The sequence below is a fragment of the Moschus berezovskii genome, chromosome 28, assembly GCF_049115385.1.
Source record: "Moschus berezovskii isolate FMDL1 chromosome 28, NW_MosBer_1.0, whole genome shotgun sequence".
NCBI lineage: Eukaryota > Metazoa > Chordata > Mammalia > Artiodactyla > Moschidae > Moschus > Moschus berezovskii.
The window spans coordinates 11512127-12056637 of record NC_142487.1 but is presented as its reverse complement, the minus strand read 5'-3'; the positions used below and the strand labels follow the sequence as shown (position 1 = coordinate 12056637).

The following is a 544511-nucleotide window of genomic DNA, read 5'->3' as shown; positions in this document are numbered from 1 at the left end:
GCCCGGTTCGTCGAGGGCAGACCCCCAAATCCATGAGTTGCCGGTATGATAACTAAGAACTACTGTAACTGCTCTAAGGTCAAAGACACTCATTGCCAGAGAAAGTACTCAGAAAAGTCATAAAAGCAGAGTGACAGCCTTACAATCAACATCACATTTGACCCAGTTTACAGACCCAAAAACCCTTGAATAAAGAGGAGGCCAGATCACCTTGAGGAAAGACCCTACTGTGCTGCCAAAAATACACACTGAATCTTCCAGCCTTCCCTTGGGGGACCTGGGACCTTTTACCACGGTCGGTGATTATGCTTTGGGGAAAAGGAAATAATTAGACTTTTCAAGAATACTGAGCACACAGCTCCAAACTGACCCTGATTTCAGGAGACCCAAAACATCACTGTGATCCACCAGTCAGAGCAGGCCTTGAGGAGGTCAGCTGACCAGAGGTTTTCTGGCTCAGGTGTGTCTCACAGTGGGTCCTCAAAGCTATCCTGTGGTTATTTCCCTGGCTCTGGAATGTGGTTGGGGTAGGCATACTCAGCAACAGACAGAATCCTCGAGTTGGTTCCCTGACCTGTGGAAGGAGGGCTATATGCCAGGAAAGGTCAAGTGCACGCCACTAGAGCTGCCCCTGCTGAAGAGAGTAGGGAGCCAGAAACAATACTTTTAGAGCTTAGTGCCACCAAAAACAGCTTGAAGGATTCAGGGCTGGTGGCACCCACCACATCCCAGTGCTGCTTACCTCTGGCCTGTGCAGAAGGCAGGAGGGTCTTGGAGAATAATGGTGGGTTATTGTATACTTATGCAGGCATTCACTGCAACTGCCCTTGCTATTACAGATGTCATTTCATTGCTCAAGCTGATTAACTCATCCCATGGGAGCTGGTTCACAGCCGTTGGGTCTGACAGATGCATTTCCCTCAATACTTGCTAATTAAGATTTCCACCAGAAATAGTTTGCTTTTAGCAGGCTTGGCTAGCAATGCACTTTCACAGTTGCCTTGGTCTGCTTGGGTACCACAGTAAGATACCGCAGACTGGGTGGCTTAAACAACAGAAATGTGTTCCCTCGCAGGCCTGGAGTCTGGAAGTCCCGGATAGAGGTGCCAGCAGACTTCATTTCAAGGTGAGAGTGCTCTTCCTGACTGGCAGACATCCACCTTCCTGCTGTGTCCTCACATGGCCTTTCTCTGTGTGCAGGGAGAGCTCTCGGATGTTTCACTGATGTCTGATGTAGCTTCAATGTTTGAGAACTTACACAAACCCTGGCACTTGGTTTGCAGATGCTGATCTGACAGATGCTGTTCTCTCTCTCCCCTGTCAGTAAAGACCCCCAGGAGCAGTTGGCTTTCATCTGGCAAGGCCAGCACCACACCGTCACTGACCTATCTCAGGAGTGTGTCACTCTTCAGTCCTGTGCCATAATTTAGTCCACAGGGGTCTCAATTGCTGTTCTCTTCTATGAGCTACCACACTCACCCATTCATGACACTGTACTGATTGGATCTAAGGGAGAAGTATGCACAGGACACTTGTATCGTGCTAGGCAGATGCAGAGCATTGGATTGGTCTCATCCATTCCATTTAAAGCTTCAAGAGCAAAGACGGGGGTTTCCCACAAAAGAAGGAAGTCTGCCTCAAGACTGTAGCACAGAAATCCTACCCGAGTCATCAGCCCGACAGCTGGTCCTACAGACCTCAGCTTGCCAGCACCCATAGTCACATGAGCTGATTCCTCAAAATAAATCTCTTTAAATATAAACCATATATAAATATATATTGGCATTCTCTGTGCATTTACATAGAGACTTATTCTATATAAATTATTCTATATTATTATTTTATATGAAAGGGATTTATTTTAAGGGATTTAAAGAATATACTACGGGTTATGTTTCTCTGCAACACTCTGAAACAATTAGTTTTACCTATTTTTGTACTTTCATAAATTGTACAATATGTACTTTTTCCTTTTAGCTTGTTTAGCTCTGCATTCTATTTGCTGAGCTTCACCCGTGCATGGTCCCCCACCCCACTGGGTGGGCTGTGGGGTACACCACCTGTCCACAGCACCTCCAGAGACAGCGACCTGTTCAGTTCAGTTCAGTTCAGTTCAGTCGCTCAGTCGTGTCCGACTCTCTGTGACCCCATGAATCACAGCACGCCAGGCCTCCCTGTCCATCAACAACTCCCGGAGTTTACTCAAACTCATGTCCATAGAGTCGGTGATGCCATCCAGCCATCTTATTCTCTGTCGTCCCCTTCTCCTCCTGCCCCCAACCCCTCCCAGCATCAGAGTCTTTTCCAGTGAGTCAACTCGTCACATGAGGTGGCCAAAATATTGGAGTTTCAGCTTTAGCATCAATCCTTCCAATGAACACCCAGGATTGATCTCCTTTAGAATGGACTGGTTGGATCTCCTTGCAGTCCAAGGGACTCTCAAGAGTCTTCTCCAGCACCACAGTTCAAAGCATCAATTCTTCGGCGATCAGCTTTCTTCACAGTCCAACTCTCACATCCATACATGACCACGGGAAAAACCATAGCCTTGACTAGACGGACCTTGGTTGGCAAAGTAATGTCTCTGCTTTTTAATATACTATCTAGGTTGGTCATAACTTTCCTTCCAAGGAGTAAGCGTCTTTTAATTTCATGGCTGCAATCAGCATCTGCAGTGATTTTGGAGCCCAAAAAAACCTGACCTGCCTCTTGAGAAACCTGTATGCAGGTCAGGAAGCAACAGTCAGAACTGTACATGGAACAACAGACTGTTTCCAAATAGGAAAAGGAGTACGTCAAGGCTGTATATTGTCACCTTGCTTATTTAACTTATATGCAGAGTACATCATGAGAAACGCTGGGCTGGAAGAAGCACAAGCTGGAATCAAGATTGCTGGGAGAAATATCACTAACCTCAGATATGCAGATGACACCACCCTTATGGCAGAAAGTGAAGAGGAACTCAAAAGCCTCTTGATGAAAGAGGAGAGTGAAAAGGTTGGCTTGAAGCTCAATATTCAGAAAACGGCGACCTGTAGGTGGCACTAAAACATCTCATGCAGAACTTGGAAATGCACAGCTGTGCAGATTCCGAGCTGTGGGCAAGGCAATGTCTGAAAATTTCCATGATTTATAACAGAGAAAACAGCATATCATCAAATTGGAATTGAAATCTTCACATTTCTAAATTCAGTGCTTTTTGGCTCAGTACACTTGAGCTCAGAACTCCTAGACTGAGCCTGCAGCTGCCCTGAATCCAGATCCTGGGAGGGGAACCTGACTGGGAAGGGTCATGCAGGCTCTTGGGTTCAGCGGGGCTTGGGCTGGCAGGAACCTCTTATTAGCCACAACAATCACAGCAGTCAGAGCACCTGCAACTTCCTGCATCACTCCCAGAGCCCAGACACCGCTGGGGACAACACTGCACAGGGAGTCCTAGTTCAGAAGGATCTCTGAGCGGGGGCACCTGGAATATCTGATGATGAGCAGGAGTTCATATTTTCTCTACCTTCTAAAGGTGTGGGCACGCTGCCTTTTCTCTGAAGAAAGGTTGCTCATTGGACAGATGTTCTTGAAACGATTAAGCAGAACAAAGGGAAGCCAGTGCCTTGTGTGCAAGACACACAGAAGAGTGCGATCCATGGAAGATCCACTCCAAGAGGAGGAATGTGAGGGCGAGAGAGGGCCCCTCTCGAGGGATAAAGAGGGGTACCTCCAGACTGACAGGTGACCATCTGGGAGGAGAGGGGCTGGCTGGGAAAGGTGTCTGTGACCCCTTTCTGAGCATCCAAGAGGCAGCCTTCTCCCTCCCTCTCCCCTCAGCACCTTAGGGAGAAAGCAGTCCTGTAGACAGGTGCCCTCTGCTCCACTGCCCATCTAATCCAGGTGCAGAGAGCCCAGGGCAACTCTTCTTTGGGTTTGGGCAGAAGAAGAAGCCATGCTGGGAAGGGCAGAGGAAGTTGGCAAGGAGGGCACCACCCACATGGGCCCACATGAGGCCCGGTGAGAGGGGAGGCTGCTTCTGGATCACCAGCCAGGATTCACCTTGCCATTGGAGCCTCCCTCCTGGTATAGAAGCAACAGCTGGCACTAGGATGAAGGACTCGGCCTCTCTCCTGCACAGGTTCAGAGGACAGCTGTGAACTGAACTGCCAGGAAGGCTCTGTTTCAGGGCTAGGGTGGCTGTGGCTACTGGGCCTAAGGAAAGCACAGCCTTGGATCTGCTCTTCCCACTCTCACTTGAATTACATGTTAAAAGCGCATGGTAAGGCTTCCCTGGTGGCTCAGTGCCAAAGACTCTGCCTGCCGATGCAGGAGACACAGGTTCGACTCCTGATCCGGGGAGATCTCAAATGCCTGTCCGCCACAACTATTGAGCCTGTACTCTAGAACCCATGTGCCACAGCTACTGAGGCCTACATGCCCCAGAGCCCATGCTCTGTAACGAGAGAAGTCATTGCACTGAGAAGCCGGCACACCAGAACTAGAGAGTAGCCCCTGCTTGCTGCAACCAGAGTAAAGCCTGTGCAGCAATGAAGACCCAGCACAGTCATAAATAAATAAAAATTTTTTCTTATAAAAAGCACATGGTAGGAGTAAAATTACAAGATAATGGACTTTTACTGGTGTTAAGGACTGCAGAGAGGCCCAGTCTGGGAGTTTCCTAACCAATGTGCTTGGCTGGGCTCCAGAGGCCCAGCTCCCTCCCAGCAGACCCACTTGACCTTCAGGATGTTTGTCATTTGTTGAGGATCAAACTGAACACCTGGGTGTGGGAGATCTGGGTGGGAGAAGGTTGGTGAGGCCTGGCCAGGCAGGAGGTGGAGGCGTGGAGCCAGAGGATGGAGTCGGTATGGTTGGAACTCTGCAGCTTTGGAGTCCTCAACGGGAACATGAGGGCAGGACATTCCTGATGCTCCTAGTCAGGAATTCAGGCAACTAAACAGAGAGGGAGGGAGAGGTTGGGTGAGAGGTGGGAAGAGAGGGGTGGGGCGGCGGGGATCTCCACTCAGTCCTGGGGCTGAGGGAGAGGCAGGGCCTGATTGTCCTCTAGGTCTCCTGTTGTCATGGGGCTTGTTGTCCTGCGATCTGAGGGAAAAAATGGAGTTTTCTGTTACTGTGATCACTGCCCAGGGCAGTTATCTGGGGCGATGCTGTGGCATCTAGGGAGAAGGGGAATCTTTTGCAGGTCACTTTGCCGAGTAGCTGAAGACAGTCATGGAAACTTCCTGAGCCCTTTGTGTTCCAAAGTTCCAGAAGAGGAGTCAGTTCTCCCTCTGTCATCTGAAACACTACACTTGAGCAGTGTATTCAAGGCCCCTCAGGTCTGTCCACGTCCTAATCCCCAGGACCTGTGAAGAGGTTACCTTCCACGGTGAAGAAACTGCTCAGGTGTGATTAAGTTAAGAGTCCTAGGATGGGCAAGCACCCTAGACTATTCAGACAGTCCTGTGGGAGACGCAGGAGGGTCAGCATCATGGGCAAAGGTGACCTGATGAGAGGCAGAAGTTGGCACGAAGTGGCTGTGAGCCCAAGAACATGGGCATCTCCAGAAGTCAGAGGAGGTGAGGAGCAGAGGCTCTTCTGGAACCTCCAGGATAAACAAGACATCTTGACACCTTGATTTTAGCCCCTTAAGACTTGTTTTGAACTACTGGCCTCCAGAACTGTAAGGGAATAAGTTTGGGTTGTTTTAAATTACGACATTAGTGGTCATTTACTCAGCAGCCGTAGGAAACACACACAGTGAGTACTGGGTTCTACAAAGGAAATTACACATCCCTCCCTGCCCCTCCTACAACTGGCTACTGGCCTGGCACAGATGTCCCCACCTTCACTTTTACACTGAATCACATGGGGAACTTTTGAAGCTCCTCTTGCCCAGATCACATCCCAGGTTAACTGAGCCACACTTTCTGGCAATATCAGCAACCAGGCCATGGCAGCGGCACTTTTTTTTTTTGTAAATAGAGAAATAGTCCACATGACAACAAAGTGTCTGTGTCCTTTTGTTGTTCATTTGTGAGGCACCCTTAAATATTCCAGAGCCAAGGCTTTTGTCAGATAAATGAACTGTGGATATTTTTTCCCGGTGATGTAAGACATTCTTTCTCTCAAAGCTCCCTAGGCAGTGCCCTGGTGATGCCAAGGTTGAGACCATTCACCTGGTGCTTGTTCCCTTCATTTCCTAGAGGATGAGATCTGGGTCTACCAGGCAGGTTTATAGTCAGACAGCTTGATGCTGATATAGCTTCGACCCTGGCCTGCCTCGTGAACTTCAGCGAATCCTGTTAAATGATACAATGAGGCACAGTACATATCTCAGGAGTTGACCTGAGTGCATGTCACTTGGAACGTGGTTAGGAAGTGTGCCACAGTGGGACAAGGGGAAGTTTTTGTAGACAAGATGCAGAAGCAACCCGAGGGCAGTATTTGCTTGGCTGCAGCTTCACGGGGGCTCCATTTGGGGTCAAGCTGTGGTTGTCCCGTCGCTCCTTTCTCTGGCATGCAGGTGCCCTGGCTCTGACTTCAGTGTGGGTTTGCTCATGAAGGCTGCCTGGGCATTACAGCCACCAGGTCTGCTGGCCTCCTCATTGATTAATAATCACTCTACCAGTCAATTAATAGCTCTGTGCCTCTTCTCACCCCTCTGATGGAGTTAATAATAGTACTAGTAAGAGTGTCCAATAATTAAAGGAACCAAATGCAGAGCCCTTGGTGCTGACTGGCACTCTATGCATGGATTATGATCTCTCTGGATAGTGTCAGGACTTCAAATCAGGTTTTCTCATATTTACACAGAATCTTCTGTCTTAGGCAAAATTTCCAAAATTTCCACCGATATTTGCCCTGCAGGAAAGCCTGGTGAGGGGAGCAGATGGTTGTAACACTTTAGATACAGAAGAAAATCCTTGAAAACAATGTGCTCCACAACAAGGGAAGCCACCAAAATGAGAAGCCTGCGTGTGGCAATGAATAGCCAGCACAACTGAAAATAGAAAAATAAATAATTAAGAAACAAAAAATCTTCCCCGAAAAAATCAGGGAGTTCAGGCCTGTTGGGCATGAGCTGCCCATTCTTCATGTTGGCCCCATAATGAACCTTTTCTGCTCCAAACCCCGATATTGGGTTCGTTAGGCCTCACTGTGAGTCAGGAGCTCAGACTTGGGCTCGACCACTCTCCTGCCTTGGTTTGGTTCAGATCAGAACACAGCTCCCACGTCTCTTTCCTGAGATCTCGTCGCATGGAGTGTCCTGGCTACACGTCCCTGGAGACATCCTGGGGCCGTGTGACTGGAGGGCTGAAAGGAGGGCAGGGCTCAAGCAGGGAAGACCTTAGCAGACAAGCTACCCCCACCCCCACCCCCAACCGCCATTCAGCCTGCTGATGGGTGTCTCTCCAGGCCTTTCCACATTTCTGATGCCTCCTCCTCTGGGCCTGGCGATGCCAAAGCACGAGCAGCTCCCAAGAGGGACGAGGGAGGGTAGAGCTGAGCACAGGCTTTGCGGACAGAGCTGAACCTGTGTCGTAGCCACGTGTTCCGGGAAACAAACTGACTCAGAAGGATAATGCAGATAGTGGAGTGCAGTTTATTACACTGGTGGGCCAAAGGCAGAGTCTCCTCTTAGCCAAGGACCCTGACCAGTTTTTGTGAAAACCTTATATACCCTAAGTGTATAAGCTTCCCTGAAACTAGTCTGAACAAAGGAAAAATAAAGATACAATCAAAGTTAACCCGTGATTCATATGCCTTAAGCCTAGGTAGTTAACAGTGGACAATTATCAATAGGCCTGTGGTCATACCCCAACAAGCATAATAGAATGTATGATTCTATTTGGTTACACAGATAATTAGGGTGTTCTTTTAGGCTGTGGAGAGCCCTGGGCTCTTCCTTCCAGGGAACTGGTTTTCCAGTTGGTATGTCATTTCCATAGATACTGGGCATATAGCTCAAAGTCCACAGTCTGGCCCAAGATGGAGTCCTGCTTTCAAGATGGAGCCTGTTCTGTTTCCTCCTTCACCTGTACCTGGGCCCTCCTGCTGCCACCTGCCTCTCGTGTCGTGTCTGTGCCACAGGTATGTTCAGAGCAGAGGGACCGACAGAGTGCCAGGAACCGAGCTCGCTGAATCTCTCAGCTTGGGAAAGAGTAAGGTGTCTGGGGCTCTTCCCTTCCGCCCAACTTTAGAGCAATGAGGACATTGCTTCTTCCGTCCCCTGAGGCTTTCCTGCGTCAAACACTCCTGGTGTGACAAGAATAGCACTGGGCCATCAGAGAATAATTTTTGCCAGGCAATTATTATTTTCAGAAAGTGATGCCGCTTTGCAAAATGTCTTAAATTGAATGTGAACTTCCACTTACAGAGAAAAAGCTTATCATTTGGCTTCATTTAATAATTATTTAGATGATGGTAAGAAGAGCAAGTAAATTCAAATTCAATTATTGATTTTTATGATACTTCAACAAGGATAAACAACAGCTTTCTATCTGAGTAAATTCTGATTCTTAGAAAGTAGCATGAAAAATACGTATTAGCCACTATATGTGATGAATGGATATGCTGACATTGTTATTTATAAAGTCCTTGTAGAGCACAGGCCTTTGCCGTGTGTTAGCAGATGGTCATTTTTCCCTGGAGACGCTGAGGATGGCGTCCTGGTTCTTCTGCATCTATTCCCGCTGGTCAGTGGCTGCACCGCCTGGTAATAGCTGACAAAATTTGCTAATAATAACTCAGTAAAAATTGAATAATCTGCAATGGCAATAAAATTCAATTCAAAAACAAACCTCAGTCTACATAAATGTTTGCGATTGATCCATCACCATATTGATTCTGTTTCTCCCATTACAGCCACACTATTTTTTATTATGGGAGCCCTATTTATACTGCGGGTGGAAGACAGCAGTGAGACGGGAGATGTTACACCCACTGAAGTTCACTTCTAGGTGAGATGTGAAATCAGGAACTCTCACCTAGAAACAATGTTTCCACCTCTGGGAGACACAGAGCACTGATTGCCAAGGTATTCCATTCCTCGCTGTAGCTAGATCATAGCTTTGTCCACCTGGAAGAAATGATTAATACATTGGCAGTTGCAAAGTATTTGTTTAAATCAAAGTGAATGAGACTCAGTTTCCTATATTCTTTCATGCTAACATTTTACACTGTACTCTACTTCCTTCCAGTTTTGTTCCTGGCCTTGACCACTGCTCTCCACAGCTGCACTTCTGACAGACAGAGCCCTTGACCTTGTCCCAGACTTTGCCTTCTGAGTCTTCCAGGCAAAAACAGATACATTTCTTTGATTGAGGCTTGGTTTCTCCATCTTGAAAATGGGGTAATATTCCCCCCTCAGCGGGTTCTTCAAAGATTCAGTGTGGGATTACTTAGATGACAGTGTTTTGTAGGAAGTTGTGTTCCTGCTATACCTGTTCTCCACTAAGAACATTCCGGGGTCTCCCTCCTCCCTGAGACACCCTGAGCCTCAAAGTAAAGACCTCCAGCTGCTTGCCTCCACCCCTGTGTTTGTGCAGTTTCTCTGTGGTCCAACTCAGCTGACCCACGTGCTGCACCCAGCCTTGCACACCTCATCTGTTGCCACCATTCACATTTGTTCACATGGGAAACTCATGATCTCCCAGAAGGCTTTGTTACAAATTCCCATGCTGCATGTGACATTGACCTAAAGTGACAGCATCTCATTGTATTTCCAAAGCACTTATGGACTGAAGTGGGATTTGGTGTATCAGCAAACGACCAAACTAATTGGAAAGTTCTACCTTTTATAGTTGTGCTGGAATTGAAATACTGTACTGTTTGCTATATAAGGAAAAAAAATTTTTTTTTTTTTACCAAATTTAGTGTCTATCCATCAGGTTTCTTGGGTGCTATCTCAAACACAGGCAACACTTATTGGAGACATATTGGCACCCACAGAAACTACAGGATCTAGAGGATCCAATCTGGAGAAGAGGAAGGACCAGTGGAGCCTTGGAAGCAACAGAAACTGAAGCAAAGCTGAGGCCATAGGAACGCTTTGGTGCACACAAGGCACCCCAAGCATAAAAATTTCCATTTTTTCTTAGGTTGATTACTGATGAATGTTTCCTCAACAGGCAGAACCAGTCACCAGCTAACTGCCAGGCTGCCAGGAGGACAGTCAGTGAAAGTCAGTGAGCGCTGTCAGTGTCCCCCCATGCTGTTTGTCCTGTTCCCCGGGTGCTCCTCTGCCACCCCTCCTCTTCCCAGCAAACTTTCCTGCTTGCTTCACTGTCCAGCCTGAGCATCCTGTCCTTTGTGAAGCTCCCAGCTAGGAGGACAGAATGACAGCCACTCATTTCTCCATGTTTCCAGAAATCTAGTTCACAGCCTGTGATCTTTAATTTGCAACCTAAGTCTCAGTGGGTCACCCTTTCTTTCAAAGGTTAATAAAATAGGAACTTACCTGGGGGTCCATTTATTGGGACTCTGCTCTTCCAGTGCAGGGGGTATGGGTACGATCCCTGGTTAGTGAATTAAGATCCCACATGCTGTGTGGTGTGGGAAAATAAATGAATTAAAAACCTTAAAAAAAAAGGTAGATAAAATAAGCCTCAAACCAAGATCCCTCTAGGACTGCTGACAAGGCTACCCTGAGGGACCCCCCAAAGTCTCGGTGTTAATTGGGGCCTGACATCCCTCCCAGTCACTTGGCTTTCAAGCTTGGCTACCATGAATCCTCAGCCCCCTTCCCATCTAGCTTCATTTGGTGTGTCGATCAAGTTCCCTAAAATACATGCATGCAAAGCATTTAAGTGAGAGGCAGAGTTCAGTGAAGGGTTGGGGTTCCTGAGAACATTTGTATCACACAGATACTGCTTAAAATTGAATACCAGACATGTTTGTCCTTTAGTTTTGTTTAAGTGATTCATGGGGTCACAGAGAGTCGGACACGACTGAGCAACTGAACTGAACTGAACTGAACCTTTATATAAACAGTTTAAATAGCGCCACAGACAAAAAACTATATAAACACAAAAAAAGTGATGTGAAAATGAGATTGTTTACTCTTTTTATTATACAAAAGTAATAAACACTTATGATTTTAAAATTCAAAAAGCAAACGAAAAGCTAAATATTTCTTTAGCACTTTCGCCTCTGTCATCTGTTTCTGCTCCCCAGAAATAGCCAGAATTACAGGTTTTTTAAAAAAAAATGTACCCTTCCAGAAATTTATTACACATATACATTTTTTTCAAGAATCAGATTCTATTATAAATAAAATAATTCTGTAATTTGTTTTTTTCACTCAAAATTATATACTGACCCTCTCTATAGGTATGTGTATATGTATGTGCATATGTATGTATATGTAAACTGCTATAGATGCTTCATTTTATACAAGTGCATACACATTCATTCATTCAATAGGCATTAGTGAGCATTTGTACATGCCAGGCATTGGGACCAGTTTCCCACTGATGGACAGTTGGGTCCATTGTGCTCCTTTGAACACACTGCACTAATAAACATCCCTATGAAGCAGCAGATGTGCTGTGTTAGAGCAGTGCACTGTGAGCTCTGGTGGAATCTGGGGACCTTTTGCAACATGCTTGAGTCAGTCTCACCAGCAGTATTCCTACACCCTGCAGAAGTGTCGGGGGATCGTCGAGCGTTTCCATTTTTCGCACGTAGTAGAAACAGTGGCCTTACCGTTTGACTCTGTATTTCTCTCTTAATAAGTGAAGACATGGATCCAGCAATCGCACTTCTGGGCATACATACCGAGGAAACCAGAATTGAAAGAGACACGTGTACTCCAATGTTCATCGCAGCACTGTTTATAATAGCCAGGACATGGAAGCAACCTAGATGTCCATCTGCAGACGAATGGATAAGAAAGCTTTGGTACATATACACAATGGAGTATTACTCAGCCATTAAAAAGAATGCATTTGAATCAGTTCTAATGAGGTGGATGAAACTGGAGCCTATTATACAGAGTGAAGTAAGACAGAAAGAAACGCACCAATACAGTATACTAACACATATATATGGAATTTAAAAAGATGGAAATATAACCCTGTATACGAGACAGCAAAAGAGACACAGTTGTATCGAACAGTCTTTGAGACTTTGTGGGAGAGGGTGAGGGTGGGATGATTTGAGAGAATGACATTGAAACATGTATGTTGTCATATGTGAAACGAATCAGCAGTTCAGGGTCAATGCATGTTACAGGATACTCGGGGCTGGTATGCGGGGATGACCCAGAGGGAGGATAAAGGGAGGAGGGAGGTGAGAGGGGGGTTCAGGAGGGGGAACTCATGTACACCTGGGGCAAATTCATGTCAATGTAGGGCAAAACCAACCAATATAATATTGTAAAATAAAAAAAAATAAATTAAGAAAAAAAAAATAAGTGAAGACATGCATCTGTCCACAGGTGCTGGAGACCCTTTGTTCTTATAAGGCTGGAACTCTGTCACCAGAAACCTTCCCCTGGGCCCCTTATGCCCCAGTCCCACTGGGCTGTGGGCCCTTCTGACTCCTCCTCAACCTTCTCTTTGTTCTCTAGTTGTTCTGCTGCTGCTGCTAAGTCGCTTCAGTCGTGTCCGACTCCGTGCAACCCCATAGACGGCAGCCCACCAGGCTACCCCGTCCCTGGGATTCTCCAGGCAAGAACACTGGAGTGGGTTGCCATTTCCTTCTACCCCACCTCAAAGCTGGTCTTAAGGGATGTGGGTCAACAGTTGTGAAACTACTACCATGGAATTGAACAGTTTAGTAAATGGAAGATATTTGGTGGGAACCAGGGTTCTCAATGTTGAAGTTAGAGGTCACAGATAAGCAAATGGGAAAGACTAAGATAATTTTCATGGTGATCAAGTGGAGTTGGAAAGCTCCACTTTGGTTTAATGTATGTAGATACAGATTGTTATATTTTGAAATGTTTCTGGATATTAGTAAACACACTTCCCTTGTTTATTCTGGCTTCACAAAGTTGTAAGCTTGTTTGTTTCTGTTTAACTTTTCACTTCTTTGCTGTTTTGGGTTTTCAGAGCACAGTTGGTGGTTTGGCAGCAGAACTTTTCTTTATGATTCTTGTTAATATTTAGTTTGGCACACAGATCACAAACGGGCCCAAGAGACACATCACCTCTTTCATTATGGAGGAGTCTAAGTGATTTCAGAAGCTTTTACTAAAAGCCATTAAATTTATAAAATAATGATTCTTTACTGTAACATTTTATATTATCATAGATCACTCCCCCTTTCTCTACAGTAGCAGTGTGTGTGGTGTGTATTTCCTAAACCAAAGGGTTAAATTTCTTTATCTAAATTTACAAACTTTAGCAGCATATACTGAGCTGAAGGCTACCAAGTTATTCTCAACAGAGGTGGATCGGAAATACCATTGGTGGCACTCAGGCTTTCTTATATATATAATTCTATTTATTTATTTATGAATATTCTGTGTTTTTGTTGCTGTGTGGGCTTTTCTCTAGTTGTGGCTAGCAGGGACTACTCTCTAGTTGGGGTGCTCAACCTTCTCATTACAGTGGCTTCTCTTGTTGCAGAGCACAGGTTCTAGGTTGCTCAGGCTTCAGCAGTTGTGGCTCCTGGATTCTAGAGCACAGACTCAGTAGTTGTGGCATGCAAGTTTAGTTGCTCCTCGGCATGTGGGATCTTCCTGGATCAGGGATCGAACCCTGCATTGGCAGGCAGATTCTTTACTACTGAGTCACAAGGAAAGCCTCTACGCTCAGGCTTTATATCCACACAGAACAACCTGCCTGAATTCAGTAAGATCAACCTTTCCTGTGTGTCTGTATAAAGTGAAATAACTTATGTGACTGGTAGACTCTAATTCTTTTTTTAAAAATTTAATTCTAATTTTGGTATTGTGTTAAAGTACACATAACAAAGTTCACCATCTTAACCATGTTTAAGCATGCAGTTCAGTGATATTCACAGGCTATGCAGCTATCACTGCCTCCCAGTCCCATAAGACTTTTACCTTGTAAATCTGAAACTCTATACCCATTAAGCGTTAATTCTTCATCTCCTCTCCCTTCAGCCTCTGGCAACCACTGTTATAGTGAAAGTCGTTCAGTCGTGTCTGACTCCTTTCGACCCCATGGACTTATACAGTCCATGGAATTCTTCAGGTCAGGACTGGAGTGGGTAGCCTTTCCCTTCTCCGGGAGATCTTCCCAACCCAGGGATCTAATCCAGGTCTCCTGCAGTGCAGCTGTATTCTTTACCAGCTGAGCCACAAGGAAAGCCCCACCACTGTTATACTTTCTGTTTTTATGATTTTGACTATATGTTTCATAGTGAAGTCATATAGTATTTTCTTTTTTTGTGGCTGGTTTAATCCACTTAAAATTGTGGATTCTAGAATTGATGCAATGAAATCCAGAGGTAAGTCAAAAACACCTAAAACTGTAGTCCAACTCCCTTACATATCAGATTCTGACAAGACCACAAAGAGTTGGACAGGACTGAAGAAACTTAGCACTTAGCAAGCACAAACAGAAAAATATAAATAAAACCACACCCTGGCATATCATAGTTCAATTGCTGAAAGTGAAAGATAAAGAGAAAATCTTAAGTAGAGGCAGAGAAAAAAAGATTACATGAAAAAAATAGTAAGAATTACAGCTGATTTGTTATTAGAAATAATTTAAACCAAAAGGCAATGAAATGACCTTTTTGAGGTGGGTGGGCAGAGAGAGTCAATTTAGAATTTGCTATCACTATGAGAACATCCTTCAAAAAACAAAGATGGTAAAATAATGATCTTTTCAGTGAAACAAAAGCTGAGGGAAATTATACCAGATGGAAACCTGGATCTAAACGAAGATCCAAAGTGTCAGAAAAAGGTGACAAAATGGATAAATGTAAAATACAAATAGTTTTCTTTTCTTAATTTCTTTAAAGTCAATTTACTGCTTAAGGACATAAATAATACATCAAGAGGGGTGGGTGACTGGAATATTCAAGTTTGACTTCTGGGTTTCATGATTATGTTTATGGGCATGCCATAAGAAGAAATGGTTGGATGGCATCACTGACTCAATGGACATGAGTTTGAACAAACTCCGGGAGATGGTGTAGGACAGGGAAACCTGTCATCCTGCAGTCCATGGGGTCGCAGAGAGTTGGACACAGCTTAGTGACTGAACAACAGCAACAATGGCCCTGCTGTTTGCTAAGGCTGGGAGAACTAAGGGAAGACACAGCGGGGGGAGGAAGGTAAAACACTTCTCCTTGCTCGCTGATGACTTCCTAGTCCACATCTGTTTCACCTGGCCTAAATTCTTCCTTGTATCTATATTTACCAGACTTTCCTCTACTCCAGGTGATTCAGGAAAAGCTGGCTTCACCATCTCCTCCAGAGCTGGCCGAATGGCGCTAAGGGTCAGTTCATCTCTCTTGGTTAACGGCTAATTTGGGAAACCTGGCCTGAGGCAATAAGTACAGGGTGTTCCATGCCAGAGGGCAGGTTTAGGAATGAGTTGGTAGTGGTTTAGTCGCTAAATCCTGTCCGACTCTTGTGATCCCATGGACAGAGGAGACTGGCAGGCTACATACAGTCCATGGGATTCTCCAGGCAAGAATACTGGAATGGGTTGCCATTTCCTTCTCCAGGGGATCTTCCCAACCCAGGAATTGAACCCAGGTCTCCTGCATTATAGGAGGACTCTACCAACTGAGCTACAAGGGAAGCCCAGGAATGGGTTAGGGGAGAAGTATTGTGGGGACTTATGAGAACAAAGTATATTCTTCCCTGAGAGAAATGCATCAGAAAACAATGTCACTTCTTCCTCTGGACACTGTGGTACAAAGGGATGAGGCTGGTAGCCTGACAACTGTCTCGATCCAGCATGAAGGGGAGCAGGCTTCACCCCAGCACAGAGCTCAGAGCAGACACATGACTCCTGGAGCTACTGCTGATGAGCTGTCTGCATCAGGACTTTCCCAGTGAACTGTGAAGTTCAAGTTACGTCACAGGTAGCCCAGACCATTCTACCTGACACAGACACAGCAGGTTTAAGATGCCTTCAGGTTATCTGAGTGGAGGTGTCAACCAGGCCGTTGGATATCAGAGGTGAGTTCAGAGGGCAGTTCCAGGAGACAGAAGTTTGCGTGTTAGCAGTGTAAACAGTATCTGAATCATTATGGGGTTAACTGTCGACAGAGATAAAACGGGGACCCCAAAATAAACCCACCCCTCAGATTAGGATTGGGATATGATGGGGTAAATGGTGGCGGGGGGGAGGATTTTCACATTCTTACTTTACATATTTTTTGTTGTTTTTATAAATGATCAGTTATTATTTTCCTAATTTCAACTAGAATAAGGGAAAACACTGCAAAACTCTGTGTCAAAAAATATAAACAAAATTTTAAAATTAAACAATAAGAAAAATATTTAAGCTATGTGACAGATAATGGGTTAACTTGAAAATCTCTTACAGATCAATAAGAAAATGTTGACCACAGCAATGGAAAATAAGCAAAGGTCATGAACTTAAGACATGTATGTACACATGCACGCCTGCATACAAACACACAATATAATAAGTGTCCATCAATATCTCATAAAAAGTTAAATCAATAAAATGAAGAATTAAAATGAAGGTCTTATTTTCAACCGAACATACTGTCATGGACAAAAAAAATAAGAAGACTGACAACAAATAGTAAGTTTTTGGAGGAGAGATTTAAACAGGGGTTGTCAAATACTGCTCCAGTATAAGTTAATTTAAGGCAATAAGCAATACACATTAAAATATCCACACAGCCTAGCAATTCCATTTCTCGGAAGTCAGCTCTAGAAAAAAACTGTGGCTGCATTCAGAGATATGACTACAAAGATGCTTATAATGCCAAATATTGGAAACAATGGGAGATTTATAAATAAGCCACGCTTGTTTTTGTAGTTCAGTCACTAAGTCCTGTTTGACTCTGCGACCCCATGGACTCCAGTACACCAGGCTTCCCTGTCCTTCACTATCTCCCTGAGTTTACTCAGATTCATGTCCATTGAATTTCTGATGCCATCCAACCATCTCATCCTCTGTCGTCCCCTTCTCCTCCTGCAATCTTTCCTAGCATCAGGGTATTTTCCAATGAGTCAGTTCTTCGATCAGGTGGCCAAAGTATTGGAGCTTCAGCATCAGTCCTTCTAATGAATATTCAGAGTTGATTTCCTTTTGGATTGACTGGTTTGATCTCCTTGCTGTCCAAGGGACTCTCAAGAGTATTCTTCAGCACCACAGCTCGAAAGCATCAATTCTTTGGCCCTCAGCCTTCCTTATGGTCCAACTCTCACATCTGTACATGACTACTGGAAAAACCATAGCTTTGACTATTGTTGTTGTTCAGTCGCTAAGCTATGCTTGGTTTAGTTCATAAAATGAAACAAGTTGCAGCCTTTACCAACTAGCTGAATATTTAGTGGCATATCAGGAAGCTTTTGGTCACTCTAAAAGGGTGTAACCAGGTGATGCAAGTGCCCTAAGTCCCTGATGACTAAGGACTGGCAAGAACTCAGCTGGGCCACAGTGGGGGTTCCAAGCCATCAGAGAGGCAACCTGTCTCTCTTTCTGGGGCCAGGAGGTCTTCAGTTTCCACGGCCTTTGTGTGGAGCTGCTTCTCTCTCCAGACCGCATTTCTCCTTGATTCGCTGAGCTTCTGTCTTCGTCTGGCTGCATCTCCCCAGGGTCTTAGAGCTGCAGGTTACCCTCTGTTGACTGGCTTGGTCTCCAACCACAAAGTCTCATTTTTTGAGAAGGAATATCTGGCTGGCTTTACTGAGCTGGTGGCCTGGTTCCCCTGGTGGGCAGTGTGGTAAAGTCTGCAGTCTGTGACTCTGAAAATGGTCCCCAGGGATGCCAGCCTGGGTGCCTCTGCTTTATGATTCATAGGGACATGCCTGTGACACTTGCTGGGGTTGGTTAACTGATCCGGGGACGGTCCTCTTCAACCTGGTGACCATATAGCCCTCACAGCCCCACCATCTCTGGGAGCAGAGAGCAGACAGGAGTCAGACTTCTAGGGTACGAGGCCTTCCCTGGCTGCTCAGCTCGCTCCTTCGCAGGAGAGAAATCCTCTGCTTTGGTGGGGTGATGAGTTCTCAGAATAATAGAGCTCAAGGGGTGGGTGGGTCATCATCACACAACCAATGTTTCAACATCCTGCAGATGTCCAGACTCTGGCCGGGAACCTAAGAGGATTACATATCTTTCATAGACATCTTTCTGTGAACAGAGAACACATATGTCTGTATAATGCCAACTCTGAATATTCATTGGAAGTTCTAATGCTGAAGCTGAAGCTCCAATACTTTGGCCATCTGATGCAAAGAACTGACTCATTGGGAAAGACCCTGATGCTGGGAAAGATTGAAGGTAGGAGGAGAAGGGGATGACTGAGGATGAGATGGTTGAATGGCATCATCGACTCAATGAACATGAGTTTGAACAAACTCAGGGAGATGGTGAAGGACAGGGAAGCCTGGAGTGCTGCAGTCCCCAGGGTCACAGAATAGGACACAACTGAACAATGAACAACAAATGATGCCAATATTCTCGATTCTTCCCAACATACTGCCTGGGACAAAGATGTAGCAAGCATGCAGAAACCACAGCTTCTCATCTTTTCATATCCCTGACTCTGATGCTGGTACAGTTTGAGGATCAGGCTCAATCACTTGAAATTTTTAAACTTTGGTTCAAGATTTCAAATCTCCACAACAACTTAAGTGTGTTTAAATCCATATACTTAAAAGAAAGTATTGACTAGAAAAAGAATTACTTGCTATTTGGAATTAATATTAGTCCACAGCAGCCTTCCCAGGGGCGTGAGAAGGCTTTTTGAGTGCACACGACGTTAGCAGCCCTCCTGCCGGGATGAGGGTGACATCAGAGCAGTGTTTAACTGGGGAATTAAGCAGCTCAGCAGTGCGGGAATTACTTCTGTGATGTCATCTATGTTGTGCTGCCAGTAAGTGTTCTGAAAATACTCTGCTCCGGAAAAGCTATGTCTGAATGAGAGAAGTCAGTTTTCCAAAATGATTCTCATCAGCCCCTGCCCCCAAACAACCTAGTCCAGTAGACCAGAGAGGAATACAACCGGCAGGCTTTGCAAGGGGCACTGCTGAGAACCCTGGGGCAGGGACCATCCTCCGGTAATGACCTTCAAACACAGACACAAATGGACGTCATTAGATGGACGACCCATTAACTGTGAACCCAGAAGTTTCTATCTTCCCTCTCTTTCTCTCTCCCTTCCTCCCTTCCTTTCTCTCTTTCTTTCCCCCCACTTCCTTGTTCCTCCTTCCTATCTCCCTCCCTTTCTTCTTTTCTTTCTTCCCTGGAAGAGAATCAGACAGGCAGAACTGCTTATGTAAAATTTTAATTTCAAAGCTAATGCTACATGCGGAAGGATGCAGGATGATTCAAGACAAAAACTTTCACCCAGTTTAAAATCTATGCAACAAAGAAACAATTATCATTCTCTCTCACACTATAAGGAAAAGTTCTTACCACCCACAAAAGATTAAAAATCAGTTAAAAAATTTAAAAGCCCTCAGTCTTTTAAACCACATATTTTTATTAATTAAACCATTATTTTTGCTTTAAAGCAATCCCAAGAATATTATAGAAAGCATTGAGACAGCATTTTTCACAAATTCGGATTCTGAATCTTTGTTTGAAAAAGGTCATTATTTGTTTCTGGGAACCCTGGTTTTTTGGTTTTTTTTAAAGTCATTCTTATCTGTTTTGGCAGGCTCTGTGAAAACATTACCCTTCCTTGCATCAACACTTTAACGAAAGTTAGTCTGAAAGCCTAGCTAAAGAGAATAAGTCATCCATAGCCTATGAAACAGATTCCTAGCTAAAAGAGGATTACTAAAAAAAAAAAATCAACATGAAAAGTTATCTTTAGTTGGTGAGACTTATGTGTCCCTCACACTTGCCTCCCTTCTATCATAAACCATTTCTGTGCATTTTCCAACAATCTGGTCAGTCTAGTGCTTCTGACTGAAGAGTGTGAGACTTCCCACGTTTGCTCAGCTGGTATTAAACTCACCACTGACAGTAGCAGTAAGTATAATGGCTCACTATCGATGAGTACACTGCCGAAGCCATCACCAGCTTTTGCTGTGGGTAGTTGTCTGGACTCAGCCTTTGGATCCGGGATCTGGGGCCAAAAGTTCCCTGCATCCTGCTCTTCCCAACATCTTCTGCCTACCCCTGAGGCTGGGCCACCTGGGCCTGTCCTTCAGGGCACACTCTGACTTATTGGTCCAGGGGTGGGGAGTGGTAGGGAGGAGCAAGGGACCCAGGATAGGACTCTTTCTGAGGGGTGATGATGGGGGGCGGGGTGGTTGGGGGTTGGGGTCACAGCCCGTCTCTGCTAGCACAGCACTTGTCCGAGGAGGCTGGAGGGCTGGGGTCCACAGCAATGCCAACATGGGTCCGCATGACTCCGCATCACCTCGGTCCATGTGTGTGGCCCCATGTGGCCCATCTGGGATGAATGCTACTTTGGTCACAGCCCTGAGGGCAGAGGGCTGACCCCCAAAGGGGTGGCCTCCGCCCCACTGCAGGCTCCGTGCTCCTCTGAGGGCCTCTGCTCCCTGACCCTGGTGTGACCTCTGCTGACTACCAGCCGCTCTTCTCCACTCACTGTGAGGATTCTCACTTTACCTGATCAGTTTCAAGTCCTTCAGCAGGAACTTCACGTTGCGCACCACCCCCCAACACACACACACCAGCTGGTGGGGAGGCCAGGGTGGGGTCCACCGTGAAGCGGATCCCATTCTGAGAGGGCTGCGATTATAGCTTAGAGAATAAGAAAAGACAGGGCTGGGGGTTGTCCTGCTTTGTGGCATAAGATTCCAAAGAGTATCTTCACCCCTAGAAGATGAAGCTTCACCTGAATCCTCCTGTGCACCCTGGGGAACCTGCTCGGAGTGTCTGTGGGGGGAGGTGGTGAACATCAGCAGATCGCAGGGGCTCCATGGAAACCAGGGTGCAGACCCCTCTGAGCGGACTCTATCTGGCAGCATGGACAGGCCCCTGGCACTGCGCATGTTCAACACGAGGGTTAGTGAAAGTTGCTTAGTTGTGTCCAACTCTTTGTGACTCCATGGACTTTATATAGTCCATGGAATTCTCCAGGCTGGAATACTGGAGAGGGTAACCTTTCCTTTCTCCAGGGGATCTTCCCAACCCAGGGATCAAACCCAGGACTCCCACATGCAGGCGGATTCTTTACCAGCTGAGCCACAAGGGAAGCCCATGAATACTGGAGTCGGTAGACTATCCTCCTCCAGTAGATCTTCCTGATCCAGGAATCAAACCAAGGTCTCCTGCATTGCAGGCAGATTCTTTACCAACCAAGCTATCAGGGAAGCCCCCACCACGAGGGTACTCTCTCTCAAATTGGAGTCGGGTGGCCACAGAGAACCTTCCTGTGCATTAATGGATGCTGAACAGGTGTGCACTGCATCTCTTCTCTGGCCACTATTCCAAATCTTTATCAATATATCCATTTACATCACACAGGCCTGTGAATTTTGTGATATACTCTTAAAGCAAGCTGTCCATACATTTGTTTTCAGACAAGTTGTGTCCGTTTGTCTAGGATGCCACAGGTCCTGGATTTTCATGGCCAGTTTGTATTTCTAGGTTTCTGGACCTCAGTCACAGAGGGAAGGGAATTAGGACCACATCTCTGTGGTAACACGCATTGTTTTACTGCTAGTTTGCAGTAGTGAAAAACTGCAAACAACCTGAATGCCTAATAGTAGAGGACTGCTTCAATAAATTGTAGTGGGACATTCCAATGGAACTGTCAACCACAAATTGGCACTTGCCATCTACCTCAATGAGGATTAAATCATGTGCTGCTGCAGCTGCTGACCTTCAACACCCACTGAAAGGAGTTCAGGGTAGGGAGCAGAAATAAGGCACTCTATGCTCAGAGGGGAAGAAACTGGCAGGACTGGTCCTCAGATAGATTTTTGAAGAGCCAACTTTATGAGTCCAATTCTTGTACCTCCTCATATCTGCTGCTGCTGCTGCTAAGTCACTTCAGTCGTGTCCGACTCCGTGTGACCTCGTATCTAGAAAAGCACTAACGTCCTTCAAGGTGACAACTGTTCCTTGTGACTAGCAGTCTTCACGAGACTAAAAGAAACCTTCTGGGAAAATATGTGCTTGATTGCATGTCAAGAATCACATCAGAATCACAATCTTCATCAGAACCACATCTATACTGACCTTCCCTCCTGCTTCTTTGGAGCAGTTTCTCAGAGCTACTGTGAGGCGCTATCTCCTGGGCTACAATCTTCATTTTGCCCCAAATAAAACTTAATTCACAGCTTTCACGTTATACACTCTTTTTTTTTAAGTTGACAGAACTATGAAAATGAAACTGAAGGTCAACCGTTCTATTTTTAAGTTTAACTTAAGGGGGTTTACTTTATTTTCACGAGACTCAGCATAAGGCAATTTGATGTTCCTTCTGGGGTCAGCAGAAGGACAGGTGTCCTCCCTGCCCTCTACTACAGAAATGCCCGCTCAGCGGAATGAAGGGAGGAGGGGTGGTGTTGGGTCTATTTTACCACAGTAAAAAAGATAACAACAACAAAAAAAACCCTCCAGACCAATAAGACAAATACCCCTGTATCCATCACCTGGAACCACAAATATAAATATATTGTGTCATATTTTACTCAACCTGAGTTTTAAAAGTAAAATATCACCAATTTAAAAAGTGACATAAGGCTTCCCTCATGGCTCAGTGGCAAAGGATCTGCCTTGCGATGCAAGGGACACCAGTTCCATCTCTGGTCTGGGGAGATCCCTCGTGCCGAGGAGCAACTAACTCTGGGTGCCACAACTGGAATTTGTGCTCTGGAGCCTGGGAGCCAAAACTCCTGAAGCCTGAGAGCCCTAGAGCCCATGCTCCACAACAAGAGAAACCATAGCAATGAGAAGCCCGAGCACCACAACTAGAGAGTAGCCTCTGCTAGCCACAATTAGAGAAAAGCCTGAGCAGCAGCAAAGACCCAGCACACCCAAAATAAATGAATAAATAAGTAAATAAAAATTTAAAAAGTGATACAGAAGTCTTAATTTCAGTTAAGGCCCAAGAAAAAATATATATGCAAGTAATTCCTATAACCTTAAGTCAGAGAAGGAGGACCCACAGAAAGGATCAGAAGTACTCTGATTCATTTGGATGAGCAGCTCAGACAGCAAGCGAGTACGGGGGCCGCAAGATCGAGATCCCAGAGGGGGCTACTGTGAAGGGAAGGCAAGAGCCTGGGAAGCACAGTGAGAGCTCACTTCCAACCCCTTTCTTGGCCAATCTGCAGGCGAACAGCCAGGTAACAAGCCCTGGAAACCATCCATCGCTCAGTCCTCACTGTGTTGGGTGAGGTGCCTATGGCTGGGTTCCTAACTAAGTTCAGGTTACACTTGTCCACCATTCCCTGCCAATATCCTGCTGGTTTTTGATGAAGACCACCACCCTCTATCCTTGATGTCCCTTCTGATGGTGCTACTTTCCACCACTCCTACTAGGATTGCTCCTAACTTTTTTCTTGATGGGTTGGGGCAGTTTCAGAGACTTCTCCCCATGGCTCTTATTCTACAAATCAGGAAATCCTTGTAAGGGTTCTGCCAACTACTATGTAAAATCCCAATTATGCACATGGGAGCTGGGAAATAACCACAGGCAGACCAAGGATCTGGCAGCACTGTAAGGTGTTCTTGGATCAGAATTCCACTTGTCACCTGTCTTCATAAGCCCAGCTCTTACTGCAGGAACATAACACTATTTCAGATCAACCCAGATTCTCTACCCATTTCCCTGGGTCATAGTTATCTACCATGTAGTGGGGTTGCAGCATCCTTCATCAAAGGGAACTGGCACCTTCCCTTCAGTCAGTGAGTTTTCAGTTCTGTGAACTGATTTGGACAGTGAATGAGAGACTGTGATTTTCCATTGCCATGACTCATTTCAAACTTCAGTCTTCCAACACTTGGACCCTACTTAGTCAGCTGCCATCTCTCTCACCCTAGAGTGGAGCCCCTGGATCTGTTGGTCATTAGCATGTGACTTCGAAGGTGGAGGAACTTCCTCTAGTGCTGCTGCCCCTGTGCCCCCCCAACCCACGCTCTGCCAGGACCCCACCATCCCCATCTCCAGCACCTTCTTCTGGTCAGCTCTGGCCCACATAGGATGTGTCCCTCCCATCTCTCAGAGATGCCATGCCCCACCTCCCCGGCGCAGTCCTTGAGCTTTATGAAAGGAATGTCCACTGAGTTCTCTGAAGGAACAGGGCCAGGCAGTGGGGTCTCCGCTTCTTCAGAGGGTTCCGTTCTGAAGTCCGAGCTCCCTGAGCCTTTCCAGTGCTTTGCAAGGAAGTTCAAACCTCATCCCATTCACTGTGGATCATAGTCCTGTCTGCACTTCAGGAAGTTCTGCTGGCAGTGAACAAAGAGGGATGCAGGTACCCCTGCCAGGACTCCCACGTCAGCAGAGTGCATTTCTGTATTGATACATTCTCCTCTCCTCATCCTCAAAGGTCCGTCCTTCTTTATTCAACACCTTAAGATTTACAACTGCCCATTTCCTTCTCCTTCCTATCAGTGCCTGTGAGCCAAGCCCTATGATTCTTTTGATTGTATAAGCTTTCTTCCTGGAGCATGACCTGTTTTCCCAACTAAAATGGCACTGAGAGAGGTCAGGAGGTAACACGTGGTGGTGGTGGGGAATCTGGAGAAATAGAAGCATCATCGTGGGCCAGCTCTTCAACTGAGTCTAGCAAGAAGTTTAGCACTCCAGGAGGCATGCATAGAGAGGTCCCAAAGAACCTGGACTCTCAGATGCTATTTGGGAACTATCCATTTGGGCTGCCAGAACCAAGATACCATAGACAGGGTAACCCAAATGTTTATTTCTCATAGTTCTAGAGGCTGAGAAGTTCAAGATCAAATGCCAACAGATGTAGTGTCTGATGAGAACCAGCATCCTAGGGCATAGTCATGCATCTTTTGTCTTCTTGCCCCCCACCATGTGAAGAAGGAGAGCAGCAGAACCTGCTGGGGTTTCTTCTAATGAGGCTTCACCATCTTGATGAATCATCTCCCAAAGGCCCCACCTCAATCTCAACATATAGATGTGGGAGGAAGCAGATGCCTATGCAGTCCACAGCAGGGCCACGTGCACTCTAATGAGAACCCCTAGAAGCTTCTTCAGCTCACAACACATGGGGAGTTGGCAGTTAACACCCCAACCTCCTCACCCTTCAGTCTGGATAACTCAGTAGTAGTTCTGGACTTACTCTCGGAGTTCTCCAGTGGGACCAGGCCCGGGTGCCTACAGTGGTGACGGGTTGTCAACAAATCTTTCACCGCTTCCTTCCTTGCTTCCTGTTCCTGCCTCCCTTCCAGTGTCCTTCACCAGGGTTCCTGGTATCGCCCACTGTGGAACATACTTGCATTCAAATCTCCGTCCCAGGGCTTGCTTCTGGGAAAATCTAACGGAGTAAGAGTCTTTCCTTTTTGCCCAATAATTCCAATTCTGAGTATTTATCCAAAGGAAATACTCCTTAAAAAGGAGCAGGGAGTTGTATCCAAAAAGGATATTGCAGCATTTTCATATGATGGGAAAATCTGAAACAATCTAAATGTCCAACAAAGATCCATTTGGTCACATTTATTTTTCATCTACCATGTACCAGGTACCACGTTGCACTTGGGATTCCCAAATAGAATGTCCCACAATTGGATGGGACAAGAGACAAGGCAGGAAGATGATGAAATCTGAACTAAGGCAGTGGCAGTGGGGACAGACTGGAGCGCAGAGATGTTTCTTAAGGAAGAATCAAGAGAAGCAGGTGACCTCTTAAGACACAGAAGAGAAAGGATGCGGAGACAGTGAGGGTGATGGGAAGCATGGTGGTGGGACAATTACTGCTTAGGAGACAATTAGGAAGTATTTTTATGACCGCTGAAACTTGAGAAGAAGGAGAAATGTCTACAAAGTCCATGTCTACCTGAGTCCAGGTTTCCGACTTCAGTGAATGGGAGACAGGAGACAGAATGTAGGTAAAAAACCAGGTCTCAACAATAAGGTCTTTTCATTTATTTACTTATTTTTAGCTGTGCTGGGTCTTTGTTGCTGTGCAGGCTTTTCTCTAGTTGTGGTGCAAGCGCTTCTCCTTGTGCTGGTTTCTCTTGTGGAGCATGGGCTCTAGGCACACGGGCTCAGTAGTTGTAGCTCCTGGGCTAATAAGGAACTCTAGAGCACAGGATCCTGAGAAGGCAATGGCAACCCACTCCAGTGTTCTCGCTTGGAAAATCCCATGGGTGGAGGAGCCTGGTAGGTTGCCGTCTATGGGGTCGCTAAGAGTAGGACATGACTGGGCGACTTGACTTTCACTTTTCACTTTCATGCATTGGAGAAGAAAATGGCAACCCACTCCAGTGATCTTGCCTGGAGAATCCCAGGGACGGGGAGCCTGGTGGGCTGCTGTCTATGGGGTCACACAGAGTTGGACATGACTGAAGCGACTTAGCAGCAGCAGCAGCAGAGCACAAGATCAAGGCTTCTGTTGCACAGGTTTAGTTGTTCTGCAGCATGTGGGATCTTCCTGGATTAGGGTTCAAACCCATGTCTTCTGCATTGGCAGGTGGATTCTTTACCACTGAGCCACCAGGGAAGCCCAAAAATAAGGTCTTGAATCTAGATTTGGTTGAGTTTGAAAAGTTTTACTAGATTGTTTTTGTTTAATTGATAAGTTGTGTCTCTTTTGTGACCCCATGGACTGTAGCCTGCCAGGCTTCTCTGTTCATGCAATTTTCCAGGCAAGAGTATTGGAGTGGGTTGCTTTTTCCTTCTCCAGAGGATCTTCCGACCCAGGGATTGAACCCGCATCTTCTGCACTGCAGGTGGGTTCTTTACCATTGAACCACCAGGTTGCTTAAAAATTATTTAATATCTGCAGACCCTCAAGCCACTTCACTATACAAGTCAGGCTCCTGGACTCCTGTCTACAAGACATTTCATTCAAAAGAAATGAAAATGCAACTACGTAAGCTTTGAAAAATGCTTTAGATCTTTCTTATCAGTTTTCTTCAAGTCTTATTCCAGGAGTTTTCACAGGATAGACCCCAGAAACATTCCCTGAAATTCCTCTCTGCTCATTTCCTCCTCTGCTCTCTGCACCCCCGACGTGTCTCACCATTGAGGACGCCATTAAGACCAGCAGCCAGTGGAGGCCACACTGAGCCTCTCTAGGGAGGCTGATGGAACCACGTAGGGAATGTAGCTCATCTCTGCTCATTTTGTCACTCACCATCGATGCAGATGCTGCTGGTGGGAGAACTGCTTGCTGCCTTAGAGTCCTAGCTGCACACAGCAAATGAGGGCAAACCCACAAAGGGCAAGCACTGCACCCCCAGCCAGCATTTACCAGAGTTCTTGAGGCACCGTGTGCATCTGGTGACAAGAACTGCTGCTGTGAGATCAAGATTTGATGAGCTGTTTGACCCCAACAGCCATGGGGAATCCCAGGAGATATTATGCCTTTAATTTAGTCAGTCTGAAGGATGGAACTTCAGAAACCAGGACACTTACATTGTGGGGCATTTCTGGAGGGAGAGTGTATGTACTCCTCAGTTATATTCTGTAAGGGTTTATTGGCTGCTTAATGTTCTGTGTCGCAAAGTCGGACACGACTGAGCGACTGAACTGAACTGAAATGAACTGAATGTTCTGTGTTAGTTTCTTCTTGTTCCAACAGCTTGCTGGTTTTCTCTGACCAGTGTTTGCATTATCTTACTTGTGTAAGGACAATTAAAAATACCCAAGTATTTCAAACCTCTCAGGTAGTTCTTTACCACTGAGCCACCAGGTTGCTTCAGCATTGTTTAACATCTGTGGACCCTCAAGTCACTTAACCATACAAGTCAGGCTCCTGGACTCCTGAAAATCCCCTGGAGGAGAGCATGGCAACCCAGTCCAGCATTCTAGCCTGGAGATCTCTGTGAACAGAGGAACCTGGAGGGCTACAGTCCACTAGGTCACAGAGTCAGACACGACTGAGCGACTAAATGTCAATGTCAAGGACGCTTTAAAATAATGAAATATTTCAAACCCCTCAGGTAGCTCTGTTCCACAGAATTTCGATGGTTTGTGTGCTCTGCAATCCTTTGGCCACTAGCCTGTGTGGCTACTGAGATTTGAAATGGGGCTAGTTCAACTGAGGAACTGAATTCTTAATTTCTGTTAAAGAAAAAATGTATGCCTGACACTTGTAGAAGATGATGAGGTAAAAGGAAGACTTTATTCCAGTAGTCACCAGTGGGGTGACTACTGTGACAGGTATAGGGGCCACCACAATGGGTCTTGTAGTGGGGCAGGGACAGGGTTCAACTCCAAATTCTGAATAGGAAGTAGGAATTTACAGTCAAGTGGGGTGTCAGCAGATGGAAAATTACTAAGAGGTGTTAAAAGACAAAATTCAACTGAGTAAAATTTAAAGATTTTATTGGTTTTATTAAATGATTCATGTATTGGGCAGATGGACAGAAGCCACAAGGAGCTACCCAAAACAAACGACTTACAGGCAGAAGGGAACTGGAACAAGGCAGTTATTCCAGGCAGAGAAGCAACTGGTTACTACAAGGTCGAGGGAAGTCTACCTAGCAGATCACCTACCTAGTGGGGATTAGTCAATCTTGATTTATTCCTTTAAATCCCATTTCTGGGAGAGCTGAAACTATCATCAAATCTAGATTGGTGACATGGGGCTTTCCATCAACTTCCTTTTGGGCCTGTAGTCATGTTTTTAACAGAGGCATCACAAGAGGGTCTGTGTGAGTCGACCTAATAGGATTCTAGGTAAAGGCAGGGCAGGGAGATCAGATGTCATGCGAGGGATGCAAAGATGAGGAACCTGACTAAATATCAAGAGTGATCAGATACTGAGAATGGGGGCTTCTGGCTAACTGACTCAGCAGGATTCTTGCAAAAATTTGACAATGCAGAGTGAAACAGGGCAGTCCAAAATTCAAGACCTAGCTGAAAAAGAGCTCAGAGAATCTTGAGTAGAGTTTGGTCAAGAAAAGAATCTTTGTTATTTCATTTAAGTTTAAATTTCAGTGTTGGACAACACAGCTAAATTTTTCTAACACGTGACATTTATACAGAAGATGATAAGCTATTCTAAGAACACAAGTTTCCCTATAATGAATTATCTTACTGTAAAGGGAGATGATTTCCATAATCAGCATGTTTGTTATCAGATGATTTGTTCTTTTCACAGGTGACAAAAATCTGTATAGTCAAAGCTATGGTTTTTCCAGTAGTCATGTATGGATGTGAGAGCTGAACAATAAAAAAGGCTGAGCGCTGAAGAACTGATACCTTCGAACTGTGGTGCTTGAGAAGACTCTTGAGAGTCCCCTGGACTGCAAGGAGATCAAACAAGTTAATCCTAAAGGAAATCAACCCTGAATATTCATTGGAAGGACTGATGCTGAAGCTCCAGTACTTTGGCCACCTGATGAGAAGAGCCGACTCATTGAAAAAGACCCTGACGCTCGGAGAGATTGAAGCAAGCCAGGAGAAGAGGACAGAGGATGAGATGGTTGCATGGCATCACTGACTCGATGGACTGAGTTTTAGCAAACTCTGGGATATGGGGAAGAACAGGGAAGCCTGGCGTTTTGCAGTCCACGGGTCGCAAGGAGCCTGAGCGACTGAACAACAAAGGTAACACTAACTTTTAAGCTGCATAACGTTTACTTAACAAGCTGTCAGTCTCCAACCTCCAGGAGACGTTGCCTCTTCTAGTGTAACAGCGGTTTATTTGGCACAAAACCCGCGGGCGGCCAGGCGCAGGCATCAGTCCCGGTTTACATTATCCTAGAGAAGAAAGTGGGGCACATGCCGCTAAACTGACCTAGATGATGTTCAAAATAAAATTCAAACCCCAGGGTGCTCAACCTGCAACTCTCCCTGAAGCCCAGCCTTCCCGCTCCGCCCCTGGGGCCGTCTGCCACCTCCCCTTCCACCTGGGCACCGCCTGGACCACGCCTCCCGCGGCGCCCCGCCCCGCACAACGAAGACGGCGCGCTGACGTCACGCACCAGGTACTTTCCCCGCTGCCGGATCGGCGTGGGGGCGGGGCGGTGCAGGCGTGGAGCGCGCATGCGCGGCAGCGGCTGCGCGCTGCCCGGATCGTGCGGGGCCTGAGCCTCTCCGCCGGCGCAGGCTCCCTCGCGACAGCTCGCTCCCGCCGCCATGTCGGCTGCCATCGAACGGGAGTTTGAAGAGTTAGACGCTCAGAATCGCTGGCAGCAGCTGTACTTGGTGAGTGGCGGGCTCTCAGCCGCCGCCGTCCCCCTCAGAGGACCGGGCTCGCGCCCGCAGGCACCCGCCGCCTCCCCCGCCTCCCGTTGGGGCGGAAGTGGCGGCGCGCTTGCGCCGCCCAGGGCCTCTGCGCTTCGGCGGTCGGAGTTGGGGAGGCTGCGTGCGCGCAGGCGCAGTGGGCTCCGAGGGGCGGTGCCGATGGCGGGTGTGGGCGTGGCCGGGACAGGGCTGGGGGCGGCTGAGGGTCGGGGGTCCTGGGAGGGTCGCGGTACTGTGGCTGGGCGGTCGTCTCGCGGCTGCCTGAGCGCCCTCGGTGCGCGGTCGCCCCTCAGAGCTTTCCGGAAGGAGCTCGGTGAGTTAGGGGAGGCTCAGAGGGGCTGCCGCGACCCGGGCCGGGCCGGCAGGGTCGGGTCTTCTCACGTCGTGAGGCGGCTATGCGGACGCGGGGGCCTGGCGTGATTTCTGGTCTCCTCGGGGAGACGTGCCCTGGGACCATTTCCTGACTCAACCACGGACCTTTTCTGTGCGAGTACAACTTCATTTTATGTCTTAAAATTATCTAGTTGTCCGCTCCCTCCTGCTAATGGTTGCATGTTATTCCCAGGATTACAGTGAGTGGTGTGAGGTAAATGCTGTTCTGGCTCTTCAGGTCGCTCTCTGTACAGTGAGACGACAAAACGGGCTTTCCTGTAAATCTAGTTGCTCCCGGGTTTTTCCCCTTCCGGTTTAGTTAGGTGACAGTTCCTCTTTTCATTATGTTCGTAATGTAACGTTTTCTTCTTGAGCACGTTAGCAGGACCTGTAATTAATATCCTGATCCACGTGGGTCAGCATGCGTTAGAATGGGGTACTCACTGCAAAGAATACTGGTAAGGATTTCCCAATAATAGGAAGCTTTAAATGCAGATTCTCGTAGGAAGCTTTATGTGAGAGGCTGCCAGCTGTGTCTTCTCTAGTTACATTTGTTTTAGGAGAGACGACTGTCCCCAGGTTGCAGGCAGTTTATCAGAAAGAACCCAGGTTTGAGAAGAGGTGGTGCTTGCTACAGCTTCATTCACCTGGACATTTTGATGAAGCACTTTTGACTTTTTTTGTTTTCATTATTAAGTACCCTTGAATATTCCATGAGAACTATAATTCATCTCATCAGAAATATACATTTATATCCACTAAAAATTGTATTCAATGGCATGAAGTTCAGGAAACTCTTCATAGGCTTCTGCTTAGGAGTCCTTTAGTGGGTTGGTCAAAGCTCTTCATTTTTATTTTTTTCCAAAGGGAAGGACAAGAGCTTTAGTTAGGTCAGTACAAATCCTGCAGATGGTTTGGAAATGCTGAAGGCCAAGGACAGAATTTTGACAGACAACAGTGTTTAAGGTAGAGAAAGGGAAGTTTGCAAAAAGAAAGGCTAAAGAGGAATAGCTGTAGGAGTGGGGGTAAATCGGTGGTGGGTGTGGAGGGAGCTGATGGTCAGTAGGCATGTGCTGTAGGGGGCACCAACAAGGTCACAATCCAAGAGGGCCATTGAGTTAATGGCTCAAAGATCAACAGGCTCCTTAAAGAGAGCAATTTGAGTGGAAAACAGAAGTCAGATGGGGGACAGAGCTGGAATGGTGCCTTGAAACCCCTGCCGCAGCTCCTGAGACCACGGGTCTTGCCTCCCCATGTGTCTGTCTTCCCACTTTTCCGCTGGTTTCTTCTGCCCCTTGAAATGTGCTGTCTGTCCTCTTAAGGCCTTTGTAGAGACAATTCTCTTTGCCTGCGCATAACTTTTCTTTCCCTGTTTCTTCCCACCTTTGCTTAACCAACACCTCCTCATCCCTTTATTCTCACTTCCTTGAGGAGAGGGGTGGTTTCCTGGCCCTCCCTGGCAGGGTGGGATCCCCTGGATTGTACCTATGGCCTCGCCTTTCAAGGCCGGGCATTGGCTGTGATGCAGAAGCCCAGGACTTCAGGACAGCGGTTTCCATTAAGCAAACCACTGTTGTTTGAGTAGGAAAAAGTGTTTCAGTGGACTTTCTGCTTTGTAGATCACAGCAGTGGGTATGTTGATGATAACGTTTGAGAAGAGTTGTGCTTTTTTTGGCAATACTAATTTGGCTAGGAAAAGAAAGGCTTTGCTCTTGAGCAAAAAAAAAAAAACAATAGAACTAAGAGCTAGACTTGCTTTTAGTGTGTGAGGACTTTTACTTTATCATTCAAAGTCCTGTAAGAAAAGGGAATGTATTTTTAGTCTGAAACTCTGGCCCCTTACTCCTTTTTACCCTCTCTGAACAGTTGCTTTTACAATGTAACTTGTGACATGGGAGGTTTCTGGGAGTGAATGTCTGGATTGGAGCTCACTCTTAGTTGCTTGTGTTCACTGCCTCATCAGGCTTCCTGCAGGCCATGCATCTATCTAGTGGGTACTTAATATGTGTTTGCTGAACACTGACTTCCTACCACAGAAGGGTGACTTGATGGTTTACATGATCCGGAAGGAGTGGGGGAGGCTAAAGAAATAGGTTGGAGATTGAAGAAAGAGAAGGGATGAATATTGGAGCCAGAAACCTCAGGAAGCAGGGGCTGATGGGACCAGGAGCACAGGGTGGAAACCCTTGCTGTGAACGGGCGCGGTTGGCAGAAGTGAGATTGCTGGAAAGGTCTAATTTGGTCTGAGCGACAAGCTAGTAGCATTAATATAGTCTGAGATTAATTCTGGCTTTTTGAGAAATGTTCACGGTCCCTTTCTGCCTTTCCCTTTTTGCTGCCGTTTGCCATGTGAATCAGCAGGGGCATTAGAAGGGCAGAGGAAAGGAATGGAATTGTGAGAACCTTTCGGGAAAGAGAGTAAAACTGTAGGGAAATGGCAAAAGCTAAGTTATGGAGTAATGTTTCTTGTAAGTGGTAGTTCAGGAAGAATTCGGGTAATTAATCAGAGTTTGTGGAAGTCTTAACTGAGTGGTCATTTTTCTTCAATAGAAATTCATGGTTCAAATATTGTCAGTAAGAGCAGTTTTTATCATTTGTGAGTCAGCTGTTTTTTAGAAGTAAAATATCAAATGAACTTTATTCTTCTAGTACTTTCTTACCTTGCCAGCCAGTGTGGAGGAAAAATCAAAGCTGTCTTATTCTAAAACTGTTCCCTTGCAGTATCTGTTCCATATTCTGCCAGCCTTAATGTAAGTACTCAGGGCTTGCTGCCGTATTAAACTTCTTGATTTCCTTGAGAATCACTTGCGTTTACACACCTTGGAGTCTTTGTCTGGACATACTGGACAAGTTGGACATACTGGACAAGTTGGACATACTCTCTGCCTACCTTACTTGTCTGGAAGATGTCTTCAAGACTAGATATCAGTCATTTTGTTGTTCAGTTGCTCAGTCATGTCTCTTTGTGATCCTGTTGGCTGTAGCCCACCAGGCCGCTCTGTCCATGGGATTTTCTAGGCAGGAAAAGTGGGTTGCCATTTCCTTCTCCAGGGGATCTTCCATCCTAGGGATTGAACCCACGTCTTGTTCATTGACAGGCAGATTCTTTACTACTTCGCCACTGTGGCAAATCTATTTGCTCCTTCTTTGATTCTGAACGCTATGTTAGCATATGAATCCCATTGTTGTACAACTGTCTGCCAGTCCATGTAGTTCCTTGGGCACTGCCTCATTTTCCTTTGTTTCCCCACCATCTGCCTGTAGCCTAAGGTGTGCCTGATGCTCTGTTAGCATTCACTAAAGAAAAGTACTGCTCTGAGATGTCAGCACCTTGGTTCTTCCAGCCCCTCACTTGCAGCTGAGGTGACCCTGTCCAGCACGAGGTTGTGACTGCTGTGGGGTTTCCACATCCACTGGGAACTCACAGCCTGTGCTCCTGAGTCTCACTGCAGCCTGCCCTGCTCTGCCAGCATGACAGCCTCTGTTTCTTCCTTTATGATTTGCTTGAAACAGTGGCACTGAAAGAATCATGACATTTTTGATGGCAGGAGAGAGTGGGATGTGCTATAATAGGTTGGTCCTTGTGAAACTGGAGGCCTTGAAAACCATGTCTGGGACCCATGGATCAGACTGGAAAGGGATTTCCAAGTGCCCTGAAACTGCAAACTTATCTGAATGCCCCCAGGAATGTGGTTTCTAGGGGATTCCAGGGCTTTGGTCAGATTCTTAAGTGGAACTCTATGATTCCTCAGAAGGTCAGAACCACCATTTTAAGGAAAAGCAACCCAGAGAATGATGCCCTGGTGAAGGATATAGAACTGGAAACAGTACTGTTTCGCCTTTGACAGGTTCTGTAGGTTGTGTTCATGGTGCTGTGTTGTGTCTGACTTTTTGACCCCATGGACTGTAGCCAGCCAGGCTCCTCTGTCCGTGGCATTTCCCAGGCAAGAATACTTGAAGTGGGTTGCCATTTCCTCCTCCGGGGATCTTCCCAGCCCCAGTATCTAACCCATATCTTCTAGGTCTCCTGCACTGGCAGGTGGATTCTTTACACTGAGCCACCTGGGAAGAAGCCCAGTTCTCTAGGTTATGGATACCTAGAATCATGGAATTCCAGATGGCTGCATTGGCCCTGTCCTTTCTAGCTTGGTCTTGTTCAGGGTATTGACTTTAAAAAGAATCTCCAGTAGCCCTTTTTGGTTTCTTCTAGATCATTAGTATCCACAAGAATTTGCTATTCCCTGCTGGAAAACTGTCACAGTTTTTTTTTTTTTTTAATGTATCTATTGATTTATTTGGCTGCACTGAGTTTTAGTTGTGGCAGTTAGTTGCTGCCTGTGGGATCTAGTTCCCTGACCAGGGATTGAACCCGGGCCCCCAGCATTGGGAGCACAGAGCCTTAGCCACTAACCCTAGGAAGTGGCTAACCACTAAGGAGCACAGAGCCTTAGCGACCAAGTCTGAGGAAGTCCATAGCTCAGCTCTTGGTGTCTCTTCCTGCAGTTCTGATCCCCTGCTTGATTGCTTTGTTTTCTTATTCTGTTCTTTCTCCAGAGAGTAAACCAGAGATAAAATCTAGGAAAGCAGAATTAAAATTTACATAGGTGCTAAATTAAGTTAAATGCTCTTCACTTTCTCAGCATTCCTATGATTTGTTTCCCCTGGAAATTTCTTACCTAGATTCTCTACACTCTGTTCCCTGTTGGTCGCGCCAGTAAATTTAATAAAAATAAATAATCTTACTGGTAAACTGTTCAGTTCAGTTCAGTCACTCAGTCGTGTCCGACTCTCCGTGACCCCACGAATCACAGCACGCCAGGCCTCCCTGTCCATCACCAACTCCCGGAGTACACTCAAACTCATGTCCACAGAGTCGGTGATGCCATCCAGCCATCTCATTCTCTGTCGTCCCCTTCTCCTCCCGCCCCCAACCTTTCCTAGCGTCAGAGTCTTTTCCAGTGAGTCAACTCGTCGCATGAGGTGGCCAAAGTATTGCAGTTTCAGCCTTAGCATCAGTCCTTCCAATGAACACCCAGGATTGATCTCCTTTAGAATGGACTGGTTGGATCTCCTTGAAGTACGAGGGACTCTCAAGAGTCTTCTCCACCCAACTAGTTTATTAGAACCTTTGATAATATCATTACTTTGGATAATAGTAACTAGCCATATACTAACTCAGTTTAGCGTATAAATTTACAACATAGCAGCTGATAGCCAAGGAGTTCAGCTGGCTAGTCTTATAGCATGTGAGTTCTGACTCTGCTGTTTTGAGTGGAATAGTAAGTTTTTCTGTTATGTTCTTAGTTGGGATGATGTTCTGCCTTGCTGGGCTGCTGTCTGAAATGAGTACAGTGCTATTTAAAATGTATTAAATATAGTGCTAATTTAATGTTCTATTTAGATGGCTGGATGGCATCACCGACTCGATGGACATGAGTTTGAGTGCACTCCGTGAGTTGGTGATGGACAGGGAGGCCTGGCGTGCTGTGATTTGTGGGGTCGCAAAGAGTCGGACATGACTGAGCAACTGAACTGAATTGAAACAGTGAAATCCTTGCTTTTAATGATCGTGGATGCATTTAGACACCTTTAAGATGAAACCTGTGAATAAGAGACATGACCACATACGTACAATTCCCCCAGATTTTGTGTATGATTTCAAGGGCATCATAGGTCCTGAGGACCATTGGGATTGCTGACTTCCAGGAAACTTGTGTCTGTGGATTTCTGGCATCTTTTTGTCTGTTTGTTTTAATATGCTCCTACTCTTTCACACCCAGTACTCTAACTTAATAAGCTCATTGTTCTGTCACTTTGTTTGGCTCTTGTCTCGATAATTGATAACTTTGTGTCACACTGCCTGCTTTCCTCTAAAGAAAGTCTCATGCTGAATTACTTTGTTTCTTCTTTCACTGTATTCAAACAGTTTTGTATTCTGAAAACTATCATTTCCTCTTGACAGTTTGCTTAGTCCTGCTTCCAGGAGTTCTTGAAGTGGGCTGGAGTAAGGTTCCTGGATGGTGGTCTGCTCCTCCTAGTTAAGGTTGGGACCTCAGACAGTCCAGGTTCTCCGTGACAGCGGCAACTGTCTCAACCAAGGAAATTACAAAACGTAGGTGATGTGATGTGAGGTTAGTTGCTCAGTCGTGTCCGACTCTTTGTGACTCCATGGACTGTACCCTGCCAGGGTTGGAGTTGCCATTTCCTTCTTCAGGGAATCTTCCCCACCCAGGGATTGAAACAGGATCTCCTGCATTGCATTCAAATCATAAGTCTTTATTTTTTTAAATCCCTATCACTATAATATCGGGGTAAGAAAATTACACAGTATTAATATTTTAGTACTTGGTACATAGCTTTTTTTTACATAGTATATGGAAAATGTATCCTTGTACTGTAGAATATTCTATCTTGAGCTGTTGTGATGGAACAGCAAGTAAGAATTTAGGAAATGGGAAAAGAGATGTTAATTTTATAAGAAAAAAAACAACACTTTAAGATAATCCCAAATTGGTTGTTTGTAATTATGGGAGAAATACCAAAATTTCTTCCTTTATACTTAAGGTCCCTAAGGGAATCCAGAATTATATGATGGCTCAGTATTCTCTTTATTAGTCAAATGTTTTTGCCTGTACTCTGTATGAATGGACAGAGTGGATGGACACAGTGAAGTGTGAAGCTAAGTATCTCACATCCTTCAAACCCCATTACTTTAGAGTGTTCAGGCTTGGTTATGACTCTGAGAGTGCCCTTCACTGTCTGGGGAGATCAGATTCTTCATGGTGTATGTCCTGCTGTGTATCATGCTTTGTGAGAGGCCCTCTTTGAGTAAAATAGTTTAATAAGAATAAAATAGCTTATCTTGCCTGAACCTCCTCCTTTGTATCAGACAGATATTAGGTAAATTTATGTGGATTATCTCATAGGTGGTCACCCATGAGAAAAGCTGAGATTCAGCTTCTCCAGATGTATGCTTGGAGAAGGAAATGGCAACCCACTCCAGTGTTCTTGCCTGGAGAATCCCAGGGACGGGGAATCTGGTGGGCTGCCGTCTATGGGGTCACACAGAGTTGGACACGACTGAAGTGACTTAGCAGCAGCAGCAGCAGCAGCAGCAGATGTATGCTGCAATTAACCAGCAGGTCCAGATAGGAATCCAGTACTGAATTCTAGAGCTCGTGTTTTAATACCTGAATAAGTAAATGTCTTGGTTGGGGTTTTAGGAATATAGCAAGAATGAGAAAAGTACAAAAGGGCATGCAATGCAAGAGCAAGTCACTGCTCCTACCATTCCTGGTTCCTTCCTGTGGGTGATCACTGTGCTTCTCCATTCACACCCATCTTTACCTGCCTGCCTGTCTCCCCTCTCCCTCCCTCTCTCTGTCCAGCCCCGTTAAAACAAATGTTAGCATACTGTTTTGCACATTGTTTTTTCTCTTACATTAGAAAATCCTTCCATATAGATCTCATGGGTTCATTTTAACAGTTGAACAGTGTTCATTATTAAGCACTCATCTGTGCACATGTAGGTTATTTCTAGCCATTAGCTGTTATGAGCAGTGCTGCAAAGAGTATGTACACGTCCGTCAGTAGTGTAGGAAAGTGCCTGGTTTCCTATACCTTTACATGCCTAGTTTTTAATCTTTGTTCATGAGGTGGAAAATGGTCTTACTGTTGTTGTATTTTGCAATTCTTTTCTAATGAATGAAGTTTAACAGAGTTTATTTTTAAAAGTCACTTGTATTTCTTTTCCCTTTCTGGTATGTTCGAGCTCTTTACATATTAAGGAAGTTAAACCTTTTTTATATATTACAAATATTTTTTCAAATTTTATTCATAATTGTAATATTGTAATATTTTTCAAAATATATTTTGCCTTCATTTATGATAGTTTTTCATGTAGAAAATTTAAATATTAATGAAATGAGATTTATCAGCCTTTTCTAAGTTATTGTGCCATAGCTCATAGAGGCTTTTTCTGTTCTGTGATTACCAAGTAACTTTTTCCAATGTTTTTCAACAATTTTATGGTTTTATTTCTTTTACGTTTGAATCGTTGTTCAACCAGGGGTTGATTTTGGTATAAGGAATGAGGTAGACACCCTATCAAATTGTTTCTGTGGTTAAATGTAAGTAACAATTTGCCATTTTCACCATTTTGATGTATACAATTCAGTATCATTTATTCCATTTACAGTGTTGTGCAGCCATCACCCCCATTTGCCAAACCCTTTCAGCACCCTGAACAGAAACCCTGTCCCCAGTAAGCAGTAACTCCGTATTTCCTCCTCCCCCAGTCCCTGGTGACCTCTGCTTTACTTGAGCTCTATGAATCTGCCTCTCTACATCCCTCATACACATGGGCCTATGTAGTACTTTTTCTTGGTATCTGAATTATTTCACTGAACATGATGTTGTTAAGGTTGAACAATGTCATCTGTAGCAGCCTCATTCCTTTTTATGGCCGAATAATTTTTTTGTATGGATATACCATATTTGGTTTCTCTGCTAATGGACGTTTGGATTGTTTCTGCCTTTTGGCTCTTGTGAATAATGCTGCAGTGAAGGATGGTGTGCAAATGTTCATTGGCATCCCTGTTTTGTTTTTTACTCTTCACGCTCTGGGTCTTTGTTGTGCGCACAGGCTGTCTCTGGTTGCGTTAAACAGGGACTGCTCACTGCAGTGGCGTCTCTCGTTGCGGCTCCTGAGCTCCAGAGCACAGGCTCAGTAGTTGTGGTGCACTCGGTGTGTGGGACCTTCCCAGATCAGCGATCAAACGCGAGTTGTCTGCATTGGCAGGCCGATTCTCATGCACTGAGCCACCAGAGAAGTCCTGGAGTCCTTGTTTTTAATTCTTTTTGTTTGGACCTTGAGGTTGAATTGCTGGATAGTACAGTGAAGTCACTCAGTCGTGTCTGACTCTTTGCGACTCCGTGGACTGTAGCCCACAACGCTCCTCTGTCCATGGGATTTTCCAGGCAAGAGTACTGGAGTGGGTTGCCATTTCCTTCTCCAGAGGATCTTCCTGACCCAGGGATCAAACTCAGGTCTCCCGCACTGTAAGCAAGACGCTTTACCATCTGAGCCACCAGGGATAATACAGTAGTTCTATGTTTAACATGGAAGAGCTGCTAAACTGTTTTCCACAGTGGCAGCAACATTTTACATTCCCACCAGCAATGTTTGAGGATTCTGCATTCTTCACATCCTAACACTTGTTATTTTCCATTTTAAAAATTATAGTCCTGCCTAATAGGTATGTCATTGAGGTTTAGATTTGCATTTCCCTCATGACTAAAGATGTTGAACATCTTTTTCATGTGCTTATTGACTGTTTCTGTATCTTTGGAGAAATGACTATTCAAGTCTTTTGCCCTTTTTTGGTTTGTTTTTAATTAAGACTTTACTGGAGTGGTTTCAGGTTCAAGGCAGAATTGAGAGTAAGACAGAGATTTCTTGTATACATACCCCCTGGCCCCACACCATTATCAGCATTCCCCGCCAGAGTGTTACATTTGTTACAATGTTACATTTGTTACAATCCATGAATCTACACTGACAATAATCATCCAGATCCATAGTTTAACATTAAGTTTCACTCTTGGTGTTGTATATTTGGTGTGCTTGGACTAATATATTATATGACCTCTGTTCATCACTGTGCCATCATGCAGAGTATTTTCAGAAATCCTCTGTGCTCTACCTTGTCATCCGTCCAACCCCTGACAACACTGATCTTTTACTGTCTCCATAGTTTTGCCTTTTCCAGAATGTCATATAGTTGGAATTATACAGTATGTAGCTTTTTCAGGTTGGCTTCTTTCAATTAGAAATATGAATTTAAAGTTCGTCCATGTCTTTCATGGTTTGATAGCTCACTTCTTTTTCACACGGATTAATATTTTGTCATCTGGGTGTATCACAGTTTATTTATCCATTCAGTCTTCGAAGGACATATTGGTTGCTTCCAAGTTTTGGCAATTATGAATAAAACTGATATAAACATCCATGTGCAGGTTTTTATGTGGACATAAACATTCAGCTCCTTTGCGTAAATACCGAGGAGCCTGATTGCTCGATCATATGTAAGAGTTTGTGTTTTTGTGGTTTTGTAAGAAAGCACCACACTGTCTTTCAGAATGGCTGAACCATTTTGTATTCCCACAAATGAGAATGAGAGTTCCTGTTGCTCCACACTCTTGTTATCATTTGATATTGTTGGTATTTCAGATTTTGTCCATGCTAGTATTTGTCTTTGCCTATTTTTTAATTCTCATTTTATTGAATTGTAGGAGTTCTTTATATATTCTGGTTATTAATATCTCATCAGATATATATAAATATTTTTTCCCAATCTGTGGGTTTTTACTTTTTAGATAGTGTTATTTTATGCAAGTATGTCTTCAGTTTTGATGACACCTAGTTCATCTATTTTTGCTTTGTTGCCTGTGCTTTTGGTGTCATAATTTAGGATACCATTGCCAAATTCAAGATCATGAAGATTTTCAAACCTTATGTTTTCTCCTAAGATTTTCGTATGTGTGGTTCTTATAAATAGGTCTTTGATCCATTTTTAGTTAATTTTTATGTGAGGTTTATTGTAAAAGTCCAACTTCTTTGTTTTGCATGTGGTTGTCCAGTTTTCCCAACACTGTTTTTTGAAAAGACTGTCCCTTCTGTATTGGATGATCATGGCCCATTTGTTGAAAATCAGTTGACCACAGATCTGAGGGTTATTTCTGAACTCTCTTCTATTCCACTCATCTGTGTCTGTCTTTTTGGCATACCACATAGAGTTGATGACTGTAGCTGTATAAATCTTGTAATCAGGCAAGTGTGATTGCTTCAGCTTTATTGCCCTTTTTCAGTATTGTTTGGCTTTTCTGTGTCCCTTGACTTTTCATACATATTTTGGGATGAGTTTTTCTATTTCTGTAAAATTGTCATTGGAATTTTGATTGGGATTACATTGAACAAATAGGGATTTTGATAGGGATTACATTGAAAAATCACTTCTTATAGTTTTGTCTACTTAATATTGTCTTCCAGTTGATGAGCATGAGGTAGCTTTCTGTTTTGTTTAGGTTGTATTTAATTTCTTTCAGCCATCTTTTATAGTTTTTAGAGTACAAATCTTTCACCGTTTTGGTTAAGTTTATTCTTAAGTGTTTTATTCCTTTTGACTATTGTAAACAGGTATGTTTTCTTAATTTCATTTTTTTGGATTGTTCATTGCTAGTGTGTAGAAACAGATGATTTTTGTGTGTTGATGTTGTGTTTTGCAATTTTTCTGAATGTGTGTTAGCTCTAACAGTTGTTTTGTGGATTCTTTAGATTTTTCTACACACAAGATCACATCTTTTGTGAGTAGAGATAATTCAACAACTTTCTTTCCAACTTGGATTGCTTAATATTTTTTTGCCTAGTTCTCAGGTTGAACATCCAGTGCTGTGTTGAATAGAAGTGATGAAGGTGGAAATCCTTGTCTTGTTCCTGATCAATTAATTTTTTTCTGAATAACTGCTTTTATTATACTATGTGTAGAGTAATCCATCTTTTCTTGTCCCTGCCCCTCCACTTGAAATACCATTTGCATAATTTGCAGGGTCCCTGTGTGTGTGTTGGGTGAGTGAAGCATGAACAAAGGCCTGCATGATCTGATCTCTTGCCACCTTAAGTCTTGCATGTTGCTCTCTCGTGCACCACAAGTGTTGTGTTGCTTATGCTTCTTGCAGGACACCAGTCAGTCATTCTTCATTCATTCCTTATGTATGTTCACATGTCTGTGACTTTGCACAGCTGTTTTGTCTACTTGGACCCGTCTTCCCCTGCTCGTTGACTTGGCTTCAGCCTGCTCATCCTCAGACCCTGTTTTGCTTTCAGGAAAATGTAAATCCTCTTTCTGTGTTTACTTTAAATATGAACATGCTTTTCTTATGCACTTAATAGACTTGCTCCTTGATAATTTCAAGTCTGAGGTCTGATTTTAAAGAAAAAGTTGTCAGACACAGTTGTGCAAATAGCAGTAAAAATTGACAGCAAGAAAAGTCAGAAAGTGAGAAATGGATATGATTTTCTAGGTCTTTAATCCCATGTAATAGAAGCTTTTTTGGGGTTGTTTTTTCTTATTGAAGACCAAAACACAGTGATAAGGGGAAAAAAAGATTATTATTTGACACTAGAGAAGGGTCCCACCCACATATTTGAGACAGGGATTTTGATAGTAAAGTGTGAGCATCCACAAAAGTTTGGGTAAAGGCACCTTCCTGTAGAGATGAACAAACACAATGCTAGAGATACGAAAAACTCAGCACTTGAAGAAAATGAAACTGTGTCCTTTATTTAGGGCATGTGAAATAGTATAAAAAAGAGATAAAAGTGGAATTCACATCCCCAATATGACAAGAGAAGATTGTAAAAATAAGCTGAGAACAGGAACGAGTTCTTGAAGTTACAAAGTGTGACTGTGAAAAAACTTTAGGACTCCCTAGCAGAATAGATTGTGCAGAATGCCAAGTTAACTTGAAAAACAAAAACCTCACATTTAGGAATTTAGGAAAAAGATTAATAGTAAGAGAGCATTTAAAGCACAGGAATTTCTCAAATGTCTGGTTAAAGTTCTGAAAGAGAGAACAGAGGAGACAGATGAAGCAGGAACTGAGGAGATAGTGAAGAACATCTCTGAGCCAAAGAAAGCCTTGAAACTCAAGGTCAGAGTTTTTACAGGAATATATTTAAAAAGCATAAAAACTTGGCTCTATCCTGCTGAGTATTCAGGGTAAAGAAAAAGCAAGACAGGTTATCTTTAGGGAAGAACAGGTCAGATTTGCATCAGATCCCTGGGAAAAGGAGATGTTGGGCAATCTTAACATAGTCAACTCACACGTGCAAGTAACTTTGAAATACAGCTTAGGAGCTAAATGAAAGGTTCTCCCAAATAGTTCAGTTCTATTTATTGATTTGTTAATGCCATTGTGTTGTGTATTACCATTCCAAGAGAGTATGAGTTTATGTGACTGCTGGCAGGAATGCCTGTATGGGATGTGCCATGATTTGTTCGTGGTTCATATTGTTTCCCAAGTGTTATGTAACATTCAGTTTATCTCTAGCCTTTCAGCATCATAAATAACTCCATGAAAGACATTTTGTGCATGAGTTAGATATGTTTTGGATCATTTCCACTGAGAAATAACAAGTGAGTCAATTAATTATTCCTAGCTTTTTTGAGCAAAAATCATCTAGAAATCAATAGATGTAAATTTTGGGGGGGTTAAATTCTTTAAAACAAAGATCTTCCCCACTTAAATTTACCTCTGATTAAAGGTGGCCTTGGGTGTTAGATGAGCTCAGTGGTTCTCAGCTGGGTATTGGTGGGTGTGTTGGTGGTCACAGATGGGGGAGGGTCTGCTGCTGCTAGATGGCCTGCTGGGCACAGGGGACCCCGCAGCAGAGCCAGTCAGCCCATTGTCAGCACTCTGAGGTTGGGAATCCTCAGGTTAACAGGTTTACCACTGACATAAATATCCTTGGTCCTCAGATTAACAGGTTTACCACTGACAGAAGTATCCAGTATACTTAGGGCCACAGTGCATGGTTCTCTGTGGTGGGAGGGGGATGTTTCAGCAGGAGGACATCAGTGGATATTGTGCTGAGTATTGCAGACCTGGGGGGTGGTTTAGCGCTTGCCCTCCCCTCCCCAGCTTGAGAAACACCAAGTATTTTATTGTGTACACAGAGTGCTTAAAAATTATTTTTATGTCTTAGTCAGTCAGTCAGTTCAGTTGCTCAGCCGTGTCCAACTTTTTGCGACCCCATGAACCTCAGCACGCCAGGCCTCCCTATCCATTACCAACTCCTGGAGTTTACCCAAACTCGTCTGTTGAGTTGGTGATGCCATCTAATCATCTCATCCTCTGTGATCCCCTTCTCCTCCTGCCTTCAATCTTTTCCAACATCAGGGTCTTTTCAAATGAGTCAGCTCTTCGTATCAGGCGGCCAAAATATTGGAGTTTCAGCTTCAACATCAGTCTTTCCAATGAACACCTAGGACTGATCTCCTTTAGGATGGACTGGTTGGATCTCCTTGTAGTCCATGGGACTCTCAAGAGTCTTCTCCCACACCACAGTTCAGAAGCATCATTTCTTTGGTGCTCAGCTTTCTTTATAATCCAACTCTCACATCCATACATGACCACTGGAAAAATCATAGCCTTGACTAGACGGACCTTTATTGACAAAGTAATGTCTCTGCTTTTTAGTATGCTGTCTAGGTTGGTCATAACTTTCCTTCCAATTAAGGAAGGAAACTTAAGAAAAAGTTCCTTTTCCAACTTTCCTTCCTTTTAATTTCATGGCTGCAATCACCATCTGCAGTGATTTTGGAGCCTCCAAAAATAAAGTCTGCCGCTGTTTCCGCATCTATTTGCCATGAAGTGATGGGACTGGATGCCATGATCTTAGTTTTCTGAATGTTGAGCTTTAAGCCAACTTTTTCACTTTCAATTTCATTAAGAGGCTCTTTAGTTCTTCACTTTCTCCCATAACGGTGGTGTCATCTGCATATCTGAGCTTATTGATATCTCTCCCTGATATCTGAGGATATTGATATTTATGTCTTAGGTGGTCCTCAAAATCTGTTCTCAGTGTCAGATCTTATTACTGTTGAGATTTGGCACTGTTGCTTTAGCTGTTCAGAAAGAAAAGAAAACCAGGCCACAGCTGACCTAACAAATAAGGACATCCTTTTGGGATAGGAGTCCAGGCCTGTTCCTGTGGCTCCGTCATGCCGTCCATGATCCTCTCCTCATTCTGCCTAGCCTTCCTCAGAATGTGCTGTCACCGTAGGGTCACAGGACAGCTCCTGCCCTTTGCCACCCCCATGTCGAAACCTGTGCTCAAATGAGCCAGCCCTTTTGCTCACAACTCTCCTGCAAGCCTATCAAGTGATTTCTGCTTATTCCCACTGATTGGCCAGAGCACTGCCCCATGACTGTTCTTAGCTGTACTGGAGTTTGGGAAATACAAACTTCTAATTGGGGTTGTTGTAAGTCAAAAAACTACATTTAGAAACCTTTAGTAAGAAAGAGTCTATTGGAGCAAGCAGCTAGTATATACCTCTGCAGCTATTTTTTAAAGTGCTGGAAAGTGAAAGTGAAGGTCGCTCAGTAGTGTCTGACTCTTTGCGACCCCATAGACTGTATAGTCCATGGAATTCTCCAGACCAGATTACTGGAGTGGGTAGCCTTTCCCTTCTCCAGGGGATCTTCCCAACCCAGGGATCGAACCCAGGTCTCCCACATTCCAGGCAGATTCTTTACCAGCTGAGCCACAAGGGGGAAGGGATTCTTCCTAAATGCCCTGAAATTAAAGGTAAAGGAGAACAAATAATAATGATAGCTTTGGAAGTTTGAGAGATTGGACTCTGTAGAATTCTTTTTAAAAAAGTTAATCGAGAAAATAAAATGTGTTTGTTATGAATGTATTTCTTAACCCCAAGCATTTGACTGTTTTATGGTGTTTTGTACATTATGGTATTCTGTAACATGTACATTTACAGTCCATGGGGTTGCAAAGAGTCGGACACGACTGAGTGACTGAATTGGTGTTTTGTACATTAAGATCACTTCCGTACCCCATTACTTGGGACCTCGCCTTTTTCTTCTTTTGTCATATCAGCAGTTTCAATACAGTATACACAAAAAAATGTTTTTTCAAGAAAAAAACGAAACAACAACGGGATTTAACTGTGAAAAATAGTTGTATAAGCATAACAGAAGTATTGAAGAAGGGCTGGTAGAATGCCCTTTTAAAATTTGTTGTAGTTTTTAGTTGTATGAGATTTTTTTTTTAACATATGCTGAATTTTAATCCCATATCAGATGTATGATTTGCAGCTATTTTCTCCCAGTCTGTGGGTTGCAACAACTTTTTGATGTGATTTTTAAAACTACATGTTAGCATTAAAACTGATATTATACTAGTATTTAGTAGTATTTTAGCTAGTTTATTTTAAAGTATCAGTAATATGTAAACCGAAGAATATTTGAACATATGGTTAAAAATTTAAATGGCTCAAAAAGTCGCCAGTAAATAAACAGTTAAAAGGATAGAGGGTTATCATAGAAGAGAGAGAAGCAGAATAGAGAAAAGCTGTATGTGATGAGCTTTATTCCTTTCCTAAAAAAAGGCTAGAAACAAATATGGCAAAAAGTGCTAACAAATGTTTAATCTCACTGGTGGGAACATGGAGTGTCCTGTTACCTGTATTTTTCTGAAGCTGACTTGGACGATAAAGAATCTGCCTGCAATGTGGGAAATCTGGGTTCAATCCCTGGGTTGGGAAGATCCCCTGGAGAAGGGAATGGCTACCCACTCCAGTATTCTTGCCTGGTGAAGCCCATGGACAGAGGCGCCTGGAGGGCTACATGTTTGCAAAGAGTCAGACACGACTGAGTGACTAAGCACAGCACAACATAGTGATATAAATCTTGACCCTCATCTTCCTCCCCACAAGTTTCTAATACTTTGACTCCTTCCAGAAGTGTTCCTTGTGTTCTCAGGCACAGTTATGTCTGAGTGGATGGAGGTGGGAGCTACTCGACATCTGTGTGTCCCTGGGACCATCCCACGCACATGTTTGTAGTACTTGTGTCCCTTACCTGGTTCCCACCTGTCCCCCTTCATCCCCTCACCTCCATGTCACTCCTGATGGGCCCTGAGGTTGCTGCCAATGTTAACGACAGTGAACATCCTGTTACACTGGTGTGTGACTGTGATATAAATTCCCGGAGGTAAAGTTGGTGGGTCAAATTTATAACCACATCAGATTGTTCTCACACAAACATTATAACAGTTTACACCCCTGCAGCAGCATGTCTGAGCACCTCTTCACTCTCCTTACCTGCCTGTTAGAATTTCATATTTTTGTCAACTGTTTCTCTGCATTTGATGCAGAAGAGCTCTCAACAGAAACATGCGTGTTATTTGACATTTAAAATCTTTTTAATTGGTGGAAATGAAGCTTTTTTCTCTTTTCATTCAGTCACAGGAATTTGTTATAATATGCTTTCAGGGAAAAGTGTTTGAAACTGAAAGGTAATAGTCTGTATGGGACTGGTAGAGCTTTGATACTAAAACTGAATAAACTGTATGCGACAAGATAATTAGAGGTCAGTTCAACTTAAATATGTAGATGCATACATCTTAAAATAATGGTGGTATGTCCAGAGAGGAGAATATCATTCTGCAGTAAAAAGAAATGAGCTATGAAGCCATGAAAAGACATGGAGAAACCTTAAGTGCATGTCCATGCATATCTAAATGAAAATCTATTATTGTAAGTCAGCACATTACCAGATTAAAAGAGAAAACTTATGATTACCTCCGTGAATGCAGGGAAAACATTGAGTAAAATTCAGCACCCAATCATGATGAAAGAAACATTCAGTAAACTAGAGACTGAGGGGAACCTTCTTAACCTGAAAAAGGATATTGTCCAGAAACCTAAACCAGATATTACACTTCGTGGTTAAACCTTAGAAATAGTTCTTCCAAAATCAGGGGAAAAAATAATTTCTATTTGACATTGAATAAAAGGTCCTAACCAATGCAGTTAGATAAGAAGAACATGTAAGAAACCTAGATGTCCATTGACGAATGGATAAAGAAGTTGTGGTACATATATACAATGTATTACTCAGTCCCTCACCGACTCTGTGGACATGAGTTTGAGTGAACTCCGGGAGTTGGTGATGGACAGGGAGGCCTGGCGTGCTGTGATTCATGGGGTCGCGGAGAGTCGGACACAACTGAGCGACTGAACTGAACTGAACTGAACTGAAAAAGGAACTCATTTGAGTCAGTTCTAATGAGGTGGATGAACCTAGAACCTATTATACAGAGTGAAGTTAGAAAGAGAGATAAATATCGAATTCTAATGCATATTACAGAATCTAGAAAAATGGTACTGAAGAATTTGTTTTCAGGGCAGCAATGGAGAAACAGACATAGAGAATAGACTTATGGACATGGGGAGAGGGGAGGAGAGGGTGAGATGTATGGAGAAAGTAACATGGAAACTTACATTACCATATGTAAAATAGATAGCCAAGGGGGCATTTGCTGTGTGGCTCAGGAAACTCAAACTGGGACTCTGTATCAACCTAGAGGGGTCGGGTGGGGAGGGAGATGGGAGGGAGGTTCAAAAGAGAGGGGATATATCTATACCTATGGCTGATTCATGTTGAGGTTTGACAGACAACAACAAAATTCTGTGAAACAATTATCCTTCAATTTAAAAATTAAAAGGAAATGTGGTATGAATTAGAAATGTGAAGTGTTAAGGAGGAGATAGAGTTATTACTGTTTCCTGGTATTGAGAAATTCAGAACCACCTACCAAATGTTAGAGAACTCAGCAAGATTGCTGGGTGTGAGGGTAGCGTTACAGTCAGTGGCAATGATTATAGTGTGTGTGTTTCTTTTTGTATGGCAGATTGCATTTTCCAAAAGGGCTGCACCAGCATATGATGCACCCCCTTTCCTGTTACACAAAGAGGCTGTGATTCCTTTCACTGAGAGCTGGTCTCTGTTCCCAATTCTTGTTGGAACGCCCAGTGGGTAAAAAGATGAGCTAGAAAGTTACTTGTCCTGGGGCTTTTGGTGGGGGCAGGCAGGCATGGGAAAATCTTGAATAAACTTATTTATGCTTAATTTAGAAAACTGCTTAGTGCCTAATTTTTAAAATACTGTTTATCTACACGTGGTAATGTGAGCAAAAGCCCACAAATTGTTCTTTGCTGTTAATGTGTACTCCTTTTCTGGAAGGGGATATGTTTCTGTTTTTACGTGACTTCTTAGGGTAATGTTACACTTGGGGAAAAAACGCTGGTCATGATGGACACACCACGTAGCTGAGTGCATCCTGGCACGGAATCTTCCGTTGTGGAATGCCGAGAACCAGAAGGGTCCTGAAATGAGCATTTGTGGCTCTAAAATAAGATTTGAGAATATTTCTGGTGCTCAAAATAAAGTAACAGTTATATGGCTTGAAGATAACAAAATAGATTGCAGTTCTAAGATCGACACTCTGGAGTATAGGCAGATATTATTCGGAGAGTTTAGTTTGGAATTGGAGTGTGTTGTGGTGACCTGAGATTCCTGCTTTGCAGTGTAGTTACCTGAACTGTTTAATGTGGCTGTGGGTGTGAGCACAGCAGAGCAGTGCAGTGCACGCGTGTGAGAACGGAACCTTTTGCTTGAAGGGCCGTGTGCAGCCCTGGGGTCCCAGGCTGTCAGCTCTGTGGACCTGGTAGATCATTCAGCCCCTCGCCTGTCACCCTCACACACACAGTGGGGGAGACAGTGTTTCAATTGGTTTGGTGAGACTAGAAAGAGGTGCTTGACATGTCAGTGCTCAGTGAAAGTTATACAGGCTGGGAAACTTATCTGTTTTGCTATATAAAGTTTAAGAGAAATGTTAAAATATATTTTTGTTATTTTAAGGAAATTCGCAGTGAGTCCCATGACTATCCTCATAGAGTGGCCAAGTTCCCTGAAAACAGAAATCGAAACAGATACAGAGATGTGAGCCCATGTAAGTACTCATGGTGGGGGTGGCGTGTGTGTGTATATGTGTGTGTATGTTTGTGTGTATGCTGGTTTGTTGTAGGACACAGGGCATGGCAGAAAGTGTTGGGGTCAGGGTTGATGAGCATGGTGGGTTTGTTTTTTTGTATCGACATATATACGTGTTCTTTAAAGAAAACTTTTGAGTATGAAATTGTGGAAGGAGGGGAAATTGCCTGTAATTACCTCCTCCTTCAACACAGCCACCATTTACTCTATGTATTTGCTGCCAACCTTTTTTCTTCCACTTGATTTTTGTTTTTTCCAAAATAATCATAATTATATATATATGTGTACTCATACATATCTATATACTTTTCATATTATTCCATAGCTTTTATAAGTATTACTTTAAATATTTGTTCGTATAGCTTGCTTTTTCTCCCTAAAATGAAAAAGTAGTATGTGTATACTATAGAAAAGTTTTAAAACATAAAAATGTGTAGAGGAAAAACTCATGACTTAAACACTTCAGGGTTTATATTCTTTTGGTGTTTGTCTGTGTAAATGTGTCCTTTTAAATTCAGTTGGATCCTGCATGTACAGATCAAGCTCTCCGCCCGCGAGGCCGCACGCTGTGGTGGTTTCCTGTCCTGAGCATGATCTGTTAGTGGTTGGATTTCGATTCTGCTGTGCTCATGCGGGTACACACATACACGGTTTTGTGAACAGTTGTAATACCAGGGGTTTAAAAATGTGTTCAGGTGATTTTATTTTTGTCCTGGTTGAGGCCTCCTTCACATACTGCCTGAGGCGGCTGCACTGCCCACGGGACTCCCCAAGTTTGGTTTCAGTGAGCGGTGTCCTCTGGGCCACCTGGGTGCCCAGGACCTTCTCCCGGCCTCCGTGTCTGCCGTCACAGCACCACTCTTCCTCCCATCTTCAGCCTCTTTCTGAGAACTCTCTTCCTTTATTATTCACATGTGCTCCAGTGTCTTCTGACGTCATCCCCCATATCCACTGCAGCTGTGACCTTGTCATCTACGTGGACACAGGCACGTGTGTGCCCACACATGTACATGCAGTCCTGGAAGAATGCATCACACAGTCTCTCTCTCCAACCTCATCACCCACGTACTCTTCAGCCCCCGGTTCTACCCCAGCCTCCCTACGGAAACTTCTAATCTGAAGTGCTGTTCACTCTTTGGTTTTCTCTTGCAGTGAGGGACTTTCCGCCATTGTCTTTTCTTATCCCTATGTGATTTTTGACGTTGGCAGCCATGCCTTCCTTCCTCAAATCAGTCTTGATTTTGCTGTCACTCCTCTGTCTGATCACCCATTTTCAGAGCTTCTTTCCTCAGTTGTCTTTGACTCGAGGGCTCTGTCTGCCCCTCCTGCTCCCTCTTCCATCTTGTGTGAGTTCAGTTGCCATGTCTCTGCTTGTGGCCCCGGATCTTGTCTGCAGCCTGTGTCTCCTCGGATACAGACCCATTCACCCACTTGTGACCTATCTCTGTCTTGCTGTCCCGTGGCCACCTCAGGCTCAGGATTCCTCCCACATCCCTCAGTCCTGGCCCTACTCCTGCTTTTTCCACCTTATACCCCATATTCGTACTGGACCACTAGTCACAAACTTGCTGCAGCTGGAAACTCATACTTCTCTCCCATTCAGCTCCCATGTCTGGTTGCTGACTTGCTGTTTAGTCTGTAAGTTGTGTCCAACCCTTTGCAACCCCGGGGACTGTAGCCCTCCAGGCTCCTCTGTCCATGGGATTCTCCAGGCAAGAATACTGGAGTGGGTAGCTGTTCCCTTCTCCAGGAGATCTTCCTAACCCAGGGATTAAACCCAGGTCTCCTGCATTGCAGGCAGATTCTTTACCTGCTGAGCCACCAGGGAAGACTGGGGACTCCTGCTAAATCCAGATGACAGAAAGAGGTGTTTTTTAAAAGCCCTTAAGGTGGTGCTGGCAAACCTGTTCTGATTGAAAGTCATCCTATCATTTTCATATGTAGACTTGTATGGTTGTTGGCTTGTTCAGAAAACCTGTACTGAAAACCAGCTCTATGCCTGCTCTGTGTACAAGGACTCTGAGTCCACACGCCCTGCCTTCTAACCGTATATGTGCAGTGTGGGGGTTCATACCTGCTGTGCTATGTGTGTTCGGAGGTGCTCAGTTCTGCTTGAGGAGTTAGGGGCAGCTTTTAAGATAGTAATTTTTGTTTTTTAATAAACTGGTCTATTTTAAACCAGCATTTATTTTTCCCATCCATACAGGAAATAAAAATAGATAATACCTCTTGTTGGAAAAAAGATAATACTCAGTGCAAAGCAGACAATGACGTTTTCAAATAATGAAAAAGAATTGGTTGTTTTTTTAATTCAGAGCTTCAGATCTTTCTAAATTTTGATTCAGCAAGTCTGGAAATGTATTTTTAAACAAATTCCTTACACAATTGTTATGTATCCAGCTTGAAACTACATTTGGAGGTATGAATATGAGATGCATGTTCAAAGAGGGGTGTTTTGAAATAGAATTTTAAGAAGTCCACAGTCTTTGTGTAATTGCCATGACTGAAAGATGCCTCATTTGTCTCAGTTAACCATGAAGTGATTGTAGAAAAGATGGGCAGGAAGGTGGTTGACTGAGAAAATAGAGGTTGTAGTAATCGCATTGAGGATTGTATTTGTTCTGTCAGAGACAGCTGCCAGGTTCTGAAATCTTCCTCACTATTTGCTTTGCACATAGAAATCCCAGTTTACTGTTTGATATAAGAGGATGTCCCAGCCTTTTGTTTTCTCTGGCCATGAAAGAATAGTTTTTTGTTTGTTGTTTTTGTGATAAAAACACATATCATAAGTTTACCCTTTTAGCAGTTTTTAGGTGTTCATCACCCATGTGGTTGGCTGTATGGATGTTGCTGTACCACAGGTCTTGTCATCTTGTGTGGCTGAAACGCCACCCCTCCTCCAGCCCCTGGCTATCACCATCCTGCTTCTGATGACTTTAGATGCTTCACAGAAAAGGAATCATACAGTGGTTCTTCTTGTGATGGGCTTATTCTTCGAAGCATAATGTCCTCAAGGTTCATCCTTCATTGTTTAAAGTGACACATGGACTTCAGATTCCAGTTGCGTGGCAGGTTAGACAGTCCATGGTTTCTTACTGCTGCAAAACAATATTCTCAATAAGCACACGTTTTAAATAAGTTACTCGTTGGGGAGGAAGTAAGGAAAAGATTCAGGCTTTCTGTGCTCCCCACCTCCTACAAAAAGATCTCATCAAATGGCATAGCTTCTCTGAATGCACAGGCCAGTGTCAGCTGTGACATTTGTATTCACCTAATAAAATAGTCTCCAGGTAAATATATAAGGCAGAAATGACTAGGATTACAGAAAGAGATTGATAATTCTGTGTTCACAGATTTCTTAAGGCAAAATGGTGGTAAAGAAGTAGAAGATTTAGACTGCACAGTTAAGCTTAATTTAATAAGAAAAATATATAGAACAGTATGTCTAGCAATTAGAGAATTCACATTCTTCTAAGACTGCATGGAATACTTGTAATAAATGAACCATTGACTAGGCTGTAAAAGTAAATCTTGACACAGTTTAAGAATTGCTGCCTTACAGACCATGTTCTTTGACTGTAATGCAATTAAGTTGTAGATTATTAATAAAAAGATAACAATTCCTATAAATTTGGAAATTTATTTAAAGATTTCTAAATGATTCATGGGTCAAGATGAAATTATAATGGAAACTTAAAAATGAACAATAGGTAAAATCTACTTAGCAAAACTTACATAAAGCAGCAAAAACAGTACTGTAAAAAAATACTGTTTTAAATGTTTATATTAAAATAGAAGGTTGAAAATTAAAGTGCAAAGTGTCTAACCTAATTTAGAGTAAAAGTAACAGGATAAACACCAAAAAAAAAAAAGCAGAAAGGAAATAATATAAAAATAAAAGCAGAATGGAAATCAATGGGACCATACACAGGACCAAATAAAATCAAATGTTGGTTCCTTAATAAGACTAATCAACTAGTAAGATTGAATAAGAAAAATAACACAGATATACAAAAACCAGAGAGACAGAGGCAGATGCTTATAAATAGTATCAGGAGAAAAGGGGAACAAAATACAGATGTAAAAGGACTTAAAAAGTTAGACTACTATAAACAGTTATGGCAATAAATGTGATCACTTAGAAGAAGTGGAACAGACTCCCGGAAAAACAGCATTTGCCATTGTAGATTAAAGGAGAAATAGAGTCTAAGGAGGCCTGTGACAGCTAAATAAGTTAAATTAATTAATAAACAGTTTTCCATTGAGAATTCACTGAGACTAGCTGTTTTAACAGGTATGTCTTATAATAATGAAAGCTCTCCCAGAGAACAGAAAAAGAGAATATTCCCCAGTTCCTTTTTGTGAGACTGTTAGATAGGTAATTTGGATATCCAAAGCAGAAAAGTTTAGTAAGAGGAATAAAAGTTACAGGCATATCTATGTCATGGGTAGATGTAAAAATCCTAAAGAAAGGTTAGCAAACTGAATATGGCAATATTAGTGTTAGGAATATAAGAGTGGTTTAGCATTAGACAGTCTTTAAATGTAATTAATCTTAGTAACAAGGTAAAGGAGAAAAAGCCATATGAATATCTTAATAGATGGAGAAAGATTATTTAAAGTCAATTCTTGCTCCTGATTAAGAACAAAACATGTATCAAACGGAAGGAAAGTTCTGTAACTTGAGATGACACCAATAGTCACATCACTGTGTTTTGTTAAAAAAAATGTTTAATATATTTGGCTCTGCTGAGTCTTAGCTGTGGCATGTGGGATCTAGTTCCCTGATTAGGGATCGAACCTGGGCACCCTTCATTGGGAGCTCAGAGCCTTAGCCTCTAGACCACAGGGGAGGCCCCATGTCACTGTTAAATGATAACATGTTACAAACATTTTCTAAAACTTGACAAGACAAGGGTGCCCACGAATACCACTTCTGCTTCATATTGTTCTTTGGTGGGGGGCGGGGAACAGAGCAGACCCCAGAGGCCAGGTACCACTCCCCCACACACCTCCCTGACCACTCTGTTTCATCTGACCACACTGTTCCAGTCACCTCTACTAAAAAGGTCCTGGAGCTTTCTGAGCTCTTGTTTTGCTGAGTTACTTCACTTCTCAAGTCAGTTATAGTTTCACCTGCTGATGTTTAGTGAGGTTTAATAGTGATCTGGACTGGAAAAGGTCAGTTTTCATTCCAGTCCCAAAGAAAGGCAATGCCAAAGAATGTTCAAGCTACTGCACAGTTGCACTCAGCTCGCACGCTAGCAGAGAAATGCTCAAAATTCTCCAAGCCAAGCTTCAACAGTACATGAGCCGTGAACTTGCAGATGTTCCAACTGGATTTAGAAAAGGCAGAGGAACCAGAGATCAAATTGCCAACATCCGTTGGATCATTGAAAAAGCAAGAGAGTTCCAGAAAAACATCTACTCTGCTTTATTGACTACACCAAAGCCTTTGACTGTGTGGATCACAACAAACTCTGGAAAATTCTTAGAGATGTGAATACCTGACCACCTTACCTGCCTCCTCAGAAATCTGTATGCAGGTCAAAAAGCAGCAGTTAGAACTGGACATGGAACAACCGATTGGTTCCAAATTGGGAAAGGGTTACGTCAAGGCTGTATATTGTCACCCTGCTATTTAACTTCTGTGCAAAGTACATCATGCGAAATGCCGGGCTAGATGAAGCACAAATTGGAATCGTGATTGCAGAGAGAAATATCAATAACCTCAGATGTGCAGATGATTCCACCCTTACAGCAGAAAGCAAAGAAGAACTAAAGAGCCTCTTGATGAAAGTGAAAGAGGACAATGAAAAAGCTGGCTTAAAACTCAGCATTCAGAAAACTAAAATCATGGCATCCGGTCCCTTCATGGCAAATAGATGGGGGGACAGTGGAAACAGTGACAGACTTTATTTTCTTGGGCTTCAAAATCACTGCAGATGGTGACTGCAGCCATGAAATTAAAAGACGCTTACTCCTTGGAAGAAAAGCTCTGACCAACCTAGACAGCATACTAAAAAGCAGAGACATTACTTTGCCAACAAAGATCCGTCTAGTCAAAGCTGTGGTTTTCCTAGTAGTCATGTATGGATGTGAGAGTTGGACCATAAAGAAAGCTGAGTGCCAAAGAATTGATGCTTTTGAACTGTGGTGTAGGAGAAGACTCTTGAGAGTCCCTTGGACTGCAAGGAGTTCCAACCAGTCCATCCTAAAGGAAATCAATCCTGAATATTCCTTGGAAGGACTGATGCTAAAGCTGAAACTCCAATACTTTGGCCACCTGATGTGAAGAACTAACTCACTGGAAAAGACCCTGATGTTGGAAAGATTGAAGGCAGGAGGAGAAGGGGATAACAGAAGATGTGATGATTGGATGGGATCACCAACTCAATGGACATGAGTTTGAGCAAGCTCCAGGAGTTGGTGATGGACAGGCAAGTGCTGCAGTCCATGGGGTCATGAAGAATCAGATACGTCTGAGTAACTGAATAGTGATATGTCATTCTAAAAAGATTCCACCACAACTTAGCAATTTGAATATGAACATTTTATGGAGTTTATTGTATAAACAATGCTTGAGCACTTGCCAGCCTAGATTGTTCAGTTACCGTGCCTGGTAGTCGCTACAAGAAGAGGGAAGTAGATTTCCCTTTCTGTGATAGTTGGATTCAGGAGTTGAGGCTAATGAATCAGTTCAGGATTTCTCAACTCTGAACCTGAGTTGCAGGGGCTCCTCTTCCCTTTGTTCTTGGGGCTGGTGACACAGTCTCTTGTTTCCCTGGACGAGGGGCCCGTACCTGTTGTAAAGTCTTTGGACCCTGTGCTTGGCATACTCTCAACCCAGATATTCATGTGACAGACCCCCTTCAAGTCTCTGCTGAAGTGTCAGTGCATGGTGAGGCCCCCTTTGACCACCCTGTTCAGACTCCCAGTGCCCCCACCCCCCACCCCCAACGCAGCTCCCTTTTATGGGGCTCTTTTCCCAGAGGATTTATTGCTGTGTGACATGTAACTTACTTGTTTTGTTCATTGCTGTCCCCTTTCTGAGCAGGTGAACTCTGGGGAATATGGATGGGCTCCAGGGGCTGGGGCATGCATACCTGTCCTGAGAGGTTTGCAGGGTGCTTTTGGGTTTGTGGGTGGAAAGGGAAGATGTTCGTTCCCTGGCTTCCTTTCCCTTCCAACCTTGAGGCTCTTTCTCTGAGAAGTTCGAGTTTCAGGGGTAGTGGTGAGCTGCTCATGACTGTGCCAGACCCCTGTGTGGTGTTGGAGGGGGATGGTGTCCATGATCGAGCTGCAGTGGGAACCTCACCCATTTTGTGAGGACACCTCCCAAGTCCTGTTTCCATCCCAGAGACTCTGGGGTGGATTCAAGAGCCCTTTTCAATTTGGGGGTGTGTGGAGGCAGAATGTTCAGTTAACACTGTTCTGTCAAGTTTAGGAACTTGAAGTCACGGCAGATGGAGAGATGGACACGTGTGGGCAGCTGGCCTCTGGTTGGAGGCTGTGGAACACGTAGTGTCTCTGTTCCAGTTGTCTGGCTCCCAGCGTATGTTTTGAGGGGTGTGCAAGGTGGTCAGTATAGAGAGCAGATTGTCTGGTGAGGGGATGCAGGCGGGGGCCTTCCACGAGAGGAGAAGTCCTGAGCCAGGTGTTCAGGAGGGTGTGTGTGTGTGTGTGTGTGTGTGTGCGCGCGCGCAGGAAGTGGAGGCAGGGAGCAGGGTGGGAGGCAGTGCAAGGGTAGGGGGCTCAAGGGCACCTCTGGGCCTCTGCTGCTGTTTCTCTAGGGTGTGATGGAGACTGAAATGCTCACAGCTCAGCTTGGAAGCTGGGGGTGGAGGAAGTGAGCTGCTCAGGTGTATCCTGTGGGTCCTACCCAGACTGTGGTTGGTTATATCGTCAGAGAAGGAACCATTCAGCCAGCAGGGTTGTTTTGTTTTTTTTTTTGGCAGAGGAAACAACTGAACTGCTTTGGTTCACTGCTTGATTCATGAGGGAAAGTTCATATTATTTGTCTTCCAGAATTCTCCTTGTGGGCTTCCCTGGTAGCTCAGCTAGTAAAGAATCCACCTACAGTACAGGAGACCTCAGTTTGATTTCTGGGTCGGGAAGTTCTCCTGGCGAAGGAGAACCACTCCAGTATTCTTGGGCTTCCCTGGTGGCTTAGACAGTAAAGAATCCACCTGCAATGTGGGGGACCTGGGTTTGATCCCTGGGTTGGGAAGATCCCTGGAAGAGGGCATGGCAACCCACTCCAGCATTCTTGCCTGGAATGGGGTCTTGAAGAATGGGACACGACTGAGCGACTAAGCACAGCACACAGCATTCTCCTTGTAGGGTTGAAGGGGGCTGACATTGTCAGATGCTTGCCTCATTTGCAGGGAATTGCCATGCAGTATGGAAATCAGTATTGGAAACGTAGGCCGCCACCCTACCCCCCGGTTGAGAATGGAGCCTGACTTGTGGGGAGATCGGTCTTCTGCCTTGTTAATTATTCCTGATCTCTGCCTTGGCATAAATGTGAGCCCTTCCTGCTTGACCTGGAAGACTTTCCAGAAGGAGATGTCTTTACAGTAATGAAAAAGGGTGAAACTGTGGGTGGGGAGGTGGGTAGGGTGGGAGAAAGAACTCATTGTGGCAGTATTGAAAGAGGAAGCTGATTTGTGTTGTCAGCTCAGGCAGCTTGAGCCAGTCATTTCTTGACAGATGGAACCATTTCTCAGAAAACAGACTGTGAGGTGGGAAGCCTGGGGACTCTTCATCGGAAGTTTGCCTAATCTAACTGCAGGGCCGTGGTTCTGTGGGGCGTGCGTTTCTTTGTCCCCCACGATGATGCCACTGTGCAGGAAAGTGTGTGTTCTTGGTCGTCCTGCTGCTGGTGGTGTTAGATGTTGAGAAATCAGATTTCCTGTGCAGTGTGGTTTGGTTGCTTTTGTGGCCTCTCATGCAGCACAGTTTGAATCATGTTCATTTTCTCCCTTTGCTGGATCCTGTACGTGACTGGGTAGAGGGAGTAACCCTCCAAGTACACTTAGAATGAGGAGGAGGTGCTGTGGGCTTGCCCCTTGCTGATGCTCCGAAGCTATGGGTCTCTATTGTTTTGGATGTTTAGTTTTGTTTTGCTTGTTTTTAATGTATATTTATTTGGCTGCACTGGGTCTTAGTTTCGGCATGTGGGATCTGATCACGCAACCAGGATTGAAACTGGTTCAAACCCTGCTTAGGGAGTGTGGAGTCTTAGCTGCTTTACCCCCAGGAAGTCCGTGGACTCTGGCTTCTGATAGTCTCATCTCAGAGGTCCCTAGGCAGGGAGAGGAGACATTGACCCCGGGCTTTAAGGGGACCTGTGTCACCCTCACATATTTCAGACCACATGGTGAGTGAGTCTTCAGGTGAGAAGAGGCTTTGTCTTTGTTACCATTGCTAGAGAATATATAAATCATAGTTACAATTCCTTATAAAAAGGCTTTGATAGTTTCACTTCCTGAAATGTGTATACTTTGTAGACAGTGTTAATTTAACACAAGAAACTTATGTTTTTTTCTCTGCACAGATTCTCTTCTGAATCAAAAAGTTACATGAGTTTCATTTTTTATTTAAAAATCCTTTTTAGTGGAACAGAAGAATTAAAATGATGTAAGTATAGTGTTTTGTTTTTTTTAATTAGTCCTGAGGCAAAAACATAGGTTCAACCAACACTTGCAGCCAGTTCTAAATGGCTAGAGTTTGCCAAGGATTTCCTTCCTTTCTGGGGTGCCGTTTCTGTAGTGTCCTGCTGCTCCCCACCAATCAGAACCGGGGCTCTGGGGAACCCATCTGTGCTTCTCGGGGTATGTGACTCTTGTATTTAATGACCTGGAGTGACACCAGGTGTAGAGTAATGCAGGAGGGAAAATAACAGTGAATCCAGTGCAGAGTCCAGAAGCCAGGGGTCAGATGTCCTGAAAACCCCCCCTGAAGTCTTTCTCTTGGCTTATGGAAGGGTCTGGATGACCTGCTGGAACTTCCTTTGAGGGGACACTTGGCGTTTATGGATTCTTGCTTTTGCAGATTGTTTCTTCACTTGTGCAATAGATAAGATTAGTCTCCGTTTGTGTTCTTGCTGTGATTACAACATGAGGAAACACATTCCTTTGGGATTATATTTTAGCGGAATTTGAATTTTAGGGATGCATTGTTCTGTTCTTCTGATTGGTGTTATCTGGAAGGCATATGGACTTTATTTTGTTAATTATATAGCTGAACTTTGTACTCTCTCTCAACAAAGAAGTTGAGTTTTTCTGTTGTAAAAAAGAAGTGACTGTTTAAAAAAAAATGTGACTGTTGACATCATCTTTCCGAGAACACTAGTATAAGTGATTTACTATAACAAGATCTTCGCTTTTCCTGTTGGCCAATGACATGTAATATTTACAGAGGTCTTGGGTTCAGTCCAGCAGAAACATTTCGTATAAATTATGCGTGAAACTAAAACTGTTTAACATTTTCTTTCATATGGAGATAATGTGAACAACTCTTTTAGTTTAAGAGTGGGGAAGAGAATGGTTATTTAGTATTTCCTTGAGGGGCACAGTTTATACCACAAGGTATTCTCCAGCTAGACATCAAAGATGCGTGTAGGTTGTAATTCAGTCCTGTGACTCTGCCAGGCGTGTATTTAATATTCCAGGTGAATGCTAATCCTGTTGTTACATGCATTCTTCCTCTCTTAGCATCTTCCCTCCTACCATAGTGATAGAAGGTAAAGTTCTGTGCTCCATCTGTTTCAGTTCAGTTCAGTTCAGTCACTCAGTCGTGTCCGACTCTTTGTGACCCCATGAATCACAGCACGCCAGGCCTCCCTGTCCATCACCAACTCCTGGAGTTTACATTAGCACAAATTCTAAATCTGTGAGATCTTCACATTTAAAAACTAGAAGTATATGACACAGCCTAAGTAATGAAGCACTTTTACTTGTCTGTTACAGAATTGGAATATTCCAAGTGTGTTAAATATAGCTTAGCACTTAATCTAATCAGTTCAGTTCAGTCACTCAGTCATGTCCAACTCTGTGACCCCATGGACTGCAGCACTTCCCAGTGCATCACCAACTCCCTGAGCTTGCTCAAACTCATGTCCATCGAGTCAGTGATGCCATCCAATATCTCATCCTCTGTCATCCCCTTCTCCTGCCTTCAATCTTTCCCAGCATCAGGGTCTTTTCCAGTGAGTCAGTTCTTCACATCAGGTGGCCAAAGTATTGGAGTTTCAGCTTCAGCATTAGTTCTTCCACTGAATATTCAGGACTGATTTCCTTTAGGATTGACTGGTTTTACCTCCTTGCAGTCCAAGGGACTCTCAAGAGTCTTCTCCAACACCACAGTTCAAAAGCATAAAAATTATTGAAATATAGCTGAATGCAGATCTGTTAAGGCAGGAAGAAAATGTTATGGTGGGATCTGTCCGGTCTTATTTTTTGGAGGCCATTGATTTTTGTAGGAAAACTTGTTAGTTCTTAAGCACCAGGACTCTTAACTATCCTTTTTCTTTTGGGAAGATTGGTACTTTATTCCTTTAACTATGTTTTACTCTTTGATCAGTTTTTCTGCTTAAACAGCAGCTAATCTACCACCAACAGCAGCACTTCCTTCTAACACATAGTAACAAAGGAAAGGATTTCATCTTTGCACTAACTTTAAAAAAAAAAGGAATAATTTGGGATTTGACTCAGTTGTGATGCTAATTTATTTTTCTTTGTTTTTTTGTCATTTTAGAAATACCCAGAAAATTAATATTCAAATAAAAAAGAAATGCAAGTTTGAAATGACAGTATCATTTTCTGTTTCAGATGATCACAGTCGTGTTAAACTGCAGAATGCTGAAAATGATTATATCAATGCCAGCTTAGTTGACATAGAGGAGGCACAGAGGAGCTACATCTTAACCCAGGCAAGTGGAGTGGCATGGAGTGGAGGCCTGACTGCCATTCCTGGGGTCTGTTTTAGGATGGAGCAGAAAGTGTGTCCTGACTTCTTTTGGCGATGAAATGGCTGTTTCAGGTTTTTCTGTTGTTTTGTAATGAATGGTAATATAATGTTTTATAGCTGTGTATATTTAAGATAAAAGCAATTGTTATTGTTACACGTTCTCTGCAGGAAAGTTGTTCATGAGGTCTGGCCAGCTGGTTCTTTTCTGGCCAGCTGTCCTCCTTACTGTAAGTTTGGTACAAAGTCTTGGTTGGTGGCTACTTTGTTCCTTCTGCTTCTCTTCACTTGAATCAGAACCAGTTCAGTTCAGTTCAGTCACTCAGTCGCAGAGGCCCCGTGAAAACTCTTCTCTGCCCTGGCCTGGTGTGTATTTTCAGTATGGACAAGTCTTGAGTGTTAGGTGAGGGTGTGAGCCGGGTGCCTGGACCACTGATGGGGTGGCCTGAGAGCCCACTGGCCCCTTGAGCCTCCTTTCTCAACACACTGGCTGCACCCGTGCTCCATTGGCAATGTTCTTTCACTCTGAGATAGCAGAAATGACTTGGGTTTATCCACACCAGCTACCCTTTGTTTATCAGATAACAGATTTAATTAACAGTGCTGCCATTTCCCAGTTAGTGAATTTTAATTATTCCAAAGATAAACTGTATTGTTAAGTATCTTGTTATAACCTATAGTGGAAAGTAGTCTGAAAAATATATATATATGTAACTGAATCACTTTGTTGTATACCTGTAACACAGTATTGTAAATCAACTATAATTAAATTGAAAAAAAGATAAACTGTATACTTGTAATGTTTGAGATTTTTAAAGAACCCATTTCAGATCAGAATAACCTGTTACTGAAAGTGAAAACTGTTGAAAATGGTAAGATATTCAGATGAATGTAAATATCAACTGTTAGGCTGTCTATAATTCACAGGAAACAAAAATTAATTACTCTTTTTTACTTGGCATAAAGCAGCTCCTGTAAGTCAAAAACAAAAAGAAAATCTATGAAAAAAACTGGCAAGGAACATAAATTCACAGTTCACAGCAGGGAAGTAGAGGTAGACAATATATATAGAAAAGATGCTCAAGTTTTCTAAATTTAAACCAGCAATCAGATACAACTTCTCACCTTTCAGAACAACAGATTTAAAAGTTTATAGTACTCAGAGGTCTAATATAAAGACATGAAGGTAAATGTGAGAGTATTTGTTATAACTTAATAGCACAGGACCAAAAATAGTAGGACGGAAACAGTCTGTAAGGAGTTGGCTAAATAAATTATACACATGCTATTAGTACCGATTGCTTCTGGGAATTACGAAAAAAATACAGAATTCACTTTGCCATTTTCTGTTATATTTTAAGTTTTTCTTATGTGCATTCATGATGTTTTTAATAGTTTTAGAGTTAAAATTTCTGTTTTTAAAAACCATAATGTTAAAAATAGAAAAAAAAAATTACCCTAGATTCCTTATCACACCCTTTCTTATTTTTATCTTTTTTTCAGTCTTGTTTATCCTTTCCTCTTTCTCATCTTAGTCTCTAAAAATATAATCTCAAGATTCTGATTCAGGTTTCGCCCCCACCCAGTCTGTACTCACCACTTCAACTCTCTGGAACCATATTTTGAACCTTTGTTTCTTAAGAAAGAGGCTAGACTCTGGACTCATGGTTTCTGTGCTTGAATCCTGTTGGTTCATCCAGGAAAGCTTTGAATGCCTGCTTTGTGGTGGCATTCTGTGAATGAAACAGCCATTCATAAAACTGCTGGTATGAACTTCACATCCTAGAGGGAAGTAAAATTACAGAGAATGAGACGGCTGGATAGCATCACTGACTTGATGGACATGAATTTGAGTGAACTCCAGGAGTTGGTGATAGACAGGGAGGCCTGGCGTGCTGTGATTCATGGGGTTGCAGAGTCGGACACAACTGAGCGACTGAACCGAACTGAGCAATCTTTTATTTATTTTTTACTGAACTACAGTTGACTTACCATACTGTGTTAGATACTAGTATGCAGCAAAGTGATTCAGTTATACATGTATACATGCATACATCTGTGTATATTCTTTTTCAGATTCTTTTCCATTGTAGTTTATTATAAGATGTTGAATATATTTCCCTGAGCTACACAGTAAATTCTTGTTGTTTACTTTATATATGGTAGTGTGTATCTGTTAATCCCAAACTCCTAATTTACCCCTCCTCCCATTTCCCCTTTGGTAACCGAAAGTATGCTTACCTTCTATGTCTGCGAATCTGTTTCTGTTTTGTAAGTAAATTCTTTTGTATCATAGTCTAGAATCCACATATAAATGATATCATATATTTGTCTTTGAATTACTTAGACTGATAATCTCTAGGTCCATTCACGTTGCTGCAGATGGCATTATTTCATTATTTATTTATGGCTGACCAATATTCTATTGTATATATGTACCACAGATCTTCTTTATATATGTGTATCACACATCTTCTTTAATCATTCCTCTGTGGATGGACACTTAGATGGCTTCCATGTCTTGACTGTTGTAAATAGTAACAGCTTGCAATTTTTAACATTTTTCTATATTTTACATATTTTACATAACTTAAGCCTTAGGGTAACCCTTTGTGGTAAATACTCTTATTATCTTTATGTTAACATGAGGAGTCATCTAAAGAGACAAAGGAACATCAAATAACTTTACTAAGTTCATACAACAAGTAGGGTGAGGCCACACAGTCTCCATAGGCTGCATGGTTCTGCTTTTAATTATTCAGATCTGCTGCCCTGAAATTGTGATATGCCCTTGGATTCATTCCTCAGTTCCCCAAGGTGCAGCATCATCCCGCACCACTGTGGGGTTTGCTTCCAGGACCCTCTGCAATGCCAAAGCCCCCGGGTGCTCATGTCCCATCATTGTCCCTTCTGTCCTGGCCCCACATACACAGATTCATTGAGTCACTATCATGTATTAAGTTTGCCATCTGAGTTTGTTGATCCTGAGGATGCATTCAGTTCAGTTCAGTTCAGTCGCTCAGTTGTGTCTGACTCTTTGCGACCCCATGAATCATAGCACGCCAGGCCTCCCTGTCCATCACCAGCTCAAAGGGCTGACTGTGTATTTATTGAAAAATCTGTCTGTGTCTGGACCCCTGTAGTTCAAACCCCTGTTGTTCAGGAGTCAAGAGTGTATGTTATCAATATGTATCTCTGTGATCTATAGAATAGTGCTAATAAAAACTCATGTAGTGCCAGGTACTTTGGTGAGTACTCCATGGAGTGTTCATTGTGGCATTGTTACTGCTTTTTATTATAGTAGTAATGATAGTAATAATCCTTCTATAAAGCATTGTAAATCTCTTCGTGAAAAAGAAAACACCCAACTAATACCCTAGTTTAAATCTCCTGTCCATTTGGGCTTTCCTTTGTGTCCTGACCCAGGCCCTCTTCCCTCATTCTAGTGGACTCACTAGCTTGTCTTCAGCTTTAGATTATTTTGAGTGCCCCCTACCCCCTGCCCCAGAGCTTTCAGCATTTACCCACAGGACCACTTGATGGTCACAAATTCTTCCTTTTCTGTGTCAAACTCTTCTTTTCTTTTCCTTCTTTCTTTTACAGTAAGCTAGCCCCCGTCCTGTTTTTGTCATCTGGGTTAAAGCTGTCCTTTTCATCTGTCAAATTCTCTCCTGTTTCCTGCTGCCCTGCCCGTCTCTGGAGCTCTCTTTCATCTACACCAATGTAGTGGCTTCTCAACTTATTTCTTTGCCACCAGTCCCTCATTTCTAGTTCATCTTTAACAATTCCTCTAGAGAAATTTTTGCATTGTACCAATCTGGTCATATTCCTTCATTCTGTAAAGAAGAGATCGTTGACTATTTCCTGGAGTCGAGCACCTCTCACTTGGCAGGTGTGGTTTCCTGTGGGTTCTCTGTGTCACCTTCTTTCCCAGAAGTGCCCTGACACTGGGAATGGACCTGATCCCTCCCTTCTCCCCTCGCTGTGTCAGCACCTCCTCGTTTTTAAGGCTCTGCCCTGGTACCCTTCCTGCTCCTGCATTCCAAGGCTCAGCCCTCACTCTGCTGGGGCTGGGTGTGTTTCTGTTTTTCACCTCTGACGTAAGCTCTATGACAGCTGGGACTGCTTTTGCCTTTGTCCCTAGTACCTTGGGACAGAGAACATGCACACAAAATATTTCAAAGAACAGCAAAAACCAGAGACACTGAATGTTTATTGAAACTGCAGTTGTTCTGCTTGTCCTTTGTTGCTTATAATTTTTGTCATCCTTTTCCTCTGAGTTTTTGAAAATTAAAAATGTATACCTGGAAATGGCAACCCACTCCAGTGTTCTTGCCTGGAGAATCCCAGGGACGGGGGAGCCTGGTGGGCTTCCGTCTAGGGGGTCACACAGAGTCGGACACGACTGAAGTGACTCAGCAGCAGCAGCAGCTGATCCCTTGGTATAGATGTCCATTTTGTAGAAGTTATATTAGGTTGTATTGCTGGTAAGTGGAAGAGCTGAGAACCCCTCTTCCCTTTTAGAACCACTCTAGAATGTGTGTGTGTGTGTGTACACACACTAAGCAGTGACTTCATTGGAGACCTGATCCATCCATTTTTTTAGATGAAAGAGAAGGCATTCGTTTTTCTGGGGCTCTTCTCATGGCTGTTTTTATCTTTGCACTGTGTGGTTTTGGAAGTAGCTCAAACTTTGAACAATATGCACTCAGTAAGGGGAACAGCTCCTCAAACCTGAGGGTGCAGCTCTTCAGGGTTCTTTGTCCCTTCTAGCATTGGTATAACTGATAGCATGGAGTTTATTAACTCACATGATATTTCCAGAACATCCACTACAGAGCTGGGATACAATGGCCCTGAAGCTGCTTTTAGCGCAGCACCACTTGAATGGCCTTGTCTTCTGTTGGAGCTGAAGCTCCAGGCAGACCCAGCCCCGGCATCTCTCAGGTGACTGCTTGTTGAGTTACTCAAGGTACAGTCAAACCTGTTAACCTGCACACACTGCAGCCACCTTAGGATGGCAGTGCCCTCAAAGGGTGACAGTGGGGACTGGTCGGGAGTGCTGCCTCAAGTCCGCACCCCTTGGGACCAAATCTTGTCTTGACCTTTTTTCCTGCCCAAGCCTGGTTCTCCGTCCCTCAACTCAGAGAGCCACCTGACAACCTGTAAATTTTTCTTTTCTGCCTGAGTAAATAAAAGTCAGTTTTGATCGTTGATAATTAGTAATCCAACTAACAGAGACCTGTTTTTAGTTCAGGTGGGTTTAGAGTCTGGATTGACATTCTGTGATCCGATCCCCTGTTCTCAGATGAGAAGCTTCCTAGAAGGCATATCCTTGGAGTGTCAGTCCTCCCTCCTCTCAACTGCTGTTTCTTCTCTGTCTTACAGGGTCCACTTCCTAATACAGGTTGTCATTTCTGGCTCATGGTTTGGCAGCAAAAGACCAAAGCAGTTGTCATGCTAAACCGAATTGTGGAGAAAGAATCGGTGAGTAATACTTGGTATTTACAACTTACTGTACAGTCTGTGATTGTTAACTTACAAATATTTTCTTATTTCTTTTGGGATAATCATGCATTACTTTTAGCCTTTAATTACTAAAAGCTAGAGTCAGGGTGATTCTGACCAGAACTAACTTATCATTTTCCTTTATTACCTTAAATATTTAAATAACAACTGTGGACCACTGCCCTCCAAACATAAGTATAATGGAGTTAGTACTGGCCAGTTGTGGTACTTAGATCTTTGGAATTTGTAGGCTTTATCAGAATCTTTATAATTTATTATTAACAGAATCTTGGAAATTTTATGAAGAATTGAAGTGACAGGTTTCTAAAACCTTTATAAACTACCATTGGCTCTTATGTCAGGAGGTAGTGAGTATTGATATGTATAGATTTATTGATATTTGAGGTGCAGTTTAAAATCCAGTGCTAATTAGTGGTGTGACAGTGGTTAAGTCTTCAGCTTCTGTGGCTTGAGGGTCCTCTTCTGTCAAACATGCAAATTAGAAAGTGTTATCTGTCATATCTCTTCCAACCCTGAGATCTCAGGCTTTTCTGCTCCTTTGGATCCCGAATTCTTCCTTTTTTCTAAATTAGTAGCTGCCGGTTTTCAGCGGTAGTGAAGGTGCTTCTAGTCTGCTTCAATCTGCAGTGCTGTTGTCACATCATGGTGTCCTGCAGTGTCAGCATAGTCTCTGCGGTGGTTTTCATGCTTCCACGGTGACCCACAGACCCAAGTGATGCGGGTGCTGTTGTTGGGACATTTGAGCATCATTGTCAGCTGGAGGATTATGGGTTTCATCTCTCATTCTGCAGAATAAGTAATAAAAAGAGAAGATTGCCACCAGCAATAAGAAATCACCTTCATCCAGATGTTCAGTAAGAGTCAGGTTTGATTGTTGAGGTCACCTCGTGTGTGGTGATACCCTGTTTGTCAGCATAATGATGTCAGTAGCTGCTGCTGGTTAGTGTTTAGTTCCTTAGTTAATTAGTGTTATAGTGATATTCCAGCTTTATTGTTTCTTCTTGAGTTTTGGTTGAAATTCTTCTATTAAAAAAAAAAAGCCTCCCGCTCTAGTTACCTACCACCTTGATGTAGGAAAAGCAGTTTTCAAAAGAAGTTGATTCCCGTGTATCCTCAGTATGTCACCACTTAGGTTTTCTTGGTGTGGGGGCGGGAGGGGGTCAGTGCTGAGAAGTCATGAGTTTATTAAACACCTTGATTCAGTTCACTCCATGGCAGTTATTATCCTTGTTGTTCAGTCACTAAAGTCGTGTCCAACTCTTTTGCAGCCCCATGTGCTGTAGCCTGCCAGGCTACTCTGTCCATGGGATTTCCCAGGCAAGAATACTAGACTGGGTTACCATGCCTTCCTCAGGGGATCTCGAGGAATCGATGCAGGGATAGAATCGGCGCCTCCTGCTTGGCAGACGGATTCTTTACCACTGAGCCACCTGGGAAGCCCGTTGTTACTCTTAGTTGTAGTCAAATTGTCCCTTTGTTGGCCAGAGGAAGCTTTTCGGGTTGGGCCCTGAGTTCTTTTAACAAAAACCAAAGAGTCTTACTAGCTCCTTTGATGTCTGGAAGGACTCCCTGTTGCAGGCTTATCTTGTGCTTTCCTGTGCAAGTCGAAGCCTTGGTTTCTTTTGGTGAGCATTGGTATTTCAAGATCACAGCAAAAATAGTAATCTTTGTTCTTACTGGGTTGGTCTTTTCAGTGAACAGTTAAGGAAAATTATGTTTGTATGTTAAGATAACACTAATGTTTGTACTGATACTGATGCTTCTTCCTCTTTTTTTTTTTTTTGTGGTACTGATATTCTGATATATGATACTTAGGACTGTAGGGTTGATTCACCATGAATTCTGGTTCTCAGAGACACTAGTGATGTTGAATGTCTTACACTCATTTACTCTGTCCCATATTGCACACAGAAAGTACTTGTAATAACAATATCAAGTCCATCACTAAAATAACTACTGAAAACAGTTTAAAATGTTTTCTGTTATCCTCTTTTTGTCAAGTTGTGCTTTACCTCCATCATCAGAGTTTACCGCATGTTTTAGTCTCTCTTAAGTCCCTTTTTTGTAAATATGCTTCTGTCATTGAGTCTCTCAGATTGCTCTGTGTGTAGCTCACACTCAGGATCCTGAGGATGGGTGCCCTGGTCCCAGTTTCTTGTGTGTTGATGACAGTACCTCTGCTGGCTTGATGCTGAAGAGTCTGTTTGGCAGAATATAAAATCTCTGGCTCACATTTGCTTTTTGAGCAACTTGACGGTATTACCCATTTCCTTCTGGCATGTTCCTGTCACACAGGCACATCTTACTCTTATTTCCTTTATTAGTTACTTATTCTTTTACCCAAAGGATTTTTTTTTCTTCAGATCCCATTGATTGTACTAAAATGTGTCTGTCCTGGTCATTCTGGGTCAGTTTATCCAGGGACATAGTGTGCTATTTCCTTATGTGATTTCAGGCATTTTTTCTTTCTTTTAAAGAAAAATTTTTATTGAATTATACTTGTTGACATTTATTCTGTTCCCTGCTTGCCTTATTGTTCTTCTCCCGGGGCCTTCTGTTACACATATGTGTTAGATTTTCATTGCCTACTGGTCTCTCTTTATTTCTTTTTTATTTTAAAAATGTCCTTTTTCTCTTAAGGCATCATCTGTTGTGTTTATTCACAGCCCTGTTCCCTTTAATCAATTAGTCTTTGTTTATGAAATGATGTGTTCTGTTACTTTTGATTCTTTTCTCTCTTCTGGCACGTCATTTGTGAGTTGTTATAATTTATGCTCTTTCACTTCTTGTGTCATTTTGTTTTTTTTAATGTCTTTTAGCAGCTTTTGAAGTTTTCGCTCATAGCATTCATTTGTTTTGGAAGTATTTCTATTGATTGTTATTTGTAGCTGTTTGTGGTATCTGAAAAGGAGAAACGACTATATTTTACAGGGATGTTTTCCTCGTGTTTTTCCCAATGAAGTGGTTCTAGCTCACCTCACCACAGCCTGCTGGCCTCACAGTTTGGCTTTTGGGGAGATGCTTTTATTGTCACAAAATGTTAATTCCACATCATTAGTTCTGCCAAAACGTTCTAGGTAAAGGGGGCTTATCTTCTGATTGTTTCCCTTGACTTTTAGTATGTAAGTATGCAATGTTATCTCTAGATATATAGTATTTAGTAGAAGATTAACAGGTATTTATGGAAAATGTTGTTGTTCAGTTGTTAAGTCATGTCCAATTCTTTGCTACCTCATAGACTGCAGCACACTAGGCTTTTCTGTCCTTCGCTGTCTCCCAGAGTTTGCTCAAATTTATGCCTTTTGAGTCAGTGATGACATCCAACCATCTCATCCTCTATCACCCCCTTCTCCTCCTGCCCTCAGTCTTTCCCAGCATCAGGGTCTTTTCCAGTAAGTCGATCCGTTGCATCAGGTAGCCAAAGTATTGGAGTTTCAGCTTTAGCGACAGTTCTTCCAATGAATATTCAGGGTTTATTTCCTTTAGAATTGACTTGGTTTGATCTCCTTGCTGTCCAAGGGACTCTCAAAAGTCTTCTCCAGCACCACAGTTCGAAAGCATCAATTCTGTGGTGCTCAGTCTTCTTTATAGTCCAACTCTCACATCCAAACATGACTACTGGAAAAGCCATAGCTTTGACTTTATGGTCCTTTGTTGGCAAAATGATATCTCTGCTTTTTAATATGCTGTCTAGGTTTGTTATAGCTTATGAAAAGTACTTATAAAATAAAGCCTTTCGGTACTGTTTGAAGATACGATTCTTGCAAGAGTTTTATGTTTATAGAAACATAGAGTAAATACCAGTATGATGTTGAAATACACGTTATCCTGCTTTAGAAATGACAACTTGGTTTTCATTTTATGAACACGATATCTGTTTTTTTAAGTATGTAAGTTATAAGAACATTTTATAAACTGCATTTATAAGATGTCAATCTTATTAAAATACATTAAACATCAAACATAGTGTGACTGTTCCTAGATTTGGGTACTTGAAAAATATATAAGCATGTGTGTGGTTTGTTTTCCTTTCCAGCTTTTTGTGGTTTCATTATGTCTATGTTCTTAACTTTAGGTTAAATGTGCACAGTACTGGCCTACAAAAGATGACCGGGAGATGCTGTTTAAGGAAACGGGCTTCAGCGTGAAGTTCTTGTCAGAGGACGTGAAGTCCTATTACACGGTCCATCTGTTGCAGTTAGGAAACACCAGGGTAAGGCTGCTTGTGCCCAGACTATGCGGCTTCATGTGGTGACTTTAAGGATTATTCTTTGTTCTTAGATTTGAAGTTTGGGGCAGCCCATTCATTGCAGCAATGCCTGTAATGGTTCACAGCCATAACCATGTCCTCATAGATTTTGTTCCCATATGTGGTGGCTGTCTGAGAATTCTTAAGAAATGCTGGAAACTAAGAATTGTGAAGTTCAGGTTGATATCTGAGGATTCTGAGCAACTGATCAGTATTATAGTTGGTTGAAGATTGAGGGAGAGGGCTTTAGAATTCGGCAGCCTGGGTTTACATCCAGTGCTGCTGCTCAGTGATCCCTGCCCAAGCCCCCCTTGTCTTTAGGGGGAGGCTGTGGTGCCTCCCTGTTGGCATTTGTGACGTTGAGTGAGAACGTGGGTATCACGTGAGGAGGTATGTGCAAAGGCACTGGTACAGAGTGCATGCCCGGGAAATGCTAGCTGTTGTTCTTGATGCTTGGAGAGAGTTGCTAATTCGAGGGGTTTGTCACATGGAAATGTGTCTTTATTGAGCTGGTGAAAATGGTGAAATAAATTTACTGTATGACCTCATTAGTATTTATTTGGATTTTTTCCAAAAATGTAAGACTCGTTCCTTGGTGCCTGGGTGAGAAACAGGCTCACGGTTGTGAGCCTCCTGTTGTTGTCTAAGCATCGAGATAGTTCCCCCTCTTCCCACTCACCTCTTTGCTTCCTTTGGTTTGTATTTAGAATAACGAAAAAATATGAACTAAGAGTGATTCTGAGATGCATTCAGAAACTAGAAAAACTAGAAAATATGAAAATGTTTGCCCAGAAATGGCTTCAGGGATGTAGATCTATAAAGCGAGAAACTGTTTTAGTTAAGTATTAAGTGAATTGAGTATTAATGTGGGATCATTAATCCAAAAGAAAAAAAAATTTGTGGAGAAGGGAGGTGTATACACTTTTTAGATATGCTGAATTATCTTTTGTGGTTATCTCCTAAAACACCTGTCCTTTGTGGCATAAGCATAGGTGTGTACTGTGTGCGTCTGACTGGGTCCAGCTTCCATGAGAACATAACTCAGCTCTGAGGTCATTCAGGGAGGGGCCTTCTTAATCTCCTCACTGTGTGTGTTTTGCACCAGTGATTTCATTTGCGTGTATCTTAAGCTGTACTGAAATACATCAACTGCTACTTGGTACTCGTTGTCCAGCCCTTGTTCCCAGAAACAGAACTTCATTTCCATAAACTTCTCATGGTTCTGGGAATCACCTTCTCTTAGTATTTATGTATCCTAGGTACTGCATCTGCTTGTGGCATTAAAATTGATTTAGCAGGAGATTGGCATAGGTGTTTTTCTCTGTCCTGACTGAGAATTGATTACACTTGAAATAATAAAATACTTTTGTATTTTGTTTATCAGCTTGTGAAGTATTTTGGCATGTTTATAGTTTGACCCATGGTCTTCCTACAATGTAGATAAACTCCTAATCCTGTTTTTCTTACTTAAAGAAAATAACCTAAAAATCTATTAGGTTAATGGGTTTTTCCCATAAATAGATTACTTAGCTGAATTCCAGATCTCCTAACTTCTAATGACATGGGACCAAGTCTAATTGTTGTGGAAAGAGCCTTGGTTCTAAAGTTTCTGAAGCTGAGGCCACCCTGTGAGTGGGCCAGCCCCCGCGATTCATTTGCTGGCAACGTGTGGTTTCTTACTGGCCTGTGTTCAGAGTCCACTGTAATTGAACAGCAACAGTTGATGTTCTGCTTCACAGCCTGTAGTGAGAGTGAGCAGTGTTGGAAGGATAAGGTAGCATTTTAGTGCATGAGACAGGATTGCGTTAGTCACATTTAGACCCAGAAGCCATGTGGCCTGAATCCTGGCTGCTGCTCCTGGCCATGTGACCAGCCCCATACTTGATCTCTGTGCCTACGTTCTCTCATCTACAAAACGAGGGTGATGGCGTGCTTGCCTCATGGGGTTGTCACCGTGACTGCATGAGTTAGTGCTCTAATGGTGCCTGAGGTTCTGGGCTCCCCTGGGTCAGGGCTCTCGTGGGAACGGAGTGATTCGGGAGGGCCTGCAGGATCTAGGGTGGTGGAGACAGGTGAGCTGAGGGAGAAGGTGCTGATAAAATAGAGCTCCCTCTCTTGTTCCTGAGGTCGGAGCACCAGGTCGCTTTTCTAGAGGAGTCTCCTGACCGACCTGGGCAGAGCTGCCCTGTCAGGCCTGCTCTGAGGGGACCTCACATCTGATGGAGCAGTGGAGCACCAACAGTCTTTACAGCATCGTGATGAGAGCTCAGTCTGAACTTTTGCCCCCAAGTCCATTCTGCTTTTGAATGGCTTAGGCTGTGGAGGTAGTTTTGAGGGGCTTTTAAAATCCAAGGTCACATGGCGAACTTGCCTTTTGGGCTTTTCTGTTTACTTGCCCTTTGGTGTTTTCCGTCTGTCTTCGGTCAACTTTAGGTGATTGAGTTCCTGGAAGACAGTGTTGTGCTGAGTTCTGTTTCTTCTGCCCCAGCTTTGCCCCCCCAGGCTCCTGTCTGTCCTGTGCACCTTCCGTCCAGCTTGTGCCCATTTCTTGCTTCGGTCACTTAATGTGTTGGGGTCCTTATGGTGGGTACACTGAGTCCCCTGTTCACCAACCTGAGTGCTTGTTCTGAAATGTGGAGTCCTTCCCCAAGGCTCTGGAAGCCTTTCCACGACCCCTGTGGGAGCCCCAGCCCACCTGCCCTTGCCACTCATCCACCCACCAGTTCTCCTGCCCGTGCCTGTCACAGGCACGCCCTTCCCTCTGCTTAGAACTGGACCCTATGCCCCTGGCGTATCACTCTCTTCTCTTCACCACCTGGGCTTCTGGTCAACTCCCAGAGTGACTTTCGGTGACCACGTGTTTAACATGGCCATTGTAGCGGCCCTGCAGGAACTGGTTAAGGACTGGACTAGGACAGTGATCTCAAGGGGAACAGGGTCAACACATTTGCTGCTCTCCAGGTGGAGCAGAAACACAGATGAGGAGACTGGAATTGTGGAGAGGTCATAGTTGATTGGAAGTGTTAGGGCTGTGGTTAAGGCCGCCAGCGAGTGTCCCTGTGTCTCTTCAGGCTTCACTGGTGTGGGGGTTGTGTTTATTCCTCACTGGAGCCTGTGAAGTAAGTGCTTTTTCAAACCCCATTAACAGATGGTGAAACTGGGCTTATGAAAGTCTTAGAAACACAGTCTTGCTACATTCTGCCTGTGCCTAAAGTTGGACCTGGGCCACAGAGCTTTGTAGATTTTTTAGTAGTATTTAGAATATTTACAGTCCTCTTCAAACTGATAATAGTAATAGTTAACCTGAATTTGAATGGCTCTGTATGGCACACACAATTCGCCCCCACTCTCACAGCTCCTATTGTCTGTCCCTATTCAGGTCATAGACCAGCTTCCTGGCCTCCATGGACTCCGAGCTTGTCATCTTATTCAAAGACTAGAGTTAGAATTCTTAAAAAAAAATGTAAATGAGATTTTACCCTAAAAACAGTGCGTGCTAACGTCTTTGTGCAGGGGTGGTTTGCACGGTGCAGTGTTTTCTGAAGAAAACGGTTCAGGGATGTGCAGACTGGCAGGTGTGTGCAGACCAGCTGGAGTCTGGTGTGAGGGGCGGTAGTGAGAAGGGGTGGAGGCCTGGACTGGGCATCACAGAAGGAGGACCAAGGGCATGGTGACCACGGAGGAGGAAGGGACAAGTCCACTGGTATGAGATGAGGACTTTGTCAGAAGTTGTGGGATCCGAGTGTAGAAAACTAGCACTCTGTTGGAAACTTGGGGTCCATGTGTAGAGAACTGGGATTCTGTCAGAAATTGCGGGGTCCACGTGTAGAGAACTGGGGGCTCTGTTGGAAGTCGTGGGTTCACAGTGTAGAGAACAGGACCCTATCGGAAGTTGTGGGTCCACGTTGTAGAGATGAATTTTATTTGAGCTCTCCCCGCTCTGGAACCCTTCCCCCTTCTCATCACTTTTCCAACATGAAATGAGGGAAGGGGCCTCCAGTTGTGCACATGAGCTTTTTTATACCACAACAGTAAACATGTGGCTCCTGTTACTTCACATGGCCCTTTGGGAATTAATGTGATTTTTGTGAGCTGTGTTTTGCGAGTCTTGTTTCAGGAGGGGTTAATTAATTAAAAAAAAACAAAAACCTATAAGAAGTTCTTTAGTCTGTTCCTGTCGGGGAAGAAAAAGATGGATTTTCAGAAATCTATTAGTGTAGAAGACTGTATTATACAAACAGTGGCGAGCATTTCTGGGAACTGGCTTTGAGTGTCCCAGACACTGTGACCTGAATTTGGAAGAAAGAAAGAGGCCATTGATCTTGAGCCAGCATCATTCAAGTGAAAAGCAAGTGGTCGCCCAGGATTGTGGGGTGACCTTAGGTTGGGGCCAAGGTATGACACAGAGTTGAACTGCACCATATAGGCCCCACCCGTGGGAGCAGGGTCCTGGCATCACCCCTGCCCAGCCTGGAGCTCCAGCAGGTCCACCTCAACCTGGCTCAGGCCCTAGGGGACCAAGTCTGGCCAGCTGTGTGTGGTCAGCACAGCGTGCTGGCTGAGGACTGCAGCAGGGTGGTTGTCTGGGGAAGGGTTAAAACACCTCCTGGAACCTCAGGCCTGTTTATAGGAAGATGTATGTGAACCATGTGCCTTGGTTGAAAATTGTGCAGAGACGTGTTCGTGGGTCCCTGCTCCCTCTGAATGAGGAGTAGGAGGCAGAGCAGTGCTGCTGGGGATGGGGGCTGCTGGCAGAGCTGAGGGATGTTTTCATAATGAGTTAGGCAGAAATAAAGGTTGTTGGGAATATCCAGGAAGCGGTGCTGAGTAGCCAGGCAGGCTGTATGAGACAGGAAGCATTTAGCATGTTGGTAAACCATGTTATCAGCACAGCAGCCAAGGCATGTCAATAGTTCTAGGATTGGGAATTGTTACCATGTGGAAAACAACAATTAGGAGAGCAGTTTCAGTTAAAGATGTAAAGATTGTGTCTTTAATTCTTGAGTTGTTCCTCTGTGCCTTTGTAGCTGAATCAGAAAGATAACTTATAATGAGGATCTTTAAAAACTTTGAAATTGTTTTTTTAAAATAACTTTGAGTTTTAAAAAATAATTTTATTTATTTATTTACTTTTGGGTATGCTGGATCTTTGTTGCTATGTGGGCTTTTCTCTAGTTCCTGCAAGCAGGGGCTACTCTCTAGTTGTGGTGTGTGGGCTTCTCATTTCAGTGGCTTTGCTTGTGGAGCACAGGCTCTAGGGCACCTGGGCTTAGTTGCTCAATGGCATATGGGATCTTCCCAGACCAGGGATCAGTATCATATCTCCTGCATTGGTAGACAGATTCTTCACCACTGAGCCACTGGGGAAGGCCCAAAACTTTGAAATTCTTAAACAGGAAACCAATAAAGATGTGAAATTATACTGGTAGAAATTTATAAAAATAGAGAATTCACTCACCGTGATGTGTGATTTAAGAGGACCTGGCAGCATGTGTGGTACAGGTCAGTGGTGGAGACCAAGGTGCTGCTCCAGTCCTGCTCTGCTGTTTTCTTACATATGACCTTGGGTGCATTACTTAACCCTTGCCTCAGTTTTCTCATCTGGAAAATGGGTTTTAATGGGATTGTTATATGGGTTAATACATAAAAAGCTTAGAATGTGCCTACAAAATAGTAATTGCTACAAAAGTGTTAGCTATTAATATATTCCAAATTCTCCTAAAGAAAATCTTCCCAAACTTGTATGTGTGATTATCAACAACCAAATGAAAAGTCATGGTGCATTACACAAAACACATCTTACTGCAGTAGATTTTTAAAAGAAAAAACTTAGAACTAACCTTCCCCCCTTAATTTTCACTTTTTAGACTGGTGAAACCAGAACAATATCTCACTTTCATTATACTACCTGGCCAGATTTTGGAGTCCCTGAATCACCAGCTTCGTTTCTCAATTTCTTATTCAAAGTGCGGGAATCTGGCTCCTTGAACCCTGAGCACGGGCCTGCGGTGATCCACTGCAGTGCTGGCATCGGGCGGTCGGGCACCTTTTCTCTGGTGGACAGCTGCCTTGTTCTGGTAAGTGACCTCGTTTCAGGCTTTTATACCTTTTTGTTGTTTCCACTGGCAGAAGTTAATTTCAAATGCCAGGATCCCAGAACTGTGCTTTTCAAACTTAAACGTCTGCCTTTTTTTAGAAAAACCAAAAATTCTCTTTCACATCCCTTCAGCTGCCTCTTGCTTGCGATGAGTGGATGGGGCTGTGACCACGACAATCCTCGAGCTCTGGGAGGAGACTTGTGCTGGTAGCTTCGTGTTAGCTAAATGATAGGTTGTCTCCCTCGCCCACTGTATTTTTCAGACATCAGTTGGTAGATAAATATTGAATTGGTTCTTGCCTTGGTTTCCTTATTTACAAACTGTGGGTAGTGGTGGTACCAGGACTGTTGTGAGAATTAAGTTAATCAGTGTATTAGGAACACATACTGTCTAAGCCCCTTGGTCAGTGTGGTGTTGACATCACCCCCTGAGGTTTCTGTGGTGCCTGAGGGTCGTGTGCCGCCCCAGCCGCCCTCCCAGCCCCCGCCGGGGCACCGGCATGTGCCTGTCCTCCTTTTAGGGTATGTTAAACGTCACTGTGTTAATACTGTGTTTAATACCCTGTGCTTCCATCTAAAGCTGATTGTTACGTGTAAGTGAGCTTTGATGTGTTTAAGACGTGTAAGTGAGCTTTGATGTGTTTAAGAACTCTTACGCATCTGGTCTGTTGATGGTAAGTATTAAAACTGGATCATGTGTGTGCCAGTACCCTCCCAAAGTGACTGCAACAGCTGTTCTCTTTTCCACTTGGGGTGGGGTGGGATGGGGAAGGGGCACAGTGGATTCAGCCTGACTGCTGCAGCAGCGGCCTGCCGTATCATCTGCAGTGTTGTCACCATGGATCTCTCCCCTCCACACCCTTGGGTGCTGCCTTCCACAGACTGCTGTGTACAGACATGAGGCTGCTGTGTACAGATATGAAGGCAGGGGGCGCCCAATGAAAAGATTTACTCCTTAATAAAGAAGGGCACTAATCTCTGTGTATTTATCCTTACCTTAAGCCAGCACTCAGCATAAATCCTTCCTTTGACCAATCACCAATCGCTAGGCCACCACAAGTGAGATGACTGTTGGTTGGAGTCAGCCGTGGGTCTGTGTCAGCTGTGCTGCCTGGACAGGGAAAGCAGCCTGGGCCGGCTTGTCCTTAGTGGTTATCTTGGACTGCTTCTCTTTTCTGGACTCTTAACAACAAAAGGCTTGAATAATGTTTACCTCTCTTGCAGATAGAAAAAGGAGACAATATTAACATTAAACAACTGTTACTGAATATGAGAAAATACCGAATGGGGCTGATTCAGACGCCGGATCAGCTCAGATTTTCCTACATGACTATAATAGAAGGAGCGAAGTTTATAAAGGGAGACTCAAGTATACAGGTAAACCGTGTGTCACGTGTATTGTCGGGTAACTGCCCTCTGTGTAAGCCACGGGGCTTTTCCCCTCCTCCCGAGAAGTGTGTTAACATTAATGTGGCGGGTCCAGCTGGCTTCTGAGATGGAAAAGCCTGTGCCCACCTCTTGGTGTACTCCTCAGCCTCTTGTTAAATCTTGCTTATCTCTCAGAAGCCCAGCTGGGAACATGGTTTCATTAAAAAAAGTAGAAGTTTCATGTAGAAGAAAGTCTGAGCATTTAATCATTGAAATAACTGGAAAAATTAGGTACTTTTGGCCCATTAAAACCTGGCCTGGAGTTACACAAGAATACTTAGTTTGTAAATAGATTATCCCATCTGCCACAACAGTGAGCAAGCAGCTTGAGTACTTGTAGCAGATATAATGAACCAGGACAGTGTTGTTTTTCTCTGGTTGGTAGCTTTATTCTCATGAGGGTGTTTTTGTTCTGATTTTCAGAAACATGTTAGTTTATGTACTAACATAAAATGTAAAATAGAAACAGAAGTAACAGTAGACTCCCGTTTCTTGTCTGAGCCAATCATATAGAATTTTACATAAGAAGGTAGATTTTGTTTCTCCTACATAAAACCGCTTACGTGCTCTCTAGCTTCTGTGATTGTGGCCAAAAGAGCAAGATTCTGAATAAGCCCTGTTTTGTAACAGATCACACCATCTGTGGAATGATGTATAAGTAGTTGTGTCGTATAGATTACACAGATATTTAAATACTCCTGAACAATTTTATTTATCAGCTAACGTTTTTGTTGTGATCATTGGTATTATTTTAACTATTCAAGACAGTATATTTATCAATTAAAATTTTAAGTTTTAATTAAAAGATCCCCCCTCTTTAGCATCAAAGGAAAATTTTTAATGAAGAGAAAGGTGAGGTTCCTCAGTGCCCTCAATCAGTAAAGTGCTTGGTGTGTGAAGATTAAACGCACGAGACATTAGTGCCTCCCCCAGACGCCACCTCAGCATTCAAGATGGGGAGTGTCTCTAACATGCATGTCCACCAGCTTCAGTGCCAGTGTGTGTGCTGACCCCGTATGCTGCGCTCATTCCCTGGCTCCTTGTCCAGATGGGTTCTTCCTCAGGGCACTGCCCCTCGCTGCACTTAGAACATGGATGTGCCTCCTCTGAGGGTTGCTTTCCCCATGGAGATGGGTTTTATGGACGTGACTCCTGTGGTGTGTGGCTCGGGGGAATTTCCTCTGTCCCAGTTTATCTGTGCTGTGTGGCCATCACGTCCCTGACCTTCATCCTTGCTCAGACCCACAGGTCCTTTGCCTCCTTCCACAGGGCCTATTGGAAATGCCCCTGTTTTTCAGGTGCTCAGGGTCAGGGAGGCTGTTACCTTCCAGGGGGCTCAGTTTCCACAGAACTGGTCTCAGCAATCAGTTAGTACCTACTGAATATATGAAAATTCGGAGACTGTGAAAGTACATCATTTACAAAGTAGAAGTCCTCGCTAACTCACCCTCACCCCCCAGCGTGTAACCACTAATGCGTGTGTGTGTACTTCCAGGGCTGCGTGTCCATGCATCAGTAGTATTTATGTATCAGTGTATGGACCTGTTTATTTTATGTAGTTATTTTCAGACTGTTTTCTCCTTCTGCAACCCCTGATGTCTCATGCTGTAGCCATGTGTCTGTTTAGTGTTGAGATGTAGCCAGTCTGAATCGAGTTCTGCTTAAAATTTAAGATGTACAAATACAGGGAGAAAGAGTGTAAAAGATCTCAGTAATTTAAAAAATATTATGTGTTCAGCTGACAATATTTTTAATATATTGAGTTAAATAAAACATGTTAAAATTCATCTTTTTTTAAAACATGGCTATTAGATATTTTTAAAGTTATATATATATATGTGGCTTACATTACATTTCACTAGACAGTGCTATCCTAGAACCTTAGCTTAGAACAGAACAGAAATCTCAAAGAAATAGATTTCCCTGAAATCTTAAATCATAAAACTGTCCTGTTACAAAGATCAAGAGTTGCTTTCTTGTGTGGAAACCCGAGAACGCATGGCTCTAAGTATTCTGTGCCCCACAAGCATCTCCTGAGACACATAAGGGGGTGATAGGCAACTTATGGGCTCTTTTTTCTCTCCATGCATCTGTCTCCTCCTCCTTGCCTCTGATTTTGGGGGAAATGAGTCTTTGTAAGAAGAACGAGGGAAGCTTCTCTAGTGTGAGTTGATGGCAGTGGGTGCGGGATACTATCTTTCTGTCCAGTAGCACCCACACTGTGCCGGCTTCGTCTCTGGTTCTTTTTCCTGAAGGGGGCATCTGTTTCCACCTTCTGTCTTAATCTGGGCTTATGTGATGCAAGTGATGTTTTCATTGTTGACTATAGTTTTGTGTATGTTTTCCTGTGAAGATTTCTGACATGTGGCTATAAAGTGATTTAGAATCTGCCAGGACCAAGGAAAGCTGTTAGTATTTACACCTAAAATGATTGTACCTGAAACTAGTAACTGTGTGTGATGACCACATAGTGTGTGTTCATGCACTGCCATCTCCAGTGGCCTGGGCCCACCGGGAAAGAGGAGATGAGCTCTAGCTGTCTTCAAAAGGGCTCTGTTTACCTTCCATCTTTCTGGCCTGAGGTTGTCATAAACGTAGTACCATTGCTGGTGTTTCACATCTTTATTAGCGAATCCTCAATTCTGCCCAGAGATGTGGCAGAAAGACATTGCTCTTTGTTTTTCTCCTTTGAAGTTCACTAGCATTGACAGCCCCCACCCACTACCACCCCTGCACCCTGCTGAGTCTTGGTGGATTCTGGGAAGTGGGCCAATGAGTCTCGCTTTTGGGCATCATCTTGTTTATTGACATTGTTGAGTTTTGTCCAAGTATGAGGCCAAGTTGCAGTAACTAGATCTCGGTGAAGAATTGCTCAGCATAATTCTGGAGACAGTTAACATTTTTGTTGGATACTTAAACTCTCTGGTGTCTGACGCTGATGGTTATTTCTGAGATGCAGAGCATCCTGAGGGTTTCTGGCACCGTCAGCCCAGGCTCTCTGGGTTCACATCCCAGCTCTGCAGCTGTGGAGCCTGGGGAAGGTTGTTCACTCACAGCCCACCTCCCTGTATGACAGGAAGGAGCAGCAGGAGGAGCCATACCTCCTCCGGGGGTCTTGTGAGGATAGGGGACCTGTGTAGGTGGAGGCTTAGGTCATCAGGGGTGTGGTAGTGCTCAGGAAGTAGCTGTCTCTCCGCTGCATTTCCTCCAGTATAAAAAAATGCTATTTGGACAGAGAAAAAAATTTTTAATGGGAAAGAACAAAATTGACACAGTCACCTCAGGGGAAAGCATCTTACTCATGAGTGTTGTTATGTGGGTTCTCAGCTCTTGGTGAGATAGTCTTTCTAGATGTGATGGAGACACAGCAGGTCCCTTTCGGGAAAGTGCAGACCCACCCCGGGCGCCTCATGTCAAGGTTGTCTTTCCCTGAGGTCTACCTCCTTCCTGGCCTCGCCTATCTGGCCATGCTTTCCAGGCTCCCCTTCCCCCAGCCACGCTGTTGTGCTCACTGCCCTCCAAACACAACAATTTACAGAGTTGTACTTTATGAGTCTTTTGTGCGTCAACTTCATAGAACAAAAGGAGATCCATTCACACACTATACAGCTTCATAGAAGAGCCATGTCAGGGAAGGTAGAGTGTGACAGAATACCTTTTTAATTGCTTTGTTGTGTAATGAGACAAGCTGGAAATTAGTTTATCGGTGTGTCAGTGAATTTCCTGAAATTTTTAAATCTAAACATGCAGGCATTGTTTAAGTAGTGCCATTTTGTACTGCAGTAACTGCAGAGAATGAGTGTTCTTCTGTCAGTCCCAGAAGAATGTGAGTTGTGCAGTATTCCTTCTCTGTCAGAATCCTTGAAATTCTCAGACAGTAGTTGCAGGGAACCTTACTCATTATTAGATCTGAGACTCCACACTTGCAGGATAGATCTCCAAAGAAGCCCTCTCAGGTCTGTGCTGGAGTTAGAGTAAGAGGTCATGGAAGTCACTGGCTGTCCCAGCTGTGCCTCTGCTCCTCCACAGATGGCCAGGAGCTGGGTGAACGTGTTCCTAGCCCTTGGAGGACTTGGAGAGCCTGGGTCTTCCTGCCTCAGAGGAGGAAGGTGGACGGCTCTTCATTGTGGTCTGAGTCCTGCCACCCCCGCAGCCCTGGCTGCTAAGGACCTTCCCGCCCTGGGTCGGGCCAGCCGCTGGTACCCATGGTGGGCACAGTCTTTGGAGTCCTCTGGCACCAGAGGGACTTGCTGGTTCTCTCTCTAGACAGTGGCAATGAGCTGGAGGACATGGGTCACATTCATGGGCCATCTTGGTCACTCTTCCTGCAACAGGTGCCTCTGCATTAGGGACAGTATAGTCAGACTTTGAAGATCGTACTGTGAGGTCCTAGTGTAGTTTGTCTCAAATGGGCTAAAATCACTGTGTCTTATTAAGGTGGTTGTGTTCAATTACATACTGATGTGCATCAGTATTAAATGCTTTATTATTATTCAACTTCAAGTAGACATGGCTAGAAGTGGTTTGACAAAACACGTTTTCCTCTTTCATTCGTATATTAGCATCACAGGGTTCTCTTAACTATATAATTGCATTTCATAAATTTTATTTAAGGAAAATCAAAACTCTAGTGTTTTCATTTGTTTCTCATTTCTCTTCCCTATGTAGAAACGTTGGAAAGAACTTTCTAAGGAAGACGTATGTCCTGTTTTTGATCATTCGCCAACCAAAATAATGACTGAAAAATACAATGGGAACAGGATAGGCCTAGAAGAGGAAAAACTAACAGGAGACAGATACTCAAGTCTGTCCTCTAAAACACAGGAAACTCTGGAGGAGAACAGCGAGAGGTAAGGTTACTGCAGTAATGTGCTTGTAAAGATGAGACTCTTATTTTAATAAGTTCATGGATATGAACTAATATAGATCCTTTGTTTATTGAATTAATGTAACAATTTATTATTGCAGGGCATTTAAGTAGTATATGGTGACATCATTGATCTCAAAGAAGACAGTTTATAGACAGAAGCCTGTTGGAAAATGGCTTGACACAAAATGGGTTTAGCACGGTATTAGAGTGTAAAAGTTAATATAAGTGGATGCTAAGGTGTGTAGTTGGAGAAGGCAATGGCCAGCCACTCCAGTACTCTTGCCTAGAAAATTGCATGGACAGGGGAGCCTGGTGGGCTGCAGTCCATGGGGTCGCTTCTAGTTGGACACGACTGAGCGACTTCACTTTCACTTTTCACTTTCATGCATTGGAGAAGGAAATGGCAACCCACTCCAGTGTTCTTGCCTGGAGAATCCCAGGGACGGTGGAGCCTGGTGGGCTGCCGTCTGTGGGGTCGCACAGAGTCGGACATGACTGAAGTGACTTAGCAGCAGCAGCAGCAAGGTGTGTAGTATGGCACAGAAAACAAATGGTAATTCTTGCTACTTGTGTAGTTATGCAGTGTTCATGCTCCTATTATACAGTGTAAGTGATAATATTTCTTTAGTACCATTGAGGGCATGAGTGCTCAGTTGCTAAGTCTTGTCCAACTCTTAGTGACCCCATAGACTATAGCCCACTAGGCTTCTCTGTCCATGCCTGGTGGGACCTCTGTCCTAGGCAGGAATGTTGGACTGGATTACCATTTCCTCCTCCAGGGAATCTTCCCAACCCAGGGATTGAACCAGTGTCTCCTGTGCCTCCTGCATTGGCAGGTGGATTCTTTACCACTGAGCCACCTGGGAATCCCATTAATACCATTATGAAATAGTTAAATGAATATTTCAATTTAAATTTCTTATTGAAGGAAAGACGTCTTTCTAAAAAATCACATAAAATGCCCTATACTTTTAGAGTTTTGAGTCCATATGAATGTGTAAACTATTCAAGTTTTTAAATTTGAAAAATTATACTTCTAGGGCTCCAGATATCTCACATTGTATGGAGTTGGTATCCTGAGGTGTGAGTTTCTTAGAAAAGTGAAGGAACACTTTTTCCTCCTCTCTTCAGTATCTGAGTGACTTCTTTTTTCTTTTTGTCAAACATGCTTTTTCTTGTGGAAAATTTTACATTGTAGTCATATTTGTTACTTTGGGATCTTGGGATATGCTGTGAAAACCATTAAGGTCTCCTTACATTGTAACTTCATTTTTGTGTTTCCCCAAGACATAAGGAATTGCAATGCATGGCAGTTACATGTTGTACTGCAGAGTTTGTTCTGACTTAGCTGTGTTGCTCCTTATATATGATGTCAGTAGTTTAGTCACAAGTTAAAGCATAGAGGTGTTTGTCTTTTCTTCTACTTCAGACTTAATGCTTTTAAATCAGGAAATAATACTGTGAGCTCTGTATCCTTTTATATATTTTGTATGTGCTTTGCCTGCTCTTGATTACAAGGTAATTTTTTTTTTTTAAACCGGCAGGTACATACATACTTGTTATATGAATTTTCAGTTCAGAGAGTGAATTTTGAGTAATAGTTTTTGCACATCGTTGTAGGAAATACTCAGGTGGAGATCATTCAGGCAGAGCTACCTGTGTCTGTGATAAGGAAAAGTGGAAGGAAGACTGCAAGGCATACGGAGATGGGCAAAACATAGTCCCAATTTGCTAATACACTTAGAGGACAAAACAAGAACCCAGACGAACATCATAAATGATTTACTGTAAATGAAGTGCTGTAAGATAAGAATAGAAGGACTCCAGGGGCTGAGAGAAGCAAAGAGAAGTGTGTTCTTAGTTTAGATGGAAACAGACTTGGAGAAGAGCAGAAAAGCTACTTGGGCAGGACCAAGGCCATACATGGTAGGCGAACACTGGAGAGTCTTTGTGAGCACGTGTGCTCTCATCTCCTTTGTGTGTTAACTAGGAGTGGGGTTGCTGGGTCACACGTGGTCACTACATGGGTATCATTTTTAAGCCATTTTTCCAAATGGCTCCATCACTTTGTCTTCCGACCAGCAGTGGCTGAAGGTGCCCATATCCCCAAGAATAATTTAACATTTATAAAATAATCTAATATGTAGACTATATTTAAAATTCTCTATCAAAAACCCACCTTATAGCTCTATAGAAAATAACTGTACTGAGATACATATAAAGTTAACAGATTTAGAGCATACAGTTCGTTGTGTTGAGCATATTTACAGAGTTATGTAGCGGTTACGATAATGTAATTTTGGAACATTTTTATGATCCTGGTCTGTTTAGCTGTTTATAAAGTAATTCATGATCTTGTCTAGGATCATGCAATGTATGAGTGGTTCTTCAGGCTCCTCACTTGGGACCACCCACCACCTTCTGTTCACTCCCTGCTGGACATTGCAGCTTTTAGATGAGTTGCCTTCTAGGACACCCCATGATCTGTATCCCTCTGACTGTTCCTCATTATTAGATTTAGGTTAAACACTTAAGGCAAGAAGAAAGCTGGCTGCTGATACAGTAGACACTGAAGAGGCATTCAGGACTTTTAACCAAGCAGCACATCAGGGCTATGCCTCACAGTGATTGCTGTGGCATAGGCAACATGACTCTGAAGGCAGGGAGGCTGGTTAGGTTTCCGCTGTAACACAGCAGTACCTGAAGGGAGATGGGGTTTGTGAGATTTAGTTTTTTGTAACTGATTTTAATAGCCCTTACACTTGATGAGTGAAAAGGTTGATTTGAAGCTCAACATTCAGAAAACAAAGATCATGGCATCTGGTCCCATCACTTCATGGGAAATAGATGGAAAAACAGTGGAAACAGTGTCAGACTTTGTTTTTTTGGGCTCCAAAATCACTGCAGATGCTGACTGCAGCCATGAAATTAAAAGACGCTTGCTCCTTGGAAGGAAAGTTATGACCAACCTTGATAGTATATTAAAAAGCAGAGACATTACTTTGCCGACCAAGGTCCGTCTAGTCAAGGCAATGGTTTTTCCCGTGGTCATGTATGGATGTGAGAGTTGGACTGTGAAGAAGGCTGATCGCCGAAGAATCGATGCTTTTGAACTGTGGTGTTGGAGAAGACTCTTGAGAGTCCCTTATACTGCAAGGAGATCCAACCAGTCCATTCTAAAGGAGATCAATCCTGGATGTTCATTGGAGGGACTGATGCTAAAGCTGAAACTGCAATACTTTGGCCACCTCATGCGACGAGTTGACTCACTGGAAAAGACTCTGATGCTGGGAAAGGTTGGGGGCGGGAGGAGAAGGGGACGACGGAGAATGAGATGGCTGGATGGCATCACCGACTCTGTGGACATGAGTTTGAGTGTACTCCGGGAGTTGGTGATGGACAGGGAGGCCTGGCGTGCTGTGATTCATGGGGTCACGGAGAGTCGGACACGACTGAGCGACTGAACTGAACTGAACTGAACTGAACACTTGATGTAATTGTTATGCAAAATATATAGATGAGTACTCTCTTCTTTTAAAAATATATGTTAAATAGGCAAGTTTCCGTCCAGTTCACTTCAGTCGTTCAGTCTTGTCCAGCTCTTGGTGACCCCATGGACTGCAGCACTCTGGGCTTCCCTGTCCATCACTACCTCCCAAAGCTTGCTCAAACTCACGTCCATCAAGTTGGTGATGCCATCCAACCATCTCATCCTCTTAAATTTCCATGAGTTTCCATTAAGTAAGTGAAAAAAAAATTTAAGTTTTGCTTTGCATATCATTTGAAGAAGGGAAATTATTTTAAACACTACTCAAGCTTATTAAAAACACATTTTTAAAGTATTATAAAATGGTTAGCTTTCATCAGCTTCAGGGCTTGTGTTGCTCCCAGACTTTGCATATAACTGAACTCTCAGATCTGCTCACACCTGCTGAATTGATTCCATTTTGCATTCTAAGGTGTCAGTTTCTTCATGCAGTTTTTTTTGCTTCTTCCAGCATTTCCCATGTTTTTTCTCGAGTGCCTGATGGGAAGATTGCCAATCTGATATCTTTAAGCAGTCCTCATCTACAAGCATGATGTCCTCACAAGCATTTCTAAGTTTTAGAACTCTTTCCTTTTTCTGTTTCTTCCTTCAGCTCTCTGATTCTACTTGTATACTATGAAAATGTACCTTTTATTGATTTTCAGAAGTAACAGCATCTGCTACTACTGCCTTCTTCATGGTGGCTATCATCTTAGGCTTTTGAGATTTTCTTCTTAAGGGGGAAAAATAGTAAGGTACATGTTGCCATCAACTTTTCTTTGCCTTGTTCCAGGACTGTGATGTTGGGAGTCGGTTGGCTTCCATTGAAACAAAAATTCTGTATTGAACAGGAAAACGGGAGCTAGAAAAGGGTGTAGGCAGAGGACAATAGGCACCACACAGCGGAACATTCAAGAAAATGTTAAGTTTAGGGGTTTTTGTGAAAAATCAGATGTAAACTCTAGAGGGGACTGGATGCTGAAGGCACCTTCTGTCTTCCCACTACTGCTGACTGGTTAGCAAAGAAGGATAGAACACTGACACCGTGGTTCTTTTCAGGTCCCACGAAAAGTATTTATTAGCGCAAAGTTGAACTGGCAGTTGTTGTTCAACAATCCGAGTGTATCTCTGGACCATTCAGAGCACTGAGGCCTTTCCCCTTCTTGCAGCGTCTTAAGGAGTTGGGGGGAGTGGCAGGGATGTGGGCTGAGTCCCTGCCTGCAGCTGAGCCCGCCTGCTGATGCCCTTGTCTGTTCACAGTGCTCTGCGCAAGCGCCTCCGGGAGGACAGGAAGGCCAGCACCGCCCAGAAGGTGCAGCAGATGAAGCAGAGGCTGAGTGAGACCGAGCGCAAGAGGAAAAGGTGGTTATATTGGCAACCTATTCTCACTAAGATGGGGTTTGTGTCAGTCATTCTGGTTGGCGCTTTTGTTGGCTGGACACTGTTTCTTCAGCAGAATGCCCTATAAGTAACTAATTCTGCTCCGCAAGCTTCGGCCCTAGCAGCTGACAGTGTTGCGTGAGTCACAGAGTTGGTCTGTCACAGACTCCTCACCCAGACGGTGTGCGTGACTTAACACCCAGAGAAGTGTGGTGTCTGGTCCCCCCAGCACCCCAGGGCACTGCCCACACTGCCCACCCCCTAAGTAAAGACTTGAATGCTTCTTAAGAACTGGTACATTTTCCACTGTGTTCATACATGCTAAGTGTAATATTTCACCTGACCAGACTGAGAAATCCTTTACCATAAGGGTTCATTTTTGGAGGCTGTCTGGATTTTAACCTGCACTTGATATAAGCAATAAATATTGTGGTTTTATCGACATTATTATTGGAGAGAAAATGACCTTAAAGTAATGCGTGTAATGTATAATGTACTGTTGACATGGCATCAACATTTTATATTCTTAACCATTTCAGGGTAAATATATTTTATAAGTACCTATTTAATCTTACTTTTGTAGTTAAATGTACTTTTTAAAAGCTCAATTTGAAAAAATCTGTTACCATAAAAATAATAATAAATTGTATGTTGATTCAATTGTACTGGATACGTTTTCCTAAAGAGAAGTTTGATATGAGCAGGTAAAGCTCTGAATAAGTAATTTTTACTATATATTTGCATTTCTTTTATGTTTTACAGTCTTCCCAATTTTAAAAAGAAAAACAAACAAAGAAACAAAAATTTTCTCTAAAAATATCTTTGAAGGAAGGTTCTCCTTACTGGCGTAGTCAGGTAACAGTTGGTCAAGACTTTGTAAAGAAACTGGTTTCTGTAAAGCCCATTATTAATACTGTTTATCTTTCAGGAAAATTTCAATGTAATTACCCTAAGTTATAATTGGGGTAAATAATGATTTAGGAAATCAGAATAAGGAGCAGCATTTTATTATCCATGATTTCCATTTATTTGACTGAAGTTTTGCAGTAAAAAAAATTTTCAAGTTCTTTCTACTTCAATAAATAGTATAATGATGTTCAAACTTTACACTGTCCCTTTAACTTCTTAATGAGTATTTTTAAAGCATATTGTTTAATGAATTTAATGGCTCATTTTAGTTCTAGTGTTTTAACTTGTTTTATTTAAACTTTAGGTGTTATAAATTTAGTTGCTGAAATAATGAAATCACATTATTTCAGTGGTTTCAAACTATGCTGGTGGGATGTCTAAGGGGTCACCAGGAAGGGCTAGGGGGGACGCTGAACTTCCAACCAGGCGTCTCTGCTTTATCCACTTTACAGGGTAAGATTGTTGCACCAGGCTGAATTATTTTCAGAGAGCAGTTACCATTTAAACAGCAGTTTGAAAAATGTCAGTATAGATAGACTTTTGAGTGAGTTTGAATAGTCTTCTAAGAGTATGAGAGCGGGACACATGTGGTGCTCTGTGTGGAGGACAGTTGTGTCTGGAGCACACCCCCCTCAGCACCACTGCGTCCTGTTAGCTTTACACTGAAGGAGGTAAGAGGGACATTTCTGTGTCTGTCTGCTTGACACCTGTGTTCAGGCACCAAGGTCCTTATGTTTTAGGTCATTATTGGTTTAAAATCTTTCTTTCCAATTTGCCTTGGTTTATCTTTGCTAAAATACAGTAATTACTACGCAAGTCAAATACAGGTAGACCTGTTCAATTCCAACTGCAGGTAGCCTTGCTTTCAGTAAAAGTAAAGTAAAAAGACTTTATGGGAAACACAAACTGGTAATGATGCCCTTGTTCCCAGGCAGAGCAGGGCGACTGCTCTGTGGGGTTTAGCGCTTCAGCTTTGCTCTCTGTCTGCTTTCTGTCCTTCTGGAGCTGTGTGTCCTAATGTATTCTTCAAGTCACATCCAGGGCAGCAGACCCTTGTTAATCAACTTTTGCATGGGTTAGTTGTCTTCCTCCTCTCAGCAGATCCTTGAGGCATCAGTTTTTACCAGGGGTCGTGTTTTTTTAATATTTGCTACAAGTGGGTGGCGAAGTGCCTGACCTTTATTAAAGGAGATGTCTGGTTGAGGGAGGGCGGGCAGGTGGGGTCCTGGCTTCAGGTAACAGCCGCAGGGGTCAGCGGCCATAGCGGTCTGCGTCTTCCCAGGATGTCTACATGGTGTTTCCTAATCGGAACAGATGCTGAACATCAGTTCTATGTTTGACTTTGCTGAGGTGATATTTTCTTAATTAAAAAAGCCAGAATTTTTATTGTTTTTAAGAAAGAATATTTGCATTAATACCTGGTTCATTTTGTGTTTGTGTCTGTTTCTGCTTGTAAGCAGGCAGCCCTGATTCAGAGCTATTTTCTCCGGTTGCACCATGGGCTCCGACCTTGTGTCCACGTTCATCCGAGCGCTTTATGTCATCCTTCTGCTGGTTTTTATCTATGATTGCACGTGTGGAATATCCACAAACCCAATTCTCCATATTTAGTGGGTCCATATGTATCTTAATGTGAAGGTGCAGAGAGGACTATGGTGACACAGACCGTTTCTTGTGTTTAGAGAACGATTTTGTATTTGTCCTTTTTTCTCTTTGGTCCATTTCATTATATATTGGTATTTCTATCAAGGAATGAACAAAAAAAGAGAAAGGAAGTGAAGTTGATTTTTTTTTTAAATATAGCTGTGCCTAACAGGTGTGTCAGAGGAAGGAATTGTGACTCAAATTATTAATTCTATGTTCACTTGTGCATGTCCCCTTTGTTTCAGATAAACTAGAATTGATGGTTTGAACCAAAAACCACCTATTAGTTTAAGAAGCAGTTTCTGACACAGCCCTCATTCTGCTTTCATTGGTTCCAGCTTTGCCTTCAGGGTTCTTGGTAGTGACGGTTGTTCCCACTTAGTGGTGGTTTCTGCTGCTCTGGGCTCCGTGTTTCCGAGTGTTCTCTGTTCACCTCCAGCTGACGCAGGTGTTGGGGTCACTGAGCCAGAGTCACCTGAGACTTGACTTTTCCACTGTCTCTCCTGATCCCGGTGCTGAAGAGTCCTGTGTGTTTAGAATTAAATTCTCAGAGAAAGGTGTAACTTCTGCAAGTCGCTTCTCTCTTAGAAGAATGTCTCAGACTGGATTCTGTGTGAGCCAACACAGGCCAGACCTGATGACTGGATATCTTGTATTGATCATTGTGTACTCTAGGGAATGCACTTCTGAAGTGCCTGCCTGGTTATTATACAGGATTTTTAATTTATTTTTAAAAATTTTATTTATTAATTTTTGGTATGTGGGATCTTAGTTCCCCAACCAGGGATCAAACCTGTGCCCCCAGCGTTGGAAGCTCACTCACAGTCTTAACCACTGGACCACTAGGAAAGTCCCCTGTACAGGTTTTAGGATCTTGCTGCCTTGATTTTTACTTCCAGACACAGTCTTACAGACACTTTATAAATGTAGCTCACTGTAAGTTGAATGCTGCTGTGCGTGTCATCCACTTTTCCTGAGTCCAGGCAAGAGTGTAGGAGTCACGCTATCTGTCAGTACTGACTGGTTTCTGATTCTGGCAGGTCCGAGTGGGGCTGTCGGTGCGTAGGAAGCATGGGCGTGGGCAGGAGCAGTGAGTCTGGTCCCCCGTCCCCACGTCTCTCACATCAGGAAGCTCTTGTTTGACTTTGACTTGTTTAGATGATGGGATGCAGCATCTTCTAAACACAATTTTGAAAAGACAGAAATGTAGTATTTTTTCACATAATACAGTCCTCTTGGTTCACTGAAAATACAGGTCCTGTTTTCCCTGGATGATGTATTCTGGACCTTTCCCCGAGTTCGCTGGTTTGAATTTGAGGCTGCTCTCCCTCACATCTGTCTTCAGAGCCCTGTTTCTGAGCCAGCGGCGTCACAGCCCCTGCAGCAGCGGACGAGTCAGAAAGGCTGGGCGTCCTCTGTGCTCCTGGGTGTGTACATGCCGTCCCATCACGGAGGGTGCCTGGGCGAGCGGTGACTCAGCCAGAGGCTTTATCAGGAACAGCCTGACCATAGACATTCTCCAATGCCCTCACAAGCTCTTTGCGGTCCAGTGGGAGAATGAACAGTTCAGTCACTGGAACTCTTTCTGTTTTGGTTTTGTAATTTAGAGTGGAATATAGGACTTACAGGACTCAGGGAGGATATCGCTTGCAGAATCTAATACTTTCTGGTTTTCTACCACATACTGTGTTTGGGGAACTGTAAGAAGAGTGACTGGGAGTTTTTATGGAGACCGTTTTTTTTCCCCCAAAGAAAAACATCAATTCTTTACTGTTGCTTTCATTTAGTATAGATTTTTTAGACATATGATGACAAATTACTGCTATAAAAAACCTGAAGTTATTTCGAGTTTGGTGAATTCAGGAGAGGGAAACTGGGCAAACTAATCTTGTCTGTAAGGCAGTGAGTGCCTTGCTCACCCAGAAAAGTGTGTGTGACTCTTTTTAGTGAAACATGAGTGTGAGCATCTGGTAGCTGGAACTTCTTTGGGTGCATTTGACTTTGTTCCTTTCGGTGTGGAGCTGGCCCCTGTTGAGACCTTAAGTTATTCTACAGAGTCGTTTATCCAGTGGAGTGTGTCTTTAATGCACTGCCAGTTGTGTCAGTTGGTTTAAATACACCTCCCCTACATACACACACACTCCACCTCTCCTAAACACACACATACACTCCACCTCTCCTAAATGTACACACATACACCCTGAGTCAGAGAACAAGCAACTTGCCTGTGGCTGTACATCTAGTTCATGTCAGAGCTGAGACATGGACTCTCATCTGTAGAATCCCAGTGACTCCGGATCTCATACTTTCTCGTTATGTTTCACTGGGCCTGTTTTTATGAAATATTTACATAGAACATTGGACAGCTACTTTTGCCCGTTGAAACCTGAAATAACCCTCTTTTTATGGTTCAAGTGAAACAAATGTTTTTCCCTCCAAAAAACTTTGTGGAGCAGATTGAACTACTGCTGATCCAGAGGAATCCTGGAAATCAGACTACCCTGTGACTCAAACCATGGTTCCATTCACTCTGACTGATGGTCTTTGTTCTTTTGCTTTCATGAGGGGGCTTCTGAAGGTGTGGGGAACACTTCGTATTTGCAACAGTCAGGGTTGATCAGGAGCTTCATTTCTTACCTCAGCCACTTTGGTTCAGGGATTGGTTTTGTTTCGCTTCCCCGCAGGAAGCACCCGTTGTGTTTCTGTGCCCACAGGCATCTAACGAGAATGTTCCCTTGGTGTCTGGACATTTCTGTGTCGGTGCTGGAAACCTGACACCAAGGAGCCAGCACTCAGGAAGAAGCCAACTCGCAGTGTTGGGGGTTTTGATGGAACGTTTTGGATAAAAGTGTGGGTGCAGTTTATGTCTTCTGTTTATATACGTGGGGACACAATAATAACAGGTATTGAGATCTGGGCTGTTTTTCTTTTTTTTGTCATAGCAGAGGAAGTTGGGAAAAACCAGTTACCACCTCAGAAATTCAGCTGTTTGCAAATATTGTGAAATAACATTAAAATCTCACCTGCCCTTAAACTAGTTATTTCATCTCTATCGCTTGTTGAAACTCTCATTTATCTTTACTTTTTGGCATTAAAATACAATAAATCTATCAATTATTTCATGTCTGTGTTTTCTTTTAATACTTAAATCATGTCACTTCAGTTCTGTATTGCTGTGATCATTAGTGTTATCCTTCAGGACAAAATGCATGCTGCTCACAGTCCGTGAGTTAAAGATATAAGCCAACTTTATGTTCAGACGTTACATTCGTTAATATTTTTAGCAGTATGATACATTGGAGGTCCAAATTGGATTAGACTTTTGCATTGAATTCCAAAGTATTGGTAAGTCTAGCACATACCATATAATCTTGCTGAACTGTTGTGGATACATTTTTTTTTAACCTGTCTGTCTGTCAGTATCGCTCACATGGAGGTCATTTCTTGAGTAATATCGGATGACCTACAGAATTCATAGTTAGTGATTCTTATAAAAGACTTGAGTTATGGTGCTTTAACATAAGTCTGCCTCACACCACCAGTTCTATTTGAAGAGCAAGCACATAAGCAGCTTTACCAAGATAACAGTGAAGCATTCAGTGTGGTTGAGTGTGATGTGTTGGAATTTTTTTTTTTTGCCTTTTTAGTTCATTGTTAGTCCTTTTATGTCTGTGTGTGTCTGTGTACGTCTGTGTGTTTGGTAAATACGAATTGAATAGATGACTTCTTATTTTATGTTTTAGGCCAAGATTGACAGACACCTAAATATTCATGCCTTGAGAATATTCTGCAGCTATAAATTTTGAACCATTGATGTGCAAAACAAGACCTGAAGCCCACTCCGGAATCTCAGTGAGGCTTGATAAGCCTGTAGATTGCCTCACATGTGTCTGTTTACAAAGTAAACCTTACATCCAGGGAGCGAAGAGCGCCACCAGCGGAAGACTGTGTAGAAGCCTCTAATTCACTGCATTGTTAAGTTTTCTAACGCGCGTGTGAAATGTAGAAAGATGTAAAAGAAATAAATTAGGAGAGACTACTTTGTATTGTACTGCCATTCCTACTGTATTTTTATACCTTTTGGCAGCATTAAATATTTTTATTAAATAGATGATGTTGGTTTGTGTGCATTATCTTAGGACAGTTCTGTTTCACATAATGGATGTTCTCCTAAGGGTCTGCTCTCAGGTTTTTATATCCGGCATTCAACGTTTACAGTGAAATTGGTTCAAAACATTGGTCCCTTGCTTCTTTGAGATTTTTATTTAGTTAGCCATCAGTAGCCTATCAGTGGGATTCCCTGGTGGCTCAGTGGTAAAAAGAGTCTGCCTGCCAGTGCACAGACCCTGGTTTGATTCTTGGGTTAGGAAGATCCCCTGGAGAAGGGAATGGCAACCCACTCTAGTATTTTTGTTTGGAAAATTCCATGGACAGAGGAGCCTGGCGGGCTATAGTCCATGGGGTTGCTGAAGAGTAGGGCACGACTGAGCGATTAACACACACAGCCTATCAATATAGGTTAGGTGATGCAACAATAACCCTTTTGTTAATTAGAAAAGCATTAATATAGATGATGGTATTAAATCAGTGTTCACTAAGTGTAGCACTTAAGTGCAGTTTCTGAATCACAGTGTTAGTCTCATGTTGAAGGCTGTGCTTTCCCCAACACGTTCTGTGGTAAAGAGCCCAAAGGCTCCTTCCCCAGGGGTTTCTGGCCTTCTGACCGTCTGATCTCCCACCTGTGTGGTGGGTTTGGGCTCAGAATCTGTTCATCGTCAGGATCCTGGTGAGGTTCCCGCCTCTGCTTCAGGTGAGCATCACCTTAACATGTGACAACTCATTCTTATCTCTGGCCACTGTGAAAATTTTGTAACACCGTTCATTGAATAATTGGTATCATCTTTCACAAATTTAATGACTTTCCCTTTTCGCCTTGTTGTCCAGCAAGTTTTGGTCTATTTTAGGAGTAAGCAGACATTACCAATCCCTACTAAATCTTCTGTGAAGAATACATGGAAAGTTTGTTAGGCCATAAAGTGCATCAAGATGTTCTTCAGTGTGTCAACAGATTTTGAACACATTCTCTGCACTTGGTGCCTCTGTTTTCTGACTTCCCCATACGTGGCTTTCTTTGTTATCTCTCCAAAAATGTCTCAGAGAGGTCACCTTTGCTCATGCTCTACCAAACACAGTGGTGTCTATTTGGTTCTTGTTTGACTTCTTGAGGGCAGAATCACCTCCTTTGAAGCTTCTCCTTAGAGTCAGTAGGACTTCTCTCTGGGTTTTCTCAGTCCTCCTGCCTGACGACTCCTCCTCCTGGAACTTCAGACCTGTTGATACTAATCTCCCCATCCCTCCTGACCACCAGTCCCTGGCAACCACCACTCCACTGTTTGACTCTGTGATTAGACTATTTTAGATACTTTTATGTAGGAGGAAAACCTACTATTTGGCTTTCTGTGACTAGATTGTTTCACTTGGCATAATTCTCTCAAGGCTCATTTATGTTTTTTAAGGCTGAGCAGTATTTACTTCACTGTATGTATGGACCACACTTCTTTAATCCATTCATCTGTCAGTGGTTGTTTCTATATATCGTCTGTTACAAATAGTGCTTCAGTGAATGTGGGAATGCTCATATGTCTAAAAGATCCTGATTTCAGTTCTGTTGGATTGACACCCAGAAGTTGAATTGCTGCATTGTGTGGTGGTCATATTTTTAATTTCTTGAGGAAACTGCACTATTTGCTGCTGCAGCTGTACCATTTTACATTTCCACCAGCAGTACCTGAGGGCTCCAATATCACCTCTTCTTCACCATCACTTGTCTTCTGGATTTTTTGGATAATAACATCCTGACAGGTATTGGTGATATCGCATTATGGCTTCAGTTTGCATTTCCCTGATTAGTGATGTTGAACATTATTTCATATACCTGTTGGTCATCTGCATGTCGTCTTGAGAGAAATGTCTGTTTACGTTAAGTCTTTTACCCTTTCACTGGGTTAGTTCTTTTGCTGCTGCGTTGTAGGAGTTCATTGTATATTTTGGAGACCAGCCCTTTATCAGGTACATGACTTATAAATATATTCTCCCATTCAGTAGGTCATCTTCTTACTTTGTTGATGATTTTTTTTTTGGGGGCTATGCAGAAGTTTTTTAGTTTGATGTCCCACTTGTTTGTTTTTTATCTTGTTGCTCATGCTTTAGGTATGACTCCCTGTCTTCCTTCATGGGCCCCCAAGCTGCAGCTGTGTCAGAACGTTTGGAATTAGTGGAATCTCCCTTACTCATTCATCTGTTAGGTGAATGTCTATTGAACACTTACATGCCAGGTGTTGTACTATCCAGGTTCAGTGACAAGGGGACCATGGTTTGGTCTACTGCAGTCTTGTGAGAAGGTCAACAATACACATGTAAATAAGGAAATAAGCATGCAGTTAAGACTAGTGGTGAGCACTATGGTGGAAATGAGCAGGGACCTTCTTAGATGTGAAGAAATGGCTTTGGGAAAGCAGAGACATCATACAGCAACTTGGGGTTCTTACTCTGCTGCGCACCTTGGATAAGGATCTGGCCTTACCAGAAGTTTGGCTCTGAGACACAGAGTCCAACATTTGAAGGTGTTGGGTTAAAGTACAGGGTGTTGATGGCCAGCATATATTCTCACAGACTGTCCATGTAAGCCCCAGTTTGGAAAGGGCAGAGTCAAGGCAAGGGTCAAATTTCCCAGGTCTGGTGAGACTCCACCCCATGGTTTCCATCCCTCTAAGATATCTGGAGGCCCAGGGAAGCCGCTGTGAAATAAGCTTTATCAACCACTGTCTTGTGTGGTTACCTGCTTGTGATAAATGTTCATCTTCATTAAGTCAAGAATGTAATGTACCTGGTGGCTCTTTGGATGGGGCTTTTCCCAATATTCTCAGACTATCTGACATGCTGTAGCAGCCCACAAATGGCATGGACGTGAAAACCCCTCCACCGGATGGAATGTGGGCAGAGAGTCAGGAAACCAAGGAGACATGATAGCACGTGGCCCAGGACTTCTGCCGTCTGGTGCACAGGAAGGAAACTGAGACAACAGAGCTTGGTGCATGTTTCTCTTTTGTAGCCTCTAAACCAGAACTCCCCAGGGAAGAAGGTCCTGGGAAATGTGTTCTCTGCCTCAGAGGGGAGTGGTGGCACCATGTCACAGTGGGCAGCCGAGCCCAGCCTTGGGGCTGGCATCCAGCATGCACTCACTTCCGAGCAACAGGAAGTAAAGACCTCAGCACACATACATACAGATAATCACAGTGTACACTTTGTGCTCAGTCCCTCAGTCGTGTTCAACTCTTTTTCAACCCCATGGACTGTAGCCCATCAGGCTCCCCTGTCCATGAAGTTGTCTAGGCAAGAATACTGGAGGGGGTTGCCATTTCCTTCTCCAGGGGATCTTCCCAACCCAGGGATTGAACCCACATCTCTTCTGTCTCCTGCATTGGCAAGCAGATACTTTGCCTTTAGTACTACCGGGGAGCCAATAGGTAATCAGATAATCACAGTGTACACTTTAATATCTTATAATTTTGTCAAGTATATCTCAGTAAAGTACAAAAAAAAGTAAAGATGAAGACAAGTTGGAAGCACCAATATTAATTACTCCGCACCCAGAGGAAAAAGCTGGTCACATTTGGCTGCATAAATGTGGGCCTGACAAAGTGGAACTATTTGAATCTTTGAAAGACTGGTGATGTTCATTGAGGGTAAAGCATGTGCAATGTTGGGAAGTTCTGGAGATGGTGGTGGTTGTGTGACAGCATGAATGATACTTCATGTCACAGAACCAAGCAGATGAAAATGGTCAGTTTTCTATATTTTTAGCACAATTACGTGTGTATGTGTTGTGGAAAAGTTCTTCCTATTTATTCATCTGTGAAATAGGAGTAATAGTACCTATGCTTCAGAGAGCCATTAAGAGGGGTGATTAAGAGGATGCAGCTAAGATGCTCAGCTCCTAAACAGTCACTGATTTCAGCGTTCCTCTTACTTACATGCATGCATGTGTGCTGATTTGCCTCAGTTGTGTCCAACTCCTTGCAACCCCATGCATGATAGCCCACCAGGCTGCTCTGTCCATGGGATTCTCCAGGCAAGAATATTAGAGTGGGTTGCCATGCCTGTCTACAGGGATCTTTCCAACCCAGAGATTGGACCTGCATCTCTTATGTCTCCTGCATTGGCAGGCGGGTTCTTTACCACAACCACCATCTGGGAAGCCAGTTACCTAAACAGTGTGTTACTTACATTGTAATAAAAAATGCACTAGGCATCAGTCAGATGATCAAGGTCAGTGTCAGCAGTGATAAGCTGTGTTGGAGGTATGCACTCTTGGCACCGTATGGTGAGAAGCCGTCTTTACTTCTGTGGTCTTCGTCCCAGAACATATAAGCCCAGCCTGCTCAAGAAAAAAATGTCAAGACAAATCAAAGCTGAGTGTATACCAAACCCGCCCTCCTCAAATCTGTGAAGTCATCAAAAACAAGGGATGTGTGAGAAATTGTCACAGGCCTGAAGAGCCCAAGGACACCTGGTGACTAAAAATAGTGTGTCCTGGATGAGATCCTGGAACAGATAAAGGACATTGGGTGAAAATAAAGGAAAATGAACAGTGTGGTCTTTAGGTAATAACAATGTTTTAATATTGGTTCATTAATTGTCACAAATGTATCTACTATTCTAATGTAATATTTCATTAGAGAAACAGTGTGGGGTGTATGGGGACTCTGTTGTTCAGTTGCTAAGTTGTGTCCAACACTTTGCAACTCCATGGACTGCAGCACACCAGACTTCCCTGTCCTTCACCATCTCCCTGACTTTGCTCAAACTCATGTTTGTTGAGTTAGTGATGCAATCCAACCATCTCTGACATCCACTTCTCTTGCCCCTCAGTCTTTCCCAGCATCAGTGTCTTTTCCAGTGAGTTGGTTCTTCGCATCAGGAGGCCAAAGTGTTGGAACTTCAGCTTCAGCATCAGTCCTTACAATGAATATTCATGGTTGATTTCCTTTAGGATTGACTAGTTTGATCTCCTTGCTATCCAAGGGATTCTCAAGAGTCTTCTCCAGCACCATAATTTGAAAGCATCAATTCTTTGGTGCTCAACCTTCTTTATGGTCCAACTCTCACACCCATAACCTGACTACTGGAAAAACCATAGCTGTGACTAGATTTACCTTTGTTGGCAAAGTGGTGTCTCTGCTTTTTAATACTTTGTGTAGGTTTGTCGTAGCTTTCCTTCCAAGGAGCAAGCATCTTTTAATTTCATGGCTGCAGTCACCATCCACAGTGATCTTGGAGCTTGAGAAATTAAAATCTGCTGCTATGTCCACTTTTTCCTGGTCTACTTGCTATGAAGTGATGGGACCAGATGTCATAATCTTAGCTTTTTGAATGTTGAGTTTTAAGCCAGCTTTTTCACTCTCCTCTTTCACCGTTATCACCCTGTTACCCTTACTGACTGCAAGTTTTCTTTTATTTCTGAAGTCATTCTGAGCTCTTCTCTTCAGTCACGCACTCACAGTCCAGAGCCGAGATGCAGTCCACCACACGGGGTCGCTGTCTAGTCCGGGGGTCGGTCCCTCTCCTAGAATTCCCCTCCCGGCGGAAGAGCCCCTCTCCTGTGCATGCACACCGGCTTTCCCGCCCCCTGGAGCGCGACGAGGCAAGTGGGTGTAGCCTGGCAATAGTCCTCTGCAAACTCTCCTCCCCCAGCTTGTTCGTGGATGACACCAGGCGTCCTTCACGTGGACCAAACATGAGAGATGGGATGGGGGCTCCGCGCAGTGTTGGTCGTCACTGGTGATTGAAGGCTCTTGGCCCCCAGGCCCACCGGCCTGAGGCCAGGCTGCCCTTCCCGCCTCCGCAGATCCATCTCTCTGCGGGAGGAGGGGGCACCCCAGCGGAGCTCAGGGAGGGAGCCATGGCTTGAGGCCGGCCCAGGGTACCTGGAGTGGAGGCCGGACCAGGAGGCGCTCGTGGGCGCAGCCAGACACTCGGCTCGACCTGCAGCTGGCGGTGTGAAGAGCAAGGCCTCCGGATCCCCCAGAGCTTCACGTTTGCCCCGAAATCTGCCCACAGCACCCTTGGAGAAGGCGATAGCAGGAAACAGAGGTCCGGGGAGGAGGAAGACATAAGCCGACGTGGAGACAGAGCCTCTGAGGCCGCGATGGTCTTCGCCCAAAAGTCCTGCCGAGCGTCTCACATACCCCTTTTACCTGGTTCCTGGTTTGCTCTCTCTGGACTGCGGCAGTTGACAAGATTATTCGTCCTCTTGGCTCCTCCGAGCTTTCAAATGGTCGGTTTTAACCTTTTTTAGAACTTCATCAATTGGCTCTTTAATTATGTTCACTCAGGTTCAAGTCCAGCACAGTTTCCAGCAGGTGACGTCATCGCCAGGTCGTCCTCGGGTGGGTCCGGGCCCAGAACAGGTGTGGAATCTGCCACACACATTTTACAATGTCTGTCCTCTGTGTCCTTCAAGGACGCGGTCAGCAAAAAGCAGTTCCAGGAGGAAGTGTCCTTAAAGGCCTGCTGATGTTTCCAGCCTCTTGAAAAGGCGCTTCTCAGTTGTGATTTGTTGTGACCACAGTCTGAGATACTGTGTGACCTTGGCTGTGGCCGGGCACAGTACCCAGAGTCAGCTGGAAGTGACAGCCCCGGCAAAGAGTTGACTGAATGGGATTCTAATTACTTACCTCCCAGACAGGCTGTGATTTAGTTTTATAAGCAAGCAACCAAAAATCCTTCACAGTGTAGTTCCAGGGAGAAATAATAGAAAGTATGAGTGGCTGGAAATTAGTGTCAAACCAGTTTTACGAACAATTGAAAGCCAGTGTTTGGCTGAGAGGATGACAGGACTGTCTCCACCCTTCTGTCTCCACTCCTCTAAGAGCAGGATAAAGGTCTGGTACGGTTCAGCTGTGTGCATGTCTCTCCCTGGTGTTTTATGCTTCATTCATTCAATAGCAGGTGCTATTCTGGGGCCTGTCACACACCCAGAAAGCAGCAGAGTTAAGTCCTGAGGTGATGCCCACCCTGTGGGTGGTTCATCAGTATCACTGTGAGGCCCTCAGTTCAGTGCCTGAATGTGGACAGTGGTCAGCAAACACCAGGGACCTCAACACAGTGCTCAGAGCCTGTGCAAAGCTCTGAGTGGTGGGTGTACCCTTGAGTCAGACAGTGTGGGCCTGGCTCTGTGTCTGGGTGTGGTAGGAAGTCCGTGAGGGCCAGGTCTGTGTGGACTTGGACCATCCAGCAGAGGTGGGAGGTGGGCTGGGAGCAGACAGAGGCCTGGTGATGCACTTAGGGAGGCACCTGAGATGTTTAGCCTGAAAGCAGGGCGCGGACATGAACACTGAGCTGACTGGTGATTGGACCCTGACCAACCTCCTTTTCCCGTCGTGCCCCCCTGCCTTGCCAGACGTACTGAATACGTTTTTACTGTGCTTCCTGTTCATCCAGAATGTTAGCTCCCAACAGGACAGGGATCTGCAGTGCTGAAACTGTGCCTGGCTTGTAGTAGGTGTTCATTTTCCCAAAGGTAGTAAGAAAATTCGTGGTTATGTTACAACTTGTTCCTGAGCAACTACATCAAGTCCAAAACTGTCCCCTAAATTGTAATTGTGCTGTGCTTGGTCACTCAGTTGTGTCCGACTCTTTGCAACCCCGTGGACTGTAGCCTGCCAGGCTCCTCTGTCCATGGGATTTTCCAGACAAGAATACTGCAGCGAGTTGCCATTTCCTCCTCCAGGAGATCTTCCTGACCCAGGGATCAAACTCGTCTCTCTCTCTCTTTTTTTTAAATTTATTTTAATTGGAGGATAATTACTTTATAATATTGTGGTGGTTTTTGCCATGCATCGACATGAATCAGTCATGGGTGCACATGTGTCCCCCCCATCCTTGAGTCTCCTGCATGACAGGTGGATTCTTTACCATTGCAGTTGTCACCTGGGAAGCCCATTTCAAAATGAGTATATGTTAACTGTAGAAAACTTGGACTGTTTATAGTTGAAAGAACAGCATAAAGTAAAAAATCACCCATGTATAGCTGCTGCTAACATTTTGGCTGCCCCACATTTTCCCAGCCCCCAAACTGAGACTCTGTGGTAGTATTTTGTAGCCCTGTTTTTTTTCTCTTAACCTCTTAGTTATTGTGCAAATCGACCGCAGTCATGAGCATAGAAACTCACATCAGCATAGTGGACTGACCAAGTTGGCAAGTCCATTCAGCCCTTTGTTGAGAACTGCTGTGAAATTAAAATGTATATGCAACTCACAAAATATGGTTGAAATACTCATTATAGAATTTGCCACCTTGGGGAAAAAAAAGTATTTTCAGAGTATCCAAAAGTAAATAGTCTCTATTCAATGATACTAATCTAGAAGTTTACTGCCAGATGAAATATATGTTTTATCTTCACTTCCTGTATTGTTTTATATGATTTATCTTCCTCTCAAAAAAAATAATTATATTTCTACCAACAGTAACGGTTTTTTTCCCCAAAAGTGTACTCAATAGCAGTAGCCTTTAAAAACCATATAATTTCAAGGTCAAAGAAAATGAAACAAGCAAACCAACAAGAAAATTGAAGGGAGAAAATAAGATTTAAAATTTTGTTTCAGTTAGAAACTAGTCAGTAGAAGTAAATATGTTTATAAATTCTTATACCTTCTGCATTGTGTAAATCACATCCTAGACACAGATTTTTTCTTAAAGACATTGATTTTGCAAAGAAAAAGTAATATAACTTACATATTAAAAGAGAAACAGTTCCCTCTACTGGATGTTTTAATAGAAAGCTAGACACGCTGAATTCTTGCGTCACGGGATTGCACAGGGAGGTCTGAGGGCATGCGACAAGGTGGAAACAATGGTCTCTGCAGATCAGTGTGGGGTGGGCATGGCAGGAAGAAGCTGACAGAGTACTTCACATTTGTGTTTGAATTTTTTGGTTGCGTTGGGTTTTCGTTGCTGCACATGGGCTTTCCCTAGTTTCTGCCAGCAGGGCCTTCTCTTTGTTGCCGTGCGCAGGCTTCTCTGGCAGAGCACAGGTTATAGCCAAAGGGGCATCAGTAGTTGCTGTGTGTGGACTCTTGGGTGTGCAGGCTCAATAGTTGTGGCACAGGGGCCTAGTTGCTCCATTCTATGTGGAATCTTCCCGAAGTAGGGATTGAACCCTTGTCCTCTGCTTTGGCAGGTGGGTTCTTATTCACTGTTCCTCCAGGGAAATCCTATTCAAATATTTTTACAGTGAAAGTGTATTCATCACTTTCACAAGTAAATAATTTTTAAAAACAATGCAACATTCTACATCAATATAATGTCACTCAAAATATTTATACATTTATATATATAATGAAAAAATATTTGGGTTGAATCACACTAGAAGGTTGTGTTTTATTTTGGCTGCAAAGATTTTTGATAATATTTATTTTTCCTCATGCTCTTTTGTATTACCTAATATTTTATAATATGCATGCATTGAATTTACAATTAGGAAAAATATTTTACTTAGCAATAAAAAGTTTTAAAAGTCTAGTAAAAGTTAGGTAGAAAAAGTGTTTTTGTTCGGTGAAAAGGATCTTGCTTCTATTATTATTGTTAATCTACTCAGTTTTTGTTTCTATTGCTTAGGTAAGAGCTCATTCTGTAAGAAATGTATATTGGAAAATATGAAAATTGGATTCTGATAATCTGCCAAGCTGTATAACTGAAATAACTCAAGAAATCATATGTAGGAAGTTATTTGTGGATTGTGTGCTTCCACCCTGTGGTTGCTTAGAACTCAAACCTTTTTACCATAGACATGATCTAAACATCCTTCTCACACTGGGCAAAAGTATGTTTTGTGCAAAGTGTAGCTAAACCAGTATGTTAATTGCAATAAAAAATAGTAAACAATAGTTGTAGTGAAGAATAGTCAATAGTCTTCCCTTATTAGTAGTATAACCCATATAAGAACTGGGCCCCTTGGCCTGTGAGCTGAAATAAAGATTCTCAAATGTCAGCACTTGGTGTGGGGAAACCCAAACCTCTGGAGGATTTCTGTGCATCCACAGCCACTTATTCTCTCCTGTTCTCAGTGTCAGGAATATGTGTTCACGTTAACGCGTGGATGAACATTGTTGGTCTGACTCAAGACCCTGGAAGCAAGTGGGAGGGGGCTTTTATCAATCACTCAGTACCCCCTGAACAACAACTCCCTATTACCCTTTCCCTCACCCCGACAACCTTTGTCTTCTTTCTGTTTCTATGAGTCTGATTACTTTAGATACTTCATATAAGTGGAATCATGCAGTATTTTTCTTTTTATGACAGGCTTATTTCACTTAGCATCATGTCCTCAAGGTTTGTCCATGTTGTAGTGTATGACAAGATTCCTTTTTTATGGCTGAATAATATCCCATTGTATGGAGAGACATTTGCTTTATGCATTTATCTATTTATGGACATCTAGGTTGAGGTTAAAGTATCTGCCTCCAATACAGGAGACCCGGGTTCGATCCCTGGGTCGGGAAGATCCCCTGGAGAAGGAAATGGTAACCCACTCCAGTATTCTTGCCTGGAAAATCCCATGGACGGAGAAGCCTGGTAGGCTACAGTCCACGGGGTCACAAAGAGTCGGACACGACTGAGCGACGGAACGGAACGGAGGTTGCTTCCACATCTTGGCTATTGTGAGTAATGCTGCAATGAACATGGATATACAAACATCTCTTTGAGATACTGTTTTTAATTCTTTTAGATATGTGCCAGGAAGTAGGACTGCTGGATCAAATGGTAGTTCTACTTTTAATATACATAGAAATCTTCATACTATTTTCCATAGTGACTGAACCATTTTACTTTCCCACAAACAGTGTAAATGGATTCCATTTTCTTCACCAAAACTTGTTGTTTTACAGGTTTAAAAACAATTTTTAACAACTCATTTTATTTTTTATTCATTATTTGTGACGGCACTAAGTCTTCGTTGCTGCACACAGGCTTTCTCTAGTGTGGTGAACAGGGGCTACTTGCTAGGTGTGTGGGCTTCTCATTGTAGAGGCTTCTTTTTGGGGAGCATGGGTGTGCAGGCTCAGTAACTGTGGCTTGAGGACTCTGGAGCATTTGGGCTTTAGTACTTGTGGTTACACGGACTTGCTCCATGGCATATGGAATCTTCCCAGACCAGGTATCAAACCCATGTCCCCTGCCTTGGCAGATTCTTAACCACTGCACCACTAAGGAAGTCCATCAGTTGTAATCTTTCATTTGATTTTTCTTTTTTCTTAATCTAGCTAAGGATTTATCAAATTTGTTGGTCTTTTCAAAAAAACCAACTCTTACTTTCATTGACTTTTTTCTCTTCTTCTTCTCTAATGTTTGTTGTTTCCTTCTTTCTACTAACTTTGGGTTAAAGTTCTTCTTCCCTGAAGTATAAAGTGAGATTGTTGATTTGAGAAATTTCTTCTATTTTAATGTTTATTGTTGTAAACTTCTTACTACTGCATCCCACAAATGTGTGTATATTCTGCTTTCATTTTCACTTGTATGGAGATATTTACTAGTTTCACTTGTGAGTATTCTTTGACTCACTGGTTGTTCAAAAATGTGTTGATTTGCTCTTATTTGTGAATCTTTTTTTAAAAATTTTATAGCTATTAATAGTTTCATTACATATTAGTCAGAAAAGATACTTGATATGATTTCAGTGTGGTTTAATTTGTTAACTTTCTTTTTTTGTGGCCTAACATGTGATCTATCATGGAGAACATTCCATGTACACTTGAGAAGAATGTGTGTTCTGTGCTGTTGTGTGGAGTGTTCTGCATGTGTTAGGTCCAATCGGTCTAGTCTGTTAAAGTCCTGTTTCCTTACTGGTCTTGTATTGCCAAAGTTTGCTTTGTATATTTGGGTGCTCTGATGTTAGGAGCCTATATATTAATAATTGTTATATCTTGTGAATTGACCCTTTTATCTTATAAAAGATCCTTTAGTTGAATTTTTGACTTTAAAGTCTGTTTTGTCTGATATTAGTGTAGCCACCCCTACTCTCTTTCAGTTATCATTTGTGTGGATGTCCTTTCCCTACCCTAACCTATAGTAGTTTCCAAAAAGGGAACATATCAGACTATAGAACCCAGAGTAATTTATCAGATATATATCATTTACTGAATGCTGTGGAGTAGGGTAGGGCTTTCCTCGTGGCTCAGCAGTTAAGAATCCACCTGCAATGCAGTAACCTTGGAAACTTGGGTTTGATCCCTGGGTTGGGAAGATCCCCTGGATGGCAGGAAATGGCAACCCACTCCAGTATTCTTGCCTGGGAAACCCCATGGACAGAGGAGCCTGGCAGGCTGTACAGTCCATGGGGTCGCAAGAGTCAGACACGACTGAGTGACTAAACAACATGGAGTAGGGTGTGCCCCTTAGAATCATAAGCCCTTGTTTTCAGATTAGAAAGCCAAGGCACAGAGGTGATGTGACAAAATAGCAGGTAAAAAGGGACTGGTATGTATTAGGCATGCAAAAATGAAAACCTTTTCTTTCATACTAAAATTCTTTGAGATGGGGCAATTATTCTGGGTGGAGGAAGAAGCCATGAGCCAAAGAACACGGCAACTTCTAGGAGCTGGAAAGGGGTAGGAAACGATTCTCTCCAAGACCCTCCAGGGGAAACGCAGTCCTGCCAGCACTGTGACTGGCCCAGGGAGACCTTATTCTGGACTTCTGATGTCCACAATTTTAAGATAATAGACTTATTTTGTCTTAAGTTACCCAGTTTATGGTAAGTTGTTACAGCAGACATAGGAAACTAATATAGAAGTCTGAGTCAAAAAAAAAAACACATAAAAGAACACATTTCAGACAAAATTACTTAGAAAACAATTTATTGCACAAAATTTACATTTGTTGTAGATGATGGAAAACATGGTAAAAGCAACCTTGTGTTAATCCATTTTTCCTGGAGATTTTTCTGTGGAAAGTAAAGATTTCCTAAGACATTCTTTTTATATCCAGTTGTGTCGGTAGTAAGCGTGTTGGGAAGTAAGGTATAAAACTGAAACAGATCAGAAGAGAGCAGGGGGAAGACCACTGCCGAAGAGTAACCTCCAGGAACTTGGCATTTTCCAGGGCAGGGACGATGCTGTGGGGTCCTCACACTGTAAGTGAAGAACAGAGTATCTGAGTCCTTCAGCTTTACAGCTCCCTCTCCCTTTAACACATACCACAAAACTTTCTCATTTGTTCCTTTTTGGTTTTGACACTTCTAGCTTTTATTGTAAGAAAAAAACAAAGTAATAAATTTCTGTCTTTATATCAGCTGAAGATAAATTCCCTCAAATTCCAAATCACAAAGATATGCCAGAATGGCTGTGAATGGAGTCCACGGAGCAAAATCAAATTCAAAAGAAACAGGGGTTAAAAAAAAAAAATCAGTGTTGCATGATTTGCATCAGTTTGTTCAGTGAAAAGGCATGAATTAAAAAGACAGTCACCTGCCATATAAAGCAGGCTTCGTTTACTTCTGTTATGCCTAAAGGCTAACTGATTTCCCTGGTGAAATGCTCTTATTTTGTAATAGAGAATGTATTTTAATTATAATGCATGTCCAATAGCTACAGTATTGCTCCCATAGCTGTACGTTTTACTTAAAAAAGAAAAAACAATCCTGAATTCCAAAGAGGACTTGTTTATCCTTATAAACAAGTTGCTGTAATTGATGCAACAGTAAGAATGAAAACAATGAAGTACTTAAGATCTTCCTTTATTTTTTAAAAAAATCAGTCTTAATGGTTAGCTGTTTTCTTTTCAAAAGTTCAATGTAAATTTTATATAAAGATGTCTATATTTAACATAAACTTTCACTTATTTGGTCTACTTATATAGTATGTAAAAATGCAAGTTTATGAATACCTAACCAGAACAATCAGGCTTAAGCTTTAGTAAAACTTACATGTGGTTTGATTATCTGAAGCCATTCATTAAGATATTCAACCAGACCCAGAGCATCTGGGATGTTGTCTCCTTCTGAAACAAACTTCAGCAGAATCGCGATTGGGATTTCTTTAGAACAGCTGCAACAAGTGAAAAGAACAATCAGGTATTCTTTTTGCTTCCCGACGGCAGTTCCACTGTGCCCGTGTTCCTACAGAGATGATCAGCCAGATCGTATGCGAGGAGATGCCCCACCTTTTATGTGTGGAGAAGAACTGGGAGCCATGTAACACTCGCCCTGGGCACATGCACCTTTCTGCCTCACAGCAAGATTTGTGTGAGAAAACCAAAAGAACATCAGTTTTGTGAGAAATATCTTTAAACAGCATAAACTCTACAGATGCAGTATCCTGCAGATGCAAGTATTTACTTCAACTATATTTTTAAGATGATGGGAAGAAAGCAGACCAAAAAACTAGTCATGGTAGTCACTTTTGGGTAACACAGCTGAGTATTTTAAATATTGTTTGTACGGATGGTTCTATATTCAAGTGTGCCATGAGGAGTGTGTTTCTCTCAGCACTTTCTCTAGTGGCACTAACTTTGTGAGCAAAGTAAAAAATCTTCCCAGGGACTGCTCTCTGGCCTCGTGGTTTCACCCTGCACTTGTGTGCTCAGAGCTGAGAGGCTCAGGCAGCCCACTGGTCCTCTTCCACGGCTGCCGCCCCTCTGGTTCTGTGCCGCTTCCTCTCCACCAGTGTCAGCGCCTGAACTCGGTTCAGCCCCCTGAACTGTGAGCAAACACATTCCTGTTATTCCAGCTCCGCAGTCTATGACCTGCCAGCAGTGTAGGCATAGCTGACGTGGCCGGAACAGAGGAGGAGAACAGTTCAAAGCTGGTGGTCTGCAGAGCAGGTGGGAGTGACTAGGTAGCTGGGGCTTCAGGGCTGTGGTGTGAGAGGAGGTGAAATAATATACTACTGGTGTAAGCTGACAGGAAAGACGGGAGACAGACCAGGCAAAAAGAAATGTTGGAGGAAATGATGGTTCTAATAAATACACTTTCAGGTATAAGAAAGGAGTTATTACTTAATGAGTGCAGATCTATTTAGAATCAAAATCCTAAAGGTGAATGGTCCTGATGGGTACACAACACTGTGAATGTACCGAATGCCACTTAATTGTACACTTAAAAATGGCTTATTTAATGTTATGTACATCTCACCACCACCACCACATAAAGAACTGACTATAGAGGCTGCAGAGAATAAGTGTTAGGACCCCTAACATGCTACACACAATAAGGCATTAAATATGGCTTCTCAGGAACCAATTCTATAACCACATTTCAGTCTTTCCCTTGAAAGCAACACAGCACCTATTTAATGAGGGCATTTTCAGAGTTCCAGCAAGTAATCCAAACACTCCCAGGTATCCTGCTTTCATTTTCAAATCATGTGGGGAGCAAAGACACAGGCAGACACACTCACCCTTCGTCATAGAGCAGCTTTGTGATCCCGCCTCCAGGGACACGAACACAAAACTCAGAATCGTCTATTTCAGGAATGCATGGGGTTTTTTCCATTTCTTCCCAGTTGAGGCTCTGTATTTTATTTTGAACACTTTTTTGCATGGAAGGTGTAAGAAGGTACCTGAAGGGGGTACTGGAAAGAAACAATCATATCATTAACTGCTGCTGCTGCTGCGTCACTTCAGTCGTGTCCGACTCTGTGTGACCCCATAGACAGAAGCCCACTAGGCTCCCTCATCCCTGGGATTCTCCAGGCAAGAACACTGGAGTGGGTTGCCATTTCCTTCTCCAATGTGTGAAAGTGAAAAGTGAAAGTGAAGTCGCTCAGTCGTGTCTGACCCTTAGCGACCCTACGGACTGCAGCCTACCAGGCTCCTCCATCCATGGGATTTTCTAGGCAATAGTAAATAGTAAATAGGAGTGGCTTGCCATTGCCTTCTCCGATATCATTAACTAAACACTCACAAATATGAACATTAAGACAAGAATTCTTTCAGCAAAAATTATCTTGTTTTCCATATATTTTGTTGCACAAGGCAAAATGCAAGTTCTGACAGTTTATGGAAGAGTAATGTAAAGTGGTTGCTCTGACTTGCTACTCACATACTTAGGAGACTGTGTTGGGGACAAGTAAACAACCGAAGGCAAGGCCAGCATGAAGACCCCACGGCTATGCCCTGACAAGGCCTCTTACAAGGGCCTCAGAAATGTGGTCTATCGTGACAGTCTCAGAAATTAACTAGTTTTGAGAGGTTACTCTTTGCTGATATTTCTTCTTCATGATTTTACAGGTGTGCAAATGACAATGCAATAAATAGTATGGATTTCTAACTCTTGAATACTTTATTTTCTATTTGAGAATTCAATCTGACATGCCTGAAAACTGTATTTAAAGGCAGCTGGAGTTCTGCAAATACAAATGGTTGAATACATGGAAATAAATAGAAACACTGATCCAGTCTTTGAAAGACAATCAACTTCAGGTACCCTTTCTCCTTTCTATTAGCTGAGTCCTGAAGTGCTGTGGGCTCATGACACACACAGCAGAGCATAGTCCCAGAGACACACACAGCAGAGTGCAGCCCCAGAAGCACCCCACTGCTACCCTAGACCCCAGTGCTGCAACTCCAGGAACACCAAGGGCCCCCAACGCCACTCCCCCTATCTCCCCACAATCTTCACCTCCTTCTTTCTAAATTCCAGGGAGAAAAGGAAAGGATGGCATTAAAATTTTGTTTTAACCTTTTAGTAAAGAAATCATCCTAGTAACTGTATACATCTTAACAAAAATACTTGTCTAGAGAGACAGACCTACCTGCGCAGCTGGAGGTCATTACGGTGATACGAGTGGCTGCTAGAAAGAACCACCACTTTGGCACAGCCGCTGCATTTCACCCAGGAAAGCAGTTTTTCACAGAATGACTTTGATTTATACTTTGCATACCATGGAAAGAGAACAATGAAAATACAAAGTTAGATCTCAGATTGTAACAAGAGTAGTCTACATAGTATGTCATCCGTCTTTGTGATGATACTATTAACAGTTTACGTATGCTAAACTTAATAGTTTGAAATCCACTTATTGTCCTTGCACTGAAGGTGAAAGATGAGGAACAACTGACTATAAATTTCTGCCACAAATCTGATCAGGGGCAACAGTTAGGTAAGCCAGAAGACAGAATTGCCTGTCTGGGTCCCTCAGCATAGTCAGTGTTGTCAATCACAAGAGGAAGTCTGCTCCATGCTGAACACCAGCTAAAAAGGTGTGACAGCCGAGGCAATACTCGAACCTTGCCTGGATCCAGAACTGATGGGTGTGTGGGGAGCAGCTGGGGAAATCTAAGTATTCTCTAATGCTGATCTCCTAGGTGTGTGGTGCGCTGTAGTTGTGAAGGAGACTCTCCTTCCTGTAAGACGTGTGCTATGTGAGGCTGGCACCCACCTGCTTTGGACTGTTTGGCAGAAGGAAACTGTGTGCACGTGCACACAGAGGATCAACCAGGTGTGGCAAGAGGTGATTGACCTGAGATGTGGACCTTTCACTCTACTTTTAATGGATGAAACACAATTTAAATAGCTCCAGGTGTCTAGCGGCTGCCAGGTCAGTGTGGACACATTCCTGCCAGACAGTGGCGAGGGCTATGAACTTGCTTGGAGACAGGAAGCTATTAGAGGATCTGACTGAGGTTTCCGGGACTTGGGGTGGAACAGCCTGTGGGGCGGATGGTGCAGAAGCAGAAACAGGGGCATGAGAGAAGACAGGGGCTGGACCAGACTGGTGAGAGCAGAAGGGGAGAGAAGCTGGATTCAAGAGTGTATTTTCAGATATATGTAATTTTTATGCAGGTGCCATGGGTTTGAAATGTAATACAAATAGAATAAACCTGTAATATTCATATGATTAAATTTTTTCACCCATGGTACCTGAATATAGCACCCAAGCTATATGTCCCAATTCCTTTCAATATATTCAGGAAATAATAGTGACGACTCTGAAATTTTATGAGTATTTCTCTATAAACTCAGACTGCTTAACTGTATAAATATAAAGAAAGAAAATGATTTTTAAATCTTAATGATGACTCAGTATTTTCTCATTATACTGTATTTTAATAAACTTAAGACAAAAGCAATATACTGACCTTAATAAAAATGGATCTTAACTGAAGAGCCACTAGTTTCTTTGAAGGCAATGCATACACTGCAAGTATAAGAGAATGAAACCACATGATAGTTAAAATTAAGGAGTCATACATGAGAAATTAATAACAAAACTGAACTAGGAAAAATTCTGTATCTAAATGTTTTTAAAATATATTTATTTGGCTGCATCCGGCCTTAGTTGCAACACACAGGCCTAATTGCCCTGATGCTTGTGGGATCTTAAGCTCCCCAAACAGGGATTGAAATCTGTGTTCCCTGAATTGGAAGGTGGATTCTTAACCACTGGACCACCAGGGAAGTCCCTAAAGATTTTTGCCAATTAAAACACAGAACACGTGCACTACATCATTTAGCTACAACACTTTAAAAGTACCTCAGAATTCACCCATGGGCTTTATTCTATGGAATAGATTCATTGCTGAAATTTAACTGTAAGAAAATTATCAAAAATTATTTCTCTTCTTTGATTGTAAACCTAAAGGAGTCCCCTGGAAATTTCTATCCTTATAACAAATGACCCCATTTTCAAGACCAGGTTTGGCTTCTGATATTGTTCCCTCTTTTCTCTAGAGAACAGTCACACTCATTGGGGTTAGAGGAAGAGTCAAGTGCAGGCGAATGTTAGCTGTGTGATAAAACACAGTAGCTACATTTATTTCTTCAGGAGATTCACAAAGACCTGAAATAACACGAATGAACTCTGTGAGTCAGTATGTGTGAATTTTTCCTGTGAGGAGGATCTACAGCATTCACCAGAGTCTACAAGGGGCCCACTTTACTGATGCTTAGCAGGCTCTGCCCAAGTTTACCTCCAAGAATTAGAAGCCCTGAAATGACTCGAGGACAAAATACAGAGTCTCCGAGAACAGGTGATTAGGCCACTGTGCCAGGGCTAAGCTTTAAGTCACTGTAAACATCACAGACAATCTGAGACTCGGGCACTGCGTCTGGCAGGTCACGTCTCTCCCGTTCTACAGGTCTCTGGGATCATCTCACTGGACTGGTGTGTGTGGGGTGACTGAAACCGTGCAGCATCCATCAGCAAGGGTGCTGACCACCAGGCGTGTTTGGGACAAAGCGGGAGGGAGCTGGAAGCTCAGGAACCAGGGAAGTGGGCAGGCTGAGTTGACGTCCGTGAGGCCTCCTTCTGCAGCATCAGCAGTGCTCCTGCTCTCCACCAGAGCTTCATGTACATCTTGTTTTGTTGGTAAGATCCTGTTTCCCAGCGCCTTTCTCATGTGATGTAACATCACCTTTCATGTATTCTGGTCAAAAATATTTAGCTTCTAAATAATCAAGGCTTTAATACTAAGTCCAGTTTCAGAAAATACAGAGGCCAGAGGAACACAGTGGTTGGTCTGTATGCTGTGAGACCTGACTAACCCCAACTGACAGCCCAGCAGGGAACTGTGGAGATGGGTGGCGTGGGAAGGGCCTAGGCCTCCTGCAGTCAAGTGACTCGCCTCTCTGAGCCGGGTCAGTGTGCGTTACGATGAATGCTACCACTGTGTGACAGATGACTTCAGCCTGCGTGGGCGCTGCACATTAAACACATAGGCCTGAACCCAGTGTTAGCGATGCTTACACGTGCTAGGACAGAAAGGAAGGATAAGAGAAGGAAACCCTGTGTTAAAATCATTCTATCCAAGGGTACGAATACAAGCACATCTCTCGAGGGGGCTGTAATCCAGGGTGTGTGTAGGAAAGGAGGGCACCGCTGTGGATTCTAAAGAGCCACTCCAGGTGCCAACGGACACCCAGGGAGGGTCTGGCTGTGACTTGACACAACTCTGCCTCGTGGAAGGATATAACACACCTTCAGCATTTATACTGAGCTCCGCTGAATTCTCTTCTGCAGTTGCATATGGATTGTTTCCAACCATTGGCACAAGACAGTCAGTATAGAAGTAACCAATCTTATGCATATTCAGTGTGGAAATAATCAGATCTATTGCAAGCTGCCCAACATTTCCAACAGATACTGCTGGCTGAAACAGTAAAAAAAAAAAAAAAAAGTTTATTAAGTTTTCCAAATCAGCAGCACTTTAAGAAGTTTAGACAGAAGACAACAGTCACAGCACAGGTACTGGACACCAATGCTCAGGTGCATCACACCTGGGTTCTGAGCCTTTCATTCGCTCCACCTGGAGACTACAGACTGCATACTTACTGAATACCTGCTATGTGTCAACCCCTGTTCTGGGCACTGAGGATGCAGTAAACAAATGGATCAGAGTTCCTGCCCTTGTGGAGTTTCCATCTAGTGAGGGGGCGGTTTGCTGTGGCAAACAAATTAGTAAAATACATAGTGGGAAGTACTATAGAAAACATTTAAGTCAGTAAGGGTGTGTGTTTGTGGGTGACTCCAAGTTCAAAAGGGGTGGTCAAGGAAACAGTCACTTCAGGTGACCAGTAACTACAGCCCTGAAAGAGGTAAAGGAGACAGTCACACCAAGACTTGGGAAATGATGAGGTCAGGCAGTGGGCAAGCAGGTGTGGAGGCTGTGAGGTGTGAACAACAGAGTTTCTGGGTCTTCTTTTGGTTTGCTTCGCTAGTGCCTAAAGGTTGGAGGAAGCTTCTTTTCATGCTGCGCACGCGCGCACACACACACATACACTCACTCGCTCTCTCTCTCACACACACTCTCTCTCTCCATGACTTCAAATAGCCAACTACCACATCTCTACCTACACCCCAGTCACCTGAACTCCACAGCCTAGTGACTATCTCCACACAGTTATGTCAAAAACAGCGGGTACAAAACAAAGCATCTGTCCAACCCACTCCCTACTTTGCACTTCAGAAAACAGCAACAATTACTCACCCAGTTACCTAAACCAGGGACCTACTTCCCTTCCTCGCAGCCACAGCAGGAGAGGACTAATTTTCATTGATCCTGTCTCCAAAGTTTCTCTTCATTATATCTCCTCCTTTGCACTCTTCCAGCAACTGCTTGTTTTTGGCCTCTATGGGTCCCTCAGAGCAGCCTCCCACTTTATGCCCTCACGTACCAATTCCCTGGTTACCTCCTTTAATTCCCTTTCCCTTTTTTGAAGTTTCTGCTACTTTGGTTAGACCCTCACTCTCAGGTATCTTTCGTTTCTTCCTTGCTACTGGAATCTTCCCATCAGCAGATTCACACCCTCTAAATGTTTCCTTCTAAAAAACTCCCTTTTCACACGCTGTCACTTCTCAGTGTCCCTCCAGAGCCCAAATTCCTTACAGTCCGTCCACTAAGACACAAGCAGGAACTCTCTGAATTCAGGAACAAAAGCACAAACATACACATCTCCACGTCTTCTCCCATTTCTTCAATCCAATATGGCTTCCCTCTTCACCGTCAAGGGTACTGCTAGTAACCCGTGGACATTATTTTCTCTATGATGTTTTCTTTCTGCCAGGTTCAGTTCAGTTCAGTTGCTCAGTCGTGTCCGACTCTCCGCGACCCCATGAATTACAGCACGCCAGGCCTCCCTGTCCATCACCAACTCCCGGAGTTCACTCAAACTCATGTCCACAGAGTCGGTGATGCCATCCAGCCATCTCATTCTCAGTCGTCCCCTTCTCCTCCTGCCCCCAATCCCTCCCAGCATCAGAGTCTTTTCCAGTGAGTCAACTCTTCACATGAGGTGGCCAAAATATTGGAGTTTCAGCTTCAGCATCAGGCCTTCCAATGAACACCCAGGACTGATCTCCTTTAGAATGGAGTGGCTGGATCTCCTTGCAGTCCAAGGGACTCTCAAGAGTCTTCTCCAGCACCACAGTTCAAAAGCATCAATTCTTCGGCGCTCAGCTTTCTTCACAGTCCAACTCTCACATCCATACATGACCACTGGAAAAACCATAGCCTTGACTAGATGGACTTTTGTTGGCAAAATAATGTCTTTGCTTTTTAATATGCTATCTAGGTTGGCCATAACTTTCCTTCCAAGGAGTAAGCATCTTTTAATTTCATGGCTGCAATCAGCATCCGCAGTGATTTTGGAACCCAGAAAAAATAAAGTCTGAGACTGTTTCCACTGTTTCTCCATCTATTGCCAGGTATCTCCTGCAAAAATATTTTTTCCCTTTGATGGCTGGATGGCATCACCGACTCTGTGGACATGAGTTTGAGTGTACTCCGGGAGTTGGTGATGGACAGGGAGGCCTGGCGTGCTGTGATTCATGGGGTCGCGGAGAGTCGGACACGACTGAGCGACTGAACTGAACTGAACTGAACTGTGATTAACGAATATTTTTCAGGGAGACGCATTTTCTTACTCAGTACACTATCAAAGGTGCTTATATCATTCACTGATACTTCTTTTTAGATTTGAGCTGCGCCACAAGTAGGACCTTAGTTCCTCAACAAGGGATCAAACCAATGCCCCTTGTAGTGGAAGCGCAGAGTACTAGCTACTGGACCAGGAGGGAAGTCCCCACTGACATTTCTTGTGTTCATTATGATGAAAATTGTCAAAAAGTGACTTTTCTATTACCATCGTCCTTTTAAATATTGAAACATAGTTGACATATATGTTAGTTTCAGGTGCACAACATTGTGATTCGACATTTGTACACATTGCAATATGACTACCTCAACAGGTCTACTTAACATTCATCACCACTCGGTCAAAAAATAATTTTTTCTTGTGATGAGAACTTTTTAAGATCTACTCTGTTACTTTCAAACATACAACACAGTGTTAACTATAGTCATTACGTTGCAAATTACATTCCAGGACTTACTTTTGACCAAAAGTTTGTACTTTTGACCCCTTTCACCTATTTCATCCAATCTGTTTTTTTTTTTTTAATTCCACATACGAAGCTTTTCTTAACAGGTCTTTGTATCCCTCTCCTTCCCAATAAATTCCAGAGTCTTTCTGTACCCTTTTCAACGTTCTAACTTCATTTATTTACGTGTGTTCCCAACTAGACTGCGAACTCCTTGAGGACAAGAACCTGGTCTTACTGTTCCACTCTGACACAACACAACGCTCACTGAGTCAATGAATGAACCGCGATAGAACCGCGTGCTGTCGGCAAGTCTTTACCAGCCCATCTGCAGTTTCCTGACTAATGATAATCACTCCCCAGCTTAAGCGCGGTACAGAGGTAGCTGAGAAAAGATTTTCCAGGAAGAAAGGTACAGCGAGTGGCCCGCACGGCACCGGCGGAGCGCAAGGTCACGTCCCCGCACATTCCGCTCTCAGCCACCAGACCCGGGCCCGCAGACTCGCGCCCGTCCGGGGGCCGCTCTGACGCTCGCCCCCTGCCTAGACTCACCATTAGGAGGGTGCACCCCGCGAGCTCGGGGACCGAGTCCCCGCAGGGAACGAACATGGTTTAGCCGGCGGCACGAAGAGCCGGCGGCCGGAAGTGCGGGTGGACGGCTCCTGGGGTCCTTCGAGGCCCGGGTCGCGGGGTCCTTAGGTGCCCGTCCCACTGCCTGCCGGGGCGGCGCGCGGGAGGGGCTGCGGGCGGCGGTGGCGGCCGGGGCGGTGCGCGGGAACCGGCTGGCGCGCACGGCGCCGAGTCTGCGGGCGGGACCGAGCCGGGGCGCCGGCCGCGGTGACTGACAGGCGGCGCGGGGGCAGCCCGGCCGCCGTTTGGAAACAGCAGTTGGAGCCGCCCGGTTCCCGCGGCGGCCCCGGGAGCGCGCGAGGCGAGCGGTCGCGGGCTCTGGCTCCGCCGCGGAGACGCTGCGGCCGCCGGCGCGCCCGAGGGGGAGCCCAGCATGTCGCTGCCGCCGGAAAAGGCGTCCGAGCTGAAGCAGCTCATCCACCAGCAGCTGAGCAAGGTGAGGCGGCGGGCGGCGGGCGGCGGGGGCTGGGCCGGAGGGCACCGCGGAGCCGCGGGGAGAGGGCTGTGGGGCCGGAGGCCGTCACTTCACGGGAGGCGGCACGGAGGGGCTGCCGGTCCTCGGGGTCAGCCGGGACTCCAGCCGCCGCCCCGTGCCGAGTGTCAGCGTCTCTCTGCCCCGCGGCAGTCCTGACCCCCACCGTCTTCACCAGACTCGTAAAGGGTCACTCCGTTAACCCTCGGCCGCTTCTGAAAGGTTGAGAGTTGACTTTTGGCCTTTGGTCGCTCTTCCACTGCTCTGCTCTATTCTCAAAAGACTGGTTTCAGTTGAGTGTTATTTGTGGGGAAGTGCTAGCAAATGTAATAGATAAGCTTAGAGCTTATTTTTAGAGTTAAAAATATTTATCCTTAAAGTTTTTTTTTTCCTTTAAAAAATCTTATCTTTATTCTCAGTGAATTTCGGTAACAGTCTCACACTGTTACTTGAGAAACCTTCCTGAGTTTAATCTAACTACTCTCTCATTATTATTTTGGGGTCAGTATTTTTGAAGGATGTTACCTAGTTTGGCTATCTTTGACTGCTCTATGACGTTTTAAATCTTAATGCGAGTTTTCTACCTAGATGGATGTCCATGGCAGGATAAGAGAAATCCTTGCAGAGACGATTCGGGAAGAATTGGCACCTGATCAACAACAGCTGTCAACCGAAGATTTGATCAAAGCCCTTAAACGCCGGGGAATCATTGATGATGTGATGAAAGAACTTAATTTTGTTACTGTGAGTAATCTTTTAGAGGAAGACATTTGAGAGTCTTAAGTACATTCTCATGTTTAACGCCACTCTTAGGGTCCAATTTGGGGCCTCTCTTTAGTGAAACTACTTTTTAAATAAGACCATTTTGTCTAGTAATATCCGTGTCTCAAGAATGAGCTACTTTACCCTTGAGTGGAGCGGGTAGGATTTTGTATCAGTGAAACTGAAATTATGGACCTAATTATTCCCTCTACAGTGAGAGTTTTCTTACTCTCTAGGTCTGAAACTTTAAGCGTGTTTATTAGTCAAATTAGTTCACGCCAGCTGTATTTTTTCTAAATTAATAATCTGGAATCTTTCTATACAAATCTTATTGAAATAAACACATTGTTTGGTGCTGTGTTCTCTAAGATGAACAGATTGTTAGTTCCTTTAAGGAATTAATTGTCTGCAAAAGAACTTTCAAATCTTTTCACATAAATAGGTCAGTAGTGAGGTGATGCCTCTCAGTGCACAAATTAGTAAGTAGGTCTTTTGAAAGTGAGGCAATAATGAGAGACTGTGACCTCAATACCTGGGTAACATAATGTGGTAATTGGATGGACTTCGTAATACACCAGAGAATAAGTATTTTAGTCCAGCATCCTTTTTTGGTTTTTGAGGTTTATAAACTCATTTGTTATAAAAACTGACCTAGTAATAGCGGGAAAAGACTCTGATGCTGGGAAGGATTGGGGGCAGGAGGAGAAGGGGATGACAGAGAATGAGATGGCTGGATGGCATCACCGACTCGATGGACATGAGTTTGAGTGAACTCCGGGAGTTGGTGATGGACAGGGAGGCCTGGCGTGCTGTGATTCATGGGGTCGCAAAGGGTCGGTCATGACTGAGTAACTGACCTGAATAGCTTCTGCTGTGTGAATGTCACTTCCTTATTAAAATCAGTTCTGTTCCTGGTGGAACCACAAGCCAGATGTCATATGAGGTTTGGAGAAAGTTTAACCTTCTGTAAAGTGTTAAAAATTTGTTTTAGCATTCTGTGGACATGGCTTGAAGATCATGAATTCCTTCATGTTAGACTTTAGGAGTGACCAATTAGTTGCATTACTGTTTCAGCAGACTTTTCATTATTCTAACTGTGCTAGGAGAGTAAGGGCATTTCGAGGGGGCTTTATCCTGTCTACTTTTAGTTCAGTTCTTAGTCCCATTATTGGCATTTTCTTACTTAACTGTAATTTTTGTTTTCTAATTTGTTTTGATTTTTTTTTTTTTGCCATTCTAGGATAATGTTGATCAAGAACTCCCTTCCTCTCCAAAACAACCTGTTTGTTTTACCGACAGACAATCAACGTTGCTAAAAAAAAGTATGTTTATTTCTTTTTAACATTAATTTAGTTGTGGATAGTATTGAATATAGATTTGCTGTAGTGTTTTGTATTTGAGAGAAAGCATTTAGATTTTTTTTCTAGAATGAGGTACTTATGTTTTTCTGATAACTCATCCAAAAGACTTAGATTCTATTTTGCATGAAGTGTATCAAAGATTTAATGTATAGCTGAGTGGAAGCAAAAGCAGGACTATCTGTTTTTCATGTTTTATTAATGTATTTTATAAATTGTACAGCCTTTTTTAATGGCAATATAATTATCTAATAAGTATACTTGCTGAGTTGGTAATTACCTGAGATGATTTGTTGTATAAGAAACTAAAGAAAAAAAATAAAGATATCCTAAACCTTGGCTCCAACTACTGTCTAGCTGGAAGAAAGTAGCCAAAATATAAATCAAAAAAAGATATCCTATTACGTATTTTTTCTTCCCTGGGTACAAATGAGCCTGGTATATAGTAGATTTGTTACTCTTCCTTTTTTAAGTCTTTAGTTTTATTTCTGTCAAGTTATTTCCTGTTGTCTTGATCAGGTTGCTTAAGTTGATTGGCAGTTTCCTCATATGTATTGCTACACTTTACAGCTAATATTGATCCAACACGGAGGTATCTTTACCTTCAGGTTTTGGGTGGAAAAGCTTTCTTGGAACATCTGCAAGAACCTGAGCCTTTACCCGGACAAGCTTGTTCAACCTTTACTTTATGTTTACATTTCCGAAACCAACGTTTTCGTTCTAAACCTGTTCCGTGTGCCTGTGAACCAGATTTTCATGATGGTTTTTTACTTGAAGTACACAGAGAAAATTTAGGTAAGGAGCAATGATCAACTGTCATTTAATTTGTAAATCTTTGTTAGATCTTATCGCAGAACAACTTTAACAACTTAGCTTAAGAGATTTATAATGGATGAATCTCCTCAGTCTTTTGTTTTTTCCCTTACTGCTTTTTTCCTATGTAAATTACTACACTACCTACCTTCTTGCTTTATTTTTGGCTAGTTTTCCCTGGAGGTTACTTTTGACTTTTAATGGTTGATTCTATAGTAGTAAAAATTTAAATGCTTGTTAGGTGGAGAATGAGAGGGGATCCTTTTCATTTCTGAAAGATGACTTGATTTACAACATTAGTAACTTTTACAAGTGAGAGTTTAGATGTGAATCTATAACTCATTTTTAAGACTTTAAAATTATGATACTTGATTACTATAATTATTTTACATTGTTTCTTCCTGTAAAGATGTCGTATCTTAGTTGTGGATGTCAAAATGTTTATATTTGTAAACTTAACAAAGTTGTAGTGTTATACATTCAGAATTTTAGATTGCTGAAATGGCTAGTGCACTACTAAAATTTTATTATTTTTTACCTGGTGAAAAGTATTACCTTAATAAGGCAGTTACTGGCTTAAATTGGTAGCTCCAAGGTGCTGGATCTTTCACTTTTGTGTAGATAATACAGTATGTTTTTTTCTAGAGGTTTCAGTTCAGTTCAGTCGCTCAGTCGTGTCTGACTCTTTGAGACCCCATGGACTGCAGCATGCCAGGCTTCCCTGTCCAGCACCAACTCCTGAAAAGCTTTAGGGATAAAGATATTTTGGGAAATAATGTTGACATATTTCAAGGATTTTTATAGTGGTAGCATGTACTTTATTTATGTACTTTTGAAGAATAGACTTAACCTCTTAGAGGTCAGAAAACACCAATATGCATTGAGTAACTAGATAACTTGTAACAGTTCCACGAGTCTTCTGAAAAGTTAGCAACAGAAATGGGACTATACTTTTATTCCCACTCTGCTGTATGCTTTTTGAGGCATTGCTGACTTACTCTGTTTGGTTTTATGTTTATTATTAGTATCCTTTTCAGTGAAAATATTTTTTTATATTGGCCTAACTGGATATGTCATGTGGTGTAATGTTTTTGGTTTATGTTACTAGGTGATGGAACTAGAATGGCTGACTCAACCACAATGTTATCAATAAGTGACCCAGTTCATATGGTGCTTATCAAGACAGACATATTTGCTGAGACCACTTTAGTTGCATCCTATTTTCTTGAATGGCGATCAGTCTTGGGTTCAGAAAATGGAGTGACCAGTCTTACTGTGGAACTTATGGGTGTAGGTATGACAATTAATATCACTGTTACCTTTTTATAGCCATAGTTTGTAAATACATTTTACATTTTAAAAATGCCTTTGTAAACCAAGAGGGAAACATGTAGAAACAATTTATTGGAATTACAGTTGGACTGTAGTATCGTAGTCTGAGGAAGTGTCTTGAGTAGTGTGAATACTGAACTTCTCTGTCACTCTGGCCTTGTTTTAAATGAAAAAAAAAAATTCTGGGAGATACATAAAGAAATCTCGAGGGCTTTTCCTCTCCAAATTTATTTGCTAAAAACAAAGTTAAGATTTCTTTATACAAACACGCAGGCATGCACCCATACATGATAGCTTGTACCCTGGTCCTGCCAGGGTAGGTTCTTATAGAATGTGGAGTAGATGTTCCTCTCACCTTATCCAGGTGGGACAGGGGCTCACGGAAGTGTTCATTTCTTCAGTGCTGGTGTCGTCCGTGTACCCTTGGAGATCAGACATGGTACCTGTATTGTCACCATTGTGTCCCTGGGTTCTTGCAGGTTCCCTGATCTATAATACAAATTTGCTAGTGGAATGAAAGGCAAAATAAAAGCTGCACTGTTGCAAGCACTACATATGATGGAATTATTTTGGTATTGAAATTTGATTACAGAGTTAAGCTTGACCGGTGGACGATAGAGCTTTAGTAAGTTAGATTTCGATAGGTTAGACCCAGAATACATTTTTCCTTAAGTAAATAGTAGGGAAAAAGCTTTATGTAGGAGATCTGTTTTCAAAAGAGATACCCATAGTTTGTTTTTAAATATAAGCCTAACAAAGTAACTATAGTAATGACCTGGAAATTTCTGATTTATCAGAGAAATATTAGTTATGGTGTGAAGTATATTTGTTTTCCAATTCTTTAAGTCCAGACATGGTTTAAAAATTTGTACTCATATATAATGTGAAAAATGTGAAGGGATAAATGGAAATTACTGTATGTGGCAAAATGTATAAATGTTTTCTGAGAATGAGGCATTAACAGTTGCTTTGACTTTGTTTTTAATGACGATAGAAATCAAGAATCGTAAATCTTTTAGGTCTGAAAAAGTCCCTTAAAATGTAATTGAGAAGCTAGGAACACAGTTAATCTTATAATTAGACAAAAGTCTTTGAACAAAATAAAAACTAATTTGAGCTGGGTTGTTTTTAATATGAATATAAAAGGTGAGTTTGAATATTGTCTTTATCCCATGTAAGTGATAAAGCACAGAATTCTTAAATTATTTTGGTTAAGCTTTGATTGACTAAATATACCGTGTATTGAAACTTCTGAAGTTACATTTATTTTACATTTACAGGCACAGAATCAAAAGTTTCTGTGGGAATTTTAAATATAAAACTTGAGATGTACCCACCACTCAATCAAACATTATCTCAAGAAGTAGTGAACACACAGGTAAATAATCGTGAGTTTCTCTTCTTTGTGTGTTTTCATACTTGTAAATCCTAGGAAGTGTTCTCTTTTTAGAAAATTATCATTTATTAGTTGTAAACAAGAGAATGATAGTATGACATTATTTAGAAATTTTTGTCTGGGATCAAAAAAGGTAGCTCTGACTGGTATGGGGGATTCCCAGGTGTCTCACTGGTAGAGAACCTGCCTGTAATGCTTAATACACAGGGGGCTTGGGTTCGATCCCTGTGTTGGGAACATACCCTGGAGGAGGCAGTGGCAGCCCACTCTAGTATTCATGCCTGGAGAATCCCATGGACAGAGGAGCCTGCCAGGCCAGAGACCATGGGGTCACAGAGAGTCAGACATGATTGAGCACAATTGGCATGGAGACTGGATTGTCCTGGGAAGTGTGAGAACAGGGGGGCCAGTTAGGGACCCTTGGGGATGAGAGATGATGGTGTCCTGATTGAGTAGTGCTAAAGATGGAGGAGGTGCATAGACTTGTCTCATATTTTGTGATCATTATTGAAGAGAATGAATATAAATTGATAAGTATATGTTTAAATTTCAAGCTTGCTTTGGAACGTCAGAAAACTGCAGAGAAAGAGCGGTTATTTCTTGTGTATGCTAAGCAGTGGTGGAGAGAATATTTGCAAATTCGACCCTCACACAATTCACGACTGGTGAAGATTTTTGCACAGGTTTGTAAATTGTATGAGAGAAGTTTCACAGCTATGTTTGAGATTTACTAAAGACTCTGATGCTGGGAGGGATTGGGGGCGGGAGGAGAAGGGGACGACAGAGAATGAGATGGTTGGATGGACATGAGTTTGAGTTGGTGATAGACAGGGAGGCCTGGGGTGCTGTGATTCATGGGTTGTCAAAGAGTCGGACACGACTGAGCGACTGAACTGAACTGAAACATCAATTTCAATTAACTTTTAATTTGTAAAATATATTTATATTCCAGACAAGTGAAAATTTATTTGTAAAACAAAATGCTGATTTTGTAATAATCTGAAAGTAGTAAGTAGGTGAGTGACATATCACAATCTTTGTTTTATTTTGCTTTTTATTTTCAGTTATTGTTTTTCTAAACCATTTTTGAATATGCTTAATTTAAACTAGATGAAAACTCATTTTGTTTAGCTTGAAGTGTGTCTTCCATTGATACTTTGTATTAGATAAGTAGTAGGACACTTTGCAATTTACATGTAAATTCAGCTTTCAGGTGCAGAATTGGTAGTATAGGCATGTATTTTTTTGTTAGGGTATTTTTTTAAGACAAAGAGTATTACATGTAATAAGTTCATTCAATCAAGATCTCTAAGCTGATGACCAGTCATATTTAACTATAGCATTTCAGTTATGTATCTCTGCCTCTCTTTTTTCTGTATCCTAAGCCCGTTTTCTCTCATTATTAAACCAACATAAATGATCAGATCCAGATCCTTTTTTTTTCTTTATAACTTCTGAGGAACCATTCAGATATTTTTCTATGTATTCAGTCTTGTGTAGGTGCTCTGAAAGCATTTGAGTGTAGTGTTGTGAGTACTGTGTCTCAGATCCTGTACATTTGTGTAGCTTTTCCCTACACTCCCTAGCTTTTCAGTCAGTTCAGTTCAGTTCAGTCACTCAGTTGTGTCCGACTCTCTGCGACCCCATGAATCACAGCACACCAGGCCTCCCTGTCCATCACCAATTCCCAGAGTTCACTCAAACTCATGTCCACAGAGTCAGTGATGCCATCCAGCCATCTCATTCTCTGTCGTCCCCTTCTCCTCCCGCCCCCAACTTTTCCCTAGCTTTTAGGACAGGCTAAAGGTGGTTCACTTTCTAGATGAGGAGCTTGGGAATGGAGGGCATAGTTTGTTGGTGATGGAAATGCAGGAATGTCTTCTGACTTCCTGATAGCCTTGTCTGTATGTTGACTGACGGGGCAGGAAGGGAGCAGCGACACTGGGACAAGGGCGAAGAGAAACCAGCCCAGGTATAACTGGCTTCTTCTTGTTTGTGTAGTCTGGAGTGTAGTCATTCATTGTGCTGTTGGACCAGAGAGGACAGGGAGGTAGGGGGAAGTGGACCAGAGAAGTGGCGCATGGAAGAGGTGAATAATACCCCATGCCTTCTTTATCCACTCATCCTTGACATCCACTTAGGTGTTTCCGGGCCTTGGTGGTTGTGAGTGACGCTTCAATGATGGGATTGGTGTGTAGCTGTGTCTTTGAGACACTGACTTCAGTTGGTTTGGACGCATATCCAGGGGTGGGGTTGCCAGGTCATATGATGATTTAAGTTCTTAATGTCATAGGCTTTGAAGAGAAGTTATGAGAATTAAGAGAAAAATTGTATGTACAACACTCAGTAACCTAGTGCTGGATGCAAGGTAAGCAAGTGCTCAAGTGGTGTGCAGGATTATTTTCTCTCTGATGTGTTCTGAGACAAAGTGTTAAGATTGGGAATGACTGTCACTACAGATAATGTTTTCCCTTCCCTTCCAGGATGAAAATGGGATTAACCGACCAGTCTGTTCTTATGTCAAACCACTTCGAGCCGGAAGGCTTTTGGACACTCCAAGGCAAGCAGCAAGATTTGTCAATGTCCTTGGTTATGAACGAGCCCCTGTTATTGGAGGAGGAGGTAAACAGGAGCAGTGGTGCACTCTGCTGGCCTTTCTCTGTAGAAACAAGGTATCCTACACACATACTAGAACTAAAAACCAGTACTCTTGTAGTTACTGTGAGTTGATGGTGTATTTGTAAAATAATCAACTTAGGAAAAAAATATATGTTGCGGTATTTTCTAATTTCCTGTGTTCTAAAATTGTTGATAGTATTATAAAAATTAGACTCTTTAGCATTCCAACTCTTTTGAAACAGAATGAAAAAAAATTTCTTTATTGTTTTGAAATAATTTTTAGTCTGAAGTTGTATAAGTAGTACATATAGGTATTCACCAGGCAGAGCTTACAGAATGGGAAAAACCACTTAGATTAGAGATTGTCGATTGGAAGGATTTTATCTTAAGACAATTGAAAACAGTTAAACATTATTTATTGAAAAAATTACTTCATTTATTTCTGAGTTGTAATTCTCAAAAGTTATATGTATAGATTTAAACTTAAAGATTTCAAATATAGTGGGAATATATTGTACATATTTAAAATGATTACCTAAATAATTCTTTTGTAGAACAATCACCCCTTTTGATTCACTATTTTCTTTTCTTGAGTTCATTTGAGGAGAAAGCACATCTTGAACTGTGAAAATTATTAAAAATATTTTTCTTAAAAAACATTAGTTTTATAAGTGAAGGTGAAATTTCACCCATAATTCTATTTTTCATCCATTTTTATGTTTTTCTCCTCTGTATATATTTTTCCCATAACTGCAATTGATATAAATAGAATTCTGTGCCCTGCTTTATATATTAGCTTTATGCTGTGAACATTTTCCCATGTGTTGCTCAGATACTATGATCTCCAGCTTTGAATGTCTGAATGAAGTTTTTATTAGCTGATATGTGAAATCTACCTAATGGTTTTGCCATCATAGGAACTGTTTCTTTTGGCGAAGTTAGGCTTGCTTCCAAATTTTTGATATCACTGTGAATGAATTTTTGCATTGAATATCTTTGGTTGTATTATTATTTTTTTCTTTTGAGATTTTTTTCCTAATACAGAATCTCAGTGTACAGAAATGACTGGCTAGGTCTAAAAGGTTGGGCATTAATGGTTTTCAAAAGTTAGTTTAACATTTATAAGATGCTGTTTGTTTTATTATTGTTAACTAAAAGACAGCAGTGTAGAGCTACCAGTGCAGAATTTGGGGGCCAAGAGCTCGTCCCTCAATCTAACTCTGAAATCAGTAGTTATTTTGCTTTTGTATGTTACCTGTAGTCCTACACTTGAGTACATATCTTCATATGATTATAGCCTTAATATTTGAATAAGGTTTTTCACAGAAAATGGATATTTTCTATTATTTTTGTAGTTTTTGTAATTTTTTTAAATTGTGAAAGTAATGTCACATTATCAAAGAGAGCTTACCCAAGAAAAAGGGAAGCTCTATATAACCTTCCCTAATGACAGCCATTGTTTTTTTATCTAGTCATTTTTTTTATGTATTTCCTTAAAATGATCAAGTATAGATACTTAAATCATTGTTTTAAGTTTGAGTGTTTTTCTATTTATTGGAATTTCCTCCTATATGATCTGTCATCTTGTGTGTTCTTGCCCTTTAGCTATTTATCTTTAAATTCTTAATGCTTTGCGGGGACTTCCCTGGTGGTTAAGGAGATGAAGGTTTGATCTCTGAAACTAAAATTCCACATGCCTTGAGGCCAAAAAACCAAAACATTAAACAGAAACAATATTGTAACAGACTTAATAAAGACTTTAAGAACAGTCAACATCAAAAAAAAAAATCTTCAAAAAAATTCTTACTGCTTCTATGTTGTGTGAATTCTTTGTAAATTATGGAATCTTGAAGTGTATGTTAAGACTCAGTTTTATAGGCACTGATTTTGTAAAACAGGTGCTTCTAAAATACACATTCTTTCCCCTCACCTCATTGTTTTAGCTTAACACTGGACCAAATGATTAAAAGTAAAACATAAGTTAATACTTTTTAATTGCAATTTTGTATTTAAATATTTAATGTGGAAACCACGTGAGGGAGTAAGTACTTCATGTTACTTCCTTTCATTTGCAGGGAGACTGTGAAGACCATGCCAACCTTCTCTGCAGCCTCCTGCTTGGGTACGGGCTGGAAGCTTTTGTCTGTGTCGGAACCAAGGCCAAGGGCGTGCCCCATGCATGGGTCATGACGTGTGGAACTGATGGGACCGTCACTTTTTGGGAGAGTTTAACAGGACACAGGTTTGTCAGCCACATTTATAGGGATATTAGCATGAAGGTGTAAATGTTGTCAACTGTAGGTTCTGTTTTATTGATGGAATCAGAAGGTACATACTGATAATTTGGAGTATGTTAAAAAATTACCTCAATTAAGATAGCTATAAACTAAGCTAAGAAAATTTGTACACCTAAAATATTGTTTACCAACATGATATTAATAAAAGATAAATTATGCTTACTTTTAATTTTGTATAATTGGCATATAGTTTTGGGCTTTTTTTTGGGTGGGGACAGTACCATGCGGCATATGGGATCTTAGTACCCAGACAGGGATTGAACCCACGCCTCCTGCAGTGGAAGCATGGAGTCTTAACCACTGGACTGCCAAGGAAGTCCAGGCATATGTGTTTTCTGATGATTGTTCCTAAGCCTAAAAATAAATCTAAGTTGTAAATCATTTCTTTTGAAAATTTGACGTGGTTACCAACTCCTTGTGGGTAAATCCAGTTTACATTTTCTCGGTGTCATCAGATTTTGATAGATTGAAATGTTCCCTTCTTCCTGGAACATTCTCTTCCTTAGCTTCTCTCATAGCGCTGTGTTTCAGCTTTCGTAATTCCTCTCTGGCTATTCTCTGTTTTCCTTCATTTTGCCTCAAATGTTAGAGTTCTGAAGGCATGGCCCTGAACCCGCTTCTCATTTTCCTGGATTTTCTCTTTCCCTGGTTGATAATCATTTTAGTTAGTTGTGCTAAAAATGTGTGGCTAAATTATTTTGTTACCTGGATAATGTTTGTGATCTTATGCTATGCATGGAATATATTCTTATGTTGAAGGAATAAAATTGGTTTCTGTATCATAAGATGTGCCATCCAGTCTATGTGGTGTAATCAAATTGTGGAAATACAAGAAGGAGAAACAAATATTAAACTCTAGCCTTGGGGAGTAGTTATGACCTTAAGTGTTAGAGTAATTTTTTTCCTCAGTAAGTTGCCGTCATCTTACTTTCTGAATTCTTACTATATAAAACTATAATTAACCTTTTTTAGGTACCTCCACAAACCTATCAACCCTGATGAGCCTCCGGCTGCTGAACAGCCCAAACCATTGTACCCGTATCGAACAATTGGTTGTGTTTTCAATCATCAGACATTCCTGGGAAACTGTCAGCCCTCTGACTCAGTGGAAAGCTGTGTGTTTGATCTGAATGATGAGTCCAAGTGGAAACCCATGAGTGAGGAAGCAGTTAAATCCGTGTGTGCTCCAGGGGCCACCACGTCCCTCCCTCCCTTCCCTCCGCTGTGTGCATCCACGATCGACGCTTCTGTGACAAGCAATGAGATAGAAATGCAGCTCAGGCTGCTCGTGTCGGAACACAGGAAGGTAATTAACACTGAGATTTGTGCTTTCCTGCATTTTTCTCATGTTTATGTATTTAAGAGATTTTTTTTTGGCATGTAAAATAATTTCAATCACTATTCTAGCCCTAAATAAAACAAATTCAGTCCCTTCCTTTATGAAGGTTGTGGTTTTGAAAGTGATAAGAGTAAAACTCTGAGAGTCAAAACTTTCTGAATTCACCAGTACTTACAGAAATTATTACATCCTTGTCCTTGCAGGAATGAAGATCGGTGGACTTGTTCAGACTTTTGTGAATACTACTGTTTGGATTTTCTCTTTGTACTTATTTAAATCATTCCCCATTGACAATATTGGGTTACATTTTTTCATTTTCATTTTTTTTCCAGGTTTGTTGTTTTGTTTTTCTGTTACATTAAACTAGGTAGATGTAAGATTGTAGCCTCATGGTGGCTTTGATTTACATTTCCCTGGTTACTAACAAGATCAAGCTCCTTAGTAGCCATTTAGATTTCATGAAGGGCCTTAAAGGAAACCTAAAAAAGCACTGATCATAATGGAAAAAATTAGTGTATGTTAATAACTTACTTTCATCAAAAGAAATCATTAAGAGAGTGAAAAAGCAGCCTTGGAGTGGTAAAAGTTACTTGCCATGCATATAATCAACCGAAGACTAGAGTCCAGAACTTCCACAGAAGGTTGATTTGTAATTCACCTTTTGGGATTCCCTATTACTCCCCTCCTTGGGTGAGCCCTGATTCTCATGTTCCTTGAGACCATCAGCGACACTCTTGAGTTATCGGCTGTGTTCTCTGGGCTCCCAGTTACTCTTACCTTTAGCCTCTGAAGTCTTCTTACCTACTTGCCAACTTCTCAGGGTGTTCAGGAGTGTGTTTTGGGAAGTATTGAATGTGGCACTTGTAGTGTGTTTCCAGCAGTAGGTGGGCCAGGGCTCCATCTTCTGCCTCCATCGCTTGTATTGCCTTTATTTCTTAGCTCCTGTTTGAAAATGAAACTGACATTTTAATACATTATAAGAACTACTTGTTTAGAAAAAGGAGAACAAAGCTGAGCTGGATGCCATTGATGGTTGCTTGCTAAGTTAATGGTGTGTATAAGCCCGCAGGTAAGAGTCACAGGAAGAAGATAGGTGATCCCTTGGGATCACTTGAAACCAGTTATAACAGAATGTGAGATTAGATCTATTATAATAATCAAAATATTTAGAATTTTTAGTTTGTAGCATTTTAAAAAATTACATGTCTAGGTATCAGTGGTTCATTTGATGTCATAAGTGAAATTATAATTGCCTTCAGCATGTCTTCAGCTCCCAGAGGGCCTGTAGCTTCTGCTTTTTGGTGCCTTTTACAGAATAAATGCTCAGTAAATATTTGAGTTTAATTATATGTGCAATTTATTGACATTTCTCCCCTGCGACAGTTGAATTTATGGTAGGAGCAATCAGGTTAAGCAGATTCAATCTCGTGAAAGTCTTTATATAAAATTTGACCTCAGAATTCCTTGACATGTTGTCTTCCTCAGTAGGACAGTTTCTTATGGTCTTTCCTTGTGGATATTAAGGGAGTACAGGATTTGCAGCCTTCACTAACATCATTGCATTGGCTGCCTTTTGTTATTTCTCTAAGAAGTAAAAGCTGATACCTGTTTTTCCTTTTATAATTTTTACTTCTTTGTATCCTTATAATAATTAATAGGAAGTTAAGAAAATTATGACAGATTTTAAAAATCTTTTCTTGGTATACATTAAAATAATCAACATTGTAATTAGTTTTTTTAAATATTGTATTTTGCTTTTTCCATTTCAATTGCTGTAGGACCTTGGCCTCACTACTGTCTGGGAAGACCAGCTTTCTTATCTCTTGTCACCAGCTCTGGCATCTTATGAATTTGAGCGTACGACAAGCATATCTGCGGGCAATGAAGAGTTTCAGGATGCTATCAGAAGGGCTGTGCCTGATGGCCACACATTTAAAGGGTTCCCAATACACTTTGTGTATAGGAATGCGAGGCGCGCGTTTGCCACGTGTCTTCGGTAAAGTGGAATTAATGATGTCTTGGTGTTTTTGATGTAATGTCAGTGAACACTTCACGCTAGTTTAGGAATAACTTCAGAGTCACACAGGGAGCTTCTGTAGTGACCTGTCCTCTTGCCTCAGACTGTGATTCATTAGGTCCAGAGTGTAGCTCTGGAGAGCTTAGGGTCATTTCCCCAGTGATTCTATTGAGGATCACTGATCTTGTCTAGTGTAATTTTAAAAACTTAATAGGCTGTGAGGAAATAGTTTATAATTTGAATAGTTTTACCAAAATTGCAAGTCCTTGATAACACAGACAGGATTTTATTTTTTTTTTTTTTGTTTAGACATTTTTTAACATTTTTATTTATTTGACTGCACTGGGTCTTAGTTGTGCCATGTGGGTTCTTTAGCTGCAGCATGCAAACTCTTGCAGCATGTGGGATCTAGTTTCCTCTTTTTTTTTTATTGGAGGCTAATTATTTTACAATATTATATTGGTTGGTTTTGCCATCCATTGACATGAATCCGCCCCGGGTGTACATGAGTTCCCCTTCCTGAACCCCCCTCCCACCTCCCTCCTCTCCTTATTCTCCCTCTGGGTCATCCCCGTGCACCAGCCCCGATCATCCTGTATCATGCATCAAACCTGGACAGGTGATTCGTTTCACATATGATCATATACATGTTTCAATGCCAGCCTCCCAAATCATCCCACCCTCATCCTCTCCCACAGAGTCTTTTTAAAAAACTGTTCTATATACCTGTGCAGAGACAGGATTTTAAAAAATCATTTTGAATACCGACTTTCTTGGAAATAAAGTAAAACCTAAATTCATTTCTTATTTGAATCCATTTTCTCTCTTCTAAGGTCTCCTTTCTGTGAAGAAATCATCTGTTGCCGTGGAGACCAGGTGCGCCTGGCAGTTCGTGTCCGCGTGTTTACTTACCCTGAATCTGCTTGTGCTGTTTGGATCATGTTTGCTTGTAAATATCGCTCAGTACTATAGGACTAAGTTTCTATACGACTATACCTGTGTTTTATTAGAATTTTACACATTGTATTGATAATAATACTAGGTGTTTCAAGGTTCATTACTTTAAAAATCACAATCTGGCTTCGATGTCATATTTAACTTTTGTATAAGCCTCACTAATAATGTTTGAAAAGTATTGTGATGTGTGTTTAAAATTAAGGATGAAAAAGTTGTATAAATCTGAGAGTATGTTAGTATAAATTAAGTGTTTATCTTATTTTAATAAATACTACTTTGCTTATAAGTAGTTAGTAGTTTAAATATGAAGATAAAATTTACTTAGTTTTCTTTGCATTAACAGGTAATCAGAAAGTTATTTGCCTAAGGATTTGAGCCATAGTGAAGTTAATACAATCATTATTTTTCATAGAGTAATGGGATTATTTTATATAAATTAGGAGAAATTAACTTCACAACATTTATTTATTACATAGGTGAAATACATTTTGATGAATTTACCACTTTTGTGGTTTACCCATAACCACAGGGATATTTGTGACTGTCTAGAGAGTTATGGGAAGACATGGATGCAGGAGCAGAGAAAAAACTCGTACCAGAAAAGCATAAATATTAATAACAAACCATACATGAAAGTATACAAATAATTTATAAGTATTTGCTAGTTTGAATCATTGTAAAAGTGAATTGTGTATTTTATTATTTTTATTTTTGCTTATTTATTTTTGAGTTGAGTATTTTAGAAAAAATTTATCATACCCTTTTGTTGTATGTTGAAAATTGTTTTCTGTAATTGATACTGGCAGTCTGTCGCTGATTTTCTGTGGTCAGAGTATTCTTTACTAGCCTCTCATGGATTCTGTCTTCTGAAATCACAGTTTTTGTTTCTTTTCATGACAAAAGCATCCATGTGTATGTGGCGAATGTAAATCAGAATTATGTGAGGCCACTGAAAAATGAGTATCTGTGACTGCCTCCATGCTGATGTTTGTTTTTAAGTTGAGAACAGTGCGCTTTGAAGAGGCTATAGTGGTTTAAACTTTGTGAGAAGCTGTCTGATGGGATTGCCTTGCCATCCACACGCCTCTGTACAGCTCTCATTCGTTCCTGCACCCACTGGGCTTCTTACGAAAGTGACTATACCAAATGGCTATGCAAGTTAAGCTTTTCATCGCTATTTCAACATGGCAAATAAAATATTTTAGAAATTAAAATCTAAAGATACTCTAAAATTTACTTTTTAATTTTTACATATGTAATTATTTATGATATAACTTGTTTTAAAAGTCTGAAAATATCTCTCGTATCAATTTTTATTGAAAATGACCAGAAGTCAGAAGTTTCTTGAGACTGACATGACTTTAGAGAATCAGCAAGATAAGAATTAAGACTTTTTGGTCTGTTACCAGAGTTACTTGCAAAGCAATCAATAGGGAAAATTACTTGTAATTTTCAACTTTTGGAATAAACTATTTATGAGGCATGTACTAGGAGGCAGAGCGATACATGAGATCACGTCTGTGTTTTCTTTGAGGCTGAGCTTCCTGCATTACTGTGCCAGAGTAACACATGTAGTTGTAATGCGCCTTTGGTGTAAATTCTAAAATAAATTTCCTTTTTATGCACTTTAATAGAGCCTGGCATGAATTAATATTTTGCTTTAAAGATGGTTTATTTCCAAATATTATTTCAGTCTTTTTGTCACTAGAATTCTGCTGCTCTTCTTACTAATAATTTTTCTTTTTAAAAATTAAATTTACATTGTATATTTAGCTCTGTCATAGAATTGTTTTTCTATTAAAATTGTAAACTTTTTAAAATATAATGCTTCTAATGTGTTCATTTTGACAGTATGTGCACTAACATAGTTCTCTAAACATATGTAATATATAATAGGTATTTATATAATAGAATGTCAGAAATTAGAAACTTCATTACTCAAGCATAAACATGTTGAATAAAACTTATACAATTCAGTTTCAACTAACTGAACACTCCAGGTGCCCTTAAGATTGTTTCTAACAATGAGGTGGAGATTTATAGCTATGATCAAAAACATCTTTAACCTGTCAGTTCTGGGAGGTACACACATTTCAAACCCATTTTTCTACTTCTTAACAAATACAGGAGTTGAGTCAAAATGCAGGCTTTATATTTGAAAAATAGTGTTGCTCATAAAATAGTATCCTGTGCTTGATATCTGACCGTTAGAAGGCATTAGTTAATGAACGTGAGTTGCTTAAACTAATTAACACTTTTGGTTTCTAAACAAAATAGGTTAGACTACAGTTTGCCGTTTCATAACTTTTTTCTTTACCTTAGATAACAATTTTGTGCTTTCTACTTTAGGTAAGTACAGGAGTTATATCTGTTTTTAACATGCACGTACCTTTTATACCAATAAGAGTAGCATTGCTTTCCAGCCGTTGGAAGCTAAGAAATTATTTGAGACTAGCCAAAACCTATGTAAAATCTTAACAAAACAACCAAACACATAAACTGGAAAGCATGCAATTTTGAAGAACCTTATCCTGTTGCTCATAGCACACACTGTCTGAAGTGCAAGTTCAGTTATAATCACCAACTTGTATTCCTGCTGTACCAGGCTCTTCTGCTGTGCTGGTACCTGACATTTCGAGTATCACTACTTTGTTATAAGTTTTGAAATTGGGAAGTTTGAGAATCTTCCAACTTTGTCCTTCAAGATTGTTTTTGCTGTTCTGGGTGCTTTGCAATTCCATATGAATTTTATAATCAGCTTGTTGATTTCCACAGAAAGGCAGGCATAGTAGTAGGGTGGTCTCAAGTTTGTGCCTTGTTTTGTGGAGTGTCACCACCTTAATGCTAAGCCTTAGGATCACGAGCATGAGTTGTCTTCATATTTGTTTTAAATCTTTAATTTCCTTCAACAATGTTTTGTGTTTTCCGAGTGTGAGTTTTATACTTCTTTTGTTACACTTACTCCTATTATTCTTTTTGATGCTATTGTAAATGGATTATTTTTTGGATTGTTAATTGCAGGTGTATAGAAATACAACTAATTTATGTGTATTGATGTATCCTGCAACCTTGCTGGACTAATTTATTCTAACAGTTTTTTTGTCTTTTGTTGGATTCCTTAGAATTCTCTTTATACACAATCACGTCTGCAAGGAAAGATAGTTTTTCTTTTCCGATCAGGATGTCTTTTACTTATTTTTTCATTTATTTGCCTAATTTCTCTGGCTGCTACCCCCCAGCACAGTGTTGAATAGAAGTGGTGAAGGTGGACATCCTTGTCTTGTTCATGATCTCAGGGAAAATCATCTATTCTTTTGCTATTAAGTGTGATGTTAACTGTTTTTTTTTCATTGATGCTCTTTATTAGGTTGAAGGATTTCCATTTTACTTCCAGATTAAAAAAAATGTTACCACAAACATTTACTGGGTTTTGTCAAATACTCTTTCTGTGTCATGTGATTTTTGTTTCTTATTCTGTTGATATGATGTATTACATAAATTGATTTTCAAATGTTAAACCAACCTTGAAATTCTGGAATGAATTGTACTTGGTCAAGGTGTATAATTCTTTTTATGTGTTGCTGTGTTCATTTTGCTAATACTTATTTTGTGGAGGATTTTTGTGTCTATATTCATAAGTGATACTCATTTGTAGTTTATTTTTCTGGTATCTTTGGTTTAGTTAAAAGATGTTAGATTGGAATCTTCAGCTTTTAATAAACCTGATCATAAGAATTGGTTAAATAGTTTGTATATTACAAGTAGCTGCTGCTGCTGCTATGTCGCTTCAGTTGTGTCCGACTCTGTGCGACCCTACAGACGGCAGCCCACCAGGCTCTGCCATCCCTGGGATTCTCCAGGCAAGAACACTGGAGTGGGCCGCCATTTCCTTCTCCAATGCATGAAAGTGAAAAGTGAAAGTGAAGTCGCTCAGTCGTCTCCGACTCTTCGCGACCCCATGGACTGCAGCCCACCAGGCTCCTCCGTCCATGGGATTTTCCTGGCAAGAGTACTGGAGTGGGTTGCCATTGCCTTCTCCATATTACAAGTAGAGGTTGCTTTAAATATGGTAAATGAAATTAATAGTTCCTTCTTTGTAATTTTCCATGGAAATACTAGGTTCTTTTTCAAAGACATGTTCAGAATTAATTGCAGTCTTTTTGAATATGTCTTTACATGGCATATTTTTATTCTAAAACATGTATAATAAGATTCTAATCAGTTGGTACTCAGTCACCAACTAGTGATTGTTAGAAAATGCTAGTTTTTGTGCTGTAATCTGTACAGGTAAGACCTGATGGAGGTCTCATGTCTGACTTGATAACTGTAACTGCAGCAGGCTTCTCTCTCTGGGCTGCGACTCATCTGCCTGTTTGTAAAATGGGATTATGGGAAGGGCCCTGCCTGGAGTTGTGGGTAATCCCTTGTCATCTTTTACAACATTTCTTTCATGTTATAAACTCTTCTTAGTTATTTTACACATTTTTAGGTGCTTTGAAACAGTTTTCAGTTTTAATGTTGTATTTAAAATAAGGCAGACTTAACTGAGCGACTTCACTTTCACTTTCCACTTTCACACATTGGAGAAGGAAATGGCAACCCACTCCAGTGTTCTTGCCTGGAGAATCCCAGGGACGGGGGAGCCTGGTGGGCTGCCGTCTATGGAGTCACACACAGTTGGACACGACTAAAGTGACTTAGCAGCAGCAGCAGCAAGATGCTAAGTATGTGCTATTAGGTGTTTAATTTTGTCATGTTCATTGTCTTGCATGATGGCATTTTTTACTGAGTGGAGAAAAATCAGTGTAGGTATAAACAGGTAGGTAGCTGAGAATTTCAAATACCCCTAGATGTGCTGGTAGGAATGTTTTATAAATAAATGTCTTCTTATGTGTTAAATCAGAATAAAGGTTGTGAATAGTTGGCATAAAGTATCTGGGTGCTGACTTCACTGCTCTGCTTTAGATGAGGAAAGTTGACCCAATATTTATAATCCTGTAACATAAGTTTGCTTCTGCTGAAAAGAAGATAATCTAGTTAAAACTGAAAACTTCAATGGCATTTTGAAAGTGTTACAGGTGAAGAATGATCATTACTTACCAAATCTTGCAAGGGAATAATAATAATGTTAATACCATTAAAAGAATAGTTAGGAAGTTTGTTTAAAATATTGTAGAGCTTCAGGTTGAAATCTGGGAGTCATGTCTATGAATTTCAATGTCAGTGATTTTCTTCTAAAGACTCTTTAAAAAGGATTTGATGACTAGGCAGAAAGTAGGAGCAAGGCACTTTCAGCTCCTGAGACGAATGAGCATGCATAGCAAATAGCAGAAAGGAAGACATTGTGCTCCATGAATGATCCTTGAGAAAGGATTAAGTGACCACAGGAATTCAGGTTCTCAGGACAGTGAGTGAATAGACATGAAAATACCCATAACCTTGCACAAAAATCACCAAGGCAAGGCTTAAAAGATAACTAGAAGGTGGTTCATTCATTGCTCAATTTAATTAAAAGGCAAACCATATGTGTGTTGGTTACGTGTTGACTTTGGAAAAGAAATGAGCCTTTCACAGGGTCAGAGAAAAATTCTAGACCTGAGGGCAGCTCCACCTTTTATCTGTGTACATTAGGGGAAAAGACAAGTTTTTGGAGTAAAAAGAAAGGGCCAGTTTTCTTTCTTTCTTTTTGTATAAAGATATTAACAGAGGTTTGAAAAAAATAGCTTCACCTTATCAGTAAGGTATGACTAGTCTGAAAATGGATTATGTCTCTTTACCTTAAACAACGTGAAATTCTGGTCTCTTAAAAGTTTCGTGAGAATTCTATATTTTCAAGTAATTACTGTTAAACATCAACATCTTTCTATCAAATACAGATATTTTTGTACTGTGCGTTATTTTCTATTTCCCTTTGTGATTAAGAAGTAAGTTACTGCTTATTTTAACTTTTGAAATCCAGTGAGAACTTTAAGGTAATGTGGCTAAAACAGGATCTGGAAAGCTTATGTTACAGGAAGTATATTTGGATTACTTTGGCAACTGGCAGTAATTTAAATCATATAACCCCTGCAGATTCAAATTTCCCTAAGAGTGAAATAGTGACTTGGCTAAAAATTTAGGTCTCTTGAGGTCTTTTCCAAATCAAATCTTAACTAATTGAAGCTGATAATTTCACTAACATTCAGGATAAGAATACCATCTTTCTTGGTTTAGAACTGTTTAAAAGAAGAATCACATTAAGAAGTTGAAATATAACTATTGTTTGACCTTGGGTTTTCCAGAGTCCCCTATGGACATACCAATATGCTACTATTCATATATTTTACCTCACTGCTCTACTTTTCCTCATTTTTTATAGGTGGGTATGTAGCTTCATCTCATCAAGGTGGGTTAGGTAAACTTATAATGTGTGATACAGAAAATGTGGGAAAACACTGGTTTAGGTTATAATTTAGTAAAAGGACAGTAATGAATGTTTTTTTACATGTTTTCCAATGATCATATTTCTTTACCATAAAAAAGAAAAGAGCAATTCTTTTCAAGTTTATAGACTTGAGGAAACCAATTTTGTTGTGTTCTTACCTGGCCAATGTACTTCTAGTTCTGCATATAAGTTTTGCATGACTAATTTTAAGGATTTTGGGTTAACATTCATTCAGTCTGATAACGCAGTGACAATAGATGAGTTTCAAATTGCATTTAGAATTGTTGATGGAATTTGCCTCCTTAGAGGAGTGATCATGTATAGCCTTTGATGGGGATAGAGTCATGTAGATGGTGGTGAAGATGAGTGCTCTGGGGATAAAGTGCTGATGAATTCATCAGGGAGATGGGGCATCACATCATTTATTTAAAGTGTTTAAACTATCAAAAGTTTAATTGCTGCTGCTGCTTATTCGCTCAGTTGTGTCTGACTCTCTGTGACCCCATGGACTGTAGCCCACCAGGCTCCTCTGTCCACGGGGATTCTCCAGGCCAGAATGCTGGTGTGGGTTGCCATTTCCTTCTCCAGGGGATCTTCCTAACTCAATTGATAATATTGGTAGATATGAATTTTATAGCATCTGCTTTTTGTTGTATTCTTGATTGATGCAGGAGGGATGAAGTGTCAGGACTTTTTTAGTGCTCTGGGCTAATTGGGAGAGATGTTTTAGTGCAGCAGAAAGAGCTGGGCTGGTCAGGATGTCTGGATCCCAGTCCTGCATTTTTAGTCACCAGCCCTGTGTTTTGTTGTGTCTGTGATGTCATCTGTAGGATAAATAATATCTGACCTTCAAGCTGTATAAGTGAGGAAAGAAATTTGAAAGTATAAAAAAAAATCACTGTAAAGTTATAAGGTATTATAATTGTGGGCAGAGAAAATTTAGGTGACAACATTGAAAAAAATATGCTGTTCTATTTTTTTCCTTTTTGGTGCACTTTTCTAGGTGAATGTGCCTCTTAGGAGCAGTTGTCTGAGAGTGTCTGGGATAAGCGTGGGCTGCACAGGCAGCGTGTCCCCCGAAAGGCCGTGCTCCCTGAAAGACTTGGAGCAGCTCAGCCAGCATGTCCAGAGTGTGAAACACGAAGTACATTTATTCTGCAAAAATGATAAGTAAATATGATAAAACATCTCAAGGATTCCATTGTTTAATAAATATAACAGCAAAATCAATTAAAACTATATTCAGAGTAAATAACACAGGCCACCACTTTTCACAGACCTCACAGCATCTGAGGATGGCATTCAAATGTTGATCTGAGTTGTGCAGACATTTTAACTACATAGAGTGATTTTTTTAAAGGTGGTGAAGCCACAAAATAAAATCAATGACAGAAATTGGAACAAAGTATACTGTACATAAAGATGTTTGAATCTTTGAATTTGAGTTGAGAATGAGAGACTGAGAAGGTTTCGAGCTACACCACAGTGTTGGTTGAACCTGCAGAGGTGGTATCAGCCTCTGAGAGCCTCTGAGTTGTCAGTGGTCACTTTTTAAGAGTCCTGGGGGTGATGGACAATTGGGGCTTATCCAAATTGCAAAGGGTTCTTAAAAGTCATATAAAAATTAGACCAATTACACTCTGTATAAGAAAGCATCAAGTGTTCGGGGTATACAGTGAATGGATTTATAACAAGATAGCTAGGATTTTTAAGGATTTACCTTTTACTTTTTCTGCATACAGAAGGAACATCAAACATTTAACTAGTCTTCTTGCCACAACTTAATTCCACATATGCTCACAAAGGCAAGAAATTTAAACACAATATATCAGTAATGAATTTATTTGGCAAAAATAAAAGCCCTTCTGTTGTATGTAATATTGTATATTTCTGTGATTTAGTGCCAAAATATTTTTCTTGCTAAAATCTATTCACATTTAGAAAAATTATCACTTAGGAAGGGAAAATAATCCTGTTGTGAATCTGTTTTAAAGACTACATCTTTTAAAGTCAACACTGAAAATTAAATTTGGATTTCTTCTCCTCAGTTCTGCTCTCTCTTATCTTTCTGTCATTGTTCTCCTGAGATTGATGTACTGCCCTATGCCAGGATTAGCAGGTGTCTGGCTCATGGGTTGCTCAGTTGGTTAAATAATTTTGTGGTTTTCTTCAGTTCAGTCGCTCAGTCGTGTCCAACCCTTTGCAACCCCATGGACTGCAGCATGTCAGGCCTCCCTGTCCATCACCAACTCCCAGAGTTTACCCAGACTCATGTCCATTGAGTTGGTGATGCCATCCAACCATCTCATCCTCTGTCATCCCCTTCTCCTCCCGCCTTCAATCTTCCCCAGCATCAGGGTCTTTTCAAATGAGTCCGTTGACCATCATCAAGTAACCAAAGTATTGGAGTGTCAGCTTCAACATCAGTCCTTCCAATGAACATTCAGGTTTGATTTCCTTTAGGATGGACTGGTTGGGTCTCCTTGCAGTCCAAGGGACTCTTAAAAGTCTTCTCCAACACCACAGTTGAAAAGCATAAATTCTTCAGCACTCAGCTTTCTTTACAGTCCAACTCTCACATCCATACATGACTACTGGAAAAACCATAGCCTTGACTAGACGGACCTTGGTTGGCAAAGTAATGTCTCTGCTTTTTAATATGCTGTCTAGATTGGTCATAACTTTTCTTCCAAGGCAAGCGTCTTTTAATTTCATTGCTACAATCACCATCTGCAGTGATTTTGGAGCCCAAGAAAATAAAGTCTGACACTGTTTCCACTGTTTCCCCATCTATTTGCCATGAAGTGATGGGACTGGATGATCTTAGTTTTCTGAATGTTGAGTTTTAAGCCATCTTTTTCACTCTCACTTTCATCAAGAGGCTCTTTAGTTCTTCTTTGCTTTCTGCCATAAGGGTGGTGTCATCTGCATATCTGAGGTTATTGATATTTCTCCCTGCAATCTTTATTCCATCTTGTGCTTCATCCAGCCCAGCGTTTCTCATGATGTACTCTGCTTTTAAATTAAATAAGCAAGGTGACAATATGCAGCCTTGATGTACTCCTTTTCCTATTTGGAACTAGTCTGTTGTTCCATGTCCAGTTCTAACTGTTGCTTCCTGACCTGCTACAGATTTCTCAAGAGGCAGGTCAGGTGGTCTGGTATTCCCGTCTCTTTCAGAATTTTCCACAGTTTGTTGTGGTTTTTTGAGGAAGGACAAAAATGTTTGTGACTTTTGGCTATAGTTGCCCAAGTGCAACACTGCAGCAATATCCCATAAGGACAGAAGATGGTGCTATTGTCTATCAAAGTAGACCATTCCTCTGCTTCTTTGCATTATTCAAAACCAGTACTTTAGGGCCCTCCCTACAATGGCAACCCACTCCAGTACTCTTGCCTGGAAAATCCCATGGACAGAGGAACCTGGTAGGCTGCAGTCCATGGGATCGCGAAGAGTCAGACATGACTGAGCAACTTCACTTTCACTTTTCACTTTCGTGCATTGGAGAAGGAACTGGCAACCCACTCCAGTGTTCTTGCCTGGAGAATCCCAGGGACGGGGGAGCCTGGTGGGCTTCCCTCTATGGGGTCGCACAGAGTCGGACACGACTGAAGTGACTTAGCAGCAGCAGCAGCAGCAGAGGCCAGTTGTTAAGACTCCAGGCTTCCATGGCAGAGAGTAGGGGTTTCATCCCTGATAGGGAAACTAAGATGCCACGAGGCAGAGTCAAACAAAAACAAAACAGTAATATTTTAAAGCCATCTGTATTTTCAAAATTCACACGGGGTCTAAACTTTTAAAACAGCAAAAATTTACCATTCGTTTCTATGTTTTTAATCAAGAGGTTTTGTATATCTACATCTATCCTATCTATGTCATCACGTAAGGAATTAGACCTTTGTCTTTTTGGGGATGTGGCACACATAGTGTATTTTTTACAAATTGGATTATGAACCGGTAATTAAGTGACATTATTTTAAAGGTTTGTATCTCTTGTAATGAAATTGTAATAGAGTGCCCAGGGAGAAGCTTTTCCTTCCTCTTTCAAAGTCTTACCTGTTCTTGCTTTTTGTCTTCTCCCTATTCCTGCTTTAAGTACTGTGGTGTCTTTAGGCATTAAGAATCGACTTGTATTAATAATTTCTACTATAAGATGCAGTTGTTGAGGGTGCATTATCTAACACTGCACATAAAACTGCCTTAAAATGTTTATTGGTGCTTACTATTAGATACATCTCTTACTGATGGATGCTTTCAACTCTGTAAGGTTCTCATACAGGACTAGTCTGAGAGTGAAGTGTTACCAATTAAACTCATTTGCCAACAAGCGATTGTTTTATCCAAGAACTTTCTTTTATCACACACTTAATGGTACGTAGCGGCCCAGGAGGATTTTTTCCTTTTCTTCTATGGCTAAATGCCCGTGTGATAGCGGTTCATGAGGTATGAACACACTGGGTTAGCTGGGCTATGAGGCGTGTGGTCACTGGGAACATTGTCTTGGTGAAGAGTTGTTCAAACGTCACAAACGAATCCGAAGGACGTCTGCGATTGTTTGCTACAAGCTTGTACCCCAGGCCGTGATCCATGCGCTTGGGAGAAGCCAGTGAGCAAAACCCATAAAGACCCTGTCCTGGGGCTTCACTCCCTCGTGAAGTTGGGAGCGGAGAAGGAGGTTATCCGAGCGAACGGTCCGGTGCGTTGATGGCGACAGTACCCAACCGAGCAAAGCAGGACGCGAGGGGCGAGGCCAGGCGACTACGAAGTCTGTCCCGGCGCGGAGGCTGGCGTGGGTGTGATGCAGGTGCGGCTGCAGGCGAGGGGGCGGGGCCAACCTGGGGGCGGGGCTCGGAGGGCGCGGAGAACCCGGGACAGAGGCAGGGCGGAGCCAGGCAGGCCACGGAGACGGGGTTCTGGGCGGGGCGCGCCCCTGGGGCGGGGCTTGGAGGGCCGGGCGAACCCCGGGGCTGTGCGCCGCGGGGCGGGGCCGCGGAACGCCATTGCGCCGCTACCGGCTGGCGGTGGTCTCGTCAGGCGCTCGAGCCCACGCCTAGTCCCTCGGCCCTCCCCCGGCGCAGTTCTGCAGCCCGGCCCGGGCCTGGTCTCCGCCCCGTCCCCGCGGCGGCGCGCGCGGCACGCGGGGCGGGGTTCCGGGGATGAGGCGGCGGCGGCGCGCAGAGACGATGCTCTGCAGCTGAGGAGACGCGGCTCCCCGAGTGCGGCGCGACCCGCGGGATGGCTCAGGCGGTCGGCCCGGAGGGCGGCGAGGGGCCTCCGGACGCCGGGGCGGCCGCGGGCTCGCAGGACGCGCTGAGCCTGGAGGAGATCCTGCGGCTCTACAATCAGCCCATCAACGAGGAGCAGGCGTGGGCCGTGTGCTACCAGTGCTGCGGCTCCCTGCGCGCCGCGGACGCCGGCCGCCGCCAGCCCCGCCGCCGGGTGCGCTCGGCCGCGCAGATCCGCCTGTGGAGGGACGGCGCCGTCACCTTGGCGCCCGCCACCGGCGACGCTGGTGAGCCGTCCCCTGCGACCCCCTTCGCCCGCAGGAGGCCCCGCCGCGGGCCCTTTCCCCACCGCCCGCGATCCTCAGTCGCCAGCTCCGGACCCCGGACCCTTCCGCCTCGCGGCCCCCATTTCCCACTGTCCACGGAGGACCCTCACCCGGGCGCCGGCCCCACCGGGACCCTCCCCTACCCCAGCCTTCGGCCCTCCGCCCTGCTTACTTCTCAGTCTCCCACTGGAGGACCTTGGCCGAGGCCCCGGGCCCTTCCCCCACCACGGCCCCCATCTCCCACGGAGGAGCCCCGCCGCGCCCCGGGCCCTTGCCCCCAGCGTCCCGTTCCCCGCCCCGGGAGGCCGGGGACGCGGGCCGGGTCTGTGGCCGAGCGCCGCCGGAGTGGGTGGGAGCGTGGGCGAGGGTCTGGCGGCGGCCCCGGGAGGGGGGCGTGGGACTGAGGGTCAGTTTGCGGCCTGTCGGGGCGGTCAGCCCGCGGCCGGGGGGAGGAGCGGTGTCGGTCCCGGGACGCGCGCTTGTGCGGCTCGCGGCCCAACCCAGGTGGGATGCGCTCGGCGCTGCCCAGGTTCGCCCGCAACTGGTCCCCTGCTGCTGCGCCTTCGCGGGGAGCTGTCAGCGGATCATGCTTTTCAGAGATGGACAGCGATATTCCCTCGGTTGGAAATGTAAAGAAATCTGAGCCCTGAGGAGAATTCTGCTATTTGGGGAGAAATGAAGAGACTGGTTAAAAACAGACAGACAATATAATACGATATCCCTGTACGTTAAAATTTGTTGTAATGAAAAACAGGCTTGTAAAGTAAAAAGTTGACGGGATGTCAGATAGAATGGGTTTTACTTAGGTTATTATCTAATGTAAATTCTTTGGGATTATTACCTGCACATCAGCATATAGCTGCAGTTTACCCAAATATCTGTCGATGTTAAAGAGATTGGTAATAGGTTTCTTCTGTCAGTTTTTGTCTAATTTAGTCTTCTGAGAGACAAATAGGTTAAAAACATTTTAAAAATCTACTTAGTTTTAGAAAGTTGATGGAAGTGTCAGAATGCTTAAGGTGAAAGATGTACTTCAGAATAGAGTTTTAATGAAAATCCTTATTTAATTGATGAAAATAGAGAACAGTCAAAAGAGTGTGTTATCAGTTCTGTCAATTCCAACAGAACGTTTATTATTTATATTTGGTGTTGGGTAAACAGATTTTTAGAACTTTATTTAAAGCCAGTCTTTTAATGATTGTTTTGAAATTATTTCAAACAAATTTTTAGTTTATTTGATCTATTGCTTTTGAACTTGGACAATATTAGTGGGAAATAGTTGCAGTTATAATTTATTTATAGTGTATTAATATGATATGAAAATATACTTTTATAAAATACAGCAAAACCATGCCTGGAGATCCAAGATTTCAAAGGGAAAAGTATTTGTGTGCAGCCTGCTTTTAGAAGTCGCATTAGTTGTGATGACTTCTACAAAGAACAAACTTCTTTTTGTTTACATTATCCTTGAATTTAATCCCAGATTTGTGTTTGTGAACCTACCAGTAGTTTAGTTGTCAAAGATTGATGGATTCTGGTGGTAGGTTTTTAAAAAGTCATAACCTTATGTTGAAATGATTTCCATTTTGCATCGTTGGTATGAATGAGAGTGTATTGATCTCTTGGAATACATTCTGGCTCTCTGGAGAGAATGGCAGAGTTGTTTCCCACAGCAACAGTATTGGACTTGTAATCCATCCTCTTCCTCCTCTGTTGTGGAGAGAGCCCCATCAAAGTTGCTGAAATGGTCTTGCGCTTTTTGGGTCAATTGATTGAAAACCTGGGAAGTTCATACAAAAATATTGTTTATATTAGATAATTTCTTTCTTTCTAGTATTAAGTGTAGTTGTGTGGTGGTGGAAGGCACCATATCTTCTGAACATTTACTCTTGATTCTTAAAAACGCTGTACAACTTGGTACTCTGCACCCTTGTATAAATTCTGTTTTTAAGAAGAAATGGTAATCATGAACTTCCATTCTAAGAAGCACTTTGTTTTTTGTTATAAGATGTTTAACATAATTGTTGGCATTTGACAGCATTTGTATTTTCAGATGTTATCCATTGACTTACTGTCTAAATGCAGGTTGAGAAAGTTAAGTGATGTGCTCAAATTCATATTGGTAACTCTCTGAATCAAATCCTGGTCTTTTAACCTCTAGCCTTTGTGGAAAGGAACAGATTTGGTTTGATTTGGAATCATAATTCCTTCTATTTCTGGATGGGTGACCTTGAATAAGTTCCTAATTTCCCTGAGTTCCACCTTCTCATCTATAAAATGAGAATAGATCACTTTTCTCCCATGGGATGGAGGTTTAAGTGAGATGGTATGTGTAAAGTGCCTAATGCAAGGCTTGATAGGTAGCAAGTACTCAGTAAAATTTAGTTCCCTCCCTCCCCTGATCTTGTGGCCCTTTCACAGCACCATGGTGCTTCTGTATTTTTTAACCCAGAATTGGGACACATGTTGAGTTTATGGATTCTCAGCCTATGCACTGACATTTTTGACTGAATAGCTCTTTGTTGTGGGCGCTCTCCTGTGCTTGTGTAGGGTGTTGAGCATCATCCCTGGTATCTACCCACCAGATGTTGGTCATCATCCGCCCCCTCCCCCAGCTGAAGTTTCCAGGCCTGTCCAGCTGTCCTTGGTTGAGAACCTCTGGTCTGGCAGGTGACAGGATGTATTTATGGGGAATCTTTCTGTTGGTCACTGTTCCCTCTGCCGTTGTTGAATAGTTGGTTCTTAACACTATCAGCGGTGTCGCTCCATTTAGTCCCATAGAAAGAAATAGCACTTCCCATTCATTCTTGACTGGTTTTGGAATTGAATGTAGTAGCAGTAATTGATTTTAGTCTTTGTTTTCTTTTAATAGTATCAGCACATACAGAATATCCCCATTTGGGTTGAATTAAAAAGTTAGAAATGCATTGTAAGAGAAATAGAAAAATGTGGGAGGCATGGAAATGAAACCAATATTAGAAGAAAACAAGAATGGGTAATTTTATTTAGCATTCAGATGTAACTTTCAGTCATTTACTAATGCATCCATGATAGTAGTGTGATAGAGGGCTGAAGGAGATTGAAGAAGAAGGAAAAATTAGTTCTTTAGAGAATATTTTAAGAGGCAGAAAATTATATTATGAATCAGGATCTTAAAATGGGTAGTATGTTTATGAAGTATTTCTGTGATGACAGGAGGGTGATTTGTTGGTTAGAATCAAGAGGGTATATGATTTATCTTAGGTGGCTTACTTAAAATTTTAATTTTCCCCAGTGTCCATGTGTTTGTAGTCATAAAAAGACCTTATTGTCTGGTAAAAGTGTATTATATACATGTTGATGAAGTTTTCATTCACATCATTAATTCAGAAGTTAGACACTCACTCAGGTTCCTTATACACATTCTGCTATTTATTAGCGGTGCACTTGACTGACCGTCAGACAAGTTTTAATATGCCCATTCTTTAGAGAGTAGTCATTGATAGGATTTAGGTTGTATTCCCGCTCTGCTAGAGTAGAATGTGTGTTTCCTGGGATCCACAGGAGTTATTAACAGTAGTTCTAAAGCTGAGAACTGTTGTATGGTCTTAGCAGCCCTGTGGACCTTAAATATCCATCTGATGAAAGTACTCGTTTCAGATTTGGTTTCAAAATTTTTGATGTACATTTAGCTTTAGATGTATAAAGAACACTTTCAAAATTATGAGCACATCTTGGTTTAAAATAATGGTAAGATTGGTAATAGATTTTCCCGGGAGGAACAGTGGAATGCATATTATTAAAGACATCCCTTAATGTAGGGGCCATTGGGGCTTTGTTTTGAATTTGAGAAGAGATGTGATGTGATCAGTGAGTCTTCTCAGCAGGGTTCATGCCATTTGGTGGGTATTGAAATAATACCCTTTTTGAATTTAAAGAGAGACAGTAGTGAAAACATGTTTAAAAACATTAATTTTTGTTCACTCTTGATATTTTTTCTTGAGTGTATGCATCCTTGTTGTTAAATGAAAGGAATACTTGAGATGTATGTGTCCAGGGTAGAGGTCAGGGGTGAATGGCTGTGTTATGGGTTGGTGAAATACCTTGTCATTTATATCAACAGATAAGAATTATTACATTTGAACAGTATATCCAGATACGTGAGCTTAATTAAAAAATATTTTAAATTGCATTGAGTCCTTTCTATGTGCACAAAGTGTTCAAGTTTCCATGGGTGATGTAAACATAAATAGGTTTAGTCATTGTGCTGCTGCTGCTGCTAAGTCACTTCAGTTGTGTCCGACTCTGTGTGACCCCATAGACGGCAGCCCACCAGGCTCCTCCGTCCCTGGGATTCTCCAGGCAAGAACACTGGAGTGGGTTGCCATTTCCTTCTCCTTAGTCATTATAGAGGAGAAAATAGAACATAAACAGAGTGACCAGTTTACTATGAAGCTAACACAGCTGAACTTGAAACCTGCTTCTTACACAGTCCCTTTCCAGGCTTCTGAGAGGGGTTTTAACCATGTGTTGAGATGATTGTTTGCAAGATTAAGATATTTTAGCTGTGATCAGTTAAGATTGCTGTCATGTTGGCTCCAGTTTACTTTCCAACAACCAAAATCCCATGGACAGAGGAGCCTGGCAGGCTACATTCCATGGAGTCACAAAGAGTTTTTCATGATTGAGCCCACACACACACTCACAACCTTCCACTTGGGTCTTGTGAGTGGACACAGACACTTTTGGAAGAGATTTTGGAATAATGAGAGCCTGCTGTGGCTCAGATTTAGGTAAAGAATCTCCCTGCAATGCAGGAGACCCAGGTTTGATCCTTAAGTCAGGAAAATCCCCTGGAAAAGGAAATGGCAACCCACTCCAGTATTCTTGCCTGGACAGTTACATGGACAGAGAAGCCTGCCGGGCTACAGTCCATGGGGTCGCAGAGAGTCGAACACCACTGAGAGACTAACATTAAGGTCTTGAAATAATTGGTTTGTGGTTTTGTATCTGTATTTCTGCCTCATGGAGAGGGTGGGCAAGTATTAGTCATATATAGATATTGGTTCGTAAGTAAGTTGGAACTCTGGGGAAGCTATTTGCTTTACTAAGAGTTTTTGACTAAGTTTAGAAGGAGAAAAATCATTGATCTGCCAAGGACTGTGGGTTGATAAGAGACAGTGAGTTGCACTCTGCCAGTCTTGTTTGTAAACTGGAAATCACTTTCCTACTCAGTTTCTGCACAATGGCAACAGTTGCCATCCCACCTTCACAGTAGTGTCACTGAGTCCTAGGTATTTCCCATTTGCTTCCTATTGGCTAAGTAGAAAAAAGGAAACTTCCCTCTCCCAGATACAGTACTTGTTTAAAACTATGAGGAAGATGTCTCTGTTGCCAAACTGCCAAATGTAAATTTTTTTAAAGTAATTTTTAAAATGAGATAATTTTAGAAGAAAAGTTGCACAGATAGTTCAGAGGGTTCCTGTGTGCCTCTTACCCTGTTCCCTCCTTATTAACATCTTATATTTCTGGCTACATTTGTCAGAACTAACCATCAGCACATTCAGTTCAGTTCAGTCGCTCAGTGGTGTCTGACTCTCCCCGACCCCATGAATCACAGCACGCCAGGCCTCCCTGTCCATCACCAACTCCCGGAGTTCACTCAAACTCATGTCCACAGAGTCGGTGATGCCATCCAACCATCTCATTCTCTGTCGTCCCTTTTTCCTCCTGCCCTCAACCTTTCCCAGCATCAGAGTCTTTTCCAGTGAGTCAACTCGTCCCATGAGGTGGCCAAAGTATTGGAGTTTCAGCTTAAGCATCAGTCCTTCCAATGAACACCCAGGATTGATCTCCTTTAGAATGGACTGGTTGGATCTCCTTGCAGTCCAAGGGACTCTCAAGAGTCTTCTCCAGCACCACAGTTCAAAAGCATCAATTCTTCGGCGATCAGCTTTCTTCACAGTCCAACTCTCACATCCATACATGACCATGGGAAAAACCATAGCCTTGACTAAACGGACCTTTGTTAGCAAAGTAATGTCTCTGCTTTTTAATATACTATCTAGGTTGGTCATAACTTTCCTTCCAAGGAGTAAGCGTCTTTTAATTTCATGGCTGCAATCAGCATCTGCAGTGATTTTGAAGCCCCCCAAAATAAAGACTGACACTGTTTCCACTGTTTTTCCATCTATTTCCCATGAAGTGATGGGACCAGATGCCATGATCTTTGTTTTCTGAATGTTGAGCTTCAAGCCAACCTTTTCACTCTCCTCTTTCACTCCTCAGATCAGCACATTACTGTTAACTAAACTCTAGACTTCATTTGGATTTCCCTAGTTTTCCATGAGTGTCGTTTTTCTGTTCTACAGTCCCGCCCAGGACAGCTGAGTGCATTTAGTCATTATGGCTCACTAGTCTCTTCTGCTCTGTGGCAGTTTCTCAGATTTCCTTGTTTTTCATGACCTTCACAGTCTTGAGGAGGGTTGGCTGGGGGTTTTGCAGAATGTCCTTCCGTTTAGGTTTGCGTGATGTTTTCTTGACTGGACTGACGTTTTGCATTTGCGCAGAGAGTACTAGGAAGGGGCAGGGCCCCCCTTGTCACATCGAACTTGGGCATGTAGTGTCCAGACAACACCTCTAGCAATGTGAGCCTTGTTTGCCAGGCTTCTCCACTAAAATTTTTACTGTTTTTGCCTCTTCTATACTCTATCCTGGACCTAACAGAAGCAGAAGATATTAAGAAGAGGTGGCAGGAATACACAGAAGAACTGTACAAAAAAGATCTTCACGACCAAGATAGTCACGATAACGTGATCACTGACCTAGAGCCAGACATCTTGGAATGTGAAGTCAACTGGGCCTTAGAAAGCATCACTACTAACAAAGCTAGTGGAGGTGATGGAATTCCAGTTAAGCTATTTCAAATCTTGAAAGATGATGCTGTGAAAGTGCTGCACTGAATATGCCAGCATATTTGGAAAACTCAGCAGTGGCCACAGGACTGGAAGAGGTCAGTCTTCATTCCAATCCCAAAGAAAGGCAATGCCGAAGAATGCTCCAACTACTGCACAATTGCACTCATCTCACACGCTAGTAAAGTCATGCTCAAAATTCTCCAAGCCAGGCTTCAGCAGTATGTAAACCGTGAACTCCCAGATGTTCAAGCAGGTTTTAGAAAAGGCAGAGGCACCAGAGATCAAATCGCCAACATCCGCTGGATCATGGAGAAAGCAAGAGAGTTTCAGAAAAACATCTATTTCTGCTTCATTGACTATGCCAAAGCCTTTGACTGTGTGGATCACAATAAACTGTGGAACATTCTGAAAGAGATGGGAATCCCAGACCACCTGACCTGCCTCTTGAGAAACCTGTATGCAGGTCAGGAAGCAACAGTTAGAACTGGACATGGAACAACAGACTGGTTCCAAATAGGAAAAGGTGTACGTCAAGGTTGTATATTGTCACCTTGCTTATTTAACTTATATGTAGAGTACATCATGAGGAACGCTGGGCTGGAAGAAGCACAAGCTGGAATCAAGATTGCTGGGAGAAATATCAATAACCTCAGATATGCAGATGACACTACCCTTATGGCAGAAAGTGAAGAGGAACTCAAAAGCCTCTTGATGAAAGTGAAAGAGGAGAGTGAAAAGGTTGGCTTGAAGCTCAACATTCAGAAAACAAAGATCATGGCATCTGGTCCCATCACTTCATGGGAAATAGATGGAAAAACAGTGGAAACAGTGTCAGACTTTATTTTTTTGGGCTCCAAAATCACTGCAGATGCTGATTGCAGCCATGAAATTAAAAGACGCTTACTCCTTGGAAGGAAAGTTATGACCAACCTAGATAGTATATTAAAAAGCAGAGACATTACTTTGCCAACCAAGGTCCATCTAGTCAAGGCTATGGCTTTTCCAGTGGTCATGTATGGATGTGAGAGTTGGACTGTGAAGAAAGCTGATCACCGAAGAATCGATGCTTTTGAACTGTGGTGTTGGAGAAGACTCTTGAGAGTCCCTTATACTGCAAGGAGATCCAACCAGTCCATTCTAAAGGAGATCAATCCTGGATGTTCATTGGAGGGACTGATGCTAAAGCTGAAACTGCAATACTTTGGCCACCTCATGGGACGAGTTGACTCACTGGAAAAGACTCTGATGCTGGGAAAGGTTGGAGGCGGGAGGAGAAGAGGACGACGGAGAATGAGATGGCTGGATGGCATCACCGACTCTGTGGACGTGAGTTTGAGTGAACTCCGGGAGTTGGTGATGGACAGGGAGGCCTGGCGTGCTGTGATTCATGGGGTCGCGGAGAGTCGGACACGACTGAGCGACTGAACTGAACTGAACTGATACTCTATCCTTTGAGTTGCATTCACTGGGGCCTCCTTCTGGAGTGGTGAATATTTACTTAGTATTTTTTGAAATTCTTTTGTAAGGAAGATTTGACTCTTCTCCTTGTTTGCTTATTTTTTCTATCATTTATTAAGTCTGGAATCTTGTATGTTTTATACTTTGTTACCTGTTACCAGGTTATTTCTTTTGTTGCTCAAATTGTTCCCACTGTGGCCATTGGAGGTTCCTTCAGGTTGGCTCCTGTGTTCCTCTGTGCCCCTCCCTCTTGTGTTGAGCACTTACTTTCTGCACTACACAGAGTTTCAGGTCTTATCCTGTATATTTCCTGCCCCAGCTCTGGAATCAGATGTATCTCCAAGGAGCTCAGGGGTGGGTGTCCCTGTTGCTACTGAGGTTGTTTTAGTTTTAATACAGAAGAAGAATGAAGTGGTAAAAGGTTTGATTACTTTTGTCGTTCAGATTTCTTTAGATTTGAAAAGTATCTCTGTCTGGTACCTCGTCTGCCTGTATATTCATTCCTTTGTTCAGCGGTTGTTTACTAAATACCATAGAGCCAAGTTGAGTAGGAAAGTTCAGAGAGCAGTCTGCTCAAGCTATTTATCGTAAGCGAGCAATACCTGGAAGCTGAAGCCAGAGGAGCCTGTATTGGGGGGTACAAGCTTGGATGGACTGGAGCTGATGGGAGGTCAGTGAAATGTGGCCTGGGGTCAAGTCTGGATTAACTGAGATACTTGGATGCTCAAGAACTGGTTTGGGATAAATCTTGGGGACATTGGCCTCCCTCTTGCAAGTCCTTCCTGCATCTCTGGGCTAAAGGTGTCCCCGAAGCAGCAGCAGAACCATGCAGAATGGTGACTGGTAGCACAACTACCAGATGTGAGGTAGTTCCCTGTTTTGTGAACATATGTCTTCATTACAGCTCTGAAGTGTACTCATCCTGATGTCTTAAACTTAGTTCCCCAATCAGAAATTGAACCTGCGCTTACTGCTTCTTTGGAAGGCAGAGTCTTAACCACTAGACTGCCAGGGAAGTCCCACTTTTTTTTCATGAATATATAAAAGTTAATATATATACTAACTTAATGGGATTAATTACATTCACAGTGTTTTACAATCATCACCACCATCTGTTTCCAAAATTTTTCATCACCCAAACTGTAATCGTTAAACAATAATTGCCCATTCTTCCCTTTTTTAGCCCCTGGTAACTGCTAATCTCGGAGAAGGCAATGGCAAGCCACTCCAGTACTCTTGCCTAGAAAATCCCACGGATGGAGGAGCCTGGTGGGCTGCAGTCTGTGGGGTCGCTAAGGGTCGGACACGACTGAGCGACTTCACTTTCACTTTTCACTTTCACACATTGGAGAAGGAAATGGCAACCCACTCCAGTGTTCTTGCCTGGAGAATCCCAGGGAAGGGGGAGCCTGGTAGGCTTCCGTCTATGGGGTCACACAGAGTCGGACACGACTGAAGTGACTTAGCAGCAGCAGCAGCAACTGCTAATCTACTTATGTTACATTTTTGTCTCTTCTTATTTTCACATGTTCAGATTTTTGTGTACTCTGGATTCGAGCCATTTGCCAGCTATGGGTATTGCAGATACCTTCTCCAGCTCTGTGACTTTCCATTTCACCTTGTTAGTGTTGTGTTTTGATGAATAGAAGTTTTTCACTGTTTCTGACATCACTCTCCTAGAAGTTTTGGTATATCATCACATTTTTATTATTAAGTTCAAGTATTTTTCTGATTTTCATTGTAATTTCTACTTTGATCCATGGATTATTCTGTCACTTTTTATTTATATTGAGACTGTATTTTTAGGTGCATAAAATTTAGAGTTGTGATAACTTCTTGGTAGATTGATCTGTTTCTCTGTGTGTTTATAGTTAATGTGTGTACAGTTACATTGGCTTTCTTTGACTAAAATTTACTCAGTATGTTCCTTTTCCACAATTTCACTATCAGTTTTTAATGTTCTTACATTTAAGGTGTGTCTTTTACAAGGAGGATATAGTTTGGATTTGTTTTTTATTGGAAGGACTTATGCTAAAGCTGAAACTCCAATACTTTGGCCACCTCATGCGACAAGTTGACTCGCTGGAAAAGAGTCTGATGCTGGGAGGGATTGGGGGTAGGAGGAGACGGGGATGGCAGAGAATGAGATGGCTGGATGGCATCACCGACTCGATGGACATGGGTTTGAGTGAACTCCGGGAGTTAACGATGGACAGGGAGGCCTGGCGTGCTGTGGTTCATGGGGTCGCAAAGAGTCTGACACGACTAAGCGACTGAACTGAACTGAATCATATGTAATTTAAGTTGGATTGTGTATTTTATTAACATTTAATATAAATAGTATAATTTATATAAAATAAAGTAAATATATTAATATAAATACAGTCCATTCTAAAGGAGATCAGTCCTGGGTGTTCATTGGAAGGACTGATGCTAAAGCTGAAACTCCAGTACTTTGGCCACCTCATGTGAAAAGTTGACTCACTGGAAAAGACTCTGATGCTGGGAGGGATTGGAGGCGGGAGGAGAAGGGGACGGCAGAGAATGAGATGACTGGATGGCATTACCGACTCGATAGACATGAGTTTGAGTGAACTCCAGGAGTTGGTGATGAACAGGGAGGCCTGGTGTGCTGTGATTCATGGGGTCGCAAAGAGTCGGACACGACTGAGCGACTGAACTGAATATAAATACTGATTTTTAAAATCAGTAATTTTCTTTATTTGGCCTCACCATTCAGCCTGCGGGATTGTAGTTCTCTGAAAAGCAATCTATAGATTCAGTGCAATCCCTATCAAGCTATCATTGGTATTTTTCAGAGAACTAGAACAAATAATTTCACAATTTGTATGGAAATACAAAAAAACTCGAATAGCCAAAGCAATCTTGAGAAAGAAGAATGGAACTGGAGGAATCAACCTGCCTGACTTCAGGCTATACTACAAACCAACAGTCATCAAGACAGTATGGTACTGGCACAAAGACAGAAACATAGATCAATGGAACAAAATAGAAAGCCCAGAGATAAGTCCATGCACCTGTGGACACTTTTTCTTTGACAAAGGAGGCAAGAATATTCAATGGAGAAAAGACAATCTCTTTAACAAGTGGTGCTGGGAAAACTGGTCAACCACTTGTAAAAGAAAGAAACTAGAACACTCCGTAATACCATACACAAAAATAAACTCAAAATGGATTAAAGATCTAAATGTAAGGCCAGAAACTATAAAACTCCTAGAGGAAAACATAGGCAAAACACTCTCTGGCGTAAATTATAGGGGGATCCTCTATGACCCACCTCCTAGAGTAATGGAAATAAAAGCAAAAATAAACAAATGGAGCCTAATTAAACTTAAAAGCTTTTGCACAATGAAGGAAACTATAAAAAGACAGCCTTCAGAATGGGAGAAAATAAGAGCAGATGAAACAACTGATAAAAAATTAATCTCAAAAATATGCAAGCAACTCCTGCAGCTCAATTCCAGAAAAATAAGTGACCCAATCAAAAAATGGGCCAAAGAACTAAACAGACATTTCTCCAGAGAAGACATACAGATGGCTAACAAACACATGAAAAGATGCTCAACATCAGTCATTATCAGAGAAATGCAAATCAAAACCACAATGAAGTACCATTTCATGCCAGTCAGAATGGCTGCTATCAAAAAGTCTACAAACAATAAATCCTGGAGAGGGTGCAGAGAAAAAGGAACCCTCTTACATTATTGGTGCAAATGCAAACTAGTACAGCTACTATGGAGAACAGTGTGTGGAGATTCCTTAAAAAACTGGAAGTAGAACTGCCATACGACCCAGCAGTCGCACTCCTGGGCATACACACTGAGGAAGCCAGAATTGAAAGAGACATGTGTACCCCAGTGTTCATCGCAGCACTGTTTACAATAGCCAGGACGTGGAAGCAACCTAGATGTCCATCGACAGACAAATCGATAAGAAAGCTGTGGTTCATATACACAATGGAATATTACTTCGCTATTAAAAAAATGCATTTGAATCAGTTTTAATGAGGTGGATGAAACTGGAGCCTGTTATACAGAGTGAAGTAAGTCAGAAAGAAAAACACCAATACAGTATACTTATGCATATATGTGGAATTTAGAAAGATGGTAGCAATCACCCTATATGCGAGACAGCAACAGAGACACAGACTTTTGGACTCTGTGGGAGAAGGTGAGGGTGGGATGATTTGTGAGAATAGCAATGAAACATGTATATTATCATATATGAAATAGATTGCCGGTCCAGGTTTGATGCATGAGACAGGGTGCTCAGGGCTGGTGCATTGGGATGACCCTGAGGGATGGGATGGGGAGGGAGGGTCAGGATGGGGAACACATGTACACCCATGGCTGATTCATGTCAATGTATGGCAAAAACCACCACAATATTGTAAAGTAATTAGCCTCCAATTAAATTAAAATAAAGTGAGTGAAAATTGTTCAGTTGTGTCCGACACTTTGCGACCCTATGGGCTATATAGTCCATGAAATTCTCCAGGCCAGAATACTGGAGTGGGTAGCCTTTCCCTTCTCCAGGGGATCTTCCCCACCCAGGTCTCCCGCACTGCAGGCGGATTCTTTACCAGCTGAACCACAAGTGAAGCCTAAGAATACTGGAGTGGGTAGCCTATCCCTTTGCCAGCGGATCTTCCTGACCCTAGAATTGAACCTGGGACTCCTACATTGCAGGCGGATTCTTTACCAATTGAGCTATCAGGGAAACCCTATAGTTCTCTGATTAGGGATCAAACCCAGGCCCCTTTCTGTGGCATTGGTGTAAATAAGGATTTGATTAGTGTCAAGTATATGGAAAGGCTGTATCCCTAATAATAATAAGATTTAGTGGTCCATATTTAGCTTCTGAAAACTGACTCTTAGATCTTTTTATATTACTTGTGCTAGAACACTTTTTAAAGAAATTGAGTCAGTTTTTTCCCCTTGTATTTCCCATTTTCTCCGCTGACTAATCTAATTGGAAGCCAAATTCCTATCTAGTATACTCCCTTAGTAGTTTATATTTCTGAGAAATATAGATATATATGGAAATATATGATGAATAGTGGTAAAATGCCAGTGACAGTCCCCATAGGTTGTCTGGTTCTGGCTTTGCCATATCTTCCTGGGTTTTAGTGAAATAGCATGTTAGAGGAATCCCCATTAATGTCTTCATGTATTTGTTTCACCAGTACTTGGGTGTCTTCTAAGTGTACTGGACTAAATGTAGAAGATACAGAGGGAAAGGAAGTGCACTCATACCTTCAAGAAGGTCACAGGAGCATAAATTAACACTTACAGTCCAATGATTCCAAATAATAGAGGCATACAAAAAGCTGTGTGAGTCCAGGGAGAGAGGGACTGACTCTATTGGTGTGACATTGGGCAAGTTTCACAGGGGAGCTCTGTTGATGGGGTCTGGAAGGATGAGCAGTGGGATCACAGGAGAAGAGCATGCCCAGCAGAAGCAGCAGTCGGCACAGAGGCTTAGAAACGTGGAAGAACTGTCAGAGAGCAATAGTACATGAATTGTGGTATGGCATGTGTGTGACACCCACGTCCCCATACCAAGAGCAGGCACTGTGTAATCATTCATCACATTTTTGCTGCTAAATTTATAAGTATCTTCAGTTCTCAGCAGGTTGCTTCAGGCAGTCACTGCCAATTGTTTGGAGTTGGCACATGAGAGTGAACCTGTCTGTCCTCTCTGCAGTGGGCGTCCACTGTGCCTGGAGCGTCGGATGTGTGTGGGAAGGGTGGACGAGGAGATCAGCTGGAAAGGTATGTGGGAGGGCTCAGGTGATGAAGGCCTTTTTGTGCCTCATGATTGAGTTTGTATTTATAGTCTGTATAGGTGGTGGATAGCTATAGAAGCATTTTAAGCAGGAAAATGATGTAAGCAGACTCCTCTGTTTGGGAAGATAAGCTTTGTAGAAGATGGATTGAACTGAGTAAGCTGAGGGCAGAGACACCACTGGGCATTTCATACTATCATTAGGTCTTAGCAGCCTCTAAGTTACCAAACCAGTTAGCAGTATTATGGCTGTTCAGACCAGAGGTAATGGAGGTCTGAATGAGGGAGTAGGAATAGGGAGAAACAGTCTGAGGGTGATTTAAGAAATAGAATGGCACATGGCTGTTTAGTTGTTGACATGGCAGTGCGAAGAAGGAAGGAATCTTGGGAGGCTCTTAGGCTTACTGCCTGGGTACTTACCGGGTGGGGAGGGTGGGATGAACAGGAAGGGGTGGTAAGATGATGACTTAACTCTTGCTGGAAACTAAGTTGGCCCAGAAAAAATATTTTTCTTATGGAGTCATGTTGATTCTTATCAAGTTCTTTGCTCTTCCAAAAGGTTGCAAATCAACTGTTTAATGTCACATGGTATCATGGTAAGAATGTAAAGAGTTGCCTGTAGAAGTTGTGGTTTGATTCTTGGTCTAGAGACTATCACTTAGTTCTAACCTCAGGCAATCCATATTACCCCTCTGACTCTCTCTCTTTTTCTGTAAAGGAGAAATAATATATGTTCAGCCCTTCTTACAAAATTGTTAGGAGAATCAAATGAGGAAATTTATGTAAGGGTATTTTGTCAACACATATATTGCACATATATTTTAACTGAGTCATTTCTTCCCTTTATAAAAAGATGAATGTTTCAAGATACTTTAATTCCAGATTGAAAGAACTACTAAAGCAGTCTTAAGTAAATATATATATTTGGAGTCCATAAAGTGATTCTTGAGTTTGAAAAAAATCTGGTGTTGTTTTTCATATTGTCATTAGATCTTAGTTGTCTTGGGTCTTGCACTAGGGTTTTAGTATCGATTATAAGGGTCTGAGAAGAGTTTAGCAGAATGTCAGAGAAAGTTAATTAGTGTTTGACTATCATGCATACTAGCTTTAAATTGAAAAATCATATAATATTCTTGAACTTAGCTTTCACTTTATCACTTTCTAACTTGATAGTCATGTATTCATACTTAAATTTAGCCTTTAAATCCTTGGGAGAGTATTGGGGAGCTTATTTACATTAATAGTAAAAAAGAATGTAAATATAACTTTTTGCCCTGAACTGTTGGAACAAATTTCATTTGAGAACTGTAAGACAAGACATAGTTTCGATGAAACAGTTGGTTCATTCTGTTGTCTAATGCGTATAAAATTAAGTTTTATTGGTGGGAAATGATGAAAATCTGTTTAAAAATTGTCTAATGATAGTTGCTCCCTAACTCTGACCTCCTTTCATGATTAAGAACCATTTTGATTCTGTTTGCATTTGAAGAACTCAGTGTGTTACTCATAAAATACTCATAAAAATGTATGTATATAGTAAGATTTAAATAGTGAGATGTTTACCTAGGTAGTTTTCATAGTGTAAATTGGATATACTCAATCCTGATAGAGGATAGGTAACGCACTGGGGCAGATAGTCTGGATGGAAGTTTAGGGTGCTGTATCTAAAGGAGGGGCCTCTTGGCTGGAAGGGTCTCGTCCTTGAGCAGAGGCCACCGTTGGGAGGAGACTCTTAGGAGAATATGTTGATAGGAAGCACGAGAACATTTGGGATTGACACTTACCAGTTGACTTCGTTTTATGATTTGCTGTCAATTTTGATTCCTCTCCAAGTTCTTGTTCTTGAAGAAAGTGGTATAGTGCTGTGAGGTCTCATGAAATTTAGACAGTTAATGTCTGGATTAATGTCACAAGGGGAATTTTTGTAACCCAAATCCACACTGTACATAAAAAGAACCACAACTCTGGTCATCTCATCCCAGCACAGGAGTGTCAGAAGTGTGGCCTCCACAGGGCCCATCCCTTCTGTGCCAGTGGAAACATCGTTGAGTGGTCCCAGGCTCCTACCTGCAGTCCCCCTCAGAACTCTTCCGGAGGCAGCATGCTGAATATTCTCTACCCTTCAGCTAGAGTCTGCACAGAAGGGAAACCTCTGTGCTATGCAGACTTTGTTGCCAAATTACGTGAAGTAGACAAGGATAATTTTTGACTTTTGTTGAAAATATGCTGAAACTGAAGTATTTTCAGTGGAAAATACTTGTTTAATGATACTTGTTCTATAAGATAATATAAAGTTTAGTTAATTAAGGTTGCTAAATAGAAAAAAAAATAACACTCTTGATAGTTAGCAAAGCGTATTATTAGACCTTTCATTTCAGACCAGGCTGTTATATTTGGTTCCTCTGGTGCCACAGAATAGGTTGGGAGGGTTTGGTGGTGGAGGGGGGACAGACATTGGAGTGTTAGCTCTGTGAGGCTGTCAGCTGGTCTTACTCACTGGTAAGCCCACAGAGCCAGCAGTATCATTGTAGACTCTAAGGTATATAAAGCAGACTGATGAACTTTCCCTGTAGGGTAGGTGTAGGCATCTTGGGCTGGAGAGGAGGAGGAGTGAGTGCGGAGGGGAGGGAAAGAGGGTGAGATAAATGTGTTTGAACTTAGGACGATGAGATTTAAGACGTGTAGACTGGGAAAATTAAGAATTTTACTATCCAATGTAAATATATGCTATTTACTCTTTCTGTTAAAACGTTTTCATAAATGGTTCTCCTTTAAAATAACTTTGTTTTAACCACCCAAGTTAACAGAAATATATAACTATATGTGCTCTCTGGTATTCTGTCTCAGTGATAAGAAAATATTAATGTTTGTATGGCCAAATATTATTCAATCTGGTTATTCTTTAGTTGATCTTGAGAGAATTGCTAAATTAATTATAGTGTTGTGTCTATTTATATATTATAGAAAAATTAGTGTTATATGTTAAATAGGAATTTAAAATATTTCTGCCTAATTGAAATGATCACTGTACCTTTAAATTGGAAATGTATTTAGGGAAGGCACCAAGAGTTTTTTAAAGACTTTTCTTAAAAGTGTTTTAAATGGTAGCTTTTAAATGCCTTTAAAGTAAAGAAAGCAAGAAAAAGTATTTTGTTTTGCTTTCTTTATATATGTGTAATATGTTTTATATTTTATTACAATTAAGCATGTTCTTTCCATCTTTTTCTTGATTATTCTCTTATGAAACTTTTTTAAACTTAAATCTTTGAGCAGGAACTTCTAGAATATTTGGTCACACTAGAACCTTTTTGTGGCACAGATTTTCATAGACATAATGAAGCTATAGTCAGAAAAACTCAGATATTTTTTTGTCAGTGATTGAAAAAAACACCCCAAATCCTCTGAAAAGTAACTTTTTGTGTTTTTGTTACAGGTAAAGTGGAATCTTCACATTGTACAGAAACTGAGGTAAGAGAAATGTTAAAGTATTTCTTAGTAATAACCCAGCTTTACAGTTCTGTTTAGACTACCTTGAGTACTGAAATATCTCACTGTGGGTTTTTGGTCTTCTGATAAAGATGTGTTGAGAACAGGTATATATTTATTATATTTAGGAAGAGTAAAATGTAAAGGAAAAGCAGTTAATCATGTCCATATATTTAAAATATCAAGGTATGTTATAAAGATAAGCTTTATCATAATTTAAAAATTTTCCTGTATTGTTTGTGAAATGGAGTTAAGATTCAGAGCTCTTAACAAGAAATAGGTTGTTTTTAAAATAATCTGATTTAATGTGTCATATAAATCATTAAAATGTGTCGGACTCCTGTGGAGTCGCTTTGGAGTGGGAAAAAATAGGGACTTAGGAAGTCATTCAGTAACATTACTGATGAATTAAATGATTTGTCTTTGTATAAAAGTATGTTTATTATTTTTTTAATAATTTAAAATTCAGTTTGTGAAATTTAAGGGATTTCCATGTGACTTCATGTGTCCCTTGCAGAAATTTAAGTGGTAACGCTGAAGTATGAGGGCAGCATCAATGAGTTATGTGTATGTGGAGGTTTTTTCTGTCTGGAGCTGTTACGTCATTACATGTGGAGTTTTAGGTCTTATGTTAATACCTAATTAAGAATTTAAGATGTTATTTTTATAATTTTATAATGCATCTACAGGTTGATGTAAATTTTATTAAATTTTGATTGTTATTTTAAGATGCACGCTTCCCAAGGGATTATATTGTAGAACAAGCAAAAATAATTTATTCTTTTTTGCATTAAGAAGTTATTCAACTTGTTTTATATTTTCTGTTAAACTTTAGAAGTAGACATAATTTCTTCCAGGTTAGCAGAAAAAATATGCAAGAACTTAGTATTTTTGTTTTATGACAGCTTTTTAAAAAAAATTATTTTATTTTAGTTTTCAATGCTGTGTGCTATGGCTTTCTCCGGCGAGCAGGGGCTACTCTCTGGTTGTAGTTGCGGGCATTTCTTTGTGGTGCTTCTATGATTGTGGAGCATGGGCTCTCGGGCTCAGTAGCTGTGGTGCTTAGGCTTAGTTGCCCTGCCGCATGTGGAATCTTCCTGGACAAGGAATCTAATCTGTGTCCTCTGCATTGGCAGGTGGATTCTTAACCACTGGACCACCAGGGAAGCCTTATTGTGACAATTTTTGATGTATTGTTCAATGTGATATAAAGGAGTGGGATATGATTTGAGTCAAAAAATAAAAGTTCTTTCTGTGGTTTCTGGTTTGCATCTTTCTAGCTATGTAATTTTGAGCAACTGTTTTTCTGTCATAATTTTGGCTTTCTTATTTATTAAATGTTAAAGATAATTTCTATTTATCTCATGGGTTGTGAAATTTCAAAGATATGATATGCGTGAAAGTGTTTTATAAACTCTGAAGACACTTTTATTGGTATCAAATTGATACAAATGTAATCAGCATTGATCTGCATTTAGGTAATGAAATGTGAGGACTTTACATACAAGGCATAGTCATAAGTCTCATTATGTTTTGTTGCCATAAAATTAACATGGTTGTAACATTTTGTTTCGCACTTGTTTGTGTAGGAATGTCACTCTGTCATCTCCTACATGATAGCTCTATCCTTTGATCCATAACTTATCATCGAAAGAATTGAAATCTAAACAGAACTCTTTTACAGAACTTTTTTTTTTTTTTCGATCTAACTATTTGAAGAGGGAAAATCATGAGAAAATGAGAAGTTTCGTCAGATAGTTTACAAAGTAAGTTTGGATTATCTTTTACAGTAACAGTGGTTTTTACCTCTAGGGAAGATATTGGGGTTGTGGATGGTGATTTATCTTTATTACTTAGATTTTTTTGAAGTGACAATGTCTCTTTGTATTACTTTGGTAATTAAAATGATAAAAAGGAGGGGCATTAGGAGGAGTGGGAACTTGAAAAAAAAACTTACTCTAGTGAAGAAGGAGATAGTTTAAGTAGGAAGTTTTGTTTTTTAGGTTGGGGAAGATTGTCCATTTGGTGCTGGTAATGGTAGTGTTCCCTGGTGGCTCAGATGGTAAAGAGTCAACGTGCAATGTGGGAGATCTGAGTTCAATCCCCTGGGTCGGGAAGATCCCCTGGAGCAAAAGAATGACAACCCACTGCAATATTCTAGCCTGGAAAATCCCATGGACCGAGGAGCCTGGTGGGCCCCAATCCTTGGGGTTGCAAAGAGTTGGACACGACTGAGCAACTAACACACACAGTGATAGTAAGGGCTTCCCTTGTGCCTCAGTGGTAAAGATCCCCTGAAGGAGGAAATGGCACCTCATTCCAGTATTCTTGCTGGGATAATCCTATGGACAGAGGAGCCTGGTGGGTTGCAGTCCATGGCGGTCGCAAAGAGTCAGACATGACTGAGTGACTGAGCATGTGTGCACACATGCAGTGGTAGTAAGGGGGAAGAGAGAGTGAGAAAGAAGTTGGGGGAGAGAGAAGGGGAAGGAGAGAGGGGGTGGGAGGAGAGGTGGAGAGGGAGAGATCCTAGGGAGAGTGGGTGCCTGCCACATCAGAAGTGGCTGCAGCTAGAGGTGGCCGGGCTAGAGTGGCAGTTCTGCAAGGACAGTGCGAAGGCTCTGGGGGGTTCTGACACACTTTTGTGGTCAAACTGTCTTCAAAGTATTACTGAGACATTATTTGTCCTTTTATTCTGTCACGAGTGTACAGTGGTGCTTTCAGAGACTTAAGGGCTGCATGACCCTGACAGTCCTATCAGAGTGGCTGCAGAAGAGCAGATGTAGCTGGATTTTATTAAGCATAACCTTCAGGAGTTTTGCAAAAATATGAAACAGTACCACCCCTTTAACTATTTGATTGACTTTTTTTTTTGCCACCCTGAGTGGCATGTGGGATCTTAGTTCCCCTACCAGGGACCAGATTCAAGTCTCCTGCATTGAAAGCTCAGAGTCTTAACCACTGAACCACCCGGGAAGTCTATTATTTTTGGAAAATTTTGAGCATTTCTTTCTATAAAAATGTTACATGTATTAACATATTTAATAGTATTATTTTTCTTTAATCATTTTATTTAAAATTTTATTGGATTGTATATAAACTCAGGTTTTCTTGGAGTTTTACAATGTTGTGTTAATTTCTGCTCTACAACAGTATTATTTTTGAACAATTTAATTTGAGCAATTCAATAAAAAACTTTCAGTTTTAATTTCTGATACAATAAATATTTGATTATAGCTCATACACACAAAAGCTCCTTGGACTCCCTGGTAGTTTTTGAAAGTAAAAGGACCCCAAAACTAACCAGTTAGAGTTGGACTGGATCTGGAGAGCAGAGGGACTTCTTCCTGAGAAATGGAGTTGAGGGTCAGGAGAGGTCAAACCAGAGCCCTGAGCTGGGTTGGTGGAAAGCAGGGAAAGCCTTTGCATGTGGATGAAACCAAAATTTTTTACTTTAATAAGCAATTTAACTTTTTCTTCTATACTGTCTCTATTTTTTTGAAGATATAATTTATATACAGTAGAATTTAAACTTTTTAGTTAAAATTCTTTAAGTTTTGACAAATACCATCACTACAGTCAAGTCTCATCACCCCCCAGGGTCCCCCCACTCCTCTTTGTTGTCTTCCCCCCATCCCCAGCCCGCCAATAATCACTAATCTGTATTCTGTCCCTTTGTTTTTGGGGATGACCTGTAATGTACACAGTGTGTTACCTGCCTTGGCCTCCTCTCTGGGAGTGGTCATTTATAAACTGTCACATGACTGACCTGTAGTTGGGATTTTCTTGTCAAGGGAAGTGGTTCCAATTCACAGTTTAGGAAAACTTTCACTCCTAGTTTACAAGTTTTTCCTTCTGCCATTACTTAAATAGTCTTGTGGGTGATACTCTTACATTTGAAGAAAAGGCTAAGCACTTAAAAATACTAAAACATAAAAATTGGAATTTCCAAGTATCTTAATTGAGACTTTTTCCTTGTTTTTAGCTGTCTAAATTTCATTCCATTCTGTCTTCTATTAACTACAGTTAATTATGTAGCACTCAGAGGCCCTTTCCCTTTAGCAGGCAAGAAGGTTGAATGAGTAACCAGAACAACCCTGTTCTGTTCTCCTTGATGGATTTGCTGTATTTTATGTGAAATTGGTTAAAGCACTATATAAAGTTAGATAACTTTTGTCAATCCTTTAATCTTGATAGAGCTAGTTTATAAAAATCATAGCATAGCAGAAAGTGTAAGCTTTACTGAGGGGAGGTATGGAAAAGATTTATGTTCCTATCTTAGAAATAAAGTTCATATTTATGAAGTTCAAATAAAGTACCATATATAAATACTTACTGTCTTTCATTCCCACATCTTTAAAAAACACTTTAGCTCTTCCTCTGTGCTGAGTACTGTTAGATACCTTAATTTAATCCTCACAACCAGTTTATGAAGTGGGTTCTATTACTAAGGAAAGCTGAGGTATGGTGAGGTATACTTGCCCAGGGCTGTAGAGCCAGTGTGTTCCGCAACCACCTCTCTTAGCTCTTTCAGGTTGTCTGAATCCAATCCTTGGTTGTCTGCATCTGCAGGATGCTGACAGTTTTGTGCCCGTGAAATTGTCCTTGTCCTTTACATGCTTCTCACCTGTGACTCTCTTGGTCCTGGCATTATGCAGTGAGGGAATACGTTCCTGTTGGATGGAAACCAGGCAAAGAAGGAACAGACTCTGTCTGTGAACCCCCAGCCCCACTGTTAGGTGAACACAGTCTGTACTGGAGCAATTTGTGAATTAGTCTGATTCTGAATTACTCATAACAACTCAAGAATTTTGCTGTATATTTGAACCTCCTGGGAAATCACACCTGGAGTTAGTCTGCTTTGTGGGGAAACCCAGAGCTTTTGGAAGTGAACCAAGGAACACATCAGAGGTAGTATTTGGACTTCCTCCATTCTCGTTATATTCAGATTTTGACAGAAACTGGACTATGTGAAAATTTTTCATGTTCCCTGAGCAGCCTGAGATAAACTGCCAGAGGTAGTATGTGGGTGCTGACTGCTTTAACAGAGTACAATACAAAATAAAAAAAACCCATTTTTGTTTTTAAAAAATTTTTTTTGGCTGCGAGACTTGTGGGATCTTAGTTCTCTGACCAGGGATTGAACCCAGGTCCTCAAGCAGTGCAAGTGCAGAGCCCTAACCACTGGACTGCCAGGGAATTTCCCCATTTTGTCTTTAGCTGAATTAGCCCTTGTACTTTAATTTTACATCTGGCTCATGTAGACACACAGTGATAATTTCTCACAGTGATAATTTGATGAGTAGTCCTTCTTTTAATTGACATTTGATAGCCCTGAATAGTGACTTCACTTCAGCCCTGAATTAATTTCAAAAGTAACTGAAAAATTAGTGTGAAGGAAGTATGTAATATTTTTACAGAAATATTTGTGTAAACTGTAGTTGCATAGTGAGCCTGTTTTATATGGTTGTGAAATTAGTATTTGATACCAAACTAAGTAGATCTAAGAATATCTAGCGGAAATACAAAGGAATTACTATCAACCTATCCTTTTGTTGGAAGGCTTTGTTTGATCTAAAACCTTGATTTAAGCGTTTATAAATAGGATTGTGTGGCAAGAAGTTAAAATGATATGTGTTCTTTAAAAGGGTTGGGAGGGTAAATGTTATTTAACTGTTGGTGACAACAGCATTTTCTCCTTGAGCAGGTGAAAGGAACAAGAAGTACACACATTCTGCTTCCTCTTTTTGGATTAAAGACCTCAAACATGCCTGATTTTATATGGCTATTTGATTGACATTAACTTATGTGGCCTGGAAATTGGTTTGTGTGTCCTTAGGGTAAATTGTGTCTACCCATGAGTTGTTACTTCTGAGTGTCAATACTAACAGAGGTTGGTAGTGAGATATTGATGATGTGATATAGTTGAATCTCCATTTAGATTTCGTGTATCTTCATATGCAGACTGGAGGCGTTGTGGCAGCTCCTCTGACTCTCCCCTGTCTCCTCTGTCCTTTCTCTCTCTCCTCTTCTCTGTCTGTCTCAGATAATCTTTATTACCAAAATGGCCTTTCTGTGATTTAAGTCATAGATGTCTTAAATACAGGCAATGTTGTTTGACCATATGACACAAAATTTATAACAAGTAGTGTGCCTTTGTACAGTTTTTACTGTATTTGAAGACCAGTGACAGTTGTACTCTGTCTCACAAAGGATTTCAGAGTAACCAAATTATCTGAGATTAAACATTTTATTCCTGAAGGAACAGAAAATTTGCCTTTCAAGTAATTTAAGCACTTCTAAGTACTTGGATAATAGAGTAGAAAGTTTTCTTAATAATTTGCCTTATCCAGGGGCCAGATCAATCTGCTTTAGTGAATAGCTTGAATTTTAAATGTTTTTAATATGAAACAACTTTTTTTATTTTGATAGGATCACAGTGGGAATGGGCTCGACTTTTATTTCCTTTTCAAAGTACCTTTATTCATTTGTAGAAATTGCTTGTTGTATTTTATATCACAGACAGATACAGAGAAGAATGTAAAAATAACTTCATACTCTACTATCTAGTTATAATGACTGTTTAGAATATTCTTCTACACATCTCTTCCTATATGTACATGATAGAGGTGATTTACCATTGAGCATTGACTTCCCTGGTGGCTCAGATGGTAAAGCGTCTGTCTACAATGCGGGAGACCCGGGTTCGATCCCTGGGTGGGGAAGATCTCCTGGAGAAGGAAATGGCAACCCACTCCAGTATTCTTGCCTGGAAAATCCCATGGATGGAGGAGCCTGATAGGCTACAGTCCATGGGGTCGCAAAGAGTCGGACACGACTGAGCGACTTCACTCATCCTTTATGTGCTGCTCTTTTTTTTTTTTTATTTCTAAAAAAGAATTTTATTAAAAAAGCACAAATGCAAAGAAATGAACAGAGGAAAATTTATGTGCTGCTCTTAGGAGCATGTGCATCTTTGCGTAAATGACAAACTTGGCTTTAAGGAGTCAGCCACGCTGATGGAAAGGGTTTAGACATGAAGTGGAACTTTCCAGGCAAAAGGACATCATTGTGAAGTGTCAGAGAGCAAGCTGTTTTTGAAACTAACAGAACAGCAGGATGCCAGCATGGTATGTGTGAGGGGAAGGTGTAGGAATTGGAGGGGGACAGGTGATGCCAGTTTTCTTTTTTAGTGTTAGATCAATGATTTTTTTTTTTAATTTGACTCTGCTGGCTCTTAGTTGCTAAGTTTGGGGTCTTCATTGCAACATGTGGAATCTTTAGTTGCAGCATTTGGGCTCTTAGTTTCGGGATGTGGGATCTACTTCCCTGACCAGGGATCAAACCCTGGTCCCCTGCATTGGGAGCATGGAGTCTTAACCACTGAACCACCAGGGAAGTCTGGTGCAAGGGCTTATGTGCTGTATTAAAGATTGGATGTAGGTCCAGTTTCTCCTCAAGGGAAGAAACATTTCTTTCTGAAATTTTCTTCTGTTTCACAGGGTCATTCTTCATTTGCTGTTTGCATGTAGTTTGGCAGGGAAATGTGAATGCATATATACATTTCATCAGTTAATACATCATTTAATTGAACTTATTTTTGTAATCATATCAGTAGAGTTGCACAAATAGGTTTGGGAACAGACCCAACTGATGTGTGGTAAACGTTCAGATCCCCTACCAGGTGACCTGAATGCACTGGTGACTCATGGCTAGTAGTTGTCATGGAGATCAGTCAGTCTGGTTGCTAGAGGACTGGGGACTGTAAGATGGGTCAGTCAGCTAGATAAAGGCTGATTAAGAGAACTTCTGCTGTTTTAAGTGGTGTCTTTTAACGTCTTCCCTCAATTTGGTAGAGGTTTTACTATATTTGGCAAATATTTAAAAGATACTTAAAAGAAAAATTTGGTATCAGTAAATATGGGTATTTACTTGCTGTTGTGATAATTACCTAATGTCTTGATGATTAGTGTTTGTTAATTTTTTTGTTAGAAGTTTGCTGAAATGTAATTCACAAACTTTGCAAGGCAACAGACCATTTTAAAGTGTGTGACTCATTGGTCTTTGGTATTTTCACAGAATTATGCAACCATCACCACAATCATTTTTAGAACATTTTTGTCACCTCTGAAGGAAATCGGGTGCCATTAGGTATCATCCCCGTCTTCCACCTTATCAGCCCCCAACAATTCAGTTCAGTTCAGTCATGTCTGACTCTTTGCGACCCCATGGACTGCAGCACACCAGGCCTCCCTGTCCATCACCAACTCCCAGAGTTTACTCAAACTCATGTCCATTGAATCGGTTATGCCATCCAACCATCTCACCCTCTGTCATCCCCTTCTCCTCCCAGCTTCAGTCTTTCCCAGCATCAGGGTCTTTTCCAGTGAGTCAGTTCTTTGCATCAGGTGGCCAAAGTATTGAAGTTTCAGTTTCAACACCAGTCCTTCCAATGAATATTCAGGACTGATTTCCTTTAGGATGGACTGGTTGGATCTCCTTTCAGTCCAAGGGACTCTCAAGAGTCTTCTCCAACACCACAGTTCAAAAGCATCAATTCTTCAGTGCTCAGCTTTCTTTATAGTCCAACTCTCACATCTGTAAATGACTACTGGAAAAACCATAGCCTTGACTAGATGGACCTTTGTTGACAAAGTAATGTCGCTGCATTTTAATATGGTGTCTAGGTTGGTCATAACTTTTCTTTCAAGGAGTAAGCGTCTTTTAATTTCATGGCTGCAGTCACCATCTGTAGTGGTTTTGGAGCCCAAGAAAATAAAGTCTCTCACTGTTTCCACTGTTTCCCCATCTATTTGCCATGAAGTGATGGGACCGGATGCCATGATCTTAGTTTTCTGAATGTTGAGCTTTAAGCCAACTTTTTCACTCTTCTCTTTCACTTTCATCAAGAGGCTCTTTAGTTCTTCTTTGCCCTCTGCCATAAGGGTGGTGTCGTCTGCATATCTGAGGTTACTGATATTTCTCCTGGCAATCGTGATTCTAGCTTGTGCTTCATCCAGCCCAGCATTTCACATGATGTACTCTGCATATAAGTTAAATAAGCAGGGTGACAATATACAGCCTTGACGTACTCCTTTTCCTATTTGGAACCAGTCTGTTGTTCCATGTCCAGTTCTAACTGTTGCTTCCTGACCTGCATATAGGTTTCTCAAGAGGCAGGTCAGGTGGTCTGGTCTTCCCATCTCTCAGAATTTTCCACAGTTTGTGGTGATCCACCCAGTCAAAGGCTTTGGCATAGTCAATAAAGCAGAAATAGATGTTTTTCTGGAACTCTCTTGCTTTTTCCATGATCCAGAGGATGTTGGCAATTTGATCTGCCTTTCTAAAACCAGCTTGAACATCTGGAAGTTCATGGTTCACGTATTGTTGAAGCCTGGCTTGGAGAATTTTGAGCATTACTTTGCTAGCATGTGAGATGAGTTCCATTGTGTGGTAGTGTGAACATTCTTTGGCATTGCCTTTCTTTGGGATTGGAATGAAAACTGACCTTTTCTAGTCCTGTGGCCACTGCCGAGTTTTCCAAATTTGCTGGCATATTGAGTGCAGCACTTTGACAGCATCATCTTTTAGGACTTGAAATAGCTCATCTGGAATTCCATCACCTCCACTTGCTTTGCTCGTAGTGATGCTTCCTAAGGCCCACTTGACTTCGTATTCCAGGATGTCCGGCTCTAGGTGACTGATCATACCATCGTGATTATCTGGGTTGTGAAGATCTATTTTGTATAGTTTTGTGTTCTTGCCACCTCTTTTTAATATCTTCTGCTTCTGTTAAGTCCATACTGTTTCTGTCCTTTGTTGTGCTCATCTTTGCATGAAATGTTCCCTTGGTATCTCTAATTTTCTTGAAGAGATCTCTAGTCTTTCCCATTTTGTTGTTTTCTTCTATTTCTTCGGTTTGATCACTGAGGAAGGCTTTCTTATCTCTCCTTGCTCTTCTTTGGAACTCTGCATTCAAATGGGTATATCTTTCCTTTTCTCCTTTGGTTTTCACTTCCCTTCTTTTCACAGCTATTTGTAAGGCCTCCTCAGACAACCATTTTGCTTTTTTGCATTTCTTTTTCTTGGAGATGGTCTTGATCCCTGTTTCCTATACCGTGTCACAAACCTCCGTCCATAGTTCAACAGGTACTCTATTAGATCTAATCACTTGAATCAATTTCTCACTTCCACTGTATAGTTGTAAGGGATTTGATTTAGGTCATACCTGAATAGTGGTTTTCCCTCCTTTCTTCAATTTAAGTCTGAATTTGGCAATTATTTTCTTTATCTGTAGATTTGCCTATTCTGGGCATTCCATGTAAGTGAATCATATATGTGGTCTTGTGTTACTGATTTTGATTATCATTTAACATAATGTTTTCAGGTTTCATCTGTGTTATGGTATGTATCAGTACTTCATTCCTTTTTATTTCTGCACATTCAAGTGAATGGATATACCGTATATTTTTTAATCTAATCATTAGTGGATGTTTGCATTATTTCCATTGTTTGAATAATGGTCCTATAAACATTCCTGTACAAGATTTTGTGTGGGCATAAGTTTTCATTTCTCTTGGGTATATATGCAAGAGCAGAATTGTTGGGTCAACTGTTAACTCTGTTTTAACTTTTGAAAAACTGCCAAACCATTTATGAGAGTAGCTCCAGTATGTGACAGTCCCACTAGTAGTCCTTGCTTAACACCTGTTGTCATCTTACTTTTTTATTCTGGCCATCTTGGTGGGCATAAAATGGCATCTCGTGGTATGAATTTGCATTTCCCTGATGACTAATCAAGTTGAGCATGTTTTCATGTGCTTATTAAATGTTTGTATATCTTTGTAGAAATGTCCATTTGGATCCTTTGCCCATTTGTAATTGGGTTATTTGTCTTTTTACTATTGAGTTGTAAATAACAGTTCTTTATGTATCCTAGGTACAGGTCCCTTGTCAGATACATGATTTGAAGATATTTTCCCCCATTCTGTGGGTTTTCTTTAAATTTTTTGATGGCATGTTTTCAAACACATATGTTTTAAATTTTGATGAAGTCCTGTGCTGTGCTGAGTCACTCAGTCATGTCCTACTGTTTGCGAACCTGTGAACTGTAGCTCTCCAGGCTCCTCTGTCCATGGGGATAGTCTAGGCAAGAATACTGGAGTCGGTTGCCGTGCCCTCCTCCAGGGGATCTTCCCAACCGAAGGATTGAACCCAGTCTACTGTGATTTAGGTGGATACTTTACCATCTGAGCCACCTTCTGTTTTTTCTTTCTTGTTTTGGTGGCATATCAAAATCCATTGGCAGGGACTTCCCTGGTGGTCCAGTGGTGAAGACTGTGTACTTTCACTTTTGGGGGTGTGGGTTGGATCCTTGGTTGGGGAACTAAGAGCATGCCACATGGTGCAGCCAAAAAATAAATAAAAATTAATTTTGGGATATGGTATAAAGTAAGGGTCCAACATCATTCTTTTGCATGTGGGTATATAGTTGTTTCAGCACTGCATCTTTTTAAACAAAACTTTTTGTTTTATATGGGAGTATAGGGAGGAGAAGGGGATGACGGAGAATGAGATGGCTGGATGGCATCACCGACTCTGTGGACATGAGTTTGAGTGAACTCCGGGAGTTGGTGATGGACAGGGAGGCCTGGCGTGCTGTGATTCATGGGGTTACGGAGAGTCGGACACGACTGAGCGACTGAACTGAACTGATAGCCAGTTAGCAATGTTGTGGTAGTTTACGGTGGACAGTGAAGGGACTCAGGCACACATATAAACATGTATCCATTCTCCCCCAAACTCCCCTCCCATCCAGGCTGTATAGTTCCCTGTGCTATACAGTAGGTCCGTCCTTGTTGGTCATCCATTTTAAATATAGCAGTGTGTACATGCTTATCCCAAACTCTTTAACTGTCCCTTGCCCACATCCTTCTCCCCCAGCCCCCACAAGTAAGTTCATTCTCTTAAGTTTCAGTGCTGTATCTTGGAAGATACTTGAAGAGACAATTTTTCTTTATCCCTTGTCAAAAATCAGTTGATCTGATCCTATTATAAATGGAATTGTTTTCTTAATTTTATTTTTGAATTGTTCACTGCAAGTATTTAGAAGTACAGTTGATTTTGTGTAATGATCATGTACCCTGCAATCTTGCCGAACTCATTTATTAGTTTTATAGTATCTCAGTAGATCCCCTACTATTTCCTATGTACAGGATTGTGCCATCTATGAAAAGAGATAGCTTTATCTTCTTTATTTCCAGTTAGGATGTCTTTGATTTCCTTGTCTTGCTGTTTCTTTTTAAAAATTGTTTTTATGGAATTCACAGTCCAAGGGTAGAGTGAATCCCCAAACTCTTTAGATAATTTCCTCCAGGTCTGTTCTGTGAAAGAATATTTAGATATTTGAATACAGAATCAGGGACTTTGTAGATAATATTTATATAATTTATATTTCAAGTAGAAATATACATTTTTTTTATGTGTTGGGACAAACTTTAGTTTGGTCTTCTTGTTCTGTTGCTATGTCATGTCCAACTCTTTTCGACTCCGTGGACTGCAGCATGCCAGGCTTCCCTGTCCTTCACTATCTCCCAGAGTTTGCTTAAACTCATGTCCATTGAGTCGGTAATGCCATCCAACCATCTTGTCCTCTGTCATCCCCTTCGCCTCCTGCCTTCAGTTTTTTCCAGCATCAGGATCTTTTCTCATTAGTTTGGTCTAGTATAATTGAAATTTGAGCTGTTGTTTTGTTTCCCCTTAGGATCATTTTCTGGAGAAGGCAATGGCAAGCCACTCCAGTACTCTTGCCTAGAAAATCCCATGGACAGAGGAGCCTGGTGGGCTACAGTCCATGGGGTCGCTACTAGTCGGACAAGACTGAGCAACTTCACTTTCACCTTCACATGTTGGAGAAGGAAATGGCAACCCACTCCAGTGTTTTTGCCTGGAGAATCCCAGGGATGGTGGAGCCTGGTCGGCTGCCGTCCAAGGGGTCACACAGAGTCGGACACGACTGAAGTGACTTAGCAGCAGCAGCAGGATCATTTTCTATTTAGAGTATCAAATTTATTGCAAGAGTATTTTCTAGAATATAAGATTAGTGCCTGACTTTGCTTGTTGGACTCCCACGGTTTTATTCATAGAGGTTTTATATGACATAACTGCTTATTTTCTTGAGAAACAAAGTTCATGAGGCAGTTTTATTGATGTGAAGATTATGGCCTTCACATCTGTGTATAACTAATAAGCACCTTGCCTTGTGGTTTGGATTATTATCTGGGGGAAGCTTTCATGAGTAAATAGAAATGGATCTTAGGAAAATGAAGAGTTGTGAAAGGGAGGAGGAATTAAAGGTAAACACGTCAGAACTTTCCTTAATTCAGCCATCGTTGGCTGAGCTCTTGCTATGTATGGACTCTGTGCTGGGCATCAGGACACAGTGCTGTCCTTGAGAAATCTTGTTGCAAGAGAATTACCTTTATAAAAAGAGTAAAAAGAATTGTTGCTTTGTTAGGAATCTTAACAAAAGGCTGCATGTGAAGATGTTATGTAGCTGAATAGGAGGACAGAGCCTGAACTTGTTCAATCAACCACTGTCTTTCCTAGTTTTACTTTTTCCTTCACATAGATTTTGAATTCAGACACTTGGTCAGTCCTGAGGCTCTCCCTTGCTTGCTACTTGCGCAGTGTAGCAGATAAGCACAGTGCAGCAGTGAAAGGTATTTAAGAAGTGTCTCTGGAAGGATCGTATAGTGAATACAGTTTATAGGTTATAACAACATTTAATAAAATTATCAAAATTTCCTTTTTAAAATTCTTTAACTCCTTCATCCCTGTAGCTACTCTGGAACCTTCCACTTACCCCACCCCACCCCCACTCCTTCCCTGAAGGCACACTTGTCCTTCACCTTCTCTTTCCTCTGCATTTGTTTTTTCATTTCAACTGATATCTAGATTCTCCGTTCCAAAGGCGTGTCCAAAATCAGGGTGCTGACATCTTGTTTCCTTTCCCTTTCCTTTTCTTCCTCCTTCACATTGGTCCTGGGTCTTTCTTTTTGTTTTCTCGATTCTACTCAAAAAAGTTAGAAACTGTGTTACCTAACAAGGGCTCCTGTGCCTACAGTGCAGAAAGCCAAACTCTTGACAGTGGGTGTTCACAGCAAAGGATTTATTTGCCAGCACCAAACAAGGAGAGCAGGCAGCTCATACTCCAGAGACCCATACTCCCCGATGACTTTCAGGGTTTTTAAAGATGATGTGAGGGGAGAGGGTTGAAGGCTGCACGAGCATCTGGTGGACCTTCCGATGGGTTGGTTGTGAGGTAATGGGGTGATGTTCCAACCAGTCTGGGTTTTGCATGCTGCAGTCAGCGTGTGGTCACCATCCTCCACCTGGCTGGGGGTCTTAGTTTCTACAGAACATCTTACAGATATGCATCAGGGTCTAACAATCTGTATTCCTTCAAGAGGAGCTTGGACAGTAAGGTGACTTGCTTATCTTAATCATGAACTGCTAGAGCCTGCTCTTTGGAATTTGCAGAAGGCCTGGAAGACTAAAGCCTTTTTTTTTTTTCCTCTATAAATAAGAATTGGGACACAGGGGCTTTTGTCCCCAGGAAGGCCCCACAAGGTTTTGGTTGGATTCAGTCCTATTTTTTCTTTGATGCCTCTCAATCCTGAGGGGAACAGTGGGCAGGACAAGAAGGGGGAAAAAGTTTTATAGAGAGAAACAGGAGAACTCAGTTTTAGAGGGAGTTGACTTCAGCCGGACTGGCAAAAGGATAACTCTCCTTAGATAGTGGGGAGGAGTGATGCTGTGTGTGTGTATATATATAGGTGGCTGGGGATAAGGTAATGCATCCTATTCTGTTAGATTTTATAAATAAATCATTGAAATCATATTAATGAGGCCATGCACACCAGCCTGTCCATTTTGCATTGGTGGCATGGTGACTGTGTGAATGTGTCTCACTTATTTTAGTATGAGGTGACCTTCTACCCTTTACTCCTGTGGCTGCCCCCCTACTTCACATTCAAGCCCAGAGAGGTAAGATAGGAGAAAATGATGCTTTTAGGGGTGTGGCACAAAACTGGAGCCTGGGCGCTGGCCCTAATTTAGTACATGCTTGGGACAGAAATACTCCCTCTTTACTCTAGAGGCAATAGTACCTGTTTTCTTAAACTTATTTATATGAATTTTGGTTTATTAAACTTGGAATTTAATTTTTCCTTCAGCATGGCTAATTAGTTAATACCAATGTAATAAAAATGAGCAAGACAATTATTATTTGTATTATTTGATACTTATTAAGCTGTTTGCAGGTATATTCTATTACTGTTATACAGCTTACACATGAACTAAATTGAATAAATTAAAAAATGGATCAGCAACCTATAATTGTGAAACGGGCTCAGAATCTCATGGTATGGACCAACAGGTGTGACCTTTAATTATAATTGCAGGTGTTGTTAGAAGTGTCCACTCTTGTTTTTGCAGAGGCCGTAGCTACCAGATCTGATTTTACCTTGGAAAGGGAGGTCGGCAGCATGCTTAGTGCAAAGGAGCTGGCAAAGAACTGAAGGAGACTGTGAAACCTCTTTAAAATTTTCATTTAAAGAGCTTGTTTTCTGTTTTAAGTTCCTTTCTTCTGGACAGGACATGGTCCCTTTCAAGAACGGGAGATTGGGAAAATTCTGCAACCCTTGACAAGCCGTAAAAGGTTGCTAAGGAGACTCCTGTGAGCAGGGGCAGTATTTAAATGATCTGTTACTGAACTCTGACTTTAAAGGGAGGAAATGAAAGGAGGAGGGTGCTTTTATTTCATTCCTTTTAAATTTTAGGAAGCATGCAAAAGCAAGAGTCTTCTTTTTCCTTAAACATAGAATCCCTTAGTTTGGATTAAATTAGTGTGGTGTTATATAGTATAACATTAAAATATTTAAGTATAGGACATTGAGAAAAATGCATAAATCATTAGGTTATAGCTTCATGAATTTTTACAGATAGTGATAATATTGAATTATAATGTCAATTAAATGTACTCTATTTTATGTGTCTGAAAAATATTATCTTAAAATATTCAATTTCAATTGACGATCAAAGTGATAATTTCAAAGCATTGCAGATTTTGTTTAGTTTTTATTTTTAAATTGCATGTTGCATTTCCTCACATTCTTTCGCAATCTCCTTCTTGTTAAAAGCTAGGGGAAGAATTTTGTCCATGAAGGAGGGAATCATTTTGTTTGAAAATGGTTTATAGCAGTGCTGTCTATTAGAAATACAATGGGAGCCACATGAAAAAATAAAACGAAACACGTGAAATCAATTGTCATAATATATTTTATTTAACCCAGTATTCCTTTTTTTTTTTCTTGTTCTTTGTATTTATTGAGGGGTAGATTTTGGTACAGATAGTTCTTCAGTGAGAAGAATTCTTAAGTTGTCTTAAGAATTAAGAAATGGGACAAAAGTAAAAATTATCTAGGACTTCCTTCTTTTATGGACAAATGCCAGAACTGTTTTTCAGAAGTTCATTTTTATTTATTTATTTTTAATTATTTATTTTAATTGGAGGCTAATTTTACAATATTGTGGTTGTTTTTACCATACATTGATGTGAATCAACCACATTAACCCAGTATTTCTAAATTATCATATCAACATGTAATCAGTATGAGAATTATTGATGAACTATTTTGTGTTTTATTTTCATATCAAGTCTTTCAAATCTGGTGTATATTTTACTCCTACGCTTCTCACTTTGGGCAGCAACACTTCAAGTGCTCAGTAGTCACGTTTGGTTAATGGAATAGGAAGAAGGAAGGAAATGTTGAGGAGTTTGAAGGGACCAGAAAAGTTTTAGTTCTGAATTATCTTTGAAAGAGTCGTGAGGCTTAGTGGGGAGGCTGTTAACAGAATGTTGAGGGGCTTGGTTAAAGCCTGGTGAAGCAGGAGATGGCTAGTCTCGAAGACACTGACTGGTTCCAGGCAGGTGGGGGAGGGGATCACGGGTGTGAACAGCTGTGCTAGTGGAGGAAGTGATTTCAGGGCCCAGGCCCTGGAAGAAGCTGTGGAGGGCTAGAGTCCTTTCACAACATACATTTCTTGAGCACCTGCTGTGTCTAGGCTGTCTTCAGAATTTGGGATACACTGGTGAACAGAACAGACAAAAATCTCAGCCCACAAATACTTGCATTATACTTGGAGTAGATAGAGAATAAATATGATAGATAAGTAAAGGTTAGTATGTGGAAGGTTATGTGTGTGTTGAAGAAAAGTCGTATGGAGAACTGTGATGGGGAGCATGGTGGTAGTAGTGATGGTTAGGTTAACTGTACAGATAACTGTAGGTTAGTTATCTACTATATGACAAATAACTCTGAAACTTAGTGGCTTAAAACTATAAATTTGCTCTGCCGCCATTTCTGTGGATCGAGAATTCAAGAATGGCTCTTGTGAGTGCTTCTGGCCCAGTTTCTCAGGAGGTTTTAGTTAGGATATCGGCCAGGGCTGCAGTCATCTGAGGACTCGACAGGGCTGGAGGCTCTCTTCCATGGCAGCTCCTCCCATGGCTGCTGATGGGGCCTTGGTTCCTCACTGCACAGGCTTCCCAGTTGGCAGCATGGCAGCCGGCTTCCTCCCAGACATGTGATCTGAGATCCAGAGGCTAGACCATCTCTGATGACCTGGCCGTAGAAGTAACGGGCTGTCACTTGAGCTTTTTTCTGTAGATCCCGGGGACACTGGGAGGGTCTGTGTAAGAGTATGGGAGCCAGATGTGGGGGATCATTGGTTCACCTTGGAGGCTGGCTGATCCTAGGCAGCAGGGGAGTTGGGATAAAAGCTGGAGACGAAAGTGGGAGTCCAAATAGTTGCTGCTGCTGCTGCTGCGTCGCTTCAGTCGTGTCCGACTCTGTGCGACCCCATGGACGGCAGCCGACCAGGCTCCGCTGTCCCTGGGATTCTCCAGGCAAGAAGCTTTGGTTTATTTTTTATTAATAATAAAATTAATAAAAGAAGTAACTGTATTTGTACCTTGATCCAGGAACGATTCAGCATAGAAGGGATTACTGCTGGTGCAGAATAGAGGGGAGAATTGCCTTGGGGGGTGGGGGTTGAGCACAAATGAAGGCCCTGGGAATTGGAGTCACACAGGGTGAGGACGGTCCATGCAGAGTTAGGAAGACAGAGAGATGTGTATGGAAGGTGTTCAGGGAGGTCAGATGTGATGGCGGCATTTTTGGATGTGCTGTTCTCAGGACTGCAGCCCTCACAGTGTCTTTAGCAGCAGGGTCCTTGTTGGTGCTTGGGGGATGGGAGAGGAGGCAGGAAGATGGTGAGGTGGGACAGCAGGGCAGTCAATGGGCTGAGGAAGTGTTGGTGGCTTCTGGGCTGCATTAACCAGCCATGTAAGATGCAAGATTGTAAACTTAAGTGAGTTTAAAGCAAGATCAGTTGGTATAGTTTTCTGTTTTGCTTCAACCACATTCACTTGTCAAAGGCAGGTGGTGAGTTGGTGAAGAGTGGGGTTTAAGCAGAGTGTGGTGTAGCCAAAGAAGGTGAGGGAGTGAAAAGAACACAGGGTTGGTGATCATAGCTCCTGGTGGGGTCAAGAAATGATTATTCAGAGCCTAGGGGGAATAATGGAGAAGGAAATGGCAACACACTCCAGTGTTCTTGCCTGGAGAATCCCAGGGACGGCGGAGCCTGGTGGGCTGCTGTCTATGGGGTCGCATAGAGTCAGACATGACTGAAGCGACTTAGCAGCAGCAGCAGAGGGAATAAACTGGAAAGCTGGAGGGGCACCCTTGAGATGGGGGTGATGGGTAGCCGCACTTCTGGGGAGAGAGGAAGTCACCATATTGCCATGGCGCTGGCTGGCTGAGGTTGGGTAGAAGAGACCTCACTAGAGCAGAGGAGGGGCCGGGGTGTGAAGGGTTCCTTTGACACCACGGAGAGTGGAGGGGGAACAGGACAATGAGGAATGAAGCAGCAGGTCATGTCCTGGAGCTGAGAGGAGTGTGAATGTGGTCTGGGATGGGAGAGGCAGAGCTGGAGGGCTTCAAGGAGGAGGCACAGAGGAGGCAGGGAGAAAGTGAAGAAGCACCTGGGAAGCAAGGAGCTGCTGCTGCTAAGTCACTTCAGTCGTGTCCGACTCTGTGTGACCCCATAGACGGCAGCCCACCAGGCTCCTCCATCCCTGGGATTCTCCAGGCAAGAACACTGGAGTGGGTTGCCATTGCCTTCTCCAATGCATGAAAGTGAAAAGTGAAAGTGAAGTCACCCAGTTGTGTCTGACTCTTAGCGACCCCATGGACTTCAGCCTACCAGGCTCCTCCGCCCATGGGATTTTCCAGGCAAGAGTACTGGAGTGGGTTGCCATTGCCTTCTCCGGGGAAGCATGGAGCATGTCTTCCCAATTCCAGGCCAGTGATTGAGAATTGTTACAGAAAGGCCAACCACGGGCAGCACTGCCCTCTGGGGAGGTCAGACTCAGGTTAGAGCAAGCAGGGAAGGGGGAGGCTCAGAGAAATGAAGGTCCGGGGAACCACTAGTGTGCATGACAGGAGGGTTCCAAGAGTAGGGAGGAGTGGGCGCTGACCTCGAGGGGGGCCTGTGGAGCCCTGTGGGACGCGAGGTGGAGAGATACGTCATGGGCCTGTGACTTCTGTCCCCGTTGCTGTCAGTGAAACATGGGCAGGGGGGTCTTCGTGCTGGTGCTCTCATGGCAGGGGAGGTGCCGGGGCAGTGGGTGCTGGAGAAGAGTGGTTGGGGCTCCCTGTGATGCTTGCATGTGGGGACCCTGCTCCTCCCTGGCTGTGGAGCCAGCAGCTGCCTAGGGAAAAGATGAGCAGCCCTTCTCTCCTGGGTAACATCCAGGTTGGTGAAGTCAGACTTCATTACTTGAATTTGTTGTGTTGGTGAACAGGCTTTCAGAACAAAGCAGCACTGATTTCTGTGGTCTGAATACTGCCACTTGGCCAGTTTTAAGTTATCAGAAGTTTAACCAGCTAGCTCCAAAGATCTGAGATTTTGCACCCAGGCTTCTGACCAGCAAGGTGGGCTCTGCTGTACTCCCTGTGCTGTGGGGCTGACTCCTGTCTTCTCTTTGAAGTCTTTTCACCCCATTGGGAGCTCTGGAGTTAGGTAGACCTGGGACTAGAGCTAATCCTCAACTCTACTTTTTAAAATAATTTTACTTATTTTTGTCTGAGCTGGGTCTTCATTGCTGCTCAGGCTTTTCTCTAGTTGTAGCAGGCAGGGGCTATTCTTCATTGCAGTGGGCGGCTTCTCACTGTGACCACTTCTCTTGTTGGGGAGCACTAACTCATGGGCTTCAGTAGTTGTGTCTTCCAGGCTCTAGAGCACAGGCTCAATAGTTGTGGCGCATGGGCTCAGTTGCTCTGCTGCATGTGAGATCTTCTTGGACCAGGGATCAAACCCCTGTTTACTTCGTTGGTGGGTGGGTTCTTTACCACTGAGCCACCAGGGGAGCCCTCAACTTGGCTTCTTTATAACCCTTACCTTAGAGAGCCCCAGTTTCCTGTCTGTCAACCAAGGGTTTTACTGTTTGTCCCGGCTGGCCTGGGTGGCTGTAAGGATTAGAGATAAGGTAGGGAAAAGTGCTTCCACAGCTCCTGGGATGGCTGATGCTACTGCTAGGATTATTATCGTCATCACCTTAATGTAAAGCTTTTTTGCAGAGAATTCACAAGCCCAAGTATATACCTGTATTTTCACATGCAGATGCAGGAGAGACTGCAATTAATGTTTTGAAGGGCAGTTTATCACACATCGAAAATGATGGATTTAATCCATTAATTTTACTGATAAGAACTTTTCCAAAGAAAATAACTCAATGTGTGTAAAAATGTAGCAAGAAGATATTTATTTAAAGCACTTAATTTTTTTTTTTTTTACATTTCATATTTAAGTTTATTTTTGATAATTGAAACTTCACAGAATTCAGCAGCAAATAAAGTATAAAAACGTTCTGTACATCAGTTCCAACTATTTTACAACTTATAAGGCTTATGTCATAGTTCAGCACCAAAAAGTTCTACAGAACTTTCTAATCCATTCTTAGTCATTCCATGTGATAGTTATTGTTATTTTTAAGGTGAAAGTCAGAAAATGCTTTATATATCCTACTTCTAGACCTTGAGAAGTGAAATACTTTTGGCTGGTCATGTGATGTAAAAACTTGAGTTGTACCTTTATTTTTTTTTTTAGCAATTAGTGATATTTCTATTTTTGGCCACATCACGTGGCACATGGAATCTTAGTTCCCCATCCAAGGATTGAACTCATACACCCTGCATTTGAACTGCAGAGTCTTTAACTATTGGACCACCAGAAGTCCCTGATCTTTTATTTTTTTATTTTTTTTTTAATTTTTATTTATTTATTTATTTTTTTGCATTACAATAGTTTAATATGAACAATCAGAACTAATTAACAGTATAACAATATTTTACAACTGAAATAATTAAAATAAACTATAAAATTACTACATAAAACAGGTCTGATCTAGCTTATTTACTTTCTATAATTTCTTCAGTGCTGCAAAACCATTTATTTCTTTTTTTTTTTTCATGTTTTAATAAACACTTCGTCTTTTTGTATTGCTTTTTTTTTCATCACAATAATAGAAATATAACATCATATATCACTGTAAAACACATTTCCACATAAATGCTGATAAGCACAAAATATTTTTCATCATTTACATTTTAACTGTAATAATATATGGCAGAATTAAAGCTGCATCCATCATGTGTCTAACTCACCTTGCTGTAATGAATTTTTAAATGTAATGGTTTCTGTCGCAAAGTAAAATCGTACATAATGTCTAGTGACACAGTACGCTGGTGGATGGGTGGATTTGGAAAATGGAAATGCAACTTCATTTTTAATTAGATTTATAAACTTCACCACCTCCACCTCCAGCCAGCTTCCCAACCCTCCCTCCCACCACCATTATTTATTTATTTATTTAAAATGAGGCTTTTAATTAATGTTTGACAGAGCTGATTCAGGTTGAATAGACTAAATTTCTTTAAACAAACTTACTTATACTCCAGAGTCCTTTAAAAACTTAATAGCATTTATACATTGAAGGTATTTGATTTTCTTGTAACTAGCACTTCAAATGCAACAAGCATTTGAAGCAACAAGCATTTGACCCAACAAGTAAAACTTTCTACAGTTCATAACTTTTATAAATAAAATAAATTAAATGTACAGTGAATAAGTTCTCTGAAATATTTCAATATTTCTGCAGGTTTAGTAACATCGTAAAATACATTTCAACTAAAATTCACAAATCTAAAAATGTTAGGCATTTTTAGGCGTTTTAAGTTGGAAATGAAGACCAATGTTACATCGTAATATGCCAATTACAAATAGTACTTCAAATAGCAAATACTACAGTTTGTCCCAAACTTTAAAAACTATTCATGAACTCAACACTGAACTATTGATGGCTATGAGAATTGTTTCCTAGCCTTTTTGAAAATTTCAACCCATTTACGTTTAAGGTAATTATTGATAAGTACGATCCCGTAGCCATTTTCTTTATTACTTTGGGTTCAACTTTATACACTCTTTCTGTGTATCCTGTCTAGAGAAGATCCTTTAGCATTTGTTGGAGAGCTGGTTTGGTGATGCTGAATTCCCTCAGCTTTTGCTTGTCTGTAAAGCTTTTGATTTCTCCTTCATATTTGAATGAGATCCTTGCTGGGTATAGTAATCTGGGCTGTAGGGTATTTTCTTTCATCACTTTAAGTATGTCTTGCCACTCCCTTCTGGCCTGAAGAGTTTCTGTTGAAAGATCAGCTGTTATCCTTATGGGAATCCCCTTATGTGTTATTTGCTGCTTTTCCCTTGCTGCTTTTAATATTTGTTCTTTGTGTTTGATCTTTGTTAATTTGATTAATATGTGTCTTGGAGTATTTCGCCTTGGGTTTATCCTGTTGGGGACTCTCTGGGTTTCTTGGACTTGGGTGATTATTTCTTTCCCTATTTTAGGGAAGTTTTCAACTATTATCTCCTCAAGTATTCTCTCATGGTCTTTCTTTTTGTCTTCTTCTTCTGGGACTCCTATGATTCGAATGTTGGAGTGTTTAACATTGTCCCAGAGGTCTCTAATATTGTCCTCATTTCTTTTAATTTGTTTTTCTTTTTTCCTCTCTGTTTCATTTATTTCTACAATTTTATCTTCTAGTTCGCTAATCCTGTCTTCTGCCTCTGTTATTCTATTGTTTGTTCCCTCCAGAGTGTTTCTGATCTCAACTATTGCATTATTCATTGTATATTGACTCTTTTTTATTTCTTCTAAGTCCTTATTAAATCTTTCTTCCATCTTCTCAATCCTTTTCTCCAGGTTATTTATCTGTAACTCCATTTTGCTTTCAAGATTTTGAATCATTTTTACCATCAAAATTTGAAATTCTTTATCAGGTAGAGTCCCTATATCTTCTTCTTTTGTTTGTGTTGGTGGGCAATTATCTTGTTCCTTTACTTGCTGGGTATTTCTCTGCCTCTTCATCTTGCTTATATTGCTTTGCTTGGGGTGGCCTTTCCCTCTTCTTGCAGTTTGTGGAGTTCTCTTTATTATGTAGTTTCTTCGCTGTGTGTGGGGTTGGACGGGTAGACTTGTCCGGGTTCCCTGGTTAGGGAGGCATGTGTCAGTGTTCTGGTGGGTGGAGCTTGATTTCTTCTCTTTCCTTTAGAAGACAATGGCTGCTTTTCTGGGAGCCTGATGTCCTCTGCCAGTATTCAGAAGTTGTTTTGTGGACTTTACTCCGCATTCAAATGTTCTTTTGATGAATTTGTGGGGGAGAAAGTGGTCTTGCTGACTTATCCCTCCGCCATCTTGTTCCTTCCTCCCCAGAACACTGGATTCTTATATTCCACTTGGTCGTGGAGTACCTCTTCCCAGCTGCTCCAGCAAGGCGCAGCCGCTGTACCTTACCTCGGACGAGGGGTATCTCCTCAAGGCTGCCCCTCCTGCTTTGAATGTGGATCAGCTCCTCCCGGCCCTCCGGTGCCCAAGCAGCCACCGCCTCCTGGACGTGGTACAGCTCCTCTCGGCCACCACCCTAACCCTGGGTGCGGGGCAGCTCCTCTCAGCCACGATTCTGCACGTGGTCGGTTGCGCCGGGAGCCGGGCGTCTCTCGCGTCTGCGCCGCCGGGAGCCGGGCGTCTCTCGCGTCTGCGCCGCCGGGAGCCGGGCGTCTCTCGCGTCTGCGCCGCCGGGAGCCGGGCGTCTCTCGCGTCTGCGCCGCCGGGAGCCGGGCGTCTCTCGCGTCTGCGCCGCCGGGAGCCGGGCGTCTCTCGCGTCTGCGCCGCCGGGAGCCGGGCGTCTCTCGCGTCTGCGCCGCCGGGAGCCGGGCGTCTCTCGCGTCTGCGCCGCCGGGAGCCGGGCGTCTCTCGCGTCTGCGCCGCCGGGAGCCGGGCGTCTCTCGCGTCTGCGCCGCCGGGAGCCGGGCGTCTCTCGCGTCTGCGCCGCCGGGAGCCGGGCGTCTCTCGCGTCTGCGCCGCCGGGAGCCGGGCGTCTCTCGCGTCTGCGCCGCCGGGAGCCGGGCGTCTCTCGCGTCTGCGCCGCCGGGAGCCGGGCGTCTCTCGCGTCTGCGCCGCCGGGAGCCGGGCGTCTCTCGCGTCTGCGCCGCCGGGAGCCGGGCGTCTCTCGCGTCTGCGCCGCCGGGAGCCGGGCGTCTCTCGCGTCTGCGCCGCCGGGAGCCGGGCGTCTCTCGCGTCTGCGCCGCCGGGAGCCGGGCGTCTCTCCTAATCTTCTTATGGTAGAAGCCCTTTTCAAAGATCCTCACTGTAGGAACGTGGGTTATCAGTTCTAGGTACATGAGTAGACCTTTACTTTGAAAATCTAAAGCACTTAATTTTTAAAAAATTTTATATTAGAACATAGTCGATTAACAGTGTTAGGTTAGTTTCAGGTGTACAGGTAAGTGATTCAGTTATAATGCAGCACTTTTTATAAGAGGAAAGTTAGCATCTGTTTAGATGCCTCACTGTAGTGTAACACGGGACTCTACAGTATTAAAAATAAATGGATGGAATAGAATTGTTAATGTTTAAAGATGGTCTGTATGGTATATCAGTTCAGTTCAGTTCAGTCGCTCAGTTGTGTCCGACTCTCCGCGACCCCATGAATCACAGCACGCCAGGCCTCCCTGTCCATCACCAACTCCTGGAGTTCACTCAAACTCATGTCCACAGAGTCAGTGATGCCATCCAGCCATCTCATTCTCTGTCCTCCCCTTCTCCTCCCACCCCCAACCTTTCCTAGCATCAGAGTCTTTTCCAGTGAGTCAACTCATCGCATGAGGTGGCCAAAGTATTGCAGTTTCAGCTTTAACATCAGTCCTTCCAATGTATGGTATATAACAGGTTATAAAATAGTACGTACTTAATGATCCAATTTTTATTAATAAATATGCACAGGACAAATATAATGCACCTGTTAACAGTGAGATATATATGATATGTATATAAAGTTCTTTTGTTTTTACTTTATTTTTTAATGTTGAAAATATATTTTTAAAAAATTAGGGATTATGCTTCCATTTATTGGGTCATGTTTTTCATTTAAAGTTTTTTTTTTCCATTTGACTATGTGAGTGAAGTGAATTCGCTCAGTCGTGTTTGACTCTTTGCAACCCCATGGACTGTAGCCCATCAGACTCCTCCATACATGGAATTTTCCAGGCAAGAGTATTGGAGTGGGTTGCCATTTCCTCCTCCCCATTTGACTATATTTTTTGACTATATTATTTTTTATAGTGGCTTCCCTCATAGCTCAGTTGGTAAAGAATCTGCCTGCAATGCAGGAGGCCCAGGTTCGATTCCTGGGTGGGGAAGATCCTCTGGAGAAGGAAATGTCAACCCACCCCAGTATTCTCACCTGGAGAATCCCATAGACAGAGGAGTCTGGCAGGCTGCAGTCCATGGGATTGCAAGAGTTGGACATGACTTAGCAACTAAACCACCACTACATTGTTGATTTATAGTGTTGTCTGAATTTCTGGTGCAGAGCAAAGTGATTCAGTCATGCATGCATACCTGTATTCTTTCTCATTATGAGTTATTAGGGAATCATGGGAGTATAGTTCCTTGTCCTATACAGTAGGACCTTGTTGTTTATTTTATATATAGAAGTTTGTGTCTACTTAATTGCAAACTCCCAGTCCTTCCCTTACCCCTCTCCTCCTTGGCAACCACGCAGTTCTGTTCTCTATGTCTGTGAGTCTGTTTCTGTTTAATAGTTAAATTCATTTGAATCATATTTTAGATTCCACACATAAGCAATATCATATGGTATATGGTTTTCTCTGACTTCACTTACTATGATAATCTCTAGGTTAATCTTATAATGTTCTTTTTGATTTCTTGTATGTTCTGAGATTTACATTGGATATGTTTTGCTTTTGTAATAAGAGATATCATAGGTGTGTGTTTGTGTGCTGGGTGGGGAAGGAGGTATGTGAGGTGAGCATACACCTTGTTTTCTTGTTAGTCCCGAATGACTCGAGCAGTCTGCACTGTTTGTCCAAACTCAGGCCCAGTCCTGTGACTGAGCCCGATGGTGAGCAGGGGGGTGCAGCGAGCCATGCTCAGTGCCTTAGAGCCTGACCACAGGTCAGTAACAATTTAGCTGATTCCCATAAAGTTCAGCATCCTTAGGAATTTAGATGATTTTCACTAGTAGAGAAAATCAAAATAGGGTTGTGGAAAGCACCCGTCAAAGTAACTCAAAAGAAAAGCACGTGAGACATGAGGGAAAGTGAGCAGTTCCAGGCCTTTCTAAAAAGAGATGTTGTTTCCTTTAAAGTCTGTCCAGGAATATTGTTGAATTAGTACAGTCTGTGTTCAAGAAACAGGACCTTGTGATTGTCACAAGTTACTCAAGCAGTTAGAAACAGGAAATTTGATCTTATGTAAACCAGTGCATGAGTCACAGTTCAACAAGTACAGTAACAAAGCTGTGAGATCCAGTGTGGTTCTTATATCAGATGACTTCTCAGATAATTAAAATATTTTCTGAAATTTGTTTACCTTGAGCTAAGTAAAAAATAAGTTGCATGTCATAACAAAGTTATATTTTATTCCATTGTTCAGCAGATGTGAGAGGAAGTCATGTTTTTAATTATGTGTATAGTACTAATAGAAGTGAACATTAGCGTAGTTAATTGTGAAAGTCAGTAATTAAAGGGAGAAAATAATTGACTGGTTTTAGTAAAATAAGCAGCCCTGGAAACAGGCTAGACCAGGGGAGAAGTCCTGCGCTAGGGGGGCACAGAGACACCCCCTTTCCCTGCCCTCTCTCCCTCCTCCGCCCTCCCTCCCTGTATCTCTCTTCCCTTTTCCTTCATTCTACAGGAAAGCTCCTACCCTGTCGGACACCATTCTCGGCATGCAGAGCATAATACCAGACAAGACAGACGAAACTTCTGCTCGAGTGGATTTACGTTCTGTTATCTATAGATGATAATATGCAAATAAATGCATATAAAATAATATGTGGCATTAAATGCTATGAAGGAAAATAAAGGAGGCCAAGGGGATAGAGTGTATGTGGACGGGGTGGAGTGGACAGAGAAGAGAGGGTGTATTTTGGAAGTGAAGTCTCTTTTTTGGTGACATGGAGCAGAGATCGAATGAGGTGAGGGAATAAGCCAGGCAGGAGAGAAAGCGAGTGTGAAGACCCTGCAGGGAAAGGTTCCAGGTGGTCACAGAAGGTCAGGGAGGCCAGTGTGGCTTGGTGAGCTGGCGGTGAGGTCAGCCAGGTAGCTGCTTGCCTGATGCTGCAGGGCCCAGCATCCACAGGACACGCTAACCCAGCGAGCCTTGTCTGTTACAGCAGCGACTGCTGCTCTCACTGGTAGAAACTCAGATGCGCCTGTGCAGCAGAGATGTATTGCAGGCCTACTGCATATTCCCTCTTACCTAGGAATAATCCAGCTGACAGATAATATAATTGTATTATTACATACAGGTCACTTATCTCGATAATTGGTAATGCATGAGATTTTTAATCGCATTTCTGAGTTTTTCTCTTATTGCTGATTTGTTGTTCGACATTTGTTTTGTCCTCTAGGATCGTTAGCAAACAATGTGATTTAAGAAACACATAAAATGTACCACCTTAACCCCTTTTAAGCTTACAGTTGAGTAGTGTTAACTATGTTCACATTGTTGTGCAGCAGGCCTCCAGAATATTTTCACCCTGTAAGAGTGAAACTCTGAACCACTACCAGGAAGCCCACTTCCCACAGTCCCTGGCAACCACATTCTACTTTGTGTCAGTATGAACTTGACTGTTTAGGTACTTCATGTAAGTGGGATCACAGAGTTGGCTTATTTCATTTAGTATAATGTCTCAGGGTTCATTCGCGTTGTAGCATGTGTCAGAATTTTCTTCCTTGCTGAAGTTGAATAATACTCCTCTATGAATAGACCACATTTTGTTCATTTGTTTATTGGTGATCACTCGGGTTGATTACCCACCTTGGCCATTGTATCAATAAATAGTACTGCTGTGGATGTGGGTGTGCAACCATTGGAGAGTTTTGAGCAATATGATCTGGTCTGTCTTTTGTTCATAAAAACAGACTGCACTCTGGTTCTTCTCTTTCTCCACTAATAAATAAGCAGAGATCTTGTGTTTATTTCTACAAATTGTCTGACACTCAGACATATGAGGAAATAAATGATGGAACTAAACACTGAGCTGCAAACCCTGGAGGCCATTAAGTTGTGTCAACTCACACATGTTTTACCATTTGGGCATCACAGACCTCATTGTGAAAATCTGAAAAACATGGAACTGTGCAGAGTTATAACAGAATGAAATTAAAGCTCTAATCTTTTTTTTTTTTGTTTTTTAACTGCCTTTTCCTTCTTAACTGAAGAAAGGAAGGGGTTTTTATCTCATCTCTGATGTTGCTGTCTGTGTGAGCTAGGATGCTTTCAAATGCAAGAAACAAAAAGTAGGTCAGCCTTTTATGTCTGTATGTATGTGTATATGTGTGTGTGTGTTCATAGAAGCACATTTACATGTACACATACATGTATTACCAAAAGGCCTGGAAGCAGTAGGGGCACCCTGGTAACACTGAGCACTTCTGTCCACCTAGATCCTGCTTTCCAGACAGCCTTCCCCACTAAAAGTAGCCAAGGTTCCTTGGAGAAATGTCAGATCCCAGGGCTGGGGCAGGAAGAGTACAAAATGAGCGCAGGACATTTTGGACTGAGAACTAGTGGAGCACACAGACATTAGGCAGCATGTCCGCACAGTGAAATAGTAATTGCCGATAAAAAGGAACAAGTGCTGCGACACATGCTGTGAAAAATATCCAGACCCAAAAGACCACACTTCCATGTGATTTCATTTACCTGAACTGTCCAGAAAAAGAAATCTGTAGAAACAGGAACTAGATGAGTGGTTTCCCAGAGCTGGGACTTGGAAGGGGAGTGACTGCACATGGGTGGGAGGTTTGTTTTTTGAGTGATAACAAATTAAAATTTGAGAATTAGATTGTGGTGGTGGTTGCACAATTTTGTAAATATACTAAAAATCACCAAATTGTATACTTTAAATAAGTGAATTTTATGGTAATTAAATGACACCTCATTCAGGCAGTTTAAAAAATGTTATAGGACTTGTCAGAAGGACTCAGGAGTTAGCTTGAATTAGTTCCCACTGGAATCTGGTTATGTCAGTATCCCAGTAAATCCTGAGAGTGAATTAAATCTGCTAGGGAATGAAATAAGTATGAGTGTGTTTGACGTGTAATAAGTACATGAGTAAACAAATGGGGGAAGGGGAAGTTCTTCTTTCCCCATTTTGCCAACTAATAAATGCAGAAGGAAGAATGGACAGGACATCATCATTTCTAGACACGGTGGTAGTAGCTGGCCGAGGCAAGAATCACCAGTGATCACTGAGGCTGTGAAAGTTTGATGAGGCCTATGATGTTGGCATAGGATTTTCCTATGATTTTACAGAGGATTTTCCCATAAATTATATATTGATTTCAAATGGAAAAATAGTGCACTGGGGTATTCTGGCAGAGCTCCCTTAAGTGTGACTGTGTTTATTTTCTATTGCTGTGTAACAATGCCCAGGAAGATATTACCACAAATATAGCAACTTAAAATTACCTCATAGTTTCTCTGAGTCAGAGGCCTGGGTGTGGCTTTGCTGGGTCCTCTCTCTGCTCAGGGTCTGGTGCAACTGGAATCCAGGTGTCAGCCAGGGCTGGCCTTTCTGGAGGCTCGACTGTGGCAGGCCCACTTCCTGCTTGGGAGCTTGTTGGCTGCATTCCATTCCTTGTGGTTAAAGATTGACAGCTGCTCTATTTTGCTGGCCATTGGTGGAGGATACCCTCTTGCACATAGAAGCCGTCTCTTCTTGTTTGCAGGCAGCCCCCTCAGCATGGGCACTGGCTTCCTCACAGGCAGCAAGGTGGAACATAATCGCTTACTATAGTCATGAGCATCCTGCTGTCTTTGTTCTCTTTGTTAGAAGCAGGTCACAGGTCCTGTCCACACTCAAGGGAGGGCACACAGAGTATGAACACCAGAGGTTGGGGCCACCGGGGCCACCTCAAAGTCCGTCAGCCACAGTATCAAAGTTCACATCACCAGTATTGAGACAGACCAGCACCTGTGCCTCCTTCCCACGGAAAGGGACACAGCACCACTTTTCAGGCATCCTGCTGGGTGTGCAGAACCCAAAGAGAGAGTTTGGGCTGTGCTCCTCCCTGGTGTCACTGTCAGGCAAGACAGAGGAACTGCCCCAGGGTAAAGGAGATTGATGAGATATGACAGCAGATGGAATGTGTGACACTGGGTTAGGAGAAATAGAGGCAAAGGACAAATTTGGGGACAGCTGGTGAAATTTGAGTATAGATTTTATCAGTGTTAAGTTTCCTGATTTTGATAATTGTACTGTGGTCCTCTAAGGCAGGTCCTTATTTTTAGGAAATAAAACACTACAATATTTGGAGAAGACTGGGCAGTGATGTATGTAATTTACTCTCACATGGTTTCTAAAGATTGTGTGTGTATTTGAGAGAGAGAACATAAAGCAAATGGGGCAAAATGTTAACTGTTGAGAAATTTGGGTGAAGGGTATACAGGAAAGGTTAGGACCATTGTTGAGATTTTCTGTAAGTTTAAATTTATATAGAAATGAAAAGTTCAAAAAAACTCAAACTGATTTAAATGGTAAGGGTGTTATTGGCTCAATAGCTGGAAGTCGAGAGGTGTGGGCTTTAGGGTTGGCTTGGTTTAGCGACTCAGCAGTCTTAGAAAATAGCCAGGTTCCTTCTGTCCTTTCACTTTGTAGCCCACAGGGTCTGCCTTGTCCTGAAGCTGGTGCTCTTGAGGTTGTAGAAGTTTCCAGGAGCCGCTAGGACTGCCTGCTTTCTCATTGAGCCAATAAATACCCTTGCCATTTATGTCAGTTCAGGTTTTTTGGAAGTTTTCATTTTGACATAATTTTAAACTTAAAAGTCTCAAGAAAAGTCTAGAGAATTTATGTATTTCCTTATCTGGAGTTACCCAACTGGGCAGTTACTCCCAGCAAACCTTTGTCTCCAGCTGACGTGGATATTGTGACCTGCCTGTTCCCGAAACAGGCCTGATAATAGATTGAGGATTCCGGTGTGTACCCTTCCAGGGGTGTGTGTGTGTGTGTGTAAGATGTGTTATACATGTAGGGAGTTACACATATTGCTTTGGAAATACCTTTTTCACTTGATTCATTGTAAACATTTTACATATCATTAAATATCTGATAATATAGCAGTTATGCAGCATTAACTTGTAAGGCTGTAAGTTTTTTAGGGTAAACAATGGGATTCCAGTTTTTTTATATTTTAAGTAATTCTTTGGTAGATCACAACACACTGTGGAAAATTCTTAAAGAGATGGGAATACCTGACCACCTTATCTGCCTCCTGTGAAACCTGTAGGCAGGTCAAGAAGCAACAGTTAGAAATGGACACAGAACAACGGACTGGCTCCAAATTGGGAAAGGAGTAGGTCAAGGCTGTATATTGTCACCCTGCTTATTTAACTTGTATGCAGCGTGCATCATGTGAAATGCTGGGCTGGATGAAGCACAGGCTGGAATCAAGATTGCAGAGAGATATATCAATAATCTCAGATATGCAGATGACACCACCCTTCTGGCAGAAAGTGAAGAGGAACTCAAGAACCTCTTGATGAAGGTGAAAGAGGAGGGTGAAAAAGCTGGCTTAAAACCCAACATTCAAAGAACGAAGATCATGGCATCGGTCCCATCACTTCATGGCAAATAGATGGGGAAACAATGGAAACAATGACAGGCTTTATTTTTTTGGGCTCCAAAATCACTGCAGATAGTGACTGCAGCCATGAAATTAAAAGACGCTTGCTCCTTGGAAGAAAAGCTATGACCAACCCAGACAGTTTATTAAAAAGCAGAGACATTACTTTGCCTCAGTTCAGTTAGTCATGTCCAACTCTATGACCTCATGGACTGCAGCACTCAAGGCTTCCCTGTCCATCACCAATTCCCAGAGCTTGCTCAAACTCATGTCCATTGAATCGGTGATGTCATCCAGTCATCGCATTCTCTGTCATCTCCTTCTCCTCCTGCCTTCAGTCGTCCTAGCATCAGGGTCTTTTCTGGTGAGTCAATTCTTCGCATCAGGTGGCGAAAGTATTGGAACTTAAGCTTCAGCATCAGTCCTTTCAATGAATATTCAGGACTGATTTCCTTTAGGATGGACTGGTTGAATCTCTTCCCAGTGCAAGGGTCTCTCAAGAGTCTTCTCCAGCACCACAGTTCAAAAGCATCAATTCTTCGGCGCTTAGCTTTCTTCACGGTCCAACTCTCACATCATACATGACTTCTGGAAAAACCATAGCTTTGACTAGACAGACCATTACTTTGTCAGCAAAGTCATGTCTCTGTTTCTGCTTTTTAATATGCTGTCTAGATTAGTCATAGTTTTCTGTGATCCAATGGATGTTTGCAATTTGATCTCTGGTTCCTCTGCCTTTTCTAAATCCAGCTTGAACATCTGAAAGTTCTCAGTTCATGTACTTTTTGAAGTCTTGCTTGGAGAATTTTGAGCATTACTTTGATAGTGTGTGAGATGAGTGCCATTGTGCGGTAGTTTGAACATTCTTTGTCATTGCCTTTCTTTGGGATTGGAATGAAAACTGACCTTTTCCAGTCCTGTTTTTGGCCACTGCTGAGTTTTCCAAATTTGCTGGCATATTGAGTGCAGCACTTTCACAGCATCATCTTTTAGGACTTGAAATAGCTCATCTGGAATTTCATCACCGCCACTAGCTTTGTTCGTAGTGATGCTTCCTAAGGCCCACTTGACTTCGCATTCCAGGATGTCTGGCTCTAAGTGAGTGATCATACCATCATGGTTATCTGGGTCATGAAGATCTTTTTTGTATAGTTCTTCTGTGTGTTCTTGCCATCTCTTCTTAATATCTTCTGCTTCTGTTAGGTTCATACTGTTTCTGTCTCTTATTGTGTCCATCTTTGCATGAAATGTGCCCTTGGTATCTCTAATTATGTTGAAGAGATCTCTAGTCTTATCCATTCTGTTGTTCTCTATTTCTTGGGATTGATCACCGAGGATGGCTTTCTTATCTCTCCTTGCTGTTCTTTGGAACTCTACATTCAGGTGGGTGTATCTTTCCTTTTCTCCTTTGCCTTTAGCTTCTCTTCTTTTCTCAGCTATTTGTAAGGCCTCCCCAGACAGCCATTTTGCTTTTTGCATTTCTTTTTCTTGGGGATGGTCTTGATCCCTGCCTCCTGTACAATGTCACAAACCTCTGTCTATAGGTCTTCAGGCACTCTATCAGATCTAATCCCTTGAATCTGTTACTTCCACTGTATAATCGTAAGGAATAAGATTTAGGTCATACCTGAACGGTCTAGTGGTTTTCCCTACTTTCTTCAATTTAAATCTGAATTTTGCAATAAGGAGTTCATGATCTTTGTAGACTTTGCCTACATAGGTCCATATAGTCAAAGCTATGGTTTTTCCAGTAGTCATGTATGGATGTGAGAGCTGGACAATAAGAAAGGCTGAGTGCCAAACAATTGATGCCTTTGAACCTGTGATGCTGGAGTAGACTCTTGAGAGTCCACTGGACATCAGGAAGATCAAATCAGTCAATCCTAAAGGATATCAACCTTGAATATTCACTGGAAGGACTGATGCCTAAGCTCTAATACTTTGGCCACCTGATAGGAAGAGTTGACTCATTGGAAAAGACCATGATGCTGGGGAAGATTGAGGGCAGGAGGAGAAGGGGATGACAGAGGATGAACTGGTTGGATGGCATCATCAACTCAATGAAGATGAATTTGAGCAGACTCTGGGAGATGGTGAAGGACAGGGAAGCCTGGTGTTATGCAGTCCATGGAGTCACAAAGAGTCAGACATGACTGAGTGACTGAACCATTTTCGGTAAACAGACTAAATCTTCTATCTGAATTTATCATAAGGAAATATTCAGAGAAGTGGATTAACTAGACCAAAGGGTATACACATTTTTTAAGAGGACATATTTCTAAATTGTTCACCGAAAAGATTGTGACAATTTATAATCTTACAAATGATGTGAGAGAGAGAATGTTCTTTTTCCTGAACAGTGATAATTTTGAGTTAGAATTTAAGAATTTAATCAGCATTTAAGAATATTTTTCTAAATGACTACTCATAAATGACATCTCATTAAAAAAATACACACTGTCAGTGTGATTGAACTTTTAATAACAACAAAAACCTTATTTTTGATTATTTAAATACTTAAGTGATTTATTCCTTCATGTATTTTGCTTGTTGTTTCTGTTGTGATATTCATCTTTATGTTGGGTAAGAGCCCATTATTTTTTACATCTTATTTCTTTGTTCTATCAATTTCTTGGCATTTTTACATTAATAGGGTATTTTTTGTCCTATAGGATTTTGAAAATGGATTATTTCTTTCTCCTTAAATAGGTGAGAACCCTTGTCCATAGCACTGGCAGATAAAAATTTTCATGTTTTTCTAGTACTTTAAAAGTAAATTTTAGTCTTACATGAAAATTTGGGGCTAGTTCATTGTGAAGGATATTATTTTGTTTTCTAAGATGTTAACTGATGATTCTTTTACTTTCCTTAAGTGACTTGAATGTTTTGTTATCTACTACATTTATGTTTACTAAGCTTAATTTATGGGCTTGTTTTTGTTTTTGCCTTGTTGATCTTAAGGTAGTAACCTTAATTTGGGGCATCTATTTATAGATGAATTACAATAACTTAAAACTGTGTATTTTCCATCAAAATAGATTTTATTGGTAGTAATATGTAATAATTGCATTTAAAAAGCTTATTCTGTCATTTAAGTCTTCATTAAATTGGTAGTTATTTTTGTTGGGGAAGTTTCATTGTTTTTTTTTTTAAACCAATAAAACACATAGCTAGTGATTTATTAAAGATACGTTGGGACAGATACTGCCTGAAATCTAGCGGTGATTAAGTACACTTCTTCTGTGTGATCATTCAGATGTACTTTGAATTTTATGTGCTCCGCAAAGGAGACTTAGGTAGAATTCAAAATACTGCTTTTAATAAAGAATCAGGAATTTAGGGAGTATTCTTAAAAGAATTATTGCTTCCAGCATAATATGAAAGGAATTTTAGGTTTGCAGTATCTTAGAGTCACTGTAAAATTTTAGTTTGAAAAATAAATGTATATATTTAGGGACATAATTATACCAAAGACACAAGAAAAATATGTTACGAGTAAATGGTATAGGTATTAGTTTGTTTTCTTATTTTATACCACATAAAATTTAGTTAATGTTTAGTTAAAATGTTTTAATGTCTTAGATAACATACCCTCTAGTGTGGTGACTCAAGTTAGTGTCTTGTGCAGAATCCGAAGTATGTGGCGGTTCTGCCGCCTCTGCACATGCGCTGCGCGCTGGCCCACGGCCCTGGCACTCCTCCCGCCGCCTCCCCGCCGGGCTGTCCAGTCCAGGCTGGATGGAAGCGGAGGTGGGACAGGCAGGGCCCACACACCGAGCTATGCCATCATGTGGTCATCTGGGCCATCTGAGTCCACTCTTCTCCCCTTCCTCCAGCCTGCATGTTTAGTTAGGCCCTCTAGACTTCAGAACAAAGAAATTAAGCAGCAGTTTTAGGCAGCTGAGCAGATGTTTAAAAAAAACAAACAGTGGGGACCATACCTACTGAGCTTTTTTTGAGTACTATGAGTGCAAGAGAAGCCAGCTGTGGAGGTTGTTAGTATTTAATTCTCAGCAGATTGTCACTGTGCAGCATTGTTTCCTGTTTTCCCCAAACATTCCTTTAAGCAGTTTAAGTATTTTTGGAGACCCTGAGATGAAACCATTGTTTGAGAAATGCTGAAAAGTGGCAGGTACAGCGATAATAGTACAGTTTCTCCTTAGTTTTTGGCATCAGTTTGGCAGAGGAAAGCCATTCTGGATCATACCTGTTTGGGTGAGTGTTCAAGCCATCACAGGAATTCCTATACAACCCCAGATGGACATCTGGAGTCCTTACATTCCACCCCTGATGTTCTGTGGGTGGTGCAGGATTTGCTGGGGTTTCTCACCTGTCCCCTTTAATTCTCTTTCCTACTGGTTCCAAAACAGGCCCAGGAGAGCAGGAGTGGCCCAGTGGGTGGGCTCTATTCCTGCAGGGGACTGCAGAGAAGCTGGTTAATTGAGAGAACTGTGTGTGTCTGAGAGACACAGATTATACCAGCGTTGCAGAAATGAAGAGGAAGAGTTTTGAGATAAGAGATGATGAAAATGGGGTGCTTTGGTTATGTGAAGGAGCCAAGGAAGACAGGAAGGCTTGGGTTAGGAGCTGTTACTGGTGACAAGAAAGTAAGAAAGTGGTGAGGACTGGGGCAGGTTTCTCGTGGGCACTCCTTTCGGGTGGAGGAGGAAATGGAAGTGTAGTAGCAGAGAGTTGCTGCACCTGTAATGTTAGGTCTCACCTCCACGTGGGTCTTCAGGAACAGGCAGTAGACAGTCACAAAGTCAGTGACAGAAGTCATGTCTCTCAGTTGTGTGTTTTGTGAATTGACACATCATTTTAAGTATTAATATTAACCACATCAGAACAAAACTAGGTGTGATTTTTAATTAGGTTCAGTGCCACAGTTGTTACAATATTTGAATTTTATATGAGTCATGGATTTCTCCAATATTTCAAGTGATTGACATGAGTAATAAATTACAACTGCCTATGTGATTTGCATTGTTGGCTATTTCCTATTTTTCTTTGCACTTTGTAAGAAAAAAAGATTTCTTCCAAAATTTGCGTATAACAAAGGTTTAAGTATTCAAAGTGGCCACATTTGATTGTTCCTACCTTATTTAAAAGAAAATTGGACATCATATGGTAAAGGAGAAAAATGAAGTGTCTGTGAAGTGAAAAGGCAAAACAAGTGTAGGAAATTAAAATTATTTCAAGCGTTAGTGATGATTTAGGGTGAAAGCAAAGGAAAATTATTGTTTTGGTTTATTTAGCAGATGAAATAAGAGCAGACTAGCCTTCTTTCCTGGCTTTTGTTTTACCCCTGTATTCTTTCACTGAAAGATGGGTAATACTGGGCTTCCTCTTTTCTGGCTGGTTGGCTTTACTAGAACAGTCCCTGTCCCCATACATTCGGGCCCAGCTGCATGTCTGCCCTTGACCTCCAGAGTACTGGGGACTGGAGGAGGTTCTGATCCACTCCCCTGGGCGGGCTGTTGTGCCACTCCCACAAAGGCTCCTTGTGAAGCAGGCTCACTGGGTCGGGAGCCCCGTTAGTTTGTGTCATTTGCTTTCTCCTCCAGTCCCTCCCACCTTTGTTTTCTGATGTGGGATAAATGTGCCTTACTGGGTTCGTGTGGCACATTTTAAAAAATTGAGATGCCATTAATGTATAGTATTACATAAGTTTCAGGTATCAGTTCAGTTCAGTTTAGTCGCTCAAGTCGTGTCCGACTCTCCGCGACCCCATGAATCACAGCACGCCAGGCCTCCCTGTCCATCACCAACTCCCGGAGTTCACTCAAACTCATGTCCACAGAGTCCGTGATGCCATCCAGCCATCTCATTCTCTGTCGTCCCCTTCTCCTCCCGCCCCCAACCTTTCCCAGCATCAGAGTCTTTTCCAGTGAGTCAACTCGTCGCATGAGGTGGCCAAAGTATTGCAGTTTCAGCTTTAGCATCAGTCCCTCCAATGAACATCCAGGATTGATCTCCTCCAGAATGGACTGGTTGGATCTCCTTGCAGTATAAGGGACTCTCAAGAGTCTTCTCCAACACCACAGTTCAAAAGCATCGATTCTTCGGCGGTCAGCCTTCTTCACAGTCCAACTCTCACATCCATACATGACCACGGGAAAAACCATTGCCTTGACTAGACGGACCTTGGTTGGCAAAGTAATGTCTCTGCTTTTTAATATACTATCAAGGTTGGTCATAACTTTCCTTCCAAGGAGCAAGCGTCTTTTAATTTCATGGCTGCAATCAGCATCTGTAGTGATTTTGGAGCCCAAAAAAATAAAGTCTGACACTGTTTCCACTGTTTTTCCATCTATTTCCCATGAAGTGATGGGACCAGATGCCATGATCTTTGTTTTCTGAATGTTGAGCTTCAAGCCAACCTTTTCACTCTCCTCTTTCACTTTCATCAAGAGGCTTTTGAGTTCCTCTTCACTTTCTGCCATAAGGGTAGTGTCATCTGCATATCTGAGGTTATTGATATTTCTCCCGGCAATCTTGATTCCAGCTTGTGCTTCTTCCAGCCCAGCGTTCCTCATGATGTACTCTGCATATAAGTTAAATAAGCAAGGTGACAATATACAACCTTGACGTACACCTTTTCCTATTTGGAACCAGTCTGTTGTTCCATGTCCAGTTCTAACAGTTGCTTCCTGACCTGCATACAGGTTTCTCAAGAGGCAGGTCAGGTGGTCTGGGATTCCCATCTCTTTCAGAATGTTCCACAGTTTATTGTGATCGACACAGTCAAAGGCTTTGGCATAGTCAATAAAGCAGAAATAGATGTTTTTCTGAAACTCTCTTGCTTTCTCCATGATCCAGCGGATGTTGGCAATTTGATCTCTGGTGCCTCTGCCTTTTCTAAAACCTGCTTGAACATCTGGGAGTTCACGGTTTATATACTGCTGAAGCCTGGCTTGGAGAATTTTGAGCATGACTTTACTAGCGTGTGAGATGAGTGCAATTGTGCGGTAGTTTGAGCATTCTTTGGCATTCCCTTTCTTTGGGATTGGAATGAAGACTGACCTCTTCCAGTCCTGTGGCCACTGCTGAGTTTTCCAAATCTGCTGGCATATTGAGTGCAGCACTTTCACAGCATCATCTTTCAAGACTTGAAATAGCTCAACTGGAATTCCATCACCTCCACTAGCTTTGTTCGTAGTGATGCTTTCTAAGGCCCACTTGACTTCACATTCCAAGATGTCTGGCTCTAGGTCAGTGATCACGTTATCGTGACTATCTTGGTCGTGAAGATCTTTTTTGTACAGTTCTTCTGTGTATTCCTGCCACCTCTTCTTAATATCTTCTGCTTCTGTTAGGTCCATACCATTTCTGTCCTTTATCGAGCCCATCTTTGCATGAAATGTTCCCTTGGTATCTCTAATTTTCTTGAAGAGCTCTCTTGTTTTTCCTATTCTGTTGTTTTCCTCTATTTCTTTGCATTGATCACTGAGGAAGGCTTTCTTATCTCTCCTTGCTATTCTTTGGAACTCTGCATTCAGATGCTTATATCTTTCCTTTTCTCCTTTGCTTTTCGCCTCTCTTCTTTTCACAGCTATTTGTAAGGCCTCCTCAGACAGCCATTTCGCTCTTTTGCATTTCTTTTCCATGGGGATGGTCTTGGTCCCTGTCTCCTGTACAATGTCACGAACCTCCATCCAGAGTTCATCAGGCACTCTATCAATCAGATCTAGTCCCTTAAATCTATTTCTCACTTCCACTGTATAATCATAAGGAATTTGATTGAGGTCATATCTGAATGGTCTAGTGGTTTTCCCTACTTTCTTCAATTTAAGTCTGAACTTCGCAATAAGGAGTTCATGATCTGAGCCACAGTCAGCTCCTGGTCTTGTTTTCGCTAACTGTATACAGCTTCTCCATCTTTGGTTGCAAAGAATATAATCAATCTGATTTCGGTGTTGACCATCTGGTGATGTCCATGTGTAGAGTCTTCTCTTGTGTTGTTGGAAGAGGGTGTTTGCTATGACCAGTGCATTCTCTTGACAAAACTCTATTAGCCTTTGCCCTGCTTCATTCCATGCTCCAAGGCCAAATTTGCCAGTTACTCCAGGTGTTTCTTGACTTCCTACTTTTGCATTCCAGTCCCCTATAATGAAAAGGACATCTTTTTTGGGTGTTAGTTCTAAAAGGTCTTGTAGGTCTTCATAGAACCAATTAACTTCGGCTTCTTCAGCATTACTCGTTGGGGCATAGGCCTGGATTACTGTAATATTGAATGGTTTGCCTTGGAAACGAACAGAAATCATCCTGTCATTTTTAAGATTGCATCCAAGTACTGCATTTCGGATTCTTTTGTTGACCATGATGGCTACTCCATTTCTTCTAAGGGATTCCTGCCCACAGTAGTAGATATAATGGTCGTCTGAGTTAAATTCACCCATTCCAGTCCATTTTAATTCACTGATTCCTAGAATGTCAACGTTCACTCTTGCCATCTCCTGTTTGACCACTTCCAATTTGCCTTGATTCATGGACCTAACATTCCAGGTTCCTATGCAATACTGCTCTTTACAGCACCGGACCTTGCTTCTATCACTGGTCACATCCACAACTGGGTTCTGGTTTTGCTTTTGCTCCATCCCTTTATTCCTTCTATAGTTATTTCTCCACTGAGCTCCAGTAGCATACTGGGCACCTACTGACCTGGGGAATTCCTCATTCAGTATCCTATCATTTTGCCCTTTGTTACTGTTCATGGGGTTCTCAAGGCAAGTATACTGAAGTGGTTTGCCATTCCCTTCTCCAGAGGACCACATTCGGCTGTGGTCCATGTGATCAGATTGGCTAGTTTCCTGTGATTATGATATCAGTCTGTCCGCCCTCTGGTGCCCCCTAGCAATACCTACCGTCTTATTTGGGTTTCTCTTACCTCGGTAGTGGAAAATCTCTTCACAGCCGCTCCAGCAAAGTGCAGCCGCTGTACCTTACCTTGGGTGAGGGGTATCTCCTCGAGGCCGCCCCTCCTGACCTTGAACGCGGAGTAGCTCCTCTCGGCCCTCCTGCGCCCGCGCAGCCACCGCCTGTTGGACGTGGGGTAGCTCCTCTCGGCCGCCGGCCCTGGCCTCAGGCGTGGGGTAGCCCCTCACGGCCGCACCTCTTTGCGTCGCGTCTGCGCCGCCGGGGCCGGCGTCTCTCGCGTCGCGTCTGCGCCGCCGGGGTTTCAGGTATACAGTGTAGTTATTCACAGCATTTAAAGGTTATATTTCATTTACAGTTATTATAAATATTGGCTATATTCACTGTATTGTAATATATTTCTTTGTAGCTAGTTTATTTTATGCATAGTGGAAAAGAAATGCAAAAGAGCGAAATGGCTGTCTGAGGAGGCCTTACAAATAGCTGTAAAAAGAAGAGAGGCGAAAAGCAAAGGAGAAAAGGAAAGATATAAGCATCTGAATGCAGAGTTCCAAAGAATAGCAAGGGGAGATAAGAAAGCCTTCCTCAGTGATCAATGCAAAGAAATAGAGGAAAACAACAGAATAGGAAAAACAAGAGACCTCTTCAAGAAAATTAGAGATTCCAAGGGAACTTTTCATGCAAAGATGGGCGCGATAAAGGACAGAAATGGTATGGACCTAACAGAAGCAGAAGATATTAAGAAGAGGTGGCAGGAATACACAGAAGAACTGTACAAAAAAGATCTTCACGACCACGATAGTCACGATAACGTGATCACTGACCTAGAGCCAGACATCTTGGAATGTGAAGTCAAGTGGGCCTTAGAAAGCATCACTACGAACAAAGCTAGTGGAGGTGATGGAATTCCAGTTGAGCTATTTCAAGTCTTGAAAGATGATGCTGTGAAAGTGCTGCACTCAATATGCCAGCAGATTTGGAAAACTCAGCAGTGGCCACAGGACTGGAAGAGGTCAGTCTTCATTCCAATCCCAAAGAAAGGGAATGCCAAAGAATGCTCAAACTACCGCACAATTGCACTCATCTCACACGCTAGTAAAGTCATGCTCAAAATTCTCCAAGCCAGGCTTCAGCAATATGTAAACCATGAACTCCCAGATGTTCAAGCAGGTTTTAGAAAAGGCAGAGGCACCAGAGATCAAATTGCCAACATCCGCTGGATCATGGAGAAAGCAAGAGAGTTTCAGAAAAACATCTATTTCTGCTTCATTGACTATGCCAAAGCCTTTGACTGTGTGGATCACAATAAACTGTGGAACATTCTGAAAGAGATGGGAATCCCAGACCACCTGACCTGCCTCTTGAGAAACCTGTATGCAGGTCAGGAAGCAACAGTTAGAACCAGTCATGGAACAACAGACTGGTTCCAAATAGGAAAAGGTGTACGTCAAGGTTGTATATTGTCACCTTGCTTATTTAACTTATATGCAGAGTACATCATGAGGAACGCTGGGCTGGAAGAAGCACAAGCTGGAATCAAGATTGCTGGGAGAAATATCAATAACCTCAGATATGCAGATGACACTACCCTTATGGCAGAAAGTGAAGAGGAACTCAAAAGCCTCTTGATGAAAGTGAAAGAGGAGAGTGAAAAGGTTGGCTTGAAGCTCAACATTCAGAAAACAAAGATCATGGCATCTGGTCCCATCACTTCATGGGAAATAGATGGAAAAACAGTGGAAACAGTGTCAGACTTTGTTTTTTTGGGCTCCAAAATCACTGCAGATGCTGATTGCAGCCATGAAATTAAAAGACGCTTGCTCCTTGGAAGGAAAGTTATGACCAACCTTGATAGTATATTGAAAAGCAGAGACATTACTTTGCCGACCAAGGTCCGTCTAGTCAAGGCAATGGTTTTTCCCGTGGTCATGTATGGATGTGAGAGTTGGACTGTGAAGAAAGCTGATCGCCGAAGAATCGATGCTTTTGAACTGTGGTGTTGGAGAAGACTCTTGAGAGTCCCTTATACTGCAAGGAGATCCAACCAGTCCATTCTAAAGGAGATCAATCCTGGATGTTCATTGAGGGACTGATGCTAAAGCTGAAACTCCAATACTTTGGCCACCTCATGAGACGAGTTGACTCACTGGAAAAGACTCTGATGCTGGGAAAGGTTGGGGGCGGGAGGAGAAGGGGACGACGGAGAATGAGATGGCTGGATGGCATCACCGATTCTGTGGACATGGGTTTGAGTGTACTCCGGGAGTTGGTGATGGACAGGGAGGCCTGGCGTGCTGTGATTCATGGGGTCGCGGAGAGTCGGACACGACTGAGCGACTGAACTGAACTGAACTGAACTGAGGTTGCCCCCCTTCCCTGTCCTCACTGGTAACCGCTAGTTTGTTCTCTGTATCTGTGAGTCTGTTTCTTTTTTGTTATGTTCTCTAGTTTGTCATGTTTTTTAGATTCCACATATGAATGATATTACACAGTACTTACCTTTCTCTGACTGATTTCACCTAGAATAATGCCCTTCAGGTTCTTCTCTGTTGTTGCAAATGGCAAGGCTTCATTTTTTTTATGACCAGGTGGTATTCTATGTGTTTGTGTGTACACACTGCATTTTCTCTACTCACTCATCTGTTGATGGACACTCAGGTTGCTTTCATATCTTGGCAACTGTAAATAGTGCTGCTGTGAACATTGGGTGCTTGAATCTTTCCGAATTATAGTTGTTCTTTTTTGGATACAAACCCAGGAGTGGAATTGGTTGTCATATGGTAGTCCTGTTTTCAGTGTTTGAGGGACCTTAAGGCACACACTAAGAGCAGCTCCTGCATTGCTGGAAGCAGTGTGAGTGTCACACAGCTCCGACCTTCCCGCACAGTCTTTGTCCTCAGTGCTTCCATAGCACTGTCATCTCTGCCGCATCCCCCACCCTGTCATGCTTCCGGTTTGCATGTCTGTCTTCTCCATTTGACTGTGAGCTCTTTCAGGGCAAGGACTGTACCTCATTTATCTTTGTGTCTGTATTTTGGTGCCTGGGCAAGACAGGCATTCAATAAAGTTAAGTTGGATAATTGTCAAAACAGAGATACAACTCTAGGTATCTGCCCTGTGAGAGCCTGTGACAGAAAACCTGTGTAGTTTTCTTTAAATTACACTTGACCCTATGGAAAGGCTTCTAATCTACTTTGGATTATTTATACTGTGATAATAAGTGGGAAAGATTAGAAAATAAAGATAAAGAAAAAAAAATCAACTGTAACTCCATTTCCCAACAGTAATGCTATTAGCATTTTGTAATTTTATCTTTGTTCTCAAGGACATTTGTATGTTTTCCATAGAGTTACATCATATGTGAACATACTGGTTTGCAACTTGATTTTTTTTTTTTTGGTCTAACTAGCTCAGTGAATAATAGATGCTCAATAGATACTTGTTTAAAGAATACTTTCCATGTTATCAAATATGTTTCAGCATCATACTTTATTGTTGCATATTTTGGTATTCTGTTATATGGATATAATTAATTCAGCTAATCTTGCATTACTCACTGTTTAGTTGTTTATTCATTTAATCGTGCTTGCCTCCCCAGCTTCACCTCTTTCCCCTCCTATTCTTTACTTTAGTAATATCGATCAATCTGAAGGCTTTGAAAGCTTCATCTTTCTTTCACTTCCAGATATTTGCATTGCTGTTCCTTCTGCTCATAACACACTTCCTGCTTTCCCTAGGTAATGCACATTTTCTAAGCCTAAGCTTATTATTCCTTCCTGAAAGTTTCCCCAGGCTGGATTAGTTGTCCCTTCAGTGTGCTTGATAGGTGGCATTTTGTACTTACTCCTAGAAGTGTTCAGTCTGCTATGTTTTGATTGCATGCTTTCTTAAGTATGTCTCCCACTGGACTGTGAACTCCTTTAGGAAAAGAACTATGGCTTATTTCCACTTGTATTACCTAGTCCTAAGTGTGGTGCGAGTGTGTTGGAGGATCTCACTAGGAAATACATTTTTGAATGAATGAATGCACTAATGACCCCTCAGTTTCTAGTGTTTATCACTCAGCAATGATCTTTGTCTTGTATTTTTATTTATCAGATAAGCATGATAATTGATAGTATCTTTGATTTGTAAAGTGGTTTATAGTATAGAAAATATTTTCAGAGCTGTTATTATTATTATTTTTTGATGTGTTGAACTTTATTTCTGATGCTTTGGGAAAGTAGGAGAAAAAAATACATGGAGGTAGTTCTTCCCTTTCTTGAAAATGGAGGCATTAATGGCGAGGAGGAGGAAGCAGCTGAAGGAACTTTTCTCAAGGTCAAGGGATTGAGCAGTCAGGTGCATGTGTGTGCACGCGTGCACGCATTTCTGACTCTGCAACCCTATGGACAGACTTGCCAGGCTTCTCTGTCCATGGGTTTCCCAGGCAAGAATACTGGAGTGGGCTGCCATTTCCTTCTCCACAAAGCTATTATTTTAGATTGTTAAAGTTATTGGTATTGCATTATCAAATGAACTGATCTGTTTTGTAAATAATATATTAGTTAAGTAGTCATATTAGTAATTCTTATATCTGTGCAGTTTTAACTTTTCTAAGTAGAGAATTTGCTTTCTAAGAACATTTCAATTAATAGGTTGTATCATTTATATTTTAAGCCTGTCTTAAGTAGTAATTAGATATTAACTCTAATGAAACTTTATTTGATTTAAAACTACAGCACGAAGCTGAAGGCTCTTATTTTTTGTACCTAATGGCTCATAATAATTGGGCTTTGCTCAGATAACAAGAAGAATAATAATAAAGCAAATATTTGGATAGGGATCAGGGAACCTAACAGTAGCAGAAAATAAGAGTGCTTGATTCGGCTTATGAGATAATAGAAATGAATTCTCCACGGTTCTCTGTATTGTCATTAAATGACAATTATCCTTTCTTTTCCTTGCTTTTTTTTCATCTAAATAACTTCTTACAGTAGTGATTCCCACTGGGAAGTGGCATACCCTGGGGGTGAGGGTAGTTCTGAGAAGAGGGGTCCCCAGAGGAGTCTGTCAACTGCTCTGCCCTCTACCAGTATGGGCAGTAACGTGGCCATCTGTGGTGAGTGTGGACCAAGCTTGGGTGAATGCACACAGGCTGGGAGCCATTGCTCTGCAGGAAGACATGCGCGTTGGGAAGAGCTTTGTGGTAGGGAGGGTAGAAGGGACGCTGGGCGTGGGTCTGCCCCTGGATGGTTGTGTGAATTTAGGCAGGTTGTCCAGCCTGTCTTCACCTTCACTGTCCTTTCTGTAAAAGAAAGGAATTGGAATAGTTGATCTGTAAACTCACTTTCAGAAATACCTGATTTTTCTGATGTTCAAATATACAAGAAGAATCTTGCTCTTGAGAGAAAACATATGAATGAAAAATGAGATTATTCCTTTCATAAAATGTGATAATATTACAGTTGTTTAACAGATGATTAGTGTTTCTACACATTTTTGAAGCCCTTCAAATGAATCTTATGTAATATCACTGACAATTCTTTATTACCTCAGAAGAAGGAAAATCCTGGTGAATTTTTTCTCTGTGCTCAAGCACTTGAATCTAGGACAGTGATCTCATCTGGCCTCATTGTTTTAAATATCATCTCCGTGCTGACGACTTACAACTTGTTATCTGTAGTCTGCGTTGCTCCCCTGAAACTACCTGCCAGTTTACTGGTCCTCTGAGAAATCTAGTGGGTGTCTCAGACTTAATCTGCCTAAATCTGAATTCCTGTTTTGCTTCCCGAAAAGTCTGCTGATCCTGGAGTTATCCGTATTTGATCAGAACAGAGCTCTGGCGCCCTCCTTAGTCCCTGGTACAGCCAGCACTGCCCATCTCTCTCTGGTACCCCTACCCCTGCCCTTATTCCGCTGTAGTCCAGAGCCAGCGCTCTCATTTTTTGTTGTAAGTTGTGTCATTGTCACTCCTCTGCCCACAACCTTCAGTGGGTCCCGTCTCCCCCAGCAGACAGGCAGGGCCCTCACAGCAGCAGCACTGCCCCCCGTGCCTGGTGCTCCTGACTCCTCAGTCACACTCGCCCTTACTTGCTTTTCTTCACACATCCTGGCCACCTCACTGTTCCCAGGACATTCCAGGCACACTTCCTCCTCAGGGCCTTTGCACTGGCTGTTTCCTCTGCCTTACACTCTCCACAGGCCACCCTCTCATCTCTTTCCAGCTGTCCCGTGCAGCCCTCTACTGGAAGGTGTACACTGACAGTCCTGTTGAACCTGCTCCCCACCGCCGCCCCCCGTCCCCCACCATGCCCTGGCTGCACGCAGCCTTTTCCTCCACAATGCATGGCACCTTCTAGAAACCCTGTAGTTTATTAGGCTTCTTTGTTGTCTGTCTTCTAGAGTATCAGCTTTGGAGGGCAGGGATTTTTGTTTGTGTCACTGCTGTATCACTAGCTTTGTGATATTTAGCAAATAACTTAATCTGTAACGTCTCTTTCCCGTCTGTAAAAATAAAGATAATACAGGATTGTGTGTTGTTTATAGACACCGTACTATAAACCTCATACTCCCCAGTGAGTGTATAATGAGGCTGAAGAGACCATGGGTGTTGCTTTGCCCATTTCACAAACCGTATATATATATATACAGTGGCCCCTGTAGAGAGAGGTCCTTGACTGAGAGAGGCTGTTGCCCCCCGCCTGCCTGGCCAGTGTGACTGGGAAGCTAAGGGGCTCCTGGTGCTGGGAGGCTGGCTCCCTTCCCTTACTCCCTCCTCCCCAACTGCTGTGCCTACGGGGCCTTCTGTGCTCGGGCTTCAAAGTGGACATGGGTCCAGACAACTTTTGCACTTTATTTTCAATTTAAAAATTTGATTGTGGCCTAATACTGGAATCCTTTATAGCATTTTTTTCTATTGGAAAACTAATTTCTAGTTTTCGGACTGCATTGAAAGGGAACTTTGGAACATAGCTCATTTAGAAGCCAGGAGTTACATTTTAGAATGATGTTTCTGTGGTTATATAGGAAAAACATCAGTAAAAGAGGCATGATTAAAATATCATCATATACCAACCAGTCCCGAAAGTGTATTTATCATGCATCTAAGCTTTTAAAAACGCAATCTCTGTTCTTTATCAATACAAATTTGCTTTATGAAGTTGAATGTAAACAGACAATGAAAAGTACTTATTTTGATAACCTAATGTCATTGTTCGGAGAAGGCAATGGCACCCCACTCCAGTACTCTTGCCTGGAAAATCCCATAGATGGAGGAGCCTGGTAGGCTGCAGTCCATGGGGTCGCTAAGAGTCGGATACAACTGAGCGACTTCACTTTGACTTTTCACTTTCATGCATTGGAGAAGGAAATGGCAACCCACTCCAGTATTCTTGCCTGGAGAATCCCAGGGACGGGGGGCCTGGTGGACTGCCGTCTATAGGGTCACACAGAGTCAGACACGACTGAAGTGACTTAGCAGCAGCAGCAGCAATGTCATTGTTGCATTAAACCCCTCTGTGTAGCAAAGGTAATTTAATCCTTAAAAACACGTGTTCCCTACTTCTGTGTCTTGACACAGATGAGTGCGAGTGTTGAGGTGCTGGATGTGTCTTAATTAGAACCAGAAGGAGCTGGAAGTTGGTTCCTAGCAGTTGTCCTTGCCCTGACTCTTCTCAGATTGTCCCTTTTTGTTTGTTTTTTCAGTTTAGCACAGAAGCTTTTTGCTTCTGAGCCATTCACAGAAGTTATGAGGTGTGAGCCACTAAGAATGTGTTCCTTTTACGTAAGAGCAACTTCAGTAGCCCCTGGGGCTGAGAAGAGACATTTCATGTATTGTGGAAATTTTTGTGCCTCTTCTGTCCTGTCTGTGTTTGAAGAAAGGTCATAGGAGTATGCCTGCCTCCTCTACTGAAACCCCAGAGGGCCAGGCGGCCTTCGGACCTCCTCCTCAGTCCCCAAGCGCTGTGATCTGTGGTCACAGGTGTTCCCGCCTTTTGTGCTTGCCTGTCTGGCTTTAGCTCTGTTGCCTTTGACTTTGTGATAGAGCTGCATAGGTGGTTAAGCTCACTGGCTTTGAGGCCGACCTGGCTTTGAGTTCTGACTCTGGCTTACTGAATCTCAGTTTCTTCATCTTTTGAGTTGCGGGGCTATTGGTAATATGTATATACTGCTGAAGGGTACTGTGATGAGAATTCAGTAAGAAGTGCATGCAAATGTGTAGGGGCAGGCCTCTGCCTGTGTAGATAAGCTCCCTAGATATTAGCTGTACAGTGGAAATCTGCCATAAGCTATGTTTCTGTTACTCCTTCAACAAGGCTGTGACCAGAGCAGGTGTGTCGCAACCACAATGAGTCCAGTGAAAGGGTTGGTTGTGCCATGGAACTTGTCAGTTAATTAGAAGCAAGCTTTTGATCTAATCTCAAGTGGGAAAAAAATGTAAATTGAAGCAGGGATATGGTTTTAACTTCAAAGTCTAATAAAGAATTCTGAAATTAAAAAAAGACTTAGGCATATCTATAGTTTTCCACAGTTTTGAATAAAAGTGCTTCCACAAACTGACAGAGTTGCCTGTCAGGACAATTAGTAGGTCAGCACTAGACAAATAAGAAAGGGAATAGAGAGAACAAGGTCTGTGAAGTAGACTGGAGCAGGTCCATGGAGCTTAAAAAAAAGCAAAGTGGGACAAGGACAGCGATTGTTCTCTGGAAAGTGAAGGTAGTAGTTTTCCAGCACAGAAGCCATAACCTCCGGTGGCAGAGTCACAATTTAACAACTGGTTTTGAAAGAAAGTGTTCAGTTTAGGAATAAAAACCTCTTCTATTAAACATACGATAATCATATTCATATTAAATACTTTTGTAGCCTATTTTAGTAGTGTGTGAAAGTGTGCTATTAACTTAGGTAGTACATTTATTTACATTTTAGTAAGATTCTGTAGTGAACATATTGAGTACGTTGATATATTTACCTGGAAAAATATTAACGCAAAAATTTTTTAATCTCCTTTTTTCTGTATTAAAATTAGGCAATCTTAGAAACAATTAAATAGTCATCAGCTGATAAATGGATGATTAAAATGAGGTCCCTTCACAAAGTGTAGTGTTGTTTGCCAATAAAAAGAAATGAAGTAATGATGCATGGATGGAGTTTGCAGTGAAACGTGCTGAGTAACAGAAAAGTGAAGTTTCTCTGTCACGTCCGGCTCTTTGCGACCCCATGGACTGTAGCCCATCAGGCTCCTCCATCCATGGGCTTTTCCAGGCAAGAATATTGGAGTGGGTTGCCATTTCCTTCTCCAGGAGATCTTCCAGCCCAGGAATTGAACCTGGGTCTCCAAGATTGTAGGCAGACGGTTTACTGTCTGAGCCACCAGGGAAGTTGAGTAACAGACTTGTTATATGACTTCATCTGTATGAATTGTTCAGAACAAGTACCTCAGTAGAGACAGAAAGTAGTCTGATAATTGTCTACCAGCAGGAAGAGGATGGGGTTGGGGAAAAATGGTGAGTGACTGCTGTTGGGTGTGGGATTTCTCTGGGGTGAAGAAAACATTCTAGAATTGATTGTGGTCATGATTGCATAACTCTTGAAGTGAAATCACTCAGTCGTGTCCTACTCTTTGTGACCCCGTGGACTGTAGCCCACCAGGATCCTCCATCCATGAGATTCTCCAGGCAAGAATACTGGAGTGGGTTGCCATTTCCTTCTCCAGGGGATCTTCCCGACCCAGGGATCGAACCCAGGTCTCCCACATTGCAGGCAGACGCTTTAACCTTTGAGCCACCAGGGAAGCATAACTCTTAGGATATGGAAAAACACTGAGTTGTGTACTTTAAATGGGTGAATTGTATGGTATGTGATTATATCTTAAGAAAGCTGTTAATTTTAAACAAAGCAAAGGCATTGAATAGATCATTCACACTGAACTGGATCCTCCCTAATACCTAACCCAGGGTGCATCAACTCCAGTGCATGCAGGTCACTGAAGGAGTGGTTCCAGTGTGGAGCCCAGACCCACCCTGAAGGTTCTAATCCATTGGTCTGCAGGCCTGGGAAGGGCTGAGACACTCACTTTCAACAGACACCTGAGGAGTCCTCTGTTCTGTGTGTTAAAAATTGAGAGCCACTCAGGGAGAGTTCTCTTAGAATATTTTCCTGTGTCCCTTGATCCAGTCTTTATTTTTATTCAGTTGCTTTGGTTGCCTTATCAGTACTAAAATACATATATTTAGCAATTTATTTAGAGTTTGAAATTACATCAGAACCACTCTAGCATTGCCTTATTATAGACCAGGTAGCTGAAGCCAGGTAAGTTGAGTTTTTTTCTTGATAGTCTCAAAGCTGCTAAGTGGGAGAATTGGAATCCAGGTTTTGGTCTGCTTAAGTCCAACCCAGTACTCTTTTTTTTTTTTTTTCTTCCTCAGTTGTTTTGGGTCTTCACTGCTGCATGGAGGCTTTCTCTAGTTGTGGCAAGTGGGGGCTACTTACTAGTTGTGATGTGTGGTCTCTTCATTGGGGTGACTTCTTTCATGGAATACAGGCTCTAGAGCATGGGCTCAATAGTTGTGGCACACAGGCTTAGTTATCCCACAGTGTGTGGAATTTTCCTGGACCAGGAATCGAACCCATGTCCCCTGCATTGGCAGCCAGATTCTTCACCACTGAATGGTCAGGAAACTCCCAATCCAGTACTCTTTTCATTTGTGTTTCAGAATCTTGTTTTGTATCTAATAATAATCCCTTAACTGTACTGAGACCACCACAGGTTTAGGTTCTTTCTACCTGCTGTTTAGCGGCTCTTCCTCTTTATTGGCTCTGAGAGTTTGAAAAGATTGCTTAACTTCTCTGTGCTTCAGTTTCTTAATCAGAAGGAAGCAGGGTAAGAATAATGCCTGCTTGATAGAATTGCTGTGATGATTTAGTGATTCAGTATATGTGGAGTGCTTGGCAGAGTCACTGACATGATTCTTGCTAAGTTAATGTTAGCTATCATTTCTGATAATAGACTCAAACTCTTTCAGGGTCTAGATTCAGGAATATCTTTAAAAGGACAGTTAAATGAAATATGCATTTTCCTCAACATATCTGTGTTATAATTTTTCTATTGGGCCTTAGTAGGTAAAACCCAGAGCAGTGATTGTCAAATTTATTCAGAGGATGAAGCTACCATGCCTGTTACAGAACACATGATAAACTGTCTTAAAAATTGAAAATAATTTTACTAGCAGAGAATGACTTTATTCTATCTATACAACATAAATTCACTTTAAGTATACATAGTCATGAGAAGGCTGTGGAATAAGCCTAATCAGTTCCTTGTAAATAGATGTTAAATTTGCATATTGTTAATTTGTTTGATCATCCGCCAGTAAGTGTATTAGATGGATTTGAGAGAATTGTCCTCATTAATTCACGTACTTCTGTGATTTGGAAAAAGCTATTAATCTTGGATCTTGGGGGTGCTTCGTGCCAGCCTGTGGGGTGGCATGGTAACCCAGGGTCTTGGGGACCATTGTTTTATGGGCATAGGAGTGAGGGTAGACATGGGTCAAGCCAAATTATTTCTGGGAATAACAGCTTGCTCTGTAGGGCTTAATGTTTTAAGACTATGATGGCAAAAAACTTGAGTTGTGAAAAATGATTTTTATGTTTTTTGTAATTTAAAATTTATAAGAGTTTTATTACAAAAATGTTCACATAATACAGAAAGAGACTGTTTGTCAAGCTCTCCTGGCCTCACTTATAGAGGTAACTTAACAGTTTGTCTATTCTTCTAGATAAATGTGTAGTACTTGTATACACAGGCATATATTTATTCAGCACATATTTATTGTGTACATCAGTGTTCTTATGCAACTGCCTTTTGAACCATGATACACACTGGGCATCTATTTACATGTTGGTACACATAGAGCTGCCCCGTTGCTTACTTCATTGGTGGCACACTAACAGTTTCAAAAGCTACAGTATTCTAGCCACTTTTCTAAGCTCTTTGCATGTATTAATCTTCACAAGAACCTTATGAAGTAGGTACAGCTACTCTCCCCATTTTGTACATGAGCAGACAGGCACAGAGATATATGAGGAAGTTTTTCCAATAACACATGAGTAATGGAGCCAGGATGTGAACCAAGGCAAGTAACTTCAGAGACTGCCTTTTTAACTAAAGCATGACATTTCCCCCGTGGATAGACATCACGTTATTTTCTGTTTTTCATTGTAACTTATTTTTTTGTAAATAGTTTATTAAATTTTCTAAACTTACTCTTATTTTTATATGTGTAGAAGGAATAACTAGCTTTTAGCAAAGGAGAGAATTATCTGATTGTTTCTATTTCACTGTAACATCTCAGTTATTGCTGTCTGTGAAAGCCTTCTGTCTGGTGGGATCCTAATTGGCCCTTTCTCTTCCTCTCAAAGTTTTACTTTATTAGTTTCTCTAACTTTTGCTTATCTAATGAAAAATCAGACTTATTCTTTGAAAGGTGAAATGTTCTAGTACTCCTATGTCACATACAAGCTTGCACATAGATATATGTGCATGTTTTTCATTTGGCTTGTTGATCATATTACAAGTCTCATATTATAAGATCACAGTCTTCACTGTAATTTTTGTTGTTGTTTTATTAAGTTTCTGAGGGAAATGCTTTAAAATTTCCTACTGTGATAAGGGCTTATCATTTTTACTTAGTAATTATGACAGTTTTAGGTAAAATATTTGTGTTTATATTTTAAAGCTGTGTTGTTTGGTACGTGAAAGTTCACAATATTTTTGAGATGCCCCTTTTTGCCCTTTTAAATACTGCTTTTGCTGAATTCTCGTTTTTGGATATTAACATCATTACTGTGTTTTCTTCTCATTTGTATTTTTCTGGAATGTACCTTTCCATCCTTTTAATCTTTCACCTGTTTTGCCTGTCACATGTTTCACATGTTTCCATTTATTGTGATTTCTGATGTATTTGAACTCATTTCCTTCATCTTATTTTGTGGTATCTGTTTCTCACATCAGTTGCACTGTCCTGCAGAGAAACACTCACCTGAAATAGTGAAGCTGCTGCCTCTTATTAGGAGCTGCACTCTCCAGTGTGCCCAGTCCTCACCTGGCCATTCACTTTATCTCCGTGATCCCAGTACTAAGTTCCATGAGTGTGGGATCTGGACTGTACCTGTTTTCTTTACCACTGCACTCTGCACCAGATATGAGACCTGGTACAGAGGTGCTCAGTGAACATTTACTGAATGAATCGATAAATGTTCAGTCGCTCAGTCCTGTTCGACTCTTTTGACCCCATGGACTGCAGCACGCAGTCCAAGGGACTCTCAGGGTTCTTCAACACCACAGTTCAAAAGCATGAATTCTTCAGCGCTCAGCTTTCTTTATAGTCCAACTCTCACATCCATACATGACTACTGGAAAAACCATAGCTTTGACTAGATGGACCATTATTTTGTCAGCAAAATAATGTCTCTGCTTTTTAATATGCTGTCTAGGTTGGTCAGAGCTTTTCTTCCAAGAGACAAGCATCTTTTAATTTCATGGCTGCAGTCACCACCTGCAGAGATTTTGGAGCCCCCCAAAATAAAGTCTCTCACTGTTTCCATTGTTTCCCCAACTTTTTGCCAGGAAGTGATGGGACTGAATGCCATGATCTTAGTTTTTTGAATGTTGAGTTTTAAGCCAACTTTTTCACTCTCCTCTTTCACCTTCATGAAGAGGCTCTTCAGTTCTTCATTGCTTTCGGCCAGAAGGGTGGTGTCATCTGCATATCTGAGGTTCTTGATATTTCTCCCAGCAATCTTGATTCCAGCTTGTGCTTCATCCAGCCCGGCATTTCGCATGATGTACTCTGCATAGAAGTTAAATATGCAGGGTGACAATACACAGCCTTGACGTACTCCTTTCTTAATTTGGAACCAGTCTGTTGTTCCATGTCCAGTTCTAACTTGCTTCTTGACCTGCATACAGATTTCTCATGAGGCCGGTCAGGTGGTCTGGTATTCCCATGTCTTTAAAGAATTTTCCACAGTTTGTTGTGGTCCACACAGTCAAAGGCTTTGGTGTAGTCAATAAAGCAGAAGTAGATGTTTTTCTGGAACTCTCTTGCTTTTCTATGATCCAGTGGATGTTGGCAATATGATCTCTGGTTCCTCTGCCTTTTCTAAATCCAGCTTGAATATCTGGAAGTTCATAGTTCACATACTGTTGAAGCCTAGCAGGAGAATTTTGAGCATTACTTTGCTAGCGTGTGAGATGAGTGCAACTGTGGGGTACTTTGAACATTCTTTGGCATTGCCTTTCTTTGCGACTGGAATGAAAACTGACCTTTTCCAGTCCTGTTTCCGGCCACTGCTGAGTTTTCCAAATTTGCTGACAGATTGAGTGCAGCACTTTCACAGCATCATCTTTTAGGATTTGAAATAGTTCAACTGGAATTCCATCACCTTCTCTAGGTTTGTTTGGAGTGATGCTTCCCAAGGCCCTCTTGACTTCGCATTCCAGGATGTCTGGCTCTAGGTTAGTGATCACACCATCGTGCTTATCATGAAGATCTTTTTTGTATAGTTCTGTGTATCTTGCCACTTCTTAATAGCTTATGCTTCTGTTAGGTCCATATTGTTTCTGTCCTTTATTGTGCCCATCTTTGCATGAAATGTTCCCCTTGGTAACTCTTGATTTTCTTGAAGAGATCTCTAGTCTTTCCCATTCTATTGTTCTCCTCTATTTCTTTGCATTGATCACTGAGGAAGGCTTTCTTGTCTCTCCTTGCTATTCTTTGGAACTCTGCATTCAGGTGGGTATATCTTTCCTTTTCTCCTTTGCCTTTAGCTTCTCTTCTTTTCTCATCTATTCATAAGGCCTCGTCAGACAACCACTTTGCCTTTTTGCATTTATTTTTCTTGGGGATGGTCTTGATCACTGCTTCCTGTACAATGTCAAATAATCACCTATCCATTTATCAGCTCTGCCCATCAACAGAAATTGGATTACAGATTTACTGAGCATGGCCCCACACATAAGAACAAGATTTCCCCATCAGGAAGCTTCCACAAGCCTCTTGTCCTTAACCATCAGAGGGCAGACAGAATGAAAACTAAAATCACAGAAAACTAACCAAATTGATCACATGGCTCACAGCCTTGTCTAACTCAATGAAACTATAAGCCATGCCGTGTAGGGCCACTCAAGACAGATGGGTCATGGCAGAGAGTTCTGACAAAACGTGGTCCACTGGAGAAGGGAATGTAAAACCATTTCAGTATTCTTGCCCTGAGAACCCCATGAACAGTAAGGAAAGGGAAATAGATACGACACTGAAAGATGAACTCCCAAACTCAGTAGGTGCCCAGTATGCTACTGGAGAAGAGTGGAGAAGTAACTCCAGAAAGAATGGGGAGATGGAGCCAAAGCAAAAGCAATGCCCAGTTGTGGATATGACTGGTGATGGAAGTAAAGTCCGATGCTGAAAAGAACAGTATTGCCTAGGAACCTGGAATGTTAGGTCCATGAATCAAGGCAAATTGGAAGTGGTCAAACAGGAGATGGCAAGAATGAACATCGACATTTTAGGAATCAGTGAACTAAAATGGACTGGAATGGATGAATTTAACACAGATGACCATTATATATACTACTGTGGCTAAGTATCCCTTAGAAGAAATGGAGTAGCCCTCATAGTCAACAGAAGAGTCCAAAATGCAGTCCTGGGGTACAATCTCAAAAATGACAGAATGATCTTTGTTCATTTCCAGGGCAAACTGTTCAATATCAAAGTAATCCATGTCTATGTCCCAAACACTAATGCCAAAGGAGCTGAAGTTGAATGGGTCTATGATGACCTACAAGACCTTCTAAAACTAATACCAAAAAAAGATGTACTTTTTATCATAGGGGACCAGAATGCAAAAGTAGGACTGGAATGCAAAAGTAGGAAGTCAAGAGATACCTGGAGTAACAGGCAAGTTTGGCCTTGGAGTACAAAATGAGGCAGGGCAAAGGCTAACAGAGTTTTGCCGAGAAAATGTACTAGTCATAGCAAACACCCTCTTCCAAGAACATAAGAGACGACTCTACACATGGACAACACCAGATGGTCAATACTGAAATCTGATTATTTTCTTTGCATCCGAAGATGAAGAAATTCTATACAGCCAGCAAAAACAAGACTCGGAGCTGACTGTGGCTCAGACATGAATTCCTTATTGCAAAATTCAGACTTAAATTGAAGAAAGTAGGGAAAACCACTAGACCATTCAGGTATGACCTAAATCAAATCCCTTACAATTATACAGTGGAAATGAGAAATAGATTCAAGGGATTAGATCTGATACAGACCGCCTGAAGAACTATGGACAGAGGTTCATGACATTGTACAGGAGGCCATTGTACATCCTAGTGTTAGGGTCCAGAGTCGCCCTTCCCTCAAAGGAACAGAGGACACTCACGATAATGCAAGATACACAGCGAGGTTTATTTCCAGCTAGCTGGGGTCCAAGTGTCTGCCCGACGCAACGGGTTTCAACAAGGACCCTGAGCACTCTAAGCCAAGGGTTTATATAGCATTTTCAAACCATATTAGTTTTAAAACATCCACACATAGTAATCTTTTTACACACAGTAATTTTCCACACTCTACACATGCTGTATATGTCACCTCCTGGTGGTTTAACGAAATAAGCCCACCCTGGCCCTTTGACCTATTTGCCTGATCTCTGTGTCACAACTGCCCACATTCTGTTGTTTAACTTGTTTTTCAGGTTGCTGTCTTCCTAGGAATCCTCACTCATCCTTACTCAACAAACAATTCTAGGGATCTTTACTTAAAACAACCTTAACTTTGGTTCTACAAGCAGCTAGCGGCAAGCAAAGTACAGAAGCAAAAATGCATTGCAGGAGCATTAAGTTCTATATTAGGCTGTACACTAGTAGAGTTTTGGTTGTGATTTCATTGACTTTTTGATCAACTTGAAAGAACTGACATTGTAACAATGTTTAGTCTTTCTGTCATGAATTTGGTGTATGTCTCTGCTTGCTTTGATTTTTAATTTCTTTCAGCAATGTTTTATAGTTTTCAGTGTTGGGATCTTGCAAATTTTGGTAAGCTGTGCCTTTTAGGGAGTTTGTCTATTCATCTGAACCTATAAATTTCTTTCTAAGTAGTGCATTAGTTGCTTTCCACAAATTTGTTTATATGTTTTTATTATCATTAAATATTTTAAAATCGCCCTTGAGATTTCTTCTTTGACCCAAGAGTTTAGAAGTGTGCTATTTAATTTTTTCGTACTTAGTACTTTAGTATAAAATAACTTAGTACAGATTACTTTGTTAGCTGATTTCTGGTTTCATTTCATTGCCAGAAAACAATTTTTGATATTTCAGTCTTGAAATTTATTGAGATTTATTTTGTTTTTTTCAAACAGCATAGGCTTTGTCTTGGTGAACATTCCACCTGCACTTGAAAAGAATGATTATTTTGTAGTTTTGGATGCAGTTAACAAACAGTCACATGTAAAAGTTGGATAAACAGAGCAGGCAAAGATGGTAAGGTTGAAAATAATCAACTCTGGTCATAGGGCTCTGGGTCTGAAGAATAAGAGTACTGGTAGGATTTGTCAGACACAGGTGGGGAGTGACATGAGTAAAGAAAGGTAAGCAGAAGGAAAGTGAGCGAAGTGATCAGCTCATTATGGGGTTGTGAACAGAAAAGTTCACTGGGCTTAGAATGTAAAAGGCTTAGAATGGCATGTTAATGAATTTATCACCTAGAAAATGCTTAGGAAGTAATATTGAATAAAAAGATAACTCTCAGGCATAGATAAATGGACGTTTTTGCTATTTTAAGAAAGGTAAAAAGCATATCTAAATTTCATGGAAAGATTTTTTTTTTTGAGAAGTGAGTGATCTCTTTTAGAGGTCTGACACTTCAAACAAAGGTCACTGTTGGTAATTCTGATCCCTTATCTTTGCATTATCTTCACTGTTCTTTCTATATTCTTTCCATCACCCTTGAAAATGCTTAAGACTTGAAGTCTTCAAAGAAAAAGTAATAATAATAATTTTAAAAAACCCCTACCTTTGCCCTGTCTTCCTCTCTAGTTGCTGCCATGTATTTCGCTCCTCTTCCTAAACATTTCTGCGTGTGCTGGTACACATGGCATTGTTTGTTCACACAGTCTGGCCCTTGCTGAGGTCACCATGGCCGCCTCCTGGAGTAATCCAGCAGTGTGCCCTAGGTCTCTTCTTCCCTCTTCTCCCACATTCAGCGCCAGGACTGTGACCTACTCCTGAGAGTTTTTTCTCACTCTGGTTTTTGTGACTTTCTCCTTTCCTTCATACTGTTGTTCCTTTACAGTCTAGTCTCTTGATTTCTCATCCTCTGGCCAGTCATTAAATGTTTGGGTCTGCATTTCTTGTGTAGTTTTTCTCCTTAAACTGTCCTATATGCTTTCATGGCAACAACTGATCTTTTTATTTTCTGTATAGTTTTGCCTTTTCCAAAATATCATATAGTCAGAATTTAGCCTTTTCAGACTGTCTTCTTTCACTTAGCCATCTACCTTAAAGTGTCCTCTATGTCTTTGTAGTTTGACAGCTCATTTCTTTATCTTTGAATAATAGTCGGTTGTATGGATTTATCATAGTTTATCCCTTCACATGTTGGAAAACGTCTTGGTTGCCTCCAAGTTTTGACAGTTCTGAATAAAGTTACTTTAAACATTTGTGTAGGACTTCCTTGGTGGCTCAGCAGTAAAGAATCCACCTGCCAATGCAAGGGACATTGGAGATGCAGGTTCCCTGGGTCAAGAAGATCCCCTGAAGAAGGAAATGGAAACTCACTGTAGTATTATTGCCTGGGAAATCCCATGGACAGAGGAGCCTGGCAGGCTACACTTGATGGGATTGCAAAGAGTCAGACATGACTTAATGACTAAACAACAACAACAAACATTTGTGTACAGATTTTTGTGTGGATGTTAGTTTTCAGCTTGAGTAAATATCAAGGAGTGGAATTGCATGATTATATGGTAGGAGTATGTTCGGCTGTGTGAGCAACTGCCAGAATGTCTTCTATGGTGGCTGAACCATCGGCATTCCTAACAACCATTGATGAGAGTTCCTGCTGCCCCACATTCTCATCAGCATTTGATGATATCATTGTTTGTAATTTTAGCCATTCTAGTAGGTATATAGTGGGATCTTACTGTTTTAATTTGTAACTCCCTGATGACATATGATTTCTTTTACATTCTTTTATATATTCTTTTCCATTATGGTTTTTCACAGAATATTGAATATATTTCCCTGTGCTATCATAAGACTTATTGTTTATCCATTCTATATATAATAGTTTGCATCTGCTAACCCCAAACTCCCAATCCATTCTTCCCACTCTCTCCCTTGGCAACCACAAGTCTGTTCTCTATGTCTGTGAGTCTGTTTTGTAGCTAGGTTCATTTGTATTGTATTTCAGATTTCACATAGAAGTGATATCACACGGTATTTGTCTTTCTGATTTAACTGACTTAATATGACAGTCTCCAAGTTCATCCATGTTGCTGCAAATGGCGTTATTTTGTTCTGTTTCATGGTTGAGTAGTATTGCATTGTATATCTGTACCACATCTTCTTTATCCACTCATCTTTTGATGGACACTTAGGTTATTTCCATGTCTTGGCTGTTGTGAATAGTGTTGCATTGAAGATTGGGGTACATGTGTCTTTTTGAATTTCAGTTTTGTCCAGATATATGCCCAGGAGTGGGGTTGCTGGGTCACTTGACAACTCTATTTTTAACTTTTTGAGGAATTTCCTGATTATTTTCATAGTGGCTACATCAACTTTCATTCCCACCAGCAGTGTAGGAGGATTCCCTTTTCTGCACACCCTCTTTAGCATTTGTTATTTGTAGACTTTTTAATGATAGCCGTCTGAGAGGTGTGAAGTGGTGCCTCATAGTTTTGATTTGCTTTTTTCTAGTAATTAGTGATGTTGAGCATCTTTTCATGTGCCTGTTAGCTGTCTGTGTGTTTTCCTAGGAGAACTATCTATGTAGGTTTTCTGCCTATTTTTCTATTGCACTGTAAGTTATTTTATTGTTGAATTGTATGAGCTGTTTGTATATTTTGGATATTAAGCCCTTGTTGGTCACATCACTTGCAAATATTTTCTCCCAGTCTGTAGGCTGTGTTTTCATTCTGTGGATGATTTCTTTAGCTATACAAAAGCTTGTAAATTTGATTAGGTCCCAGTTGTTAATTTTTGCTTTTATTTCTTTTGCCTTGGGAGAGTGACCTAAGAAAACGTTGGTACAATTTATGATGATGTATGATTTTGAGCATCATTTCACATTTTTGTTGCCATTTGTATACTGTGGTGAGGTGTCTATTCTGATCACTTGCCCATTTTGTAATTGGGTAATTTTTTTTTTCGGGGGGTGGGGGGTCAGGTTAGATAGCTGTGGGACTTGAGTTCCCTGACCAGGGAGTGAACCTGACTCATGGCAGTGAAAGTCCAGAATCCTAGACTAGACCACTAGGAAACTCCAGGAGTTATTTTCTGTTTGAGTTTTAAGGTTCTTTGTGTATTTTGGATACCAGTCCATTATCACACATGTGTTTGGCAAATATTTTCTTCCAGCTGTGGCTTGTTGTTTCATTCTTTGAACAGTGCCTTTCATGCAGCAGAATTTGTTAATTATAATGAAGTCTAACATACCAATTTTTTCTTTCATGGATCACTCCTTGTATCTGTAAAAAAATCATCAAATCCAAAGTCAACTAGATTTTCTCCTATGTTATCTTCTCATTCAGTAGTTTTGTATTTTACTTGTAACGTTGTGAAAGGTGTAAGATCTGAAGCTAGACTCATATTTTTGCATGTGGATGTTGTTGCTCCAGTACCGTTTGAAGAAAAGCCTATTCTTTTAAATTGCCTTTACTCCTTTGTCAGTGCTCAGTTGACTCTATCTTTGTGAGTCTGTTTTGGGCTCTGTATACTGTTCCATGAATCTCGTTGTCTGTTCTTTTGCTAGTACCACCCTGTCTTGATAACTGTGGCATGATATATTTTAAAAATACTGAAAAGACCCTGATGCTGGGAAAGATTGAAGGCAGGAGGAGAAGGGGATGACAGAGGATGAGATGGTTGGATGGCATCACCGACTCAATGGACATGCATTTGAGTAGGCTCTGGGAGTTAGTGATGGACAGTGAAGCCTGGCATGCTGCAGTCCATGGGGTCGCAAAGAGTCGGAAATGATTGAGCGACTGAACTGACTGACTGATACTTTAAAAATAAAAATATCTTACTGCCCCACTTCCCAAAACCTTTCAGTGGCTTGCTATTACTTGATGAACATTCAGACTTCCCTGGTATCTCACATGGTAGAGTCTGTCTGCGGTGCAGGTGACGCAGGTTCAATCCCTAGGTGGGGAAGATCCCCTGGAGAAGGAAACGGCAATCCACTCTAGTATTCTTGCCTGGAAAATCCCAGGGATGGAGGAACCTGGCAGGCTACAGTCCAGGGGATCGCAAAGAGTTGGACCCAACTGAGGGACTTCCCTTTCACTTTCCTTTCAAACCTGTCAGGGAGCCTTTGAGGCTTCATGTGATGTGTGAATGTATTCCCACCTCACAAGCCTCATCCTAACCATCCTCTTGTCATCATTTGTTGTTTTTTCTTCATTCATTCCACGCTCTTCCTTATCTCTAGGCCTTCATACTCACTGTTTCCTATCTTTGGAATTCTTTTCTAACCCCCTTCTTCTTGTGGTTAACTCTACTTAAAATTCATTTTCTTAACGAAGGCTTGGAGAAGGCAATGGCAAGCCACTCCAGTACTCTTGCCTAGAAAATCCCATGGACAGAGGAGCCTGGTGGGCTACAGTCCATGGGGTCGCTACTAGTCGGACAAGACTGAGCAACTTCACTTTCACTTTTCACTTTCACACGTTGGAGAAGGAAATGGCAACCCACTCCAGTGTTCTTGCCTGGAGAATCCCAGGGATGGCGGAGCCTAGTGGGCTGCCGTCCATGGGGTCGCACAGAGTCGGACACGACTGAAGTGACTTAGCAGCAGCAGCAGCAGCAACAAAGGCTTCCCTGATCTTTGGACTAGTTAGGGCTTCCTATTTTGCTCTCATAACACCCTTCCCTTATTTATTATAACGTGTAGCACAGTCATTTAGCTTATTAATTATCTGTTTTCCCTAGGACAAAACCTTTGTGAAGGCCACAGGTCTCTTCTCCTCATCTATTTCTTCATTGGCACATACACTTGATTCTTAGCACATATCTGTGGACTGAATTCATAAATGAAAGGAAGGGTGCTTAGTATAGTGGACATTAACTGGATTAACTAATAGAAAATTAGGCTTTGGGGGGATAAATTTTACTAGATATGAGAGTACCACAGTTAGTATTTAGATATTGCAGCAAGAAAGTGTAGTAAGTCTTTTATAGTATTTTTGTGAACAAGATAGAGAAATGTCAGGTTGATATTTATACAGGTAGATTATAATCAATGTCAACGTGGAAAAAACGTCTCTAATTTTCTGAAAGCCTTCTTAGTTGGAACTCTCCTACTTAATACTTAAATCACTTTTGGACATGACTTAGCGACTGAACAACCACAAGTTTTGGAAATGAATTTCTAAAATTAGTATAAGTAAGTATATATGTGGCTTCCGTGGTGGCTCAGAGGTTAAAGCGTCTGCCTGCAATGCTGGAGACCTGGGTTCGATCCCTGGGTCAGGAAGATCCCCTGGAGAAGGAAATGGCAACCCACTCCAGGATTCTTGCCTGGAGAATCCCATGGATGGAGGAGCCTGGTGGGCTATAGTCCACGGAGTCTCAAAAGAGTCGGACATGACTGAGTGACTTGCAGTCACTTGCAGTGGCTTGCAGTCACTAAGTATATATGTAGGCAAGTTGATGTGTCAAGGTACTGTTATGTTTCAGTTGTCTTTTGGGTGCTTATCTGTTATCACCAGCTCCAGACTGTGTAGAACTAGGTAGATGCTTCTCTAGCACAAGGCTGGAAGTTTCTGGAGTCTGTGAAAGAGAAGAGTCAGCTACTTTATGTGTCAGTCTAATAATGCCCAGCCTTGTTACGTTGTGTTTCTGAGAGGTTGGATTGCATATAGGACTGCTTCATGGTTCAGGTTTAAATCAGGAAAGGTAATAGATTTGGGACATGGAAACCAGCTGCGCGTAGTTTATCCTGGAGCTGGGAGACCTTCCAGAATGTTTTAGGACATCTTTTCCAAGGCCCTGACTGCAAACAGAAAAGAAGCGCAAAGCCTGGTGGACTCTGGATTTTGAAGGCACATATTCCTCGAAGTGTGTTGTATTACTCTAGCCTATTTGCTGAAGGACCCAGAAAGCTGCTAGTTCTGAGCAGGAACCAGGACTGGAAGAGCTCCCCCACAAATGCAGCTGCCAGACTGGCTCCTCTGCTGCACGGGCCACCTGACCCTGCAGATGTGGTGGTGCTTGCAGTGTCAGTGTCAGAGAGGGCTACAGTCTGAGCCTTGGGTAGCCCTGCAGGTGAGTCACAGTGCAGGCCCCTAGAGTTCTGGAGCAGAGCCCTGCAGCTCTTTGTGGAGAGCTGGTTTCCTTTTGAGAAATAGCTCTTGGTCTGATGCTGGGCCACAGTCAAGACTGAACACTCAACAGTGGGCCACCAATTTACCTGAGTCCTGAGCTGCCCATCATAAACTGGGGGTTATTGACCCTTCTAGCCATGAGTTTGGGTTTGTACAGAGGCATGCCGTCATCCAGTGGAAGCATTTTGCACATGCTTGGCCTGGGTTGGCCCTGGAGGCATCACCCAAGTGCATGCTGCTGAGCCACTCTGTCTTTCCAGCCTGTACCTGTTGCCTTGGGGGAGTTCTGCAATCAGTTGACAGAAGACTCCAGCCTGGTTTACAGATGGTTCTGCCTGATACGCAGGCAGTACCTTAAGGTGGAAGTTGAAGCACTGCCAGCCCCTGTCAGAAGGACATGGCTGTAAATAGATTGTTTGTTTAAGCTTAAGTTAGCTGCTACCAGTCACTGAGTTTTCAGTCTCAGATCCTTGATATGTCTATGAAATCCCTAATTAGATAAGTGTTGTCATAACAGTTCTGAATGGATATGTTCTTTGGTAATTCTGTCTATTCTGAAAAAATATGGTTTGAAAATGTGGGAAATCAACCTGGTTGGTATTGCTGGTATTTTATATAAACAGAGAATATAGATTCTAGTGTTTAACATAAATCTAAGAAAACATGAAAAGGCTTTGTGTATGTGTTACATACTGGTTTGAAGAAATTACAGAAATATTTCCATCTGAGGTTTTTTTAAAAAACACAGGTGAGACTTTTTAAGCTCCTTAAATTTAATGTGTCATGTTTCTGAAATGGAATAGATTAGACCTAGCTTAAATATACTAAATATTTTATGCCTTACAGTTAGTTCTATAAAGCTGTTCAGTTGTCTCTATTAACTGCCTTCCTTAATGTTCCTAGGTTATAGAATCTTTGGGAATTATTATTTATAAGGCACTGGACTATGGCTTGAAGGAGAATGAAGAAAGGGAGTTAAGCCCCCCACTGGAGCAGCTCATTGATCGCATGGCCAACACGGTAGAGGCTGATGGCAGCAATGATGAGGGCTACGAGGCTGCGGATGAGGGTCTGGAGGAGGATGACGATGAAAAGAGGAAAGCCTCAGCCATCCGGTCCTATAGAGATGTCATGAAGGTAAAGTTTATAGCAGTATCTCTTTCTTTCAAGAGTTGTTATTTCACTTTAAAAAATTGAATGGTGATTTAGCATTTGATAATAGTTCCTAGACTTTCAGCTTTCAATGAAATACATTGTTGTTGTTATTTACTGGCTAAGTTGTCTTCAGCTCTTTGCTACCCCGTGGACTGCAGCATGCCAGGCTTCCTTGTCCTTCACCATCTCCCAGAGTTTGTGCAGTTTCATGTCCATAATGAAATGCATAAGAGTGTTCTGATTTCATTCTTTTACATGTAACTGTCTAGTTTACCTACTACCACTTATTGAAGAGGCTGTTTTTTCTCCATTGTGTATTCTTGCCTCCTTTGTCATAGAATAGTTGACCATAGGTGTGTGAGTTTGCCTCTGGGCTTTCTTTCCTGTTCCATTGATGTGTGTCTGTTTTTGTGCCAGTATCCTACTGTTTGGATTACTGTAGCTTTGTAGTACAGTCAAAACTCCTGAAGTCAAGGAGCCTAATTCCTCTAGCTCTGTCTTTGTTGCTTTTCTTTTTTTCTCCCCACAAAATTGCTGTGGCTATTTGGGGCCTTTTGTGTTTCCATACAGATCTTAAAATTTTTTGTTCTAGTTCTGAATAAGTGAAGTGAAAGTCTCTCAGTGGTGTCCAACTCTTTGCGACCCCATGGACTATACAGCCCATGGAATTCTTCAGGCCAGAATACTGGAGTGGGTAGCCTTGTGCTTCTTCAGGGGATCTTCCCAACCCAAGGATCGAACCTAGGTCTCCCACATTGCAGGCAGATTCTTTACCAACTGAACTACCAGGAAAGTTCTGAAAAGGCTATTAGTAATTTCATGGGGATTAGATTGAATCTATAGATTAGAACAGTCTCTAATACCATACATAGAAACAAACTCAAACTGGATTAAAGACCTAAATGTAAGTCTGGGTAATATAAAACTTTTAAAGGAGAACATAGGCAGGACACTCTCTGCCTAAGATACTACATAAATCATAGTAATATCTTTTTTGCTCCACCTCCTAATGAAAATAAAAACAAAATTGAACTGTGGGTATATTTGAGATGATCAGGAAAATTTGACCTTTTACTCTATTGTTGATGATATTAGGAATTATTCATATTTTTAGATATTATAATAGAATTGTGAGTATATTTTTTAAAAACTCATTTAATGAGTATATGCTAAAATATGTACATGAGAAATTCAGATATCTGAAATTTGTTATAAAATTATCCTGGAGGGTGAGGCTTAAGTGGATGAGGATGTAGATAAAGCAAGATTGGCCATGAATTGATCATTGCTAAGTTGGGTGATGGATGGTAATTCATTATACTGTCCACCTCATTTTGTGTATGTTCAAAAATTTTCCACACAGTAATACTATTAGAAATTTTTCAGAGAGGTCAGTTTTTTAAGCTCAGATATAATTGACATATAACATTATATTAGTTTCAACTGTACAAGGTATTGATTCCTTGTTTGTGTAAATTGCAAAATGATCACCTCAATAAGTTAACATCCATCACTACACATGGTTACAGATTTTTTTCTTGTGATGAGAACTTTTAAGCTCTATCTTTCAGCAACTTTCAGATATTCAGTACAGTATTGTTAACCTTAGTCGCCATGCTATACATTACATTCCTAGGACTGACTGACTTTGTAACTGGAAGTTTGTACCTTTTGACCACCTTCACCCATTCCACTCTGTACCCCATAAGCCCCAGCCACTGGCATCACCAGTCTGTTCTCTGTACAAGGAGATTATTTTTTAAATGAAATGTTACATAGATACAAGGAGATGTGTATCACAGCATTAATTACACTGTTTTGAAACTGGAAATAAATGACTTCCAGAAAAATGGTATATCAGCTATATGGATTATCATATTGCCTTTAAAATTATAATCATGTAGGTTAAGTAGCAGTGTGGGAAATTTTTAATAAATGGAGAAAAGACCACAAAATTCTGCATGTACTGACTGGTGTGTGTATAAAGGAAAGACTGTTCGCAGACATAGAGAATAAACTTGTGGACACAAGTCTGTAGAATTTCCACTCTTCCACAAGCGTCACTTGTTTGGTAACTGTAGAGGTCATTTGGGCATGCTACTTGTATGCTATGTTCTAAGTGTTTCAACACTTGAAGAATATTGCTTCTTTTAGTATAAGAACATTATTTCCTTTAGTGTAACTCATTCTGCAGTTAGACTGCCTGGGTTCACTTCCAATTTTACTGGCTAGGTGTGTGGCTTGGAGAAATTCTTAGCTATTGCAAATCTCTATTAATCTCTAAATTGGGTTGACATAAGAATTAGATGTGATGATACATATAAACACAAAGAATAAAATAATTATCAGGTAATTCATTGAAACTGAAATAATCACCGGGGTTGTTTTTCCTCTAAGGGATTATTTCTCATCTGTCTCAGTGGAACTTCATGAAATTTCATTGGCTTAAAAAAATTTTTTTTTTACATTAAAAAATTGTGGTAAAATACACATAACAAAGTTTACAATTCACAATTTAGTGCCATTAAGTAATTCATGATACTATCCAGCTATCAGCGCTAACTCGGTCCAAAGCCTATTCTTTATCCCAGATGGAAACCTATCCCTTCTCCGTCAGCCCATGGCAGCCACTGATCAGCTTCTCTCTGTGGATTTATGTATTCTGGTATTTCATATAAATGGAATCATATGGTAGATGACTTTTGGTGTCTAGCTTTTTAGACTGAGTGTAATGTTTTTAAGGTTCATCCATGTTGTAGCATGTGTCAGTACCTTTTTCCTTTTTATGGCTTAATAAGATTCCATTTTGTGAATATGCCACAGTTTGTTTATCCACTCCTCAGGTAAGAATATTTGAATTGTTTTCACCTTTTTTTTGGCTGGTGTAAATGGTGCTGGTATGAACATTTGTGTTTCAGTTTTTGTTTGAATACCTTCTTTAAATTCTTTTGGAAATACACCTCAGGAACGGAACTGTTGGATCACATGGTAATTCTATCTTTAACTTTTTGAGAAACCATCAAGCTATTTTTAGAGTGGCTTCACCATTTTCATTTCTACTAGCAATACACAAGGGTTCCAATTTCTCCACATTCTTGCTAACACTTTCCATTTTCTCTTTGCTTTTATAGCCATCCTAGTGGATGTGAGTGGTATCTAATTGTGGTTTTGATTTGCATTTTCTTAATGACTCGTGATGGTGAGCATCTTTTTATTTGCTTTTTGGCCATTTGTCTACCTTCTCTTGAAGAATGTCTGTTCGGGTCCGTTTTTAAATTAGGTTTATCTTTTGTTGAGTTTAAGAGTTCTTCATGCATTCTGAATAGTAGATCCTTATTAGATATATGATTTGCAAATATTGTCTCTGATTCTGTGGATTGTCTTTTCATGCTCTTGATAGAATCCTTTGATGTACAGTTTTTTTTTAATTAGAGGATAATTGTTTTCACAAAGTAGTATTGGTTTCTGCTCTACAACAACGTGAATCAGCCAGAAGTATACATATTATCCAGGTTAAGCGTTACTCTGCAGACAAAGGTCCGTATAGTCAAGGCCATGGTCTTCCCAGTGGTCACATATGGTTGTGAGAGCTGGACTGTAAAGAAGGCAGAACACCAAAGAATTGATGCCTTTGAACTGTGGTGCTGGAGAAGACTTTTGAAAGTCTCTTGGACAGCAGGGAGATCAAACCAGTGAATATTAAGGGAGATCAACACTGAATATTCACTGGAGGGACTGATGCTGAAGCTGAAGTTCCGGTATTTTGGTCCCTGATGTGAACAGACGACTCATTGGAAAAGTCCCTGATGCTGGGAAAGAGCGAGGGCAGAAGGAGAAGAGGGCATCAGAGGATGAGATGGCTGGACGGCATCACTGATGCCGTGAACATGAACTTGGGCAAATTCTGGGAGATGGTGAGGGACAGGGAAGCCTCACGTGCTGCAGTCCATGGGGTCGCAAAAAGCTGGACCTGACTGGGCAACTGAACAACATGCATATATCCCCTCCTTCTTGAACCTCCTTACCCCTTCCCACCCCTCTAGGTTGTCACAGAGCATTGAGTTAAGTCCCTGTGATACATAACAACTTCCCAATAGCTGTTTTACATAGGATAATATAAATGTTTCAGTGCTGTTCTCTCAATCTGACCCACCTTCTCCTTCTCCCACTGTGTCTATAAGTCTGTTCTCTATGTCTGTGTCTCTATTCCTGCCCTGCAAATAGGTTCATCTGTACCGTTTTTCTAGATTACACATACACACACGTCAATATACAATACTTGTTTTTCTGACTTACTCCACTCTGTGTACAGTCTCTAGGTTAATACACCTCAGTTAAACTGCCTCACATTCATTCCTTTTTTATGGCCAGGTAATATTCCATTGTATGTGTGCACCACAACTTCTTTATCCATTCATCTGCTGATTGACATTTAGATCGCTTCCATGTCCTGGCTATTGTATATAGAGCTGCAGGGAACATTGGGATACATGTGTCTTTTTGAATTTTGATTTTCTCAGGGTATGTGCTCAGTAGTGGGATTGCTGGGTCATATGGTAGTTTTATTCCTAGCTTTTTAAGGAATCTCCACATTGTTCTCTCTAGTGGCTGTACCAATTTATATTTCCACCAACAGTGCAAGAGTGTTCCCTTTTCTCTCCAGCATTTATTGTTTGTAAATTTTTTGATGATGGCCTTTTTGACTAGTGTACATTTTTAACTTCGAAGGCTAATTTATCCATTTACAGGCATACCTTGGAGGTAGATATTGCAGGTTTAGCTCCAGACCGCTGCAACAAAGCAAAGGTTGCAGTAAAGTGAGTTACATGAATATTTTGGTTTCCCATTGCATATAAAAGTTATGTTTATACTATACTGTAGTCTATTATAAAGTATAGCATTATATCTAAAAAACAATACGTACTTTAAAATGTAAAACAAAAAACCAATTACAATAGTAACAGCAAAGATCACTGATCACATTACCACAACAAATAATAATAAAATAATAACAATAAAAATAATAATAAGTAAATAAAAAAACAATGAAAAAGTTTGAAATATTGCAAGAATTATCAAAATGTGCCACAGAGACAAGAAGTGAACAAAGCTGCTGGAATAATAGCACTGATAAACTTGCCTAATGCACAGGGTCACTACAAACCTTCAATTTGTAAAAAACACTATCTGCAATGCATAATATAGTGCTATAATAAAGTAAAATATGCTGTATCTAGTGTTTTTGGTATCACGTCTTAAAAACTGCTACTAAGTTCATGACCTTGAAGGTTCACCCCTATGAAGGTTCACTTCACCTTTGAAGAGTTTTGTAGTTTTGACTCTTAAATGCAGGTCACTGATCCATTTTGAGTTAATATTTATGTATGGTGTGACGTAGGGGTACAATATTTCGCCCCCCCCATGTAGATATCCACTTTTCCCAGCATCATTTGTTGAAGAGACTATTCTTTCCCTCCTTAATGTTCTGAGCACTTGTATCAAAAATCAATCAACCATAGATATATGGATTTATTTCTGGACTTTCAGCTCCGTGTCATCAATCTATATGTTTTTTGCTATGCAAGTACCACTTTGTTTTGATTACTATAACTTTGAGGTAAGTTTTAAAATTTGGAAGCTGGAGTCTCTAGCTCTCTTCTTTTCAAGATTGTGTCAGCTATTTGGGGCCCTTGCAATTCCACATGAATTTTAGGATCAGCTTTTCCATTTCTTGAAAAAGGCCTTTGGGATTTAGTTAGGAATTGCATTCAATCTGTAGATCATTTTGTGTAGTAGTATTACCTTAACTCAAGAGAAGACTCTTGAGAGTTTCTTGGACTGCAAGGAGAGCAAGCCAGTCAATCCTAGAGGAAATCAACCCTGAATATTTATTGGAAGGACTGATGCTGAAGCTGAAGCTCTAGTATTTTAGCCACCTGATGCAAAGAGCTGACTCATTGGAAAAGACCCTGATGCTTGAAAAGACTGAAGGCAGGAGGAGAAGGGGATGACAGAGGATGAGATGGTTGGATGGCATCACCAACTCAATGGACATGAGTTTGAGCATGCTCCGGAAGTTGGTGATGGACAGGGAAGCCTGGCGTGCTGCAGTCCATGAGATCGCAAAGAGTTGGACATGACTGAGTGACTGAACAACAACAACCATCTTAACAATATTAAGCCTTCCAACCCATGAATACAGGATGTCTGTCCATTTTTTGGTCTTCTTTAATTTCTGTCAGCAATACTTTATAGTTTTCAGTGTGTAAGTCTCACACCTCCTTGGTTAAGTTTATTCCTTAGTATTTTTTTTTTACTATTAAAAAATGGAAATAGAATGTTTTTGTGTTGATCATGTATCCCCCAACTTTGCTAAAATTTCTTCTTAGTGCTAATAATTTTTGTGGATTATTTACATATATGAATATATCATATACATTAAAAGATTTTAGACTTTTACACCAGGTTTTCCAAGTTGCAGGGCACAACCTGATAGTGGGTTGTGAAATCAGTTGATTGTGTAAGTTTCATTTTGTAAAATGTTTGTGTATAAAACATATACTTATGCATGTGTTTGAATCCCTATGTAAAATGCATTTCTTACTATGAATTACAGTCAAAAATGTTATGCCTTATTTCACAGCATGTAATTGGAGTATAAAATTGTGGGACTAGTGAAAGGTGGAAGTCCTAGCAGTTGCCTTTCATCACCTTGGAAATGATTTTATGTGAGAAGCTCTTTTCTGCGTATAAAAATAATTGAGCAAAAAATACACTCTGTTCAATGGTTGCCCTGTGAATAATTAAACTTGTGCGATTTTGCTCTCATGCTCCCAGTGTATCAGTTCTTAGCCTGTTTATGAAGAAAGTTTGTTGCTGACACACTTGCTGAAATATTTTCCTGAGAATGGATTTTATTAAAGATCAGTTCAGTTCAGTTCAGTCGCTCAGTCGTGTCCGACTCTCCGCGACCCCATGAATCACAGCACGCCAGGCCTCCCTGTCCATCACCAACTCCCGGAGTACACTCAAACTCATGTCCACAGAGTCGGTGATGCCATCCAGCCATCTCATTCTCCGTCGTCCCCTTCTCCTCCCGCCCCCAACCTTTCCCAGCATCAGAGTCTTTTCCATTATTAAAGATAGTAATCTATTAAATTGCATACAGTACTTACTACAAATGAAAAATAACAGAAAGCCACATTATGAAGGATATTACAAGCTACAAAGATATCTTTTACTCTCCAAAAGATACAAGTTAAATATAATAAATGTATATTAATGTCAGTCAGTCGGTCAGTTCAGTTGCTCAGTCGTGTCCGACTTTTTGCGACCCCATGAATCACAGCACGCCAGGCCTCCCTGTTCATCACCAACTCCCGGAGTTCACTCACACTCATGTCCATCGAGTCGGTGATGCCATCCAGCCATCTCATCCTCTGTCGTCCCCTTCTCCTCCCGCCCCCAATCCCTCCCAGCATCAGAGTCTTTTCCAGTGAGTCAACTCGTTGCATGAGGTAGCCAAAGTATTGGAGTTTGAGCTTCAGCATCAGTCCTTCTAATGAACACCCAGGACTGATCTCCTTTAGAATGGACTGGTTGGATCTCCTTGCAGTCCAAGGGACTCTCAAGAGTCTTCTCCAGCACCACAGTTCTAAAGCATCAATTCTTCTGCGATCAGCTGTCAGACATATGGTAAAGAATAAGGGAGAACTTACAACTTTTTAATGCAAATACATTAAAACATAAGTACTGTATACAGATGCAAAATTATTATAGAAAGATAAAATTATCCTAATGCATTATAGTCTTGACAGGACGTCTTTTCCAATCTAGTAAATTGTTTGATTTTTCTAAATTGCTGTGCATGGGATTAAATTGCATCTTTGACCCACAAGTAGTTATGGGCTGTGTACTGTTGATGACGTTAGGACTGGAGGTGTCACAGTTGCCCTCTGCCCTCTTTCCACCACTGCCCATCTAATGGTGAAGCATCTTCCCAGTGGTCCACGTCTTCTTGGCATTCTTGTTACCAAATTATACAACTCCGCATGTTTTGGAATGAGCTTGGGCTTCAGAATCAAATATGACTGTCGAATCCTCCTCCCTTACATTAACTTTATGACCATGGACAAGTCACTAGCTTCCTCTGAAGCCTCAGTTTCGATGCTGTAAAATGGTGCTAATTCAGGCTATATGGAAGAGTAAATGATGTTATGCTGTGTATATAATATGTCAAATATAGGACCTGGTGTGGTAAATAATGAATGGTAGCTATTAAAATACCTGAGTTATGATCAGTACTCTGTAAGTGGTCGTCCCTCTTAATTGTGTGGACTTCCCTGGTGGTCTTGTTGTGCATTCAGCTTTGGGTCCTGGGAATCGTGGGGTTGCCTTGCTGTGTGATATGAAAATGGGCACTACTGTGTTTGTATTTCAGGTACCTTAAAACCACAGATAATAAGCAGGCACCATTGTTTTCCTCTTCTGTAGTTGTGTGCTGCTCATCTCCCGACTGAAGCAGAGGCACCAAATCATTACCAGGCAGTATGTCGTGCACTGTTTGCAGAGACGATGGAGCTGCATACGTTTCTGACCAAAATCAAGAGTGCAAAGGAGGTGAGTGCTGCTGCTCCCTGTTTCAGGCATTGTGAAAGACAGACCTGATTTCCAACATTGCCCATCATGTTATTTAAAGTATTTATCTCTATCCTTCTGATGAGTGCTGAAAATTATTCAGAAAAGAAGCAACTTAGGCAAAATGAAATCTGTTCCTTAAAATGTTACCATGTGAATCCATGTGATAAAACAGATTTTCATAAAGCTTCCTTACAAATGGAAAATAAATATTGCTGAACTGGTTGAATCAGTTTCCCATATAACTTGATTTTTTTTTTAAACTCTTTCTGCCTCTCTTTTGTCCATTTTAAAGCATGTTAGTGTGTCTTTGAGGAAGGGATATGGACTCAGAAAGGAAGCTGCACTTCTGGTAATTTAACTTATATAGTAGATGTGATTAGATATTTAATGCAGGAGATTTGAATTAACATTAAGATAATTCAGAGTCTCATGTTAGCTATTTTATTATTTATCATTGTCTATAAGTTAAAAATACTATGTGTGGAGTCCAGAGAGAATCACTCTAGTTTATTTACAAGGTGAATTGCCATATTTTACATCCCACAGACACAGTTGTGAAGATTTTTGAGGTCTCGGTAAAGCACCTGGCACATAGTAAGAGCTTAGTATATGATCAGTGGTGGTTATCATTTCTTTTGTGACTAAAGTATGGAGTTTATCTGAGACACTAGTTTAAAACACACAGCTTGGGGAGAGACACATATGAGATGTGTAAGGGAAGAAGGACAATACTAACTTGTATTAAAGTGAGACTCCTTAGCTGTGCTAATACAGAAGATTCGGGTGTCTGAGCCAGATCACCCTTCGTAAATCACCCTGAATGGATCTGTTTTGTTAATATATTGTGAATGAGAGCTCCAAGCATTGTTCTTTGTGTCTAACCAGGATTCTGCTTGTAATTTGTCTTTTTTTGATAAGCTAATGAAAAGTTATGTCTGTTTTTCTAGGAATTTATAGAATTGGACCCAAGGGGAAAGTCTTTAACAGGGTGGAAAGGGTGAACTGAATGTTGTTTGAAGAATAAATATAAACACGTCTCATGGGCTAGCTTTTCCTCCTGGAGAGGACTAGAGGACAGAGGGTCTGAGGACACACCCAAAAGACAGCCTCAATTAAGGTTTGGTGAATAATAGATTTACTAGAAAGATCACTTTTGGTAATTCTCTTCCCCAGCTTGTTGGAATTGAGATAGTCTTCTTCAGAGAGTCTCCTGTTATTTTCAGAGTGCAAGTAGAGTCCTGTGAAGTTAGGGTCAAGTAAATGAGTTTGTAGAGTCCTCCCAACACAGATGTTTTTAGGAGTCATTTCTGAATTAAAGAACAGTATTATTAAATATTTTTTCTATTCCATTGAGCATAAACAGTTGTGTTTCCTTTTTACTCTTGATGAAAACTTTGTTTGGCCAAACAAGTTGTCAGAGATTTTTTAAGTAAAAGTCTGTTTAAAGAGACATCTCAGAAATGGAGTAAAAGAACACGAGTGTTTGGGACCATTAGTGGCTTTGATGCCTGCAGAGACTGGCCAGGCCCTGGTAAAGGTTGGGGACCTTGGGTCAGGGTTTTGCCTTTATGTCCCACTGTCACCTCTAGCAGCACCTGATGTCTGGGTCTTTATAGATACTGGTTCTGTCCAGTTTGATCATCTCCTGCTCTGGTTCCTTACTTTGCTGATCTCTTCTCAGCTTTTTCTATCCTTCTTTCTAGAAACTGTGTTCCATGTTTAGAAAGATCTCCTCTGAACCTCAGTCTCCTCTGAGGACTCCTGCTCCCCGAGGCAGTGCTTTCTCTGCCTCCTCTGTGCGAGGCTGCTCTGCCCTCATGGCTGCAGGTCTCCAGACTGGGTGGATGGGTGATGTTCTAGGTCTGCTGCATCTTAATCAGGACTCCTCACACTTGTAACAAAACCCCACACCATCCACTTCTGCTACTCTTGAGCTCATTGACACTGTCATCTGCCATCATCTCGACTGATTTGTTTGATGAAAAGCAGCTCCGGCTGTGTATCATTGACCCTCCTCTACCTCAGCACTCTGCATACCTGAACATACCTTTGAAAGTGAAAGTCACTCGGGTTGTTTCCAACTTTTTGCAACCCCATGGACTATACAGTCTGTGGAATTCTCCAGGCCAGAATACTGGAGTGGGTAGCCTTTCCTTTCTCTAGGATATCTTCCCAACCTAGGGATTGAACCCAGGTCTCCTGCATTGCAGGCAGATTCTTTACCAGCTGAGCCACAAGGGAAGTCTGAACATACCTTTGTCCTCATGATAACCTGCTATCTTTCCATCTTGGAAATCACCCCGATGCAGCTCTGTCCTTCGAACTCATTCCTCATTGCCAGCTGAACTGGTCTTGTCTCTTGACCCCCCTACCCCTTTTCTCCCAGTTTATCAGCCCTTCCTGGATTCACTCCGTGTCCTCTGTGGATGAAAGTGTTTATCAAGAGTTCAGTCCACATGTGCAACCTGGAGTATTCCAGTAGCTGCCTGCTGGCCTCATCACTGTGAATCCATCCAGTTCAGCTTCCACTGTGTCTGGGAGTGATTTCTGCAGATCACAGATCTGACTTGAGGGGTCTGACTCCAGGCCCAGGCCTGAGCCGAGGCTGCTTTCCCTGGCAGGCCGCCCTACCTGCACAGGACTTGGGTGCTGCACTCTGGTTTTCTGAAGGGGACAGTGAGGACTCAGGTGCTCTGCCCATGGCTATTCATGTGCACCTGCCCTCATCATCCAGCGCCTCAACTCCAAGAGTCTCGGCTGAGGCACTTGCCTCCCCTCTTGCCCTCCCAGCAGCCCGGGCCATGACGTGTTTGCAGTGAGGAAGCCCCCCGCCTGCACTGCCTGTCATCTGACTATACTGGTGCTGTCTTGGGAGGACATGGAGCAGGGGAGCAAAATACCCTTGTCGGCCTCTTGGCTGCACGGACGCAGAGGGGAGTAAGGGCGAGTTGCCACTTTCAGCTCGGCTGGCCCTTCTGACCCCTGGACACCTGGCATCTTGACACAGGCAATTTGCTTCCTGTTTAATGTGACTCTGATTGCCTGGAGGGTGAAATGAAACTCCATTGTGTTGCCTGTGAGGCCTTCACGGCATTACACCTACTCTTTTCAACTCTCCCTTTGTTGCATTTTTATGCTATCCAGTCAGAATTACTTAGTTTCTGAATATGCTGTGCTTGCTGTATGTCTGGGACCCCAGTATAATACTTCATGCTTTCTGTCTGGAGTTCTCTCCCTGCCTTGTCTTCTTGGTGATCTCCTGTTGACCCGTCTAAACCCTGCTCATGTGTCATCGCCCTCCACCCTTCACTTCCTCTGTGTCCTGTACTCCCTTGCACTTCTCATGCTCCCTGGGAGTTCTTATGTCTTTGAGCTCTTTCTCCACAGCCGGGCTGGACACTTCTTGAGATAAATGACTGTGCTTTAAGTCATCTTCCTGTTAATGACTCACTGTAGTGTGTGCACACAGGAAACACTCTGGAAATGTTTGTTGAACTGAAATAATTTATGCATTGTGTCTGTGTTTTTTTAGAGTATCAGAAATTTTCTGGTGGAAGGCATTGTTGACTTTTGGAAACATTATGACCTAGATATTTCTAGTAAATATGAGAAGTTTTATGTCTGTCATTGAGGTCTTGGAATGCTCTCCATTCATTATACACAGAAGAGCTTATTTAACAGGGAGTCTTGAGAAGGCAGGCTGTGAAACCTGTGGAAATCCTGATGTGAACGTTCTGTACTGTTTCATTACAGATTTTATACTCATGCATGGCCTGTCAACACAGGTTTTAGGAATAAAGTTTTACAGGGTCCAGGTAGATTTCCCCTTCCTCTTTGATGTATGCAGTTTTCTTGAAATTAGAGAAAATTTTTATGCATATTAGTTCATGCTTGTATGTTAGTCATTTTAACCTTTAACCTAGTCTCAGGAGTGCTAAGTCCACACTAATAAAATACTCTGCGCTAATTTGGTATTTTTCCTGAAGATCTCAAAATACACAATTTAAGAATCAGACAGTCTTTCTTCTATATCTATGAGTTAGTGCATATCAACTGGAATTTTCAAAGTAATAACCTGATTCAACAGGTTGATTACGGATTATCAGTGATGTTTCGATCAACCATATATCTGTGTGTATGTGCATGTGTATATATAAAATTAGGGTAAAATATTAGTGTCAGAATATTTGAGCTCAGTGTTGATGATGATTTGATAGACCAAAAGTACTTTAATTATGTTAAACTTATACACTCAGTTGGCAGTTGATTAAAATGTTAAACCTATAATCAATTTCCAAGTGTTGTAATTGTATTAGGACCTGGCTGCTCTGCAGAGCACAAGGCCTTAATTCATCTATATATTTAGGAGGCAAACTCATTTTCATTCTAATCCCTTTTCATAATGCAATGATTTCCTTCTAAAACAATGAATGAGACCCTTGAAGTTTGTTCTCCAAATGATCGGATTTGGATTGGCTGCTGTTACTCTGTCTCAGAGGCAATTTGATACCCTAGAAAATGAGCACATAGTCCAGTGTCTCCTAAGCAGTTGATACTCTGGGATGCAAGTGTAGATGGAGGGACTGTCCTTTCAGTGCCATACATTCAGTGCAGCAGGTCATATGAAGGATGAGACAGCCATGCCCTCGTGCCAGTGAACCCCCTACCCCACCACAGCCTGGTCTCAATTGGCTGGTGTGGCTGGTGAGCAAGTGCAGTGGGGAGGGGAGAATTGAACTTGGCAATTTCAAGTGTAAATTATTTTGGTTGAGAAAGGAAATTATATTAATGGCAGTGTGCTTTAGTTCAGTGCTGTCTAAGTAGTTTTTGAGCATCCGTCCCTGATTTTGTTATCGTTAAATGAAATTATCAATTCCTCAGACTTTAAGCCCTGCTGCTTCCTCAATTATTTACTCCCACAGCTGCAAAGTGGCCACTCTTGCTTGCTTCACTTAGTCTCCATGAACAGCCCTGTGATGCCCACTTTGCAGATCAGTAAACTGAGGCTTAGCTTAGTGGTTCCCACAGAACAGTGCTGTCAGCATTTCTGATGGCTGCGTTTCTGTCCCACGTGCTCTCCAGCCTGGCACCAGCACCCTTGGCAGTTATTGCTGTCTCCCTGCAAGGACAGTCACCTTTAGCGCACTGTCCTGGAAGGTGACTGTCTAGAGTCCTTGGAGGAGATTCCTCGTGTGCACTCAGATTCAGGCTCCTGAGCAGCAGGGGAAAAGGGCGTGTGAGTCAGAATAGAATTTGGTGTTGAGGAACAAGGAGGCTTATGAAGGAACGTGTGTGCGAGTATGTGTGTCTGCCTCACACATGCACACAGATGGGGACAGGATGGGAGGAGGAGTGGTGTCATTTAAGTTTAGGTGTGAAGTAATATGGAAATGAGAAAAGAGAGGAGTGGCATAGGAATGTCAGAGATGAGATAAAATTGTGTTCAGACTAGAAAGTCAGTTGACTGGTGTGGTGTGTTCCTAGCTGCTCTGACACTACTGTCTCCATGTAGAGTGTGTGGTGAGCCCCAGCCTCATTCTCCAGGAGGCACTTTGTTTCACAGAAGAGGTTTAGCTCTTTACTGTAGTAGGAAAAACTTGATGTGTCAGAGAAGTATGCTGTTTAAAGATAATCTTTCTTTTGAAAAAAATCTTTTTCTTAAGCAAATAACTCATTTTTAATTTATAGTATATCTAAAATATTTATATCAACATTGACCTTTTTAATTAATTAATTTTAATTGGAGGATAATTACTTTACAATATTGCGTTGGTTTTTGCCATATAGCGACATGAATCAGCCACAGGTGCATGTTTGTCCCCGCCTCCCCGAACCTCCCTCCCCACCCCATCCCTCTGGGTTGTCCCAGAGCACTGACTTTGAGTGCCCGCTTCCTGCATTGAACTTGCACTGGTCATCTATTTTACATAAGGTAATACACATGTTTCAATGCTATTCACTCAAATCATCCCACTCTCACCTTCTTCACATAGTCCAAAAGTCTGTTCTTTACATCTGTGTCTCTTTTGCTGCCTTGCATATAGGATTGTTGTTACCATCTTTCTAAATTCCATGTATATGTGTTAATATACTGTATTGGTGTTTCTCTTTCTGATTTACTTCATTCTGTATAATAGACTCCAGTTTCATCTACCTCATTTCATCCACCTCATTCACTGACTCAAATGTGTTCCTTTTTATAGCTGAGTAATATTCAGTATGCCACTGTGTATATGTACCACAACTTCCTTGTCCATTTGTCTGCCAGTGGACATCTAGGTTGCTCCCATGTCCTGGCTATTATAAACAGTGCTGCAATGAACATTGGGGTACATGTGTCTCTTTCAGTTCTGGTTTCCTTAGTGTGTCTGCCCAGCAGTGGGTTTGCTGAGTCGTATGGCAGTTCTGTTTCCAGTTTTTTAGGGAACCTCCACACTGTTCTCCATAGTGGCTGTACCAGTTTGCATTCCCACCAACAGTGTAAGAGGGTTCCGGTTCCCTTTTTTCCATACCCTCTCCAGCATTTATTGTTTGTAGACTTTTTGTTGGTGGCCATTCTGACCAGTGTGAGGTGATACCTCATTGTGGTCTTAATTTGCATTTCTCTAATAATGAGTGATTCATGGGGAGCGACTGAACTGAATAATGAGTGATGTTGAGCATCTTTTCATGTGTTTATTAGCCATCAGAATGTCTTTGGAGAAATATCTGTTTAGTTCTTTGGCTCACTTTTTGACTGGGTTGTTCATTTTTCTGATATTGAGCTGCATGAGCTGCATATATATTTTGGAGGTTAATTCTTTGTCAGTTGTTTCATTTGCTATTATTTTCTCCCATTCTGAAGTATGCCTTTTCACCTTGCTTATAGTTTCCTTCATTGTGCAAAAGCTTATAAGTTTATTTAAGTCCCATTTGTTTGTTTTTATTTCCATTGCTCCAGGAGGTGAATCATAGAGGATCTTGCTGTGATTTGTGTCAGGGAGTAGTCTGCCTATGTTTTCCTCTAAGAGTTTTATACTTTCTGGTTTCATTTACCTCTTTAATCCATTTTGAGTTTATTTTTGTGTATGGTGTTAGAAAGTGCTGTTCAGTTCAGTTCAATTCAGTCACTCAGTCGTGTCCGACTCTTTGCAACCCCATGAATCACAGCACGCCAGGCCTCCCTGTCCATCACCAACTCCCGGAGTTCACCCAAACTCATGTCCATCGAGTCGGTGATGCCATCCAGCCATCTCATTCTCTGTCATCCCCTTCTCCTCCCGCCCCCAATCCTTCCCAGCATCAGAGTCTTTTCCAGTGAGTCAACTCTTCGCATGAGGTAGACAAAGTATTGGAGTTTCAGAAAGTGCTGTAGTTTCATTCTTTTACATGTGGTTAACCAGTTTTCCCAGCACCACTTGTTAAAGAGATTGTTTTTTGTACATTGTATATTTTGCCTCCTTTGTCAAAAATAAGGTGTTGATAGGTGCGTAGATTTATCTCTGGGCTTTCTATTTTGTTCCATTGATCTATATTTCTGTCCTTGTGCCAGTACCATACTGTCTTGATCACTGTAGCTTTGTAGTATAGTCTGAAGTCAGGCAGGTTGATTCCTCCAGTTCCATTCTTCTTTCTCAAGATTGCTTTGGCTATTCAAGGTTTTTTGTGTTTCCATAAAAATTGTGAAATTATTTGTTCTAGTTCTGTGAAAAATACCGTTGGCAGCTTGATAGGGATTGCATTGAATTTATAGATTACTTTGGGTAATATACTCATTTTCACTATATTGATTCTTTCAATTCACGAACATGATATGTTTCTCCCATCAATATGTGTTACCTTTGGTTTCTTTCATCAGTGTTTTATAGTTTTCTATATATAGGTCTTTTGTTTCTTTGAAGTGAAGTGAAAGTCTCTCAGTCATGTCCGACTCTTTGCAACCCCATGGACTATACAATCTATGGAATTCTCCAGGCCAGAATACTGGAGTAGGTAGCCTTTCCCTTCTCCAGGAGATCTTCCCAACCCAGGGAAGGGATTAAACCCAGGTCTCCCGCATTGCAGGCAAATTCTTTACCAGCTGAGCCGCAAGGGAAGCCCTTTGTTTCTTTCAGTTCAGTTCAGTTCAGTCCAGTCATTCAGTCGTGTCTGACTCTTTGTGACCCCATGAATCACAGCACACCAGGCCTCCCTGTCCATCACCAACTCCCGGAGTTCACTCAAACTCATGTCCATCGAGTCGGTGATGCCATTCAGCCATCTCATTCTCTGTCGTCCCCGTCTCCTCCCACCCCCAATCCCTCCTAGCATCAGCCTCTTTTCCAGTGAGTTGTTTCTTTAGGTAAATTTATTCTTAAGTATTTTATTCTTTCTGTTTGCAATGGTGAATGGGATTGTTTCCTAATTTCTCTTTGTTTTTTCATTGTTAGTATATAAGAATGCAAGGGATTTCTATGTATTAATTTTATATCCTGCAACTTTACTATATTCACTGATTAGCTCTAGTAGAAGAGTTAGTGTCTATCCTACTCAGACTCTTCTGGAAAATTGCAGAGGAAGGCAAACTCCCAACTCATTCTATGAGGCCACCATCACCAGAACTAAACTAAGATGCCACAAAAAAAGATAGCTACAGGCCAATATCACTGATGAACATAGATGCAAAAATCCTCAACAAAATTTTAGCAAACAGAATCCAACAACATATTAAAAAGATCATACATCGTGACCAAGTGGCCTTTATTCCAGGGATGCAAGGAATCTTCCAACATTTGCAAATCAGTCAATGTTATGCACCATATTAACAAGTTAAAAGATAAAAACTGTATGATTATCTCAATAGATGCAGAGAAAGCCTTTGACAGAATTCAACACCCATTTATGATAAAAACTCTCCAGAAAGCAAGCATAGAAGGAACTTACCTCAGCATAATAAAAGCTATATATGACACACCCACTGCAAATATTATCCTCAATGGCAAAAAATTGAAAGCATTTTCTGTAAAATCAGGAGCAAGACCCATACTCACTACTCATCACTACTGTTCAACAGTTTTGGAAGTCCTAGCCACAAGCAATCAGAGAAGAAAAAGAAGTAAAAGGAATCCAGATTGGAAAAGAAGTAAAACTCTCACTGTTTGCAGATGATATGATCCTCTACATAGAAAATCATAAACATTAATCATTTTTCAAAGCCCCTTTATTTTTGGTGGTTCATATTCTTTCACTTAGCGCTTCCCAGGTGGTGCTGGTGGGAAAGAACCCACCTGCCAATGCAGGAAACATAAGAGATGAAAGTTCAGTCCCTGGGTTGGGAAGATCCCCTTGAGGAGAGCATGGCAACGCACTCCAATATTATTCCCTGGGGAATCCCATGGACAGAGGAAACTGATGGGCTACAGTCCATAGGGTCACAAAGAGTCAGACATGACGGAAGCGACTTAGCATGCGTGCATTCTTTCACTCATTTTTCATATGACTGCATAAGTCAAATAGACATTGCTAGATTTCTTTATTCTTCATTTTATAAAGAGAAAAGGGGCCAATTAGACATGGTAAGATTCCTTCTAGTCTTAAAATGCTCTGCAGAAAGTACAATTCATGTGACTAAGTATTCATTTAATAGGATTTTCCTTATTTTTGTACAAGTCGTGTTTTGTGTAGGTAAAATGTATACAGGTACACGTTTTAAGTGCATTTCCACTAAAATTTGCTCTAAATTTAATGTACACTATTTTATATATTTTATGCTGTTTAATATTTTAAATTTGAGATGGATTTTATAAGAAAGCTCAGTGTTGTCAATGTTGAGCTCTAAAGTCAGTACTGTACTGAAACTTGTATACTAAACTACTGTACTAAAAACTTGTGTATTTTAAAATCCAGTGGTAAACCAATCCCTGGAAAGAAGAAGTTCCTAAAACAATTGTCAGTCACAACTGAGTGAGGAGTAAAAGTAACCTAGCATTCTGAAATACTGCATGTTCATATTGTTGAAGTAAGAACGCTAAATAGGAGGCATGTGAAAGATTTTTAAAGTCTTAATTTCTGTTAGACGATTATATACTCCAAACTATGAAAATCTCTCCTTGAAGTGTCTTGTGCCATACATACAATCCACCCTAGAATGCAGGTAGAATACCCCCCAACATTTTGATCCCTGAGGGATGAGACGTTTGATAAGAGTAGAGCCATCTTGGATTTCTTCAGAGGCAGGATCTCACGGTGTAGATTGTCATTCCTGATTATCGCATCAGAGTGATCTTGAATCTCTTCTCAAGTGTGGCTGCACCTCTGGTGCGTCATTATTAAGTTTCTTGCTGACATCGTAAACCCTGCTTACGAATGCTGTGTTCACTCACCCTCTCAGTTATGGTTCTTCTCTTGTGTCCTCAGTCCTCAGCTGAAGGGCGTCCGAGGCCTCCTCAGACGCCCTCACAGGCTGAGTGCACTCTCTGCCTCCTTGAAAGTCACACTGATCTGTGTGTTTCCTCTCTAGCAGCCGTCACAGTCCAGAGCTGTCTTGCTGGTCTCTCTTCCTGCTCACTGATGCCTGCCACCGCATTGTCCTCACATTTGCAGAGAGGACAGAGACCGTCTCTCTCCAGTTCACTCCTTCACATCCCTAGTGAATGATAATAGAGCCTCTGTAAATATTTGATCAATGGTGAATGACCTGCAGAACCTGTGGTTTGCATGTTGGACCTCTAGTTTCTCACCAGGTCTCTAGAACCCTAGTGCCCTGACCCCTGACTTATCTGCAGGTACAGAGCTTCCTTAGTGTTTCCTTGTGCTTCCTTGGGCAGCAGTCTGACCTCTTGCATCTGAGCTGTGGCACAGCCTCCTCATGTGGTTTCCCTCTTCACATATGGAGCCTGTCCTCCAGTGCTCCGTGTTCATGTGAGGATGGTGCTGGCTTCTCAGTGCGTGTAGATGGGATGTTTAGACCTGTGAGCACGGCACCAGAACCGTGCACAGTGAGGCCCCATCTGAGCTGTGTGGCTCTTCATTCCCCATGCTCACCATCGTGCAGGCTTTGCTGCCATCCCTCCAGCCCCTGATGCTAAGGGCCTCTGCACCTGCCCAGATTGTCCTTTTCCTCTCTCACTTATAAAGTGCCTCCTTACTCTTACGACCTAGCTCAGATGTCCACTGTCCTGAAATGGTGTTACTGATGGAAGTTAATTTCTTTATTCTCTGTGTTCATTCATAGAGCACTCTGCTCTGGCTTCTGTCACTTATCACACTGTATTGGGATGACTGTTGACATATGTCTCCTCGCTAGACTGAACTTCTTAGGACAAGGACCATGTTTATATTGCCAACCCTGTCATAGACCTAAGGACCAAGGACACATCTCGTATGGTCTTTTTAGGTGTGCTCCCCTTGCTGCTTCCTTGGCCTCAGGCAACATTAGGGTCCTTCAGTAATGAGATTTTTTTTCAACCTGGTTGATGGCATGTTTTGTTCTCTAGTTCAGTTTTTCTAAGTGTTTAATTAACTTTCAAGAAGAAATGGAGCAAAACAGAATTAGCCTTAAGTCTTTTATAGTCACCACATGTATTTGAACTGCTGTCCAGGGAACCTGAGAAGTATGGGTAAGATGGAGTGCTCCTGGATTTTTATTAATTTTTCAGAGATATCCATTCTAAGGAAATTTATGTAGTTTGAAGGGAAAAAGACCCAAAGTCCTCAGCTGCAGCTCTGGGCTCAAACAATTTATGTCACTTTCACATGAGCACTTACAGTCCCTGAGTATCTCTTGCTCATTGCTCTGATAAGGACATTAACCCTCACGAAGTCCTGAGAAGTAGCTAGTACTACCTTTTGCCTCCTGCTCACTTCACAGAGAGGAGTCTGAAGCCCAGTTCAGCAGAATACGCTGTTATCTGCACACTTCTGTTAGCTGACAGAAGTGGGATTAGTGCCCTTCTTGTGTTGTAGGAATAGTGACAAATGGCAGAAGTGGTTCTGGTGATAGGAGATGAGGATGTATGGGAGGAGTCTGTAAGCCAGAGTGTTGGAGTATGCGGACCTGTAAGGATGTAGCAGCTGTATTCAGCCATGCAGTTCCTGGTGACTGAGGAAGACCTAGGTCCCAAAGGAATTAGGATCAAAGGGTAGAATTTCATCATTCATGCGATACGTCTCTCCTATTCGGCAGTTGCAGTGAATGACAGCCAGCATTTCTTGCACACTCACCATGCATAGACAAGGCCTCCAAGACGGCAGTGCACATTAGCTCCGCAGCTCTCCCAGCAGCTGTGCATCTGCTGGGGACACAGGCTGAACATGGTGTTCCAGTAGGAGCTGGGATCCAGGAACAGCTGCCCGGCAGTGGGTGTGGGCTGTGGCATGGGAATGGAGGCGCAGTGAGACCCCTCTCCTGTGCTCAGAACTGCAGAAGAAGCAACGTTACTCCAGGGCCTCAGTTTTCTAAGCGTTTGAGTGATTCTCACTCACATATGACTGTTTTACTCCTTTTTAGTCAGATTCTTCTGATTGGGTAAATCTTACCCTACGTATAAGAAAACCCTGTAATGGGAGGATGATTTCTCTGTGTCCAGATTAGAGCCAGTCTGTTTTTAGCTGCTAGTATTTGACCATATATTGAAACTGTGGGCTGAGAAGGTGAGTGGGAAATCAGCATGGTTTGTTACAAATTTTCAAAAGATTATTTGAGTAATTTTACACTATATCATCAAAGCTATTGCTGTAATACATTATTGAGTGATTTACATGTATTAGTTCAGTTACTGCTATACAAGAATCATCATTTTGTGATGAAATCCTTGAGCTCAGTTAATCTTAAATAAGATATTCCTAAAGTATTTTACTTAAAACAGAATATTATATATGCATATATAAAGGATCTTTTCGTTGCTGAGGGGAAAAACACTTTTTAGAAATGATCAGGCTGTTATGAAACTGTCTTTTGTCTGTTTTTTAAGTTAAATAACCACATTTTATAATCTGTAATTGTTTGAAAATAATCGAGTATTCCCCCTCCCAGTATCTCACAGCCAGTAATCACATCCACCTGTATCCTGGTGCCTTCAACAGTTAGCATATTGACACCTCAGGCAGCTACCGTGATGCGGCTTCAGGATGTCTTCTGCTTGAGCGCACTCACAGAGATAAGCCACAAGACCTCTGTCTCATTCACATGTTGAAGTATATTTTAATTAGCTTTCTCATATTCCTGGCCTACCCTCTCATGTCTGCTCCCAACACCTCTAATAATAAAACTGCGACATTTAGTTCAGTTCAGTTGCTCAGTTGTGTCCAACTCTTTGCGACCCCCATGGACTGCAGCATGCCAGGCCTCCCTGTCCATATCCACTCCTGGAGTTTACTCAAACTCATGTCCATTGAGTCAGTGATGCCATCCAACCATCTCATCCTCTGTCATCCCCTTCTCCCTCCTTCAATCTTGCCCAGCATCAGGGTCTTTTCAAATGAGTCAGTTCTTCGCATCAGGTGGCCAAAGTATTGGAGTTTCAGCTTCAGTGTCAGTCCTCCCAACGAATATTCAGGACTGTGACCACATTTAAGTTAACTGGAAATTTCTCCCTACAGCCAAAACGGATTTCTAGTCCTTTGAGTGGTGAACATATTTTTTGAAAGAAAGAATCTGCCACCATATGTCTGTCTGTAAGGTTGCCATTTGTTCGTTTTAATTAAATCATCTATCACTGTAACTTTTTAGAGTCCTTGTCAAAGTCACTCTCTTTTTTGTTTGCTTTGTTGTTTTGTGAATGTGAGTAAATCCCAGAACATGCACCTCAGCAGCAACGGTGAAATTACCCTCTCTTTGCCTTTAGGTTTCTTTGCCTTCGTTACTACCCTCCCTATTGAAATATTTAATAGAAGAATCCTTTCTGTAAAAGATCATGTCAGAGCTCTTCTACCTGTCAGGTCCTGTAACTTCTTGAACTTATTAACTTTAACAAATAAACAAATTCACATACTTCCAGGAGTCCAGGAGTAGTTCAGGAAGCCTCACCCTCTGTCTCAGCCACTCATAGTCTCTCCCGCAGAAGAGACCGTTAATTTCTTCTGTGTCCTTGCACAGACAATTTATGTATAAAGCTGAGCGCCGAAGATTTGATGCTTTTGAACTGTGGTGTTGGAGGAGACTCTTGAGAGTCCCTTGGACTGCAAGGAGATCCAACCAGTCCATTCTAAAGGAGATCAATCCTGGGTGTTCATTGGAAGGACTGATGCTAAAGCTGAAACTCCAATACTTTGGCCACCTCATGCGACGAGTTGACTCACTGGAAAAGAGTCTGATGCTAGGAAGGATTGGGGGTGGGAGGAGACGGGGACGACAGAGAATGAGATGGCTGGATGGCATCACCGACTCTGTGGACATGAGTTTGAGTGAACTCCGGGAGTTGGTGATGGACAGGGAGGCCTGGCGTGCTGTGATTCATGGGGTTGCAAAGAGTCGGACACGACTGAGTGACTGAACTGACTGAAGAGAAAAATAGCAATATTTTTTCTTCCTTTTTATGCTATTCTGAACCTTCCTTTTTTTCATTTAATATTGTATCTTGTAAATCATTTCATGTCAGTGTGTAGTTTTCACATTTAGTGTGTCTTCATGATGTTCTGTTGTGTGGTTAAGCTGTAATTGATGTAATCTGTCATCTATTGACAACAAATAAGTTGCTTCCAGTCTTTTGCTTTTACAAACAATGCTGCAATAGATAGTTTTTAACATATTTCTCATGGGTGCAGGTTTCATGTGTGTCTTACATGTGTAAGACAAATTCCAAAAAGTAGAATAGCTGGGTCAGAGAAATTGTGCATTTATAATTTTCATAAAATATTAAATTATCCTCCATAGATGTTTATTAACTGATACTCTCTGAAAATGTGTAAGAGTGTCTATTTTTCTACATCTTCACAATGTGTTTCCTAAGTGATAAGTAAAAATTTATCTTGCATAGTTTTAGTTTTTGTTGTTCAGTTACTAACTCTCTTTGCGACCCTGTGGACTGCAGCATGCCAGGCTTCCCTGTCCTTCACTGTTTCCCACAATTTGCTCAAATTCATGTCCATTGAGTCAGTGATGCTATCCAACCATGTCATCCTCTGTTGTGCTCTTCTCTTCCTGCCCTCAATCTTTCTCAGCATCAGGATCTTTTCCAGTGAGTCAGCTCTTCACATCAGGTGGCCAAAGATACTGGAGCTTCAGCTTCAGCCTTCATCCTTCCCATGAATATTCAGGATTGATTTCCTTTAGGATTGACTGGTTTGATCTTGCTGTCCAAGGGACGCTCAAGAGATTTAGTTTACATTTTACTTTTAGTTTACATTTTCCTTATTATGAATGATATTGGGTACCTTTTCACATGCTTAAGAGCTGTTTGTATTTTTAAATTACCTATTCATATTCTTTGCCCATTTTTCTAATGGAGTATTGGTTTTTCTTATTGGATTGGATTTGCATTTACTAAGAAAATAGCTTTTTGTGATGTAATTTGTAAATATTGTCTCTGATATTTCAATGATTATTTTACAGTGATCATACTTCTGTAGGTATGAATAGTTGATGAGTATAAAAACTGAAAAGACAGAGATATATGTTTAGGGAGATACTGAGAGCCAAGCCATCTGTGGCAGAGACAGGCATTACACTCTCGACCAGTGTGTATGTGTGTGTGTCTGTCTGTCTATCTACAGCAGTACTGGGAGAAATGAGGAACAGTATTCCTTTCCTTTGTTGACTGTGATGGCTACTCCATTTCTTCTAAGGGATTCCTGCCCACAGTAGTAGATATAATGGTCATCTGAGTTAAATTCACCCATTCCAGTCCATTTTAGTTCAGTGATTCCTAGAATGTCTATGTTCACTCTTGCCATCTCCTGTTTGACCACTTCCAATTTGCCTTGATTCATGGACCTAACATTCCAGGTTCCTATGCAATATTGTTCTTTACAGCATTGGCCCTTGCTTCTGTCACCAGTCACATCCACAACTGGGTATTGGTTTTGCTTTTGCTCCATCCCTTCATTCCTTCTAGTTATTTCTCCACTGATCTCCAGTAGCATACTGGGCACCTGCCGACCTGGGGAATTCCTCATTCAGTATCCTATCATTTTGCCCTTTGATACTGTTCATGGGGTTCTCAAGGCAAGCATACTGAAGTGGTTTGCCATTCCCTTCTCCAGTGGACCACATTCGGCTGTGGTCCATGTGATCAGATCGACTAGTTTCCTGTGATTATGCCCTCTGATGCCCCTTCACAATACCTACCGTCTTATTTGGGTTTCTCTTACCTTGGGCGTGGGATATCTCTTCACAGCTGCTCTAAGAAAGCGCACCCGCTGCACCTTACCTTGAACGAGGGGTATCTCCTCAAGGCCGCCCCTCCTGACCTTGAATGTGGAGTAGTTCCTCTCGGCCCTCCTGCTCCCGCGCAGCCACCGCCTATTGGACGTGGGGTACGACCGCCGGCCCTGGCCTCAGGCGTGGGGTAGCTCCTCTCTGCCGAGCCTCTTTGCGTGGTCTGTTGCGCCGGGGCCGGAGTCTCTCACGTCTGCGCTGCCGGGGCCGGCGTCTCTCGCGTCTGCGCCGCCAGAATGATTTCTGTTCGTTTCCAAGGCAAACCATTCAATATTACAATAATCCAGGCGTATGCCCCAACCAGTAACTCTGAAGAAGTCAAAGTTGAACGGTTCTATGAAGACCTACAAGACCTTTTAGAACTAACATCCAAAAAAGATGTCCTTTTCATTATAGGGGACTGGAATGCAAAAGTAGGAAGTCAGGAAATACCTGGAGTAACAGGCAAATTTGGCCTTGGAGCACGGAATGAAGCAGGGCAAAGGCTAATAGAGTTTTGTCAAGAGAACGCACTGGTCATAGCAAACACCCTCTTCCAACAACACAAGAGAAGACTCTACACATGGACATCACCAGCTGGTCAACACCGAAATCAGATTGATTATATTCTTTGCAGCCAAAGATGGAGACGCTGTATACAGTTAGCAAAAACAAGACCAGGAGCTGACTGTGGCTCAGATCATGAACTCCTTATTGCCAAATTCAGACTTAAATTGAAGAAAGTAGGGAAAACCACTAGACCATTCAGATATGACCTAAATCAAATCCCTTATGATTATACAGTGGAAGTGAGAAATAGATTTAAGGGACTAGATCTGATAGAGTGCCTGATGAACTCTGGACAGAGGTTCGTGACATTGTACAGGAGACAGGGACCAAGACCATCCCCATGGAAAAGAAATGCAAAAAAGCAAAATGGCTGTCTGAGGAGGCCTTACAAATAGCTGTGAAAGAAGAGAAGCGAAAAGCAAAGGAGAAAAGGAAAGATATAAACATCTGAATGCAGAGTTCCAAAGAATAGCAAGGAGAGATAAGAAAGCCTTCCTCAGTGATCAATGCAAAGAAATAGAGGAAAACAACAGAATAGGAAAAATGAGATCTCTTCAAGAAAATTAGAGATTCCAAGGGAACATTTCATGCAAAGATGGGCTCGATAAAGGACAGAAATGGTATGGACCTAACAGAAGCAGAAGATATTAAGAAGAGGTGGCAAGAATACACAGAAGAACTGTACAGAAAAGATCTTCATGACCAAGATAGTCACGATAACATGATCACTGACCTAGAGCCAGACATCTTGGAATGTGAAGTCAAGTGGGCCTTAGAAAGCATCACTTCGAACAAAGCTAGTAGAGGTGATGGAATTCTAGTTGAGCTATTTCAAATCTTGAAAGATGATGCTGTGAAAGTGCTGCACTCAATATGCCAGCATATTTGGAAAACTCAGCAGTGGCTACAGGACTGGAAGAGGTCAGTCTTCATTTCAATCCCAAAGAAAGGCAATTCCGAAGAATGCTCCAACTACCGCACAATTGCACTCATCTCACACGCTAGTAAATTCATGCTCAAAATTCTCCAAGCCAGGCTTCGGCAATATGTGAACCGTAAACTCCCAGATGTTCAAACAGGTTTTAGAAAAGGCAGAGAAACCAGAGATCAAATTGCCAACATCCGCTGGATCATGGAGAAAAGGAGAGAGTTCCCGAAGAGCATCTATTTCTGCTTCATTGACTATGCCAAAGCTTTTGACTGTGTGGATCACAATAAACTGTGGAAAATTCGGAAAGAGATGGGAATACCAGACCACCTGACCTGCCTCTTGAGAAATCTGTATGCAGGTCAGGAAGCAATAGTCAGAACTGTACATGGAACAACAGGCTGGTTCCAGATAGAAAAAGGAGTACGTCAAGGCTGTATATTGTCACCCTGCTTATTTAACTTATATGCAGAGTACATCATGAGGAACGCTGGGCTGGAAGAAGCACAAGCTGGAATCAAGATTGCTGGGAGAAATATCAATAACCTCAGATATGCAGATGACACCACCCTTATGGCAGAAAGTGAAGAGGAACTCAAAAGGCTCTTGATGAAAGTGAAAGAGGAGAGTGAAAAGGTTGGCTTGAAGCTCAACATTCAGAAAACAAAGATCATGGCATCTGGTCCCATCACTTCATGGGAAATAGATGGAAAAACAGTGGAGACAGTGTCAGACTTTATTTTTTTGAGCTCCAAAATCACTGCGGATGCTGACTGCAGCCATGAAATTAGAAGACGCTTACTCCTTGGAAGGAAAGTTATGACCAACCTAGATAGCATATTAAAAAGCAAAGACATTACTTTGCCAACCAAGGTCCGTCTAGTCAAGGCTGTGGTTTTTCCCGTGGTCATGTATGGATGTGAGAGTTGGACTGTGAAGAAAGCTGATCGCCGAAGAATTGATGCTTTTGAACTGTGGTGCTGGAGAAGACTCTTGAGAGTCCCTTGGACTGCAAGGAGATCCAACCAGTCCATCCTAAAGGAGATCAATTCTGGGTGTTCATTGGAGGGACTGATGCTAGAGCTGAAACTCCAATACTTTGGCCACCTCATGTGACGAGTTGACTCACTGGAAAAGACTCTAATGCTGGGAAAGGTTGGGGGCGGGAGGAGAAGGGGACGACCGAGAATGAGATGGCTGGATGGCATCACCGACTCTGTGGACATGAGTTTGAGTGAACTCCGGGAGTAGGTGATGGACAGGGAGGCCTGGCGTGCTGTGATTCATGGAGTCGCGGAGAGTCGGACACGACTGAGCAACTGAACTGATTCCTTTTCTAGAACCTAGAAATGAATTTCTTTTATTTTGACGCCTTCATCTGTACTTCTTCTAATTTCTCTAGTGTACTGTAGAAATCCAAATTAAGCTTTGTTTGGTCAGTTGCTCAGTCGTGTCGAATTCTATGTGACTCTATGGGCTATAGTCAGCGAGGCTCCTCTGTCCGTGGAATTTTCCAGCAAGAATATTGGAATGGGTTGCCATTTCCTTCTTCAGGGATCTTCCTCAGGAATTAAACCTGCATCTCCTGCATTGGCAGATGGATTCCTTTACTGCTGTGCTATGAGAATATAAATTTAGCTGAGCGCCGAAGAATTGATGCTTTTGAACTGTGGTGCTGGAGAAGACTCTTGAGAGTCCCTTGGACTGCAAGGAGATCCAACCAGTCCATTCTAAAGGAGATCAGTCCTGGGTGTTCATTGGAAGGACTGATGCTGAAGCTGAAACTCCAATACTTTGGCCACCTCATGCGACGAGTTGACTCACTGGAAAAGACTCTGATGCTGGGCAGGATTGGGGGCGGGAGGAGAAGGGGACGACAGAGAATGAGATGGCTGGATGGCATCACCGACTCGATGGACATGAGTTTGAGTGACCTCCGGGAGTCGGTGACAGGGAGGCCTGGGGTGCTGTGATTCATGGGGTCACAAAGAGTCGGACACGACTGAGCAACTGAACTGATCTTTAACATTTTACATATTTCATTAAGTACAATGCTATAATTCTCCTATCTTCTCACTCTTCTATCCCTCTGGGAGAAGGAACATGTTACATCTTTAAGAAATTGTCATAAAGGTTGAAGAAAATATAAATCATATTCTTTAGTAATTACCCATTAGCTCTTTAATATGCATAAAAGACTTCCATTTATCACAAGAATTGCTGTAACTGAGGGCTTTTTATGCTGTAATTTAAAAAATACTAATTTGGGCTGATAAATATGATAAAGTCCTTTTTCCTGCTTTTCTGTGGCAAAAGTATGTGAATTAGGAAGGACATCATGGCTTTTATTCTGAGGAGCTAATATACATGTTGTATTTATTATAGGCAGTATTTATATTAGCAGTTTTATCACTTGAGATATGCATTTAATAATTTCTATTTAAGTAATTTGTTTAAAAGTATATTCAGTTCAGTTCAGTCACTCAGTCGTGGACTGGTTAGATCTTCTTGCAGTCCAAGGGACTCTCAAGAGTCTTCTCCAACACCACAGTTCAAAAGCATCAATTCTTCGGTGATCAGCTTTCTTCACCGTCCAACTCTCACATCCAAACATGACCACTGGAAAAACCATAGCCTTGACTAGACAGACCTTTGTTGGCAAAGTAATGTCTCTGCTTTTTAATATGCTATCTAGGTTGGTCATAACTTTCCTTCCAAGGAGTAAGCGTCTTTTAATTTCATGGCTGCAATCAGCATCTGCAGTGATTTTGGAGCCCCCAAAAATAAAGTCTACCACTGTTTCCACTGTTTTCCCATCTATTTCCCATGAAGTGATAGAACCAGATGCCATGATCTTAGTTTTCTGAATGTTGAGCTTCAAGCCAACTTTTTCACTGTCCTCTTTCAGTTTCATCAAGAAGGTTTTTAGTTCCTCTTCACTTTCTGCCATAAGGGTAGTGTCATCTGCCTGTCTGAGGTTATTGATATTTCTCCCAGCAATCTTGATTCCAGCTTGTGCTTCTTCCAGCCCAGCGTTCCTCATGATGTACCCTGCATATAAGTTAAATAAGCAGGGTGACAATATACAACCTTGACATACTCCTTTTCCTATTTGAAACCAGTCTGTTGTTTCATGTCCAGTTCTGACTGTTGCTTCCTGACCTGCATACAGATTTCTCAAGAGGCAGGTCAGGTGGTCTGGTATTCCCATCTCTTTCAGAATTTTCCACAGTTTATTGTGATCCACAGAATCAAAGGCTTTGGCATGGTCAATGAAGCAGAAATAGATGTTTTTCTGGAACTCTCTTGCTTTTTCGATGATCCAGCGCATGTTGGCAATTTGATCTCTGGTTCCTCTGCCTTTTCTAAAACCAGCTTGAACATGTGGAAGTTCACGGTTCCCGTATTGCTGAAGCCTGGCTTGGAGAATTTTGAGCATGACTTTACTAGCGTGTGAGATGAGTGCAATTGTGTGGTAGTTTGAGCATTCAAATATATTAGTATCTTTTAACTGTGTAAATTTTTCCAAGGAATTCTTGAGACAGTCATTTTTACACATGTAAAAGTTTCTAACTGAAAACATACCTATTTCACAGAGAAATACCATTAAGTAACAGTTCTAAATGGTTAACAATATGGAGGAAAAGAGTGATCATTAAAATGCTATTGTTAAAATATTATTTTAATACATGAATTGTATATTCACATATATATTGTATTATAATAATATACTTAATATATTAATATAATTGTATTATTATTTTATATTTGTACTTTGTATAATTGCATGTTAATATAATTGTATTATATTATATTCTTGTATATATACATGAATGTGTATATTGTAAGTGTGGTTTAATCTAAAAAGAGGTATTTATGTGTGAGCTGATGTTGAATATATGCAAATAAATTAAAACTACTCTGAGCATTTGACGTACTTGTGATTCACAGGGTAGATTTTATTTATTTTTTAAGATGCTGGGAATGAAAAATGTTGGCAGAGAGCAGTTCTAATTGCAAGCTTGAGAATGGTTATGTCAGAAATGGGGAGAGTTAATTGCTATGTGGGTGATCTCTGTTAGGACTTTCTCACCATATTCCAAACATAGGTTGGCATCTGTTATTACATTTGTGCAAGCAAAAAAAGAAAACTCTTCAGAACCTAGACTATAACTGACAGAAGCTTGTCTCTAAAACTATAAAAATCTGTAATTTATTTTCTAATAACTCATTTGTTTTTGCTGCTAATGACAAGACCTGAGATTCTTCATTGCACATTTGTTCAGGTTTGTTCAATTATAGTATTTACAGGTTCTCAGCTATTTTATGTTGATTTATTGCTGAGTTAAGATTTTTACTTCACAAGAGGCTAAAGAGTCCTATTTGGTAAAGAAACAAATTTTTTATTTTTAAAGACATGTTTTTGTGATAGAGTGAAAGTGTTCACAATCAAATCTTCATAGATATTCATTGGCTTATAGTAACTTACCTCTCCTTGGTCTTCTCTGGAACTCATTTGGGTATATCTTTCCCTTTCTCCTTTGCCTTTCATTTCAGTTCTTTTCTCAGCTCTTTTTAAGGTTTCTTCAGATAAACACCTTGCCTTCTGGCATTTCTTCATTTCAGTTCTTTTCTCAGCTATTTTTAAGGTTTCTTCAGATAAACACGTTGCCTTCTTATGGTTTTACACCACCTGTATGATGTTACGAACCTCTGTCCATCGTTCTTCAGGCACTCTGTCTACCAAATCTAGTCCCTTAAATCAGTTAGTCTCCTCCACTGTATAATCATAAGGGATTTGAATTTAGGTCATACCTGAGTGGTCTAGTGGTTTTCCCTACTTTCTTCAATTTGAGTATGAATTTTTCAGTTCAGACAAAAGATAAAGGGAAATATATACCCAACTGTGTGAAGGGTTCTAGAGAATAGCAAGGAGATAAGAAAGCCTTCTTATCTTTGCAAAGAGACAAAGGAAAACGATCGAATGGGAAAGACAGGAGATCTCTTCAGGAAAATTGGAGCTACCAGGAGACCATTTCATGCAAAGATGGGTACAATAAAGGACATAAATGGCAAGGACTTAACAGAAGGAAAAGAGATTAAGAAGAAGTGGCAAGAATACACAGAAGAACTGTACAAAATAAGTGTTAATGACTCAGATAACCACAATGGTGTTGTCACTCACCTAGAACCAGACATGCTGGAACGTGAAGTCAAGTGGGCCTTAGAAAGCATTACTACGAACAAAGCTAGTGAAGGTAATGGAATTCCAGCTGAGCTATCTATCAAATTCTAAAAGATGGTACTGTTAAAATGCTGCACTCAGTATGCCAGCAAATTTGGAAAACTTAGCAGTGGCCATAGGACTAGAAAAGGTCAGTTTTCATTCCAGTCCCAAAGAATGTTCAAACTACTGCATAGTTGCACTCATTTCACATGCTAGCAAGATTATGCTCAAAACCCTTCAAGCTTGGCTTCAACAGTAGTTGAACTGAGAAATTCCAGTTGTACAAACTGGATTTTGAGAAGGCAGAGGAACCAGAAATGAAATTGCCAACATCTGTTGGGTCATAGAAAAAGCAAGGGAATTCCAAGAGAACATTTACTTCATTGACAATGCTAAAGCCTTTGACTGTGTGGATCATAACAAACTATGGAAAATTCTTTAAAGAAATGGAAATACCAGACCACCTTACCTGCTTTCTGAGAAACATGTATGCAGGACAAGAAACAATATTTAGAACTGGAACTGGACATGGACCAGCAGACTGGTTCAAAAATGGGAAAGAAATATGTCAAGGCTGTATATTGTCATCCTGCTTATTTAACTTATATGCAGAGTACATCATGTGAAATGCCGGGCTGGAAGAAGCACAACCTGGAATTAAGATTGCCAGGAGAAATGTCACCGACATCAGATATACAGATGATACCACTTTAATGGCAGAAATTGAAGAGGAACTAAAGAGCTTCTTGATGAAGGTCAAAGAGGAGAGTGAAAAAGCTGGGTTAAAATACAACATTCAAAAAATGAAGAGCATGGCATCTGGTTCCATCACTTCATGGCAAATATATGGGGAAACAATGGAAACAGTGACAGACTCTATTTTCTTGGGCTCCAAGATCACTGAGGATGGTTACTGCAACCACAAAATTAAAAGGTGCTTGCTCCTTGGAAGAAAAGCTGTGACAAAACTAGACAGCATATTAAAAAGCAGAGACATCACTTTGCTGACGAAGGTCCGTAGAGTCAAAGCTATGGTTTTTCCAGTAGTCATGTGTGGATGTGAGAGTTGGACCATAAAGAAAGCTGAACACCGAAGAACTGATGCTTTCGAATCATGGTGTTGGAGAAGACTCTGAGAGTCTCTTGGACTGCAAGGAGATCAAATCAGTCAATCTTAAAGGAAATCGACTGTGAATATTCATTGGAAGGACTGATGCTAAAGCTCCAATACTTTGGCCACCTGATGTGAAGAACTAACTCATTAGAAAAGACCCTGATGCTGGGAAAGGTTGAAGGCAGGAGGAGAAGGGGATGACAGAGGATGAGATGGTTGTATGGCATCACCGACTCAATGGACATGTGTTTGAGCAAACTCCAGGAGATAGTGAAGGACAGGGAAGCTTGGAGTGCTGTAATCCATGGGGTCTCAAAGAGTTAGACATGACTGAGCGACTGAAGAACCACAGCAGTAGTAACTTACGTCTACCAAATATCTGCTAAATAAGTTATATCTAATGTGCTTAACATGAGCCAATTCACATGCTGCATTTCTTGGGTATTATTTTATGTAATATTAAAATAATATAAAAGGTATTTATGAGCATCTGCATTTTGCAATGAGAAGATCAAACTGAGGACTGGAGCAGTTGTGACTGTCCAAAGTGATACGGCGAGGAAGTATCTGTTCAGAAAAATGAAGAAGCATGAAATTCTCAAGCCATTCATTTAAGTTTCATCACTATTACAGAGAGCAGATGGTGGTTCTTAGCAGCAGGGAGCTGTGGGTTTTGTCACAGCACAGGTGAAGACAGCAATGTGTGGAGTCCTGACAGTGAGGCTGTCCTGGCTACATCCCCTCGGGGACATGTCAGAGCAGTAACGACTACGGTTGGATGGAAGGAGGGCCTGTGCTATTTGTACTGTTCCACCAGACCACTCCTAAGACATGGAAGCATGAATTCATGTTTCTGGATTAAAGGGACAGGTTAGATCATAATTCTTTCTGTTGAAAGTGACAGAAATTCACTCAGATTAGCTTGAGGGGAGCTGGAGGAGTCTAAAGGCAGGGCTGGATCCAGTCCCTCACACCCAGTAATCAGGATTGCGTCCTCTCTCCAGACGCCCCCAGCACCGGCTCTTCCTAAAAAGGCCGGCCAGCTGACAGTCTGCACACATCTCACTCTATCAGCTCAGTAACTCCAGCAGGAAGTCTTTTCTGTGAACTGAGGTGAGAAAGTCTGGGAGGAAGACAGGTCAGCCACTGCAGGGGGAGATGGCCTGGGCTGCCTGTCAGGGTGCTGTCCCCACCTGTGATGGCGATGAGGTTGTGGACCTGGGCCTGAGCCCAGTCATGTGTTCCTGACGAAAGGGACTGTTGTCAGGGGGCAGAACGGGGATTCTGAAACAACAGCAGTGCCCACTCAGGATCTCCAACACTCAATGTGAGTCAGAATATCTTTCAGTCAGTCAGTCATTTCAGTCACTCAGTCGTGTCCGACTCTGCGACACCATGAATCGCAGCACGACAGGCCTCCCTGTCCATCACCAACCCCCGGAGTTCACTCAAACTCATGTCCATCGAGTCGGTGATGCCATCCAGCCATCTCATCTTCTGTCGTCCCCTTCTCCTCTTGCCCCCAATCCCTCCCAGCATCAGGGTCTTTTCCAATGAGTCAACTCTTCACATGAGGTGGCCAAAGTATTGGAGTTTCAGCCTCAGCATCAGTCCTTCCAGTGAACACCCAGGACTTGTCTCCTTTAAGATGGACTGGTTAGATCTCCTTGCAGTCCAAGCACCACAGTTCAAAAGCATCAATTCTTCGGCACTCAGCTTTCTTCACTGTCCAACTCTCACATCCATATATGATCACTGGAAAAACCATAGCCTTGACTAGAAGGACCTTTGTTGGCAAAGTAGTATCTCTGCTTTTTAATATGCTATCTAGGTTGGTCATAACTTTCCTTCCAAGGAGTAAGCATCTTTTAATTTCATGGCTGCAGTCACCATCTGCAGTGATTTTTGGAGCCCAAAAAAATAAAGTCTGACATTGTTTCCACTGTTTCCCCATCTATTTCCCATGAAGTGATGGGACCGGATGCCGTGATCTTAGTTTTCTGAATGTTGAGCTTTAAGCCAACTTTTTCACTCTCTTCTTTCACTTTCATCAAGAGGCTTTTTAGTTCCTCTTCATTTTCTGCCATAAGGGTGGTGTCATCTGCATATCTGAGGTTATTGATATTTCTCCTGGCAATCTTGATTCCAGCTTGTGCTTCCTCCAGCCCAGCGTTTTTCATGATGTACTCTTAAATAAGCACGCTGACAATATACAGCCTTGATGTACTCCTTTTCCTATTTGGAACCAGTCTGTTGTTCCATGTCTGGTTCTAACTGTTGCTTCTTGACCTGCATATAGGTTTCTCAAGAGGCAGGTCAGGTGGTCTGGTATTCCCATCTCTTTCAGAATTTTCCATAGTTTATTGTGATCTACAGAGTCAAAGGCTTTGGCATGGTCAATGAAGCAGAAATAAGAGAGTTTCTGGAACTCTCTTGCTTTTTCGATGATCCAGCGGATGTTGGCAATTTGATCTCTGGCAATTTGACCAAGCAGCTTGAACATATGGAAGTTCACGGTTCACATATTGCTGAAGCCTGGCTTGGAGAATTTTGAACATTATTTTACTAACGTGTGAGATTTAAATAGTGACTTTTACCTATAAAATTCATGTCAGTTGTGTTTCTGATATGTGCACGTTACAGTATTTGTAAAATGTTCCATTTGTGGACAGAGTCCCTCCAGGAAGTATACTCTGAGTTGAAATTTGAATTCAGAAGGTTTATTGGGGTTACTTGGGGAACAACTGTGAGGGGTGAGGGAAAAGTTAACCGTGATGCAGGTCAGCAGGTCTCAGATGATCCCACCGGGAGCTTGGGAGCTGGGGGTAGGGGCCTGACCCGTGTACTTCTGCAGGGACCAGTGACTGGAGGGGCTGCCCAGAGGGTAGGACTCCTTGAAGGGCAGCTCCCTTGGCTAAGCCCAGCTCCCAGGGGTGTTATATATTCTCTGTGCAGGTGGTCAGCCCCAGATGCTGAGAAACTAAAAATAAATGTTTAGAAATGTTTCATAGTATTCATTCAATATTTTCATACAGAGTAAACCAGATTTCATACAATGCCTTTAAATCCAGTCCAAAGAGAGTCAGACAAATAGGCTTAGCAAGTGTATTAGGGTTGAGTTACTGTGAGTTGAAGTGGTGCAGCACATATTTGTGACTAACATGTGAATGTAGCTGAGCCTTGAGCAATGCAGGTTTGAGCTGTCAGGATCCGCTTATACACAGTCCTTACACGATGCATCCATGGATGCAAAACTGCAGATGCAGGGTGCCAACGAGGTACTTGAACACCTGCAGATTTCAGAGTCCACCAGCAGTCCTGGAACCAAGCCCCAAGAGTACTGAGGGATGGTTGTGTATGTTCTGCCTACCAGTGTTTTCTTAAAATTACAAACATTGAATTGATGCAACTGAAAGTGTACAAACTTTCATTTTTAAGTTCTGGGCATGTAATGTACAGCATGATGATTGCAGTTCATGATGCTATACTTGAAAACTGCTAAGAAAGTAAGAGTGTTGTAATGTTCTTAAAATAGCAACAACAAAAGGTAATTGTATGAGGTGGCAGAAGTGGTCACTAATCTTATTGTGCTAGCCATTTCACAATATATACAGATTCCATCAGAAATAAATAAAGGGCATTTTATATATTGAAATTCCTCCATTAAATTAATAGATATTGAGCTTCAAAAATGCCAATATTTGTATTAGCTTCTGAGAGTAGAATTCTGCCTCATGAAGTCTAGAGGGAAGGTACAAACAAATGTAAAATTATAGAGTTGGTGACGACTACCGAGGAGAGGTTTATGGTGCTGCAACTTGTATGATAGGAAGACATGGCTTAACCAGGAAGAAGGGGAGGGCTTCCCTGGAACGGTAATGATTCTTTTGAGCCTGCTTCTGGAGGAGGAGCCGGAGCAGACAGTGAGGGAGACAAGGCTGGGGGCAGGGCAGCGGCCAGATATCCAGGCAGAGTCAGATGGTGTTTGGATTAAGGGATTTGCAGTGGAGATAAAAAGAGGACTTTAGTTAAGAAAAAAAACAAGAGAGAGGAAGTTAAATCTATGTGATTAATGATGGATACAATGTTGAATTGATGGAGACGCAGATCAGTACAGCTGAGATGTGAATTAGTGTTGTGACTGAGGTTTAACCACAGGGCTGAAAAGGAAACCAGAACAAACTCCTAGTCTGTCCCTCTGTGGTCCACCATCTTGTTTTTTTTATAATTTTATTTATTTATTTATGACTGTGCTGGGTCTTCAACACTGCGCAGGCTTTTCTCTGGTTGTGGTGAGTAGGGGCCACTCTCTAGTAGTAGTGTGCAGGTTTCTCATTGCTGTGGCTTTTCTTGCGGTGCACAGGCTCTAGGCACACAGGCTAAGTATTTGCAGCACATGGGCTCAGTAGTTGTGGCTCCCAGGCTCTCAGGCTCAGTAATCACCATCTGTCATTGAAATTGGCTGAAATTCACACGGGGTAGATTCTGTACTATCTGCTTCAGTATGTTTTATCTGAAGGTGGTGGCTCACTCATGTCCAAGTCTTTGTGACCCCATGGACTACAGTACGCCAGACTTCCCTGTTCTTCACCATCTCCTGGAGCTTGCTCAAACTCATACCCACTGCATTGGTGATGCCATCCAACCATCTCATTCTCTGTCGTCCCCTTCTCCTCCTGCCGTCAATCTTTCCCAGCATCACGGTCTTTTCCAATGAGGTGGCTCTTCCCATCAGGTGGCCAAAGTATTGGAACTTCAGCTTCAGCATCAATCCTTCCAATGAATATTCAGGGTTGATTTCCTTTAGGATTGACTGGTTTGATCTTCTTGCAGTCCAAGGGACTCCCAAGAGTCGTCTCCAACACCACAGTTTAAAAGCATCAATTCTTTGGCACTCAGCCTTCTTTATGGTCCAACTCTCACATCTATACATGACTACTGAAAAAACCATAGCTTTGATTATCCGGACCTTTGTCGGCAAAGTGATGTCTCTGCTTTTTAATATGCTATCTAGGTTGGTCATAGCTTTTCTTCCAAGGAACAAACATCTTTTAATTTCATGGCTGCAGTCACCATCTGCAGTGATTTTGGAGCCCAAGAAAATAAAGTCTGTCACTGTTTCTATTGCTTCCCCATCTATTTGCCATGACTTGATGGGATTGGATACCAGGATCTTTGTTTTTTGAATGTTGTGTTTTAAGCCAGCCTTTTCACTCTTTCACTTTCATCAAGAGGCTTTTCAGTTCCTCTTCACTTTTTGCCATAAGGGTGGTGTCATCTGCATACCTGAGGTTATTGATATATCTCCCTGCAATCTTGATTCCAGCTTGTGCTTCATCCGGCCCAGCAATTTCGCCTGATGTCCTCTGCATAGAAGTTAAATAAGCAGGGTGACAATACACAGCCTTGACCTACTTCTTTCCCAATTTGGAGCCAGTCCATCCTTCCATGTCTGGTTCTAACTGTTGCTTCTTGACCTGCCTACAGGTTTCTCATGAGGCAGGTAAGGTGGTCTTGTATTCCCATCTCTTGAAGAATTTTCCACAGTCTGTTGTGGTCCACAGAGTCAAAGGCTTTAGGGTAGTCAGTGCAACAGAAGTAGGTGTTTTTCTGGAATTCTCTTGCATTTTCTATGATCCAATGGATGTTGGCAATTTGATCTCTGGTTCTTTTGCCTTTTCTAAATCCAGCTTGTACACGTGGAATTTCTCAGTTCACATACTGTTGAAGCTTAGCTTGGAGGATTTTGAGCATTACCTTGCTAGTATGTGAAATGAGTGCAGTTGTGTGGTAGCTTGAATATTCCCTGGCATTGTCTTTCTTTGGGATTGGAATGAAAACTGACCTTTTCCAGTCCTGTGGCCACCACTGAGTTTTCCAAATTTGCTGGCATATTAGGTGTAGCACTTCAACAGCATCACCTTTAGGATTTGAAATAGTTCAGTTGAAATTCCATCACCACCACTAGCTTTGTCCGTAGTGATGCTTCCTAAGGCTCCACTTGACTTTGAACTCCAGGATGTCTGGCTCTAGGTGAGTGATCCCACCATTGCGGTTATCTGGGTCATGAAGATCTTTTTTGTATAGTTCTTCTGTGTATTCTTGCCACCTCTTGTTAATATCTTCTGCTTCTGTTAGGTCCATACTGTTTCTCTTCTTTATTTTGCCCATCTTTGCATGAACTGTTCCCTTGGTATCTCTAATTTTCTTGAAGAGATCTCTGATCTTTGCATTCTATTGTTTTCCTCTATTTCTTTGCACTGATCACTTAGGAAGGCATTCTAGTCTCTCCTTGCTGTTCTTTGGAACTCTGCATTTAGATGGGTATATCTTTCCTTTTCTCCTTTGCCTTTTGCTTCTCTTGTTTTCTCAGCTATTTGTAAGGGTTCCTCAGACAACCACTTTGCCTTTTTGCATTTCTTTTTCTTGGGGATGGTTTTGGTCACCGCCTCCTGTATAGTGTTACAAACCTCCATCCATAGCTCTTCAGGCACTCTGTCTTCTGAAGATACCTAGAACTTCCCTGGTGGCTCAGCTGGTAAAGAATCTGCCTGCAGTGTGGGAGACCTGGGTTTGATCCTGGGTTGGCAAGATCCCCTGGAGAGGGGAACGACTTCCCACTTCAGTATTTTGGCCTGGAGAATTCCATGGACAGTCCATGGGGTTGCAAAGAATCGGACATGACTTTCACTTTCATTCAGAATTTTAATTTGAGAAGGTAGTTCAATGAAATTTTATACATAAATGTTTTATTTGAATTTTAATTGGTAGAATCTGAAGAAGATTCAAGAAATGGAGAAGAGTGATGAATCTAACACAGACCTGGAAGAGCTGAAAAATGCTGACTGGGTAAGATGGCTGGGTATTCTCTCTATTCTGTTTAGTGTTGGAGAAATCATATCATGTTATTAAAATGCTAGTTTATCTTAAGGACTACCATATGAATTGATATTATACCAATTTGAAAACTATCGATTTTATTAGAACCACCCCCCCAGGGTCTCTGAGAATTTCAATGTTTTACACTATTGACCTTTCTAAGTATATTGTTACCTTAGTACCTTATGTGTAAGTCAGAGTTGAAGCTCTGTTTAAGGATTTAATGAGGCTGTAGTGAGGCCTGTTCATTATCCAGTGAATAGTCAAACTGGATTGGGGCTTGGGAATGCAGATGGGTCATGCAGCATTTCTTCCCCCATGAGAGAGAAGACAGATTTCCAGGACAGATGACTGTGGTGTATTCATGTGACCCCGCTGAATGTCTGCTGTTTCTCTAGCATGGTGCTAGATCCTAGGCCTGCTGACCTCAAGGGTCACTACCTTCCTGTAGACTCAGAGTCGGGACAAGACAGTGAATATGTGAAGCTGGACTGAGCTGTGTTCAGGTGTTTGTGGGAAGGCACATGGTAGGGTTCTAACTTTTCATGTTAAGGGTACTGGATAAATACTGACACATAAAGTAAGGAAATCAGAAAACACAGTTTAGGAGGTTATGAACAAGTTGCTTTTGCCCTTGTTAGATTTAATTTGTCATTTTCTAACAGCTTTATTAAGGTGTAGTATACATAACAGTAAGCTGCATGTATTTAAAAAGTATAGTTTGATAAGTTTGACATACATTTATGTAGCTATTTGAGCCACTTGTTAATTTTTAACAGGGTATAATATTTCAGTTAAATATATTAATTTTCTCTTTACTAAAGTTGAGACTATGACAGCTTATAGGCAGGATAACAAAAGGGTAAAGTATAATAATAACATATTTAATATGTTTTATTATAAATACTTCACATATATCTCATTTTCTTGAAGAGCAGTAAAGCAACTTGGGGTTACTTATAGATAAGGAATTTGATATTAAATAATTTGTAAAAAGACAGTAACAACACAAAAATTGTCATTTTTGAGCATTTTCTCTGTGTAGAACACTATACCTCAGCTCTCAACAAGTTATAAAGTATCACTTTTTTTTTATTGATGAGGAAGCCAGTGCTCAGAAATGGGGAACAACTTGCTTGGATGTCCACTGCAGTTGGTGGTTGTACCAGTTAGCTGTGGTCACAGTACCACTGTGTAACTGAACATAACACTGTACCTCGGCCTAAGCAATAGCGTTTACTCAGCTCATGCATCTGTAGACCAGAGATGGCTCCACTCTGCTTCGTCTCTCTCCCAGATAATCCTGCCAGAGGGCCTTGTGCCAACCCATGCTCGGTGTTTGCATGGAGTGACAGGAGCATAGTGACATGCCCTTGTACATTTGCTGTTGAAGCCTTTGGTCATGTCGTGTCCACTAATATTCCAGTGGCCAAGCCAGTCGTAGAGCCAAACCCAGAGTCCAGTGTGAGAAGCCGGCACCTTTGCAGTGCATAGAGCCACATGACGGGTGGGATGCGAGGGGCACTGAGGCTGGATGCAGGTGGCACAGGGGTGAGTTAGGGTTTATCCAAGTGTCTCCACAGTTAGAACTTGTGGATTCTCAACTGGCTTTCTACCTGCTTTTTAGTCCCTAAAATCTAATTTTTAAAATAGTTTTTGTTTGGTTTACTTGGTGTTTTGTAATCCAAGCTCTTAAGTTCTTCTGTATGACTGTAAATATTTAGAGTAAATTAGTAAAGTTACTCACGAATGTTTTTCCACCCTTGGCTCCTTCAGGCTCGGTTCTGGGTGCAGGTGATGAGGGATTTGCGGAATGGAGTAAAGCTCAAGAAGGTCCAGGAGCGGCAGTACAACCCACTGCCCATTGAGTATCAGCTCACCCCATATGAGATGCTAATGGATGACATTCGATCCAGAAGATACACTTTGCGAAAAGTGATGGTAAGTAACAGGAAACTATTCATGGATTCAAATGGTTGGTTTTTGGTAGTTTTGCTTGTTAAAAAATCTTCTCACTATTCCGTTTTAAAAATTATTGCTTCTCATAAAATTAATGCATGGTCTTTATAGAAAAGTTGGTAAATATAATAAGCTCAAGAAGAAAAGTTACAAGTGTGTAATTTCACAGGTGAGACAGAAAGTTTGCTAACAGACTGGTGCATAACCTTCAGTCTTTTTTCTGTCCACTTTATTTGGGCAAAATGGATTAACATTGACTACTTTGTCCTGTGACCAGTTGTTTTCATGTAACGTGAGCATTTTCCCATGTCATTGTATATTCAATATCATCATTTCTAAGTGACTGCATCTTTCCCAGCTGCAGCTGCACCAGAGTTTATTAAGCTAATCAAGTTGTCTCATTATAAGCAGGCTGTTTTGTGTAACCTTGAATATAAGTCTTTTTCAAAAGCTCCAGTGAAATCCTGAGTTAAGGTCTTAGAATTGGAACCCTGCTAGCTTTACCTCTGCACTATGTCCTGAATCTCACCACCTCCATTTCAGAGCCCATCATCACCTCTCATTTAGACTATTACTGTGACCTCCAGGTGATCTTCTTCTCTTACTCTCGCCCCCAAAACAGCTTGAGTAAACCTGTTAAATTGAAAATGTGACCATGTCATTGCCCTGAGTAAAACCTTCCACTTCTTTTCATCACACTCAGAATAAGCAGCCATTTTGACCTTGGCTCAGAGTCTGGTGCGGGTTGCCTCTCAGCCCTCACCTTCTGCCACCTTCCTGGCTGGTCCCCTCTTTACCCCCCTGGTCTCTGCCGCTACCTCAAAGGTGCCTCTTGTGATCTGCAGCTGAGCCCTTTCTGGAGGCCTCCTCTCACATGTCTGCATAACTAGCTTATCTTCACTTCTCAGGTCTCTGCTGAAACCACCCACTCATTGGAAGAGTCCTTACCTACGTGTGTCCATGGCTCATGTTGCCATGTATTTTCAAATTTACTCTCTCTTATAAATACAGGGACATGGTGTCAACAATTTTTTTGCTCTTTTTGCTGAGTTTATTAGCTAAAATAGTTTTCTTGATTAGTTATTTAGGGAATTTTATTTGATATATTTGTTCATGTCATCTGTGAAAAGGGATCCATTTATTTCTTCATTTCTAATCTGGATGTCTGGTGGTTACCCTGGTTAGAACCTTCAGTTCTTTGTTGAATGGATGTGGCAAAAGCATGCATCCATATTGTTGGATTCCTGATTTTAGGGGGAATGCATTCAGTTTTTTCACAAGTGACTTTTGTCATGCTGAGGAAGTTTCTTTTCAGTCCAAGTTTGTTGTGTGTTTTTATCATGAAAGTGTGTTGGATTTTGACAAATCCTTTTTCTGCATCAATAAAGACAATCATGTGGGTTCGTTTCATTCTGTTAATATGACATATTACATTGAGTGATTTTTCATGTGTTAAACCACCCTTGTGTTTATGGGATAAATCCTACTTGGTCATGATGTATAATCCTTTTAACATGCTGCTAGAATACTTCCTAATACTTTCTTGAGGATTTTTGTGTCCATGTTCAGAAGGAATTTCATCTACTATTTTCTTGTGGTATCTTTGTCTGCCTTCATATTGGGGTAAGACTGGCCTCACAAAGTAAAATGGGGAGTGATGCCTCTTTTTCTAATTTTTGAAACAGTTTATGAAGGGTTGGGACTAATTCTTTAGATATTTGAGTAGAATCTACAAGTGAAGTCTTCAGGTCCTGGGCTTTTCATTGTTGGGAGATTTTTGACTGTGGAGATTTTGATTTTTACTCTTTCCCTATTACAGGTCTTGTCAGGTTCTTGTCCTTCCTTTCTTTCCTCCTCCCTCTTTATTTCTCTTTGTTCCTTCTTAGTTTTGGTAGTTTGTATCTTTATAAGAATTTGTCTGTCTCGTCTATATGTTATGTACAATTATCACAGTATTCTCTTATGGCTTCAAGTTACGGTCTACTGTTCTTTTCTTTAAGCCTAAGTGACTTCCTTTAGCATTTCTTGTAGGGCAGGGTTACTAGTGATGAACTCTCTTAGTGCTTGTTTGCCTGAAGATGTCTTAATTTATTCTTCTTCATTTTGAAGTAGAGTTTTGCTGGGTATAGGATTCTTGGCTGGAATTGTTTTTGTTTATCTTTAAACATTATCCCACTGCCTTTGGCATCTATGTTTTCTGATGAGAAATCACCTGTGAATCTTTTGAGGATTCCTTCTATGTGATAGTCATTTTTTGCTGCTTTCAATATTTTTGTCGTCAACAATTTGACTATGTGTTCTGTTATGGCTCTCTTTGAGTCTTTTGCTTGGAATTTATAGAAGTGACTCAGATGGTAAAGAATCTGCCTACAATGCAGAAGACTGGGGTTTGATCCCTGGGTCAGGAAGATCCCCTGGAGAAAGGAATGGCAACCCACTCCAGTATTCTTGCCTGCCAAACCCCGTGGACAGCAGAGCCTGGTGGGCTGCAGTCCATGGGGTTGCAAAGAATCAGACATGACTGAGCAGCTCACACTTTCACTTCATTTTTCTTGGATGAGTAGATTTGTATTATTATCAAATTCTGCAAGTTTTCAGCCATTAGTTCTTCACATTTTCTTTATCTTTTCTTGTCTTTTTAGTCCCTGTGGGACTCCTCTTACATGAATGTACAGTTTGGAGGTTGTGAGTAGTAAGTAAGGAAAAATGTTACTGCTTTGTGGTACCCTTTGTTTTTTTTCCTTTTTCTATCATTCTCTCTATGGCTAATTCCATGCAGTTCACTTGACTTAAGTTTATACTGAGCCTGCTGCAGGGAACTGGGCAGATGGCAGTTCTATTGGTGATCGGTTTTGTGTGGGGTAAATTTTCATGTTTAGTCTAACAGGATAAGATTCTAATTAATTCCTTACTATATATATTTGTACCTCCGAAATGAGAGTGGAAATTGAACTACTCATATTTAATCAGTCAAAAACTGGATGTATTTTTTTTAATTTTATCGTTATCAATGTAATGCCACTTTCTAATTTCTTTAAAAACAAATATTGTTGTAAAGAGTAAACACACACACACACAAATACAAAGGATTTTCACATACAGTCTGCATCTGAGGCAGTATGTTAAGATGGTCTTATTTTAATCTTCAGGTTTAAAATGCATAGCTACACCATAGTAATCCACCTTTTTCTGTATATTTGTGAAGCTGATGGTGGGAATTGAATGACTTAGCCATATTCAATGGATCCATATTCTGGATCGTGTTCAGAATATTAAGTTATAGAAGTGTAAAACATTTCAATTGACTTCTTTCAAAGTGTTTTAGTAAAATAATTGTAACAAATAACTTCAAATAAGTCACCTTTAAAAATAAAGATGTATAGAAACTTAACATCTTTTATTTAGAAGTTACTTGTTTTGTTTAAGGCATTGTGACTCAAAAGTAAGATCAAGTTATGTAACTGTCTAATTTACTTATAGGTCTACAGTTTGTGTTCATTCTAGAAATTATTTATCCTTGCAGCTCAGATAACTTGTTTCAGAATGTGTTCTGTGTTTATATTAAAAAGTAATCTCACTGACCCAGTAGTGGAGTGCAATTTGCACACTTTCCCTCCTGCCCATACAGAATAGATTGACTCACGTCTGCACTGGGCCTGCCATTTCTCTCGTGAGCACTGACACAGCACTGGATAACTGGGATCCAAGATCCAGCTTCTGACTAGTGAAGACACTGACATTGCTGTGCTTGTTTGGGGAATGGAACTTACAACTTTGGCCTTATTTCATGCATTTTCTTCCTCAACCCTGCTGTTGTGATGGAAAGGACATTAAAATAAAAGCAAGTGAAAAATAGCTGGAGAGATATGTATGTATTATCCTGTTCAGGTGTAGAATAGAAAATTCTGATTAAGTTGTTCATACAAGGTTTAAAAAAAAAATCATGTAACATGAGGTCCATGGGTAAAGAGTGGTGCTGTGGCGGGCCTCCAGGGACTAGCAGTCCCAACTTGGCTCGGTTCAGGTGGCTTTCACTTCTGACTTTAACATGGTGCATCCAGTCCTTATTGGGGCTTGTGGGATGGGCACAAGGAAGAGGGCCCTGGATGTCAGGAGGCTTGTCATACACCTGAGTGGTCACATTTGCAAGGGGGGTGCTGGGTCTGGAGCAGCAGTTCAGGTCCCTTTTTTTTTTTTTTCTTTAGTCAGTTTTATTTCTCACTTCAGTTCAGTCACTCAGTCATGTCTGACTCTTTGCAACCCCATGGACTGCAGCACGCCAGGCCTCCCTGTCCATCACCAACTCCCAGAGTTTACTCAAACTCATATCCATTGAGTCAGTGATGCCATCCAACCATCTCATCCTCTGTCATCCCCTTCTCCACCTGCCTTCAGTCTTTCCCAGCATCATGGTATTTCTCAGCTGACACAAAGATAGTGACATTAACAGAAAATAACGCAAGAGTATACAGCTACAATACAAAATTAATCAGCAATTGAGTAATGACCATGATCAATTAAAATGTATTTAAGATCGGGAGACACATCAGAAAATTGTTCATGCCCAGAAATCTTACAGTTCAGATAAGAAAATACTTTTTAAAAGTTTGACCAAATTTTATGATAATTCTAAAATTTTACATGACATTTCCAATAACAAATTGTGAAGCTTAAAGAAATCTTTCTAACCTGTCCCCCCCCAAAAAAAATATCAGCCATAGGTGATAGAGGAATCACTGAATTATCTTTTCCCTCCAATGAAACTGATGTATTATACAGTTATTAGAATGTGATAGAAGAGTGGGTCAGCGCAGGAGAGGAGGAGGTGCAGAGGCTTTCCAGGCAGTCCATTAATCAGAGCGGCAGCGCATTTTCTACTCTATGAGAAGTGTAACGTGCTCACCAGTTTTCAAAACATATAATTCTTTAACATTTGTTTTTCATCAGTTATGAGAAGCACAACAGAAAATGCCTGTCAGGTCTGTCTGTGTTTTCATGTGAGACTGGTAAATAAGTATGACTGATTGTCACAACTGTGCCTCATGGGGGGTCAGGGTGTGAGTTTACTAAGGTGGGATTTTGTGGATTTCTGGAGTTTTCTTAAATTTCTTAAAAAATCTTTGTGACATGTTGCATTAAAAAGAGATTACATTAAAGCCGGAGTCAGACCAGGGCTTTGCCAAACTCCGCTTCTTACCAGTTCTGTTGCTATAGCAGATACCCTCCTTAACCTGAACCTGAATTCTGTCTATAGAACATGAGCTGTCCCCAGCCCTTCCCCTTAATTTGTATTCCCAAACTTTGTACAAGGATGAAAACAAGAGGTGAAAGACTTTCTAAATTATATAATAATTAAGCATAGTATTACTTATTCCATTCATATTCATAATTTTAGAAAGTTTTTGTTGAAAGCATGTATCTTACATATAATTTCCCAGAATAGTAGAACTGCAGTGTGCTTGGCATTTCTTCAGTCCTACAGTTGTTTTTGCTGTGAATCACTGAGCCATTTACTCTCCATTTTATTGATTTGAAATTTGTCCTTGGTGGAGCCAGATTCCACTGCAGTGGCTTTGAAGTGATGTGTGTGGATGTGTGTACCCAGAAACTTGTACAGATAATCCTGTCATCACATGACATATGTGGACGTGTGTACCCAGAAGCTTGTACAGACAATCCTGCTGTCACATGAGGTATATGGATGTGTTGCCCAGGAGCTTGTACAGGCAGTCCTGTTGTCACATGGATCTTCTGCTTTCTGTCTCTTTTCAGGTGAATGGTGATATTCCCCCTCGGTTAAAAAAAAGTGCTCATGAAATCATCCTGGACTTCATCCGATCAAGGCCTCCTTTAAATCCGGTACGTGATCTGACACCTCCCCGTGGCTGGCAAACACGTGACAACATGTTCCCCCCACAGCCTGTGGCCATAGAACACATCTCCTGGAGGAGTGTTGACGCTGAGCTTTTCTCTTCTGATTGTGAAGCCCAACTGTGAACACAACGCCACGTAGCTTCCGTGTGCACTGCAGCCCTGTACCTAAGGGTACAGACACCTCACCTTGGTTACAGGAAATCCACACTGCTGCCTCCTCTTTCGCAGTAGCCATGGTCCTCTGTTCGTGGGGTTCTTTCTGGAGACCATGGATCAGGGTGTTCTGATTAGGTCTGAGTGTTGGTTTGTGTTTCCTCTGCTCTACACTTAACCTCCCCTGGCTCCACAGCCAGCACTCACCAGGGCCTCTCAGACCCCTTGTACGTTCAGTAACTTCAGTAACTAGAAAGAAAGGGTATTTCCTTCTTAGTTTGTATACATCTGCTGCTGCTGCTAAGTCACTTCAGTCGTGTCCGACTCTGTGTGACCCCATAGACGGAAGCCCACCAGGCTCCCCCATCCCTGGGATTCTCCAGGCAAGAACACTGGAGTGGGTTGCCATTTCCTTCTCCAATGTGTGAAAGTGAAAAGTGAAAGTGAAGTCGCTCAGTCGTGTCTGACCCTTAGCGACCCCATGGACTGCAGCCTACCAGGCTCCTCCATCCATGGGATTTTCTAGGCAAGAGTACTGGAGTGGCTTGCCATTGCCTTAAAACATAGTTAATCATTCCTCTTATAAATCTTTCTATAATAAGGGAAAGAGGCCATGTAGGGAATGGTTTTAGGAGGGCAGATTGTGTACAGCAGAGAGCATGGAGTCACAGCCCGGCTCTGCACACCCATGCACGGTGTGGTGATCGCACGTTTTTTAGCAAATTCATCTTTTTGAGCAAGTTTGTCGGCCTTCCCAAGCCTTTATTTCCTCAGCTACAGACTGAAGTGAATGATTTAAGAAGGTTGTTAGGACTTAACTCAAAAATGTTACTTTCAAAAACAATAATAGAGATGACATACTGCTTGCATTTCAGCAGCTTGCCTATCATGGTAGCGTGTAGGGAGCATGACAGCAGTTCAGTTCAGTCGCTTAGTCATGTCCGACTCTTTGCGACCCCATGGACTGCAGCACACCATGACAATAGCTGGAGCACAACCAACTCATTAGTGTGGCTTGAGTTCATGTGCCTGAACCACTGTGCCATCCAATCATCTTCCTATGGCTTGAAAACTCTTTTATCAAGCAGTGTGGCAGTCAGTAAAATATAATTTCATAATACTGTGTTATATGAATGGACTTCAGTAAGAATTATTTAAGGATAACTACTCCAGCTCTAGCTATTACTTTTTTCCCAAGGCCTCAGCCAGAAAACTGAAACCTACTCCACCACGGCCCCGGAGCCTCCACGAAAGAATCCTGGAAGAGATCAAGGCTGAGAGGAAGCTGCGGCCTGTGTCCCCCGAGGAGACCAGACGCAGCAGGCTCGGTGAGTCCCAGGCGGGAGAGTCGCCCACCCTGGAAACACACTTACCTCACTCCTCTCCCTCCCTGTCCTCCTCCCCCCCACACACACACTTACAAGTGACATTCCTTCTCGAAATACATGGAGTAGGAAGTTCCTCCCTGAGATGCCAAGTGTAAGGGCACCACACCACAGTGTGGGCGGAGCTCTGAAAATCACCGGGTGTGGCTTTAGGATAGCCCTTGCCTCTTTGAGCTTCCGTTCCTTGGTTGGGAGGAGGAGGATACAGATTCCTCTACATGTTCATGCGACTTCCATGTAAGAGTGAATCAAATAGGATACTTTATAAATGGTAGTACACACATGGATAAGTTACTACATTTTAGAAATAGAAATAATAGATGCATCAGGTATCTATTGTCTTAATTATGCTTTAAAGTTATGTGGTATGTGATGAGGGACTCTACTGATAGCACTTATTACTAAACTTCCTTTATAGTTATTTTATGTTTCTTATAAGCACATACTGATTTCCATTTAGAGCAAGACCATATTATGACATGTAAACAGCTCTCCTCCAGTTTGTAAAATGAAAGATTCCCAGGATATTCAGGGAGATAGCGTCTGGCAGCACCTGCCTGGGAAAGGAGCTGGTGCCAGGACCCTGTCTCCTGGTTTCTCTTCCCATCTCTTCCCTCTCCCACGCCCACCTGGGCCTCAGGTTGCTACCATGGCTCCTCCTTCTTGAGCAGCCACACACTCCCCTAGGTGTGTTTCTGATTTCCTCAGCTCCCACCCTGTGCACAGGCTTCTCTGAAAGTTCAGACCCACATGTGCAGCCAGCCATCACTGGGCAGGACCTCCTCCCCCCACTTGTAGGACAAGCCCCACCACAGATGACCTTACCTGCTTTCCCCAAAAACTGTTTGCCACTGCTCCCATCTCAAAGCCCAGGGCCGAGAGTGCAGTGTCCCCTGCAGCTGGGTCCAGCAGCTAAGCCCTTGATCTGACTGCTTCTGATGGTCAGCGTCCTCCTCTCCTCTGAGCCAGGTCTCCCCTCCTCTGTCTGCTCAGCTGCATCAGCCTTGATGGCGCCCCTGCCTCCTGTGACTCTCAGTCACTATGTGGTGATGCTCTCTGTCTGCCGCTGGGCTGTGGCCACAGGGCCCACTTCCATCTTGCTAGCTGCTGTGTCTCCGTCTGCACTGCAGGTTACAGCAGTGGAAGGTGCTTCCCGAGGTGCTAAAGCAGTAGAATAGCTTCCCTGGCCAGAGCTGGAGAGTGAGGAGAGGCCAGGTGCATATGTCCCTGTTGATTTTATGCCAGCAAGTGTTTCCCTTTAAAATGATTAAGACAAATCCATACGAGCATTTATATAGTAATGAGCCAAATCTGCACAGGATGTAAGTGGAAAGTTCTTATCCTTTGAGCCCTTAATGAGTCTGAGGAGGGTCTGTGCATCCTTGCAGTGTAACACATTTGTGTATATTTCCCAGAGGGCATGTATGGGGGGATCCATAGTTTTCCCCAGATTTCTAAAGGGTGCACAGTCTCAAGGAGCAAGAACCACTGTGGAAAAATAAGGAGATGGTATTATAGAATGTCAATTTAAGACAAGATTTTAAAAGAATTGCTGTGTTTTGACATGGAATAATAGGGTAATAGGAAATATTTAACAGAACTATAAGGTAAAACCCACATATTACCATGAGAAAAAGTAAGCTTCATGCTTTACAAAAGTAAATTCCAGTGGAAGCACCCATGGGACAAAGAGAGGAACAGGGCATAAAGGGCCAAGTGATGGGATGGTGCTTCCCACACAGATGCTCTGAGGGGGTGAGGGGCAAGCAAGTGGGAGTCCTGACTGGAGAACATCCACGGCAGGGGTGCCTGTGAGCCCTGACAGCAGCTAGTCAGGTGTGCGGTGCAGCCAGGGGCCAAGTGTGCGGGAGACTTGCGGTCCTGGTGGGCAGCAAAGGGACACTGCATGTGGTGTCACATGCCCTCATTGTATACATATTCCTCTGTTTCTTTTAAACAACTTAGATGCTAGCTAACAGGAAACCTGCTTTAGAATAATTAAATACCAATTTTGTGTTTAATATGTCTTACTCTTTTGTTTTATCCTTATGAGTTAGTGTTTCACAACAACCAGAATTGAGCTGTTATCGAAAGTGATTGTTCTATGAGAGTCTTACTTTTAAAATTGATCTTGAGATCAATTAAGAGATTGGGCTCCTCTCATTCTGCTGATCTACATTGGTTCTTACTACACAATTTCACTTTGAGAAGTTTGGATAAAGTTGACAGGATTATCTTGAAAATAAGTGAAAGTGTTAATCACTCAGTCACGTGCAACTCTTTGTAACCCCATGGACTGTAGCCCACCAGGCTCCTGTGTCCATGGGATTCTCCAAGCAGGAATACTGGAGTGAGTTGCCGTTTTCTTCTCCAGGGGATCTTCCTGAGCCAGGGATTGAACCTGAGGCTCCTGCGTCGCAGGTAGATTCTTTACCATCTGAGCCCATCCTGAAGAAAAGTTTCCCTAAATAGTTTTATAACCTTTCCTCTCCTTGTAATTGCAAGTAGAAACCCACTCTCTAGAAATTGGGCAAATGTTTAAAGAAGAGACGTTCCCCATGATTTCAGCAGCAGCAGTGTGTGCTGTGACAGGGCTCATGCGTCATGTGGTGCACACAGGAGCTGCATCCTCATGCGGATTGTGGCAGCAGGAGTGTCTTCCCGCGTGGGTGAACGTGACCCATAGCGTGGTCTATGAGGATGTGATGACCAGCGTGTGTCCAAGTTGTCTTATATGTGTCCCTATTATTTTACAGGCTAGTTCCATACTTTTTTCCTATTAAGTCTGAAATTACTGTTCTTGTGCATCAGTCTTTGTTCACAACTGATCATTTTCTTCTTCCTAACACTTTTCTGACATCTCATACTATATTGAGATTTGAGATTGTAAATGGTTCGTTTAACAGCATCTGCCAAAATCATATGAAGAAACTTCATTCTGTTAAGTATGGGTATTAGAACTCTACAGTTCTACATCTGCCTCAGAAACGTGAAGACCTTTGGGTCTGCCCGCTTCTGACCACACAGGCACCTGTCCTCCCTGATGGTGGTGGGGTGGGGTAGGATGGATGGAGCTGGTAAGAGCTTGGGACTGCAGTGAAAATGGTTAGTTCTCACTCTTACAGATACCCAGATTCTTTTATTAGCTTTATTGAGATATAATTTACCTACCATAAAATTCACCCATTCAATGTTTTTTAATGTATATAATAAAATTTTTAAAACAAATGACTTTCAACAGGAAATAAGTAAGTTTATTCTTAAGAAATTCCATTTGTTTAACTGTTACAAGGTGCACTGCTCTGAGCACCTTTTTGTTTGGTATGGAATCGTTTGATTTTTCTAACAATCCCTTGAAATAGTACCATTATTCCCATTTTACACTTGAAGTAATGGAAGCACAGAGAGGTTAAATAACTTGCCCAGAATCACACTGCATGTAAGTGGCAGAGCTGAGGTTCAGGCTCAGGCTCTCTGGCTCCTGAGGCCTTGCTTTAAGTGCCAGGTCTAATGGCCTACAGTGGAGAATTAGTGATGCTTTGTGATGCTGGTAGTGCCGAATGAGATTTTTTACAAGATGTTTGACCTGTATGCAGAGAGCCAACTTCTTATCCTGAAATAAATTAAGAATATGTTTGTTCTTAAATTTTAAAGATTTTGTATATTCCCTAAAAGCATGGCTCATTTTAAAACATGGCTCATTTTTTCTTTTGAACTCTTTTATATTTAAGTAAAAAGTCCTATGCTGTGATTCTAAACTGTTTTTATCTTTATCATGCTTTCATTCTTAACATGTTCTTTAAAAGCTGTTTTTTTCTTTTATTGTTACTCCATTTCAAGTCTTAGTGGTATAGTTAAAACTAAGATGCCATATTGCAGATAGATTCTCGCTGCCTTCTGCCTTAAAGTATGGAGTGTACCACCGCAGGTGTTGAACCCTCCTCCCTTTTTTGTCTTCCCTGTGAAGCCTAACATCTGAATTACTTTCCTTTTATTTTCTTTTTTCAGCAATGCGGCCACTTAGCATGTCTTACAGTTTTGACTTGTCAGGTAAAGCACTTTCACACCTGACGCGGGTTTTGTGGTCTCTGTGAAATACATTTCATTCATCTGCTTGTTCAAACATGTCAGAAAAGAAAATTGAAAGGCTTCTTCTAAGCTGTGGTCAGTCATATAAAACAGCCTTTCTTTGAAAATGGTTTAAAAAATAAAACTGTAATAAATCTCTTGCTTCCCAAGGGCCTGTGGAAAGAACCCTGATGCATGTGGTTGTGAAATGTGCTGCCCATTACACCCAGTCTCATAAAGCAGTGGAGAGTCTAAGAGAACTCTGCCTTCAAAGCCCAGAAACAAGGAAGAGTTTTGACACTTGTTACTCTTTGAAGCATTCAGTTATGCAAGCAGCTAAACTCGGAAGTGTCAGCTGCTTCCGAAGATGAGTGCTCCACAGTTGGGGAACGAGAGCCAACTGTACACCCGGGGCTTCTGTGCATGGGGCCTCATCATGCTGGTGGTGTGCTGGTTAAGAGACTTTGGTTGTAAAACACAATCATGTGTCTTGGGTTTGTAGTACAAGTTTAGAGCCCTTCAGTTAAATAGACAGGGATTAATGGTGAAACAAGTAACTATTCATGACAAAATTTGATCTGTAAAATCAGCCCCCTTTTTAAATTGAGTTTTTAAACTGTATATGAGTGAATTTTCAAAGCCAACTTAGTCCCAAATTAAAATGTTTTGCACATTAGAATTTTGGAGTTTGGAAGCTGCTGCTTTCAATGTGAAATGAGATAAGACATTGGCACTAGTATTTCCTTCCAGAATTTTTTTGTGTGTGCCATGAAATTGTTGGCATATCTTACACACAAATTCATATTTAAAGAACCTGAAAGTTCTAGTATCATGTTCTGTCTGAATATTTGCTGAACATCTTCCAACTGCAAAACTAGTTCCCATCTGCTTTTTAAATTTCTGTATATTTGTGGTTCTCTTAGGCATGACTAATCTTTCCCTTTCAAGAAACTAAAATACATCAGTCTTCACTTACTACTTCTGACTGACCACTGAAGAGCTTGTTCTGTTTTCTTTATCCATTTGACAATTTTTATTTTATCAACCATTTGCAGAGTAACTTTGTAAAAAAAAAAAATTGATCTGGAAAATAAACTTAGCAGTGTTTGAGAACATATGTGTTACTGCTAATCTCCAGAAATTGGCAGTCCATATTAAGATCTGTCTCTTCTAAATACCTACTAAAGGTGGTCCTCCCCAGTGGACTCTGGGAGTAGCTGGCTCCCAAAACACCCTGACTGTAGGCACAGGTGGCTGCCCTGGACTGTCTGCATGCCCACACACGTGTAATTGTATGTAGGTGTGTTTGTGTCTTACCAGTTACATGATATTTTCCTGTGCTGGGAAGAAAATTCTTGGTGCTGAGCCTCCTTGATGTGAAGGAGCAACAGGAATTTTGATTTGCTATCACTGCTTGCCACTTGATTTGCCGTCAGTGCTTATCATTTGCTATAATCTATTTTGTACCTTAATGTACTTTGTAGTTTCCACATGCTTCATTTTCTGTTTCTTGTGTTTTCATGTTTTCATTGTGACCTTTTGACTAATCAATTAAAATGTTCCAAATTATAAATGGAAAAGATTGATCCATTCTTATGACCTAAATACAAGAGCTGGAATGTGTTTCTTTAAGTTGTGGCATTAGCAGACTAAGGAGTAAATATTTAAACATGTAGTGTAGATAATGCACGCTAGAATAAGACAGAATTGATATATGTCCTGCTGCTTAGGTATGTTTTAGAAATACTAATCCTTAGTGGAAATCTTAATCCATCAACATTAAGGTAAGTATAATTTATTTTTCTGATGCAAATAAATATACAATCTGTATTTCAGTCATATTTCCTCCAACTAAATAAGGCAGCAGCTGGGTGTATCTAATAGACATAATTATTACACTATGTAAAATAGAAGTTATTATGTATTTAATACTGTGGTTATGCATTTTAGATTCTGAACCTAAGGCATGTGACTTCTAAAGCTATATCTAGCATCTTGAATAGTTTGCTTACTTATAAATATGATTAGAAATTGTCTTATATAGAAGAAGTATAAAGTCTTATCCAAGGGTTTGGTTTTCTCATCAGATACATTAAAGTAATGAGGATTTATTCATTTGAATGGAAAAGTATAAGTAATCAAACTGCTTAAAAATATCTCTTAAAAGCATGTTTAGCCAGAGCTTTTACAAATACGCAGTGTTAGAGAAGTTCACACATACTTAGTCTTACATATGGAGATCACCCTGAAGCCTGACTGTGACATAATGTGTTTTTCTATTAATTCCATGTGTCTCAAAGCTTTGACCTTAGTATGAGGTTTATTTCAGTAGTTTGAATCACCGAGCTCAAATACAGTTATGAACCTCAGCAAGGTCTCCAGGCAGAGAGAGAGCTGTCAGGTAATTTCTCAGATCCCTGTGTTCAGAATGAAAGTAGCTCATGGTAGCCACTGTCACATGTGTTCCCAAACCTTCAGGGTAGTCATTACCCTCACGACTTTACCAGACTTACGTGACACCAGTACTGTTCAAACTTTTAAAATCTACCATGTGTGTGTGGTAGTCACTCAGTTGTGTCTGACTGTGTGACCCCATGGGCTGTAGCTTGCCAGGCTCCTCTGTCTATGGAATTCTCCAGGCAAGAATACTGGAGTATGTTGCCATTCCCTTCTCCGGGGATCTTCCCAACCCAGGGATCGAACTCTGATCTCCCATATTATAGGCAGATCCTTTACCATCTCAGCCACCAGGAAGCCCAAATCTACCATCAGTTCAGTCGCTCAGTCATGTCCAATTCTTTGCAACCCCATGAATCACAGCACGCCAGGCCTCCCTGTCCATCACCAACTCCCGGAGTTCACTCAAACTCATGTCCATAGAGTCGGTGATGCCATCCAGCCATCTCACTCTCTGTCATCCCCTTCTCATCCCGCCCCGAATCTTTCCCAGCAGCAGAGTCTTCTCCAGTGAGTCAACTCTTCGCATGAGGTGGCCAAAGTATTGGAGTTTCAGCTTTAGCATCAGTGCCTCCAATGAACACCCAGGATTGATCTCCTTTAGAATGGACTGGTTGGATCTCCTTGCAGTCCAAGGGACTCTCAAGAGTCTTCTCCAACACCACAGTTCAAAAGCATCAATTCTTCGGCGATCAGCTTTCTTCACAGTCCAACTCTCACATCCATAAATGACTTTAAAAATTTTCTTAAGCAAAAGCATCCATAAAATCATGTATCTTATGTAGTAATTACATTTTTTTCTGAAACATTAACTATGTAACCATTAGAACTGTTGTGATGTCCCTCCTCGCTCCACTGGGGATTTCGCCCTGGGAGCCTAGACTGTGAGCACCACCCCGGGGACACTCACCTGCTTCTAGCAGAGCTCGGCTGGGGCATGGAGAAGCCTGTGCCTTCTGCCAAAGTGCAGGCCCTGGAGGAAGTGTATGGAGAGTGCATGCTGTGGAATACAAGTTTTCAGAATATACTTCAAGATCATTTTTAAACATTGTCTTTTTTTTCCTTCAGTATGAATTAAGCAGTTAGCCCAGTCATTTTCTCCCTTCTCTCTTGAGAGTTTTCCAGTTACTCCTGTGAGTGTGGCAGCCTGTAGCTCTCCTCTGATGAAAGGTCTATTGAAAGATTTTAAGCTTTACAGTTTGTGTGAAAACCTGCTGCTTCTGCCTCTTTGTCCCCTTCAGCACACCCCTCCCCAATTAAACATTTTTTCTAGCTGCTTAATACCTGGAGAGGTGATAACAAAGTTAACTTGTGTGTTGTCAGATTTTCTACTCAACACTTTATGTGAAATGATAAATGATTGACAGGTCTGTCTCTTTCCTTCCCTTCCTGATTCCTTTCCTCTGCTCACTCAAACCCTTCCTTCTAGTTCAAAAGGACAGTTCTAGTTCTGGCCTTCTTGAACTCTAAAATCAGGCAGAAATTGTGAATATTAAGTTAGATATACATCATTTATAATAGTTTACATCATTCTTTTAAATCATGTCAAGGCTGTACTAGAGTATACTTTCTGAATGTTACCTGGAAGCCCATGTCTTCCACTTGAAGCCTGTGAATGCTATACAGTGGGGGAGCCACTGTAAACAGAACCTTATGTTTTATGTTAACTTCAGGTACAACACTTCCTACCAGAAATGAGCAATAGTCATGTCTTTTCAGTGCTCAGTACACTCTTCACCTCTGACTCATCAGGGGAGTTTCACAGACTGCTCCACAGCTGTGGGCATACTGGAACTGCTTTTTCTCATTTTTAAATACTCTATTTTAGTAGTTAGTTATTAAAAATATTAGTTATTGAAACACTGAAGAAATTTATCTCCACTTGCACTGGAAGGTTACAAGCTTTTGGAACTGGTGCTGCCAAGGCTCCTGTGTCAAGCTCTGCTGCGCTGACCATGAGTGGCTGAGTCACGCTGAGCCTTAGTCCACTCGCTCACAAGTGGAGATAAAAGTCAGTGTTAATAATTGCTAATGTTTATTGTGCACCGCCTTTATTACACACACTATTAAGTGTTTTATATGCAGTTGTTAACTTATGTAATCCTCACAGCAAGCCCACTTCTGCTGTTAGCCCTATTTAACAGATGAGGACTGAGTTTGCTGTTATTGCTCAAGGTCAGACAAGTAGCAACAGAGGTAGACTCTGAATCCGAACCATCCGAACCATGCTGTTCTGTGTGTCTGTGCTCCCCACTCTGTTCTCCGCACTCCGTGCAGTGTCCTGGACATGCTCTGTGCTCCCACCCTGTGCTCTGTATAAAATCTGCAGTCTGTGCTCCACACTCCGTGCTCTGTCCTGTGGGCTTACCTGCTCTGTGCTGTGTGCTGTCTGCTCTGTCCTCTCACCCCATCTATAATCTATAGTCTGTACTCTGCACCTCGTGCTCTGCATGCTGCTCCCACACTTCTTTCACTGCCTTTCCATCCAGATTTGAGCTCGGGTAATTTATATCAGCTTTATCAGAAGGAATGTTGCCAAGATTCTGTGTGTGCATGTTTATATGTGTACAGATTATTGGCTATTTTTAGTTTAGACTCAAACCACCCTCAGTCTTGCAGCCCCATGCTGGAGGCTTGTGTATACCGTCACTTCCATCAGTCCATCACTCACTCTTCAGAGTCTCAAGGGAACTCGAGCCTCCCTGGGCCTCTGAGAAGTAAAGCAACTGGAATTGGTTTTCTGTAGGATTTCTCCCAGTTCTAAATTTTAATCTACACATATAGTGAATAAATAGTTATTCATGGAAAGGTTTCCTTTATTTGAGTGTGACAGTTAATGTCAAATATACATGTGTTATATGCCCAGGTGTTACAGAGTGTGGCCTCTGTGCTGTCTGCATGACATAGGAATGCCTTTCAGCTCAGTGCAGGTACTTGAAGACTCCTTTTGGTCCACTGACCACCTTTCTGTGTTTAGGGAAAGGTCAGCTTTTGCCTTTTTTTCCCCAGAGGTGACAACCCCTGAATCTCCCAAGAATGTTGCAGAATCATCCATGGTGAATGGAGGTGTGGCGTCACAGCCCAGAGAAGATGGGTCAGGAGCCGCCCAGCAGGTGCCCGTGCCGCGGAAGAAGCTCCTCAAAGCCCCGACGCTGGCTGAGCTGGACAGCTCCGACTCGGAGGTGAGGCCCACGCCTGTTCAGGGTCAGCCTCCATGGGCCCTTGTGTCACACCAGCCACTGCTTGCCCTCCTCCCAGTTTTCAGCCAGTACCATTCAGTCACTCAGTCATGTCCAACTCTTTGTGACCCCATGGACTGCAGCACACTAGGCTTCCTTGTCCATTACCAACTCCTGGAGCCTGCTCAAACTTGGGTCCATTGAGTTGGTGATGCTATCCAACCATCTCATCCTCTGTCTTCCGTTTCTCCTGCCTTCAATCTTTCCCAGCATCAGGGTCTTTCCAATGAATCAGTTCTTCACATCAGGTGGCCAGAGTATTGGAGCTTCAGCATCAGGTCTTCTAATGAATATTCAGGACTGATTCCCTTTAGGATTGACTGTTTGATCTCCTTGCAGTCCACAGGACTCTCAAAAGTTGTCTCCAACTCTCACATCAATACATGACTACTGGGAAAATCATAGCTTTGAGTATCTGGAACTTGGTCGGCAATGTACTCTCTCTGCTTTTTAATATGCTGTCTAGGTTGGTCATAACTTTTCTTCCAAGGAACAAGCGTCTTTTAATTTCATGGCTGCAGTCGCCACCTGCAGTGATTTTGGAGCCTAAGAAAATAAAATCTGTCACTGTTTCCCCATTTATTTGCCATGAAGTGATGGGACTGGATGCCATGATCTTAGTTTTTTGAATGTTGAATTTTAAGCCAGCTTTTTTACTCTCCTCTTTCACCTTCATCAAGAGGCTCTTTAGTTCCTCTTCAATTTCTGCCATTAAAGTTGGTGTCATTTGCATATCTGAGGTTGATATTTCTCCCCGAAATCTTGATTCCAGCTTGTGCTTCATCCAGCCTCTAATTTTGCTTGCTGTACTCTGCATATAAGTTTAATAAGCAGGGTGACAATATATAGCCTTGATGTACTCCTTTCCCAATTTTGAACCAGTCTGTTGTTCCATGTCCGGTTCGAACTGTTGCTTCTTGACCTGCATACAGGTTTCTCAGGAGGCAGGTAAGGTGGTCTGGTATTCTCATGTCTTTAAAGAATTGTCCACAGTTTGTTGTGATCCACACAGTCAAAGGGTTTAGCATAGTCAATAAAACAGATGTTTTTCTGGAATTCTCTTGCTTTTTCTATGACTCAGTGGATGTCGGCAGTTTGATCTCTGGTTCCTCTGCCTTTTCTAAATCCACCTGGAAGTTCTCAGTTCACGTACTGTTGAAGCCTAGCTTGGAGGATTTTGAGCATTACCTTGCCAGTCTGTGAAATGAGTGCAATTGTGTGGTAGTTTGAACATTCTTTGGTATTGCACTTCTTTGAGATTGGAATGAAAAGTGACCTGTGGCCACTACTGAGTTTTCCAAATTTGCTGGCGTATTGAATATACACAGAAAGGTTTTGTTTTTGAACTAGGATTGTTAAAAAGTAAATTATAGACAGATCTGAAACCCAGATCTAAGCCCCAAATTTTCATATCATAAACTTTCTAGTATTCCAACTAGCAGTATATGAGAATGCCTAAATGAAAACAATTTAAACTGGAAAGGGGCTTAGAAATTGTGTTCAACATCATTACTTTGCAGTAAGAACACAGCCTAGTGGAGGTAGAGGCTCAGTTTACAAAGTCAGACAAGAGAAAAGTAACAGAATCCCCATCAAACTATGAATAGACCTCCCAGCACTAGGTCTTCTTCCACTGCTTTTTTTTTCTTTTCTTAAAATTCTTAATCTCAGTGGTTTTTTTGGTCTATCTTTAATAACCTCTACTAGCCTGACCCAGGTAACATTGTAAAAGTCCAGATAAACTTTGATTGGCACTATATCAAAGCTTTCAGTAGGAAAGCGAAGCTCAGGAGCTGTATCTGTGCCTTAACTGGGCGTCTTGTCAAGAAAAGGGAGATTTTCCTTACTGCCCAGTGAGTTTGGTGCCCAGGCTGGTATCTGAGATGACTCTTGTGGCCTCAGGGACAGCCCCACCCTGGGAGCACAGCTGTGGGCCTTCTGACAGTGACAGGGACTTCTGACATTGGTGAGTGTCAAAGACTAGTATAATGCTGCTGTGAATAATGGAGCGCATGTATCTTTTTGAATTAGTGTTTTTGTTTTTTTCAGATACATACCCAGGAGTGGAATTGCTTGGCCATATTGTAGTTCTGCTTTTAGTTTTTTGAGAAACCTCCATACTGTTCTCTACAGTGGCTGCAGTGATTTGCATTCCTGCAAACAGTATACAAGTGTTCCCACTTCTCCACATCCTCTCCAACATTTATTATTTGTGTTGTTTTGTTTTTGATGATAGCTGTTCTGACAGGTGTGAGGTGATAGCTCCTGTGGTTTTGATTAGAATTTCCCTAGTAGTTAGCAGTGTTGAGCATCTTTTCATGTACCATGTTGGCCATCTGCATTTCCTGTTTGGAAGAATGTCTGCTCAGTTCTTCTGCCTGTTTTTAAATTGTTTGTTCTTGATGTTGAATAAGATGAACTGTTTAAGTCCTATTTGTTTATTTTTGCTTTTATTTCCTATTTTAGGAGATGGATCCAATAAAATATTGCTACAACTTATGTCAATGAGTATCCTGTTTATGTTTTCCTCTGGGAGTTTTATGGTATTCGGTTTTACAGTTAGGTCTTTAATCCACTTTGAGTTTATTTTTTAATGGTAGGATTAGTTTTCAAGTAGTCTGAGAGTGGGTCACTTCCCTAAGGTGGGCAGGCAGAAGGGGGCCATCCACGGCTTCTGGGAGAAAATCCCAAGAAGTGCTGAGCCACACCCGATCCCTACAGTGATCCCATGTCCACCCTGCCTACCCAGGGCGGGCTCCTCACTGCTCTCAGGGGAAGCATTTCACACCCTTGGGAAAGAGGGAGGCTGCGCAGCATGGACGTGCCTCAGACTTTAGGAAAATCAGCTGTAACAGTGGTTCTGGGAAGGTTAGTTGAAGGATGTACAGCGGGATGGTTTCTGCTGTTTGAATCAGGAGCTCCCACCTCATAACTGCTGAGAAGTCCTGTGTGTGACTTCTTTTTTCTTTTTGAGATACTGATAGCTTTTACTTCCTTTTGACCTGCCAGAAGCAGGAGATAAGCTAGTTCTCACTGAATTTTCTGGAGACGTGTATGACATCCCTTGTATGACCTCTGGGTGAGGCTTGGCTGATGTCGCCTGGTTTGTTCTTGGCAGTGAGCACCAGGAAGAGATGGCTGCTCAGACCGTCCTTGTGTGGACTCTGTGGTCTCCATGGCTTTCTTCTGTTCCTTAACTAGGTCCTTTGTATTGGGGCTTGTTCGAAACTAATGCTTTCCACACTGAGTAGGTCAGAAAGGATTTTCACTATTTGTCTCACATGATCATAGACTAATACATCAACCTAACTTTCTTCTATGTTTAAAAATATTTAGCAGTTTTCTCTATGTATTATGGAATTGAGTTGTCTTCCAGTTAATATATATCTCCTGTCATATAGTAAGTAGTAAATTTTTCATGAATAAATATTGTACTTCACTTTGGTGTAGTCTAAAATTAAGAAGGTCTCTTCTCACAAGTAATAAGAATTAAACTTTATTTGGCACAATGCAGACATATTTCTCATGAAATATGTTTTCATTCATTCAGCAAATATTTATGCATTAGTTAGTAAGGGATGGACTTGGTAGTAGGTAACAATGAACAAAACACATCTACCTCTGTAGGGGTTATAAGCCTGTTAGTTTTTTAAATGTGTTAAATACTTGACTGATGGTGTTAATTACCACTTGTTGTGTGGAGGGTGATGTGTTAAGCATTTTAAATGTGTTCTCAGGTTTGTCCTTGTAGTAACCCTATTGAAATTATGAAACAGATAAGAAACTTGCTCTATGTCACATCACTCTAATGAGGAACAAAACTGGGGCACACACCCAGATATGTCTAATTTTAGATCCCTTCTAGTTTTGTCTCCAACTTGTTTTGAACCTTGGACGTTAAAATGTGGTTCCTCCCATTACCTCTTATGAGTGAACACTGCTAATGAGCATGAGAGCACTAGTCTAAGAAATCTGTCTCTCCCCCGTGCCCTGTGTCTTTTTCAGGAGGAGACCCTGCCCAGGTCTGCCAGCAGCAGCAGTGTGTCTCCCTCCTTCCTGGAAGACCCTTTCCTGGAGACTGTGTCCACAAGGAAGAGTGAGTATTTGTGGTACAAAGAACCAGTGTCAGATGCCTTAAAAACATGTGTATCCTAGGAAAGGGAATCCCAAAGTGCCTTGTTGTCATTTGGGGTAACTAGTTAAAGACCCAACCCTGGAATTGGACTGGTCAGGAGCAGAAATAATTGTTTTTTTCCTAGAATAACATAAGATAGGGCTAAACTGGTAATTGGGTCTCAGGTTCTCAACTTACAACAAACCAGTCACCTTTGGGCTACAGATAATAGCTGTAGGGAGTAGGTCAGCCTGTGTGTACTTTTTAGAATTACATTATCTAAATTTAAGCCAGAAGTCCTGAATAATCACACTTGTTATCATTCCTGTTACACACACACAAATACACCCCCACACACCCTTCCCCCTTACCCATGTACAAGTATAGATAATAAAAACACCTTTGTAACTCTTCAGGTAATAGGTTCTAATACAGAATCTAAAATGAAATGATTTTGAAAAGTATTGTTGGCCATCTTTTTGAAAATACTTATTTGGCTGAGTTGGGTCTTCACTGGGGCGTCTGGGATCTCCATGGTGTCATGTGGGATCTTTCCCTGAGGTGCCCAAACTATCTAGTTGTGGTGTGTGGGCTTAGTTGCTCCAACGGATAGGATCTTAACTTCCCAAACCAGGTATTGAACCTGTGTCCATGGCATTGCAAGGCAAATTCTTAACCAGTGGACCACCAGGGAAGCCCCAGTGTTGGTAGTCTTTTCATTTGTAAGATTAATATAAAGGATTAAAAATTATATATTAGACGGGAGGATTCTGGGAAGATGGCAGAGTAGCCTGTACCATGTAGTTGTCTTTCTACCTCGACAATAACTGCAGTGGCAGAATCTGTCTGATATATTTGGAATGCTAGAATCTGTCGAATGCTTACAACTTCCAGGGGAAGATGGTGAATTGTGGTTAACTTCAGTAGATTTCGGGCTTCCCTTGTAGCTCAGCTGGTAAAGAATCCGCCTGTAATGCGGGAGACCTGGATTTGATCCCTGGGTTGGGAAGATCCCCTGGAAAAGGGAAAGGCTACCCACTCCAGTATTCTGGCCTGGAGAACTCCATGGATCATATAGTCCATAGGGTCGCAAAGAGTCGGACGTGCCTTTCACTTTACTTCAGTAGATTTCAGCTCTTAGTGAGGGGCAGCCATTCATTCCCCTGTCCCCGTCCATGTGACAGGCAGCTGTGTGCCGTTCCTAAAGCAGGTTGCACACAGCTGGAGGGGCCAAGACGGACAAAATGACCTGGTCCCCCAGATCTTGGGGCCCTGTGTTCTGGTCACCGCTTCTGATTTCAGAGGGGCAGAGCTGAGTTTGTTGTCAGCTTCCCCCTCACCCCTCCATATCTCCAGGGGATATGCAAGAATTGGAAAGTAACCATGAATGCCCAGGGAATGGCTCATCAAGGACCTGAGGAAATGTTAAGTTTACATCAGGCTGATCTTTGACTATCAGCCTTCAAGAATAAGATAAACAATGAATAGAGACAGTAACAAAACTCAGCAAACTCTGGGGAAGGGTAGAATCTAATTTCCAGAGTTACCACATTGATGAATTCAAATGTCCAGTGTTCAACAAAAAATCACAAGGCACATAAAAAAACAGGAAAGTATGGCTCATTCAGAAGAAAAAATAAGTCAACAGAAACTGTACCAGAGCAAAAGGGAGGTTTATTTCTATAAGAATTTATGTTAAAAACAAGACTTGTGTTGAAAACAAAATTTCAACAGGTAGTCGCACAATAAATGTTCTGGTTTTAAAAACAAGAATGATGTCAAATCAAATATATATAATTTGCAAATATCTTTTGTTTTCTGGGTTAATCTTTTCACTTTCTTTTTTAACTTTTTATTTTGTATTGGGGTATAGCTGATAAACAGTGTTGTGACAGTTTCAGGTGAACAGTACAGGGGCTCAGCCATACATATGCATGTATCCATTCTCCCCCAAACTCCCCTCCCATTCAGGCTGCCACATGACATTGAGGAGAGTTCCATAGCACTCTGAGGCTTTTGATTGGAACATTTTAGTCCATTTCCATTTAAAGCAATGATTAATATTTGTGCATGCGTGCTTAATTGCTCAGTCATATCTGACTCTGCAGTCCCATAGACTGTAGCCCACTGGGCTCCCCTGTCCATGGAATTCTCTAAGCAAGAATACTGGGGTGGGTTGCCATTCCCTTCTCCAGGGTATCTTCCCAACCCAGAGATCAAACCCAGGTCTCCTGCATTGCAGGCGGATTCTTTACAGGCTGAGCCACCAGGAAAGCCATTATTGGTATTTATTGATATTAATAGGTATGTATGTACTGCCATTTTGTTCATTGTTTTGCGGTTGTTTTTATTTAATCTTTTTCCTTGATCACTATCTTTAGTGTTATGTGGAGTCCTTTCCCTTTTCTGTGTGTGTATCTGTTATATAGGCTTTTGGTTTGTGGTTACCATATAGATTAATATATTGACAGGTGAATATTTTAAGTTGATGAACTCTTACATTTAAACACATTCTAACAGTACTACATTTTTACCTTGACACACACATTTTGTTTTTAATAATCACATTTTACATTTTTATTTATATTTTTAGCCCTTTAGACCAATTTATTTTATATCCATTTAATATATCATCTGGGACTTCCCATGGTCCAGTGGCTAAGACTCTGTACTCCCAAATGCAGGGGGCCCAGGTCTGATCTCTGGTCAAGGAACTAAATCCCACATGCCGCAACTAAGACCTAGCTCAACCAAATAAATAATAAATATTAAATATATATATATATATCATCCAACAGAGTACAGTAAAGTTTACAGTTGGGTGCATATAACAGGGTATTTAATACCACTGAATTTGTATGTTTTAAAATGTTATAATTGGTAAATTTTTACAGTGTACAGTTGGGTAAGATGGTAAATATTATGTGTATCTTACTGCAATTATTTAAAATTTTACTAAGAAAAAACATATTAGAGTATCTTTAGTATACTGACTTCATTTTTTGTACATGTACATGTGGAGGTTTCAGTGGAAAATTCTTCAAATAGTATTTTAATTTACTTAGATTACATCAAAAACAGCAGGAGCTGACCGTGGTTATTATCTGTAATTGGTATTTGACCAGACCCATTAAATATTATAGAGACTGTATTAAATCACATGATGGATTTCTGTACCTTTTCTTGATTGAGGGAATTATATTCTGTTTTTTTTAGTGATTTATTGCTAGGACAGTCCAAGTAGATGGTCATCTCTTCCTCACTGTGCTGACTTTCACTTTTCCTCATCTTCTTACTGTGCAGAGGGTGGGAGGAAGGATGGACAGACAGACAGCAGAGTTCTGTGATGTCCTCCTGTGTTTCCACAATGTGAATCAGAGCCTGAAACATTGCCTCTTTAAGCTCTGTCCCCAGATATTCCTAGACAGAGGAGCAGTGGCATATATAATATTAACATTGAAGCTGAAACTTATTTTTTTTTAATTTAAATAAAGCTTGATTTAAACTAAGGATAAAATGTCTTGATACACATCAAGAAGAAAGAGTTTTCATATTTTATCTTTTAAAAGGAAGGTATACTTGACAATTTTGGTATGATTTCACACAAACAATACATAATTTTCACATGCTTTTAAAATAAAGCCCAAGATCTATTCCTTGAATTCTTTGCCCTTGAAATTGTTTATTGAATACAAGTCTTTTGCCCAATTAAAAAAAATTTTAAATCAAGCCTAAGACTCTTAATTTCAAAATTCTGTGGAAAATAACAGAATGGCATATTATGAATCTGAGACTCCACTTATGTTGCATTTTATGCATGAATTTGAATATTGAACGCATTTTCCTTTTCCTTGCTATTTCAGTAGTAAGTTTATCTTGCAAAGATTATTCTATAACAGTCTTCCAGGGTCCCCTAGGGGCCTCCAGTCCTAGTGTATCACTGCAGCAAAATCAACACTTCATCTTTGAATGCAGTTTGTCACACATGGCAGAGGGTTTTCTGTTAGAAATTTGAAACCTAAGTTGCTTTTTTTTTCATTTATAAGAGAACTGATTTCAGTTTGGTTCATCCTGTTTCTTCAGACCCTCCCAAGTTCTTGCCCATATCCTCCACACCTCAGCCTGAGCGACGGCAGCCACCCCAGAGGCGACATTCCATTGAGAAGGAAACACCCACTAACGTGAGACAGTTCCTGCCAGCATCCAGGCAGAGCTCCCGGTCTCTCGTAAGTAGCGCATAGACTCTGCAGAGCAACTTGTAAGCAGTTAGAGACCTGGAATCATTAGTTTCCTTGAGAAGCTTATAGAAGCTAGAATGAACTTTATAAATAACCTTATTTGTTGTTATTAGCTGAAGAAAACCAATCCTAAGAGTAACCAAGTGAAATCTGACATTCTTTGTTCATTTAAAGTACTTTTTTCCCCCGGAACACTTATTTATGGTTGAAAGTATGGATATTTATTAAAGAAACACTTTTTTCCTTTCAAATGCCACTTAAAAATTGTTGAAACTAAACAGAAAACTTAGTGAAATCTGACTACAGTAGACTCTTATTGAGGCAGATATCCAAAGGGAGAATTTTGATTCATAAAAATCCATTGTTCCTTGTTTTCAAGCATGTTTTGTGATACTGGAGTCACTGCAGCTGTTTGGATGGGTTGACAGTTTGCACTGTTTTCCAGAGATGTACAGGCTTACGTCCTGGCTATTCACTTATCAGACATGGGATGTAGCCCACGAGGTCCTTCCAGGAAGAGGCAGCAGATCTGCCAGAGGAAACCTGCAAAGGTTCTTTCTGTCCCACTTGACTTCCCAAATACCTGCACTGTTGAGGTTAAAGTTAGCAGTGTAAAGGCACTGTCAGATTAACTACAAGGAGTATTTGGCTGGTGCATGTGTGCTAAATTGCTTCAGTCATTTCAGACTCTTAGCGACCCCCATGGACTGTAGCCCACCTCTGTCCATGGGATTCTCCAGGAAAGAATACTGGAATGGGTTGCCATGCCCTCCCCCAGAGGACCTTCCCGATCCAGGGATCGAACCCATGTCTCTTACGTCTCTGGCGTTGGCAGGCGGGTTCTTTCCCACTAGCACCACCTGGGAAGCCCTATTGGCTGGTGATAGAAACTTTACCAAGGAAGGCCATGAGGTGTCTTCCTGGCACAGGGGAGCTCAGTGTGTATGGTCAGGCTGTGAGCTGTTTTTGTGGAGGAGGAGAGCAAGGTACAACCAACATGGCTTTGTGAAGAAGGGGCTTAGTGAGCAGGCAAGGGAGCCCTGTGGTCTGTGCCGACTGGTATTTGTTCACAGAACTCCGCCCCCTCAGTGCCTCTAGGTCCCAGCTGAGATGCAAGACCCTCCAGATCAAAGTCCTGACTTTTCTTGCCAGTAACTTATCATGGGAAATCCATAAAATCCCACTCCTTTAGTGGCAGTGACATCTAGTTTTGTAAGTATTATTTTTAAAAGCATGATTTAGCTATTTTTTTTTAAGAAAACATTGAATCATTTTGCATTTATAAGGTCTCAACTAAAGACAGCAGAAAAGTCTTTTGTTGTTACTGATACTCATTTATATTGGACCTTCCTCCCTTTTCTCCTGGGGTTTCCCAGGTGGCGCTAGTGGTAAAGAACTCACCTACCAATAGTGTAGACACAGGAGATGCTGGTTCAATCCCTAGGTCAGGAAGATCCCCTGGAGGAGGGCATGGCAATCCACTCCAGTGTTCTTGCCTGGAGAATCCAATCCCATGGATAGAGGAGACTGGTGGCTACAGTCCGTGGGGTTGCAAAGAATCGTACACAACTGAAGAGACTTAGCACCCTTTCCTCTGGATGTTGAAAGTGTACTTTATTCATCGTTTGGTCAGATGATTGGGGGCCGCACCCTCCGAGTAGAGGGGAGGGGTAGCTGCTCAGTGTGTGTTTCTGCCGTCACCTTGGGCCTGCATCCCGCAAACCTGTGTGGGAGGTAAGAGTTCACAGGACAGCCGAAGTGTTGCTGTGTGAACTCAGATTTTCCAGCCGTGACTTCGTGGTTGATTTCCTTTTGACACACATGGATGCAGATGATGGCCTGGAGACTCTTGTGGAATCTAACATTAATGCCCTCCGTCGTGTTTTTGTCTGTTTTTCTGTCATGCTCTGTAATGGTTCTATATCAGTCACTCATGTTCAGCAGTGTTTTCTCCATTTCTTCTCCCCTGCTGTTCTCTTCCCCATACGTATTGTTCAGGTTCCAAGGATGACCAGAGCATGGCCAGCGCCGCCTTTCCGACCACTTTTTTCTACCCTCCAAACAGCTTCTCTGCTCGGCTCTCACCCTTTGGAGGCAGCCATGCTGGGGGTAGCAGGGGCTGTTTATTATCTGTGTGAGAGAGCTTTTACCAGCAGGTGGAGACACACACAGGTTGGCCTCCTTCTGCGGGCTCTGGGAGTTACCTTCCTCTGTCTCTGGTCACAATGCCTCAGCTGCTGCTCTCTGCACAAATTAACGCTTAGATGGACACTTTGCTTCTGACCGTTGATTCCAATCTTTGGTAGATGCATAGATCACACCATGATCTCAAATGACGGGGTGATAGAGAAAGGACAACGAGCTCAGAATGCAGCGACACAGGGAGCCTGTGGGCGGAGCTTCCGAGGGACCCGATGGAGAGGCATTCCCGCCAGCCCCCCCACCCCCCCCAAGCAGCCGTCCACACTCAGCTGCCCAGCCAGGGAGCCACAGGGACTCTTCCCCTTCTCCAGCTCCCGTTCAGCTGTTACGATGGTCAGGATGGTTGTTAGAAAAACCCACGCTGCTTGTCTGTACAGAGAAATCAAGTTTTCTTTTATCAATGTGATTATTTAAAATATTTTAAATACTCATTTTGTATTGTCTTTGAGATTTTCATATAGAATACACTTTTTAGAGAAAGTATAATATCCAGACCTCAGTGGCATAAAAAGCCTGGGGACTGTCTTCAGGCTTCCCCTGCCTGCAGTGCGACCTGTGTGGCAGCAGCCCGCCTGGCTCCAGGGTCCTTCCTGTTGACCAGACCTGTTCTTGACAAGCAAACAGCCACTAGTTTCTTTGTTATTCTTTATCACCCATCTTGCTGCAGAAAAGAGGCTGAATGTAAATGAGGTACAGCAGATTACTCTCTCGTCGTTTGGCGTAAAATTCAGGCTCAGTCCTGTTTTTCGTTTTTGATCTGGCCAAGTGAGCACGTGGTGGTTAGATGCAGGAGTGGCAGTTAGTACCACCCCTCCTACTGCTGTTTCTGAAGATCTATGACATTTGGTTTTTATTTTCAACCCTCCTCAGTCTGTCTGCTAAGTCTTCAGATGACTTTTGATAGATAATTTACCTTGAATTTTAAAGATGAACTTGAAAAAAGTAATTAAACTTAATATTTGCTCTTTTTAAGTGTGCTTTCCTTTGGTTTATTAAAACTCAAAAGGCTGTTTTGGATAATTGTCAAATCTCTCCTATTTATTTATGAAGTTTGGGCTAACCAAAAACACCATAGAATGTGACTGTTTCTCCAGCTCAGTAACAGATGATACACTGTGCTCTCTATAATTTCTGTGCTGGCTTAACTCTGACGCCTTTTGAATGGTAAATATAACCAGAATATTCAACAGAAACCCAGCCATTTTAGTGACATATGTACAGTGAGTTCTAAAGGCACCACAGCTGCTCCTGTAGTATATTGTAATCTCTGAAAATTTAAGATTGAGCTTCCCGTTTCTAACTTTGGGAGCTGCCCTGCAGCACAGAGCAGCCAGAGAATCAGAGTCGTGCTGCTCCGGCCCCTGGCACCTGTGCCGGGCCAGGACCCAAGTTCCACGCCTGCTGTAGTGTGACCGGCCCCTCATGACAGTGGGGACAGGGGCCCAGCTCGGGGTGGGGCATGAACCCTGAGTGCTCTTCACATTTTGTGGCATGAGGATCTCAGCAAGATCTGGGGTAATTTGACTTTGGGGATGTTCAATCAGTATTTTTTCATCAGTTGAAAAAAAATAACGAAAGCTAGTCTATAATTATTTATTTTCTTTCATGTTGCATTAAAGTTTTGTTGTCCTTGGGAAAGCACCAGACTTAAAACATTAGCATTTGACCTGATGGAAGCTATTTAGCAAAGAATAATCTGCTTGAAATTCTAAAAAAAAAAAAAAAAACATGAACACCAAAAAAACCACCATTTCTTATTTTATCTGACAGAGCAGTGGATTCGGGTATGGTTCAATGCAGAAAGTCGAAAGTAAGCTCTCACTGAGCCTGTCTGTGACTCGAGGCTGAGGAGAGGGCAGTGCCTGCTATCAGGGTTGCAGCACATCTCACCACCTGTGTCACCTTGTAAGGTTGCATCTTCCTAACACACGGCCACCAATCTCGGGGAGCAGTCTTCTGCTTGTTTGCTAGATTCCTATATAGGTAGTCATGCTCGTTGCTGATGAACAAAGACGAATGTAAAGGCTTCTTAACAACACATGTCAGAAGCTGAGAAAAATTGCTGTTCGGTGTGTGCAGCCGGCACGTTAGTCTGAGCACAGTTGTGATGTCCAGCACTCAGAGGCCATCCTGTCCTAGTGGACACACACACTCTGTTCTCAGGGCCGAGCAAAGCACAGTAAATATTGGACATGCCAGCTGAAGCCTGTTATCTTTGAAAGCACTTCCTACTGAGAGAAAATTGTGTGATGGTGGGCTTTTTTGAGTATTTAGACATCCTAGAGCAGATGATATAATCTAACAAACTATCCTCCCATCCTCCAGATACTAAGCTGTTCATCTTAAAAATTCAACTGCAGGATCTTTTCTAAAACATTTTTAGCAAATTTAATCTTCCCTAAGTTAGCTTGAACAGAGATAATTTTGTAATGACTCTAAGAAGCAGTAATTCTGCAAACTTTCTTTTTTTATAGTAAATGCTAATGTTTGTCAAGTTTGCAGCCTAAATTTGTTTTTGTTTTTCTCTGATTAGAAGACAGAACTGAATGTTAATTCTCCATGAACTGCATCCATAGTCTTGTGCTTTCTTGTTTGGCTTGTCTGACTCCAGAATGCCTGTGCACAGCGCTGCTGTGTGTGTGGGTGTGAGTTCCAGTGTGTGCACACCGAGGGCATGGGTTTGTGAGGCCCACATGCTGTGGGTGCACAGGACGTTTCTGTCTTTCTGCTGGGTCCACAATCGGTGCAGGGCTAACTGGGAGCAGGCGAGAGGCTCTTTATTCAGTGGGATCAGTTACATCAGCGTCATCCTCCACAGTCCCGTGTGGAAAAGTGACAAGGGCTCTGGAGTGCATGGGGCAGCCCAACGGGAGTGTCTGCTGGCCTCCAGGTCCAGTTCACTCACACCATTAGGAGTTTTCAGGCTGTGCTGATGTAACTTACCGCTAAATAACGTTTCTCAATGTCAGTTACTAACTATCTTCTTTGGGCTGTTCTGGGTACCACAAATCAGTGTTTAAAACTGTACCAGTATTGTAGATTTGCTGTTTACCTTTGAGCAGATAGTATACAACAGAAAGCTACCTACTGTCTATGTATATCAGGAGAAAATGGACATAAATTTGGTTTAGAACAGCAACATTTCCCCCAGATTTCAGGACACAGATACTCAGCCTCCCCTTCAGGGACTGGAGATGCCTGAGATGCATCTGAACACACATGAGAAACTTCTGTTACTGGAGGTCTTGGTCAGCTAGTGCTGCCTGGGACCCGGCAGTCTCCTGCTACCTTCTGGGTGTGATCAGAGATTGTGGTCCCCAGAGCGCGCCAGCTCTGCCCCAGGGTTTCCTGGGAGCCTCTTTCTTCTTTGGAGCTACTAACCAGGGCCCTGATATGGAAGGGACATGGCCTTGCTGAAGGGGGTGGGGCTTCTTGCTCACATGGATTCTGACTTTCAGGAGGAGTTCTGCTACCCGGTGGAGTGCCTGGCACTGACCGTGGAGGAGGTGATGCACATTCGTCAGGTCCTGGTCAAAGCAGAGCTGGAAAAGTACCAACAGTACAAAGATGTCTACACGGCTCTGAAAAAAGGAAAGGTAGAGCCCTTTCCAGTTGGTGGGTCACGCGGGCACTATCTGCTGCCAGGTGGCACGGGGCTTTGGGGGCTCCAGGGGCCAGAGGCTCACCCTTTGCCAGGCAGTCCCTGTTCACTTGCTCACAGAAGCGAGTATTATTATTTCTCCCAGAGAAATTGAAAACCGTAAGGTTTAAAACCACTGTAATAAATAATGGTGTGCCTTCCTAAAACCAGGTCTGCTCTTAGTTGTTAAACTTTTAAAGAATTATTGAGAAAATACATCTGAGAAACACAGGACACTTTTTTAGAATCTTCTTCAGATTGCTTCCATGATGGCAAGACCCTTAAGAGCTGTGGCCTTTTTCTCCCGTGTAAAAGTAGAATTATAATCAAATACAGAGCCAGATTGTAACTGTCACAGAATCAAACTTAGTAAAGGATCTCTAAATGCTCTTCTGCCTTTGTCTACTAAGACTTTCCACACATAAATACGTGTTTAGATGTACAAATTAGGAAATTAACTGTTGGCAATTCTTTTTTCTCCTTTAAAATTTCTGTTTTTTAGCTCTGCTTTTGTTGCCGAACTAGAAGGTTCTCCTTCTTCACCTGGTCTTATACCTGTCAGTTCTGTAAGAGGTAAGGCTTTTTGTAATTGATGACAGTAGTCAAGGAAACACCTCTACTGTTTCATCATTTTTCTCACAGGAACAATAGTAGAAATAATCCAGTGTTATCATGTGCCATACTTATGAGTTACAATAGCAGTTGCTTCAACAGTGGATGGTTATTTGATATTAAGCCTGGAAAATTTTTCTCTGCATGTATTTCTAAAATATTCAAGATAGTTCTAATAATAATATGCCATGTTAGAGCAGAAAAAAATAGATGTGACTCTCAGGCGAGCCCACAATAGACAAGAAAATCCCAGTTAAGTTGATCCTTTCATAGGACATAGCATGAAGTTTTACAGACTGATGGTCTTTTTTGGCAAGCCAATTGTATCAGTTTGTTTCATTCGGTAGAAGAACTGGAGTTTGGGGGACCAACTGTAGACAGGTAGAGGCATGCACCTTTGGCTTCTCTTGACTCTCCAGTCATATTCATGGAATCACGCTAAGTAACCCTTCTGATTTTGTGTACAGGCCGGTGTGCTCACAGTGTTGCAAAAAGGTAAGCCAAGCTCAGTAAAGTTACAGCTTGTGCTGATTTCAGTGACTCTGCCTCTCCAGCAGTCCTGCTCATTCTGTTTTATTTGGGATCATAGATGCGGCTGCCCTCCAAGCCATACTCCACCCTTCCTATCTTTTCACTGGGACCGTCTGCCTTGCAGAGAGGGGAAAGCTGTATGAGGCCAGAAAAACCCTCCACCGGCCACCATCGGCCACTTCGGAGCATTGCCAGGTGAGCAGGAGGCCTGGGTCTCCAATGTGTCCTTTGTGAAAGAAGAAAGCACTTTCAAGGACTGTGGTGACATGGTGGGATATTGGCTTGAGGAAGGGCACATGGGTGGGTTAGTTTTAATAGTTTTGACTTACACACATCTCCAAAAGTATCATGTCAAGGATAATGGCTAGCTCCTTGAAAGACACAATCTCATGGTTTATTATTTTTTCTACTTTGGAAATAATTACTTTCATGTATCCTTTAAATGTCATCTTTAAAACTATCCTTTTCAGCAGAGTTGAAAACTTGCACATAGAGTCTATAATCTTTCTTTCCTTTAGTTTTGAAAAAAATATTTTTAATCCTATGTTTACAGTGATCTGCAATAGCTGACTTACATTCCTAAAATAAAGACAGAAATAAAGCTTTATGCCAAGAGCTGGCATTTTAAAAGGAAAACATGCCTGGGTATCAGTCGCTTTGTGTTCAGGTTAGTGTTGGTCTTTAAGACAGACAGGAGGAAGGCAGACCAGCTCAGGACCCAAGGGGCAGTGTTTTACACACCAGCAGCCCCTCCATCTGTGAGGGACACTAGCATTGGTGCCAAATGCTGGATCGTGGCCATTCAGCATGTAAAGGCCTGTGGACAGTCGGGTGAGGGAGTTGGAAGCTCCTCAGACCTGTGTCTGAGGCTTCTGCCCTGTGCTCAGCCCCTATCCTGGGCTCCTGAGTTTGGGCTGCTGTCCATGGATGGGCTCAGGACAAGTGAACATGGCTGCTGTTCTTTCCTGTACTTAATTCTTCATTCCTGTTTGGTTTAATTAAAATAGTAAGTAGATGATTCCTAGTTATTTCCAAAAACTATCCAAAACATTTCCAGTGATGTTGGTCTAGTTAACTCCAGTTCTCTGGAATCCAAATAGTCACCTAGGTAAAGACAATTGCTATGGTCAGGGAGGTATATTTGATAAATACGAAAATAAGAAAGTAGTCCAAAGATAATTTTTCAGGTTGTCATAGGATTAAGATAAATTTACTTCAATTTCCTGTAGTTTTCTGCCCTACCATCAAGAGTTAAGTAATGTTCATTAACCATGACATGGGGTCACTGAGAAAGAACTTGAAGTTTTCTCTGCATCATCAGTGGGGTGTTAGCAACATGTACTTCATTTCAGTTGTTTTGTTAGCATTCATGATCTGTGTGCAGTAGGTGAATACTCTGAATATCCTATTTTACAAAAATTCTATAAGGGGTACTAAGATTCTTAATAAAACATGTTTCCTGGTTTGTTTTTTAAAAAATATTTTGAATGTTGTCACCAGTTATAACTTCTTTGGACGAATCTGACATGTGACAGTCATCACCTATTCCATCATATTTTGGCAACAAATTTGCTTTTTCTACATGTATTTTCTTAGTATTGCAGTAGAATTCTTAAACAGTAATGGATATTTTAAATGTTTTTTTCAAGACTGTCCTCAAAATCTAAGTCTGTGGACAAATCAGATGAAGAACTCCAATTTCCTAAAGAGCTGGTGGAGGACTGGAGTGCTATGGAGGTGTGTGTGGACTGCAAAAAGTTCATTTCTGAGATCATCAGCTCAAGCCGCCACAGTCTGGTGTTGGCCAACAAGAGAGCCCGATTGAAGAGGAAGACGCAGTCCTTCTATGTGTCCTCAGCAGGCCCCTCAGAGTACTGCCCCTCAGAGAGGACCATCAGTGAGGTCTGAGCCCTGTGCCTTCCTGTGGGAGTCGCGTTCCTGTGAGGACACTGAGCGGGCTGTCACTGTCTCCTCACCGTGGTTAACTGGCTTGGGTTTGCATGAGAATCAGGGTTTTGCAGTGTTGCATTGTTCCACAGACTAAATGCTGTGTTCATGTCAGTTGATAACGTGACCAGTCGCCAGTTGCTCATCTGCACTAAGAGGATAGTAGTTTGAAGCTTGATTTTGTGTGATTATAGATTTGGAGGCCAGAAACTTTCCTCTTAGTTCTTTACTGTGCCTGAAATAATGTTCTAAGGCAGAAAGGTTCTCGTGTGAGGAATCAGTCTAGCACAGGCCGAGGCCAGCATGGTCTAAGCAGTAAGTCATATTGGCATTTCCACTGACGGTGTTCCTACCTGATGCACACAGACCCCTGGAGGTCTCACAGCACAGAACCTGCAGGGTTTTCTTGTGCCTCAAACTGGTTTTAAGTTATTGTTGCTCTGAGACACTTGGGAAGGGCTCTCCACTGCCTCCCAGGACAAAGCATCTGAGCTGTAGGCCCGGGGCGGGTACCTCTGTCCCTGGGCAGCAAGGCAGTGTCTCCTGAGCAAGTGCTAGGCTGTCCTTATCTTGAATGTATTACAGTTACTAGTAGTTCTGTATTGGAGGTCTAAGAAAGTTTTGTGGCATCATGGGACAAAGGCAGGCTAGAAGTTTGTCCAGAAGTTCAGTACTTTGGCCAGAAGAAGGGCTGTGAGCACCACGGGGAGCGAGCTGGAGCACCCACCTTTCCAGCTAAAATTTTCATAACTTTACAGTCTCACCATCATGACTAAATTAAGCCACAATTTGGTATGTAAGGTCTCAAACTGAAATTTATTTTTATAAATGAATTTTAAAGGAAAACCATGGTCTAGTCTTTTAAAATTACTAGAAAATTAACCTGCCGATAAGCTTTTTGGATGCTTTTTGCACACATTTTCCTTGTAAGCAGCTTGAGTGGGTAGGGTGGGCTTTGATGAAGCAGAGCTGGAGGCAGCACCATACTCCTGTCACTTCTCAGCTGTGTGGTCCGTTCCGTGGCCTCTCTATGGTTCTGGTTGGCTCAGTGGTGACCAGCCAGTCACATTCACAAGCCTGGTTAGTGCGCCAGGCCGCTTTCTGACACTCTCTGGGACACGTCTGCATCAGCACTGGAGACAGCACTGTTCACCAAAAGGCATGGCAGTCACTCCACGCCCCCTCAACAGCATTTCTATAGGGAATTAACAGTAATACCTCAGAACTGCTCTGGTAGTGGTTTTTCATGGTTGAAATTTATAAATTAGTAAATTGCTTAAAATTACAAAATAAACTTTACCAATTGACTAAAGTAATTAATGCATGTTAACAATTTGTATTTGCATGTAAAAGTGGGCCACCAGAAAACCCTGATTATGGAAATACTTAGACTGTTTTAAAGAGGCTCATGTGAGAGCTTCAAATGTTACATTGAGTGAATCTTGTTTGTATCATTTTCCAAGGGATGGTTTCAACTCTAGACCCCTGATGGTTTGGCCTGAGCCTCTAGACCATCCCCAGGACAGGTGCAAGGAAGACAGTGAGGGGCAGATGCGGGTGTTTGTGTCCGTGGAAAAAACAGACCCAGGAGAGTGTGCTTTTTAAAATAATGACTAGTTTATAGGTGTTTCTAAAATACGAACAGCTAATCCCTCCCCCCAAATGAGAATCCCATTCATATGGCAAAATCTAGCCCGAGTAATCCTTGACTTCACTGCTCCAGGTTTGTGACACTGTTCAGCTTTTGGGGCATCGTGAGCCATAGGTTTCCATGGGACAGTTTGCAGAAAGAGTAGTAAAGGGCACATGGCACAGCTGAGATTGTAGAAATCAAATCTGCATCCCTTTCTGGTGCCAAACAAATCCCTGCACTCAATCCACCCGCATCCATGGCGTCTGTCCACCACCTCAACCACACTGGATAATTCCAGAGGGTCATCCACTGCTGGCCTGTGGGGCATGCTTTCAGTCCTTAGCCTTGCCCCCCACTCTCCCTCCCTCGTTCCTGGGATCCCAGGCTCCTCTTTGTGCTGCTTGTGGCACTTACTTCTGGTCTGACAACAGCGTCGCTGGCTGGCCGGCCTCGGGTGGAATCTGATGTGTCTGTGCACCAGCCCTCATTCTCACCCTCTCCCTCCCTCCAAGCTGAGAACACTTTCACTTCACTTCTCACAGTTTAACTTTCTGTCAGTGTCAGGAAAGATAGCAAAGCTTGTAAATACTGTAATATATTTATTGGTATTTGGAGGGCATTCATTCAGTGGACAATGAGAATTAACTCTCCCAACACAAGTAAAAGTTAAGTACATCAACTTAATAGTCTCACTAGATTTCAAGTCTTAAGCCTTTCAAATTAAACCAGAAAGTTGTCATGTAGTTTTTAAAATGAACTTACATTTGATGAGATCCCATGATCTCAAACTCATATCATGTGGTCAGCACCATGAACTCATGCCATGAATTTTTTAAGACTCTTATTTTTCTAACTGTATTAATAAATGTCGGACTGGATTTTAGGTGTCACATAGGAAAGTTTTAAATTATGTTGCTATTTGCTAGAGCAAAACAGCAATTTTGTACGTGCAGAACTGTTGAAGGGCCATGGAGAAATGTGTACACGTTGACCTGGCTTCTTGCGTGTATAAAGTCCAGGCACTGCTGGCATTTAGCATAACATGATGCTACATTTTCCATTAAAGTCTTTTAAAATTTATTGAGGAGAAAATAAATGACTTTCCATCATACATTATGTGTGGAGTCCCTATTATAAAATGGTGCTATCTTTGGTGACTAGCTGTTTGAAACCACCTAGGTTGGAAACGCAAGACACATTTATGTGACATCAGCAGTTTACAATCAGCTTGAGAAATACAACCTGCAAGGACCACACTGGAAAAATAAGTGAAAATGAGCTGCCACTGTAACTCTGCTGTGTCACCAAGCAGCCTGCCTCCTTTGTCACCTTGCAGGGTAGGAAACTAAAATCTACAGATGATTTGTCTCCATAGTTAATACTATGTTTAGAAAGATAAAGCTTTTTTTTTTCCTAAATAGAATTCCTTCAGTTCAGTCGCTCAGTCGTGTCTGGCTCTTTGCGACCCCATGAATCACAGCACGCCAGGCCTCCCTGTCCATCACCAACTCCCGGAGTTCACTCAGACTCATGTCCCATCAAGTCGGTGATGCCATCCAGCCATCTCATTCTCTGTCATCCCCTTCTCCTCCCGCCCCCAATCTTTCCCAACATCAGAGTCTTCTCCAGGAAGTCAACTCTTCGCATGAGGTGGCCGAAGTATTGGAGTTTCAGCTTTAGCATCAGTCCCTCCAATGAACACCCAGGATTGATCTCCTTTAGAATGGACTGATTGGATCTCCTTGCAGTCCAAGGGACTCTCAAGAGTCTTCCCCAACACCATAGTTCAAAAGCATCAGTTCTTTGGCAATCAGCCTTCTTCACAGTCCAACTCTCACATCCATACATGACCACGGGAAAAACCATAGCCTTGACTAGACAGACCTTTGTTGGCAAAGTAATGTCTCTGCTTTTTAATATGCTATCTAGGTTGGTCATAACTTTCCTTCCAAGGAGTAAGCGTCTTTTAATTTCATGGCTGCAGTCAGCATCTGCAGTGATTTTGGAGCCCCCAAAAATAAAGTCTGACACTGTTTCCACTATTTCTCCATCTATTTCCCATGAAGTGATGGGACCAGATGCCATGATCTTCGTTTTCTGAATGTTGAGATTCCTTATGTGTTCTTAAAATGTCCCATGAAACAAAATTTCTTGTTGTAGCTCTTAAAGGCTTGAGTTTAAACCCAGAATGAATTTAGGAAGGTTCTGTCTTTATGTTAACTAGAAAGCATCCTTGGCCCTTTATGTGCCTTAAACCTTAGGTGATACTGAGTGTGAAATTAACCCATTACTTATTTGCCAGATGTATTTTAAGCTCTTCTTGCACTAGGTTCCTGTGACAGGAGGTGACAAGACCTCAGCTCGTAACCCACATGCTCACCGACTGACTCCAGGGCACAGCCCCTGCCTTGTTGCTCCTAGGTTCTGGAGCTGTCGGGACCAGGAAGGGAAGCTCTGGGCCTCCCTTATTCAACTGCACCTTTCTTTCTCCTTTCTGGCCCCTGGTGAGGAGAAGCTGTAGAGTTGCAAATCATTAGTCTCGAACTCCATAAGGAGAACTGTTGTGGGTAAGGGCTGGATTACACACTGATGCGTCAGGACTCCAGTTCTGCTCTCTGCAGAGTGTGCACACACACATACACACAGCCATCAGAATGCACCTTTTCCCCTCATGGTGGCCTCAGGCCCACATCTAGAAACGTCTTCTTTGGCTCATCCAAAAAAAAAAAAAATTTAAGAGCTAAGAACCTACTTAATATAAAACTGTTTATATAAATGCTCAGATTGAATTCACAGTGCTGTTCCACCTTGTTCCACTAAAATGTGCATGGTGTGTATATTGATATGTTTTAGAATAGATATCACTATGTGGAACATTCTCCAGCTGTTTTTGCTGTGGGGGTTTTGATGCCAGTGGCACAACCTGAGCCTCATACATGTGCACTATGAAGCAGAGGACGTGAAAGGGCTCCAGCACTGACAGGACACAGCAGTCGTGAAGCAGGCTCCTGAAAGCTGGGGCATCAAGGAGGTCGCTTGTGTCCCTGGGGCTTAGAAGCTGAGGGATCATCTGGATGTTCCACTCACCTGGGGGCTCGACGCTGGTTCCTGTTTTGGGATGCTCTCAGAGCGGCTCTGAAGGAAGGAGGGAACTTCCTCCCCTAGGGAGCAGTCAGCACAGAGGGGCAGCCTCACTGGAAGGCGCCCTTTTGCAGGTTCTTCTTGGCTTTGGTGTCCTGTCCATTGCAGGAACTGTCAGTCAGTCCCTGGCCTACCTCCCCTGTTCCTTCCCCTGCGGTGACACAGTAGAAAAGGTCACATCCAAACTTTGCTGGGAGTGCAGCGTTTGGGAGAGTGGTAATGCCAAAGAGAGGATTTCTGGAAAGCTTACCTGAATATCAAATTCCTCAGCAAATGTGGTGTAAAAGCTGTGGGAAATCAAAGAGAAGGAAGGAGGAGCAGCACGATTCTGCAAAGGTGGACAGACCTCCTTAACAGTATAGCTCCTGCAGAGCCAAACGTGAAACAGAAAACAGAGTAGCTTCTTGTTTAAAGGGAAGAAACTTTGATCTTAGACACCCCAAAAGCAGAAGATGCCTGAGAAGATTTCAGCTGTCCACAAGAAAGGGAAGATGACTTGGGTCATCCTACCACAAGGTCATCTCAGGAGTCAGACCCATAGACTGTGAACTTGAACTGAGTACCATGAACTTAATGGCTAGACATCCCCACTTGTGTGTGGCTCCCTGCAGCAGCCTAAGGCATTCCTCACGGTGCATCTGGTGGTGGACACAGCTTCATGGTAGAGACTGGGGCTCACTCTGCTCCACAAGGGTAGCCACTGGCAAAGATAGCTCTGTAGGACCTAAGGGCTTCCACCTTGATAATGGGGGGGAAAACAACCATAATTAGTGAAGCAGAGCCTGGTATGTGAACTGGCTCTGACTCAGCTGCTCCAGCTTGGCAGTGGAACAACCCTCAGTCCTTACACGTTGGGAAAGCCGCACAGTGCTTCCTGACTTCAGCAGTGAGGGTGCTGGATGAGGTGTCTCCGGGTCACTTTAACCAGGAGAAACACGGCGTGGGGTCAGTACCCATGCTGCAGACACTGAGCAGTGAGCCATTGAGAGCCCGAGTCATGGAACAGAAAGTGGGAGGAATCTCCGCAATTCACACTTGCCCTTTCACTGAAGCCAAGTGTCATTAAACAGTACTTCTCTGTATTGACAAACCTGAGTATGGCAAAGAGAGGTTCAGTTTTCCTGTTTGCTATAAAAAATCTGAGTTCATCCCCCCAAATTTAAAAAGACAGATGCACTGACATATATTAATAACAAGCAAAAAACAAACAACCCCCTTTTCACCTGCTGTTTTGTGCCGGCACCATCCAATTACTGCGGTTCATCTCCCAACCTGCTGGATGCAAAGGCATGGTCTGTTTTGGTAGGTCTCGTCCTGCAGTGTGACATGTGCCCCGCTGCGTGACGTGTCCCACTGTAGATGTGAAGGGAAGTGAGTGGTTGGGTAGGGTGGGGAGTGGGTACATGTAACACACTGTTGAATTGCATTAAATGGAAACAAATGTACAGACAAACCATGCGGTTCAGCTTAAAAAAAAAAAAAATGTTACCACAGCCATGGCAGGGCGGGTTCCCAGGCTACACACCTCCCATTGTGGTAAGGGATCCCCAGCCTAGAAGTTTATTTCTTTGGCCCTCTCAGCCCTGATTAAAAACATCCAGGGCCAGGCAGATGCTCTTTCCCTGCAAAACTCCATCAGTGAGCAGGTGCAGTAGTGGATTGGAGCCCTCGTGTCATTTACACCACTGTTCACCTCCTGTTTCTGCCTCACAAGGCTGCACAGAATGTGCCCCCTCTCCTGGCACAGCTGCTCCCGAAGCTTCTGGACTCCCATGTCTGCAATACTTGCTTCTGCTGCTCCTCTTTCCTGTACCGCACGTAGCATCTACTACACTGTTTCATGAAGACACAGATCTTTGTCAGATTTCTTCATTGCTACATCCCTAGATTTGGAAAACTATCTTGCATGCAACAGATGCTCAATAAATGTTTCTGGAGTGAAGGAATGAATGAGCACGTTCAATATGGAAATGAGAGTAAGTCAACAATACAAAGACAGAACCATTAACATGTCTTCCAAACAACTGAGATAGTGTGTAGTCAGTGCTCTTTACCATGTAAGTGCCACGCACAGCCAAATTCTTCCTTTAAGGCAGGAGTACAACCCAAAGTCAGAAGTCACTGCAGCCCAAAGGTGGCTGATTAGAATTGGGAGGCCTGAGGCAGCAGCTGCCCGCAGAAACCCCTCTCGTAAATGCCACTCACCACACGCTCCTCTCCAGGCTCCCTTCACTCCAGAGCCCTGGTGGAGCCATCATGCATAGCCCAGTCTCTGGACCAGCTTTTTCCATTAACACACCGGTAGGCAGATATCAGAGACCCTGGAAACCTATAATTGAACTGCTGTGTGAACATAAATCATGTGTTCATCAGCACTGAACTCATACTCGGGACCTTTTTACTAATGCCCGTTTCAAAGAATGGTAGTTAATGCTTACTAATCATAACATTTTGATTAAAATGTATGTGCCAACTGGGCTGAAATAAAACATCCCAAATGACTTCAAATTTGTCATATTAAAACAGTTTGGCCAAGAAAAGAAAATAAGGGAAGATATGAAGATAAGCTTTATATTAGATAATACGTTTTTAAATGTTTTGCTGGTTTTTAGTAGCCAATACTAGCTCCCAGTAGTTGAGCATGTTACTGACTTCACTTGCCTGATGCACAGCAAAACCACCCTGCCAACTCCAGGCTGTGAAGGAAAGTGCAGCATTTACTGCAGGATACCAGCATGGAGTTAGCACAGAGAATGCACAGCTTGTGACCAAACACCCAAACTCCCTGACAGCTTTCAGGTAAGCATTTCTATTTTTTTTAATATATTTTTAAAAATATTTCTTTATTTGACTGTGCCAGGTCTTAGCTGTGGTATGCAGGATCTTCAGTCGCAGCATGTGGGATCTAGCTTCCTGACCAGGGATCAAACCCAGGCCCCTTGCATTGGGAACATGGAGTCTTTGCCACTGGACCACCAGGGAAGCCCCCAGGGAAGTGTTTTTAAAGGCAAGGTGAGGGAGAGGGTCAGAGGTACCTGATTACTTGTGGACGTTTGTCCTGACTGGTGGGTGGTGCAGTAACAGGGTGGTATTTCTAGAATCTACATCATTAACCACGAGGGGTCTGCCTGCTGATTGTCAGCATGCAGCTAACTTCTCCACTTGATGGGGGTTACTATCAGCAAACCATCTCAGGACAGGGCTCAGAATATTACCTATAGCCCTTGGAGAAGAACTAAAGGTCCCTGACTTTGTTTAATGGCTAAACTATCATTGCTTTGACTTGCCTGACTGTTTCACTTGCTTCTCCATTTTTGCACTTCTCTGATTAAATTTGCTCTTTGGAAACTGGGCAAGGGCTAGGAGGCTAATGTTTTTCTACCAATGAGAGGTGGGGAACACAGGATGATGGGGTCTGTCACCAGGAAGGCCCCACAAGGTCCTGCTTGTTTTCAAGTACTTTTCCACACCAGGTGCTGTGTGAAGCACTCTCAGCCACAATCCTGATACTCAGCTCTGAAGCAGGTGCTGTGCATGCACTTGTAGTCTATCTGAAAGATGGGAATATAGCCAGGTAGACGTTTGCCCAAGGTCAAACCACTAGCCCAGCATCACATGTGAGGTCCAGCCCTGTACTCATAACCCTGCTTCCTCTCCACCTGCCTTCCCCACTGAGGGCTATGATTCTGAACCCAGTCCTCAAGTCACCACATATTCAGTGAGCACCCAGGGCTGTGCACGCAAAGTAAACATCTCATCTCTGCTTCTGATCAGAAAATATGTATGTGAATAGTTCAGAAAAAATGGTCCAAAGTGATATAAACCTGTAGGAATTTATAGTAAGTTGCAAGCTGGTGTCAGTCAAGAACACCTTCCTGGAAACAGATTTCAAGAAGAGAGGGGACCGAAAATCCCCCAAAGTGTGGTCTGATGACGCCTGGATCAGAATCGTCTGGGCCTGTGCTTAGGCCTTGGTTTTGATTCCTTCCAAAAGGTAATGAGAGCAGGCATTGAGGAAACTGACCACAACATATTAAACACCACATACAACAAACCTACAGCTAACATCATTCTCAAGGGTGAAAAGCTAAGAGCATTCCCTCTAGGATCAGGAATAAGACAAAGATACCACTGTTGTGACTTTCATTCAACACAGTGTTGGAAGTCCTAACCATGGCAATCAGAGAAGAAAAATAAAAAGAATCCAAATTGGAAAAGAAGTAAAACTGTTACTGTTGGCAGATGACATCATACTACACAAAGAAAATCCTAAAGATGCTACCAGAAAACTGCTAGAGCTTATCGATGACTTCGGTAAAGTTGCAGCATACAAAATTAACATACAGAAATCTCTTGTGTTCCTGTGCAATAATGGCAAAAGATCAGAAATTAAGGAAACAATCCCATCTACTATCTCATCAAGATAAATAAAATAGGAATAAACATATCTGAGGAGACAACAGACTGTACTCTGAAAATTGTAAAATGCTAATAAAAGAAATCAGAGATGATACAAACATGTGGAAAGATATATACCATGTTCTTGACTGGAAGAATCAATATTGTCAAAATTACTGTATTACCCAACGCAATCCCTACCAAATTACCAATGGCAGACTTCCCTGGTGGTCCCGTGGTTAAGACTCCACTCTTCCAAAGCTGGGGTCACAAGGGATTAATCTACAAAATACACAAACAGCTCATGCAGCTCCGTATCAAACAGGACAACCCAATCAAAAAATGGACAGAAGATCTAAACAGACATTTCTCCAAACAAGGGATACGGATGGCCAAGAAACCCACAGGACACCAACGTCATCAGAGAAATGCGAATCAAAACTATAATGAGGTATCATTTCACATTGGTCAAACAGCCAAAATTTTCTTCCAGAGTTTTCTTTCACATACACAGGGATTTATTTTAAGGAATTGGCTGCCCTAATTTTGAAGGCTGCCTAGTCCAAAACATGCAGGGTGGGTTAATTAAGAGTCATTCAGCACCCTGGTTAGATTCATCAGATTCATTCAGCATACTGGTTAGTTTAGGTATCTTGACTAAAATCCAGAGTTCTGCAAAAGTTGATTCCGTTGTTTTGGTTTTGTTTTTTTGGCCAGCTTATTGTTTGTTTCAGTGGGGGGACTGATTCTCAGAGCACCCACCTCTGCCATTTTCCATGATGTCACTATTTTTGAAATTAACCTTTAATTTTGAAATTAATGTAGACTTACTGGAAGCTGCATACCCTTCACCCACTTTTTCAGTAACGTCTGACATAATTGTAGCACAGCAACACAGCCAGGAATTTAACATGCGCAGTGCAGCACAGAGCACTTTTAAAAGATCACTTCAACAAGGCTTGGCTGTATGAAATTCCACATCAGGGACAAAGAGACCCTAAAAGCTTTCAGAGAGAAAAAAAATAAAGCCATATACAGAGGCTCAGGAAGTGAAGTGGAAAACAATGGAGCAGTGCCTTCAAAATTCTGAGAACAAGTATTTTTATCTACATTTATATGTCCAACCAACCTTTGAGTGAAGAGTGGGAAGAGAAGGGACATTTTCAGATGTGCCTAGTCCTGGAAGCTACTGTGGCATGTCCTTCCCCATTTTATGGTGAAAGAGAGGAGGCAGGGAGGCCAGGAGACAGGGCTCCAGGAAGGCAGAAAGGCCAACAGCCATTTAGCTGCTGGTCAGAGAGTGAGATGGGCCTCCAGAAAGGACAGCACCAGGGAAGTGAGAAAGGGGTGTGCAACCTATGGGGTTTGAGCTGCAGGAAAGGACACTGTGAGGTGCTGCAGAGAGCAGGTGAAGAACATGGAGGCATTCAGCCAGGGACTTTGAAAAAATAGTTGAAAAAGGAAAAGATGAAAAGGAAAAAACAGATGAAAAGGAAAAGACAATTATTACCTTCAAGGAGAGAAAAACTACCTAAAGAAAATATAGAGACTCCCTTGGCGGTCTGAAGCAGGGGCTCAGGTTCCATCTCTGGTCAGGGAACTAGATCCATATACCACAACTAAAGATCCCTCATGCTACAACTATCAGGGAAGTCCTACAACTAAGACCAGACCCAGTCAAATAAATGTTTTTTTTTTCTTTTAAAAGAAAATGTAATTAACGTATAGCTTTTCACTTGGTAATAAATAGTAGTTATGTATGTTTTAAGTATAGAAACAATGTGATTTTAACCATAAGTTACAACACAGCTATACTGGAGATGGGAAGATGTGAGAGAGAAAATAACCACCTATCATAGCAGGAAGTCAACAGATTTCGTCTAAAATTGTTGAATCAAGAAATAGCAGAGTATGTTCATTTATTTTAGGAATCTAACAGTAAACACCAAAACTGCCAAGAGTCTACAGAAGGGTAGATGCATGCTCTGTGGAAAGGGTAAGAGGGATTGTTTTGTCATAAATCTTTTAACTATTTTACCTTTAAAGTTATGTGCATAAAAGTCTCAAAAATAAAAATGAATTTTAATTTTGGACTGGAAGTATTAATATCAAGGGAAAAGCAGTATCTAAAAAAATGTGGTAGAATACAGTTCCAACCCTCCTTTATGGAGGAGAGCTTCTCTAGAATTATCATTTAAAACACACAAAAATTTTATTTTTGAAAATTGAGAAAATTAAAACTCCCAGTTGGAGGTACCTTGATGTCAGCAGAACAGCTGAAAGCTTGGAACCGCAGCCCAGGCTGCGGTCCAGGCTGGGGTCCCAGACAGTGCGCAGTCTCATTGCAGCTGGAGGACAGAGCAAATGGCTCTCCAGGCCAATCCTAACTATCCCCGTGTCACCATCAGGGTGAATGCCTGACTCTAGCATGTGCAGATCCGTGAAGGGGTAAGATAGGGACACACGTCAGCTATGTCTGAGGTAACAGCTGGTGGCCAGATGTGTGGAGAGACAGGCAGTGAGCCTGTGGATCAAGGGCAAGGGAGGGGAATGGGGCATCCTCTGCAAAGAGAAAGCTCTTTAGCGAGACCCCAAGAGTTGGCAGGAGAGCTGGCACTAAGGGGAGGACAGATGAGACTGAGGGGAGGACAGAGGAGGCCCCACAGCTGTCTGAGCAAACCAGGATCAGACGTAGCAGACTAGGCGCGTAGGCTCAACGTGCAGTGGGCAGCATGGCAGCCTGCCCTGCTCCCAACAGGTCTGCCCCATGGGCAGTGCCACTGGCCAGGCCTCCTGTCCTGTGAGGTCACAGCTGACCAGCCTGATGATGGCTGTGACCCGGGAGCTCCCGCCTCTCCCAGTCCAGCCAGGACCATGCTCTGGACTTGCTTCTTCCTTCTCTTCTCTTTCTTGTTTTGGTGAGGCATCGTTAAAGATTGAGGCAGTTGAGCTCTAGTTTGTGAGACAAGAGAGGGTCCACAACTCAAAGCAACAGCATCAGACACACCAAACACACATGCACACACACAAGTAGGATGCTCAGCAGTCAGGCAGGCTCTCTGCATGTGATCAGCTTAGTGGTGCATTCAAGGAAGAAGGTCATGACCTTGGGTTCAAGGTGAAGTTTCTGGCAAACCTATGCATCAGTGCCTTAGGCAAAAAGCAGGAAGCTCTTTAAAGGAGCCCAAGCCACAGGACTCATGTCTGCTGACTGAAGCGCCAAGTGTGCATATGTGCTGCAGACAGACCGACTGAGGGTGTGAAGCGGGGCCAGAGCTTGAAAAGCCAAGAGTAGGAGGAGTTCCAGGGTAGGAGAGTAAGGATTCTCTCAGCAGAGGGAGCAGTGAACTCTGACCTTATGAAGCAGAGATGACATGCCAGCGTCAAATCTGCCCTGACACCCCAGACGCTCAGGGGAGAAAAAGAGTATTTGAGAAGCTCAAAGAGATGCTGGGAAACGACTTTGAGCACTAAAAATGAAGGGCCAGTGATGGCACATGGCTGGCAACAGCAGGAAGGGCGGCCTACTGGCCACAGTGCTGACACCTGGGCCCGAGGCATCCGCACAAGATCGTGGGCAGGCACTCCAGTCTTACTCCCAATAAAATCCCCTTCAGATCAGCCCTCCACACTGGACCTGCTGGTGAGACCCTCCTGCTAAGGACACAGCAGTCCCAGAACACACAACCGCGTGGTGAGAACCAATTGCAGGAAAAGCTGAACTGCCCTCGGAGATGAGATGACAAACCTGAACACAAATCTCGCCACAAAACGAGCTGGTGCGTCAGGAAGAGGATGAAACCAGTTTGGTCTTTCTCCCCAGGGCGGGGCCCCGCACAGAGCTGCATCCCGCAGACCCCTCCCAGCACGCGGGCCGCACACGCCACTAGGAGCCCAATGGGCACCACATCCTCCTGGTTCAGGAATCCTGTAGTTACCGCCGCTAAGCACCGGGGGCGTTGCAGGCCTCGTTAGCTCAGTGCACGTTCGGCATTTTCAATTATCCACTCAATAGCGGCCCAGCCCTGGAGCAACACAGAGAGAAGCCAGTACGCTGTCAGAGGTCGTCCTGCTGTGTCACCAAGGAGCAGACAGCAAGCTACGCGGGTCAGGTGAACGCAAAGGAGACATCAGGCCCAGAAACAAGGCTGGTGGCACACACAATTCCAGCCCCAGCCACAGCTCCACGGAGCCCCACCCCGTTCCTGTAGTCACCTCCTAATGCCCCTCAGAACCCTGGTGGCTCAGAGGTTAACGCGTCTGCCTCCAATGCGGGAGACCCGGGTTCGATCCCTGGGTCGGGAAGATCCCCTGGAGAAGGAAACGGTAACCCACTCCAGTATTCTTGCCTGGAGAATCCCATGGACGGAGAAGCCTGGTAGGCTATAGTCCACGGGGTCACAAAGAGTCGGACACGACTGAGTGACTGAACAGAACAGAACAGAATGCCCCTCAGACCCCTCCATGAGCGGCCGCTAATCTCGGCTCCTGAACCTTAGGTGTGGGGTAACCTGCCTCTCCACCTCCATCTCCCCCACCATCAGCAGGTAGCTAACTGCCCTGGGGCACCCTGACCTGGTCTGGGGTGCTGTAAGATGGTAATGACAGCTGGAGAAGCCGTGATTCTCCCCAGGCCTCCAGCACAGCAGCCCCTAAAACACAGGAAATGAGGGGCCTGGATTTAGCCTCACCAAGTCTCCCCTGATTTTTCTCAAAAAGGGCTAAGGGACTCTGTCCTTGTTGAGAGTTGCCTTCCTTGTAAAATATTCTTCTTGGCAAACACTCAAGCCTGCCCTAAGCCAGACCATGGACACAAAAAGTGAATCGTGCCAGCTCTGTCCTCTGGGCTCGAAGTGTGGATGTGATGAGTGCTGCTCTGGGTTGGAAGCGGGGGACACTACCCTGAGCTAAGCTATCTCAACCTTCCTCAAATCTGGATTTTTCAGAAACACAGCAGACAGGTCCTGTATTGTGACTGGACAAATGTGCCTAAATGCAAGCATAAATAGCTCTCAGCCAAGCCCTGACCTGAGTGCACTAGGAAGGGAAGGCTTAGGTGCCGTGCCATTGGTCACAGACAGAAACCAAGGGGGAAGGGAGAGCGGGGGATGGCAGAGAGGGGACTGCATGCCCGGGCAAAGATTTGGGCCCTAGCACCCACACAGTCTGGGACCTATCCCTCCCGGGGTCCCTCCACAAGGTTCACTCCCAAATCCTGCCAGAGGTACTCAAACTGCCAGTTAAATACAAAACTGCTAAAAGTCTTGAGTGTCCTACATGCCCACACCCACACTTGTTCTGGATGTGTGGGGTCTGTCTTGTTAAGAGCCCAGGTAGCTCAGCTGCTGCTGGAAGTGGTGGCTTGCCTCACTGACCTCTGCTCCCCGCAGGCCTGGGGCCCTCCCCACTGCATACGCTCAGTAGGATGCCCGCTCCTTTGGCCATCCCACCCCCAACAGTGAGAGGTGGTACCTTCTTTGCGTTGGACGATATTGTGTTGGCCATTAAACTCTCCAGATAGCTGCCGAGGCTGACTCCCTTCACAGTGATGACAGCTTCCTGGGTGAGCACGGTCCTGCAGGAGAGTGCGCTGGAGGTGAGAGGCTGAGCAGTCTGGAGGGGGAGCCCCTGCCCCCACCCCGCCCCACAGTTCAGTCCACTTACTTTCCTGGGTCCTCCGGGTGGGGTGTGTACACCAGCCTCTCACTCACTGACACCAAGTTTGTGAGTGTGATCTTAAAAAAGGACACAATGGCTGTAGGCTCTACTTCTCTTGCATTTCTTCCCAGACTGCCCACACTCTCACAACTCCACACTTACACTTACTGGAGCCAGAGCAGAAGGAACACCGAGGCACACACATCCTGGCTGCTGTTCTGGTGACACCACCCTCCCTCCACACCCCACCCAAACCTGAGCCTGGCTCATGAGCAGTCACCACTTTATATGCAATATTTTTATGCAAGACGCTGTGTTTAATAAACCTTATTTTCTTTCCTTGATCCTCAACCACACTGTGAGGTCTGTTCTTTCTTTTTTAGATGAGGAGCGTGAGACTCAGAAAGGCTGATCACTAACACTCGCAGCCACACAGCAACTTGGTGATCACCTGTCCTCCCCAAAGCCATCCCTTCAACCCTCCTCCTCCCCTTTCTCCTGAGCCAGAACTAGCCCCCTCTACTGACAACTTGGCTTTCTGCAAAGAGGAAGTGGAATTTTCTAAGTAGATAAGAGAACAATATATAAACCGTCAGGAAAGGCCAATGTACAAACACTCGCCCAGCTCACTCTGCCTCTGTGGAAGGGCTGCCTGGCCTGAGGGAAGGGGCCACTGACTAAGGTCCAGGGGGTCAACTGGGAGCTTGCATCTGCAGTGACCCCACCCACAGGGTAAGGGGCTGGCATAACCATGCTCCAGCCAACCAATTCCCCCAACACTCTGAATATGCATCAGGCCAATATCAATGGTTCCTGATTGTGAGACAGGACAGAGGAAGGCAGGAGGAAGTGGCTGTTTCAGTGGCTGCTAAGAGACACATGTGCTGCTGCGGGCAAGGCAGCAGCTGAGAGGGGGCGGGGGGCAATAGCGAGGCAGGAGTCTGTCCCCTGGTTACAAAGGTGTGTTCACATCATTATGTGTGTTCTTCAATATGTTTTTACACTGGAATAAAAAGACAAGATACTGCTAAAGCAAACCCAGCCTTTCTATTAAAAGATCACAGACCAAAGGTGGGCTGGAAACAATTAAATGAAGACATTATGCACCATTGTGGCTACTGCTTACATTGGTGGAGCAGAGCTCCATTTTCTTTTCCACTGGATCCACAATAGAATGTTCTCTGATGTATGTCAAAGTCCTACTGGTCCCCAAAATCTGAAAAACAAAGTGAAACCAGCATGGTGACGTTGTCATACCCTCAAACACTGCATGTCACTTCAGATCAGCTACTAACTTCTTCAATCAGGCTGCAGCAGCACTTCCAGCTCCTCCAGCAGCTGGTGTCGAGCAGGTGGGACAGACGGACACATAAATCAAGGATGGAGGGGCCGGCACTGAGATGGAGGAGAAAGTGGGGCAGGACCTGGGGCACTGAAGTCAAGGTCTGGCTGGTAAGTCAGCTGAGGACCAACCTTGCCCCCTGCCCCACCCCCCTGACCACCGCTGTGCAGAGCCAGCTCTGGGGCTCAGGCCACACCTGGCAGGGCGATGGAGCTGTAATGGGGCATTCAGAGGTGGGGAAGAGGGCTGTGGGGGTTTGGGTCTCCTGTCGGGGGTATCGCTACCTCAGGTGGGTCAGGGGACATGCTGAACACTCAAGTGAACAATTAATTCACAGAGAACAAACTATCTCTCAGGTTTCCCAGAAAGCCCAAATGGGAAGGTTGACACTCCCTGCATATGGGTGCGAGCCAGGCTGGCAGGTGTAGACAGGCTGTGTTGGCGTAGCTGGGCTCCCAAGGGGCTCACCGCTCTCACGAGGCTGGGCAGCCCCCACTCGGTGCTGAGGAGGCGGTGGCTGTGAAGCCGGCCCCGGCCATCCACACTGCGCTCCAGCACGTCGACACCCACAACACAGGGGTTCATGGGATTCGGGTACTTCCTCATGGCCGCCTTGATGACCGTGTCCCATGGGTGGCTGGAGGAGACACAACCACCAGCATTGAGTGGCAGTGTGTTCAAAGTCAGGTCAACCTGACCCTCAAGCTTGTTCCAGATCCTGGATCCCTGATCCTCCCAGCGACCAGGGGGTAGGCAGGGGTGCAGAGCAGGCTCAGGCTAGGCCGGCCCTGCTTAGCTGAGGATCCCTCCTTCGCCAGTCCCCCATAGCCTAAGGAGGCAGGACATTTTGGTAGGAGGCTTCTGGACAGTGACACAATGTTCCCATCCCCTATCTGTCACCGCCACTGACCTCAACACACACACACTAACTATGCTGCTCCACAGGCTGCAAGGCCAGGGCCCTGCCTCTGACCACACAGCCACAATGACTGCAGGAGCCCTTTGCTGACCACCCACCTGCCTCCGTACTGCAGCCTCGTGCCACAAGCCAGGATGGCATACCTGCCTAGCTATGAGGTCCAGAGCAACTGCTTTGCTCCAGCTTCTAAGCAGTTTGTGGGACCTGAGACCAAACTATGATGGAGGTAATGAAGATAATGGTGACCTCCTTCAAAAGATCCTGTGCAGACATTGCTGCACTTAGAGACCCCGACCCTGCAGCAGGCCACCACCGACCCACACCTCCGCTGGAGACTCCTGGACATTCACAGTAAGTGTGAATGCTGGGCTGGAAGAAGCACAAGCTGGAATCAAGATTGCTGGGAGAAATATCAATAACCTCAGATATGCAGATGACACCACCCTTATTGCAGAAAGTGAAGAGGAACTCAAAAGCCTCTTGATGAAAGTGAAAGAGGAGAGTGAAACGGTTGGCTTGAAGCTCAACATTCAGAAAACAAAGATCATGGCATCTGGTCCCATCACTTCATGGGAAATAGATGGAAAAACAGTGGAAACAGTGTCAGACTTTATTTTTGGGGCTCCAAGGTCACTGCAGATGCTGACTGCAGCCATGAAATTAAAAGACGCTTACTCCTTGGAAGGAAAGTTATGACCAACCTAGATAGCATATTAAAAAGCAGAGACATTACTTTGCCAACAAAGGTCCGTCTGGTCCAGGCTATGGTTTTTCCTGTGGTCATGTATGGATGTGAGAGTTGGACTGTGAAGAAAGCTGATTGCCAAAGAATTGATGCTTTTGAACTGTGGTGCTGGAGGACTCTTGAGAGTCCCTTGTACTGCAAGGAGATCCAACCACTCCATTCTAAAGAAGATCAATCCTGGGTGTTCATTGGAAGGACTAATGCTAAAGCTGAAACGGCAATACTTTGGCCACCTCATGCGACGAGTTGACTCACTGGAAAAGACTCTGATGCTGGGAAAGGTTGGGGGCAGGAGGAGAAGGGGATGACAGAGAATGAGATGGCTGGATGACATCACCGACTCAATGGACATGAGTTTGAGTGAACTCCGGGAGTTGGTGATAGACAGGGAGGCCTGGCGTGCTGTGATTCATGGGGTTGCAAAGAGTTGGACACGACTGAGCGACTGAACTGAACTGAACATATTCCTTAGCAACTCAGTGGTATAGAATCCTCCTGCCAATCAAGGAGATCTTGCCAATCTATCCCTGGGTTGGGAAGATCCCCTGGAGAAGGAAATGGCGACCCACTGCAGTATTCTTGCCTGAGAAAACACATGGACAGAGGACCCTGGCAGGCTACGGTCCATGGAGTTGCTTAAGAATCAGACAATACTTAGCACTAAACAACAACCTATCAACAGCTATTTTTGGACTGCTTGTCCCTCGGTTTTTTGTTTTGATTTTTTTTTTCCTTTAAGACAAAATTTGACACTGGCTAGACAAATTGGAAAACTAAAGTTCAGAATTCATTATTTATCCTAAATGGCATTTTTCTTTCTTACTGTTTCTTTCATTCTATTTGAAAGAAGAATCATATTTCCCCCCCCCCAAAAAAAAAATAAGCAGTATGTGACCTGAAATGGCTACATATTTTTTTCTGATTATTAAAGTGTCTGAATTTTGAAAAAGATGAGGAAAACAAAAATCCACAATTCCACTATCTGGAGACAAATCTGTGCGTGTGTTCCCATGCCGCCCCCAAGGCTTGTCCTGCAGACGCCACCCCTCCCTCTGGTCCTGAGCCCAGAAGAGAGGTATACACCAGCGTCCCTGTTGGTTTCCTGCCATCAGAGCCTGCACAGCTGCCCCTGCTCCCAGGGCTCCAGGCCCGCTGAGGCCAAATGCCAGAAGGCCACAAAGGGCACAGAGTCAGGTCCTCAGGGAGGACATTCCCCAGGCCTTGCTGTCCTGACCGTTCCTCCAGGAGGTACCCAGCAAGCAGGTGTCTCCAGCCACCAAGGCAGGTGTCTCCGCAACACATCCTTCCCCAGATGACAGTCCAGACTCAAGACCTGGAGACATGCATCCATGCAGACATGCACACACTTAGAAATTAAACTGGGGTCATGCTCCATGCACGCACAAATCAGCTGCTTTTTACATGGAACAGATGATGAGCACTTTCCTGCATCATGAGGCTATTTTCAGAAATAGAGGACTGTAACTAGCTGCACAAAAGGTCACCCTGTGGGACAGCCAGTCCCCTCTGGCAGATTATTTTGATTGCGTCCAACCTTTACTGTAAAATGAAGGCAGTAGTGAACATGTGTGCACACCAGCCTTTCAACATGTCTGTCTGTCTTTAGGATGAATTTATAGAGTGGAATTACTAAATTAAACATCAAAGATCGTGAACATATTGAAGAATGTTCCATATTTGATGTCCTTTTGAAATATAACTTTATCATTGGTCATTGACCATGAAATTTACTTTGTCAAATTCACTGACCATGAATTTACTTTATCCTCATAAAAGGCTCAGTTCAGTTCAGTTGCTCAGTTGTGTCCGACTCTTTGCGACCCCATGGACTGCAGCACGCCAGGCCTCCTGTCCGTCACCAACTCCCGAAGTTTACTTAAACTCATGTCCATCAAGTTGGTGATGTCATCCAACCATCTCATCCTCTGTCGTCCCCTTCTCCTCCCGCCTTCAATCTTTTCCAGCATCAGGGTCTTTTCAAATGAGTCAGCTCTTCGCATCATGTGGCCAAAGTATTGGAGTTTCAGCTTCAGCATCAGTCCTTCCAACGAATATTCAGGACTGATTTCTTTTAGGATAGACTGGTTGGATCTCCTTGCAGTCCAAGGGTCTCTCAAGAGTCTTCTCCAACACCACAGTTCAAAAGCATCAATTCTTTGGTGCTCAGCTTTCTTTATAGTCCCAACTCTCACATCCACACGTGACTACTGGAAAAACCATAGCCTTGACTATGCCAAACCTTTGTTGGCCAAGTAACGTCTCTGCTTTTTAATACGCTGTCTAGGTTGGTCATAACTTTTCTTTCAAGGAGAAAGCATCTTTTAATTTCATGGCTGCAGTCACCATCTGCAGTGATTTTGGAGCCCAAAAAAATAAAGTCTGACACTGTTTCCATGGTTCCCCCATCTATTTCCCATGAAGTGATGGGACCAGATGCCATGATCTTTGTTTTCTGAATGTTGAGCTGTAAGCCAACTTTTTCACTCTCCTCCTTCACTTTCATCAAGAGGCTTTTTAGTTCCTCTTCACTTTCTGACATTAGGGTGGTGTCATCTGCATGTCTGAGGTTATTGATAGTTCTCCCGGCAATCTTGATTCCAGCTTGTGCTTCTTCCAGCCCAGCATTTCTCATGATGTACTCTGCATATAAGTTAAGTAAGCAGGGTGACAATATACAGCCTTAATGTACACACTTTCGTATTTGGAACTAGTCTGTTGTTCCATGTCCAGTTCTAACTGTTGCTTCCTGACCTGCATACAGGTTTCTCAAGAGGCAGGTCAGGTGGTCTGGTATTCCCATCTCTTTCAGAATTTTCCACAGTTTATTGTGATCCACACAGTCAAAGGCTTTGGCATAGTCAATGAAGCAGAAATAGATGTTTTTCTGGAACTCTCTTGCTTTTTCCATGATCCAGCGGATGTTGGCAATTTGATCTCTGGTTCCTCTGCCTTTTCTGAAACCAGCTTGAACATCTGGAAGTTCACGGTTCACGTACTGTTGAAGCCTGGCTTGGAGAATTTTGAGCATGACTTTACTAGCGTGTTAGATGAGTGCAATTGTGCGGTAGTTTGAGCATTCTTTGGCATAAAAGGCTCATCCCAGGTCAAAAAGTTAGCAAGAGGATGCAGATGACAGTCAGGCCTCCCAGCCCTTACTCCATGATCTTTCAGTCACACCAATGGCCTCCGCACTCAGGTCCAGACACCCTGCTCTTTAACACAGAGATGTTTTTCCAAGCTGTGGAATTGTGTCATTGTGCTAACGCATCCACCAGATCCAACATAAGGGGATGAAGGAGCAGAGACAAAGCTGGTCCTGATCACTCAGCAGAGTACAGGGAGACTTTCTTCTTGGGAAACCACCATCAGGGCCACAGTGCACCACACTCTGGGGAAGAAGGGAGCACCCACAGACTCATGAGAACAGAAGGGGGAGCTTTCTCAGTGAGTGAAGCTGTATGTGCACTTTGTAAGTCAGGCTCCCAGAGAGGTCCCATAAAAATCATTATGCAGAATAGGCTATGCCTTCTAAAATTACTTGAAACTATCTAAAAGTTGACAAATATTTGTAATAAATCACATCTCACACGAAGTATATTTTATATAGAAACCTTGCATCTTTCTAACAGATGATTTCAACTAAGCACAATATGTTTAAAATATTCATAAAAATAATTCCACACATCAATAGAATGCAGGAAAAGAATAAACACAGTATATTTTTTTAATCACAAGGTTTAAATACACAAGTTAGTATCACACACTTCTTGGTTAAAGAAAATAGCTCAGGGACTTGCTTAATGGTCCAGTGGTTAAGAATCTGCCTGCCAATGCAGGGAACATGAGTTGGATCCCAGGTCCAGGAAGATTCCACAAGCCACAGAGCAACAAAGCCCATAAGCAACAACTACCGAGTCTGCGAACCTATAGGCTGTGCTCTACAACGAGAGAAGCTACCACAATGAGAAGCGTGCATATCACAACAAAGGGCAGCCCTTGCTTACCGCAACTAGAGAAAGCCTGGGTGCAGAAATGAAGACTCAGCACAGCCAAAAATAAATTAATTTTTTTTAAAAAAAGAAAAGAAAATACCCTAATACTCATTTGATTGGCTAAAGCTGAGGAGTCTAAAATGTCAAGTGTCGGGAGAACGTGAGAGCAGGAAGCCAGGCCTACAGGTGAATATATGAACCGGCCCCACCCCTGGGAGATTCTGGTTGATGAAATTCATCCTTGGGATAAAGGTCCCCAGCCGAGGCTCAGAGTGATACACAGGCCTGGGAGCTGCCCCAGGAAGGCCTCTATGCCTGCATTTCGAGAAAGCAGCAGCAGCAGCACTGAGGGCCGGGGGCACATGGCTGGGCTAGCAGCCAGGGAGGGTGCAATTCTGGGTGCCACACCAGGGTACTAGAAAGGAAGAACAGGCAGCTCTATGCTCAGAGTGTAGGAAAGAGGAAGTGGGGTGAGGTCTGAGGTCTTGCCTACAGCAACCCACTGTAAGGGGCAGTGGCCTGAGCAAGTATCGGTCATGAGACTCCCACAGACCAGAGGAGGGTGCTGGTGCTCATTATTCCAGCCTCCTCTTTTGCATAATTCCAAAACACCCATAATGACTCAAAAAAAAAAAAAATGTAGGAAAAGTCCTTGGAGCCCAAGCAACCCTGGGCCAGCCCAGCAGTTCTTGAAGTAAGGACAACAAAGCTAGCTCCCGGGCCCCTCTGGGAGCCTGGCCGCTGCTGAGAGGGCCTGTCCTCCTAGCTGCAGGACACCAGCCAAGGTTGCGGGAGCCCCAGTGAGGCCACAACTGATGGCCTCTCCCCAGGAGTGACAGCCAGGCCAGGCTGTTTGGCGCTCATTGCTGAGCTGTGCACTCAGAAAGTCCACCAGCACCAGGGTCTGTCCCTGATAAGAGAGTAAAAGGTCTCATTTCCACACCGGGACCCCTGGCTCTAAGCAAGGTCACAAGAAGGACTGGGAGGCCTCACTGTGGTTGGAAGCACTGGTGGCTGCAGGATGGGGAGGGGGTTGCTGGGTGGGGGGGAGTCCAGTGGTCCAGTCCAGTGCTTCCCGGCTATCACTTCTCCTCTAAACCACTGAACACAAACTGTAGTCATTCAGACTTGGGTGTTGGACAGGAGTCTGCTCAAAGATCAATGAAGTGATCCTGTTACTTAGAGGAAAATATCTGACAGCATTTGCTGCCAAAGACAGAGTTTGAGCTTCACAGAGACAATTGGACTTTTAGAAAGCTGGCATCACTACCCAATGCTTGCTCCACGTTGTACCCGGTAACCACACAGCCTAGTGACCAGTGCAACATGTCACAATTCACAGGGAGAAGGAGTCATTCAAAGTACCAGACAGGCCAATTACACTGGTCAGTCATGGTATCAGGTTTCCTGCTACAATTAATCTGAGAAACTATGGTTTGTTTTGCTGTAGTAGCAAAGAATAGCCATGACTATTTTTAAAGATTTCTGAAATACTGCTACCTTTCCCACGTAGGTTTTACTCACGTACAGTGTGTGAGGCTGGGTTTTAATCATTTACTTGAGCCAAAACAACAGACTGCAACACTGAATGCAGAAGCTGATGGGAGCATCAAGTCGGCATCTATGCGGCCTGACGTTACAGAGGTCAGCAGAAAACAAACAGCGCCACTCTTACTACTTTGAAGGGTTTTGGAAGCTACAGGTTTTTAAAATCAAAAAAATGTAATTTATGTTAATGTAATATGCTTATTATGGTTAATTTTAATAAATATTTTAAAATTTATCAGTCTTAATTTCTAATATGGTAAATATTAGTAGATTTAACCCACACCAAAATGGTGCTGTGAAAGTGCTGCACTCAATATGCCAGCAAATTTGGAAAACTCAGCAGTGGCCAAAAGACTGGAAAAGGTCAGTCTTCATCCCAATCCCAAAGAAAGGCAACGCTAAAGAATGCTCAAACTACCGCACGATTGCACTCATCTAACACGCTAGTAAAGTCATGCTCAAAATTCTCCAAGCCAGTCTTCAGCAATACGTGAACCGTGAACTTCCAGTTGTTCAAGCTGGTTTCAGAAAAGGCAGAGGAACCAGAGATCAAATTGCCAATATCCGCTGGATCATGGAGAAAGCAAGAGAGTTCCAGAAAAACATCTATTTCTGCTTTATTGACTATGCCAAAGCCTTTGACTGTGTGGATCACAATAAACTGTGGAAAATTCTGAAAGAGATGGGCATACCAGACCACCTGACCTGCCTCTTGAGAAATCTGTATGCAGGTCAGGAAGCAACAGTCAGAACTGGACATGGAACAACAGACTGGTTCCAAATAGGAAAAGGAGTAAGTCAAGGCTGTATACTGTCACCCTGTTTATTTAACTTATATGCAGAGTACATCATGAGAAATGCTGGGCTGGAAGATGCACAAGCTGGAATCAAGATTGCTGGGAGAAATATCAATAACCTCAGATATGCAGATGACACCACCCTTATGGCAGAAAGTGAAGAGGAACTAAAAAGCCTCTTGATGAAAGTGAAGGAGGAGAGTGAAAAAGTTGGCTTACAGCTCAACATTCAAAAAACAAAGATCATGGCATCTGGTCCCATCACTTCATGGGAAATGACTGGTAGGCTGCAGTCTGTGGGGTCGCTAAGGGTCAGACACGACTGAGCGACTTCACTTTTACTTTTCACTTTCACACACTGGAGAGGGAAATGGCAACCCACTCCAGCATTCTTGCCTGGAGAACCCCAGGGACAGGGGAGCCTGGTGGGCTTCTGTCTATGGGGTCACACAGAGTCGGACACGACTGAAGTGACTTAGCAGCAGCAGCAGATGGGGAAACAGTGGCAGACTTTATATTTTTGGGCTCCAAAATCACTGCAGATGGTGACTGCAGCCATGAAATTAAAACACACTTACTCCTTGGAAAGAAAATTATGACCAACCTAGACAGCATATTAAAAAGCAGAGACGTTACTTTGCCAGCAAAGGTTTGGCATAGTCAAGGTTGTGGTTTTTCCAGTAGTCACGTATGGATGTGAGAGTTGGGACTATAAAGAAAGCTGAGTGCCAAAGAATTGATGCTTTTGAACTGTGGTGTTGGAGAAGACTTTTGAGAGTCCCTTGGACTGCAAGGAGATTCAACCAGTCCATCCTAAAGGAGATCAGTCCTGGGTGTTCATTGGAAGGACTAATGCTAAAGCTGAAACTGCAATACTTTGGCCACCTCATGTGAAGGGTTGACTCATTGGAAAAGACCCTGATGCTGGGAGGGATTGGAGGCAGGAGGAGAAGGGGACAACAGAGGATGAGATGGCTGGATGGCATCACCGACTCGATGGACCTGAGTCCTGAGTTTGGGTAAACTCTGGGAGTTGGTGATGGACAGGGAGGCCTGTCATGCTGCGATTCATGGGGTCACAAAGAGTCGGACACGACTGAGCGACTGAACTGAACTGAATTTTTTCTAAGAGTGTAAAGAGGTCCTGATGCTGAAGAGTTTGAGAAGTTTGAGGACTTCTGGCCTACGTAAGCCCTTGATTACATAAATCACAAATAGATACAGAAGTGGTAGCCACAGCATGATTTTTAGTAAGGGAGAAATTATGACCCTTCAATAAGAGCAAGGATAAATGGTGTATATATATACATATATGCACAGATCTCAAACAGATACACACACACATCTCAGGAACACATTGTTGAGAAAAATGTTGAGAAAAAAGGAAACTGAAAAGCACTGTACAAGATGGTGCCAGTCATTTCTAGTTTAAAACAATGAACAATAGTACATTCTGTTTAAGGGTAAACACAGAAAGGTCAAGTGGACCTTCAGGAGGCTACCCAGCAGGTTCATAACCGCATGTGGCAGTGAGGAGGGAACAACACTAGGGTGGGGACATCAGACACTGGGCACTATAGCTCCTGCCTGAAGAGCCTCATTTCTCTTATTTAAAAAGGGTGGGGGGTCTTTCCCCGATCCCAGTCAGAGAGCAAGCCTGCTTTAGGGCAGTCTCTCCTCTAAACCCTACTTCCCTGAGATGACACTGCCTACTAGATAGCCATCATTAAAAGTCCTGGGGTCGGCTAGAACCCACACAGCATACAGCCTTGACTTTGTTAGAAATCTACTCATACTGTTTGTGCCAGTAAAGATTTTGTTATAGGTCCACCTGAAACCTCAATCAGTACTGTGAAGATGGGATTTATAAACCTGCAATTATAAGCCTGTTAATTTTTAAGTGCCCCTTTCTGTATGTTTTTATTTCAATCCTGTGTTTTCCACTACTATTTAAGCTACTTTAAACCAAAGAGCTCTCCTCTACTTCGGGTTTACACTGCTCTCAGTTCTGTCTGATCTCCATTCCTAGGGTTTCTTCAGTGCATGAACACTGGAGGAAAACTTGACAAAATCAAAATATTTTGCACCTCAGCAAAGGAAACCATAAACAAAAGGACAACCTACAGAATGGGAGAAAATTTTGCAAATGATGCAACTGGTTAATTTTCAAAATATACCAACAGCTCAATACAGAAAATAGGGGAGGGGCATAAGATCTAAGTAGACATTTTACCTCCAAAGAAGACATACAGAGGGCAGCAACTATACTCCAAAAAAAATAATTTTAAAAAACTTTAAAAAGAAGACATACAAATGGCCAGTAAGCACATGAAATGATGTTTAACATTGCTAATTATTAGAGAAATGCAAATCAAAACAACAATAAGGTACCACTTCACACTGGTCAGAATGGCCATCATCAAAAGTCTACAAATAACAAATGCTGGAGAGGGTGTGAAGAAAACAGAACCCTCCTACACTGTTGGTGGAAATGTAAAGTGATACAGCCACTATGGAGAACAGTATGGAGGTTTCTCAAAAGCTACCATATGATCCTGCAATCCCACTCCTGGGCATATATCTGGAGAAAACTATAATTCTAAAAGATACACGCACCCCAATGTTCACAGCAGCCCTATTTACAACAGCTAAGATATGGAAGTAACCTAAATGTCCATCTACAGAGGAACAGATAAAGAATATACATGATGTAATACCATACAGCCAGAAAAAAGGATGCAGTACTGTCATTTGCAGCAACATGGATGAACCTAGAGATTATTATATCAAGTGAAGTAAGTCAGGCCAAGACAAATATCATAGGATATTTTCTATATGTGTAATCTAGGGGAAAAAAATGATACAAACAAACTTACTTACAAAAAGAAACACACTCACAGACATAGAAAACAAATTTATGATTACCAAGGGGGAGAAGGGGATTAAATTAGAAGTCTGGAATTAAAATATACACAATATATATAAAATAAATAACTAACAAGGACCTGTGTAAGCACAGGGAACTATACCCAGTATCTTGTAATAACCTACAAAGGAAAAGAGTCTAAAACAGAATACACACACACACACTGCAGTCCAGTGGTTAAGATTCTGCACTTTCATTTCAGGGAGCGCAGATTCGATTCCTAGTCAGAGAACTAAGATCCCTAATGTGGCCACAAAAAACAAAACCCCCAAACTAACACAACACTGTAAATCAACTATTTCAATTTAAAAAATTTTAAGTCTTTGTGCCTGATTATTTTTGGCCTTTCAAGAGTAAATTTTAATATTTCCAATCAAATATTCAACAAACGTATAAAAAGAGAACAAGTGTAGAAAGAAAAAGAAAAGTATGTAATCCTCAAAGGAAAAAAATCAGGCATTTCAAGGGACTAAGCGAGGGGAAAGTCTACAGTAAGTTCAGCTAGAAAGTCAGGCTTCCAACTCTGCAACATCCCGCTGGTGCAGTGCCACCTGCCACACAGCATCTCATGACCCACCCTGGCAGCCGTGTAGCCTCCTCTCAGCTGTCTTTCACATTTGTCAATTTTCATCAAGGCACTTGGCTTTTAAGTTGACAAATCAGTGACAGGAGATCCATGCCTTCCACAGCAGCTCATGGATTGACGGGAACTCTTCTGGTGGACAGTTGCCCTCATTTCAAAGGGCACCTGGTCCCCTTGATATTCCTCAGTCCCTCAGTGAGAACAACTATGTGCCAGGACACAAAACCAATGAGGTGAGGACTGAAGCAGGAATGCAGGCTCCCACAACAATGAAGCTAAATAAAAGCAGCCAGACACAAAAGACCATGTGGTATATGACTGCATTTATGAGAAACGTCCAGAAAAGGCAAATTCATAGAAATACAAGCAGATACTAATCTGTCTGAGAAGGAGACTGGAGAGTGACTGCAGATGGGCATGAGGGGTCTTTGGAGGATGAGGAAATGCTCTGGACTACAGAGATGTTGTACAACTATGTAAATTTACTACAAATCTCTGATTTGATTGATTTGTACGATTTGAATTGTATGATTTAAATGGGTGAATATTATCAACAGTGACTTTTCAGAGCTGACAAATCACTTCTGTTTATCAACCAAAATCTCCTGGCCTGAGCTGCACAGCCTGGGCATCCATCATTCCCAGGGACTTACTTGTACCCCCTTCCATCCAGACGGTGCTGGCATGCCCCATCCTTGGGAGAACTGAGAAAATCTCTGGAGTCAGTCTGGGAATGGAACCCAGTTGAGAAAGGCTGCAGGCTGTACAAAAATCAACACTAAAATTGAATCCCATCAAGTCTAAAGATTTCACTAAAATAATTTCAGAGGTTTTAAACCCATTGATAAATTTTAGTTATAATTTTACATGAAAAGGACAAAGTACTTTTTTAAATTAAAAAATGGAAATGCTATTCTAAGTGGGAGCAAAGAATTTAAAAATCTGTTACTTAAAAAATATGAAAGAATGAGCTCCGAGTGTCACAGAGGAAGTAGACAAGAGACGATACCACCTAGGTTAGGAGAACACTTGTAAGCAGCTGGAGGCTTTCCATGCCCACCTGCGTTCGCGGCCACAGAGCCCCACGTGCCCAGGCTGGCTCCCTCTGGAACCGGTGGTCAGCCGCACAGAGGATCCCGCCCCCACCCCAGTGATGGCCCCGCGCGAGGTAAGACCAGGCCTGCGGAGCCGAGGATGCCGTCCCCTCACCCTGGGCCCTGGAGCGCATCACTGCCCACCCCGCACCGCAAAGAGTAACAGAGCCCGCCCTCCTCGAGGCCGCGGGTCAAGCCCAGGTGGGTCTGGACCCACTGTGGCCTCAGCCCGCTCACCCGAACACGTGCTCTGAGCTCCAGACCCTCATCTCACCGCAGAGCGCGGCCAGGGACGCTCCAGGCCCCGGGATGCTGCGCTCCGTTCAGGGGCGGAGCGTGAGCACACGGTGGGCGGGGCGGGACTCGGCGCTGAGCCTGCACATCACGTGAGTGGCGGTCCCATGGCTCCGCCGAGGGGCGCGGACCGCAGTCGTGTGGGCGGTGGGCGCGGAGCGCCTATAGGGTTCATTCCTATAGGTCAGATGGTCCAGTCTCCGAAAGCCCCTTCCAGCTAGGCAGGTTCCCACAGTGGGAAAGGATGCGTAACTGTGTCCTGCCAGCCCGACAAGCCTCTCCACCGAGCGGAGGAGGAAGGAAGCAGAAGGTGTAGTAAGGCCTTAAATCAGAACGTGAGACTCCTCGCAGCCCCTCCGCCTCGGGATTTGAAGACTCCAAGAAATCCAACCCTTTATGTAGCCACGTTGCTGAGACCCTCGCTACCACCTCTCAAGTATGAGGACTGACAGCACTACTTGTCAGAGCTCATCCTAAATTCACCCGGCCACTGGAGTGGCCCCTTGGGTTCACTACTTGTCTTCACCCAAAGGAGATACATTTATCACTCCCATAGTAGGTGGGGTTGCAACTGGAAGCCTGGTGCTCCCTGGAACTTAGGCTGACATCTCAAAAGGATGACTCCTTTGTCATCCAGATCCCTGAGAAGAAAACATTCCTAGATTGTTCAACTAGCTAAAGGCCTATTTGGCCTTTAAAAATGTTTACATACATCTCAAAAAGACAACCTATAAGGATTCTAGAGTAAATGCTCTAAGAAAAGGGTAAGGAGAGATTCCTTTTACACTGGGAAAAAATGATTTTTTTTCAGATTTTTACCTCCCACTAGCAACAAATACTAAGGGTCAGACACGACTGAGAGACTTCACTTTCACTTTTCGCTTTCACACATTGGAGAAGGAAATGGCAACCCACTCCAGTGTTCTTGCCTGGAGAATCCCAGGGACCGGGCAGCCTGGTGGGCTGCCGTCTATGGGGTCGCACAGAGTCGGACACGACTGAAGTGACTTAGCAGCAGCAGCAGCAACAAATACAGTTCAAGTGCAAAGAAGCAAGATGCTAGTATGAGAACAGGGTGACCCTCTTCTTAATGTACTGGGGACAAGGGAGCACCCAGTGCAACATGCACATGGAGTGGGCGCCCCGGGCCTACCTCTGTGACTAGTCAGTGAAGCTAGGAAAGTGGGGAAGCAGCCAGAAGACCTGGGCTAGGAGATCCCAGCCCACCATCTCCACACTCCACACACTCCATCTTCACCACCTGCAGCTGGATGCTCAGGGCAATCTTCCCACAGCAGCGCTCTTCCCTGTTTCATTCGAGAGCAGACTGGGGTTCATGGAGGTGCAAAACCATCCAATGATCACAAAGCTGAGGGCTGAGCTGAGATGACACCAGGTTTGCAGGAGTCCCCCACAGCCTTGTGCAGTGATTGGCTGCTGTGGCCAGGCCAGCTGTGAAACATGCCTTGCTCTAGGCTCTGGGCTCAGGGCTGTCATTTGGCTTTAAAAAGCATCATCTTTTAAAATCAGCATTTCCCACAAATACGTATTGAGCATGAGGCTAAAGAAATCAGACTGGATGGTGACAGAAGACATTGTAGTGAGAATCTGTGGGGAAACTGAGACCCTAACCATGAACATGACTTTTAGCAAACTCTGGGAGATAGAGAAAGACAGGGAAGCCTGGCATGCTGCGAAGAGTCAGACACAACTGAGCAACTAAACAATAACAAACCAGGAAACATCTGGGCAGAGATACTACTTAGTGGTGGAGGTGGGACCTGAGGGTGGGAGTCCATAGAGGGTGGCCTCCTGGCTCACTGTACCTGCACCTGCCTCGCTTTCAAAGCCACCTCACACACAGCTGTCAGGTCCCAGCACCTCAGTGGCTCCATCACTACTTATACGTACTTCCCTCCAAGACTTAACCACCATGTGTTAAGACTACGGGAACTAGGTTACCATCATCCTTGGCAATTCCCAAGTCAGAAACCCAACAGGTGCATAATAAATCGTTGACTATTGAATAACAGATGAAAGGCATGGCCCTGCTTCAAGTCCTGTACCACTACCTCCATTTTTGGTCAAATACCACCCTTTCTCTTGTTCTGTTCCACCAAGTCTGGTCCAGGAGCAGCAGCAGCTGTATCACCTGGGAGCCTGTTAGGAATAGAAACCCCTGGCCCCACCACAGCCCCACCATGCAGCATCTTGGCAGTTTTACCCCACCGGAACAGGCTCCCGAAACCTCTCATCAGTCACCACTGTGCTTCCAGTGTGACAGGTGCTGTCTGTCACCCTCCCCATGGGCCTCTGTTCTGCAAGAGAACTACTGGTCTCTCTCCCGGAACTCTGCTCCCTCTGCATCCTCTTTTCTGGTCCTTCCCATCTCCCCTGCACATACCTTTTGCCCCTCTGTTCTTCTCCCTCTACACCTGCTCCCCAAATGACTCACTGAGTATCCTGGTTTCCACTGACTTCTCACCTGTCTCTCCATCTCACTCCTACCCATCTGGGTCCTACCTCAAACATATCATGGTCATACATCTCCCACCCTAAGCAGATTCCTCTTCCAGGAGTCAATGGCCACGACCCTGGCATCACCCAGGTGCACCAAGCTGGAGTACTCCCCGACCCTACATCCAGCCAGTTATTGAGTCCTTAGGGACTTACCTCTTTCAGACTGTTTTAATCCATTCCATCTTCCACATGCTTTAAGAGCCAATTCGATTTAACAGTTGCAGCTGAAGGAATGCGTTTGAAGAGGAACAAACCTGGGTTCCAGTCCTGGCTCCCCTTTTGCAAATTGCTAACCTCCTGAACATTAGTGTCATCATTCTTGACATGGGAGCACTACTACTACTACAAAAAAAAGTCCTTTTGGCCTACTGGGAATTAATGAGGACAGAGTACATGCCTGTGGTTAAAACTGCTGTGACCATCCCTGCTGACCTGGCTCAATCCTAGATGGCCCCGCAGAATGCTGTCCCATCAGCCTGCCACATCCCCTCCAAAGCTTTGTTTGGCCGTGCCCTGGGGTGCTCCCCGCCCCCTCACCCTCCTGTGGCTGCTCCTGATACCTCCCTCGTACTCTCAGCAGTGTTTTATAAGTACCACACCTGTTTGTGTTTCTGTCTCTCCCACCAGATTACCCTTATTAAGGAAGCAGGTATCTAGGCTTCACCCGTCTCTTAGCTTTTGAATTGGCATCTCTGGGGTAAGGCCTAGGAACAGGCAGGGCTGATGAGCGGTCGAGGTGGTCACAGCGCTCTGGAGTTTGGAAAGGCATCCCACACTCACCTGAGCTCTGCGGTGGGACCCAGGCCTGGCTCGTTTCTGTGTGCCCAGGATCGGTTCCTGTACTTGACCAACAGTGAGCTCCAGATAATTGCTTGTTCAGTGAGTCAAGGATGACTCTGAGGGGATCATGAACCTGTGAGTGGCTTGGCCCGGGGTGGGTTGGGTTCCATCTGTTGTCATCATGCAGAGCCACCTGGTCGAGTTCCAGGAAACCTTGCCATTTTCAGGAACCACCTGTGCGGTAAATCAGGAGACTTTTCAACCATTGGTCCTAGTCTTTTTGCTATTTTATTCACGTTCTATATACTGAGATTCCATGTTGAAATATCACTGCTACAAGTGTCTGCAGCTAAAAATAAATAAGTTTGAAAACTGCTGTGGCAGAACAGATTTTTAAACTAAAAAATTAGGGAGAAAATCAATCTCCCAGCAGGTAAGGAGTCTTGAAGAACGTTTGGAGGTGTTCCTTTCCCACTGTGATGGATATTCTTCTCTAGGCCCTGATGTTTAATTGATCCTCAGATACAGTGATCATGAAGATCTGATTTAAAGGGACTCCTCAATCTGCCATGCAGTCAGAATAGGAGGGCAGGGGGGCAGGGTTCCAGCTGCTGCCATCAGCATCTGGATCTTCCAAGATCCTATGCAGGAATATTATTGGGATCCAGGGACAAGTGCTCTAACCAGAGTCAGAACTATCCTCAACTCCAACACAACCAAGAGATTCTCATATTTTATTAAAACAGAGTATACCTCTATGACTCTTTACTTTCTGTGATATATGCTTCTATGTAATTAATTCCTCTTCCCAATCCTTACATACAATTCCTGAACTAAGTCTCTCCCATAAATAGCCTAAGTTCTGCTCTGTATTTCTGCTTCTGGGCATGTTTAATTCTATCCATTTCCCTTATGTTTTCTGGCATTGCAAAGATGGCTCATGACCAAGGGGTCTGGTGTCCAAAACAATCATCAGTTTTCTCTCAAGAAGACACAACTAGGAAAAATCTAGGGACTTTATGATTTCTATGCACTATTGTGGCTAACACTTTTAGAAAAATATTTGATTACTACAAAGTAACGTAGTGGAAAAGACGCTCATGCTGGGAAAGACTGAAAGCAGGAGAAGTGAATGACAGAGGATGAGATGGTTGGATAGTATCATCAACTCAATGGACGTGAGTTTGAGCAAACTCCGGGAGATAATGAAGGACAGAGAAGCCTAGCTTGCTGCAGTCAATGGGATCTCAAAGAGTCGGACATGACAGCAAATGAACAACAGCAAAGTAACGTGATTAGGAATATTCTAAATGTTTTGCTATCGTCATTCATAAAACCTGGATTTTCAGAGATTGATGTTGTAATTCATTCTTTTATTGGTTGTCACATAGAGGATATTAATACTGTGTCTTTAGATTCCTTTACTTGGGGCACATTACCATAAACAGCAGCACAGGTTATGACCACTGACTGAAAATATTGTATCAGTTTCAACTTATAAAAATATTTAACATTGTTACAAATTAACAACAGTAACATCATTTAGGAGGAAACAATATCCAGACCAGCCTGTGAACAGTTTTTTGAAATGCATGATGCACAGTTGTCAGGATTAATAGACCTCTCCTGCCACCCTGTGGGCACACTGTGCAACAAAGCTCTACGTAAGCAGTCTTAGGGTCCCTAGCCTAAAACACATGTAACTTTTTTTTTTTTAATGTTTACTAATCACTCTCTGCTGGGAAATTATCCTCTGAATATGTATTGGCAGGTATGTGTGTGTATATACACATATCAATAATGTTCACTGTAACATCTAAAATACAAATAAATTGGGAGCAGTCTAAATGATCCTTGGTTAGAAACTGTTACACTGTTCCCACAGAGTATCAGGAAGCTGATTAAAGAACTGGGGTGGAACTATAGGTTTTTAACACACAAAAAGCATATGTTAATCAAAAAAGCAAACTGTATAAACTCTGATTTCATTCACATTAAAGTATACTTTATATGCTTGTAAATATATGTAAACTATATAGACAAACACACAGCACACCAAAAAAAATCTCTAAGAAAATTATTTTTATAAGCAGTGAGAATGAGAGACTCACTTTCACTCCCTATTTTGTATCCTCAACTTTGCTGAATTTATTAGTTCTAGCAACCTTTAATGATTATGATTTTCTATTAATTATGATCCCATCATATGTGTACAGAAATAGCTTTTCTTCTTCCCTTCCCATACAGATGCCTAATATCTCTTTTTCTTGTCTACTTGATATAGCTAGAACTTCCAGTACAATGTTAAACTGCAGTGGTGAAAGTGGGCATTTTTGATCCTGTTGTTGACCTTAGAGGAAACAATTTCAGTCTCTTACCACTGAGAAAGAAGTTAGCTTGTGAGTTTTTCACAAGTGCCCTTTATTATCAGAGAAGGCAATGGCAAGCCACTCCAGTACTATTGCCTAGAAAATACCATGGATGGAGGAGCCTGGTAGGCTGCAGTCCATGGGGTCGCTAGGGGTCGGACACGACTGAGCGACTTCACTTACCACTTTCACACATTGGAGAAGGAAATGGCAACCCACTCCAGTGTTCTTGCCTGGAGAATCCCAGGGACGGGGGAGCCTGGTGGGCTTCCGTCTATGGGGTCACACAGAGTCGGACATGACTGAAGTGACTTAGCAGCAGCCCTTTATTATGTTGAGAAAGTTACCTTCCCTAGTATTCCAAGTGCTCTCTCTCAAGAAACAGTGTTGGATTTTTGTCAAATGCCTTTGCTGTCAATTGAGAATATCATGTAATTTTAAAACATCATTCTATTAACCTGATGTATTACACTAATTTTCTTATGTTGAACCATGCTGACATTCTGAGATAAATCCCTCTTGGTCATGGTGTGCTCGGTCATGTCAGTCGTGTCCAACTCTATGCAACCTCATGGACTATAGCCTACCAGGCTCCTCAGTCCCTGGGATTCTCCAGGCAAGAATACTGGAGTGGGTTGCCATGCCCTCCTCCAGGGTATCTTCCCAACCCAGGAATCGAACCTGCGTCTCTTGTGTCTCCTGCACTGAGCAGGCAGATTCTTTACCAACTGTGCCACCTGGTCATGGTGTAGAATCCTTCAAATATGATTCTGACTTTGGTTTGTCAGTATTTTGTTGAGAATTTCTGCATGTATATTCATGAAAGATATTGCATTATCTACAAATACAGTCACAATGGAAGTTGGGGCTTCAAATAAGAATGTTGGGGCAATCTACAGATTTAATTCAATTCCTGTTAAATTACTCATGATGTTCTTCACAGAATATAATAAATAATCCTAAAATGTATATGGAACCATAAAAGACCCAGAATTGCTAAAGCAATCTTGAGGAAAAAGAAGAAAGCAGGGGGCATAACTCTCCCATACTTCAGACAATACTACAAAACTAGAGTAATCAAAAAATGTGAGGATTTCCCTGATGGTCCAGTGGTTAAAAATCCATCTGCCAGTGCAGGGGAAATAGGTTGCCATAAGCTGTGTGGCAACCAACCCCACATGCTCTAGAGCCTGTGCTCTGCAACAAGAGAAGCCACTACAACTAAAGAAATCCCATGAACAGTAATGAAGACCCAGCATAGTCAAAAATAAATTAATTTTAAATTTTATTTTTTTAAGTATGGTACTGGAACAAAACCAGGCACAGGAATCAACGGAACAGAATAGAGCACCCAGGAAAAAATCTCAGACACCTATGGTCAATCAGAAGGCAAGAATACAAAAAGGGGGAAAAGTCTCTTGAACAAGTGGTATTGGGAAAGTCAGACAGCTGCAAGTAGATCAATGAAGTTAAAACACACCCTCATACCACACACAAAAATAAACTCAGAATGGCCTAAAGACCTAAATATAAGACATGACACCATAAAAATCCTAGAAAAAAAGATCTCCAAAACATTCTCTGACATAAATTGTACCCAAGTTTTCTTAGGTTAGTCTTCTAAGGCAACAGAAATAAAAACAAAAATAAACAAATGGGACCTAATCAAACTTAAAAACTTTTGCTCAAAGAAAACCATAAACAAAAGGAAAAGACAACATTCAGAATGGGAGAAAATATTTGCAAATGATGCAACCAAAAAGGGCTTACTTTCCAAAATATACAGTTTATACAACTCAACAACATAAAAAGCAAATGACCATATCCAAAAATGATCAGAAGATCTAGACAGACATTTCTCCAAACAAGAAATACAGATGGCCAATAGGCACATGAAAAGATGCTCAACATCACTAATTATTAGAGAAATGTAAATCAAAACTATAATAAGATACCACCTCACGTTGGTCAGAATGGCCAGTAAAAAGTCTACAAGTAAATGCTGGAGAGGGTGTAGAGAAAAGGGAACCCTGGTACACTGTTGATGTGAATGTAAGTTGGTGCAGTCACTATGGAAAACAGTATGGAAGTTTCTCAGAAAACTAAAAATAGAATTACCATACAATTCAGCAATCCCACTCCTGGGCACGTATCTGTTTGTTGTTTAGTCACAAAGTCATGGCCGACTCTTTTGCAACCCCATGGAGTGTAGCCCGCCAGGCTCCTCTGTCCATGGGATTTCCCAGGCAAGAATACTGAAATCGGTTGCCATTTCCTTCTCAAGAGAATGTTTTCAACCCAGGGATCAAATCTGTTTCTCCTGCATTGGCAGGCAGACTCTTTACCTCTGAGCCACCAGGGAAGCCTGAGCATATACCTGGACAAAACTGTAATTCAAAAAGATACATGAACCCCTGTGTTTATAGCAGCACTGTTCACAACAGCCAAGACATAGAAACAACCTAAGTGTCCATCAACAGATGAATGGATAAAGAAGATGTGGTACATATACACAATGGGATACTACTCAGCCATAAAAAGAATGAAATAATTCCATTTGCAACAACCCAGATCCAACTGGAGAAGGCAATGGCAAGCCACTCCAGTACTCTTGCCTAGAAAATCCCATGGACGGAGGAGGCTAGGGGGCTACAGTCCATGGGGTCGCTACTAGTCGGACAGGACTGAGCGACTTCACTTTCACTTTTCACTTTCACGCATTGGAGAAGGAAATGGCAACCCACTCCAGTGTTCTTGCCTGGAGAATCCCAGGGATGGGGGAGCCTGGTGGGCTGCAGTCTGTGGGGTTGCACAGAGTCGGACACGACTGAAGTGACTTAGTAGCAGCAGCAGATCCAACTAGCAGTTCTTATACAGAAAGAAAAGACAAATATCATAGAATATTACTTAGATGTAGAATCTAAAATATGACTTAAATGAACCCATCTATGAAACAGAAAAAGAATCATGGACATAGAGAACAGACTGGTGGTTGCCAAGGGGGAGGGGTTTGAGGAAGAGGAGGAGTGGGAAGTTGGGATTAGCAGATGTAAGCTTTTATATATAGGATGAATAAACAAGGTCCTGCTATATACCACACAGAACTATAATCAACCTTCTATATAGCACACAGTTCAATATCCTATGATAAACCATGATGGAAAAGAATATATACATATATATGCCTGAATCACTTTGCTGTATAGTAACTAAGACATTCTAAATGAAGTACAATAAAAAAAATACTATTAAAAAAATTGGTAATGGAAACTGAAGATGATTCAAAGAAAGGGAAAGATATCCCATGCTCCTGGATTGGAATAATAAATACTGGTAAAATGGTCATATTACCCAAAGCAATTTACAGATTTAATGCAATCCCTATCAAATTACCCATGACATTCTTCACAGAACTAGGACAAATAATCCTTAAATTTATATGGACCCATAACAGATCCAGAATTGCTAAAGCAATCCAGAAGAAAAAGAACAAAGCAGGAGGCATAACCCTCCCAGACATGAGACAATACCACAAAGCTAGAGAAATAGTATGGTACTGGCAAAAACAGACCTATGGATTAATGGAACAGAATAGAGAGCCTAGAAATAAACCCACATACCTATGGTCAATTAATTTTGGACAAAAGAGACCAGAATATCCAATGGGAAAAAGACAGTCTCTTCAGCAAGTGGTGCTGGAAAAGTTGGACAGTCACATGCAAGTCAAAGAAGTTAGAACACACCACACACAAACTCAAAATGGCTTAAAGACTTAAATATAAGACATGACAACATAAAACTTCTGAAAGAGAACATAGGCAAAACATTTCTCTGACATAAATTAACTGATGTTTTCTTAGGTCTCCTAAGGCAATAGAAATAAAAGAAAAAGTGAACAAATGAGATCTAATCAAATGTAAAAACTCTTGCACAGCAAAGGAAACCATAGACAAAATGAAAAAACAATTATGGACTGGAAGAAAATATTTTCAAATGATGCAACTAGGTTTAATTTCTTAACAAGGAACCTTAACAAGGGTTTAATTTCCAAAACATACAAACAGCTCATACAATTCAATAACACAAAAACAAACAACCCAACCAAAAAAATGAGCAGAAGGAGGGCGTTTAGGGGAGAATGGATACATGTATATGTATGGCTGAGTCCCTTTGCACTCCACCTAAAACTATAAAAACATTGTTAATTGGCTAACAAAATTGTTAACTGACTGTGCATGCTCAGTTGCTTCAACAACTCTTTGACCCTATGGACTGTAGCCCACCAGGCTCCTCTATCCATGGGGTTTCCCAGGCAAGAATACTGGAGTGGGTTGCCCCCCCCTCCAAGGGATCATCCCAACCCAGGGATTGACCCCACATCTCTTGCATAAAAGGCAGATTCTCTACCACTGAGCCACCAGGGAAGCCCCTAACTGACTATAAGTGAAGTGAAGTCACTCAGTCATGTCCGACTCTTTGCGACCCATGGACTGTAGCCTACCACGCCTCCGTCCGTGGGATTCTCCAGGCAAGAATACTGGAGTGGGTTGTCATTGCCTTCTCCAGAGGATCTTCCCGACCCAGGGATCGAACCCAGGTCTCCTGCATTGCAGGCAGACACTTTAACCTCTGAGCCACCAGGGAAGCCCCAACTGACTATAGTTCAAAACAAAAATAAAAAGTTGTTTTTAAAATATGAGCAGAATATGTAAATATACATTTCTCCAAAGAAGCCATACAGTAGATGGCCAAAAGGCACATGAAAAGATGCTCATCATCACTATTATAAGAATGCAAGTCAAAAGAACAATGATCAAACCACCTCACACTGGTCATAATGGTCATCAAAAAGTCTACAGGAATTTCCTGGCAGTCCAGTGGTTAAGAATCTGTCTGCCAACGTACAGGACATGGGTTTGACCTCTGGTCTGGGAAGACTCCACATGCTGTGGGACAACTAAGTCAGTGTGCCCCAACTACGGAAGACAGCACATGCCCTAGAGTCTATGCTCTACAAAATAAGCCAAGGCAATAAGAAACCCATGCACCAAGACTAGATTGAAGTCCCTGCTCAATGCAACTAAAGAAAGCCTGCATACAGCAACCCAATGCAGTCAAAACAGATAAATAGTTTTTAAAGTCTACAAATAATAAATGCTAGAGAGGCTATGGGGAAAATCAAACTCTCTTATACTGTTGGTAGGAAAGTAAATTGATCCAGCCACTATGGAGAGAAGTGTGGAGGTTCCTCAAAAAATTAAGCCACTATGGAGAGCAGGGTGGAGGTTCCTCAAAAAACTAAACACAATAATAGTTTTTGAGGTTCCTCAAAAAACTAAAAAGTGGGGGACTTTAATACCCCACTTTCATCAGTGGACAGATCATCCATAAAGAAAATTAATAGCGAAACATGGGCCTTAAATGACACTTTAAACCAGATGAACTTCATTAACATTTAGAGAGCATTCCATCCAAAAGCAGCAGACTACACATTCTTCTCAAGCGCACACAGAACATTCTCCAGGATAGATCACATGCTGGGCCAAAAGGCATGCCTTGGTAAATTTAAGAAAAGTGAAATCATATCAAGCATCTTTTCTGATCACAACACTGTGATATTAGAAATAAACTAAACACTATGATATCAGAAATAAGGAGAACATGAAGGAGTAGGTGGACATGGAGTACATCTCTCTCCATGGATACATTAAGAATACACCATCAGACACAGAATTGCATGCAGAACACCAGCTGAGAGCATAGAATACCACCTGATGAGTGGAAAAGAATATATAGAACCACGCAAAATTTGGTAGGACGAAAGAACTAGGGGGCAAAACAGGAGTGTTAGTAGGACTGGACCTGGCCTCGGCAGTGGGGGAACTGAAGCAGGGGTCCTATCCCCACATCGGGGTCTATTGTCTGAGTCAGAGGAGAAACATTTTTAGTCTGACAGTGAAACAGCTGACCTGTGGCAGCCTAAATGGAATGAGAATCAGACAGTCCTTGCCACAGCCATACATGCCCCAGAGAGGGATGTAGGTCCCCTAGAGGGCGCAGTGGCTGGGAGCTGGAGTTTCGGGATTGTGGAGCAATCCCAGGGTGAGGGCTGCTGTTGACTGCAGAGAGATGGATCAAGGGGATATGAGGGAGGAGATTGTGGAGGGAGATGCCTGTGGAGGGAGGCCAGGCAGCCATGGAAGCAAGGTGATACAGCCTAGTCACACATAGGGGGTGAGGCCATCACCATAGCCTTTCTCTTCCCTTATGCCAGAATCAGCAACTGAACAATAGAGAGCCTGGCCCATCAAACCCCTGAGGCACTGAAGTATAGGGTAGACTCCAGTCAGGGGGGCCCCTCTATGTGCCTAATGCCCTGAACAACAGAGAAGGACCCCAGGCAACGGAGTCATCTAAGTGTCTGAATTGGTGGAGCTACGGGGAAAGACTGGCCAAAGAGGCCTTCTGATCCCCAGCTACAAGAGGCTCGAAAAAAGACTCTCATAACTCCTGTGGTGGAGGCAGTCCATGCTGCTGCACACTTGGCACTGCCAGGGTCCCTGAAAGCCAAGCAGCTGCACCACCTTCATGCTCAACTCTCACTGGGGCAGAGCTGCCACAGGCAAAAAAAGTCTTGCATCTATGCACACAGGGTCACTTTGGTAGTGTCTGACTCTTTGCCACCCTGCAGACTGTGGCCTGCCAGGCTTCTCGGTCAGGGAGGGGGGCTCTCCAGGCAAGAATACTGGAACCTATTGGCCAATACTGGTTGCCATACCCTTCTAGAGCACTATATTTCCTGCTTCCCTAACCACCAACTCCCCTGAGTACCAGAACCCCTGCAACCCAAGCAGCTGCACCACCGCCACACCTAGCCCTCATAGGGGCAAACCCAAGTCCTCCAGGGCAGCCTCAGGAGCAAACCCCAGTGGACGACCCACATGCAGAGGTGGAAATAAAACCACAATTGAAACCCAGGGGCAGTGTGGCTAAGGAAGAAGACCCCAAACCTTCCCACCAGCTGTACAAGCTGCCGATTAAATCCACAGGATCAACTAGGCAGACTCTGTGTCTATGGAATATATAAAAGGTCATTGAGAGCTCCCACAAAAGAAAATGCACTAGTTCTGATAGCTTTGGACATTGGAGGCAAGAACACACAGGAGTAGGACCAGATTAGAATCTGAGCTGTCCCCATAGCAAGTCCAGAGATCAGCACAGTGTTGGAGGGCATCCTACAACACTGGTGGTGAGGTGGACTGTGACTCCAAGCAAGGGAAAGGACTCTGACAGCAGTGACTCAAGAAAAACATTTATTATTCTTATATTTCGACTTGCTCTGTAGATTCTTTTGGATTCCCCGCCCCCTCGTTGTCAATTTTATTGGCATTATGAAATCTAATTAAGCTTTTGAGCTTCTTTTTTTTTTCTCAGTCACATTTTTATTGTGACTAAACTGTCACAATAATATTGTCATTATAAACCTCTGCCTCTACATTGGGCTTTTGCGGTTCTATGGAGCTTTCCATTTTTTTCTTTTCTCTTTTCTTAATTTTAATTTTTTAAACCTATTATTTTTTCCACATTTATTCCTTTGTTTGCTTTTCCTACTGTTCTTTTCCCCTTGCAGTTAATCTTTAATGTATATAAATCTTCTTTATCTACCTCTATTTAACTTTGCATATCTATTCAGTCACACTTTTTATTGTTGCTATAAACCTCTGCCTCTACATTGGGCTTTTGCAGTTCTGTGAAGTTTTCCTTTTTTCTTTCTTCTTCCAGTTTTCTTTTCTCTTTTTTGTAATTTTAATTTTTTTAAACCTATTATATTTTTTCTACATTTATTCCTTTGTTTGCCTTTTCTATTGTTCTTTTCCCCTTGCAGTTAATCTTTAATGTATATAAATCTTCTTTATCTACCTCTGTTTAACTTTGCATATCTATTCTTTTTTTCTTTCTTTTCTTAACTCTCAACATATTTGTTGGTTTTGTTTTCATTGCTTTACTCCCCACTTGGCACTTTGCTTTAGTTTTGTTTTCCAGTTTGGCTTTAGTTAGTTTTGTTCTTAACTGGTAAATATAAGTTTTGATTTCTTTTGTTTGCCGGGTCAATCTACTGTATTTTTGCTGGGCTGTTTTCACTTTGCTCACAGGTGTATATGTATATGTGTATATTCCATTATTTTCATTATTATTTGCCTGATTTTGTAACAGCCATTTGTCTGGGGTTCATCTTTGGTTTCTCATTTTTGGATATTTGTTTTAATCTCACTTAATGCCATAACTACTTGTGGAATCTTTGTTCCTGACCAGAGATCAAGCCCTGAGTCTTTGGAGTGGGAGTACTGACTTCAAGACCCTAGACTACCAGAGAACTAACCCTAAGGAGTATCAGATAGAACTCACACAAAGGAAACCACGTGAATACAAGTCCTGGCATCACCCAACCACCAGTAGCACCCTGTGCAGGATGCCTCATCTAAATAGCAAACAAACCAAAAATACAAACCCAATCATCAGCAGACAGGATTACTACCTCACTCAGAGGAAAAACAAACAAAAACTCAGCACAAATCTCACCCTATAAGAAGCTTACACAAACCACTGGACTGACCTTAGGAAGGCAGAAACCAAGGTTGAAGAAAGAATTCAACCCTGAAGCCTGGGTAAAGGAGACCTCAAACACAGTAAGTTAAAAAAAAAAAAAAAAATGAAAAGGCAGAGAAAAACCACACAAATGAAGGAACAAACTAGAAACACAGAAGTCCAAATAAATGAAGAGGAAATAGGCAAACTACCTGAAAAAGAATTCAGAATAATGATAGTAAAGATGATCAAAAACGTTGAAAACAAAATGGAGAAAATGCAAGAAATCAATTAACAAAGACCTAGAAGAATTAAAGAATAAACATACAAATAACACAATTACTGAAATTAAAAATACTCTAGAATGAATCAATAGCAGAATAGCTGAAGCAGAAGAACAAATCAGTGAGCTGGAAGATAAAATGGTGGAAATAACTTCTGAACAGTGGAATAAAGTAAAAAGAATGAAAAGAACTGAGGATAGTCTCAGAGACCTCTGGGACAATATCAAACGTACCAACATTTGAATTATAGGGGTCCCAGAAGAAGAAGAGAAAAAGAAAGGGTATGAGAAAATTTTTGAAGAGATTATAAATTTTAACTGTTAATGTTTTTGGCATTGTGCTTTGTACCATTTATTAAATAAAAATTAAAAAAAAAAAGAAAATTTCCCCAACATGGAAAAGAAAATAATCAAGTCTAAGAGGAACAAAGAGTTCCATACAGGGTAAATACAAGAAGAAACATGCCAAGACACACACAACTAATCAAAATAAGAAAGACTATCAGTTCAGTCGCTCAGTCGTGTCCAACTCTTTGCGACCCCATGAACTGCAGCACACCAGGCCTCCCAGTCCGTCACCAACTGCCAGAGTCTATCCAAACCTACATCCATTGAGTTGGTGATGCCATCCAACCATCTCATCCTCTGCTGTCCCCTTCTCCTCCTGCCCTCAATCACTAAGAAAGAATATTAAAAGCAGCAAGGGAGAAGCAACAAGTAACATACAAGGAAAACCCCATATGTTTAACAGTTGATCTTTCAGCAGAAACTCTGCAGGCCAGAAGGGAATGACAGGATATATTCAAAGTACTGAAAGGGAAAAATCTACAACCAAGATTACTGTATCTGGCAAGGATCTCATGCAAAGTTGATGGAGAAATAAAAAGCTTTTCAGACAAGCAAAAGTTAATAGAATTCAGTACCACCAAACCAGCTTTACAACAAATGTTAAAGGGACTTATATAGTCAAGAAATACAAGAAAAAAGATCTATAAAATCAACCTCAAACAATTAATAAAATGGCAATAGGAACATATATATCAATAATTACTTTAAATGTAAATGGATTAAATGCTCCCACCAAAAGACACAGACTGGCTGAATGGATACAAAAACAAGACCCACAGATATCCTGTCTACAAGAAACCCACATCAGACCTAAAGACACACATAGACTGAAAGTGAGATGATGGAAAAATATATTCCACACAAATGGGAAGCAAAAGAAAACTGGAGTAGCAATCCTCATATCAGACAAAATAGACCTTAAAGAATATTACAAGAGATAAGGACGGACACTACATGATTAAGGGATCAATCCAAGAGGAAGATATAACAATTATAAATATCTATGCACACAATACAGGAGCACTTCAATACATAAGACAAACACTAGCAGACATAAAAGGAGAAATTGACAGTAACACAATAATAGTAGGAGACTTTCACACCCCACTCACACCAATGGACAGATCATCAAAACAGGAAATTAATAAGGAAACACAAGTCTTAAAGGATACATTAGATGAGGTGGATGTCATTGATATCTTCAGAACATTCCATCCAAATGAAGAATACACCTTCTTCTCAAGTGCACATGGAACATTCTCCAGGATAGACCACATCTTGGGTCACAAATCAAACCTCAGTATATTTAAGAAAATTGAAATCATATCAGTATCTTCTCCAACCACAATGCTATGAGATTAGATAGCAATCACAAGAGAAAAACTAAGAAACACAAACACGTGGAGATTAAACAACACATTTCTAAATAACCAACAGGTTACTGAATAAATCAAAAGGGAAATAAAAAAATTTCTAGAAACAAATGACAATGAAAACATGACAACTCAAAACCTATGGGATGCAACAAAAGCAGTTCTAAGAGGGAAGTTTATAGCAATACAATCCTACCTCAAGAAACAAGAAAAACATCAAACAGACACACTAACTTTACACCTAAAACAACTGAAAAAAAAACAATAAAATCCCAAAATTAGTAGAAGGAAAGAAATCATAAAGATCCAAGCAGAAAAAAATGAAAAAGAAATGAAAGAAGCTAAAGATTAATAAAACTAAAAGCTGGTTCTTTGAGAAGATAAACAAAATTGACATAACCTTTAGTAGACTCATCAAGAAAAAAAGAAGAATCAAATCAACAAAATTAGAAATGAAAAAGGAGAGGTTACAACAGACAATGAAGAAATACAAAGGATTATAAAAGGCTATCATGAACACTATATGACAATAAAATGGATAACCTGGAAGAAATGGATAAATTCTTAGAAAAGTTCAATCTTCCAATACTGAACCAGGGAGAAATAGAAATTATGAACAACCCAATCACAAGCACTGAAACTGAAGCTGTGCTCAAAAATCGCCCAAAAAACAAAAGCCCAGAACCAGATGACTTCACAGAAGAATTCTATCAAACATTTAGAGAGGAACTAATGCCTAACCTTCTAAAACTCTTTCAAAAAATTTCAGAGGAAGGAACCCTTCCAAACTCATTGTTAAAGGCAGAAAAAGTCTTTAACAAAATTCAGCATCCATTTATGATTAAAACTCTTCAAAAAACGGGCAGAGATGGAATCTACCTCAACATAGTAAAGCCCATATATGATAAACCTACAGCAAACATTATTCTCAATGGTGAAAAACTGAAAGCATTCCCCCTAAGATCAGGAACAAGACAAAGATGTCCACTTTCATCACTATATTCAACATAATTTTGGAAGTCGTAGCTACAGCAAACAGAGAAGTAAAAGAGGTAAAAGGAATCCAGATCAGAAAAGAAGTAAAGCTCTCACTGTTTGCAGATGACATGATACTGTACATAGAAAACCCTAAAGATAGTATCATAAAATTACTAGAGCTAATCAGTGAATTTAGCAAAGTTGCATGATACAAAACCAATACACAGAAATCACTTGCATTTCTATATATTAACAATGAAAAATCAGAAAGAGAAATTAAGGAATCAATCCCATTCACCATTGCAACAAAAAGAATTAAATATCTAGGAATAACCTTACCTCAGTGGTCATGTATGGATGTGAGAGTTGGACTGTGAAGAAAGCTGATCACTGAAGAATTGATGCTTTTGAACTGTGGTGTTGGACAAGACTCTTGAGAGTCCTTTGGACTGCAAGGAGATCCAACCAGTCCATCCTAAAGGAAATCAGTCCTGAATATTCATTGGAAGGACTGATGCTAAAGCTGAAACTCCAATACTTTGGAGTCAACCTCATGCAACGAGTTGACTCACTGGAAAAGAATCTGATGCTGGGAGGGATTGGGGGTGGGAGGAGAAGGGGACGACAGAGAATGAGATGGCTGGATGGCATCACCGACTCGATGGACATGAGTTTGAGTGAACTCCGGAGTTGGTGATGGACAGGGAGGTCTGGCGTGCTGTGATTCATGGGGTCGCAAAGAGTCGGACACGACTGAGCGACTGAACTGAAGACCAGAAACTAGTCTTAAGAAAAACATAGGCAAAACACTCGATGACATAAATCAAAGCAAGATCCTCTATGACCCACCTCTGAGAGTAATGGAAATAAAAACAAAAGTAAACAAGCGGGACCTGATTAAACTTAAAAGCTTTTGCACAGCAAAGGAAACTATAAACAAGGTGAAAAGACAACCCTCAGAATGGGAGAAAATAATAGCAAATGAAAAAACTGACAAAGGATTAATTTCTAAAATATACAAGCAACTCATACAACACAAAGCCAGAAAAACAAACAACCCAAACAAAAAGTGGGAAAAAGGCCTAAACAGACGTTTCTCCAAAGAAGACATACAGATGGCTAACAAACACATGAAAAGATGCTCAACACCGCTCATTATTTGAGAAATGCAAATCAAAACTACAGTGAGATATCACCTCACCCCGGTCAGAATAGCCATCATCAAAACGTCTACCAACAATAAATGCTGGAGAGGGTGTGGAGAAAAGGGAATGCTCTTGTACTGTTAGTGGGAATGTAAATTGATCCAGCCACTATGGAAGACAGTATGGAGATTCCTTTAAAAACTAGGAATAAAACCACCATATGACCCAGGAATCCCACTCCTAGGCATATATCCTGAGAAAACCAAAATGGAAAAAGATATTTGTATCCCATTGTTCATTGCAGCATTGTTGACAATAGCTGGAACATGGAAGCAACCTAGATGTCCATCGACAGATGAATGGATAAAGAAGTTGTGGTACATATACACAATGGAATATTACTCAGCCATAAAAGGGAACGTCAGTCAGTTCTGATGAGGTGAATGAACCTAGAACCTATTATACAGTGTTAAGTGAGTCAGAAAGAGAAAGATAAATATCATATTCTAACACATATATGGAATCTACAAGAATGATACTGAAGAACTTACAGGGCAGCAATGGAGAAACAGACATAGAGGACAGACTTATGGACATGGAGAGAGAGGAGGAGCGGGTAAAATGTATTCAAAGAGTGACATGGAAACTTATATTACCATATGTAAAACAGATAGCCAACAGGAATTTGCTGTATGGCTCAGGAAACTCAAACAGGGACTCTGTATCAATCTAGAACGGTGGGATGGGGCAAGAGAGGGGAGGGAGGTTCAAAGTGGAGGGGATATACGTGTACTGATGACTGACTCATGTTGAGGTTTGACAGAAAACAACAAAATTCTGTAAAGCAATTATCCTTCAATAAAAAATAAATTAATAAAAGAAAAATTCTATAAGCTAGGCTTCAACAGTATATGAACCGAGAATTTCCAAATGTTCAAGCTGGATTTAGAAAAGGCAAAAGAACCAGAGATCAAATTGCCAACATCCACTGGATCATAGAAAAAGCAAGAGAATTCCAGAAAAACATCTACTTCTGCTTTATTGACTACGCTAGAGCCTATGACTGTATGGGAACACAACAAACTGTGGGAAATTTTTAAAGAGATGGAAATACCAGACCACTTTACCTGCTTCATGAGAAACCTATATACAGGTCAAGAAGCAACAGTTAGACCCGGACATGGAACAACGGACTGGTTCCAAATTGGGAAAGGAGTACTTCAATGCTGTATATTGTCACCCTGCTTATTTAACTTCTATGCAGAGTACATCATGCGAAATGCCAGGCTGGATGAAGCACAAGCTGGAATCAAGATTGTAGGGAGATATAGCAATAACCTCAGATACACAGATGACACCACCCTTATGGCAGGAAGTGAAGAGAAACTAAAAAGCCTCTTGATGAAGGGAAAGAGAAGAGGGAAAAAGCTGGCTCAAAACTCGACATTCAAAAAACAAAGATCATGGCATCCAGTCCCATCACTTCATAGCAAACAGATGGGGAATCAATGGAAACAGTGACAGACTTTATTTTCTTGGGCTCCAAAATCACTGCAGATGGTGACTGCAGCCATGAAATTAAAAGACACTTGCTCCTTGGAAGAAATGCTATGAAAAACTTAGCATATTAAAAAGCAGAGACATTACTTAGCTGGCAAAGGTTCATCTAGTCAAAGCTATGGTTTTCCCAGGAGTCATATATGGATGTGAGAGTTGGACCATAAAGAAAGCTAAATGCCAAAGAATTGATGCTTTTGACCTGTGGTGCTGGAGAAGACTCTTGAGAGTCCCTTGGACAACAAGATCATCAACCAGTCATTTCTAAAGGAAATCAACCCTAAATACTTACCAGAAGGACTGACTCTGAAGCTGAAGCTCTAATATTCTGGCCACCTGATGCAAAGAGCCATCTCACTGGAAAAGACTCTGATGCTGGAAAGATTGAGGGCAGGAGAAGGGGGTGACAGAGGATGAGATGGTTGGATGGCATCACAGACTCAATGACATGAATTTGAGCAAACTCCGTCCGTCCGTCCGTCCGTTCCATCGCTAGGAGATGGTAAAGGGTAGGGAAGCCTGACATGCTGCAGTCCATGGGGTCACAAAGAATCAGACACAACTGAATGACTGAACAATACAGCCCAAAAGGCAATTTCAGAATACGGAAATCAGGTTTTTCTGGCCCCCAGTCAAGAAACTGACTCCCTTCAGGTTTAGCTGGGTGATTTTGTCCTAAAAACATGGAGAGAAGGGTCTCCCTCTGATCAATTACTGCCCAAGTGGAAGGGCCCTTACTAAGTCCTTCTCAGCACCCCTGTATGTGTGCATGCTAAATCACTTCAGTCACGTTCAACTCTATGCGACGCTATGGACTGTAGCCCACCATGCTCCTCAGTCCATGGGGATTCTTCAGGCAAGAATACTGGAGTGGGTTGCCATCCCCTCCTCGAAGGGATCGCCCTAGTTCAGAGATCGAACTTGAGTCTCTTATGTCTCCTGCATTGGCAGGTGGGTTCTTTACCACTAGTACCACCTGGGAAAACTCTCAGCACTCCTATGGCAGTAAAATTACATGGGATCAACAACTGCGTTCACCTGTTCCAAATCAAGCCAGTTCCTCTTGAGTCCACACAGGACTTTGGCTATGAAAAGGAAGACACCCCCAAGTGGACCTATGAGCCCACTGAAGGCCTGAGGTTCCTATTTAAAAAACAACAAGTAGGGACTTCCTTGGTGGCACAGTAGATAAGAATCCTCCTGTCAATGCATGAGACATGGTAAAGGAAGATTCCATAAACTGTGGAGCAACTATGTCCATGTGCTACAGCCCACGCTGTAGAGCCTGCAGTCCACAGCTACTGAAGTCCACGTGCCTAGATCCTGTGCTCCACAACAAGAGAAGCCACTGCAATGAGTAGGCCCCACTCACCACAACTTAAAAAAGGTCCGGCAAAGCAACAAAGACCCAGAGAAGCCATAAATAAATATATAAAGAATTTTAAAAATTGCAAATCAACAAGTTGAATATATATAAAGGATAGACATTGTTGGCAAGTAAGTAAAATGACTTGAGTTGGACTCCTAGTTGTCATTTTTGCTATTATTCTCTTACTTATTCCAAGTCAAGTTAAAGACTATTCACTGAAAGCTCACTGCTGCCACCCCGAAACCATTATTCACCCTAATATTTCTCTCCCTTCTAAGGGTATCCACGCCAGGGGGATGGAACAGCAACTCCACAGTACAAATTTCCTTCACCATAGAAAAAAAGTGAAAATCTTACTAACTGTTGTATCTGCCACAACCCTCATGAGGCCCTGGGATGACCCATCTTCTACTCAGCCTCAGTCAACACTTCTTTCTATATCCTTAACCAGTCCGACTAGTCTCAGGAACCACCCATAGAAGGGCTTCTCTCTATGGTCAACTGGACATGTTTTAACCTGTCCTCAGTCATCTCTGCATTAACTTGACTGACAAAGTACCCGGCCTTTTCTGAAAACCTACAGGGATCAAACTTTCAAGACTTCAAGATCTGGTAGTCATCTTTAGGGATAGGACATGACCCATATATTGAAGGTCTGTTCAAAGACACAAATGCAAAAGAGGGACACCTAAAGTGATCTCAACAGAGATAGATGGGACCAGAATTCCACTCATTGTATACATCTGGGATCCTGGTAGTACACGACCATTTTTGAAACTGGAAAGGGGGCACTCTACCTCGTTCATTCATACAATATAACATAACTGCCTTGCTTGAAGACGAATCTCTTCCCCTAGATAAGACCCAGTTGTCTGAGGTGGGGATCCGAGGCAAATCAAGGCCCCAGCTGCACCTACTCAGCAGACTCCACCCTCACCTGGCAGAGCCAGCTTCTTCAGGTAAACAGAACCCAGATGTGGCTATGTGCTCCAAGACAGGTTAGTTTTACCCTAACCTCAGAAACCCAAAAGGAAGGCTGCAGGATCCCATTCATGTGAGTCCCCTCTGAGCAGCGGCTACCAATGCATACCATGGGATCCTGCACATTCGCCTTTTTAGCCCCTGGGGGGACACTGGTATATAATGTCTCCATTCCCCACCCCTGGCTCAAGTGTGGAGGTGGCCTCTCTTGGCAGGCAATGTAACTGCTGTTCATCTAGTGGCCCCACGGGGAGATTTTACCTACTACAAGGCAAGGCTTCATAAGTAGGCAATTACTCTATCTACTCCAACCAGGAGCACGAGGAATGTACTCTCCAGACTCTAAACCTCCCTTGGGTTCAGTTCAGTCGCTCAGTCATGTCCGACTCTTTGCGACCCCATGGACTGCAGCATGCTAGGCCTTCCTGTCCATCACCAATTCCCGGAGTTTACTCAAACTCATGTCCGTTGAGTTGGTGATGCTACCCAACCATCTCATCCTCTGCCGTCCCCTTCTCTTCCTGAATTCAGTCTTTCCCAGCATCAGGGCCTTTTCAAATGAGTCAGTTCTTCGCATCAGGTGGCCAAAGTATTGGAGTTTGAGCTTCAGCATCAGTTCTTCCAATGAATATTTAGGACTGATTTCCATTTGGATGGACTGGTTGGATCTCCCTTGCTTGCTTGCTAAGTCACTTCAGTCGTGTCCAACTCTGTGTGACCCCACAGACGGCAGCCCACCAGGCTCCCCCATCCCTGGGATTCTCCAGGCAAGAACACTGGAGTGGGTTGCCATTTCCTTCTCCCTTAATCCCTACCTAATGTAGAAGATTGGCTGTGGGCTATCTCCTAGCAGAGCAGGGAGGGGTATTCACAACAAACCATAAAACCACGTTGCACCTACATCATCACCACTGGCCAGGTGGAAGAAAATATCCAAAAGGTATATAAAGCAAGCTCAACAGCTACACAATTTTGGAAAGGGTAACCCCAGCGTGGACTCCATATGGATCATAGTCAGAGGAGTACTGTTAGTAGATATCCCTGGTTCCTACCCCTACTTGGACCTCTGTTCCCAACAGTACATTTGCTGAATTTTGGCCCCTGCCTTCTAAACCTGCTTGTTAAGTTTGTTTTATCCAGATTACAAGTTTCACCTGCAGGTGACCATATACCTGGCCCACATGAAGATGGAGACAACCAACATCACCTGGACTGGGCCTCCTCCTCCTCCTCCCTGCGCTCCATCTGTGTCCCGGAGACCCCTACCTCTGACAGCAAGGTGGTCTGGACCCCACAGGCAGGGACAAGCCCCAACTCGACTTGAAGCAGCTACAGATGGTGGACCACCGACCCTTCGACCCTTAAAAGATTCTAAGGGTTCAGACTCCTTGAGGGGGGCAATCAATGTTAGAGCAGGCAGAATGAGCAGACAAGAGGGCATGGGCCATATGACAGGAGACCCTACATCCTGTGACCACGGGGTCCTTGAGGAGACACACAAGGGCGGGAACCTCCATGTCGGAAAGTAACCTTCTGCTAGTTAAGCCCTCGTTACAACAGAATCACCACCGCACCTACCTGGGCATTGCCCGTCCCGCGCTGGCCACCACGACAGACCCGAAAGATCAAACGACGAACAAAACTCGCTGCCTCCTGAGGAGGCGGCGACGGGAAGATCCAGAGAAGTCACCCGAAGCCCGCCCGTTAGCTACCCCTCTTGCCCGCCGTGCCGCCCACGTTACTGACTCGCGGGGAGAAACCTGGGACGGCCACCCCGCTCCCGCCCCGCAGCCTCTGAATTCTCTCCGTGAGGAAACTTCCCAGCCTCCGGGGCCGCGGCCAGGCGGCGACACTCAACCCTGAACTTAGCTCCCGCTTCCCCGCTCTTCGGCCGCGTGGAAAGCCCGTGCTGCGTACCTCAGTCGCGGTCAGGCTTGCCTGCTCAAACCCATCCGGGAAAGAACGCGCCCGCGTCCCCGCTCCCCCCAAGCAGGGTCCTCACGACTTGACCCGCCGCAGTCTCTCACGCCTCTTCCCTCATTTCTTCCCCTCAGACCCCGTGGGCCTATCTCGCCCGGCCGCACAAGTTCCCCTCACTGTGGGAGCCTGACGGCAGCGCCGCTTCACCTGCCGTCGGCCGGGTTCCTGACGGCACCGCCACTGACAAGGCCCCACAGAATAGACGCTCAGTAAAAAGCACGTGACGAAGGACCTACCGAGAGAGGCGTCCGAAGGGTCGAAGATAGCCTCTGTCTGAGGGAAAGGTCCACTTCGCGGGGCCTCGGCAGCGTCGGCTGGGCACACCAACAGGTGCAGCGCCTCGGCGCGCCCCCGACCCGGCCCCGCCCCCTCCTGAGAGCCTGTCCCCTCAGCCCCGCCTCCGGAGCGTCCTCAGTCAGGACCGGAGGCGGGGCTGGGGCCTGGGGCCCGAAGGCACGCCGCCGTGCGGCTGACGTCAGCGCGCTGGGGCGGGGCGAGGCGTGAGAAGACGCAGACGAGCGTGGGGTCGCGGGCGAGCCGTCCCGTGGCCTCCGCTCCTGGTCCTGTTGGCTGTCCGGTGCCGCCCCCGCGTCCGCTCCCGACCTGAGCGGTGCGCCGGGGGCCATGGCGCACCGCTGCTTGCTGCTGTGGGGCCGGGGCGCCTGCCGGCCCCGCGGGATGCCCCCGATGCTCGTGCCTGGCGGCCGCGCTGGCTCCACCGAACGACTCTACCTGCGGACGGTGAGTCCGGCACCCCCGGCCCTCTTCCGGCCCGGCACCGGGCGTCAAGGTCACGGGCCGCGCTTTAGGTGTGGGTCCCCAGGGGGCATGGAGACCGGTCGCGCTGCGGCGGGGCTACCCTGCCCCTGGGAGGCCTGCGGAGCGGAGAGCCCTGGGTGGGAGCCGGCGGCGCGGGCTCGGGGGTGGGGCTGTTGCCGCCCGGCGGACACGGCACTAATAAATGGAGTCGTTAACGGTGTCCCCCACCCCAACCCCCGAGGGGCGCTGCTCTATCGCCGTCAGGGCCGGGATCCCGGAGCCAAAGTTGGCTGTGCCCACGGCGGACCCTCCCGGCGCAGATTGAGCGGCGGTGGCGGGCGAGCCCGGGGGTCAGCCCGGGAGGTGTTCTCAGATCTCCACGGAAAGGGCGTACCTGATGTGTGCTCCTCGGAGCCCCTTTCCCTGCCCGGTTGTCGGTCTTCGTCTCTCCTGCCCGGAATGGCCCTACACGAGGCCTTTTTTCCGGTTTCTGGCATTGCATCCGTTTCCTTGTCTTACTTGCTCGAATCCCTCCCGCTCTTGCTTCTTGTGAGTACTGCACTCAGGCCTATAACAGGCAGGTAGGGATCTGCCCTGTGAGTTTGCAGGGTTTTTGTCAGGAGTCTTCTCTAAAAGGCCTCGCTTGGGAGTGAACCCCGAATGCCGAGGTGTGAGGAAGTCTGCTTGTGAAGGTGCGTGACATACTTTCCCTGGTCCTGCCCTGAAGATCTGGGTGGGGACGCTGGAGCATTACTCTGGATTTTCCTCTAGGTTTGTGCATTTGTTAAAAGTCTGTTCTCATAATGAGGTTCTGGGGAAAAGATTTCTGTGTTTGTTCTCAGGTATAATCCTCAAATGATTAAAACTGATGTTTCACAACTGAAAAATACTTCATCAGACATAAAACCTAATTTTCTAAGTGAGGTGCTTATACATGTACTATTTGAATGGGCTTAGATTAGATAGAGAAAAAAAATTCATGGATGGTTCTTTTCTGGAAAATAATCTTATTATTAAATGCAGTCAGAGGTTATTGCTAGAGGTATCCCTGCTCAACACAATTTGAAAAGATCTTGCTGCTGCTGCTTTGTCACATCAGTCATGTCCAACTCATGTCGTCCCATAGACGACAGCCCACCAGGCTCCCCCGTCCCTTGGATTCTCCAGGCAAGAACACTGGAGTGGGTTGCCATTTGCTTCTCCAATGCATGAAAGTGAAGTCACTCAGTTGTGTGCAACCCCATGGACTGCACCTTCCAGGCTCCTCTGTCCATAGGATTTTCCAGGCAAGAGTACTGAAGTGCGGTGCCATTGCCTTCTCTGTCAAAAGATCCTGCTGCTAAGTCACTTCAGTCGTGTCCGACTCTGTGTGACCCCGTAGACGGAAGCCCACCAGGCTCCCCCATCCATGGGATTTTCTAGGCAAGAACACTGGAGTGGGTTGCCATTTCCTTCTCCAATGTGTGAAAGTGAAGTTGCTGAGTCGTGTCCGACCCTTAGCGACCCCACGGACTGCAGCCTACCAGGCTCCTCCATCCATGGGATTTTCTAGGCAATAGTACTGGAGTGGCTTGCCATTGCCTTCTCCGGAAAAGATCCTAAAGGGGGCTTATTATTCGGCAAACTAATAATATTCATTTATACTGTGTACCCAGTTCTGTACTTCATTGTCACACAGAGACTTGCTTAGTATGATCATAGTAATATTCTGAAAGCTGCTTACTCTTAAGCGGCTTTCCGAATAATTGGAAGTAATTTAAATGTGGGTATTGCCACACAGTTTTAAAAGTGCTTTTCCATGTCTTATTACTTTTGGTTCTCACAGTAGTATCCTGGGGCAGTCATCTTCTCCTAATGTAGATGTGTGACTTTGAGGCCCCCAATATCATGAGATGTATTGAAGATCATCATGCAAAAAATCAGATTTCCAGCTTTACCAAAATTGAAAGTTCTAACGCCATTTGCCTGATGAACTCTGGGTCCTTCAAGTCCCAGGCTAGGTGTCACTTCCCTGTGACATCCCTGGCTCCCTTAGGCTAGGTGTCACTTCCCTGTGACATCCCTGGCTCCCTTAGACATGACCCCTTCCTTCTCTGTGCTGCCTCTCCACCTGTATACTGAAGGGTTTGTATTGTTGCATGTATGGTACCTTTCTGTCTTTTCTGAGTTTCTTCCAGGCAGCACTGCTTCTGGTCCCCTGGTGTACACCCCCCTGCTTGGCAGTACCAGGCCTGGAGCAGAAGCTCAGTGACTTGTTGGCCTGTCCAGCGTGGATATCAGGTCATTTCAGTCCACACCCTTAAAGGATTTGGCATTGGGAAATATTTATTCACATACAACACACTCTTATCCATTATCAATGGTTATTTCTTAGGCCAAGTGTTCTCAGCCATCAGGGAGGGCCCAGCACAACAGAAGCTCCAGGTTCTCTCAGACCAGCATTGCTGTCAACCAAGAACAGTGTCAGTGTTTCTGTCCTACTTTGCAAGTAATTGTGTGTTGATTTGGAGTTAAATCAGCTCATTCTTTTTTAATTGACATTCTCTAATTCAGATATCATAAAATCCACTGTTTTAAAGGATACTGTTCTGTGGCTTCTCGTATATTCACAAGGCAGTGCAACCATCACCCACTATCTGTTGCCAGAATATTTAGAAGAAGCCCTATGACTGTTAGTGGTCACTCCCTGTTTCTCCCCAACGATTCCTCCAACCCAGGCAACTGTGACCTATAGCCTCTGTTGTTGGCCTGTTTCAGATGTTTCATAAATATGGAATCATGTAATACGTGATCTTTTGTGTCTGGTTTTTTTAAACTTAGCATAATGTTTTCAAGATTTGATGGTACCATCTATCTACTTCATTCCTTTTTTATGGCTGAATAAAATTCTGTTGTGTGCATATACCACATTTTCTCTGTTCATCATCAGTTGATAGACATTGGGTTGTTTCCACTTTTGGGCTGTTATGAAAAATGATATTATAATATAATTCAAGATTTTGAGTGGACATATTTTCATTTCCTTGAGTAGGAGTGAATTTGCTGGATCATGTGGTAACTTAACTCTTTCATTTTGGAGAAACCCAAACTTTTCCAAAGCGGCTGTACCTGTCCTCAAGCAGTGCATGAGGGCTCCAATTTCTGCCGATCCTCACCAGCAGTTGATATTGTCTCTCTCTCTTTTTTTAAATTATAGCCACACTATTGGGTGTGAAGTGATTTTGTGTGGTTTTGTGATATTTTATTTTTCTCATGAGACCATAAAGTAGGCAAATGAGGATGGGTCAGATAAACTTCACTTTAAACACTCTCACCTGTATGTAAAAGCTTGTCCTCCAAAAACATGGTGGTGAACTTTTCACTTTGCCAAAGGATAGGATCACTTGAACCTCTTAACTGTCAGATTCAGCTATATCCCCTTCAGTGCCTCTACACCTAAACATTTAATAAGGAGCTTGTTCAGTTTGTTTACATTATACTCTAATAAACCTAGGCAGGGCTTCCCTTGTGGCTCAGCTGGTAAAGAATCCACATGCAATGTGGGAGACTTGGGTTCAATACCTGGGTTTGATCCCTGGGTTGGGGAGATTCCCTGGAGAAGGGAAAGGCTACCCACTCTAATATTGTGGCCTGAAGAATTCCATGGACAGCCTATGGAGTCACAAAGAGTCAGACATGACTGAGCGACTTTCACTCACTCATATCTAGGCAGTATTTACAGTTTTTAGCAAATATGTTACTTAAAGCAGAGATGTATCTGTAAAGGGACTTAGCAGGATGACAGTGTATCAAATAGCTTCAGCAAATGCTGCTAATATAAGGACTATCAGACATTGGACCATGACTTCCTTGTCTTTGAACCCACGTAAAGTTAGTATTGTGCTCACAAACAGCATCTTTCTTTAATGTTGGATAAATGACCTTGCAGTGTGATAGACCCTGCAGGTGGGGTGGCAGATGTTCATGGCAGTTTGCCTTTTGAGTGCTACACATCAGGGAAACAGTGCCAGAGCCAATGTGTTGGTAGGGAATTGTACTTGGGCTGCAGCTCTTAATTAGATGCCTAGGTTGGAGGTGCTCTCGTCTTCTGGGTGAAGTGTGTGTCTCCTAGTTCTCATTGGACTGGAGCGGCCCAGGGCTGGACAACTCTCGTGCTCCCTTCAAGGGGGGCTGTTCTGTGCTAGTCTGTAATCACCTGTTTGAAGGGTAAAATGAAGCTCACTTTTGACTCACTCACCTTGATGTGACCTTCATGCTTCTGTTTGTTGTATTGCAGCTTTATCGATATGCCACGACTCAGGCGAAAACCAGCAGGAATTCCCTTCTCACAGATGTGATTGCTACTTATCAGAGACTCTGTTCTCGGCCTCCAAAAGGTAAACGCTCACATGTGACTGTGATGAGGGACATTCTTACACAGACTCACTCTTGGCCATCCTCAGCAGGGCAGGTGCAGAGGTGTGGTTTCAGTTGATTCCTAACCACCCCACCTCCTCCCTCTCATATGATCAAAGCGATGACATTATGTCGCCTTCAGATGTGGCACCTGTGTCAGTAATGACCTGGGCAGGCCAGCAAGACTTCTCGGACCCCTCAGGGTTGTGACTGTACCATCTAGTCTGTGATTTACTCCTGCACAAGCAATCCTCTACTTCTCGCTTATTCTTTTTCATAAATCAGCTGCTTTAAAAACAAAGAACATACGTACACAAAACTTGATGAATTTTAGTTTGAAGATAAGTTTTTTTCCTTTTCTAACAGGATTTGAAAAATACTTTCCCAATGGAAAAAATGGAAAGAAAGCTAGTGAATCTAAAGAAGTTATGGGAGAAAAAAAAGGTACTATTTCAAAAGACTGTTTGAACTTACTGTTTTCCCCTGGTTTATGACATTGCTGATAGTTGTCACTGAACAAGGAACATCTTAGCTTAAGTCAGTTCTGAGCCCCCTGTGTGTGAAGTGCCTGGAGTGTCCCTGGGGGCTCCCCCCTCTATCTTAGTCTCAGGCTTCCTCACAGCACTGTGTTTATTAATTGGTGAGTTGCCACAATGCATTTTGCAATGAGTTCATTAAACGACATTAACGGAAACATTGCTGAGAGATTCAGGTGCTGCTGTGGACACACACTCTGTCTCTGAACAGAACCCAAACCAGCTGCTGCCCCGCGTCCTTCTGGAGGAGGAGTTGGTGGCGGTGGAAAACGAGGCAGCAAGAAAGATGACTCTCACTGGTGGTCCAGGTTCCAGAAGGTTCGGTTCGTGGCTTTGGCCCCTGCCCACCCCTGGAAAGTCTGAGTGGTGCTCACGGCCCTGGGAGGGTTCACACCCCGCACAGCAGAGACTGCGTTGTATTGTCTCACCCTTCATACAAATGTCTGCTTCCTCACTCAGGGTGACATCCCATGGGATGACAAGGAATTCAGGATGTACTTTCTTTGGACCGCCTTGTTTTGGGGAGGATTTCTGTTTTACTTCCTGTTCAAGAGCTCCGGGAGAGAAATCACATGGAAGGACTTTGCCAACAACTATCTTTCCAAGGGAGTCGTAAGTATCATGTGGGCCACAGGCTGCAGGGATCAAAGGGTGAGTTCCGGTTAGGCCAGTAAAGTGATAAACAGCCAGCATGTTGCCAGGCTTGTTCGTCATCAAGTCTCGTATGTTTCTAATGCTGGAAAGTATAGCAGCCAAGGAACCTGTGAATTTTGACCCAGCAGTTTCCAGATTGACCATGAACCTCCTGTATCACTTGCCCTGGAGAGCCTAGTTCTGGAGCCGCTGCTCCTGACCTGCTCTGGCGCCTGGTCTGCTCGGTCCTCTCCCTCCTGGCATCAGCTGCCTCTCTTCCCTCCCTGGCCAGCCCCACTGGGTTCCAGCACGGCATCACCGCTGTGACCTCCTGCACTCCTGGAAGTGGGTGAATAAGTGAATCAGGTTTAACTGCGAGAGCAGGTGGGCTCTTGAGTGAGGCCCCAGGCAGGAGCTTTGCCTCTGAGCTGGGTCTTTGCCAGTTAGACCCTGTTTTGGCTCATTTAAGATGCAGTGGGTTATAAGGCACATGTTATTTTACACGTTACTTAGATTGAGTGGACTGTCTGTGACACTTTGACATCTTGTCAGCTGTCATGTACATTCCGTGTCTGAGAGATTAAAATACAGGAAATGTCCATCTTAGAAGTGAGGAAACAAAGTGATAGTAAGAGAAGCAGCATTTGGCCAACTCTGAGCCTCGGGGAAATGACTTACCCTCTCATTATTGATTTTTTTTAGTCCTTGAAATGAGTAAAATAAGGATATAATACTTTAAAAATACAAAGACTCTAAAATTATTTTTGAAGATTGTCCAGTAAGGTGAGGACGTACAGAATGGAAACAATCTTTCAGATTTTGAAGCAGGTGTCTCGCTCATGAAAGTGAGGCTCTCAGGTTTGTAATTCCCAGGTGTCGTGGAGAGCCTGCACTCTGAGCAGTGACTTCTGCCCTCTGAGTGTGGGGACAGGCCCCAGGGAGGGTTCTCAGTCGTCACATCTCCTCCTGACCCGCTGGCTCTCTGCAGTCGGTCTGCTGTTGACCCAGCAGGTTTATGGGGGACAGAGTCCTCTAGTCAGTGCTTTCCAGACAGTGCGCCCCTGTTCTGGCTCTTCCTGGAGTCTCCCAGGCTCCCTCACTTTGCATCCTGGGCTGGTACCTTCCAAACTTCCTGCCAGAGCGGACTTGATGGCATCAGGGAGCAGGCACCCACCGAAGGCGCTCAGCTCCCAGCAGCCCGAGACCTCAGGATGATGTGTGCAAGTGACCCAAGAGTTCATCGAGTTAGGAGGGTCCAGGGAAACAAAGTCAAACCATCTCAAACCTCAGAGGGGCAAAATTTAGGAAGTTTTGTAGCGGCAAGTGAGGACATAGGGCAGTGGGAGCATTTTAGAGAACGTTTGGCAGGAGCGTGAGTCAGAGAGTAGTGTGCAGCATCCAGCAGAGCTGAGGGCAGTTGTGCCCTACAGCCAGCCAGCTGTGTTCACTGCACGCGCGCATCCCAGGGAGTTCCAGGAGACAGGCCCAGGCATGATGCGTAGCAGCATCCACGGTAGCATTGTTGGTGTTGGGAACAGTCTGAAGGTCTTTGAACAGAACACATAAATAACTTGGGGTGTGCTTATAAAATGGGGTCCGTGCAGAACTGACATGTCAGCAAGGAAAGGCCTTACAAATACAGTGATAGAAGAAAAAGTAGTAGAAAACCATATGCCAGACGAGACCATTTGTAAAGTTTAAAAACAGGCAGAAGTGAATGTCTGTTTAGGGTTAGGTCTTTGTGGCCCAGGACCAGGCCATGCTTTGGGGTGGCCAGCACCAGTGCACAGTGGCCACCCCTGGGTGTGGGGCATGACTGGGGGCTTTAGCTGGTTTGTGATGTTTTGTTTCTCAAGCTGGAGGGGAAAACACAGGGTGTCTTTACATTATTCATCGTTTTTCTTTGTCTGAAATATATTCATTTCAGATGAGCTTAGAAGAATGTCTCAAGTCTTTCTGTAAATTTATGTTTGACTATTTCTTTAAAATTCCAGGTAGACAGACTGGAAGTCGTCAATAAGCGATTTGTTCGAGTGACTTTTACACCAGGAAAAACTCCTGTTGATGGAGTAAGTGATGTTATTAAGTGATGTGAACTAGCTGTCAGTTAAGTTCTCATGTTTAAAGCTGAAAAGCCAGTGTTCCCTCACTGCTGCGTGAGAGCCGGGCAGCAGAGCAGCTGTGATCTGCACTAACAGTGACAGTGTGGCCCTTGTGTCCATCACATGTGCAAGAACTGGGTCAGTGCTTTGGGTTTGGTGATCACATTGGCTGTACATTTAGGAACCAGTGAGTAAAACCTGGTTTTCAGTATTCCAGTATCTATGATTTTTCAAGACTGAGAACAATTGGTTACGAAAAAAATGGTAAAATCCGAACTGCTTATGTCTTGAGACAGCTTTTGTCAAATCAGTTTAAGAAGTGTTCTGATCATATCTTTCCCAACTGTTTTGTGATATTAATTTCTATTTCTGTTCTTATTGTTTAAAAATATTTGTATTTCTTGTCCAGCCAGTTTCAGCTCTGTTCCAGAGACACCAGGTTGAGTTGAGGGGATTATTGGTGGGGAACAGGTGAGGTTCCTGGTGATTCCCAGCCCTCCTGGGCCAGAGCCCCAGGCCAACCCCCAGTCCTGGGCATCCTGCTCTCTTCTAGCTCGCCCAGGGCCAGAGCCCATCCTGACACTGAGGAGTATCATCTCAGTTGCACCCTGGTGTGGGACCAGGCAGCTGAGAAGTCCTGAGGAAAGGACACTTGTTTGTTTATGAAAATGGTTGTCTTTTCAAGTAGAGTTTTTGTTTTTCTGAGTTTATAGTATTAGGACCATAGAGGAGTGCTGGAACTGTAGAAATGCTTATTGGCCAAGGGTTCTCACTGGGTAAAGCTTAGTCACTCTGATTGTTAAAGACTGGTTGTTAAAACCAGTCTTGCGTTAATCTTAATCTCATTGTTGGGTTTTTTAGTTTGTAAATTTTCAGTATTTCTGAAAAATTCTTAGGAAGTTCAACGCTCTGTTTCCTCTTCGTTCCCCTAACAAAATTAGGACATTTCGCTTTCCTGTCTTTACAGCAGTACGTCTGGTTCAATATTGGCAGTGTGGACACCTTTGAGCGGAACCTGGAGACTCTGCAGCAGGAACTGGGCATAGAAGGGGAGAACCGGGTCCCTGTGGTCTACATCGCCGAAAGTGACGGGTGAGCTTTGGGCAGTGGACTTGGCAGGCTGCCTGTGCGCCCAAGGCTCATGGTGTATTCTGTCACCAGGGGGCAGCACATCGCACTTTGTATTCTCATCAGGCCTCTCAATCTGGCCTGAGTTCTTTGCAGCCATTAGTAAGTAACCTAGTAGTTTTTGCTAGAGACTGGTTGGCTTTTTGCATGTTGATATTTCTTGATTAAGCACTGGTGTGGGGTCCATGTCCAATATACTAACCTTGAGTAGGATTTCAGCATAAAAAGCCCCTTTGTGTTAAAGAGGATTTTAGCATAAAAAGCCCTTTTGTGTTAAAGAGCGGCATGCCCACCTTTTAAATGTCCTGTATGTTTATATTTCACAGAATTTCCAGGCTTTTAAAGTAATGCTTCTTCCTCTTTGGTCAGACCTGCTTCTTCCCTTAGAGGTTATTTGTCTATTTAGAAAGACCAGCTCTGGGCCTTGAGGAAGGGCTTGTTGATTTCAGGGGTTGCCTGTCTTTGGTTTTACTTGGGAATGTATGGCCTTTGATTTCTGCCCACAGACGCCCAGGTGGATCTCAAAGCAGTGACCCATTTGCATTAAATGCAGAACACATACCTTGATTTAAGAGTTTGGGAGTGAAAGTAGAAATAAAGCTTGATTTTCTTCTACATGTAAAACAGCATGTTAACGGAGCTGATGGTCTTAGGCAGCTCTGGAGACTCTCTTGAGTTACGGTTTTTGTAGCCCTACAATCTCCCTGAGTTATTTAGGTCCCGCCAGCTATCAAAGTTGTTTCACACTTGGGGTGATGTGTCTCTCAGTCCCTGAGGTTACAAGCTGGTGCTGAAACATTACACAGAGTCTTATTCCATGTTCTTTAAACCTTTATTGTCAGTGCAGTGTTTTTTTTTTCTCTAAAAGTAAACCAAAGGTAAATTGTTCATGGTTCTTGCTGCCTGCTGCAGCAGCCTTTACAGTTATGTAATAGATGAAAAATTAGAAAGCTAATTCTTATTTTATTGTTTCATTTTTTTACCTAAACTATGTACCAGGTTTTGACCTAAATTTCATAGGTTAAGTTAAACTAAATTGCTTTATGTTACCCAGTATACATCTGTGTCCACAGTTTTGTGGAAATTAACTTAAGACAAACAGAAAGCAGAGACTATAAATCATCTCTGAGCCACTCCCCATAGTGGGTGAGGGTTGATGGGCACCCTGCCCCTGGGCCTATGTGAGCCTGCACAAGCCACCCCACCATGCTGGGAAGACCGTGCTCCCCACCACTGCCTTCTCACAGATTAGATATTTAGAAGACATCCCTTCAGAAATAGTTGATCCATTCCAGTAAGAGGACTAGAATGTCTACCCAGGCTAATACCAGAATTGTATTAAAATTATTAAGTCAACGAATTTCTTTGAAACTCATATGCAGTGACAGTAGGTCACGGGTCTAGCCTGTGTGTGTGTTGGTTCTCGGGTGGGAGTGATGCAGCCCTGGAGAGGGTATGCGTTAGGAGCAGGTCTTCCTTTGGTCTTACTTTCTGAGCGTCTGCTTCAGTGACACTGATGCACGTAGACTCTCCTTGTGCCTCAGGTGAGGTGTTGGGGTACCTGGCTGCCCAGGTAGAGCATGTGCATGTTCTGCCAAGGCAGGTCCCTGGCAGGGCGATCTGAGCGGGCGCCCTCTGAGCTCTCGCTGTCGTGTGTCTGCAGCTCCTTCCTCCTGAGCATGCTGCCCACTGTGCTCATCATCGCCTTCCTGCTCTACACTATCCGGAGGGGCCCAGCCGGGATTGGCCGTCCAGGCCGGGGCATGGGCGGACTCTTCAGTGTCGGAGAGACCACCGCCAAGGTCCTCAAGGATGAGATCGACGTGAAGTTCAAAGACGTGGCTGGCTGCGAGGAGGCCAAGCTGGAGATCATGGAATTTGTGAATTTCCTGAAAAATCCAAAGCAGTATCAAGACCTGGGAGCAAAAATCCCAAAGGTAAATGAACATTCAGAAGTCAGTTTTCAGCTTATTAATCCTAAATCCTTTGAAGTGTTTCTTGATTTCTGAGGTTATAATTTTATGAAGTTTGATTACTTCCACAGTAGCTGCTCTTCTCTTCTTCCTCTGTTGTAACCTGCTAGTCTCTGTTTAACTCCTGTGTCTTTCAGTCGACTGTCCCTTGTGAATGTGTCTCCTTGCAAATTGTGTGTTTCTTCCTCCAAAGACATGTGTCCCCTCACCTTTGTGCTGCTTCCTCCCTGCAGTGTGATTTGGACCTCCTGTCTTAGCACCGTATTCCCGGGCAGGCTGCCTCTGCTCCGGCCCTGCCGTCCCTCCCCAAGCAGCTTGAGTGAACGGTCTGCCTGGTCTGGCACTCACATTCCAGGCAAGGGGCTCCGTAGAGTGCAGATCTCCCTGCCCTTGCCCTCTTCCACTACCACTTGCTGCCGGACTTGGGTAGCCTTGCCCATCTCTGCTCCCAGGACCAGGTTCAGGCATTAAGTAATGAAGAGAAAATCTTTATTAACTGAGGTTCTAAAAAACTCATTAATAAAGTTACATGAGGGAGTCTTTTCTAAAGGGAATCATCACTTCCTTGATTTCATGTCCTGCCTTCATGGATGAAAAGTTACATTGTTTTATAATTTGTTTTACTTAAGTATGTGTTCACATCATACTAAACATCTTCACGACTTAAGCAGTTATAGTGTTTGAGCAAACATGTTTTTCTTTTTAAGTTCATCATTGGTTATTAGATGTTTACTTCATCTGCAGAATTTTAAAGGCAAGAAAATAAGCAAAATATAAACTGGAAGTGTAATATTTGAAGTTAACGTCAGGTGGTTTTTAGTATTGCTAGATTCCCAGCTTAAGTCACCCTTTATATATTGTTAGGTCTAAAAAGCAGCACTAAAAATCTTAAAGTAAGGGAAGAAATTCACATTCTTGCCAGGTTTTTTAAAACAAATATTCTCTAATAATCTTTTCCTTTCTCTTTTTATTAATAAAAGCGTTTTATCTTTGTTTACATGTTTAAGAAATATTTAGGATATGTCACTAAAATTTATAGACAGGTTATACCTTGAAGTTATTTATAGATATGCAGTTTATTTTTCTGAAATTATAGTTCAGTATACTTTCCCTTTTTTTATCTGAAGGGTGCCATTCTCACTGGTCCTCCAGGCACTGGGAAGACACTGCTGGCTAAGGCCACGGCTGGAGAAGCCAACGTCCCTTTCATCACCGTTAGCGGGTCTGAGTTCTTGGAGATGTTTGTTGGTGTGGGCCCAGCTAGAGTAAGTCTCACTTCTTGCTGTGTTAACTCAGCAGGTCAGAAGGTGGGCGCGGGACCCCTGCCACAGTGGGGTACCGCCCACCTTGGGGCGATGGCTGGGTGGGCTTGAGGGGTCACGCCTTTGCTGTGTGCCTGCATGGCTGGGTCTGTGAGTGAGTGTTATGAAGTCTACAGCTCTACCCTGTTCCTTCTGAGTAGGACAAAGGTGTATAGCATCAGTTTGTTGGTGTTCGTGCTTCTTACACAACAATAATTGATGAGATTTTAGAAATAATTGCTCACCTTACATCGGTTTCACACCATTTGCTGCATGACTTCTTTGCTGCTTGCACCTTTTAACATCTGTGCTGTGCAGTGCTGTACACAGATGGTCTTCCTGGGGGCAGGAAGCTTGGTGTCTGTTTTTATTAGGATACTACCACTCACTTGTTAAGTGACCCTGGTGCCTGCATTTTCTTCCAGGTCCGTGACTTATTCGCCCTTGCTCGGAAGAACGCCCCTTGCATCCTCTTCATCGATGAAATAGATGCGGTGGGAAGGAAGAGAGGCAGGGGCAACTTCGGCGGTCAGAGTGAGCAGGAGAACACACTCAACCAGCTGCTTGTGGAGATGGACGGTGAGCGCCCCAGCACCTGGTCTGTCCTGTGCTTTCCCGTTGGTCTTCCTGTGGCTAAAATCAGAGTCCTTTGCTGGTAATTTGTCTTTAAGTATTTGATCATTAAATCTTTAGGTATTAGGTATGATGTTAAGGGCAAAATGAATAGTAGGAAAAATCATTTAAACTTGTGACTTAAAAAACCACTAGGTAATGGGAAAAAAGCAGTGGTGTATCTGGTGCTCATACATTCTTGACAGGGACACGTTATCTTCCTCTTCACAGCGTGTAACAGCATGATGCCTTTGTCTGTCTCCAGGATTCAACACAACAACCAATGTGGTTATCTTGGCGGGTACCAACCGACCGGATATCCTAGACCCAGCTCTGATGAGGCCAGGCCGCTTCGACAGGCAGATCTTCATTGGTAAGATGGTTTTCTTGCCCTGGATTCAGGCCATTTCTCATGAGGAAAGGTTGCAGCTGTTTCATTATGATTTTTTCTTCCTTAAAAATAATTTCTCAAGGACCGCCGGACATTAAGGGAAGAGCCTCTATTTTCAAAGTTCACCTTCGACCTCTGAAGCTGGATAGTGCCCTGGAAAAGGAAAAGCTGGCAAGGAAGCTTGCGTCCTTGACCCCGGGGTTTTCAGGTGGGTGAGCTTGACCCTCAGTCTACAGGACGCGACCCTTCCTTTCTTGTTCCCTCTGTCCATGCTTGCAGACTCAACATGGAGCAGGAGGGGGACCACCTGCAGCCTGAGAAGAGTGTATTCACGGGCACAGGTGCCTCAGAGTTCCAGGGCCTGGCTATTTAAAATTTTTTGTTGAGCACATACATTGTGTTATGGCTTATTTGTGTTGCCATATACTTTCTCTGAGAAGTTAATTTACAGAGAACTAAGCATTAATTGGTGGGCATTTTAAAGCACAGTCTTAGTTTGCTCTCATCATATGGTCTGTGGAGATAGATTACTGCCCATGGGTGTCTGTCCACTGTTGGTCTTTGCAGTGTGCTTGAAGGGCCAGTTGTGCTGGGCAGGCCTGGTAGCTGGAACCTGCTGGTGGTGGGGACCTGGTCTGGTCCCTCTTCAAAACTGTGGCCGGTGAGCTCAGGTGTATCTGGTGGAGAGCAGTTGTGTTCTTTCACAGGAGCCGATGTTGCCAATGTGTGCAACGAAGCTGCTTTGATCGCCGCGAGACACCTTTCAGATTCCATAAACCAGAAACACTTTGAACAAGCAATTGAACGAGTGATTGGTGGTAAGGCAGCTGGTTGACTGCACATCCAAGGGCTGACGGCGTGACTCTGAAGCCAGGGAGTATGTCCACCCAGGCCTGGAGCTCGTGGGCACCTTGGAGTGTCTGCACAGAGGCTTCCATGTCGGATGGGTCTGAGACAGGCTGCAGGCAGGGAGAGGTCTTCCCCTCAATTATAGCAGTCTAGTTGTTTTCTTTTAAAAAGCACTCGTAGCCTTCCTGTTTTCCAAAAATTTTATCGTGTGAGTCTGATGTGCTCCGAGCGAGACATAGGTGATGGATAAACAGCTGTAAAACCAGTTAGACTGGGAAGGCCTGTGATTTGTGTTCTTTGTGAGGCCCTGAGTGCTGGTGTGTGTGTCTCTCTTGATGTCTTTGTCACTAAAGCAGCAGGTTTTATTTTCTGTTCTGCATGTCAGGCTTAGAGAAGAAAACCCAGGTCCTGCAGCCCGAGGAGAAGAAGACAGTGGCATACCACGAGGCAGGCCATGCAGTTGCTGGTTGGTACCTGGAGCACGCGGACCCCCTCCTGAAGGTGAGTGGCTGGTGGGGGACGTAGTGGGAACATCTGCCAATGGCACTGGGGGGAGGCATCATGCGTGGACGAGTTAAAAAGTTTGGAAAGAAAAGTGTTTGGAAGCTGAAGGGATTCACTCCAGTGGGTCAAGTTGGCAGGGGACCCTGCTTGGCAGTGGCCCTACTGTCACGCCTGGGCATTCGCGGATGGGTTTTGTAAGAGACAGAAGCACTGTGTAGGAGTCACTTGGGGTGAGGTTATCCCAAGAGGAAATGCTTTCCTGGACCAGCTGCCCGCCCAGCTGCCTGGCCGAGGCCAGGGGGTTGCCCGACTGTGGTGCTCTGCTCACTGGTGAGTTTGTCGGCTCTGGCGGCTGGGTACTCAGTGCTGCTGTTCCCTCGCCAGGTGTCCATCATCCCACGAGGCAAAGGGCTGGGCTATGCTCAGTACCTGCCCCGGGAGCAGTACCTCTACACCCGGGAGCAGCTCCTGGACCGCATGTGTATGACCCTGGGCGGCCGCGTGTCCGAGGAGATCTTCTTTGGCAGGATCACTACCGGTGCCCAGGACGACTTGCGCAAAGTGACCCAGAGTGCCTATGCCCAGGTAAGAGGACGGGTGGGCTCTCCTCGCCGCCGCACAGGCTCCAGAGGCTCCACTGGCCTGGGCTGACCAGGCAAGGGGTCCTCCTTCAGAGAGGTTTAGTATCAGGTGATCAAAACTTAGGAATAGAAACTTATATTTTGGTCACTTGGTATTTCAAATTTACTGAGAGTGTGTGAAGCGTGTCTGCAGAGTTTAAGTCTAGTTTCAAACCTGCAGGACCCTACGTGGGCTCCCCCTAAGCTGGGAGCAGTCATCCCGTGCACCCACCCCACCCCCACCCCATTTGCCTCTGTTCCCAGAAACAATCAGGGTGCTCTCTTGGAGCTCAATGTCAGTGACTTTGGGAATTCCTCAACTGATTTTTGTTTTTTTCTTGTGTTCTAGCACCTCATCTAAGTTTTCCCAACTCTGACTTCTGTTGTTATTTCATATTTTCCTTACATTCCTGATTTTGGTTAGTCTTTTCTGAAGTTGGGTCAGTTTTCATCTGTTTGGACGTCCCTGCATCCCACTTTATCTGCATGAAGTTTGTTTTCCTGATCTTTTAGGAAGAAGATGGATCAAGACAGTGTTTCTAGTTTCATGGTTTTAGAGTATCTTCTTCTGTTGTTTTCATGAACTTTTGTTTTTTTTTGGTTGTTTTCATGAACTTTTGAAAAATGTGCTTCCTACTTTCTGAGCTGTTGCTGCTCCTTTCTCTTACCTGCACCTCCTCTTTTCTGGTCAGTTTGGATTTTACTTCCAGACATTTCTTCTAAAGGTGGGGCTCTGTGTGGTTACTGTGGGGGTCTCTACAGCCCAGCCAGGCCCTGGGAACTCAGGGAAAGTGCAGGCACCCCTCCCAGGTTCCTGGAGCAGCCCAGGTGACGCAGAAGGAGCCTCTGGTGCCCGAGGTCGTGGCTTCCGTCTGTCACAGGCTCTGGCTCTTCCTTGCCTCCCCTCGTGCAGAGTGATCTCACACACGTCTCGTGACTGCGGGGGTCTGTCCCCACCTGTTTGCTGCCTGTCTTGGTTATGGATATTGTCTGCCCGTTTCTGGTCTTGTCCCCACTGCCCCGTCTATGCAGAGCTCCTGGTCTACTTGGCCGACTCACGGCTGCCATGTCGTTTTGCTGGGTTGGAGAGTAGTTCTGCGGGGAAGTGTGTTCATTCAGTGTCCATCTTGCCTTGTTGACATTTTATGAAACCCATGAGCCTGTGAGCAGAAATGGATGCCCACCACTAGCCACGCCTTCTTCCTCAGATTGTTCAGTTTGGCATGAACGAGAAGGTCGGGCAGATCTCCTTTGACCTCCCACGTCAGGGGGACATGGTGTTGGAGAAGCCTTACAGCGAGGCCACTGCCAGACTCATAGATGATGAAGTACGAATCCTTATCAACGATGCTTACAAGAGGACAGTGGCCCTCCTCACAGAGAAGAAAGCTGACGTGGAGAAGGTAGGTGCCGACTGTGGAAACATTCCTCTGCATGGTTTGCAGAGGCCATTGAGGGTGATTGGTTGGCTGGTTTGGAGACACCGCCATTCCCCCTGTGCCTGCTGATTCTGGTTCGTCCCTCCATCCTGATGTTCCGTTGGTGGGGATGACAGGGAGCAGAGGCGGGCGTGATCTTGGCCCCTGGCTCCTGGGAACTTGAACGCGGGATTAATGAAGTCTGCTTATAGTATCAGACATATGGCTGAATCTGCACTCACCTTGCCAGGTGCTTCCAGGTGCAGTCCTGCTGGGGTTCCCCATTGCTTTTCCCCTCTGGAGCAAAGGGGATCTTAGTTGCCTAGCAGAGACTGAACCCGGGTCCTCAGCATTGAGAGTTGAAAAGTCTGTGTCTCGTAGAATTAGAGACAAACATATGTGGATAAAACGACAGGACATCGGGGATTTTCTCCAGAATAATCCAGGGAGCAGGTGGAACAAAAGTGATCGTGAACAGTGGTTACATGGGGTTGCATGGGGTTAGTTATCCTTTTTTTCTATATATTTTTGGTCCATACTTGAAATGATCCATAATAAAGTTTAAAAAAAAATTAACGACAGAAGAAAATTGCTTTATTGTTTGGAATCTTTAAAAATGGCATTTAATGTAAACGACACATGTGGTGAGTTTCCAAGTTGGGAGTCACCTGAGGAACCGAGTCTACTGCGAGGCCCATTTGCAGTTTAACTGGCTTTGTTTCTTGGTGACAGAGGCTCTTGTGTGAGCTGTTCCCTGCCCGCTGACACCATCGCTTACCTCCCCTCTTGTCGTTGGTGGACCCCCTTTATCTGTGACTGTGTGTCCTGTCACATTTATAGTTCAGCCACACAGAGACCAGAACTTCGAGATGCGTGTTTGTGTTTGTCTCTATTTTGTCAGCCTCCCTTTAAAATTCCCCATTTCTGTCCTTTCCTCGTCCCCAACCCCGCCACTTGTGTCACTTCTTCCCGCAGCCTCCCCAGAGCTCCTTCTCCTCTGGGAGCCACGGGGAGCTCTTGCCTCCTTTGGAAGTGGGTGGGGCCCAGGAACACAACTTGTTGCTCTTCTTTGGGGTTGTCCCTCCTCAACATGTGTGCAAAGCTCCTTCCTCACCCTACCTCCCCAGCAGGGCACAGAGTCACACCACATTGCATGCCGCCCTGCCCTTCCTGCGGACATGTGTTTTCCAGGATTTTTATACTTATTAAAAGTTAATGAGGGTGAAGTTCTATTTTAATAAGATCTTATTAAAAGTTAGAGTGAAGTTCTCGAAGCCCTATTTTGGAGGGGGGTTGGTTGTAAATAAAAGGTTAGCTTGGAGAGATGGTGCTGGGTGTCTGTATTTAATCGCAGGTGTTCATGTTCCAGGTTGCTTTGCTGTTGTTAGAAAAAGAAGTGTTAGACAAGAACGACATGGTAGAACTTCTGGGCCCCAGGCCATTTGCGGAGAAGTCTACGTACGAGGAGTTTGTGGAAGGCACAGGCAGCCTGGACGAGGACACCTCGCTCCCCGAGGGCCTGAAGGACTGGAACAAGGAGCGCGAGGGCACGGAGGAGCCCGTGGGCGAGAAGGTGGCCAGCCAGGTCCAGGGCGCTGGCCCTGCGTAGCTCCTGGTGCTGCACCCGCAGAGCCGCCCCGAGGGCGCGGCGGGAAGGGGTGCTTCGTCCTTGGCCTCAGAGGTCACAGGGGCGGGAGTGCGTCCCCAGCCTCCGGTCTCCTGTGCCGTCACGTGGGGGTGTGCTCACCATCACCCACCCTTCACTCCCACCTCCCTCAGAGTCTCCCTCTGTGATGGGCTGTGAAATTAAGAGTATTTCTACTTGATTTAATATTTTAAAGACGGAACCCAAGCTACATGCTGCTGTTCTGTGATGGAGTGGTTTTCTAGGAGAGCTGTGTAACATATTTAAAAATATGAATGTATTGTGTAAATACGGCTTCTTTACGTCACAAATAAAGTGTAAATGCTGCGTTTTTCCTTCTGAACACACAAGGGTCACTGGTGCTGCTTGGGAGACATCCCTTCTGAAAACACAACGAAAAGGAACTGAATGACATCCACATTTAGTCTCAGACTGGCGGTTCTCTTCCACTCCCACGGGACTCTCAGTGATGCCTCGACCTGTCCGCCCTGAAGGGTGAACTCGGTGCGAGGTGTGCGATGGCATCAGGGCACACACTCACTCAACCAGTCACGACCCAGCCTCAGTCCCCTGTGTGCATCTCCAGCAGACGTGTGACCACCACAGCAGGCTGAACAGTGGAGCCTGTGGCCCCTGGGCTGGACAGCCTGATGTCTTCATGAGGTCACTTTCGCTGTTAGAAGGGGTGACGTGCTGCTGCGTCACCAGAGAAACCAGGGCTGCAGAGTCACAAACTGAGGTCAGAACCAGGCGGAGCCCCAGGAGGACGTCGGTCTCCAGTGCCTCCTTTGGCCTTGGAGACCCCTCACATCTTTGTGTTTTTATTCTTCTTAGCAGCTTCCTTTCATGCTGTCCTGACTTGGTTGTGTGTTCTTAATGCAGGGGAATGCATTGTGGGGCTGACTTGTCTGACCTCAGGCACAGAACTCAGGTATCCCTGGAGGGCGCTGGACCAATGCGGTGGCCCAGGCGGGCCCCTTGTCCTGGGACAGTTCTCCGAGACTATGACTCACCAGACCACAGAAGCATCCCGGGAGCCAGGGCTGCGGGTACCAACCACGGTCCCCATCCCTCAGGGATGATGAGGTGCTCCTTGAGCAGGGCCTGTGGACTGGGAGGGCCCTGTGGGTAGAGGGGCCAGTGGGCGCCATCAAAGCTGAGCTCCCAAGAGGTGCCAAGCGTGAACCTGGCCTGGCTCCAGGCTGTGCATGATGCCCTTCAGGAGGGACAACTTCTCCCTGGCATTGTACATGGATCCTGCATTGAGCCAGTAAACCCCAGTATGGCTGCCACAGCCTCAATGCAGTTCCCATCTATACCCGTGGATTATGAGTGAGTCAGGGCCTGGCCACCAGCGCATGCTCAGGACACTGTCTCCAAGCTCCGTCGGGCCTTGCAATGCAGAGGGATGGGGAGGGGTGTTCACTGTGGTCTCACAAAGTTTTAACAGTTGAGGTTTCTGCAAAATGGGATCGGTTCTTACCTTGGGTCAATTCATGCTGTGTGTCTGAGGGAGTGCTTTGTGCAAGGTGTGGTGGACACAACTGCATGGGGACGCTGTGGGCTGTGGCTCAGCAGTTCCTGGGGACCCACGGCAGGTTGGGGGGCTGGGCAGGGGTCCAGCATTAGCCTCAAATGCTTCCACATACCATGATACATCACCTGGGCTGAAGCAGTTGGATTGACATTGCCCACCAAGGGAGGAGCCAGACTTTGGAAAGGGAGCCTGCTGCCCCAGAGAGACTGAGCCTCAGAAGGTAGAGGGCGCTTAGTGAGCGTGGGGTGGGAGGGATCCTTATTTAGAACCCATTCCCCCTCCGTCCAGCCCTAGCCACCTCCCAACTCCCCATGGGGCCTGTCTGCTGGCCTGCAGCCCCAGGAGGAACCCCAGCAACTCCGAGTCGCCACCCAGCCCCCACCCACCTTGAGCCTGTGCGTCCTTGGCAGGAAGCCTGAGGGTCATTTTCTGTGGCTCCTCCAAATGCCAGCGGAGCTGTTAGGGGAGGCTGGGTGGAGTAGCCCAGGGCCACTCGCAGGAGATGAAAGATCCTGTGGGGATGTAAGTGTTGGCTGGAAACCAGAACGCAGGCTTTTATTTGGGGTGCATTGCTTCCCAAGGAGTCATCTGGCCACCAGTAAGTTTCAGGGCCGCCTGAGGGCCTCCAACTGAAAGGAAGCCCTGCCCTGAGTGGAGTGGGCTGCTCCCCGGGACATGGGACACTGTCAGGGAGAGAGGAAGCAGAGTCCGAAAGACAGGGGAGCGCTTAGGTTTATCGTGTACAGGCTGTCTCTACGTTGAGTGCTGCATGTCCATTAAGAGACAGCACCTCGAAGCCCCAGGTGTGGTCACCGGATGAAAGCACACCGTTTCTAGCCCCTAATTCCCAGACACAGGTGAACACGTAAGAGACGGTGAGGTTTATTTATTTAGCCCTTTATTTATGGCCCATGACTTCTTTTGTGTCCTCTCTGGTCCGATGTTCGGGCAGGGATGCCAGTTCCCGTTCTTCTGACGCCTTCCATCCCAGATGACGGACAGGACAGTCCGCTGCCCCTGTGAGGGGCCTGTCCCCACACTCAGACAGGACTCCCCTGGGCGGCCAGGAGACACACCAGGCTTGGAGAAAAGACCTCTGAGCCTCGGTGTCCAAGGCAGGACACGCCTCTACTCGTTGACCTCTTCCTCGTCATCCTCAAAAGCTTCCTCGCCCTCATCGGCCGTAGCATCCTGGTACTGCTGGTACTCGGACACCAGGTCGTTCATGTTGCTCTCGGCCTCGGTGAACTCCATCTCATCCATGCCCTCGCCCGTGAACCAGTGCAGGAAGGCCTTGCGCCGGAACATGGCCGAGAACTGCTCTGAGATGCGCTTGAACAGCTCCTGGATGGCTGTGCTGTTGCCGATGAAGGTGGCCGACATCTTCAGGCCCCGGGGTGGGATGTCGCACACAGCCACTTTCACGTTGTTAGGGATCCACTCCACGAAGTAGCTACTGTTCTTGTTCTGGATGGCCAGCATCTGCTCGTCCACCTCCTTCATGGACATGGGGCCCCGGAACACAGCAGCCACGGTCAGGTAGCGGCCATGGCGCGGGTCACAGGCTGCCATCATGTTCTTGGCATCGAACATCTGCTGGGTGAGCTCGGGGACGGTCAGCGCCCGGTACTGCTGGCTGCCGCGGGCAGTGAGAGGGGCGAAGCCAGGCATGAAGAAGTGCAGGCGTGGAAAGGGTACCATGTTCACGGCCAGCTTGCGCAGGTCGGCATTGAGCTGACCCGGGAAGCGCAGGGAGGTGGTTACGCCACTCATGGTGGCCGACACCAGGTGGTTGAGGTCCCCGTAGGTGGGGGTGGTCAGTTTCAGGGTGCGGAAGCAGATGTCATACAGCGCTTCATTGTCGATGCAGTAGGTCTCATCTGTGTTCTCCACCAGCTGGTGCACAGACAGGGTGGCGTTGTAGGGCTCCACCACCGTGTCCGACACCTTGGGCGAGGGCATCACGCTAAAGGTGTTCATGATGCGGTCAGGGTACTCCTCGCGGATCTTGCTGATGAGGAGGGTCCCCATCCCAGACCCGGTGCCACCGCCCAGCGAGTGGGTCAGCTGGAAGCCCTGCAGGCAGTCGCAGTGCTCACACTCCTTCCGCACCACGTCCAGGACAGAGTCCACCAGCTCAGCGCCCTCCGTGTAGTGGCCCTTGGCCCAGTTGTTGCCGGCGCCAGTCTGTCCTGGGGTCAAGCAAGAGAGGGGACGTGATTCAGACAGGGCTACAGGGATTGCCGTGAGGGGCTGTCAGTACAGTTGAGACAAGTCATGAAGCGAACAGATAACAGAGTGAGAGGTGGGCCCCAGGCCCCCCAGCACTGCTGGAGCACAGGAAGGTGGCCTGCTACTTCAGACAAGGGAAATCTGCCAATTTTAAGATGTACTCGTTCTGACTTGGTAATTCCATTCTTACTCTTAAAAAGATAATTCTCCCGCAAAGTAAAAGACAAAGGGAACAAAAAGTATAAATTAAGAAACAAACTTCTTTCCCCTATCCTTTGGGCTCTCTTGAATTCTGAACTAGGTACAAATACTTCCTTTTCAAAACAGTAATATGTTCCCTCGTTAATGGGGCTCCTCATTCATCATCATCAGGAACTATATTTTTTCCATTAGTTCATTTATCCAAGTGTGAACATCAAATATTGCCAGATTGAGACAAGGTTTGGCATCCATAGTATTCCTTATTCTTTGTTTTTACATATATACCAACAAACACTGAGAAATCTTGTTCACATAAACATGTAAATAAAATTAACTGTATTCTAGCAATTTCATTCAATTATTTGATCTTCAGAGTTAAATGCCAAAAACTAAATACTGATCTGCTGCTGCTGCTGCTAAGTCACTTCAGTCGTGTCCGACTCTGTGTGACCCCATAGACGGAAGCCCACCAGGCTCCCCAGTCCCTGGGATTCTCCAGGCAAGAACACTGGAGTGGGTTGCCATTTCCTTCTCCAATGTGTGAAAGTGAAAAGTGAAAGTGAAGTCGCTCAGTCGTGTCCGACCCTTAGCGACCCCACGGACTGCAGCCTACCAGGCTCCTCCATCCTTGCTTTCTAAGCAAGAGTACTGGAGTGGCTTGCCATTGCCTTCTCCGAAATACTGATCTACACCATCAGAAAGTATTTTTAACCACCTTTCGGCCCCAAAGTCAAGTTTCTGGAAAGCAGAATTGGAAACACCTGACTTGCATCAATAACTTTCCTTCCGCGGCAGGAAGATTCCAAAAGGCTTTGCACTAAGATTTACCTGATGTTCTTTCACTGAAAGGCTCTTCGTGTGGTCTGGTATACTTTGAAAGGTTGGAAAATTTGGAATCTTAATCCCAACACAACATTGCCAGTATGATTTTTAACAAAATGTTTCAAGTATATTTTTGTCAATGCTTCAGGCTGCAGATTTAGCTCATTCAGATAATGAAAACTATTGGCGATGTAGCCTAACTGGCAAGGCAGTCCTGTTACCAGGTGGATAATCCAGATTGCACCTATGTGGGTGGCTCAGTCGCTCAGTCATGTCCAACCCTCTGCATCCCCATGGGCTGTAGCCTGCCATGCTCCTCTGCCCATGGAATTTTCCTGGCAAGAATACTGGAGTGGGTTGCCATTTCCACCTCCAGGGAATCTTCCTGACCCAGGGATTTAACCCATGTCTCTTGCATCTCCTGCACTGGCAGGGGGATTCCTTACCACTAGCACCACCTGGGAAACCCAGATTGCACCAACTTTCTTTCAGAAAAACATGCTTTAGTTTTCAACTCAAATCAATATGTTAATATGCATTTTAAGGGACATTAGAGAAACCATCAAGAACTGAATTCTAGAGCACACGGTAAGGTGCATTACAAAAAGCAATAAAAAAGTAAATGATGCACAGACATATTTAATGACAAGTTAAAAAGATAAGGCACTGCTGTTTCCCATTCATTGGTAAAAAGGCAGTGTGGGGTGCAGCTGAAAAACCCAGCTGTAGAGGAAGCGAGGAAGGCTGTTCAAGGCAGTATATTTCTTTAGTATGTGGGTATTTCAAATCTGGTTTTGAAAAGAAGAATCAAATGTATTAAAAAAATGAAAAAATAGATCCATCAGCCTCCTTATCAAAGTTTCCCCACACATGGAACGAAAGAGACTGTGGTGGTCCCATGGCTGAAGGATGAAGGGGCAGGGCGTTTGGCTATGTCGGGTGGGCTCAGAAAACAAGAGAACCCGAGGGGTCAAGGCATTGCTGGCATTGTGCTGTGCGTACCTCTCCCCCTTACACCAAAGACATTACCCTGATTTCTGTCTACACCCGCTGGTGGCAACAATTCACCACCATCCCACCTCCACCCCCATGTACTGATGGGAGAAACAGAGCTGGGGGTGGTGACACAGCAGACGGACCATGGGGACCCTCCTAGCACCACAGCAGAAGGCAGGCACTGGGCACCTGGGGACGGGGCCCACTCAGTACACCCCTGGAACCTACAGTTACCCCTGGGGGCTGGCCTCACACCAGGAAGGAGTCTTAGCTCAAACGTCTTTGGATCTTCCACAGCATTTGTCAGTGTTAAGTTCAGTGGTGCAAAGTGCAAGTCTGTAAAACAAGAACCACTGAAATGCTGTGATTCTTCAGTAAGTTTAAGGGGTACTGACTATTAGTCATTAAAAATCTAAAGTCCTACAAATCCATAAGGATGATGACAGCCTCTAGGAAGATTCGGGTAAAGGATGGGGGGTGGACACAGGTGACAAACATGCAGTGTTCCTCACGGGGCAGATGCACACTAACCTATGGAGATTCAACGCCTCCCATGAAGCTGATGGAGCTCAAGAGCTTGGAAACACAGTGATGATGGGAGTCTGGGGCAAGGCCCCCCACACACTAGAGCCGCTGTGGGTGTTGGGCGGGGACGGGTTTCCACAGAGGGCAAGTCAGCAACATGGATCACAGTTGGTCCCATAGGCTCAGAATGCGCAAAATGACGCGTGGATGAGACTCACCAGATGACAGTTTGTAAGAGCGAAGAGAAGAGGGAACCACCTAAATACTGTGAGCAGAGTGACATCACCAAGGCCAGCGAGCCCGGGCTGAGAGGGACAGACTCCGGAGGGTGGCCCCGCCTCCTACAAGGTGCACGGCCCCTTGGATATGCCTCCCCGAGGAGGTGACTGCATTCTTGCTCACAAACATTACCTCTCCACAGTGAAACCTGGCTGGGTGCCTTCTTGTATGAGGCTGGAGTACCGTCATGTCCTGCCTAGGCCCCCAAGACTCCGCCACCTTCCCCTGCAAGCCAGCACACAGCTGGGCCAGCTTCCCATCTGGAGCTGGGGTAGAACTGATTCGCCTTCACAGCTGCCCCGAGGACAAGGACTAAAACCACGTGGAAACCAATGGCCGGGAGGCAGTGGGGACTCAAGGCGATACACAGCCATGGTCAGTGGAGCCCCTTGGCCTGGACCCTCTGCTGCCTCCAGCTCACACAGTCGCTTGGTCTCCTGGGTGTTTACAGAGTGATCAAATGTGAAGTTTTCTCTGCCTTCGACCAAGAGGAGGAAGCTGGAGGCTTCTGAAAATATTTTGCCACTGTCTCATAGCAACAGACGTTCCCAGCTAAATATTTGGGGGTCAGGAGTTGAACGTCTTCTGCAATCAGAGGTTGGGACATTAACCAGTGGCTCCAGATTGTAGAAGCGATGCTACAGTGATCCCCGAGGCCTCAGAGCCCAGCCCTGGTTCAGCTCCAGCTCACACAGGGTGTGGGTTAAGTCTTGGGGCTCCAGGCTCTTTGACTCCCTTCCAGCCCTGAATCTGGGAGAGAAAGTTATGTGTGCAGAGAAGCCTGAGGTCCGCCTTCCTAGAGCTTTGCTCTGTCCCACACAACTCTCTCCACTAACAGGCATAGCTGCCATGCAACCAGCAGTCTGTTAAGAAAAAGGTGTGGCTTTCTAAAGCATAAACTCAAATGTAGATAACTTTCACTTTTAAAATTATTGTTATTCAAGTCAGTGTTTTTTTAAATCACTTCAAACTATATCTGAATATGGAGTGACACTTTTTAAAAAATTCACCCACCCTGAAGGCAATGGGGTGAAACTATAGTTTTCACCTACTGTGACTCCGCAGGCAACTCAGACTCTTTTATTAAGTGGATAATGACTTAAAAACAATTGTTGAGCCAACAGTACACACAGTGGATTCAGACATGCTGGGTCCTCTCAGTTCTCCATAGCAAACATGTTATTTTCTTAGTTAAAAATAGTGTCAACTGTTAAAAATCACTCTGAAAGTTATTTCATATTGGTACAGTCTTCATTCCCCTAATCTGATAGAATATCTCTTTTAAGGCTGTGAGCACTGCTGTCTGATAATGACTTTCTGCAGTGACATTGGACAGGGCACAGCTAGAATACATCTAGCTGTGCCCTGTCCAATGTGGTGGCCACCAACCACACTTGGCTCCTGAGCACTGGAAATGTGTAGAGTACAACTGAGAAAGTAGACTGATTTATTTAACTTTAAATTTAAATAGCCACATGTAGCTAGCGGTGACCATGTTGGTGGCAGGATCTAGAAGCATCTTTGCTTGAGAACAATTACCAAAAGTCTAGTTTAGGGAACGATAAAGAATGTAAATGTCCCCACTTGTGGACTATAAAAGTATTGGTAATTTAGATTTTTTTTTGCCATAATAAAAGGGGCACCTTTTGTCCTGGTCTATTTGAAATATCAAAGGTGACAAAAACCTTTGAACAAATTATTAGAAGCTTCATCTGTCCCACTGTTTCTGCAGGTTGCCACGGTGATGGGGAAGCAGATGATACCGTGAGGTCTTTTATATGTCATGAGTATGTACTGTGCTGAATCACCTTTATAACAGGTCACACGGTCTGAGTCCAATCCAAGGGAATCAATTTATGTACCAATAAGATCTCCCAAGACTCTGCCTTGACTCTCCAAAACCATGACATGAAGGTGATGGAGGCTGGTCACATTAACAGTGCCACTTCATTTCATTTTACATAATTTTCTTTAGGAGTCTGCAGAGGAACAGGTGCTATCAGCATGTTCTGGGTGAAGAAAGAGGAAAGTAAGATTTGCCCAAACCTGATAAAACAATCCATTATGGTACCTGCTTTCGGAAAGAAAGCAGAACAGCCTATAGACAATGGAAAAAGAAACATAGATATAAACACACTAATGAGCAACACAGGAACCACAGGCAAATTATTATTGTCTTTTTATGCTAGTAATTTATGAAAGAGAAAAAGAAGTTAATGTCTAAAATGTTTCAAAATCAAGAATTATTACTAGTAAGCATTTCGTTTAGAGAATCAAAGATTACTTTCCTTCAAGAGGCTGCCTTGATGGGGTTGGCGACTGTTGATTTCCATTCTAAGCTTTTCTATGCCATGTGATGTTTTTAATCTTGCACACAAATTAGCTGGATGTTTAGAAAATAAAAAAAGAGGAAGAAGAAAGCAGGAAAGACGGAACCTACCGAAGATGAAGTTGTCAGGCCGGAAGAGCTGCCCAAAAGGTCCAGACCTCACGCTGTCCATGGTGCCCGGCTCCAAGTCCACCAGGGCGGCCCTGGGCACGTACTTCTGAGCTGGAAGAGAACAGAGCCCACCCATGACAGTCAGTCTCTGGTTTCTGGGACAACATACTTGCCCAGAGCAAGTCCCATCAGCACAGCCACCTGTGATGTATAAAGCAGGCTTTCTGAGGGTCACAGAGTCTCAGCCCTGGGGGAGGGGAGCCTCAGAAAACACAATCCACCCTGGACTTGTCCGGGTGAGGAAGCCAGCCCAGGCACAGGGCACAGGAAGTTCTCGGAAAAGGCAGGATGAGAAGTGAGGTCTCCGGACTTCCTGTCGCCTGAATTTCCCAGCCCTGCTTCGTGCACAGTTCAACTTTTTAATTCCATAGAAATAACCTATACCTGTTGCAGCGAGTGGCCACACTGCCAGAACACTTTCGCCCCTCTCTCCCTCACACGCACGTGAACCCACAAGCAGGTCTGTGCACCTGTTTCAGGTGTGCCCACAGCTGTTTCCTGGGGCACTGTCTCATTTATGGACAAGTGAGCATGTGCTCATGCCAACCAGCAAGAAAGGTTCCTGTGAGGGTGGGGTCACAAGGACTGCAATGGGAACTGTCCTACAACTCCTGTTCTGCTACTCACACACTCAGGCTGAAGAGAGAATGTCAGCAGGCTGGCCTGAGGGTGACCAGCAAGTGTCATATATACAGGCCTTTTCTCAATGCCATCCAGGAATCTCACCACTTATGCTCTGCTCTTCTAGACCTTTTGTCATAGCTGCTTAATGAATAAAACCCCGTGGTTTACGTGTCCTGCTCTTCCCAGCTCTCCTGTGGATGACCAGCAGTGCCTCTAAAGACAGATTATCTCTGAGGCTGGGGACACAGGTGAGTGTATTGAGGGGCAGCACCTGTCACTTCCTGGGTGATCTTTCAACATCTTCCTTTTGTGTTTGTTCTGTGAATGTTATGTATCACTTTTATAATAAACATTGTTACAAAAATAAAGTACAGGAGTAACCAGGATACCTATGAAGCTTCCCAGGACAGGGCTGGTACTATTCTTAAACCTGGATAAACCACAGCATGGAGTTTTAAACTAAACTCCGCCAGACAAAGACCCTGCCTGTCTGGAGGTCCATCTTCCAACGAGTGTAGTCTTTCTGGAGGTCTGCAAAGGGCTAGAACAATCTTTTGAGGTAGTGTTTTTCAATTTTTTTTTTTTGGACTTTCCTTGTGGCTTAGCAGGTAAAGAATCTGCCTGCAATATGGGAAACCTGGGTTCGATCCCTGGGTTGGGAAGATCCCCTGGAGAAGGGAAAGGCTACCCACTCCAGTCTTCTGGCCTTGAAAATTCCCTGGACTGTATAGTCCACGGGGTGACAAAGAGTTGGACACGACTGAGCGACTTTCACTTTTCAAATTTTTAGCCAAAAACTTTCATTAGGAAATAAGTTTTAAACCGGAAAAAAAAAAAGAGCCGGACATGGCCCACTAAGCTGATTTCACAGCACTAACAGGTCAGGTTCAAGAGCTCAGACCAGGAGAGGTCTAGAGCTCGTTTGAAATTAACCGACGGCGGATTTCCCGCCCCAGGGAGAGCGAGGGAGGAGCCGGGCGCCGGGCTACATCCGGGAGGATTTTTCCAGCGCGAACCACCCACGCGCCAGGGGGCCCGCGGGTTGAGGCAGGGGATGGCAGGGGTCCCACAGGGCGGTGCCGGGGTCCCAGAGAGGGATGGACGGGGAAATGGCGGGGTCCGGGGGGATGGCCGGGGTCCTGGGGGAGACGGCGGGGTCCGGGGGGTAAGGCGGGGTCTGGGGGGGAAGGCGGATCGCGCCACTCACACGAGGACTCGTTGTAGTAGACGTTGATTCTCTCCAGTTGGAGCGCAGAGTCACCCACGTAGCCTCCGGCCGGGTCGATGCCATGTTCGTCGCTGATCACTTCCCAAAACTAGCAAAGGGCGGGGCGGGGGACAGACGGTCAGCCAGGGTCCCCCAGGGCCGGCCCGGCGGGCGGGGCGCGGGGAGCGGCCGCCAGATTCCAGGCGCGCTTGAGCCGCTCCGGGGCCTCGGGGACGGGGAGCGGGGCAGAGTCCGCGTGACGCCCCCTCGGCCGCCCGTGCCCCGCGTGGCCCCGGCCCGAGGGATTGGCGTGGGGGGGCGCCCACCCACCTTGGTGCCGATCTGATTCCCGCACTGGCCAGCCTGGATATGCACGATCTCCCTCATGGCCGCTCAGCGCTCGCTGCTCTGACGGCCCGGCGACTGCTGCACGGGCGTTCGGGGTCCCCACCCGGCGCCGGCCGCTCCTCCCCGGCCCTCCCCCGGCTGCCCGGGCCAATGGCCGGGCCCGCCCCCACCCCCAGGCCGCGCCCCCTCTGCCCCGCCGTCCCGGCGCCCAGCCCACACCCGGCGTCCCCCCGGCACCCGGTCCGCGTGCTCTTTCCTAACTCCCGGGCCAGACCAGGTCCTCCCCTCCCTCCCCCGTTCCCCCTGGCCCCTCCGTCCCCGCCCCCACTCCGGGCCCCATCCGCGGGTGCGCCTCCATCCGCTCGTCCCCTCCTCCTCTCGCCGCCCCCCAGACCTCCCCCAGCCCCAGGCACCCCTCCCCTGCGCGCCCACGGGCCGTCCTCCCCGGGCCGCCTCCACCCTGCGCGGTCCCGGAGGGAGAACCGACCAGCGAACAGTGGAGGGATGCCCGCCCGGAGGCCGGGCTGGGAAGAAGCGGGTTCCTGGGGCGCCCATCCGAGCGGGCGGGCGGGGAAGCGAAGGACAATCTCCCTCCAGTGCTCCCGGGTTCGCTACGCCGCCAGGAGGGAGAACGGAGACTCCCCGCGCTTCGGTCCCGCGGAGCCGACTGGGGAGGCGCGCCTGCATGGAGCAGCCGGCGTGGGTCCCGGGACCGCAAGGTCCACGCGCGCCGCGGGTTCAAACCCAGCCAGTGGAAAGGCCGGCGGACTTGGGAGTGGATCTTTTCGGGGTGACTCTGACCCCTGCGCTCCGACTCAGCCGTGGGCACGAGTCCTTACGTCCCCGGCCTACTGCTTCTCCGTCTTGAAATACAGGTGCCCTTCAGTTCAGACGATTCCGAACCGTTCGTGATGGAGTCAGGTTATAGTGAACACACGGCTAAACCTGAAAACGGAGACACACACACACTTACACACACGCCCTGCACAGCCTAGCAGCCTCTCCGACCCAAGTCTGGAAGGAAAGCTTCCCCCTTCCCCCACGGTTCCCTCACCTTCCCCGCCCCTGAGTCCCGGCCTTCGTTTGCCTGCCGGAGTGGCGGGATGTGGACGCGGGCGTCCCGCGTGGGGACAGGCGCGAAGCTGGAGGACCGAGGAAGTGTCAGTGTGAGAGAGATCTGGTGACCCTTCTCTCTCCGGGGCCACGGAGCGTCGGGGATTCCCTGCGGAATGATCTCAACCCTCCCTGGCCTCGGAGAAGCCAGCTGTGCGAAGCGTGGTTCCCTGTTCCCTTGCTGACAAGGCGGCAAGGCGCAGCGGGACCCCTCCGCCATGTTTGCCCACAGCCCCTTCAGCGGGGAAAGGCTACATTCCTCAGCTGCTGGCACCAGGGTTCTGGGTCCCCACCCTCCCTGCTTAGTGGTCCTTGACCCCAGGGACTTTCACCCCAGCAGCCCGGACCGCTACTGCGGCTTCTAGGGCTTGCTCTCTGACTGACACCCAGGACTCTCCAGGCCACTCCTGTGGGGAACCCAGCTGCCCAGGCAGCTCACAGGTATTCTGAGACACAAATGCCTCTGGTGTGCCAGGCAGGCATGAGTCAGGGTCACTTGTAGGGGTGAGTTAGGCTCTCTGGAGCAGCGGCCCTCTTCTAGATGGCCTTGTGTGGGGAGAAGGAATGACCACTTTTCTGTGAGTCAGGGTGACTTGGATCTCAGCCCCGACTCTGTTTCCAGTTAGCTGTGTTACCTCAGGTCCTCTGGCCGCGTCTGTAAAGGAGAGCTTGTCCTGGGGGGTCTGAGCCCTGTGACATTCCATCTGAGTATGCCCAGTTTCCCTGTGAACACTTCAGGTGAGAAGACTGGGGGCTCCATTCACCCCCTCCCCAAGGCCAAGTGGAAATGCCCTGTGAAGAGGAAGTGGCTCTCCTGTCATTAGAACCAGCGGTTTCCTTTTAGGTACCTGAAAACTTGGGGAAAGTCCTAATGTGTGTGGTTTGAAAAAGGGGGACAACTGGAATTTTTTTTTTCTGGAGTTTTTCAAACATTCAGTTTCAGGGATCAGTTTCTTTAACCTCAGAATCCCTGCCCTGCCATCCTTGACCTCCAAACGGCCCCCTGCAGTTCTGCTTCTCTGCCTTTATGTAGGTCCCCACACATCTCTACACAGGGCACCTAGGGAAGCTTAGGTGTGGGGGGCACAGCCCCCCAGGCTCCTGTCAGAGCCCAGGATGACCCAGCATCCACCCTTGCTAGGCCTGTGTGTTTCAGTTGCTGAGTTTCATGACTGACTCCGGGGAAACGCTCCCTTTATGAAAGCTGGTACAGAGTCTGGTGCAGGCAGCAAGGGCCCATCACACCTAGAAGAGTCTCTTCTCAGCTCTGGTCACTCAGTCCCTGCGAATCAAACCCCTTCATGGTTTAAAGGAAAGTGTCCACGTCAGCAGCTTCAGCGCTTTGCCGAAATGACACCTTGTCAAAGCTCGTCCTTTGGGTGGAATTTCAGTCCGAGGTTTTCACCGGAGCCAGAGAGTAGATGTCAGCCTGACTTTGAGGACACTGCTGTCATGTGGATTCAATGGGAGGAGGCTGATTTCCTGGAGTTTTTGATGGACACTCCCTGCTGACCCACATGTCAGCCTGCCACCTGCACCACAAGCGGGGTGGGGCAGTGAGCAGGGCTCAGTGTCGGAAGCTTGGGTACTGCACTTCTGGTATCTGCACGACAACCAGGCAAGGTGGGACTGAGACGCTCCCACTGCAGTTGAGGCCGCCCCTAACGTGGATGGGCCAGAGCAAGGGCACACGCAGGCCACGGACCCAGCAGCTGCCAGTAAGGATGCAGGAGCCATAGAGCCTGTTGTTAAGAGCAAGCACCTTCCTGTCTGCAGTGCTGGCTTCGCTGTGTCTGCACACCAGTGGCGGGGATAGGGGCGACACCCCCCGGCTGTCCCCAGGCCACATTCCGTGTCACAGTCACCAGTGAGAGGAGGAAGGGCCCTGAAGCATGTTCAGGAATTTGGGACAGGGAGTGAGTCCTGTGGTGTTGGAGAAGACTCTTGAGAGTCCCTTGGACTGCAAGGAGATCCAACCAGTCCATTCTAAAGGAGATCAATCCTGGGTGTTCATTGGAAGGACTGATGCTAAAGCTGAAATTCCAATACTTTGGCCACCTCATGCGACGAGTTGACTCACTGGAAAAGACTCTGATGCTGGGAAAGGTTGGGGGCGGGAGAAGAAGGGGACGACAGAGAATGAGATGGCTGGATGGCATCACCGACTCGATGGACATGAGTTTGAGTGAACTCCGGGAGTTGGTGATGGACAGGGAGGCCTGGCGTGCTGTGATTCATGGGGTCGTGGAGAGTCGGACACGACTGAGCGACTGAACTGAACTGAACTGAGTCCTGAGGTCCCCATGTGCCAGCAGTCATGTGAGCCTCGAGAGCCCCGAGTGGCAGGAGTGATGCCCAGGACCGGATCTGGACAGAGTTCTGGGTCTTTGCCTCCTGTATGCTCACCTTCCACCTCCCTCAGCCTCTCACCCTGTCCTGTTTCCTCCACAGTCACCACGTGGGGTAAGGACCCAGGGCCACTGTCTGAGCCCTGGGAAAGGTCTCACTGCTCCCCACCCGGGTCTGAAAGGCACAGTAACAGGGGAGGTGGGGTCCATCCTTTCCAAGTGCTGAGGAGTCACTGGGGAAAGACCTTGAAGAAGCCAGGCTCAGGGCCAGGCTGCTGATGGCCACCTGTGACCTGATTTTCAGCTAAAATCCCAGGTTTTGACAAGTTTTATGACATGGGACCATTGTACCCTTATGTGACATGACGCTTGACTGAGAGAGGGTGGTTCTTGGGGCAGATCCTTCCCGGCTCTCACATCCTACGACTGATCAACTCCTATCCTAGCTTATATCAGACAAAACCCAGTTCACCTAAAGTGCAATCTGATTGTACAAGTCATCTGTTTTTAAAGAAGTAAGCATGTATTCAGGAAATGCACAGTGAAGAAATTCATGTGTAAAAGCTGAGTCTAGTAAATCACATTTATAACAGATGTGATTGGATGATAACAGAATTATTGCCATGTTCTGTAGCAAAGAGGAAAAGTGTCTCACCTGTAACTAACCCTATGGCTTTCCCCAGCCACACCTCTGCGTTTGTTATTTTCTGAGACATAGAGTTGGCTCTGACCTGACCATTTTGTCTGACCTCTGGCACAGTGTAACAGTCTTCAGTTCTTCTAGAAGGAAGGGCTCTGAAGGGGGTGACAGGACCCTGAGATCTTGTTCCCAGTGACCCCCTGACAAGCTGTGTGACCTCGAAGCCTGTATCTCCCTCTGCAGCCCAAGGGAGTGGGGGACCTTCTGTCCAGGCTTCCAGAGCTCCCCTGCGCCCTGCCTATCTCACACACACAGGGCAGGGTGTGTGGGGCTGGCAGAGGCAGTGGCCATCAGCCAGGAGTTGGGGGGACACAGGTGCTGGGCGGGGTGGGGGCCCAGGGACTGCCCAGGGAGACCAGCTCTGGAGGATGAGGGTTGTAGGGGGAGGTGAGGAGATGCGCCTTCACCGGGGCTTTTAAATCGGCCAAAGCCCAGCAGCTTTCAGGGCTAGCTGTGGGCAGGTAATATTTTAAAAATAGTCTTGATATTATTTTCCCATTAAAAACTAAGGGATGAGTTTTGCCAGATGAGAAGTCCTGGAGACCTGTACCCAACAGTGTGGATGAACTCAATACTTAAACATGGCTACAGTGGTGCCTTTAAGGTGATGTGGTTTAACCACCATTTTTAAAAACAGAGAGTAATAGACAAGCTTCAGGAAAGCTGGAAAAGACTGAAAACTAACAAAAGACAACATCCAACCCCCAAACATCATTGGTTAATAACATTTGGACACATTTCCTGCCATCTCTGCTTAGCCCCAGTGTTACCCCCTCAGAGGGAGGCCTTCACCAGCGCTGGGGGCCAGAGCCCCTCCAGGTGGAGGTAGCCTGGGAGCCACAGGACAGCACCAGAGTGGGGGGCTCTCTTGCAGCTCTGCCCAGCACCCCCACCCTTTCTCCTGTGTCCCTTGCACAAGGACGGTTCCTGGTGGCTTCACTTCGTTCTCTGTCCCCTCCTCTGTGGCTTTTTGGTGCTCTCTTCTTGGGGGCACAGAACTCACCACTAAGAAAGGTCAGTACCACGGGGAGTCTGTGGTCCGGCAGGTGGGCTTCATTTTGGCCCTTCCACACGGGGACATGGCTGTGGCTGCAGCCTTGCAGGGCCACTGGGCAGATGGTGGGGGTATGGAAAGCCTTCTCCCGGCATTGGGCACAGAGCAGGCACTTGACGGAGAGCTGGTACCTCTCTGTCCAGGGTTGTAGGAGACAGGCTTGCTTGCTTGGTTGGGACCGCTGGGCTCTAAAAATTTCAGATTACATTTAAGCAAAACAGAAACTGATCTAAGTGATCATATGATTTGGAAGGTAGTTGTTTGTGTGTGTAGGATGGAGAAATGTTAATATATACTGTTTTATGGTGAACTGGTGCCCCTTCCTTGTGCCCTGCCCTGAACACTTCTTCCATCTGACTGTCCTGAATTACATCCTTTTGTAATAAAGCAGTGACCTGCCTAGTAAAAAAAAATACAAAATAAATTATTGACCTAGGTGACAGAACAAGCAGTAAGTTCCACCTTTTATTTGGGGGAGGGAAAATGAAGGCAGGAGGAGGAAAGGGAAGAAGGCACAGAAGGGGAGACACAGCATCATGCTGAAGGGATGGGAAGCACAGCGAAGATGCTCCGTGTGTTTACACGGGAACTGTCCCTAGGACCTGCCTGGTCCTCAGCCCCACTTGCTGGCAGCAAAGCTGCTGAGGTCAGGTGCTGGGTTCTGCTTGCTCTGGTGGTGGGATTCGATTTGAGTAATTAATGATGACTCATTGATTTACCCCCTCTTTTCTTCAACAGTCTTTACTGTGTTGTGAGCACTGTTAGGTGTATAGGGAAGCCTGGCCTGCTGCAGTCCACGGGGTCGTAAAGAGTCAGACATGACTGAGCGACTGAACAACAATTAGGTGTATAATCCTATAATCCTCGTGAGGTTTTAGGAACATCTGTGCAGACAAAAAATAACAATGACAATAATGCCATGGGTTGGGAGCAAATAGCAAGCACCATCATGCTTACTGTTAAACAACTTGGAGATATTTTCATGTTAATATTAAGGAAGAAATGATGGGAAAAAGCCATCCATGAGCATGTGAGAGCACAGGCCTGTGGAGACACGGCCAATGGAGAATTCAATGGGACTTGTCTGCACAGGAAGAGCAGAGCCCCCAAGGACAGCATGGGCAGGGCCAGCTGCGTGGCACAACCAGCCAGTCCTGGTAAGATGTGGGTGCCATCCGGGCTGGGCGCCTCTGGCCTTGACTTCTAGTCTGGAGCGCACAGGAGCTGCTGATGCAAGCAGTCTTGGGGCAAAGGCCCTGGACCTCTGCACCAGGGACCAGGGAGGTGGGGTTCCCTTGGTGCCCAAGCACCCCCGCCCACCGCCTGCACACTCAGAGGTCAACTAGGAGTTTCCAGTGCTTTGCGGGTGATGAATCCCGTGAGCATTTGTACTCACACCAGGGTACATTTTTTTGTGATGTTCTAGGCCAGAAATCGCATCCACTGATTAGTTGTCCTTGCTTTGTGGTCTCATTGGTGGAAAAAGACTTAATTTTGTGTGTCCCTACTCTGCCCTGACCTTTGGGCCCAGTCATGAAACCATTTCTCTGTTGTTTGGTTGCTGTTGTGGGTCCCAGCCTGAGTCTGTTAGGCTTCTTGAGTCTGGCTGAGCCCCTCCCTGTGAAGCCACCACTTCTTGTTTCCTGCCATCCTTGGCCACCACCTCTCCGTGCTGTGTCTTCTGCTTGGGCCTTGGACCCCTGAAAACAAACTCTGTCCACCTTGGGAACCCCCATCCTCCTGCCTATAAGAGACCCTCAGGCCACCTCCTCACCCCCACCCCCGAGCTTGCAGCCTGCCTGCTCCTCCCCTGCACATCTCTGGATCCTTTAAACCTGATTGTCTTCTCTTCCAGCCCCTCTTATCACCCACTCAGCTGCTGTGTGGTAAGAAGCTGTCAGGAAAGATATTTAAAGCTATGTTGCACTTTCACAACTAAAAGCACAAATGAGAATCATTGGTTTTGTGCTGCTTAAGCCAGTGGATTGGATTACGTTAATCTGAATTGTCCCCACTGCAGGTGGGCTGTTCTGATGGGCCCTTGTTCTGGTCCCAGATCCCAGTTGGATGTGATTCACCCCCCTCCCCCTCCTCCAGCAGGATTGTCGGAGCCAGCTCTCGTCTGCCCCTCCATGTCTCAGCAACCATGAGTGCCATGTGCCCACGAAGCGCCCACCAAGCTGCCAAGGCTCACCTCCTGGTTGGGTTGTAAACTCCTCAGGTTGGAGACTAGACTTCCTGCCTGTAGTCATACTCAGCACATGACTTAACTGAGTAGTAGTAAGTGAAGGAAGAAAATACACAGACACAGATTTCACAGCCTCAAGGGACTTTCCTTTTCTCAAAGAGGGGACCCAGAATATTACGATGGGAAATGAAGAAGAATTGAATAACATCTCCCTAAGCAAAGAGGTTTCCATCACTGATTTTCTCTGAGTTAAATATAAATTCAGGAGGTGCCTTGAAAAGAGTCATAACCATGTCACAACTGATTCTGATGCACCAGATATTTGTCGGAATTCCTTTCCCACCACTCAGGCTGGTTTGCGGTTAAATCTGACTGCTCTCTGCAGGAGTGGTGGGCTCAGAGGGCATGTGGGGAGGGGTCCAGCCTGCCTTTCCTCCTCTGCTGCTCAGGGGTGGGCAGCTTTCTCTGCTGACCAGCTTGCCGGAAGGGTGCCTGAGAGAAGGTGTGTACCAATGCAAAGCCATGTGAATTCTTATTACTTCTTCCCCAACAGGAAAACCCTTCTATTTGGAAAGCCAGACACAGTCCGGCCAGCTCCCCCCTCCCCTCTCAGCTGTCCCAGCTGTCCTCAGGAATGCAGTGGCAGCCGCACCCACAGGCCTGCTGGCCCCAGATTCAGAAAGCATCCCTCCCCACCCACCCCAGCAGCTCACCCCACACTGTGGCCCTTCCCTGCTAAATGTGTGTGTGCCCCCCATCCCCACCCCAGACACCTGCTCCCTGGGTGACTCGTCAACTCCAGGGAGAGACAGAGGTCTGTGCCCATTGTCTCAGTCCTGGGAGGGGCTGACAAGTTCACCCACCATCCTGTCCAGGCAGACGCGTCCACATTTGCACAGGTGAGGAAGTCAAGTAACCCATCCTAAGCCACACGTTTGACTCCAGCTTCTTTTATTTTTTAAGTTCATTTTACTGGGATTAGAATACTGAACATGAAGCCTACCCTCTCCTAGTTCCCAGGTGTGTTGCCTCAGGTCGAACATCTTCCCCTGGCTTCACTGACTGGTAACCGCTGCCTGGACCCTGGTTTCCTGATCCTGGTGATGGGCCAGCAGCCTGCAGCTCTGCTGACATGACCCGTTTCCGGTACAGTGGGGTTGATTGGAAAGTGATGAACAGGAGAACCGTCCGGTGAGATGCTCCTTCCCCGGAGGGCTAGGGATCGCAAGGCTTTCCTATCGGGTGAACATCCCCCCCCACCCCCACTGCCCACTTCTGATGCAGCCGCCCCAGGCCACCCTCCCCACCATCTCATCTGGCTTCCGCTCAACAGAACAGCCGGCGAAGTGGTACCTCGAGGCCCCTAACTATTTTTATGCGGCCATCTGCATCCTGGGCCAGGTCTGGCGGGCAGCAGCAGCCCGAGGAATCCCACGGCAGGTGGTGACAGCCGGACAGCTGGGACCCGGCCCTGCCCGCGACCGTCCTGAGGATGCTGCAAGTGTGTCGAGAGGACCGCTCAGGGCGACGTGGTGTCCGGCCCCCTCCACCTCTGCAGCCCTGAGGCCGGTCTGGGCGCCGGGGTGGGGTGGGCTGAGGGGAGAGCACGCCCCCCCCACACACACCTCTCCTAGAACAGCCCGGGAGCCCTGGACGTGGAGAGGAAAGGGCGCTGAGTCAGGCGGCGGCTGAGTCAAGGCACCGGGCGCTGAGTGAAAATTCCTTTTTTGGAAGTGAGGCCGTCCCTTTCCTGGAGGCCGAATCCCCGGGAAGTGACGCCGTCTCACCCGCGGAGGCAACAGCGGCCCCTGGCGGAGGTGCTGGGAGCCGGGCGCAGTCTAGCCCCGGGAGCCCTGGGGACGCCCCTTCCGTCCGCCCGGACCGTGGGGAAGGGCTTCCAGCCGCGCTCCTTGTAAGGGAAGCGCGCGGCGAGCCCGCGGGCGGGGTGGCGTCTCCCATATCAGCGAGAAGGACGGGACCCTGAAATGCCTGCTTTTTTTTTTTTTTGCTGAGTTTGAAAAAAGAGGTTGTGCTTCCAGGAATACGGCGGCAATTCCTTTACCTCTGCTCCTCCCCCCATTGACCCCACCCCGGCCTGAGGTCCTGGCTGCCGGCCCGGCTGCTCCGCGTGTGAAGTGGAGAAAGGGTGGGAGTCAGGTCCGGTGGGCGGGGAGCAGGGGACGGAGGGGCTCCGGGATGCCATGGGAGGGTGGGGGCGGGGCACGAGTCCGGGCCCAGGGGCCTGACTGCGAGCGGGTCTGAGCTTCTGGGACGAGCCGTGGGTCTCCCACTGCCCTGAGCCTTCAGACAGGAGGGGGCTAGGCCTCCGCGCCAGCGGTTCTCAGGAGGAAAACCGCAGAATGAAGGCACCTGGCACGTGCGGGTCCCCTAGTCCAGCAGCCCCCCACCCCCACCCCCACCCCCACCCCATTTCTCCCGGGAGGCGAACTGCCCCCTCCCAAACCACGTGATGGGGCCTGGGGCCCCGCCTGACTCGGCCACGCCCACCCTGATCAGGACTCATTTCCAGCAGCTGCGTGTTCAGGAAAGGCTGGCAGAGCAGCTTATTCTCCGAAGACTGAGGCCCGCAGGCTTTCCGGTCTCTGGGCTCATTAGGAGCCCGGTTAAACCCCCAGTAACATCGGACCCTCCTGTTCCCGCGGCACCGGCTTCTGATAGAGACTTAAAAGTGATTGCCTTTGTTAGCGGAGAGTTTCTGGTTGATTCAGCGTCTGTGAAACTTCCTGAGATGAAGGAGACAGGAGGAAGAAGTATGTGTATCATAGCAGCTTTCCTGATGGGTTTATTGTGGAGCGGAAGGCACTGTGCAGCCCCTGGAATCCTGCCATCCTAGCCCCCACCGCAGGGACCACCACCCCAGGGACCCCCGCCCAGTCCCTGATAGTCGCTCAGGCCCCTTTTCTTTCCTGAGGATGTGATATGTGGTGGGAAGACAGCATTTTCCAAATTCATCCCCGAGAGGGACCGGCTGCGTCAAGGCTGGCTGACCTCCGAGGTGTGCCCTCTATCCACTCTTGATCCCTCTCCGAGGGCGCGAGCCAGGCACCGCCTGCTCCTCCGTTTCAGCCAGCACTTGGAGCATGTAGGTGCCCATGTGGACAAGACACTGGCCAGTCACCTGGGCAGCGTGAGACAGGAACCGCAGCAGGCTCCTGCAAGGGAGGGAGTCAGTGGTAACAGAACCATGTGTGCGCGTCCTCGTCGAGGTTTGGGGGCTACTCTGCACAACCAGGAGCATCCCTGATGCTCAGCAGTAAAGAATCTGCCTGCAGTGCAGGAGCCACAGGAGACTTGGGTTCAATCTCTGGGTCAGGAAGATCCCCTGGAGAAGGAACAGGTTATCCACTCCAGCATTCTTGGGCTTCCCTGGTGGCTCAGGCAGTAAAGAATCAGCCTGCAATGCTTGAGAACTGGGTTTGATCCCTGGATTGGGAAGCTCTCCTGGAGAAGGGCATGGTAACCCACTCCAGTATTCTTGCTTGGAGAATCCCATGGACAGAGGAACCTGGTGGGTTACAGTCTATGGGTTCACAAAATTTCGGACATGACTGAAACGACTTAGCACGCACAGCACAACCAGGTCAGAATTTCCTTGGGTCTGGATTTATCCCTCATTGCTGAGAAATAAGGTTTTAAATGCATGACCCTAGTTTTTAAAAGAAATTTGGTTCTTCTATTTCTTATACAGGGTTTTCATTCCATTTTGGACTTAATGGTCTTTAGAGAAAACTATGTGTTTTGGCTCAAGTCTCAGTTTTCTGAATAAGTCTGTGGTGTGACAAGTTTTTACGAAAACAAGAGTGCACGTCGGGCCAGGGCTCAAGGGGCTGAGGAAGGGCAGTAGCTGTGCCCAGACCCTGCCTTCCCGGGTGCATTACCTGAGCATGGCCTTGAACCCTGTGCAGTGGATGTCGTAGGACACGGAATACATCTCGTACATGGTGGCCTTCACATTGAGGCAGCCAATGACATCCTTGGGGCTCAGCTTGTACAGGTCGAAGGTGACTTTCGCGATGCCCCGTTTCTGAGGCGGCCGGCGGGCTGGGGTGTAGCTGCCAGCCTAAGGGTGGGGAGGGCAGAAGCTGCAGCACATCCCAGCTGCCACCTGCAGGGCCTGCAGTGCTGGGTTTACCTGTCTGCTTAAAATCTGAACATGAATAAGCTGCTAACTATTTGAGGAATGTTTTCAGCCAGTCAGGGTGTTTATGCAGCCACGGGGTCCAAGCCCATAAGAAGTGACCTCCTCCAGCAGCTCTCTTCAGGGACTGGGGGTGAGTGTGGTGTGGCCTCGGGGTCCAGGGCTCAGTGGACAGTTGTGTCAGTGATCTGTGGTGGACATGCACTCACCCTGGTCCCCCAAGGCCACGGCGGCCGCCTGGTGATGCGGATGGGCCCATGACAGCGTCACAGTCCACTTGACCAGTGGGCATACTATTCCATCATATGAGAGGTGGCCACGGAAAATGCCAGAATCCTATGGCCAACCAGGGCTGGTGTGAGGGCCGTCCCCTGATTTCTAGTTCCTGCCCTGGAGGAAGGCTGACCCCTTGGGGACACTTAGCAGACTCACTCTAAGTCCGCTTGAGACCCTTGGGGTTGGGAAAGGTCAGAGACCTCTGAAATCCCAGGTTTATAAACAGCATTTTCACATGGTCTTCCTGCAGAAGCGTTGAGAAAAAACAGGAGAGAACTGTCCCAGGGCCATGTCCCGGGCACACCTCTGGTGGGTTTGCTGCACACATGGTCCTGCAGTGCACAGGATTCAAACAGAGGAACGACTTTCATAAACCTCGGGACCTGGGAGTAGTTGGGGCTCTGAGTGTTAAATTCACTGACAAAAGTCTAGTAAATTTGAAGTTAAACTGTAAACTCCCCTAAAAGCACCTAAATCCTTGCTGGAGCCTCTCTTCTCTCCCCACCCCCCAACTTGGACACATGATGGTCCCAGCCCAGAAACTAACACATATGAGGTCCTGCTGCCCCGGAGGAGGTGCATCTATTGTTTAGGAAACGTTATTAAAAATTGACTCAAGGCAGGGGGTTTCTGACACAGCTCCTCTCTGAAGCATGAAAGGTTTGATCTCACTCTGCCAGCATCCTCGGTCTTGAGTCAGAATCGAGATGCCTCCCCAAACTCAGAATCTAACCATAGCGGCAGGGGGGTGAGGTGGGGTGGGTGGTTGGGGGGAAGAGTTTCATTATCCCCTCACCCCACCCCCAAGATGCCTCAGGGGGATTGACGGGCCCCAAAGCTTTGGACTGAGAAGGGAGACCCCTGGTGGATACTTCTGGGAAGTTCTGTCCAAGTCAAATCCAAGTGGCCTCACTGAGAAACTCCTACAATTGGGACAGGACCTCGGACCTCAGAAGGAAGGCAGTCCAGACACGTAGGATCACATGTAATACTCACATCAACCAGACTGTTACCAGATGGAGAAACATCCTGCCCCCAAGAACCATCACTTTGGTGCCACTCTTGTCCACTGCCTCCTGTCACCACCCTGACTTGTAGCTCAGTACCCACTGCTGTGCTCACCACATGGGGGCTTCAACCTGTTATGTGGCAACCGACTCCCCCACTAAGTAGAAGAGCATCTCCCAGAACAAACAGAAAAGACCCTTCCCTCTGAATTAGTGTCCCGGGGCTTCTAGGACCAATGGCCACAAGCTGAGTGAGAATATACACTGATACTCTTGACAGTTCTGGGGGTCGGAGATGCTGAATGAACTATGGGCTGTCCTGCTGGGGCTTCCTGTCCTGGCTCCAGAGTCGCCCGTGTCCTTCAGCCCCTGGCCCATCCTCCTGTCACTGCTCCCTGCTTCCGCCCTCACTGGCTCTCCTATGTCCTTCTTACAAGGACCTGTGATGACCACCCAACCAGGTAATCCAGGGTCATCACCCCTGTGAAGATCCTTAAGTCAATCACACCTGCCAACTCCCCTTTGCCATGTAAAGTGACAAGTTCCTGGGTTCTGGGGATGAGGATATGGGTCATGGGGGCTGGAGGGAGGAACCAGCTAGGTCATGAGCATCAGTGAATAATCTCTGTCCCTGATTTCTGTAAACTACACTCAGCTTGGGTGGTCTCAGACTCAGCAGACTCTAAAGACTCAGGGGGAAGCTTGAGGCCAGATGCTTGGGAGAGAGTGGTGGGTGGCCATCTGCCCAGCCTCCAGAAGCGCTGGGGTCACTGGCTGCCCAGAGGGGAGATGCCAACTTTGGCACCTGCTTCTGCCTCTGGATTCTGGTTCCCATAGAATGTTGGCCTCTGAGGATTTCCCCTTGTTGAAGGTCAGTTGTGTTAGTCGCTCAGTCATGTCCGACTCTTTGTGACCCCATAGACTATAGCCCACCAGGCTCCTCTGTCCATGGGATTCTCCAGGCAAGAACACTGGAGTGGGTTGCCATTCCCTTTTTCAGGGGATCTTTCTGACTCACGGATCAAAAACAGGTCTCCCACATTGCAGGCAGGTTCTTCACCATCTGAGCCACCAGGGAAGGTCAGTTAGGCATACAAAAAGATGTTTGAATATTATACTTTACATATTTAAGTGTTTTATGGTGCGAATGTTTTTCAAGATTTATAATCTATAGTTTTCTCAGAAATAAAACCCTTTATGCCACTTCTTTGCTTGTCTAACTCACTGTGTTTACACCCTCACATACCTCCCTAATTTCACCGGCTGTGTCATCTTACTGCCTCCCAAGGTCCAGATCAGATTCACACGCCCTAACGGGGTCTGCAGCTCCTCACTGGCCAAAGCCTGACCCTCAGAATTACTGGCTCTAAACCACACAGTCCAGGTTTGCAAAGATGCCAAGTTTCCTAGAAACACTTAGAAGCATCCCTGGAGGGCAGCAGATCCAGTTACCAGGTGAACACAGAGGAAGTATTCAGAAAGTGAGCCGGTCAACCCCAAGTGGGAACCCCACTTACCCAGGTGAGCAGCCTTCCCAGCTGCCGCCCAGATAACGCACTTACTGGTGTCCATTTCTGCCCCTGCTCCAGGACCATGAGGTGTGTGTTGTCCCCCAGGGTCTGGAAGAACTCCTCTGTGTCCACCACAGTGCCATCCTCCTCCAGCACCAAGGTGATCAGTTGGCTGGCGACCACCAGCGCATCCAGGGTCTAGGTCAGACGGAACACACCAGCGTCACCAGGTGAAGCAACTCTGTTTGGAGCCATCAGTGGCATCCATTAAGTTATGGTCCCCAAAGTGCTGGCTGACTTTAAGGATCTAAATGGTAAAGATGGACCTTGGCTGGTGTCTATAACTCAGACTTTGCTTGGAAAAGAGGAGTTGAAAAGTTGAATGGACCTAACTTCTTCAGAGGTTTCAACATCACGAGGTAAGGAGTTACAGTGAACCATATTCAGTTTCTAAAATGTTTCGCTTATTTGGACAAATAAAAAGAACGACCCTGTGTCCATGATGCTTACAGAGCCGTGTCTCTGTCGCTTCAGAGACAGCATGTTGGATGCTCAGGTCCTGTCTCTGGTGAAAGTCTACGATTCTTCCTTATTTGGTGATTGAGGACACTGTTTTAGATTATGAACAATTGGTCCCTGGCCTTTATAACCAAAACCAGATTTCTAAAGTTGTGCCTCCTACATTCTCCCTTATCAAGAAACTCAAGCTACATTATCAAATGATGGTTGTTTCTTTCTTATTTTTTAAAATTTATTTTTCTTTTCTTTTTGACCATACCACAGGGCTTGTGGGATCTTAGTTTCCTGACCAGGGATCAAACCCTGGCCCACAGCAGTGAAAGTTTGGAGTCCTTTCCAGTGGACCACCAAGGAATTCCCAATTAATGGCTATTTTGAGGGCTCTTGTCTCTGTACCTAAGTCCTGTATGGGACAGGGACACAGCAATGTTCCCTTTAACCCCAGCAGGCTCCCCCAAGCTCCCTGTCTTGCACTGATTTGTCCCTGAGACCCTGTGAGTTGGGGGCCGTCATGGCTGACAGGGGTACCTTGCTGAGCAGCTCCTGCAGGCTACTGGCCATCACCCCTCGGCGGCTGCTCCGGTCATGGTTGGAGACACGGAAGGGGCGAGCGGGATGCATGAGGGGTGTGAACAGCACCTTCTTTGTCTGCGACCCCATAAACGTCAGGGGCCTGGAACGGAAGGGTCAAGTGAAAGCCAACTGAGGTTAGTTTAAAGAAGAGTCTTTAAAGAGAGGTTTAAAGCACATGGAAACAAGACAAGGTTAATATTTGCACCTTAAGAAAGGAAGTCAATGGGGATGATTAAAAATTGTGTACTTGATATCCAAGAAACAAACAAATATGTAAAATTAACAAACACAGTATCATCACACCTGTCTTACCAGAACATTCAAAGCCCTTGTGGTAACTGAGGGGAGAGGTGAAGGCACCAAACTCAAAGGAGAAATAAGGATAATATTCTGCAAATGTTGGTTTTAGAGTTGAAAAGCCTAAGTAAATGATTTCTTGAGGCCATGGAGCAGCTGAACAGACTTAAAGAATCAGGTACACACACAGTTATAGATTTGTACAGTAAGACTGAGGAAGAAATGGCTATCCACCCAGTCTTCTTGCCCGGAAAATTCCATGGACAGAGAAGCTTGGCATGCTACAGTCCATGGAGTCACACTGAGTGGGACATGACTGAGCAATGAACACTTTCACTTTCATACACACCTCTGCATATGTCATTTATCTATCTATATTTCATATCTCCAACTAGACTGGACTTTCCTTACAGACAAAGGTGACAACCTCGACTTGTGACTGGCATCTACAGTGCAGGCAGGGGGCAGTCTTCTGGGGCTGAGCCCACACCCTGTGGGATCAGACAATGTCTCTGGGTAGATGGGGTTGAGACTGAGCTGAATCCCCGGGCACCCCACCGGCATCTTAGACATGCCTGGTGCTGTGTGGGAAGCCCCTCCCCAACCCTGATATCCCAGAACCTGTGCCACAGCCTCTTTACCCAGACTGCCAGCAAGGATTTGGTCTGAAGCTTATTTGGCTGGCATCAGGCTTGTGCCTTGTGACTGAAGGCATCTAAGCACCTGCCATGGCCAGCAGCATGCTGGCTTTTAAAATACATCAACTAATTTCATTACAACCTTACAAGGAAAGTATTACCCTATTTCTCAGGTAAGAAAGTCAAGGCTCAGAGTGATTTCTCAAGGTCACCTAGTTAATAAAGAATCTTTCTGAACTTCATCTTAAGCAATAAACATCAACTGGAGCTGGTGAGGGAGAGCTGCCCACCAGGAGGACAGCCCTGGCTCCTCTCCAGGGTCACCACCCAGCCTGTGTCCAGCACAACAGCTGCAAGGGGACTGGGCCTGGTCACTGGTCCCTACGCAGCTCTCCTCCAGACCAAGGCCAGCCCAGTGAGGGAGTCCAGGCCTGAGCCAACCCAGTGGAGGGCCTGGCACATGGCCTCCGGACCTCTGCCCCCATTCCAGGGATTACACAGGCTCCTCAGTTACACAACACAACGACCAGGGGCCCACGTCTGCCAGGGTGATGCTGCAGGGAAGTTGCTTGGTGCCCTCCCTCCTGGGGAACCCGGTAAACAGGGCAATGAGGGTAATCCACATGATGCTTTACAGCTGGAATCCAGCTCTGTTCTCAACCTGATGGAAAACGAGTCTGCTGTAAGGAGCAAAGAAAGGAATAGGTTCACTGCATGATCAGGACACAAGCTCACATCACAGCCGAGTGTGGGGGGTGGTGCTCAGGGCAGAGGGAAGGGTCACCAGCGTTGGGGTGGGGGGAATGCCCTTCCCACCCTCCCGCCCCCTGGTGAAACTCTCCTCTAGTGCAGAAGAGCCCGGGGCCTGACAGTAAGAGCCTCCCTCCCCCCAGAGCCATTCCTTTGTTCCTGGGAACCGAGAGGCTCAGGCTCAACCAGAGAAATAGCAGGACAAAGTTCACGTCTCAGAACCCGGCCCCGGGCCCCAGGGGATCAGTGAACACTGTGGGCCCGACAGCTCTGACCCAGTTAGTCAGGGCCCAAATCTCCTCATCTCTGCAGATGCTTGCACCTCTGTGAGCACCAGTGATCTGCTGACCTCGCTCTGCAATCACAAAGCCCTCATTGTTTTCTAACTTCTGACCAGATAAGCGCTGGCCTCCCTCCTCACTGCTCTGAGATCGCCAGTTGTGATAAAGGAGGACGTCCAGTTATTGCTGTCCTTAGACCTTACGTTTCCCAACCAAGAACTGGGTCAGTGTTGAGAAAAGGCTTAGGTACACCTAACTGGCTCAACCAACACCAGGTACCTACTCTGCCCCAGCTAAGTGGACAGCGGGCTCAACCAGCCACATGAACAAGGCAACACATTAATCCAACTCAGTCTGGTCCTCTTAGTGGGATCATTTGTGTCACTGGCCATCAAACAGCCCCGCCCTCCCAACCCCCCAACCTCCTACAGTGACGTTGTCCCAGAAGCACTGAGAAGTCTTAGAATCCAGCTTCTGGTGACACGTCATGTTGGCCACCCTCTAATCCCCAGTAAGGTGCAGGTGATCACATGAAACAGGAAGGGGAAAGGCTCAGGACATGGAAAAACAAGGAAACAGGTTTTTCAAGGAAATAATATTGTTTCAGGGAAATCAAGATAAGAGAAGTCAGACTTCATGGAAGGTTCTTGAAAACTGTGGAGAGGCACAGGTCCCAGAACTGAGGGGACAGGGAAGTGTACCTTTTCCTGGAGGGACTGAGGAGACCTTAACACTCACAGGTGGGAAATAAAGCAACAGGCACTGGCTGACCACGGATGTGAACTCCACTGCAGTGGAGCAAAGCTGGGCCTCCAGGTCATAAGATGGCGTCTTTCTAGGCTACCCTCTGAACTGCTTATTCTAGAAGTGCTGGGGGAGAGCAGGGGGCCCAGGAACAGGTTGTCGGGTGGACACGGAGGGTCCACGGGAAGTGATAAAGCTCAGACAGATCCTATGCCCACAGTCAGATGATAGGACAGTGCTGGAAGGGAAGTGCGACCCCAGGTGTGGGATGGCAGAGAAGGGACAGGCCTTGGAAAGCATCCATCAGGCCTGGCGGGGCCTCCAAGAATTGCAGGGACAGCAGGTGAGGGACAGTTTTTGGGGGTGTGGGGGTCTCACTGTGGCAGGAAGCAGAGCAATGTTGGCCCCAAAGAGGCTTCCTGCCCTCCAGCGATGCCTGGCCAGTGACAAGCAACACATGGGACATGGGGCCCCACCAGGAGCTCCCTGGTGGGACTGGGGCCACTACTGTGCCTTGAGCTCTGCCACCGCCCCCCCATTCTGGGAAAAAATGGTTGGCTAGAAAGCATATCCAGCACAAGGCCGTGAAGTCTCTGTACACTTTGAATGTTATTAACATCAGAGTTTAGACCACAAAGGAGTAAGCATCAGTAACCATAGAAAAGTCAATTCCTCCCTTGCATCACCTACAAGACTGGTCAAATTTGTCCCAAAGGGCAGCTATTCAAAACCTAGAGTTCCTTGTTCAAGGAAAGAGGACCAAACAGCTACTCTGCACAAAATGTGACAGAGATGAGCTCTGTAACTATCTCAGTGTGCGTGTTATCGCTGCCAGGACACAAAGTCAGAGCAGGCTGTGTCTGCAACAACACACACACTGTAGGGATGGACATCCTGGGCATCCAGAGCCGAGGCAGGAGACCCTGGGTTGCTTCCATTACCACCAAGGCCTCCTGATCACAGACAATGAACAAACTGACACTGAGTTAAGATCATTGCTTACCCACCTCTAATGTTAAAAAAAAAAAAAATTAGATTCTTGCCTTGACAACATGCAGATACTTACTAACAAAAGACAGAGTTAGGAAAACTCTACCAGGACCACTGAGAGGCGACAGAAGTCCAGCAGTCACCTTGCCTGCCAGGGGGTCTCGTGCAGCCTGGATATAGCTTTAAGGAAGGCAGAGGATGAAAGTTTTCCTTTTAGCAAGTGTTACAGGTGGGCAGAAGCAGGTGGGGTCCAATGAATCAAAGCAGCTCAGTGTGGAAGCAGGACCTGGAGACAGTGTGTCCCCAGAATGGTCCTCTGCCCAGAGACCCGCACTCAGGGCTGGCTAAGAAGATCAGTCCTTCCCCATGAGATCATCTGCACAGTAACTGTGCAGAAGCAAGACTTCAGAAGCAAGTCCTTCTTCCTCACATAGACCTTTTGGGTTTGGGATCGTGCTGTCCGGTCAGGTGCAAGGGCAGGGGCAGCCTTAAATCTTGCAGGTCTTGCCTTATCCTCCAGTTCCAGGCCACACCAGCCAGGAACTGGTGCTCCTGTTGTCCTCACAACTTGGCCCACCAGCTCAGTGCCCAGAGGAGGACCTTGGAGAGGTCCTTGGGAGAAACGTTCGGAGGATGCATTCCAAACTGTCAGCGTTTGTTACCCCAGGAGTGGGATTGGGGGTGGGGGAGAGTTGTGAGTGGAGTTGGAGGAAGAGGAAGAAACCAGGAAAACCCCAGGGCCCTTCCTTTAGGCCTAAACAACATGAGTGAAGAGGCATGAAAAAGTCCGTTTCTCACCTTCCTGGGGTCCCAATTTTAAAGAGACAGCCCCAGCCAGACAGCTCCCCTTCCATTGTGGCAGCTTTCTAACCCTGGGAATGGCAGGAAGCCCCCTAAGGACCCAGGTTCAGAAGTTCACAGATCACATTACCCCCTCACCCACCCAATTCCTCCACCCCAGTCACCTGGGAAAACCTGCATTTATATGTACACCTATGGCTGATTCATGCTGCTATCTGACACAAAACAGCAAAATTCTGTAAAGCAATTATCCTTCAATTAAAAAAAAAAAGCACTTAAGGGCTTCTCCGCGCCTTTTGACGATCTTCAGAGAAGCATGACCCTCCCTTACATCTACAGTCACTGCCACCAGGATCGTCAGGATTTTACAGAGGAGGAGTGGGTTGGGTTTTTGGACGTTAAGACGAACCCAAGAAGGAAAAGTGATGCGGGGCCTCGGTCACCGTGCGTGTGAGGCGGGCGAGGAGGCTCCGGAGTCCGCAGGCCCCTCTACCACTGCCGCTCATCCCCAGCCCCAGCGGCAGCGTCACTGCTTCCCCCCAAACTCCGCCGTACAAACCCGGGAGCTCAGCCAGCGCCATCAGGTAGCGCCGGAGCCCGCGCGGCCCTGAGGGCCCAGCGTCCCACCGGCGCCCCTCGTCTCGCCCTGGCTCCCGTCACGGTCGGGGACCCGGAGCAGCCTGGCCCCGCGAGCGCCGGGGGTCTCCTGGGTCCCGCTTCGTCTGCTCCCGCGGCGGCAAGAGATGCGGCTCAGGCACTCACCACGGTCACCTGTTCCCGGAGCCCGCGCACCTGGGGCCGCACCTGGCGCTGGGGGCGGCCGGAGACCTGGGAAGGGACGCGCGCGGGCTGCGGGCGCAGGGCCGCGCAGAGGGACGCGGGACGCAGAGGGACACGGGGCTAAGGGGCTCAGGGGGGCGGGGAGACGAGGGGTCCCGAGGCGGCGGGGGCGCCAGGGGGATGCGAGGCGCCGGGGGCGCAGGCCAGCGCGGCACTCGCCTGAGCAGGGCTCCGGCGCAGTCCCGGGCCGTCTCCATCGCTCAGCCTGGTCAGTCCCTGCCCGGCCGGCCTCCCGGCGCTCCGGCCCCTTAAAGCGCCACCGCTCGCCCCGCCCAGGTCCACGCCCCTCGGGCTGCGGAGCTTTGATCCCAACAGCCGTTCCACCGCCAACCCCGGAGCCCAGCCGTCCCCGGGCCTTCGAGGGTCGCCGGTCGGCCTGTCGGATGGGTCAGTGGGGACATCGCCACGCCGGCAGCGCAGCCTCTGAAGTGGAGGGGCGGGTGCGGCCCAGGATGCGGGACGCGGGACATGGGAAGGGATGGATGCGCAGGTACCCCGCTTTCGGAAGCGGTCAGACCTCAGAGGGGCCGGGCTGTCAGCTGTTCCGACTCTTAATTGCGAAGCCGACTCTCTAGAGCGGGTCGGGGGGTGGGGCACTGACTCTGACCCTTCGGAAGGAGAATCCGGGCCGACGCTGTCCAGCGCCGCCTGCGCTCGGGGTGACTGGCCCCGTCGGCGCGCTGCCCGCCGGGCCGCGAGGAGCCGGCTCCCAGAGCGCTGTCGCCTGACCTCTGCCTCGGTCCCCGGACTCACGTGACCTGCACAGCTGGCCTTGCTGCCCGAGTTCCCCCTCCTCCTCCCCCGTCTCAGAGACAAACACACGTCCTGCCCCGAGGCTCATGGTGTCACCGAGAGGAGTGTGAGGCCAAAAGCAATCTCCTTCCAGAGTCCTGGGCTCTCCGGGTCCTGCGGGGATCCAGCCTGGGTGGGCAACGTGGGGTTTGGGCCCAGAGCCCCAGCTGGACCCCGCCCTCTGCCAATTGCCTGAATGCTGTATACCCCACCCCCAACTCATGTACTGACCTTCTAATGGCCACTGTGCTAGCTTTAGAAGGTGGGCCTGGGTGGGGGGTGGGTGCTTGGGTTATGGGGCTAGTTACCCCATGGATGGGGTTACTGTCCTTATAAAAGACCTCCCTCACCCCTTCTGCCTCCTGAGGACACAGGGAAGGAAGGGATGGTCTGCCTTGAACCAGGAGGCGCTGTCACCAGAACCGGGCCCTGCTGGTCCAGATCTGGGGCTTCCAGCCTCCAGAACCTTGGGCAATAAAACTCTGTTGTTCATAATAAACCATCGGTATCCAGCACTCTATCAGAGCAGCCCCACCAGACTGGGCACACAGCTTGACAATGAGATAGTGGGTCCAGTCAGTTCAATTCAACTCGCCTCTAAACGAATGTTTTATTGCAAAAAATTTCAAATATAAAGACTTATAGAAAGAACATGCCAAGAGCATCTTTATACCCAGTGCCTGGATTCAGCCACCCTTTAATATTTTGACATAATTGCTTTTTTAGCTACATTTTTATTTGAACCCCAAATGCTTCAACGTGCATCTCTGAAGAAACCAGAACTTTGTTACACATAATAGTGATGTTTCCTCTCCTAAAGAAATAAAAATGACTCCCAGCTGCACCGTCTACAATCGAGCTCCTGACCCTGGGATCACTGTCGCCTTGTGCAAATACACGGCCTCCATGCCTGAGGTCCAGCTGAGTTGGGCCCAGGCTGGAGTAGCGAGGGTCAGGTTCACAAGAGCCTCATACATGGAACCAATCAGGCAGCGGGTGCGGCTCATTGACTCAATCCTGGGCCCTCGAGGGTGAAGGCTTGTTAGTGAGCGAATGAGTGAACAAGATGCCGTGGCAGCAGCAACACATGAAGGCCTATTACAAAGGGGGCAAAGTTGTGGATTCCACCTTAAAGTGCCCTGGAAGGGACTTAGGAGCTGTGGCCAGGTGAGGGCTGTGGGCTATGTGTGGTAGGGGCTGTTCTGTGCTGTTTCAGGAAGGGCAGAGGCACACCAGGATGCAGGGGGTGTGGGGGGATCTGGAGGAGCCAGGGCCAGGGAGTGCCCACCGGGCAGCCACATCGGGGAGAATCTGCACAGCAGTGCCATGGACGGGGCCTCACCCCACTCACACCTACGGTCCAGTGGCAGACGAGGAAGGCAGGTCCAGGAGCTGGGCAGGCTTCTCTGTGTAGTCCGAATTCCATACACAGAAGAAACACAGGATGGGTGGAGCTGGCCCTGGGTGCCAGCCCTGCCGCTGGCTGGGGTGAGACCCTGAACTGGCCATCCCGTCTGCCTGGGGCCTGGCTGGGAGACAGCAGGTGAGGCTGTATGTAAGGCCACAGGGGCAGGAGCTCGTGCAACAGCCCTCAGTCGAGACAACTGTCTCCCTAACTGGACTAGGAGCAGAAGTCCCCCTCTTCCCGACCGGACTTTGCGACCTCACGGAGTCTGTGTAGCCGGCGTGAAGACCCCGGGGTTGACTTACAACTCATGCCCATGATACTCCCTGAGACCTTGGAGCAGCGGTTCTCAGCCTTTGGGGCTCAAGACCCTTAAATATAGTATCAATGCAAACGGCAGCATCTCCTCAGAAATGCCTATACCCAGGCCCTCTGAGGGGTCCACGGGCCGAGGAGCCCCTCTTTAGGGACCAGGATTTATCTGCCCCTTACCCCCGGGCCTGCCCCCCCAAACTCTGCCCCTGCCTGACTCTTCTCTCCCTGTGGTTGTGTCATTCCTGGGCATGGACATTTCCTTTTCTTCCAAATGTAGGAACAAAGGTGATGTGCTTTTCTGCTGACTTCTCTGCAGAGAAAGGGCCCAGAGAAGACTGTGTTTTGGGGCTAATTCCTGGTCTTTCCCAAGTGGGCAGAAGGGCAGAGCAGAGCTGGGCCAGCACCACCACAACACGTGTACACAAACTGGTGCCGGGATGCTTCCCACAAAGGTTTCAGCAAAACTTTAACTCTGTAAGTAAAACACAAACACCTTGTCATTGTGAGGTGTTTATATTAAAACCTTACAGATAAGGTGAGGTCTTCCCAGACCACTGTCACCAATTCTGCCTGCCTTCTCACTTGACCTGAGTCCTGCCATGGGATTATTTCTATGTGGTTAAATACATACATGAGTGTCACTGCGTGTGGTCTGTTTACACAGATGGTACTGTATTAAACATATTATTATATGCAATGTTGTGCTTCACAGTCTCAGTCATGTCTAATGCACACTGATCAACTTCAGACTCTGCATACACACTCTGCAACACTGCATACACATCACAGCACGTAGATAACATGCTGTATTCAGTATTTCCCCTCACCGAATATTGAGCACTTTCCCTTTGTTCATGTGTATAAACAGCACTGAACTAAGCACATGTCTTTCCAAGGTCGGGCAGCCCAAGCCTGTCTGCAGCATGGGCCAGACAGAAAGGACTAGTGTGAAAGAACTGTTTCGACTGTTCAGGAGGATTTATTAATACATTAGAGAAGTCAATGGAGTCCGTGTTTGCAGCTCTCACTTTGTGAATTCCTAAACACTCACTGGGCTTTCCAGGCCGCTCTAGTGGTAAAGAACCCTCCTGCCAATGCAGGAGATGTAAGAGAGGCAGATTGGATCCCTGGGTCGGGAAGATCCCCTGGAGGAGGGCATGGCAACCCACTCCAGTGTTCTTGCCTGGAGAATCTCAGTACTGAGAAGCCTGGTGGTGGGCTACAGTCTCCATAGGGTTGCAAAGAAATTGAACATGACTGAAGCTACTTAGCACGCACGCATGCAAGCATTCATTAAAAGATGTGTTTTGATTTAGTGGTCAAGAATTCAGAAAGAGGGCAGCTTTCGTGAAAAACGAAATTGTGTTAATGGGCCTCAACTGCTCTGCGTCGTTATGGGAGCACCCAGGATGCCACCTTCCTCTTTATGACTGAAGCCAGCCTGCGAGTGGGATCTCCATGTGAGCAGATGATATTAAACCTCCTGACAAAGATAAAGAAGAAGGGCAGCAGGAACACAGTTTTCCACAGACTGCATTCAGCAGACATACTACATGCAGTGTTTGGTTTTTTTTTTTTTTTTTGCTTTTAAAGAAATTGTATCCAAATGATTAGTGTCCTGAGCCCCTCCACCTTTCTCTTATAAAATTTGCAATTTTTGAAACTCATTTGGCCTATGAGTGCATAGCTGCTAAGTCACTTCCGTCTTGTCCAATTTGCAACCCCATGGATTGTGGTCAGACATGCCTCTCTGTCTGTGGGATTTCCCAGGCAAGAATACTGGATTGGATTCCTTCCCCAGGGCATCTTCCTGACCCAGGAATTGAACCTGCTTCTCCTGTGTCTCCTGCATTGGCAGGCAGGTTCTTTACCACTAGCGCCACCTGGGAAGCTCATTTGGCATATAGATCCCATGAAGTGGTCAATAAATATTGCCAACAAGACAAAGAAAAAAGCTTATCACTTCTGCATAAATTTAAAACTCAGTCATCCAATCACCACTATTACGTGATGGGGGAGGACAGACCTAAATCAGGCCTGTCAAGTGTACTTAGGCGTGGCTTGTATTGCCTTAGGTGGATTCTTAGAAGGATTGAGGAATCATTCTTAAAAGCAGACCGTGCTTTGCACCTGTGACACATACTCACACTCATACTCACACATGGGCCCCCATCAGCATCTCCAGGGTGGGTCACACAAAACCTGTCATAAGTTGCTCTAAAACTATTAGCAGCATCTGCCTCACTGGGCACATGAGAGACAGAGGCAGTAAGGAAATTTAATTTTTATCTATTAGCTTTTAGGCACACTGTGAATTTTGTACCTTTTAACTTAAACCACATGTATAAATTACTAATTCAAATATTAACTGGTCAGTTATTTAAAAAAAAACAAGTTCAGAATGCTCTTCAGTTGCTTCTGAAATATACAGACTTAATTATGGAGGATTCTTAAAAGAAGAGAAACACCAACAGAGGGGCCAATTCAACTCCACTGACGTGGCTAAAATATCTAAAACAGAAAACCAAAAAATCGATAGAAAATAACAGAGGTTGACGAGAACGTGAAGAAATCAGAAGCCTCATACATGGCTGGGGGATGTAAAATGGTACAGCTGCTACGGAAACAGACTGGCAAGTTCCTCACAAAGTTAGACAGAGTTACCATGTGCTCCAGCAATCCCATTCCTAGATATATACTCCCCCAACCCCCAAAAAAAGTTGAAAACATATTCACACAGAAATCTGTACCTGATTATTTTTGCAGTGTTACCCAAAATCACAAAAAGTGGAAATGTAATCAAAATATCCAATCAGCTGACGAATGGATAAATAGAATGTGCTATATCCATACAATGACCCGTTTGCAGCTATAGAATAAAGAACAGACACCTGTTGCAAGATGAACCAACCTTGAACACATTGTCCTAAGTGAAGGAAGCCAGAAATGTCCAGAACTGTTAATGCCGTAGAGAGAAAAATAGATCTGTGGTTGCTGGGGCTGGGAGAAGAGGGGTGGGGAGTGATGGCTGATGGTTCAGGGGTTTCTTTCTGGGGTCACGAATGTTCTGAATTAGACAGTTGTGATGGAAACATGTCAGACTTTATTTTGGGGGGCTCCAAAATCACTGCGGATGCTGATTGCAGCCATGAAATTAAAAGACGTTTACTCCTTGGAAGAAAAGTTATGACCAACCTAGATAGCATATTAAAAAGCAGAGACATTACTTTGCCAACAAAGGTCCGTCTAGTCAAGGCTATGGTTTTCCACTGGTCATGTATGGATGTGAGAGTTGGACTGTGAAGAAAGCTAAGCACCAAAGAATTGATGCTTTTGAACTGTGATGTTGGAGAAGACTCTTGAGAGTCCCTTGGACTGCAAGGAGATTCAACCAGTCCATTCTAAAGGAGATCAGCCGTGGGTGTTCATTGGAAGGACTGATGCTAAAGCTGAAACTCCAATACTTTGGCCACCTCATGTGAAGAGTTGACTCACTGGAAGAGTCTGATGCTGGGAGGGATTGGGGGCAGGAGGAGAAGGGGATGACAGAGAATGAGATGGCTGGGTGGCATCACCGACTCGATGGACATGAGTTTGAGTGAACTCCGGGAGTTGGTGATAGATAGGGAGGCCTGGCGTGTTGTGATTCATGGGGTCGCAAAGAGTCGGACACGACTGAGGGACTGAACTGAACTGAACTGATGGTAACACAGCCTGGTGAATACCTGAAATTCCCTTGTGGTTTAGCTGGTGAAGAATCTGCCTGCAATGTGGGAGATCTGAGTTTGATCCCTGGGTTGGGAAGATCCCCTAGAGAAGGGAAAGGCTACCCACTTCAGTATTCTGGCCTGGAGAATTCCATGGATTGTATAGTCCATAGCGTTGCAAAGAGTCAGACACGATTGAGCAACTTTCACTGAATTGTAAATTTTAAAACTGAGACTTTTATGGTATGTGAATTACACCTGAACAAAAAAAAGAAACAAAACCTTACAACTAACATGATACTTATAGTGAAAGACTGGAATAGTCAACACTCAAAAACTGAACACACCAGAGTGGAATTTATTGTCAATACAAAATGCAAAAGATATAAAATACATAAATAATGCTGCAAAAAGAGTAGGCATCGTATTTTAAAAGTAATTTTAAAATATTTTAATTGTGGTAAAACACATAACACAGAATTTACCATCTAAACCATTTTAAGTGTACCGTTCAGTACTGTTAAGTATATTTACTGATATACTATATATTTCAGTATTGTATATTTACTTATATACTGTTAAGTACATCTATACTCATGCAATAGATCTGCATGTTTCATCCTGCACAATGGAATCTCTACACACTTTACTTTTTTAATAAAAAAAAATTCTATTGAAATAGAGTTGACCCATACCCTTCAACAGAGAAGGCAATGGTAACCCACTCCAGTACTCTTGCCTGGAAAATCCCATGGATAGAGAAGCCTGATAGGCTACAGTCCATGGGGTCGCGAAGAGTCAGACTCGACTGAGCGACTTCACTTTCACTTTTATGCATTGGAGAAGGAAATGGCAACCCACTCCAGGGTTCTTGCTTGGAGAATCCCAGGGACAGGGGAGCCTGGTGGGCTGCCATTTATGGGGTCACACAGAGTCGGACATGACTGAAGCGACTTAGCAGCAGCAGCAGCAGCATACCCTTCAAACAATAACCCCTCATCCCCCTCTGAGGCCCCGGGGCCTATTTCTGTCTCCATGAACTTAACTGTTCTGTCAGTCGGTGTTGGTCCTTTCCTGTCTGCTGGCTTCACTGAGCAGAATGCTCATCCACCTGGTGGCAGGTGGCAGGATCCCCTTCCTTTTTAGGCTGAATACCAACCCGACCATGTGGATGGACTACATTCCATTCATCCATCGGCCGTCAATGGACACGGGGGTGGCTCCCCTCTCTTGGCGACTGTGAACAATGTCATTGTGGACATAGGTGGACGGATGTGGCAACATGGGTGGCCCAGGTCTTTTCCTTCCTTTTCTGCATTGACCTCACTGCCAACTAGAAGTCTGTTGCAGCCAGAGCAGAAACAGGGCACCTACGCCAGCATCACGCCTGGCAGTGAGCCAGGTGAGCAGAAACTCAGGCTTTTCTCCAAGTCAAGAGATGGCAAAGGCCCAGGGACAAGACCCTGATTGGTCAGGAGTGGGGGTCCAAACCTCTTGCCCCACACATCTACCCTGGCCCTATCTGGCTCTGCATGTGGTGTCCACCCCAGGGATGGGGAGAGGGACCAGCCCCCAGCTGCACCGGCAGTAAATGGCCCCTCCTCTAGCTGCTGAGGCCCCCATGACCCCACCCAGCCTGTGGCTGTCAAAGCTGGGTCTTTGTGCACAGGGGTGGGAGACTCCTCAGCCCCAAAGGAGACCCCAGTCCTCATGTGTCTAGGCCCTTGACCACTGCACCTTTTGGGGGTTCATCTGGCACCCCATGCAGATAAGGAAACTCCTTCCTAAAGATAACAAACTTCTCAATCCACAACCCAAGGGCAGGTGGAGATGAGCCCTCTGGGGATTGACTGGGGAGGGGATTTCCTGGGAAACCCCCTGGGCTCCATCCTCCAGGAGTCTGAGTGGGCACCTGCCCTGGGAGTGGAGGGCGGTGGATGGTGAGGGGGAGTCAGCATGCAGGGTTTTGAGGCTCCGCGGCATCTGCAGAGGCTCTCTGGGCACAGTTTGGTGACAAGGCCTGTGTCATCATACGGGCTGAGCCCTGGAGTTCAGGCGCCAGAGGCGGTAGCTGCCAGGCGGCTCTAAACGCTCTGTAAGTATTGCTGATGGCAAATTAGGACACAAGGGAGGAAGTCAAGCATGACTGGAACTTCCTCTGTCCTAAGACTGACTTTCTCGATTCTTAAACCTCAGTGAATGTTTAAGTTCAGCCAGAGAACGTCCTCATTAGAATTGTTCTTACACAGAATTCCTCTTCCTAAAGAGGAAAAAAATAAGGTCAAGAAACTACTTTTCTTCATTAAACCGATCACAAAACAATAGGATTTTAGAGGTTTGATTTGGGTTAGGTTTTCTTCAGTCTGACCCATGCCTTAAATTTTAAATACAGACGCGATAATGACTTAAGTTGTCGTCACCAGTGGCAGGCAAACAACAAACCTTGTGTGGACTCTGGGCTGTAATGTGCCAACAACTTCTCTAAAGGGCCTGTGGATTTTGGGGTCATTAGGGGAAACAGGAGACACACTTGTGGAGGGAAACATAAGCAGAGTGGCATCACTTGGTTTATTGTATTCTGAAGTGTCATGGGGGGCTGGGGAGGGATGCTGAGAACAAGCCTGCTTTATCAGCAGTTCTAAAGCCTTATCACCTGAGATTTGCATTCTGGAAACAAAATCATGATTGCAGTATCAGTACATATGTCCTGTGAGATCTGGGTTCCGGCCCTGGTGGACGGCTGGACTAACCTGACGTGAGGTCACAGAGAGAAGACACCAGACAGCAAAGGTGCCCAGACACGGGCTCAGCTGGACAGCCAGGCTTGGCCTGACGGCTCCTCTGGGGATCAGGAATTCCTGTTGTTCAGGGTCTCGCCAGCTCCAGGCTCCCAGTAGGCTCCATTCAGGGTGGCCCTGTGTCTGCTCCCCTCACCGCTCATCATCCCGCCCATAGTTAATTGTCTGCAGGGCCTGGGCAATGAGCACCGCCATCTCCCGCGTGCCTGCAGCAACCACCCTGCATGACATGAGGTCCAGTGGCCCGCCTGTGGACAGAAGGACAGGGCGTCGGGTGAGGGGCCCCAGCCCTGCTCTGCCTGACCCGGTCCATCCAGCCTGCAGTCCCAGCGTGTCCTGAGGCTGTGGTAGTGGATACCAGCTTCAGGTGCAGTGCCTGAGGCGCAAGACAGGAGGCAGTTCTCAACCTCTGTGTGCTTGGGGCTCCAGGGACCCCGCAGGCCTGGGGAGGCTGGGGGTGACCTTTCTGACAGGTCCCTGAAATGGATGCTCTAGGCACTGGATATCTGGGGCAGGATGAAGGACCTCAGCCTCCTGGAGGTGTGAACAGGCCTAATGGACTCGTTGGAGACCTTAGTACACACATGTGTTTGTGTGTGCTCACATCCAGGAGCCCCTGGTGCACGTATTGGCAAGTACATGTGCTCATGTGGTCACATCCAGGAGACCTTGGTACACATGCATGTTTGTGTGTGCGTGTGCTTGTGGTCACGTCTGGGAGACCATGGTGCACACACGTGTTTGTGTGTGTTCATGCTCATGTGGTCACATCCAGGAGACCTTGATGCACACGCATGTTTGTGTGTGTTCATGCTCATGTGGTCACATGCAGGAGACCTTGATGCACACATATGTTTGTGTGTATGCATGCTCATGTACTCACATCCAGGACAGACATGTCTTCAGCTGAGATGGGCCTGCCTGTCCTTGATGCCCAAAGCCAACGTGCCTTCACGTCATGCCTTACCCCCCTGCAGTTCCACCAGGCCCCGAGGAGAAGGAGCAACAGGGAAGGGCCAGCACAGGCCACAGAGGTTATTCAGGAGCCTGGCATGTCCACAACAGGCTCTGGAGCAAAGGTGGGGGAGAACAGGCTCCACAAGAACCCTGACGTAAAGGTGGCTGCTTGGGTGTTCCTGGGGCGGGACTTGCCCCTGTGGGGCCAATCACTAGGGTGGTGACCTCCAGGCAGAGGAACAGGTCACCTCTTGGATCACCACCTAAAATCTCATCATTAGATTGGGGCGCACACGGCCAGCTCTGTGGTCTTGGTGGATGTGAGAGCTTAGAAAACACTGCCCGCCCTCCCCCTACCCCACCCCTGAGTCCTGACCCTGGGTCCATTTTCACACCAGGAAGTGGGAGAAGCCCTCTGGCCTGGCCCACTGTCCTCCAGACCCATCTGTCAGGAGAGGAGGGATGTCTGTCTGAGCTTGTGGGTCTGTCCGGGGGACACACCCCTGGGGACGGAGAGCAGTGTGATGGCCAAGCTCACCTGATGTGTCCATCACAACACCCCCGGCTTCCCTGATGATGACTGTGGCTGCAGCCAGGTCCCAGCAGTGCAGGCCAAACTGGTAGTAGGCATCGGCGGTGCCCGCAGCCAGGTGGCAGAGCGCCAGGGTGGAGCTGCCGATGACACGAACCCTGCCAGAGAGGGAGGGGGTGAGCACACTGAATGGCCCTGCTCCAGTGGTGCCCCCTGAAGGTCCCCTGACTCAGAAACTGAATGGGAGCCCAGGGCCTCTTCCCACAAGCTCTACTCTGAGCTCTGAGCCCAGAGTGGTGCTGCCCAACAGAACCACCTCTGCTAACGGACCAGCCCTCAGTTGCGGAGCCTGAAGTGTGGCTGGTGCTGCAATGGAAGAACTCAGCCTTCACTCTGTGGACCCTTGATGACCTTGGATTTAGACCACGTGGAGTCGCTGCTGTCACAGGGCAGACCCAGGGGAGACTGAGGGGGAGGGGCATCACTGACGTCACGGAGGGCACTGAGCTCGGGGGCCCTGTCCTGACCCAGGGCTGCGGAGCTCCGGGCTGGGGATCAGCTGGTATGTGTGTCCCCTGCTCCCGCCCAGGGGGTAGCTGGCTGCTGTGCCTGCCCGGGGGTCCCGGGAGGGGAGGCGTACCCATGGGCCCCCGCATGGAGCAGCCTCTCCATGTTGCTCAGGAACAGCTTCAGGGTCGCGGGGTCCCGTTTGGGTCCGATTTCTGTCAGAACCAGGGCCTTGGACAGGTCTGCATGGAAAGAATATCCACCCCCCCCATTAAAAATGTCACGACGTGGTGCCCGCCACACAGCCAGGGTTCTCCCCAAAGCGAACGTCACACCCGCCTTCTACTCATGCTCACGCTCCATGTCCTCCCTGTGTGGTTGGTGCTACAGAGGTTTCTGACCTGGAAAAGGGAGGTCGGGCTGACCAGCCACACCCTGACTCTTACCTCCCAGGCCCCAGAAAGGCCTGGATGCTAGGGGAGCAACCTCCCAATCTTCTCGTTCCAGGGATGCATAGCACGGAGGAACTTACGGAGGAACTTGGAAGGGTCTGGGGGTGGTTACAAAACCAGCATCACTCAATCACAAACAAAAACAAAGTGATTCCAGGGAGGAAAAAAAATGCCTCATCAAATAAATCTGCCTTAAAAGCCTTTCTCCTGCTGCTGTGATGACAAAGATGGAAACAACACCCCCGAAGAGAAAGTGACATCTAAACAATGTCTTTGGAGGGGTCCCTAAGAGTAACCCCCCAAACGCCCCCACGTGAGGGAATGCTGCTGTGTGGCCACCAGATGCAGGCAATTGGCTGACTCCCTGTGGGGCTGTAGCACCGTCCCTACTTGACTACAGACCCCCTCACACCCAGATTTCATGTCCTGTGCCCTCAGGCCTCGGGGCTCGCCCACCTGTGTGTTCAGTTGAGAGAATGAAGCCCCTCCATGAAGTGGAGGAAAAACCTACCCACAGGTAACCTCACTCCTGCAGTCACCTCCCACTAGGGACAGACCACCTGCAGGAGACACTGATACTGTTGCTGCTCAGTTGCTCAGTCATGTCGGACTCTTTGCGGCCCCATGGACTCTAGCCCACCAGGCTCCCCTGTCCTCCACTGTCTCCTGGAGTTTCCTCGAATTCTTTTTGTCTTTTCATACTGTTCATGGGGTTCTCGTGGCAAGAATACCGGAGTGACGTGCCATTCTGTCCTCCAGTGGACCATGTTTTGTCAGCACTCTCCACTATGACCCATCCATCTTGGGTGGCCCTGCTGGGCATGGTTCACAGCTTTGAGTGACACAAGCCCCTTCGTCACAAGGCTGTAATCCATGAAGCGGCTGTGAATTCTAACCATTTGAAAACCTTTTTCTGGCTGAGGATCAGAGTGAGGGTGTCTTGAGAGAGGTTTCACAGCCTAGAGGCGAGGGAGGCAAGTCCTCTGCCCTGAAATGCGGCCTCACTACTCCGAGCCTTTACCTCTGGGCAGCAAGTACAGGCCTGGCAGTTCCCCGTGGCGCCTCGGACCATCGCGTGTTACATGCATGCTCCTGCCTCCAGATCCTTACAGGCCATGAGCCCCTCACGTGAAAAGTAATATTAGCCATACTACCTCACTGAAGAGTTCAGAACTGGACAGAAAGCAAGCTGGGGACTGGGAGGAGGGCCACCTGGACTGAGCCCAGGATCAAAGAACTGCTCGGTTTACAGCATATAATTTCATGTCATGTGACCGTCATCTCAATACTTTAAGTTCTAAAGAAACAAGTAACTGGGGGGAAAAAACGCTGTTGAGAATCCTAGAAAGACCGCCGTGGACACCCACGTGACTTCCTTCAAATATCCTCTGACAGAAACAACAGCTTGGAGGTTAAAACAAAAAATAGACGAAACCATCCACAAAACCTGTCCACACCCGGCACTTCCCCGCCCCGACACCAGGGGGCGGAAGACGCCCGTCGGCGTCACGGCCCCGCGGCCTGACTGGGGCCGGGGAAGGAGAGAAGGTGGCGGGTCTGCTGGACCCCGAGCAGTGAGTGACGTCAAAGTCACTCAGTCATGTCCGGCTCTTTGCGACCCCATGGCTCCAGGCCAGAATACTGGAGTGGGTAGCCTTTCCCTTCTCCAGGGGATCTTGCCGACCCAGGGATCGAATCCAGGTCTCCCGCACGGCGGGCGGATTCTTTACCAGCTGAGCCACAAGGGAAGCCCAAGAATATTGGAGTGGGTAGCCTGTCCCTTCTCCAGAGGATCTTCCCGACCCAGGAATCGAACCGGGCAGGACCCCGAGCAGGAGACCCTCAAAATCTGCAATAGACTGAGGGGCCGGGGGAGCCCCTGGCAGGGGGTGAGGTCTGAAGAGCGGGCGTCGACAGCCCCACAACTTCTTGTAACTGATGTTCCAGGGCCTCTCCGGGCAGGACCCACGGAGCAAACACTCATGGGCGTGAACCCCACGCTCACTGCGCTGGAATCAGGGGTGCAGGACCGAGGAGATGACGGCTGCCGTGGGGGAGGGGCAGAGCCAAGCGTCCAAGGAGCCAACTCTGCAGACACTTCACAAACACACCAGGAGAGGGAGCCCCAGAGCCACTAAATGACAGACGGTGCCTCCCCACCACACCACCCGCCCACTCCATCCCCTCAACTTCCAGAGCTCAGGACTACAAATTTCAAGTAGCAAGAATGTAAAAGAATGATATTTGAATCTCATACGCCATTATCACAAGAATAAAGAGAACAGGAAGCGGAATAACATCTCTCCAGTTGACTAAAGATTTCCTGAAAGATCTGCCATCAAAACAGAAGCGGGTGTAAGTGAAAAATGGAGAATGCACGGGAGAGCATCATTCACAAGTGGAGGGGAGGGGTCCCAGGAGAAATCAGGGAAGAAAACTTTCATAAAAGAAAGTCAGACTCAATGAGTAAGATAAACACACATGATGGGGCTTCCCTGGTAGCTCAGATGGTTAAGAATCTGCCTGCCACGCAGGAGACCCGGGTTCGATTCCTGGGTCGGCAAGATCCTCTGGAGAAGGGAATGGTTACCCACTCCAGTAGTCTTGCCTGGAGAATTCCATGGACAATTCCATAGGGTTACAAAGAGTCAGAGATGACTCTGAGTGACTAAACAACAAACAAACACGATAGATCATGCTTTACAAGAAACGAACTGTGAAAAGGAGAAAATTTTGAAAAATTAAAAAATTGGTAGAAAAGGTGAAAACGTTTAAGAGAAAGTGACATATTTGAATGGACATGTACACACTGACATATTTTAAATGGATAACCAACAAGGACCTACTGTATAGCACAGGGAACTCTGCTCAATGTCATGTGGCAGCCTGGATGGGAGTGGAGTTTGGAGGAGAATGGATACATGTTATATGTATGGCTGAGTCCCTTCACTGTTCACCTGAAACTATCACAACCTTGTTGATCGGCTATACTCCACTATAAAATAAAAAGTTTACGAAAAAACAATGCTTAGATGAGAAGAGTGACAGAAAGATGTGTACTGAAATGTTGGCTAAGGAGCTTCCCTGGTGGCTCAATGGTAAAGATTCCACCTGCCAATACAGGAGACACGGGTTTGATCTCTGGTCCAGGAAGATCCCACGTGCCACAGAGCAACTAAGCCCATGCACCACAACTATTGAGCCTGGGCTCTAGAGCCCAGGAGCCACAACTATTGAGCCCACACACCCTAGCGCCTGAGCTCCGCAATAAGAGAAACCACCACAATGCTCACGCACCGTGACGAGAAGAGCCCCCGCTTGCTGCAACTAGAGAAAGCCTGTAGAGCAATGAAGACCCAGCACAGCCAAAGATAAATAAATATTTTAGAAAATGTTGGCTACAAAGTGCCTGCAGAAATGCATCCCAGCCTCAGCAACAGGTCACAGGTGGCTGATTCTGTGCAAAGACTCAAGTTCCTGCTTTGATTATGACTCTCATTCTGAGCACCAGCCCCAGGGCCGTTCTTGAGCGCTAGGATGCAGGATGTAACGTAACCGTCACGGCTGTCGTTGTGCCTCCCTGCGTGTATGAACACCGAGGTTCCAGGAGCACAGTTGACCAGTCACACACGTAAGGCATCACAGTTGGGACAAAGCCAGGTGTGTAGATATCCAAGGGTTGTGCAGCTGAGAGGAACATCCTGTCACCTCTGGTGGAAACCAGGTCACCCGGCTCGCAGAGGACAACCAGGGCGGAAGCTGTCACCCTGGACTGTATGAGTCAGAGTCTTAAAACAATCGCGGGAGGGCTTTGGAACAGAGCATGGGGAGACTTGGGCTTCCGTGTCGCAGAGGGGGCGGGTGGTGGGTGTGAGCCGTGGGAGGAGGGCTGGATACGGGACGGTCTAGGAGGGGTGTGAGCGTGGGCACCGAGCCGCCTGTCATAGCACATGAATGTGGAACAAAGTTCACCCAAGAGTTTAACAACATGCTCCCTCACCCCAGCGTTACACAACCAACTGCCTGGCCGCCTCTGGCAGGCGAGGCTGTAATTAACGCTGCTGTCTACACGGCCAAACCAAACTGTCCTGGGGCGGGAGCCGGGGGCCGGGCAGCAGAGGCAGTGGCCGGTCCGTGGTCCTACCCCACCCACCCCGCCCAGTCCCTGTAATGTTCCTCCCATCCCCACCCACACTCTGGGAACTCCTGACCTCCAGGCCGCTGCCCGCCCTCGGTCCTACTTGGCCCGTTCTCCACATGGTGGTCATCTCCCCTGCGGACCTGCTGCTCGTGGTCATGGTCATGGGGCTGCCATCCCCTCTCCCCTAGCCTGGGGATCCACATGGTCTGCTCTCCCTGGAGCTCAGCCTGGTGGACCAGACCTGGCCTGGAGGTCCATCTCCCCACTGTTGTGGGAACCCGCGGGCAGGGATACCCCTGACTCCTCTCACTGCCTCTCAGGCCAGCTTGCCACACAGACTGTGAGTCTAGCAGTAGCCCCTCTGTAAAGGCCACCACGTCCTCTGTCCTGCCCCAGGAATGACAAGGGCTGGCAGCACCTGTGCAGTGTATGACACGGCTCATGACAAGACTCCCCTCGGCCAGCCGTGTTCTCACAGGAACCAAAGTCAACTGCATCTGGGAGTCACAGTCCCCACCCAGGTGATGTCACCCGGCCACCGAGAGGGGCTGAATGCCAGAGCATGCCTCCGACTCTGCCCTTGCCCTGGCCGGCTCACCGGGACGATTCGGGAACAGGTGGCTGGGTTCCTTCCCTCGTTTGGGATGAAAGGTGAGTGAAGAACAGACCCGGCCCATCAAAGGCTCCTGGCCACAGCCAGGGAAACAGAGACACAGGCTGGCTCGATGTCCAGTCCCCCAGGGATGCGCTGTCCCTAACAACACTAGACCTCGGCAAGGGACCCCCGTGGCTGCCTGGAGGAGCAGTGACTCTTGACAGGTCCCTTTCCCATGAGAGGGCCCACCTGTCTCCCCGGAGACACGCAGTCGCTGACCGTTGCAGAAGGCACCCTGGCCCCTCCGGCCGGTGTACAGCCGCTCCTCTGTGCAGTGGTAAATCACCCCAAATTCCAGCTGTGGACAGGAAGGTGGAACAGAAAACAAACAACATGACACAGTGACCAAAGGCCATGAAGCTCCAGCTGTAACACTAATGCAAGGGGTGTGGGTGAAAAGTAGCTTTCAAAAGGGAACTCAACAAATCAGCATCTGCAGTCAAACCTAGACCTGAATGTGAAAGCAACTGTTCTTTTCTTAAATCACTACATTTAAAGATATATTTAAAGGAATAAGACTATATTTTAAGTTGATATCATAACTGAGCATTTCATTTTGATATGCTCATAACTGAGCGTATCATTTCAACATTACTGAAAGTAACTGGAAAGACTTCATTCTTCAAAAAGATCTCTTTTGTTTTTTTCCTGGGAGGTGAAAAAAGAATCTTGCGACTCCAATCAAACCCCACAAGAAACTCAAAATTGCTGACATGTGAAGAACTCAGAATGTCTCCGGAGAGCTGAGGGCATGACAGAACCCAGAACTGGGCAGAGTGGAAGCCCAGGAAGAAACGTGGATCCCCGGAGGGGCTGGCCCCCCACCACACACATGTCGGGGCACACAGCCTCAGTCCCCAACAAGCTGGTGTCCAGAGGAGGTGAGCCTCCTTACATCTCTTCCCCCACCTCTCTGTTCTGGGTTAAGAACAGTATGTGTGCCTGTCCCAAGGTGGGCAGGGCAGCCAACAGAGAGAGAAAATGGGACAGATGCTGGCAGATGCCCAATAGGAATCTGGGCTGGCAGGAGAAGTACCCACTCCTGGAGGACCCCCAGTCAGCACCCACCCAGAGCCGGCAGCACATGACGTCCCCCTTCCTCTTTCCCATGACCCTGGCCTTATAGGGCTCCCCAAGTTCAAGTCAGTCCTGGAACTGGGCTGGCCTCCCTGCACCCATCAGAGGCCGAGGCCTGGCCAGTCAGTGACCCTGCAGCCAGAATGAACCCTCCACCCCTCTGTGCTTACCGCTCCACACGCACGTCTCAGCGACCACATTTAACACAGAAATAATGTGAGTGACTGATTCCCTAACCAGGATCAACATTAAGACTCTTGCTTATTGTCACCTCAAAAACTAAGTTCTTTCTCACAGGCAGGACTCCCTGCCCGCCAGCCGTGCTCATGCCAAGAGTGAGGACAGGACACAAGACTCTAACGAGGGCTCCTTCTGCACAGTTCGAGCCCTTGACCTAGGCAAGGGTAACTGCGTGGAAGGAAAGGCCCTTCCTGCCTGTAATCTCTGCAGTTGACTAATGAAGCTAAAGCCTGCATCCCAGCCTTTCCTGCAGGTCCCACAATGTGGCCCAGTTCCAGGGTCTGTGGGAACGGAGCGACAGCCACGCTCTCACCCAACAGCGAGAGGAGGATGAAGGACTAACAGAATATTGGGACTAGAGATGTCCTCCCAAAATAGGAGCTTCTTTATTGTGTGACTTGATCACACGCCCCAGGGGTCAGATGGAGACTAACTGGGAACACGTGCCCAGAATGTTCCCTACACCCGGCCCCGCTGAAAGCCCTGGGGGGTGGGGCCGGTGAAGCCCCGAACCCTCACAGCCTAACCCTTCACACCCCAAACCCTAATGCCCCAACTCCTCATACCCCAACCCCTTATGCTCCAAACCCTCACGCCCCAAAATGGTTTGTACCTGTTTCCTTTCTTGGATTTGAAATCAATACCATTCACAATGAAGGCTTAGGACAAGGACAGGAAAACAGGTTAGAACCATGAAGTGAGATAAAGAAACAGCAGCCAAGGGCCCAGGCAGTCAGGGTCGCATCCACCACATACCTCCTGGTTCACAGCAAAGCCAATGCTGACCGCCACGGTTGGGAACCTGCAGAGGAGACAGATGGTTGACGCTGTGACATCATGGACTCGTGCAAACTCAGCAGCCTCTGTGCAGTTGGAGGCACAGAAGACCTTTCTACAGCGTGGCTGGGTTTGTTTTGTCAGAAGCTACTTCCCACAATGGCACCGAGTGCTTCCAAGACAAGCAGGCCAAGCTGACCTGTGGGACAGCGACCTTGAAAGACAGCTGCACTGACAGTTGTTAGGATGGACGGTGACCACAGAGGACCCAGCTGAGAGATTTTAATAATCAGCTTTCTGGTTCTTAGTGGACGGTGAGATGGAGGGTCCAGGTCTGAGACAACCAGGCCCTCCTGACACGAACCCTGGGTGAGCCTCATGCAGGACAGAAGGCGTGGTCATGGCACGGAAGGCAGGTGGTGACCTCGCAGCCTGCCCTTGGGTTTACATCTCCAGAACAATCTCTCCTTTATGTGAAGACTGTCAGAGCTGAACAGGCAGGAACAAGGAAGGGCTGGTTCTAACCCAGGAGTCTTGGGACCAACCATTCCCAGGCTGTGAGGTGCTGTCCCCATGGGATCACTCATGACACCCCATGGCTCAGCAGGGGTCCCACCCTCAGAAGGGCATTCCCCACTTTCTCTACCCCTGACGCTACAGATAGGTAGTGTCAGAGCTGCAGGGTGAGGAGTCACCATGGCCCTGTGGCCCTGGACAGTGTCTGGAGACTAAGGGTCAGCCGCAAAGCTTGTTTCCTAAATGACACTCTAGTCCAGGTTATCTCTCTGGTCCTGGGGTAGACATGGGGCCTTTGTCCACCACAGGGCTTGGCCCCTTCTGTCCCCAGTACCCACACACGGGCTCTACTCGGTGACCCACAACTTGATTCATGTGCCCCAGTCCCACACGACTCCCCAGAGTGTCACACGCTAGTTAGAATTAGAGTCTGGTGGCACTGTTGGGGTCACCAGACTGCTCTGTTCCACTGCATCCAACAGGGCCATGACCAAATTCTCAAGGTGACCCTCATGTGGGAAAGGGTGACAATTCATGTGATGGGCAGAATCACTTTCCACACTTATATGTAAACACTCCAAGTAAGGGCTCCACACCCCAGGCCAATCACCTCCTTACTGTAAGGAAGGAAGTGGGTGTCTGGGGTCATCTATAGGAGGCCCTCCCTAAGCATTCAGCTGGGGGATACAGGTCATGGGACCACCCCCCCCGCCGACTGCAGGACAGGGATCGGGCTCTCCCTGAGTGTCTGGCTGGGGCGATGCAGGTCATGGGAGCCCTCACTGCAGGACAGGAGCTCTGGGGGCTGCATGCATGTCCTCGTGGGAGAGCCACCCTCTGTGGAAACCACGGCACCCTCGGTGTCCTTAGGCCCCTGACCAGCTGCACAACCCTGACACCTGCCCCCAGTCAGCGCTTCTAGGGCTGGGCTGCGCCATCAATGCCCCAGCCCACTCCCCTCCCCACCAGGGCCTCTGACCCCCCGAAAATCTGCTGTTTGGGGTCGATATTTGCCATCAGATCAAGCTAGCAGCTAGGGGGCTCCTCACCCCCAAGGCCACTGTCCACACTGCGTGTTCCTGAGGCTGCTGGACCAGACACCTTGTGTTATTTACAACCCTGTCCATCTCTCCAGGGGACTCCTTAAGGGTCCTTCTTAATTCAACCCAACGTTTAAATGTGACAAACACAATAGTTTTTAAACAATAAGCTTTGAATGAATCTCACAAACGGGAAACCTTAAAGTATCAAGACTTGATCACCTTGTGAGTGAGACCAAAGCCCGCTAGAGGTCTGCTGACCGGCTGCTGCCTCAAAAAATGCCACTTCTGAAAAGATGGGTGTGCCTGCTCACCTGTGCACAAAGTTGCAGGTGCCGTCAATGGGGTCCACAATCCAGGTGGGGCTGGGTGTGAGCACGCACTTGGCCCCGGCTGCCGCAGCCTCCTCGGCAATGAACCTGCAGTGGACAGAGCTCAGCCTGGGAAAACGCACCAGGTACCCAAGACACAGCATTTCAAAGCCCAGCTGTGAGACCAGCAGGCTTCTCTGGGTCAAACGGGCAGGATCTAGTGAGCTCTAGTTCTCTGACCAGGGATTGAACCCCGGGGCCCCTTGCACTGGGAGCTTGGAGTCTTAGCCTCTGGACCACCAGGGAAGTCCCTCATAGGCCTGTGGGAGGTACAGAAGGAAATAGCCCAGGGACAAGGTTCACAGCTTGAGACAAATTAGACCAACCCATTTCACTTTATTAGTTTTCTCTAAGAGTCATAAAAACCCTCCTTGTGATTTTTGACAGCCCAGTGCACCCAGGCCTTCTCTCTGGCCAGTTTGTTGACTCTGTGACAAGGTCACCTTCAGTCCACCAGGGAGCCAGTTCATGGTCCTCAGCATCAACTGTCAGGCCACAGCCCGGCTCCACAGCCTGATGACAGCGTGAAACCAGGGAGCCCATATCAGGTTGTTTCTTATTTTATCAAAGTCAAAACAGCTGCAATCTATCTTTAATACTGTTTTGTGAAAGACTAAAAATGAGGAAGAGCAAACACTCCGAAAGAAAGTCCTTCTTAAGAAAGGGTGACAATCTTACACCAGCTTGGTTAAGGGACATATTTAAATACTTAGATACACAGAAAAATGACAACACACTATTTTATCTTACAATACATATGCAACTTTTTTCTCATCACAGATTTCTCAATTTGTCTCTGATCTAAAATACATTTAAATGCCCCCAAATTCTGGTGCTAGTGCTAAGTGCTAAGTCACTTCAGTCATGTCCAACTCTTTGCGATCCTATGGACTGTAACCCACCAGGCTTCTCTGTCCCGAGGGGATTCTCCAGGCAAGAATATTAGAGTGGGTTATCATGCCCTCCTCTAGGGAATCTTCCTGATCCAGGGATGGAACCCATATCTCTTACCTTGCCTGCACTGACAGGCGAGTTCTTTACCACTAATGCCAGTTCTGGTACTTTCTCTTAAATCTTAGTCATTGGGAAAAGACCAAGCCTGGCTTCGAGCTGCTGAAAGATGATCTCAGATATCTGGATTTTCTAGGCAACAGAGCAGAGAGCAGTGTCCTGGAGCTGGCCCAGAGCTGAGAAGAAGCCAGTTGACCTGGGCAGCCAGCCCCCGCCCCTTGCAGCCTGCAGTGTGGGGACCCTTGGCTCGTGTTGAGGCTCGGGGGGCACTTGCATCCCCCAAGGCTTTGTCAGGGGGGTGGAAAAGCTCCAGGGAGCTCGACACCCACTGTTGGTCGGGGCCACTGCTCTGGGTGGACCAGATGGTCTTCTGAAGAGGTTTTCCCCATGTAACATGCTGACTTCTGCCCTGATACTTGGCAAGGAGTATGGAAATTCACACCGTGCAATTGGATACCAGGCCCCATGTTTACACAACAGTGGATCCAAACCACCAGGAGCTGGAGCATGATTCCAGGATTCGGCCTGTGAGAGCAGTCTCACTGCAAACTGCCAGAAGCCCTGGTACCATCTCTATGAGGGGCCCTGGTGCCATTACCACATAGAGCCCTGCAACTGCCAGAGCCTCTACCTGGACCCCTGGAGGCCCAGCCCAGATGCCTCGCTGCTGTCGGAGCCTCTGGATGACACATGGACGGAAGGAGCCCCTGGACCAGAACTGGTGGTGGTTCCTGAGCTGCACTCTCTCAGAATCCAACCCCTGGAACGTGGCAGGGCTGGGGCGCCAACCTGCCGGCACCCCCGCCTGCACCTGCAGTGTTAATACTGAGTGACTGACTCCACGTCTGCGTGGACCTGAGTGGCTCAAATTCATACTGCTTAAGGGTCAAATGTGATTCCTTGGAGGCTGCCAGTTAATTTAGATTTTTATAAACTAAGAAATCAAACATTTCAGAGCCTGTCGTGCTGTGATTCATGGGGTCGCAAAGAGTCGGACACGACTGAGCGACTGAACTGAACTGAACTATTATAACAGATGTCAAGGTTCTGACTTTATACCAAACAAGGAAACAGGAAGAGACACTGAAACACAAGGGCTGCCAACAGGAATATGCATGTACACACCTTCATATACACATCACACAAATACACTCACACAGGACATACCACACACACAAGACACATACACATACCACACACACACATACCACACACACACCACACACATACACATACACAAACATACACATACCACACACGCACACACACCATATACACATACACATGTACACATGCCACACACACACACACCACATACATACCATACACACATATACCACACAAACACACACACACAACACATACATACACACTTACCCAACACACACCATACAACACACACACATACGCATACCACATATACATACATGCACCACACACACACACACACCACATACACATACCACACATACACACACCAAACACACACACACACCATACACACATACACATACCACACACACATACACACAACACAAACACATGCACACATAGTACACACCACACACACACATGACCCCCAGGTGATGCAGGTTAAAAGGAAGCAGCAAGGAGAAGGGCGAGTGTGGACTGGCCTGTGCCCTAACCTTGGTCACTCGCCGGGCAGCTGAGGAGGGAGCCCCTCACGGGTCCAGATTGACAGCAGCCAGGCCGACACGTCGTCTACACCCAGGAACCCGGTGACTGGGCTCTGGGGTGAGCAATTCCCTAAGGAAGGAGAGGACCCTCCTGCTCAGGAAGCCCCCCTCCCTCCCCAAGGTCCAAGCGTCCCCCGGGGCCCCAGTTTCCCGGAACTAGACGCACAGCACTGGGTGGGTGCTGGTCTTCCTCAAGGAAAAGACGACAGTTGCATTAGATTTTCCACGTGGTGACTCATAAGGTTGCGGACGCCTGTCCTGGAAAGCAGGTAGCCCTGGGGGGACAGCCTTCCCTGGCTCAGGCTTGGGGCCACATCCAGCAAGTCTGTGTGGCCTGGGGGTACCTCGGTGGTGGGGTGGGGGAGCTGGGTGCACCTACCTGTGGGAGGGAAATCTGGTCTGCAGCTCCTGCAGGATTAGGGCCTCCACCACGTGGTCTGTCTCTGTCACCAGGTCTGCGGCTGACGTCTTGGTTGAGACACGTTTTTCCTCAGAAAGGGCTTTTCTGATGATCTGCAGTGAAAGTTGGGAGGTCAGTGACACTGGCCGCCCCCTTCTGCCCCAGGGCTGGGCCCCTCCCCCACTGCCAGTGGACAGGACAGATAGGCAGACGGGCAGTGCCGGGCTCTCTGTGGGCTCTTGGGAGCCTTCACTGCTGCCCCCTCTTCTCACGAGAAAGCACCTTATGGCTCCCATCACCCCTGATGGTGGCTCACAGTGACCTCGAGGGCTGGCCTGGAGCAGAGACAACCGGACCTGAGAGGCCAGCCCTCCTTCCAGGAACAGAGCCCAGCCCAAGGTTGGCAGGCACCGAGCCACCTGGCAGACCTTCCTTGGCCTCCTGTGAAGGCAGGTGTGGCCCTGGGCCCAAGGTTGGCCCAGAGGACGTAAGGGGCATCGATGTGTGACCTCTGAGTCACGTCCTCAAAGGGCCACCATTTGCTCAGTGCTTCCTCCTACCCATTACACTCCCCCCTTGCCGTGATATGGGTGTGCTAGGGGGTCGGCTTCTGTCTCCTGGGTCAGAGCAATGGAGACAGGGCCCTGGGAGGCTTCAGGAAGCATCCGCCCCCAGACTCTAATTGGATGGGGGTGAGGAAGGACCCCCACCTCTGACCCCATCTCTGCAGGAGCCAGGCCATCCTCCCACCTCTGCGTCCTCAAGTTCTGCCCCTTCTGCTCCATTGAGCCATCACTCACCCTCCAGCCCTCTCCCATGGGGGTCCTGTGGTCATCTGGGCTTTTTCTTTTTTGATTGGGGGTGGTGGAGGAGTTAGGCCCCAGGCCACAGATCACGCAAAGGACTTTGAATCGAGGAGGATGCCAAGCCTGTCTTTCTGAAAGGACTTCTCCGTTTCTACTAGTGTTTACTACTGCCATCCTGTGGTTGTTTCATTGCGGGCCCCTGTCCTTCGGCGCAGGGCAGGTCACGCCACACCTGCATCCTCCGCCGCCCGCGGTGCCGCTCTGGCCAGCCCTCTTCACCGGCTGCTGCTCCCCTGGTCGTGTCCTCTCATCCAGTTACAGTCCCAGATACTCAGACCTCATTTCTGAATCACTGTCCCAAACTACGCTGCCCTTCAGACAAGCTGGCCGCCACTAGCCCCAGGTGCCCTCCATCTCCCTCCTCTGAAAGTCCATCCACCCAAGGGGCTGAGGCCTCACGAAACTTAACAACTTATGGCAAAACCCCAAAATCTACTGCACACACGATGTACAAACCTTAATACCAGGTTAACAAAGTTCAATTTCAGACATTTTTCACACGGACAGGAGAGGTGGGGACAGTGTCTTAGAACATAAATCCTTATCAGGCTTGAGCAGTCTTGCCCTTGGGGGATAATCTGTGGTATTCCAGGTGAGTTACCCACCAAAACCCTTGACCACATCTGTTTTCTCCCTGTCTAAAGGATTTTAAACATTCTCATTCTGCCAGCAATAAGTTAGTGTGTGCTGTTTTTTAATTGATGTTTTTCAGCTACTCACTAACTAAGCCAGCACTTCACAGACCTCCTGGCCTGGGTCTCTCCCTCCAAATAACATTCTGTTAATGTTTAATAGATAAAATATGGGCCTTAAGTCACTGAAGCCTGAATTTCAAACCCCATCAGCTCCAGCGTCTGGGGCTCATTCGGAGACACGCCCAGACGTCTCTCTCTTGTCTGTGCACCATCTTGGTTCTGCGCTACTGTCTGCAAGTCAACCATACTGCTATCACCCATCCCCAAGGAGCAACTCATGTGAGCTCCAGAACCGCAGAGTATACTCGGAGAAGCCTGAGCAAGCGGGGTTTGGGCCTGGCAGTACCGTCACATTTCAGGTTCCAGACTTATGAGTGTGATGAGATGGTTAATCTTATGTGTCAGCTGGATACCCAGATACTGAGTCAAATGTTATTCTGGGTGTTTCTATAAGGGTGTTTTTGAATGAGATGAGCATATAAATCAGTAAAACAGCTTGCCCTTTGGAACACGGGTGGGCCTCATCCAGTTAGTTGAAGGCCTGAACAGACAGAACACACAAACCCTTCTCTGTGTGAGAAAGCTCTCTACAGACTGCCCCTGGCCTTGGCCCACATGTGCCAATGGGGCTGCTGCTGTTTCTGCCAGTAGCTATCTCACAAGTTCTGTTTTGGCTGAGTCTTCAAATGTTGGCCAAAGTGCTAAAATTGTCAATGCGGGTCACCCCCGACCCTGTGGAAGCTGGGGGTGCCAGTGCAGGTGGGGCCAGCCGAGGCCAGGACTGACAGCAGAAACACTGAGCTCACCAGCCGCCCCTTCCATCTGCAGGCAGGACAGATGCGGATCTCCCAGAGGAAATGCCGGGGCTTGACCTGTGATCCACCTAAGGAGAGCTCGGGGCGGACAAGCCTGCTCATCCCTGTTCCGGGGCAGGACCCGGCCTAAGACACCAGCCCACGCTGACAGCTCCCAAACTCTACTCTCAGCCTTTCCTGTGAACTCCCGACCACAGGGCTCCACGCAAGAAGAGATCCACTGGCAATTCAAGTTCAACAGCTTATAGCTCGGAACACAATATCTGACCTCCACCTCCAAACCTGCTCCCCACCCCCACCCCCCCCCCCCACCCCGCAGTTCCGGCAAATCCATGGACCAGTTTTTCAGGCCCGAACCTTGCAGGCATCCCTGGCTCTTTTCACATCCACCTCCAATCTGGCAGCAAACCTGCCTACAAAATCCAACTGCTTTACCGCCTTCTTCATCATCTGCAGTCAGACCCACCCTCACCCCTCACTCGGACAATTCTCATAGCTTCCATCAGAAGCTTCTGCCTGCAACCCCTTTGGTGTTGCAGGCCCCCCACCCAGCATCAGTCAGAGTGAACTCCCCTTCACCTTATAGGACTCCACACAGAACTCCAAACTGAACCTCAGTCACACTCAAGAGTAAAGGTTAAAGTCCTTTCCAGAGTTACTCAAATATTTGTTGAGTGAATAAATATATTTCTAATCAGTTTAGCACCATTATTTTAAAAACAAAGGATCTCCAGGAAGTCAGTAAACACATAAAAAGGCACTTAAGTTCTTTAGTCATATAACACATACAATTAAAACTACCATAAAATACTGCCTCAAACCTGTCACAGAGGCTAAAATGGAAAGACAGACAACGCCAAGTGTTGTCAGAGAACCCCCAAATGCTGCTGGGGAAGAGGGAACCCATGTGGCCGCCTTGGAAAAACACCTGGTGGAATTTCCTACCCCATGACACAGCGATTTCACTCTTAGTGTTAATCCAGCTCCAGCATAAATGCATGTGGACATAACCAAAAGACACACGCAAGCGTGCTGGATGAGCAATATCATTCCTGATAATTCCAAACTGGACATTGTACAAAGTCTCAAGAGTTGAGTGAATGAACTGTCATATTCTCACTCACACAACAACGTACTACGTACAGCAGAGCCTCTCAACCAAGAACACTAGCTGGGGATTTGGTGGAGGTGCTTGTTCCTGGCCCCTCTCAGGACCCAGCAGGTAGGAACCTGGGGGTGGACTCAGCCGGCCACAAAGGCCTTCCTGGTGCTTCTGATGCACTTGAAGGTGTGAGGACCACGTCTCCCCAGGAGTGAGACCCATGAGTATCTACTCCAAGAGACCACCAAAAATTCTGTTGGAAGATGGAAGTTGGTAGGTACACAGAAAACTAAGCAAAAGAAAAAAAAAATCTTTTTTTTTAACTTTAAGGGAAAACACAAGTTGAGTAAGAAAGCAAAGAAGGTGTAATAGTGTAATACAAGCATGCTGCTCGGCTTGACCTTGTGATATGTGTGGTCACAGCACGTAAGCCCAGGCACCAGTGGGACTGAAAGGGAATGCAGCTACACGACACAACAGCATCTAATGCGGATGATGCAGAAAAGGGCTACTATTTAGAAGATGGGTGTAACTATCAGAAAACTGAAGACAGCGAGCTCTGGGGAACAGGAGGAGGATGACACAGGACAAGACACTGCTGGCTCCACGACAGTCCCCTTAGTGGTATCTCACTTATCAAATGCCCCCATGTGAATAATTGATAAAAAATACAGTCACAAGCCAGACAAGTGGGGCTGCTGGGTGAGAGCCCCCGCTGTGCCCCTCTGCTCCAGGCAGCCTGAGGTGGACAGGGGGCACCCCACCTCAGAGTACACCAGGAAAGTTTTCCCTGTCTGACAACTAGAATGTTAAAGGAAACAGACAGGATTCTCAAATTTGAGGGCAAGCCTAAACATTTATAGGAACCCAGGAACCCACCAGTAACAAGTCTGAAGCCTAAATAAACTTTCAAAGCTATTAGTAATCAATTTCCATGAGCCACCCTACAGAAAAGCTTGAATTTATCTTTCTAGTCTCTGAATAGAAGGTACTACTAACTCATCGTCATTTGAAGATGAACAGTATGAAGCCAAAATGTGAAAAATACTACAGAAGGTTTCAAGAAGTGGTTAAAAACTTATTTGTATATATTCTGTTATGTTTGGGAGCACCTTAAAATGTATACTGTTGTGACCTTTTTTATTCTAAATAAACAATTTTTATGTCTAATTTTGAATTTTGTATATTTTTTCTTATAGAGGGCCCCTAAATTATTTAAATTTCAGCTTCAACAAAACCTGGATCTATGCTGCAGGACAACTTAAAAAACATAGTTTTCTTAGATACTTTTGCTCACACATCACATAAAAGATGATAAATACCCATTTCGATGAATATCCCTCTCTGTACTTGTGGTGGTGATGGGGGGGCGGCTGACGTCACTCTGTCCTCCAAAGCCCAGCAGCCAGGGCAGGGCTCCTGCAGCTGTGGGGCAGTTGGATTGGCCAGGATGCCCCCGACCCGAGGCAGCCCAGGACTGGACAGTGGAGAGGCAAGGACACAGCGGTCCAGGAAACCTCTCGGGATGGGCAGAGGGGAGACGGCAGCAAAGGGTCCAGGCTACCTTGACCTGAACACATGACTGAGAGACGGAGGGCCACACAGTCTTCTGGGAGCTAGTCCTCCCTCTGGCTCAGGAGCACACAGAGCGGTCGGGGCAGCAGGATGGGAGGGGCAGGCACCCCTGTGCTAGGAGGCCCTGGAACCTGCACCAAACACACCTCTGACTGAGGAGAACTCAAGGGTGAGGGCTCAGCACCCTCTGTCCTCCCCACCCCGGGTTCACTGGCTACAGGCCAGGCTTTCTCCACTCAGCGCCTTGTGATGTTACTGTTAGAGCATCACTAAGGCACTCTGTCCCTCTTCACACAGGACAGGATGACTCTGTGTGGCTTCTGTCCAGTCCCAGCCCCAGACCAGACCACTGGCCCCTCCCCACCCTCCTCCTCTCACCAGGCAGGCAGGGAGCAACAGCATAAAGCTCAGGAGGAAGGTTGCAGTCCTGGGCCTCCGAACTAGACCCCTAAGGGCAGAATCCTTACTGCACCCTCACCCTACTGTCAAAAAATGCTTTTTTTCTGTTGTTCGTGGCAAGTTGCAAAAGCAGAAGAGATCTCTTAGATAAGTTAAAGTTCCCAAGACCCTTATTAGAATGGGGCCTGCTATGTTGCAAGTTCTGTGTAAGCATTTGCAAATTTGTTTAAAAAAAAAAAAAGGGTTTCAAAAACCCTTCTGTTTCCTCAAGGATCTAAATTTGAAAAACCACAGAAACCCTGTAACAACCCAGCAGGGTTTACACAGTGGTGTCTGAATTCTAGACTGGCTTCTTCTCCAAGGCTGAAGGAAGAAAGTTGTACGGTGGAACCTAAAAGTTACCATTATACCCCGAGGACGCGCCTCCGGAGAGGAAGTGAAGGTTGGGGAGGGGCGGGGCAGTGCCCCCGCCCGCCGGGACCCGCTCTCCTGCAACCCCAAGCTTCCTCAGGGTAGCGGGCGGGGTTGGGGTCCTCCTTCTCCCCAAGAATCAAGGCTCACAGCGCCCCTTTGAGTCTTGAGTCCTTCAAACTGCAGAGGGAGGGCCCCCAACACAGAAGGCGTCCACTAGTGTTGAGGTTAACTGTCAGGGGGCCGAGGGACCGCATGGTGACTGTACGCTGGGACACACTTCTACTGCAAAACTGGCGACAGCCTGCCTTGAGAAAAGGAACTGCCGCAGGAACAGGGTTCCTCCTCCGTCCACCTTCTGTTGGGATCGCCGGGACGCAGCCGTGCGCCTTGACGCGCGAGGGGGTACCTAGCCATCTCTGCGCCCGGCCTCCCCCAGCACCCCTAACTTGGCGCCGCACGTGGCCTGAGGACCGCCGGCGTGGGGCACCGAGGAAGGGAAGAGCAGAACATAACGAGAGCGCGAAGAAAGCGCTGCCCTCCGCAGGTTTCTTCGGCTCCGCAGCTCTACTTCATCCTTCCGGTGCGGGCAACAGTTCCTCCATTCGCGCAGCGGAACCCTCTCGACTCCGGACGTTCCAGGACAGACCGTCCGCCCGATCTCCACGCGCCGGGTTCGAACTCCCGGCAACCGCACCGCGTCCCTCCCCCTGGGTCAAGTCCGAGGCAGTCCGCGCGCCCTGACCCCTCTCCCCCAGCCAGGCCGCCCTGCGCCCCCAGCCCGAGAGACCCCGGGCGCCAGTCCCGGCGCGGGAGCGGCAGGTGCACAGGTGTGCCGGAGGCGCTGCGGACTCCTCGGCGGCTCGCGCCCCCCTCGGCGGCTCGCGCCCCGCGCCTTCCTGCCCGCAGGTTCTCCGTCCGCCACGCCCTACACCGGCTGTGCCTCAAGTCCCCGTGAGCCCGCCGTGCGCCTTGGGCCGCTCTCACCTGTCCCGCCCGGAAAGCCAGCTGCACCGCCGCTTCGAAGCACTCCTCCCACGGGCCCCCGGCCGGCGCCTCCCCGTCTTCGCCGCTCGCCTTCATCGCGTCCTCCGGGCCTGCTGGCGCCCCCGGCCCCGACGCCAGGCTCCGCGGTCGCCCAGCGCCTCTGGCCGCTCCGCTCCTGTGCCGCGCCCGCCCGCGGGTGCCGACCTGCAGGGGGCGGGGAGCGGGCGGGGGCCAAGCTGGACCGGCGCCTGGCTGGGGAGCAGCGCCCACAGCCCCGCCCCGAGACGAGCCGGGCCCCGCCCCAAGCCCGCCCCGCCCATACCCCGGCCCCGCCCTCCTCCCCGAGCATCACCCCACCCTGTTTCATCTCTTGTGAATCTCAGTAGTGGGCCCAGGGTGACGTCTGGCCATTCTCTCAACCTCGCGTGTGCCTCGTCGTCATCTGGACCGAACCCTCCTCCACACTGACTGTGGACAGTGTATCCCAGAGACACTGAGGCCATCCTAGGGAAGCGTTTGTTTTATATAGAAGCCGTGCAATGACAGGGTGGGCTGTCAGGTGGGCGTGGAGAGGGGGTGAAGTGTGGTCCGGGAAGGCCTCACTGAGGAGGGAGAGGGGTAGAGGACCAGAGTGGGGAGGGGTAGAGGAGGCATCCATAGATGGAAAATGGGGGAGTGTTGTTTCCAGGCAGAGGACGTATTCCCAGGGCGATAAGGAAAGGTTAGCAGAAGCAGACCCACACACAGGGTTCTGAGCATCTCTATTTCAGCGCTGTCGACTTGGCAGTGCTGCCCCCAGGGGACATTTGGCAACATCTCGGGACTTTCCAGACTGTTGCAACTGCTAGCACCTAGTGGATGGAGGCCAGGGAAGCTGCCAAATACCCACCGATGGACAGGACACCGTAGCAAGGGATTGTTCAACCCAAAAGGATAATAACCCTGGGGTTGAGAAATCATGTCCTACTTTAACTTTCTTCCCAGGAGTTTGGCTCCAGGTTAAAATTCCATGTGTGATGTTTCAGACCTGGCCACAGGCAACTACAAAGCTTTACCTGGCAAGTCTCATGAGGGTGGGGTCTCCCTTCCTCTCGCTGGACTTGGGACCTGGCCAGCACGCTGCCATTTTCTGGAGGGAGTTGAGTCCAAGACTCAGAAGCCTCTCCCCCAACTCCCACATCCCAGCCATGCTCTGGGGCACGTCTCAGTGTCTGGCCCAGGCACCTCCCGTCCCCGGGAGTGGGGCCTCACATGAGGCCTCTCCCAGGGTCTCTGCCAAGACCACCTTGTCCGGGGGCCTTGAAAGTGTCTCCTCCCCTCTGGCTGAAGTTTGGTACTTTTCCACTCCAAGTCTTCCCAGGCCCCCAGGTCCCAGCAGCTCACCTACTGGCTGCAGAACTAGTCACGTTGTGCAATTATTTGCTTTTCTTTGTCTTTGAATCTAGTAGGCACTCGATTTTAGAACTGAATGAACAAAAGCATCTGTCAGTCTTGAGCTGACAAACCAAAGAGAGATAATCCACAGTAGATGACAGAATAAGGCCTCAAGGATTTTGTGGACAGCTTTTTGTGGCAAAGGAGAAAGCACCTGGAATTGAAGTTAGCCCCTCTGTTTTGATCTCAGTGAGTCACTGCAAGTGTGAAGCCTGGGCTGAGGAGTAGGCATTAGGACCTCTGATATTAGAGCCACAGCGGCTAGCATCTGGGGTTCCCTGGTAGCTCAGCTGGTAAAGAATCTGCCTGCAATACAGGAGACCTTGGTTCAATTCCTGGGTTCGGAAGATCCCCTGGAGGAAGGCATGGCAACCCACTCCAGTATTCTTGCCTGGAGAATCCCCATGGACAGAGGAGCCTGGTGGGCTATAGCCCATGGGGTCCCAAAGAGTCAGATACGACTGAACAACTAAGCACAGCACAGCATAGGTTAGTGTCTAGCTGTGCTCTGCTCTGCTCTCTGGCAGTCCTCCTAGGGTATCTTGTTCAGTTTTTAGTGTGCTCCAAAAATTATTTACTTAAACATGTGATTAAGGGCATTTTGGAATGGGCTTTCTCACACATATTCAAACCAGGAGGAAGATAGTTGGTTTAGTTTGCAGAGGACTCTGGGCCCTTGCATGTTGACTTCTCAAACTCAGCTGCAGGGCCCCCACTGACCACCTGGGAATGTTCATTGCTGCCCTAATGGTCAAGGGCCACAGCCACTTGGTCCTTGAGACAGGCTTATTGAAACTTCATCACAAGGAAGCAGGGGTGATCATCTGCCTGACAGTGATGCCACTAAATGCCATGGTCACCGAGGACCACTTCTCAGCATCAGGGAGCCCTGCACTACACTCAAGGCCTGACATGACCGCATCAGTCCTGTGACTTGACTCACAGGCCTGCTTCCTGGGATCATCACTCCTAGTAGAACATCAGTCAGGGTCAGTCAGGACAATAGAAACCACCCTGAGTGTTTCAACAGAGAGAATTGAATATAAGAAATTGAATAAGCAGGTAAAAAGGCAAAAACAGAAAACCGAGGCCACAGAGATAGTAAGTGCAGGCAGCAGCTGCCACCCTCAGGGCTGGGGTTGCCAGAACCTGTCAGCTGGGAGGGGTGCCAGGATTCATGGCCAAGATGGGCCTGGAGGCAAGGCTGCTGCTGTGGGCGCTACTGCCTCTGCCAGGCACAGGCAGGCTGGTTCAGGGTGCAGTGCTGTCAAGACCAGCAGGCAAGTGGGCTCTGCTCCTGCCTCCAGCCGCCCAGTTCCTCCAGGCCTCCTGTGGGTGGAGCCTAATGGAGCCAGCTGGCAAAGGGGCCTGCAGAGCCTTAGCCCCATGGAAAGCTGCAGAGCGGAGAAGGTGGCTCTAACGTGAGGTGGCTCAGTGTCCAGCACAGCCTCCCTATCCACCTTCCCCAAGGATGCCTACACTCACCATCAGGGTCCCCTACTCCCCAGAGAAGCCGCTCCCCATGGCTCAGGTGGAACTGGTGGTACACCTTCCCTCGTGCTGCTCTGAATCTGCCCGGGGAACTAGGAAAGTCCCTGAGGACTTCTCTTTATGTTGACATGTCTGTTCCCTCAATTAAAGTTCCTAAGCCCTTGAGGAAAAGAATGACTTGTCATTATTGAATCTCCAAAGCCAGCCCTGTGGTTGGCACATAGTAGGTGCTTGAAGACCATTTGTTGAATGAATATCTCTTAAGTGTTTGCCCAATTATAGCACTGATATTCTCATCCTGAGAGACCTTATAAAACATCCATATACAAACTGAAAGTCTTCAGGAAGGTAACGGATATTGGATTTTAAAAAGACTTCCCCTGTCTATAGAAAACCAGCATAACTTCCATTTTGCCATCCAGTGCAATGGGCAGCTCTTCAGGAAGCTTGATTCTCTGGGTGTCTAAAAGTCTCCCTCTCTGCATGAGATGATTAACACACGGAAAATGCTAGTGGTCAGAGAGAAGGAGGTGTTTCTGTATAGGGTAAGTCTTTTTTTCACATTCCTTTGGGAAAGATGATAGAAACATCCCAGCCCTACTAAATTTCCAGGGAAGGCAGGACCTTCTCTTGTCTGCTCCTTAGAGGACTCAGTGATGTCTTTGGGCTCAAAACTGTCTCAGCTACAGCTGTGAAGGCTAAAATATGCTGACTTAGTATAATTTGAAAGGCATGCTTGTCAAGGGGTATAGATCCTTTAAGGAGAATGGGGCTGCTACTTCTGCCCTTTCGGGCCAGGAGGCCAGGCAGAGGACTGGACCACACAGGGAGCAGGTGTGGGTGATGGGCAGCAGGTGGTGAAGCTGTGTCGGGTGAGCACAGGTCTCCAACAGGAAGTGGGTGTGAACGAGTCAGGGCTGGCCATGCAGCCCAATCTCGGGCTGAAATTCCCAGCCAGGAACCAGTCTGCCCACAGAGATGCCCACCCCACATAATAGTAACATGGCCACGCCCAGGAGACGTCCATTCAGCTAAGTGTATTTCATGCAAAACACTGTCCTTAGCTAAGGTAATGTCCCTTCTGCATTTGAGTGATAAAATATTGTTTTTGTAATAAAATGATTCTGGGGGGAGATGGCAGGTTTTATTTTGTTTTTCCCTCTCACTTGGCCACATGAATGAACAAATTTGACAAATCTATGTAGGTCATAAAAAAAAAATTTTTTTTTTAAGCAGTTGTTGGTGTGTGGGATTGAGAAGTAAGGAAATCATGGAAAAGGGCTCGTCCCCAGGGCCCTGTCATGTGTCTTTTCTTAACCAGGATGGGAGGGATCCGAGGGTCTAGGGAGGGTGCGCTGCATCCGTGCCTGCTGAGAAGAGAAAAACAAGTTGCTGAGAATCGCCAGAATGCAATTAGCTTTTCTAAGAACTGAACAGGGAATGCTCTCACTCTCAAAATGCCTTTTCAGCAGGAAAGAAAACACCCATTGGAAAACATGACTATTACATAAATGTTCCAAAAATCATCTTAATCAGAAAAAATCAATCATGCGATCGTCAGGAAGCGGAAGCCCACGCTTTTTCTGGGGCGTGAGTGGTTCCATCTCCTCTGCTTGTCTCAACTGTGGCCAGAGGCCTGTCCACTGCATGTGTGGTAGGGAGGGGGTGTTATGCTCAGAAAAGAAAAGAAAAGAAGCTGCTGTTTTGAATCAGTGCTTAATGAACTAAAATCATAAAATTCAGGGAGTTCCCCTGTCACCTAGGGGTTAGAGCTCTGGTCCAGTTCAATTCCTGGTTGGGGTATTGAGATCCTGCAAGCTGTGTGGCATGGCCTATATATATATATATATATATATATATATATATATATATAACTCAAATCCAAATGTTCTTCAAGCTTTTTTGGGGGTGACATGTGGCATGAAGGATCTTAGTCTGCAACCAGGGACTGAACCCGTGCCTATTCCTCCTGCAGTGGAAGCATGGAGTCCTAACCCCTGGACCTCCTAGGAAGTCCTCTTTGAGCTTTATGTTCACTTTGTGAGTCTTGTTAATCTATCCAATGGCCTGATAATGCCAGCAAGTCCAATGACTATTCCATAATCAACCCTCAACTTGTGCATAAATTAGACAGAGGAAGTTCTCCCAAACAACAGCGTTTCTAAAACTTGACTAAGTTACTGTAGATAGTTCAGGCTGTAATGATGAATGTAGCACCTGATTATTTCAAACACTTCCACGGGGCATGTTTATAAACGTCAGGATGGAAAACCCCTGCACACGTCCCTCTTCTTTTCCACCTGATGAATCAGACTTCAAAACCCAGCAAGTCAGGTGCCCTGATGCCATCAAACAAGCTAACAGCAGTTGAAGCAGCATAAAACAGCATGTGACTTGACAACTGGCTACAACTGTACAAACATAACTGAAACTAGTTCCATATGATATGGGCTGGACTCTTTCTTCATCCCAGAGTTAAGCCCCCAGCCCGGGGATGGGGGTCCCAGACCCGAGGTCCTGGACTTAAGCCAGTATCTACTCAATCTTGGGTAATTCTCCTCTACAACTTTTCAGTATTTTCAAACGTCTTGTGGTTAACATATTACGTTTACATTTTAAAATATCTTTAGAAAGTGAAGTTTTAGGGGCGAGCTGACAGTAAAAGCAGCTGCAGAGAGTTAGCCACATCAGTGGATGGGAGGGGACAGAGGTTGCAGGTGCCGACAGCTTAGCTGTTCACTGGAAATTAGTCACAGTCATGAGCTTTCAAACTTTCTCTGGAAACTTGTGAGGACAGATGTTTAAGAAGTGGATTAGCAAAGCTCTACTTTCCGGCTCAGATTTGGGGATGCTTCCAAAGAATACACGTCATGTTCCCTGCCTCTTGTGCAGAGACGTCAATCTTTCCATTCTGCAGTCTGCTTGCTCGTAGACAACACACAGCCAGAGCTCAGGATGCAATAGCCAGTGAAGCAGCAGGAACACTAACTGGTCCCAGTAACCCCCAGTTGGTGTCACCTGCCCTGAGGTTTCCTTCAGAACTGGTTTATCTGTTACGGGAAACCTCTCTTCACTATGAGCCCTGCACCAATTATCCTGCCAGGAAAAAATATTTTCAGATGTCCTAACTCCTAGTACTACTTTGTTGTCCTTTGGGGCTTAATTTAAAGCTCTATTCTGGAATAATTCTTAACTTTTTCAGAGTCCCAAATGATGTGAATCTAACAGATTATTGGTGTGGTCAGTACGTTTTTAAGTTTAACACGAGAAGTGTAAAAGCCTCCAAGTTTTGTCTTCTCTCCTTGGTGTCCCTTGGGGTCCTGCTGACCAATTTCTTTCCTAACCCAACCTCTTACCTGGTTAGGGTCCATTGTCTCCACCATCCCAAGAGGAGAGAACCTGTTCTGACACTAACGGAACCCAGGGTGAGGTCCCATCTTGGCAGAGGGCAGCTTGCGCCATCTGCTGGAGACAGTAAGAGTCTTTCCTTTTGGTCGTGAAGTAATGGACTCCCAACTAGTGAGTTCATGACCTGATTGCCTTACCGCTTCTAACAGACTATTACATGTCTTGAACCCCACTGTCTTTTAGAATATGTTTCAGAGAAAAGAAAAGAATAGTTGAGCCGAGTGAAAGTGAAAGTTAGTCACACAGTCATGTCTGACTCTTTGCAATTACATGGACTGCAGCCTACACCACTCCTCTGTCCATGGAATTCTCCAGGTAAGAGTACTGGAGTGGGTTGCCATTTCCTTCTCTAGGGGATCTTTCCAACCTGGGAATCAAACCCAGGTCTCCTTCACTGCAGGCAGATTCTTTACCAATTGTGCAGTAGTGGCAATCTCTAGTTGAGCCTAGAGATACAAATAATTTTAACCCCAAATATGCAGAGGTATCCCAACCATTATCTTTGGTTATCCTAAAGGATGTTTCAGGAAGGGCTAAGATAGTAAGTGTAGCTGGAAAATAGCTGATTTATTTAGGGTGATCGTAATGTGGTGTGTGTGTGGTGTGTGAGGTGTGTGCAGTGTGTGTGTGTGGTGTGTATGTATGTACAATGTATGTGTGGTATGTGTGGTGTGTGCAGTGTGTGTGGTGTGTGCAGTGTGTGTGGTGTGTGGTGTGTGCAGTGTGTGTGGTGTGTGCATGGTGTATGCGTGATGTGTGTGGTTTGTGTATGGTGTGTGTGTGTGTGTGTTCCCACCAGAATGATGTCCCTCCCTCCCTCTCTTTTTTTCAGCTGTCTCTTTCATTTCTTTCCGTTCTTCCTTGCTTTAATGGGTCCACTGTTTTCTCTCCCCATCCCCCTCCTCCCACCCCTCCTCCTCCCTGTCTGTCTCTCAGTCTTTCCCTCTCCTTTCTAATTAACAAAAAACACTTTTGGAGAATCTGCTGTGCACCCAGAAGAAAGGCATGAGTGAGAGAGCTATGTGAGTGTCCTTCTGTTGACTAACATCCCACCTTCACAGGTGGCAGAGGGTGGTGATGTGCTCTGAAGAAGGACACCTGCCAAGGGACTCGGGCCTCTTGTGGTTCCGATGCTGGGCTGGGAACACCTGTCACTGCCCAATCTGGCAGGGCCTCTGCTCCCTAGAGAGACAGCACAGGTGCGGGCTGGGACCTGTATTTATCAACTGTTCCCCTGACCACTGTCCAGTCTGAGATGCTGAGCTGTCACCTAGATCCTTGCCCCCACCCTGCCCTGGGAGCACCCCCAAGTGGCGGTGTGGACAATGCCTTCACTGCTCAGCCTTCCCTGCTCCCCTCCCAGGCCTTAGCCAGCCCCTGCGCCATGGACCCTTTTAGCTCCCTGATCCTCACAGTGGGATTTGGCCAGGGCGTGACCCCCTGTGGATGCTGGGTCCACTGCTGTTTCTGCTTGTTCCCAAGCGGTTGCCCTTCTCAGCCCATCCAGCTGCTCTTGCTGAGAGAATTCGAACCCTTGCTCTTTTTCGGATGTCACGGCAGTGTTTCCACAATGATGACACAGGCAATTTCTACCTATAGAGATTTTATAAAATTGTCTAATATGACCTGGAAATGCAGTGAACCAAGGCTAGAAGCTCTGGGTCTGATTCTGGATTGTTTGTGTCTATTTATAAAAGTATAATCTACCAAATTGCTGTAAATTATAGAAAGCTTAAGAGAGAAGAGAAAAAGTTTCCCTGGATCTCCAAAGAAAACATTAAAGAACCAGTCATACTCATTTTTCATCACAGCCTAATAGAATTACAATGAAAGTGAAAGTGTCAGTTGCTCAGTCACGTCCGACTCTCTGAGACCACGGACTGTAGCCCACCAAGCTCCTCTGTCCACAGAATTCTCCAGGCAAGAATAATGGAGTGGATTGCCATTCCCTTCTCCAGGGGATCTTCCCAACCCAGGGATGGAACCCGGGTCACCTGCATTGCAGGCAGATTCTTTATCAACTGAGCCACCAGGGAAACCCTCAATATCCCATAGTTATAATCTGCTTCATCCCTTCTTATACAAGCAACAGTGTTAGAATAACACTATCAATAACATTGCTACCAACATGATATTGAAAGCAGGACTTTGTTGCTGCATTTTTGCTCTCCATTCTTCCTCTATCAATAAAGAGCTGTATAAATCTATTTTGTCAGAGCATATACCATTACATACCACTCTCTCTCTTTTAACCTTAAAATGGTCTTAATTCAAATGACACTGTGTCTTTGATGTTCACCTTCTATTTTTATAGCAATATCTCTCCCTTGTCATTCTGATGGTCTGAAGCTTGTTTTTTGGAAGAAATCACGGAAACTAAATTCTCTGAATTCCTGCATGTTGATACCAGTTGTCTATGATCTTTATATTTGAAATTCACTTTTGCTGCATGTAAAGTCCTAGGCTCATATTTTCTTTCCTCACAATATCTTAAGTACATGTACATATTCTCTGCTGGCATAAAGCTCAGAGTCTGAAAGTGAAAGTGTTAGTCCCTCAGTTGTGTCTTTCCCACCTAGGGATTGAACTGGGGTCTCTTGCATTGCAGGCAGATTTTTTTTTTTTTTTACCATCTGAGCCACCAGGGAAGCCCGATAAACTAAATCCTATTCCTTCATAAGTCACTTGCTGTTTTTTGTCTGGATGCCCAAAGATACTTTCTTTTCATTTTTATTTAAAACTCAGTAGTTTTACTAGATGGAGAAGGCAATGGCAAGCCACTCCAGTACTCTTGCCTAGAAAATCCCATGGACGGAGGAGCCTGGTGGGCTGCCGTCCATGGGGTCGCTACAAGTCAGACATGACTGAGCGACTTCACTTTCACACATTGGAGAAGGAAATGGCAACCCACTCCAGTGTTCTTGCTTGGAGAATCCCTGGGATGGGGGAGCCTGGTGGGCTGCCGTCTATGGGGTCGCACAGAGTCGGGCACCACTGAAGTGACTTAGCAGCAGCAGTTTTACTAGAATGTCTTGGTAGTGTGCACTCTGAATTGATATTCTCTGGTATGCAGTGTTTCCCTTCCTTATATTTCAAGTATGTAGATTTCATATTTCAGGAACATTTGTTTCTTTGAATTGCAGGTTTTAGAACTGTTATCTCATGTCACTTTTATCTTCTGGGACTCCTGTTATCTGCTGGATGCTTTTGGCTGTCCCCAGTATTTGTCGTTCTCTCTCAAACTCATTAGACTGTCTTCATTTTTAAAAAAATTTAAAATGATTTTCTTCTTTTCAGTTTTCATTTCTCCTAAGGTGTTATTGGTTATGTTTAGTTGCTCTCATTCCTTTAGACTTTATTTTTTCTTTTATTTCTATTTCTTCCTAATTTTGGTTCACAATGTCTCTCACTCTCTAAATGTCTTTAGTTTGTTCTGAAATAGTAGGTGATAGCTTTGGTCTCGGAGAAGGAAATGGCACCTCACTTCAGTACTCTTGTCTGGAAAATCCTATGGGCGGAGGAGCCTGGTAGGCTGCAGTCCATGGGGTCGCGAAGTCAGATACAACTGAGCGACTTCACTTTCACTTTTCACTTTCATGCATTGGAGAAGGAAATGGCAACCCACTCCAGTGTTCTTGCCTGGAGAATCCCAGGGACGGGGGAGCCTGGTGGGCTGCCGTCTATGTGGTCGCCCAGAGTCAGACTGAAGTGACTTAGCAGCAGCAGCAGCTTTGGTCTGTTTTGTGGGCATGCCCCTGTGGTATGCTTTCATTGTCTGCAAACTGATAACTTTGCTGACTTTTGACCTCACTTCTTTCCTGATGCTCATTCCTGAACTGACGTCAGCTGTCGCAATGCCTTGTGTCGCTGTCATCAGCGGGCTAACGTGTGAGGGCTTGCCTTCTGCAAGTCCCTCATGCCCAGTGTTATCGGCATGTCTTCCTTACTGTCTCTCCTCATGTCCTGCAAATGCTCATTCCCCCGGCGGTCCCCCTCCATGTGGGGTCTTGTCCTGGAAGAAGCATTGCTCCAGCCCCTCAGGCCTAGAGGAGGAAAAACCCTTCCTGTGTTCAGCTGCTGTCCTTCCTCCCTGCACTTTTGGGGGAAATTGATGCTGTCTGGCTCCCTGTCTTCAGGTCCATCAGGTTCCTCCTGCTCCTGCACACACACTGACGTCACCTAGGCTGCAGCGCTCTGTGGTTCATCCTCACTCCCCTTACATCTAGGGGTCAATGGGGACAGCTTGTCAGACTGTTTTCTCATGAGCACTGTCTGTGGGTTTTGAATCTGCTGCCTACTCATTTAGCTCATAGAGCCTAATGGATAAATGAGATGAGATGGTTAGATAGCATCACTGACTCAACAGACATGAATTTGAACAAACACTGGGAGATAGTGAAGGAAAGAGAAGCCTGGTGTGCTGCAGTCCACGGGGTTGCAAAGAGTTGGATACAACTCAGCTACTGAACAATAACAACAATCACCTGATATCCATTCCAAATCCAAATTTCCCAATCTTTTACTACTTTTTTTTTTTTTTGCTATACAGTGCGGGTGGAATGTGGGATCTTAATTTCTCGATCAGGGATCAAACCTGTGCCTCCTGAGTGGAACCATTGAGTCCTAACCACTGGGCCTCCAGGGAAGTCCCCAAATCTCAAAACAAAACTTTTTTTAAGCTAGTTTGTCCCACGCACGACCCAACCCAGGCCATGATCTGCTTTGGCCGCTTTGTTTCCTGTCTGATTTGCAAAGACAGATCCTCCTCCCTTCTGCTGTAATGCTACTTGTTTGTGGAATAAAGACAGTGGGCTGTTTGCTCTGTACACTTACTACACCCTGGGTTCACTGATCACTTTCTGCTGTGTCACAACAGGTTCGTTTGGTCCCTGTATTTCCTTAGGCTTGTAGTTCTAGGCTTGGCCAGATTTCACATTTTTCCTTTTCTTTCTCAGTGAGAATACTTTGGGGTGACTGATGTCCACCTCCTAATTGCATCATGAAAAGTCCAGTTGTGTTGGTGTTCTGGAGATCTTAAAATTGTTCATCTGGGCGTATTTGGAAATCCTGCTGCTACTGCAGCTGCTAAGTCGCTTCAGTCGTGTCTGACTCTGTGCGACCCCATAGACTGCAGCCCACCAGGCTCCCCCGTCCCTGGGATTCTCCAGGCAAGAACACTGGAGTGGGTTGCCATTTCCTTCTCCAGTGCATGAAAGTGAAAAGTGAAAGTGAAGTCGCTCAGTCGTATCCGACTTCGTGACCCCATGGACTGCAGCCTACCAGGCTCCTCCGCCCATGGGATTTTCCAGGCAAGAGTGGGGTGCCATCGCCTTCTCCGTTGGAAATACTACAAAATTTTAATTAATAATACCACTTACTGCTTACATATACCAGGCATCTTACTAACTGCTTTCTCTGTGATTTCTCATATTACATCTCAGTACATTCACTGTGTTCAGATTTGAAAATTGGCCCAGACTTGTTTGTTCGGAAGATTCTGAATCACTGCTCTGAGCTTCTGTTTGCTTGACACAGTGATGCTTGCTCTTGATTTACAGGGTCATTTTGGGGATTATTTGAAGTCATGATGTGAGAGCATTTTGACAAAGAACATGCCAGCTTTACTGTTATAAAAAAATTAAGAAAGAAAACCCCAGATAAACAGGGACTGTGATGTCTGTTTCACTTGTTCCGCATCTGTTTCTTGAAAGCGCTGAGCCACGCAGACCACGCAGAAAGCCACCGGGTGCCAGAGCCGAGAGGAAGCCCGGGAGCTGCGGAGGTTTCGCAGCCAGTCCAGCGCCGCGCGCGGCCTGCTGCTGCTGCAGCTAAGTCACTTCAGTCGTGTCCGACTCTGTGTGACCCCAAAGACAGAAGCCCACCAGGCTCCCCCATCCCTGGGATTCTCCAGGCAAGAACACTGGAGTGGGTTGCCATTTTGCGCCGGAAACCCAGTCCTCCCGCGCGCCCCGCCCCCGCGCCTCTACGCCCCGCCCCATGTCCCATACTCCCCGTCTCTGATCTCCCCGCCCCTACGCCCCGCCCCTGCGCCCCGCCCTCCCGCTCCCCAGCGGCCCTCGGGCCCCGCCCCGCGCGCCAGCTGCTGGACGCTTGCAGCTTGCCGGTCCGAATCGGAGAGAGCGTGGCGCCTCGGGCAGGTCTCGGCACGCGGCCCTTGGAGACCGAGTGAAGCGGGCGCACCGAGCGCGCGGTGGAGCCGGCGATCCGAGGCTGGCGCGAGGCTGAGCCTCCGGGACCCCGGGTCTGCCCGCCGGCCCGCGGAGCAGGTTGCGCGCCGCGCTTTTGTGCTTCCGTTCGCTGCTGTTCCGGCCCTGCGAGCCGCGGCCCCTACGCAGGTTAGTCAGTGCATGAAATACTCTGCTCCTGGTGACGGACGGCAGCTCCAACTCCTTGAATGTTGGGCCACACAGAACGATGTTGTATATGCGCTTTTTATGCAAATACTTACACTGTAACTTAAGGAACTGTTCTTGACCAATCACGTAATGTGGGTCATCAGCTGCTAGATTATCAGCGCATTTTACTTCTCGCCTGGCTCAGGCTCCTCGGTGTCCGAGGGGGTGGCAGCCACTGTGCCCTCCAGAAAGTGATGCATTTTCCGCTTTAGTAATAGTTGACGAAAGATTGCTGCTGCTGCTGCTGCGAAGTCGCTCCTGTCGTGTCCGACTCTGTGCGACCCCATAGACGGCAGCCCACCAGGCTCCCCCGTCCCTGGGATTCTCCAGGCAAGAACACTGGAGTGGGTTGCCATTTCCTTCTCCAATGCGTGAAAGTGAAAAGTGAAAGTGAGGTCGCTCAGTCGGGTCCGACCGAGTGACCCCATGGACTGCAGCCTACCAGGCTCCTCCATCCATGGGATTTTCTAGGCAAGAGTACTGGAGTGGCTTGCCATTGCCTTCTCCGTGACGAAAGATTATTCATCCATAAAACACAAATTTGTGTTTTATTTCAGGTAAAGGCGCTCTGATTTGGGGAAGCCCAAGTCAACCTTTAAACGCGTCTCTTTCTTTAAAAGGTGAAAAAATGGAAAAAAAAAAAGTGAGAAAATGCCTCAGTGATATTCCTCTAAATCCAGCTTCTGGAGACTTTTCCTTTTTTTAAATATAAAAGTAGTGAATTTAAATCAGAAAGAAAGCCTTTGTTATTATTGTTATTGTTATCTATTATTGTTAACTTATAGGGTCCTCTGTGTGCATGTGTTTGTCTTCTTTTTTAAAAAGTTGTGGAAAAATTTCCATCAGTTCAGTTCAGTTGCTCAGTCGTGACCGACTCTTTGCCACCCCATGGACTGCAGCATGCCAGGCCTCCCTCTCCATTGAGGGACTCAAACTCAAGTCTGTTGAGTCAGTGATGCCATCTAACTGGCCATCTCATCCTTTGTGGTCCCCTTCTCCCGCCTTCAATCTTTCCCAGCATCAGGGTCTTTTCAGATGAGTCGGTTCTTTGCATCAGGTAGCCAAAATATTGGAGTTTCAGCTTCAACATCAGTCCTTCCAATGAATATTCAGGACTGATTTCCTTTAGGAAGGACTGGTTGGATCTCCTTGCAGTCCAAGGGACTCTCAAGAGTGTTCTCCAACACCACAGTACAAAGGCACCAATTCTTTGGTGCTCAACTTTCTTTATAGTCCAACTCTCACGTCCATACATGACTACTGGAAAAACCATAGCTTTGACTACATGGACCTTTGTTGGCAAAGTAACGTCCCTGCTTTTTAATATATTGTCTAGGTTGGTCATAACTTTTCTTCTAAGGAGCAAGCGTCTTTTAATTTCATGGCTGGAGTCACCATCAGTAGTGATTTTGGAACCCCCCAAAATAAAGTGTCTCACTGTTTCCACCGTTTGCCCATCTATTTGCCATGAAGTGATGGGACCAGATGCCATGATCTTAGTTTTCTGAATATTGAGTTTTAAGCCAACCTTTTCACTCTCCTCTTTCACTTTCATCAAGAGGCTCTTTAGTTCTTCACTTTCTGCCATAAGAGTGGTGTCATCTGCATATCTGAGGTTGTTGATATTTTCCTGGCAATCTTGATTCCAGCTTGTGCTTCATTCAATCCAGCATTTCTCATAATGTACTCTGCATATAAATAAAGGTGACAACATACAGCCTTGAAATACTCACTTCTCGATTTGGAACCAGTCTGTTGTTCCATGTCCAGTTCTAACTGTTGCTTCTTGGCCTGCATAGAGATTTCTCAGGAGGCAGGCCAGGTGGTCTGGTATCTCCTAAGTTTTACCATTTTTAAGTGTACAGTTTAGTGGCTTTTAGTACCTTCACATTGTTCTGCAACCATCACCTCCATCCATTTCCAGAGCTTTTTCCTCTTCCCAGATAGAAACTCCACATCTATTAAGTAATAACTTTCCATCCTCCCCATCCCGTGCCCTGGCATCTACTGTCCCACTTCTGTATCTATAGGACTGACTGCTGTAGCGCCCTCATGTACCTGGCCCTCATGTAGTGTTTGTTGTTTGTGACTGGCTTATTTCTCTCAGCATACTATCCCCAGGGCTCATCCATGTTATGGTCTGGGTCAGAATTTCTTTCCTTTTTTAAGGGCTGAATGATCCTCCATTAATAATTAGAAGTTTATGCACCATTTTGTTTGTCCATGATTCATCTGTCAGTGGACCCTTGGGTAGCTTCCACATTTTGGCTCTTGTGAACTGTGCTACTGTGAACATGGGGTAAAAATATCTGAGTCTCCGCTTTCAGGACCTTTGGGTGTGTTAAGAGTTATTACTTAATGGATGTGGAGTTTCCATCTGAAATGGATGGAGGTGATATTTGCAGAACAATATGAATATACTGAAGGCCACTGTGTACCCAGAAGTGTGTTTGCTGAATCATATGGTAGTTCTACTTGTAATTTTTTTGGGGAGCCACCATACTGTTTTCCACAGTTGTGGGAGCCTGTATGGCAGCCTGTATGGCTCTCCTGCTGGGTTAAATTTGATGAGCTTAGTAAAACTGACAAATTGAACATGGAGACAGAAAACAATAACATTTTATTAATTTTGCCTTTTAAGCCCAATCTGCTAACTCAAAGGAAACCTAATATAGACAGAATTATGCATCATTTATCACAAGAAGGCAACACACAGAATATAGCCTTTATCCTAACCTCCCTCTTCCTCATTTTACAGACTGGTGATATAGATGGATAAGCATGTCTTTTCCACATGTTTGTCGAGGAGACGGGGGGGTCAGTGGGATCTTGGCCCAGGCAGCTCTGAGGAGGGACCAAATATCCCCACCACCCAGGTTAGTCTAGAAAAGGACATATTTTCTCTGCATTCGCCTGGCCTGGACGTGAAGGGGACGGTAGTAGTTGGGTTAAGGCAGTGGCTGTGTTACAGAAGGGGGACCCCTCACAGGCCTGAGAGTGGGCTCTTATCTAGCACTCAGAAGTGAATTGTCTGAGGAGAAAATAAGAGTCAGGCTCACACCCTGAGGGTGTGACAAAGGCTGATGAAGCAGATACTGATGAAGCAGAAGGCTTTACTGGGAAGGGTCACCTGGTGGGAGGATAGTGGAATCAGGGAGCCCACGAGACCTGCTCCACTGTGTGCTCCCAGTCTCAGAGTTTATGGTGATGGGTTAGTTTTCTGGGTCGTTGCTGAACGGTCATCTTGTTTGGTCCGTGTTAGGCCCAATTCCCAGTCCTGAGGGCATCTCAGACAAGGCTCATCCCAGCTCTAGGGCTTCTGGGAGGTTGGAATGTATTATGGGCTGGCATCTCCTCCCTCCTTTTGGCCCCTCCCAAATTCTTCCTTATCGGGACCTCCTGTTGTGAGATAATTCATACAGGCAGTCACTGTCCGGCCTGGCCAGGCGGGTGGCTTTAGTTATTGGTTCCTGAACCTCTGTGGGGATCTTAGGTCATTGGTTTTGTTACGGTTGAGATAAAACATAAGGTTTAGTTTCAGTGAGTCAAGGATCTGGGGCTTCGGGTGTGAAACGTGAGAAGCTTTATGCAGTTAATGGAGAAGTAGGGTCAGCCCTGCGGCCACAGCTCCTAGGCCCTCCGGTCACTAGCCTTCTTTCCCTGGACCCGCTGGTTCCTCTTACCTAGCTGGAGGGACTCCCTCAGGGTGTGAGCCTGACTCTTATCTCATTCTGATAAGCCTGCCTCGTGGGAATGAAATAAAATTCATAGTTGACGGCAAGATGGGGAAAACCTCAAAATAAAATTTTTCTTTGCCCATTTGGGCCTCCTCCCCCCTTTAGAACACGCTCTGCACCTGCACTGACCAGTCCTCCTGAGAGAGGGGCTTCCTTCTTCTTCCTTTAGGGGGCCTGGTGACCCACCACCCACCAGTTGTATGTGCAGGTCTGCATTGTGAAAACTGTCAATGAGACATTTGATGCATGACCCCTTGCTCAGAAGCAAAAGACCGACTCCCAGGCTGGCTCGAATAAAATTCTCCATTTCTTTCTTGGACAAACTGCTAGTTAGTTTCCCCATCAACAATAGAAAGACTTTTATTTTTTAAAAAAAGCACTTTTGTGAACATTCTGTCACTGTCCGAAGCAGCAGTGGGGGGAGTGGGTACTGGGACCCTGTGAGGCCCAGAGGGTTGGGGACTCACTGGGGACCCCAAGCGGAGCTGCAGTCAGTTCTCACAGGTCAGTGCAGCTCTCTCTGTGTGGTGGAGGGTGAAGAACGAAGAGGAGCCAGGGCCACTAGGTCTTGCTCTTTCCGGCACTGCTGGTCGCAGGGCAGTGACTAGTCATCCATGACTGCCGGTTCCTTCCAGCTGGGCCAGGAGGTGGCGAGGCTGACTGTAGGCTCTGTGAGAGCAGGGGGCTGTCAGAAGCAGCTGTGGTGGGAGTGATGTCAGGGCCCCTAGTGTGGGGTTTGGAGTTGAGCCCAGTCCCGTTCTCCTACCCCATCAGCCCTGGAAACACTGCCTTCACTTCAGAAGGTGAAGAGGGTGAGCTGTGGCCATGACGTTGAAAACGGTGAGGGGAACTCGACTTTGATGGAAAATACAGTGAGTTTTGGAAAGAGGAAGAGCTCTTTCCAAGATCTGAGGAAAAGGAATTCTGTTGGAAGGATTCAGTGTCAGAAGTTGTCAAATATGGTTTCACTCTTATGGGGAGTTCTGTGTGTTTTTCAGTGATCACACACTGTACCAGGTTCATGTGGCCGTAGTGTGTTCTTGAGAAGACGTGTCTCAGTACCAGCAGGCTGGCCTGCTGCCCCTCCTTCTTCCCTTTCTCTTTCCTTCCCTCTAGGTCCTCTGGCTGAAGGGCTCTTTATGGAGGAAAGAACATGGGAGCCTGGGGAAGGGCAGGGCCCTGGGCCCTTATCTAAGCTGATAGCTATGGGCGGTACCCAGTGGCAAACCCTGTGTCCTCCTGCTCTTGTCCCCCCACTCCTGTGTCGCCCCTCTCCTGTGTCCCACCCAGCTCTTGTGTCCACTGCCCAGATGAGCAGCTGGGGTGTCGCCTTTCTGTACTCCAACGTCTCCGTCCCCACCACACCTGCCGGGAGCAGGGTTCCATGACAGAGCAGTGGGCGTGGAGGAGCCCCTCGACTTGTCTTTCAAGCTTCCTCACTGGGATGCCAGGAAGCACAATGCAGAGGCCGCAGGGATGGGCTCCCTCCCTCCCAGATCTTGTGGGACATCACGTTGTCACAAGTTTCAGCTGCTGCTGGGCCTTAGCTTTCAGGATTGTAGGATATTCTTGGCCTTTTGAGAGAAGATGGGCAGTGAGAGCAGATGCCTTTAATTTATTTTTTCTTTACCCCGTTTTTTTTAATTAATTTATTTTTTAATTGAGGGATAATTGCTTTACAGAATTTTGTTGTTTTCTGTCAAACCTCAGCATGAATCAGCCATCAGTTCAGTTCAGTTCAGTCGCTCAGTCGTGTCCGACTCTTTGTGACCCCATGAATCACAGCACGCCAGGCCTCCCAGTCCATCACCAACTCCCGGAGTTCACTCAAACTCGTGTCCATCGAGTTGGTGATGCCATCCATCCATCTCATTCTCTGTCGTCCCCATCTCCTCCTGCCTCCAATCCCTCCCAGCATCAGAGTCTTTTCCAGTGAGTCAACTCTTCGCATCAGGTGGCCAAAGTATTGGAGTTTCAGCTTCAGCATCAGTCCTTCCAATGAATACCCAGGATTGATCTCCTCTAGAATGGACTGGTTGGGTCTCCTTGCAGTCCAAGGGACTCTCAAGAGTCTTCTCCAGCACCACAGTTCAAAAGCATCAATTCTTCGGCGATCAGCTTTCTTCATAGTCCAACTCTCACATCCATACATGACCATGGGAAAAACCATAGCCTTGACTAGACAGACCTTGGTTGGCAATAGGTGTACATATATCCCCCTTCCTTTTGAACCTTCCTTCCATCTCCCTCCCCATCCCACTCCTCTCGGTTGATACAGAGCCTCTGTTTGAGTTTCCTGAGACGTACAGCTAATTCCTGTTGGCTGCCCTGTTTGTTTTTAGGTCAGGTTGTGCAGTTTTCTGTGTTTTGGTGGTTGTGTGTTATGAGTACTGCTGTGGAGCAGGCTGAGCTTTTACTGGTGCAGGGGGACCGTTCTGCAAGCTGGATTTAGTGGAGATTGTTTTAGGCCCTAAAACAATGTGTCCTGGTCCCTTTGATGTCAACCATATTCAGGTTCCTAGGTCATCCTGGAAAATCGCCTCCCCTGAAAGGGTTTTCTGCATTTATTGGCTCAGTTAGGACCCCTGGTCAGTGTCTCCACAGCCCAGCCCTGCCACCCCACCAGGCTTCTGGAGTGTCTCCCATGTCTGAGCTCTCTGTGGCCCCTAGTTCACCACGTGCAGGATCCTTGTCTTGACCATCAGTGTAGGACCCTTCCACGGAGGATCGGCTCTCAGAGGCCCCCTTGTGTTGGCCTTCACTTCAGATGTGTCAAAAGTGGATGCAAAGCTCATCTACAATGAAGGCGAATCTGAATGTTTGAAAGCCTCCTGAAGAGAAACCATTGCACATAAATGTTTCATGAAGGAGGGTCGTCCAGAGCGTAAGGCTGATGTGCAGGTGAAAAATCATGTTTGTAGACATGTGTATAATCCTAATGCAGATTTCGTGGCTGTGGCTCTGTCCAACCCCGACTCTGAGCCAGCGAGGGGGTAGCTCGCCTGTGAACATCCACTTTTTTGTGGAAAACCTGTGTAGAGAAGTGGTGAACTCATACCAAAGGCAGCATCCTATGGGGGCTACATACAGCCTGTTGATTTTTGTGGAGGTGGGTGATGGGGAATCCTGGAATTGGTACTTACTTGTTAATTGTTGACTTTTCCTGTTTTTTTTTTCTCTGACCTTAACAAACACCCTTCCATCAAATGACTTCTGAAAGTGAGAGTGTTAGTTGTGCAATCCTGTTTGACTCTGCGACCTTGTGGACTGTAGCCTGCCAGGCTCCTCTGTCCATGGGATTCTCTAGGCAAGAATACTAGAGTGGGTTGTGACTCCCTTTTCCAATAGATCTTCCCAACCCAGGGATGGAACCCAGGTCTCTTGCATTGCAGGCGAAGTCTTTACCATCTGAGCCACCAGGGAAATCAAATGACATTAAAATAGTGATAAAACTGTCATCTTGTTGGGAGAACCATTCTAGTAGCTCCTCTGGTCTTTGCAGATGTAGAGACCTCGTACAGAGCCATGAGAGGTTGTCCTTGTAAAAGTACAGGACAGTGGGTCTGGGAAGGTTACAGGCTCTGAAAGTCACTGGTACTTAGTGGGGGTGCCTGATGGTGGCTCCTCGAGGGAGACACATAACCTGGTCCTTCCCTTCCCTGCAGGTACACAGTGGAGACGCGGGCACCACCACACCCAGCCAGAAGCCTGGCTTCCTCGTGGAAAGTCTCTGGCTGCCAGCACCCCTGGGCAGGGATATGGCCTCAAGCCGGCTAGGGGCCAGGGGGCAGTGCCTCTGTTTGCTGAAGACGAGGGGCTTCTTGCTGCTGAAGCTCTTGGCCACTGTCTTGGCCGTGCTTCTCTTCTGTGAATTTCTGATCTACTACCTCGTTATCTTCCGGTGCAGCTGGCCCGAGCTGAAAACCCCTGAAGCTGTTGGCCCCCCTGGGGCCCCCAAGGCCCCTGAGCCTGTGCTCAGGGCCATGTTCTTGGCTGACACCCACCTCCTCGGGGCCGTAAGAGGCCACTGGCTGGACAAATTACGGAGGTAACTTGGGCCGAATTCAGAGTTTACTGCAGGTCTGTAGGCCTCTTCCCGTAGGTGGGGTCTCACGGTCCCTCATGTATTTCTGTCTCTACCACCTCAAGTGCTCACGGGCACTGGGTCGCTTCCACCCTTTGACCTTTGTGGGTGACGCCACCAGAGGGTTGATGGGGGCACCTCCTGCCCTGGTGGCCCTGTCTCCGACCCCTTCTTGTCACCCTGGCTGCACTTGTGCCTCCCTGAATAAGCCTTACTCCTCGGGTGGGTGGAGCATCCTGGGGCACCGGGACATCCCTGGGTGGGGTTGGGGGAGGCTGGACAGATGAAGGCAGGGCTACTGTATTTCCTCTCAGAGCTTTAAACCTCAGGAGGTGTGAGGTAGACAAGAGCTGGAACACACAAACCCCTCCTTTCCTCTTCTCCAGGGAGTGGCAGATGGAGCGAGCCTTCCAGACAGCGCTGTGGCTGCTGCAGCCAGAAGTTGTCTTCATCCTGGGGGACATCTTCGACGAGGGGAAGTGGAGTTCCCCTGAGGTGGGCATGCACCCCTATGCCTGGGGCTGCACTGAGGTCCAGGGAGCCCAGGGCGTGTGGAGTCCTGGCGCTGGGCGCGGGGGCTCCAGTGTCCACAGTTGTAGGCTCCATGTCCCCGCCGGTCCCGGGTCCTGTTTGTGTAGGAGACGTCTGTGAAGATTGGCGGATGCTTCCCACGACCGTCTCAGAAGGGAAGGTCCATAGGAGGGAAGCGTCTGGGTTGTCCCCAGAGTTCAGGATGCATGCTGAAGTGTGGTTTGAGTTAACACTTATGAGGCTGGGCTGCCTATGAGGTTATGGCCTTCTTCTAAGGGAGGTGGGGGGGTTGCTGGTGGGAGGTCCCTCTGCCCTCAGGGGTGAGCCCAGGTGCTTTGAGCTTTCCAGGAACCAGAGGGCAAGGTTGTTCTCACCTTGGCTGGCAGAATGCTTAGCTTACTGCATTCTTGGGATTAATGGGAGAAAGAAAAGCACCATCCTTGCTGCTTAGTTAAAAATGTTCAGTCACTGATGGTTTGAAAAGTGAAAGTTGCTCAGTCGTGTCCGACTCTTTGTGACCCCATGGACTATACAGTCCATGAAATTCTCTAGGCCAGAATACTGGAGTGGATAGCCTTTCCCTTCTCCAGGGGATCTTCCCAACCCAGGGATCGAATCCAGGTCTCCCACATTGCAGGCGGATTCTTTACCAACTGAGCCACAAAGGAAGCCCAAAACACTGGAGTGGGTAGCCTATCCCTTCTCCAGTGGATCTTCCCAACCCAGGAATCGAACCAGGGTCTCCTTCATTGCAGGTGGATTCTTCACCAACTGAGCTATCAGGGAAGCCTGATAGTTTTGGAAGATATTAAAAAAAAAAAAATTCAATTTTTAAAAATATCTTCCAGATGGTTTTGGAAGATATTTTAAAAAATTAATTGAAATTTCCTGGGACACTTCAGATGCTGTACAAAGAAAGTCCTGGTTCGGCTCTGATGGGAACCCCTGTTCATGGGGTTGCAGTGTTGGTTGTTGTTCTTCCGTCACTGAGTTTTGTCCAGCTCTCTGTGACCCATGGACTGCAGCACATCAGGCTTCCCTGTCCTTCACCCTCTCCCAGAGTTTGCTCAAACTCATGTCCATTGAGTTGGTGATGCCATCCAACTCATCCTCTGTTGCCCTCTTCTCCTTCTGCCCTGAGTCACTGGTTTCATCTAGCCAGAACTAATTGTGAAACCATGGAAATTCTGTGTGTAAAAAGCCACTGGTTGTAGAGTGAGCTTGGATATAAATGCTGCTTTAGAAAATTAAGGGGAACATGTTATATTTTTCTAATTTCATGTTGTTCTAACTTTAAATATTATTTATTAAAGTCTTTGTAAAGTACTGAAGGAATCTGTCCAGTTTATTTCCCTAGGTTGGGCCAAATTTAAGACTCTAGGACAAAGTTGACTACTGTTCAGCTAGGTATCATCCAGCCTAGAGTGTTTGTCCAGTTTGTTTTTAGGCTTAATAAAAATAAGGACTGAAACATCATCTCAGGCTTAAACAGTAAAGTCAGAAAAGCCTGGAGAGACCTTTTGATTTCTCTCTTTCCCCCACGTCTTGTTGGTCCCCACCCCCCCACCTAGCCTCAGGGAGCATAACTCTGAGGGAGGCACTGGTCCTCATTCCTGGGGGGCCCACCCTGAGCTTGACGTTTCTGCAGCCATTTTTAGGACATGTCCCGATCTGAGGGGATCCTCAGCCTGGGGTCCGTGCGTGGCTGTCAGACGACACTGAAGTAGCGGGTGTGTGAAGAGGATGGTTTGGGGAGATAAACTGTTTCATTGAAACTTGGTACCAGGTTAAATACTTAGGTTAGTCTTGGGAAAAGAATGGTAGAAATTCTGCACATTGGCTTTATGGACTCCTGATCCCGGCAGGGAGTGACCTTCCCACCCTAACAACCTGGCAGGGCGGTCCCCCACGCTGAACTGTGTGCTTCTCTCTGCAGGCCTGGGCGGATGATGTGGGGCGCTTCTGGAAGGTGTTCCGACACCCGCCCTGCGTGCAGCTGCGGGCGGTGGCTGGCAACCACGACATCGGCTTCCACTACCAGTGAGTGACCAGCGGAGGCACCTTCCCCCTGCCCAGCCCAGTGGGGCCCTGCCTGTGGGGTCAGGTTCTGGGGGCTCCTGCACATCACTCACCAGCTGCCACCGAGCTGTATGTGCTTCAGAGTGGTTCTCACTTGAACTTAATTTTGTGACCAGTTTTCTTTGGGAATCAGAAAACAAGATGGTTTGGACTTTAATAGCTGATGTTTACATGGCGCCAGCCTGTTGTGAGCACAGCGCTTCCGTACATTCAATCTCTTTCTTTACCTGTTATTTTTATTGCTTTACCCACTCTACCAGTGAGGGAGCTGGAGCTCTGGGGATGAAGTCGATCACCCTGGGCCCCAGACCGGACAGTGGTGGCAGCACCCTGCTTACCCAGGGCGAGTGGGAGCTCAGAACCAATGTGCTGGTTGGGCCTTCAGGTCCTGGATGTTTTTTTTTTCCTGTGTTCTTGATAATTCTTAGGATGTTTTAAGAATGACTTGTTCTGAAAAGTATTTCTTTTCACAATTGAATGTAGAATGGACACATACAGAATAAAACGATTTGAGAAAGTTTTCAACCCTGAAAGGCTGTTTTCTTGGAAAGGAATTAAGTGAGTATTATCTGTGAATTCTTAATGAAGACCCCTAGGATGTGACTTAAGAAAGTATAAACATGATGGTTGTCTTCCAGATCATGGGGTTAATCAACTCCTGACCTCTGAATTCTTTAAACACCAGGCACCTCTTTGTGGCCAGTGGACATGTGTGCAGGACACGATGGCACATTTAATGGGTCTGTGATGATGTCCCTGAGGGAGGAGGTGCCAGGGCACCTCAGCTGACCTGCTGTCATCTGGGTTTGGGCTCCTTGGCCCAGTTAGCTTTGTTGGCCCGCCTCCCCTCCCCCCTCCCTGCCTGGTCTTAGGCTTTGCTCTGACGTCTTATTCCACGTCACCCCCACAGGAAGCCAGGGCTGTGGGTGGCCGTCATCTTTCCACCTTACATCCTAGGCCCAGGGACACAAGGTCAGATGCTGAGTGTAGTGGTCACCTGGGGCCTCTTACTACTTGAGGGTGGAAAAGCTTTTCCCGTCTGATTTGACTCCCAGAGATGCTGTCTTGTCCTCTTAGCATCGTCTGCACCTGCAGGCACAGTGCAACAGGACTGGGATCTCTTCTCTGTGGGGTGCAGCTTCTGGGTCCCAGAGCACAGGTGCCTGCAGACAGCGCCAGTGCCCATGGCTTGACCTCCTGCCTCTCCACAGTTTTGTGATGGTCAACAGCGTTGCACTGGAAGGGGATGGCTGTGACATCTGCTCCAGGGCAGAGGCTGAGCTCCTGGAAATCTCTCACTGGCTGAACTGCTCCCGGGAGGTAGGACACCCCCTACCCAACTCCTACCCCACTCTGGGGGCACGGCCATCCCCGCCCTCCCTCCCACCGTCCAGTGTCCAGTGAGTGAAGAGCCTGGCCTCTGACCTGCAGGAGCATCGCCCCCGCGGGTGTGGAGACAGGCAGCAGCTGCCGGCCTCGGCCCCCATCCTGCTACAGGTGAGGTGTCCCCACCTGGTGGTCTGCGAGTGTGTGGGGGAAGCGCTGGGTCTCACGGTCCCCTGACCCCTCTCTGGTCTCGACAGCACTTCCCTCTTTACCGGAGAAATGATGCCAACTGCTCCGGGGAGGATGCAGCGCCCCCCGACGAGAAGTACACCCCCTTCAAGGAGCGCTATGACGTACTGTCCCGGGAGGTCTCGCGGAAGGTGTGCGGGGACGTGGGGATGCAGGGATGCAGGGTAGGGCAGGTGGCGCTTACACAGGCATTTCATCGTCTTCCCCCCAGGAAACCCACTCCTATTCCTAAGATCTGGGTGATGATAGTCTCAGCTCTTGTTTATTCTGTTTCCCACCAACATATATCTCGGATGGTGAATGAGACTAAAGAGTAGAGTCTTTAAGACTTAATTAGAATGTCCTTCCTAAATATATAACACCCTAATATTTAATACTGTATGGTGTATGTAATATATAAAACAAAATATACATTTGTGAAATGGATTTATTAAAATATTTATAAAAAAGAAAATATAATTAAAACCATGCAATCTGGGATGGAAAAATAGATTCTCCCTGAGAGCCTGGGCTTACTTTTGATGGAGTCTGAACAGACTGAAGGACTTGAGGGCAGAGGGAGCTGGGTGTGTGTGTGTCCCCAGGCCCTGGCGACCTCTCACTGCCTCCACTCTCACCACAGCTGCTGTGGTGGCTGCGGCCACGCCTGGTCCTCAGTGGCCACACGCATAGTGCCTGCGAGGTCCAGCACGGGGCAGGTGTCCTGGAGGTCAGTGTGCCATCTTTCAGTTGGAGGAACAGAAACAACCCCAGTTTCATTATGGTATGTGGATGTTTATTTTCATCTCAAAGCTTCCATAGTATTTAAATCAGCACAGTGATCGCCTGCTGAATTGCAGCATGAATTGCCGCAATCTGTGCAAACACACAGAAGCTGTAACCACACCCCTCCCAGTACACAGCGTGAACCCCTCTCTGGGGACAGTTGTTTCTGGCAGGGCAGTGAGGGGACCAACTCACAGTGTCTCATCCGGCAAGGACAGCAGTGCCCCGGGAGCTCTGCCTTCTGTTTTCTAAGGAGACAGGGTCATCCTGTCTTATTTTCCACACACGCCTATTTGTGCCGACGGACAGATGCTGCTGGTCTTGCACATTTGTCAGGGACGTTAGTGACGACCTAAAGCTTCAGCTCCTTTCTTTGAGCCCTGAGTACATGTCCAGGTTATAGTGCTTTCACATCAGGAGTTTTTACTTAATAACAGGATAGGGAAAACCTTCTGCTTTCAAAGTAAATGAACATTCCCCACTGTCATTCCACACAGCAAAAATGTCTACCAAAAAAAAAAAGGCCCATTGAGATGCCCCACGCACATGCATTTCTAGGTGATAGGTTGCCTACTTCAGCATCAAGTGGCATGAAAAACAGCCGTGTCCTTTTTGTTCCTGGATGACCACTGATCTAAGTCTCGAGGCCTCTCTGAATCCTCTCCTGCATGGCCTCTGGGTTTAGAGGACCTCTCCATCCCATGCTAGGTGCTAGATTCAGTGGGGGATCAGCTCCCGGGCCATGTGCACTCAGCCTCTGGGACCCAGCATGTGGGATGGGGGCAGTGTGGCCTGCAGTGTCCTTGGTCTTAGGTTCGTTGGGCCCAGCGGCTCACTCCCTTGGTCGTGTTTGTGGGTTGGTGCCATCCGGGCAGCTGACGGTCTTGCTTGCTTCCCAGGGCAGCATCACGCCCATGGACTACGCCCTTGCCAAGTGCTACCTGCCGCGCGAGGACATGGTTCTGACCACATACGGTGTGGCAGCTGGGTGCCTCATGCTCATCACGTTAATCCCCACTGGGCTTGTGTCTGTACCTTTTCATTTTGGTCACAGGGTGCTCAGAAAATTTAAGACCATGTGAGTAGCAGCAGACTTTTGCTTTTAGCAGTAGTAAGTCCCAAAGCCAAAGAAAATAAACTCTGGGCAGTGCTCATGGACGACTACAGTGGGCCGTGGACACCACTCCTGGGTTCTGGATCACTTGGGTCAGGCCCTGCAGGATCAGTGCTGTTCCCAAGCTGCAGAAATGGGACCTGTCTCTACACCGGGTCTGTCTGCTTGTTTATCAAGTGTGTGTGTTATCAGAGATTCTGTACAGTGTGCAGAAGCTGTGTGTGATCACTGGCATGCACTGGACAGCCTCCCTTCCCCAGGACTCTTCCCCAGGACAGAAGGCCAGCTGTACATATATGTGGGGTTTGTGTCTGTCCTCCTGTGAATGTTCTCAAGTTTCTGTTTTATAAAGTTGTGTGCTTAAAATAAAATACAGATGCTACAAGCAAGAATATATTGTTCTCACAGACTTCTTTATTTCTGTGCTAAATTAATGGAATCAGATTTTTAGATGAGTGTAATTTCCTCTCCAAGTTGTTAAATCTGAAGTGAATGCCTGTCAGTGATCAAAACTCGAAAAAATGGACCAGGAAGAGGCTTTTGGTATTTAAAAATAAATATGCCGTGGTAATTTTAAGCCTCATAAAATCTGTGTGTGTGTGTTTTAGAGAATCTAGCTCTTCAATCAGACTTCTCTAAATAGGAAGTTTAGTTACAGGAGAATTGTTGAATTATAATTCATATAAAAATACAGTTTCATTCTTTTGGGTATATATTGGGGCTCTAGCTCTTCGGATTCTCTTCATGTTGTACTGTGAAAATGCAATGGAAACTGAAGATTGTTTCCCCCTTGTAAGTCTCAGTTCATCTGAGAGTTTAATGGAACAATCAAGGATGGCAGGAGCCCAAGTTCAGTAATAATGATTCAAAATATGTGATGGTGCACTGTATGTAAAGCTGTCATTCTTTATTTCATGGAAAACTAGTGTGTAAATGTGGATGAGTTTACAAAAGATTGTAAGATGCTGCTTTAGAGAGTAAACTGTAAAACATTAAAGACCATAAAGACGGAATGGAAGTTAATGTCGGCATCCATGTTGTTGAGATATGACCTCAGACGGTTTTAACAGGTTATCCTTGACCTGAGAGCACCAGCCTCGGGGCGGTGGACAGATGAGGCTGGCTTTTGAGGTCTTGTGCTGGATGGCGCTCACAAGGCTGCATTTGCAGATCTTTCAGGGTTGAGGAACAGCTGTATTCGTGTTTCAAATAAAGGTTTTGTTGTGTTTCTTCTTCAAAAGGCAAATCAGAGTCTGTCCTTTGACTCCCCCCAGGCCAGACACAGCCTGAAACCCTTGTCTTTTCCTTGCTATTTATTTATGATGGGACCTGTGCTCAAGGAAGTAGTTCAGAAACTTTGACTAAGGGAACAGGTGGCCTTGAAAAAGTCTTTAAATAGCCAGATAATGGAGAAACATGCTTTCTGAATAGAAAAATGTCCCTGGTTCCCTGAAAGAGGCTTGTGGGCATGGCATTCTGTGAGAGGTGGAGGATTATTGTGTGTTACTTACAAATATTTATATAAACATATATACACATATCTATTGATCAATGAGTATTATAAAGAGTACCAGCCTGATAAACCCCTAAGCTCTACATACACCATTTGTTCTCTTCCTCAAAGCAAGTGCAGTGATGAGGATGACTGTTCAGCACAACAGAAACGCGTTTCTTTACAGGGACAGCCACAGTCAAGGCACGAAGATCTATAGGGATTTTCCTTGAGTAGTTAGTTATCAAAATAATATTACATCTTGTGGTCTGTACAATGTAATAAACCAGCAATAAAACAGCAACAGAAAGAACCTATTAAAGGAGACGCTGCCACAGCAGTGGAGTCTGGGGGACCACAGTGGATGGGACTCATGTGAACTTGAGGAACTTGGCCCCAGTTGAGTGGGGGCTTTCTGCTGACAGGAAGGTCAAGGGGCTCTAGCAACAAGGCTGAAGCTGGCCTCCATGGAGACGGAACTGAACCCCACTGCGTTACAGGGTCTCCCCTGAGCCGGGGCCCCATCGGGTCAGAAAGGCAGCCCCCAGTCAGGCCTGAGCTAGTGTGTCTCCCCATCTTCCAACTTCTCCACGAGTCAGGGGGCCCCCACCCCTACACAGACCAGAGTTGGGGGAGGAGTGAGGGGACAGGTGGCTGGGGGCCCGGTGGTCACGAGAGCCCCGCAGACAGCCCCAGGACGGATGAACAGGACTCCTTGAGTTGTACCTGACGGGCCTGGGATGGGGGGCGGGGCGGGGCAGCGGGGGGCGGGGGGCTCACAGGAGCTCGTACTGCTTGAGGTGCATCCGCTGGATGATGTCCCTGCAGTCGTTGAAGACGCGTCGGATGTTCTCCGTGTCCACGGCACAAGTGAAGTGAGGGTAGCAGTAGTGCTTGCCTTCGCCGGTGGCCGTGCTGATGCGCTGTGGGGACACGGCCGTCAGCTCCGGGGTGGGGGGCCGGGGGGCCGGGATAGGGGGTGTCTGTGCCAGGGTTGAGCTCCCCAGAACCCACTTTCTATGCACATTTGAAATCAGCTCAGAATACAAAGTTTCTTTTCAAAGTGATGACATTTAAACCTGAGTGGGTCTGTTTCTATGTGACCCCTGAGCCGAGGGGTAGTAAACCGCCTCCCGACCCCATCCCTTTGGGAAAAGGCGACATGTGGATTGGTGGCTGTCTCGGGGCCACCCTGACCGGTGCTGCTGCTGAGCTGTGTGACTCGAGGTCGTAAGTCCACCTCTCCGAGGCTCGGTGCGCTCATCACTCCGGGGAGAGGAAAGGAGCCGTGGGAGGCTGAGCGCAGAGCCACGTGGGCTGAGGTAGCTGGAAGGCAGAGGGTGGGGAAGCGCTCACCAGGAACAGGTCCCGGATGAAGAACTTCGCTCTCGTGACTTTGGGGTCTTCTCCCGCATCCGGCGTCGCTGTAGGAGATGAAAGGAGCTTTGATTTAAGAGCCATGAAACGGATACAGCTCGATGAAGGGCATGAGAGGCGGAGGGCCTTCGGCCATGCAGCCTAAATCTTCCTTCCTCCTCCCAGGTCATTTTGATTTTAGCAGTGGTTGGCGTCTGCTGCTGGGAGACGACGTCCACTCACATCAGATGAAAATGTCTCACTGACCGGGGAGCTCCGCCCCTCGACCGCCTGCACCCCCGCCACCCCCACACCCCCCCCCCCGGGTCATCCTGCGGCCTCCCCAGGAAACATGCTGACCAGACAGCGTCAGGGGGGCAGGAGGCTGGTTCCCCGGAGAGGTCAGAGCAGGCCCGGCCTGTGAGGTGGACGGCGACCCCACCACACGGCGGGCAGCATGGGGCCGGGGTGCTGCCTCTGGGCAGCTTCTCCCGGCCTAGGGAGCCCCTGCCAGGCTGGCTGAAGTTGGTGCAGAGACCTAGATGGGTTTCTTCCCTTCTAACTGAAGTCTCTGGGAAAGCCCCCTTCATTCTGCTTCATCCTGTTTAGGACTAAACCATGGGGTTATTGTACTCTAAGCAAACTCCTCCTTGCAGACTCTGGAGGCGGGATGGGGGGTGGCCTAGAAAACTCAAAACCTAGAAGCAGCCCCTGAAAAAAGGCACGAATCCGCCAAAGTTTGCCGGTTGGGACCTTCTAGGCTGCAGCACTGATGGCCTCCTGGGTTGGTTGCCTGATAAAGTCACCATGCTGTGGCTGGAGTCATCGCTGGGGACAGAGGCCTTGACGTGGTGCCGGCAGCAGGCGGCTGAGGACAGAGGCCTGGCTAGGCCCGCTCAGACAGTGGCTTCCTCTCAGTCTGTGCGGGTCAGCGGGCAGGTCCACGCGGACCGACCCACACAGGCCCGGAAGGCAGAGTCTCCATCAACCCTCACCCACACCCACACCAAGCTGCCCTCCTTCCGCCTGCCCAGTGTGGACCAAGTCAGACTGAAATTTTCACACACATGGGACCCGATGGACACTTGAATGCTCTAGTAGCTTATAGTGGGCAGGGGTCAAGAAGACTGATCTAAATTAACTGAATTTCCCAGATTCATCAGAATTGGGAATTATAGTCACAGTGCTGTTGAAAGAGCAATTCTTTCCCATAATTCCGAGATAACTTGTTTCAGAATCTTACCGTCTTCAGGAACGGTATAATTTGCGTACTCTGGGAAATAGTCTTCAATTTTTGATTTCCCCGCCAGCACTTTTTCTGCTAGCATATCCTGTTTGTTCAGGAACAAGATGATGGAAATGGTGCGCAACCACCTGGAAGGAGAAGCAAGCACAAAGATGCGGGTCCTCGGCAGGAGCAGGGTGAGGCAACCTGCCGCCCTCTGGACGCGGTAAGGGGCTTGGATTTCTCGACAGCCCGGCACCTCGGCTCCCACTCCATCTGCACACAGGACACTCCCATGAGGATAAACTCTCCACCAGGCTGTACATTTACTGGCACCAAAACTAAGCTTCATGTAGGGAATAAGTGCACTTGGATTTGTGTGGTGTAATTTACTAGTAAAGGGTTAGAAAAGCAGAAGTTAAAGCTCCAACAACAGAACAGAGAGGTGGGCATCTGGGGCTATCGGTCGAGGAGCTGGCATGTGGGGGATCTGAGTAGGGACCCATCACTTGGCTGACAAGTCGAGGGAGAGGCTCAGGGGTCATCTGGTCATTAGTGGATGCTTCAAATGGGTGCTTTCTGAATGTTATAACCCAAACAAAGCCAGTTTTGAACCATATATATGATTTGGAGATTTCCAACGTAGAGATTTGGATTTTCCTGACCGAGTCCTATCACTTCCACCCGCATCAAAAGTCTCCACATTAGATGGGCTGAAAGGGACGCTGCTTATGGTTTGGAGATTTATCACGAGGAAAGACTCCCTCGGAAAACAAAGATGGCTGTGCTGAGCGGTATCAGCTCTAAACCCGGGGTGAGGTCGCATTCACCACCTCTCACCTGTTGTTCCAGATGCTCTCGAAAAGGTCCAGTGACTCCCGCAGGCGGTTGGTGTTGTTGTCCTCCCGGATGACCATGTTGTAGCTGCTGCAAGCGGCCACATAGATGATAGCAGTGACATCTGGGTGGGGAAGAAGGGCACCTGGGTGACTCACAGCAGTGATGCTCCGTGTCACCAGCTTCCTCGGTGATGGCACTGGTGACCCCGACCCCCAAAGCAGCAGGGACAGTGTGACCCAGGATGCTGGACTCCCGTGTCCAGGAGACCCTTGATCAAGGTGCTTGAAGATGAGCTAGTGGGAAGCAGCTGAGACACGGCAGTGGGAGTGGAGGTGGGTTCATTCCCATTTTCTTCAAAGAGTGGAGAACTCACCATTGAAACATTGGATCCATTTTCTTCTCTCATCCCTCTGGCCTCCGACATCAAACATGCTGGGGAAGAATGGGGTTGGGGGTTAACCAGGGGTGGTGGATGCTCCTCCTTTGCTGTTCCCCCAGCTGAAGGCTCTCCTTGCGTGGTGACCTTGTGCACTGGCACCATGGGGCCTCCCTGGTCTGGCCCAGTTGGGTGTCCACACCCAGTGTTTCTCTCCTCCCAGCCCTTGCCCTGTGGTCAGTCAGTGGCTCTCGGCTCTTGTTCCCCCAGGGCAGCCCCCTGCCTGCGTCCTCCTCCTCTGCACCTGCCCAGGCTGCCAGGCTGGCTCACCCTCTCAGCCATGTGGAGCTCAGGTACCTTCCTCCCTGCACTGACCACCTGCATTCCAGGGTGTGCATGGGGGTGCGGCAGTGCCAGCCCGCCCAGGATCACCCACCACCCAGGCCTAGGGGTCCTGCCCACACACTTACTGGAAGTTGACTTTGTCCACTTGGAATCTGGTCTCGAAAATCCCTGAAGTCAGAACTCTGCACCTGAGGAGGTCCTGGGGGCAGAGAGAGGGAAGCAGACCCAGTGACCCTGTCCTTAGGAGTCATCCTGGGGCAGAGAGGGAAGCAGACCCAGAGACCCCGTCCTTAGGCGGTGGCCCCGGGGCAGCCACAAGCCATGAGTTGCTCTCCATCAGAAAAGAAAAGGAAATTAAACATTTGACAAACATTCTTGGTCTCATTCCCCAGAGAAAGTCACAGTTTTATTCTGGTCTGGTTTACAGTCTTGATGGCTTAGTTTTCTTTCCTTTAGGAATTTCTTCTAATCTCTCCTGAGCGTCCTCTACTGACACGGGTCCCTGACAGCCACCTGGGGTCTGGGGAACCGGGCCCGTCCTGCCGGCTCTTGCTCCGGGTCAGATTCCCGTGGGTGCTCGTGGGTTTCAGATTCTGTCTTCTCCTGTATTTCTGTCTCTAACATAAAAAATGCTGTATCCCCAAGGGGATGAGAAGGCTGTACAGTTTTACAATCTGACACCTCTGCAGGCCAGTCAGGTGTTGATGTTTCTTTGCTGGTGACTAAATCCATTAGGATGTCAATCAGCCACTGCAGATTCCAGAATTGGAGGACGGTGGCCCCTCTGAACTGATGAGGAGTCTGAAGACAGACTCCAAGGGCGGGCTCAAGGCCCAGGTAACAGCTCCTGGGTCAGCCTCACAGAGGGATGGATGCTGGGGTGGGTGAGGAGCCCAGAGGGTGGGAGGCCGGGAGCAGAGACCCTCCAGTCTCCCCAAGTTTGGGCTGTGGTTGTGACCCAATTCCACCTACCTGGTCTGTGGGTGTGTAGTCCACCAGGCTGACGCTGTCGATTCTCTCCAGGAAGCTGGAAAGAAAACAAGACATGCTGGGAACGCCTCTGGGCTGGGAGGCAGGTGCCCATGTTTGGGGGAGGTCCCCTTGAGCCCAGGGGGACCAGGCAGCCATGGACCAGCAGGTTCACGCTTTATTCCTCAACACACGTCTCCCCAGCAGGTCAGTGTCCTCATGATGCTGTTGGGGTGCCAGACCCTTCCCTCCCTCTCCTCTTCCCCTGTGCAAGGCTGGGGTCCTTGCAAGGTTGAGCTGGTGGATGGCTGCTGTGCAGGCACACAGCAGGCCGGACCATCCCAGTAAGAACGGGGTTCAGAGGGAGTCGTGTGTGCACAGGCTGAGCCTGCCTGGGGAGTCAGTCTGGTCCCCAAGGTCCGATGCTTCACTGGTGGAGGGGCAGAGAGAGGGCAGGACATGGCATGTGTGGGTCCTCCCACCCCCAAACCCCTGTTCACGTCCACCTTCATGCCCACCCAGACTTCTCCTCCTACATAGCACTTACCACCACCAGACAAGTTCTACACATATTTGTCTATTATCTGTCTCTCCCTCTGAATTCAGGACCCACCATTCTGTCCCGTTGGATGGGTTTCCCTAGCACCTGGCTTGGCCCCTGTGTGTCTGTGGGATGAGCCGAGCAGGTGCTGCAAGGCCCAACCTGAACCTGGGAGGACAAGGGGGGATCAGGGGATATCACCTAGGGGATACAGGGGGACCCCAGAGGACACAGAGCTGGTAACTAGTGAGCATGGGACCATGTTCCAGGTGGGTGGAGCAGAGCATGTGAGGACCAGAAAGGGACTTGCCCAACATTCCTCCTGGATGGCTCGAGTCCACTGCTCTGATCTAGAGTAAAGTCCCTCAGCCTGTGTGCTCAGGAGCTCCTGCACAGTGATGGGTGGGCACCTCCCCATGGTCACAGCAGCTTCCCCGGCCAGCACTGCAGGCCCTGGAGCTGCTTCCTGGAGGAGAGGCCTAGAAGGGGACACCTGATAGCTCAGCCTGGTGTGAAAAACCACAGTGGGGTTCGGCCCAGTCCTCTCTGGCTTTGTATCTGGTGCACCAGAGGGCCTTCAAAGTCCACCCCGACCACCTCACGGGGAAGGAATGGGGCAAGAGCCTTGTGTCTGTGATGGAGTGGGAGAGGTGTCTGCACAGTGGTGGTGGGACTCCGGACCCTGGGGGCTCTGGCAGGGGTAGGGGATGAGCTGCCTCCTTCCTCACTGTGGGGCTGTGATAACTTGAGGCATCCTCCTCTTAGCAGGGAAATCTAACATAAACATGTGACAGGTGCTGATCCTCTCTGAAAGGGCTGAAAGGAACTGAAAATCAGACCAGGCAGGAAGTCCTTCAGCTCCAGTCAGAGTTTAGGGGGCACCACTTTCACACTGGATGCAGACAGAGAGGAGGGGGTGAGTGAGTCTGTTAGATGGCAGTGACTGGTACAAGTAGAAACAATGAAATGTGGTCAACAAAAACGACATCAAGCATTCCTGAAGGATTAGAGACCACCATCCCAAGGAGGATGCTGTAGGAGTACCTTCCTGACACAGACAAAGGAAAGCTGTCCCTCACATCCCCACCCCTGAGCCCGGGAGGGGTGTTAGGGTTCTTCCATGCATTCGGGCTAAGACGCTTCAGTCATGTCTGACTCTCTGCAGCCCTATGGACTGTAGCCTGCCAGGCTCCTCTGTCCGTGGGATTCTTCAGGCAAGAATACTGGAGTGGGTTGCCATGCCCTTCTCCAGAAGATCTTGCGAACCCAGGGATTGAACCTGCGACTCATGTCTCCTGCATTGGGTGGTGGGCTCTTCACCACTTCCACCTGGTACTTAACCACCTGGGATCTGACAGGCATCAGTGAACATTTCCCAGGCATCTTCTGAACTGTCACTGATGCAGGATGGTCTTCTGAGTTCACATTTGTGCTACAGAAGCTGCAAATCCCCCCAGATGGCTGACAGCCTAAGGAGTAAAAACTACAGCAGTCAGTTTCTGCAGGCTTTTCACCTTAATCTTTGGTTCAACTGGTGTATTACCCACATGGTGTAGAAGGGCTCCTAAAATAATATATAGGACAGGAATTTTAAAAGAACTTTCCAAATTATGCAGTTTTGTGTGACTAAATTTTTTTATGGTTTTTAAAAAAGATTTATTTATTTCTGGCTGCACTGGGTCTTCATTGCTGCGTGCTGGCATTCTCTAGTTGGGGAGAGCAGGGGCTCCGGTTGTGGCACACAGGCTCTAGGGACACGGCATTGGTAGTTTTGGCTCGTGGGCTCAGTAGTTGCAGCACTTACTTGCTCCTCAGTATGTGGAATCTTCCTGTACCAGGGATTGAACCTACTTCCCCTGCATTGGCCGGCGGATTTTTAACCATTGGACTACCAGGGAAGCCCATAACTAAATTTTAAAGGGTTGACTCCCTAAACACACCACTGCCTGTGATGCGGAAAAATTCACAAGATCTAAGGGTCCCACTTGTAGTCGCTTCACTCCCACTAGACACAGAGCTGCAAGACAATAGCACGTTACCGTTATAGTCACTTCCATCACAGTCACTTTAAGAAAAGCAGTTAAAGAACAATTTACTGTGCTTTCTTTTAATTGCTTCCTACTACAGCTGAGGATAGTTGTATTTGCAGAGTGTTTTTACTCTGGCCACTGGGATCCCATTCTGCTGGATCCTGGCACGAGACAGCCATTTGCTGCTCTTTTCTCCTCTGTTGGCTGCCCCACCCCAGTATCTCAGAATCGCAGAGTTCTTCTGGCTGGGGGGTAGGGGGTGGATTGTAAAAAGATGAAACTAGTCTGTTAAATTCCTTTGAACAACTGGATCCAAGGAAAGGTACCAAAGACATTTAAATAAAATGTATTTAAAATGATTTGTGAAGAATGTAGCAGGTCAGAGCTCAGACAAACTGAGTAAAGCCTTTTCTCGGTGTGTTATCAAAATTCACTTCAAGGTGCTTATTAACTTGATGGAAAAACACTGGAGCAAAGTGTTACCAGAAGTGACAGTAGCCTGCAGCAGGGCTGAGACCCAGGCCACATAAGTGGTCCTCGACCAGAGCTGGGGCTTGGGAGTTGCAGCCAAGTCACAGTTGGGGTGGACGAGTGACCCTTGTGCCCCCACCCAGGTTGTCCCTGCCCCTCACCTGCAGGGCACATCTGCTGACTCACATCCTGCTCCTCTTCAGGGAGTGAAGTTCACATTGAATCTGCCTCCACACCCTCTGCGATCCGCCCCAGTTCTTCCCTGTTCCCAGTGGTGTCAAACCTTCCACCCCAATCAAATCCACACGGAGATTTTCGGCTTTTCAGACCTTTATGTAATCCCTACTTTTTTTTTTCCCCTTGGCAGCCTCAGATTGAACCCAATCTCTTCTAAGAAGCCAATTCTAGAGAAGAGAATCGACAGCCCAGAAACAAACCCACAAGACAACTAATCTATGAAGAAGGAGCAAAGAATGTACACTGGAGGAAGAATGGTCTCTTTAAGAACTGGTGTTGGGGAAACTGGACGGCTCCACAGAAAATAATCAAACCAGACTGCTACCTCACACCCTACGTAAAAATCAAACTCAAACGGATTAAAGACTTGAATGAAAGACCTGAAACCACAGAATTCCCAGAAGAAAGCACAGGCCATGTTCTCCAACTCTGGTCTCAGTAATTTATCTTTCTGGATGTCTCCTCAGGCAAGGGGAAGAAAAGAAAAAATAAACAAAAGGGACTACATCAACCTAAAAATATTTTGCACAGCGAAGGAAACCACCAGCAAAACAAAAAGACGGCCTACCAGATGGGAGGAGGTATTTGTACATCATGTGTCTGATAAGGGGTTAATAATCAATATATAAAGAACTCAGTAGCTAAAAACAATCCAATTAGAAAATGACGCTGTCACTGGGGAGCTCTGGGCGGGGTCTGAAGCAAGAGAACCCAGGGGAGGTCTGAGTTCAAATGGACCCTCAGCCAGGAGTCCACTGAGCTGGGCACCATCCGACGCCCAGGGATGGTAACCCAGACATACCGGTTCTGCTCCAGATAGAACCTAAGCATCTGGCTGTAGGAAAACGAACCTGGTAAACCAGGCAAGCTGGTCTCATTCCAACCAGTTGATTAAAAGAAGAAAGACAGAGGCCTGCTCATCAGTGTTTGATGTCCACGGGCTTGAAGCTGTTGCCAGCAGCACCTGAAGTCGTGAGCTCTGGATTCTGGCTGTGGAAACGCCTCCAAGAGGGTGATACAGCTGTTGCAGGTGTCTTGCTCATGCTCAACAGGTTGAGGTGGTCTGGCTGACCCCTGGACTATGTTCAGTGAATGGAGTGGTCGGACTTGCGCTTACTTTAGGGAGTGCTTTTCCAAATCAAATAATGCAGGGTGGGCATGCGACACCCCCACCTGAAGGGCACACCCATACTAAGGCTCCTTTAGGGAGAAGCAGCTTTAGTGAGAAGGGTCTCCAACAGCACAATTCTTATCTGAACTGAAATAAACTGAACAGCTCATAAAGTGAACTTAAAAGTTTATTCTAAATCCATTTGGAAACTGTGCATTTCAAGGCAGAAAAATACAAAGGAGAAATAAGAGGAGAAATTGTACTAGTGGTTGCATGGAAGAGGAACCATTTCCTTGGTTGTTTGAGCTGGGCTTAGCCTAGGGCAGTTTCAATAAGGAGGAATCTTGTTGCCTTGAAGAAACTATTACAGTAAAGACGTTAACGACCTGGGCTTCTAGAAATGGGCATGCAAACACTATGCTTTCTGAACCAAATCAACCTCTGAATTATTTTTCCTTTAACAGCTTTGTAAACAGCATGTACACTCATGTGCAATAACATGCAGTTTAAAATGATCTGACAAACTTCTGTGGTTCATATCCCAGCATTTCATCAACTGCAGAAGTGAGGAAATAATTTGTGGGCCTGATATGCTTTTGAAAATATGTATGTTTTATAAAAATGTACATTCATGTAGTTTGAAATGAACATATTTTAAGAAAGGCTAAGCATATATAAGCACTGTTTAATCTCACAAAATATATTAATTTTGTTGGGAATATCTGCTCTATAAAAGGGTCCTTAATGTACCAAAGGATCAACACCAAGCTATTTTTTAAGCTATAATAATTTTTTCAGTCTGAGGCGGGTTAGGACTCATGATGTTTTCACATACAGCTGCTTCTGTGCAACATGCAGATGGGAGGAGACACCTAAAGGGACAGGTTCTAGAGAGAATGTGGGGAGACGACTGGCAGGTGTTGCTCATAGAAGACTCTGGAACAACAGCCAGTCAGACGTAATGACACTTAAATACAAGGGTCAGTTCTCATCTGCACACACCTCTCCATTTTTTTCCCCTGCTTAAACACACACATTCATACAGGAGGTCATGTTATAGTGGTGAACACTTGGTTCTCAACATTCCGAAGGGCTTGGAAGAGTCCTCTGAATTATTTCCTGAAATACTGGAATTGTCTCATGGAGAAATCTTCCAGTGAAGGGAAGGGGGAATTAAAAATATCCTTAAGTATTTAACTTAGATTAATATGCTTGCTGAGGCAAAAGCAAGTCATTGCTCTCTTTGTTCAAGGATCAGAGAAAGCGGTGGCTACAGGCTCTATGTTTTCACTTTTACTTTGCACACCACTGTTCCAGAAAGACGGAAGGCAGCACAGCTGGGCTCTGGACTGAGAGGGTTGAGTCTGCACCTGTCCTTCCCACACGTCCAGACACTGCATGAGAATGTCAGGGATTTGAAAGGCTAAACCAAATATCCCAACTGGTATCAGTATTTCCAAGATTTTAAAGAGTTGTCGCTTTAAGACAAGATAATAAATGAGAATAACTAGAACCTAAAATTTTATTTCTAGTTTTGATTAAAATCTAAACAAAACTCGCTCCCACACACAGTCCCGCTTCTCAAACCCATCAACAGTTCTTTGGCAACATTAGAGAAATGTGACTGTCACGCTAATTGGTATACTTTAAAATAAATCTAATCAAAGTCTAATGAAATAGGAAAATAACCAGAAATGTGTGAGAGAAATTCACTTGGAAATAACCGTCACACATTAAGCCTTGTAAATCTTAAAACCATAAACAAATGATTTTCTCTTATGATATGTGGAAGTTATGTAGCATTTTCTTCCAGTTATAGAAAGGCAACTACCACAAGAAATGTATAGGCCGTAAAAAGTAAGAGTATTACACGAGAAGGTACTAAAGTAATTTCAGTGTAAGTTATGAGAACAGATTTAACAGTCAGCTGGAGACTGCATTTGACGGCACAAACGATACACAGAATGGCCCTGCCCATGAAATGAGTTGCCGAATGAACAGTAAGTAGATAGCCTCACCACCCCTCAACTCCAGTTATTATCAACTACACAAAAGTAAAAAGAAAACTGTCAAATTTTGATAATTCGGGCAGAAAACTGAATACACGGGAACTAGAATTTTGACCAAACTTTTGAGGCAGATTCATATAAGTCAAATTAACTAGATACACTTGATCACAAGCCATACAGAACTTTCAAATCCAGTTAAGAGTTAAGAGAAGGCCTGGGAATTCTTCGTGTGTCTGGAGAGTACTGTAAACCCGAAGGGAGAAGCATCTTGAGGAAGAGGAGTTCAGCATTCTGGCCGATTCCGAGGTTCTAGTGTAGAGTATCCGTCTTCGGAAGGTCGCTTGCGGCCGGCTCGCCTCTGAGCGGTCCAGCGGTCACACCTGGTCCCGCAGGCGGGCCAACCTCTGGGACAGCTCGTCCTGCTCAGCCGAGGCCACGCTCGTCCCCACGGAGCCGGTCTGGCCCTGCGGCAGCTCCATATTGAGGTCGAGGCCGGCCTCGTCTGCCATTTCCTGCAGCAGCATGTCCACCTGGCCCTGGGGAGTTGTCAGCGTCGTCGTGCTGCTCATCGTGTCCTCCATCTGCTGAGTCTGAACGTCCAGCGTCTCGAACTGGTGCTCGAACTTGTCCATCAGGGCGGAGATTTTCTCGAGGTTCATGGTCTTCAACGTCGCGTCCATCGACTTAACCACTCCGGCCATTGACTTGGTCACCTTGCCCATCGTCACGGCCGTCTGGACCCTGGCGGCCACCGCGTCAACCCGCGCGCTCATCCTCAAGAAATTCACCGCCTGGTTCTTCTGGCGAATCGCGTTCTCGGCGTGAATCCTCGCAACTTCCATATTGCCCTTCTGAATGGCCTTTTTAATCTTGGCCTTTTCAGCCTTTTCCTCCTTGTCGCATTTTTTGGCACTCCTGCCCAGTTCTTTGGCCGCGAACTTTAAGTTGAACAGGTGTTTCTCCATGTTGGACATGTTCGGACGGGTTCCGAGGGTCGCCGGCCACGGTCGAGGAGGAGGCCGGAGGAAGCAGAAACACGGACTGTTCCCCGCCGCCGCTCCTTTGTTTTGGTCTCACTTCCTGTTTCTGCCGCCCTGGGCGCAGGCGGTGACGTCATCTCTCGGCGCCAGGGCGGGGCCCGCGGCGTAGCGGGTGGGGCCGTGAGATGCACGGCGCGGCTCAAGGGACGCACGGCGCCAGGGGCGGGGCCCGTGGGACGCACGGCGGAGGGGGCGGGGTTTCCGGACATGGCCCGCTGAGGCCAGGAGACATTCGGTCCGGATCCTCCAACGAGGACTGGGGCCTCACTGACTAGGGCACTCGCCGTCTGTAGCTAGTTCTCGCCAGTTATTAAAGCACTGAACATTAGTAAATTCACAGAAGTGCGTGTATGCACACTTTCTTACGCACGGACAGGCTGGAGGCCAGAGGTGTCCAGTTAAAGACTGAAAACCAGGAAGCTTTCCCGAGGTCAGCAGACTTTATCCACCTGCTCCTGCAACTTCCACCTTCTCAGGGGAAAGTGGACCGTTAATAATTAAAAGTACAAAACACAGAAAGTTGTGTCACTGACCTGCACCTCATTCTTTGGGGACAGTCTGGCTGCAGCCTGAGACATCCTTTTACTGCAGTGGATGAAAATACCTTCCAGTCCACGGACCACCTCATCTATGCTGTGGCTGAAGGTCAGTTATTAAACGACCATCCAGAAATCTTTCTGAGGTTTAGTAATAAAACCCATTTTTTGCCGACATGATTCTATTTGATATTTTATAAATATCCAAGGAACTTCACTCACATTTAACTTTGACAGGCAAAACTGTCATTTTACACGATGCAGGCAGATGATGGTGAAGTGCTGGGATCTACACCCATTGGCACATATCAAAACTGTCATCATGTATCATACCCTTCAGAAGTGCAGGCCTGGAGGTGGCTGCAGCCGGTGCTGTGGCTTTTTTTCTTTTAGGAAGAGTCCTTTGGTGCAGCAACGACAACATAAAAAGGCCCAACCTGCCCTAAGGAGCTCCGCTGAAAATGGATTCTGAGAGTAACTGAGAAAGTTTTAATCCAGAGGCTCACCACCTCTTTGGGCCTCTTGTGATAGCTGGCCATGGTGGTGTTGGCACGTGCATTTTCCTAAAACACAGCTGTGGTTATATCACTCTTGCTCCAACACCTGGGCAGAAAGGCATGTGTGGACATGGTCCCCACTCTCTTCTTTCTCTCCACACAGAGGCAAGTCAGACTGAGCTTGAAGGCTGAACACCACTGTGTCACCTGTCAGTGTGGATGAGGAGGGGTGGTCACTTCTCAGTTTGGATGAGTCCTCTCTGTGGACACTGTCCCTGCTGTGTGGGATAGCACCCCGTACATCTCCTCCTGCTGAGATCCAACCCCCGCCTCACACTGCTCCTCTAGAACCTTCTCCAGGAGCCCCTCTGTGCTTTACTCGCCACTCCGCACACCATACACAGCAGACCTCCTGGCATGGGTCTGGGGACCTATAATATGAACCACATGGAGGCAGAGAACAGCCTTGTTCCTTTCCCTGCTGTGGAACCCAGAAAATGCTCTGCACATAGCAGACACTGAACCCAAGTGACGCTTTGCTTAGTTGAATTTGACTGAGGGGCTAGGATGTTACCCTCATCAATAGCTTAGCTAAGATTTTCTTTCCCTAAAGTAGAAACTCTTTCTTCACATGAGATGTTTCTAGAAGGTGGCTCAGGTGGTAAGGAATCTGCCCGTAATATGGGAGACCAGGGTTTGATTCCTGGGTGGGGAAGATCCCCGAGAGAAGGAAATGGCAACCCACTCCAGTATTCTTGCCTGGAGAATCCCATGGACATAGGAGCTTGACATTACAGTCCACGGGGCTACAGAGAGTCAGACATGACTGAGCAACTAACGCTAACACAGCTGTGAATCACTTCACCTTTCCCACTATTCTTTTCTTTGGGGGGCATCTTTCTTCCAGAGTATTCTAAAACCAATTATGTAAATGGACATGTCTGAAACACAACAGTGCAAAGCATGAGACCCTATGTACACTGCAGAGTTTCAAGTTAGATTAAGTAAAGTCTGACTTTATAAACCTGTTCTGAAATCCAATTTTCTTTGATTTCCTTTCTCCCAAAATAGCTGTTTCCATGGCTACCTAATCACTTATTATTAGCACTTAGAGGAAGTGCATTTTCGGGGATAATGCCGTAGAGATTGTTTTTACTTTTCACAGTGGGCACCGGGGACCTCTTATGAAACAGAATCTCTGCTAATTCGCTCAGCTTGTTTGATACTCCAAAGACACTCATTTTTACCGAGAGGCCAACCCCTAAAGCTCATAATATGCTTATTCCCAGGCTGCTCCAGCCGGGTCCTCTGTCAGATGGCGCAGGGCCCACCCATTTCGAATCACTCTCAATTTCCCCTCCCCAGCTTCCAGCAACCACTAATCTACTTTCTGTGTCTATGAGAATCACTCTCAATTTCCCCTCCCCAGCTTCCAGCAACCACTAATCTACTTTCTGTGTCTATGAGTTTGCCTCTTTTGGGCATTTCATACAAATGGAGTCATAGGGCATGTAGCCCTCGTGCCAGGGTTCTTTCACTGAGCCTCATGTCTTCCAAGTTCACTCATACTATAACACACGTCAGAGCTTCACTCGATTTTATGGCCAAATAAGAGCCCTGCGTGTGGCTGGACCAAGTCCGTTTATCCCTTCATCCTTTCGTGCACATGTGGGTTGTTCGTGCTTTTGGCTACTGTGGACGATGCTGCTGTGAACATTTGTGTACAGTTTTTGTGTGGATGTATGTTTTTAAATCTCTTGGGTGTACCTGGGAGAGAAACTGCTAGGTTCCTCCGTGTTTTAAGTTTCTGAGGAACTGTGGTGAGACCATTCTTGGATTCTTCACTGGAAGTTCAGCCCCCTGGGAAGCATCTCCTCCCTTCAAATATTCCCATGGTTTCTGCCATGGAAGAAATGACTTAGAATGAATCCCTTCTTAGTGAGCATCTGGGTTCAAAATACAAGACTGCTGAGCAGATAACATAGTGACTTGGAGTCATGCCAAGACGTCAGCAGATCTTTTCTCGAGAATTAAGAGAAGGGAAAAGAAGACGCGTCAGAACCCTGGACTCTGCCAGGGCGAAGCTCAGCTCCCCACCAACCCCATGCTGAGCCCTGATTTCAAACAGCCCTGACTTTATGCAAAGACACCCTCCCAGGAATTGAGCCTCCAAGGAGGAATAAGACATATTCTCCAAGCAGCTGGAAACCTGGGGGCTGGGCAGGCGGGCTTGAGTGTCCCGGTCCCAGGGCATTCCCAGCTGGACACTGGAATGTCCTTTCTTCCATAAACCACAGTGATGGGAGGTAGAAGCAGCTACTTTCCTTCAACATCTCATCTGGCAACATAAACACACTGGGCACCACGCGTGCATCTAACGAGTGTTATGAAATGTTACTTGTTCTTGAAACCCCTGGCCCCAGCCACAAAATCTTAGTGCAGGGGAAAAACAAGATCGTGATTAAGAGACAACGGTTGCTGATCCCACTTGAGTCCCATGCATATTAAAATGGATTAAGGAAGTCAAGCTGGGGATGTTAGGATTAACCCAGATAGTGATGTTCGGGGGGGTGGTGGGGGGCAGAGTCCAAAGCTGGAGTCAGGGTGTTGATGTCTGACAAGCCTGCAGTCTTCACCTTGGGTCTCAGTCTCACTCTCCCTAATTTGAAAGGACAGAACTGAAGGAAATAGCAGATCATGGCTGGGGTCCTCCCGGGTGGGAGTGCTGATCTCAGGCCCCTCAGGGGACCCCCTGAACCTCCGCTCCCACATGGAGACATGGTAGCAGGAGTTCAGCAAGGGCCCCCAGGTGCCAGGCATGCTCTGGGGTGTTTGGGTCTCTGCTTAGTCAATTCTACAACAACTGCACAAGAACACAGTCCGTGACTTTATTCCCATGAAGCACCCTACCCAAGTGAACATCTGGATCCTGACTGCTTGCCAGCAAAGCTCAGGCTGCTTCTTTTTGTCATATGTGCCTTGCATATTCTATTTTAAAGTAAATCATTAATTCTATCACTATGGTGATGGAATCTTTTCATAAGAAAGAGAAATTCCTAATGGGATACTGAAGGGCGCTGAAGACCCAGGAGACTTCACTCAAGAAATGCTGGAAATGGCGATCAGACATACCCCCACGAACCTCAGATGCAAACTTATATAGGTTTTAATGTTATCTTGAGCTGTGCTGGGAATTCCAGCTGCTGGCATTTTCTTAATATGACATTCCCATCTCTACAACATTGTGATTTAACATATAATTCCACTGTGGTTTTTAAGCGATGGTGACATGGCCTTAGAAAAGAGTGTGAGAGGGCCTCAGAGGGGAGATGAAGGCCACTCTGGGAGGGGTGGCCCCCAGGACCCTCTCAGGTTGCGTTTAGCTCCACCACACCACCCCCACACCCACATTTAAACCCCCCAGCTCTCTGGACTTTGCAATCCGGCTGTGGAATAAGGTGGAATAAGTGAGCACAGGAAAGCAGTCACAAATGTGAACCAGGGCCTGTGGTCTATTTACAAGGTGATGTGGATTCAAGGCAAGTCTTGAAGGAACTGTTAAGCATGGCAGGAAAAGAGAAGTTTTAAGTACTGCTCTAGTTAATTAGCCAAGAGTCAGAGGCGACTGAGCATGCACAACTGTTAACTACAGATCCTTATCAGTAAACAGACTTTCGTGTACGTAAGGGAGGATCATTAATGCTGTTGGTGGTCATTCAGGGCACCTGGGGAAGGTCTGTGGGCACCTCTGGCTAACCTGGCCCTGCTGGACAGCCCCAGAGGCTCCCTGAATTGGGGCAGCTCACCACCTGCCAGCGGCTGAGGGGGTGTGGCTGGCTCCCTGGCACAAGGGAGATGAGGTGAAGTAAGGCTCCACCAGCACCTTCTGTCTCTCCGTCTTGGCCTTGAAGACTGCCTGCCTCCTGGGAGGATCCCCTCTCTTCCCACTCCTCCATCCTCTGCAGACTGAACATCATTGCCGAGCACCTCTCCTCTGTCTATACTCGCTCATCTTGTCCAGGCTCTACAGTCATCAGTGGACAGGCACCGTCAACATCTGGGTTGCTTCCTCTCGTCTAACACCAGCTCCTGCATCCAGCCGCCTGCTCCATCTCTGTCTCTGCTCTGGTATCTCAGCTTGGCTTCTCCAAACTGGAGCTGGATGGCGTCCTGTCCTCCACTAACGACATCTCCCAGGTCTCCGTCTGAATAATAGCATCATGTGGTCACCCTGACCCCTCTTTTCTCTACCTCTCTCATCTGATCTGCTGCCTGGCTCTGTCCCCATGGACCACGGCTCACCTCTAAGCCCACCACCTGCCCTGAAGCACCCACGGATCTCCGTTGCCTCCATTCCATCCTCTGGGCAGCAGCCAGAATGACCTGACCGTCTGGGTCATCACATATCCAGGTGATGCCACTTGCTGCATGGGGTGGGATAGCCAGACTCCAAGGGGCAGTGCGGTGGGGGCGCCCACCCCGGGTCGGGCCTTGTGGGCAGACTCACTATTGGGCGCAGTCGATGAGCTGGTACTCGTTGGACCGCTCGAAGCAGGCCTTCACGCCTTCATCATCCCAGAGCTTCTTCACATGATCGAAGAATTCCTGAAATTTGAAAAAGTTATGAGTAAGAAAACATGTGCTATCCATCTTCCAAAAGTTAAAAGGAAAAAGAAAATGATAAAATTATCTGCAGGGTAGGTAGGCTCTGCACAGGGTGGAAGGCCTCATTCCTCAATCTATGTCAAACACCCTCATAGTCCCAAAGAGTTCCCAAAGTGGAAGTGACAAGTCCAAAATTAATGACATTCATCAACTATCCATACCACTAAGAATTTACAGTTCTTAAGACTCAGCGACTTGACTAGCAGAATGGCCACTTCAGCCATGAAAAAACACACTTGTTATAATGGCAAGGTCTGTTTTAGCTGCTTCCCTGATGGCTCAAATGGTAAAGAATCTGCCTATAATGCAAGAGATCTGGATTCAATTCCTGGGTTGGGAGGTTCCCCTAGAGAAGGAAATGGCAACCCACTCCAGTATTCTTGCCTGGAGAATTCCATGGACAGAGGAGCCTGGCGAGCTACAGTCCATGGGGTTGCAAAGAGTTGGACACGACTGAGTGACCAACACCCTCATTTTTAATTTTCTAGGTGAGAATGAAGCCACGATCATGAACAGACATGACTGACCTCATAAGTTATGTTCTGCCCAGAAGCATTAGGTACATGAGAAAGAAACTTTTAAAATTATAATCTTTGGGGATAGTGATTATTGCCTTCTGGTCTTTTTAAGAAACTCTGAGGTAAGCATGAACCGGGAATTTTCATTCAAGCCCATCCATTATGGCACCAGCAGCCTCTGAAGCGGGAAGCTGGCTGCCTGGGTAAAGGTGACTCTGTGAACCTGTATTTCCAAAATTACCCATTTTAAATGAGCAGCGCTATGGCAGCAGATGACTATACATTAGCAACTAAATATAAAAGAAGTTATGTAAATTTTCAAGATACTCTTTGTTAGAATATTTATATCTCTTCCCACACCAGGAAGCACTGACTTCCACCTTTCATCTGCAGGGGAGGGTCTGGGGCAAACCCTCCAGGAAGCAGCTGAGGCTATGCTCCCTAAGAATCACACAGGTTCTTTGCAGAAAAAAAATAACAAACTGAGTTGGCACATTTTTTAGAGATTCACAGTTCCATACAAGGGTGGATCCCAGTTCTGAGGGGCCTGACACTTATACAAGTTTTAGGCCCTCTAGGAAAAAGGAAACACAGAATTACAGGTATAGGTCCAGAACCCGGGAAGGGAAGTGGGGGCCCTGAGTGCAAGCATCACCAGATTCCAGTATGTCTCATCCTGACTCCTAATGTCAGGAACAATGTTTAAGCTTACGCCATGAGTCTTTGTGTCTATCATGTCTGCCTGCCTGTTGGCATCAACAACAAATCCATACTGTCCACAGGGGACAGGAGTGGACAGTGTCCATGTGAAGGAGAGGAGCTGGACCCTCAGCTTTTATCTTGCCCCTTGAACTGACGCTTCCTTCTGGAACCTTCCAGGGCTGCTCCCACCTCTCTAGAGAAGGGGTCTGTCTGTAGGCTTCCTTAAAAGCTTCTTTCTAAGAGCCACACACCACACACACACATTTAAAGAGAAATGCTCTCTTGTGCTAGCATCTGCCAGTCCTGGAAGGCAGTGATGCCACTGTCTCGGTGATGCCAGAATTTGAGCGCCCCTTTTCCCCCACTGCAACCTCTCGTGCAGTGGTCCTGGAACAAAGTTCCTTCCTATCTTTAACAAGGGTCAGGATTACAGGATTAATTAAAAAAACAAAGTATGGCAGAAGGGAACTAGGAGCAGGAAAGTGAGTGATGTGAAGCAGACTGAAGTAGGTACCCAGCGCATAAGGTAATGTCTACACACAAGCTCGGACCCGTGCCCAGACAGGGTTTCTGAGCTTCTGTGCTATCAACTCAGTAATGTAAGTGAAATTTTTCTTTAATAGTCTGAGCAGAAGCCTTGGAAACAGAGTCACAGAGGGGTGCTCGGTCCAAGGAACAAAATGCACGGTTCTTGGGGGTGATGCTGACAACAGCAGAGAGGTAGGAACCTGGCTGCTGTGACTTTACAGCAGACGCTGTGACCTTACAGCAGACGCCGTGGATGACGCCAAGAAAACAGGGGCAACTTCAATCTGCTTCATCTTCCTCCTCGGGAACAAGACCTTAGGCAAGACCAAGGCCAGGTGTCCAGGAGTCTCCACATTTACTCTTTAAGGAGTTCTCAGACCTTTGTGGAAAATTCCAGGGTGGCTGTGGCTGTGACTTATTTACCTTCTCATCAGGGAAGACGTCACACAGAAGCAGAGAGACTGCCTCCGAGCACTCACTACCTACAGAGAGATTCCACACTCATCGTGTGGCTGGTCTCTCTCTCTCTATCTCAGGCCTTCTCTCCCACTTTTATTTGCAGTTCTCTTACACCATTGTTTTATTTCAACATCATTTCTAAAAGATAAAGGTTTAGAAATCACAGCCACCATGTGCGTGCGTGCTAAGTTGATTCAGTTGTGTCTGACTCTTTACGACCCTATGGACCATAGCCCACCAGGCTCCTCTGTCCATGGGATTCTCCAGGCAAGAATACTAGAGTGGGTTGCCATGCCCTCCTTCAGGGGTATAGCCACAATACCACAACCTCAAATAACAATATACAAACCAGTAAAGAAATGATTCTGTGACATCATGAACCACTGCAGCTGGAAGCAAACATTTGTCCAGAGCCTGGCTAGAATCCTCCTACATTTGCTAAGACAACTGGGAAGTAAATATGAGGAATAACTTTAGTATGCCTCCCTTAGCAACTAAAATGAACAATACTAAATAAAAATAATTTCAGTGTTGTGTGTGTGTGTCTAAAAAGAAAGGGTGATTCACAGTGAAGTGTCACTTGTTTTTGACATCTGGGAGTTGAAACTGAGAGCATAAAGAGAAAATTACTAAGTCATACTTCCTATTTTTTCTGTATTACAGAATATGAGAATCACCTTGTGATCCTCACATATTTAGCAACTGAAATATATATAGATTTACGTTACTCTTATTCAAAGAAGTTTTAGTTGTGTTATAGAAAATAAAAATGATAATGATACCAAATTAAACCTAAAGTAAGGTTTTAAATTGTTACAGCATAATCTTGATGTTGAAATCAAAATTTAAACTAAAAATATTAAATACCCAACTTCTCCATTTCCTAGCATAGCACTTGCCTTCTGGTTCTGCTATTTACACCTCTCTGTAGATATAAAGTATACTCAAAGCTAGCTTGGAATTCTCAGGTGAGTAACATTTTTTTTTTGCTTTTAAATTCTTCATTACTGCTTTAAAATAGAAATAGATGTATGCCAACAAGAAATGTAAAAAAATCCTTGCATGATTTTTCTTCTAATACAATAAAACAACTTTTTGGTTACACTAACTCTTAAAATACATTTTTCATTTTGGAAATAAAAATCAAAGTCAAAAATACTTCTTGTCTGGTGAGCTGAATGTGGTCCAGGGGTCTGGAGGGCACCCGGGTCTCAAGTGGGGCTGCTCCCACACTCCGTGCCCTGTTCTGAGGCTTGTGGAAACCTTCGGTGGGTGGAGTGAAAATTTTATTCCCAGGATGACTTATGGAAAATATCCCTCTTTTAGTGTCAGGAATAGTTTTTTGCATCTCTCAGGCAATTGCTCTTTCAATTTTATTATTTTTAATGCTCTGGGATGCTGTGACTCTTCTTCACTTATATCACTGAGTTGATGGCACAGAAGCTCAGAAACCCTGGTCTGGGCATGGGTCCGAGCGTGGGTGCGGACCTTGCCTTATGCTCTGGGCACCTACTTCAGTCTGCTTCACATCACTTGCTTTCCTGCTCCTAGTTCCCTTCCGCCATACTTCATCTTTTTAATTAATTTGTGTTATAACCTTGTGAGTGGCACCAAATCCTTTATGGACCTCGTTGAAGCAAAAGTGCAAGTGAAAGCTGCTCAGTTGTGTCCGACTCTTTGTGACTCCATGGACTATACAGTCCATGGAATTCTCCAGCCTGGAATACTGAAGTGGGTAGTCTTTCCCTTCTCCAGGGGCTCTTCCCTCCCCAGGGGTCGAACCCAGGTCTCCTGCATTACAGGCGGATTCTTTACCAGCTGAGCCACAAGGGAAGCCCACGTTGAAGCAAAATAAAAGATTAAAGGAACCGTTCATGGTAACAGAGTGGACAGTGATCATCACATCATCAAGTGGGCCTTAGAAACAGGCAGTTTGTTTCAGGTGAGTAGCCATTTAAATATAATTTTCTGAAGCTCAAGTTTGAGTCTGATTCATCTAAAATGCACCTACTCAGTTTTACCCCTCAGAAAGCAGGGTGATCTAATAGGCTTCTGTCATTTCTCTTTTCAGATATCTGGTGGATGTCAAGTTGAAAGTGCGTGTTGGATCTGTCATGCCTGGTTATTTATAATTTCTGTCCATCCTCAGGTCTAAGTGAATACAGGATGCCTGAAATTCTATTTAGAAATAGCATTCAGAAACCATGCTAAAGGGGACTTCCCTGATGGTTCAGTGGTTAAGAATCTGCCTTCCAATGCAGGGGATGCAGGTTCAAGCCTTTGTTGGGGAGTTAAGATCTCGCAAGCTGTGGGGCAACTAAGCCCATGCTCCACAACTCGAGAAAGCCCATATGTTGCAATGAAGACCCAGAAAAAACCAAAGTATTAACAGTAATCAGGGGTCCCCAAGCTTTTGTGTTTTCCGGCATGAAACACAGCCTCTGTGGCCAAAAAACCACAGCAAGAAACCAAACGTAAGGTGGGGTCACCTGGCCCCTCCTGGGGCGTCGTGTGTCCCAGGCAAGGTTCTCAGGGTCTCCTGGCCGAGGGCTCATTTTGAGTCTCAAATGTCCCACTGTGCAGGTGATGCAGCTCCTGTTCTACAGATGACAAAATGGGAAGGATCACGAATCCTTCACACTTGTCCGAGCCCCATGACGGAAGCATCTGGCTGCATCTGGAAGCAGCTCAGTGGGCTGGGCCAGCTTCCTGTTTCCCCGCCTGTAGCAGCTCCTTGTGGCTGGAGACCACTGAGAGTAAACGCACTCGCCTTCCCCTGAACCCCACCCTGGGCAGCCTGCTTTATTCTTAGAATCATCTCTAGCAGTCTTTGGAGGTTTACTTTATATGCCCTAAAATTCACCCATGTAGTTATCCAGTCACACACCCACCAACACAGCCAAGTCTCAGAGCCTCTCTACCACCTCCACGCCACCTCCCCCATCCCTGCCCCAGTCTCAGACAACTGACAATCTACTTCAGTCTCTATAGTTTTGCCTTTCTAGAAACTTCATGTAAGTGAAATCACATACTCTTTTGGGTCTGGCTTCTTTCACTTAGCCTGAGTTTTCTGGGATTCACCTGTTTTGTTATTAGTAGCTTAAAAAAAACTGCTCAGTTTTATTACATTGTATAAGTAAGATCACATTTTGTTTATTTACTCACCAGTGGATGGACACTGGGTTATTTCTGGGTTTTGACAGTTATGAGTAACACTGTAGGAGTATCTGGGTACCAGGCTTTGTATGGGCTTCCATTATCATCTCTTTAGGATTAATACCCTGGAGTGGAATTGCTGGGGTACATGGAAGGTGCATGATTAACATTAAAAGAAATGCTAAATTGTTTTCCAAAGTGGCCATTCGATTTACACTGTCAAGAGCAGTGTGTTAGGGGTTTGAGTTCCTCCAAATCTCAAGTTCCCCCAAACCTTGGTTTTTGTCAGTTTAAAAATTTTTAATTATTCTAATGGGTGCATACTGGCATCTGGCTGTGGCTTTAGTTTGCATCTCCCCAATGACCAATGATGGTGGACATCTTTTCATGTGATGGTTGGTCACCTGCATGTCTTATTTTTGAAGTATCTGTTCAAATATTTTTCCCATTAAAAAAATTGAGTTGTATGTCTTCTTATTACTGTTTTATTTTCTTTATGAGAGTGAAATATTCTTGGTCTTCTGAGTTTCCACATACATCTGAGAATGGGCCTGTCAGGTTCTAGGGAAAAGCTGCTGGTATCTTGGCTGGAATTGCACTGTCTTTCTAGGCTACTTTGGGGAACATGCCACCTTAATAGTAATGAACTTTCTATCCATGAACATGGTATATCTATTTATGTCTTATTTTCTCTCAATAATGTTTCCTAGTTTTCAGTGTACCACATTTTCCGCATCGTTTGTTAAGATTTTTTGACTAAGTAAATTTTTGGTGTTATTTTGAAGGTGTATTCTTTTTAAAAAATCATTTTTGGAATTTTTCATGGTTAGTACAAAGAAATACAGTTAATTTCTATATTTGATCCTGTATCCTACAACCTTGTTAATTTCATGTATGACTTCTAGAGGCTTTCACTTCCTTCCTGTGTAGCTGAGCACAGACTTACCCATGTAGCTTTAGCCTCTTTTTCCCTGAAGCATGACTCACAAGGTCTGGGGCAGAATCAGAACTCCCTGTGGTTCCAAAGTGCAGCGTGAGTGAGCCAAAGGGGCCTTTGCGAACCACAGTGGCCAGGCTGCACTTGGTTTAAAGGTTTTTGAAAAAAAGATACAGTAAGGGACTTCCCTGGTGGTCCAGTGGTTAAGAATCCTCCTTCCAAAGCAGGGGACGTGGGTTCAACCCCTGGTCTGGGAACTCAGATCTCACATACTGCAGAGCAACTAAGCCTGCAAACCACAACCAAGACCTGATGCAGCCAAACAAAAAAAATGTCCAGTAAGATTTGTCTAAAGACTCTCTACCTTTTGTTTCAAAATTATAGTCGCACAAAATTGATAAGTTTTAGTAATAAGATCCATGACCCACAGTAGTTAAATCTACCCCACTGTGATGGGAACATATAATTTTCCTTAAAGTATTCTTTCCCATAAAATTAATTTCTTAGCTTTTGATTTTTCTCATTCACAATACTCCCACTCTTATATCTGAGATTCTCTCTCTAAAATCCCAATTCTCGTGCACTTGAAGCATGCCAAAGAGATCATGGGAGAAACTTATTTGTGTGGGAACAGATATAAAATAATTATGTATTTTCATTAGGGGTAAGACACTCAAAGAATCACGACTTTGGTCTTTACTTCCAGACAGGCTCTGTCAAGTTGTCTCCCCAAAGTTCTCCGTGGTGTCAACTTGATTATGCAACACCTGGAGGTATTATTCTCAGTCTCTTAGTCACTCTGAGTCCTGTCTGCTTTATGTGCTGAGAGGCAAAGAGGAAGAAGAAGGCCCATTTTTGGGGACGAGATTAAAGCAAATGTCTTAAAAAGGTGTTTGCTGCATTCCCACAGAATTAGATACATATGTATTTGGGGAAACTTTACTGTAGGACATAATAGAGGAGCCTAGCAAGGAATCCTAAGACAACATTTGATTGTGGATTCTAGTATCTGAGGGCCTGGGTTCCGGCCTGGTAGGGTGGGAGGGGTCCTTCACTCTGGTCACTGTGCCCTGTTCCCCGGGGACAGGGCAGTCCTTCTGGGCAGCGGCTGGAACACGAAGCTGATAGGTGGAGGAGGTGGGTGAGGATGTGCCTGTGAGGGGTGCGGCAGGAGTGGGCAGGGAGAGAGTGGTGGAAAGATAAAACCAGTAGGTGGGGGTGGCACTAGGAGGACAGACTTGGCGAGAGGTTGAGGGCTGGCCTGTGAAGTGCTGCCGGGGGAAGGTTTGGGAGTCCTTGGTTCCGGGCACTAGGACAGGACCTAAACTCAAGGGTGCAGATCTGGCAGCATTGTGACTAGGCCGCCAGGTGCCAAAAGGCCCTGACAGGAGCACATGGCGGGGAACAGGAGGCCGTGCAGGCCTGAGGACATCTGCTGGTACAAGGCATCACCAGCTGCTGAGGAGGGGGCATGGGTTCTGAACATGGGGCGGGGGGTGTCTGGGTCACTAGCATGAGGCTGGCTATGGTGGCAAGAATGGGCCCTGGGGACAGGAGCCCTGAGGGCACTGCTGTTGGGCTGAGCTGCACCACAGCTCCCAGACCCTGCAAGGCCCCAGACTCCTGACTTACAGCAGGGGAGGGGAGGGGCTGGCTGAACAGAACTGCAGCCACTTTCTAGAAACAAGGACTGAGCCTCCTTAGGAGAACATGTGCAGCCCCGTGAAAAGGCGCCTGGGAGCTGAGCCCCCAAGTCTCCACACTGGCAGTTGTCCCCAGGGTCGTGGATATCAATACAATTTATAATGCATGTATACAAAGGACCATAGCAGACGAAGATGAACAGTGAGTGCATGCTCAGTCACTCAGTTGTGTCCAGCTCTTCACGATGCCATGGACAGCAGCCTGCCAGGCTCTTCTGTCCTGTAGACTGCCAGGGGGTGGGGAGGAGGATGGGGAGCAGGCTGGGGGCGGGGGCCCAGGATCCCCAGTTACTAAGAGGGCTCTTTGTAATTAACTAAGCGATATGTGTACCAGGCACCCACAACAGGCTGAGGGTGTCCTCAGTAGGACCATACGGTCTCCGTGAGATGAAACAGCTACGAGGAAATACGACACCCTTGGTGCATTTCTGAAGGGATTAGGGGACTCATGTTTCCACAAAATAACAGATCTCAAAGGTGCTGCTGATCTCTGCAATTTTGCAGCAGCTGAGAATCTGGCATCTGACACAAAAGGGAAAGAAAAGTGTCTAGAGAACCAGAGACCTTGACATTCTGCACTCGTGAGTTTGCGAGAGATCATCTTTAAGATTTCTTCCAGTTCTGGGACTCTCTGATTCTGAGTTTTGTATTTTCCCTCTTTCTTTCTATTTTTAATGGAGCCATTTTATTGACCTTTAATGCACACACCATACAGTTGACCCATTTACAGTGTACAAATCTGGTTTTTAGTTTATTCGTGGAGTTGTGCACCCACCACCACGATCACCTTTAGAACACGTCCATCACTGGTAAAGAATCCGTCTGCCAATGCAGAAGACTTAAGAGATGTGGGTTTGATCCCTGGGATGGGAAGATCCCCTGGAGAAATAAATGGCAACCCATTTGAGTATTCTTGCCTGGAGAATTACATGGAGAGAAGAGTTTGGCAGGCTACAGTCCATGGGGTTGCAAAGAGTCGGACATAACCAAGCACACACACATCACCTCAAAGAAACCCTGTACCCAGGAGCAGTCCCTCACTCCTCATTCACCTCCCTCTGTCCCTGAATCATGAGTCCACCTTCTGTCTCCACCGACCTGCCTATTCTGGACATTTCTTACAAATGGACTTCATACTCCATGTGGCCTTTTGTTAGGCTTGTTTCATTTAACAAGTTTTCAAGGCTGTAACATGGGTCAGTGCTTCATTCTGCTTTTGACCAAATAAGATCCCACCATGTGGACAGACCACATGTGTTCATCCACTCATCCTTTGATGGACATTGGGTTGCTGCACTGTTTGGCTGTTGTGAACAATGCTGCTATGAACATTCCTGTACAAATATTTGTGGAAATGTGTGTTTTTAACTCTCTTGGGTGTATACCTAGGAGAAGGCCTCCTTTCCCAAGAGAAACATATAGAACCATTTTACAAGAGTTATTGAGTTGGAACTTTTGATTTATCATGCTTAATTAATCTCAGTACTTAGTAGCTTTATTAAACATTTATTCATTGGAAGCATTGATGCTGAAGCTCCAACACTTTGGCCACCTGATGTGAAAAGCTGACTCGCTGGAAAAGACCCTGATGCTGGGAAAGACTGACAGCAGGAGGAGAAGGGGGTGGCAGAGGATGAGATGGTTGGATGGCATCACCAACTCAAACAACATGAATATGAGCAAGCTCCAGGAGATAGTGAAGGACAAGGAAGCCTGACAGGCTGCAATCCATAGGGTCGCAGAGAGCTGGACATGCCTTAGCAAGTGAAAGACAGCAATAACCTTAATGGAGTTGAGCAGTGAGGCCTGTGTAACAAAGTTTTCACTCTCATCCAGCGCTTGAACGTGATTCTGATTTAAACTTGAACACAGATGGTTGTTGTTCAGTCACTTAGTTTGACTCCTTGCAACCCCATAGACTGCAGCTTCCCTGTCCTTCCCTGTTCTTCACCATCTCCTGGAGCTTGTTCAAACTCATGTCCATTGAGTCAGTTATACCATCCAAACATGTTGTCCTCTGTTGTCCCCTTCTCCTCCTGTCCTCAATCTTTTTCAGCATCAGGGTCTTTTCCAATGAGCTGGCTCTTCACATCAGGTGGTCAAAGTATGGGAGCTTCAGCTTCAGCATCAGTCCTTCCAATAAATATTCAGGACTGATTTCCTTTAGGATTGACTGGTTTGATCTCCTTGCAGTCCAAGGGGTTCTCAAGAGTCTTCTCCAATACTACAGTTCGAAAGCATCAATTCTTCAGCACTCAGCTTTCTTTATGGTCCAACTCTCACATCTGTACATGACTGTTGGAAAAACCATAGCTTTGACTCCATGGACCTTTGTTGGCAAAGTGATGTCTCTGCTTTTTAATAGGCTGTCTAGGTTTTTCATAGTTTTTCTTCCAAAGAGCAAGCATCTTTTAATTTTGTGGCTGCAGTCACTGCCCGCAGTGATTTGGGGCCTAAGAAAATAAAACCTGTCACTGTTTCCATTGTCTCCCTGTTTTTTATTCTTTTATTGGCCACATCTTGCAGCACACGGGATTTTAGTTCCCCCACTAGAGATCGTACCTGCATCCCCTGCAGTGGAAGCATGGAGTCTTAACCACTGGACCACCAGGGAAGTCCCATAAACAGTTTAAATTTTGATCAAGTCCAATGTGTTTATTTTTTCTTTTGTTGCTTGAGTTTCTGATGTCACATCCAAGAAATCACTGTCAAATCCAAAGTCATGAAGATGTTTACCTATATTTTCTTCTAAGCATTTGATGGTTTTAACTCTTAGATTTAGGCCACTGGTCCACTTTGGGTTAACTTCTGTGTGTGGTGTGAGGTTATGCATATTGTAGGGTTAGTTCAACCTAGGTTATTTCTCAAATTCACATGAATTTTTGTTGGAAAATGACATATTTCAACACTATAACAAGTCCTTACTAAGTCATATTAAAAATTTTGTCCTGCTCTCTCTCCCATGGAGAAGGAAATGGCAACCCACTCCAGTATTCCTGTGTGGAAAATCCCATGGATGGAGGAGCTTGGCAGGCTACAGTCCATGGGATCACAAAGAGTCAAACACAACTGAACGACTTTCACATTCATTCTCCCACAAATGAACTCTCAAGAATCTTTCACGGAATGTTTACTGTGATAATGATCTGTCAAAGATAGTGTAAAACAAGGATGACCTTCTCCCTCAAAATTTGTCAACATAGCCAAAGTATTTCCTGAGGGTCAACAATCAACCAAGCATTCACCAAATATTTACTGAGTTCCATTTCTGTGCCAGGTTCTGTGCTGGGGACTGGGAGACGGCGGTGAGTGTGGAGGTAGCCCTGTCCTCAGGGAGCTTGAAACTATGTGGATTATATCCCCAGGACCCAGCAAAGAGCTTAGGACAGGGACCACCAGAATAAGCCACGACTCCTGGTCCCAAGAAGTTAACACAAAACGACTCATACACCGAATAACTAGGTGACAATGAAGGGAGTAAGTACTGGGTATAATACAGCGACCAAAGTTAGAGCCACAGGGAAGTGAAAGCTGCAGGAGTTCAGGAAAGGGAGAGAGTATCCATTTCAGAGCAGACTGGAGAGGTCTCCAAAGGAGGTGGAATTAAACGCAAAGAACTTGTAGGACTCGAGCGATGAAGGTGGTAACAGTCAGGAGCCTAGAACAGGGTGGCTTCACTGACTGGGTGGGAGACACAAAACCAGGGAGCCACCAAGTCTTGGTGACACCTGTAAGCTAACCTGGCTGCTCTCTAATGATGATGTCTTATCTGAGTGGGTCATGTGCTCTATACATGCGACCATGTATCTCCATCACCCCCCCCCCCAAGAAAATCTAGTCGCTGATTTCCTTGCATGGGGGAGGGGGATACTACATGAGGGAGGGGATATTACACGGGGGAGGGGTATTACATGGGGGAGGGAATACTACTTGGGGGAGGGGATTCAATACGGGGTTGCTGCTGCTGCTGCTGCTGAGTCACTTCAGTCGTGTCCGACTCTGTGTGACCCCATAGACGGAAGCCCACCAGGCTCCCCCGTCCCTGGGATTCTCCAGGCAAGAACACTGGAGTGGGTTGCCATTTCCTTCTCCAATGTGTGAAAGTGAAAAGTGAAAGTGAAGTCGCTCAGTCGTGTCCGACCCTTAGCGACCCCACGGACTGCAGCCTACCAGGCTCCTCCATCCATGGGATTTTCTAGGCAATAGTACTGGAGTGGCTTGCCATTGCCTTCTCCGCAATACGGGGTTAGCGTCTTATTTAGATTGTGTGGTATTGGTTATAGGCTTCTGATTTATATATATATATTTTTTTAAGCTGTTAAAATGTTTTACCAAGAAAAACACCCAGGAGAGAAATCAGCTCATTTGTTTCAAACAAACAAGCGTGATCTCTTGATAATCAGTCTTCTGCTGGGAAGGCACTTCGGGTCCCTCATGGCTCCTCTGGGACCCCCTCCCGCCTGGGTGTCTACGGCTCTGCTATGGCTACAGAAAAACATCTTGCTGGCCCTGTTCGGGTGGCTGGCAATGAAGCCACCACAGACAGGGGATGCGAAAATAACTGTGGCCAGCAGACCTCTCAGAGCCTCGCTCTCCTGGAAACCCTTGTTAGGGTCCCAGCACCCTTTCCCTCAGGGCACCTCGCTCTGTGCATCCTGAGTGCATTCCCTTCCTTTGACGAAGCACTGAAACAGTTTTGACAGAAAAACCAACAGGCTGCAAACCACAGAGTTGGACACGATAGTAAATGCCCAGGGGTCTCACAGATCAAGGCCAAACAGACTCACCCACCCTCACATGCCTCCCCTCCACGTGGAGTTAAGGATTCACCCCCAGAGGCACCCCCAGCCCCGCGTAGAGTGAGGATTCACCCTGAGTTAGGAATCCTGAAGCATCTGCACCAGGATGCAGAGAATCCAGCTGGTAAACAGCCCCCTCCAGGGACTCAGTGATGGCACAGTGGGAATCAGAGCCATGACAACTGTCCTGGAGGCCTCTCCGTCCCAGGCAGGGGGGTGAGGGCCCAGGGTGAGCCCCCCTTGATCTCACGCTCCACTCAGTGAGTCCAGTCACACCATTAGAAACCATTCCCCACTTTAATTTTTTGACCTTGAATACATGTGGCATCTCACTATGTTTTAGAAAAGAACACCTTTCCTGGGCCCTTTTCCATCTCTAGCAAACTGAAACCTTGAACTTGTTTTCCTAGAATTTTCTTCTCATGTTTGCATCAGTGACCTGAGTCCTTCTATCTTTCTTATTTTCTATTCAGGTTGAAAGTGAAAAATAAAAGTGTTAGTCACTCAGTTGTGTCTTGACTCTTTGCAACCCCACAGACTGTAGCCCGCCAGGCTCCTGTGTCCATGGGATTTCCCAAGAAAGAATACTGGAATGGGTAGCCATTCCCTGCATCAGGGGATTTTCCTGACTCAGGAATCAAACCTGGGTCTCCCGCACTGCAGACAGACTCTTTACCACTGAGCCACCAGGGAAGCCCTGATGTGCAATCCACTTGTGTCCCCATAGGTCTGGCAGGGGTGGGAGCAGAAGGACAGGCTGAGGAGGCTCAGGCCACCCTGCCTGGGGCTGGACCACCCACTCGAGGGGGCGCAGGTGTCCTGATGGAAGAGGTGTCAAGCCCTCATTATGACCAATCCTTCATATTTATCACACATTCTCTCTTCAAGCAAAAATGCTGTTGCTGACTTTGAATGAATCAAGACCTATCCTGAATTGTAAATATAAAAATACCCACAGGAAAGTGCAGTTATCACTGTGATGGTGAAGTACAGCTACATTTATGCCCAGCAGCTCCTATACCCTGAGATTAAGAGGCACTGCAAGTCCACCGCCGCAGCTGGGCCCACCCAGGGCTGAGAACCACACACGAGCTCATCTCTACCTGAGGGCGCGGCAGAAACCTCAGGGAGCTTTTCAAACACACAGATTCCTTGGACCTTCCCCTGAGAGTTCCTACTCAAAGTCTCCAAGGGCAGGCAAAGGGATCTTGCTTTAAAAGCTCCCTAGATGATCCTGAGGTGCCAATTTGGGAATAATGCCTAGACCTTGAGGCCTCCAAGTTCTCAGGCTGCTTCAGAGCTCGAAGGCTTGATTATGGGGTCTGCTCAGGGTTTGGTCAGAGTTATTTACTGGGGCAGCAGGAGATAAAAAGGGAAGTCTGTGGAAGACAGTTGGACCAGGGGCCCCAACCACCCTCTCTGCCTTTTCTGTTGAAGAGCTGGCCCGGCGCATGGGCCCACGAGCCCACTGAGCTTGCCAAGTACACACAAGAAAGTCACCACATAAAAACGGACTGAGGCAGGTCATCGCCAACACAGGAAACCACCCATTCAGGTTGAGCGTTTGTTAGTTAATGAGGCTGCCCAATGACGCCGAGGTCTTCTATATATATAAGCACATTCATACTTGGGCTTCCCTGGTGGTTCGGACGATGGTAAAGGATCTGCCTGCAATGCAGGAGACCCGAATTCAATCCCTGGGTCGGGAGGATCCCCTGGAGAAGGGAATAGCTATCCACTTCAGTATTCTTGCCTGGAGAATACCATGGACAGAGGAGCCTGGCGGGCTACAGTCTATGGGGTTGCAAAGAGTTGGACATGACTGAAGCGGCTTAGCATGCATACAGAGACAATTTTAGACAAGGATCTGGTGAAATCCTAGGATCTCTTGATCTGCAGCTTTTCATGCGTGCTGGTCTCATCTTTCTACCTTTTAGACCATGAGCCTGAGAACAGGGATTATTTTAAAAATCTCAACTCCACTCCCTGAGCCCTTAACCGGATGCCCCGAGCACAGCTGGGGCTCCACAAACACAGCCTGAATAGTTTCATTAGCTTGGGATGCAAAAAGGCGAGCTGAACTAACGAATTACAAAATGATGCTCATAAAATACAAAAGATTTAAATGGAGATGTGTGAGGACCATCAGGAACATACAATCCTGAGTCATGTGTAAAAATACCATTACTTCTCATTTAGATGGGACTCCAAATCGGATTCATCTCCACTGGCGGTTCCAGGGCTCAAGGGGAGGAGACATCAACCGAGTTTCCCTTCCTTCCCCTACATTCTCCCTTCTGCATTTCAGTTATTGGGGGTCTCTTGAGTTGCATCCCCTGCTCTGTTTCAGGACCTTGGATTCTGAGCCGACCAGGCACGGGAGGCAGCTGGGACTGGCCTCCTCCTCCTGGTTTCCGGGGCGGATGCTCCTGACACCCCATCCCGCTCTCCCCAGGTACAGAGCAGCATGGGAGGGTCACAGCCCCCTCTTCCCTCTCCTTTTCAGAACAGGGAACAGTCATTTTCTTTCACTTTAATCATTTTCTCCCTTGGGAAACAGATTCAAATGTCTTTCACTTGCCAGCAGAGTGGGCGGGAGGTGGGTGGAAATCTTTCAAGATTCAATAACAGCTCAACACGGGGCTCAGCCAGAGGAGCAGGCGCTGTAACCCCTTCAGGGCCGACACTGGCTGATATTTTGCTGGAGGGGGACTCACTCCGGGGCTCTGGTCAGAACCATCCCTTATGGCCTTACATATGATGACGTGGATCCAATTCAAGAAAGATGTGTCAAGAAAACCAAGACAAAACAGAAACAATGCAATTGACTCCTTTTACCTAAGATGATGAAATGTATGCTCGAGAGAGAAAAAGAAAACCCTTGGAAAATCTGAGTGAGGAACTCCTTCAGACCAAGGAGCTCCATGGGTCCTTACTGGCTGGTGCTGGGTGGGGGTGGAAGCACCTGGGCACCCAAGCTGGCACCTCTAAGCACAGCCCAGCACCCTGTTTCCTCGGATTGTCAGAGTGCTAACATGTACCGCTGCAACATGTTCTACCTGTTGGGGGGCTCCAGGCACACAGATTTGCCCTGGAGCAGCCCAGCCCCCTACCTGCCCCAGGAAGCCTCCTCCTCACCCCCTCCACTCCCAGCACCTGGGCGGAGCTTCCCAGGGATGAAGCCAGGGGAGCCCACAGAAGCCAGGTCTACCTACCCAATCTCTCCTCTCAGATGGTAAAGAATCTGCCTGCAATAAAGGAGACCTGAGTTCAATCCCTGGGTTGGGAAGATGCCCTGGAGAAAAGAATGGCACTCCACTCCAGTATTCTTGCCTGGAGAATCCCATGGACAGAGGAGCCTGGTGGCTACAGTTGATGGGATCACAAAGAGTCAGACACGACTGAGTGACTGAGCACACACTTTCCTTCTAGACTTGATCTCCAAATCCCACTGGGGCAAAAAGAATGATCTGGAAGCCTTTGGGGAACTGAAGCTGGGAAAGGACTCCTTTCAAATGGCTGATAAGGGACAATAACTAAGCACGGGACAGACAGAAAGTATGAATCACAGCAATTTCAGACTCTGGAGAGACTAACGATGCTACAATATCTGGAACTTTCTCTCTGCAAACACCATGTGCTCACTGTCTTCTGGGCCCCAGTTTTAAATAGTAGCGACTGAGTAATGCTTCTTGTTCATCCCCCGTTTCCACACTCAAATTCTCCGCACACTGTGAGTCACTCACTTTCTCCCACGTCTCTGACTCCCTCCTGGACAGACACCCAGCCCCACTCACACTCACAAGCCAACTGAACAGCACAGTGAGTTCCTTTAAGGCTCAGGAACTGGAAACTGGCTCTTATCCCCACTGAGCTGAAAAGGAATCCCCCCTAACCATGTATCCTATTCAGATTCATAACACAGCCTTTTCTAAACATACACAGACCAGAGCCAATTTTGTGGCTCACAAGTACAATGCTAATTTGTATGTTTTCAGTGAATTACTCAATGCCCTAAAAAAGCGCACGCATCAGTGACAATGAAAAGAACAAAGTCCCACAATCTGCCTCTGCTGAAGCAATGCAGACAGCATGGCTCTTCCTTGGCAGTGGTGTCCAGAAGGACACGAGTATACATAACAGTTGGGTGTGCAGCGGCTTTCCATCACAACAGGTGTGGAAAGGCAGGTCTCACAGGTAAACCAGGCCTGGCCGCTGGCAATCCACCTACCGACATGGACAAGGGCCACGTGGCTGACTGTCCCTGAGACAGGTGATGGTGAACAACACGGGAGACAGAGAGGCTGGGAGATGGTCAGGGCCATGCCAAGCGGTGGACATGTTCCCTACCGCCCAACTTGCAGACAGAGAAGTGTGGCCGAGGAGGCTCTAAAAGAGAAGCAGTTCTGGTCAGCACTGGGAGGGTGGATGGGGGGGGTGCCTACTCATCAAGGAGGACGCACACTGCCAGGGCCAAGCCAGGTCCCCTGCTCGGGGGCTGTCCCTCCCTGCCAGCCTGGCCTCTGATGGCCACGTGGACATCAGGGTTGCAGCGTGGGCTCGGGGAGGCCCAATGAACAGCCAGTGGCCTGCACCTGCCACAGCACTACTGTGCAGGCTGGGGGAGAAGAAACCTCTGTTTCCTCTGCCCCAGCCTCTGGTCCAGCCCCAGTTGTCTGCTGCGGCAGCCGTGGTGATGGGGTCCTTGGGCACCTGGCATGTGGCTTCTTCAGCTTGAGACGTCTGGACGTGTGCAGTGCACAACAGATTTGGAAGACTAAGAAAAAAGATGATAAAATATCATAAATAGCTTCTGGAGATCACATGTTACAGGAATACGTGGGGTAAATCACGTTAAGTAAAATATATTGTTAAACTTCACTTGTTTCTTTTCATTTTGTAGAAACAAGGCTACTTGGGGGTAAAATTACACATGTGGCTTGCATTTGTGGCTCTCATTACACCTTTACTTCCTGTGTGTGGTCAGTGTGGCGTGGAGGACGTGCTGGCTGAGAAAGGGCTGGCCGTGGTCTCACGTGGCGACGCAGCACGTGAAATCAGCAGAGTGTTTTGGCTTTGCAGACATATAACAAACATTTGATTAAAAAACACTTCTCTTCTGCACAGCTAATTGGGAGTACAGAGAACAGCAAATGTGGAGCCCAGCCTTCTGCATATATTGACTCACTCAACTTAGTCTGCACAGAGTTCGGGGAGGAGGGAGCGCTGTTACGCTCATTCTAGAGACAGACACACTGAGGCAGAGGGAGTGTGGCTGCCGGGAAGGGGTGGGTGGCCTCTGGCTCAGGCATGTTGAAAGTTTAAAATATTTTCAAAATCACCTGGCTTATTATATTCACAATAAAAAAGGAATGGGACAGCATCAGCCTCTGGAATCAGTGTCCCATTAACCACAAGAGTGACTGCCAGGATGTGACATGGAGCTCCGGGAAGGACAGTTACTCCAGCACACAGGGATTTATCTCCCACCAGGTCTCCTGCATACTCGGAGCCTGTCTTCACAAGGAAGCACCTCAACCGCATTGTGCCAGCGAATCTCACAGCATAGTCCTCTATCACAAGAAATGCAAGTCCCAGTAAAATCCTCAAGGTTCAGGATTTTCTTTATCAGCCATTTTGCTCACATGACCCCTTTGAGATCATCTCATAAACTTCCCTCTGAGAGGGAGCAGGGCACAAAGAATACAGGCTAATAAATTAGAAAATTTATTATTTTCTAATTACAAATATGCTTGCTCCTTGGAAGAAAAGCTATGACCAACCTAGACAGCATATTAAAAAGCAGAGATATTACTTTGCCAACAAAGGTCCATCCAGTCAAAGTTATGGTTTTTCCAGTAGTCACATATGGATGTGGAAATTAAGACTATAAAGAAAGCTGAGCACCAAAAAATTGATGCTTTTGAACTGTGGTGTTGGAGAAGACTCTTGAGAGTCCCTTGGACTGCAAGATCAAACCAGTCAATCTTAAAGGAAATCAGTCCTGAATATTCATTGGAAGGACTGATGCTGAAGCGGAAACTCCAATACTTTGGCCACCTGATTTGAAGAACTGACTCACTGGAAAAGAACCTGATGCTGGGAAAGACTGAATGCAGGAGAAGAAGGGGACGAGAGAGGATGAGATGGTTGGATGGCATCACCGACTCGATGGACATGAGTTTGAGCAGGCTCTGGGAGTTGGTGATGGACAGGGAAGTCCGGTGTGCTGCAGTCCATGGTGTCACAAAGAGTTGGACATGACGGAGCAACTGAACCGAACTGAACTGAAATTACAAAACTCCAATTCCTCTTTACTGTGGACTGCAGGTGGCCAGAACTGGGGGGTGACACAGGTCATCACTGGTCCTCACAGAGTCCTCTTTTGTTTGCTTTGCTATGTATTTGTCTATAACACAGTGAAAACATTGCACCCCTTCTGACCCCCACACCAGAACATTCCACATGTCTCTCCTGCTTCCTCTCTGTTGCCCCGAACACCACGATGCTCATTCTCTTCTCTTTTACAGAAATTATCACAAATATATTGGGTTGTTCAAAAAGTTTGTTAACCCAAACGAACACTTTGGCCAACCCAGTATCTGTGCTGAAACAGCACAGTCCTCTGCTTGTTTCTGAACATCATAGAACGGTGTTGTTCTTTACATAAACTAACATCATTTCAGTTGGTTCAGCATCAACACATAGAAACCCACCCATGTCGAGGTGCGCGTGGAGTCCACTGATGCTGCATCCATCTCTCACGGGTCCCCACAGGGTCTGAGTCCTTGTCCTACGGATGGGCATTTGGGCTGTTCCAGCCTTCAGTTCTAACAACTGGGCCACTATGTTTTTCGTGTTACATGTTCCTAACGACAACACTAATTTTGTTACTTAAAACAAACAATTTTGAAATTCACTGTGATCTCTGCCCCTCTGGCAGTAGCCAGAAATCTCCTAGGTGTTCCTCAAAAATGGCAGCATGAAGAAAAAAAGACCTGGAACTTTGATGCGTCTATTGTGTGCAGCTCAGAATCTCCTTCCCATTATTATCAAATACATCTTTTCAGTCCTTGGTGGTATACAAGGACAAGGTTTATCTTCAAAGAACTCAGTAATTTGTTCATTATGTAAAATGATGTTTTTTTTAAGAATTATGCAATTAGCCAAGAACATGTCTACAACTGCTCTTTTCTCTTTTTTTGAAGCAATATGATGTTTAATTTCCCACAAAATGCTGTATTTCTTCCACTCTGGATGTACTACAGTTTTAATAATAGATTCTGGGAGGTGAGGGGGTGTATGGGAGGAGAATGCTGTCACATTAAATGTGCGTATCTATTATAAGACAGATGGCAGTTTCAGAAATTCCACACTTTAAAGGTGCAGAGTGATAAGGCTCCCTCAGCCCTGGTTGGTCTCCCTGGCTTGGGTGACACAAAGGACCCTTCAGAGCTGCTCAGAGCTGCACTCAATGGTTAGGCATTTCTGAGTCCAGTTTCTTATGCACAGGTCAAGAGACGCTTTATCTGCAGTGGACACGGATGTGATGTTGAAAAGATGCCTATAAGAGGAAATGTTGATAATGAGAAAGAAAACATATTTTCCCTACACATAAATCTTGATTTGAAGCAACCATAAAAAGCCCTGAGAAGTTTTAGTCATTCACTGGTTGATATTTAAAATGGAACTTGTAGGGGACTTTCCTGGTGTCTGGGACTCTGAGCTCTAAATGCAGGGGGCCCGGGTTCAGTGCCTGGTCAGGGAACTAGATCCCACACGCCATGGCTAAGACCAGGAGCAGCCAAATAAATACATAAATTAAAATATTAAAAAAAATAAAATGGAACTTGTAGAATATTAATTCTGTGGTCCTGGGCTCTGAGTTGATTAAAAGGAAAGACACTTGGGAGTAACACCTGTCATCAGTTGCTTAGGCCTGGGGGTGACCCGTGTCTTCTGGGCCAGGAGGGAGGGTTGGCAAAAATATATACGTCAAATTGGATTTCCAGCACATTTTTATTGTAACTGAAGTTCCTTTCTGGTTCTAGCATTTGTACTTGGTCAACAGTAATAACCATAATGATTCATGGCTCTTCTAGTTTTTAAATTCCCAAGCTTTCTCACCGGATGCGACTCATTCTCAAGTAATGCCATGAGGCTGATACTACTGTCCCCATTTTACAGATGGGAAAATTCAAAGGCAAGTGGGCTAAAAGGCTGTGTCCAGCCAGGAACTGGCTCGAGTCCATCAGATCTGGGTTAATTCTGCTGCACCCCAATTCACTGGGGCTGGCTGGAATAATCCTAAAAACTGGTGAGAGGCCCCATCCTTCTGTTTTTGGCTGCACTATGTTATTTTCAAGGGCCAAAGAGGTTCCCACTGGCATTGAATTTTTTTTTGAATACCTTAAGATATTTAAAGTCCCAGAGTTAGCACATCTTAAATTTGACAAATAAAGTATCCTGTCTAAACTATCAGGGACATAATAAAAACTTTTTATACATTTTCTCTGAAAGATGGCCTTGTGTAATAGGATTCAAACACATCCAAATAGGCAATAAGGATAAAGGCCTGGAAAGAAGTGCACAGATGTGACAATACAAGAATGCTTCTACTTAAGGGACTGGATTCAAGACCTGACAGAGTAATGCCAGATATCAGAGTATGAAAAGAAGCTACAAAAACTTAAAATAAAAACTTACCACGGAGATATTTTTATACTACATCCAAGCAATGTAACACAGGCTATCTGAGACCCTGGGGAAGAGTATAAACCAAAAGCTGGGAAGCGGCCCTAATGGGGTGATGTCCACGTTCTAATGGCCTATTTAGTTCAACAACAACAGGCTATTAGAGGTGTCTTTGACCAGCTCAGGAAGCTGCATAACATTTCTTCAAGGGAGTGGAAAAATAGTCCCACGTTGATATTTTTCATATTGATTAATTAATTGACTGCACAGGTAAATGTCTGGAAATATGATGCAATGGGATGAACAAAGCTGCAAGAATGTCCCATGAAAGTGGCCAACTTGCAGCAAGAGTTTGATGGATAAACTGTTCTTTGGGGCAGGTTTGTGTCCTGGTCACTGGGATGTTCCTGTTTCCAGGCCACCCTACCCTTCACCTAAGAGGCTTCTGGGAAATTCTACTTGAATGGGTGAATGACCCAGTAATTCCCAAAGTTTCATTTTCAATCACTTGCATTTTTGCTCCTAAGAGAAAGGAGTGGCCGCCAGAGCTGACTGTCTTTGGCATGCTGGAGGTTGACCACAGTGACTCCAGAGACCACCCTGCTCTTCTGGGAAACTTCCTCTTGCCAGGCTGTTTCAAGGGGCTGAAGCCGGCCTGACTACGCCTCTCCGCCCGCAGCTGGAACCAGGATGACCCAGCAATGGGGTTGGATCGGCGATTCCTGAGCCTAGGAAGGCCACATGGCAGGCTTTGGAGTCAGACCACTGGGCTCCAGTCCTGACCACCTGTCAACTCTGACTCTGGAGCAGTTAACCGCCTCCTCTGAGCTCCCATCCCCAACGAGGGCTGGGAGGATAACACAGTCATTGTCATCACTGGATTCAGGACGTGGCCTGAAGGCTTCAGGAGCTGAGGCCTTCTTTTCACTGGCATCAAGCCAGGAGACCGACACCGCCAAAACAAGATGAAAACCAAGGAAGAGAAAATTTTTTCTGATAGACTCTTATGTATTTTAACATCCCACTTTTGTTTTTCTTTACATTTTTACTATAAACTATAAATTTATCCCAGATCAAAATACTTTTTGCAGAATATAGTATTTTTGACTCTGCCCAGGGCTTCCCTGGTGGCTCAGATGGTAAAGCATCTGCGTGCAATGCAGGAGACTCAGGTTCAATCCCTGGGTCGGGAAGATCCTCTGGAGGAGGACTTGTGATAAACATCCACTTAGGAGATGGGTGATGACGACAGAGCCCTGACTGACCTGACTGCTTTCAGATTGCTCACTCTCACTTATCCACCAGCCCTTAGAAATGCTAGCAAAACACACCTTTAAGGGAGCTAATACCCATATTTTGGGAAGAAAACTCCAAACAAATCAATTAATACTCCAGTTTAATTCATCACTGATTGTGGACCGGCTTCCCAGGTGGCACTAGTGGTAAAGAACCTGTCTGCCAATGCACGAGTCAGAAGAGATGCAGGTTCAATCCCTCGGTCGGGAAGATCCCCTAAAGGAGGGCCTGGCAACCCACTCCAGTATTCTTGCCTGGAGAATCCCATGGACACAGGAGCCTGGTGGACTACAGTCCATGGGGTTCAAAGAGTCAGACACGACTGAGAACTTAGCACACTGATTGTCTGGTATTGTGCTAAGAGTTTTGGTGGAGCAATTGCAGTATTGTTCCACTTTGTAAGTGATCAAATAGTGCATCTTCTGTCATGCCCACCACCTGGCTTGTGTGTCTCCTACCACTTCCTGTGCAGACTGTCTGGGTGCACAGACAGGGCGTCAGCCAGTGAAGGGGTCGAGGCCATGAGGACGGGTGTTCATGAGCAAAGCACTGTGATCAGATAGTGGCCAGCGAGCTGTACATTCCAGACTGCCTGGTGTCTCCATCTGGACTGTTCCAGGTGCCTCCGAGATGGTCCCCCCACTTCACCTCTCCCTCCCCAGAACTGTTCCACCCACAGCCAGAGCGACAGTGATGCAACACTCAGGTCTCCCCTCTCAGAGGTTCCAATTCCTCCCAGGTGGGGACAGACCAGGCCTGAGAGGCTCCAGTGCTCGCCCTGACCTCCCCAGGCACCCTCTGCTGGGCAGGCCACTAGCCAGCCTCACTCCTCTTCCTGTTACAACGTTAGGACCGTTCATGGGGTCGCAAAGAGTTGGCCATGACTGAACAACAAGGGTTCAACCGAGATTCACTCAGGAGTCTAAGGTGAAGAGTAAACCCAGGCATGACATTCTTAGAGGAAATTCTCAGGGCCCTCTGGGATGCTCTAGACTTTTCATTATAAAGAGCAACCTGATGCAGAATCTCAAATTCTTAATAATGAACAAGAAACTCCAACTTTCTTCTAATTTTTCCTTCTTAAATTAAATAACTCTGAAATTAATTTTTAATAATAGGAAATATTTGGTTCAGAAATTATTCTAGATCTATAGGGAAATGAACTGAAGACCCTAAAGGAATCGGACTGTGACACAGAAAGATTTTCTCAAGGATTTAATCTGAAAGAACTAGATTTAGTAAATTCATGTTATGTTTACTATTAAAATACTTGATTTAGCTCTACTGTTATGGTTTTTAAAGTGGATATGTTCTTTAAACAAAAGTTAACTGTCTTCAAATGAACCAAGTGTTATTAGTATATGTCAGACATTTGCCTTAACATCACCCTTATGAGGCTCACCAAAACATAAATTCAAGAACTATTCAATCTAATAGTATAAGTGATGAATATTTCAGAGCACTATAGCATAAACATTACTGAAAGCTGTGTGCACATTAAAACAAAAAGAACTTTCAGGAAGAAAATTAATATTAGATACTAATTTCCTTTTTTATGTAAGTGCTGGCTTAATTGTAAACATAATCTTGACACAGAGATCTAGTATGACAATAGAATGTAGGCTTAAAAAATACCAAAAAAAATTTTTTTTGCTTCTGAAAAAGCATTACAATTGCATCTGCATTAGCTGGTTCCCAATGCTCTTTTATTTTAAGGACAGTTAATTATGACCATCATTTCACAATGACTTCAACATACCTATATGAAAATATATCTCTTCAGTGCACATATTTTCTTGAGTTTTATTTTTTTAATTATTAAAAATTGTTCTATAGCTCAAAAACACATTTGCAAATTACATGCTTTGGGTTCCTTAGTAACCCACGAGGTTGTTACATTTTTGGATTTCAGATGGAATCTGGGTGGCCTTGTCACGTGTGTGTTCATCATAAGCAGAAGAAAATATGACAGATCAATCCATCTTGATGTTAATTTCTCATTATGTGCTGAGAATAACTTTTCCCTTCATCAGAACCACACAGAAGGTGTTTCACGATTACTTTTAGATGAGCATGCAGGACAAAATTTAGAACTCAAACACATACCTATAAATAAGTAAATCTGAAGGGGATTGAGAACACCTGATTTCAGCTAGGAGCCTGTAGTTCTGGGGGACTTTTCCAGTATGTAAACCATCGCAGCACGCTACGAGGACCCAGGGCTCTAGTAGGCTGAAGCCCAGCTTTGTCCCCCGTCTTTTCCTTGACACCTACCCTCCACGACATCCACTTAAAGACAGATAAGTAAACAACAGTGTGCCTGCCATGCCAGACGCCACAGTCACTTTTCCTAGGTGGTTTGCCATCACTACCTTTGTCTTCTTAGAAATTCTAGGGATTTCATTGGCTATGTTGGAATGCTTATCAGAAACAAATGTCACGTGAGAGAATGCAGTAAAAAGCTTTAAAAAGCAATTCTTATCAGCCATCTGGACACAGAGCCTATGGGGCAATTGTGTTCTACTGAAGGGGGCGGGGAGGAGGATGCACATGGGCCCATCTGTCTTACTCAGAGCCTCCCATGTCAGCTTTCCTCGGAAAACAGACCGCTGAGAATGAAAAACCTCTCAAGTCCACCATGCCAGGCAGTGGGAATTTTGAAATACTGTTTTTTTTGGGGGGGTACACACACACTCTTCTGGCATAACTAAAAAAAAATTGATCTTCTTATTTTCTCCTTTGAGACACGTTACATCAAATGACCAAACAACAGTATTTTAAAGAAAAGTATGTCCACCAAACAAGAGAAAACTCATATTCACATCACCCTCTCCCATAAGCAACAGTGCTATCCAAGTGATCAAAAAAGCAGCTCAAAATTCTGTGGACATGAAAGGAATTACATTTTCACAGGAGACAGTCGACATTCAGAAGTGATCCAGGTGTGACCTACATCTGGCCTGAGCCCCTCACCTGAGCCGAAGAACCCCCATCTTAAGAGTAAACTGGGTTCTGTTTTCTTACTCCCAAGGATATGATCACATACCATAAAGCACTTCTTTCTGCTCATACAATTTCTATTCTTCTGGTATCTGGGAAACGGCATAATTGTTGATTTAGAAATACGCACGGGTAAAAGCACCGGTATTTCTTAGAGGTATGCTGTCTTCCTGATCATCACCTGCACCAACATGCTCATTAAAACATTTATTACAATCTTATTGTCTTTAATATTTTTAACACGTGTTAATATTTTGGTATACAGGGAAGCACTTCTCCCAGGCAGAGAGCTAGAATTTTGAAGAAAGTCAGTAATGAAATAACATTAACACTGGTTCTCAGTAAGTCACCTGGTTAAACACTGTTCCATCTTGCACAGTTTAAAATATTTTGGTAAGGATTTACTTACCTGGGAATATTCAAAGTCAGTGATGGGGGCAATGCTCTTGATATAGTCTGATCGAAACTGGTTTTCTGGGTTGGCCAGTGGAACGGGGGGAATTATGGTACTCATCGCTGACACAATTGTCTACAGTGGAATGAAGGAAAAGAACGTATGGATAAATAAACTACTTAGGCGCCATGTGTGATAATCTAGTCTGTGATTTCTCTGTACACCGTTTGAGGGAGCAGAGGACACAACCTTTTCACTGAACAAATATTTAAGAAATTCCTGGGACTTCCCTGGTGGTCCAGTATTTGAGATGCCAATGCTCCCAAATCAGGAGGCATGGGTTCAATCCCTGGTAGGGGAAGTAAGATCCCTCATGCTCCACAGCTTGGCCAAAAACAAAACAAATCCTTACCACAATAGCATCCTTAACGTTTTTCCGGATGTCCAGAATTTTCTGTTTCTTCTCTCTTTAAGAAAAGAGAATGGTTATTAATTAACTTTCTGCACAGCTGGTTGAATGCTGAATAAGACTTTAGATTCCCAGATGCAGTGGGGCTAACACAGTACCACTAGATGTCAACATTAGACCCAGGACGATAGTGAAAAGTTTTTTTTTTTTTAACTGGGAAAGAAAAATACCTACCTTTACAGGTTTGGACTCTAAATAAATTTGAAGGGATGCACCACAGAGTCTAGCTCTAGACAACCACACAGGTTAAACATAACAAGGTAAAATGGTCATGACTGCTGCTACAAAAAATACAGGGATACACTTGCAAACGTATCTTATTTGAATCTATCCATATATTGAATTGAAATAGATGCAGACACAGGGAGAAGTATATATTGACATATTAAGTGTGATCAAAGCAATAGTAATAACACAGATCAATACCTCGAGTATCTAATAAATCATACTTTGTTAAGTATTTTGATGTAGGCACCACCAGAGGAAGGATTTGCTTAAATACGCCAAATTCAACAACTTGCGTCTATATTTTCTGTCCTTAAAGGCTGACTCAAAGATCAAATTAACTGTTTAGAGAGAACATTTTCAGGAAGGCCGGGAGAGAAGGGACAAAGTTTGCATGCTGTTGGGAAGCAAACCCGGAATGGGTCATTCCTTACTCTGGATTAAATCCGTTGACGTGCAGGATCCTCATTTGTTTGACGATAGTGCTTTTCCCAGACTCACCAGCCCCTGAAAATACACAGAGAGAATGCTGTGACCGGGGGCTGGAGACCGTGGCCATCTCTCCCGCCACCAGAGACGCACAAGCGTCCTGCCCGCGCGCGGGCGTCACAGGCGCGCGCTCGCTGTTGGCGGGGGCGCCGGCCCTGCAGCCGGGCCCTCTCCGAGCCGCTGGCCTTGCGCTCCTCTCTGGTCAGGCGCTGCCGCGCACCCCCGGCCTTACCCAGCAGCAGTAGGCGGTGAGTCGCTTTGTAAGCCAGCCGCTCCTTTTGTAACTGCTTCTCGATCTTCTTGTTGGCCTCGCGCCGCTCCTTTTCATCGACGCCCTGGTCTTCTGACGTCTTGCTGTTGCCCAAACACCCCATGCCTGCCCGCTCGCGTGGACCTTAGGCACGGTTAGGAATTTGCACAAAAGGCGGCAGACAGCTGTAGGTGCGTGTAGACCCTGCGGCGGCGTCTCTTCCTCGCTGTTGAAAGAGACGTTCCTGTGTCTCGGTGTTTTCCGACCAGAGCAGGCGTTTCTTCTCCCTCCCCGTGCCCACCGCGAGCTCCCAACTCAAGAGAACGCAAAGAAGACGCGCGGAGCCAACTGCTTATTAAAGACAATTGTTTAGAATGATCTGCTGGATAAACAGCAGTAAGCGGAGACAAGGCGGAGAGCGCCGGTCCTCCGGAGCCGGCCGGGTGGCGCTGGCCCTCCACGCGCCCCGCGCGCCCCTCTCCGCGCGCCCGGCTGCTCGCGCCCGATGAGCTGCCAGGGAGCGCCTAGGGGGACCGGAGCATGGACTCTCTGCCGGGTGCCCGGGCCCCGCCGGTGGCTGCCGAGCAAGGCGCGGTGGGACGCAGCGCGCCGGGTCCCGGCCAGTGACTGTGGGCACCTGTCGGCCACCCGCGCCCCATCCCAGGTCCGAGTCCCTGAGGCCTCCTCGCGGCGGGGAAAGGGAGCCGACTCAGGGCGGCGGGGCAGGGGGTCCTGGGATCTGGAGGGGTGGCGGCCGCCCTCGAAGGGAACCGCAGAGGCTCACCCGCGTGCGGTCCGGACGCGACGCGCGCGGCTCCTTCGCAGCCCCGGCGGTTCTGGGTCTGGGCGTGCGCTCCCGCGATCCCGCACCGCCTCCGGCTCGCGGCGGGCGAGGCCTCGTGCTGGATCATGCATATTCTATCAGGGGGAGGGTCCGTGCCGGGCTCAGGCACCCCGCCTCTCCTCGTTCCCGTTCTAGACGATTCCAGCGCTCCCACGCCGCTTCCCGCCCCCGGCTCGCCTCCGCGCGCTCTGAGCAGCTTGGCTACTTTTCTGGAAGACGCCGTGGCCCCGAGCCTGGCTCCGCCGCCGGAACCAGTGAGGGCGGCTGCCCGTTCCCACCTATTGCGCGGTGCCAGCCAGTCACTCCCCCGCAGCTGAACCGGTGCTCGGCGTCCTCGCTGCTGGACGCGGGGGTCACCCCTTGTGCGTCTCCCGACTCGGGAGCCTGGCACCGCGCGTCAGTTCCTCTCAGGGCTCCTCTCGGCTCTGTAGTCCAGTCCCCCTCCAACCCTTACTTTCCCTCGCGGTCCCCACGCCTGGCCTCCTGTGCCCAGCGCTACGCTGGCCTCACCCGGCTTCCCACTCTTGCTTTCCTTCTCTACAGCACTTTCCCTCCAGCGGACAATCACCGTCAACTCCGTCCAGTTAGACGTTTTGACGCCGACGGCCCTCCAGGCCATACATTCACCCCACCGTGTCCTGTTGCCCATGGGCTCCGCGTTAAAACCTAGGATTGACTCCTCCCGCCCCGCGCGGTTCACGCCACCTCGGTTCACACTTCAGCTCCTGCTGTCAGGCTTTGACCCACCCTTCACTGAAATACTCTCCCGGAGCCATCAGCGGACCCCGGGGTCAGACGTCCCCCAGGACCTGTGGTCTTGACCTTCTCTAAGTCTCCTGGGAGTTGGTGATGGACAGGGAGGCCTGGCGTGCTGTGATTCATGGGGTCGCGGAGAGTCGGACACGACTGAGCGACTGAACTGAACTGAACTGAACTGAAGTCTCCTGGAGACTCCTTCCCCCTCCCCCCACCATGTCCTTGAATTTCCCTCCCCCTCCACCTGGAGCAGGCGCCTCAGCCCCAGCCCAGCCCCTCCTGTCCACAGCGCCCCAAGCACACCTCCACATGGGGCCTTCCTGGATCTTCGGTTCTACGGACTGAGATCTGACCTCATTCCCTTGCCCACCCACACCTCCAGCCGCTCCTCTGTCTCTGTGAATAAGGTCCCTGATTCCTGATCTCCTCCTTTTCCTCCTTGCAAACCCAGTCAGTGTGTTCCTTTGGGTCCCTTTCCTAGATATTGCTCCTGTTCTTTCCACCCCATCTGCCATTGCCATGGTCGCTGTCCAGCCTGGATGTCAGCAGTGGCCTTCTGCTCACTTACTTCTGCACAGTTGCTACAGTGACAATGGAGATCTGACCACATCGCTGTTCCCACCACCGCCAAGTCCCCAGCCATGGTCCATCAGGACTGTTTTCCGGTAAACTTTGCAGCTTGAGCACTCATGTCCATGCTTCCTGGAGCGGCCCCAGTCCCCCTTCGGCCCCTTGTGCATGGAGACCCCAGGACATGGTGTGGGCACGTGTGTGCTTCTCTTTCTGGGAGACTTGCTGTAATGGTTTGTTTACTGCTCTTTCAAAAGTCCACTGGACTTGGGCTCAGTGAGGGCCAGGGCGGAGCCTGCCCTCAGCACCTGCTTCGCTGTGCCCAGTTCAGTGCCTGGCCAAGGAGGGAGAGGCCCCATGAGTCTTCCTTGGATGGATGGATGAATGAATTCCCGAAGGCCAAAGATAACTCCACTCCAAGTGTAGGTTCTTATGAAAGGAATTTCATCATCAGATTTTAAATTCGTATGATACTTGTCCAGTGTAGCACTGTAGCCAAATAGGAATACTCATTCACAAACAAAAGCAGTGAAGCTTTCTTTCTCTCAGGGCAGAAGCAAAGACACAGGATGCACTGGGTAGGGGTTTCAGCTTGTGAAAGGACACGAGTCCGCAGTGTTCTGAGGCCTCCCTCTTTGTGTTAACACAAATATTTACCCAGGGCAGCGTCCACACATCGTGGAAGGTGGTGGACGGGGCAGTGCGAGGTGAGAACAGGCGCACGAACACCACAGAGTGTGGTGGGATGTTTTAAAGAATATGTTTTCTAAAGCTAAGGTGTCTGTAAGATTGTTAGCTGGAAGAGACAGGGACAAAACAAATCCCATGGAAGCTTGCTGTGGTTAGTCGCTCAACCGTGTTCGACTCTTTGTGACCCCATGAACTGCAACCCGCCAGGCTCCTCTGTCCATGGGGATTCTCCAGGCAAGAATACTGGAGTGGGTTGCCATGCGCTCCTCCAGGGGATCTTCCTAACCCAGGGATCGAACCCAGGTTTCCTGCTTTGTAGGCAAATTCTTTACCATCTGAGCCTTCAGGGAAACTGATAAAGGGGAGATCCAACCAGTCCATTCTAAGGGAGATCGATCCTGGGTGTTCATCAGAGGGACTGATGCTGAAGCTGAAACTGCAATACTTTGGCCATCTCATGCGACGAGTTGACTCACTGGAAAAGACTCTGATGCTGGGAAAGGTTGGGGACGGGAGAAGAAGGGGACGACCGAGAATGAGGTGGCTGGATGGCATCACCAACTCTGTGGACATGGGTTTGAGTGAGCTCTGGGAGTTGGTGATGGACAGGGAGGCCTGGCGTGCTGTGATTCGTGGGGTCGCGGAGAGTCGGACACGACTGAGCGACTGAACTGAACTGAACTGAACCCTAAAAAATATAGCAAAAGTTTTCACTTGTTCAGATTTAGGAATTAGAATTAAAATAACTCATTTCTATGACTTATCCAGTGGTTGCTGGCACTGAGCTAAATCCTTTCCATGGAGTGATTTATTTAGTATTTGCAACAACCCTAAAAGGAACTGTTGTGACTGTTGTTTCATAGAATGCTAGAGGATGAATAAGAGGTGTGTATGGGATCTAAACCTTTGCAGCCTGGCTGCAGCATCTGCACTGTCCATCCACAGAGCACTGTTGCTGTGTAGTCGCTCAGTTGTCTCCTGACTCTTTTGTGACCCCATGGATTGTAGCTCACCAGTCTCCTCTGTCCATGGAATTCTCTAGGCAAGGACACTGGAGTGGGTTGCCATTTCCTTCTCCAGGGGATCTTCCCAACCCAGGGATGGAACCCGCATCTCCTGCATTGGCAGGTATGTTCTTTACCACTGAGCCACCTGGGAACCAGTCCAAAACATAAAAGCAACTTGTTTACACAGCAGTGCCACATTTCTGATGATAAATGCCAAGGTGATCTTTGCAGTCTATTATCAGGGAGGCGGTCAAGACACTTAAAAACAAAAACCAGTCATGTGGCCTTTTCCTAGTCTGATCTAGGCGACCATTCCTCCTTTGAGTTTTGAACCCTGGGCTCAGAATCCAGAATCCCAGCTGGCTCACCTGAAACAGCAGCGGCTGTTGGGGAGCAGCTGGGAGCGGGTGATGCCGGCATCTGTTGCCAGGCAACGGCAGCGCAGCAGCATCACCACCCTCGCTGCAGCGCACGCCCACCTGCGGATGCAAAGGGCCGCTGAGGGGGCAGCAGGTGGGGGGATGCTGGGGTGAGGGGAGGCCCCGGGAAACGAGGACGGTTGGGAAGACATGGAGTTTAGGGTGAAAGGGCAAATGTGAAACAAAGTGGTTTTTCCTGCTCTTGTTGATGTTAAGAGACAAGAAGTCTTGTGAAAGTCAAAGTGGCTCATTCATATTAGACTCTCTGCGACCCTATGGTGTAGCCTGCCAGGCTCCTCTGTTGATGGAATTCCCCAGGCAAGAATACTGGAGTGGGTAGCTGTTCCTTTCTGCAGGGGATCTTCCCAACCCAGGGATCAAACCCAGGTCTTCTGTATTGCAGGATGGTTCTTTACCAGCTGAGCTACCGGGGAAGCCCCCCAGTGCATCTGAAAGTTGAATTATTTGAATTTCTTCTGTACTTAATTTGTGAATTTTGAATAACGATTTTGAAATTTTGGTTTCAGCCCCTCCCCCCGACCATTGAAGCTGGCAGATGTCCAAAAGTTGACAACTATTCTCTGGTTATCTGGACCTAAGTCTCTGATAGCAATGGGAACAAAATTCATTTTCTGTTATATAAGGAGGCCTTCCACAGAAATTTAATTAACAACAAGATGAAAAAAATTCAAAGGAACTGTCTCACATCACCTCAGGCCTGGATTCAGGAGATGCTGAGCTCATTTGAAAAGTGACCAGAATGCTGTGGAGCACAAGATAGCAGATATATTGAATTAAATTTTAAAAAAATCAATGTTTTAAAAAGTTAATAACTGGTCTAGCGTTTTATGGGACTTCCCTGCTGGCTCAGTGGTAAAGAATCTGCCTGCAATGTGGGAGACCAGGGTTCAATCCCTGGGTTGGCAAGATCCCCTGGAGGAGGTTGTGGCGACTCACTCCAGTATTCTTGCCTGGAGAATCCCATGGGCAGAGGAGCCTGGCAGGCTGCAGTCCTTAGGGTCGCACAGAGTTGGACACGGCTGGAGTGACTAAGTAGCAGCAGAAGCAGGCCCTGGTGGGGCAGGGGATGTACAAAGAGCAAGAAAATAGCTACCTTGAGTGGCCTGACCATACACCCCTGTAGATAAAAGACTTGGCACCATACAGATGTTTTAAAGGATTTCTCAGAATAAAATGTTAGAACTACCATCTTTGGAGAAAACACATGGTGATGTCTGATAACTGGTGCATTCTCCTCCTTTATGTACTAACTACGGGTGTGGCTCAGATGGCAGACCATCTGTCTGCAATGTGGGAGACCTGGGTTTGATCCCTGGGTTGGGAAGATCCCCTGGAGAAGGAAGTGGCAACCCACTCTGGTATTCTTGCCTGGAAAATCCCATGGATGGAGGAGCCTGGCAGGCTACAGTCCATGGGTTTGCAAAGAGTCTAACACGACTGAGCGACTTGACTTTCTTTCTTTCTAGCGTTTTATACTGTAGAGGTTACTAAAGGTTAAAACCGCACTCTAAGACATTTGGAGCAGGAGTATTGAAAGATTTAAAGGAGGAGGAACAAAGCAGAGTGAGAGGGGCCAGCAGTCCTGACTCAATGCAGTGATATGGACCCAGGAAACCAAAAGCTGTGCCTGTTTTGCAAACAGACTCGGTGGGGTCAGTGTGGGGGCAGCTGAATAGCCCGGGCAGACACGGCTCTTGTGCTGCCTCATGCCTTTTAGCACTTTGCAGCTGTTTTCTTTCTTTTCTTAGGGTCTCGGTGGAAATGGTCCATGTGGATTATCTTCATTCTCAGCAGGAAAGCTTGCTCCATGACCTAATCACAACACACTTTAAACATCTTTTTTTTTAACATTGTTAAATAGAAAAGTAGGGAAACATTTTCACCTTTCCCTTTCTGTACACAGCACTCTGCAATTAAATATTGTAGAATTTATGGAAATAATTTCTCTCCCACAGCAAAGCACACTGCTCAGCCATCAGGGATACCCTGTGAATGTACATAAGACTACTGAATTGTACACTGAAAAATGTTAAGATGGTAAATTATATGTTTAACTACAAAAACAAGAAAAAAAGTCACACTCAGGATCTTCATCATGACAGTTGTGGTTTCTGCTGTTTGTTTTGAGGCTGCTAATGTTGTAATAGTTATGACCAACCTAGACAGCATATAAAAAGCAGAGACGTTACTTTGCCAACAAAGGTCCGTCTAGTCAAGGCTATGGCTTTTCCAGTAGTCGTGTATGGATGTGAGAGTTGGACTATAAAGAAAGCTGAGTGCCGAAGAATTGATGCTTTTGAACTGTGGTGCTGGAGACGACTCTTGAGAGTCCCTTGGACTGCAAGGAGATCCAACCAGTCCATCCTGAAGGAGATCAGTCCTGGGTGTTCATTGGAAGGACTGATGTTGAAGCTGAAACTCCAATACTTTGTCCACCTGATGCGAAGAACTGACTCAAAAGACCCTAATGCTGGGAAAGATTGAGGGCAGGAGGAGAAGGGGATGACAGAGGATAAGATGGTTGGATGGCCAACCATGATCAAGTCGGTTGATCACCGACTCAATGGACATGGGTTTGGGTGGACTCTAGTAGTTGGTGATGGACAGGGAGGCCTGGAGTGCCGTGGTTCATGGGGTTGAAGAAAGTCGGACACGACTGAGCAGCTGAACTGAACGGAACTGAATGTAGTTAACACGGGTGCCAATTCCTTGCTTACAAACATCTCCTGCAGTTATAGTTTCTGACCAGCAGGTGGCGGCGCAGAGCCCAGAGTCAGAAGGAGGCTTCAGACACACCCACCACTCATTCACCATAAAGCGGGTTTCCAATCCTACATTCAGGCGACCTTGAGGTTACAAGGATGAATTCCTTGTCCCCGATCTCAAGCTGTGGGCCACTAGAGAGGGGCAGACTTGCAGTCAAGTTCTCAGGGTTCTGTGGAGATCACAGTGGGACACTGAGGGATATTTGTGGTCAGTTATGAATGTGAAGGAAAACGTCAATTGATCTCCTAGAGGATGTGTGCTAACCTCTATTTCTAAGAAAACCCTCCGTTTTCTTAGAAAAGACACTGAAAGGTGCTCCGTTTCCAGCAGCTCACCTGATAAGATCATCTCAACAGCTTTGAGATTATCCACACTTTGCAGAGAAGGCTGTGGTCTGAAGGTCCCACAGGGGCCTGACCTGGGTGGAGTCCTGTCTGATCCCAAAACCTGAGCCCTTTTCAGAAGGAACTCTGACAAGTGGGGAAAAAATCTGCACCGTTCTCTCTTCCAGGAGGAAAAATCAAACAAGCCCATCTCCTTGTGAACACTGGCAGGTTAATCTGCATATAATGACTGATGAATTCATTAACTCTTCACTCAGTTGCCTTAGCAACTGGTTTCTTTTAGAATTTGGCTTAGTTACAGAGTCTAAAGCAACAGTTTTCCTTGTAATAAAATGTCAACCTGTGTATGAAGTTCAACAGAACTTGAACTTGCTCCATGACAGGTGGGAACTATGGGCCTTTCCCAGGAAAGTTGGATGGGCTCTTCCTGAAGCTTGCAGACTGTGAACCAGGGAGAACTAGCCTAGTGTGTGTAGTTGTCATTTGTTATTTATTTTGTCATTAGGTAGGAACCGTTTGATGAATTTAAGCAACAGGTCAATTCAAGACTGATGTTCAAGAGGTAGACTCTGAGTGTGGACAGATCCCAAGCCCATAGATTTATGATTGACAGGACAGAGGCATGCGTGGAAGTGGTTACTGAGAAGCAGGATTTTCAGAGAGGCAGAGAAAGCACAAATATGGAGTGGGGAAAGGCAAGGCAAACCTGTGGGATGGACTGCAATTGTAGCAATCGGAATGCGCTCACAGAGTCAGATATGTTTGTCCGTGATTATCTGCATGTACACGTGTGTCTGTTGTATGACTATGTACATGTATAGCACACACATGCATCTATTTTCTTGTTCTGTCTGCTGAAAACACCCAGGTGTTAGACACACTAGTAGCTGTGAGTGCACCGAGTGCCCGATCTTGGCCTTCAGCATCACCCACCACCCCGAGAAGCCAGTGCTCCTCAGAGAAATGGCAGATTCTGAGGTGGGGGCGGTGCAGTCACAAGATAAACCTGGAATATGGTTACACAGAAAGTGAAAACAGTGAAAGTCCCTCAGTTGTGTCCAACTCTTTGGGACCCCAAGGACTGTACAGTTCATGGAATTCTCCAGGCCAGAATACTGGAGTGGGTAGCCTTTCCCTTCTCCAGGGGATCTTCCCAATCCAGGGATGGAACCCAGAACTCCCGCATTGCGGGTGGATTCTTTACCAGCTGAGCCACTAAAGAAGCCCAGAAAATAGGAATATGCTTTCAAATGGTGGGGCATGTCCCTGAGAACACAGAGCCAGACTGAAGGCACTCCCATTGGACCAAATCTGGGATGATTTCAGCACCAAAAGAGTTAAGGTCAATCATGAATTCTAAGCCATTGAAAAATATAGGAATACCACATGTCCATGCCAATAAGAGACAGAGCCAAAGCAAAAACAACACCCAGTTGTGGACGTGACTGGTGATGGAAGTAAAGTCCAATGTTGTAAAGAGCAGTACTGCATAGGAACCTGGAACGTTAGGTCCATGAATCAAGGCAAATTGGAAGTGGTCAAACAGGAGATGGCAAGAGTGAACATCAACATTTTAGGAATCAGCAAACTAAAATGGACTGGAATGGGTTAATCTAACTCAGATGACCATCATATCTACTACTGTGGGCAAGAATCCCTTAGAAGACATGGAGTAGCCCTCATAGTCAACAAGAGTCCGAAATGTCATACTGGATGCAATCTCAAAAATGACAGAATGGTCTCTCTTTGTTTCCAAGGCAAACCATTCAGTATCATAGTAATCTAAGTCTATGCCCCGACCAGTGATGCTGAAGAAGCTGAAGTTGAACAGTTCTATGAAGACCTACAAGACCTTCTAGAACTAACACCCAAAAACAATGTCCTTTTCATTATAGGGGAATGGAATGCAAAAGTAGGAAGTCAAGAAACACCTGGAGTAACAGGCAAATTTGGCCTTGGAGTACAGAATGAAGCAGGGTAAAGGCTAATAGAGTTTTGCCAAGGGAACACACTGGTCATTGCAAATACCCTCTTCCAACAACACAAGAGAAGACTCTACACATGGACATCACCAGATACTGAAATCAGATTGATTATATTCTCTGTAGCCAAAGATGGAGCTCTATACAGTCAGCAAAAACAAGACTGGGAGCTGACTGTGGCTCAGATCATGAACTCCTTATTTCCAAATTCAGACTTAAATTGAAGAAAGTAGGGAAAACCACTAGACCATTCAGGTATGATCTAAATCAAATTGCTTATGATTATACAGTGGAAATGAGAAATAGATTCAAGGGATTAGATCTGATAGAGTTCCTGAAGAACTATGGACAGAGGTTTGTGACATTGTACAGGAGGCAGGGATCAAGACCATTCCCAAGAAAAAGAAATGCAAAAAGGCAAAATGGTTGTCTGAAGAGGCCTTACAATAGCTGTGAAAAGAGAAGCGAAAGGCAAAGGAGAAAAGGAAAGATATACCCATTTGAATGCAGAGTTCCAAAGAATAGCCAGGAGAGATAAGAAAGCCTTCCTCAGTGATCAATGCAAAGAAACAGAGGAAAACAATAGAATGGGAAATACTAGAGATCTCTTCAAGAAAATTAGAGATACCAAGGGAACATTTCATGCAAAGATGGGCACAATAAAGGACAGAAATGGTAGGGACCTAACAGAAGCAGAAGATATTAAGAAGAGGTGGCAAGACTACATAGAAGAACTATACAAAAAAGATCTTCATGACCCAGAGATAATCACAATGATATGATCATGCACCTGGAGCCAAACATCCTGGAATGTGAAGTCAACTGGACCTTGGGAAGCATCACTATGAACAAAGCTAGTGGAGGTGATGGAATTCCAGTTGAGCTATTTCAAATCCTAAAAGATGATGTTGTTAAAATGCTGCACTCAATATGCCAGCAAATTTGGAAAACTCAGCAATGGCCACAGGACTGGAAAAGGTCAGTTTTCGTTCCAATCCCAAAGAAAGGCAATGCCAAAGAATGCTCAAACTACCGCACAATTGCACTTGTCTCACACACTAGCAAAGTAATGCTCAAAATTCTCCAAGCCAGGCTTCAGCAATATGTGAACCATGAAGTTCCAGATGTTCAAGCTGGATTTAGAAAAGGCAGAGGAACCAGAGATCAAATTGTTAACATCTGTTGGATCATTGAAAAAGCAAGAGAGTTCCAGAAAAACATCTATTTCTGCTTTATTGACTATGCCAAAGCCTTTGTGTGGATCACAACAAACTGTGGAAAATTCTTCAAGAGATGGGACTACCAGACCACCTGACCTGCCTCTTGAGAAATCTGTATGCAGGTCAGGAAGCAATAGTTAGAACTGGGCATTGAAAAACAGGCTGGTTCCAAATAGGGAAAGGAGTACGTCAAGGCTGTATATTGTCACCCTGCTTATTTAACTTATATGCAGAGTACATCATGAGGAACGCTGGACTGGATGAAGCCAAGCTGGAATCAAGATTGCTGGGGGAAATATCAGTAACCTCAGATATGCAGATGACACCACCCTTACAGCAAAAAGCAAAGAAGAACTAAATAGCCTCTTGATGAAAGTGAAAGAGGAGAGTGAAAAAGTTGGCTTACAACTCAACATTCAGAAAACTAAGATCATGGCATCTGGTTCTATCACTTCATAGCTAATAGATGGGGAAACAGTGGAAACAGTGACAGACTTTATTTTTTTGGGCTCCAAAATCATTGCAGATGGTGACTGCAGCCATGAAATTAAAAGACACATACTCCTTGGAAGGAAAGTTATGACCAACCTAGGCAGCATATTAAAAAGCAGAGACATTACTTTGCCGACAAAGGTCCGTTTAGTCAAGGCTATGGTTTTTCCAGTAGTCATGTATGGATGTGAGAGTTGGACTATAAAGAAAGCTGAGTGCCGAAGAATTGATGCTTTTGAACTGTGGTGTTGGAGGAGACTTTTGAGAGCCCCTTGGACTGCAAGGAGATCCAACTATTCCATCCTAAAGGAAATCAGTCCTGAATATTCATTGGAAGGACTGATGTTAAAGCTGAAACTCCAATACTTTGTCCACCTGATGCGAAGAACGGACTCATTTGAAAAGATCCTAATGCTGGGGAAGATTGAAGGCAGGAAGAGAAGGTGATCACAGAGGATAAGACGGTTGGATGGCATCACCAACTTGATGGACATGAGTTTCAGTAAACTCCAGGAGATGGTGATGGACAGGGAAGCCTGGCATGCTGCAGTCCATGGGGTTGCAAAGAGTCAGACACGACTGAGCGACAGAACTGAACTGATGCCAATAAGAAAGAGATAAAGCGGGGAGAAGGGAAATATTATCAGTCATGGAGAAGTGAGAACCCTCTCAGTTCTTGGTTCCTTTTCTTCCTCCCTGTTGGATTGTTGGGTTTCATTTGTGTGCAGTTTATCATCTGTGTCCCCAGGTGCTTATGCAGTGTTGACCCCATGCTGGGTGCTGCCCAAGAAGACAGGACTCACTGTTGGGTTTTGAGTTCCCTTCAGTTCAGTTCAGTTGCTCAGCTATGTCCAACTCTTTGCCCTTAGGGGTGATTTTTATCCTCAGGCTGGCCAGAGGTTATGTTTGTTAGAAGCATGGCAGAAACCAGGCCGGTTTTAAGTGGAGAACTGATGACAGGCCAACCTGGAGGTGGGATGCCCTGCCTCGGACAGGGGCAGTCGTGCAGAAAGGGCAGGTGCATGACCTGTCCGGGGGTGTACAGTCTTGCACGGGCACACAGAGCAGTTATTCCCAGAAGAGAGAAAAGGGACCGCACCAAGGAGGGGCTGCAGGAGGATCCACCAGCACTGGGGGATGGATGCTGCTGTGTGGAGTTGCGTGCAGGTGTGTGCAGGTAAGAGCCCGGTCAATGGGGTTCCCGCCTCCGGGCCTAGCTCTGCCACTGGTCGGCCATCCATCGCCTTCATCTCTCTCCCACCATCACCGTTCACACCTGGGAGCTCAGATCCAGCCGGTTTCCCTATTATCGGCGGGCAGGCAGTGAGGACCACAGTTTGGGAGCGGCCCCCCCGCATCCATCAGGTTTCCCGCGCCGCAGCGCCACCTGGCGGTCACCTCAGGGACAACCTGAGGCAAAACTTGGCATTATTCTCTATTGAACAGAGATTCCCGCAGGTTAGGACCGCAGGCGCAGAGTGGCCTGCGGTTAAAAGACGCTTACTCCTTGGAAGGAAGGTTATGAGCAACCTAGATAGCATATTAAAAAGCAGAGATATTACTTTGCCAACAAATGTCTGTCTAGTCAAGGCTATGGTTTTTCCAGTGGTCATGTATGGATGTGAGAGTTGGACTGTGAAGAAAGCTGATCGCTGAAGAATTGATGCTTTTGAACTGTGGTGTTGGAGAAGACTCTTGAGAGTCCCTTGGACTGCAAGGAGGTCCAACCAGTCTATCCTAAAGGAGATCAGTCCTGGTGTTCATTAGAAGGACTGATGCTGAAGCTGAAACTCCAATACTTTGGCCACCTCATGTGACGAGTTGACTCACTGGAAAAGACTCTGATGCTGGGAAAGGTTGGGGGCGGGAGGAGAAGGGGATGACAGAGGATGAGATGGCTGGATGGCATCACCGACTCGATGGACATGAGTTTGAGTGAACTCTGGGAGTTGGTGATAGACAGGGAGGCCTGGCGTGCTGTGATTCGTGGAGTCGCAAAGAGTCGGACACGACTGAGCGACTGAACTGAAGAACAATAGGCTCCAGAAGCTGTACTATTGAAGAGGCTACTATTTAAATTGTTGTGTTGCTACTACTACAACACAACAGAAAGACAACCCAGTTAAAGAAGGAACAAAGTATTTGAACAGACATAACTCTAAGGAAGACATATGAATGTCCAGTCCGCACGTGAAAAGATGTTCAACGTTAGTGATTCTTGTAGGATGTAATCTGATGGTGAATTTCAGCTAAACTTATGTCTAAATAGAAGGTAAAAAATTATTCTAAGGGGATTACATATAAAATGAGGGGACTCTGCTGACAGAGGGGATCAGGAAAGTCTTGGAAGAGGTGACACTGGAGACAACCTTTGAAACTGAGGGTGAACAGGACACTCAGTGGTGTGGGGGGGGGGAGGATTCCAGGGTAGAGGGTGGGGGAAGCCAAGGGGCCTTCGAGCAGGTGGCACAGACTGTGTGGTGTGGCAGGTCCACCCACAGGCAGAGGGGAGTGGGCCTTGAGAAATCAGGGGCAGAGGAAGGGTATAAACCTTGTGTTATGAAGCAAAGTCCCAGGATGCAGTGCACAGCACGTGACTACAGTTAGAACACTGTGCTGTGTACCTGAAAGCCGCTAAGAAAGTAGATCTTAAAAGTCCTCTTTGCCCACAACTTTTTAGGTAACTATGTGTGGTGATGGGTGTTACCTAGACTTATTGTGATCACTTCACAATATAGACAAATATCGAATCATTTTGTTGTACACTTGCAACTAATGCAACGTTTTCTGTCAACTCTACCTCAATTTAAAAAATACTAAAACAAAGTAACCTCCTAAGAAAAAAGAAAAGTTTGCTACTTGACCCTGTCCTCTTTAGCCTCACAGCAGAAACAGAAGAAAATACAAAGAAGTCAGTGTCTTTTATCAAAGACAACAGGAATGATTTTTCTCAAAGTTCGAGAGGCTGGATGGTCCAAGAGGGAGGGCTGGCAAGGCTGGTTCCTCTAGAGGCCTCTCTCCTTGGCTTGCAGACACCCACCGGCTTCTCCCTGTGTCTTCACATGGTCATCCCTGTGTCATGTCTGGGTCCAAGTTTCTTCTTTATAGTAGGATATATGAGGATACCCATCAGGCTGGATCAGAGTCCACCCTAATGACCTCACTTTACTTTTTATTATTATTTTTGGCTGTGCTGGGTCTTCTTTACTTTACGGGGGCTTTCTGTAGTTGCCATAAGCAGGGGCTACTCTTTGCTGTGGTGCGTGGGCTTTGCATTGTGGTGGCTTCTTTTGTAGCTGAGAGCAGGCTCTAGGTGCATCGGCTTCATAGCTGCATCCCTTGGGCTCAGTTGTTGTGGCACATGGGTCTAGTGGCCCCAAGGCTTCTGGAATCTTCCTGGACCAGGGATGGAACACGTGTCCCCTGCACTGGCAGGTGGATTCTCATCAACTGCGCCACCAGGGAAGACCTTATTTTAATTAGCCCTTTCAAGGCTCTGTCTCTGAGTACAGATGTTGGGGGCAGACTGAAAGGCCATTTTATATAAGGGACTTGGGCATCCTCAGGTTTTGGTGTCTGGAAGGGCCCTGGAACCAGTCCCCTGTGGATTCCTGATGGCAGTGACCATGGTGTGACTTAGGTTGTGACCACAGTCTTTGGGTGGTGGGTTGACTTGCAGGATATGGAGGTCACCGTAGAAACCCGTCCTCTGTTTTCCTAAGTGAACACTCAGCTGCACTTGATGAAATTGGGTACTGTTTGCTCCCAGGCTGACACACAGAAATTCAGGTCACAGATAAATTGGCGGGGGCCCCGCCCTGGAGTGCAGTGGCATCACTGAAGCCCGCATCCCTGGATGCTCTTGGCTCCACACTTACCAGATCACGCCCTACACCGAGGCCACGGCCGAGTGGGACCAGTGACCCTGGCCTTCAATAATGAGCCCGTCCAAGCTCATTATTGTGCCCAAGCCCAAAGGGGAGCTGTTTCTTCTGAGAAAACACCACTCGCCAGAGGGGAAGTGGGTCTGAGTATTGAACACACATCCTCCATTAGTGCATCAGAGCAGCTGCGTCTCCGTTGCCTCTCAGGCCAGGTGGCACCAATCAATGGCTGACTGGAGTGCAGGATGCGCTTACATTAAGAAATAGCTCTAAAGTATCAGTTACTTCAAAGCTTCTGAGAGAGCGGATTACATCATCATCCTTCCTGGCCCAGGAGGGAAGGACAGACAGAAAATAGCCACCTCCCCACCTCGGGGCTTTGCTGATTTTTCCCAGCATACGGAATTTTCTCGTATGTGAAAATCTCTAACAACCAAATGAGACTGCTCTCATTCCCTGGGGGGACACCACAGAGGTTGCTGGGGCTTTGGGACTGGACCATGGGGGCAGGGGTGAGTTCTGGTGGTGGAAAACATGCTGGCATTTTGCTCTGCATCTGCCCCAAGTGCAACCTTAAATACACCATTCTCTGACAAGCTCCTCAAAAACAAATCTATTCGAGTGTACTTTGATGTTTCGGTGACCTCCACACCACCTCTCTCTCCCAGGCCCCACTCTGTCCTGCACACGCAGTGCCCATGGACTGGGGTGATGGTGCTGCTGTTCTTGTCTCCACACAATGCCATGGGGACACCTCTCTGCTGACCTCTGGGCAGGTGAGTGGCCCGAAACACAGCCCGATATCCTTCTGAACACTGGCCACCCCACATCAAATGGTGGATTAATTCCAACTCATGCCCTCCAGGGCTGTGCTTCCTTTTGACTGGGGGTGTGGGTTCAGGGTCCATCAACCCTGGCTCTGGAGGCCCACAGTCCCCCTGCTTGTTCTTTTCTGCGCCATCCCGCGGCCACACCTGCTGCCTGAGTCTCGCTTCACTGATGGAAATGTGGAGCTCTGTGTCTGAGCTTATGGGTGATGGTTTATACAACAGACTGACACAGGGCCGTGACTGCAGCCCCTCCAGACTGTAAGGACATGCTGTGAGCGTGTGGGTCTGGAAAAGCAAGGCACAGCCAGAGCATCTGGAATTTCTCCTGATGACAAAGCCCACGGGGCTCCAGTAGGCCCGGGTGGGACAAGGCAGCGCACTGAAAAGGAGGTGTCCTGAGCATCCACGCAGCTCACGCCCACTGCTCGACTCAAGAACCAACTGCTATCCTGTGTGTGTGTGTGTGTGTGTGTGTGTGTGTGCATGCTAAGCTGCTATCCTGGGTGTGTGTGTGCATGCGTGCTAAGCTGCTATCCTGGGTGTGTGTGTGTGTGTGTGTGTGTGCACGTGCTAAGCCGCTTCAGCCCTGTCTAACTCTTTGTGACCCCATGGACTGTAGCCCACCAGGCTCCTCTGTCCATGGGATTCTTCAGGCAAGAATACTGGAGTGGGTTGCCATGCACTCCTCCAGGGGATCTTCCTGACCCAGGGATGGAACCTGTGCTCTTATGTCTCCTGCTTTGGCAGGTGGGTTCTTTACCACTAATGCCAGCTGGGAAGCTGGGTCATTGTATCATTACAATTAAGAAGGTATTTATAAAAAAAAAAAAACAAAAAAAGTGATCAACCCGCACCCCCTGCCCCCAGTGGATAACATTGTTTTTCTGTGATTGCACCAAGCACGCCCTCTTAGAGGAACTAGACACAGATGGGGTTCAAGCCCGAGTTCTGGTTTATCCCAACAGCCAAGAACAAGGTGATGACAGCCAACGTTCCACAGAGATGGCCTCCTTCTGGAAAGATGTATTGCTGGTGGAGAAAGACCACACACACACAGGAAAATAGGAGATAATTGAAGGAGGCAGAAAACACGAATCCTACTCAGAGTTGTCCATTTTTAATTTGAATGGTATCTGGAAAATGGATAACATTAAATGAATACTTTTCCAATCAGAGTGTAAAGTGGCACCTACTATGCTGTGGGACATTGACTACAGTGAGAGGCAGGGAGACCTGGTGTGCTACAGTCCATGTGGTTGCAAAGAGTCGGACGCGACTGAGCAACCGAACAACAAGTATGTCATGACTATGAGCTCAGCAGCTGAAAGGTACACTTAAAGGGTGGGGACACAGCTTCGATTTCTGAGTGTTCAGACAGACCATGTATTTTGACCCCACACCCAGTCTTGCCAACTGTGTTTTTGTTGGCGGTGGCTCATGGGCCGAATCAGGCACAGAGATTGCATTTTATTAATGTGTGTGTGCTCAGTCGCTCAGTCATGTCTGACTCTTTGAGACCCCATGGACTGTAGCCCCGCAGGCTCCTCTGTCCATAGGATCCTCCAGGCAGGAACACTGGAATGAGTTGCCATACCCTTCCTCCACGGGATCTTTCTGACCCAGGGATTGAACCTGCACCTCTTCTGACTTCTGCATTGGCAGGCAGGTTCTTTACTACTAGCGCCACCTGGGAAGCCCTTTATAAATATGAGCCAATGGTTAACAATAAGGAGGCTTCAGGTGAAAATGAAACCTTTTCCCTCTTATTCTGAAAATTCAAGATGGGCAACGCTGGACTTGCATTTAAATTTTTTCTCTACATGGAGCGTCTTTCGCGTCACATATCCTTTTAAATGTTTTTGTCTGGCTGCACAATCACATTAAAACATTAAGTTGCCAGAACTCTGGACCTTATTTGGTTTTCTCTTATTTCTTGAGATCACGATTTTCTCCTTTTCGAGTTAATATGGTGCATGAAAAGAAATTTGGCTGGAGTAATTTCTAAGTGATTTCTTTCCAGAAAAATATGTGGGTGGGGATATCCTTTGAGCAATTGTGTATCTGAAAATCTATTTTCCTCACACATAGACACAGGTACACACACACAGACATGCATACGCCCACAGAGGTTTAATGAGGTGTGAGAGTCTAAGATCACCGTTCAGTATTTTCAGACTTCTGGCAACATTGCTCTGTCCTGTGGGGAAGTCAGCAGTGTACATGACAACTCTGCTTCTGATGCCTCCTCTTCCCTTTTCAGGAAACCAGATCCCTTCTGTATTTTTTGCTCTTTGATTCTCCAAAAACGTTTCCCTTTATATTCGAATTCAGATATTTCACTGGAGACAGCAGCTAGGTTTATGCCATTTTACTTGTTCATTCTTGCAATGGTGAACCGTTCCAAACCTAAGACTTAGATGTCCTTAAAGAAAAGTCTCCTTTCATTTGTAAGTAGGATCTTCCTGCTTCGTAGGCTGGGTTCTCTGTGCGTCGCTGGGCAGAGAACAACAATTATTCTTCTTTAGAGCTCACAAAATTGGGGTCAGAAGCCCACGTTTTACTTTTTTTCTCCCTAAACTTTAAAAGGCACAAGTATTAATAGCACCAGGGACCCAGGCTTTGAGTCACAGAGCACGTTCCCGGGATGTTCGCGGTAAAGGTTGTTCCGCTCGCTACAGCTCCAGCTGGAAGCGCTGGCAGGCCGCGCGCTCTGCACCTTTGCGCCGGCGGCGTCGCATTCTCTTTCCTGTGCGCAGGGGCCACAGCGGACGAATCTGAAGGAGGAGCGCGATTCTGAGGCCACCAGGGTTGAAGCTGACTCAGTGAGGCAGAGGGGCCGTATTCCCGGCTGTGAAATTATTTCTCAGAAGCGGACAAGCCACACCGACCCCCGCCCCGCGCCCCCAGACGACCCCGCGGTAGAGGCCTCCGGCACCTGCTTTCCTAGGCGCGCTTGGAACAGCTGCCGCAGCAGAGGAGGTAAGATGCTCCAGGCCCCGCGCGGGGCACAAGTGGGGATGAAACGAGTGGGCGCGAGATCCCCGGGCCGGCCCCTCAGTCGGTATCCCGTGAGTCACGGGCCGGAGGACGAGGTGTGGAAAAGAGCAGAGTCACCGGGCAGCTCGTTCGCGGCCCACTCAGGTGGACGCTATCCGGTCAGAGCTGCTCGGGACCCGAGACCGAATCCACCCGGCCCTCCTGCGCCCCTCGCCGCCTGTGCGCCGCCCAGCGCCCAGTTACGCGCGCCTCCCGTGCGCCCCTTGCGCCCTGCTCCGCGCCCGGTTCTCCGCGCCCCTCCGTGCGCCCCCAGCCCAGCGCCCCGCACCCACCGAGCAGCAGCAGCCGGTGCGTCCGCCGCAGGTCGCGCCTCTGCTCGCGGAGCCGGCGGTCGATGCTCCTGCTGACCCGCCTGGCCTCGCGCTCCTCCGCGCGTTGCTGGTCCGTGCGCCGCCGCCTCTCCTGAGCGTGAGTTCGGACCGGGGCCAGGTCCAAGTCCGGCATCGGGTTCAGGTCGGACCGCGCGCCCTCCACGGGAGGCTCCGGGTCCCCGAAGAGCAGCGGCCGGAGGCTGTGGCAAAGCCCCATCTGGGCGCGGGGCGCGGGCCTCGGGGCTCAGGCCCGGGCCACAGCCGAGGGGCGGGAGGGGACTGCGCGCGGACCCGGCGTGGCGCTGCGGCCGGCAGGCTGGGGCGCACAGGTGAGTCGGGGCCCCGACCCCTCACTGCCCCCCAGGGCCATTCCGACGTTTCCGCTGGTTCAAGGGGTGGCTACTTCTTTGGCCGGAGATCACCTGACAAAGAAGACCTCTTGCCTGACCGGCTGCCGCGAGCCCGGCCCGGGTTACCGTAAGTACCGCCACCTGCCCTTACCCCGTTACCGTATTTACTGCTGCCGGCCCGGCGCTCCTACAGTAAATACCACCACCGGCGAGTCCCCCACCCCACCACTCCTGTTATTGTAAGTACTGCCTCCTAGCCAGGCCCACTTACCGTAAATACTGCTGCCCGAGCCCGGCGCGAAGCTACAAACAGTACCAGCGTGGCCGTGGTGGTGACGCCATCGGCCAGAGCTGCCATTGCCTTCCTTAGAACTTCTCCGTGGGTTTGATCTTTGGCAGTAGGCAGTAGGACCGCAAAGTCGGTTAAAGGGGTGGGATGCCAGCGTTGAGAGCTTGAGTTACCCGTGTTGGGTAAGGGAGTTAGAGAAGGCGAGGTTCGGAAATAGAACGAGACCGGCACTTTACAGGAACAGATCACCTTTAATGAGGCTTGAAGGGGCAGCAGTCAGATTAGTGAGCTGCTGCACTAACCCAAGAAAAGAGTAAGTATATATAGGCTTATATGTGGAAATCTACTGTCTTAAGGGTGCCTGTTCTCCAAGGTTGTTCGGAGTAGTCACCTCTTAAATGGCTGGGGCAAGGAATTCTGGAGATCGACCAGAGGCTGGGACCGGCTGGGAGCTGGGCGTAATCAACCTTAAAGTCCTTTTTTTTTTTCCTTTGGGTGAGAGAGTTCTTTGTTTTGCATAGAATGGTGGGGAAGACCTGGAGGGGAGTTTTAACTCCAGGCTATTTTGAGCCCTGTAACTTTCCTTCACCCCTGGGTGTTGCACCTGCACACTCCTTCACCTTCCTGCTGGTCAGACACACCAGTGCACACACCTCTGCACACTCTCGACCCCCACCTCAAACTATTACACCTTCCATCTCGACATTATTTTCAACAAGTTCTACACTTACTAAAAAACTGAAAGCAGCTGCCTAATTAACAACAGCCATTGTCATGTACTGTTTATATTTGCTAAAAGAATACGGAATTGCACACTGCATCCGATTTTTAATCTGCAAAGTAGTACAGAGAGGAGCCGCGCACTTTCAGACCTTCTGTCCATGCCTCAGATCCATGAAAGATCCCCATTTTCTCCTAATTTCTCACATAACATCCATCATCTTATAGGACTTCTGCAACATGTGAAAATTTTGACATAGCTTTTAAGAACCCTGCTATAACACACGCTCTTTAATTTTGATCAAAGTGGCATGGGATGTTATAATTGATAGGTAAATATATCTAATAGGAATCTCTGTCAACAGAGCAAATTGGGCTGTTTAATGCCACACAGGCCTGGGCACTTGAATTGTATTCCTCTGGGCTGCAAACTGAGGGCAGCTAATAATGACAGTTCAGTTCAGTTCAGTCGCTCAGTTGTGTCCGACTCTTTGCGACCCCATGAACTGCAGCACGCCAGGCCTCCCTGTCCATCACCAACTCCCGGAGTTCACCCAAACCCATGTCCATCGAGTCAGTGATGCCATCCAACCATCTCATCCTCTGTTGTCCCCTTCTCCTCCCGCCCCCAATCCCTCCCAGCATCAGGGTCTTTTCAAATGAGTCAGCTCTTTGCATCAGGTGGCCAAAGTATTGGAGTTTCAGCTTCAGCATCAGTCCTTCCAATGAACACCCAGGACTGATCTCCTTTAGGATGGATTGGTTGGATCTCCTTGCAGTCCAAGGGACTCTCAAGAGTCTTCTCCAACACCACAGTTGAAAAGCATCAATTCTTTGGTGCTCAGCTTTCTTTATAGTCCTACTCTCACATCCATACACAAAACCTGCACAATTATATAGGTTGTGTGTCAAGAATGAGAGCTGGATTTGGTAAGAAGAAAGTGAAAGTGAGAAATGAAAGTGAGAGTCGCTCAGCCATGTCTGACTCTTTGCAACCCCATAAACTCTACAGTCCATGGAATTCTCCAGGCCAGAATACTGGAGTGGGTAGCCTTTCCCTTCTCCAGGGGATCTTCCCAACCTAGGGATCGAACCCAGGTCTCCCTCATTGCAGGCAATTTCTTTACCAGCTAAGCCACAAGATAAGAAGTAAGGTATTTGCTAAACCAAATTGGTCAGGTCTGAAATGGTTGCATAGTTATAAAGGGAGACCTTTAGACCAGAAGGTTGAAACTGGCAGCGACCGGCAGCTACTGTTTTGAGAAAGGCTGGTGGTGTCCTTGAAAGTGAAAAGTGAAGTTGCTCAGCCAAGTCCGACTCTTTGTGACCCTGTGGGCTGTAGCCCACCAGGCTCCTCCATCCGTGGGATTCTCCAGGCAAGAGTACCAGAGTGGGTTGCCATTTCCTTCTCCAGGTGGTGTCCTTGAGTCTGACACAACTCAGAAAATTCAGGTTTCTCAGTGATCTTGAAACGTGTCTGGAACCACATCCACAGTGGCCACCCAGCTCCATTTTCCTGAACCAGAGCTACTCCATTTTGATTTTAAACACATTCTTGTCTTTAGTGGTTCAGGCAGATGACCGTGCATGTTTGACAGGTCATAAGACAGGCTGTTTTAGTGAGCCTAAAGTTCATGTTAAATGACGCATAAGCCACAATGACTTACCTACACCTCAACAGCAGTTATTAGAAAAATTTGATTATGTGATCTATGCATAGAATAAATTAGAATAAAATGTTTAATATTTATATATAACTGCTAGTAAAGATTAAGGTTTTTTAAGTGATTTAAAATCATTAGGTTATATATATGAACAATTTCTAATGTCAAAGATTGATTATGGATATGAAAATAGAAACCATGAAGGGAGTCCAAGTAAATGTAACATTACAGCAGGCTGATATGTCATCTTATGTAATCTTCACTGTTGCAGACAGGATTTTTCCTTTCTTAATTTGTCTTCCTGTGAACTTCCTTTCTAAGAACAAATGCTTAGGATGTAGTGAAAAGGTGTGTCTAATGTCTTTGTATGGATATATGTTTAACTGATGAATGTGGGACTTTATGAATGCCAGTTTTGCACATTTTAACACCATTCCCTTGGAAACTTCAGTAAAATTGTAGAAAAGAGGTAGGACCAATTTGGGTTCCTCTCCCCCAGGTTGGGGCTCTGTTTGATTAGTCTGATATGTAGACTGAGAGGATTCATTAAATAATGCAATGATAAATTTTATAAAAATATAGCCGTTCAAAGCGAAGGTGGAGGCCTCACTTCCTATGATGCAGGATTTGCCAGCCTTTGCACTATCGACCTTCGAGGCTGGATAAATTTGTTGTCTTGGGGCGTTGTCCTGTGCATTGTGTGATGTTACAAATATGCTCAAAGATTTCAAATAAGATGTACGCATGGTAAATGAACTGATGGAGAATCTCAGCAGAGAAACCGAAACTGTTGAAGGGGAGCAAATGGAAATACTAAAACCAAAAAATGCAATTGGATAAGAAATTCACTGGCTACACTAACAGCAGGCTGAACGCAAAAGAACAACTCGAAGACCTAGAAAGCAGACGCATAGACATGATTTCATCCACAAGGTGGGGTGGGAGGAAGCAACTGAAGAGGAATGAGCAGACTCCCAGAGGCCTGCTGGTGACTATTATCTCCTCTAAAATAAGTGTAATCAGAGTCCTAGAAAAAAAATGGAAAAAAACAAGGCAGAAACAATATTTGAAGAAATAGTGGCCTCAGATTTCTGAAATCTGATCAAAGATATTCACTAGTAAATCAAAGAAACCCAGTGAGTCACGTGCAGGACGAAGACACAACAGGAAAATGCACTTGGGCACACGTGATCAGACTGCTGAACCCTCAAAAGAAAGAATTGTAAAAGCAGCCAAAGAAAAGAGACCTGTATAGAAAATAACACATGGAAGCACATGCATAGAAAATACTGGCTTTTCCGCAGAGATAATGGAGGTTAAAAGGCAGAAAAACAGCACAGTGGAAGTGATGGAATACAGAAAAAAATCACCAACTTATAATTTGATATCTTGAAAAGTCACATTGTATTTGACTCTGTGATCCCATGGACTGCAGCATGCCAGGCTCCTCTGACCTTCACTGTCTTCCAAAGTTTGCTCAAATTCACATCCACTGAGTTGGTGATGCTGTCTAATCGTCTCATCCTCTGCTGCCCCCTTCTCCTCCTGCCCTCAATCTTTCCCAGTATTGAGGTCTTTTCCAATGAGTCTGCTTCTTTGCATCAGGCGGCCAAAGTATTGGAGCCTGAGCATCAATATTCAGGGTTGATTTCCTTTAGGATTGACTGATTTGATCTCCTTGCATTGTATTGTGAGTTTATAATATATGCAGATGAAATCCATATGAAATATGTGAAGCTGTTGCAAAGGATAGGGTTGGGTGGAGGAACCACCCTCTAGAATTCCACTGTATCAGGCAGTGTAGTAGTGATGCATATACATTGTGATAAGTCACCAACAGCAGCTTCTTCAGTGACAGAAACATGGAGTCAATGCTTGGGATGTGGGTGTTGTTCTGAAGAAATGAGGTTAATCTCACTTAATTCTAGTTAGTTTAAAATTAATACAATGCAGCCCTAGAGAAACCACTGAAAAATAATAAACGGTGGGATACCTAAAAAGGTAGTAGGGAAATAAGACTGAAATTGCAAAACAAAAAACAAACAAACAAAAGTAAACCAAAACCCCAAAACTTCAAGTAAGCTCAAAGAAAGAAGAGAAACAAACGATGAACCAGATGGAAAACAAATAGCAAAATGGCTGCCTTCAATCCAAGCCATTTCATAATTAAATGGAAATGGCCTAAACTTTCCAATGAAAAGGCAAGAATTTCAGGATAAAAAAAAGACTGACCTTTTTGCTGTTTACAAGAGAACTTTAAATACAGATGCAAATAGGTTGATAATAAAAAGAAGGAGAAATGTGTGTGATGACATATCAATTTCCTGTAGATGTAGTAACAAGCGACCAGGAAGCTTAGAGGAGCAGATACTCATTCTCTGCCAGTTCTGGAGGTGTTGGTGGGGCCACAGCCCCCGCCCGAGGCTCTCGGGAGAAACTGCCTGGCCTCCTGCAGCTTCCGGTGCTCCCAGTGTTCGCGCATCATCACTTCCGTCTCTGCCTCTGGTCTGTTCCCTGTGTCTGTGTGTGTCCTTTTCAGTCTCTTTGTATACAAAGTCTCACTGGATTTGGGTTCCACTCTAATCCAATATGATATCATGTGTGGGTTAAATAGTGTTTCCCAAAACACTATTTTCTTAGCTCTTATTAAAATTAAAAAAAATCTTATTCCTATAATTATATTTCCATTCCTGCTGCTTGATCGTTCAATTCAGGCCAGATCTATGAGCTCCCGTTAGAGTTGATGGGACCTCAGCTTTGTAACACCCCTGCTTTCTCCCTGAACCCCAAACCTCACCCCTCAGTTCACTTCTTAAAAATGTATTTGTACTGGAGTACAACTGACTTAAAATGTGTTAGTTTCTGTGCTTAGTCACTCAGTTGTGTCCGACCCTTCACGACTCCATGAACTGTAGCCCTCCAGGCTCCTCTGTCCATGGACATTCTCCAGGCAAGAGTATTGGAGTGGGTTGCCATGCCCTACTCCTGGGGATCTTCCCAACCCAGGAATTGAACCCAGGTCTCCTGCATTGCATGTGGATTCTTTACCAGATGAGCTGTGTACAGCAAAGTGACTCTGTTATACAGAGTATAACAGGGTGTATCTTCCTATTTTTTTCCATTATAGTTTATTGTGCTAGTGCTAAGCCACTCCAGTTGTGTTCGACTCTTTGCGACCCTATGGACCATAGCTCTATGTCGCCCTCCAGGCTCCTCTGTCCATGGGATTCTCCAGGCAAGAATATTGGAGTGGGTTACCAATTTCCTTCTCCAGGGCATCTTTCCAACCCAGCGATTGAACCCACATTGCTGGCATCTCCTGCACTGGCATGGAGGTTCTTTACCACTAGTGACACCTGGGCAGCCCTATAATTTATTATAAGATATTGAATAAAGCTCCCTGTGGAATACAGCAGGTCCTTGGCATTTATCTGTTTTATCTGTAGTAGGGTGAAATCTGCTAATTCCCTCCACCCTCACATTTATCTTTTAAAGTTGAGATATAATTGACATACAACATTTTACTAGTTTCAGGTGTACAATGCAGTGATTCAAAATTCTTATTGTGAAATGACCACCACAGTAAGTCCAGTTAGCATCCATCACCACATACAGTTATTAATACAAATGAGAACTTTTAGGATCTATTCTCTCAACAGCTTCAAAAATATAGTATTGTTCACTATAGTCACCATGCTGTACCTTACATCCCCAGGACTTACTTATTTCATAATTGGAAATTTGTACCTTTTGACTCTTTTCACCCATTTTCCCTACCCCTGAACTCCCTGCCTCTGGTAACCACCAGTCTGTTCTGTATCTATGAACTTGGGTTGTTTGTTTTATAGATTCCACATATAAGTGATAACATACAATAGTTGTCTTTCTCTGACTTATTTCACTTGGCATAATGCCTTTAGGGTCCATCCATTTTGTCAGAAATGGCAAGATCACAGTCTTTTTTACGGCTGTGGTGTATATATATATCCCTTCATCCAATAGTGGGCACTTAGGCTGCTTCCATGCCTTGGTTGTTGTAGACAGTGCTGCAGTGAACATGGGGGTGCATGTATCTTTTCACATTCATTTTTCATGTCCTCTCAAAAATCCCTGAGTTTTATTGAAATTTAATTCAGATCAGTATTTATGTTACTATGACTAGGTAAATTCTTTTTACGATTGCCCTTTTTACCATATTATAATCACTTTTCCATTCCTCTGGGTGAGCAATCTTCTTCATTCTGGTTTTCTGTGCTTTTATCACTAACTCAACAATATGTTCTGTACCCCCGCCCCATCTGAAAAATCACCTCTGAACACAGACGCGTTAGCATCCTCACCCCCATCGTCTGCTTCCCTCTTGATGGGCTGCTCCCTCAGCCTGTTACAGGGTGCGGCTGTCCTTGGGTAGAATTTTCTCATCCCAGTATTATTTTCACCTCTTTTTAGTCCTCCCCGCTATTTTATTACATAAGATTTGAAAAAAAGCAAAATTCAATTACAACATAACATTTCATCATTTACATATACATGCTTTTTCTTAATCATTATATTTTCTTTAGGAAATATTGCAAGAAGCAGTATTAAGATTGAAATGAACGAGTTAAAAAAAAATAAGACTATTTTAAAGAACACTTTTGGGTTCACAGCAAAACTGAGCAGAAAGCCCGGAGATTTTCCATCATTCCTGTTTCCACACATACCTGGCCTCCTGTATTATCAACACCCCTAGCAGAATGATGTGTTTTACAGTCAGTGAACATGGACTGATCGTATCACCAAAGGTCATGGTTTATGTCATGATAAACCATGCTGTGGGTTTGGACAGACGTACAATGACCTGTACCCATCATTAATTATACATAATAGTTTCATTGCCCTTAAAAACCCCCCTGGTCCTGTCCATCTTTCTTTCCCCCAAGTCCCTGACAACCACTAATATTTTTACAGGTGCCATTTTTTTGCCTTTTCCAGAATGTCATGTAGTTGGACTCACACAATTGTGTAGCCTTTTCATATTGGCTTCTTTTACTTAGTCATATACATTTAAGATTCCTCCATATCTTTTCATGACTTGATAACTCATGTCCATTTAGCTCTGAATAATATTCCCTTGTCTGGATGTACCATAGTCTATCCTTGTAGCTACTGAAGGCCACTTTAGCTTCCAAGTTTTCAACAAAGCAGCTGTAAACATCCATGTACAGGTTTTTGTGTGGACATTGAGTTTTCAGCTCCTTTGGGTAAATACCAGGGAGCATGGTTGCTGGATAATATGGTATCATCATACTAATGTGATAGTATGGTATCACATTTCTATATGTGGAATTCCCTGTTTTCTTGTTGCTACCAGTTTCTCTTCCTTGACTTACTCCCTCTGTTTTGTAGAAAAGAAGCTCATACATTGGAAGTGAATTTTCTGAGAACTTGCACATCTGAAAGTGCCTCCTCACCATGCTTAATAGCTACCTTGGCTGGATATAGAATTCTATATGAGAAATATTTTTCTCTTAGAATTAATAAAATTTCTTCTATTTATTTGTCTGTGCCACATGTTATGTGGGATCTAGTTCCCTGGCCAGGAATCAAACCGTGGCCTCCTGCATTGGGAGCTCACAATCTTAACCACTGGACCACCAGGGAAGGCTCGACTCCATCCTTTTGCCTTCTCAGCAGTAACGTAGCGAAGTCCTTTCTCCACATCCTCACCTGTGCCTGCTGTTTGCCTTTTGGATTATAGCTGTCCTAGTGGGTGTGCCATGGACTCTCACTGTGGTTTTGATTTCCATTTCTCTGGTGACTAGTGATGTTGAGTCATTGATTTTTAAAGTCAGCTCTCAAACTCTTCACTTCCCGTTGCTATTTCCCCTTGGTTATTATTTGGATGTCTGCATCTATAACCAGCTAAAAATACAAAATCATCCTGCCCTTGCTCATTGGGGACTAGCTTTCCTTGCCTCTCTGAGGATATTAATGAGAATGTTGTGATATTTGCTTATTCTTGAATCTTTGTATGTTTGTTTTAGTGCCTTCTACTCTATTTTCCCTTCAAATTTTCTAGCCATCCTTTGAACTTCAGAGCATGTTGAAAGCCCCGTGCCTGTGGACATTACAGGTCCGCAGGGTCTTCCCTGCAGGGTGATGTGGCCAGTGAATTCCAACAGCTGAGTGTCTGTGGTCCGATTCTCTGATGTTTCCTGCATGCTTCTGCCCAGAGGGTCTAAGCTGGAGCTTGGGCCCTTGCATTCTAACAGCTTAGTGGCGGGGGCTCTTCATTCAGTGCGTAAACTTTCAGAACATCCCCCTATTTTCAGAACTGTAATCCCTCCTTCAGTATCCAGCCTAGGCCAGACATCCTGATTTACCTTGCCGAAGAACAAGGCTCAGGGTCCTGGCTGGTCCAGGCGAGGGGCAGTTGTTCGGGGTGTTGAGTGGTGGAGAGGATGTGAGGAGTCTCACTGCTTCGTAAAAGCTCTGTGGCCCTGTAATTAGCCTCATTTCTGGATCTGTTGTGTCTGTTACATTCTTGCATTGTTGGGAGTCAGGTGCTCTGGGACACCTCCCCTCCACCTCACCCTGCTCTCTGCTGATCTAGCCTTCCTGGGCTTCCATCTGCCTTTCCAGCTTCCAGAATTTTGTTTTCCTCTCCTACACACTTTTTAGGTTTCTTCCAATCTAGTGCAATTTGTTAAATGCTCTTGATCAGTTTTGAAATAGACGCCAATATGAAGAACCAGCAACACACTTTGTCCCTATTGGGTCACAGAAGCCGTATAAGCTAACATGATATCAAAGAGGCCCTACTGTGTCCCCCTTTGGCTTAGATGGTAAAGAATCTGCCTGCAGTGCAGGAGACCTGGGTTTGATTCCTAGGTGGGGAGATCCCCTGAGAAGTGGCTACCCAATCCGGTATTCTCTCCTGGAGAATTCCATGGACAGAGGAGCCTGGTGGTCTATAGTCCCTGGGGTCACAAAGAGTCAGACACAACTGAATGACTAACACTTAAAAAAAAAAAAGGACATTTTCATCTGACAGTGTCTACCAAACCAGGCCTGCTCCTTTGTCACCAAGGCTTACGAAATGGAGAAGCCAGTCCAGGTGAGCTTTTGTCCAAAGTGATGGGTGGAGGCTAGTTTGGTTCATCCAGAAATGGTACAGTGGCCTGCACATAAGTCAAGAGAACAGAAGCCTCGT

The 544511-nt window shown here is 44.9% G+C and overlaps 12 protein-coding genes and 1 long non-coding RNA gene across 27 annotated transcripts; 5 read left to right on the top strand and 8 right to left on the bottom strand.

The window, feature by feature from the left end:
* Positions 1–30196: 30196 nt before the first annotated feature.
* PTPN2 (protein tyrosine phosphatase non-receptor type 2) lies at positions 30197–96155 on the top strand. Of its 4 annotated transcripts, XM_055417250.2 has the most exons (11): positions 30198–30396; positions 50311–50401; positions 62277–62377; positions 67801–67899; positions 72017–72154; positions 78058–78267; positions 79512–79664; positions 84384–84565; positions 89372–89473; positions 90254–90346; positions 95788–96155. In XM_055417250.2, the coding sequence occupies exons 1-10, from the start codon at positions 30328–30330 to the stop codon at positions 90303–90305; spliced, it is 1197 nt and encodes a 398-aa protein (XP_055273225.2). In that variant the 5' UTR covers positions 30198–30327; the 3' UTR covers positions 90306–90346; positions 95788–96155. The 4 variants fall into 4 exon arrangements, with proteins under 4 accessions (XP_055273227.2, XP_055273225.2, XP_055273224.2 ...); XM_055417252.2 differs by lacking the exon at positions 72017–72154 and having other exon boundaries at positions 30197–30396; XM_055417251.2 differs by lacking the exon at positions 90254–90346 and having other exon boundaries at positions 30199–30396.
* A 12789-nt stretch (positions 96156–108944) lies between these two features.
* Positions 108945–119613, bottom strand: PSMG2 (proteasome assembly chaperone 2). The gene is made up of 7 exons (XM_055417248.2): positions 119474–119613; positions 116021–116192; positions 114183–114241; positions 112856–112974; positions 111500–111673; positions 110029–110149; positions 108945–109234 (listed from the first exon to the last, which is right to left on the bottom strand). Exons 1-7 carry the CDS (start codon positions 119528–119530, stop codon positions 109142–109144), a joined length of 795 nt encoding a protein of 264 aa, XP_055273223.1. The 5' UTR covers positions 119531–119613; the 3' UTR covers positions 108945–109141.
* Positions 119614–119722: 109 nt separating this feature from the next.
* CEP76 (centrosomal protein 76) lies at positions 119723–143195 on the top strand. The gene is made up of 13 exons (XM_055417246.2): positions 119723–119987; positions 120612–120767; positions 122026–122107; positions 122714–122938; positions 124065–124250; positions 125569–125666; positions 126239–126367; positions 128168–128356; positions 130379–130545; positions 131573–131906; positions 133718–133935; positions 134790–134832; positions 142341–143195. Exons 1-13 carry the CDS (start codon positions 119925–119927, stop codon positions 142509–142511), a joined length of 2061 nt encoding a protein of 686 aa, XP_055273221.2. The 5' UTR covers positions 119723–119924; the 3' UTR covers positions 142512–143195.
* Positions 143196–146336: 3141 nt separating this feature from the next.
* Positions 146337–307427, top strand: SPIRE1 (spire type actin nucleation factor 1). 4 transcript variants are annotated; one of them, XM_088833440.1, is made up of 18 exons: positions 146800–146850; positions 160971–161038; positions 164485–164519; positions 230241–230474; positions 238986–239111; positions 270055–270132; positions 271939–272103; positions 277894–277980; positions 279347–279476; positions 289068–289240; positions 293303–293393; positions 297495–297637; positions 299648–299821; positions 303310–303447; positions 303994–304064; positions 304571–304598; positions 304693–304829; positions 306284–307427. In XM_088833440.1, exons 2-18 carry the CDS (start codon positions 160999–161001, stop codon positions 306540–306542), a joined length of 2109 nt encoding a protein of 702 aa, XP_088689566.1. In that variant the 5' UTR covers positions 146800–146850; positions 160971–160998; the 3' UTR covers positions 306543–307427. The 4 variants fall into 4 exon arrangements, with proteins under 4 accessions (XP_055273212.1, XP_055273214.1, XP_088689566.1 ...); XM_055417237.2 differs by lacking the exon at positions 160971–161038 and having other exon boundaries at positions 146337–146850; XM_055417239.2 differs by lacking the exons at positions 160971–161038; positions 299648–299821 and having other exon boundaries at positions 146337–146850.
* A 2037-nt stretch (positions 307428–309464) lies between these two features.
* On the bottom strand, positions 309465–360327 carry PRELID3A (PRELI domain containing 3A). Of its 2 annotated transcripts, XM_088833441.1 has the most exons (7): positions 360178–360327; positions 338973–339206; positions 323222–323390; positions 322538–322627; positions 321418–321488; positions 321226–321343; positions 309465–319778 (listed from the first exon to the last, which is right to left on the bottom strand). In XM_088833441.1, the coding sequence occupies exons 3-7, from the start codon at positions 323357–323359 to the stop codon at positions 319725–319727; spliced, it is 471 nt and encodes a 156-aa protein (XP_088689567.1). In that variant the 5' UTR covers positions 323360–323390; positions 338973–339206; positions 360178–360327; the 3' UTR covers positions 309465–319724. The 2 variants fall into 2 exon arrangements, with proteins under 2 accessions (XP_088689567.1, XP_055273217.2); XM_055417242.2 differs by lacking the exons at positions 338973–339206; positions 360178–360327 and adding an exon at positions 335616–335694 and having other exon boundaries at positions 321226–321328.
* Positions 360328–360432: 105 nt separating this feature from the next.
* AFG3L2 (AFG3 like matrix AAA peptidase subunit 2) lies at positions 360433–379158 on the top strand. 2 transcript variants are annotated; one of them, XM_055417235.2, is made up of 17 exons: positions 360433–360682; positions 364977–365076; positions 365462–365539; positions 365843–365949; positions 366091–366243; positions 368259–368333; positions 369337–369458; positions 371158–371431; positions 372595–372732; positions 373194–373347; positions 373646–373753; positions 373854–373979; positions 374479–374589; positions 375006–375121; positions 375509–375709; positions 376953–377147; positions 378532–379158. In XM_055417235.2, the coding sequence occupies exons 1-17, from the start codon at positions 360566–360568 to the stop codon at positions 378769–378771; spliced, it is 2415 nt and encodes an 804-aa protein (XP_055273210.2). In that variant the 5' UTR covers positions 360433–360565; the 3' UTR covers positions 378772–379158. The 2 variants fall into 2 exon arrangements, with proteins under 2 accessions (XP_055273210.2, XP_055273209.2); XM_055417234.2 differs by having other exon boundaries at positions 369334–369458.
* A 2067-nt stretch (positions 379159–381225) lies between these two features.
* Positions 381226–390220, bottom strand: TUBB6 (tubulin beta 6 class V). The gene is made up of 4 exons (XM_055417236.2): positions 390061–390220; positions 389731–389839; positions 387840–387950; positions 381226–382536 (listed from the first exon to the last, which is right to left on the bottom strand). Exons 1-4 carry the CDS (start codon positions 390115–390117, stop codon positions 381473–381475), a joined length of 1341 nt encoding a protein of 446 aa, XP_055273211.1. The 5' UTR covers positions 390118–390220; the 3' UTR covers positions 381226–381472.
* Positions 390221–390504: 284 nt separating this feature from the next.
* LOC148773569 (uncharacterized) lies at positions 390505–391513 on the bottom strand. The gene is made up of 2 exons (XR_016036722.1): positions 391133–391513; positions 390505–391023 (listed from the first exon to the last, which is right to left on the bottom strand). It is a non-coding gene; the product is annotated as an uncharacterized LOC148773569 (long non-coding RNA).
* Positions 391514–399971: 8458 nt separating this feature from the next.
* CIDEA (cell death inducing DFFA like effector a) lies at positions 399972–411585 on the bottom strand. 4 transcript variants are annotated; one of them, XM_055417231.2, is made up of 5 exons: positions 411469–411585; positions 405482–405626; positions 404486–404632; positions 401381–401562; positions 399972–400654 (listed from the first exon to the last, which is right to left on the bottom strand). In XM_055417231.2, the coding sequence occupies exons 2-5, from the start codon at positions 405611–405613 to the stop codon at positions 400507–400509; spliced, it is 609 nt and encodes a 202-aa protein (XP_055273206.1). In that variant the 5' UTR covers positions 405614–405626; positions 411469–411585; the 3' UTR covers positions 399972–400506. The 4 variants fall into 4 exon arrangements, with proteins under 4 accessions (XP_055273206.1, XP_055273208.1, XP_055273207.1 ...); XM_055417233.2 differs by lacking the exon at positions 411469–411585 and adding an exon at positions 411385–411405; XM_055417232.2 differs by lacking the exon at positions 411469–411585 and adding an exon at positions 409303–410921.
* Positions 411586–419635: 8050 nt separating this feature from the next.
* Positions 419636–441347, bottom strand: IMPA2 (inositol monophosphatase 2). Its single transcript, XM_055417228.2, has 8 exons — positions 441108–441347; positions 434237–434370; positions 431093–431197; positions 429202–429247; positions 427318–427426; positions 422014–422122; positions 421380–421531; positions 419636–420132 (listed from the first exon to the last, which is right to left on the bottom strand). The coding sequence occupies exons 1-8, from the start codon at positions 441201–441203 to the stop codon at positions 420017–420019; spliced, it is 867 nt and encodes a 288-aa protein (XP_055273203.1). The 5' UTR covers positions 441204–441347; the 3' UTR covers positions 419636–420016.
* A 12158-nt stretch (positions 441348–453505) lies between these two features.
* MPPE1 (metallophosphoesterase 1) lies at positions 453506–468133 on the top strand. Of its 2 annotated transcripts, none has more exons than XM_055417224.2 (10): positions 453506–453796; positions 461259–461641; positions 462064–462172; positions 464145–464248; positions 464771–464845; positions 465499–465607; positions 465719–465784; positions 465871–465993; positions 466485–466625; positions 467527–468133. In XM_055417224.2, exons 2-10 carry the CDS (start codon positions 461352–461354, stop codon positions 467707–467709), a joined length of 1200 nt encoding a protein of 399 aa, XP_055273199.1. In that variant the 5' UTR covers positions 453506–453796; positions 461259–461351; the 3' UTR covers positions 467710–468133. The 2 variants fall into 2 exon arrangements, with proteins under 2 accessions (XP_055273199.1, XP_055273200.1); XM_055417225.2 differs by having other exon boundaries at positions 453657–453796; positions 461501–461641.
* A 1651-nt stretch (positions 468134–469784) lies between these two features.
* Positions 469785–534510, bottom strand: GNAL (G protein subunit alpha L). 3 transcript variants are annotated; one of them, XM_088833389.1, is made up of 13 exons: positions 515083–515329; positions 514796–514868; positions 514413–514417; positions 514080–514132; positions 513683–513802; positions 487324–487421; positions 474348–474402; positions 473501–473574; positions 473028–473086; positions 472655–472775; positions 471833–471963; positions 470590–470657; positions 469785–470156 (listed from the first exon to the last, which is right to left on the bottom strand). In XM_088833389.1, exons 1-13 carry the CDS (start codon positions 515222–515224, stop codon positions 470010–470012), a joined length of 1146 nt encoding a protein of 381 aa, XP_088689515.1. In that variant the 5' UTR covers positions 515225–515329; the 3' UTR covers positions 469785–470009. The 3 variants fall into 3 exon arrangements, with proteins under 3 accessions (XP_088689515.1, XP_088689514.1, XP_055273201.1); XM_088833388.1 differs by lacking the exons at positions 514413–514417; positions 515083–515329 and adding an exon at positions 534255–534510 and having other exon boundaries at positions 514080–514134; XM_055417226.2 differs by lacking the exon at positions 514413–514417 and having other exon boundaries at positions 514080–514134.
* On the bottom strand, positions 478904–481830 carry CHMP1B (charged multivesicular body protein 1B). The gene has a single exon (XM_055417227.2). The coding sequence runs from the start codon at positions 481715–481717 to the stop codon at positions 481118–481120; it is 600 nt and encodes a 199-aa protein (XP_055273202.1). The 5' UTR covers positions 481718–481830; the 3' UTR covers positions 478904–481117.
* Positions 534511–544511: the final 10001 nt, after the last annotated feature.

Bases quoted from the DNA above. Each gene is read 5' to 3' on its own strand.
- PRELID3A (XM_055417242.2), bottom strand. From the start codon at position 335,647: ATGAGGGTCTGGAGCTCAGAGCACGTGTTCGG. The intron at 323,391-335,615 runs GTGAGCGGGCTG...TGTCTCCTCCAG, and splicing joins AGCTCAGAGCACGTGTTCGG to CCACCCATGGGACACGGTCA. The intron at 321,329-321,417 runs GTAAGTGGACTG...ACTCTCCTGCAG, and splicing joins CACCCGGAGGACCCAGGAAA to GACCGTGCTCACCCAGGAAG.
- PTPN2 (XM_055417249.2), top strand. From the start codon at position 30,328: ATGTCGGCTGCCATCGAACGGGAGTTTGAAGAGTTAGACGCTCAGAAT. The intron at 50,402-62,276 runs GTAAGTACTCAT...TTTCTGTTTCAG, and splicing joins ATACAGAGATGTGAGCCCAT to ATGATCACAGTCGTGTTAAA. The intron at 78,268-79,511 runs GTAAGTGACCTC...CCTCTCTTGCAG, and splicing joins TGGACAGCTGCCTTGTTCTG to ATAGAAAAAGGAGACAATAT.
- TUBB6 (XM_055417236.2), bottom strand. From the start codon at position 390,117: ATGAGGGAGATCGTGCATATCCAGGCTGGCCAGTGCGGGAATCAGATC. The intron at 389,840-390,060 runs GTGGGTGGGCGC...GCCCTTTGCTAG, and splicing joins GGAATCAGATCGGCACCAAG to TTTTGGGAAGTGATCAGCGA. The intron at 387,951-389,730 runs GTGAGTGGCGCG...GTTCTCTTCCAG, and splicing joins CTACTACAACGAGTCCTCGT to CTCAGAAGTACGTGCCCAGG.
- CIDEA (XM_055417230.2), bottom strand. From the start codon at position 411,064: ATGGAGACGGCCCGGGACTGCGCCGGAGCCCTGCTCAG. The intron at 405,627-411,026 runs GCGAGTGCCGCG...CTTCCGTTCCAG, and splicing joins TGCGCCGGAGCCCTGCTCAG to GCCCCTGACGTTTATGGGGT. The intron at 404,633-405,481 runs GTACCCCTGTCA...CGTCTGACCTAG, and splicing joins TGCAGGAGCTGCTCAGCAAG to ACCCTGGATGCGCTGGTGGT.
- SPIRE1 (XM_055417237.2), top strand. From the start codon at position 146,574: ATGGCTCAGGCGGTCGGCCCGGAGGGCGGCGAGGGGCCTCCGGACGCC. The intron at 272,104-277,893 runs GTAAGTAACAGG...GTCTCTTTTCAG, and splicing joins ACACTTTGCGAAAAGTGATG to GTGAATGGTGATATTCCCCC. The intron at 293,394-297,494 runs GTGAGTATTTGT...CTGTTTCTTCAG, and splicing joins GACTGTGTCCACAAGGAAGA to ACCCTCCCAAGTTCTTGCCC.
- IMPA2 (XM_055417228.2), bottom strand. From the start codon at position 441,203: ATGAAGGCGAGCGGCGAAGACGGGGAGGCGCCGGCCGGGGGCCCGTGG. The intron at 434,371-441,107 runs GTGAGAGCGGCC...CTTTCACTGCAG, and splicing joins TGGCTTTCCGGGCGGGACAG to ATCATCAGAAAAGCCCTTTC. The intron at 420,133-421,379 runs GTGAGCTTGGCC...TTCTGTCCACAG, and splicing joins TGTTGTGATGGACACATCAG to GCGGGCCACTGGACCTCATG.
- PSMG2 (XM_055417248.2), bottom strand. From the start codon at position 119,530: ATGTTCGTTCCCTGCGGGGACTCGGTCCCCGAGCTCGCGGGGTGCACC. The intron at 112,975-114,182 runs GTCAGTATATTG...TGGTATGCAAAG, and splicing joins TAAGATCCATTTTTATTAAG to TATAAATCAAAGTCATTCTG. The intron at 111,674-112,855 runs GTAGGTCTGTCT...GTTTCTTTCCAG, and splicing joins AATGACCTCCAGCTGCGCAG to TACCCCCTTCAGGTACCTTC.
- MPPE1 (XM_055417224.2), top strand. From the start codon at position 461,352: ATGGCCTCAAGCCGGCTAGGGGCCAGGGGGCAGTGCCTCTGTTTGCTG. The intron at 461,642-462,063 runs GTAACTTGGGCC...CCTCTTCTCCAG, and splicing joins TGGCTGGACAAATTACGGAG to GGAGTGGCAGATGGAGCGAG. The intron at 465,785-465,870 runs GTGAGGTGTCCC...TGGTCTCGACAG, and splicing joins CGGCCCCCATCCTGCTACAG to CACTTCCCTCTTTACCGGAG.
- GNAL (XM_088833388.1), bottom strand. From the start codon at position 534,510: ATGGGGCTTTGCCACAGCCTCCGGCCGCTGCTCTTCGGGGACCCGGAG. The intron at 514,869-534,254 runs GTGGGTGCGGGG...GTGTATTTTCAG, and splicing joins GCACCGGCTGCTGCTGCTCG to GGGCTGGTGAGTCTGGGAAA. The intron at 470,658-471,832 runs GTAAGATTCTGA...CATCTCCTACAG, and splicing joins TTATACCGTTCCTGAAGACG to CGACGCCGGATGCGGGAGAA.
- AFG3L2 (XM_055417234.2), top strand. From the start codon at position 360,566: ATGGCGCACCGCTGCTTGCTGCTGTGGGGCCGGGGCGCCTGCCGGCCC. The intron at 369,459-371,157 runs GTGAGCTTTGGG...GTGTGTCTGCAG, and splicing joins TACATCGCCGAAAGTGACGG to CTCCTTCCTCCTGAGCATGC. The intron at 375,710-376,952 runs GTAAGAGGACGG...CTTCTTCCTCAG, and splicing joins CCCAGAGTGCCTATGCCCAG to ATTGTTCAGTTTGGCATGAA.
- CHMP1B (XM_055417227.2), bottom strand. From the start codon at position 481,717: ATGTCCAACATGGAGAAACACCTGTTCAACTTAAAGTTCGCGGCCAAA.
- CEP76 (XM_055417246.2), top strand. From the start codon at position 119,925: ATGTCGCTGCCGCCGGAAAAGGCGTCCGAGCTGAAGCAGCTCATCCAC. The intron at 122,939-124,064 runs GTAAGGAGCAAT...TTATGTTACTAG, and splicing joins AGTACACAGAGAAAATTTAG to GTGATGGAACTAGAATGGCT. The intron at 131,907-133,717 runs GTAATTAACACT...CAATTGCTGTAG, and splicing joins TCGTGTCGGAACACAGGAAG to GACCTTGGCCTCACTACTGT.